Source organism: Rhinoraja longicauda, chromosome 33 (assembly GCF_053455715.1).
Source record: "Rhinoraja longicauda isolate Sanriku21f chromosome 33, sRhiLon1.1, whole genome shotgun sequence".
NCBI lineage: Eukaryota > Metazoa > Chordata > Chondrichthyes > Rajiformes > Arhynchobatidae > Rhinoraja > Rhinoraja longicauda.
In genome coordinates this window covers 15,100,225-15,647,671 of record NC_135985.1, presented here as the reverse complement: position 1 = coordinate 15,647,671, position 547,447 = coordinate 15,100,225, and the positions used below count along the sequence as shown (strand labels likewise).

Sequence of the window (547,447 nt, the reverse complement as noted above, 5' to 3'; positions counted from 1 at the left end):
CATTGGGTTGTTTAAATTAATACTGACTAGCTAATTAATTTATTGCATCGTATCGGAGGCGCATTCCCAATCTCGTTGTACCCCTGTATAATGACAATAAAGATATATTGTATTGTATTGTACTGTATAGTACCTGCCTCATCTGGCAGCTTGCTCCATATACCGACCATCTGTGTGGAAAATGTCCCTCATCAGGTTCCTGTTAAATCTTTCCCCTCTCACATTAAACCTATGTTGTCTGGTTCTTGATTCCCCAACTTTTATCAATTAAATAAAACTTTATTGTCACATGTACATGGTGCAGTGAAATTCGTTGTTTTGCATACAATACATACGTATACAAAGTATACATCTGAAAGACTGTAATCTACCCTATCGCCTTCATTATCTTATGCACCTCTATAAGATCACCCCTCATCTTCCTGCACTCCAAGGAATAAAGTCTTAGCCTGCCCAGTCTCTCCCTTTCGCTCAGGCCTTCATGTCCTGGCAACATCGTTGTAAATTTTCCAGCTTAACAATATCCTTCCTATAGTAGGGTGACCAAAACTGAACACAAATGTACTGAAAGCCTTCTTGCCCACCCTATCTACATGTGATGCCACTTTCAAGGAACTATGTACCTGCACACCTAGCTACCTCTGTTCAACAACACTTCTCAGAGCCCTGCCATTCACTGTGAAGGGCTGACTTCCCAAAATCCAACACCTCACACTAATCTGTGTTAAACACCATTAACCATTCCCCTGCCTACTTGTTCAACCGATCAGTCCTGCTGTAATTTTTGATCACCATCTTTGCTATCTACAAACCACCCCTTTAGTGTCATCTGTAAACTTACCAATCATACCTTATACATTCTCATCCAAATTGTTGAAAAAAAGACACAAACAGAAATGGCCCTGAGGCACACCACTAGTCACAGGCCTCCAATATAAAAAAATAACCTTCCACCATCACCCTCTGCTTCCTTCCATGAAGCCAATTTTCTATCCAGTCCACTAATTCTCCCCGGATCGTTTGGGATCTAAACTTCGAGAGCAGCCTACCATGCAGAACCTTAAAGAAAATTTGCAGAAATACATACAGGCAAAGTCTATAGCTCTGCCCTTATCAACCTTTTTGGTTACATCTTCAAAAAGCTCTGTGAGATTTATGAGACATGATCTCACATATACAAAACCATGCTGACAATCCCTAATCAGCCCCTGACTATACAAATGCATAAATATCTTAGCTCTCAGAATACCCTCCAGTACCTTGCCGACCACAGATGTTAGGCTCACTGGTCTATACTTCCCATGAGAATTTGTTAAAGGAACGATTGTGGTTTTGCAGTTCATGACATGTTTTCCAAATTCTGTCAAGAAGCAAGCTTTCTTTTGCCAATTTGTACATAGCAAGCTCCCACAAACATCGCTTCCCAGATAGTGTCCCTGATGGTTTGGGCCACATCCATGGGGCAGTTTAATATCTCGGCTGATATAAGGTATCTCTGACAGTGCAGCACTCTCTCTGTACTGTGTCAGACAGGGTTTCTATTTCAAGTGCTCAGGAGTGAGACTTAGATAATTTTGTACAAGTCATGGTTGATAGTGAAAAAACCCCAGAATAAAGCTATTAACTAATGGTATTGTATTTTTGCTTTCAATAGAATTGTAATTTGTGCAAAATGCAGTTTCCATAAATTCATCCTCAAAAAAGCTTAGTTTAAATCTTCTGAGGCAAAATTAGAAATTTAATTGTGAAAGATATTTGCTATGTGGAAGTGCAGATGGTTATTAGTTGCATTGAGAAAATTCATTGTAAATAATAAAATATTAAAATTATTCCTGTGTAATTGGATGTTCAATTTCCCCATCAACAGACCACAATTGGTACAAATTGGCAACAACACTTCCTCCTCGATAACCATCAACACAGGATCAGCACAAGGCTATGTGCTCAGTTCCCTGCTCTTTATACCCATAATTCCGTAGCTGGACACAGCTCCAACACCATCTTTAAATTCACTGACGATATCACTGTTGTTGCACTAATAGCGGGAAACAATGAGACAGAGTACAGAAGGGAGATTGATAATCTCATTGAATAAGATGAGATTCCATAACAGGAATCTTGCTTGCAATGTTAGCAAGGCCAAGGTGCTGATTGTTGACTTCAGGAGCAGCAAGCTGGGGATCCATGAATCTGCCTTTAGCAATGGGACAGTGGTGGACAAAATCAATAGCTTCAAGTGGCACAGCTGTTGAGCTGCTGCCTTACAGTGCCTGAGACCCAGGTTCGATCCTAACCTTGGTGCCATCTGTATGGAGTTTGCACGTTCTCCCTGTGACTGAATGAATTTCCTCTAGGTACTCCGGTTTCCTTCCACATCCCAAAAACATGTAACTTTGTAGGTTAATTGGCCTCTATTAATAGTTCCCAGTGTTTAAGGAGTGGATTAGAAAATGGAATAACATGGAACTAGTGTGAACAGATGGTCAGTGTGGACTCGGTTGGCTAATTGGCCTGTTTCAATGCTGTATCTTTAAACTAAATTCTTGGACATGCGTATGTCTGAAGTTGTGTCCTGGGTGTAGTACAACGATGCAATGGCAGAGGAAGCTCAACACGCCTGTACTTCCTTAGAAGATTGAAGAGATTACGTTTGTCGAAAAATACTCGTTCAAAATTCTACTGGTGTACGGTAGAGAGCAAACTTACTGGTTGCATCACAGTCTGGTTCACCCTGGAAACCCCAGGAAAAAAAAGGAGACTACAGAGAATGGTGAACAGTCCTAATCCATCACCACCATCGAAGGGATCTATACGAGGAGCTGCCTCAAAAAAGTAGCCAATATCACCAAAGACCCACACCACCCTGACACACTCTCATTTTGCTACTATTATCAGGAAAAAGGTACAGGAGCATGAACACCATGACCACCTGGTTCAAATACAGTTTCTTCTGAGCAACTATCGGGATCTTGAACACTACACGACACTAACCTCAGCAACTATGATCTTCTATGGACTGTCTTTGGTTGCATTGTGGACTTTGGTCTTTTGCACGAATGATCACCTAGTATTACAGTCATTTATTTTATGGTATTTTGTTTATATATTTTGTGTTATTGCATTTATGGGCCTGTTAAGCTGCAGCAAGGAAGAATTTCATGGTTCTGTTGTCAGTACATTTGACAATTAAACAGTCTTGACAGTTTAAAACAGTTCAAAGTTGTACATCAGGACTTTCATAATTCTTTACAGCAGTAACATCAACATATTTGCAGAGAACACAAATAGTTGTATAGAAAACAGGAAAGTCACATTGTTTTGAGGTTGCAATTACAATACACAGTTGGTACAAATTAGGGAGAACTCTGCATGAAACTTGCAGAATTGAAATTGAAAATGCTTTCCATTTGTTGACTGAACAATAAAAATATAAACATTAAATATCAATTGCTAGAAATATAAAGTTTAACATAGTGACAATGTCATTTCATGCATGAAAAAGTAAACCAGACACTTTCTCAAAAAGATACAATCTTTAATTCCGTGAAAGAAATGTGATTTGCATACAAATACTTAACAATTCAAACCTTGCTTGAGTCAGGATAACTGTGAAAGCGTTAAGCTGGTCTTGGAAATCTGGATCTCACCCATTTTTAATATATGTAGACCATGGGAGTCAATTGAAAATATAAATCTTAAATTGATGTGTGAATGAAGCATATTAAGTGTTATTGAAGCAAGTTGGAACTAATACAGATCAAGCTAAAATCAAAAGCTTCAATTGGTTGAATTGATTCCTCTGGTCACTGTTCTTAAGCATTTCAATAAAAGCTATTTTGATTCAAGATTCTAGCCTGTGATCTTTCAACTAATGAATATAACTAACAGCAAACATTAAGGTATCCTGCATAGACACAAAATGTTGGAGTAACTCAGCGAGACAGGCAACATTTCTGGAGTGAAGGAATGGGTGACTTTTCAGGTTGTGACCCTTCTTCAGAAGTCACCCATTCCTTCTCTCCAGAGATGCTGCCTGCCCTGCTGAGATACTCCAGCATTTTGTGTCATCTTTGGTGTAAACCAGCATCTGCAGTTCCTTTCTACCCAAGGTATCCTACATGACTGATTGGAAGCTGCAATTGAAACAGAATAGCAAACGAAATTACAGCAAATGTAAAAATATATACTTTCCTTGCTACACACAGCAAGAGTATTTGCAATGTAAATGTGGTTCACATTTTGCATTTGAAAATAAAAACATAAAATGCATGAAATCCACAACAAATTAGTTATCAATTGATTAAAGTGGCATTCAGGATAGTTTGTCTGTTTGTTTTTATGTTATGACTGTTTTTGTAAAGCGCTTTGAGCACCTGGTAAAGCGCTATATAAAATAAATGCTTATTATTATTATTATTATTCATGTACTACCTAATGTTTCCATTGTATACACTGGAATTTAGAAGGATGAGAGGAGATCTTATCGAAACGTATAAGATTATTAAGGGGTTGGACACTTAGAGGCAGGAAACATGTTCCCAATGTTGGGGGAGTCCAGAACAAGGGGCCACAGTTTAAGAATAAGGGGTAGGCCATTTAGAACTGAGATGAGGAAAAACTTTTTCAGTCAGAGAGTTGTGAATCTGTGGAATTCTCTGCCTCAGAAGGCAGTGGAGGCCAATTCTCTGAATGCATACAAGAGAGGGCTAGATAGAGCTCTTAAGGATAGCGGAGTCAGGGGGTATGGGGAGAAGGCAGGAACGGGGTACTGATTGAGAATGATCAGCCATGATCACATTGAATGGTGGGGCTTGCTCGAAGGGCCGAATGGCCTCCTCCTGCACCTATTGTCTATTCACAGGATTTTTGTTTGTGGGACATTCAAATTCCCACCCCTCTTTCATGACAAATTACCTTGGGGAGACATGAAGTCCATCATGAAACTTGAATCTCACACCCATTGGATAATGGAGGATTTAAAGTATGGTCCACAAGGGTAACATGGTTCTGATGGTTCTAACATAACCAACCCAAAACATTAATCTGTACATTTCTCCTGACCTGTGAATTTCCAACATTTCCTATTTTGATTTCAGATTTTTAACATCAGAAATATTTTGCTTCTTGATTTAAAATCTTTAACTATTTCGTTTTATAAAGGTTCCTTCCTTTTTAATGTTCTCTTTAATTGGTTGTTGAATGTGTGTGGGCAGGGTAGTTTTTAATTTGGGGTTTGGTTGCTGCTGGTGTTAGAGAAAGGACCTGCAGGAATTATAAAAAATGCCTATATTATTTGTTATACTGATTTTTGTCTGCGCTCTCATCCCATGCCCTTTGAATTCTCTCCTTGAAAGTTTCATGAAGAGGGTTATGTCACCCCTCTTTTCCAGTTCTGTTAGGTCTACATCTGAAACTTTAAAATGTTTTTGCTCCTCTCAGGGCTTGTTGAGATTTTGTTGTCGATTTGAAATATCTCTTAGTTGTGCTTCAAATTTACAACACTTTTTTAAATCTTAGGTTTTATTTACTAAATCCTGATCAGAATCCGGATCAGATTACTCTGTTTTGTTGACTTGTATGCAGCCTTGTCCCTTCTCTGCTGCTATTAATCTTTCATTCAACAAGTCAGTCAGGATTTAGATTAAAGAAAAAAAAATCAATATTCATTTGTCAGTTGAGATTCATTTTATAAAATGTGTATTTGATTCCAGTTTAACTGAATTTAGTGCATGGAGAACTTAAAATTTGGACGCAATAGATTATTTTCCACTCATAATAAGAGTCCTTAAATCTGAAATTTTGTGAATACTCAGACTTTTTTTACTTAAGAGGTTAAATACTAAATTGATTTGGAAATATAAATGCATTTTGCTAAAGCAGTAATCAGCACACCATTTTTGAGATTCCATGTTGCAGCTGGATCATTCATCATTTCAGGGCTGGGGGGGGATGGGGTAGGATGCACATGCAGCCAATCCACACATGTTCTTTCCTCTTTCAATGTAGAAATAGCTAAATAAAACACAGATTTAAGTGTCAGACAGCAAATAAAGTTCATTTGAAATGTGGTTACAGTTGTATTGGAATGAACAATCAGATCACGCTTTTCTTAAATGGCAGAAGGGCCAAGTAGTCCACCTATGTTCCCATTTCATATGTTCATATATACACCTGCCGGTATTGTGGACACCAAACTTCCATAAACTGCAGGATGCAGACATTGTCTTTTGAGCAAGTACATTTTAGTGTCCATGCCTCTGTGACTAAGCAGATAAACAGCTTTTTGTTATTGCACTAAAATCTTTGCATCCTCTAAACCAATCCATCAAGGTTAGTTACACTCCTCGACATTTTCATTATTCTCCAAAAAAAACTCTTGCAAATCAGTGTCTCAGGAGTGCTTGCTATGAAAGAACTCTGACACTTCATTGTCAGGCAGCTTGTCTTTCGCATTTACCTGCAGTTTGAGAAGTTTGGGCAACACAATGACATTGCTGGTAAACTGCTGCTTCAGAATGTCAGAGACCCAAATTCGACCCTGATTTCAAGTGATGTCTGTTTGGAGTTTGCTCGTTCTGACCATGTGGGTTTTCCCACAGGTGCTCCGGTTTCCTCCTATGTCCCAAACTTTTGCAAGTTTGTAGGTTAATTGGTCTCTATAAATTGCCCCGTGTGTAGGGAGTGGGAGGTAGGATTACGTAGAATTAGTGTAAACAGGTTGGTGTGGACTTGGTATGTTTCAATGATGGCCCGTTTCCATGCTATATCTTTCAATCAAGTTACAGCTCCTGTTTCAAAATCTCACAGGCCTGCAGCTCAAATCCAATCTTTAGTCATCACATGCTCCTGGTCTGCTCTAGTAGGGAGAATACAAAGTTCTCAGTGAAGGGACAGGGAAAATGTTTCTTGTCTGAACTAGGTATCAAGAGACAGACATGTTGGAGGAATCATCTGTCTGTGATTTTTGACCACTTTCATATAGCTAAGGCCTTGCACTTTTGCAACAGTGGACACTGCTGAGACTGCAGTTTAGAGATACAGCACAGAAAAAGGCCCTTTCGGCCCACCAGGTCCAGCCATCCCTGCACATTAATACTATCCTACACTCACTAGGGACAATTTTTATATTTACCAAGCCAATTAACCTACATACCTGTACGTCTTTGGAGTATGGGAGGAAACCGAAGATCTCAGAGAAAACCCACGCAGGTCACGGGGAGAACGTACAAACTCCGTACAGACAAGCATCCTTAGTTGGGATCGAACCCGGGGCTCTGGCGCTGCATTCACTGTAAGGCAGCAACTCTACCGCTGCGCCACCGTGCAGGATACAGTGGTCACTGGATACAATCTAATTTGTTAAGTTAACTTTTGGTCTTGATTTTGTTTTACTTTAATTTGGCGGATCACTGTCATTGCCTGAGGCTAAACTTTGTAGCACATCCCACATCTTCTTTACTTAATCAGAGATTCCCATGGATTCCAGATGACTGCTGTGGTCCTCGGGGCATCACCAGGTGTGGGTGTGCAATTTATCACACTCAGTATTCATCATTTCTCATGGATAAGCACAAGAAATTCTGCTTGACTGTGAACGATGTTACAGTTTCGAGCGATGTTACAGTTTCCACAGCACTCTCTTCATAATGATGATTGACAAGCAATGTGGAAACCATTATACATTTAAAATATTTATTTCAAAAACACATGAATCGTGGACACTTCAGAGTAGTTCTAAAGATGTTAGCAGACAGAAGGGTGACTAACTAGAGAACACAGATTTAACAACTGACATACAAGAGCTGTGCGTGCGTGCACATGGGGATGAAAGCAGGTGGGATACATCTAGTAGTAGTAGACAGATCTAAAGGAATTGAATGAATAGTTGAAAAGGGGCAGGAATCATGGCACTGTGGCCGAGCAACATTAATGGAGGCCTTTCAAAGAACCACCAAAACCATGTGCTGAATTATCTCCTGTGCTGCACCATTCTGTTGGGAAGAATCTTGCCTTTCATGGAGAGGCCCAATTTTGATCTTTGTCTTACAGCCATCTGTTTTCCTCTCTCTGTCCATCTGGTCTTGTGCACCTTGACTTCAGTTTAACTGAGCTAGGACACATTCCTTGAATGAGTCCATGTCCTTCCAAGGCACGTCCTTCAACCTCATCTTTCCAGAATCCCCTTTGCAGTCAGTGTTGAGTTAATTTATTTGATTCTAGTGCTCAGACTTAAAACACCAATATTTTTCTGCCGCCTATGTTTAAGCAAGGCTTGCGCTTGAACCCAATGGCCTCTTGTCCTAGATTTACTTTATCTTTTCACTGCAGATCACCGTGAAAATACATGCGCAAAAAGGAGCATTCAGCACTGGTATGAACATACATTTTTGAATACTAAATATATATATTTTTTAAATTGTTGATTTGGCAGGAGAATCACTCATGATCTTATTGGATGATATTTTGAGGGGTTTAGAGCCTTCGACAAAATTACCTTTGAACCTTTGTACAGTCTCATCAACATATGGGACCAGGAATTGAAAAAGCAACACAAAGTGAATCAAATTGCAGGCCAGTAATCTTCCTGTATTCATTTCTCAGCTATTAAACCAGTTTAAATCAGTGTTACTGGTATATGTTACTGCCAGTTAATCATAATCTCATTGATTCAAGTATGCAGTTATTTGACAAAAATCTATTGCTCAAGACATTGAAGGAATTTACAGACCCATTGATTCCCCACTTGGGTCCCCACGAGTTCTTCACAATCCAGTATTTGGTCCCATTGGCTACTCCATAGCCCACAGCTAACACAGCATGGTTCACTTTGTCTGGAGTTGAATCGCAGTTTTTGCTGTCAAAGAATTGTTTAAATACCATAAGTTTCAATAACTTGAAAAAATAAAATTCTTATACTTGTGCATTGGTTAATATTTCCCATTGTAGTGTAAATTGCTCTGTCAATAGTTACAATGGGAATCGTCTCCAGAAACTTAACACGCTAATTACAACAACACCAGTGACAGGAGATTTCATTGCAAAATGTCAGGTTTAGATGGGGATTCGTCATTATAAATTCAGAAATTCATACTGGGATCGTGCACTGAATTTTGGTGCCCTGGTTCAGTTCAAACGTCGCTTATACCCTCAGTCCTTGTGTGCAAAACATGAGGTCAGCTAAATATATATATTTTAAATAAGTTCTTTAGAAAGGTAAACCTACTAAAAGTATCTAAAACATCAAATAACCCAGAAGTGAACACCAGAGGATTTTTGCAAAATTGAATCTTTTCACCTGAAGAATGATAGGAATATGCTCTGGGGTATGAGGCATCAACTCAACTGCATGCTTTAGAGGATAAGTGAAAATGTTTGAGACCAGGAGTGAGAGACCAATTCATTGAATTTATTATTTTAAATACATGGGCCTGTTGGACGTTTGTATTCTCTCGAAATCGTCCATCTTGGGATTCCAGACCCACCCTACAAAAACAGGTGGTTAAAGGATAACTTTATGGAGATCTTTAAGTTTAAAAAAAAAGTTTGACAGAGTAGCCGTAGAGAAGATGTTTCCATTGTGGAGAAGCCGGAGAGTAGTAACCATAAATTTAAGAAAGTCATTAATACATCTAATTAAATAATTCCGGAGAAAGCTCTATACACAGGGGATGATGAGAATATAGAGTTCACCGCTACAAGACTGAGGCTTTAGCTCAGAAGCACTTAAAGGGAAGTTATGTAAATTATAGTGATACAGTACAGAAACACGCCCTTTGGCCAAACAAGTCCATGCCAATCTGGTTTTACAGCTGAGATGGTCTCATTTGCCTGCATTTGGCCCATAAACCTCTAAACCTTTCCATCCATGTGCCTGACTAAACGATTTTTAAACATGGCCAGCATACCTGATTCAATAACGCCTTTTGGCAGCTCATTCTATATACGCACCAACGTCTGCGTGAAGAAACTGGCTCTCAGATCACTTAAATACTTCCCCAATCACCTCAAGCCCATACCCTCTAGTTCTGGACTCCTCCACCTTGGGGAAAAAGACTATATCCATTTACATTATCCAAGCCTCTCGTGATTCTGTGTGAATCTATATGATCAAAGAAGCAAAGGAGTAAAAGGGTATGTTGATGTGTAGAGCAATCATGATTGACAAAGGCATTTGTGAACAGACCAAAACAGGCATTCAACCCCATTGTGGTGATGTTGGTGTTATTCGGTATGGAGAGATTGGCTTGATCATAATAATGGAGTTTGAGGGATGAGGATGGGAAACATGAGGAATGACCGTGACGCTAAGGTATTTAGTAATTACTGAGAGATTTTACCCACTAGGCCTATTGATTAGTTCAATGGGACATGAACCTGCTGAGAACACAAAACTCAGCAGTGGCTCTGGATCACTGGAGAGACAATGGTCAGCAATCTAATAGGAGAGAGACTAGCATGCAGTTATACTGGATCTAGTGGAGGGGAATACTTGCCTCTAATAATTTTATTTCCACCAACTTCATTAGAAAAATGCATTAACATGCTGGGAGATGCCAAGAGTTCCCTGCAGATCTCCCAGCATTTACACTTGGACGTTACAGCAGTTCAGACTTTCCATTTATGCTGATAAGCAAAACATCTTTTGTGATACATGAGCCATTTGAAACTGAACTGTTTACTAATGGCTTGAAGAAACTTACCTGGAATAAATACCACTCGTGTAACTCATAAAATCATCAGTCACTTGAAATGCAAAACTGACAGGATTCAATCTTGCCACAGCATCCACCATGCCACTTTCATCATACTGTAAAACAAACAAGGTGTTAGACTGATGTACTTCTACAAGTACTATAATAACACACGGGGCACGGAACTGTAACTAAGGCTTTCAACCTGTTGGGTCTGTGGTCTAATGAATCATAATATTTCTGTTAATGCCAAATTCTTTGGTAGTTTTGATTAACAATAAGCTATTATGGTCAGGTTTCAAATGAATAATTAGGCATCAATTTACCTTTGTGGAAGATGGTCTCAGACGTAATATTCCTGGAGTGTATTTGTTTATTAACTACTTCTAAAAGGCTTGATTCTTAATTTCCTGAGATTCTCATTCTGGTAAAACAACTTTACTTTTTTCAAGACCAATGCATACTAATTTGACCAGGCCAGAAGTGTTAGAGTATAACTGAAGCATAACTTCTGTTCCCCTTAATCTTTATATCCAGGGTCTTTATAATTTTTAAATTGTGTACTAATTTTGTATACATAAACCCACAAAACTTTTCAGAGCAGGAAAAAATGGGCTGAATTAGAAAGTTACTTCTATTTCTATGTTCTTTTGAACTGTCACATATTATGTCAGCTACACCTCGAGCAATCAAAGACTGTATTTATAACTTTTAACATTACATCAATGTGCCACCTTTCACATGCTACTGAGAGATGGTTTTGTCAATCTCGTTTGAAATTGTTGCAAGAACTGCCTGTGCATCTTATCCTGAGCCCCCTGCAGAAGGACAAGGGTAGTGACCACCATAGAGTCACAGAGTGATACAGTGTGAAAACAGTACCTTCGGCCCAACTTGCCCACACCGGCCAACAATGTCCCAGCTACACTAGTCCCACTTACCTGCGCTTGGTCCATATCCCACCAAACCTGTCCTATCCATGTACCTGTCTAACTGTTTCTTAAATGATGGGATAGTCCCAGCCTCAACTACCTCCTCTGGCAGCTTGTTCCATACACCCACTACCCTTTGTGTGAAAAAGTTAGCCCTCGGATTCCTATTAAATCTTTTCTCCTTCACCTTGAACCTATGTCCTCTGGTCCTCGATTCCCCTACTCTGTGCAAAAGACTGTGCATCTACCTGATCTATTCCTCTCATGATTTTGTATTATCAGCAACATCAATGATTTGGATGAGAACATACAGGGCAAGATTCCGAATCTTGCCCTGTATGTTCTCATCCAAATCATTGATGTAGATGACACTATCACATTCTCAAGTAGTTATGCGTGGGCAATAAATGCTGCTCTTGCCAGCACTGCCCACATCCTATATATTAATAACACTAAGAGAGACTATCAAATGGCTTGTAGAAATCTCTGAGGACATCCATAATCATTTCCATGTCCATAACTATAGTCAAGCATGGTCCATCCTTTCCAAAGCTACAATGGCTCTCTTTTGGTCAATGGAAAAAATACAATGTCATTCTGTCCTTGCTTGAAATTAATTTGAGCATTGAGTTCTGATCCAATTGAATTCAGTTTAGAAAGAACATTTCATTTTGTGTGTGGCTTGGTAAGGTGTGTGCGTCTGTGTGTGCGTGCGCGTGTGGGTGTGTGTGTGCGTGCACGTGTGCGCAGTTTGGTAAGGCGTGTGTGGAGCTTGGTAAGATGTGTGTGTGGTTTGATAAGGCACGTGTGTGTTGGTGTGGATAAGGCACAGAAGTGTGTTTGTAGCTTGGTAAGGCACAAAAGCGTGTGTGTATATATGTGTGTGAGAATGTTGTTCAGGAAGATTTGCAACCTACCTCTGTAATGTTGACCACATCTTTGACAAATGCAACTGCTTTGCTCGGCTGGAACTTGCAAGATCCATTCTGGTAGAAACATGAGGGGTGAAAGAAGATTATAATAGGAATATTAACTGCAGTTTGGTTATATTTTCACTCGGCTTAAGTTGGACAGACTAAGATTTTGGGTCTGAGTTTTACTCTCAAAATTTTGAAGATGAATGTATTAAGATTTATTACTTTGTGAGATTAGTTGATCTCCATTGCACCCCTTCAAAAACTTGCGTCCTAAAGTGCAGAGATTAAAGCAATACAAAGTACGCCAGGGTTGGGCCTAGCAATAAACAAACTGCTGGAGGAAGGCAGAGGGTCAGGCAACATCGGCAACGACAGGGATGGTTGATGCTTTGGGTCAAGACCTAGTTCTGATGCAGGATCTCAACCTGAAATGTTGACCCACCTCTGCCTCCACATCCTGACCTGCTGAGTTCTTCCAGCTGTTTGTTTTTTGTGTGGGATGGATCTGCAGATGCTGGCTTAAACTGAAGATAGACACAAAATGCTGGAGTAACTCAAATGGACAGGCAGCATCTCTGGAGAGAAGGAATGGGTAATGTTTTGGGTTGAGATACTTCATGTACTGGATTCCAGCACCTATGATCTCATGGTTCACCAAAACTCTGTACAGCTGCAGCCAGCCTTCCTTATGGTAACATCCAAACCCACTACATACCAGTTCACTCTTTTGCTGAATCTAGTTGTTACTCTTCTATGATTTATACACCAGAGCACAGACATCGCTCTAAGTTGCATTTCTCTGTCTCACACTTCAAAAAAACCCCTAGATCTCCATATCTTGCTACAGCAGATAATTTCACACTTCACCACCTTATTCTCCACCTGCTCTAATTTTGCCCACTCAAAATGCATCTTTGTAGACGCCTCATAATCTTACCTAGCATGTTATTATCAATAATGTATCATGAATATACTACATTGTCCTCTCATTGAAGTTAAAGTAAATTATAAAAATAGACCAAACCATGATTCTTGTGGCATGTAACTATTTTAGTCTATGCTACCCCAAGGATGAACTGTGTATTCTTACCCTGTAGTCTGTCAGTGTGCTGAATCCAGATTCATGCTGTTTTCAACATATATACACAACCTCAAATTTTAATCTTGTTCAATGGTCCACTGCATGACATCTGATCAAAGGCCTTCTGCATATCCAAAATTACATGCCCTCTGGCTCATTTCTGTCTTCTTCATGCCCCCTGCTAGTTATATTTTCAGAAGCTCTAATAGGTTAGTGAAGCACAAGTTCTGTTCTTTAAAACCATGCTGATTCTGCTTAGTTTTATTGTGACTTTGAGAGTGCCCTGATGCTATGCCTTTTGTATGAGACGTAGAGTTTTACAGCAAGGAAACAGTTCCCTTTGCTCTTCATCCAAGCTCCCTGTCGACCTTCTTGCCCACTTATACATCCCATGTGCCCCTATTAAGACCATATCCTTGCTTATGGAAGTGTCTGTCTAAGTATCTCAAAGTAGTGATTGTATTTAATTCCACACCTTCTCTGGAAATAAGTTCCAGATTTCAACCACTCTCTGTAGAAAGAAACTTTTCCCTCAAATCTCCTTGAAAATTCCTTCCTCTCAACTTAAACCTATGCTTTTTCTTAATGTCCCTCAGTTGCCTTTGCTCTGGGGAAAACAAGCCTAGCCTATCCAGTCGCAAGATAAGCAAGTAAAGAGAGCGTTTAATTATCATATACATTGGAATAGAACAATGCAATTCTTAATTGCTGCAGCTTTACAGGCACATTAAAGCAATAACACAAATAAATATACGCTAATTATTAAGACAAAGTTATACTAGGTAACCAAACCATAATAATGCAAGCCAAAGTTCCACTTTGTGAGGTCAAAGTTAAGGGGAAAATATACATTAATGGCTTGACTTTAACAGCATTGATGTTGAGGAATCTTGGTGTCCAAGTTTATAGCTCCCTGAAAGTGGCAAAGGCATATGCTTGCTTTCATAGGTCAGGGCATTGAGTATAAGAGTCAAAGAGTCATGATGCAGCTTTACAGGACTTTGGTTAATCCACATTTGGAGTATTGCATTAGAATCAATGTAAAAACAATTAACTACATCTGTAATTCAGCATTAGTTTCTGTAACCAACTTGAACTATAACAAATTTACGTTCCTGTGTACTATTGGTTGTTACAATAACACATCTATTTCAATACGGAAGAAAGTGCATCATATTAACCCAGTCTGATAATTGTGTCTCAAGACCCACACGCAATGTAATTGAATCTTAATTGTTCTCTGAAAGGGCCAAGCAAGCCAATCGTTTGTGGGCATTTATTGATTGGCATTCCCAAATGAGGCCTACATCATTTGAGTGAAATCTTTTTTTGCTTATTTGAGCTCTCTTATCACCCGTCATGTCTATCTAGAGGCAAACTAAACTGATTTTTATTTTAAGACCCTGACCAAGATCAGCCAAGTGAGTACTAGCCAAGATTAAATATGGGTCGAACATGAAATCATGGGCCTCTCCTCTCCCTTGCACTTCCACTCTCTCATTTAGTGGAATAACAATGATAATAATTCTGTGACATGACCAGAAGGAAATAGTTACATGAGACTTGCTTGCTGATATCATAAAAGTGCACTTATGCCGAAGAGCATCAGAGTCAACTAATTATATGCTGAAATTCCAACATTCACATTATTTTCACTTTGAGTTTTCACGAGTTTTGCTATCCTCCAATTTAGTTTACAGATATATTTTGGGGTGCCATTTTATAAAACTTGTCCAGCATTTTACTCATCCATTTGCAAAAGTTAAGTGATTGAACAAAGACATAGTTAATGATTCTATTTAACTGTATAGTTACAAATGTAAAATCTCACCTTTCCTTCATAAGGATAATCCTTTTCCATTTCCAACCCATTGTTGTACTTAATGTATTCAAAGGCCTGACTTGGTAGTCCCCTGGTGAAATATAGAAAACAATAGTGGAAAATAGGAAATAGCCATGGAGTTCTTTACAAAATGAGTCCCCTATTTTAGATCAAAGGGATTATTATAATCATAAAGCACAGCATTCTTTACTTTTGGATAGACTTATCATGGTGATCCAATTTTGATTCCATGCAGAGTACTTGAATTCTTCAGAACAAGGAGAGAGATTTTTCCCAACCCTCTGAGAAGTGAGAGATATGAAATAAAGATTGTGAGTAGGTAAATTCCTCTGTTAGAGAGGCTTTGTGGGAAGGATGATAGGTCCTTACAAAAAGAACCAGATAATAATTTCTTAGTTCCACATTTGAAAAGTCCTATTTGAAAAAGTATAACACATTGCTCATTCACTCACCCTGCGCATCCATGGTTGTTAAAGTTCTGAGCACAGTCCACAAGTTGCTGTTCTGCCTACAAGAAGTTTGAAAATATGTTAGCCCCATGCAATTTTTGGAAAGTTGTCCAATAACTCGGAGAAACAAAGTTTGGAAACAACACTTACCAGCAAAAAAAGTTTTCCTGAATGTATTGCAATTGCAGATTCCAAACATCCTGTAGTAGAAAAGGTCCAACAGCTTCCACACCCACCCTGTGGAGATGGCAATCTGTAATTAATGTTACTAAAACCAGAAAATAGACATGATTGTAAGCCAAAAGTATTTCTGTTTTCAGTGGAGTTGCTCCTTCAATCTCACTCAGGCCTTCCTTGTAGGGCTAAGACCTAAACCTAAGGCAATCTCCCTCTCTACCTCTTTCATCTTTAAAAATCTACCTCTCTTACCAATTTGCTTTAATGTATCGTTAAATGAGAAATATTCTTTAATAGCACGTGTGTGAAGCAGTTTAGGGAACTTTATTATTTTGTTGGGACTGGATTAAAAAAAATTAAAGGCAAACTGCCATAGTTGTATGAAATAATTATAGATTATTTCAATTTAACAAATTTGAAGAAGAAAGAAACTGAGCTTAAACTCCATTGGTATAAGTGTACTGCGATGGCCAGTTGTTTCCCTGAGAGAAATTAAACCTTGAAATGAGTTGCTACCTGCTGCTGTAGTTGGTGACCAAGGAGAAGCTGGATCGGTTTCTGATGAGGACGATAGACACTGCCCTGACCACCATCTTAGTCTGTATGTTGCGAGTAAATACTGCCCGAAACTCTTGCTCAAGGAACCAATATGATTTTAGGACAATAGTTTCCCCATTGTTTATGATCAATCCCAACTCGGGCATGCAGGCTGGAGGGGGGTGAATGACATTACGTAAAAGCCACATAATTGATCTCTCTCCTGGTAAAAATAAAGGTAGTTGGGAACTTTTTCTATCACCATCCCCTATTCTAAATGCATGAAAGTGTATGTTATTACCATCATTTTGGATTCTGTAGTCATCTTCTAAGCATTGCAGTTTGCTGTAATAACAGTATGGTTTTCTACAGTTTTGGCCATCTTTTGGCTGTACAGACTTTTTGCTGAGTAAAGAGACACAGCTGTAAAACCAAACTACTTTCTGTGCATATTGCTTCAGGAACCACTTGAGCACCAATTCATTAGCTAACAACACAATACTGGCAGACACTTTGTGCTTTGTCCTTATCTGCACTTGATTAAACAAATGTGTTAGGAAAATAACTGCAGTTGCTGATACAAATCGAAGGTATCACAAAATGCTGGAGTAACTCAGCAGGTCAGGCAGCATCTAGGAGAGAAGGAATGTGTGACGTTTCAGGTCGAGACCCTTCTTCAGACTGATGTCGGGAGGGTGGGACAAAGAAAGGATATTGGTGGAGACAGGAAGACAGTGGGAGAACTGGGAAGGGGGAGGGGAAGAGAGGGACAGAGGAACTATCTAAAGTTAGAGAAGTCAATGTTCATACCGCTGGGCTGTAAGCTGCCCAGGAGAAATATAAGGTGCTGTTCTTCCAATTTCCGGTGGGCCTCACGGTGACACTGGAGGAGGCCCATGACAGAAAGGTGAGACTGGGAGTGGGAGAGGGGAGTTGAAGTGTTCAGCCACCGGGAGATCAGGTTGGTTAAGGCGGACTGAGCGAAGGTGTTGAGGGAAACGATCGCTGAGCCTGCGTTTAGTCTTGACAATGTAGAGAAGTTGACATCTGGAACAATGGATACAATAGATGAGGTTGGAGGAGGTGCAGGTGAACCTCTGTCTCACCTGGAAAGACTGTTTGGGTCCTTGGATGGAGTCGAGAGGGGAGGTAAAGGGACAGGTGTTGCATCTCCTGCGGTTGCAGGGGAAAGTGCCTGGGGAGCGGGTGGTTTGTGTAGGAAGGGACGATGGACCAGGGAGTTATGGAGGGAACAGTCTCTGCGGAACACAGAAAGGAAAGGAGATGGGAAGATGTGGCCAGTAGTGGGATCCCGTTGGAGGTGATGGAAATGTTGGAGGACGATTTGTTGGATACGCTGGCTGATGGGGTGGAAGGTGAGGACAAGGGGGATTCTGTCCTTGTTACGAATGGGGGGAGGGGGAGCAAGAGCAGAGCTGTGGGATATAGAGGAGGCCTGGTGAGAGCCTCATCTATAATGGAAGAGTGGAAGCCCCGCTTCCTAAAGAATGACGACATCTCTGATGCCCTAGTGTGAAACACATCCTGGGCACAGATGCGGCGTAGACGGAGGAACAAATGTTACATCTGTTTCTCCCCCATGTATGCTGTGTAATCAGATTAATACTTTCAACATTTTGTTTCAATTTCAGGTTTCCAGCATCCACTAAATATGTTTTTTTGTTAACTTATTATTCTTTCTGTACCTGATCGAGTGAATCATTCGTCTTTACCTGATCTTTCACGGGCGTGACAAAATCTCCTTTAGTTCTCCAATCTATGGATTTGGGTAACGGGCCGTCTTTTGAGTAATGGTTCCCTCGCGTAGCTGAGCAGTTCTATGAAACAGAGGGAACAATTTATATTTTGAAAAGATAAACCCAAAGCTATCGAGGCCCGAAGATTGCTATTCACCGCAATCTGGAACCTAGATTCATTTCAGATTCCCAGCACCTGGAATATTTTAATTTTGTATTTAGGGCTTGGGTTTTCTGGGAAGTTTACAGCAAGGATTCCAGTATTGGAAATGGCAGCAAGCTCAAGACTTCTGAACATATATGAATAGAAGAACCAATGCCCCATTATGGGATTTGGCACTGGAAAGCCCCCAGCTGCAACTCTAGATTCCATATGAAGACCACAAAGAAACAGACTAGCTTCCCTGAAAACAGAGAACATTAACACGAATGGTTTGAATGAAAAACCCTTGGACAAGTGATATTATATAAAGACTTATGTTATTTACACAAAATGTTTTTTTTAATGTTAAGAAATGTAAGCATTTTAGAATTTTTACTTCTGACTTTTTTTTGTTTTTGCTAAAATTTGTGACTGTTTCTGAAAAGTTTGGGAATATTTAAGAGGTCAACAGTTTAAGCATTAATAGTCTTGACAATCAAGCTAATTAAGATGGCATGGTTTAGCCCGCTGTCAATTTTTCTGTGAATGAGACATTTTACCACACATGATCACATTACAGATGGAACCCTCTCTTGCCATGAAGGACCTTGTCATCAGGGTAGTACCTACAGGCAGATCGCTCAGATGTATATCAAACTTTCTTTTCTTTAGCTCAGCTACGAGTGTTGGTTCCTAATAGAGTCAGAGAGTGATACAGTGTAGAAACAGGCCTTTCAGCCCATCTTGCCCACAGAGCTTTCAGCCCAACTTGCCCACACCAGCAACATGTCCCAGCTACACTAGTTCCACCTGCCCACATTTGGTCAATATCCCTCCAAACCTGTCTTCTCCATCAATATATTGGGGAAGTTCAACAATGCCACTTTGCCACTGGAGGAACCTGCTGCAAATAGTGCCTCAGAATCTATTGTCCAACCGGGAAGGAGGGTGGGCTGGGGAGATCTAATTTGAAAGATAATACCTTAAATCATTCCGCTTCTCATCCTAACCGCACCATTGCACTTTTCTTTCTAGTGAGGCACTTGGATGATTCACATAGCATATGTTGAATCATCAACTCTCAAGTTCTCAAGATAATCCTGTAAGTTTTAGTGTTTCTCCACTGTGAAGTACAAGGATTTTCTTGTTAACATAATTATGAAGATATTAAATACACACTTGACGAGCTCCCTGCCTTGTATAACCTGGCTAGTTGGTTACTACTGAAACAACATAAGATACTGCAGTCACCACACAGCAGGGGAAACAAAAAGCATATCTCTGGTACAATAACATGGCAGAGGAATTAAATCAGTATGTGTTCGAATGAGCCATGAACGCTTGAAATCCTACTATAGAGCAAGTGAAAGCATTTGCTTTGCGAAAGCACCTTTCATTAAGGATGTCTCAAAATGCTTTACATCCAATGAAGTATTTTTGAAAAAGTTACTTTGTCAGAAAGTTCATTTGAGGTTAAACATATTGTCAGGACCCTTTGTAGTTGCCATGAATTTTTGCCTTCCTCTATTTTTTTGTGTATTTTACACATGGATGTCCAATTACTATATCGGCCTTATCTTTTCACCATGGTGCCTGTTTTAAGGGAAACCACAAGTAGAGCTGAAAGAAGCTGTTACCTGTGGTACTTTCATCAAGTACAGTGTCTTAAGCTCATTGAAGGTCATGTCAGAATATTGGTTGAGACCCACTGTAGAAAGGGAATTAAAAATATGATAAATTAAAGCTTTGACATTATTCCTCCAAAATGGTATTACAGTGTAAATAGTAAAGCTTGCATGCTGCAAAGCACAACATTTATATTGATGGCATTACTTCACAACCATAAAGTTAACAGAGTGCAGTACTTTTCTCCAAACCGTTGTGCTAAGTCTGTGAAATTCCTTCAGCTGTTGTACATGGAGATAATTAGCATGGCAATCATTAAAATGAAGCTACTTCAATCCATGATGTTTTATTTAACGGTCAATAAAAATGTCCAGAAGATATTTTTTCTAATCTGTTGATCTCTGCATCATGACTGTGCTCTCCATCTTTTTTTCTTTTCTTTCCATTCAATCTAAGTGTGTAGGGTATTTAGGAACAGATGAAGTGGTGGAACTTGAATAAGGGTTGGATAATTTGTCTATAAAATCCATTCAGCCACAGGATTCAATCATCACTGATCTGTACCTCAACACCATCCATCTGTTTTAGTTCTATGGCCATTAATACTGTTCCCTTCTGCCACACCCAACCATCTTTTGTTGGACAGAGAGGAAGTGAGATGACTACCATTTTGTGTGAAGAAGGGCTTTCTGTTGTAACTCCCTGAACAGTCTCAATCTAAATTTTAAATGTGCTTCGTTGTTCTGCTGTGATATAGTTGACGAGAGAATCAAATATCCAGCTGTAAATATATCCGAGTGAACTCACTGCGAAAGGTATGACTGCCTTTGTTGTGGTCATCAATCTTTCTCTTGTTCTGGATGAAGGTTTGCAGCCTGTGGGTGTACCCCTCTGAGCTGTAGTCTTTGTTGTACTGCTCGCAAGAATTGGAATCAAGCAAAATATTATCTTGAATCAACAAGAATTTTGATTTATGTATCATCTTTTAATGCAGTAAAACATCCCAGAAAGCTTAATCAAATAAAATGCGTCACTAAACTCCATGTTAAGTCACTATTAAGAATTGTCTTCAGAGTCATTTAATTAAATAGCATGGAAACAGGTCCTTTGGCCCAACTCATCCATACCAACCAAGGTGCCTATCTGAGCTATTCCCATTTGCCCGCATTTGGCCCATATCCCTCTAACCTTTCCTATTCATTTACCTGTCTAAATGTCTGAAATAAACAAAATGGCAAAAGACAAGAGATAGGTTACAAAATTTGTAGACCATAGAATCTTGCATCACAAAAGATCTTTTGGACAAACAGCATACCAAAGATTTAGATTTAGATTCTAAAAGACTTTAGGGTTTCAAAGTCCTCTCTCCTACCACTCCCCAAACATCTGCTGTATTCTATTTTTACATGGACCTGCAATTACTTTAAGTATCTGTTCAATTTCCTTTGCATGCGATTGAATGATTTTAACACTTTTTTACATGATACCATCCAGATTTCAATAAATTGCTGAATTAAATACCATCTTCTAATCTAATCCATCTTCTGATCTCTTGCCAATTATCTCAAATCTTTGTTAGTTATTGAATTGTATCCCTTCGTAAACTGAATCACTTTCAATAGAGTGTTGGATGTGTTCATTTATAATATAGATAAACATAGAATACACAGCATAGTGATAAACCAATCGGCCCAATTAATTTTTTGCTGGTGTTTATAAACCAAAGGAGTCTTCTATCTAATCTATTGCATCGAACTCTTTCAGCATTTCTCTTCTCTCAAATGCTCATCTAATTTCCTTCAGAAAGCATCCAAAGTATACAAGTTAATTATTGTCAGAGGCAGAGACTTCCAACTTCTAATTACACTACTATAGAAATTTATTCTGAAGTTCCCATTGAATTTATTAGCAACGATCTTACATTTATCAGGTTAAGTTTTGGGTTCTCCAACAAATAGAAGCATTCTGCCTTTAACAACCTTGACTAATTATTCATAATTTCAGATTTCTACCATGTCACTTTTAACCCCTTTCTAAAGGAAACAGAAGCCCGATCTACTCACTGTTTTCCTTACAACAATTCTTTTCTCAGTCTGCTACCTTCCCCAAATCTTTGACATGTTAAAATCCCAGCAATGTGATTAATTCTTAACAGTTCTCCGATGTGGCGCAGCCTGATACTTAGTACAAGGTTAGAGAATGATGGGCAATAACAGCTAATCTAGCCATAATAAATCTTAGCCAAGCCAACAAGGCTCACATGTTGTGCAGTTCAACACGAATTGCTTTGCTGACCTGCGATTATATATTTAATGGCCAGCAACAGATAGGCTGACAAATTTATGGAATGCTCTCCTTTGTTGCCCAATTGTGACCCTGAGCTTCTGATAACATTAATTTTCCCTCAAATTTCAACCCTGACCTCCCTTTCCACAGCCTCCCATTCTGTAACTATAAAGCTCACTAGTCATTTTACAGCCTTTTGAACCGAACAGCAAGTTCAACAGTTTTGGGTAGGTATGGGTTCTGTTTGTATTTACATTTGCTCTACAAGTCTTTGATTCATTTTCCTATTACCAATGCAGTTTGTCCCCGCGGCACCTTCATCATTACTTGTTTTTCTACCTTGGACCTTTCTATAATGGACTTTCACTTTTGTTCTTTACTCCTACCTACTTTCCTCTGCATTTTAAGATCTAGTTTTATACTGATCTTCCAAAAGAGGCTGTGGGATATTTAACATCGACCTTAACATCAGACCAGGAAGACAGGGTTGAATTTTTTAAAAAAATATTCAGAGCAAAGGATTAACTGTCAAGACAACATGAACCACTGAATTCATTTAGTTGCTTTTTCTAATTTCAGTCTTCCCACAATGAAGGAACTGATTCTGTCTGATGGAAATCCCCTTAATTCTGTCCAGTAGATGACAAATCAGAAGCAAGAATTCTACAAGCCCTTAACAAACCGTGTTCCTATTCTGAGAAATGTTCTTCTTTTTAAATGTCATTTTCCCCACATAGGCTTTCTTGAAAATTGGTACATGGGAGGCTCAATAAAAACTCTGACTTGGAATCCATCTTGGGTAGAGGGACCAAGCAATACAAGTACGATTGGTTATGATGGAATGTCAGAAAGGATCAACGCAGCACAGAAATAGTTACCATTATCATCCATTCTTTGAAATAATTTATTTCTGTAAAACAAAATAAAGAAAATTAACTTCAGTTATGGCATTTAAATTATTGTCCTCCCTCCATTCTCAAGGTTGCTGACACTATATGTTACCAATGCCGTTTGTATCAAAAAATCCTATTTCTATCAATTCTTCCCTAATTGGGATCCGTTCATCAAAATCAACGCTGTCCCACTTGTCAGGACCGAGATTAAAGTCAAAGAGTTATCCACTTGTCCATACGAACAAAGTTGCCCATCCTTTGGTTTAGCTTAGAGATACAATGTGGATACGGGCCCAAAGCCCCACCGAGTCCACACTGACCAGCCATCACCCATATACTAGTTCTGTCGTACACACTAGGGACAATTTACGGAAGCCAATTAACCTACAAACCTGCACGTATGGAGCACCCAGAGGAAACCCATGTGACCATAGGGAGAATGTGCAAACTCCACATAGACAGCACCTGTAGTCAAGTTCGAACCCCAGGTCTCTGGCACTTTGAGGCAGCAACTCCACCACTGTGCTGCCCCTGAGTTAGTCCTATTTGCCTGCATTTATCACCCTGAATGAATGAATAAAAATCAAAGGGAGTTATAGAACAGTACAGCTTGGAAACAAACCCCTTCAGTGCAACTCATCCTTGCCAACCAATCTATAACATTATTAATAGCGCTGCCTAAAGAGGCCATGATAGATGTATGGTGCTAGATATAAGTGAAGGTTTTTGGATCAGGAGTCTTTCAAAACACACTCTAATCACATTCCATCCAACTTAAAGGCTAACTCTTGTCTCTCTAATAGTGCTATAGCTGTTACAAGTTAACAGCAGTGACGATCAGTAAATGGGCGATTCATTTGGAGCCTTCAATAATCAAATGGAGGTTTAACAAAAGGTACAAACTTCCAAATGCCTAGTTTATATGCTTTATCGTGTGAAGGTTTAGAGTGTGGTGCATTTACGTACAAAATGTAAACAGGTTACTCAAGATAAAAATAAATGATGTCTTCGCAGAATGGTTACAACATGGAAAGAAGCCACATGGTCCATCGAGCTGTGATGGCTGTTTAGTTCAGTTTATAGATAGAGCATGGAAACACCAAATACATGCTGACAATTTATCACTCATTCACATTAGCTTTATGTTATCCCACTTTCTAATCCACTATATTAAAGCAAATTAACCTACAAACCCACATATCTTGGGGATATGCGAGATAAACCAGAGGACCTGGAGGAAACCCACGTGGTTACAGGGAGAATGTGCAAACTCCATACACACTACACACAAGGCAAGAATCAAATCCAGGTCTCTGGTGCTGTGTGGCAGAGTGTCTACCAGCAGCGCTGCTGTGCTGCCCTTAGTATGCAAGAACCATCCAGCTAGCCCCGTCTCCATATCCTTCCTACAGCCTTGCAAATTCATTTAGATGCTGTTCATGCTATTATTCCACTGCTTTCATTCTTGGTGACAAGCCTATTACATGGCACTTGATCGGATACCTTTTGGAAGTCCATATATACATCAACCACGTTACCTCTTAACTACTCAGAAAATTCTGCTAAGTGGATGTGGTTTATCTTTAATACTGCTAGCTTGCTTTTTTCTAATCAGTACAGCAGTAGGGCAGCTGCAGTAAATCAGGGCCCAATCCTGGACTTCGATGTGTGTGTGTGTGTAGTGTGAATGATTCCCCTTGTGGTTCAGTTTCCTGCCACATCCTATATAAGATGTGTAGATTGATAGATTAATTGGCCACTGTAAATGGCCTCCGAGGTGTCATTGAGTGATAGAATCTGCATTGGGGGGAGGTGAGAGAACAAAATAGAGGTAGTATAAATGTTTGTTCATTGATGGGCGTGGACCCAGTTGACTGAAGGACCTGTTTCCATGTTGTATGACTCTGTGACTTATCCATCTGTCTGCTAACTATTGTTTCTGAAACTTTCTCCATTATCGGTCTTCTCCAAACACTGCTTATCAATTAAAGATTACAACATTTAAATTTTCCAGTCCTCTCATTCCACCCCTGAATCTTTATATATATTTGGAAGACTAAGGAGGTTAATTGTATGTAGGGCTTTCGCCCTATTGCCCTCAGCAATGTATTCCATCCGAAGTAGGTGCTGTGCCCACTTCAGTTCAGCTAGCTGTTCCATTAGTTTCTCTTCATCAATACACACCCCGCACAGAATCTCAAATACATTGTCCACAAAATTCCAGCAACATCTTGCCATGTGTTGGTGTTGGTAGATTAAAGCACTCATATTTGCTCTTAAGTTCCTGTGTCCTGTGAATATGAAGTTCACCAGCAGCTCAACCTAGTACAAGGTAACCCCGCCAATATTACACACAAACGCCATACAGCTCTCAAATAGACCAGTGGAAAAATATCGGCAGGATGCTGCCTGTGGTCGAGACGAGGATATTTCTGTTTAACGTATTAACCCGTCAATCGCGCAATACTGGCAGCATCAGCCCGGGTTTTAGTGCCCTAGCTTCTGAAGAACGACTGATTCAGTGAAAACTGCTCCGCACTTGAAACCCAACAATCCCAGGCCCTGATTTTATTTCCATAACAACGTTAACGACAACATTAAAAAAAACTCAATTAGTGTTAAAACGCGTTGGGTTGTTCTGAAAGGAGGTTTGAATGATGTAGCGGAAAAGCAAGTCTTTATCATTTGTGCAGCCACCAGGAACAAGAGCAGAAGATGGGAGAGCACCCAGTGTTAAGGAAACATGCAGGGAGTTTTCCAACATATCTTGAAACAAGATGGTATCGTTGGAACCTGTCTCAGTACAGTCTGCAATTGCCTAAAAATTAAACATGAGCTTTGAGTCGGGTTAATGCCGAATGGTCTGACCACACACAGCAGTTTGAGTTTAAAAAAATCATAAAACTATGTGGCACGGAAGATAGTTTGGCCCATTATACCTGCGCTTTTTGAAAGTTTTCCAATTACTTCCCTCCATCGCAGCCCGACAAAATATATCCTTCTTGCACGTATATCTACTTCCTTTTGTTTTTGAAAACCTGCTGAAATCAACCGCACCCTTGGGCTGTGGTTTCTAGATAATAATTTACCGTGATAATAAAGTGTTTTTTTCACCAGAAGCTCTCACCACGACTCTTTACACAAAACTCTGCACAAAAAATTATTGGAGAAATCACGCCAGATGCTCCGGAATAATCAGAAATAGGATTCCTGTCTCGGAGCTTCTGAAGAAAAGTACCTTTGAAAGAGAATTGCTTACCTTTGAAAGAAAACTCGGGCAGGCTGCAGACGGAATGAAAAAGCAGGAGTAATGGGATAACTACTCCCGACATTTTCAGGAGGCGCCTTGACTGAGCAGAACGAGCACTGTTCCCCTTTCTCTGCTGAGTTTCACTGCTTCTACTTCCTCTTACTGTAAACCAGTTGCCAAACAACAAGCAGCTGTTAACTTGGAGGGAGAGAGAGAGAGAGAAGTCAATGCATGCCCAGTGCAGAGCTGTGAACAAATGACGGGAAATTGAAGCTGTTCGGCGAAAAAGTGGGAGGGGGCAATGAAGCAAGTTTTCTTAATGCTGTAAATGTTGAATTTTACAACCCCTGGTCTGTGCTGGGAGAAATAAAGTTGCCAACTGTATGTGTTTTCAATTAGTAAGAGGGAATGATTGCCATCGTGTGGATGAAAGATGTATTGCTTAATACATCTTTAATAATAAACTCTTTAATAATTTGGCTTCTTGACAAAATAGATCACCTATTATCATACCATTTACCAGAAGTGCATGCAGGGCGGTGTTATTTAAAACTTGACAATAATCACGATACAAAGCACCAAAACAGCTGGGCTAAGATTCTCATGATCTCAGATCAAATTAAATAACAGCAAGAAATTTAACCTTTAAAAAAGGTTAGTTTCACATCCCATTCGGTCCAACTGATCCACAATGGTGTTTATACCCTATTTTAGTGTGCTCACTAATTATATCACTGAGAATAAAACCTATTTTGTCAATTAAAGAAAATATTTATTGAACAATATGGGTAAACTTCGAAAAAATCATTGAAGTTTTCAAACTTAATGGTCTTCAAAACATCACGAGGTATCAACAGATTGGGAGAGAGAAATCAAGTTAACATTTCAGTTCGATGAACTTTTGCAAACAAGTGTGTTTTAAAGTGCAGGGGAAGGGAGGTCTGACAGAACAGAGGGAATGTCTATGACAGGTTGGAGCCAAGATTGCCCAGGTGAAACAAGTGCTGCTGGTGATGTACAAGGGGATTAAAAAGGGCTGTGTGGAGGAGGTATAGATAGAGGGAGATGAGTGAGGACAGGGAAGAAAATGCAAAAGATGGTGCTGGAACTGCGAAATGCAGAACATTGCATTTTCTAAAAATCTTAAATAAAAAATAATACTGAAACTACTCAGCAGGGTACATCTGCAGAGAGAGAAAACAATGTTTCATGTTACATGTTGAATAGGCCTCATGCAAGGTTAGTTTTTCTCTCCACAAGCTAGTTCTGATGAAAACTCATTGACCTGAACTGTGAATACTATTAATCTTTCCACAGATGCTGCTTGATCTGCTGAATATTTTCAGTATTTTCTTTTTCAGATTTCCAGCATATTCATTTTTATTTGCTTTAGAATATCATGATTAGCAGAATAATAATAATAATAATAATAATAATATATTCCTTTATTCGTCCCACACCGGGGAGATTTACAATTACCTGATGAATCCTTTCAGCTTTCATGTCTGTCACTTGAAAGCAACTGTAATAATACTGAATGCAAAACTTTTATTATGTTCATTTTATTTGCATTAAATTCTGTGCCGCTGTAAAAAATATTTAAGCAAAATTAAATTGAATGGAGAACTATTGTCCATTTGTATTACTCTAGTCTTTTTTTTCACTAAACACTCCCCTTTGGTATTTAAAACACATGCTCAAGGTTGTTTTTAATTACATTAGTGTGACAATCAGCAACACACCACTCTTTTTATTTGCATTACTCAAGATCTCAATTTGAAAACCCAAGGCTCGCTTATTCAAGTGTTAATAATGTTTCAAGATCAGTAAAAACACATTCATCCATCCAAACTTGCTCATGTTACAGTTCAGTTCAATTTAGTTTATTGTCACATCTGCCAAAACACAGTGAAAAGCTTTTGTTGCTTGGAGTTGTTACAAACTTCACCCTGACCTCCAAGCCTTTAGGACCTGGGCCACAAAATGAGGAGATCCACCGTCTATCTCAACCCTGAAATCCTTTTGACAGCCGACAATGTATATTACACACCAGGCTTTGCTGGTTGTAAATGCTGTGTGTGGTTTAGTTCTCCCGGATGTTTTAAAACAATGAAAACAAAAAATATCTAAAAATATTGATATTTGAAACATGTATTTAAAATCAAAAACACCTTAAATCTTTGAAATAAAAAGTAAAATAACTTAAAGTGTCTTTTTTTAAAGTAACTCATAACTTCAAATCCTCTTTCAAGTTACAGTAATGAGGTCTCTAAGATTCTTTGCCACGTCAAACCTGGCACAAGATCTGTGGCAATTCCTGCAAGAATCCCAGCAAGATTGTATGGGGAGTCCAGCGACAAGGTAAACTGTGAGGGCAAAGCAAGTAAAATTCAGCCTTCCGAGTCTGGCAGTCATTTGCCAGTGTGCACGTTAAGAGAGTCAAGTCAAGAGTGTTTAAATATCGTATGTACTGGGAGCAGAACATTGAAATTCTTCTCCACTGCTGCAGCTTTATAGACTCATGAATGGAATAACACAACAAATGAATATTGCAATATAATCAGAAGTACTGGGTAACAATAGACAATAGACAAGAGACAATAGGTGCAGGAGGGGGCCATTCGGTCCTTCGAGCAAGCCCCACCATTCAATGTGATCATGGCTGATCATTCTCAATCAGTACCCCGTTCCTGCCTTCTCCCCATACCCCCTGACTCCGCTATCCTTAAGAGCTCTATCTAGCTCCCTCTTGAATGCATTCAGAGAATTGGCCTCCACTGCCCTCTGAGGCAGAGGCTTCCACAGATTCACAACTCTCTGACTGAAAAAGTTTTTCCTCATCTCAGTTCTAAATGGCCTACCCCTTATTCTTAAACTGTGGCCCCTTGTTCTGGACTCCCCCAACATTGGGAACATGTTTCCTGCCTCTAACGTGTCCAACCCCTTAATAATCTTATACATTTCGATAAGATCTCCTCTCATCCTTCTAAATTCCAGTGTATACAAGCCTAGTCACTCCAGTCTTTCAACATATGACAGTCCCGCCATTCCGGGAATTAACCTAGTAAACCTACGCTGCACTCCCTCAATAGCAAGAATATCTTTCCTCAAATTTGGAGACCAAAATTGTGCAAAATGGAAGTATGTACAAAAAAAAAAGTCCATAGTAGATTGTTGCTGAGGTGGGGTTGTGGATGGAGGAGTGCAGTATGGTTCAAGTGCCTGACGGTTGATGGGAAGAGCCGTTCTTGAACTTGGGGTTACTATGGGGTCCAAAGGGTCCAACTTGGGGTCCAAAGACGTACAGGTATGTAGGTTAATTGACTGGGTAAATGTAAAAATTGTCCCTAGTGGGTGTAGGATAGTGTTAATGTGCGGGGATCGCTGGGCGGCACGGACTTGGTGGGCCGAAAAGGCCTGTTTCCGGCTGTATATATATGATGATATGATATGATGATATGATATTCTCAAATCTCCTGCATCTTCTTCCCAACAGTAGCAGTGAGATGAGAGCATGGCCAGGGTGTTTTAGAGTGTATGCATCAGAGTTCTGGACTTAGCAACTGAACGGCACTAGTTCCAATTTACCACATTATTTTGCTCTTGACATTCTCTTTAACAAACATTGTCCCATATTGCTCTCTCTCAGAGGATATACCCCCAAACTTTATGTTCAACTTCTCCTTATATTGGGCTGCTACATTTTTGCTCTACATAAAGAAAAGTCAAAGTTGCTTGTTATTGCTTATAAAGTAATAGTACATATTTTTCACTTATTTGGATATTCAGGAACATATTATTCACCCCTCAAGGCTGTTCTGTCAATACCTCAGATCTCAGCTGCTCGGAGCTTCAGTGTGTGAATGATTGGCACCTGCTGATGAGGTAGAGCATTGATCTGGAATTGGAGGAGTGATGAGTGAGGACTGGGGTATAACGGCAGGAGAAGATTAACTCCAGAAAGACACAGCAAGGTAAAGGAGCACATGAGAAGGTTGCCAGTGACATGCTGGAGCCTAAAATGCCAAAAGGGTCACTTTAATGGTTGATGGGAGCAGAGTGCAGTTTTAGATTTGATATTGGAGGCACAAGAGACTGCTGATTCTGTACTAGAACAAAAACAAACTGTTGAAGGAACTTGGCTGGACAGGAAGAACCCTGGTGCAGGGAATTGACTGGAAATGTCGGACTGTTGCTTTGCCTCCACAGATTATGCCTGACCCACCGAGTTCCTCAAGCAGTTCTTTAGACCTTTTAATTTCCAACTGCCAGCGGGACATCAACCGCCTCAACTTTTCCACTCTCCTTACCTACTCTAACCTCCCCCCCCCCGCTGAACGTACAGCCCTCCGTGAACTCTTCAGCAACCCCGACTTGATATCAATCCCGCCGACAAGGGCGCGCTGACCTCTACCGGGCTGAGGGCAGGCAACAACTCTCAGACACCTCCTCCTACTAATCCTTGGACCATGACCCCATAGATGAGCACCAGATCTAAATATCACACACCATTTCTGATTCCATCACTTCCGGCTCTCTGCTCTCTAAAGATCATTGAACACCTCCGTCCAGTTGGCCTTAACCTACCTGATCTCCCGGTTGCTCAGCACTTTAACACCCCCTCCCATCCCAATCTGACCTTTCTGTCCTGGGCCTTCTCCATTGCCAGAGAAAGCCCCAGTGCAAATTGGAGGTATAGCACCTCTTATTTCGCTTGGGTAGCTTACACCACAACGGTATGAACATGGACTTCTCTAACTTCAAATAGCCCTTGCTTTCCCTCTCTCTCCATCCCCTCCTCCTTCCCAGTTCTCCCACCAGTCTTACTGTCTCCGGCTACATTCTATCTCTGTCCCACCCAATCTCCTGACATCAGTCTGAAGAAGGGTCTCAACCCGAAACATCACCCATTCCTTCTCTCCAGAGGTGCTGCCTGTCCTGCTGAGTTACTCCAGCATTTTGTGTCTATCCTCAAGCAGTTTGTTGGTATTTTTGGAGTTTATGTCACTGGAGGTAGTGACAGTTAGAGGAGGACACTTGAGGACCAAGCTTCAATATGGTTCACATAGATGATGGTTTTAGGGATTAAAAACTGTTGTGGTCCTTACAATCTGCTTATTTTATTAGAAACGTGTAATCATTTATGAATGCTTTTAAAAGCGAGACATGCAGTTGAATAGAAAGTAACTCGAGATGATGGAATACACTGAAGATAGACACAAAGTGCTGGACTAACTCAGCGGGTCAGGCAGCATCTCGGAAGAAAAAGAATGGGTGACATTTCGGGTTGGAACCCTTCTTCAGACATGCAGTTGAGTTGTCAAAGTATTTTACCGATTGCAAATACCTCATAGTCATAAACAGAAGGAACTTTAAGAGATGAGGGCACTCAGGTTATTACCAGTGATAAGTTTGCTGTTTGCTATGACATTTATCTTAAAATTATTCATTGCCGACTATCTGTTATCTGTAAAGCCCATGTGCAAGGCAGAATTGTCTGTCGGCATAACAACGGAAAATTCTGGTTCTTTGCACGTCGTGTGGAATTGAAGTGGGGGACATGTCTGTAGAAACAGTATACAATATTGCAGTTTGTCATCTTATTAGCTCAGGAATTATACTCATATGCAGGCATGTACTGAGACTGCATTATACACAGGCTTTCCTCACTTATATCCTATGTGGCTTTGGTGATATACATGGCCATCCAGGCAAGATAATGTTCAATGAGCCAACAATCACAAAACAGTCTGCAGAGTATAGGCAGATATTTCTCTAAATGCGGCTGAAGAAAGTAAAAATGTGCATTTAAACCTTCTCCTTGAGTCACGCTGCTTTTTTGTTAATGCACCGGTTTCAAAAGATTTTTGAAGGTGGAATTTCTTAGCTGTTTTCATGAAGCTGCTAATTATGGCAATGTGGGAAAGGGTCCAAAACTGTGGCTATATAAGGTAAATGGTTATATAAACAAATCACCCTCCCAAACCTCAAGACAGGCAGCTTTGGTAATGAAGGAAGCTTTGCTGGAGCTATTTTCCCTGTGCTGCTATCTGTGACACTGCAGTGGACATCACAGGCATTGACCTCCCAGGAGGACGTAGGTTTAAGGTGAAAGGGAAAAACATTAATGGGAATCTGAGGGGTAACTTTTTCACACAAAGGATGGTGGGTGCATGGAACAAGCTGCCAGATGAGGTAGTTCAGGCAGGGACTATCCCAACATTTAAGAAACAGACGGGTGTATGGATAGGACAGGTTTGGAGGGATGTGGACCAAACGCAGGCAGGTGGGACTAGTGTAGCTGGGACATATTGGCCGGTATGGACAAGTTGGTTCCGAAGGGCCTGTTTCCCCACTGTATCACTCTATGACTCCCCACCATTGAAGAGATCTACAGGAAGCGTTGCCTCAAGAAGACAGCTACTATCTTGTCACAAAATGCTGGAGTAACTCAGCGGGTCAGCATCTGCAGTTTTCTTTCCTACACTTCCTAATATCTTGTCACGTTCTCCTCTCACAGCTACCATTGGGAAGAAGGTACAGGAGCATGAGAAACATTACCTCAGCTTCCTCCCATTAACCATGAGGCTCTTGAACAACTGTGCACAACCCTACCTCGGCACCAAACTGCACCAGACTTTGCAATACTTTGGTCTTTTGTGTTATTATGGTCTAGTTTGCTTAAAATAACTTTTAATTTACTGTATATTTTGTTGTTTTTGTTGCATCTAATGAGACTGTAAAGCTGCAGCAAGTAAGAATTTCTTGCTATGATTCATATCCAGTGCATATGAAAATTAAACACTCTTGATTATGGAAGAGTTAAAACAGGATGTAATATCAACTACTTCCAATTTATTTTCCTATTCGTATTAAGGCCAGGAGCATAGCAGCAAGACTCGGCAGTCATCTCCTTCAATGGGATCTACAGATTGGAAATGGATTTTGATACCATAAGTATCAGATGACAGATAGAGCAGTCACTGATACTCATGGACACTGTAACTTGAGTAAACGTGAAATGATTCTAATCCTCCTCTATGCCTTTGGTCACATCTGGTAAACTCCTTTTATGATTCTAAGGATGATTGACCGTGGAATTTGCTTGAATGGTTTAACTATTTGAAAATAAAAGTGATGTTTTTTATTAACATTTGAGTTTGGTATTAATAAAGAAAGATATTAAAGCAAAGGATCAAGAAAAACAAACTAATCACCATAAATTATTTTGGCAGGGAGTGAGACTCAAAGCAGTAGTGTAGCAGATGGGAAAAATGAAGCAAACATAGCTATAAAAATGATTTAAGTCAAGTAGGCAGGAAGGTTGGATTAGCTAAGCTGCATTTATCTTAGTATGAAGCCTACGAGGTAGGCAGATGAGTTTATGGCAAGACATCAGTTGTGGGAAAGTTGTTGGGAATAATTATATTATTTGCATTTGGAAAGGCAAGGGCCGATTAGAGATAGTCAGGACAGCTTTTTGCGTGAGAAAACATATCTCTTCAGGTGATCAGGATTGATGATGTAGGGCGATAGATGTTGTCTACATGGACTTCAGCAAGGCCTTAGACAGGGTCCTGCATGGTGTGTTGGTCTGAAGGTTAGTTTACTCATACAGGGAGAACTAGCCAAATGGAAACAAAATTAGTTTGATGGTAAGAAGCAGAGGGTGGTGACGGAAGGTTGTTTTTCAGATTGGAAGCTAGTGACCAAATGTGTGCCACAGGGATTGGTGTTGTGTCCCTGTTATTTGTCACACATTAATGATTTGGATGAGAATTTAGGTGGCATGATTAGTACATTTATGGACGGCACCAAAATTGGTACTGTAATGGACAGTGAAGAATGTTGTCCATAGTTACAACAGGTTCTAGACCTACCGAGTAAATGGGCAAAGGAATGGAGTTTAACTTCGTAAGTGCAAAGTGATGAAGTTTGGTAGGTTAAATCAGGGCAGGACACACACAGTAAGTGGCTGGGCTCTGGGGAATATAGTTGACCAGAGAAATCGAGTTGCCTGAAATTGGTGACACAGTTAGCTGAAATTGGTGACACAGGGGTAACTCAAATGGGACACCCTTCAAAGACGCCGTATAATATCCAGGCTTACTGCAGTCTACAAAGAAACCCACTCATTAGCCTCCATCCAACATTGCCCATCTTTCATACAGTCGGAACAACAGACCAGGAACTCGACTAAACCAATCCTTGAATTATATAACCATCAAGACCAACAAAGGACTGTTTCTGCTACTCGCTGTACCACAGAACCATCCCTGTTTGGAATCGTTTGCCACCGCATATAAAATCTGCTGCTGGTAATAAATCTTTTAAACTGTTGCTTGCAAACACTAAATTTTAAATCTGCAACTGCATGCATGCATGAGGGACTGCACGTTTATAGCCCAACAGCGGCAGTTGGTGCAGTATCAACAAGACAAGACAAGACAGGTGGACAGGGTCGTGCTTACATTCATAAGTAGGGACATTACGATCAAAAGCTGGGACAATATGTTGCAATGGTACAAGTCAATTGGAGTCTTCTATGGGTTTCTGATCACCAGACTTTAGATTAAAGAATGGGATTAAGCTAGATGAAGTGCAGGATAAATTCAGCAGGACGTTGCCTGGAATGGAGGATTTGAGTTAGGAGAGACTAGACAGGTTGGGAGTATTTTCCCTGGAACAAAGGATGCTGAGGGGAGACCTTAAAGACATTTATAAAATTATGAGAGGCATAGAGAGGATAGTCACAGTCAATTTCTTAGGATAAGGGAGTCTAAGCCTAAAGAACACAGGGTTAAAGTGTAAAGATGAAGATTTAAAGGAGATCTCAGGGGCAGGTTTGCCATTCAGAGGTTGGGTTTATGGAATGAGTTGCCAGAGGAAGTGGTAGAGGCAAGTACAATTACAATATTTGACAGATTTGGATGAGACTAGAAGGTTGTAGGTCAAACATAGATAAATGGGTCAAGCTTAGGTAAGCACCTTCATTGGCATTGATGAGTTGGGCCTGTTTCTGTGCTGCATTATTCTGAAATGATGACCTTCATGGCAGTGAAAAGCACAAACATCAGAAAGGCACTATTTCTTAAACCATGCTTTCATTTGTACTGCATTTATTTTCTTTGAAGAACTGAAAATACCAATAGAACTTAAACAATGATAGGAACACAGGAACTGGAGGGGATTACACAGCCCCACAATCCTCTCCGAACATTTAGAGCTAGACCTGTGAGGCTATTGACCCATTCCCCATTGTAAGAGAAGTTTTGGGTTCAAAGAGGCTTTTGAAATTATGAAAGCATTTAATGGAACATGGAAAAACAATTATCATTTGTAGGGACCTAAAAAACGGAGATTATTGACATATGAGTCCAACAATGAACTCTTACCCAGAGAGCGGTGGGTTTGTGAACCAAGGTCCTAAAGGCAGTCATTGAAACAAATAACAACATATTTACGGGGAAGTTGGACAAATGTGTAAGAGAGAAAAAAACCTGAAGGATATCGGGAGGAAGTGAGATGAAGTAAGGTGTGAGGAAGTTGGAGTGCACAACAAAATCCAGCATTGATCATATGGACTGAATGGTTTGTGCAATCCCCAATATAAATGCTTAATAAAAATCTCCACTTTGAATTTTTTTCTTACCTGATCACACTTCATACTATTTACCATGGCATCACCATCTCCTGCTCCATCTGTAGGCAGTTCTGTAGCTTTTCACATCGAAAGCCAGAGTTCCTCTCCATTTTTTAGTGATGAAGCACGTCCTGATTTTACCTGAGCAGTTTGGCTTGAATATTATGATTTTACCCGTTTGTCCTGCACTCTATAAGCAGCAGCAGGTGAGGCAGACTGAAGACCAGGTCTGGAATGGACTGTGTTTGTGGTACGACACATTACACTGAGCTGAATCAGTGGAGAGGCCTGGTTATGTATACGAGGAATGATTTTTTAACAGATAATCATGCTCAAAACCTGATTTCCTCTGTTTGCATTTTTGACTGAATCGTTATTGCGCACATTTACTATGAAGTACAATGAACAGTTAAAATAAAATAATACCCAAGAAAATGTTGACAGACGTGTGAAAAATCTCTTTACTCATAAAATAATGTAAGTACACGCAGAGCAAAGATCCAGCCTATTTGCATTTCTCATCACTGCTCGGAGACTGTAGGAGCTGCCCAAAGCCACTGTGGACGAACCTTATCCTGAACATCCTGAGTGCCGAGCACTTCATGTCAGCCAAAGCAATCCCAGAGAGACTTAAAGCAGCTTGAGGTCTACAGAGAAGCACTGGTCTGGAGATTGAGCTTCAGCAGAACTCTTATTCCAGAATTGTTTGTAAGGGAGTTTGTTTCAGTATTGGGGGTAGAGGGTTTTTTTGGGTCCTCATTAAGGTGAGGTTTATCTTGGTAATTCTCATCTTAATGAGTTGAGAAAGTTTGGTGTTCAGTGTTCTGCAGTTAGGTAGAGCACGGGATAGGTGCAAACTAATGATCTCTTGACATGTTTTAGTTATGTATCTTAGCTTCAGTGTGAACATCCCCACACTATCCTTGGACATCAACTGGAAATTGGTGCTACATCAAGTGGGCTTTTATGTGAGAGGCTCCTGTTTCCTGACTGAGTAGTCTGAGCCTCATTATTTAACAACAAAGATCAGCAAGGAGAGGATTCAAACCAGGGTCCCAGGGGTGCTAATCCAGCCTTAACACTGGAAAGGAGGCATACGACCCATCAAGGTGAGCTTAATGTGGACCCAGAGATAGAAGGTGAGTGAGCTAGAGCGAGGAGGATTTCAATCTGGGTTATGAGCTCGGATCCTCCCTGGAAAAGGATGGTGTGCTGGTCAGTAACATCACACTGCCTCCAGTGGTGAAAGGAAACCCCCATCAGAGAAGAGGTGACCGTTAGGTTCAGCCGCAAGCCTGTGATAACAAGATCAAGTGTGGATGAGAACATCACACAACCCTTTGTAAGTGGGAAGGGTCATACAGCACATCAGTAGGTCCCAGTGGTGAAAGGAGTCCATGAGATAGTGAAGACTTTAATACCCTGGGCCCTGCACCCTGGGCTGGATTGGATCCAGGCCTTGGAAGTGAAAGGGCATGTTCTGGCCCATTATACCATCCGTTCTGGGATAGTGTTCGAGAAGTGTGTAGATTTTCTAAAGAATGCGGAAATGGTTCAGTTGTAACTTAAATACCAACAACTGCTGCACTATTTTTTTTCAAAAAGATTTGCTCGACAATCAAAGTCCAGCAGCTGTTTATTGTCAAATGGCCCTCTGGAGCAGTTGGACGGATGGTGCAATCCTTGTATTATTTAGTAGTGTCTTCTCTTCAGCGATGGCCCATGCACAGCACATTGAAGGAGACCAGTGATATCATCAGTTATGCAAGGTTTCTGATGCTGAGGGATGATTGTGATTCAGGTTGGCTGCTTTGGTTCTATCCTCAGAGATGCTTCATAAAGGCTTTCTTCATCCATGACGTTAGACTGGTCTAATAAATACCGTGCCACCTAATCGAAGAAAAACATGATTTTTAAATTAAAAATGAAGTCTCGTAGGTTGTACAGTTGGTGACCACATGTGGATTCTTTCAATGTTTACATACTAATTAGAATTTTCAGCACTGTGTTGTGATTATACATCAACATCCAGCTAAAATAATCCATATTCAACACTCAATTCACAGCCTGAGCCAGCAAATCTCAAAGACATTATCGTTGCCTTTCTACTGCTGTCCTTTAAAGTGTTGCCATGAGATGTTTCTTGCTTCCATTGAGGGAGCAGACAGGACTTGACTTTAACATTTTTTCCTAAAGGCAACACTTCAGACAATACAGCATTCCCTTTGAAAAGGAATGATGGCCTAGATATGTGTGCTCGGGTCTCTGGAGGGGCACTTGAGTCCACAGTCTTCTGACCCAGCAGCGATTATATAAGTATAAGAAAATAACTGCAGACGCTGGTACAAATCAAAGGTATTTATTCACAAAATGCTGGAGTAACTCAGCAGGTCAGGCAGCATCTCGGGAGAGAAGGAATGGGCGACGTTTCGGGTCGAGACCCTTCTTCAGTGATTAGTACTTCCTACAAAACCATAGAAAAACATGGATTCTTAAGTGGATGTTAAGTGCAGCAAGTTTTGGAGTTTATCTCCAGCATTGTGTGGCTATCTGACATCTTCAATGTTTTTGTTAATCCAAAGGGCAACACTTCTGTTGGAGAAGAATAGCTGGTCTGGCCTCTATGGGATTCAAGACTGAGTAACTGCCTTCTGAAATAGCCCCGGAAACCTCTCAGTTCATAAGCAATCGGGATGATGAATACACAATGGGCTTTTCTTTGAAATAACAGTGCAGAGGTTAAACGTTTATGTGGAATTCTCTGCCTCAGAAGGCAGTGGAGGCCAATTCTCTGAATGCATTCAAGAGAGAGCTGAATAGAGCTCTTAAGGATAGCGGAGTCAGGGGGTATGGGGAGAAGGCAGGAACGGGGTACTGATTGAGAATGATCAGCCATGCTGGCTCGAAGGGCCGAATGGCCTCCTCCTGCACCTATTGTTTATTGTCTATTGTTAATTGGTTAATTGGTTCTCATTTCCCTCCCAGTCTCCATAGGAAATGTCTCTAAGGGCTGCTGCCCCCCCCCCACCAACAGGTCTAAAAATAACACCTTTGGTTAAAATCACAATGCAAGCCATGTTTGGAAGTGGAGAATATTTTTTTAAAGCTCTGCAGGCTATAAAAATTGATGGCTTTCTGAGTTATTCAATGGAATTTGACAAAAAAAATGTGATATATATAAACTTGATCCTATTTGCAATTTCATTCTTTTGAATTGTTCCAATTATGTTTACCTCCCAGCTCAGCAATGTGTAAGGTCCAACTCTTTGGAGGCTCTGGTAATTTAAAATTTTAGGGATGGATCAAGGCTTGTATTTATTCCCAAGAGAACTGCAGCTGGCATGGTGAAGGCGTTAAGTCAAGATTTTGGCCAGAAACAATGAAGGAACAGCACTACATATTCAGTTAGATAGTGTGTGACCTGGGGAGAAAGTAATGGGAATAATCAGCATGCTAACTCTTTCAGTAGGTGGCTTTTGAGAAAATTCGAGATTAATGGAAAGGATAAGATTTAAAAATAAGTTCTAAAATTGAGCGCAAGATGTGAATGTTAAATGGCTATTACTGCATTAATGAGGAAGTGCTGCATTGTCAGAAGTATGATGCTTTGAATAAGGCTGAGCACCTGTCTGTTGGATCAGATGGTTTTTGAGGATCCCCCAGCACTATTTGAAGCTGGATGAGATTTTCCTCACAGTCCTCACCAATATTTCTCCATTGCACAACCAATGGAAACTACATCTATTCTACCTGTCAGGCGAATATTTGGTGAAACTATTTAATGAACACAAAATGAACTGACCTTGATTTGTTGCTCTATCTTGTAGGATGTCTGCTGGAATTGTCTGATTTCTCGGATTATGTGAGATATCTGTTAATGTAAACCATGGGTGAAAATGCATTCCACAATCAATCATGCTTACACAGTCTTCCAATAACTTTTTAAAGCCAGTTAACAGCTGAATAAATCTATGTATAAGTCTAAATATCGTGTGTAGCATAACATCATAAAAGAAAAAGGCCTATTCATTTATCTTGTAGGTTACCTCTGTTCAAGACATATCAAATATTTACAATTCCATTGAGTTTAGAACCTTTTGAGCCCTCGTCTTGTTCCTAAGCAGTCCCTTAAGATAAAGGATAATCTTCGTCCACTCCATTTCTGTACATTATAGGATGTCTGATGAGTACTATACAACTCTACCATAGAAGGTTTTCTAAAAACATTCACTGCTCTTTGAAGTCATTGTGCAACTTACAAAAACTTTTAATTTGTGTCCCAATTGTATCCCTCATTCCCTCCTGTTCTGCAAAATTCAACTGAATCCACATTTCACCTCTGAAATTTAGTGACCGATTTTTTAAAAAGCATGGTTGAATTTTCAATGCCTGCAGATACGACTGAATAAACCATTCTGTTTAAGGACAAGTTTGGGTAACAATTGCCAGTCTTACCAGCACCATGAGATTCTGAAAAACCAATTAAAAAAATATTCTGAAGCACTAAACTGTAAGTGCTAAAAATCTGAAGTTAAAAGTAGAAAGTATAGCAAATGGTCAGAGGATCATAAAGGTTGAACAAAAGGTCAACCAACCTGAAATGTTATTTCCTTCACAAGTGCTTCCTGTTTTATGTATTGCTAGCATTTTCTGTTAAAAAATTATAATTGTATGAATTTTCTGATCCATTTATAGCATTGTAATGTGGTCCACTATTGTGCTTAGTGCATCAGTCAGTGAAATGGAAATTATTCCTGTTCTGATCCATTCGGACAATGTGGATTTTTAAACTTTTTTAAAAATCTGCCGCTTATAAACAGTACATAGGGAACAAAATAAAAATGAGGCCATTGAAGCTTCAGATACAGTAGGAACGCTCATTTGACAACTGCAGTATTTGAGAGGCACCAGAATCCCATAATTCGTAACTGTAAGGAAAGTGATACCTGCCACAGGGATACCTGCCACAACTGCCTCTCACCATTAGCTATAAAGAACTGCTTTCAAATTAGTGCGAGTTCCATACATCTGGAGGTACAATAGACGTGATCTTCACTGCTTGATGAATCCAAGAGAAATGCATCAACCACAGTACGTGGTCTTTCTTGAACTCATAAATCCCTTTGATTCCGTTAATTAAAAGGATTGGTGGGGAATTGTTCTTAGATGTGGCTGCCCTCAGCAATGTATATATGTTTCAGAAGCATAGGAGATGTGATTCCAACCAATGAGTCTGCAACAGATCCAGTCTCGATTAATACTGGATAGAGCTAGGCTTTAGTGTAAAGCTCCTATTGCCCAATAGGCCTTTTCCAAACAATATCAGGATAATTAGTATCCTCTGCAATCAACACCTTCAGTAATGGAGAGGATTACTAGTGGCAGATGACATCTATCTCATTGGCTCTCCACTCAAGTAGTTTAATTTGGATCTCTTTAATGAAAATGGGTTTGGGGAAAACTGGAAACCATCGCTGTGTTGGGAGTTTGTCTTCCCCGGCACGCTATATTTATCACATAAGACCTACCACATCATCTGCCAGAAAACAAGATGCAGCAGAGTGAGACATGATTAAACAATGGAGATCTGCTGACCTACCATTCTCATCTTGGAAAAGTTGACTAAACCATCTTCAGCATAATTGGGTATTCCTTCCTCAATGAATGCCAGGTCGGTCAGGTACATTCCCAAGTAAGGAACACACGGAGGATCACAACTTCAGACAACAACAAAAAAATTGTTGGTTAAACATTAAACCTGAGCACATATACATATGAAAGAAAAATAGAAAGAATAGGATTTCACTGAGCAATATATGAAGGTCATAACACCTAGGAGAATTCTCCTGCTATTTTTCAAAGAAAGACCATGAGATTGTTTATGTCCACTAACGGGAACAGATATAGCTTTGGTTTCATGTCTCATCTGGACGATTACATAGCTGCCAGTGTATTTCTCTCTCAGGACTGTACTGGTGCATCAGTCTAGATCTTTCCACTCAAGTGGGGCTTGAACCCACGACGTCTGATTTAGAGTTGAGAATGCTATCTGCCAGCTGACACTTGAAAGATGGACATCTAGAAAATGCATCTAATGTATTCTAATTCCTTTTACTCCATTTAATATCTGTTTGAGAATGGAAACATACTTTTTCAGTGCCTCCCGGAGATTTTTGAATCGCCCTTCAGAAGACACCAGTTTTTGCAGCTTGTCAATTAATGCTTTGGTCTGCAACAAGAAAGAGAGAGGAGAATCTGAACACAGGTCTGGCCATCTGCACCTAAAGCCACTTAATTACTAAAATAAACCCCCATCCACATTATCTCCATCCACCCACCTGCTTTGATACTTTCAGCCATGTTTTTTTCAGCCGGAAGATGGCACTTCTGTTCAGTGCCGAGGTTATCACCAGCACGGCATTGTAATTGTGCAGACACTTGCAGATGTCCGCCACTGCCACCCATTTCTCAATGGCTGTTGTTCGGATATTCACGTCATCACTCTTCAGAATCTCTGAAGCAATTAAGTTGCTGATCTGAGGAGAGTGTTAACCATTGAACATTTCACTTTTAAACCACACTGCACAGCCCTAACCACAACCTTACCACGATAACAATCTACTATGGACTCAGTATCGATTGCACAACATACTTCTTTTTTGTACTATTATGGTATTATTTTCCCAATTTGCTTAAAATTTAATGGAAAACAGTTTAAACTATAAACCTTTCTGAAATAATGAGATGAAGGAAGATATGAAGCAGACACAAAATGCTGGAGTAACTCAGCGGGTCAGGCAGCATCTCGGGAGAGAAGGAATGGGTGATGTTTCGGGTCGAGATCCTTCTTCAGACTGATGTCAGGGGAGGGGGCGGCACAAAGATAGGATGTAGTCGGAGTCAGGAAGACTAGTGGGAGAAGTGGGAAGGGGGAAGGAATAGAAAGGGGAAGCAGGGACTACTGAAGTTAGAGAAGTCAATGTTCATACCACTGGGGTGTAAACTGCCCAAGCGAAATATGAGGTGCTGTTCCTCCAATTTGGGCTGGGCCTCACTCTGACAATGGAGGAGGACCAGGACAGAAAGGTCAGATTGGGAATGGGAGGGGCAGTTGAAGTGCTGAGCCACCGGGAGATCAGGTTGGTTGAGACGGACTGAGCGGAGGTGTTGAGCGAAACGATTGCCGAGCCTGCGCTTGGTCTCGCCGATGTAGAAAAAATAGAGAAAAAATCCTGAAGATATGAAGCAAGTCAGGTGGAGGAGAACTCTGTTAGATGTAAGGTAAAGGAAGTTTAAGATTACTCTATGCTGGGAATCAGGATGGGCTGGCATGTAAAAATAATGTCAAATTGATGAGTTTAGCAATAAGATAGCTCTCTTACAACATGTAGAGTCTCACTCATTGTCTTGGGAATATATCTGTATCAGCTGGGGGATACTCTAATTAGCTGGGGGATTTTAAAATAAGTACTTGGTTCTCAGGAGGTTTTTATGTCAGTTGACAATTCCTTTATGCAATGTTCTAATGCTCTGAGGATGACTGACACTCTCAAGCCTGTCGACACTACTGTTCCATTACATCACGCCAGATCTCATTTACCCAAAGAAGCTTAATTCATCTCAACTTTGTAAACTTTATTGAGCCTTGCACTCGAGTCGAAGGACACTTCAGTGAAAAAACAAAACCAATACAATTTATTGAATGGCTGCACTCACATCATTGAAATGTTTTGTGGTTTTCATAATGTAGGGTGCTCTCTCGTTCTTCTCAGGTTTCATCCAACCTTGACCAAAAAACTCCCTACATAGAAAACAAATAAGTGAACATTTTATTCTGTGATATTTTCTGATTAATGTTTTCCTGCATCTTGTAACATGGACATTTTTCTTTAGATAAGGGGAGATTGAGAGATAAATCAATAGAGATATTTAAATTGCAAACATCATTTTTAGGATGGAGCAGAAAAGGTGCTTGTAGCTGTTAAGAGAAAAGAGAAATTAGAGACCATCTCTTGAGCCCGATCACCAGTATGATCCAGATGGGCCAAAAGGTCCATCTCTGACCAATAAATTACATGAATATGTATTCAGCTCCCTCGTGCACCAACAAAGCTTTAGGTTATCTGAAGAAAAGAGTGTTTGAAGATCAAGACCCACAAACATACCATCGCATTCATGATCCACAGTGCAGCATTGGTCCCCACCCTCCTTTATGCCTAGTACATGGACTACTAAATCTGACAGCACAAAGCACCGGAGAGGCACCTCCAGTGCTGCCTCTGTAAAATCTTCTTAGTCCATTAGATGATAGGCAAGCCGATTCTGAACTTCTCCCAGTGCAATGACCTCAACATCAAGGTCTGACGGTTATATCGTCATCATTTTGTTTATGTACTCAAAACATGCCCTCTACCCCGTATTCTATCACAGTAAGAGAGTAACTAGAGAGAAAGAACTAAGAGAGTAACTAAGAGAGAGAAAATGCTTCAAGGATGTTCTTGGAAAAATACAACATCCACACCAACTCCTGGGAAATCTTGTCTCATGACTGATAAGCATGTTGAAGGAGCATTGAGGAAGGCACTGAGCACTTGGTGTCTCTTTGTAGGGCGCGGAGTAGCCAAATAAACCGATGAAAGAGTACACATCTCCCATACTACCCAACCAGCTGCCCTGTCAAACACCTGAAGCATAATCTGCAAATCCCACAGAAGCCTCATCGGCCACCTCTGTACTGACATGAAGGAAGTCTAAAAAGAAGGAAGTGACTTACGCATATGGAATGCACCCAAAGACCAGGTGGTCCAATAAAGTCAGCTCTTCAGCTATCTCCAGGGCAGAGAGATTCTCAAAAGTCTCTTCTTCCGTCTTTGCAAAGAGGAGGAAAAATGATGAAATTTTAATATAAAGGTCGTAAAGCACAGTAACCCTCAAACCGGAGAGAAAAAAATGATACCAACCGTGTTCATAATCTCTTCCATAGGGATTTGGTAATCTCCTGGGTCGTCTTCATTCAGTTTCCTAGAAATTGGAAATGCTGTGTTATCAAACACAGGAAGATGGCAAGTCTTTAAAATACTAAGGGGGTGGGCGAGGAAGTACATTTAGCACAGAGATACAAGTACAAAATCCAGCAAGAGCTTCATTAAAACAAATTAATTTTCCCTATGGAGATACGTTGACTGACCTGGTACCTGTACTCACACCAATGATGCTCGGCTCCACCACCTTGTACCTGCTGGAGTCGTGGCAGTTTGGGTGGTGGAGTCAGAGACATTCACAACAGTGTCTAGAATTTCCAAGGAATAGAAAGCTGTGGACCAATTGCTGATAAATGGATTTAGTATAGATGGGTAGCTGATGATCAGCACATACATGATGGGCCAAAGGGTCTACTTTGGTGCTTCATGACTCTATAGCTCTGAGTCTCAGTTACATTAAAGAACAGATCAGGTAAGGAGCTCAGTCTCAACACTTTGCTCCAAAGTCATTACATAGTCATACCCCCTCCTCTCTGAACACCCCCCCCCCCACCAGACCTCGCCTCGTCCTTTGTCCATTCCCCGCCCCCCCCCCCCCTGTGACCCTAACCCCCACCCGTGTCTTCAACATCCCCCCTGACCTCCCGCTTATTGATACGGAACCTTTGTTCCCCACCGCCCCCACCTCAACGAGTTCCGGGTCCACCACGACGTAGAGCTTTTCTTCTGTCGCCTCCACCTCCTTGCCTTTCTCTATGGGAAGGATTCCTCACCACCCACTGATGACCCCTTCTCCACCGGTCCCCCTCCTCTTGGACTCCTCAGAACGGCCTTCTATCCTCTCTCCCTCTTTATTTCTAACTGCCGGCGTAAAGCAGCAACTCTACCACAGTGCCACCGTGCCACCCCTGCTTGTGCTTTTATTTCCACAATGGTTGAAATCAATAATCAAAATGGATTTAAGAGGAAGCTAGGTAAACAAATGACTAATAAAAGAAAGGATATGGTAATGGGGAAAGGGCCAAGGAATGGCAGGGGTGTTTAAGGAGGAGCAGGAACTGCAGAGACCAGATGCCAAATGGTCAGTTTCCGAAGTGCAGGTTCTGTGGAATATCACGTGGTTCACCCTGAAGAAGTATTCCTTCCATTAAGTATTTCGTATTACGATTTCATAGTTTTGTACCTGCATATTTTTGTTGGAGTAAAATCCTGCTTAGGAGAACTTGCCTGATGATGTTAGCTGCGGCTTTCCTCTCTTGAGTTAGCAATTCAGGGTCATGAATAACTTCCTCCAGAAAAACAATCACTTTGGTTTTTAACTCGGTGTTTGCTTCAAAATCCTATAGATGAAGAACAATTAACATTGAATATTTCTGGGACTTCCGTTACTGCCAGCAACACTCCTGGTGCCTCTCACAAAAACGGTGGCTAAATTTCCTGGTGCCTCTCACAAAAACGGTGCCTCTCACAAAAACGGTGGCTAAAAGCCCTGACAACACTGAAACATCTGCATCATGTGGAGGGATGGCTGATATTATAAAGTGCCTTTCACATTTTAGGAATGACCCAAATGGATTTCAGCCATTCTTTAAAATGTAGTCACTGTTGTTTTGCGACAATTCCAATATTCTAACTAGATGAACAAAGATCCCATAAGTATCAATGAAGCAAATTATGAATCAATCTATTTTTTTGTGGTAGATTGATGGAATAATTTCTGCCTCCGTGGGATATTTTACAATTAGTGTTGGGGATACTTTAACCCAAATGGGTGGCTGTGAGTCCTACGTGGTAATTAATTCCAAGGCCAGCAATTTTAGCTGCCATTTCTGTACAGTTTCTTCCCAGAGTCTGGGAAAAGCTGTAGTGGTCCTTGCTGAGGTTTGCCGTGATCAGCTGTGTACCAGAGGACTTTGTGATCCATGGGTTGTCCCCAGGGATGCACACTGAGATAAACATAAATCGCCACTGGAAAATAATTAACTTGGTGAACGACACACTTTGGTCTGCTTGAAACCTGTTGAACGTCCAGTGTAAAATGTCCATAAGCAAATTCTGCCAACTGGAACATACCAGGGTGCAAGGGTATGTGCTGATCCTCAGTGCATGAAGGCTCTGTGGAGGGCTCAACTGCCACTGGGTGGCTGTGCTTGTGCAACAGTGTATATTAATGATTTGGACGAGGGAATTGAATGCAACATCTCTAAGTTTGCGGATGACACGAAGCTGGGTGGCAGTGTTAGCTGCGAGGAAGATGCTAGGAGGCTGCAGAGTGACTTGGATAGATTAGGCGAGTGGGCAAATGCATGGCAGATGCAATATAATGTGGATAAATGTGAGGTTATCCACTTTGGCGGCAAGAACAGGAAAGCAGAGTATTACCTGAATGGTGACCGATTGGGAGAAGGGGAGATGCACGTGACCTGGGTGTCATGGTGCACCAGTCATTGAAAGCAAGCATGCAGGTGCAGCAGGCAGTGAAGAAAGCGAATGGTATGTTGGCATTCATAGCAAGAGGATTTGAGTTTAGGAGCAGGGAGGTTCTGCTGCAGTTGTACAGGGCCTTGGTGAGACCGCACCTGGAGTATTGTGTGCAGTTTTGGTCTCCTAACCTGAGGAAAGACGTTCTTGCCTTAGAGGGAGTACAGAGAAGGTTCACCAGATTAATCCCTGGGATGGCGGGACTTGCATATGAGGAAAGACTGGATAGACTGGGCTTGTACTCGCTGGAATTTAGAAGACTGAGGGGGGATCTTATAGAAGCATATAAAATTCTTAAGGGGTTGGAGAGGCTAGATGCGGGAAGATTGTTCCCGATGTTGGGGGAGTCCAGAACCAGGGGTCACAGCTTAAGGATAAGGGGGAAGTCTTTTAGGACCGAGGTGAGAAAACATTTCTTCACACAGAGAGTGGTGAGTCTGTGGAATTCTCTGCCACAGAAGGTAGTTGAGGCCAGTTCATGGGCTATATTTAAGAGAGAGTTAGATGTGGCCCTTTTTGCTAAAGGGATCAGGGGGTATGGAGAGAAGGCAGGTACAGGCTACTGAGCTGGATGATCAGCCATGATCATATTGAATGGCGGTGCAGGCTCGAAGGGCCGAATGGCCTACTCCTGCACCTATTTTCTATGTTTCTATGTTTCTAACAGCCTCTCAAAGGCTCCACAGCTACACTGTTGAAGGAAGAAACATGACTGGCATGGACACATTGTAAGAGAATGTATTGGATTGATGGTAAAATGAATGTAAGGAAAACAAGAAAACTGTGTGTATATTATGAAGTATAATTTTTGTAACATGTGCATATTGGTGAGTATATTTCTCATACTGCTACAGTATCTAGACTTTAAAAGTATTTCATTATCTGTGCATGAGAAATATCCTACTGCAGCACTTTGCAGAGTAGGAGCAGAGACTCTGTGAATGGCTTCCCTGGTCCCGTGGTACGCCACATTGGAGTGTTATACTCCTGTGCAGTTGGACAATCGCACACCAGAATACCAGACGTGCAATTAAATTCTTCTGCCTTTATCATTTCCCAAAACACTTAAATCAAATGCTCTTGACTGGTTCCTGACTGTGGCCACAGCAGAGAAGGGGAACCTCTGTCATCTGTTCAGTGATTGCATCGTACCTGATCCAATACAGCTTGTAAGGCAAGCCAAGATTGTACCTCGGATCACTGAAACCACTGCATGAGAGAATCCTCGGATACACCTTGATTAACAGCAAGGAACAGTGGAACAATAACATTCCAAAGAACCGATCACAAGGTTTATGGAAATAATACCTGGACTGGACCTGCTGGGTAATATATGAACAACATTTGAATCAAACCAGGAGGACACGACCCTCTTTTACGCACATCAAGTTCCATTGGATACGAACATTGAAGCTAAACACTACCTGGGAATGCTTTGAGACCCAATGCCTCAACACGTTGAGCACACGATTTGTAGCTGCTCTTCGAATGACAAATTCTTTGTCACAAATTCTCTGATCAGCAGGAAAGCCTGGAATCAATGCAGAAATTTATTCAGAAATAAGAGTGAACATCAGAGATCACCTCGGCACATCGTCTATTGGGAGCTGACAAGTCAGCATTTGATTATATCTCTCGCTCTCTCTCTCTCTCTCTCTCTCTCGCACTGGGGCTTGGCTTCCCAACTTGAGTCTGACAGAACCTGACTATCTATGTTAGACTTGTATTAGTTATGAAAAAGATTATGCATCTGGAGCTCAGCTTTGGTTGGCAGTGCTAGGCCACATGCAATAATTTACACTGTCTAGTTTTAGAGCGTGGAAAACAGGCCCTTCAGCCCACTGAGTCCACACCAACCAATGATCACTCTTACACTAGTTCTGTCCTGCACACGAGGTATAATTTACAGAAGCCAATTAACCTACAATCCTGCACATCTTTGGAATGTGGGAGAAAACCGGAGCAACCGCAGAAAACTCACGCGGTCACGGGGAGAACATGCAAACTCCGTACAGACAGCATCTGTAGTCAGGTTTCAACCCGGGTTTCTGGTGCAGCAGGAAGCAAATCCACTGCAGTGCCACTGTGCCACCCTCAAGTAACCTGTGCTGAGCTATCTTTCACCACATAGGCCATGTGCAGTGGTTTCTGTTGGGAGATGGTTTGCTCACAATAGTGTATCCAGCCCCAGCATGTTGAAAGGGGAAGAGAGATCTGGTTTGGGTCTGGGAGGTTTTTGGGGTGAACAGCTAGTGACGTTTGGGTGAAAGAGGAGTTTTTAAACTTGGTCACATCGTGAGGCCCTGCCCTGTTGGATCTGGTAGATGCAAGCTGGGTACTCAACACAGGAATCTGAACCGTAGCATGTTTGAGCTTGTTTATTCATTCCACCAGTCAGAAAAATATTCCAAGTCCATTGCCTGGAATTGGGCATGGTCAGGTCAGGTCAGGCTCACATCACATTCTAATTTTAAACCCAAACAGGTTCACTATCTCTCACCAAATCTCCTACGAGATAAGAATATAATAATCACAAATCATGCCTGCCCTATCATTCAGTAAGATCACGGGTGATTTTTTACTTCTGCGTCATTAACTCTATATCCTTTGATTCCTTCACTGTCTACCTAGGGTCCATTAAAGTTAAGCAAGTGGATCAAAATAGGTCCTCATTCATATGTGCTCCTCATGCAACATATCAACAGCTACTTTCAAAATTCACCAGTGAAATCAGTGGAACTGAATTTCAGCAGCAGAGTACAACCATTCTGTAATGTGCATTTGGAACATGTGATTCTGCACAAATTTCTTTCTCTCACATAAACAAAAAACTATTTCCAGCTTTGGTGCCTTCCCCTTTAAATCCTATTAATACGAGTGGAGTTACTGCTGCCATGAAATGAAATTGCTCTATAACCCCTCCCCCCAATCCCCCCAAAATTCCAAATTCTTGTGCTGGGAGATTCTGTAATGTTGTAGACTCTCCCCATTTTTTAATTTCTATTTGCTCTTAGCTCCCAGTCTTGCCACTGCCCACATTGCCTACATTGTCACAAAATCTGATCAACTCTGTTCTCTATTGTGGTGTTATGTGGATCCTCGCTAACCATCAAATGTTACTCTGTTACCACTGCCAACTCATCAACATCTGTGCTAATTTAGAATATTGTTCATAAGAGAATGTAATGCGTCATTTATATTTCTCACTTACAATCAGGAACATTTAGCTGTTTATTGATCAGACCCCAATATAACACTCTTTAAAAGAGCGGAGGCAGACATAAGGGACCTCGTGCCTCCTTTTTGATATTTCATATGAATCTAGCACCAATACAGCATGATCTCACTGAAAATGCATTAACCACATTAATAGTATAAACAGGCAGAAATGCAATTTCATTTAGCTACTTGACACACTTTTTTATTGATTAATCTTTGAAACCATCTTCTGCTGGTTATTAGAGTATTTATTATGTCTAGAAGGGGACTTTATTAATAAAGATTCAGCATTAAGAACTCCGATCCCACATGCCAAAACCAAAGGGTACCTGCGCTGGCCAGGGACATTCTCCTGAACTTCTCCTTGGTGGGAGTGCCCTCGTTGGCACCAGCTGTGGCAATGGCAAAGGCTGAGGTCGCTGACAGTGCACTACGATTGTTCTCCATCTCACGACTGGAGGTGACTACCACTCCGTTATTGTAGGAAAACAAGGGGAACTCTGCAGAGTCAAAGTAGGTCACAGGTAATCCACAACTCCTGGCTATTTCGATCACTAGCTTGTTATACATTTCAACTTAGACAGGCTGTGCCAACTTATGTATACTATAGTGTATATCATTCTCTAGAAAGCCATTTGTGAGAAAATGGGAACATAAAAGCTAAAAGCAGAAGAAAGCCATTTAGCCCCTCATGCCTGCTTCACCATTTAACAAGCTAATAGCTGTTGTTCCTGTGTACACTTTCGTGCAATCATCCATATCCCTTGATTCCCTCAATATCCCCAAATTCTCTGCATTAATAGTTTTATCTTTCTGTATGAAATACAACTGGTATATAATGATGAGGTATATTATTCTTGATAAAACAGAATAATGGGACAATTATATTTATAAAGTAAGAATAGAATTTTGAAAAAAAGAAAGAAATGAAAGACATAAAAAATCCTGCCTAAAATGTCTGTCTGCGGAGCAGACTAGTCAGACAAGAATTACAACCTTCTGAAAAAGTGTTGTGACAAATCTTTGAGTTGGAGAAAGTACATGTGAACACATTTATGTAAATGTTATCAAACAAAATTAGACATTTACATAAGGTGATACAGGGGCAAGTAAGAAAATGGTTGGTTTTAAAGAACATCTTAAAAGAGGAAAAGCTTGTTAAGCAAGGGAATTCCAGATATTAGGACCTAGGGGGCTATTAATGAATAAATACAAAAAGCTAGACATGGAAGAATGCAGTGATCTCAGAGGGTCAGGGCTGAAGGTAGTGAAAATGATATGATTGTAGTGGATGGAGGTGGTTATTCTGTTTTAGATCGTTGCAGAGGTTAGAGGTGGTTACATTTTTTCCAAGAACTGTTGGGACTAAAGAGACTAAAGAGACAGGAATCCTAAACAAGTTACAGAGTCGGGAAAAGGTTACAGAGGCACAAAGTTCCCAGGTTGAAGGATATTACCAGGATTGTTTAATCTCATTGTGAGTTGACACCAGGTTCTTTATTCCGTACCTGAGGAGTTCTTTGATTTTAGTTTTTTTGGAGATGTTGGAGATTTTGTCGGTGATGTTTCTGTCTCAGCCTCATCACTGAAGCCTTGCTCAATCTCGGAATCCTCCTTGACTGTCCTGGCTGCACCTACTGCAAAATGAGAAATTTATTATACGTCTGGAGTGCTCTCAATCCATGCCAATCTTTACCTGGAATACCTTCTCTTTTCAACAGAGGGTTGCGTGAAATAATTGGCCTCAGTGTCAATTTCAGTGAAGGACTGTCTTTCTTGGCCTGAAAGGGGCCTGGCTATCATAGCTGACATGAGAAGTAGTCACCCTACAGTAAATAAGCTTTTTTGTCCACACCAGCCTTACTCACAAAAACGCCATCACCTTTACTCGTATTGGATCAACTAATCAAGATACCGGACATATACAGTATATGTCAAAGCCACAAATTCCCAGGTAAACTGGGAAGTGGCCATTTTTCTGTAGTAACTGATGTACACAATGAATAAAATCAGTTAAATATTTCCTATCATTGTATATTAAGTGCAAAGGAAAACCAACCCTTCCATCTTACACACCCTCTCACCATGCTGCATTTACGCATTGTCATTAAATAGGAGGGTAGTGTCTTCCCTTGAACTGTGCAGGCTGCAAGGTTCAGGGAGGAGCACTTTCAGATTCTCAAACATAATTAGGGGCAAGCAATAAGTGTTGGCCAAACCAACAGCAGCGACATCTTGAGAACCCTGACGCCATGACGTGAGTTGTAGAACCATTCTTTTCCTGACCATTTACCACTTAACTCTATTGGCTTTTGAAGTGTTCTAACAACTCACCTCCTTTACTGGGACCAGAATCTTCAGCTTTGTCTGATTTGGCTTCTTGCTCATCGGAGAGTTTGTTGGAATAGGTGCTGGACACGTACAGTTTGTTGATATCCAGGCTGGTCTTGCTGAAGGGGGATGGCGAGGAGTACATGCTTGCATAGCCATTGGATGAGCAGGTCATGGTGGCAAGGTCCAGGGCCTTACCCCCCGTGATAATGGGAATATTCAGGGAAAGCTTCCTCCTCCGAATTGGTGACGATGTCTTAGAAATAGAAAGGGGTGGCGGGGAGGAAAACTTCCGACTCGCTCGTGGGGATTTGGGGGGCTCCCTGTACAGAAGTTTATTATTTTGGCTGCTTGCAAGAAAGAGTTCAAGTGACCTACATTTGAGAGGAAATCTAGTGTTAATAGGATGGTTGATGTATAATTGCTCCATTTATTTAACCATAAGCATCATTACACGATTAGGGCAGACTGTGAAATCAAACACACTTTGCTGAGAGTTAGTCTCTTCATTATTATCCCTTTCAGGGTTATTGATGGTTATTGATTTTTATGTGTTTTTGGGAGAGAATGTTGGAAGGAATTATTGAATTAAATTGACAGTGTTGCAAATCTGCCTCGCCCAAAATTAATAGTGGAAATGCTCTCATTAGAACAAGAACTCAATGATTTCAATTCTGTAAATGATGTGAAGAATTTTGTATGAAGGTATTACTGACATCATTATTCATATGATTGGACTCATTCTTTCCACATGACATATGCTTGTGCACACATTTACACACACATGAACAGTAGGTTTAAATGTATCACACAAAAACAGGGACACAGAGAGACATCACCTTGCAGGTATCGCACTTATTGGCTTCTTGTAAATGGTGATGAGCTTGTCCAGTACCACTTCGGCTGTGGTGAAAACCCGATATGAATGCAGGAACGTGTTGAGGAAGTCTATACTTAAGAAGCGCAGGTCAGTCAGGCGCTCCAATAGACGCTCCACGGTTGCATAGCGAATCTGGAGAACTTTGCAGGAGTTAAGGGTTCTGCTGAACCTTATATTCACATCATCACAGTAAAGGCTGGTGTCAGACCTGCCAGTTACAATGAAAATAATGAGTATCATGATCAGGAAAGGGTGGACTGTCATTTGAAATGCAGATGATGTAGTTTCTGGTAAATTCCCAGATAATGTTTGGCAGATTTTTGTGCATACAGTACAGTATGTGATTTCAATAGATAGCAAGCTGAGATGGGTACTTAGAGTTAAGATGCAGATTGTAAATGGCAATTGATGCCAGATCAATTTTTAATTTTAAATCTGAGACTGATAGATAACCAACGTTGGTGGGATATGGGTGAAAGGTAGAATTTCTGCAGTTAAGATGTAATAGAACAATCACAATCTCATGAATTGGCTTAGCAGCTCAAGAGGATGCAAACACTCACCTTTCCTAATATTTCAAGTGGCAGAAAATTATAGCACCAAACTCATAGACCGAGGAGTTAGCACCCCCCTCTACCACTGGATCTTCGATTCCTGACCTATAGACTACAATCAGGGTAGATAGGCTACAAAACAACCTTGTTGGTAATTTTCAACACAGGTGCCCTGCAATCATTTGTCCTCAGCCTCTACTACACTCCCTAAAAACTCTCACAATTGTGTAGCCAAATTTTGCTCTAACTCCATTTACATGTTTGCCGATGACACCACCATAGTTGGCTAGATTTCAAACAATGGCAAAAATGGAGAACAAGAGGAGAAAGAGAGTTTAGTAACATGGTGTCAAGACAACGTCTCTCAATGTCAGAAAGATTGAGGTTAGTTGTTGATTTCAAGAAAACAATAACAAGCCCGAATCATCATCAATGGCACTGAAATGGATATGGTCAACAGCTTCAAGTTCCTAGTTGTACGAATCACCAACAATTTGTCCTGGACCAACTACATTGAAGCTACAGCCAAGAAATCACCGCAATGCCTCTGTATTCTTAGAAGACTAAGGAAGTTTGGCATGTCTCCAACATCTCTTATTAACTTCTATGGATGCACTGCAGATAACATCCTATTGGGATGCATCGCAACTTGGTTTTGAAACAGATTTGTGCAAGTTGGCATGAAATTGAAGAAAGTTGTAGATGTAGCCCAGTCCATCATACAAAGCAAACTCCATCTACACTTCACACTGCCTTGGGAAAGCAGCCAACAAAATCAAGGACCTTTTACACACCCTCTTCTCTCCTCTATCTGGCAGAAGATAAGAAACTTTGAAAGCACGTAACACCAGACTAAGGAACAGTTTCTTCCACGCTCTTATCTGACTACTGACCAGACCTTTCATAAGCTAAGGGTATAGTCTCAAACTCCCTGTAGCAGACGTACAGTATTTGACAGCTTCAGCCCCAATAACAAAAGCAGGTAGGAATTTTTTAGCCAGGATATTGTAGGAGAATGTCTATCTCACAGCAGATAGAAATGGAGCTGCATAACAGAGATAGGTCAAGAGTCTTTCTTTTCGTTGTTTGGGAGTGTTTTTTCGAATTAATTAATGGGATGTGAGGGTTCCTGGCAAAACTATCAATCATTATCCATCCCTAATTGCCATGAGAAGGTGAGTGCTTGGTAAGGCATATCAAAGGTAGTTAAGACTCATCCAGAATCTGTCATGGATTCAATACAATGGAGTCATGGGGCCATAATAGATAAGATGAACAGATTTCCTTCCCTGAACAGCATAATGTTTTTATGTTTGCAGATTTCTAGCCCAGGAACTTAGCCACTATGTGACCAAATTCTGATTGCATTAAACCCCATTGCTTCTGTGAGTTGAGTAGAGATGCAGTGAATTATCACTTACTTAATCATCTGTGGAACTGTGACTTTGGAGTTTTCTTCAAATGCATTCATCATCAGACCATTGCATCGAATATTATCTATGCACTGGAGAGAGAGAAATAATTTGGTATATAATAATGAAAAAACTGCAGACCTGATTTTCTTTTAAAACAGAACACCCCGCAAAGTTTTGAACAACTGGATGAAAAGTTGCTGACTTGAAATATTAATCTGTTTCTCCCTCCTTTGATGTTTCCTGACCCACTGAATATTTTCAGCAAGAATTGTATTCTCTAAGAACTGAAATTACTGTTGGAAAATTCCGAAACTATATATGGCTATACAACAATAATTAAAGACCTTTTAACACCGTAGAACACCTAAGATACTTCACAGGAGCACCAACAAACAGTTTGTTACCAACTACATGAGGAGATGCTAAAATTAAACTTTTGCCAATGAGGGAGAAAATTAGGAACCTTTTGAAGAAGAAAGGAGTGAGAATCAGAGCAAGAAGCAGAGAGAAAGCCCAAAGAAAAGGACAGGAGGAGTGAGATTAAATGAGGAGGCTCTTTCAACATTGGGATATGAACAATGGCCAAACAGTCTTTGCCTGCATGATTCTATGAGGATTCACTCACCTGGCTAATGTCACTTGTCCATGCAGCCTTCTCTTGCCGTGATGAGGCCACCAGAATCACAGTGAATGATGGAGTTTCTTTCGGTTCCACCACAAGTTTGAAATCAAGGTGTTCCATGTCTTGACCTACTCCTCGAGCTGGCAGATGTAAAAATATAAGATTCACAGGAACAGTGGCACACAAATTGGTTCTTTTCCCTCTCCCAACAACATGAACTTGCCCCGAATATCATAACATCCCTGACAAGCCTAACCGCAGCCGCCTAGTCCATGGCTTCAACTCCTTGATTGCGCCATTGCTTCCAGTTACGCATCATCCAATGAATTTCCCATCTTGCTCTCCCAAAGCAACAAGCACCAGATATGAATTATTACATCCTGGAATAGTGCCCAAACGGGGATTTAATGGAATTAAAGAAAATAGAATTCAGGAATTTTCTTGCATCTGACCTGGTGCCAGATGCACAGGCAGAAACGGAGTAAATATCCCTTGACCATGCCTCATACACATTCCTGTCCGCAGCCTCAGAAATAGAATCCCCAATATTCTGGCTTCAACTTCTACCCATATCTACTAGTTTAGGGCTTCTGGCCTTCCTGCCTTGGCTCAAATCCTAATTGAGACAGCCTGACCAATCTATCCCAAAGAGTTACTTACACACAGGTGCACCATTCACTGCTGCCCCCCCCCCCCCCCTCCCCTCTCCCCGCCATGCTGCACATGATCCTGATGTGGGAATACATTACTGTTCCTTCACCATCACTGGGTCTAGCCCTGGAACATCCTGCTCAACAGCACCATGGGAGCATGTTCACCAGAAGGACTGCAGTGGTCAAAATCAGGAAAACGTAACGTACAAGATCATGGAGGTGCAGTTGTTTTATGTATGTGCTGCCTGAGAAAGTCAGTTGTCAGTTGAGAAGCTTTCTTGGTCATAAGTGTCAAAGAGTCATAGAGTGATACATTGTGGAAACAGGCCTTTCAGCCCAACTTGCCCACACAGGCCAACATGTCCCAGCTACACTAGTCCCACCTGCCAGCATTTGGTCCATATCTCTCCAACCTATCCTATCCATGTCCCTGTCTAATTCCTTCTTAAATGTTGGGATGGTCCCTTCCTCAACTACCCCCTCCGGCAGCTTGTTCCATACATCCACCTCCATTTGTGTGAAAAAGTTACCCCTCAGATTCCTATTAAATCTTTTCTCCTTTCCCTTAAAACTATGTTTTCTGGTCCTCGATTCACCTACTCTGGGCAAGACTCTGTGCATCTACCCGATCTATTCTTCTCATGATCTTATACACCTCAAAAAGATCACCCCTCATCCTCCTACGCTCTAAGGAATAGAGTCCCAGCCTACTCCACCTCTACCTATAGCTCAGACCCTCTAGTCCTGGCAACATCCTCGTAAATCTTCTCTGTACCCTTTCCAGCTTGGTGGAAAGCATAAATTCAGCATCAACTTTAACCTTTAGTGCTGAGGCTCTTTTCCCCAGGGCCGTACCAAGGCAGAGTTCAGTGAGAACCCTTAGAACACAATGAGATTGAAGTCAGGCTCTAGTTCCAGGAGTTGACATATTGATTTAACCTGCCAATTTACAGAAGCAAATACGCACACAGACCTCTCACAGATACACACAAACACAAATTCATGTGCTGAGTCTTGTGTACAAGCCCAGTCTTCTGGTTCTGGTTGATTATGTCTCAGACATAAACACACACACTCACAGATTCACACTTACAGGTGCTCACTCCCATTCACACTTGCACGCAAACACTATACTGTCACTTTTTTTACATACTCTCATCTTCTGTAGTCTCTGGGTCCTCCAACAAGGTGCAGTCAATAAGTGAGAGAACACCATTCTGTAAAACAATTACAACCACTTGAAAAGGCAAACAAGATTTGACTTAAACATAAATTACTTTCTTTCTCACAGCTGAGTTAATCCCTGGATTGATACATATCATTAGTGAAATGGCCAGGCACTCGCTGGTGATAATTAACAGAAAGGTGTGAAATTACATTTTCATAATACTTTGAATAAAGGTAGTGTAAACTCAATGGTGAGGTCATGCAGGAGATGCAAGAAACAAGTGAACAGGAGGTTATATACATAAATAATTGAAGGTTCACCTCCCCATCGGCAATTGGTCTGGAGCAGAGTCACACACATGACTCGGTGCAGCTGGTTGTTGGCTGATAAAGGGGAGCACTAAAGATGCTGTAGTTGGATGCGTATCAATGAGAAAGAAGGGGAGGGAGTGAAAACTGATTTGTTAGCAGTGGCTGCTTCAGAGGACATGAGGTTGGCCTGGATTCTGCTTTCCATGGTCTGTTGTCCACCCTGGTACAGACAGAACATTATGTACCACACACTGTCCTTTACCTGCAGCTTCCTGCTCGGTGCTCTCTGCACTTGAGCTCGTTGGTGGCACAGTGTGGGTGGATGTACTGCACTCCCTCAGGCACTGAGGGGGGGGGGGAGAAGCTGGACATACCTCGGTTTTTTTCCAGAGAGATCCCCAACGCGGGGGCGTTAACATAGGCTCGAGTGCCAGTGATAATCCCCTCAGTGGTCCCCAGAGAGGTGGTAGTTTTCATAAATTAACAGAGATTCTGGGTCAGGGCCAAGGAGTTCCAACCTGTGAGGTCACTGGTAAAAGCAATGGGGAGATCCCTGAATGGAACCCCTGTATATTCTGCACTGTACAAATGATGGGAGGTTTAACCTGAACCTAAAGCCCCAGCCTTTCACTTCCCACTGGCACTGAGGGACAGTCAAATTCCCTGAGCAGCTTCTGGTATACTCACTCGTTTACTGTCAAACAGCATCTGAAAAACAAAACCAACCACAGTGATTATCACATGGGGGGATGAGGAAGCAGATAAATGTCTGAGTGGGTGGGAGAATGGTCTATATTTGTGACATTAAATTATATTGAGGGACAACGCAAGAGGAGGTGGCCATTTATTCCCTCAAGCCCATTTGACCTTACTGTAAATTTTGAGTGATGTGTGATCTAATTCCATTAATGTGGCCTTTAATTCTTCCCTTAATTCCATTGTTTATCAAATTAAAAATTACCATCCTAAAACTGAATCTCAACTGCAGATTTATGACCAGATTATCAAATCTCCTCCAGCATTTGGGCATGGATGGATTCCCAGCCTGATATCCAGCCTCTCAGGTTAAGCCTGCTTCCAATGTTCAGACTTTGATACTCAGGTGAGGAATTCCTCAAAATCACATTTGAACCGCTAGCATAAGATATTGCCAAAAACACATTTCACCTTGTCACTGGCTACACCATTCGGAATAATTTTTCCATGATCATGTTCTCGGGGAGGATATTTATGCATGTGAGTCCAAGGAAGAAAGACTTCACCTTATGTGGGGGAGTGATGAGTTGCTGGAATTGTTCTTCTGAGAGTCAAGAAAATGGAGGGAAAATTCAACAGAGGTCTTCATAAAGCACATGGAGTTTTGATAGAGTCAGTGAGGAGAAGCTGCTTCCACAGAAGGCTGGTAACCAGAGGGAAGTTGAGGGATTTTTACACAGCATTTTTCTGGAACATGCTATTTTAAAGTGAACAATAACCGGTGATCGATAGCTACTTTCGAAGGGGAAATTTGACGAAAGGGGATATTTGCAGAACCTTTGGGAAAAAGAGGCATTGAAATGAGAACTCTTTCAAAAATCTAGCACATTGATGGATGGGCGGCGAAAATACATTTCTTTTCTGTGTACATCACTTATTTCAGTGCTAATGCTGCAGCATTTCTGCTCTTATATTACATTTTGAGATGAAAGAACACACAGATCAATGAAAGTAAGCATTGGTCACCTACTTTGGTTAGATGGAGTTTCCCACCCGATCCTCGGGTACAAACTATCAGGTGTTTGGAGAACAGAAAACATTGCTTCTCTCCCTCCTTTTTCAGTGAGAGCGATCCCAACCGACCACGGGTAATCTTCCCTTTCTCAGTCATTGGTACTTGGATAAGCGATCCTGGGTTAGAGAGAGTATCAGCTGGTTACAGGTGGACCGTAAGATAAGCATATCACTCTCAACAGAATAGCATGCGAGCCGCCAACTCAGCAAAACTGCAGTGGGTGTGTATTGAGCATGATGCAATGCCAGTTATGATAATAGATTAGTCATCTAGCAAATGAGTTTGAAGGCAAACTCAGTTCATTAAATAATTCCAGTTGATTAAGTATAATTAGTCACAATACCACTGAATTCTTGTGACCCATCTCATGTACATTAGGGAAGGAAAATTGCCATCTTAGCTGCTCCGAGTCTTCGAACTGCCTTCCAAAGTGTATGTAAATAAATTGCTAAAGTTCCACTTGCAAGCTGCTGAAGGTATGGCACAATAGATAATGGTCGTCCATGTGACTCGTTGTGTCACCGAAAACTTTGTTCGCTTATAGTCCACTCCATTGGGAAGGATCAATCCACAGGATTTCTTTGTAGGAAAATAACTGCAGATGCTGGTACAAATCAAAGGTATCACAAAATGCTAATGTAACTCAGCAGGTCAGGCAGCATCTCAGAAGAGAAGGAATGGGTGATGTTTTGGTTTGAGACCCTTCTTCAGACTGATCTTCAGTCTGAAGAAGGGTCTCGACCCGAAATGTCATCCATTCCTTCTCTCCTGAGATGCTGCCTGACCTGCTGAGTTACTCTAGCATTTTGTGATACACAGGGTTTCTTTGCTCGTCAAGGATGCCTGCCACCCTGGCCATTCCCTGTTCTTTCTTCTCCTTCTGGGAGAAGATATAGGAGCTTGAAAGCCTGGATGTACAAACTTAAAAACAGCTCCTTCCCCACTGTTATCTGACTCCTGAACCAATCATCTCTTTCACATCCATTTCTCAGACGTACTCTTCCTCTTAACTCTACTCCAGTCGTTAATTCCGTTATTGTACCTTATATGATTTTTTTACACTTCTTCGGATTGCAATACGATCTTGCACCATTCTGCTGTTTTGCACCCCTCATTGTATTTATTGCTATATCTATCATTACAGTATGTATATTATTTACTCTCTGAGCTTCATATAAACAAGGAATTTGTTTCCTTGTAAGAATAAGAAACTATCCAAATTGGTTCTTTACATCCATACACGAATGTAGGTGGGTTTTCAGTTTAACTTTTCACTCCAAGAATATCAAACTTAGTGATGCATCCCAGAGTCGGATGCAAAATCTTATTGAAGGAGTGTAAGACTTTAAACCTAGGTTGCCTTTGAAGAAGAGCAGCACAGATCCCCTCAGTGTCTCAGTCAGTTTCCCTCCCAACCATCATTAATCAGTTTATGTAACTACACCACGGGTATTTTCTTGGGTCGTGGCAACTCATCACAGGGATTTCACTAGCTGCAAGGTGGTAAATTCATCTAATTGCAAATATCTTCAGGCGGCACAGCCTAAAATCAGCTTATCAAATGATCCTGACAGTCTACTTGCCAATGAAAATACAAGTGAATGGCAAAGGATTAATTTAATTCATAATGTTTCAATGGCCAATCCATCTAAACTGAATCAATCCAGCGCACTGAACCAAAGGTATTTGGGCCTCACTCTAAAATATAATACTAGACCAGTGATCATGCATGTCATTGAAACAGACTGAGCGGTATGCCATGTGCTCTCAGTGCAGTCCTGAACAATACGATCTCCCATTACCTTGCCGTACAAATGTCTGGCTGGTGTCCAAGAGAATCTCACAGCCCTCCACAATCAACCGCTCGATAGCCAAGTTCTTGCGAATGTTTTCTGTTTCACTCACTTCATCGTGCATTATCCTGTGACAAACACAAACAGTGTTAGTTTCACATTGCCTTGCACACGGACAACACAGCTTTACGGCAGGACAATGGAAGAACTGTGTCAATCTTTGTTCAGTGGATCCAAGTTCTCTCATGGTCCGCGATGTGGGTGAGTGCAGCACTTCTAAACCAGGAGGGGGAAAAAAACCCGGGTATTCCGCACTGTGAACTTTTTCCACCAACCCACACTGATATGCTTATGGAAGGAGACTGGTCTCAGTTTCAATAGTTCATTCGTGGAATAGATTTTCAACACTCCCTGTGTCATCAGTGAGATGCCAGAGCAAGGTAATCAGAACTAGAAAACAATTAACTCCAGAAGAAAGGGAACGGAGAAGGAGAGGAGAATAAGTGGATAAAATTGGAAGAGATAAAATTGGAAAAGATAAACTTGAAGAAATAGTTTCAAATACCAAAACACTATTTTAATTTACAAAGACAGATTGGAGGATGTAATAGCTGAATGTGAGCTGACATTAGTTTTCAAAGGAGGATTGTTGCCCTGTAATCTTGGAAAAAGTTGAAGAAACTTTGATGCTTAATTCACCCACAGTCTTCAAATGCTGCCAAGATCAGTGTGAGGAATGTTCCATCCACTGAATCTCTCCCCCCCCCCCCCCCCCCCCCCCACCTCCTTCCACACTCAGGACCTTCTGTGAGGATCATCTGTGTTCCATTACAGAAATGGAGTTTAAGAGAAAACTACTAACTTTTTCTGAAGTTTTTAATTGCCAAGGTAAAGAGAACCACCAAACCAGTAGTCAAATTGTGAGGGGAAAAAACTGCATATGCTGGATATCTAATATAAACACAGAAAATGCTGGAAATATTTTGCAGATCTGGCTGCATCATGAATAAAACAGAAATAATATTTTCAGGTTTAAACATGTTTTCAACATTGTCTGTGTTTATGTCAGATCAGATCCACACAATCGATCCATGTTCATTCTGCCCACATGAAAAATGGCATCCCCAAACCATTGATTTGTGATATATCCTATTCTCACTTCCTCTTCTCATCTTTCTGTGTCTCAATCTGTAAATCTTGGCCCTTGTAAGCAGAATCCCACTTAAAACTGTGCAAATTTGCTGCTCCAGGAACAGGCATCAATACAACACCATGCTTGAAATCGCAAAACAATCCGATCAGCATTGGATTAGAAAAGTTAGGAATTTATGGTTCATTCTTGGAGAAGCGTAGAAAGTGTTTCAAGCTCATGCCAGAGATGGCCATTGGATGGCGTTACTCACCGTGAGAGTTCCTCCAGCTTTGACTTTGCATACTCCAGACTCTTCCTCTCCACATGCTCGTGAGGTGTGTGAGCCAACAACTCATGGAGAGTCAGGATGTATCTGGGGATCTAAGGAGCCAAAGTCAAAAAAAGCAAATTACAAACAAGTAGATCTTCTGTTTGCAGGCTGCTTTTTATAGGATGCCGAACAGACTTTGTTGTTTTGTGCAAAAGACTACAGAAATAAAATGGATAATTGACGATAATGTAAAATGGATAATATTGAATCAGTTGCCTGACTAGACATTACTGGAAAATTAAATGAGCTGTAAAAGTGTCTACCAAGTCCCCATTGCTCATTCTGTGTTCCTCTACTTCCCAACTAATATCACCCTCTCATTTTTCATTTGCACATGTTGTAGGTATTCTCTACTTTCTCCACATTCTATACACAATCTTCAGTTGGATAATCCAATGATCACACGGAATGTGGGATCTGACACAAGAACGACATTGTGTTATTGAAAAAGTTGAGGAATTCTCTATTTATAAAGGTGACATAATTGGTCCTGGACTTTATCCCATCAGCTGCAACATGCACCCAACCCCTCCCCCATGCTCTGCTGTTTCACCTGAAACATTGGATAGGTCAGGAATGTCTCCAGTGTCCTCTCTTCACAATCCGGCTTTGCTTCATATTGTTTCAGAAGTTTGTCAAAGTCCCTGTTTTGCTTGCAGCTGGCCAAGATCTGTAGACTATACTGGTGGTTCCTTACAAACTCCTGATAGATGTTCAGCATTGGAAGGAGAATGTCGAACAGGTCAGCTGTGGGATGGTTCAGAATACACATGGTCAAAAGCTTGGTGTAGTCACCACCTCTAAACATTTCTGCAAGACTACACACGGACTGGCAGTGGAAAGTCAAACCTTACATTATGACTTGGCACACAGATGGGAAGATTCATTCATTGTGTGGATAAAGAAAGTGTTGCCTTTCATGAGCTGCAAATGATCCTGGCAGCCTGTGAAGAGCTTTAGGAAATCAATCACTGCTGCAAACACACAGGCAATATGCACTGCATGTTCCCACAAATAAAATTAAATGAAGGCCAATAATCTGTTTTGGTAAGATTGATTGGGGACAATTCATGGAGAAACCCTTTGCATTTCTTCTGGCTTGCACCCACCCTAGAAGGCAAGCTGGGACTCAATTTAACATTTTATCTGGAAAGACAAAAGCTTTAACTGGCAGGGAAATGCTGACTTTTATTCAACCAAAAGTCTGTAGTCTCCTTTTGCTCTGGTATTTTATTTCATTCACATTTTAAACTATAATGTTTTATTCTTAATGTTTTAATGTTTTTATGTTTTATTCTTAATTGTTTACTGTATGTCGTGTTGTTACTTGCGAGCGGAGCACCAAGGCAAATTCTTTGTATGTGTACATACTTGGCCAATAAACTTATTCAATTGAATTCTATTCAATTCAATCATCAGTCAGTAGCCAATAATTCGAAATTATAACTGCCATGTAGTTATATAGTGTAAGAACATTACTTCCTTTTGTCACCACCTGTGATTTGTTTTGGTGAATTTGTTTCCCTTGTTTGCAAAATCTCAGTTAGTTGAAACTACATCCCAGACCTAAAGCATTATTTGTTTCTCTTTCCACGGATGCGCCTGACCTGCTGAGATTTTCCAGCATTGTCTGATTTTAATTGAAATGACGGCAGTAATATGGTGATCTTAAAGGTCCGACCGTTCTCTAAATGTACCCACTTTTATTGAATACCCTGTATTGCACATGTATCCCAATAACTGTTGGTAACATCCCAGGGATTTACATTTACACATCCTTTCTATACTTGGTGCCTAAATCTGAAAAACAGCATTTCCAATGTGGCTTAATATGGTAAACACTCAATGTTACCTCTTCACATTTGCATTATCTTTTCCTTGATACTAAAACAAAGATGGTAGATATTTTTATTTGTGGGCTTTTTACACAATGATACCTTTGGACTCTTGTGTGAACATTGAACAACATTTAAAATTGTACTTTCTTCCTCTGCACTTAGATTTAAAGTCTTTTAATTGACATTTGCCAAAATTGTAGATTAATCGAATTCCAAAAATAATCTGAATTGCTTTATATGTAATAAATGGGAGAAGGCCCAATTTAACATTTTATGGAATTCTACTAACTGGACCTTTTCTGTTGTAAAAACATTCTGTTAAGTGGATTCTTCTTTTTTTTTAGACAATAGACAATAGACAATAGGTGCAGGAGTAGGCCATTCAGCCCTTCGAGCCAGCACCGCCATTCAATGCGATCATGGCTGATCACTCTCAAATGACTGTAGATGTTGAAATCTGCAAAAAAAAAGCAGACTGCTGGAGGTACTCAGCTGGTCAAGCAGCATCTGTGTGAGGAAAGGAATCCTGATGTAGGGTCTCGAACAGAAACTTTGACAATTCCTTTGCCCCACAGATGCTGCTTGACCTGCTGAGTTTTCTGCCAGCTCGTCTTTTGCTCTTTGATTTTATACTGACAGTCAGCCTTTTCACCAATTGATCACATTCCTTTTAAACAACCAGATCTTTCACTCTGGATGAGGAATTAAACTAGAGGAGCAACTGAACTCTGATTGAACTGTGCTTTGTTTACTTCACAAGAAGCTAATCCTGTTCTGTTAAGGAGGCATAGCTCCATCTTAAGAGCAGAACATATTGCGGATTGAACACTATAATTTTCACATCTGCACAAAGGAACCCAACACCTGAGTTACCAGTGGGGATCCTCATGATATAAGTACTCACAATACCTACCTAATACTAGTGTCGGCCAGCTGGAGACTCGAGCTTTTAGTCCCTGGTAAAATATTTGGTGCAAAAACATAATTGTTTCACTGGAAAAGAGAACAAGATAAGTATAAAGAAAGAGAATGGAATGTGTATTTACAGACCTTCTCTCTGTAGTCATCCAGCATTTATTCATTTCTTTCATCAATATGATCGTAATTTTGCATAATATCTCAAATCCCTCTAATTGGTTATATAATAAAATCAGGGAACTAAACCCACATTTCTCAATCCTCAAGCTTGGTAAAATCCTGCTAATCATTTCTGATCACATCCTTCCAAGTTATAGACAACTCAATGGTGATAGGTATGTATGAAATTCTAAAAATGACTTTTTTTTGGAAATCTTTCACAGTGGAAGGTTGCATTTGCTCTTCACAGTTTAGGAACCTGGTGGAAAGCTGGAACCAGTCATGAAGCTTTGGTGTAACTAACTGTCTTTCAGAGCCTTTTCAGGGGGAATATTGCAGTGAATCCAGAGTCGCATACAGGTCACAATGGGTAAAGGTCAAAGGTTTCCTTCCCTGAACATTAGTGATCCAAATGAGTTTTTATCATAATCCACCTGGCCATCAATACAATAATTCCAGATTTATTTCATTACCTAAATTTAAATTACCCGCCTGCCAGCATGGGATAGGAACTCAACCTCATGATTGCTGGTCCAGCATCCTAATTACTATGTTATTAGAGTCTCTTGCTGGATACCTGTTTAGGAATATGCTGCTAACATCATCATGGGTGATCGGAGGCTTCTTGGAGCTGGCTGCCATGCGGAGTGGTCGGAGGAAGCAGTTCACAAGGATATGGAGCTGCTGGACATACTCAGCCTCAGCCTCCAACATACTGAACACAACCTGGTTCCTCTTCCTCATGCTCTCAGCATGTGGGGAGCGGATGTAGTCCTGAATAATGGTCTTCCACTTCCTTCTGCACAGCCATCCTCGCAGGAAGCTTTGGACCTATTGGATACAGCAATGACTTTAACTTGGAGGGTAGGTGCCAGAGTTAAGAATTTACAGGTGAAACCAAAGTTGACCAGACAATCAACAGCAAGGAAGAAAGTTACATATCAATGAACTCCTTAGAAGGGCTGGAAAGTGACAAATGGAATCCAGTTTGGAAATGTGTGAAGCAATATATATTGTGGAGGGCAAACAAGGCAAGAAAATGTGTAATAAATAGGGGACACCTGAGGAGCAAAGAAATCTTGGAGCTTATGTCTACAGATCCCTGAAGGTCAGGCAGATTATGTGGTTAAGAAGAATATGTTATGTGGGATGGAGTAGCAATAAAATAAAAAATGTCTTGCTGCAGGATACCTCAGTGTATCTGAGTGTATATCTGTCTTACCTTCTTGATTTTCCTTATATCAACATCTTCATCGTTCTGCGTCACTGGCTGGGTTAGTTGGATGCGGTCATTGTTTTTGAGCAGTGAAGCAATCTGTTTAAAAAAATGAGAAAGAAAGCAAAGTGAATTCAATGACCTGATCCATTACTACTGGAGGCACTCAGCCATGGGCTCACAAACACGAGTCACAAGTATTTCCATACAATATTCCCAGTGACACAGCTTCCAACAGGATTCTCTGCAGTGTAATTGGGAGTGAAATAATTCCCGAATTCAGTAAGAATCGCACCTTCTCCACTTCTACCCTTTTCCTTGATTTGTAACCCAGAATAATCCTCCAGAGGTGACATCCCTCATGCCAGTCAGCACAACCCAGTCTTCATCGTTTCCTACCTCAGCCTTCAGTCGCTCAACTTCAATCTCTTGATCCTCAATTTGCTGCCGCAATCGTTTTGCGACTGTTTTCTCAGTCTCTACAATCTGCAGAAGGTGGAGGTATTTCTGCATCAGGGACTCGTGTTCTGTTGCAAGGTTCCTGTAACTGTTCAAAAATGCAATTGTGAACAAATGGAATGTAGGGAAAGGCAAAGAGATTTTTGGATGAGATGACTATTGTCCATTGATAAGGTGTACCTGATCCTCACATAACAGAATTATTGACTAATCCCAGCAGTCAGTCTCTCTCTGTAAGCCCAGATCTCAACTTCAGCCTGTAAAATTCCAGTGATGGTGAATCAGAAGTTAGTGCTGATGGAGCAAACTATCATCAAATAGTAGAAAAATGAGTTAAATCTTCTTAAAGGAACTAGAATTGAGATACTTATTTCCAATGCAAGACCAGTAATTATGCCTGCTGCCCACTAATTCTTCCTGGCACGCAGGGATCTCATCAGAAACATGAGGTCTCCACCAAAGGTTGACAGCATCACTAAATGCAAGATGCTGTTCCTGGCACTGCATTGGGCCATTGGAAAGGGTCTAGTTTATATTTGCTGCCCATACCAGGTTGTCACAGGTCTGCAGAGAGTGATGCAGTGAATCTATCCCAGGCACGGACCTCCTCACCATCAAACGCAACTACATGAGGTAGGAGGTACAGAAACCTGAGGTCGCACACTACCAGGTTCAGGAACAGATATTTTCCTACAATTGACAACTTTTCGAACTTACCCAAACCCTAATCCTACCTCGGCAACAGAGCACTATGGACCACTCTTCGACAGCCATCAACTTTTTAAATCTTATTGTGTTTTTGCACTCATGTACTTCCTTTTGCACAAAAATGCTGGAGTAACTCAGCAGGTCAGGCAGCATCTCCTGAGAAGCTGCCTGACCTGCTGAGTTACTCCAGCATTTTGTGATACCTTCGAAACCTCCAGCATTTTGTGATACCTTCGATTTGTACCAGCATCTGCAGTTATTTTCCTACACTACTTCCTTTTGCACAGTCTTTTCTTTTTCAAGGAATTAGGTCCAGTTAATCACCGTTAATAATTTAAGAATACATATTGAAATAGCAGCATGGGATTTTTCACAGGCATTTGAAAGGGCAGATAATATGTCAAAATAATGGTACCTTCCCAGTTGCACACTGGAAAATCAGCCTAGAGTTCTATATATGAACATGGAGCATGAGCATGCAATCTTCACCTCAGAAGCAAGGGTGGAGCCCACTATTATGAGGAATAGAATAGGTTATTTGGGTCTGTGTCTGCTCAACCATTCAAGGATTGTAGATTCAAGGATGTTAAGATTCAATAGACTCGGGGAAATATTGAAAATGGGGATAGGGCAGGAAAGTGCAGGATACACAGGATCAACTGTCATTTTGTTGAATGGTAGAACAGACTTAATGGATGAATGGCCTCCTCCTGCTCCAGCTCTTAGCATTCCAGTTATGGTTGCAGCGCTAATTCACCCAGGGCACCAGGTTTCTTGAGGCTGAGAAACACCTGGGTCCATTAAGTTATTTTTGGGCATTGGATCTAACAGCACAAAATAAACAGTTGAAATCTTTTGCCCCAAGTACTTCATTGAAATCTTTTCAATCCTTGCTTCAATTGTTCAACGTCAAACACAGTCTCTTTATAAACATAACAAAATGTCACAAAAAATCACACTCCAGCCGTGTAAGGATCTGAATAGTTTAGTCAGCAAGGCTCTTGACTTGCTTATGAAACCATGGCAGGCCCACTGTCAGGGCCTGTCCTTGATGGCCTTTGGTTACTATGGTTACTAAAAGCCTTTCTGGACTTTGTTTGTCACAATAATTGGCCACTCAGGCAAATAAAGTACATTCCAGAAGAAGATCGTGACACTGACCTTAAGGAATAAATTTTACCCTGTATATCAATCAAACCTCCATCTCACTTGCAAACCTTCATCCTTACTGTGTGTCACGTGATTACAGAAACATGTTGAAAAAGTAACCACAATTCAAATGACTTTTTAAAAAAGAACTCTGTTTTGGAGTTGTGGGCATTGCCGTCTTTCTTCAGCTTGCTTGGCCAGTTCAGTTAAACATAGAAAATAGGTGCAGGAGTAGGCCATTCGGCCCTTAAAAGTCGATCACGCTGGTGTGATCATTTATATGAGGCACACATAGGCTCAGAACCACATAAAGATAACAGCTTTCTTTCCACTCTGACTGGGAGAGTTATTGGAAGGGTAGCCGTGGGGCTTACAGCGAGACCCACAGGAGAGGAGGAGGAAGAAAATAATAAAGACATTTTTTTGAGAATCAGCAAGAGCAATCCGACAGGTGGTAAGATGACTGCAGCATATGGACCGTTAAAGTGCCTATACTGCCTGTATGTGGTTTATAATGAGCACATTTAATATTTGTGTGGATTTTATTGCTAGCCTGAGAGGATCTCAAAATGTAGCCATCGGGTGTAAATTATATGAGAGGGTGAGGATGGCAGTGTTGTAATGAGGTGATGTGTTGCTCTACACATTTATGCCTAGTTGTTCGTACCCTGCCTGGAAGGTAGTTGTTGGCCTCAAACAGCCTGGGAACCGCTATATGAGAAAAACCCAAAGTTCATCTTATTCTCGTTTATCAGCCGAGATGGACACTCTTCCAACGAACTAGCATGGGAACAATGGGCTGAATGGCCGCCTTTCTTGAATCATTTTACTTTTCTATCTTGGTTGTTATATGATGCTACATAAATGTCCTCTTATTAAAGGGGTCAATGTCTATCTCTGGCTAGACTGCTTTTCCTGAAAGGAAACAGTTTTAAAATAACCTAAAGGGAAATAGTTATACAAAGCAAAAACTTGCTGGGCACAAGGTGTTCTGCAGGGATTATTTGGTAGTTTCTTTTGAGAGTTTGTACAGACATGATGGACTGTATAATCTCCCTCTGTTAGCTAATCTACGCTGAGAGTGACTTGATGCAACAATAATCGGGCGGCACGGTAGCGCAGCGGTAGAGTTGCTGCTTTACAGCGAATGCAGCGCCGGAGACTCAGGTTCGATCCTGACTACGGGTGCTGCACTGTAAGGAGTTTGTACGTTCTCCCCGTGACCTGCGTGGGTTTCCTCCGAGATCTTCGGTTTCCTCCCACACTCCAAAGACGTACAGGTATGTAGGTTAATTGGCTGGGTAAATGTAAAAATTGTCCCTAGTGGGTGTAGGATAGTGTTAGTGTACGGGGATCGTTGGGCGGCACGGACTTGGTGGGCCGAAAAGGCCTGTTTCCGGCTGTATATATATGATATGATATGATAATGGAGTAGTTGGGTAATCACACAGTGATCAATCCCTATTGTTGGCTGCAACAAATCCAGACAATATGCGAGGAGGCTCAGTAGTGCTGGACAATGGAAAACAAAACTCACTGATTTGTAGTATGCAGAGAACATTCACGCAGGTGTTGCCAGGACTTGAGGGACTGCATATTGGGAATGGTAGGACAAGCTAGACTTCATTCCTTGGAGTGCAGAAGGCTGAGGGGTGATCTTATTGAGGTGTACAAGATCATGAAGGGAATGGATGGAGTTAATGTTCAATATCTATTTTCCTTGGGTAGTGGAATCAAGAGTTGGAGGACATAGGCTAAAGTGAGAGGAGAAAGATTTAATAAGAACCTTGGTCATCACTTGTCCACCACATAAAGCGCGGTGAGCAAATGGGATGATCTGCCAGAGCAAGTTGTTGATGCAGGTACAATTGTAGCGACCATAGAGAGTGGTCCTAGGTGTCGAACCCTCAGATTGGCCAGCAAGGTCACGTATGGGTGCGACCGTAAGGATTGGTCCAGGGAGTGAGACCGCTGATTGGACAGCGTCGTCACGTGCGGTTTTGGCGCCCAAAGGAGTGAGTTGAGAGACTCCTTCGAAGTGAACAGTTAGTTTTAATGGTTGTCTGTAATCTCGTTATGTAAACTTTGTGATCGAATATTGCTGTCGCAATAAACTTCTTCAACAAAGAACGAGCCTCCAGACTCGCCATACAATCACATTTAAAAGACATTTGGACAGGTACATGGATAGGAAAGGTTTAGAGGGATATGGGCCAAATGTGGGCAAAACGGACTAGCTTAGATGGGGCATCTTGGTCGGCATGGATGAGTTGGCCCAAAGGACCGGCGTCCATGCTGCATAACTCTATGATCCTCCAAATGTGCAACTCTCCCATCATGTCTAATGTTGCTCTTATATTGGAGCCATAAAATATTTTTCTGCAACACAAAGTTAAGAAATGATTCAGTGGGTCAGGCAGCAGCTCTGGAGGACATGGATAAGTGAAGTTCTGGGTCGGAACCCTGAAGGGTCCTGCACTTTGTGTTTTTTGTAAACCAGCATCTGCAATTCCTTATGTCTTTAACTATGTTTCTGAGGCAGATTAAGCATCTCTGCCTTAACAGCAGAATAATGTCTTGTTAGGACAACAGGAAATCCATTCACAGCCTCTTGAGTGTGATTGATGCCGAGCCACCTTCTGACACAATCTGCAGCCTTTCACTCAAATTACTAACCTGGAATCGCTCCCAATGGTGCATTTTGTGTCAATTAATATCAAGCTCAAGTATTATCATAAGAACTGACACTCAGAGGACCTATTTGTACAACCACTGCTTAAAATCAATGATTCTGGAAACAATTCAGTTGCTATCTTTGTCTGTCTGAAGACTGGGATTTTCTGGATGTCTTTCACCTCTCCATTAGTGGTACATGCAGAGATCGAATCTGAAAATTAGATACCACTTGAACCAGCAGACTCTGCAGATTGTGTGATTTAAGGAAAGTGATACATTGAAATATTTTGAGAAGGCAACAAGGAGGTGTAATAAGAAAAGCACATTTGATACCAATTACTAGACTTTAGCAAAAGCATGCAAAACAAATAGGATGGGCAAGTTAACTCCAGAGAATTTTAGAAAAGGTGGCAGTCTGTGGGCAAGTACTGAGGCAGTGCTGTACTGGCAGAGTACTGATCTGTGGCAAGGCAATACGGGGGGAGTGCCGCACTGTGGGAGGGGCAGTATTTAGGGAGTGATGCACTTTTAGAGGGATCCCGACAAGGGGTCACAGTTTAAGGATAAGGGGGAAGTCTTTTAGGACCGAGATGAGAATGTTTTTTTTCACACAGAGAGTGGTGAATCTGTGGAATTCTCTGCCACAGAAGGTAGTTGAGGCCAGTTCATTGGCTATATTCAAGAGGGAGTTAGATGTGGCCCTTGTGGCTAAAGGGATCAGGGGGTATGGAGAGAAGGCAGGTACGGGATACTGAGTTGGTTGATCAGCCATGATCATATTGAATGGCGGTGCAGGCTCGAAGGGCCGAATGGCCTACTCCTGCACCTATTTTCTATGTTTCTATGTTTCTATGTTTCTATGTTTCTACCTATAATATTGCCAGCATATTTTGCTTAAGCATCACCAAACAAAATCAGACACCGTGCCATGTAAGGAAACATTAGGGTGAGAGGCCAAAGCTCAGACAAAGTCAGAGGTTTGAGGAAGAGAATTTAAGGTGGAGAGTAAGAGAAATTAAAGGAGGGAATTCCAGAAGAACAGGTCTGAGCAGCTAAATACACATTCACCAAGAGTGGAGCATTGGAAATTGGAGATGATTATGAGTCTGGAAGTGGAGAGGTGCAGAGATTTTAGAGAATTACCAATCAACACAGGAACAGGCTCTTTGGCCAACGATGTTTGCGTCAAACATGAAGCCAAATGAATCTAATCCCTTCTGCCTGCACCTGGTCCATATCCCTCTATTGCCTGCTTATTCATTAATTTAGAGATACAGTAAAGAAACAGGCCCTTCGGTCCACCGTCTACGGCGACCATCAGTCACCCGTTCACACTATTTCTATGTTATCCCACTTTCTCATCCACTCCCTACACACAAGGGGCAATTTTACAGAGGCAGATATGGAGGCCAATTAACCTACATACCTGAGGAAAAACATGCGGTCACAGGGAGATTTTGCAAACTCCACACAGACAGCACCCGAGGTCATAATCAAAGCTGGGTCTCTGGCACTGTGAGGCAGCAGCTTTACTAGCTAAGCCACTGTGTCCTGTTCCTATCTAAAAGCCTCTTTAACGCCACTATCATATTTGCTTAAGGTGATTATATAGAGGGGGGGATGAAACCGTGGAGGGATTTGCAAACGATTTGCGGAGCGAGGAGCCGATTTAGGTCAGCGAGCAAACAGGTGATGGGCGATTGAGAACGTGTGAGAGTTGGATGCAAATGTTGACAGGAGCGGCAGGGTGGGCTCAGGGAGGCGGTAGGCTGGCCCGGTGAGCTGGAACGTTGATCCATCACCTACCTTGCATGGCCAATTGCTGTCACCCAGTCATCACAATCCTTCATGTCCTCTGTCCTCAGCTCCAGGGCTTTCTGAGCATCATGGCCAAAGTTAATTGTGAAATAATACTGTGTGAAACAAAGGATAAAACATCTCAATTATCTCAGACCAACCTCTCACATAGAATGTACTCAAGGAAGTTTCATCACATTGCTGCCCACGGCCAATCACCCCAATGCTTTCATCATTATCACCAAATTCCATCCTTCCATTGCCAATTGAAAAGTCAGCAGGCCCTTCATCATGTGACCAAGGATTCCTGACTCCTCCATATATCCCCTTGTCCCTGACTTCTTCACCAGATGTTTTATAATTAATAAATGACCACACAATTAATCAGCGCCATTAAAAAAACCGCAAGTACTCAGTTTCGTTATTGCCCCTGCATTTTTTGATATTACAGGGATTAAAAATTAGCACCAACTGTATGTAATCATCACAGTAACAATCAAAGAGAGAAAACCAAGTCCATGGCAAATCATAAGAAGCACTCAAAGGAGTTAAGTTTCACTATAATTGATCATCGAAAGCCAGGAAGCTTTGAGTGTGCCCCGCACTGACTGAGGGGCAGTTCTGAGAGTGTCCCACCTGGTAAATTAGATTTAGTGCCCTGGCCAAAAATTATCCCTTGCGCAGTTTAGGAAGAATGAGCAGATTATTTGACTATTATGCAGAAGCGTTCGCTGTGATCAAATTAGCTATTTGGTTTCCTACACTACAACCGTAAATACATAATTAAAAAGCTGATTTGTTGCTCTTTACTGTTTTGGAGCCGCTCAAAAGGAATGTGGAGATTGTTTTCTCTGAGAGGTAAGTATTTGAAATAGATGTAACGTTTCCAATCCAGTTATGAGATGCTGCCTGACGCATTGAGTTCCTCCAGCACTTCGTGTTTTGCTCACAATTTTTTACCAATTGACATTAAAACTTTCAAGGGCATTGCTCAGGGAAATGCAGTATTCATGCAGGGATTGTTAAACAGCCGTTTTAATGGTTATTGGTGCCTAAATATTCACGAAACACCATTCTCCTCTTAACTGGTTCTCTTCCCGTCTAATGGAGTGAATGGAGTAAAGGGTTCCACGTCCCAGCCCTCAGTCTTCAATAAAACTCATTCCTGTCACAGAAGGATAACACCTACGGAATTTTAGACATCACACTGTAATAATCAGATACCTAGCATACAATACTGCAGGATCCTCCCACACGAACGTAGTATCATATAAAGCCAAAGAGAGAGAGAGAAAGAGAGTTGGCATTGTATGAATTTACCCATTCACTGCAAAGGAAGATTAGTGCTGTACTGATGAACTGAACAAACACCATTCAGTATATAGCCTTAATTGGAAAAAGCTAGATTAAGAGATGTATGAGAAAGCATGATGCACGATTTTTGCACTGGGGATTGAACTGTATTTAGCTTTTAGAAAATCCTTATTGCAGACAATGGCCTAATTGATGGGGATAATAGTGGGAATTTTACCTGGTACAAGTAGGAGGATGGAAAGAAGAGTTAATCTAAAATCAGACATTAGCCTTTTTTTGCTAGAAATTAAAAATAGAAAAAATATTCTTTCAATTGTACAAGATATTGGTGAGGCTGCACTGATAATCCTGTGGAGAGTTTTGATCCCCTTATGTAAAGAAAGAATGTTCCAGCGGTGATCTAGAAGAGATTCACAAAGGTGATTTCTGGAATCAGAGAGTTTTCTACTCACAAAATTATTCTTTGAAAATTAGGAGAATGAGAGGTGATTTTATTGGAACATTTAAGATCCTAAGGGGTAGGAGAAAGTAGATGCCACAGGGAAAGTCTTGATGAAGGGATTAAAGCTGTACGATATATGTCTGAGATGTGCAATGATTTTTGTCTAAGGGAGTGGCGAATGTCTGGAATTCACAAGTAGAGAGTCGTGGAGTTTAGAGTTCTGAAGGCATTTAAAGAGAAGGTAGATAGTTTTTTTAAAGATCAGGGAATTGAGCACTATGGGGCACTGGCACAAACGAGGTGTTGAAAGGCCAGGTGGCCTACTCCAGCCACTATCGATTTGTGTTCTTGAGGGATATTATATTAAAACCAAGAGTAGAAGAGGAACAAAGATATCATTATTTTTAACGCATTGCTAACGCAAATATTTGACGTTATTTTAGTAAGGTAGAACAATGGAGAATGGGAGCAGAGGTCTGTCTAGATCTCCATTCCATTTCTATCTTTGTACCACATGTTAAATTGTCCTTAAATTGTCAGGGATGTCAATTGGAGAACTTGCTTCTCCCCCAGGAGTTAGTGGATGGACAGTGGCACATATTGGCCTGCACAGTCATCAGCTGAACTTTTGGTGCATCACTATTGGCAACGCCACTCTCTGGTTGTTGGGCTACTAGTCAGTAACAACAACACCAGGCATTTGTACAACACAAGGAAAAAGTCCAAAACACTTTTCATGAACATTATCTGACACAGACCCACATCTGGAGAAATTTGAAAATGTGATGAGATGTGATGTGATGAGATAGACTTGCACCTTACAGAAGTCTAGAGGTGAAAGAATCTAGGAAGAGAATTTCAGAGCTCAGGATAACGAAGCCACAAGATAAGCAAGACCAGCAGTGGCAGAATGATTAAATTCAGGAATGAATGGGAGTCCACAAGAGTGTGGAGATCTCAAACAATTGCAGAAGAGGTTAATAGCAGATAACTGATCTTGGGAGACATCCCTGCTTTTAGTCATAGATTCATAGAATCATAGGGTGATACAGTGTGGAAACAAACCCTTCGGCCCATCTTGCCCGCACCGGCCAACATGTCCCACCTGCCCACACTTGGTCCATATCCTTCCAAACCTGTCCTATCCATGTACCTGTCTACCTGTTTCTTAAATGATGGGATAGTCCCTGCCTCAACCACCTCCTCTGGCCGTTTGTTCCAAACATCCGCCACGCTTTGTGTGAAAAGGTTACCCCTCAGATTCCTATTAAATCTTTTCCCCTTCACCTTAAACCTATGTCTTCTGTTTCTCGATTCACCTACTCTGGGCAAGAGACTCTGTACATCTACCCGATCTATTCCTCTCGATCTTATACATCTCTATGAGATCACCACTTATCCCCCTGCGCTCCAAGGAATAGAGTCCCAACCTACTCAACCTCTGCCTATAGCTCAGACCCTCCAGTCCTGGCAACATCCTTGTAAATCTTCTCTGCACCCTTTCCAGCTTGACAACATCTTTCCTATAACACGGTGTCCAGAACTGAACACAATACTCTAAATGCGGCCTCACCAACGTCTTATACAACTGCAACATGACCTCCCAACTTCTATGCTCAATACCCTGGCCGATGAAGGCCAATGTGCCAAAAGCCTTTTGACCACCCATTCTACCTGTGACTCCACCCTCAAGGAACCATACACCTGCACTCCTAGATCCCTCTACGCTACAACACTACCCAGAGTTCTACCATTCACTGTGTAGGTCCTGCCCATGTTAGACTTCCCAAAATGCAACACCTCACATTTCTCTGCATGAAATTCTCAACCATTCCTCAGCCCAATTGGCTAATCGATCAAGATCCTGCTGCAATTTTTCACAACTAATCTTCACTATCTGCAAAACCACCCACTTTTGTATCATCTGCGAACTTGCTAATCTTGCCGTGTATGTTCTCAACAATGATCCAAATCATTGATATAGATGACAAACAGTAACGAGCCCACCACTGAACCCTGAGGCACACCACTAGTCATAGGCTTCCAGTCCGAGAAGCAACCTTCCACCTTCACTCGCTGCTTCCTTCCGTGAAGCCAATTTTCTTTCCATTCATCTATCTCTCCTTGGATCCCATGCGATCTAACCTTCCAGAGCAGCCTACCATGAGGAACCTTGTCAAATACTTTACTGAAGTCCATATATACATAATCTACACTTCTGCCCTCATCGACCTTTTTGATCTCGTCATCAAAAAACTCAATCAGATTTGTGTGACACGACCTCACATGTACAAAACCATGCTGACTCTCCCTAATCAGCCCTTGTCCATCTAAATGCCTGTATATCCTATCCCTCAGAATACTCTCTAGTAACTTTTCAACTACAGATGTAAGCTCACCGGCCTATAGTTCCCAACAGTTTCCTGCAGCCCTTCTTGAAAAGAGGCACAACATTTGCCAACCTCCAGTCTTCCTGTATTTAAAGATCTCTCCTGTATTTAAAGATGAGTCATAAATTTCAACCAGGGCTCCCACAATTTCCTCTCTGGTTTCCCACAATGTCCTTGAATATATCTGAGTCCTCTAAAAGGAATAATTCTCACCAAGTTTGAAGTTTCCAAATGCTAATTCTCAGAAATAGCACAGCTTGAAAGAGCTTTAGTTCACATTTTGTCATCTTTTCTTTTCACCATTGTATATATCCATAAGTGTATTTATGCCGTTAGAGAAATCCCCATCAATAATATAATTCTTTCTTCAATATCATCATATCATATCATCATATCATATATATACAGCCGGAAACAGGCCTTTTCGGCCCTCCAAGTCCGTGCCGCCCAGCGATCCCCGTACATTAACACTATCCTACACCCACTAGGGACAATTTTTACATTTACCCAGCCAATTAACCTACATACCTGTACGTCTTTGGAGTGCAATGAAATGGGAAAGAACATACTGACTGGGACATGTGAGCAAGAGTTTGCAGAAGACTGAAGCTGATTCTTCTTTGGAGAATCCAGTCAATATTGTGAGGCTCTGATTCACACTGGAAATGGAAAGTCTGAAAGAGCTTTTTGCAGATAGCATTGTTCAGGATGAACAATGTTTAGATCACAAAACGGTACGCTTCATGTTCTGAAGGAGCAATTCATGAATGATTAAAGGATTGCCACATTCCTGGCAGAAGTCCCAGGTCATGTTTACTCACCTGTAGTGGCCGATATCTGTGAGATACCAATAAATTACAACTGTTACTGTGATCTAATAGCGGTTTGTGGAAGAGTCTATATAAGAAACAGGAGCAGGAGATGGCCATTTGACCCTTCAATGCTGATCCCCTGTTCCATAACTGACCTTCAGTCTTAACTCACCATGCTCCCTTGATATCTAAAAGAAATTGAAAAAGGAACATTCCTTCTGAGTAGGGTTGCCAACTGTCCCGTATTTACTGGGACATCCCGTACTTTGGGCTAAATTGGTTTGTCCCGTATGGGACCTCCCTTGTCCCTTATTAGGCCCGAGAGCCGCTGTAGGCCCGGACGCTGTAGGTCCAGACAGTGTAGTTCCGGACAGTGTGGGTCCGGACAGTGTAGGTCCGGACAGTGTAGGCCCGGAGGCCCGAGTGCCGCCTAACGGAGGTTGCATAGCAACCCGCCTCCAGGCCCGGGCGGCCACCATTGGTGGAGCGGGAGAATGTGGGCACTGGCTGGGTGAGGTCACGTGGGGCGTGGGGGCGGTGATGTCACCTTGTCCCTTAGTTGGGAGTGATTTAGTTGGCACCCCTAGAACTTAGAGACCTTTGGGTCTAAGGCCATAAACTTTCCTTGGAAGTGGCAACACAGGTAAATAGGCTGGTGAAGAAGGCTTATGACATGCTTGCTTTCATAGGTCAAGGGGCATCGGATATATCGGTTGGGTCATTATGTTGCAACTTTACAGAATCCTGAAGTATTGTGTGCAGTTCTGGTCACCACACTGTATGAGGGAAGATAGTGCAGAGGAGATTTAACAGGATGTTGCCTGGATTGGAAGACTTTAGTTATGGGGACAGATTGGATAGGCTGGGCCTATTTTCCCCAAGTGAAGGAAGCTGAGAAAAATAGAAAGACTTGTGAGAGCTATATAAATTCTAAGAGGCATAGATAGGGTAAATAGTCAGAAACATTATCCCATGGTCAAGGTTTCTAGAACAAAAGGCAACAGGATTAGAGTGAGATTGAGTAGTTTTTAGAGGGATTTGATGGGATCTTTCTTTTATGCAGAAAGTGGGCTGATAGCTTACTGAGAGAGGAAGTAATGGAAATTACAACATTTCTGAACCTTTTGGATAGGCAAAGCATCGAAAGATATGGACCTAATGCAGGCAAATGGGATTAATGTAGATGGGCAAAAGATCAGCGTGGATGTGGTACAACGAGGAGTCTACGACTTTATTGTCCACTTGACGCTGGAGATTTGAAGACGTGAACACATTGAGAGATATTCTGCAATATCATATCAAGAATTCTTCAATACTTCAAAATAATTATTCAAGAAATTCACTGGAGGATTTCATTTAGAAAGAACTAGAGCTGTGCAATTCCTCATGGATCATTTCCTCGGGACCCAATCTAGAAATCCACTAGTTGAGAATCTCGGGATTTGCCAAAGCAATTTACAGTTCAGAAATAGTCACTGATGCAATGAAGCAAATTAAAACCACTTAAACTATAAGGAAGAAGGGTCTCACAGTGTTTCTTCAAAACAATGCTCATACCATCTTTTACATCCACCTTAGAGAGTTCTCAGAGTGGAACGATCCACAGGTGACTAATCCAGAGGGAAGAGTGCTGACAACTGAGTTACATCGTGGATTTGTCTACTGTTCAGTGAAAACATAATAGTAGTTGTAAATGTTCTGCTTTATTTTAACATGATTTTCCTCCAAAAACATATTTTATTCATAAATTATAGTTATACTAACGGAATGTAACATTGTCATCTTTCTCTGTGCTAAGTATATCATTATCAGCACACCCCGGCCATTTTCTCTTCTCCCCTTTCCCGTTGGGCAGAACATACAAAGTCTGAAACCACGTATCACCCGGTTCAAGAACAGGTCCCTCCCTACTGTTCTCAGACTCTTAAACAGACCTCTCATATGCTAAGGATAAATTATTGATCTCCCAATCTACCTGGTTGCAGCCCTTGCACTTTTTTTTATCTGCACTTTCTCTGTACCTGTAACAATATATTCTGCATTGTGTTTTTTCTCTCTTTGATGTATTTATGAATGGTATGATTTGCCCAGATGGCAGTTTTTTGCTGTATCTTGGTACTTATGACAGTACTATTCCAATTCCATTATATAAGTTTACAATATTTACAGCATGTTAGTATTTTTCAGTCCCAGCCATTCTGTCTGTGTGCTGTGGTGTGACAATCCTATACTGAAGACCCCCCCCCCCCGAGTCTTTGACACAGCTCCAATAGACTTGAATGCATCCCTCAGCGCATACTCCTGCACCTGGGAATGGCCAACATATTTCAAGTGGATAGAAGTGCACCACTCATTAAGATGATAATCTTTCAGCAGCAGTCAATGTTTGTCTTGGTAAGTTTTATATAATTTATGTAAAGAATCTGTGGATTTAGGATGAGATTCGCCATGGAACCTATGGTATCATTATGATCATAGCAAACATATTTAAACCAAAGTTGAGAAATTTAAGGAAGCAATTTTTGTAATATTTTGCACGAAGCACTGCATCGCTTCAGCAATTGACACAATGCACTTATTGACTTGTTTACTGAGTCTGGAGACAGAGTTTAAAATTATCCAGTGTGTGGTTGATGACATCACCCAACAGCAAGCGGCGTTGTCATGTACCCCGGGAGTTATCAGATCTTACAACCCAATTGAGCGTAAGATTCAAAGAGGGCACTGCCTCTGTACAGAAACAGCTTGGTACCTGTAATGCCCACGCAAACCGAGGGTTCATCATCTCCCTTGATGTGAGACTCAGAGCCCGTACTGAGGGAGCTTTAGATCTTTTACACTCTTTGCAAATTCGGCAGACATCATTTTTCTAGTCTCTACCATAGGGACTGCTGTGGACTTGTTGACAGAGATTAATTAACAACTCTATCATCATTGTATCATATGGATGAGAGAAGGTGAACTAATTGGAACCCCATATTTGACATATATATGAACAGCAATTTCACCATTGCTATTGCGCGCCCATTGAGCTTCCTGAGCTGGGAAGGAGTGAGGGATGTTATGTAAAACTACAACAGTAAGCCACCAACAAACCCTAGGACCTGGTTAATAATTAGTTCTCTTACTAAAAATTGTAGACTAGCAATTGTGATACTGCAGTATAAGTCATTCTGCCTGAAGCAACAAAGGGCATTTGGAGCAAAGCATTGTTCAAAATGTGTTGCCTTAGTTCATTTGTAGTCAGAATGTTGTTGTTTCAGGCCTCTTCCCTGTCCTAACCAGTACTAACCCCTCAAGTAACACCACTCGCATCACATAATCTGGTCATAAACACAGTGGTGTTTATGAGGGCATGATATACACAAATAAAATGTTGTGTTTCCTACAGTACCACAGTGACTGCACCAGGTCACAGACAGAATGTGCTGTGGCCTTTTCTGAGATGGGAAAGATGCTAAATGTAACTACTTCCTTCAATTACATCTGCCGTTGGAAATGTAATCCTTAAACTACATCACTTCAGCAATAATGAGCAATATTCATCACAGTGAACCTTCTTCCTCACTGCCATTAGTGTGCATACAAATCGGTGTCCCTCTGGTCCTTCCATTTTATATCAAGAGCAGGAATCAGATGGACATTAATAGAAAATGGATTATTCCCAATGCAACAGCTTTCTCATAAATGATCTTGCCTCACAGATTAGGATCTAAAGCCGACGCATTTTATCCATCAGGCTTACTGTTTTATCGGTATAATTATATTTAAGCACTTGGCTTCCTGTGGGATTGCTTGTTGGCAGCATAGGGTCTATTGCACAGGTGTGGTGTTTATCTATTAAGCTTGAATTGTGTTTCTGTGTGTGTGTGAGAGAAAGACAGGGAGAGAGAAATGTGAGGGAACATTAATTGTCTTGCTACCTGCTTTCTCTGCACCTTTTACTTTCCCTCTGCAGCCCAGTGAGGGGATCCTGACGTAGACCAGCTGTAATTTAGACACATTCCTCACCAATTGTGCTGAGCTGATGTTTAACACCAGCCTATATTCAACACTCGATAATAGTAGCCACTGTTTCATGAAAGGAAAGGAATGTGTCTACATTTCAAATAGTTCTAACAAATACTGAATTATGGGTGCTATTTACTGTCATGGAGAAAATATTAATGAGTGAGTTGATTAAAAACAATTTATTTATTTCAGTTACAAGATGTTCTAGTTAATTATAGTACTGAATATGGTTTCCCTGGTAACCAATTAAAGATTTCCTAACTGTACTTTTATGTACTGGAGTGTATTCTTCTGGCTCCTTGTAAGTGAATAATATCAGGAGACTATCTTTAGAAATCAGATGGTACTGGTACATTTCCACTGATGTACTCCTTTGTTGATACTTTTCAATCAAACCTGCTGGACTGAAGTCCATTGCAAGTCATTTTCCATGACTATCACTAAATCTATATGTAATCATTTTGGCATATCTAATCCTGTATTTGTTCATGGTTTGTTAGATCAGAGCAACAGATTGTTCATAATTCAATACTAATGTGACTGGAAGATTTTTGCATCAGTCGGGCTCTTTAGTTAGCACTTTGTCTACTGAGTCGAGGGGGGAGGGGGCGGGAGTTGTGGAAGACCACGCTCTGGAACTAGGCAACCTAATCTAATCCAGATGGTACCAGCGAGGTGCTGTCTTTCAGCTGAGATGTTCTGAGGACCTCTTTCACTGTGTAGGTGGACCTTTTTTTTTAAAGTAGGGAGTTCTCCCTGGTGTCTGGTCAATATTTACTTCTCTTTCATCATTTGGACTATTGGGTCATGATATCTGTGTCAACTTACTGTGCACAGACTGGTTACTGTGTGTCTTCAGAACAAAAATGACTGCATTTCAGGAGGACTTCATACCAGGAATAGTCTTAGGGTATCCTGAGGAGGTAGACTCCCTGCTCTATTGTCACTGAGCATGCAATCATCAGTTGCTGATTCCCCTCCCCCTGACCCTGCACAATCATTCCACTTGCATGTGGCTCCATGGCACTGGATATCTTCCCATGGAATTTATAGTGCAGAGAGCAGTGCTAATGCTGCACAGCATACTCCTCCCACCTCACACTACCATCCCACCCCATCAGTAGGTCTTCTCGTCCTTTCTATTAAACTTCTGCCGTAACACATTTTTGCTACTTGCTTCAACCACTTTCTTTGTGAATGAGTTGCACTTGTAAGGTGGAACCATGACTCCACTCTCTGACCAAATACTGTATATTTCTCCTGAATTTTCCATTGGACTTATTAATGACTGACGTATTGGGAACTTTATGGAAACTCTAACACAGCTGCCTAAAAGCTGGATCTCTAGCCCTGCAGTATCATGTGTGCATTCTAATCCACTTCAGAAATCTGGGCCCATGGAAGTGAGGAGAACCACGCTATATTGAGCAGATGCTAGTCTGAACATCGCACATTTACTGGTATTGATGCAAGGTATGAGGGGGCTTTGATACTGGAGACATCATAGTTCCCAATGTCGTGGTCAGAGATCGCACAAATTGACTGCAGCCATTTATTGAAAGCAAGGTTAGAGTGATTCTTCTCTATGATGCTGGAAATACATGGTGGGTCAGAAACCGAGTTAATGGTTTAGGTCAAAGACCATTCAGTACCTTTCGTTGAAGACCTTAAATGTTAGCTTTGTTTCTCTTCCCATAGATGTGGCCAGAGAAGGTGAGTATTACCAGTATTTTCTGGTTTTATTTTACACACAAATCCTTTGCCCCAGCCAGTCTGTGCTAATCACCAACAACCCAGTTACACAAATTCTACATTAATCCTTTTTATTAATTCTGCCCACATTCTCATCAGCTCTTCCAAATTCTGCTGCTCACCTACACACGAGGGGCAATTTACAGTGGCCAGCCATGCTGTGGGTGCAGCAAACATTCAGCTTTCTGTGATGGATTTGGTCATTGAAAATAAATTGGCTTGTCATGCAGCCCAGAAGAGAAAAATCTTTCGTTTTAATTACAAGGATCTAAAAACACGATAAAGTGTAGCATCAATCCTTTAGCTGGTATTTTATATGCTTAATGCCTAATGTTTTATAACGTCACCATTTGGTCATTTTCCAGTAAATAGGATCAATCAGTGCAAAGTTAGGTGGCACCAGATCAAGTTGGTTGATTTTCTGTTGTCAGTATAATTGAACCTGGAGAAGCTGTGAATGGGCCTGTGTTCTAAGCTTTCAAGGGAATAGGACAGACGTATTCTGAATCCAGTCCATGCTACCCATGATGAGGAAGCAGATGGTGTTTCCAAACATTTCATTCCTCAGCAAAGGCACTGCAAAGTAATCAAAATATGTATCCATGGGCAACAGGAGGTCACAGACCCTTGATCCTGTTCTGCCATTCTATCTAATACAGCTGAATTCCTTATTCCATTCACTTGCCTTTGATCCATACTCTTTCATTCCACACAAACCATACATTGACCTGAATCTGGAATATTTCCAGACCTTTGGTAAAAGGTGTTAAAAATATATTTTTTTATAGTACTTGTCACAATGCTTCAGGATGTTCCAAAAATCTTTCGAAATGTAGGATGTGATGTAGGAGTTGATTCTGGGAGACAATATTCTGGATACACCTACTATCGAATGGTGTGACTCTGATTGTAAGACTGTACACTTGGCATAAATGTTCATGTTTGGCAGGAGAAGCTTGCCTGGGTCTATATAAAGATTGGTAGAGAGAGGGCGGAGAAACGAGGGCAGGAAGATTTCCGTGCTCTGTAATTACCACAGATTTGAACACAGAGTTACACAAAATGTTCCGTCTTTGTGTTTTTTAAAAGCTCTATCATGCAATGCTAATTCTTCATAAATCGGATGAATATTTGTTGCATGAAGCAGTGAATAGTGGTGAGTGGTTGTTTCTCAGACCAAGGGAAGATGACTGTGGTGTTCCCGGCTGGTTGCAATTTGGACCACAGCTTTTGTTGGTAGCTGATTGTGATCTGGCTTGGATACACAGCGCAAGATTTAAATGTTAGCAGGGGGTGCAATGAAAGGAAATGTAATGAATGGTGATAAAGATAGTAACAAACTTCAGGAGGTCTAACGCAGACTGGAGAAATGAGCAGACGAACAGACATTGAAATTTAGCACAGACAAGTGTGAAATGATGGAAGTGCATGCAGGAAACAGAGAGACGGTACAGTGTGTCTACATACTCTTTGAAGGACAGATTTAAGGAGTCTACATAACAATGATCCATGGGTTTATTTATAGAGGCACAGAGTACAAAAATAAGAGAACAGTACACAACCACATTAACCGTGCTTTGACCCGAACTGGACTAATGTGCCCAACATTTTTTGGTGGATGGGTGTTAAGACCTTGGAAGGGGGAATGCAGGGGCTTTACCAGATTGGTTGAGGAGATGATGAACCTCAGCTCAGTGTGGAGGCTGGAGAAGCTGGGATTGTCTTCAGAGCAAAGAAGGTTTGGGAAAGATGTGCTCAATATCATGAAGGGTTTGCTCAGAGGAAAAAAGGTTCATACTGGCAGGAGGATCAATAAACTGAGAACATGGATTAAAGATTTTATTTGGGTATGGGCATCATTATTTCCCACAACAACTAATTGCCTCTGTGAAGGTACCCCCATGGTGCAGTGGGATTTAGACCCAGTGACGATGATTGATTGAAGGATATTTCCAAATCAGGATGGTGTGCAATTTGGAAAGGAACCTGCATCTGCTACATTTCACCTTCTTGACTGTGGAGATCATGGTTTGAGAGGTGCTGTACGAGTAGCAAAGGTGCATTTTGCAGATTATCAAATTGCAGCCAGTGTGCAGAGGAGGGAATGAATAGTTGTGGTGCTGGATGGGATGCCAATCAAATGGGCTATTTTGCTCTGAAGAGCTTCTTCAGAGTTGTGGAGCTGCACTCATCCCACCAAATTAAGAGTATGCCAACACACTCCTGAATTGTATATTGCAGGTAGAGATTTTGGGGGTATCAGGAGTGAGTTACTTCAGAGGATCCAGTCTCTGACATGCTCGTGTAACTGGTGTTTGTAGATGACTGATCTGGTTGGATTTGTGGCCAGTGGCGACCTCAGGATGGTGATGGTGCAGGGCTTGTAAATGGTAATGCTTTTGAATATCAAAAGTATGTAGTTAGACTCTCCCTTGTTGAAACAAGTCATTGCCCAGCACGCATGTGGTATGAATCTTATTTATCACTTATCAGCCTACGTCTGGATGATGTTGCAGTAATGCAGATATGGACAGGTTCATTTGCTGAACTTTGACCATTGTGCAAACCTCTACTTGTGATCTTACAAGGGAAGGAAGGTTGTAAATGGCGGAGATCTCCTGGGGATAGGATGATTGATCTCCGACATCACAGCTAACCTTTTTTGTGCAAGAAATGACTCCAAGAATTGAAGTGCTTTCCCCTTGTTGTTCATTAATCCCTTTTTACCAGGGGTTATAGAGCCACACTCAATTAATTGCTGCCTTGATATCAAAGGTTGTTACTCATCCACCATCTCTGGAACTCAGCTCCTTGATCCGTATTTGGACCAAGGCTGTGAAGATGTCTGGACCTGAGAGTTTCTTCCATCAGTGAGCAGGTATCACTTAACAGTGTAGTTGACAACACCATTTTACATAAAGATGATTCCTTCAGTTCAACCAAGTCAGACTGTTGCTTAACTAGACTGCGAGGCAACTCCCCCAATATAGACGCTAGTCCCCAGATGTTTGTAGAGTCAACTTGGCTGTGTGCAAATTCAGTGCCTGATACAATGCTGACCAATTTTGGTCTGGTTTTATTCTCTCTCTGCTTTAGTGTGGTGATTACGATGCACCTGACTGGCTTGCTGTGTCACTTCAGATGGTGATTAAAAGTCAAGCCCATAGTGTGGGTCTGCAGTCAGGGCAGAATGGGCAAAATACCAGGGGGGTGATGAGGAGAATTTTCTTACTGCACGAGTTCTTGTGAACTGGAAAGCTACACCTTAAAGGATGATAGAAGCAGATATAACAGGGCATTTCCAAAGGGAATTGGATAAATAACAAGGGGGGGAATTTGCAGAACCCGGAACTAACTGGGGAGTGAAGCCTTTCCAAAGGGCTGACAGTTAATTGGTCTCTTTCTTGGTTGTGCAATTGCTGCAATTCTCTGTGATGTGTTCCATGGGGTTTGGAGGCCTGATATCTGCTGAGAATGAAGGACAATGATCTTCCTTCAAAGTGCAGGAGAATCTGTATATTCTACCATTTAGGTTGCCAGCTCTTGCCTTCCCATGGCTTAGCCCCTTCACTGTGGGTACTCACACCCATGTCAGCATAATCTTCTGGCCCCATAACTGCTGACCTCCTCCCACCTCCACAGGTCTGAGCTCAGCTGCATGTCCCCTTCACGCTGCCCTATTCACACTTCATTCACTGGCTACCTCTAGCTTCTGATCAAGGCAAGTTGAGTGTTGTTCATTGACACAAAAAGGTAAAATGAAAATCTTGCTTGCAGCAGCATCACGCAAACAAACAAAAACATAAATTACACATAGCGTAGATATAAAATTCTGCATGGCAGTAAAACGAAGAAAAGATGGTGCAAGAAAACAAGACATTAGTGCAAGACCAAATTAGAAACTCAAGTCATAGTAAAGATGGTGCTGGAGAGTGGAAACTTAGTGCAGGTAGCATGATTTGACAACATCTCAATTTTAACATTTTTTTCACTTTTGAATTCCTCTCTGGCTTCTCCCTACCACTGCAATTTTCTCCAGCCCTACAACCCTCTGGGATTTTTGTACTCCTACAATTATTGCCTCTAGATCATCCTGCATTTTAACTGCCCCAACTATTGGTAGCCAAGACCCTTGGCTCTTAATTCCCTCATTGCTTCCTTTAAAATGGTCCACTGACCGAATTTTCAGTCACCTGCCTTATTATCTCCTTACTTGGCCTGGTGCCGGACTTTGGTTTAAAATGCCTTGACAAAGTGTTAATACATTTTATGATTAGGATAAATGCAGTAGTATCCAGAAGCCTAGAATACTGATTATATATAACTGTTGAAAGCCACATTACTAGTCAGTGACTAATTCACCACCTTTTAGGCTATCCAAGATCAGGTACCAGGAGTGAGCAAGCATTGATTCCCAATCTCTGCCGAGTTAATTGACTTCACTTTAAAACTCATTCTCGAGGGTGGTTGTTGCTGACAAGGCTGCCCTCTCCTGCCCGAGTTGAACGTCCACACTATACCTGCTGTGCTTTATATGTGGGAGCTTCACCACGTGTCTCCAGGGAGTCCCTTAGACACAGATAAGATATTCCATGATACCAGCCCAGCACCGAGGAAGGAATGCCTGATGCAACTCCACAGTAAGACGCACCTGAGCTTTCGTGGGGAACTAGGGAGCTGATGGAGTTTCCATCACAATGCTGTGGTCCTCCATTTGCAGCAGCTACAGCGGAGAAAGTGATGTTGCAGCAATCTTACTGAGTTGCTGCAGAATAATAGAGTAAGGCAATTCTAGATTTAATTAAACTATTGCTGCACAGAGTTCCTGTACGTGTTTCACCATACAACTGCAATGACATGAATTTCACTGTACTGGATGTAATTAAAATAAACTAGTCAGATTACCATTCTTGCTACGGAGCCCTGGTTAATATGGATCTGCCAGCACAGCAGTTACAAAATTCAAGTGGCTGTGGGGGAAGAATTTCAAAGATTGGTTCATGGTTTCTCAGTTTCTGATCTTGAATGGGAAAGGTAAGAGGAGTAAAACACGTAAACAAAATGCCACCCAGCCCAATGTGTCTATGCTAGCTCACTGCAATTAGCCCCACTCGTCCATTCTTGCCCTCATACATGCTACCGAGTGCCTCTTGCAATCACATATTCTGCAGTGCCAGTGCAAAATCTCTTAATGATGTTTTTTTAACCATGTGCTTGGTTAGCAACAACTGCTGGGATGGCCAAAGCCTTAGGCTTCGTCTCAGCTTGTAATGGAAAAATGATCCCAAAATCGTGGTGATTTTGGATATCAAACCAGCATGAAAATGCACAGATCAAGTCAATTGCCCATTAGAATATTTGCGTGGGCATTTAAATTACATCCAGTTAGATGTTGGGTGATAGGTCGGTAGGTCTATAGTCCAAAATGTAGATTTCTTTCCTTGAACCAGACAGGATTACAACAATTCCATAGCCTCATGGTTATCTTTATTGATAAAGGTATTAAAAGTAACACTAGCAAATTTGAAGATGACAAAAAGCTGGGTGGCAGTGTGAACTGCGAAGAGGATGCTAGGAGGTTGCAGGGTGACTTGGACAGGTTGAGTGAGTGGGAAGATGCATGGCAGATGCAGTACAATGAAGATAAATGTGAGATTATCCACTTTGGCGGCAAGAACAAGGAGGCAGATTATTATCGCAATGGTATCAGATTAGGAAAAAGTGAAGTGCAATGGGACCTGGGTGTCCTTGTACACCAGTCACTGAAAGTAAACATGCAGGTACAGCAGGCAGTAAAGAAAGCTAATGGCATGTTGGCCTTCATAACGAGATGATTTGCGTATAGAAGCAAAGAAGTCCCTCTGCAGTTGTACAGGGCCCTGGTGAGATCACATCTGGAGTATTGTGTGCAGTTTTGGTCTACTAATTTGAGGAAGGACATCCATACTATTGAGGGAGTGCAGCGTAGGCTCAGGCGGTTAATCCCTGGGATGGCGGAACTGTCATATGAGGAAAGATTGGAAAGACTGGGCTTGTATTCACTGGAATTTAGAAGGATGAGAGGGGATCTTATAGAAACATATACAAATATAAAAGGACTGGGCAAGCTAGATGCAGGAAAAATGTTCCCAATGTTGGGGGAGTCCAGAACGAGGGGCCACAGTCTAGGAATAAAGGGGAGGTCATTTAAAACTGAGATGAGAAAAAACTTTTTCACCAAGAGAGTTGTGAATTTGTGGAATTCTCTGCCACAGAAGGCAGTGGAGGCCAATTCACTGGATGAATTTAAAAGAGAGTTAGATTGAGCTCTTGGGGCTAGCGGAATCAAGGGGTATGGGGAGAAGGCAGGCACGGGTTACTGATTGTGGGTGATCAGCCATGACCACAATGAATGGCGGTGCTGGCTCGAAGGGCCGAATGGCCTCTTCCTGCACCTATTTTCCATGTTTATATGTTTCTATAAGAGTTTATTAGTGTTAGATTTATTTAATTACTGAAATGTTGTTTCTCCTGTTGTATTATCAATATCAATAACCATGGAACAATGGAATTGTTGTAAACCCTGTCTGGTTCAAGGAAGGAAATCTACATTTTAGACTATAGACCTACCAATCTACCAACATCTAACTGTCTTCTAAAATGGCCACACCATTATTCTAATGGGTAATCCACCCGATCTGTTCAGTAGGATTTGAACTCGTGTCTTTCGATCAATACTCCAGAATTCTATTACTTCCAAGTCACTGAAGAGCGCCAATAGGGCACTGTTAATCAGTCTGCAAAGGTCGGGAAGTTGGAGAGAGGACGACCGTCGTGCTGGTGAGGCCAGGAACAGAGAGATAGAGGGTATGAATGTATGGCTGAGGGGCTGGTGCAGAGAGCAGGGATTTAGATTTCTGGACCACTGGGATCTCTTCTGGGCTAGGGGTGACTTGTACAAAAGGGACGGGTTACATCTTAACAGCAGGGGGACAAACATTCTGGCAGGCAGGTTTGCTAGTGCGACACCTGTGGCTTTAAACTAAGTAGTGGGGGGGAGGGGTTGACAAATTGTGAATATGAAGATGAGGTTAAAGGGAATACAGGAGATATTGCAGAAGACTCTCGGAAGAATGGGAACAGAAGTTCTAGAGGGGAAAAGAGATTAAGGGCAGGGACATTTGTGACCGATGTGAGAGGGGAGGTAAATACAGAAGTTAAAGTGTTGTGCTTAAATGCGCGTAGTATAAAAAATAAAGTGGATGAGCTTGAGGCTCAGTTAGTCATGGGCAAGTATGATGTTGTAGGGATCACTGAGACATGGCTACAAGAGGACCAGGGCTGGGAACTGAATATTCAGGGGTACACAACATATAGAAAAGACAGACAGGTGGGCAGAGGGGGTGGGGTTGCTCTGCTGGTAAGGAATGATATTCATTCCCTTGCAAGGGGTGACATAGAATCAGGAGATGTTGAATCAGTATGGATAGAAATGAGGAATTGTAAGGGTAAAAATACCCTAATGGGAGTTATCTATAGGCCCCCAAACAGTAGCCTCGACATAGGGTGCAAGTTGAATCAGGAGATAAAATTGGCGTGTCACAAATGTAATGCTACGGTGGTTATGGGAGATTTCAACATGCAGGTAGACTGGGAAAATCAGGTTGGAAATGGACCCCAGGAAAGAGAGTTTGTAGAGTGCCTTCGAGATGGATTCTTAGAACAGCTTGTACTGGAGCCTACCAGGGAGAAGGCAATTCTGGATTTAGTGTTGTGTAATGATCCTGATCTGATAAGGGGACTAGAGGTAAAAGAGCCATTAGGAGGCAGTGATCACAACATGATAAGTTTTACTCTGCAAATGGAAAGGCAGAAGGGAAAATCGGAAGTGTCAGTATTACAGTATAGCAAAGGGGATTACAGAGGCATGAGGCAGGAGCTGGCCAAAATTGACTGGAAGGAGGCCCTAGCAGGGAAGACGGTAGAACAGCAATGGCAGGTGTTCCTGGGAATAATGCAGAGGTTGCAGGATCAATTTATCCCAAAGAGGCAGAAAGACTCTAAGGGGAGTAAGAGACACCTGTGGCTGACAAGGGAAGTCAAGGACAGCATAAAAATTAAGGAGAGGAAGTATAACATAGCAAAGAAGAGTGGGAAGACAGAGGATTGGGACTCTTTTAAAGAGCAACAAAAGTTAACTAAAAAGGCAATACGGGGAGAAAAGATGAGGTACGAGGGTAAACTAGCCAATAATATAAAGGAGGATAGCAAAAGTTTTTTTAGGTACGTGAAGAGGAAAAAAATAGTCAAGGCAAATGTGTGTCCCTTGAAGACAGAAGCAGGGGAATTTATTATGGGGAACAAAGAAATGGCAGACGAGTTAAACCGTTACTTTGGATCTGTCTTCACTGAGGAAGATACACACAATCTCCCAAATGTTCTAGGGGCCGGAGAACCTAGGGTGATGGAGGAACTGAAGGAAATCCACATTAGTCAGGAAATGGTTTTGGGTAGACAGATGGGACTGAAGGCTGATAAATCCCCAGGGCCTGATGGTCTGCATCCCAGGGTGCTTAAGGAGGTGGCTCTAGAAATAGTGGAAGCATTGGAGATCATTTTTCAATGTTCTATAGATTCAGGATCAGTTCCTGTGGATTGGAGGATAGCAAATGTTATCCCACTTTTTAAGAAAGGAGGGAGAGAGAAAACGGGTAATTATAGACCAGTTAGTCTGACATCAGTGGTGGGGAAGATGCTGGAGTCAATTATAAAAGACGAAATTGCTGAGCATTTGGATAGCGGTAACAGGATCATTCCGAGTCAGCATGGATTTACGAAGGGGAAATCATGCTTGACAAATCTACTGGAATTTTTTGAGGATGTAACTAGGAAAATTGACAGGGGAGAGTCAGTGGATGTGGTGTACCTCGACTTTCAGAAAGCCTTCGACAAGGTCCCACATAGGAGATTAGTGGGCAAAATTAGAGCACGTGGTATTGGGGGTAGGGTACTGACATGGATAGAAAATTGGTTGGCAGACAGAAAGCAAAGAGTGGGGATAAATGGGTCCCTTTCGGAATGGCAGGCAGTGACCAGTGGGGTACCGCAAGGTTCGGTGCTGGGACCCCAGCTATTTACGATATACATTAATGACTTAGATGAAGGGATTAAAAGTACCATTAGCAAATTTGCAGATGATACTAAGCTGGGGGGTAGTGTGAATTGTGAGGAAGATGCAATAAGGCTGCAGGGTGACTTGGACAGGTTGTGTGAGTGGGCAGATACATGGCAGATGCAGTTTAATGTAGATAAGTGTGAGGTTATTCACTTTGGAAGTAAGAATAGAAAGGCAGATTATTATCTGAATGGTGTCAAGTTAGGAAGAGGGGATGTTCAACGAGATCTGGGTGTCCTAGTGCATCAGTCACTGAAAGGAAGCATGCAGGTACAGCAGGCAGTGAAGAAAGCCAATGGAATGTTGGCCTTCATAACAAGAGGAGTTGAGTATAGGAGCAAAGAGGTCCTTCTACAGTTGTACCGGGCCCTGGTGAGACCGCACCTGGAGTACTGTGTGCAGTTTTGGTCTCCAAATTTGAGGAAGGATATTCTTGCTATTGAGGGCGTGCAGCGTAGGTTCACTAGGTTAATTCCCGGAATGGTGGGACTGTCGTATGTTGAAAGGCTGGAGCAATTAGGCTTGTATACACTGGAATTTAGAAGGATGAGGGGGGATCTTATTGAAACATATAAGATAATTAGGGGATTGGACACAGTAGAGGCAGGAAACATGTTCCCAATGTTGGGGGAGTCCAGAACAAGGGGCCACAGTTTAAGAATAAGGGGTAGGCCATTTAGAACGGAGATGAGGAAGAACTTTTTCAGTCAGAGAGTGGTGAAGGTGTGGAATTCTCTGCCTCAGAAGGCAGTGGAGGCCAGTTCGTTGGATGCTTTCAAGAGAGAGCTGGATAGAGCTCTTAAGGATAGCGGAGTGAGGGGGTATGGGGAGAAGGCAGGAACGGGGTACTGATTGAGAGTGATCAGCCATGATCGCATTGAATGGCGGTGCTGGCTCGAAGGGCTGAATGGCCTACTCCTGCACCTATTGTCTATTGTCTATTGTCACCCTCTGAAGCCAGGAGAGTTGCACAATGGAGGTACATCGTTGCTAGACCACGGAATCTCCTACCACACGCCTCAAAAACCCTCCATAGCTGCCTAATGAACCTCTCAGTCTGTACAAAGCAAAGTTGGCAGAGTGTGGTGGTTCAGGGAAGCCCATTCCCACCAGCTCAAGGGTAATTAAAAGTGGGCAATAAATGGCAGCAACCACTGCTCCCCAAGAATGAGTTTTAAAGAGAAGTCAGTGAACTCAACACAGCTAGGGAATCGATGCTTGTATATTCCTGATCTTGTACAGCTTAACAGGTGATGAATTATACACTGACAATAGAGCTTCTCCACACTTATTTACAAAAAGAGAAAGCATAATTTATGATAATAATAGCAAATGACTATGGAGTAATCAGATCTTGAACATTATGCAGTGATTATAGATGTACAAGGCTTGGTGCACTCAACACTGTATGAATGTTGTCATCTTGTCGAATGCTGCTGACAATGAGATTCACTCAGAACACGAAAAACAAACTAGTCAGATGTGATAATTTCAGAGAGACAACACTGTCTGTTCTAAGCATTTAACTGTTAATATTGGAAAATGACTTTACTCCCATAAGTAAAACAAAAATCATTGAATATATTTCAATAACTAACAACATGACAAGAAACAAAACATTGTTTTACATATTTATGGCACCTTTATCACAAGATGATGTAAAGTACTTCACGATGATGTATCTTTGAATCTTTATAATGCTGGAAATGCAGAAGCCAATATACATACAACAAGCTCTGACAAATGACACTGATAAATGACCCAATAATCTGTTTCACTCCAGCCAACAAAGAATATTGCCAGGCACCTGGCAATCTCCCTTTTGGTCTTCAAAATACTTGAGAAGACAGAAAAGGCCTCCAGTTAATCATCTGAAAGACAGCACCTCTTACAGTGCTGGAGTGGTGCTCATATGTAGATGTAAATCTTTCTGTTTTATTCTTTCAATCATGGTCTCCAGGTGAAGAGGCTGACTAGACTGGAGAACATAGCTGAAATAGAGTTTAAATTTGAAAGTGGATATGTACAATCCTTACTTTGCAATAATATTTTGACATATGGTTAGTTTTGGTGAAACGGAAGATCTCTAATGGTTTCCGAGGCAGGGAGGAAGAATTTACCAGAATCTAGACATCTATCTCTGTGCAGAGGTGTTCAGGACTGCTACCCCCGCAGTCACAGTGGCTCCATGATCTGTTCACACGGATAACTCCCTGTATAACTGTTCTCAGGTATCCCGATATGGAATATAAATATTTAACAATCTATAAGCCAGGCCAGTAGATTCAAGAACAGCTTCTTCTTTGCTGTTATCAGACTTGTGAATGGGCCGTTTGTGTACCGAGGATGATTTCCCGATCTTCCTATTTTATCTGCATATTCTCTGTGACTGTGACACTATATTCTGCATGTGTTTATTTTCTCTTTTGCAGGACCCGATGTACTCATGTATGATATGGTTTGCCTGGATACCACACATAATAAAAAATGTCACTGTATCTCGGTATGCATGGCAATAATAAACCTATACCAATATCAGGATAACCACTTCCTTATTCTCTGCCTTTTCAACAGAAAGCTCTTTAAGTCATTTTGATATTGAAACCACAACACAGCGTTCACAGGATGCAAGGTGCCAATTTAGGTGCTAATAAGAATGGGCAGGGCTGAGATAAAATGCCACATCCAATGACAGGCACTGTCAACAACGACAACTTGCATTTATTTTGCAAGGACCAAAGCACTTCACAGAAATGATTGCCAAGAGAACATGAACATTGGTGCAGATGCAGTTAAGAAGAAGATATAAAAGCAACTGAGTGTAGGCCTGGTCAGAGAGGGGAGTATTAAGGAGGGGTGAAAGCAGGTGGGTGCAGCCATTAAATTGGTTAAAAACTCCAGAATTGGAAGAGCGCTGTAGAGCTGTAGGGAGTTGTGTTGGGAGGGGTGTGGTCATAAAAGTGATCTCTGTCGGAGCTCCTTATGCACACAACCAATAAAGTGCTTTCAAAGTTTCATTTCAGTTACATGTAGGATACATGACAGCCTGCTTCTGCACACAAGAAGTTCCCAGTATACTCAGTAATAAACTTAATTGAAGTGGATTGCAGAGTGACTCCCCTGTATATGTTGCCCCCAGAGACCAATGGTGTAAACATTTGTAGTTGATTGGGCAAGGCTCTGTGTGCACACATGCAGTCCACTGTCTCAAACAAGAGAGTTAAGCATTTAGATGTGCACAAAACAGGGGCTCCGATCCTTCAGGAACCTGACTCACTTTATCCATGAACGTTGGTCAGGTGGCTTCCTCCACATGACTCCAGTTGAATGATATCCTGGATTTATCATTCCCCCAACAGTACCATCTCCCAACCTTTCACCCTTTGTCAGCTAACACCCATGCTTGTGTGGTCTTGCTTTTCCACAGCCAATTAGAAAGTAAAGATCCAATATTAAGTGATTGGTTGAAACCTTACCTTCAGTCAAACAGCCCTTCGCCCCATGTCCCATTGTTTGTAATTAATTATCAAAAGTTTTTAAACAGAAATGAAAACCTCACTGCTCTTAAAGCTGCTACATTTGCACTTTGATTGTCACTCCCGTCGGTTTTCCAGTGATAAATCCTTCATTACTGGGCATTCTGACGGTTGGCAATGCCATCCAGCCCTTTTAGAATCCATGTTGTAACCCTGGTCTTAGGGGCAAAATGGTGCAAGTGGAGGAAGGCCACGATTCAGGGCTTGTGTTCAGTGAGCAGCAGGAGAAGGAACTGCAAACAACTTGGCAGAGAGTCAGGACTGAAGGGAACACCATCTGCAGCCACAACTAACAAGTCCCATGGCATAGAAATGGCTGAGGCTGAAGGCTTATGAGGAACTGGGAGAAAACAGGGTCACAGGTTCCCTGATAATCATGCAATAAGCCCACCGTCACTGCTACTTTGTGCTAGTGTACTATCTACAAAGGTACTGCAGTCACAGGGTATTTCACATAATCTCCTGTGATATCTACCACCAACAGGGCAGCAGGTACATTGACACACCACAACCTCTATTTTACCTCCACATCACACACCATGCTGACTTGGAAATATATCGCCGTCCTTCATTGCCACTGGATCTGAATGCCAGAACTGTCATTCCAAAAACACTCTGGAAGCATCTTAACAGTGCAAGAAGGTAATTCACCACCAGGCTTTCAAGAACAGCTGGGGATGAGCAATACATGCCAGTGCCACCCTTGCAAAAAGAAGTTATAGGCTTAATGATGAACTAAAATGGATGATGAACAGTGTAGAACTCGGCAGCTAGATCTGACTGTATACGTGAGAATTACTGGACTTTGAATGAACAGCCATAGTCATTGACAGGTACAACAGGAAATCAGACATTTCAGGCCACTGAGCCCATGCCCACTGACCATCAACCACATTAATGCCATCTTTCCTTTAAACTTTGTTACTCCCACCCAAAGGCTATTTACCTTACAATTAAAGCTTTTACCCAAGAAAATTCTATTAATGTGAGTTTTGAATTAAGTTGCTAGTTTCAACAGCATCCAGGGAAATATCCTGCCCTCCATCCCCGCCCTTTGTGTCAGGAAGGGCTGCCTTGCATAACCTCCAACTAGTCTGGCTCTCATTTTAATCTACCTTTTCTGGTCTCCCCCACTGGAGAAAATTATCTCTCTCTTTCATTCTCTCTCTCTCTTTCATTCTCTCTCTCTCTTTCATTCTCTCTCTCTCTCTTTCATTCTCTCTCTCTCTTTCATTCTCTCTCTCTCTTTCATTCTCTCTCTCTCTTTCATTCTCTCTCTCTCTTTCATTCTCTCTCTCTTTCATTCTCTCTCTCTCTTTCATTCTCTCTCTCTCTTTCATTCTCTCTCTCTTTCATTCTCTCTCTCTTTCATTCTCTCTCTCTTTCATTCTCTCTCTCTTTCATTCTCTCTCTCTCTCATTCTCTCTCTCTCTCTCTCTCTCTCTCTCTCTCTCTCTCTCTCTCTCTCTCTCTCTCTCTCTCTCTCTCTCTCTCTCTCTCTCTCTCATTATCTCTCTCTCATTATCTTTCATTCTCTCTCTCGTTTAAGCATTAAACCTTCATTAAATCAACACATAATGACCTATACTCGAGGGAATGGTGAGCACATTGAGGCAGGAAGAAATCAGAGCAATAATAAGTATCCATAAAATAGGAACCTAGCTGCCTGGTTAATGTGCATTTACGATGTAGACAAGACTTGCATAGTGTGCATTGGCAACAAAAGCACAGTACAAATAAATACGAGTTCATCTTTCAATGGAGAGACCTGCATTAATACGTGGTGTGCGTCAAGCCATTCTGCGAGTGTTTCTGTGCACAGACTGTAAACATTCACATCTCATGGATGCCTGAAGTTTTCTCTTGGTCCTACCTCCATCACAGCCCTGAGCCCCACTCCTTCAATCCATCAGCCCTATCCCACCTCCAGCTGCCTCCCTCTCCCGTCCTGCCACCTCTGGCACAATCACCACCCGCCTTGTCAGTCTCTAGTGGGAGTCAAGGAGCTTACCTCTATTACATTTTGCACTTTGCTCTCGCTAGGGAGATTTCTCACATCCACATGGACCAGGGCAGGGCGAAGCTCCCTTTGAACATTTGTAGCATTATGAGTAACCTTGATCTCAGCGGGACAGACTGAGTCCTCACTGCAATAGAGCAGCCCTGCTTCACTTCACTGCCAGATTCGAGGTCCCCGTGGACTAAAGTCCAAACTAATCCCATGTTTGTGTTTGTTGTCTTCTTTCAATTTTTGGGGTATGTGGTTTTCTATGAATTTTCTACGATTTCCATGAATCTGTGTGTATGCGTCTGTTTGTGAGAACTTGAATCTCTCATGTTGTGTGTGTGTGTGTGTGTGTCCTTCAATATTGTCTACATATGTGTTTATCTATCTGTACTTGTGTCTCTGCCTCAATATGTGTGTGTTTCAGTGTATTAAAGTGAGCGCATGTGGATCAGTGTTTGTGTGTATGTGACAGTCTGTCAGTGTGTTTGGAGCCTTTGAAGAAGGAAGGTGTACCCCAGTGGCCGCGTCGCCTAGTTGTGTTCATTACCCTGGCAGAGGTGTCTGCGGCTCGCTCCTGACCCCCTGCAATGATCTGCAATCACCCACCGCAGCCGCCAGACTCCGACAATCCGTCACATTCAGATTAATCCGCGCCTGTTTTTGATTTATGTACAATCTATATGCGGCGAATCCAGTGGATATTTTAATTTTTGTTTCGACTTCTCTAAAAACGAACGGTAATCCCGGAGCGGCAGCTGGCTGCAGTTTGGTGTTTCACTGACACTGCGGAACATTAATGTGTCAGACATTGACATAAATATTGAAGCCTGAAATAAAGACAACATATAAACAGTGAGACTGCGGAGAACGGAGAAACGTTTAATTTGCGAATACTTTTGCACACTTGGTTGCACAGCGCAGCGGCTCAGCGATATTTAATCAGTGACAGAGGGGATAGCCGTTTGGATGTATCGATGTTTGACAATAGACCAACAACATTCCCACAGTGAAAGTCTACTCCACAGGGAAATGTCCCCCGTCACCCCTCTGCAAATGCACGCTTGCATCCTCTAGAATAAAACACAGCCGCTGTTGATTTAATTGTTTTGACATCAGTAATAAAAAATGTAATTGGATATTGAAGGAAAATATATGAGAGCCATCACGGTGCTCGCTGAGGCGAGGGTTTGCAGGGGCTGCAGTCCCCTCTCAGTACACGAGGAGGCGCTGGAGAGCCCCGCGGTTTTGCCCCCTCTGACGGTAAAATAACCACCCCGACCACGCTCTGCCGCTCACCTGCACCCACTCTGCCCAAGAAACAGTTAATTAACTTTGTCTAGTTTGATAAACCTCGCATCTGGCCTGTTGCATAATTTATTGATTTGCTCCTTCTTAATATTGGATTCTCAGCAGGAAGAGGCTTCACTTCAAAGATTAATTAAAATTGTCGGATGCCGGGCGCGCTCCCTCTCGCTCGCCGTTTTCCTTCATTAGCAACCGTGTTGTGACTGATTAACCGGTAAAAATAGACTCTCGCCAAAAGCCAACTGCCGATGAATTATTTAGAAATTACAGGTCCCGGCAAAACATTATGCAGTAATTTGTGCAAAAATAAAAGTTGATTTCACGATAATATTAAAGGTGTTTTGATTGTTGCTTGCTGTTAACGATATGAAATCTCATTTCCATTATAGATTTAAGCTCATTTAAATTGTTGCATTTTCCAACCTTTCCCTATGGTGCGTGTGTTGCTTTGGCTCTGCGGTAATTGCACTCGGATTATTAGGAAAATAAACAGCCCAATGATCCAGTTGAGGGATTTTAAACAGACTGAGATTGCGATAACTGAAACAGTCCGCCCTCGTGTGAAGACTGGCGCCTTTTTTGGCAATGAAACGCTCGTTTGGAGCCAGTGGGGATCCAGGTGAGCCGTGGCTGAGCACTGGGCACCGTGAGCTGGACATGGGCAGTGGGTATTGAACACTGGAGTGTAGCCACTGGATATTGAGTAGGGGACGCCGGGGAGTGAGCATGGACTGTTGAACAGTGGGAGCGGGCGCTACATGTTACTCAGTGGCCAGTGGGCACTGGATATTGGACGGTGGGAGCTTGGCGTGGATGTTACCGGGCATTGGATATTGGATGGCGGGGACTGGGCACTGGATGTTACTCAGTGGGCAATGGATATTGGACGAACGGGCACTGGATGTTAGTGGGCACTGGATATTTGACGTTGGGGACCGAGCACTGGATGGTATACAGTGGCCAGTGGGTACTCGATATTGAACGCTGGGGATTGAGCACTGGATAATGAGGAGTTGGTCCTGGACTTGGAACCCTGTTCACTGGCCATTGGCCACGGGGTATTGAACAGAGGGCTTTGACAGTCACACTGCTTGCCTCCTACCTGTTTCTCCAAGGATTCCTTGGCGGACAGCGATGGTTTGGGGGATGGTGCCCGTTCGCACACACATCCCTCCAGCAAGTAGAGACCCGAGGCTTTCGAGGCGGAATCATTCTCAAAATAAAACAGCATATTCTGCAGCAGGGCGAACCACTTGTTGTGCCATTTGGTGTTGTCCGAGCTCCGCTTGTTCAGGTAGCCCTTCCTGCTCCCGTCCTTCTTGGCCAGCAGCCCCAGGTAGGAGAGGTGCCCGTCATTCAGGCGGATTGCCTTCTGCATCTTGCCGCAGCCGCCGGTGCCAGCCTCACATTGCCGCCCGAGCAACTCGCCCAGCCACCAAACTGTAATTAGATCAGATTCTCGCCAGAGATGTGCCTCTACATCATCTCCTACCCGCAGCCCGCTCCCTGCCCCTGCCCCTGCCCCTGCCCCTGCCCCTGCCCCTGCCCCTGCCTTGAACGGGGACTCGGAGGCTCCGAACTCCGACTGCTCGCAGCCCGGGACCCGCGGCACCGCGTCACGTGGCGCCGCTGCGGGACAACTTCAGCACCATGGACAGGGCGGGGGGAGAGGGAGATGGAGGGAGGGGGGGGAGATGGAGGGAAGGGGGGGGGGGAGATGGAGGGAGGGGGGGGAGATGGAGGGAGGGGGGGGAGATGGAGGGAAGGGGGGGGGGGAGATGGAGGGAGGGGGGGGGAGATGGAGGGAGGGGGGGGAGATGGAGGGAGGGGGGGGAGATGGAGGGAGGGGGAGAGAGGGAGGAGGGGGAGAGAGGGAGGGAGGGGGGAGAGAGGGAGGGAGGGGGAAGAGAGGGAGGGGGAGAGAGGGAGGGGGGAGAGAGGGAGGGGGGAGAGAGGGAGGGGGGAGAGAGGGAGGGGGAGAGAGGGAGGGGGGAGAGAGGGAGGGGGGAGAGAGGGAGGGGGGAGAGAGGGAGGGGGGAGAGAGGGAGGGGGGAGAGAGGGAGGGGGGAGAGAGGGAGGGGGGAGAGAGGGAGGGGGGAGAGAGGGAGGGGGGAGAGAGGGAGGGGGGAGAGAGGGAGGGGGGAGAGAGGGAGGGGGGAGAGAGGGAGGGGGAGAGAGGGAGGGGGGAGAGAGGGAGGGGGGAGAGAGGGAGGGGGGAGAGAGGGAGGGGGGAGAGAGGGAGGGGGGAGAGAGGGAGGGGGGAGAGAGGGAGGGGGGAGAGAGGGAGGGGGGAGAGAGGGAGGGGGAGAGAGGGAGGGGGAGAGAGGGAGGGGGAGAGAGGGAGGGGGGAGAGAGAGGGGTGGGAAGAGAAAAGGGATAGATTGGAAGCCGAAAAGGGATACAGAGAAAGGGTGTTGTCAAAGAGGGAGAGAGAGTGAGAGAGAGAGAGAGGAAGGAAGAGGGGAGGGGCTAGAGAGAGATGAATGCAGAAGAGAAAGAGAATATTTAGAAAAGGAAGATGGGGAGAATTGAGACGACAGGAAGATAAAGGGGAAAGAGAAATAGGATGAAAGGAGAGAAGGAAATGGGAGAGAGAAAGGGAGCAAGAAAGTGAGAGATAAGCTAAGGATGGGATGGTAATGTGAGAGACAGGATATATAGAGAGTGAGATGGGACTAGAGAGATAGAAAAGGGAATGAAGATGGATAGATTGGGGTAAGAATACACTGCAGACTGATTGCCTTACGACCAAAGGTGTTCTTTATAAATAATACCATAGTGGACAGATGATACAGCACCATTCCGTCAGAAATTCATGCATTGTATCTTAGTGGATATAATGCAGCTTCACTCAGCAGAGTAAATGGAAGGCAGATCAGCTAACTGCTGCAGTGTAGGAACAAGGGTTTCCACACCTGCATAGCCCATCACTAATTGCCCCTGCAAAGAGTTGCTGGGCCACTGCATTGCACAGTTAACAGGGCAAACTTCATTGTCGAGGGTCTGGAACCTTTGGTTGGACTGAACTAGAATGGCAAAGTACATTGGTGAACCAAATGCGTTTTAATAACCATGAGGTTTTGTGGTCATCATTACCGATATCAGGAATTTTAAATTAAAATTTTAAATGTATTTGACTACCTGAATTGAAATTCCTGCTCTGACTTTGAGGGGCTGCAACCGGGTTTAGCTCCAGTCCTCTTGACTCTTGATGGCTTAAAAGCATAAACTTGTTGTATAACCCTGAGCTCATGTAATGGTGATCAGCCACAATGCAGCGTTGCCCAGGTGTTGGCTGATCACCATTACAGGAGCTCAGGGTTATACAACAAGTTTGAGCTTTTAAGTTAACAATTTAGAATTCATCTCCCTTCACAGGGAATAATCATTGCCTTTCCCCAGTCTCTAATTCCCTTTTATATTATGTCCAATTTAACATCTGAAATTAAACACTACTTCATTAATTAAAGTCCAGTTAAAGCAAATTGGCATTTGCTGCAGCGGATTGTGGAGATTAGAGAGTCTCTGAATTACTGACTACAGGCTGCACAAGTCATCGCAGTACCTTGGTAATAAATCAGCCGTGTAATAGGTGGGCAGAGGAAGACTGGAAAGGTGGGGAAGAATAGTGATGAGCAGAAGGTTACTCTGATTAATCAAAAAATTGATTAACTATATCTGACAAACTGAAGGACTAATAGGGAGAAGGAACCATGCACATTAATTAACATTTTGTTCAAGATGGCCGCGCCGTTGTGTTTGGCTGCCTGCCACTGTATGTTTCTTTTTTTTCCTAGTCAGATGTGCAGCACTTTGGTCAACGTGGGTTGTTTTTAAATGTGCTATACAAATAAATTGACTTGACTTGACTTGACTTGACATTATTTTTGATTTGTAAAGATTAAGGAGGAATCTAACTGGGGTATTCAAGGCAATTAATGGATTTGATTGGGCCTGGGGAAACCAGAGTTGGGTGGGGGTGGTTGGGGCTGGAGGGGCCATTCTGAAAAAGCACGGCTTCACACGGGGAGGTCTGAAATCCTGAAAAAAACACCTCCCCGAGGAATTCTTCCGGCACAGAGTGAGAAATGTCAGTGGAAAGTTTCAATAGCAAGATTGGTTACATTTTATTTAGTAATGATTCTGAAATTACAAAAGGTAAGCCTAAGCAAAGTATAGATTGGGCATGATCTTGTTGAATAATGGAACAAATGAAAGGAGATGAGCAGGCTTCCCTTCCGCTGTTTCAGTGGTTTTTCAGGATATCTTCTGTTTCCAACATATGTTCTTACTCTGAGATTCTTCCCTATATGAATTCAATGGCATGGATATGGAGAATGATGTTTAATGCAGTGTTCGACTAATTGCTACCACAAGGAGCCTTCTTGACAGATGCTAAAGTGCATTGAGAAAAAAATTCCCAGTGCCTGAAATCGTATCTGGCACAAGGAAGGTGGCTGTTTTAATTATTGGTTAATTATTTCATACTCTGGTCATCATTCATGCTGGGATGGAGATGTGACATTTAAGAGGCTTTTAGGATAGGCACATGGATATGCAGAGAATGGAGGGAAATATATCATGTGCAGGCAAAAGAGATTAGTTTATCTTGGCTTCATGCTTGGCATAGACTTTATGGACTGAAAGGCTTGTTCTATATTCTAACTACCCCCACCTCCAATTATTTTAACAACTACACTAAGGATAAGTTACAATGGCCAATTAACCCACCAACTGGACCACCTTTGGGGGTGGGAGGAAAGCAGAATGCTCGGGGAAGTCCACGCAATCACAACGTGGATTTCCCTGAACATTCAGGGAGGACCTACAAACGACATGCAGATGGCGGCTGAGGTCAGAATCGAATTCACGTCACTGGAGCTCAAAGTAAAAGGACAAAACTTTAGAAAGACGAGGAGGAATTTCTTTAGTCAGAGGGTGGTGAATCTGTGGAATTCATTGCCACAGACAGCCGTGGAGGCTGAGTTCTTGGGTATTTTTAAAGCAGAGATTGACAGATTCTCGATGAGTAAGGGTGTCAAAGGTTGTGGGAAGAAGGCAGGAGAATTGGGTTGAGAGGGACAGATGGATCAGCCATGATGGAATGGCAGAGTAAAGTTGATGTGCCGAATGGCCTAATTCTGCTCCAATGACTTATGAAGTTATGGAGTTGTGAGGCAACTGCACTCCCCGCTAACCCCATGGCACCCAATTGCTAATGATTTTGTGGTCACCATGAATGAAGGAGAGGAGGAAAGATATGTCTGCTCATTATTCTTTGACCATCGTGGGATCTACGCTTGTGTTCATGGACGGTATGATCTTTTCCTACCCTCTCGCTGTATTTTGGGATGTTAATCACAGGTTATAATAACGATCTGAGATTCAATAAGCCAGTTAGTTGGAAATGTGTAATTTTTTGCCTTTAGTGTTTTGAACAATTATGAAATTACTGTTATTGTAAAATAGAGCTAATTGTTAATAGCAAAGTATGTATTCACTTTAACTGCAATGATGAGAGTCAAACATTTTCCGCACCAGGTTACAGGTCAGTGAGGATGTTTTCTCACAGCCCTTTGAAAAATGAGTTGGCTGAATATTTCGGATTGTAGATTCCAAGGGAAATGATTTATATAAATAATTTAAAAGATTGTACAGTGAGAAGCCTAGCAGCATTATTTTTTTCACTTTTCCTATTGGATGGACAGACTCAATGGACAGCCCTATTGACCACGTTTCCATACTTTTTCCAACAGAGAAGGAGGCCATTCAACCCATCAAGAATGCAGGCTGAGTGATATCCCAACAGTCCCAGTCCTCCTTTTATTTCCAAATAACCCATTCTGTCTCAACTGCCCTTTTTTCATGACCCTCCTCTCCTTCCCCTTACAATTCTCCCACCACCCATTTACAGAAAGGATAATTTACAGGATGTGCGGGCAAATTGGAGCATGTGTGTGGGGAAAACCCATGCAGTCATGGGGAGAATGTGTAAACTCTGCGCGGACACCATCAGAGGTCAGAATCGAACCTGGATCACTGAAGCTGTGAAACAGCTGCACTAACCACTGCATTTATTGCGGTACATAAATATGTTTAGCTCTCTTTAATGGAGTTAAACAGACTACCCGAGTGTTATTGGTAAAGGGGTGATGAATAAAGAGTGAAGCTTTGTTTACCTAATGCAGAGCTAGTGAGGTTGCTGCTCTCATCATTGCAGTTAAAGTGAATACATACTCTGCTATTAACAATTAGCTCTATTTTACAATAAAAGTAATTTCATAATTGTTCAAAACACTAAAGGGGGGTTGGTGGGGTAAAGTGTTATACATATGATGAAATGTGAAGGGACATTAGGAAAAGGCATCAAAACTCAAAGTCCTGGAGGAACTCGGCAGATCGTTTCCTCTAACACTTTGTGTTTTGATCGAGATTTCAGCATCTGCAGTTTAGTTTAGTTTTAGAAATACAGTGTGGAAACATGCCCTTCACCCCACTCAGTCCACGCTGACCAGTGATCACCTGTAAACTTGTTCTCTACCTACACACAGAAACCAATTATCTTACTAACCTGCACATCTTTGGAATGTGGGAATGAACTGAAGCACATGGACAGAACCCACGCTGTCACAGGGCGAAGGTTCAAACTCGGTGCAGATAACACGTAGTCAGGATGGAACCCGGGTCTCTGTTGCTGCGAGGCTAGCAGCTCTACCGGCTGTGCCACTGTGCCGCATCATTCTTTATTATGTCTCCATTAGTAAAAGCCACGCCTTTCTTTCTGATCATTATCCTGTATTAAAAAGAAAGATTGATTTAGAATTTTACACATCTCAAGGTGCCTCACAGTCGATGGTGTTTCAGTCATGCGGTTACTGTTGTACTGTGAAATATCAGCTTTGTGCCCAGACTCGTGGAGTAGGACTGAAGCCCACAACTTCTGCCTCAGATGCCAATATGTTACCAACTGAGCTATTGCCCGTAACTGGAACTATTGGGAACGGTCACTCCACTAGCTATGATAATATTCCTTTGCAGATTTAACACAAGATGTGGTGGGCCAGTCAGTGAGCAGTGTGGACTCATCCCAAATGAAACAAATGCTGACTACATTCTGACTGTTTCACATCTTCCAGTAGGAATATACCCTCAATTGATTCACTCAAACAAAGGAACATGACGGAGCATTGCAGACCAACCTTCACGCTCAGCACTTCTGAACTTCCCTGATCTCGTTCCTCTTGCTATTTGTTTTCCTGTCGCTCTCCTCACACTAATGCGATAGAAGAGAGCCAGTCCTTCTGTCACTTTTTCCCATTCAGTGGTGCCCCACAAGGCATGTCGATGTTACGTTTCCCTCTCACCCCATCCCCACTCTGCATCTCCCAATGTACCTTGATGCAGCTCTTGCACTTTTTTATCTGCACATTCTCTGTAGCTGTTCAGCACTGTTTCCGTCTCTCTTTTTGCACTACATGTATACTCGTGTATGATATCATTACATACATGTATGGTATGATTTGCCTGGATAACATGCAAAACAAAGTTTCTCACTATATCTTGGTACATACTAGGCCAAGTGGACCCGTTGGGCCCAAATCTCTCCTGCATTGGTGCAGCACCCTCTCCTCTCCCCTACCCTCCCCTATCACCCCCACTCCATTCCCCTCAACCCCCCTTATCCTCCCTCCTCCCCCCTCCCTCCCTAGGAGATATTTTTAAACTTTAAAATGTGGATAACTTTAAAAATATAACACCGATTTCAATGAAACTTCTTCCATTAGCACCAATGGTGAGTAAGGTGGGCCTAAATTTGTTGCGCAATCGTGTACTGTTTTGGCTGTAGTTCAGGAACAAACAAACAAATGAGAGTTTTAGTATATAGATGTCAATAATAATAATCCAATATCAACTGTATATCCACTTCAATAATTAATTTGACTCTTAAAATTAAACAATGTTTCCTGGAATACTTCTTGGTTGATGTATATTCCACACCCATTGCCTCAGTCACTGTCTCTTCAGAGTTGTAATCTCACCAAATCCACTTCAACTTCCATCACACACGTTAAAGCTAACTTTGTTTTGTGGAGAAATATTCAAAACAATGCTGAGGTGTGATAATATTTGCTGATAATGTTGAAACCGTCTCAACGGTTGTAACGATGGTCTTGCTGTAGAATTCTGGAGAGATTACTGGGCTCGGGTCAGAAGCACTGTGTAGTCAGTGTTTATATCCATTCTACTAACTTTAAATTGAAAAAATAAACAAAGCATAATTTCAAATGAGATTGGAATTGCATCTGATATAATCCCCTCAGGACAAGAGCAAATGGACACAGAGATGAGTAATAATTATAATCAGCTTTTGTTATGGTAGGTTATGTGGTGAAATAGACTTTGCAGCTTCAGCTTATGGCATGTTAAAGATTTTAAAGTGGCAGCATGATTCTAGATCAAACCCATCCTAATGTGACCACTCGTCCCTGAGGCCATCAGCAATTAGAAAATATGCTGGAAATACTCAGCAGGTCAGGCAGCATCTGTGGAGAGCAAAACTGAATTTTTGGTTTTTGTTTCTGAATTTTGGGCTTTACTTTTTTTACTCTAACCTATCAGTTATTAAAGCACTGCAGTGCAGAAGCATGCCTTAGTGGTTTAACCTAACCCGAACAGAAAATTGTAGTCTCTAGATTTATTCTGATCCTACCCACTGAATAATGGGCATGTAGAGAGACATGGAACTGCAGATGCTGGTTTACACAAAAAGACACGAAGTGCTGGAGTAGCTCAGCAGGTCAGGCAGCATCTCTGGCGTACATGTGATTGGTTGGAACTGCCACGGAGGTCTCATGGCAGGGATAGGAGAGCATTTAAAAACAAAACTGAAGGGATCCATGTGTTTATACGTAAAAGATTAGATTTCAATAGCAAGGAAGGCATGGTAAACTTCCTCGAATCCTGGGTTAGACCCCAGCTGGAAGGTTGACACCATTTTTGGCCCACATTTTCAAAAGACATCAAGATGTTGGAGTGAGTGCAGAGTGGTCCTGAATGGTCCTGAACATAAAAAACTGCCGGTAAATGGAGAGATTGTAAAAGGGGAAATTATTTTTCTTAAATCAGTGAGGATCAGATAGGCAAGTGTTGAGAGGGAAACACCAATGAGGAAGGAGAAGCTTTATTGAAGGTGCATGGACTGTGTGGCTGTCTTTTGTACTCAATCATTCGATGACCCTACAGCATTATTTGGGCCTGAATGCAATTTAACCCAAGGCTCAAGGGTAATAAGTTCTACTTATTGCCCTGATTACACAATTTAGCAGAAAATAAGTGCCAGACTGAATTGGATTGAAAATCTGCTTTACGTAGTGAAAGGGCAGCATTCTGAACCAGTTCATGCTGCCATCTGATAAACTCTGGGAACAGATACACAGTCTTCAGCAGTTGGCTTAGTAACCTGTTTTCTACGCTCATATTTATCAACTAGCATGACTTGAAATTTCAGGATTAGATTTATTATTATTGTCACGTGAACCAAGGTACAGTGAAAAGCTTTGCTTTTCATGCTAACCAATCGGATCAGATAATACTCTTCTTAAGCGTATTATCAGATAAGAGCTCTTCATCCGTTGCCTCCGCCTTTGTGCCTTTTTCTATGGGAAGGAGTCCTCGCCACCCAGTGATGACCTCTTCTCTCATCTCCACCGGTCCCCCTCTTCTTGGACTCCCCCAGATGGCCCTCTACCTTCTTTAGACCTTTTCATTTCCAACTGCCGGTATGACATGAACTGTCTCAACTTTTCCACTCCCCTTACCTACTCTAACCTCTCCCCACCTGAACGTACAGCCCTCTGCGCACTCTGCAGCAACCCCGACTTGATAATCAAACCCGCCGACAAGGGAGGTGCCGTGGTAGTCTGGTGCGCTGACCTTACCGGGCTGAGGCCAGGCGACAACTCTCAGACACCTCCTCCTACTTATCCTTGGACCATGACCCCACAGATGAGCACCAGACCTTAATATCACACAGCATTTCTGATTTTATTACTTCCGGCTTTCTGTCCTCTAAAGCCTCCAACCTTATCGTTCCCAAGTCCCGCAAGGTCCAATTTTATCTTCCTGGCAGACCCATTGTTTCTGCTTGTTCAGGTACCACCAAATTAATTTCCACATACCTCGACTCCACCCTATCCTCCCTGGTCCAATCCCTCCCTACCTATGCCCAAGACACCTCACACGCTCTTTGTCTCTTCAATGACCTCCCATTCCCTCATCTTTACCATGGATGTCCAGTCACTCTACACCTCCATCCCTCACCAGGAAGGTCTTAAAGCCCTCAGTTTCTTCCTCGACCACAGAAGCAGACAATTTCCATCTACTAATACTCTCCTCCGCCTGGTCCTTACTCTCAACAATGTCTCCTTCGACTCCTCCCTCTTCCTCCAAATCCAAGGTGTAGCTATGGGCACGAGCATGGGCCCCAGCTATGCCTGCTTCTTGTTAGGTACGTCGAACAATCATTGTTCCAGGCATACACTGGCCCTATCCTCGAACTCCACCTCCGCTACATTGACGACTGCATCGGTTCTGCTTCCTGCACCCATGCAAAACTCACTGACTTCATCAACTTCCCGACTAATTTCCATCCTGCACTCAAATTCACTGGGACCATCTCTGACATCTCCCTACTGTTTCTGGATCTCACTGTCTCCATCACAGGAGACAGACTATTGACTGACATACACTACAAACCTACTGACTTCCATAGCTATCTAGACTACACTTCTTCCCACCCTACTTCCTGTAAAGACTCTATCCCCAACCCCCAATACCTCCATCTACGCCGCATCTGCGTCCAGGATGACGTTTTCCATACTAGATCATCTGAGATGTCCTCATTCTTTAGGAAATGGGGGTTCCCCTCTTCCATTATAGATGAGGCTCTCACTAGGGTCTCCTCAATATCCTGCAGCTCCGCTCTTGTTCCCCCTCCCCCCATTCGCACAAGGACATACTCCCCCTTGTCCTCACCTTCCACCCCATCAGCTGTCGCATACAACATATAATCCACCAACACTTTTGCCACCTCCAAAGGGATCTCACTACTGACCACATCTTCCCATCTCCACTCCTTTCTGCTTTCTGCAGAGACCGTTCCCTCCACAACTCCCTGGTCAACTCGTCCCTTCCCACTCAAACCACCCCCCTCCCCAGGTACATTTCCCTGCAACCGCAGGAGATGCAACACCTGTCCCTTTACCTCCCCCCTCGACTCCATCCAAGGACCCCCGCAGTCTTTTCAGGTGAGGCAAAGGTTCACTTGCACCTCCTCCAACCTCATCTACTGTATCCGATGTTCCAGGTGTCAACTTCTGTACATCGGTGAGACCAAGCACAGGCTCGCCGATTGTTTCGCTGAATACTTCGCTCAGTCCGTCTTAACCAACCTGATCTCCCGGTTGCTCAGCACTTTAACTCCCTCTCCCATTCCCAATCTGACCTTTCTGTCCTGGGCCTCCTCCATTGTCAGAGTGAGGCCCAGCACAAATTGGAGGAACAGCACCTCATATTTCGCTTGGGCAGCTTACACCCCAGCGGTATGAACATTGACTTCTCTAACTTCAAATTGCCCTTGCTTTCCCTCTCTCTCCACACACTAAACAGCAATGAATTCTCCACACACTGAACAGCAATGAATGGTTAAGATTTTGCCAACATGGATCTGATGAGCAAGGAGGCAAACCGGTCTGAGGATGACCTGGAATCATCAAATCCACAGGCTGGCCTGTGGAACTACAATATTATGCTAATTCTCAATGCTTAAATATGAAACTTAACAGCTGGAATAATAAATTGTTAACACATCTAGACTTACTCCCTTACATTCTTACAAACTACCTAATGTCCCCACCATGCCATTCCCATGATTAAGAGCACAGAGTGGAAGGCACCAACACTTCTGAGTCTCTCCCATGTCAGCCCCATGTGCCTACAATGGAAGGAGCATGCCAAAACCCAAACAACCCACCCCTCTTCTCACCAAGCACCACCTGTCACATCTGTGGCTAGTTATCTGGTTGTCCTGTAATCAATGAAAGATAAAGGGATGTACATTTCTATTGCAAAACACAAAGTGCTGGAACAACTCAGTGGGTCAAGCAGCATCCATGGAGGAAATGGATAGGCAATGTTTCAGAAAGTCCTGACCCAAAACATCACCTATCCATTCTCTCCATAGATGCTGTCTGATGCACTGAGTTACTCCAACACTATGTGTTTGCTCAAAAGTCCAGCACCTGCCGTTCGTTAAATATCTATTGGGCTGTTCCTATCTTTAGTATGTCCCAAAGCTCTTTACTGTTAATGAAGCATTGGTATTGCTTTAATGTAGTCACATGTACTGGGATATAGTGAAAAACTGCAAAGTATATTTGAAGTGTTGCCATTGTTCGAACATAACAGCCAATCTGCACACATCGAGATCCTACTCGCTGCAATGTGACAATGGTTATCATCGGTGATGGATGGAAATATTGGCCCTCGTACACCTGTAGAAACCCTCTGACCTTCTTTGAAATTGAACGTTGGTATTTTATAAACCCAGTGGAGAGGGTAGTAAGTGTTGAGAGAAGAAAATGTTTGGGATAAACCTTCCATGGTATTCAATAGTTTGCAGAAGAGGCGCTCTGAATGCGAATGCATCAAGGGCTTCATCACTGAGGTATGAAACTAAACAATGAGAGAGGTGGAAGGAACAACAGGGAGTAGCCAAGAGAGAAAGCATTGCGAGAAGAATGGGAGAGGAGGTTAAGAGAGGTGAAGGGGGGGGGAAGAGAAGTAAGGTTAATGGGAAAAGGGATGAGAGGAACAGAGGATTCTGGTTCTGGTTGATTACTGCGCAAACACCTCATAAGTGGTTATCTTGCAGAGGGAGGAGGGTGGAGGAGAGAAAGGGGAGCGGGAGGAGGGAGTAGATGATAAAGGGAATAAAGAAGCAGGGAAGAGGAAGAGGAGTGAGGTAGGAGAGTACCTTGGAAGAGATATCAGGGAGAGTGATGACTTCTTCACTTGAAATCAGTTTAATCTGCAATAAGATGTTTGTTAGGAAGATTGACAGTGGGAGAAACATGGGATTAGACATTCCTCAGTGTCTGTGCCAAAATTACACCAACTACTCCTTTCAGCATTTTCAAGCTGACAAGTTGTTCATCATTTTTGTAACATGTTTTCCTAAAGTGATGAAATGATTGCTGTAAGACTTAGAGACAGATTACTGGAAGCAATTATTGGTGACAGAAGGAACTGAACAATTTCCCCTCGCTGGGAAGCACACGCTGGGAACTGGGTGATAGTTTCTAGGGGACAGCCTGCTGAGTTTTGCACTGTCTCTTCAAAGCTCAATTTCACACAAGTCAGGCACCTTAATGAGAACAAGAGCCATTCACCCTTCAGGTGTGTACTACTAGTCAGTGAGATCATTGCTGAAATATCTCCATCCACAGGGCTTTCTCCATCGCTGCTCCCACCCTATGGAACTCACTACCCCAAACCGTCAGAGACTCCTCCATACTCACCACATTCAAAACATCACTGAAGTCTCACCTGTTCAGTACTGCCTTCAACCACTGAAGGTCACCTCACCTTCTGTCTCCTTTCTCTGTTCGTTTACTTATTTATCTATTTATTCACTTCCCTATGTTCTCTAAATCCCTGTAAAGCGTCTTTGAGTATATGAAAAGCGCTATATAAATGTAATGCATTATTATTATTATTATTATTATTACTTGTCTTTGTTCTACTTCCCTCAAAGCCTTTGCCAAATGAAAACAATGAAAGATAATTGGACAGATACATGGATGGCAATGGTTAAGAGGGATCTGGGCAAATGCAGGCAAATAGGATTAGCCCAGTAATTTCAATTGACCACAGGTTCAAGCTCTCTTGGTGTCATGGGGTGGGGGTGAGGGGTGAGGGGATGGGGAGAGAGAGAGAACTTCCATATTTGTACTGCCCTTGTGGGAGGATGTTCTTTCTGGCACTACCTCTGCATTGCCTCCATCCAAATCTGTCCTTGACATCAGGTTTTGTCTGACAATCTTATAAAGGACCATGGAATGTATATTTTGACTAATTTTGCTGTGTAAATGAAAATTGTTATGTTAGCACATTGCATAGATTTTCATTTAAAGTGGAGTTGATACCAGTTTAACCACCTGCTATGGGCTCCCTCTGTTCATTCCACCGAAGGGAGGTTAGAGCAACATGAATTCTGCTCACCACATAAAAATGGTCTCTGTGGATATCACTCTATCATTGTCTGTCCCCCTTTTTTTCTTTTTAAACAACAAGGATTTAATGAATAGAAAATAAGCATTTCTTCAGCAAGTACTTTGGCACTGGGCAAACTAACGGCAGAGGAATGGGATTCAAATTCACAATTGTGTAGAAGCTAATTGGAACATTAGCTCCTCAAGCTGGTCAGTTATTGAGTTCTATCTTGTCTGATCAGCAGCTCCGTTTCCTCTCCCTTCTGTGTGCTCCTGACTCCCTGGAACACATCTCCAACCAAGACAACAATTTCAACACAATCCAGGACAGCAGTGCCTAATACCTGACCCCAGTATACGTGGGGTATGGTGCAGCAACTCACCAAGTTTGCATCAAGATCACCTCCTGTCCTGTGACTGCTACAACTGCAAAGAAGCAACGTTGTCGCATCCCAGCTCCCGCCCTCCCAGGTCACAGACATTCCCAACTTGGATGTACATTTCTGAACTTCTCCATCACTGGGTCAGAATCATAAGTTCATAAGAAGCAGAATTAGGCCATTTGGCGAATCAAGTCTACTCAACCATTCAATCATGGCTGATCAATCTTTCCCTCTCAACTCCATTCTCCTGCCTTAACCCCAAAACCCCGACACCCTTACTAATCAAGAATCTGTCAATCTCTGTCTTAAAAATATCCACTGACTTAGCCTCCACAGCCGTCTGTGGCAATGCATTCCACAGATTCAGCACCCTCTAACTAAATAAATTCCTTCTCATCTCCTTTCTAAAGGTACGTCCTTTTATTCTGAGGCTATGGTCTCTGATCCTAGACTCTCCCACTGGTGAGAATCCTGGGGCCACCTGCCCAACATCACGAAACAAGTGCCTTTGCCATATAGACTGAAACAATTCAAGAAGGAAGCTCACCATTAAGTTCTCATGAGGCTTCCAAGGCAGCAAGTGCCTGCCTTAGCTGCAGGGACAAGAATCTGCAGAATGATTTTTAGTAAGCTTGTCATAAATCCTAAATCTGATCATAGCCAGTAAATATTGTACAATAATCCAGATGGCAATATCTGACCAATTCATGCCCTGCCTTTCCATAAGATAGCTTTCTATCATATTTTGGTAGCTCTTAAAATACAAGTAATCATTTATTAATAAAATAACAGAAATACATCCAGAATTGGAGAAATTGATCAATCTATGAATGAGGAACACTCTGCAGAAACTCACTCAATAGATTTCCTGAATCGTAGCACGAGAAATGGGTTTTTAATGATTAATTCACCAAAAGCTCAGCAAAATGTTGTCAGAAATGTACAATGCTGGAAATATAATATGCTGGAGTAACTCAGCGGGACAGGCAGCATCTCTGGAGAGAAGGAATGGGTGACGTTTCAGGTTGAAACCCTTCTTCAGACTGATGTCAGGGGAGTGGTCGGGACAGAGATAGTATGTAGTTGGAGACAGTAAGACAGGTGGGAGAACTATAATATGTTTTCAGCAACAACGATCATCAATATCAGTCCCCCCCTCGTGATGGTCCTCAACACATCTCAGTGAAACTGCTGCCCCTTAAAAGTATGAAAGATGGGATAGTCTTTCCCTAGGGCTGAACAATGAAGAATAACTGAATGTATAATCAGCCATTATTCATTGAGAGCCACTGCCCATCACCTGCAAGGCTGGCCCTTCGATCCTGCTCAGTTATCCAGTTCAATCTGAAAGGTTTTATTGCAGCAAAGCATTCGTACAAGGAACTCCACAAGCTTCTCCTAGCAAGCAAAGTCTTCGTCCACAAGCAATGTCTGCTCATCATGTGCTAAGGGAATGGAGGACCAGTGGAGATTGTAATGTATCATCAACCAAGTGATTTATTCACAAAATGCTGGAGTAACTCAGCAGGTCAGGCAGCATCTCAGGAGAGAAGGAATGGGTGACGTTTCGGGTCGAGACCCTTCTTCAGTCTGATTGTACCAGCATCTGCAGTTATTTTCTTACATCAACCACGTGATAGTCGGTAGGACCATCCCACAATGCAGGCAGTTTATTACAGAAGGCTCCACGTATAAAACCTTTGAAGGTACCTGGCCATTTGGAGCTGAATATCCATGAAAGGACAGACAAAAAGAATAAGAGGGTGGTGAATTGTTACTGTAGAAGGAAATTGAAGAAATAGTGAGACAGGATATTGGCTCAGACCATCAAAATATCAAATCATTCTGGGTAGAACTAAGACTAATTGGGAGTTGCCTCCATGCCTCTAAGCAGAAACACTGGTCATGGCATCAAACAGGAACATTTCAATGAATGTTACAAGGATATTCCTGATTTTAATCTGCATATAGACCCGTCAAATCAAATTAGCAATAACACCGAGTATGGATTCCTGCATTGCAGCATGGATTTTTAAATCAGTCTGTAAAAGAGCCAGCTAGCATATGGGTACTGGAAAGAAGGTTCATTAGGATCCTTGATGCAAACTTGGAAACTGGGAGGTTACGAGCAGCGAGTTGGTTCCCAAAGACTGAGAAGTTTCATTGAACAGCATGGTGGTAGATAAGCAATAGTTAACACCTGCAACAAAAAGTATCAACAGGTATGGAGGGAGCCCAGAAGTATGGTATTGGGAGAGTGTAGTGTCATAAGTGTATTGGAAGATGGAACAGGCTTATGGGGCCAAATGGTCCATGCCCCCTCCTGTTCTTCAAGTTTTTCGTCAAGTCGAGTTGAATATATTGTCATATGCACATGTACGCTAAGGTACATGTACAATGGAAATCTTGCTTGAGGCAGCATCACAGGCACATTGACTCAGACAACACATAAAAGCATAAATTATTCTTAAATGCCCCACAAATCGCACATAAATTATAGACATGGCCACAAATCACACATAAACAAGTCCATGACAAATTAACAAGAGGAAGTCTGTAGCGTTCCATGCTGAGGTAGGACTAAGGTTGTGCAGATCAGTTCAAGAACCCGATGATTGTAGGAAAGTAGGTGTTCCTGAACCGGGTAGTGTGGTTCAGGCTTCTGTACCTCCTGCCCAATGGTAGCAGTGAGAAGAGGGCATGGCATGGATTGCGGGGAGTACTGATGATTGATGCAGCCTTCTTGAGGCAGCATCTCATGTCGATAATCTTGATGATAGGGAGAGCTGTGCCCAGAATTTTACTGGGCTGAATTCACAACTCTGTGGCGTCTTGCATTCCCATACTTTGGAATTGCTGCACCTGTACATGATGTAACCAGTACAGTAACCTGTCGAGTTTTTTTGAGATTCATGAAAATGCCAAATCTCTTTAAACTTGTAATGGAGATGTGGGTGCACCTGGTGCAGATTAAGCTGAACACTAAAATGTTGAGTCCAATTCCAGGCACAGCATGTTGGAATGATGCCAAGGGCTTGGAGAGGACACTTACCGGAATGGTTCCAGCTATGAAGGAGCAGCTCAGTGAAGGGATACTTGAAATTTAATATAAGAAAATAACTGCAGATGCTGGTACAAAACGAAGGTATTTATTCACAAAATGCTGGAGTAACTCAGCAGGTCAGGCAGCATCTCATGAGAGAAGGAATGGGTGACGTTTTGGGTCGATACCCTTCTTCAGACTGATGTCAGGGGAGCGGGACAAAGGAAGGATATAGGTGGAGACAGGAAGATAGAGGAAGATCTGGGAAGGAGGAGGGGAGAAGCTTGGACAGTTTTCCCTCGAGCAGATAAGACAATAGACAATAGGTGCAGGAGGAGGCCATTCGGCCCTTCGAGCCAGCACCGCCATTCAATGTGATCATGGCTGATCATTCTCGATCAGTACCCCGTTCCTGCCTTCTCCCCATACCCCCTGACTCCGCTATCCTTAAGAGCTCTATCCAGCTCTCTCTTGAATGCATTCAGAGAATTGGCCTCCACTGCCTTCTGAGGCAGAGAATTCCACAGATTCACAACTCTCTGACTGAAAAAGTTTTACCTCATCTCAGTTCTAAATGGCCTACCCCTTATTCTTAAACTGTGGCCCCTTGTTCTGGACTCCCCCAACATTGGAAACATGTTTCCTGCCTCTAACGTGTCCAACCCCTTAATAATCTTATGCGTTTCGATAAGATCCCCTCTCATCCTTCTAAATTCCAGTGTATACAAGCCTAGTTGCTCCAGTCTTTCAACATATGACAGTCCCGCCATTCCGGGAATGAACCTAGTAAACCTATGGTGCACGCCCTCAATAGCAAGAATATTCTTCCTCAAATTTGGAGACCAAAACTGCACACAGTACTCCAGGCGCGGTCTCACTAGGGCCCTGTACAACTGCAGAAGGACCTCTTTGCTCCTATACTCAACTCCCCTTGTTATGAAGGCCAACATTCCATTGGCTTTCTTCACTGCCTGCTGTACCTGCATGCTTCCTTTCAGTGACTGAGGTTAGGGGAATATCCAGAAAAAATAGCAGATCAGTAGACCGGAGATACTAGCTGGATCTTCAGAGTTGCTGCATTTTGGATTTGGTACAATAACCCTCCCCAGCAGGAGAATAAAAGATGCTGTACAGTGATAAGAAGAGCAAACATTGCCCTGGGCTGTAAACTAGAATTATGGCAGGGAAGAGGAGAGGAGGTTATTTAAACAGTCAGGTGACAAGTCCCTCAAAGATTTGTGAAAACCTGCAAATAATTGGGAAGGTGGCAAAGGCAACACAGATAATGACATCCACCCACATAGCTCGTTTGAATTGAGTGCAACATACAACTTCCTGTTCTGATGAGGGTATTTTAGAAAGAATGCTGCTGTGATAAAGTCTTATTATCTAATGTTACAAATCTCAAATGTGACATGTTACCTCACTAATCAGGCGTGCAATGAATCTGCAGCACACATCATTCCACTGCCTGTTTTCTGGATCTAGGTCAATAGACAATAGACAATAGACAATAGGTGCAGGAGTAGGCCATTCAGCCCTTCGAGCCAGCACCGCCATTCGATGCGATCATGGCTGATCACTCTCAATCAGTACCCCGTTCCTGCCTTCTCCCCGTACCCCCTCACTCCGCTATCCTTAAGAGCTCTATCCAGCTCTCTCTTGAAAGCATCCAACGAACTGGCCTCCACTGCCTTCTGAGGCAGAGAATTCCACACCTTCACCACTCTCTGACTGAAAAAGTTCTTCCTCATCTCCGTTCTAAATGGCCTACCCCTTATTCTTAAACTGTGGCCCCTTGTTCTGGACTCCCCCAACATTGGGAACATGTTTCCTGCCTCTAATGTGTCCAATCCCCTAATTATCTTATATGTTTCAATAAGATCCCCCCTCATCCTTCTAAATTCCAGTGTATACAAGCCTAATTGCTCCAGCCTTTCAACATACGACAGTCCCGCCATTCCGGGAATCAACCTAGTGAACCTACGCTGCACGCCCTCAATAGCAAGAATATCCTTCCTCAAATTTGGAGACCAAAACTGCACACAGTACTCCAGGTGCGGTCTCACCAGGGCCCGGTACAACTGTAGAAAGACCTCTTTGCTCCTATACTCAACTCCTCTTGTTACGAAGGCCAACATTCCATTGGCTTTCTTCACTGCCTGCTGTACCTGCATGCTTCCTTTCAGTGACTGATGCACTAGGACAACCAGATCTCGTCAAGCTGTAGGGAGATGGAAGATCGAGGGATGGTCTCCTCAGGCTAATTCCCCACATCGGGAGAGAACAAATTATGTTTAAATATTGATTAATGTGGACGCATTATTGGCAAAATTTCTCTGTAAACCTCACCAGGTAGTACTGGCCTGTTGGTTTGTCTGTGATGTTTGAAGTCTATGAATATTTAGTCCTAGTTGGTTACACGTTCTTGGGCTAAAGATCTGCCCTTGATTGCTTGGATACAGCAGCAGCATCCTTACATTGTGCTCTGGTTCAAAAATATACCACTGTGGAACTCAATTTGGGGTAGATACAAAATGCATCTCTGGCGAGAAGGAATGGGTGACGTTTCGGGTCGAGATCCTTCTTTGGACTGAAGAAGGGTTTCAACCCGAAACGTCAGCCATTCCTTCTCCCCAGAGATGTTGCCTGTCCCGCTGTTACTCCAGCATTTTGTGTCCACCTTCGATTTAAACAAGCATTTGCAGTTCTTTCCTACAAACTCAATTTGGGGAGCAGTTTCCAGCACACACTCACTGTACTATCGCATGTGTGAATGCAGACAGTGATGGATTCTGTTTTCATTTGCTGTTTCTTATTATATAAAATCTTGATTTACAAAAGTGCCAATCTCAGACCCAGATGATCCCAAACAACGTCATGGCCAATGAAGCACTTTAGTAGAAATGAAATGAGCACACAGGAAGAGCCATAATCAACAGCAAAGGAATTGTGATTGCTGCATTGCCAAAGTGTGAGATTAAATTTGAAGTTGTCTCCATTATCTTCCACCATCACCCATATACCATGGGGGTGTCCATCACAATCAAACAGTGCATTAGCAAATTTGAGCAGCAATCAATGTGCTCCAGGTTGCCAGATGACATAGCATATGAATTGCACAAGGCCTAAATTCTGTGGATGAAACCTCAAAGACTCACACTCACAAAGTCCATTCAAATTCTTCTCTCAGAGGGGGGAAGCAAAGGGGGACACGTAGCTCACGGGTCTGGCGAATAGGTCAGGGGATGGGTCTGGCTCTAGGCGTGAGACTGTCTGAATCTGACTCTGGGTCTGAGTCTGGTCTGGGTCTGGTTCTGGATCATGGGCTTAAACCTGGGTCTGGGACTGGGTCTGGGTCTGAGTGCATGGTGGCTGCACAGGACAGAGGCCAATGGTTGGGGGATTATGTAGAAATCTGTCACACAGTAAGGGAATTGTAGATGCACCTGAAGTTGGGTCTCCCCGGGGCTGGACTCTATGGTCATTCCGTCCGTGTGCAAATAAAATTATAGAGGAAGCGTTTACAGAAACATAGAAAATAGGTGCAGGAGTGGGCTATTTGGCCCTTTGAGCCAGCACCGCCATTCAATATGATCATGGCTGATCATCTAAAATCAGTACCCCGTTCCTGCTTTCTCCCCATGTCCCTTGATTCCTTTAGCCCAAAGAGCTATATCTAACTCTCGCTTGAAAACATCCAGTGAATTGGCCTCCACTGCCTTCTGTGGCAGAGAATTCCACTATGCATTCAAATATGCTTTGCATGCTGTTGAATACCGTGACTTACATCTGTGTGTTTCAGATGTTGGAATATCAGATGAGCAGAAAATCGCAGAGTGTAATCCGTCTGGTTAATCCCTGATTTAAGATAAGGGACATTTTTCATAGAAATTCAATCAGCTAGGATGTGCTCGCCAGCATGAATCCAAGGCTCCAGTGCCCCCCTTGGGCTGGGGCTGAGGGGCAGACAATGTTTTGGATCTTTAAAGTGAATCCTGCAGCTGGACATTGGGAAAGCCACACACGGTTTGTGAGGTCTCATTTTAATGCGCCAGGACTGGGGTATTTGGTCCATGATGCCACCAGCCGAGGAATCGCAGGCTCACTGCTTGCAGCATTTTTGGGAGGATTTGAGATGTAGAAAGTTAAGTTTTGTAGATGGGAGTGAATTGTTATCTGACAACAAGGGAGGCAGCAGACCACAAATATGTTTCAGAGCTCTGACTCTGGCATTGTTTTCCTGGATTTTTCATTTAATTGGCTCATTGTGAGAATTCCTGAGAGTTTGTCAGCTGTCAGTGATGGTGAGAAGGTCACTGCTTGCTGTCAGCATCTCTGTGCATGCTGGGACTATTGGCAGAGTGTTAGATGGCAAGAATGATCCAAGGACGATCTGTCACCCGGCTGTACGGTGACTTCCTTTGTTCTCCTGCTGACCCAATTTACTCTGTCACTCAGATCCATTCTTCCAGTCTTGGCAAAGAATCCTAATTCCTGCAGCATGGTCCTTGATGCCATGCCAGAAGCCATCATTCAGAGGACAGAAGCACTCACTGCCAATCTGCTACCCCATTGACATGCACAGATAAGGAAAAATCAAGACCTCACCCAGGAAGAGAATGTCTGCAAACAGACGTCACAAGCAAAAGCCTATCTCTGCAATTGTTGCAAACTTCACTGGGAGAATCGATCAGAACACTGGAACTTTAGCTGTCAAAAATGATTTACTTTCATGCTTGTTGCCTGTTTGTCTATGAGTGTGAATGAGTGAAAAGGAGAGAAAGGGCAATGCCAAAAGACCAAAGGCGTCCTACAAGAGAGGCCACTGTCCACCAAGACCAATTGGCAAATTACAGTTGAGACTCAAAGCAGTTTGCAAAAGAGACCCCAGGAAGGAACAGTCTAGAGAGGACCAGATGGCAGCAGACAGCTAGCAAAGGGCACAGCTTATCAAGGATGAATGCACACAATGTGCAATGGCGATGCGTTCTGCACAGAATCAATACTCTCAAGAAGATGCACTAGATAAATGTACTGAGTGCAACAGTAGATGGACCTGCTCTCCCATGTTCGAAGATCCAGAATCACCTTAGACAAAGCAAGGTAAAATTAATAAAGGTCATTCAGCCCTTGAGCTCGTTCCATCAGTCAGTGAGAAAACAGCTACTCTTAACTTTATTTTATTTATCTTGTTTCAAACCCCTCAATGCAACAGCAGGGATCTGGTGTTATAAACTCCTGTTACCCCTCTGGGTAGAAACAAATGTGGAAAATAGTACTAGGTACACCTGGAGAAACAAGAGACTAAGGAAAATACCAAACCAAAAAATACCAAACTCTGAAACATATTTATGGTACCACGAAAAATAAAGATGTTCTGCAAAATGTTCAACAAAGAGCAGCCGACAATCCAGTGTAACTAAAATGCTCACTGACTTAAACTGGGACTTCTTGAAACCAGACGCCAGATGCTCAGATTGACTACCCTTCACAAGATCATCAACAAGGACATCGACCTCAACATTGACTTACACGTCAAAGAGAAAACAACAAGATCCGGAAGAAGCCACAACAAGCAACCTGTAGTTCAACAACACACTACACTCCTACATCCAGTCTTTTTTCCCTGAAGCAATTTCCCTCTGGAATGCCCTCCCACAATCCTCTGTTGACATGCCCACCTATGCAACCTTCAAGACCTCCATCCAGACCCACAGACGGCAAAACCCCCGCCAGACCAAACCCACTCTCGTCAACTTCCAGTATAGTCCCTGGTGGACTCTTCGGAGGTGATGACGACGATACAAGATGTTGCAATTTGGATCAAAAGATAAATCGCTGGAAGAACACAGCATTTTAAGCAGCACCTGAGGAGGCAAAAGTGTAGTAAACATCACAGGTCATGAAGCATTAACCATGCTTTACTTCCATAGATGCTGCTTGACCTGCTGAGTTCTTACAGCAGTTTATCTTTTGCATCTTGAGACCCAGCTGACTGCTTGACAGATGTATATTTTAACATTTTGAGGCACAGGAGAATGTGCCTGTTTTGCCAATGCTGGCCGGCAGTGGGCTGGTCCCATTTATTCTATTCTCATTTCTTGATTATAATAATTTTGTAATTTCAATGAGTAGGATCCTTTGCTTCAGGCTGGGAGTGTTTAGGATTCATGAGGATAATGAGATTGTGCTTGACTGAGTTACAGGTATCTTGCAGTGCGAGAAGGAAGCAGCAGCATATTTAAGCACAAAAACTTTGACAAAATCTGTTTGTGGTGTTGATTTATTAAAAACAGAGTATCAATTGCTTAATATAAAGCTTATTTATTTCAAGGGACTTACGCCTCCAGTTCAATGTATTTATCATTAGTTAAATTTAGAAATATAACAGTAGGTTCACCGCATGTACAGTTGCCAAATCCAGTTGCACTGGAGACTTTAGCCTCTCGAGGGAAGACTGTATTTCAGCATCTCAGCACTTTAGTCTCAGGATGAAGTGTTGTTAAATGATATTGTTAAATATCCGGACCAATTTAACAGTTTAGAGACTTGATTATTTTGCCTTGCATAGTTTCATTGCAACACGTCAGGATGGGACGAGTGGGTGAAACAGCCTTCTAGTAATTGAGGATCAAAATTAAAACAACACCGATAAGAGAGAAAGTAGTAGGGTGCCACATGGTGCAGCTAGTAGAGCCACCTCCTCACAGAACCAGCGTCAAAGATTCAACCCTGATCTCACTGCGCTGTCTGTGTGGAGTTTGCACATTCTCCCTGTGAACACATGGGTCTGCTCCATTTTACTTGCACATCCCAAAGAAGTGTGGCTTCAGGAGTTAATTGGCCACTGCTGATATAGTGATATTGAAAGTACTCCAAAGGAAATTCAGATTAATTAATCCAGATTATTTTGGGGGATGAATGGGATGTCCTATTGAGAGTGGTTAGACAGTTTCTATTCCTTGAAGTTTAGAAGAATGAGGGAAGACCTTATTCAAACATATAAGACCCTAGAGGGCTTTATGAGTTAGATGTTGAGATGTTTTCACCAGTGGGAGTGTCACGAATAAGGGAACATTGTTCCGCAACAAAGGGCAGCTCATTTAAAACTAAGGTGTGTAAAAACTTTCTCTTTCAGAGGCTAGTGAATCTCTGGAATTCTCTGCTCCTGAGGGTGGTGGAGGCCAGATCATTAGGTATATTTATGGAGGAGATAGACAAATATTTGAAAGGTCGAGGAATTGAGTGTTATGGGGAATTGGCACAGAAGAGGAGTTGAGGCTCACATAGATCAACCGTGATCATATTCATTGGCAGGGTAGGCTTGAGGGGCCGAGTGGCGTATACCTGGTCCTGTTTCCTTGCGTGATGTGTAGTCAATGGTAGAATCCAGAGGAGTTACTGGGCTCGTGAGAGTGAATGGGTTTCAGGGAACAAACGGGAACTGGGATTGTTCTGTGAACTGGTATAGGTTCCATTGGACAAATAGCTTCCTGTGTCGTGAGCGAGTGTGGAAATACCTGGCACAGAGTTAAGACAAAAATCTATTACAGGGATGGGATACACTCCAGCTCATTCAGGCCCAAGTTTTGCAACATCCCCCATAATGTTTCCCCTTGTTCAGTCACCTTTCCGTCAGTCCCTCTATCCCTGTACCCCTTCTTCTAACGGCATCCCTAACTTGGTCCCCTCCCTTTCTGTTTTCCTCCTCTAAATTTACCTCCAAGATTAGATCAGATGAGCAAACGTGAGGATGAGACACAATAAGATGGAAACCTGTTTGGTACCAGTGATAAAACTTTTTTGGCATAAAGCATAAACCCTGTACTGAATGTGCCTAACAGCCTAATACCAGCTACTATATAGCCTGTTGTAAAATGTGGCAGCGGATTAACAGTCAGAGTTCAGTCGCACACTCACACTCCTAGCATTAGTTCACAGTGTGTGCACCTACTACCCTCCCACCCTCCTCCTAGTGGGCAGCCTTTATCCATCAGTTAGGTGGTAACTGGCTATATTCATCAGTTGGTGGTCAATAATCAATTCAATGACTGGGTCATTTTTGTCCATGTCATAGGAGATGGACTAGATGTAATATGAGTACTTCTTATCTGTATTTACTGAGGAATAGATCATGGAGGCAGAGGAATTGAGGGAAATGAGTAATGATGAGTTGGTCCATATCCACGTTACAAAAGAGGAGGTGCCCATGACCATGCGTATCTAAGGACATTGTGGGAAGCTAGGGAAGAAATTGCTGGAACCCCGGCTGAGATATTTTTATCGTTTATAGCTGTGGGAGAGGTACCGGAAGACTGGAGGGTGGCTAGTCATTGGCTCATGGAGCAATTCAGTGTGGAAACAGGCCGGCCTAACTTGGCGGCCTAACTTGCCCACACCAATCAACATGCCACATCTATACTGGTCCGACCTATCTGCATTTGGCCCTGATCCCTCCAAACCTATCCTATCCATGTACCTGTCCAAATGTTTTTTAAACATGATAGCATTTTATCTTTATTGGAAAAGGGCTACATGGAGAAGAACTGCAAGGCAGAGAATTACAGACCAGTCATCCTATCATGAGCGATAGGTAAGTTACTGGAGAGGTTTCTGAGGGAGAGGGTTTAACAATATTTGGGTAGACAAGGGCTATTGAGATATGGTCGGTACAGCTTTCTGCATGGAAAATCATGTCTCAGTGATTTAATAGAGGATTTTGTACAGGTAACCAAGAAGATTGATGAGGGAATGATGGCGGACATTGTCTACATTGGCCTTTCGCACAGCCTTTGACAATATCCCGTGTGGTACGCTAGTCCATAAAGTTAGACCACCTATGATCTAGGATGAGCTGTTAACTGGATTCAGAATTGAACTAGAAGCAAGAGTCAGAGGACGGTAGTGGAGGATTGTTTTTCTGATTGGAGTCCTGTGACCAATATGTTCCAGCGGAATCTTTCTCCATTCTGGCCTGGTGGGGCCCATTCAATACTCTAATAAAGAAGTATTACAGTGAGTAAATATTTCAGTCCTGGTGCTGCTGAAGTCATAAGCTATGCCTCAGGCACCTCCAAGCTCAACTATTCCAACACAATTCTGCTGCCCTCCTGTCTTTAACTTCGCTTACACCACATCTCATCCAATGCCCCAACACCAATGCCCCAACACCAGCTCACACCATCAAGCCCCCAACCTGTGAGCTTGCTGCCCTGATCCTGCTGGAAGACTCATGAGATTTCTCCACAAACTCTATAAATTATATCACGGGGTATGACTGAGCAGGGAATTTCTTTCAGACAGGTTTACACAAGTGTTCCTAATTTTACCATTACTAAACTTACTATCAAACACTTGTTTCTATTATTAATATCGAGTTGAATCACCTAGGAAACATCTCATTTGATTCAATCCCATAGCAATGCCATGGTAACCCTCCTGAAACCAGAAGGCAGCAGAGTTTGAAGCAACCTAATTAATTGAGCAGTGCAGAATGAAATTTGCATCATTATTGCACAGCAAGGCCAAAATCAAACAAATATTTCAATTTATTCAGACAACCTGTGCAATAAAAGAGAGCTGCCTCTAATCCAAGCTTTGCCCACACTGCTCACTTTATGTATTGGAGTCTGAAGTAAGCAGCTGATAGCAAAAGGGTCCATCTAAATTTACCAGATTTATATTTCCTGCTGCATTCTGCCTCAAATCAATGTGACATATTGAGTCAACTTTTGAGAAGCAGTGAGTGTTTTTGCTAATGCAACAGAATAATGAAAAGGAGTCTTAGCCATAAAAGTTTACACAACTTGAACTCATGCCATGGCATTGGATGAATTTATAGTGGTGGCGGCAGATGCAGGAGATCAACAATGCCATTTAGTGGGCTGGGGCCTTACCCTCCCGCACCCTCGGTGGCACTCAGGGTGTTCCGAGGTCGGCTGCGGGAAGTGCTCTGGGCCAGAGGTTGAACAGTGGCACATGAGCGTGTTCCCATATCAATGTGTATGGATCGAGGCATCGGTGAAGTAAGCTGCCGGAAGCCCTGCAGCAGCCTGGGGCACGATTAGATCAGGCACCACTCCAAATGGCCGAGCGCACAGATCAGACGTGGACTGCATTGGCATGATGCACTAGAGCAGTGGTGGACAAGATCGCCTGGCCAGAACGACCTCTGCACCACTAACCCAGTGCCGCCTCTAGAACAATGGGGCCAAGTTAATTGTCTACATTTTTAACAACTTTGGACTTGAATCACACAAAATGACTCTGAAAATGTGACGACTCTTGTGTACTGTCTCAGTGTAATCTACTATTCTGCACTATTGTACTTAAGTGTGATTGTGCCTATCTATAGTAAGATTTTTACTGAAAAGGAATTTCACTGTACCTAGGTACATGTGACAATAAAGTACCATTGAAGCATTGAACAATTAAATTAAAAAGAGCTATTGTAATAGCAACCATGAATCTGCTAGAATTTAAAAATGACCTGGTGACATCATGCATTTTGGGAAAGAAACCGGCTGCCAAAATGGACAATATGTGACTCCAGATTCACCAATAAGATCTGCTGTCAAACGTTTTAGGAAGGCAGATAATCAATGCCAGGGACTTCCATACCCTGCAGATGAATAAAAGAATCCATAGAACAACTACAATAATTACAGCTAAGATTTTAGCAACAACTCACATCTACGTAGCTCTTCACAGGATATAAGCAGATGGTATTTTGAAAGTAAACCAGATCAACAGGACAGGTGAGCAAAATCTCAATTAAAGAGGGAGCTTTTAACGAGCATCCTTAACAAGGAGAGGGAGGCAATGAGATGAGGGAGAAAATTCCAGAGTTCAGGCAGCTAAAGGCATAACTGCTGTTGGTGGAGTGAGTAAAAACGGGAATAGTGAAGAAATTGGGACAGATACACAGAGATCTCAGAGAGTAACAGGACCGGAAGGGGTTTACAGGGAAAAGGAGGGGCAGAACCAGGAAGGAATTCAGCAAAGATGAAAAATTTCAAAGTCAGGAGGCAAGAGTCAAGAATGTTTTATTGACATTAGTACCAAAACGGAACAACGACATTCTTACTCGCAACAGCAGCACAACAATGATGGTTAGCAAGACCATGGTCAGAAGTGATGGGTGAATGGAATTTTGCATGACGTTGATCAGGAGCAGCAGGGTTTTGGATGTGCTGAGGTAAGGTGGGAGATTGGCAGATCAGCAGTGAAATGATCGAACTTGGGAGAATAATTACTCCGTCTGTCTGTCCCTGTGTTTTTTAACTGTCAGAATGGAAACATCACAGAGACTGTACATAGAACCACACCTGCCAAAACCGGGCAGGGAGGTGAAGAGTGGACTGACAGACACATCTTTTTTGTCTTTTTTTCATCCCATTGTCACTGGGTGCTTCTGAAAGAAACTGTAGTCCTCCCACTGGAAAAGGATTGCATGCTAAGGAGCTGCTGTCTTCACCACATTCACAGTGACATTTGCATTTCAGAGCTCCTGGATACTATTCACAAATGTGTGTTGCAATTAAGATGCAGCAAAAGCAAGCGAGATTCACAATTTGAAACCAATGGTGACTGGGTTGGACCTGACTGTGTGGAATCAGAATAACACACAGGGAGGAAGGCAGAAGGTGATCAGTGGATCCTCTCCGGGGACGGCATCACTCAGTGCAAGATCGGCCAGGCTGTCCTGGTTTGGTTTGGTCACTATCTCCGTAGAACAGGCAAATCCAAGCCAGATTTCTAGGAGCATCCGATCAGAGAGGAGAGCTTAAATCAGGTCACTGGCATTTCCTGCTCACTGCCTGAGGAACTGTGGGGAGCGTGGGCTGTGATGCTGTTTGGACCTGACAGAGGCAGGCGGAACATGGAGATGAGAGTGTACTGATTACACCACCGGAGTAACAGCCCAAAAATCAACGGCAACAGCTCCTGTTTATTCGGGTGAAGTGGGCATAGCTGGTAAAGGCAATATTTATTGTCGTTCAATTGCTCTTGAGATGGAATTGGCAACTGCTTCAAGAAACACAGAAAGGAACCGTGGCGATACAACAAGCAGTCAGGAAGCAAAGTTGTATGTTATTCCAAAGGAGATGATGTGAAAGCCCCCTTGCAGAGCTTTGCTGAGAGCTTCTCTCAAGTCCTACCTACAGGTATGGTGATCGTATCTACGGGGCACCCAAGATGAAATGAAGAATCAATTTTCAATTGCTTAACACTGAAGAATTAGCATGGTGCAATTGAATTTCTCGGCCACTCAATTAATTCGTGAGATGAGAAGCTTTTCCTAAGATGAGAAACTGTATAAAATGGACCTAAGTTTGTAATTTAGAGGTGAACCCACTGAGATGCACAAGGTACTGAAAGGGGCTGAGAGTAGATGCTGTGAACTTTCTTCAGGCTGGAGAGACTGGGACTTGCAGGCTCAGTCTCAGGGAAAGGGCTAGAGATCAGGAGAAATCTCTTCATTAGTCCTGATAGTGGACTACATGGAAGGCAACATCGACCTACTCTTGGACACTGGGAATCAGAGAAAGTGATCAGCTGGAAAAGTGACAAATCCACAGGGTCGGTCAGAATCCTCTTGAACGTCATCAGACTGTTCACATTCGTAAAATGCTTTCTTAAATGGGGTAATAACATTGGCTAATATGCAGTGTCTTACAGAGTTGCAAGACATCCTGAAGCAATTGATAGCGAGGGTACATAGACTGGGGTACGGTGACCATCCTGACCAACGTGGTGTCATGGATAATAGGCTGGTGAAGCCGAGGTTCTTCTCCTTCCACCAGAGAAGGTTGAGAAGATATCTCGCGGAGGTGCTAAAATCAGGAAGGGTCCAGACATTGTAAATAAAGAGTTCCGAGTGTTTGCAGGTCAGAGGGCAAAGATTTAAGGCGATTGGCAAAAAATCTGAGCACTGGAGGGAATTATTTTGTTAATTGTTCAAGTGATTGGAATGTGGAAGGCACAGTGCATTGAGACGATGGACACACATTCAGTGCTAAACTTGCACTCCCCCCCTACGAACGAGAATTAGTATAAATTAATTGAGAATACCATTTGCTGCAGAGTCCCCCTCCAGCAATACACTGCCATGACTTGGGAACAAATTGCTGGTCCTTCACCGTCGCTGGGTTTAAATCTCTGGAGCTCCCTTACCAGCAGCAATGTGCAGGAGCACCTTCACCAGAGGGACTATTGTGGTTTAAGAAGGCAGCTTACCACACCCTCCTAAAGCACAATTTAGCGATGGGGGAAGCAATGTCAAGATAATGAAAAATGAATAAAGAAAATACTTGAAGGAGGCAAATCTGTCAGGATGTGGGGAGTGAGCAGACTGAGCAGGGCAATGGGTTTAACCGACGGTCTTTGAAAGAGCTAGCACATATTCAGTGGGCCAAGTGGCTTCGTCCTATGCACCACCATTCTACAATACTATGCAGAAACAAACACTGATGTGCCAGGGCTGCCTGCACGTATACACAGTCCTTGAGTTCCTGCCCTCTCTAAAGTTAATATTAGTGTCTGCCCGCCAGTGAATGGAGTCGTGGGTAGTGTGCACCTCAGACAGACTCATCAAACTCTAGATTGAAAATTCCTCAGACTCACTTTTTCCTTTGACCTGTGCAGCTGGCTGCTTCTGGTGTGGTTATAAATCGTAGCGACAAAGGTGACAGACAGTTAAACTGTCGCACTGATTATGCCACTCAAAATCCAATAACGTGAAGCAGCCCAGAACCTTCATGTTTCACTGTGGATCAGAGGCTGTGGCAACCTGCATTTGCATAGAATGTACAGCACATAGACTGAGCATTTGGACAATCTGCTCTGTGCTGGTCTTTCTGTTTCACACAAGCCTCTTCCAACCAGGTACAGTATTTATCCATACAAATCCACCTCTACTATTGGCATTAAGCACTCCATATGGAAGCCAATCCCACATTTCCCCAGCTCTCCAGGTGAAAAGGTTTCTCCTGAATCACTGGTGAATTTATTAAAGACTCCCTGTATATAGCTCCTGGTTCTGGTCTCTGCCATGACTGGAACTATCTTTTCGACATCTGCCCTGACAAAGGCTTTCACAATTTGACAGCCTGGATCTCTCTGTTCCAGGGCTTAGGTTGGTGCTGAAGAGCCTTTTGGCATATTTTGGAGAGCCCCACCTAACAATATCCCCCCAGATCACTAGAGTTCGGTCCCTTTGAGTGCTTTTGGGGATCTTGAGTGTGCCCAACAGGTGGATTGTGTCCATGGAACCACTTTCTCTTTACTCTCTAGGGAAAGTACTTTCCCTAGAATTTCCTACTGGATTTGCCAGCGTTTGATATGTGCAGGGGGCAGATCTTGGGGTGTTGAAGTTCAGCTGATACTGAAAGGAAGTGAAGGCACAAGAGATTGCAGAAGCTGGAATCTTGAACAAAAAACACACACAACAAGGAACCCAACAAGTCAGACAACATTTATGAAATTGAACCCTCTTGAGTTTTCCTATTCCATGAAATGTTACAGTTTTTCCTTCACAAGCTGAACAGTCCAATCACCGAATGGGAGTGGTGGGAGCATTCCAATGGACACAGCCATCTCCAGCTCTCGTCCACATTGAAACAGTTGCTGTTACAAGTGGCAAAGTGAGAGGCAGTGATACAGGAAACGTACACTAGGTTCTGCAAGGCAAAGAAATGGGAGTTCATAGAAAAGGTTGATTGGAGTTACAAATTATTTTGCTCAGTAATTGATGACATTGTGACTCTGTCATAAACTCGGAGAGGGCAACATGTGAAGTAGGAGCTGAAGAGGCCACTCTGCCCCTCAACTCTGCTGCACCATTTAGTATGACGGTCTTTAAGACGCAGAGACCACTGACAACTGTAAGCACAATGAAAAAAACAAAGCAATCTCAATGCAGACAAGCTTAAGAATAAAGATTATGGTGGATTAATGGATGAATATTTAACGTTAGGTGCTTTTATAATTTTCTCTCATGGAGGTGTGAGGAGCATAACGTATCTCTGATTCAGACCGCTGAGGAACCACATTTCATACCAGAGGAGTGGAAATCAGGAACTTGCTCCTCAATGGTCAAAGACGCTGAGGTCCATTGAATCTTTCAAGACTGAGATCAGTAGCTTTTTTGTTGGGTATCAATGCATCAAGGGACATGGAGTAAAGGACAGGAACAGATCAGCCATGATCATATTGAATGGTGGTGCTGGCTCAAAGGGCCGAATGGCCTACTCCTGCATCTATTTTCTGTTTCTATGTTTCTAAACCTCTCTGTCTCTCTCTATTTCACTCTCCTCTCCCAAACAATTATTTGTTTCTGAGTATTAAGAGATCGGCGTCTTTGATCCTTCGTAATAGAAACCATGAAACTGGGCATTTACAATGCACCTGCAATAAAATATCTCAAGCTTTTCAGCCTGAAGTTGACTCCAAGCAACATAGAATAATGGAATTGCAAAATGGTTGTGTGTAGGAGGCCATATGGCCAATCAACTCTGTGCCAAATATGTTTAGAAATATCCAGCTCCTGGTCTGATGTTACATTTGAACCTGCCTATACCACTGCCCCTGACCACAATCTTTTGATACACAAAAATGTTTCCTCACATTACCTTTGTTTTTTTTGGCAATCAGTTCATTCTATGTGTCCTTATTCTAGAGAGCGGTCTTGACCTAACAACTTTCTCATTGGAGCCGCTCGGATTATCTTTAGTCAGATTTTACTGAGCTTTATCTTGGACAGCTTGATTGTTATCATGTACAGTCTTTTCGCTGACTGGATAGCACGCAAGAAAAACTTTTCCCACTGTACCTCGTTACACACGACAATAAACTAAACTAAACTAAACTATCTACAAAACTAAAACCGCTCATCCGAGAATCAGTTTTGTAAATCTCTTCAGCACTCTCTTTGAAGCCTTTATACCTTTCCTATGGTGTAGCACCCAGAATTAGATACAACACTCAGTAAACAGCACTGGAAATATTAAGAGAGTAAAGAGATATTGGACTCTGACCAAAGGTTTGATTACAGGCAAATATTTCATCAAGAGATTGGAAAAGAAGAACTGAGAAACTTCAACCATAATTTCTAGTTCCTCATCGTCTAAAAATATGCTCACTGCCCCCACTGAATGAAAGTAAATAAAACTGAGGCTGGAGATTTCTGTGTCAGGGTGGATCATATTAACAGTGTTAAATGAGACCAACAGCAGAATAATTCATAGATTCAACTGAAATGTCTGTGCTTTAGGGGGGTGAGGAGCTCTTGTAGAGTGCCCACACAATGACAGGTGCAATGGATCACTTCTCGTAATTAGCTCTGAGGCACTCAAACAGATATTCCCGCCTTCAGTCACACAACTTTACTCCTCCTTAATATTTCTACAATTCAAAATAAATACCAGCATTAAAAATCTATCCAGGTGGGATGTATGGTGAATATTGCTGGCTCGAAATACTGAATAGAAACTGGGATACGAATGTGACTGTAAACTACAATGGGATTCCAGAGAGCTCTCTGAGCCTCACATTGTGACGTCTAGCCCATGCCTTTACCTTCCTCGGGCTGCTTGCATGATGATTCATTTGCTACCGGTCAGATTCTTTTTTTTAATTTTTTTTAATCAAAAATATTTATTCAAATATTAAAATAATATATACAATACCATAAAACCAAAACAAAACCCACCACCAGAATACTATACAAACAAATATACCAATTGAAACTATTATACAATTATATTACAATCCCCATCCAGGATACATCCAATCCCCCGCGGTGCCCAGTGGTCCCGGAGATCCTCCAGGGTGCCCGTGGACAGCGCGTAGTCCCTCTCCAACACCACCCGGGCACGGATGTAACCCCGGAAAAGGGGTAGGCAGCTGGCTCGGGCAGAGCCCTCTTCCGCCTGGCGCCGTGACTCGCGGATGGCCAGTTTGGCCAGGCCCAGGAGCAACCCAACAAGGACATCTTCGGCCCTACCCTCTCCCCTACGCACAGGGTGTCCAAAGATGAGGATGGTGGGTGAAAGGTGCAGCCAAAAAGTAAGGAGCAGCCCCTTTAACCGGTCAGCTTCTTGGCTGAGGGGCAGTCTGACGAAATAAAGGTGAACAGAGAGAGTAATCACAAATAAATCCTGACTGTGAATTCAGGAGAAAATATGGAGCTTACTCCCATGCAGAGAGGCTGAGAGGAACAGTAGATTTAATTTAAGGGAAAGTGGCATAACCATATGAGGGAAAACGGAACAGAGGGATATAGAGATAGGGAAGAGAGAGGGGAGAGGCTTATATGGAGGGTACATTTCAGCCCGAATGGCCTGTTTCTCTGATATAAACTTGGATTAATTGAAATACTGAACATTCAGCAGGTCAAGGAGCATCAATGGAAAGAGAAACTTGACCCAGCTCAGTGTTTTCAGCATTTTGAGTTCTTATTTCAGATTCCCAGCATCTGCAGTTTTTTGATTTTCTGATACTTCCAGCCTAATGTCAACAGCTGGCTCTTATAATGTGAAAGTGTTCAGTACTGAGACAGTATCAGGGAATACCTAGTGACAGCAGATTGATGTCTGTGACTTTAATCTTTATTATTTCTCTCAGGAGTGAAGCAGTGGGAAGGGTAGCACCCGGTCTGTGACAATCTGTGTCCCATGGATCCAGTGGAATACAGATGTTTCTTGGGAGCTGCAGCTTGCTAGGGCATGACAGATATTAGATAAATAGCCTGGAGATTTTGTTAATTATCTCTGGGACTAGGGGAGAGATCTCCTGGAGTTTCACCCTCCTACTGATGTGAGATATGTATGGTCTCTCTCCCCCCCCCCCCCCCCCCCCCTCCCGAGATTCAGTAACTCAGGGAGATGCGCAGGGGGAAGTCTGGCTTTATTTCTGCTACCAGCTGTGCTCCAAGAGTTTGCCATTGACGGATTACACAGCAGCTTCACAAAAACTGGAAACTGGTGTCTTGCTCCCCAAACACTTTGAAACCTGAGTGAGAGGGCGGCAGTGAAGACTAAGAGAGTGGCAGCTGATGATTGCGGATACAAGGAGTCTGTTTCCGTTGTAACTTCCAGTCCCTCTTGCTTGAGGCTGCAGACTGTTGTCATGCAGGTGATCCAGCAGCCACTTTGTGGTCAGCAAACTCCCACAATCAGCACTACAACATGCCCAAAATGTACAGTGAAATGCGAGTTGATTGTAATGGTGGACAGAAAATCAGCTTTCAGGGATCAACTGCAGCCATCAGGAATAATGCCCTGATCATCTTCAAAATAGCATCAGGATCTTTCATATCCATTTGTGAGAGTAAGCCTGCCTCAATTAATCTCTGATCTGAAAGGCAGCAGCTCCAGCACTGCAGGATTCTCCCAGCCTTGTATATACGTGTCAGCTTAGATTTTGTGCTCACTTCCTGGCATGGAATTGAACCTACAACCTTGTGACTCAGCAGTGGCAGCTAAAACCATGTGATTGATCTGGTGCGAAGGCAGCAAATAGAGTTGAGATGCACGTGTGATCTAATTAAATGGTAGAACTTACTCCAGAGGCTGAGTCAAGTCAAGTTTATTGTTAATAGACACAAAATGCTGGACAAACTCAGCGGGTCATGCAGCATCTCTGGAGAAAAGGAATAGGTGACGATTCAGGTCGGAACCCTTTTTCAGACTTTGAAGAAGGGTTCCAACCCAAAGCACTGGAGAAGGGTTCCGACCCAAAGTGTCACCTATTCTTTTTCTTCAGAGATGCTGCCTGACCTGTTGAGTTACTCTAACATTTTGTGTCTATCTTCAGTATAAACCAGCAGCTGTGGCAACACAAGTTTATTGTCACATGGACAAGTGCGGTGAGGCACAGGTACCAATGAAAATCTTCTTTTTGCAGCATCACAGGCACTCAGACTCAGAAAACACAGAAGATAAATTAAGTCAAAATAAATTAAACAGGACAGGGAAAATAAATAAGACATTAGCGTAAAAACACAATTAGAAAACATTTCTGAGGCTGGACTCCGCTTGTGCACGTTGGTTCATGAAAGTAACTATTCCTGGGACATCAGGCTTCTGCAACTCCTGCACAATTGGAGCAGTGAGATGAGTGTGTGGCCCGATGTTGGGGGATCCTGATCACAGTGTTGTTTTAGAAGAAGAAGGTAATTTCTTTATGGGACTATGCTCCATTTTGTACAGTTAGTCGGGTCGGTGTGACTCCTCTGGACACGGAGGTTCACCACTCTTCCCAACCACATTTCATTGGAAACACTCCCAAGTTCTTCCTGCAGGAGCTTTCTGACTGCCCAGATCCTCTCTGTGAGTTCTCACTGGCCTGTGCTGTCCTCACTCAGCTCCAGGCCACTGCTGCAAAAATTACTGGGAAGATCCTCGCGCAGAATTGGGCACAAGCGTCGATTCATCATTCACTGCGTGGTTTAATTAGTTTACAATTGATTTCTGATTGCAAGCCAACTGCAGGAATGTTAATTTGTAGCTTTTGTCTTGACAGAAGAAGAATGAGTAAATGGAACTGCTGAAGTAAGACAGACTTTAAAGTGATGGCTAATTCACGCAATGAATCTAACTACAAGTTCTTCCCATAATTAGTTGGCAACATGCAAAGCACACATCCACTTCAGCAGCAGGAGACTGGTTGGAATAGCAGCAGCTAGCAGAAGCAAATATAAAGGAATGCCATAAAGATTAGGCTTCTGCCTGAGAATGTTATGTGGTCCTAAGCAGGGGACCTAAAACAGGCCATATAACTGGAGACACAAGATGCTTGGATCTTAAGCAAAGAGCAAGCTGCTGGAGGAACCCTGGGAACCAGGCAGCATCTGTGGTCATGGAAATGGACAGAACCCAAGGCTGGATGTGATTTGGTGAAGACAAAAGAGTTCAGAGGTAGGGAGTGAGGTGCAGAACCAGAGGGAGGAACAGTCACGGAAGAGAATAGTGTGCATGTTGGGGGAGGGAGGGGGGGGGGGGGGGGAGGCAATAGGGCACCTGGAATAGGGAGTGGGTGAAAGATGAGCAGATGGAGGAAGGGAACCGAACTGGGTGACAGGGACTGGGGAGCGGAAAGGAAGGTGTGCGCTGAGTGGGTGGGGGAAGAAACTGGGGAGATGAGAAGGTGTGGGGGGGGGATAGGGTTAGGGGATAGGGTTACCTCCTATTCACATATAAAGCCCTAAATGGACATCCCCCCCCCTACATCAAAAATCTTCTAACCCACCTCTCTAACTCCAGGTCCCTCAGGTCGGCCGACTTGGGGCTACTCACTATCCCGCGGTCTAGGCTTAAGCTCAGGGGTGACCGCGCTTTTGCGGTTGCAGCTCCTAGACTGTGGAACAGCATCCCTCTCCCCATCAGAACTTCCCCCTCCATCGACTCCTTTAAGTCCAGGCTCAAAACCTATTTCTACTCCCTAGCGTTTGAGGCTCATTGAGGAGGCGCTGTGAACTGTTTTGTATGTGCTGTTATGTTTGCGTGCTACTGTATGTTTCATTTTTTTCCTAATCAGATGTACAGCACCTTGTTGGGTTGTTTTTAAATGTGCTATACAAATAAAATTGACTTGACTTGACTTGACCTGAAAATGGAGAATTCAATGTTCCTACAGTTAGGTTTCAAGCTACCCAAGCTGAATATTCCCTCCACGGAGTTCTTCCAGTAGTTTGTTCTTTGCTCCACACAAACTCTCACAATATTTTATCCAGCTAAAGCCTGAGCTCAGATGTGTACTGTGTACTCTTCTACACTGGTCCCACCTGCCTACATTTGGCCCATATCCCTCTAAACCTATCCTATCCATGTACCCGTCCAAACATGTCTTAAATGTTGTGATAATGCCTGCCTCAACTACCTCACTGATTACTGCAGTGTTGTTCAGTTGATTTGAGTGATTATTATGTAGGTGACAAATGGTGCCGGGAATGACACCTTGCGCCAGCGCCAATAGGAAGATGTAACATGGCAGTTAATATCCACTGGCCTTGAACAGAAGCAAAGCCTACAACCTGAAACATTAACTCTATTGTCCCCTCCATCGGTGCTGCCTGACCTGGTGATCTCCAAGATTCTTTGTTTTTATTTCAGATTTTTGATAGCTGCAGCAATATTTGTTAATCTGGGACACAGGTTCAGGACCCATTGGGGCAGCATGGGAATTTGATTTCAAGTGAGTAACTAAGTGCGGGATTTCAAGGAGCCATTCATGCATCGAGTTATAAAGCATGGTAAAAGGCCTTTCGGCCCAACTTGTCTATGTTAACAGGTACCCCAATACAGTGGTGCTGTAAGTGTGAACATTGGGTAAGCAGCAATGTGGGTGCTATTGCAGGAGTGTAAAAGATTCCAGCTTGGTTATATTGCTGAGGCATCCTGTTTGTCAGCATGTAGCACGGTTTATGGCTGATCGCATCTTCTGATATCAGCAACTGGCATTCAAAGCTTTGAAGTGTTAAGAAGAACATCTTGCCACATGGACTGCCCTTTGTTCCCAAGAATGGAGAGGTCACGTAGGTCACGATGGACACGGAGGCCACGGAGGTCCCGAAAGACACATAACGATTTATAGGACATTGTAAACTTGCCATATAAGGCAGCGATGGAAAAGTACTGACACATGTATTTAGGGTATAAAATGTGTATGAATCTGAGTTTTCGGAGAGAGAGGCTACACTAGCTGCCTGAGCGTTTCTGAACGCTCCGGTGCCTGGGTGAGTAGATAAAGAGGTAAACAAACTCGGTTGTCTGACTGTTTCTGTTAATAGGTCACAAACTACAACAGTGCCATTTGGCCACATTGGCGCCATATCCTCCCAAATCTTTCCTATCCATGTAACTATCCAAATGCCTTCTAAACATTGTAGTTGTACATGCGTGCTGTATGAACTAGAAATCAGTACTTGAAACTACCAGATTACCGCTAGAACTGGCCTGATTCCCCAATGCTTTCAGTGGAGCAAAGTCGCTACCCAGCTTGTGCATAACTCCCAGCCGACCAATGTTAACTTTCTTACATTGTGGCCTGACAGCTCAGCTCTGGGGACACTTGTGCATGGACCACAAGTGATAACCTACTCCCTAGGAATGTTAATATTAACCCAGCCCTTGGGAAGAGGCAAGGAACCTTGGGCTAATTGTTGTGGAGCTGCTGCATGTGAGCAGCCAATGTCAGGACTCTCTCCTCTTACCCGCATCAAGTGTTCTCCCACTCTGCGAAGTTTAGTGGATCCAGAGGCTGAGGGGAAGCTGATCAAAGTGTTTTACATTATGACTGGATTGATTGGGAGGAGGGGTGGGGGGATGAGGAGATGGAGAGATGATTTTACATATGGCTCCGCCAGAACCGGAGGGGTAAATAATGAGAGCAACAAATAAATCCAGTGGGGAAATTGGGACAAGCCTCTGTCATGAAAGTGGGGCAGTGGGTGAGGGAAATAATGGAGAGTGGTTTAAGAGGAGGTTGGATAAATACATGAGGGGGAAAGCACGAGGAGGAGATGGGAATAGGAGCAGATGTAGAGGGAAGAGAAGGAGGTTGGTGTGAAGTAGAAGCACGAGCATGAACCAGATAGGCTGAATGGCCTGGATAGACGCCATAGCTCTATGTGGTAACATGAATGTATGGATTAAGATAAATATTCAAAAAAATCCCACTTAAATATTTTGTCTAAAGCAGCCTGTTGAGAGATAACCTGCAGACTGAGTAAGAGTGACACATGTGGAGTCTCGAACACCACAGGGTGTTTGATGTCTTTGTCCTTTAAATCAGTCCACATTAAAAACACTGGTTCACTGGTAAACAAATCATCATGTCACACACCAGATAAATAGGAAACTAGTGCAGTCAGTGCACATTCTGCTCTTGCAATACACTGTGGGCTCTGTAGGTGATTGGAATGATTGGTACCTGGCAGTGAATTACAAGGATCGCCTGGTGGCAGATCATGGACTGTGCGTGAGGTGCTGTGAGAGGTTCATCAGCTGTCAGCCAGTGACTGCAGCAGAACCGACACAAAGGAAGTTCAGCTGAGGGCTCGTCCTACCCTGCCATTGTGAACCAGAGTGGATGATACTGATACAAGATATTGACCTGAAACATTAACCATCCCATTGCTCCACAGATGCTGCTCGGCCTGCTGAGTTTGCCCAGCTGTTTATTTTTTGCTCCTACTTCTAGCACCTACTTCTAGTCTCTTGCATCCACTGCCTGGAAGGGTGGTGTGGGCAGTTTTAACTTTCTCAAGAGGGCAAAATAAGGGACGGGTAGAAGTGGGAATTTCTGGTGCCAGCAGAGCAGAATGGGCTGAATGGCCAGTTTCTGGTTCAGTGCTCCCTGAGAACCTCTATAGTTCCCGCTGTTCACTTTAAATAAGATTACTAAATGGTGCAGGGCAAAAGGATAGGGAGGCTGGAATGGGTGGTGACTAGGTTAGAAGGACCTCACTATCTAGACTGTCCTCTTCTCACTGCTAGACTGGCTGTTGCTTTGGCACGGAATGTTGTTTATTCCTCAACAATATTGTGAAAAGATTATCCAATCCTCATCACATTGCTTATGATGAGAGATTACACTGCACAAGTTGCCTGTTGTGTTTCTGACATTTCAGTAGGGACTGCCTTTCAAAAGTGCTCTGACTGGCTGGAGGATGTGAAAGGTTATAGAAATACAGATCCTCCTTCCCTTCCCCCCCCCCCCCCCCCCCCTCTGCAGTTGATGCACCATTCTGAAATTCTGTTCCTTTCCTCCAGCTACTCTCTGAAACTGAGTGTTTGACATCTCTCTGCTGCCTCCCTCATCCCAGTCCCAGTCCCAGGCCCAGGCCAAGAGTGGTCCCTAGAACTATGCTCGGTTTAACATGATCAAGTTGCGGGGACATGGCTGATTTTTTGCCTGTTCTGCTGGGGGTGGTGATGGATCGAGGGTCCATGTGGTGCCAGCACTCCCACGGTGTTGGAAATCCCTGGATTTGGTCCGAGCAACACAACCATCAACATCCTGATGTGATACAGTGGCTCCAAGAGTGGGATGAGAATGTTTGTACTTCCCAGGATGAAGCAGAGATCACAACAGATGGTGCATTGCTTTGTAATTCTTCTACTCATGGCCCATCCCCGCCCTGTCCCCATCATACTGGAAATCCGTGCACCTCGGGAAATATTGGCTCTTTCACCCTGCATCTCATGGCACCATGTCACCACCAAAAATATTAACCCAGATCCAACCACGTCCTTCCGCAGAGCAGTCAACCGGCTCTCAGCCTTCACCCCATCAATCGAGTTACCTGATCCTGTGCTCTGATCAATCTCGTGGATCCAAATTGCCACAAAATAAAATTCAGTTACAGTTTGAACAACGGGGTTGTACAGTTTTTGCAGTTGCCATGGTAATAGTTTGTTCTATTAATATAACTGGCAATAAATAGATTTTCTTAAATTAATGTAGGGAATTATCATTTCCTCAGCAGTGAGCAGACTGGACTGTAGTGCTGACTGTGTTGTGGGCCTGGAGTAAGCTCTGAGAGTCTGGTGTCTGTGTCATTGCAGTGGATATTTCTGCACAGAGGCATCTGCAGCACAGCAGAGAGGAGTGAAGCCACCTCACCATCTCAGCCCCACCTCAAACTGGGCCGAGCCAAAGGAGTTGCAAACCTGGTGCTGACCCGCCCTCGCACTACCACCATTGGTCCTTCCACATGCTCATCATTGTGATGTCCTAACTCTCCATGGTTGGTTTGAAGAGTCATTACACATCATCATTCTAGAATTAATAGCCAAAGTATGGCACAGTAATTCTACGGCAACATTAAGGGTTCACAGAAGCAGTCACAGGATCAGTTGCAGGATAAGCCACTTGGCCTCTCCACAGGGAGAAAGTTCCAAGGACCATCATCTCTGTCTTAAATGGTAGCCCTCATCTTTTTAAACAGTAACCAACCCTCCACCCCCCAGTTCTAGATTTTCCCACAAATACTTTGGAGTGTACCTGAACAGTAAACTGGACTGGTCCAGCAATGCTGATGCCCTGTACAAGAAGGGATGGAGCCAGCTGTACTTTTTGAGAAGGCTCTGCTCCTTCAACATCTGCAGTAAGATGCTGCAGATGTTCTCCCAATCTTGGACAGTGCCATCTTCTTCGCTGTCGTGTGCTGGGGCAGCAGGGCGAAGGCCGCAGATGCCAACAGGATTAACAAACTTTTCAAGAAGGCTGGCTCTGTCCAAGGGGCAGAGTTGGATTCATGGGAGATGGTCCTGCAGGGGAGGATGCTCCTCAAACTGTGGAGCATCTTGGATAATACAATTCACCCCCTCCATGACACACTGGTCAACCTGAGGAGTACCTTCAGGAACAGACTGGGTCCACCAAGATGCTAGACAGAATGCCACAGGAGATTCTTCTTCCCTGTGGCTATAAAACTATACAACTCCTCCCCCTTCTGTCATGGGGTACATGGACTCCCCTCCCCCCCCCTCCCCCCTCCCCCCCCCCTCTCCCCCCTACCCCAATCTTTGCACATCCCCAATCCTTTCCACTCGTCACTTTAAATTTCATGCTTCATGTATCTCGTGTTTTATGATTGTTGACAGATTAATTTCCCTCCTGGGATAAATAAAGTTCTATCGTATCATAGAGTACCTACTCTATATCCACCACAAAAAAATGTATGCCTTGCTGTCCAACGTTTCCATACATATACAACAACCTGTCCATTCCAGATACTAGTGGTAAACCTTCACATTAAGATCCTTCTTTTAATAAACAGCCCAATCCTGTACACAGTACTCCAAACATGGTCCCACAAATGTCTCCAATGTATCCAAATTCCCTGACAATTAACTGTATTGTCTTTCTTGATTATTTGCATACACGCATTGTATATAACGCTTCTGTGAGCGTGTAGAATGAATGAAAGAATGAATAAGTTTATTGGCCAAGTATGTGCATATACAAGGAATGTGCCTTGGTGCTCCGCTCACAAATGACAACACAAACATACAGTTAACAATTAAGAATAAAGCATAAACACATCAAAACAATAAGGATACAACATTACGGTCTAAACATATGGGTGAAAATAAACCAGAGCAAAAAAGAGACTACAGACTTTGGTTATTGAGTAGAACTACTACTCGTGGAAAAAAAAGCTGTTTTTATGTCTGCCTGTGGCTGCTTTGACAGTCTGGAGTCGCCTTCCAGAGGGAAGTACTTCAAAGATTTTGTGGCCAGGGTGAGAGAGGTCAGAGATGATCTTGCCCGCTCGTTTCCTAGCCCTTGCAGTGTGGCCCTTCCTGGCCATTTACAGTTCGTTAATGGGGGGACGGTTCCAGCCAACAACCTTCACAGCTGATCGAACGATCCGTTGCAACCTCCGGATGTCGTGCTTGGTGGCTGAACCAAACCACACCATGATGGAGAAGGTGAGGACGGACTCAATGAGAGCAGTATAGAATTGGACCATCATTGCCTATGATGTGTTTCCTTAGTTGCCGCAGGAAGTACATCCTCTGTTGGGCCTTTTTGACTGTGGAGTCGATGGTGACCCCCCCTATTTAAGGTCCCTGGAGATGATGGTTCCAAGTGTGTCAGGGTGTGCATTGTGGAGTACGTGAGATCTATTTGTGTGCTGGAGTGTGTGTGTCGGAGTGCCTATGAGTTTCCAGAGGTGTGCGTGTAAGAGTGGTTTATGTGAAGGGGTGTGAGTGTGGATTGATGTGTGTGAGTTTGTGGGAGAGTGTATGTCTGAGAGGATTGAGGTTTGTTAGGGTGTGTGTTTAAGTGTATTGAAGTGTGAATATTCAGAAGTATATTTATAGGAGTGTATTAGAAGATTTAGAAGTATTTGAGCAACTGTGTAATATTGTATGGTAGGGGTGAGTAAGTGTGCAGAAATGTGAGTCTGAATGTGTATGTGGAGGTATGTGTAGGATTGTATCTGAGTATGTGCAGCTATGTAGAAGTATGTAAGTGTCTGCGAATAAACAGTTATAGAATCATAGAGTTATACAGTACAGAAACAGGTCCTTCAGCCCAACTGATCCATGCCCACTAAGTTGCCTCACTGAACTAGTCCTATTACTTGCACCTGACCCTTTTCCTTCAAATCTTTTCTATCCATTTCCTCTGGCAGCTCGTTGCACATAACTTTGTGTTAAAACGTTGCCCGTCAGGTTCCTTTTAAATCTTTCTCTTCTCACCTTAAACCTATACCCTCTAGTTTTAAACTCCTCTATCCTAGGAGGAAGCCTGTGACTATTGACCTCATCTATGTGCCTCATGATTTTAGAAACTTTGATAAGATCATCCCTCACCCTCCTACGCTTCATGAAGAAAACAGTCTATCCAGCCTCTCTTTATAACCCAAATCTTCCAGACCCGGTAACATCTTCATATCATAACTCTTTTAAGCACCCTTTCCAGTTTAATGATATCCTTCCTATTACAAGGTGACAAGTACTGTACACTATACTCCAAATGTGATTTTACCAATGTCTTGTACAGCTGTAACATGAAGTCCCAACTCCTGCCATCATTACATGGACCGATGAAGGCACTGAGACAAGTACAGATCCATGGTAAATTCAGATGAGAAATATTCATTTGACACCTCGCCCATCTCCTTTGCCTCCACACACAAATAACTGTTGATCTTTAAGGGGCCCTATTCTCTTCTTTGTTATTATTGCCCTCAATTTACTTGTAGAATCCTTTGGATTATCCTTTACTTTATCTGCCAAAGTTGTATCATGTCCCCATTTGGCCCTCCTGATATCCTCTTAATTGCACTGTCACAGCCCCAATACCTAAGGGATTCACGATCCCAGCTGCCTATACTGACTACGCCATCTTTTCTTGACCAGAGCCTCAGTACCTGTTTCTCAGTACAAGCCTCATAAAGTCCCTGGACAGTCTGAATGGGGCTTGTGGCCTCACAATGGGGCAGCCTCCATGCCATCTGCACTCTGATGGAAGACAGGGCAACAACAGGGGCAGTCTGGGTTTCTGGACCATTCCTCAAGTGAGTCATAAACTGAGCCACAACCTTCCAGAATGGAGAAATATGGAACTGCAGATGCTGGTTTACAAAAAAAATTACACAAAGTGCCGGAGTAACTCAGCAGATCAGGCAGCATCACTGCAGAACATGAATAGGTGCCGTTTCGGATCGGGACCATTTTTCAGACTGATTGGAGAAGGCCGACCTTCCAGACACCCTCGGGTGTTATGTACCTTGAGAGAATGTTGACTGTTATTAGTGAAATCTAAGAGGGCAATGTTCAGGTTAGGAGGTAGAAACCTGTAGAACTGTTTTTTTGACCAACCATATGTTTTGTGTGGGAACCAAATCATCTAAAAAAAAATAAGAAAAGGTACAATTTGGTCTTCTACTAGAGCATACAGGATTCTGTTTATTTATTTATCTCACTCTTCAAAGGGAATTTTATTAATGAATGCATGCATTACAATTGCAAATCTAGACCCTCAGTTGAGAGGGAAATTGATTATCATGGTTTACAAATTAAATTATTGCCAGCGGACCCGAGGTGCACAGGATAAATTAATTTGCCTTGCAGTGAAGCCATTGTAGCAGCCTGTGTTGAACACAGCGCCTTTTATTCAGACCATAAATAATGAGCTTACATAAAGAGTCCTCACAGCCACTTTACCATGAGCATCTATCAGGGAGAAGACTTGCATTTAATCCAGCGCCTCATTACATTGTCCAGAGAGGATGCAAACAATTCCCGTCAAAGACTAACTCTCAAGCCTCCGGGCAATGGTACTGTGGTCACACACCAGGACTGCTGACCGCAGACACAATCCCCCAAAAAGAGAGGATTGGTTACCCTTCTCTGTGGGAGAGGGTCAGGGGTGGTCTAATATTACATGACCCTCCAAATAAAGGCACAGGCACTGGATCAGAGAGATCAAGGCTGTAAATTTATGAAGACCTTTAACAGAGCAGGATGTAATGGCAGAGACTGGAAACAAAAGGCCGGTTTCTATGCGGTAGACTTGACATGGGTAGAGTCGAAATTATCATCTTACCTGAAGAAAACCTGGTGAAGGACCCAGATATGGCCTTGGTGCTTCTCTGAAGGTTTCAGGGTCACACTCATTAACCACTAGCCCCAGCAGAGAGAGTTGACAGGGGTCCCCAAGTATTCATTTTTACAGGGGGTCCCCAGAACTGTGTGGGTATTTATAGGGGGTTCCTGGAGAGAGTGTCAGCATTAACAGCAAATCTCTGGGAATGTGTCAGCAGTTACAGGGGGTCTCAGTGAGTGTGTTAGTGTTTACAGGGGATACCAAAGTGTGTGTCAATGTTTACAGAGGACACCAGGATGTGTGTCAATGTTTACAGGGGATCCCAGGGAATGTGTTAGTTTACAGAGGGTCCATGGGAATGTGTCAATGTTTACAGGGGGTTCCAGGGAACGGATCCATGTTTCAGGGGAGTGTGTCAGTATTTACAGTGGGTGTAGAAACAAGGAACTACAGAAATTGATTTACACAAAAGGACACAAAGTGTTGGAGTAACACAAGCTTCTCTGGAGAACATAGATTGGTGAAGGGTATGAAGAAGGTTCCTGACCCGAAACATCACCTATCCATGTTCTTCAGATAAGCTTGTGTTACCCATTGCCTGACCCATTGAGTTACTCCAACACTTTGTGTCCCTTTACACTGAGTGTGTTGGGTTTTTTCAGTGGGTCTTTGGAAGGAAAGTAACTCTGCCTCAGGTGAGTTGTTCATTTATTTTCCTGCCAATAAGGACCTGCTCCAGGTGGCAAATGCTACTCCCGGGGAATAACTAGACAACGGTCCTGAAGCAGAGATTGTCGCTCAGCCTCCTGCTCTGAGCTCAGAGCAGCTAATCTGGCAATTGGAATGAAATCTTATACAGATCCCTCAGCACTCTCTAACGGTGTCTTCCTGCCTGTTTGAAGAAAGCTCTCTCACCCCCTCTAGAGGAATACCCTCGCTAAACATTGCAGGAGCTAAATGCACAGAAAACCCACTCTCAGCGGGAGAAAGGAAGTGCATGTACACTGAGTAACTGTGTGGCTGCAGGACACAAAAACCATCCATGCTTCACATAAACCTCAATCAGCTTTCCTCTGCTTGTCTCAGTAACTAGGGGTGACATAGCAAGGCAACTAGTAGAGTTATCACTTCACAGTGCCAGTGACCCAGGTTCAATCCTGATCTCTAGTGCTGTCGGTGTGGAGTCTGCCCATTCTCCCTGTGACCGTGTGGATTTCACCCGGGTGCTCGGGTAGGTTAATTTGTAACTATAAATTGCTGCTAGTATATAGGTGAGTGATAGAATTTCAAAAGAGCTGATGGGAATGTGCAGAGAATATGTAAAAAGAAATTACAATAGTATTAGTGCAAATGGGTGATTGATGGTCAGCATGGACACAGTGGGCTGAAAGGCCTGTTTCTGCATTGTATAACTCTTTGATGACTATGTCGTTCAGTTATTTTATGCTGCCAAAAGAGTAATATGTCCTAGATTCTAGCCTGGAGCATTAGCAAGTAAAAACCAGGTGGGAGGACAGAAACAGGACATCTGGGAATTGAAAGAGATGGAGAGGTAGGGAGGAAATTCCAGAGCTCGGGTTCCAAACAACTGAAGACACAGCCGCCAGTGGTAGTGCGATGATCACTGAGGGATAATCAAGAGGCTGGAGAGTTTTCAAGGGGTGGCAGGTGAGTTTGGGCATAGAGCAGTTTTGAAGGCCTTGAGAGCGGCAGATGGGAAGTGTGTCAAAATAGTCGGGTCTGGGGGCAAATAGGTGAGCTGAGGCAGTGCTGGGTTGCATGAATTTTCTCACCCTTCATCTCTCCTGTCCTCAGCCAACTTCTCCATATTGTGATATTCATCCCAACCTGTCGGAGGGAGTTCCACTCCTCACACTCACCGGGTAAAGGTGTTTCTTCTCAGTTTCCATTGGATCAATCTTGTAGTTCCTTATTTTGGATTTCCCCAAAAATGGAACGATCTTTTGTGAGTCTATCCTATAGTTTTTTGCTCCTCATGCCAAATGGTCCCAACAAGAAGTCATGCTCGTTTTTGAAAGAATAGCCATGGGATTCTCTACATCTATTTGAGAGGTCAGATAGGGGCCTTGATTTAAGATCCCACTTGCATTAAGCCAACACTCCCTGATTCTGCCCCAGGATGTCTACTCTTGTACTGGTGTAGATCTGTGAGACATGACTGGGACAATTGTGGAGCTGTGAGACCTGATTTTCATCTGAGGACTGCATTCCAACCCAAAAGCCATCACAGGGTAATCTGATCTAAGACTCAGGACCCATTTTCCTGCTGAGTTCAGTTTTCAGGCTAGCCTTCCAGCAGTCTGTCAGCCTCAAGCAGCTCAATCAGGCTCAATGTTAACTCTGTGAGTGACTGACTGCAACTTAACCATCCATCCATTAAAAGTAACATTAGCAAATTTGCAGATGACACAAAGCTGGGGGGCAGTGTGAACTGTGAGGAAGATGCTATGAGGTTGCAGGGTGACTTGGACAGGCTGTGTGAGTGGGCGGATGCATGGCAGATGCAGTTTAATGTGGATAAGTGTGAGGTTATCCACTTTGGTGGTAAGAATAGGAAGGCAGATTATTATCTGAATGGTGTCCAGTTAGGAAAAGGGGACGTACAACAAGATCTGGGTGTCCTAGTGCATCAGTCACTGAAAGGAAGCATGCAGGTACAGCAGGCAGTGAAGAAAGCCAATGGAATGTTGGCCTTCATAACAAGAGGAGTTGAGTATAGGAGCAAAGAGGTCCTTCTACAGTTGTACAGGGTCCTAGTGAGACCGCACCTGGAGTGCTGTGTGCAGTTTTGGTCTCCAAATTTGAGGAAGGATATTCTTGCTATTGAGGGCGTGCAGCATAGGTTTACCAGGTTAATTCCCGGTATGGCAGGACTGTCGTATGTTGAAAGACTGGACTGGAATTTAGAAGGACGAGAGGGGATTTTATTGAAACATATAAGATTATTAAGGGGTTGGACACGTTAGAGGCAGGAAACATGTTCCCAATGTTGGGGGAGTCCAGAACCGGGGGCCACAGTTTAAGAATAAGGGGTAGGCCATTTAGAACAGAGATGAGGAAAAACCTTTTCAGTCAGAGAGTTGTAAATCTGTGAAATTCCCTGCCTCAGAAGGCAGTGGAGGCCAGTTCTCTGAATGCTTTCAAGAGAGAGCTGGATAGAGCTCTTAAGGTTAGCGGAGTCAGGGGGTATGGGGAGAAGGCAGGAACGGGGTACTGATTGAGAATGATCAGCCATGATCACATTGAATGGTGGTGCTGGCTCGAAGGGCCGAATGGCCTCCTCCTGCACCTATTGTCTATTGTCATCCATCCAACTGAACATTCCTCTTCACGACAATCACTAAAGTGAAGCACCAAGGGTCAGACAAACCCTTGGTGTAGTGACCTTTGCACATCATGCTTCCCTGTTGAAACGGATTTCAGGTGCGGAGTTCAACTGGTGTCTCCATCATCACATCACATGTCTTGTGTCCACAACGGAGGATGGACTCTACCCCTTGATGTCTTCCATGTGGTGTTGTCCCTGCAATGTGCTCCCTGACCCCGTCCAAATGATAAGAACAAAAAATAGCTGTTGTGTCTTTCAACTCTATGTTATGCAGTCCATCAGAAAGGATTGCAGAAGCAGAGACTGATCTCAGCCAGTGGAGACTGTATAACGCAATTGCACTTGACAACATCTTTTTCTGGCGACAATCAATGCAATGTACAAAATATTCATTAGATCGCCCAACTGGAAGTCCCACTGAGCAGCCTGTGATGTTGCTGGCTGGAGCAGCAGCCCCTGCTTGTCACAATGGGGCCTGTCAGTTTTTGTTGCCCAGGAGGCCTCCACCCATTCAAGCACGTTCATCAATCTTCCTCTTGCATTTCAGCAACAACAAAAATTCAAGCAAAAAAATCTCATGGCCGCCGTTACTATAAATAATAAAACCTCCAGGCATTTGCAACATGCATCACAAGCTGACTGTGAAATCAGAGCTTAAGCCAAACCTTGCACCTAGTATCCTTGTGACAGGAACTGCTGAAGGAAGCTATGATGAGATTGGCCCCTGTGGAAATTCAGTAAACTCGGTTTTTGCACAGATTGCAAGTAGACTGCTTTAAATTCAGCATCGTAAGTGGATCTTAAGATTGTATGTGTTTATGAGCCTATAAATCCTGCATTGCAGGCTGCCTGCCTGAACATAATGGGTAATGCTACACAAAACTGAGAGAGAATAGGCTCAGTGGATTGTGAGTGGCAGATGATATGTTTTATCCTGTAGTTTATCATCCAGGGAACATTCTCACGTCCAGTACTCACAATATAAAGATTGAAAACCAACATGATTATGGATAGAAGATAGACACAAAGTGCTGGTGTAACTCAACGGGTCAGGCAGCATCTCTGGAGAAAAAGGATGGATAATGTTTCAGGTCGGCACACTTCTTCAGAACCGAAACATCATCCATCCTTTTTCTGCAGAAATGCAGCCTGACCCACAGAATTACTCCAGCACTGTGTCTATCTTTGATATAAACCAGCATCTGCAGTTCCTTTCTGTATATGATCATAGATAGGTTAGAAGATGGTATGGCCAAGAAAGCATAAAAACATGTGCTTCTATTTCCTCAGAAGATTAAGGAAATTCAGTATGTCTCCAGTAACTCTTACCAATTTCTATAGATGCACACAGAAAGCATCCTGTCCAGATGCATCATAGCTTTGTATGGCAACTTCTCTGCCCAAGATCTCAATAAATTACAAGAGTTGTGTAATCAGCCTAGCCCATCACTCAAACCAGCCACCCCGATCCATCTACACTTTATACTGCGTTGGGAAAGCATCCAACATAATGAATCACCATTTTCACCCTTCCTTCAAAGGCTTTGGAAGTTTGGCATGTCTCCTACAACTCTCACCAATTTCTACAGATGCACCATAGAAACCATTTTATCAGGATGCATCACAGCTTGGTTTGGGAACAGCTCCATCCAAGACTGCAAAATATTGCAGCGAATTGTGGAAGCAGCCCAGACCATCACACAAACCAACCTCCCTTCTATTTATACCTCGCGCTGCCTCGGCAAGGCCAGCAGCATAATCAAGGATGAGTCGCACCCTGGCCACTCCCTCTTCTCCCCTCTCCCATCAGGCAAAAGGTATAGGTGTGAAAACACACACCACAGATTCAGGGGCTGTTTCTTTCCAGCTGTTATCAGGCAACTGCATCATCCTTCCACAACCAGAGGGCAGTGCTGAACTACTATCTACCTCTTTGGTGACCCTCGGACTATCCTTCATCGGACTTTGTTGGCTTTACCTTGCACTAAACGTTATTCCTTTATCATGTATCTATTCACTGTAAATGGATTGATTGTAATCATGTTTGTATTTCTGCTGACTGGTTAGCATGCAACAATAGCTTTTCACTGTACCTCGGTACATGTGACAATAAACTAAACTAAACTAAACTAGACTCCTGATATCACCTCTCCCAACCTCAATCTGAGCAGGAGGTGAATCAGGGCAAAAGATGTGAAGTCCAGGGCTGTGTGTTCTCTGGTGGACCAGCTAGGGGGCCTGCAGGATCTTCTCCTGCTTCCTGTTCACATCTCAGGCAATGCCAAGCTCTATCAGATCTGGGAACATCCATTGTGCTCTGTGCCTAAGTCCTGAGAGGCTGCGATCTATTGAAGGCACAAGAGACTGCAGATGTTGGAATCTTGTGTATAAATCAAACTGCTGGAGGAACTCAGCGAGTTAGACATCTATGGAGGAAAATGGACAGATGTTTCAGGCCAGGACCTCCTTCAGATACAAGAAGTCCAGAGAACGGGCTCAACTCCAAACATCATCTACCCTCCACAGATGCTGCCTTCTCCTACTGAGTTCCTCTAGGTATTTGTTTTTTACTTGCAATCCACTGAATCCTCGTTGACAAAGATCTGGTGCTTACTTAGCTATTTTGTGTTGGATTCCTGCATGCACAGCAACTATTTATAGCTTTGGAGCTGAATAAAGTGTCTTTAGGTCAACCATTGGTTTTGATCACGTGTTATATGATTGCTCCTGCTTTTGGACATCGTATTTATTGGAATTTAATTTTGCTTCAGTTATCTGTAGAAAACGGAGAAGCTGGCCTTCTCAGATAGTTAAGGGGACATTTAAAAAAAGCAACAAAAATCAATCCTGACCTCAGATGGTGTCTGTAAAGAGTTTGACATTCTACCTGTAACCGCAGGTGTTTCCTCTGGGTGCTCTGGTTTCTTCCCACATCCCAAAGACATGCAGGTTTGTTGGTTCTGTAAATTGCCCCGAATGTGCAGAGAGCAGATGTAAAAGTGGAATAACATAGAACCCATGTGAACAGTGATTGATGGTTGGCTTGTACTCAGTGGGCCGAAGGGCCTGTATCTCTAAAACTAAAACTAAAATCACGTGGGAGTTTTCACGGGGCCAGTAAGAAGGAATTGTTTCCGGTGGACCAGAGGACCACAGATCAAAGGCAATTGTTAAATCAACCAGCGAGGTGATGGGAAAAGTGTGAGTGGCTGTCACCTGAGATGTGTGTCTGCAGGAATGGATGGAACCACATTCGACAGGAATTTCCAAAAATTAGTTAGATTAATATTTGGAGCTGTAAGGAAAGATCTGTGGACAGATGATATAACTGCAGGGAAAAGCTTACTTCACAGCTGCAAATTCAGTGGTTTAAATCCACCTCCATTGGGAGGTCGTTACATGGTCGAGAATATGCATCATTTTCCTCTTTAAATTTTCAATCATTTTACTTAATTGAAACCAACTTTCCTTACATGAGCCCACTTCCCACACTGCACCTTCTGTACATGCATGCCAGGGCCAGGCTCCGGTGATACCACCGTTGTGGAAACACTGTTTCCTTTGTAGAAACACAGGCTGACACATGGTCTCACTCATCTCCGGAGACTGCTGCTTCCTCACTCATCCCACAGAAAACAGCATTACAACATTGTCACCAACAGGAATTAAAGGTATCCGTTTCTGATGCTAGGATCAGAGGATTACCAGGATATTCAGAGGCTGATGGCAGATCTACCTGGAAGACAAACAAAATCAGAGCGGAAAGCCCAGGAAGACTGAGTGCCAGCGATGCAAGTGGTTTGCCAGATTGTGCCATTGCTGGAGTACAGCTGTCTGTCATACTGCAGGCTCATTATAAAGATCTGGGGTAAAATAGCTGGAGCTTCAACAGCTTGCATCTAAATAGCACCTTTAGCATAGTAAAACATCCCACACAATCTAATAAAATTGATTATCAGGCTGAGCAATGCACACAGGAGCTGGTGGCCAAGAGCTTGGTCAGTGTCTCAAGTATTGAAGACATTAACAAAAGGAAAAATGTGATAAAGGAGTGCAAGAGTGAATTCTTGCTTATGGCCTTGGGAGCTAAAGGCATGGCCACAGTTCTGGAGCGATTATCAATAGGGTTGTGCCAGAGGCTAGAACGAGAGAGATACCAAGATATTGAAGGGCTGACTGAGGTTACAGAGATAGACTGGGAGAAAGCTGTTGCATAAACACTGACAGCATCCTGCTGGGCCAAATGGCCTGATCTGTGCGAACAATTCTGCAGAATGGCAGGTGTGAAACATGTTCGAGTCAAAGACAAAGATGGCTTAACGATGAGATGGAGATTAAGGGAAAAATATCATTGGATCTGGGTCTGTTGACTGTGTTTGCAGGAATTTAATGCGTTGGCTCAGGGAGCATTCACAGGCTGTTCCTTCTCAAGGGTCAAATGTGTGGAGGTGCATCTAACCACACACATTTTGTGCTATGGAGAGGTGTGCCCTTGATCTCTCCACCTCCACATATCGTGAGTCACTGACAGATATAGCACAGAAACAGGCCCTTTGACCACTGAGTCCACACTGACCATCAAGCACCCAGTTTTCTTGGAGTCGAAACAAGGAACTGCAGGTTGCTGGCTTACAAAAATGGATACAAAGTGCTGGAGTAACTCAGCGGGTTCGGCAGCATCTCCGTAGAACATGGATAGGTGATGGTTTGGGTCGGGACCTTGTGGCCAAAGTCTGAACTGTTCTTCTAATGAGTCTGAAGAAGGGTCCCAACCAGAAGCAACATCTATCTATGCTCTCCAGAGAGCTGTCTGACCCGCTGAGTTACTCCAGCAATTTGTGTTGTCTTACCCTGTTATACTGTTCTTACCCGAACCAATTTTATTCTCCTCACATTCCCATCAACTGCTCCCAGAATCTACCTCTCACCTCTGCACTCAGGCCAACTCATGTTACCAATTAACTGCTGACCCGCACGATTTGGGATGTGGATGGAAACCAGAGGAAACCCACACAGGCACAAGGAGAACTTGTAAACTCCACACAGACAGCGCCAGAGGTCAGGATCGAACCCGGATCCCTGGAACTAACATGCAGTGTTGAGCTGTAATGCTGTAATTCCATCATTCTGTCAGTGGGGGAATGGTGTTGTAGTCCCTGTAACTGCACAGAAAAATTTGACATTCCAATAAACTGATTCCCAAATTGTCTTTTTGAGTGCACCTTAATTGCACAGAAAAATTCGATATTCCAATAAACTGATTCCCAAATTGTCTTTTTGACTGCACCTTAATTATAACAGCAACTCAGAACATTTATAGGAAAATAAAAGACTATTGCAAGTCCAGGTCCAATTATCTCCTGCCCTCTAACCCTGCTTCCCTCCAATCCACTCTGGCTCTTACCTCCCAGATACTCAGCGAGATCAGTTAGCTATCCTTGGTATCGGAAATCATGTGAACTCCTTCATTATCCAGTCGCTTGAGTCATTCCCAACTAATGATTATTATTCATGTGAACCACCTGAGTACCTTAATTAGATCACAGACTGTAATGACTGCACAACCTAGATCATGCTCTGTATAAACAATCTGAATTCTGCAGTTGGAAGGCAGAACATGAGCACTCCCAGGTATCTGTTTATTTATAACATAATGGGATGGTTCATTGATATTGAACTGAGGTAACAATAATTCATCTGAATACTTCAATTAGATCAGACAATGAAAACAACAAGGTTTCCATTATTCTACAGATGAGCCATCTGAACATCTCATTGAGATTACAGCCTGTAATCACCCCGGTCTTCACTGCTGCATCAATAACTAAAACCCCTTGATAAGGTTCCCGATCTATTTGCTGATGAGAATTTGTTCCTCTGAAACACACCTCCCCCAACCCCACCTGTATGAACCCAGAAACCATCAGTGGGTCAGGGCCAGTGAGCAGGATCTCCCCCAGCATCTCACACGATGGCAATCACTCCTTTTATATTGTTATTTTTTATAAATAAACGTTATTCATGAAGTATAAACACAACTTACATATCTGCCCTTGGGTTTCTTTACATTCATGTTGTGGTCCAGCCTATACATTCATAGTGTCATCAAGTTAATACTTTCTAATGTGTAAAGCACCAATGCCACTCAAGTGGCCTCTTTGAACAATGCACTCTTTCAGGAGTTTGAGGGCCTTGCGGTTACACAGGACCTAGCCCTTCAGTGTCCAGTGGTGGAAGGACCTTCCTAGAAAGTCTTTGCGTTGGCTGCACAAAGCTTCAGTGCATCCCACAGCGCATACCCCTGCACCCTGCAATGTGCCAGTCAGCACCACTCCATCACTCCATGGAGCCAAGTAAAACTCAGCTGGTCGTCACTTACAAGGGGTTTATTCACCTCAAATGCCTCTATGGTTGGTCTAGACGCCACATCCTGCTGTCTAAGACCTGAACGAGATCGATCCCTGCCTCAGCTCACTTCCACCCATCTTTTATTCATACACAGTGCTGTCAGGTTAAACAGCAGCAAACAAACATGTTGTTTGGCGGTAATGTTATCCCATCAGCCTCACTGCTGAGCAGACTGATGGTAACCCTTTGCTTCACTAATAATATTTTAATCAGTTTAAAATGCATGATTCAGACTCTCAGCTATTGGATCCAATTAGAAATGTGTAGCCTCCCAACCTTAATTTAAATTTTAATGCGTGAGTGCATCTGATTTGCATAGTGATTAGTTAGGGATCCAACAGTCTAATTGTGTAGCCAAATATCAAACCAGCATGGGAAACTGATCCTTTCATTCAGCTTCTGGGTCTAACCTTCACATCAGTTCAAGCCCCAGTGCCGAGATTTTACAAAGTCCTCTCATAAACTAAAGCCTTGCCATCAAGGTCAAAGGTGGCAGGCGGAGAGACACCATCACCCAAGGTCACCAACAAGTTTCCAACCAGTCTTGGAAATACATTGCCATCTGAATTATGGATTGTAAGCCTCCGAGAATGTCGAAAGAATTTTTGCACAGTTCCTGTTTTGTATATTTTTTACTCTGAATAATATTTATTTGGGATTTAAAAAAATCTGATTTAGTGACTGTCCCCAGGGACACATTCGAAGACGGACATCAAGTGCTGCTGGAAGGTTATCAACTCGGTGAAAGACGCTCTTTGGTCTGCCTGAACCTTGTTGATCTCTCAGCAGAGCGAGATGTCCATCAGGAAATGTTGGGGGCTGTCCCAATCAAGACTGCAGGAGTACTCCAGTGCTGAGGTACGCACTGAAGCTTGGTGAAGCCAACGCCAAGGGTTTGTGGGGGCGGACCATAGTCTAGGGTCCTTCCGCTGCTGCACATTGGAGGGCAGGGTGAGGTGGAGACACCCTTCAAATGAGGGAAGGGATATCACCCCAGGGGGGGCACATGAGTGTCAAGGATGCCGGGTGCAATAATATTTCTGTGAACACTGTCAGATTCCATGAGGAAGGGCAATTACTTCATAGGAACCTTATCAAACAAAGTCTGACACTGGGCCATGCAGTTAGAAACATAGAAACATATAAAATAGGTGCAGGTGTAGGCCATTTGGCCCTTCGAGCCAGCACCGCCATTCAATATGATAATGCTGATCATACAAAATCAGTACCTGCTTTCTCCCCATATCCCTCGATTCCATTAGGTCTAAGAGCTATATCTAACTCTCTCTTGAAAACATCCAGTGAATTGGCCTCCACTGCCTTCTGTGGCAGAGAATTCCACAGATTCACAACTCCCTGGATGAAAAAGTTTTTCATCATCTAAGTCCTAAATGGCCTACTATTCTTAAACTGTGACCCCTGGTTCTGGACTCCCCCAACATGGGGAATATTTTCCCTGCATCTAGCCTGTCCAATCGCTTGAGTATTTTATGTTTCTATAAGATCCGCTCTCATCCTTCTAAACTCCAGTGAATATAAGCCAAGTCGATCCATTATTTCATCATATGTCAGTCCCGCCACTCGGGAATTAACCTGGTGAAACTACGCTGCACTCCCTCAATAGCAAGAATGTCTTTCCTCAAATTAGGAGACCAAAATTGCACACAATACTCCAGGTGTGGTCCCACCAGGGCCCTGTACAACTGCAGTAGGACCACCTTGCTCCTATACTCAAATCCTCTCGCTATGAAAGCCATGTCATTTGCTTTCCTCATTGCCTGCTGTACCTGCAAGCTTACTTTCAGTGACTGATGTTCAAGGCCACCAAGTCTCCTTGCGCCTCCCCTTTTCCTAATCTAACACCATTCAGATAATAATCTGCCTTTTTGATTTTACCCTTAAAGTAGATAACCTCACATTTATCCCCATAATACTGCATCTGCCATGCATCTGCCCATTCACCAACCTGTCCAAGTCACCCTGTAGCCTCATAGCATCCTCCTCTCAGCTCACCCTGCCACCCAGCTTTGTGTCATCCGCAAACTTGGAGATGTTGCATTTAATTCCTTTGTCTAAATCGTTAATATTTATTATAAATAACTGGGGTCCTAACACTGCCTGCCATTCTGAAAAGGACCCGTTAATTCCTACTCTTTGCTTCCTGTCTGCTAACCAACTCTCCATCCATGTCAATACCCTACCCCCCAATACCATGTTCTCTAGTTTTGCACACTAATCTCTTGCGTGGGACTTTGTCAAAGGCTTTTTGAAAGTCCAGATCCACCCTTATCCCTTATCCATTATCCCTTCTCCTGACTCTCCCTTATCCATTTGACTTGTTACATGCTCAAAAGATTCCAGATGATTAGTCAAGCATGATTTCCCCTTCATAAATCCATGCTGACAGACCAATCCTGTCACTGCTTTTCAAATGCGCTGCTTTCACATCTTTAATAATCAACTCCAGCATCTTCCACACTACCGGTGTCAGGCTAACTGGTCCATAATTCCCTGTTTTCGCTCTCCCTCCTTTCTTGTAGGGCTTCAAATACACGCCTGGCCAGATGGAGATTTTTAAGAAGTGTTCTCAGGGAAGTGAAAGTGATAGATAAATTTAGAACATAGAACACTATAGCCCATCCTGTCTGTGCCAACCACGATGCCAATCTAAACTAAACTTATCTGCCTGCACAAGGTCCATATTCCTCCTTTCCCTGCCTGTTCTTGTGCATGTGAAACTGCCTACTTCCTATTGCTTCGTAGCACATTTAACTCCCATTCCATAAAATAGAACACCAATTTCTGGGCTGGGGTTCACTAACCTCGTGGTTACTCTCTTTACGTAAGAGGGAACCTGTGAAGGTGGTGAATTTGGATTGTCAAGACGGCTTTTGATAAGGTTCCACACAGGAGGTTGATCAATAAGATTGGAATACATGGAGTCAGGATAATGTACTGATGTGGTTCAGAATCTTCCCGTAGATTTCTCATATTTATTGAGGGAGATGAAGATAAATTCAGAAGACAAATTATGGCACAACCTTCATCAATCTATCTCCTCATTCTGTGCAGCTGCTGAATCATAATTATGTTTAATATTTCATCTAATAATGAACTGCTTAAGGCAAATGGCTGTTTAGTTGCCAACACCTCATTGTGAATACCAAGCGTACTGAAGGTCTGGTAACTGGACAGTTATGTTGTTAGCTCCCCCCACAAGGTAGAAACACGATCTTCACTGACATTTAGGCGGTGAGTTCCCTGAAGGGAAAGGAGGTGGGAGACATCAATCTTTGCTCATTTGTCTGCGGATTACAAGGGAGTTGGAGTGCAGCCGCAGGGGTGCTGTCTGGAACCACTTGCGAGCAGCTATCAGCAAAATACATGAACCAGCAATGTTCAGCAGAGAAGGAGAGGGGAGATGGCAGAGGAGGAAGGAGAGACAGACAGAGATGGTAGAAAGAAAGAGAGAGGAAACAGGGACAGAGGGAGACAGAGAGAGAGGAGAGAAGGAAAGAAAGACAGGAAAGAGAAACAGAAGAAGATGGAGAGAGTGGAGGAGGAGAAAAGAGAGAGGAAAGAGAGACTGGGAGAGGAGGACAGAGAGAGAGGAGAGGAGGTGAAAGAGAGAGGAAAGAGAGGCAGAGCGGGATGAGCGAGAGTAGAAATAGACAGCAAGCGAAGAGAAGAGAAAGTGGACAGAGAATCATTCTGTCAAGGTACAATACTATGTTGAAATTCATTCTCTTATGCAGTGAACTCCGTCTCCTATAAAACAAGATGAATAAAAATGCATTCATGGTTATTGGACAACCACACACCCTCATGCACAGGGTGTGGAGCCACTTCCCAATTGAGACAAGGTGACCGTGTATCATTGGTCAGATCACTAGTGATCTGATGTGACACTCAACAGGTCGGGTAACATCTGGAGAGAGAGAAATGTGCTTTGGTTTTTGGGAGATGAATAACCAAGGATTTCCGGGAATATTTTCCCCGATTCTCCAGAGATGGTGACAGAGGGGTGTTAGGGCATTGGGCAGGCTGTGTCTGGGCAACAGGTTGGGCACTCCGACTGGCGAGAGTGCAATGAGCTGTGTCCATCACCCAGTCGGCACCAGTCTCCCCGACGTCTGTTGAAACCTGGCACTGTGGTGAGCAGCGTGCAGCCAGTCCCGTCTCTCCACCGCTGCACAGCGTGGGCACACGCCTGCCATTACAGTCACCAGGGTTCAGCAGAGGCAGGGTGCAGGGGCGAGCAGGCAGCTCTCCCTATGCCTGTCTCCAGCCTCACCAACACCCCTTATTACTGCACCGCCTCCACCAAAATACACCCTCTCCTTTGTGCACACATCTGGCTGATGGAGGTTCATTCTGTGAATACCTCTGGCTCCAACTGCCCCGAATTAGCTTTACCTGCAGATGTATCCAGTCGCTAGGCAACCAGATATGACAAGTGCAGTGTTTGGGGGGGTGGGGCTGGATCTGGCACCGAGCGCTCCGGCGAGAATAGATGTTTTGTTTCTATATTTATTTGCTGTCAGCAACCCAGGAGCTGCGAATCGGGGTGTTGGCAGCCACGGCGGTGGGGGGGAGGTAGTTGCAGACTCAGGGACCAGAGCCTGCAACCCCCCCCCCTCCCCCCCCCCCCCCCCCCCCCCCCCAGAGCACAGAACCAGGATGCATGGCACACACAACGGGACTTACACCAGGGACACCCACCCACCCACACATACTCCAGGACGCACATCAGCACACACACACACACAACGGGACTTACACCAGGGCACACCCACCCACCCACACATACTCCAGGACGCACATCAGCACACACACACACACACACATACCGGGACTTACACCAGGGCACACCCACCCACCCACACATACTCCAGGACGCACATCAGCACACACACACACACACACACACCGGGACTTACAGCAGGGCACACCCATCCACACATACTCCAGGACACACATCAGCACACACACCAGGGCACCCACACACACTGGCACACACATGTTGGCACACACGCACCAACACACATACACACTGGCACACACACACACCAGGGTAGTCCTGCACACACACACACCAGGGCACACACGCACACACTAGGGCACATACACACACACACACTGGCTCATACACATTGGCACACACACACCGACACACACACACACTGGCACACACACACATCAGGGCGCACACACACACACCGTCACACATACACACCAGGGCGCGCACACACTTTGACACACACACACACACACACCAGAACACACACTGGCTCACACACACTGGGCACATACACACCAGGGCACACCCACCGGCATACACACACCTGGGCACACACACCTGGGTACAGACGCACCAGGGCAGTCTCCTGCACACACAGTGGGGGAGGATCACTCACTGTAAGATGTGGAAGGGACTCGTGTGATCAAAGCTCCTGGAATGAGCTTCCCATATCTACTCTGGAGAGCTGTGTAAGCATGCTTTTTTCACTTCTTCTAATGAACCACAGACAGGCCCATCTCTCATAGGAGAATCCCTCTAACCCAGGCGTCAATATGGTGACACTTTACTGCACTCCCTCATTGCAAGAACACCTTTTCTTAGATAGGAAGGACTGACGGGTGCCTAGGATTCCAGGTGGGCCCTCAGTAGTGCCTCAGAACTGAAGGAAGACAGACGTGTTCTTGTACTCAAACCACCAGGATAAAGACCAGCGCCTTGTTCACCTTAGGTCTGAAGAAGGGTCCTGACCCGTCGTCGACTGTCCATTAACATCCACAGGGGCTACCTGACCGGCTGAGTTCCCCCAGCAGTTTGCTTTTGCTCAAGATTCCAGCATCTGCAGTCTCCTGTGTCTCCATTATTTACCTTCCTAATTACTTGTTGAACCTGCGCATTAACTTTCAGTGATTTATATACAGACATGCAGCTTCATCCAATCACCAGCATCTTCCCATCTCCCTTTACCATTGTGTGATTCCACTCATTTTCCCCTTGGTTTTGCCATTAGGAAAGGACACTGCACTATGGCCTTGCTCCCAGTCCTCCCTAACCTCTGCCTGAACCCTTAAAGAAAACCAGGAAACTCTCTCGATGGTGGCGAAAAACAGACAAAGGGGTTCCCAGACCCACCACAGCTCTCCCCAACTGCTTTGAAGAGGCTCTCGCCCCAGTGTGTGTAGCTCTGCAAGAGGCAGCAATGCCAGCTGTAAAACCCTCACACACCAGGGCACACAGGTTCTGAGGGCATGAGAAACCCATTCCTTGAAATTTCCATTAACTTTCAGTAATTTTTACTTGGTTATTGAAAGGGGAACAGTAAAAACATTAACTGTTGTATAAACTCTGAATATGCTCTTTCATGGTTGTTGGTCTCACAGGCATTTATTGCCCCTCCCCAGTGAGAGTGGCTGTGGCGCAGTGGGATTATCACTTGATTAATAATCTAGATACCCAGAGCAAATGCTGGTAATTTCAAAATCGTACTCGTGCTGTAACTGTACTGAATCAACTCAACTGGCCCTAACCTCACTGTGTGAGCTTTTGTGTGCTGTTTGATCGCTGGTGACATTCATGGATGTGCAGTGCCAAAAATTGGACGGTGCTTCAGGAATGCAAATGAATCCTTCACTCCATTTGTTAATTAAGTAACTTCACTCTGTCATCCAGAGCAGTTCTTATACTAGGGGACATTCATGTGTTAATTACAGCAAATTGGAAAACATGATATGTTAAACAGGAAGGCTAGGCTTTTTGAAGTGGTTAGTTGAGGCTGAAACACCTCAAAAAACATTTGAAAATTAGTTTGAATCAATTTAAGGGCATTTAATATTCGGGGGTTTTTTCTGTAAATTATTGTGATGCAAGGTTAGTATTCAGGTGGATTAGAAGCAAGAGCAGGATGATGAGACTGAATGTGCTCAGAAATGCAATTTCTATTTTCAGCATCAGTCTCCATCCCGAGCCCCTCACGGAGAGTAATCTAATTACCTGGCAGTAATCTGACTGAGTCCAATCATTACCGGCATATATTACCAGCCGAACCCAATGACCCAGCAACACAAGGCTGATGAGGGGAAGCTTGGCAGCAGTAGGCAAAATGTGTAGGAAGGAACTGCGAATGCTGGTTTACACTGAAGATAGATACAAAATGCTGGAGTAACTCAGCGAGTCAGGCAGCATCTCTGGTGAAAAGGAAAATAGGTGACGTTTCGGGTCTCGAAACGCTTGAGTCTTGCTTGATCCGCTGTTACTCCAGCATTTTTGCGTCTATCTTTGGCAGCAATAAGAGCGGGTTTATTTCATGAGGTTTACATTAGAACATGGGAACACGCTGTTTATTCCTCAACTTACTTCTCCGTTTGTATACTCACTGCTGATTCCGATTCTTCTCAATCCCACCTTCTGACTCAGACCCCGTTATTTCCCTGATCCTCTTAGTGATGCTAAGAGTTGATCCACAAAGACTGACTAGCGATTTGGAAAGACATACAACCCTCTGGGTAAAGGCCTTTCTCCTCAATGGCTGACTTGTTTTCCTGAGACTGGACCTTCTGCTTCATTACTCCCCAAAGGGGAAACACCCCCTCACCATCTAGCCTGCTGAGCCCTGTAAGAATCTCTCACTGGGATCACTGTCCCACGACCTCAGACTCCTCCTCCTACATCTCCCCTCACTGAACAACTCTCATTCATCCCAGGATTCAATCAGGTGAACCTTGACTGAGCTCCTTCTAGGAGACATGAACCATTCCTTTGATGTGTGGCATAAGGGTGCAGCTGGTAGAGCTGTTGCCTCACAATCCCAGCATTCCAGGTTCATTCCTGACCCTGGATGCTTTCCGTGTGGAGTCTGCATGTTCTTCCTGTGTCCGCTTTGGTTTCCTGCACACACCAGAAAAATGCAGGTTGGTGGGTTAATTGGCAACTGCAAATTCCCTCGAGTCTGGGAGGAGTCGATGGGAATATGGGGAAAACATAGTAGATTAGTATAAAAAGTCAGTGTGAATTTGTGGGGCCGAAGGGCCTATTACCTGCTCACTGGTTCCTTTATTATCATGTGTACCAAGGTACAGTGAGATTATTTTTTTGCATGCTGATCAGTGAGATTATTGCCATACATAAGTATAATCCCTGGTTAGCACATATTGCACAGAAACAGTCCACTGAGTCTAAATGCAAAAGGTCATCAGGTTTTGGTGCCATTTCACTGTCCCAACTGCAGCTGCCAAAAAGCCCGTTGTAGCCGTCACCTTCATCCAGTCGTCCAGCGAACTGTCGTCCTTCTCCTTGCCCGGCCATCTTAAGCCTTCATGCCACAGGGGTGCCTCCTACAGCCAACTTTCAAGACGTGGGAAGTAAGACCCCGCTGGTTCTTCCTACTGTCCTTTGTCCAGCATCCACCGCCGTCGCCAACTCCTTCCACCTCCTCTCCAGTTCCCGGTCTTTGAGGCGAGCAGGGGCCAGGCTTGGCAGCTTCTCTTTCCCGGTTCCACAGCGGGAAACCAGGGGCTAGGCTCGGATTGTGCTGCTCCACGAGTCTTGACTCATGACAGAGAAGGAGACCACTCAGCCCATTCAACCGATGCTGACTCCTGGGGCAATCTCATTCTCCCACCACATATATCTGTAACCTATTCTCTCTGTGTGCTCATTAATCCCCCCTTCACGAGGGACGCTTATAGTAGCCAATTAGTTCACCAATAGCACGTCTTTAGATTACAGGAGGAATCCCATGTGGTCACAGGAGAACAGGCAAAGTCCATGCAGATAGCACCCAAGGCCAGGATCAAACCTGAGTCACTGTGCTGTGAGTCAGCACCACTACCTGCTGACCCACTGCACTGCCCAACATACACTTTCTGACATTGCAACATCCCCTCAGTACCGCACTGCAATCTCAGTTGAGAATTCCACCCTCAAGACAATGGTCATGTTTGAATACTTGACCTCCCATTCCAGATGAGGTAGAACCATAATCCTCCCCCCACACCAGGCACAGACCAAACACAGATAACCGATCAAGGGAATATACCCACACATCCACGGAGAATGCTTATCCAATTCTGAACAACTAGATTGTCATCTAAAAATATCAATCTCCTGTTCTTCTTTTCAGCTAAATATCACCACAATATGTTGCTCCCAAGGGAATTCAGCTACTGTAATTTAGATCAGTCTCCAGGCTCCTTGGCTGCAGGTTTATTTTCACCCTCTCATGTTCCATTAACTGTTTCCATGACAAATTGTCTGTTTATAAGTGAATCAGGAACTTCCAAAACATCACCAGCTGTGTCATAAGGAAGGAGTTTGCATTTTTATAGCGCCTTTCACATCACTCAGACACCCCAAAAGTGCTTAATACCTTGTCAACATTTAGTCCTTGATAGGTGGCAAGTTTAGTTTTTTTTCTTTTTGCATAGCAAGATTCCATAGTCAATAGTAAATGGTGATTATTGGGGGAAATTACAGGTCAGGGCAGTGAAACGACTTGCTCGGTGTCCTCAGATTGTCAGTCTTTATCTGGGGCTTTCGGTGTGGCCCTGATCTGGAATGGTAACAATAACCAGCTCCACTGACAGTGCGGCACTCCAGGAGGTGCCAGCCTGAATCGTGCAGCCAGGCCTTGGAGTGGGCCCCTAACCTCTGACTCCAAGGCAACCGTTGGCAACACTGAACTGAGCTCAAACATCCATGCTACAACCCAACAATTTCAGGAAATGTGGGAAACTCCATTCAGTTACAGAATCTCAGGTGGAGTCGTGTTCAGTTAGGAAGGATGTGAAGGATTTGGAAACGGTGCAGAAGAGATTCAACAAAATGATTCCTGGGGTGGACAATTTTTGTTACATGGAGAGACTCAGGAATCTGGGTTGTTCTCCTTTGAACAGAGTAGATTGTGAAGGGGATTTGATAGAGGCATTTAAAATCATGAAGGACATAGGCAGAATAGAGAGAAAGGTTTCCTCTTGGTGAAAGGGTCAGGACTCAGAAGACATTGAATGAGGATGGACACAAAAAGCTGGAGTAACTCAGCGGGACAGGCGGCATCTCTGGAGAGAAGGAATGTGTGACGTTTTGAGTCAAGACCCTTCTTCAGACTGGTTAGGGATAAGGGAAAGGAGAGATATAGTTGGTGATGTGGAGAGAGAAAGAACAATAAATGAAAGAAATGCAAAAAAGTAACGATGATGAAGAAAACAGTCCATTGTTCGCTGTTTGTAGAGTGAAAATGAGAAGCTGGTGTGACTTGGGTGGAGGAGGGATAGGGAGAGAGGGAATGCCAGGGCTACCTGAAGTGAGAGAAATCAATATTCATTCCACTGGGCTGTAAGCTGCCCAAGCAAAATATGAGATGCTGTTCCTCCAATTTGCATTTAGCCTCACTCTGACAATGGAGGAGACCTAGGACAGAAAGGTCTGTGTAGGAATGGGAAGGAGAATTAAAGTGTCCGGCAACCGGGAGATCATGTAGGTTCAGGCGGGCTGAATGAAGGTGTTCCGCAAAATGATCGCCCAGTCTACGTTTGGTCTCGCCGATGTATAAGAGACCACATCTTGAACAACGGATACAGTAGATGAGGTTGGAGGAAATGCAAGTGAACCTCTGCCTAACCTGAAAGGACTGTCGGGGTCCCTGAACAGAGTCGAGGGAGGAGGTATAGCGATGGGTGTTGCATCTTCTACGGTTGCAGAGGAAAGTACCTGGGGAGGGGGTGGTTTGGGTGGGAAGGGATAAGTTAGACAGTGAGTTGTGGAGGGAACGGTCTCTGCAGAAGGCAGAAAGAAGTGGAGATGAGAAAATGTGGCTAATGGTGGGATCCCGTTGTAGGTGGCGGAACATTTGGAGGATTGTGCTTTGTATGCCACGGCTGATGGGGTGGAAGGTAAGGACTAGGGGACTCTGTCTCTGTTGTGACTAGGGGGAGGGGGAGCAAGGGTGGAGCTGCGAGGAGACACGAGTGAGGGCCACATCTATGATGGGAGAGGGGAACCCGCGTCCCCTAAAGAATGAGGACATCTCGGATGTCCTGGTATGGAACACCTCATCTTGGGCGCCGATGCGGTGTAGACAGAGGAATTGGGAGTAGGGGATAGAGTCTTTGCAGGAAGCAGGGTGGGAAGAAGAGTAGTCGAGATCGTTGTGGGAGTCAGTGGGTGGGAATGGGCGAGAGAGTGGGACAAGCCAGATTGCTTTTACATGGAGCTAGTTCACAGAGTAAGGATCTAGATTTGATGGACTGAATGGCCTCTTTGCACACTATATCTACTCTGTGATCCTATGATTCTGTAATCAGGTTCCATCTGTGCCTTCTGTTCACCTGCCTTATTTAACACTCGTTAAATTAAGGTGCATAATGTTAAACATTGCCAAGTACTTTTCTGCCTGTTTTCTCACCTTAGTTTGCTCAGTTTCCAAACTCTCCTGTTAATTTCCTGACACCCATTTCCAAGTCTAATATTTCTCCTTTACACATCTTTGCTCAGCTTCCCATTGCTGTGCCAAGCAAGTTTAAACTTTCTCAACAACTCCGGCAAACTCAAATGCGAGTATTCGGCACTGGCCTTGTGAAAGTTGAACCGGTCAGATCTGCACAGATCCACCTTGTCCAGAGCTGGTCCAAGTGGAGTCTGAAGCTCTTCCTCCTACACCATCTCCCTGAGATAAGGCTAAGTCTCGAGCTTCCTGACTTTTCACCCTCTATAAAATCTGTAAAATAATTTAGCAGAATGGTGCCTGGAATAGAGTATTAGCTATGAGGTTGGGCAAACTTGGATTGTGTTTCTCTGGAGTGTCGGAGGTTGAGGGGAGACCTGAAAGAAGTATATAAAATTCTGAGAGGCATAGATAGGGTAAATAGTCAGAACCTTTATTCCATGGTGAATATGTCAGAGGGGAAATAGCTTTAAGGTCAGAGGGGTAAAGTTTAAAGGACATGTATGGGGTTGAGAAGGAAAATTAGATCAGCAGAGTAGACTTGATGGCCCGAATGGCCTACTTCTGCTACTATGACTTATGAACTTGTATTTTACACAGTATTTGCTGTCTGGTGTGCAAGTTTCTGCACTTCCACAATCTGCCTCGGCCGCCTGTTCCTGGTCCCTGCCTCACAGGGACTGAAACAATTCTTTCTCACTCTCTCTGTACCTTCCACCAATTCACTGAAATCCATTGACCACAGTTACTGACCTTTCTGCTGGGCGATAAAGGTCCTGTTCGATAACCAGTGTGTCCCTCCTGCACATTCACTCTGTGTATGAAAAACATACAGCCCAGTCAGTTCCCACTCTCACAGGGAACATAAATCAACAAAGTGATTCACTTTCTCAGAACATAAAATTGAAAATTTTCTCTCATTATTTCCCACATCAACAAGACCCAACTAATTGAATGTGTGTGTACTTAAACTGTGTATTAGCATGAACTGCTTGCCATCGGCCTAATTCCTACTCCGTATCTAACTAGGTTTGAATGTAAACTTGACAAGTCATTCAGAAATTAAACGTTCCTTTAGGTCCCTGAGTGTCTGTCATCACTTTCCCCACTGTTCTGATTCACACTGCCAGGGTAAAGACCACTTTTCAAGGGGCAAGAGGTAAAAGTATTTGCATCGTGAATGGAACCATTAGGTTCGTATTTGCAGCAGCTTCTCAGGCACATTAATGGACCATAACAAATAATTAATAATAATACAATACATTATCAGTAATAATAGGTAACCAGACCAGAATACTGTAAGCCGAAGTAGGTAGTACAAACTTTAAAAAGTCCATAATAGATTGTGGCTGAGATAGCGTTTTGCAGGGTGGTTCATGAGCCTGATAGTTGATGGGAAGAAGCAGTTCTTGAACCTGGTGGTCACGGTTCTCAGGCACCTGTACCTTCTTCCCAATGGTAGCAGTGAGATGAGAGCATGACCAGGGTGGTGTGGGTCTCTGAAGATATTAGCTGCCTTTTTGAGGCAGCGGTTCTTGTAGATTCCTTTGATGGTGGGGAGGTCAATAGTTATGATGGACTGGGCAGTGTCCACCACTTTCTGCAGAAGGGTCTCGACCCGAAACGTCACCCATTCCTTCTCTCCTGAGATGCTGCCTGACCCGCTGAGTTACTCCAGCATTTTGTGTCCACCTTCGATTTGAACCAGCATCTGCAGTTATTTTTCCTACACTTTCTGCAACCTCCTTCATCCTTGTGCGTGCAAGATACCAAACCACGTCATGATGCAATCAGTCAGTATGCTCTCCACTGTACCCATGTAGCAGTTCGATAGATTATTCGATGACATGCCGCAAGTTGTAACAGAACAATCTTCTACCCTTGCTAACTGTGCTGTGCACACTTGGTCTCCAGAGGTAGGCCTCGGTCCAGAGAGTTGCGATGTGGGCTGGGAATTCTTTTATATTTCTGTATACATATTCAGTCCATCAGGTCCACATTGCTCCCAGGGAACCCTCCCCAGTCCAATGTTCCCTCACCCTAATCCTCTGTACCTCTGCAACGTCTTGCCTTCAACAACTCCACACAATAGCACTCGAGGTCAGGGTTGAACCTGTTCCCTGGAGATGAGAGGCAGTGACACTGACTACTGAGTACCCATCCAAGTGTCAGTTGTTCCTCTGTAAAAGTCTGATAATTTACAGTGCTCAATGACTGATATGTGGGTTCACATCCCAGCAGCGTGATGCTGCCTGCAGGAGTGCAGCTTCAACAACAATCAAGAAGCTCAATGCCCCATACAGGACATTGCAGCCTGCTTGACAGGCACCCGATTCACAACCTTTCACTCGCTCCACCACTGATGCACATTGCAGCGGTCAGTTCCATCTACAGAATGCTCTGCAGTAACTCACCAAGACTCCTTCGACAGTACTTTCCAAACCGACCATCTCTACCCGCTAGGACAAGGGCAGTAATAGGATTGGAACCACCATCTGGAAATTGTTCTCTAAGCCACAAACCATCCAATACATTGTTATTCCTCAGTGTTAGATTTCAGATTTCCAGCATCTGCAGCATATTGACATTCATTTACTGATCAGTGGTGAGAGAGCAAGCATTTTGACCCTGTGATAGTAAATCGATGGCTCAAAAAGTGTGTGACGCGGGGGAAATACGTACTCTTGCACCCACTCGATCCTCGTTTATGGGTCGCTGTGGAAACAGGATCCTTGGTACTGAGTAGGCAGTTCCTAGCCCAAGATAACACACCAGCATGGAGTGAGTTTCTACCAGGAATTAACAGGAATTGACAGAATGGAAGACGTTATCTTAATAATAAAAACACAGATATCTCTGGGGAAGGACAAAGTTATATGGATACTGTGGACAAAGTTAGAGTGTTGCTTGAAGAAAAAACATTTCCTTCTTTTTCACTGTTTCTTGTAATCCATCTGTATCACAAATTTACATATTGTCAGCCTTAAAAGAAGAATGTTCAATATGAGATAAAGTTTTCACTCTACAAGGATCTGTAAAGACCGACATTATTGTCACCAAGGAAGATTAAACAGACTCTGATGATGGACTCGCTGTGAGCTCTTTAAAGTTATAGTGGGGCTTAATCATATTAACCTAGCAATAATATCACATGGAAAAGATCAAAACCTGGGCCATAAAAATAAGATTCAAAAGATTCAAGAGAGTTTGTTTGTTATATGCACCAGGTATGAACTAAATATGAATCTGCTCAAACCTCTGAGGAGGTAGAGGCATTGTTGAGCATTCCTTGTGATTGCATCAATGTGCTAGACCTAGGACAGCTCAGCAGAGATGAGTACACCCAGGAACCTGCAGCTGTTGACTCTCTGCACTGCTATCTTGCAATGAGGACAGGTACATGGTTCCTTAGCTTTCCCTTTCTGAAGTCAACAATTAGTACCTTGGTCTTGCTAATGTTAATACTAAGATTGGAATTCTGGCATCACTCAACCAGAATATCAGTGTACTCTTATTCATGTACTCCATGTAATCTTAATCATTATGTAATCATTATCAATTATTCATCCAACAATTATGGTATCGTCGACTAATTCAAAGATAGCTTCAGATCACAGTCTGGTCATAGAGGAGATTCCAGTCAGGAATTGAGGAGAAACGTCTTTCCCCAGATAGCTGGGAGTGTGTGGAACTCTGCTGCTAGGAGTGGTTGAGTGAAGAGTAGAGATGTGAAGGGGAAACACAAGAGACTGCCGCTGCTGAAATCTGGAGCAAAAACAAACAACTGGAGAAACACAGTGAGTTGAGCAGCATCTATGCGGGGAAAAGGAATTGTTGATGTTTCAGATTGAGACCATGCATCAGGACTGTGGTGAAGGGGGATGCTTTTCCCCATGGCAAAAATGTCTGCAACCAGAGGGCATTGGTTTTAAGTAGAGTAAGTTCAGAGGAGATATAAGGGAGACTGCTTTCACTCAGAAGGTGGATGCAAACTGGAACTCACTGCCTGAGGAGGTGGAGGCAGAAACTCTTATAACATCTAAGAAGTATCCAGGTAAGCATTTTGATCGCCAAGGCCGAGAAGGCTACAGACCACGTGTTGGCCTTTGGGATTAGTATGGACAGTGCATAATGATTGGCATGGACAAGTTTGGCCAAGATCCCAGGGAAAACCCTGCTCTCCCTTGATGAACGGGGAGTGTATCTTTTACATTCACTTCAGAGCAGAAAGAGCTTTGCTAAACATCTCATCCAAATAATGGCACCTTGCACAGTGCAGTCCTCCCTCATTACTGCCCCTCCCACATTACTGCCCCTCCCTCAGTACTGACCCTGCCTCAGTACTGATCCTCCCACAGTACTTCCCATCCCACAGTACAGCCCTCCCGGTACTGACCCTCCCTGGCTACTGACTCCCTCGATACAGCCCATCCGTTAGTACTGCCCCTCCATCAGTGCTGACCCTCCCAAAGTACTGCCCCTCCCTCAGTACTGACTCTCCCACAGTGCAGCACTCATCAGTCCTGGCTCTCTGACAGTTCAGCACTCCCTCCACAACTTTCCAGTATTGCAACAATTCCTTGGCACCCCACCTCACACCCTCTGTACTGCCTCTCCAACAGTGTGGCACTCCCTCTGTGCTGCACTGAAATGTTGGCCTAGTGTGTGCTCTAATCCTTGATGAGCGTCTGAGGTGATGCCTTGAACTCATATCCCTCGGGATGTTTGTGATATCAAGGACACATAGGCAAGTTATAGTTAGATAGAAGGTAGACACAAAATGCTGAAGTAACTCAGCAGGACAGGCAGCATCTCCGGAGAGAAGGAATGGGTAATGTTTCAGGTCGAGACCCTTCTTCAGACTGAGATGGAGTGAGATGGAAGCAGTTAGACAGGTGAACACACAAATAGGGAGCAAGAAGGGAAATGATCTCATACTAAAACCTACAAAAGGGCTGGACATTGGACATGTGTGAGGAACTTGAATAATGGGGCTTGGCGCAGCAGAGGAGTTGGTCACCTTTACCCCACAGCCTCGATCCCCACGCAGTGTCTACAGTTGTCGTGTTGTCAGTTTAATACTTATGCAATTTATTTAACATAAATATTTCACAGGATTAGTTAGTCTAATTCCCACTTCTTGGTTGTGTGAACATGAGCTATTATTAATATTTAATGAAAACAAAGCAGTGTTTTATCTCTGCAGAAAAATATAACCAACAAAAAAAAATGTTCAAGAATCCATAACAATGCAGGCCTAGTTACAAATAACTTTTGTTTTCTGAGGGTCTTGTGAAAAAGGTCAGTATTTTTTTGTTTGGTTACATCCTGGATATGACAGTGTCACTGGGCAACAAGGTTCCCATTCCTGCCACATACGTTGGAACAGGTCATGCACCTGACAGGAAGCAATGTGCAACACAGAACACGGCCATTCAGGCCAACTGGGATTCACTGTTCCACACCTTCCTTCTCTTCATCTCCCCCTTAACCACACTCCTTTTGTACCTTGGTGGTTCTACAGCCTCTCCGGAGGCCCATCTCCATTACACATCTTTAAAGGTGGTAAGACGTATTGAGAAGGCTAATGAAAGGAATGGGATTTTGACTTTTAGCTGTAGAATTCATACCATCTGAGCACCATAACCATTCGAAGAGCCCAACTGAACCCATGTCAGCTCCCAGCATTGCAATCTCATGTCCCATTCTCCTCTCCTTATTTCTCTACAGCCCTCTCACTTACCTATCAACTCCCTTTGATTATTTTGCCACGCAAAACTTGATTTACATCAAGTTAATTTATCATCACACCTTTGGGATGTGAGAGGAAACCCAGGGATAACGATTACAGGGACAAGGGTGCAAACTCCATACAACCATAAGTTCAGATCTTTAGAGCTGTGAGGTATCCTCACAACTGAAATTCTGTAGCATGTTTTCGGTGGATGTAAAGGCTTTTGGGAAGGTGAAGCAGATATTTACAAGAATGGCGCTGAGTGACAGGCTTAGCTATCCATCCTATGTTTGGTACTAACCCACAGCGAATGTCAGTCGGTATTGGTTTATTGGTGCATAATCTGGTAGTTACCACTGGCTGGTGCATACTTAGGTTACTTCTCGTAAGGTATTTATTCACAAAATGCTGGAGTAACTCAGCAGGTCAGGCAGCATCTCAGGAGAGAAGGAATGGGTGACGTTTCGGGTCGAGACCCTTCTTCAGACTGATGTCAGGGGGGCGGGACAAAGGAAGGATATAGGTGGAGACAGGAAGATAGAGGGAGAACTGGGAAGGAGGAGGGGAAGAGAGGGACAGAGGAACTATCTAAAGTTGGAGAAGTCGATGTTCATACCGCTGGGCTGCAAGCTGCCCAGGCGAAATATGAGGTGCGGTGGGCCTCGCTATGGCACTGGAGGAGGCCCATGACAGAAAGGTCAGACTGGGAATGGGAGGGGGAGTTGAAGTACTCGGCCACCGGGAGATCAGTTTGGTCAATGCGGACCGAGCGCAGGTGTTGAGCGAAGCGATCGCCGAGCCTGCCCTTGGTTTCGCCGATGTAAATAAGTTGACATCTAGTGCAGCGGATGCAATAGATCCGGGCGTACACCGTCCCCATCCCCGAACTCTACCTCCAAAAAAAACAAAACTCCTCCTTACTTCTCGTAAGAGTGGATGGTAGGTCATGATTGCTAGTTACAGTGGCAGATAGGTTATTGGATGACTGCCAGTTACTGTGGCTGTTTTTGTTATTGATGATTGCTAGTTACAATGATTGAATGGATAAAAAATAATGATGTACAGCACCTGGCACGTAATCAGATTAGAGCAGTGGTATAGGAGCCACGAGCAGGCAATGACGTATGACTGCCCACTGAGTGAATGGGTCCCTCTCCCAGACCTCACTGGGAAAAGGAAGAACGATTGTGGGATGAAAACCTTTAAAAAGGAGGAAAATGAACAAAAGCGGACACTTAAAAACATTTGCTCTGCCTATTTTAATATTAGAGATTGAACCTTCAATTTGCAAGGACTTTTGCTTCTCTCCCTGAAAGGATGTGTTGTTTTCAAGTCTCTTTTAATTCTTTGATAAGATCCACTTTACAATCATAAATATATTCATTTTCAGAACAAATGAATTATAATAATAAAAAGCTAAGTTCCTGCTGTCGTCTTTGATGTCTGCCCTGCGTGGATTTGCTGTGGACAACTGTGTGATGTCAGACTCTGTCGGTGATGCAGGACTGAGTGGGTGTCTCGGAGCTGCAGCGATGGAGGAGGTCATCAGGCCAAGCTGCCCGAGCGATAGCAGGAACATTGCAAACACAGTCAGACCCTGCAAAATAATTCCTCATGTTTCCCGGACAGGAGAGAAGATCAGGAGGCTTACACATGCACAATAGAACGAGGTCTGGATATTGCTACCGTGCAGGTTAGCTTATCGAGTTGAGGAACTCAAAACTATGGTTGCCTCCTATCTATTGAGATGTTCACAGTTTCATGATGTCCCAAAGAGCTTTATTGCCAGTCAGTTATGTTTGTAAGCATGGTTGTTAATGCATTAGGAGCAGTTCTGAGAAAGTTTACCACTGATCTGGAATGCATGGGGTACGTTAAGAGGAGAAATTGTACAGAATAGGCTTGTGTCTGCTGGAGTTTAGAAGGGTGCGAGGGAATGGGAGAATAGTCAACATGCATGAAAATAATTTGCCAACCTTGTGAACCTGCACACAAACTGACATGCCTGTTAAACAACAGCATGAATCTGACAGCTAAATGATCTCAGAACAACTGGCGGATCAGTTCCAAGCTCTCTTGGTCTATCACGTCCATGAATGGTGCAGATAATTACAGTTCTCAGGAACATCCCCATACTCAGTGACAGGAGATGCGTGTTGAAGACGAGACTAAAGAATTTCCTACAATAGTCAGCCCAATGAAAGTCCCAGAATTATTTTAATAAATCTCCCCTTTTAAAGCTGCCAGAGGAGATAGTTGAGGCAGGTACAATCAAAATGTTTAAAAGACATTTGGACAGGTACATGGATAGGATAAGTTTAGAAGGATATGGGGCAAATGCAGGCAAGTGGGACTAGTGTAGATGGGGCATATTAGTCGGCGTGGGCAAGTTAGGATAAACAGCCCGTTTCCACTCTATATGACTCTAAATCAATTAAACAGCATAAATCCTGCTTGGATTGGTTTTGATCATCTTGGGAAAGCAATTTCTGGAGCTTTTGCCCATTATTGGTCTGTTTTGTTGCAATGACACGGGTGTTGGAGGAATGTGTGGAGGATGATGTGCAGTGGAGAGTCGGTGACTGGATATGGCGTGCAGACATCATGTGTCAATGGAGCTGCTCGCCTCTACCTCCACCTCATTACCACCTGTTATGCTCTAATAGTTTGAAGCTCTCTGTAGAAACCAAGGCTGCCTTCCATCTTGCTACCTTGAAAGGTGTGACAGGCTGCCTGTTGCCTCTAAGAAGAGGACCCTTGAACACCAACAATTTTGCCATTAGTTAAATAACTGCTATGAAATCAGAGTGACAGTGTTATAATTACAATTTCAATATTTCCTGCTCAAATATGACTGTCTAAACTAATTAGCTCAAAAACATTTGCACTGCATCATCCATCCTGCAGGTGATTAAATCCCATTTACAAAAGATTGCAGTGTTAAAATGCACAATTTCTGGGTCAAAATCTGGTAAAAATTGTACTTTAACTGTGTTTTAATTATTCTCAAGATAGAAGTCATAGGATCTTGCTTCCTTGTGAACTAATTAACATTTATCATCTTGAGGTGATTACCATGGCAATGGATCCAAAAAGAAATTGAGATAAATTGGGCTTGCAATGTTTTGCCACCAGTTCTGGTTATAACAAAAGTGTGAATGTTAAAAACACACACACACTTGATCACACTTACTTGATCACAATCACGAATACTTGCGTAAAGTTACACAAACATGCAACACAAATATAGACAGTTACGTACAGGCATACTTACAATCAAACAGTCACACACACTGGGCCATACACTCATTTACACACCTCACATGCACATTCAAACATACACACGTGTACATATTTAGTCACGTAGCCAGAATACATCAGAGCTATATTAATGAATCATCATTTTGACTCTAATTCTCTGAGTTCAAGGCCAGTGACATTCTATTGAGAGGTGGTTTAAACGCCTTTCTGTGCCTACACTGAGGTGTTTCAATAAAGCTGGGCCTTGTAATCTAGGCAAGGAGGGTGTTATCGCTCCTATTGTAAGAAAGAGTAGGAGTTGCTTATCAATTTCTGGAAAAGTAAATGTTGACAGTAAGGCTGGAAAATTCTGACTGTTTCTCTCAAGCAGTAACCAATTGTCCTGCTTTACAAAATAAAATAACTTCTCCCAATAACTTCTGCTCAGTAGTTCTAAAATCAATCATAATAGAGTACTTTGAAAAATTGGAAATGATCCATATCTGCACCAGTCTTCTGTACAATGTAGACCCCTTGCAATTCCGTACATGGAATTCGCCATCTCCCTTCATTCAGCTCTGGATTACCGAGACAATAAGAATACTTATGTCGGGATGATATACATTGACTACAGCTCAGCCTTCAATGGCATAATACGGCATAAGCCTATCTCTAAACTCCTAGACCTTGGCCTTGGCGTCTCCATCTAGCTCCATCACAACCAGCACTTTCTGAATGGCAGACATGGGTTGACCTCCACTCTAACCCTCAACACTGGTGCTTTTCAGGGTTGTGTGCTCAGCCCCCTGCTCTTCTCCCTATACACCCATGACTGTGGCAAAGTACAGCGTCAACCCAAACTTTAAGCTCACTGTTGTTACCACTGTTGTCAGAGGATCAACAACAGCCGTGAGACGAAGTACTAGTAAGAGATCAAGAACCTTGTGTCAGGGTGTCAGGACGACAACCTAGGCCTTAACGTCAGCAGCATGTCAGAGGTGGCAGCGGGGGTGAGAGATTTGAACACAACTCTGACCACATCAATGGATCTGCTGTGGAAAGGGTCAAAGCTTCAAGTTTCTTGGCATTCATATCACTTGCATCCTAACTTGGTCCCTTCAGTGATGGGATGATCAAGAAAGTGCATCAGTGGATTTACTTTCTTAGGTGTCTGAGAAGATTTGGCATGTCCATAAGGATTCTCTCAAACTTCCTACTGATGTGCTATAGAATGTATTTTGATGGGATGCATCTCAGCCAAGTATGGTACCTACTCTGTTCTTGACCACCTGAATCTGCCGAGAGTGATGAATACAGCCCAGTATATTACAGGCTTGTCACTTCCTTCCATCTGTGGAATTCTCTGCCTCAGAAGGTAGTGGAGGCCAGTTCTCTGAATGCATTCAAGAGAGAGCCAGATAGAGCTCTTAAGGATAGCGGAGTCAGGGGGTATGGGGAGAAGGCAGGAATGGGGTACTGATTGAGAATGATCAGCCATGATCACATTGAATGGTGGTGCTGGCTCGAAGGGCCAAATGGCCTACTCCTGCACCTATTGTCTATTGTCTATTGTCTATCCAGTCCAATTTCACGGCGTGTGGCATAAGAAAGGGTGAAAGTATCCTCAAGGATGCCTGTCATCTTGGTCATTCCCTTTTCTCTATTCTACCTCCTGGGAGAAAATGCAGGAGCTTGAAAGCCCAGGCATCCTGTCTTAAAAACAACTTCTCCACTTTATCAGATTCCTGAAGCAATCATCTCTTTCCCATCTCCTTCCTGAAGATACTGAAACCTACTCTTGCTTTACCTCATTTGATTATTCCATTATTGCACTTTAGTACTACTTCAGATTACAATACAATCTTTAAACCATTCTGTTGCTTTGCATTCGTCAATGTATTTATTGTGTACTTATTGTTCACTCTATGAGCTTCATGCAAACTAGGAATTTAATTGCACCCTCGTGCTTATGACAATAAACTAAACTGAATATGTATCTGAATCTAAATATTTAAAGGGCACTCCATTCCATCCCAGTATCAATTAGATGAAGAATCGATGTTTCTGGGGAGCGATTATGTGGCAATAAATGAATCGTGAAGATTAAATAGCTTGTACCTGCCGAGTAACAGACTCCAATGGTGAATTCAAGGTTCTCACCTGTGAGGGTTCAAATGTATGAAATACTTACCATGATCAGGATCCTTAAAGGACTGAAACAGACGTATCTAAATTATTCGAAATCACATAATGACTGCTGACAAGAAGAGATTGCTGATGAAATATAGTAAACTAGTGTAGGAAAAATATAGTAAACTAGCTGATTCAGGTGGTTTAAGACCAAATGGTTGGGCACCAGAGACTGATTATAAGGCAAATATGTAGTCATAATTCAGATTATTAAAATGGAGAGCAAACACTTTAGTGGTAATAACTATGCTATGTTATAATTGCAGGTATAAGATTGTTTATGTATCAAGTGATAGATGCTTAAGAGTAAGGGTTCAAATTGAGTCAAGGACCAGCATATTATAGTGTTGGTAGAAACCAAAAACTCCTGCAGCACACAAGGAAGACATTCAGCCCACTGCTGATACTAGCTCCAGACAGCTCAGCAAAGCAGCCCATGACTGATGTCACTGCACCAAGCGTCTGATGGCTCCTTGATTCTATCCAGCAACTTCAGAGCCTGGCGTGCCCTGAGGAGCCAAGAACAGAGGGAAAAGAGGGAGAGAGAAAGGAAAGGGGGAATCCTCTGACCCAGAGCCTCCTTACACAGGGACTGAGATGTGACTGCCTGGGTGGATGGACTGAGGGTGAAGGTTGGGTCAGCAGCCAGAGATGGTGATCTGAGCACGTGGAAGAGATGGTGATCAGATTCTCAGGGAGAGTGCTTACCTTCACACATCTGTCAGGATTGATATGATTCCGTCTGTCAATGCCAACAACCTCCTGGACCCCACAGTCCCAACAGACTGGTGTGCCCCCCGCTGCTAAGGCCTGGGAGATAGATTCCTGTCTCCAATTGACCACCATAACACCAGTCGGAGCATCAGCCGCTGGAATGATTGGAGGATAAAGACATTCAGGGTGAGGGACAGACCAGCCGGGGCTGTTGCCAGATTGAGACCTCAGCTGCAGAGGTGGGAGGCCTCTGTTGACACAGCCTCTGGGTGCATTGCTGCTGAGTTTGTGTCTTGTCATCAAATTCACACCCAAGTGCAAGGAGAGGACAACTAATGTTGCCCCTGTCTACCCTGGGCATGTCCCTTTGACACACAAGTACAAAAGCAAGCAAAAATGTGCGAGACAATTAGTTATTGGTTTTATGTTTTTTATCCCCATTATGTTTCCAATAAATACTGCCCTTCTCATGGGGCTTGATGGGAACTATTATTGGATAAGCCCAATTTCAACTCCTCGGGCCATTGTTTTATGTCAAAAGTTCTATCCAAAGGGAAACCAAGAACTAAGTGTTGACTTCAGGAAGGGGAAGTTAGGAGACTTTAATTAGTGGGTCAGTGGTGGAGAGAGTTAACTGCTTGAAATTCCTAGGTGTTAACATCTCAGATGACCTGTCCTGGGCCCAGCATATAGATGTAATCACAAACAAGGTACGGCATTGTCTTTACTTTCTTGGAAGTTTAAGGAGATTTGGCATGTCACAGAAAACTCTAACAAATTTCCACAGAAGCGCATAGAAAGTATTCTGACTGGTTGCATCAAGTCCTGGGATGACAATTCCAAAGCACAGGAATGCAAAAGGCTGCAGACAGTGGTGGATTCAGCCTGGTCCATCACGAGAACAGCCATCTCCACCTTTGAAAGCATCTACGTGAGGCACTGTCTCGAGAAGGCAGCATCTATCATCAAGGATCCCCACTATCTGGGCCATGCCCTATTCTCGCTGCTACCATTGGACAGGAGGTACAGAAGCATGATGTCCCATACCACCTGGTTCAGAAACAGCTACTTTCCTACAACCATCAGATTCTTGAGCCAACCTGCACAGCCCTAATCCTACCTTGACAACAGAACACTGCGCACTACCATGGACTTGTTTTATAATTGTGCTTCCACTAATATCTTGATTTTTGCACAGTCTTTTTTTCTTTTCACTATCTTATAGAACTTAAGTGTAATTTATGTATAATTTATGTTTGTGTGTATTGTCTAAGATGATGTACCTGTGATGTTGCTACAAGTAAGGTTTACATCATAACTGTTCTTCACCGGACTTGTGCATATGACAATAAACTCCACATGAGATTGTTGTTGAACTAACCAGAGTCCCATTTTGGTGCTGGAAGAGTTTGCAGAGGATCGCGGTCCGGGAAACTCCCTCAGCAACATGTCAGCTTTATCACAATGAAGTTAGTGTAATCTTGGATCGGGTTATGGCGTCGATGCAAATAAGCATCCCGTTTGATCTATTCCTCACAGCCATAGAATCATTGATCGATACCTCACAGAAGCAGATCCTTTGTCCCACCTTGTCCATGCTGACTCGAGAAGTGCCCAGGACATTAAATTAATACCAGCTCCACCTGAAACAGAAAGATGCGGCACGTTTCCCGCAAGTTGCCCTTTGCCACCCGTGCTGAAGTATCATATCATATCATACAAACTCCACTGGCTCCCCATCCCCCAGCGAATCCAGTACAAAATCCTCCTCATGACCTACAAAGCCCTCCATAACCTGGCCCCATCCTACCTGACCGACCTCCTCCACAGGCACACTCCCACCTGCACCCTCCGCTCTGCCAATCTCCTATCCCCCCTCATCCGGACCAAACTCAGATCCTGGGGGGACAGGGCTTTCTCCATCGCTGCTCCCACCCTATGGAACTCACTACCTCAGAGACTCCTCCACACTCACCACATTCAAAACATCACTGAAGTCTCACCTATTCAGTACTCAACCACTGAAGGTCATCCCACCCTCTGTCTCCTTTCTCTGTTCGTTTACTTATTTATCTATTTATTCACTTCCCTATGTTCTCTAAATCCCTGTAAAGCGTCTTTGAGTATATGAAAAGCGCTATATAAATGTAATGTATTATTATTATTATCATATATATACAGCCAGAAACAGGCCTTTTCGGCCCACCAAGTCCGTGCCGCCCAGCGATCCCCGTACATTAACACTATCCTACACCCACTAGGGACATTTTTTTTACATTTTTACCCAGCCAATTAACCTACTTACCTGTACGTCTTTGGAGTGTGGGAGGAAACCGAAGATCTCGGAGAAAACCCACGCAGGTCACGGGGAGAACGTACAAACTCCTTACAGTGCAGCACCCGTAGTCAGGATCGAACCTGAGTCTCCGGCGCTGCATTCGCTGTAAAGCAGCAACTCTACCGCTGCGTTACCGTGCCGCCAGTCAAAGATTGGTCAGCATAGCAGATCCCTTGGGTCTGAAGAAATGATATCAGTTCAGGTTTGAGGTTTGATGCTGGTGTCTGTTGTACCACCACACAAACGGGAGGGGCAGTGTTAAGGTTTACATCAAATATAAAGTTGTGCCGACCCAGACTATCCTCAAAGTGATGTGTGAGATGCCAGTTTCCGAGCTGCAAGTAATTCAGGCTAGAGGTTACATTTTACTAAGAGTATTAATTCTAGTGCACAATTGTGGGGGTTCTCAACCGATGAATTTCATGATCCCCACCCCTCACCACCCCCTGATCTCCGGGGTCCTGCCACAACCATGCATTTTCTCTGGAATTAGAAAGAGGAACAGATCCTAATCCCAGGGGAAGGAGGGAGGTGCCGACTCCACGTGCAGTCTATGAGCTCCCTTTGCCAGCGCTGGCCTGTCTGACCCCAGCTCGTTAACCTCAGCACTGACTGACACTTTGAAGAGGGCGCTCTGCTAAATTCAGCTCCTTTATCTTCACACGATGCACGCGGCTTGCACGTGATTTGATTTGCCAACAGCAACAGTTCAAGAGTAAAGTAAATCTAACCAGCCTGAATCTCCTGATCTCTGGGGAACGAGGCAGGAAGTCAAGCAGCTGAAACATCTATTCTTGCACAGAATGTTTGATAATATGTAGGGCATGGCTTATTCTGATATGCAACGCAAAGAGTGTTACATGTAGTGAGAGCATTAATGTAAGGAGCCGAAGAGGGTTGTGGTGCAGAAGGGGGTTAAATGCTCTAGTAGGCCCAATGTCACTGTCCAAACTCTGTCTCCCAGCTCATGGCCTGTCACAGTGGACATATACAAGTGCTGGAGGAACTTGGGAAGTCAGGCAACGTTTGTAAAGAAATGGACGATGTTTTGGGTCGGGACCCTTCTACGTCTGCAGTTCCTTGTCTTTACAGTGGAGCTCTGCTCATCCGGATGCTTTCCAAATGAGGAGCGACCGATTGTTTCCAGCACCCTTCCAGGCAGTGAGTTCCTGATAACCCCACTCCCACAGGATATCAGGTTCATGCCGATTGAGAGAGAGTGGCCCAGCCTGATCCCACCTTCCGCCTGGGCTCAGGAGCCCCGCAGTTCCCAGCTCTGTAAGTACAGCTCCAGGTCTGTTTAAAACTGGGGAGGAATCTCTGCCTCCACCACTCTCTGCCTTAAAATATTCTCATCTCCTCGTCTGCTCGTTACTTTAAATCTCCCCCCTGGTTTTCATCCCCTCTTCTAAATGAAATAGCTCCTTCCTATTTACTGTAAACAGCTCTTGTTGTTTTATACATCTCAATCAAGTCCCCCTTCAGCCTCCTCTGCCCCAAAGAGCATAAATCTAGCCTCTCAAATCTTTCTTGATAGATACAATTTTCCAATCCTGGCAACATCATAAATCTCCTCTGTACCCTTTCCAGTACTATCACATCACAGAAAGCATCCTATCCAGATGCATCACATCTTGATATGGCAACTGCTCTGCAGAAGACCACAAGAAATTACTGAGAGTTGTACTCTCCCAGTCCATAATGCAAATGAGTTCTCCCTGCTGATGCTGTTTCAATCACCTTTCTGATAGTCTGGCTATGTTAATGATTTGTAGATGTATACTATGTCTGTGCTCAATCTCCAGTTATTTTGTTAATCCTCTAATTATTACCTGAATTATATTCCACCACCAGATCTATCTGATGTCTAATCCTTCCCTATTCACTGGGCAAGTTGTGGATCCACAACAAACTTCTTTATTGTGCCCATTGCATTTTGGAATGGATCATTCAGTGGAGGTTAATAGTTTCTTGCACCGATTGAGGTTTCATAATTTTATTCACCTCAGTGTCCTTTGTTCCAAAGATATCAAACCAGTCCAGCTAATCCCTCCTCATGGCCAATATCTCCAGCTCTGGCCACCAATCACCTCTGCACCCTCTATGGTGCAATTACATCCTTCCTCCATTGTGGTGACCAGAACTGTACACAGTTTGTGGTTACCACTGAAGGGGTTAAAATGCAGTGAGTGCTGAGATAATAGAGTGACCTGTTGATTATTTTTAAACCACACTAAGTTTCAAAAGGGCACCCGTGGGTTCAAGATGAGACAGAGGCAAAAAGCAGGAACTATTGACCAGTAAGTTTAACATCTGTTATTGGCAAAATCCAGTACTCTGGAATCAAAGAGGAAATAGTTTAAGTAGAAACACGCAATTGCAGATGCTGGTTTACAAAAAAAGTGCTGGAGTAACTCGGCAGGTCAGGCAGCATCTCAGGAGAGCATGGATAGATGACATTTCAGGTTGGAAGCCTCTTCAAAGTGATGAAGAAATAATTTATAATTGACAAGGTTAATTAAATCAAACCAGTCAACATGTTTGACAATTTCTTTCAGTTGTTTGAGGGTGTAACAAGTGAGATGGAGTGGGACCTGTAGATGTAATGTATTTGCTTTTCTAGAAAGCATTTGACAAGGTGCCATGCCGAAGGTTGATGCAAACAAAAAGAGCTCATAGGATTTGGGATAATGTATGGATTTAAGACTGGTAATCACTATGACAAAGCAAACAGTCAGAATAAATGAGTCTCTTTTAGTCTACAAGGATATTATTAGTGAAGTACAACTGGGGTTTGTTCTTGTCTGCAATTATTTACTATTTATATTAATGACCTGGAGTAGGGGTCAGAATGTAAAGCACCCAAGTTTGCTGATTATATCAAAATATAAGGAAGGGTGTGATGTGATTGGTCTATTTGAATTGAATTGAATTGAATCAATTTTATTAGCCAAGTATGTGTACATACAAGGGATTTGCCTTGGTGCTTTGCTCGCAAGTAACAACATGATATACAGTAAACAATTAAGAATAAAACATTATAATTTAAACATGTGAAGAATGAAATTAAATACCAGAGCAAAAGGAGGCTACAGACTTTTGGTTGTTGAGTAGAGCTACTGCTCGTGGGGAAAAAAACTGTTTTTATGTCTGGCTGTGGTGGCTTTGACAGTCCGGAGTCGCCTTCCAGAGGGAAGTGCTTCAAAGAGTTTGTGGCCCGAGTGAAAGTGGTCAGAGATGATCTTACCTACTCGCTTCCTGGCCCTTGCAGTGTACAGTTCATCGATGGGAGGAAGGTTGCAGCCAACAACCTTCTCGGCTGATCGAACGATGCGCTGCAGCCTCCAGATGTCATGCTTGCTGGCTGAGCCAAACCAGACCACGATGGAGAAGGTGAGGACAGTCTCTATGATGGCAGTATAAAACTCGACCATCATTGCCTGTGGCAGATTGTGCCAGGCAAATGGGACTAGTTTGGCTAAGAACTTGGTCAGCATGGACGAGACGGGCCGAAGGCATAGACACAATGAACTGCAGATGCTGGTTTACACAAAAAGACACAAAGTGCTGAGTAACTCAGTGGGTCAGATAGGTAATGTTTCGAGTTGGAACACTTCTTCAGACTGATGTTGGGCCAAAGGGCCTATTTCGTGCTGTAAGCTCCAATACTCGAAATAATGCTGAAATAATGGGAGCATCACAAACAAAGGGAAATAGTTACAAAATAAGTTGTGGAGGGTAATTTAAAACTGAGGTGCACAGCAATTTCTTCCATCAGTGGGTGGTGAATCTTGGCTTTGTGGAGGCTTGATCATTGGATGTTTTAAAGATAAAATAGATTGTTTTTTTAAGATGGGAGAATTGAGGATTTGATGCCTGGGATTGATCACCATTGTTTTGAATGGCGGGCAGGTTTGAGGGCCCAAGGTGGCTCACTCCTGTTTCCTCTGTGTTTTAGCAAGCTATGCCAGCATGAAATGATTAAGGGGAACCACCGTGTGCTAAACCAGTGCCTTTTGAAATGAAGAAATGAACTCCTTCCATAAAATTATTTCCAATTATTTGTCAATATCGCTAGGCTGAGTGATGTGCATGAGGTCGAGAACGTTAATGTGCAACGCTAGCTGTGGGATCTAGGGTAAAGCGCCACAATATAAATATATATTTCAGCCTCTTTTATGACTCGTATGTCTTTTTTTTCTGGGCGCAAAGTTGCTGGTTTCTGGGAAGCGGGAGTGGCGGCGATGGAGGAGAGTGTGGTCTGAGTCGTGGGCCGGGGTGGGGCATCGCTGCCGCATGAAGCAGCGCACCCTCCCCACCCCTCCACGGGCCGGCGGCGTGACTAGTGCCAACATAGGGGATTCCTTTAGCGAAATGGTCCCGGGGATGAGGGCCAAAGGAGATGACAGGAATAGTGAGTAGACAGAAGAAGGTGTCTTGACCCGAAACGTCACCCATTCCTTCTCTCCCGAAATGCTGCCTGACCCGCTGAGTTACTCCAGCATTTTGTGTCGACCTTCGATTTAAACCAGCATCTGCATTTTATTTCCTACAGGAATAGTGAGGCATGTTTTGGTGATGGGGCGCTGAATTGGTGTAGAGTGTGTGACGGTCGGGTTTCGGGGGATTGTGATGCCCCACAGACCATTCCACAATGTGCGGTCAGAAATAGCTGCTGCTTTCACGACCCGCCGTGTTGTGTGTCCAATGCCTGTTGCGGTGGGAGGCAGCGTCGCTGAGGACCGGGCTGGGGCAGTGAACCCCACGGGCTGCTCCTTCGGGCAGTGGGCGTGTTCCACCCCCGGGCCCGGCTTACATCGCGCATTGGCCCGGCTCTCTGCAGCTTCCCCGCCCGCCCGCCCCCTCTGCGGATTCCGATGCATCAGGACAGTTGTCATGGAAACGGGAGTTCCAAAACTGAAATTCAATCAGGGGGAGGATGATATTTTAAAACCGCCTCATATTAAAGAAATATTCCGAATTAAATCCATCAGCTAAAAGGAGACTTTGTAAAGTGAGTGGCGGGTGTTACTGGGAGTGGCGACCTGAATGAACACCGCAAGAACTGGGACCTGCATTTCAAAAACGCCTATTGCAATGTAGAGACATCTCAAAATGTTCATAGTCCAGTGTATACTGTAGTCTTCTGTATAGAAAATGTCATGTCGAGTCGAGTCGAGGTTACTGCCATCTGCACACGTACGGTGAGGTACAGGTTGATTGGAAATCTGGAATATCAATGAAAACGCAACAGCCAGTGTGTGCACAGGAAGAGCCCACAAAATGCAAAGTTGGAGTAACTGATAATCAGTTTTAGTGACGTTGGTTGGAGGATGAACCGGTCAGGGATCCTCTCCTTCAGAACAATGCAGCGGCACCTCCGCGCCTGGGTCATTTACAGCGGCCAATTAACCCGCCGACCCGCATGTATCTGGAATGTAGAAGGAAACTCATGCTGTCACAGGGATGACGTGAAAACTCCACAACAATACCAGTGAAAATAAAATAAAACTGCAGATGGTGGAAATCTAAAAGAAGAACAGAAAATGTTGGAAACACTCAGCAGATCAGGCCGCTTCTGTATGTGCAGAAACAGTTAACCTATGTTCTGGGGAAGGAGGTCAGACCTAAAACGTTGACTCTGTTTCTCTTCCCACACGGACAGTACAGAGGTCAGGACTGAACCCGAATCGTTGCAGCTGTGAGTCGGCGACTACTCGCTGTCGCGTCCCAACGCAATAGGGCGCAATAATTCCAGATTTCTACCATCCTGTATTTCAAAATTCTCACATGTCCCTCCCTGCTGGCGGGAGCCGCCAAGCTCGTGGCTGCTCATCTACTAGATGAGAGCCTGCACAACCTTGCGTTTACCACTGAAATATACCATTGACACATCTGGAGTGTGCATTGACACGCCTGGAGTGTACAGCGATACATCTACAGTGTACAGTGACACACCTGGAGTGTACAGCGATACATCTACAGTGTACAGTGACACACCTGGAGTGTACAGCGATACATCTACAGTGTACAGTGACACACCTGGAGTGTACAATAGACAATAGACAATAGGTGCAGGAGTAGGCCATTCGGCCCTTCGAGCCAGCACCGCCATTCAATGTGATCATGGCTGATCATTCTCAATCAGTACCCCGTTCCTGCCTTCTTCCCATACCCCCTGACTCCGCTATCCTTAAAAGCTCTATCTAGCTCTTTCTTGACTGCATTCAGAGAATTGGCCTCCACTGCCTTCTGAGGCAGAGAATTCCACAGATTCACAACTCTCTGACTGAAAAAGTTTTTCCTCATCTCCGTTCTAAATGGCCTGCCCCTTATTCTTAAACTGTGGCCCCTTGTTCTGGACTTCCCCAACATTGGGAACATGTTTCCTGCCTCTAACGTGTCCAACCCCTTAATAATCTTATATGTTTCGATAAGATCCCCTCTCATCCTTCTAAATTCCAGTGTATACAAGCCTAGTCACTCCAGTCTTTCAACATATGACAGTCCCGCCATTCCTACGCTGCACGCCCTCAATAGCAAGAATATCCTTCCTCAAATTTGGAGACCAGACGATGACACACCTTGAGTGTGTTGTGTTACACCTGGAATAGAAACATAGAATAGGTGCAGGAGGAGGTCAGGTGCAGGTGCAGGAGGAGCCAGCACCGCCATTCATTGTGATCATGGCTGATCATCTACAATCAGTAACCTGTGCCTGCCTTCTCCCCATATCCCTTGATTCCACCTGCCCCGAGAGCTCTATCTAACTCTCTTTTAAATTCATCCAGTGAATTGGCCTCCACTGCCTTCTGTGGCAGAGAATTCCACAAATTCACAACTCTCTGGATGAAAAAGTTGCTTCTCACCTCAGTTTTAAATGGCCTCCCCTTTATTCTTAGACTGTGTCCCCTGGTTCTGGACACCCCCAACATCGAGAACATTTTTCCTACATCTAGCTTGTCTAGTCCTTTTATAATTTTATACGTTTCTATAAGATCCCCTCTCATCCTTCTAAACTCCAGTGAATACAAGCCCAATCTTTCCAATCTTTCCTCATATGACAGTCCCTCCATCCCAGGGATTAACCTCGTGAACCTATGCTGCACTGCCTCAATAGCAAGGACGTCCTTCCTCAAATTAGGAGACCAAAACTGCACACAATACTCCAGATGTGGTCTCACCAGGGCCATATACAATGTACTTAGAGAGGTGTCAGATCAAAGTCAGAGTGAATAACAGTACCGACTCAGGGGGCCGAATGCCCTCTTCCTGTACCCGGTGAAAACCATATTAAGGACAATGACACATGGATGAGGAATAAAAGGGCACAGGGGATGCTGTTTAACGTGACATATTCAAACGTTGCAGTGCTGGAGAACTGAGCTACACGGAACGGCAAAATGTCAGTGAGCAGCTGATTCTGATGCAGGTCTGAAATAGGTCATCCCCTGTCAGAGCGATTTACTGGCATTCACAGCACCTTCTTGCCTGTGCAGAGATGGGGGATCAAGCTGGTAGAGAGTGGCACCAAGCCCTGAGCCCCGCCCCTTCCATCCTTGCCATGGAACTGGGGGCAGGCAAGGTCATTTCCCCCTACTCCAGCTCCATGCCAGGTGTTGTGCCCTGCACTAGCCTCCTCACATGCTTTCACCTCAACGTGTGACATCCCACTCCCAGCGGCTGGGAACAAGGGCGGGATTGAAGTTTGGAGTTAATTAATCTGGGCAGCGATGTTTCAAATTAAGGTGGATAGGAATCTGGAACTCCCTCGTCAGTGAGCACACCAAGGCAGGGACACAAGGTGCTGGGGTGGAGACGCCTTTGAAACTTTCAAACGAGGGATGAGAGATGGACAGAAGACTAACTGATTCAGAGTTCATACCACTGAATGAGATGCAGACTCAAGCAGCTGAACAATCGCCTCCTATTCCCCACAATGATGCTTGGTGCCCAACTGGGATTTGAGATCTTATCTTATCTCATTATCTCCAGTTTGGAAAGAAGCGCATCCTCGTTCAATGTCACAGCTGGGAAAGGCCTGCACAACCTTCCTGTAATGGGGCAATCAGAACTGCATGCAGTACTCCAAATGCGGCCCCTACTCTGGATAAAAGACTCTGTGCATTTACGCTATCTATTCCACATTGCAATATGACTTCTTAACTCTTACACTCAATACCCTGATCAAAGAAGGCAAGCACCTTCTTTACAAATCTATCTCTTTGCCACTTTCAGGGAACTATGAACGGTGAACCTCAAGATCAAGATACATCAATGCTGTTAGAGGCATTGCTGTTTCTCAACACCGGTGCTCCGCAAGGATATGTTCCCAATCTCCTACTCCCTATACGGCGGTGCTGGCTCGAAGGTGCCGAATGACCTACTCCTGCACCTATTGTCTATTGTCTATACACTCATGACTGTGCGGCCAAATTCAGCTCTAACTACATCCGCAAATTTACTGATGACACCACTATGGTGGGACAGATCATGAACAATGACTAGATGGAGTACAGGAAGGAGATAGAGAACTTGGTAACATGGTGTCAGGACAACCTCTCCTTCAATGCCAACAGGCTGAAAGACCTAGTTATGACTTCAGGATGTATGGGGGACTATATGCCCCAGTCAGCCTCAGTTGTGCTGAAGATAGACACAAAATGCTGGAGTAACTCAGTGGGTCAGGCAACATCTCTGGAGATAAGGAATAGGTGACGTTTTGGGTCTCTAAAGAAGAAGGGTCTCGACCCGAAACGTTACCTCTTCCATTTCTCCAGAGATGCTGCCTGACCCACTGAGTTACTCCAGCATTTTGTGTCTATCTTCAGTGTAAACTAGCATCTGCAGTTCCTTCCTACACATCAATTGTGCTGAATTGGGAATGGTTGAGAGTTTCAAGTTTCTTGGCGTAAATATTACCAACGATCTTTCTTGGACCAACCACTTTAAAACGACTACCAAGAAGACACACCAATGCCTCTTCTTTCTCTGGAGATGGAGGTAATAATAAACCTAAACCTAAAGGTTTACCCCCTATCCACCTTATCCCTCTAAACCTTTCCTATCCATGTATGATTCCAAAGGTATGTTAAATGTTGTTATAGTACCTGCCGCAGTTCGTTTCATGTACTCAACACCCTCTGTGTGAGAAAAGTTGCACCGCAGGTTCCTATTAAATCTTTCCCCTCTCGTCTTAAACCTATGCCCTTGATTCTTGATTCCCCTACTCTGGGTAAAAGACTCTAAGCATTTACCCTATCTATTCCGATTTGCAACATGACTTCCTGCCTCTTACACTCAATGCCCTGACCAAAGAAGGCAAGCACCTTCTTTACCACTCTATCTAGTTGCCACTTTCAGAGAAATATGAACTTGGATCTTAAGATCAAGATTTATTAATGCTGTTTCAGGCCTTGCCACTAAGTGTTTACTTTCTCCTTACATTCACCCTCCCGAAGTCAACACCTCACATTTGCTCCGTAGGATCCGATAAAGGATCATTGCTCCATGTGAGAAACCTACTGAATAATGAATGACCAAGAGAGAGTAGATGTGGAGGAGGAGGAATTTCTTTAGTCAGAGGGTGGTGAAATTTTGGAATTCATTCCCACAGATTGGGTATTTTTAAAGTGGAGATTGATAGGTTCTTCATTGGTAAGAACAAAGGCAGGAGAATGGGGTTGAGAGGCAAAAATGGATTAGCCATGATTAAATGGTGGAGTAGACTCAATGAGCCAAATACCCTAACTCTGCACCTATGTCATGGTCATATGGATTGGTGACTCAGAACTACATGAACCACATGGACCTTGAACTGAAGCGGTTACTAATTGCACATCTGGAACTGCTATCAGTGAGACTATGACCTCTGGTACTCCATCTTAAACCTCCCAGGAGTATAAAGATCAAGTGCCTGCCATTTGTGGAGAATCTGCATGCTGGCAGCAAATCTGCCAATGTTAAAACTCATCCACAAAAGATACAAAGTGCTGGAGTAATTCAGTGGGCCAGGCAGCATCTCTGGAATACAGGGATCGGTAACATTTTCGGTCAGGACTCTTCTTCAGCATCTGCAGTTCTTTGCTACAGTTAAAACTCATCAACATCTGTCAGTTGCTGGGCATATCTGTCAGTTTCAGGCCAGGTTGCCTGAACCTTGTGTGGAGCGACACTGCCCCCTGGATGTGTACTCTTTAGTCATGCAATAAATCTCTGGCAGAGAAACAAAGAACTGCAGATGCTGTTTATACACCCATTCCTTCTCTCCAGAGATGCTGCCTGACTTGCTGAGTTACTCCAGCATTTTGTGATAGCTGTTTATACCAAAGATACATAGTGCTGGAGTAGCTGATCAGCCATTTCTCAACTGTTCCCTCTCACCCCTAACATTTTATGGAAATACTCCTTACACCAAACCATCCCTCCGATACATGCACACCTCCCCCCACACTGATTCACTCACATACAACACACTTCACCCCACACAGACTCTCTCACACACATATAGATGCACATACACACACTTTCACAGTCAGGCACTTACATTCACCAACTCTAGCACTCTCCCACTCACTCACAAACATGCTTCATGCCAACTGTTGCATTTTGCTAATTCAGCAATAATACTTCCAATCATATAATATCTAAACAGTTTTTTTTAAGTCCCAGAAGCTTCACAGAAACTTTAATTAAAATCTGATTTCAAGCACATATACGAGGACAGGTGAGCAAAATTAAATCCAGCTTACCAAGCAACGTTGATCCACTACAGTTCACTGACTGCCGCAACAGGTCGATGGCTGATGCTATCTCCCTCGCCCAACACACATCCCTGGAACACCTAGATAAGGAGAGCACATGTCAGACTCCTTTTCATAGACGACAGCTCTGCCTTCAATACCATTATCCCAACCAAGCTCATCTCCAAACTCATGGAACTTGGAGTCAACACTGGATTCTCAACTTCCTGAGCAACAGACCACAATCAGTGAGGATAGGTGACAAATAATCCTCTACAATAATCTGCAACACTGGGGGGATGCTTTCTCAACCCCCAGTTTCTTCCCCGCTGTTATCAAGCAACTTAATCATCCTATCAACAACTCGAGAGCAGTTCTGAGCCACTATCTACCTCTCTGGAGACCCTCGAATTGTCTTTAATCGGACTTTACTGGACTTTATATTGCACGAAACGTTATTCCCTTTATCATGTATCTGTACACTGTGGATGGCTAAATTGCAATCATGTATAGTATTTCCGCTGACTGGTTAGCACGCAACAAAAGCTTTTCACTGTACTTCAGTACACGTGCAAATAAACCAAACTAAACTCCTTATGCACTCGTGACTGTGCAGCCAAACACCAATCTAACTCAATTTACAAGTTTATTTATTCACAAAATGCTGGAGTAACTCAGCAGGTCAGGCAGCATCTCGGGAGAGAAGGAATGGGTGACGTTTCGGGTCGAGACCCTTCTTCAGACTGATGTCGGGGGTGGGACAAAGGAAGGATATAGGTGGAGACAGGAAGATAGAGGGAGATCTGGGAAGGAGGAGGGGAAGGGAGGGACAGAGGAGCTATCTGAAGTTGGAGAAGTCAACGTTCATACCACCGGGCCGCAAACTGCCCAGGCGAAATATGAGGTGCTGCTCCTCCAATTTCCGGCGGGCCTCACTATGGCACTGGAGGAGGCCCATGACAGAGAGGTCAGACTGGGAATGGGAGGGGGAGTTGAAGTGCTGGGCCACCGGGAGATCAGTGGCGTTAATGCGGACCGAGCGCAGGTGTTCAGCGAAGCGATCGCCGAGCCTGCGCTTGGTTTCGCCGATATAGATGAGTTGACATCTAGAGCAGCGGATGCAATAGATGAGGTTGGAGGAGGTGCAGGTGAACCTCTGTCTCACCTGGAAAGAATGTTTGGGTCCTTTGATGGAGTTGAGGGGGGAGGTAAAGGGACAGGTGTTGCATCTCGTGCGGTTGCAAGGGAAAGTGCCCGGGGTTAGGGTGGTTTGGGTAGGAAGGGACGAGTGGACCAGGGAGTTGCGGAGGGAACGGTCTCTGCGGAATGCAGAGAGGGGAGGGGATGGGAAGATATGGCCAGTGGTGGGGTCCTGTTGTAGGTGACGGAAATGTTGGTGGATGATATGTTGGATCCGCTGGCTGGTGGGGTGGAAGGTGAGAACGAGGGGGATCCTGTCCTTGTTGCGAGTGGGGGGATGGGGAGCAAGAGCGGAGCTGCGGGATGTAGAAGAGACCCTAGTGAGAGCCTCATCTATAATGGAGGAGGGGAAGCCCCGTTTTCTGAAAAACGAGGACATCTCGGAAGCCCTAGTCTGAAACACCTCATCCCGGGCACAGATGCGGCGTAGACGGAGGAATTGGGAGTAGGGGATAGACTTTTTGCAGGGGACCGGGTGGGAAGAAGAAGTTTGCAGTTTACAAGTTTGCAGACCGCACCAGCATAGTGGGCATAATGATGAGATGGAGTACAGAAAATAAATTGAGAACCTCGTAACTGTGTGCCAAGACAATAACCTCTCTATCAATGCCAGCACGACAAAGGAGATTGTGATTGACTTCAAGAAGTGCAGCAGAACTCACACCCTGGTACACATTGATAGTGACGAAGTAAAGCTTCGAGTTCTTAGGAATAAATATCACCAGTAATTTGTCCTGGACCAGCCACATCAATGCCATGGCCAAGAAAGTATACCGATATCTCTACTTCCTTAGAAGGCTAAGGAAGTTTGGCATGTCCTCAACAATCCTCACCAACTTCTACAGATGCGCTATAGAAAGTATTTAATCGGGATGAATCACGGTATGGTTTGGGAACAGCTTCATCCAAGACCGCAAGAAATTGCAGAGAGTTGTGGATGTAGCCCAGACCATCATGCAAACCAACCTCCCTTCCACTGATTCTATCTCCAGTTTAAATTCCATTTGGAATATTTTGGAGGACCAAGAACGAAGAACCCAATCTACACTTCCTGCTGCCTTGGCAAGACCACCATCATAATCAAGAATCAGTCTCACACTAGTTACTCCCTCTTCACTTTCTCCCATCAAGAAAGAAGTACAAAGGTTTGAAAATGCATACTTTAGACTTTACTTTTCACTTTAGAGATACAGTGCAGAAATAGGCCCTTCAGCCCGCCGAGTCCGCGCCCACCCACGTACACTAACACCATCCTGCACACTAGGGACAATTTACAATTTTTAAAGGTTAATCTACAAACCTGTACTTTTTTGGAGTTTGGGAGGAAACCAGAGCATCCAGAGAAAACCCAGCCAGTCACAGGGCCAACGTAGAAACTCTGTACAGACAGCACCCTTAATCAGGATCAAACCGGGGTCTCTGGCGCTGTAAGGCAACAACTCTATCACGGAGGCACACCTTCAGATTCAGGGACAGTTTCTTCCCAGCTGTTATCAGGCAACTGGACCGTCTTTTCACCAGCTAAAATGCGGTCCTGACCTCCCATCTACCACATTGGAGACCTTTGAACTATCTTTAATTGGACTTTAATGGACATTATCTTGCACTAAATGTTGTACCCTTTATTCTTCTTCTGTACTCTGTTGATGGCTTGAGTGTAATCATGTATAGGCCATAAGGTCATAAGGAATAGTAGAATTAGGCCAATCGGCCCACCAAGTCTACTCCGCCATTCAATCATGGCTGATCTATCTCTCCCTCCTAACCCCATTCTCCTGCCTTCTCCCCATAACCTCTGACACTTGTACTAATCAAGAATCTATCTATCTCTGCCTTCAAAATATCCACTGACTTGGCCTTCACACCTTCTGTGGCAAAGAATTCCACAAATTCACCACCCTCTGACTAAAGAAATTTCTCCTCGTCTCCTTCCTAAAAGAACGTCCTTTAATTCTGAATAGTATCGTATTTTCTTTAGATAGCACGCAACAAGAAGCGTTTCACTGTACCATTTACGCGTGACAATAATAAACTAAGCTAAACGTAAAGCTCGATGAAAGAGCTCGTGTGAATGGGGTGGGAGAGGCGGGGATTGCAGAGCTGGGCCAGCTGTACATGACGGCCGCCAGTGATGGGTGAGAGCGGGGACTTTGCAGGAGGAAGCACATCTCCCTCAGAGAGTGAGTTACTGCAGTGACTCAAAGGAAAGCGATGTCAGCCTGTGAACTGGTGGTTTTGATAACCCTTATTTCCCGGCAGTCGTGTCAGACGGTTCAGAGAGTCACCTGATTAATGCTATGAAGGGAGGGACCGACCGGCCCATCCAATTAAATTCAACTTGGCGTGAAAGACTTTGCGATAAATAAAGACTTTGCGGCTATCAAACTCTGCTTACTCTCCCTTTCCCCTCTTCACTCTCTCTTGCGTTCTCCCTCAACCTATCTGTTCCCTCCTCCATTTCCTTCGTTCTCCTTCAACCTTTTTCTCTCTCCCTTCCCCAATCCTGAAGTCAGACCCAGTGGACCATAACCACCGGCAATCTTCCACCTTGCTAGCGTGCGAGAGGATTACGATCACGCCCTGGCCCGCGGTACTCTGTGCAAACTAATGTGATCTGACTGCCCTATTCACCAGCAGACGCTTCTCATTCCTTCACTGAACTGTCACTAATACAATTATTCGTGCTCGTCTCTTCCTGGCAGCTTTTGCTTTGTGTTGATTGGATTTACGCGAGAGGCCGACTGGACCGGTTCTGCTTGCTCATCATTCCCTCTCCCAGGCCGGGGGGTGTGAAACACGGCAAATAAAGAAGGCAGCCGAAAGGAGCGAATTAGAATTATTGGGGTGGGGGTGCCAGTCCTGGGAACCCTGCCTGACCAGGAGTACTCGAAGCTCCGGCGACCCCCGCATTGGGAATGGATCTAGAACAATAGATTTAGACGGCATAGTGGTAGAGTTGCTGCCTCACAGTGCCAATGACCTGGGTTCGATCCTGACTACGGGTGTGTCTGTGTGGATGGTGCACGTCCTCCTTTTTCTTGATTAGTACGGGTGTCAGAGGTTATGGGGAGAAGGCATAGGAATAGGGTTAGGAGGGAGAGATAGATCAGCCATGATTGAATGGGGGAGTAGACTTGATGGGCCGAATGGCTTAATTCTGCTCTTATCACTTATGATCTTATGAGAACAAGCCCCCGCAGCCGCAGGAGGCCATTCGGCCCGCCGCTTCTGTGTGTACTTGATGAAAACGTTCCGTCCTGTTTGGAAGGCTCCTGTTGAATCTGCTCCCAGATCACAAGAACTTTGCAGACCAACCTCCCCCTCCATCCTTACCACCCCCTCCCTCCCCCCACCACCCCCCCCCCTCCACCCCCGTCCGACACCTCACTCCTTAACCCCACCTGTAAAACCCCTCCATAACCTTCCCCGTGAGAGCACCAAGAGAGATCCCACAGAGTGCCGCAGCCCCGATACGGTTATAACAGAACCCCAGATGTCTTCAGGTGGGGGTGGTCTTCATCTGATAACTATGCCAGGATCAGAAGGGACCCCAGGGCTGAATGAAAGAGATATACAGCATGGAAACAGGTCCTTCTCCACCTCCCTGAGTCCACCGACCGTCGATCACCCGTCCACACTAGTTCTGTATTATCCCACTGTCTCATCCGCTCCCTGAACACTGGGGGTGATTTACAGAGGTCTATGAACCTACAAACCCGCACATCTTTGGGATGTGGGAGGAAACACACGCGGTCACAGGGAGAACGTGCAAACTCCACGCTGACAGCGCCCGAGGTCAGGATCGAACCCCGTGTCCGGCGCTGCGCCGCCCCAACAGGTTCAATAGGTAAATGACTTTCATGAACAACAATACATCTTCCATGCCCCCAGTGTGGCCCTGCCGCAGATGTCCTTTTCCAAAATGGGTTCAATTCGCACACAGCAAGATCCCATCTGATAGTGGCCGGGTATGTTTAGATGCTGCGGGGCGAGTTTCGGCCCCTCTCCCCACGGTCGCTGTCCAAATTATATTAAGGGACCTTTCCCCTCCCCTGGACCTCTTTAGGCTGTCGATGCATTCACGTCTCGGTGGAGACTCAGAGCCTCAATACGTGGGTTGGGGTGGGTCAGGGCTGGGTCTCAGTGGGTGGGGGAGATGGTTCTGGGGGTGGGGGGATGATGGGTGCAGTCGTGGACTATTCCCCCCCAGGGAGAGGGACGGGAAGGCAGGAGGTCCAGGGCGCACTGGGCTGGTGGTGGCACTGGTAACCTGCGCCGCCGCCTCGCCACATCCCATCCTCTCCTGCCTTTCTGTCCTCCACCCTGATGCTCGACGATGCAGGAATGATGACCAGAATAAACTGGAGCCTGCGCAGAAATCCGTTCTTTATCCCCGGCGACAGCTCCCTGATCCCCGTCACTCAGGCCGGCCCGATCCGATGTGACAAGGCGCCAGTCTAAAGCAAACAAGCTAAACTAAAGCTCCAAAGGCAGGCAGTCACCTGGGCCCGAAATACATCAGCATTCGTCCACGCACTCACAGGAGCAGCGTTGAGGTAACACTGCATTGTCAGAACAACAGTGCTGCCTGCACTGAGGGAGCGCCTCACTCTGGGAAGGGCCGCACCGAGGGAGCGCCGCGTTCTTCAGTTGAGAAGTCAAATCATGAACCAGACATTAAATAAAATCCCAAAACATGACTTCAAGTAAAGACAGAAGTTCTGGCCGGAGTCCTGGGCCGTGGTTAACCCGCACCTTATAAACCCTAAAGCAGATGAGCTGGTCACCAACTCACTGCTGTCTGTGGGATCTTGCTTTGCATAATGATGCTGCAGTTCCTGCATTATAATCGTGGCAACAAAACGTTGCCTTCTGGATTGAGACCACGTGTGGCGCCCCTGACACAACTAACCAACCTCGCCCCGAGTGTAGGAAGGAACTGCAGATGCTGGTTTACACCGAGCATAGACACAAAATGCTGGAGTAGTTCAGCGGGTCAGACAACATCTCTGGGGAAAAGAAATAGGTCGAGACTTTTCTTCAGATTGAAGTCAGGGGGAGGGAAACTAGAGGTATGAAAAGATTCAGAACAAATCAGAGCCGGAAACGATGACCAAGGAAAGGTGAAGCCCACAATGGTTCTTGTTGGCAGTGGAAGAGGTGACAACAAAGGGACATATGGATGTGAACAGTGGAACTGGCAGAACGACAAGGCTAGGGTGGGGCAGAGAGAGAAGGGATGCAGGGGTTATATGAGGTGCTGTTCCTCCAATTTCCGTGTGGCCTCACTCTGACAGTGGAGGAGGCCCAGGACAGAAAGGTCAGTATGAGAATGAGAAAGGGAGTTGAAGTGTTTAGCAACCGGGAGATCACGCAGGCCAAGGCAGACCGAGCGTACTGTAGGTGTTCAGCGAAACGATTGCCCAGTGTGCACTTGGTCTCACCGATATATAGGAGTCCACACCGAGAGCAACTGATTTAGTAGATGAAGTTGGAGGAGATGCAAGGGAACCTCTGCCTCATCTGAAAAGACTGTCGGGATCCCTGGATGGTGTTGAGGGAGGAGGGAAAGGGACAGGTGTTACATCTCCTTCAGTTACAGGGGAAAGTATGTAGGAGTCCACACTGTGAATAACAGATACAGTAGATGAGGTTGGAGGAGAAGCAAGCGAACCTCTGCCTCACCTGAAAGGATTGTTGGGGATGGATTAGAGGGAGGAGGTATAGGCACAGTTGTGGCTGGGGAAAATATATAGTCCACACTGTCTGACGAAGGGTTTCGACCCGAAACGTCACCTGTTCCTTTTCTCTACAGATGCTGCCTGGCCCACTGAGTTACTCCAGCATTTTGTGTCTAACCTCACCCCTAGTCCTGTCGACTCACAATCCAAAATCATCAGTGTGTTTATGAAATCTTGCTCTGTACCTACAGTGTTATAATTCAAAATGGTGACTGTCAGAATATCTAATTGATTACAAAAGAACTCTGGATTTCAGGAGGAGGAAATGCATTCAGGTCAGGCCACAATCACTGTGTGATTAATTCAGATAATCATGACCAGTACTCTACCCATTCACACTAGAAACAAGGAACTGCAGGTGCTGGTTTTCTAAAAAGACACAAAATGCTGAATAACTCAACCGACGCAGTACTTTGTATCTTTTCTTTCTACCCATTCACCCCTGGAACTGGAGTGTGAAGTGGCTCTGTGCTCTCAGTACTGTGAAAAGTCACCAGCCGTTGATGCACATTTTGGTAGTTGGCAATTTATCGGGAATATGGCTTTGACTGAGGTGGGAGTCTACCGAAACGTGGTTAAAGTGGTCACTCCAGCCATCAGGTGAGATGCAGGTGCAGACAGAGGAGCAAAGGGGACAGAGAACCTGTTGGGTTTGGTTTAATGCAGGCTTGTACTTTAGAGGGAAGAATGTGGAGAGGCAGCATTCATCATACATTAGAGGAAGTGGACATCTGCGGCTTAATCTACACATTTGTGAAAGGTGGCAGAACAGGTAAATGAAAGTATACAGCGTTGTAGGCTTGAACTGTGCTGAACAAAAACACAGAAGAAATTTTTAAAACCTGGCCAGGCCTCATTTTGAGGATTACAGTCAGTTCTAGGCACCACTCTGTCCACTCCTCAGATGATGCAGAGGAGCTTCACTGGAGTCACTTCTCTGGTGTAGCTTTGCCTCATTATCAAAGGGATCTGGGGAGTGTTGTAAAACAGGGCAATCTAGGAGTACAGGTACATAATTACCTGAAAGTGGCGTCGCAGAGTGTTAGGGTGGTAAAAAAGGCTTGTGGTACATTGACCTTCATCAGTCAGAGTATTGAGTATAGAAGTTGCGATGTTATGTTACGGTTGTACAAGACATTCGTGAGGCCACATTGGATTAGTGTAGGAAAGAACTGCAGATGCTAGATTAAATTGAAGGTAGACACAAAATGCTGGAGTAACTCAGCGGGACAGGCAGCATCTCTGGAGAGAAGGGATGATTGACGTTTTGGGTCGAGACCCTTCTTCAGTGTTCTGACACTAGTAACTATTACTGTAGGAAGGATGTTATTAAACTGGAAAGAGTGCGGGGAAGATTTCCGAGAATGTTGCCAGGACTCGAGGATCTGAGCTGAAGGAAAGGGATGGCCAGGCTAGGCCTTTATTCCTTGGAGTGCAGGAGACTGTGGTGATCTTACTGAGGTGTATAAAATCATGAGGAAACAAGCAGGGTGAATGCACAAGGTAGGAAAATCAAGAACCAGACGACATAGGTTTAAGGTGAAAAAGGCAAGATAGGAACCTGAGGGGCAACTTTTTCACTGAGAGGGGAGAGGGTGGTGGAGTATAAGGAAAGATCCCATGCACAGCAATGTGATAAAGCCAGATCATTGGGGAAACCTCTCAAACCCCCACCTGCTGTCCTTGGGATATTATCAAATTTACAATATAGTAATGTAAAAACTAGGAGCAGAAGGAGGCCATTTCCACCATGAAACAAGGTCATCTTCTCTCCTACCTTGTTCCTGACCTCAAAACCCTGGATCCCTCTGGCATTACCTCCTTATTGAATTTTCACTGTCTCTGGGGGAAACTTCTATAGCTTCACTACCCTTTGGATGAAGAAACGTCCAATGTCAGTTCCAAATGACAAATCCTGCATCCTAAGGTCATCAGCCTACCTGGGTCTAGTCTGCTTAATTCTGATAATATTTCATACTGCCCCTCTGAAGGTGTGACATTCCCTCAGTAGTAAACGTAAACAAGCACAGTGCTCCCTCAGTTTGGTCTCTCCCACCGTGCAGTGGTCCCTTGGTACGGCCCCTCCACAATGCAGAGCTCCCTCAGTACTGCCCCTCCAACAGTGCAGAGCTCCCTCAGTACGGCCCCTCCACAATGCAGAGCTCCCTCAGTACTGCTCCTTCACAGTGCAGTGCAGTGCAGTGCTCCCTTCCTACTGGTCCTCCCACAATGTGGTACTTCCCCTCCAACCGCACCGAGCTCCCTCAGTACCTACTCTCCAACAGTGCAGAGCTCCCTCAGTACTGTCCCTCCAACAGCACCGTGTTCTCTCAGTATCTACCCTCCAACAGTGCGGAGCTCCCTCAGTACTGCCCCTCCAACTGCACGGAGCTCCCTCAGTACTGCCCCTCCAACTGCACGGAGCTCCCTCAGTACTGCCCCTCCAACAGTGCGGAGCTCCCTCAGTACTGCCCCTCCAACTGCACGGAGCTCCCTCAGTACTGCCCCTCCAACAGTGCAGAGCTCCCCTCAGTACTGCCTCTCCAACAGTGCAGAGCTCCCTCAGTACTGCCCCTCCAACTGCATGGAGCTCCCTCAGTATCTACCCTCCAACTGCATGGAGCTCCCTCAGTATCTACCCTCCAACTGCACGGAGCTCCCTCAGTACTGTCCCTCCAACTGTACGGAGCTCCCTCAGTACTGCCCCTCCAACAGTGAGGCACTCCCTCAGTACTGTCCCTCCAACTGCACGGAGCTCCCTCAGTACTGTCCCTCCAACTGCATGGAGCTCCCTCAGTACTGCCCCTCCAATAGCACGAAGCTCCCTCAGTACTGCCCCTCTCACAGTGCAGCATTTTGTTAGTGCTCATAGGACTGATGATTTGAAGCTTGATTGGAGAGACAGAACTTATAGAAAGTTATATGCAGGTGATTGGGAGATGCGGTGGAAATTCCAGAGTTCAGGACCCAGGCATATAGAAGCATGGTTCCCAGTGCTGGGCTCAGATGTTCATGCGGATGAAGAATGTGCGAGTGTTCAGGGCTGGCAAGAGCAGGGGGAATAGGTAGGGAAGATTACATTGCTGATGCCAAGTCAGCATGATGTGTGCTCACTGGGTTTGTCTCATTCTCAGGGATATCAAACGCCCGGAGCCAACATTCCTGAGTGATCAGGGATAATAAAATTCTGCAACTCCCTGACTGAGAGCACATCAGGGCCTGTTAGGCACACGGATTAGGCAGATGCAAACCTTGATAGAAAGTGCTGACAGTCTCCGAATAATCCAGTAGCACAACACCAAACAAGATAGTGCTGTGAATCCAAAATTTGCCAGTTTGGAATTTTCCAGAATAGTGCACTTCCTTTCTCCTTGTTTCTGATTCAGTTCAAAAGCACTCCCCCCAGTACTGTCTTTCAGGACTGCCCCTCCACAGTGCAGCACTCCCTCAGTACTCTCTCTTGACAGTGCAACACGCCCTCAGTTCTGCCCCTCCACAATGCAGCACTCCCGCAGTCCTGCTCCTCCATAATGCTGCATTCTTTCATTACTCCCCACTAGCAGTGTAGCAATCCCTCCGCACTGCCCCTTGACAGTACAACACTCCCTCAGTATTGCCCCTCTACAACGCAGCACTCCCTCAGTACTACCCCTTTGACAGTGTCGCTCTCCCTTTGTCCTGCCCCTCCACAATGCAGCACTCCCTTAGTACTGACCCTCTGACAGTACAGCACTCCCTCAGTACTGCCCCTCTGAAAGTGCTCCATTCTCTCGGTTGTGCAGCACTTGGCAGCCTGCATGTTGTGCACAACTGCCTAGAGTGGGTTTGACCTTGAGATTGTAATAACTCATCCCTAACCCTGAGAGCGGTGCTGTCAGATACTACTCAACCATGTGCTGATGGCCCGATTCCAAGTCTATTGGATTAGACTGTCACCTTGTGCCACACTAAACCTGCAGCTTGGATTGGATCGCTGCCCGCTGAGACATTAAATTGTGAGTGAGAAATAACTGAGATCAGTTGTTTCCCATTGACTGTTTGGAAAATCATCAGGCTCACCCTTTGAGTCCATGACTCTGTGACCACAACCTCACTTTGACTGGACATCACTGACGTGAACCCTTTTTGGTTGTCTTGAGGGGGCAAAAGGTATTTGAGCAACTCAGGAGTTTTGTTTGCTTCTCAGCAGTGGTGTGACTGTGCTGATTTGTGTTAACTGCACTCATCAGTCCTTCCCTAATCTTCACCGTGTGTTTTTGGCTCCATAGGAGAGCAGCACTGTCTGAGCTGGAACATCAGACACTCAGGGTTGCCTCAAAGGGACACACAGGCACGGTTGTGAAGAAGGACAAAAGTACCTGACCCCTACACATCTTTCAGTCAATATCTTTCCAGCGTGTGTGGTGCTTTGAGATGTCTTCTGGTTTTGGAAGCCATGCAGAGAGAGGCATCCACACTGTTGCTGAGGTAAAGGGTAGTAGGTATCATTCATTTTCTGAGCATGTGCTAGTAGTGCCAACATTGTCAAGGAATAAACCCACCATATCCAATCTTTGCCTTACATTTTTTGGGTTCAGAGGCCTCTATGGCCTCTATCATGACACAAAGCTGGGTGGCAGTGTGAGCTGTGAGGTGGATGCTATGAGGATGCAGGGTGACTTGGACAGGTTTTATGAGTGGGCAGATGCATGGCAGATGCAGATTAATGTGGATATATGTGAGGTTATCCACTTTGGTGGAAAGAACAGGAAGGCAGATTATTATCTGAATGGTGTCAAGTTAGGAAAGCTAATGGCATGTTGGCCTTTATGACAAGAGTTGAGTATAGGAGCAAAGAGGTCCTTCTGCAGTTGTACAGGGCCCTAGTGAGACCGCACCTGGAGTACTGTGTGCAGTTTTGGTCTCCAAATTTGAGGAAGGATATTCTTGCTATTGAGGGCGTGCAGCGTAGGTTCACTAGGTTAATTCCCGGAATGGCGGGACTGTTGTATTTTGAAATATTGGAGCGACTAGGCTTGTATATGCTGGAATTTAGAAGGATGAGAGGGAATCTTATTGAAATATATAAGATTATTAAGGGATTGGACACATTAGAGGCAGGAAACGTGTTCCCAATGTTGGGGGAGTCCAGAACCAGGGGCCACAGTTTAAGAATAAGGGGTAGGCCATTTAGAACGGAGATGAGGAAAAACGTTTTCAGTCAGAGAGTTGTAAATCTGTGGAATTCTCTGCCTCAGAAGGCAGTGGAGGCCAATTCTCTGGATGCTTTCAAGGGAGAGCTAGATAGAGCTCTTAAAGATAGCGGAGTCAGGGGGTATAGGGAGAAGGTAGGAACGGGGTACTGATTGAGAATGATCAGCCATGATCACATTGAATGATGGTGCTGGCTCGAAGGGCCAAATGGCCTACTCCTGCACCTATTGTCTATTGACTATTATACACTGGCTACCTAATTATTGCAAGGTAGGAGGCCACTCAGCCCATCATCCAGCTGCAGACAGAGCAATTGCTCTCCCCACCTAGTTCCTTCCAACATTCTCTCAGACCATCTACCTCATTGTAGACCTTTGAACTCTTTATCCAGACTTTACTGGTCTTTATCTTGCACTAAATGTTATATCCTTTATCCAGTATTTGTACACTATGGACGGCTTGATTGTAATCATGTATAGTCTTTTCGCTGACTGGATAGCCCGCAACTAAAAAGCTTTTCACTCTACCTCGATATACGTGACAATAATAAACTAAACTAATAAACTATAATAAGCTAAACTATGGCTTGCACTCTCTATACCCAGGATAATTTGCAGCAGCCAATTAACCTACTGACTGGCACACCTTTGAGATGTGGGAGGAAACCGGAGCACCCGGCAGAAACCAGCAGAATCACAGGGAGAATGTGCAAACTCAACCAGAATCCAGGATATAACCACCCCCCACCCCACCCCCCGATTGCTACTGGCAGCTGCTCTAAAGTACTAACCTTTGAGGCGTACACAGGCTAACACGATGACTTTAATTTAGTTTAGTTTAGAGATACAGCGTGGAAACAGGCCTACATTAACACTATCCTATACACACTAGGGACAATTTACACTTACACTAAAGCCTACAAACCTGTGCATCTTACCTGCGTGGAAGGGAACCGAAGATCTCGGAGAAAACACATCCGGTCACAGGGAGAACGTACAAACTCCATACAGACTGCACCTGCAGTCGGGATCGAACCCAGGTCTCTGGCGCAGCAAGCGCTGTAAGGCAGCAACTCTACCGCTGCGCCACCGTACTTTGAGGAAGCCTATCATGCACAATACCTGCTTTCCTCAATCCCATACTCTGATGTCCCATTTGAATCTGACCTCATTTAATAAAATAGCTGAATTTGCAATATTCAGTCTCCTTTATGGGTAAATGGAAGTCACTCAGGAGTCTTCCGAACCAGAATTCCTTGCTTACTGTACTGACGTGTGACAGTGCAAAGAGTTGGCAAGTTCTGGCTCGTGAAACTCTGAGAGACGAGCAGTGAGCACAGGGCGCATTGGTCTCCGGAATGCAGGAAGCTGCTTGTCTGACCTGCACCTGGGATCCTGCAGCAGGATGATCTCAGCTCCAGGCTGACAGCCCAACAAGGATAAAGTGGTCTCAGGAGTACTTAACAAAGTGATACTGACCATTTCATCATTCAAATATGAACTCAAGTACAGAGAGTTGGAGAGTGGGTTCAGGGAACCTAAGTGAGGTGGCTAAATATTTGAGAGGATTACATTTATGAAAAGTGCAGTTGAGTGGCATAAATCAATGAGTCTTCCAAAGAGCCACCAGGAACGTGATGAGACATAGGCTGTAGTTTGCAGTGATCTTTGGCATTTCCCTGCCAAAATTATCCGTCAGCACAGTGCAGGGTGCTGGAGGCCGGGCTATTCTTTGGGTTGGACGTTGGGATGGAGTGGGCTGTGTATTGGCTAGGATGGGGGCAGCAGAAGGTGGGACTGGGCTGGGGTAAGGTGGGCTGGTTTTGAGCTGGGGTGTGGGTGGGTGGCGTAAGGTGGGCTGAGTATTGGGCTACGATGGGGACATATGATGGGGTGGGGTGGGGCTAGGATGGGGGCATAAGATGTGGTGAGGTGGGGCTGGGCTGGGGTAAGGTAGGCTGCTTATTGGGCTGGGATGTGGGGTAGGGTGGCGTAAGGTGGGCTGGGTATTGGGTTGAGGTGTGGGTGGGGGTGGCAGGCGGTGCGCTGGCTATTCGTCTGGGGAGGGGTGATTACTGGGGTAATGGACAAGGTGATTTTGGGGAGAGGTGGGGGTTTATTTGGTTATTGGGATGAGCGTGGGTGGGGCTAGGCTGCATGGGAGAGGAGACTGCAAATTCCAGGCTGTGAACAGAAATCCCACGGTGAACGTCTTTTGTCCAAATGTGCTGAATAATCAGACACTAAAAGAATGGACCAGCAATAATCACTAACACAGTAAGGATGACTGCAGACAGGACAAATCAGTTGTTGTTTTTAAATGTGTAAGTGGGAAGCAGGAACAATAACATTTGCTAAAGCTGATTTAATTCTCAGGGCCTGAACAGCAACCATTGCATCCTTTCATCATATTTCACCAACCCCCTATGCCAGCATCATTGAAGGGTGTCTGATTCAGTGATGTGCCTCAGTTTGAAAACTACCTTGTGATTTTACTTATGCTTTGGTCTATGAGTAAAGATTCCAACCTTTACTCTATGCTCTAGCCCAGTGGGCACTTACTTCTCAGTTAGAAAGTTATGAATTCAAGACCCACTCCAGGCACTTTCAGTTAGCAGAGTCATAGCCTCGTGCAACACTGAACTAGTCCTCCAGTCCCTGAGTCCATGCTGTCCACGAAATATCATTATTTGTTTCTTATTACCATGTGTACCAAGATCCAATTAAGATCTTTGTTTTGCATGCTGTCCAGGCAAATCATACCATACACAAGGACAACAGGTAGTGTACACAGAGAAAGGAAACAGTGGGGAATATAGGGAAACTATAGGGAAAGTGCAGATAACAAAAAATGCAAGGGGTTGCAGCGAGTCTGATTGGGAGATCGGTAATTCATCTCTGGCATATGTGAGGACTTTCCCAGAGTCTGATAACTGTGGGGAAGAAGCTGTTCTTGAATCTGGTGGGATGTGATTTCAAGCTTCTGTCTCTTTTGACAACGGGAGGAGCGAGAAGAGAGAATGACCAAGGTAAAGCTGTGATGCATCCAGATAGGATGCTTTCTATTGTGCATCTGTAAAAACTGGTCAGAGTCATTTGAAAATGCTGGATTTCCTTAGCCTTCTGAGAGAGCACCCATCTACACTAATCTCATTTTCCTTCTCAGGTCACCACCAGTTCCCCTGTATTCACCTATACTAGGGGCAATTTGCAGTGGACAATTAAACTCCAAACAAGGGTATATTAAGTCTGGTGCTCAGAGGGAGCACTGTGCAGTTGTTAGGAAATATTAAATGAAGGTACTGTTATAAATATAAATATTTAATAAAAACATTGTGGTGTGAATCTTAAAAAGCAGGGGCTCTGTCCACAGTATGATATAAAAATCACCAAAAACAAACTAGCGTCATAGTACGGCATAGTACGGCAAATGCAGCAAGGAAATACACCCTCCGGCCCAATTCGTTCACACTGACCAAGATGCTCCATCTAAGCTGGACCCATTTGCCCGCATTTGACTCTTATCCCTCTAAACCTCTCCTATTTATGTACCTTTTCAAAATACTTTGAAATGTTACTGTTCCTGCCTCAGCTACTTCCTCTGCTGCTCTTTCCATAGGGAATATCTGGTAATTGTGCTCAAATTCACTGTTGAACATGAGAAGCATTCAGAATTCAGTCTGAAGAAGGGTCCTGAACCATAACCTGGTTTGTCCATTTCCCTCCATTGCAATCTTGCTGAGAGTTATAAACACATCCCAGTCCATCACCCAAACCAGCCTTCCTCCACCCCCCATTGATCCAGCCACTTTACACTGCCTCAGGAAAGCACCAAACATAATCAAGGCCCACTCACACCTTGGTCATTCTCTTTTCTCACCTCTCCCGTCGGTAAAAAGATACAGAAGCTTAAAATCACATACCACCAGATTCAAGAACAGTTTCTTCCCGCTGAAATGAGTCTCTGGGCCAGTCATCACATATGCCAGGGATGAATTCCCAATCTCCCAACCTAACTCGCTGCAACTGCTTGCATGTTTTTAATCTGCACTCTCTCTGTAGTTGTAACACAATATTCTACACTCTGTTTCCTTGCTGCCTGACCAGCTTAGTTCCTCCAGCAGTTTGCTTTGTGCTGGAGATTCCAATATCTCAATTTAGAAGCATTTTGTCAGGTATAATGCCCTGTGAGAGTTCAGGCTGCAGGTTATTTAATATTACAACAGGATCTTGACCAACTGGACAAATGGGCCAAAGAATGGCAGATGGAGTTTAATTCCGATAAATGTGAGGTGTTGCACGTTGGTAAAATAAATCAGGGCATGACTTACACAGTAAACTGTAGAGCCCTGGGAGGTGTTATGGAACAGAGAGACCTAGTGGAGCAGGTACATTGTTTTATGAAAGTAGACTGGGTGATGAAGAAGCCATGTGATATGTTTGACTTCATCAATCAGAGTTTTGAGTATAGGTTACAGTTCTCCAAGATATTCGCAGTATGTGTAAATGTGTGTTCAGCAATGATGTTATGATATGCTATAGGAATGATGTTAATAAACTGCAAATGGATGCAAAAAAAGACTTACAAGGATGTTACTGGGTCTAGATTTTGAGTTTTAAGGAGAGACTGGATAGGTTAGGACTTTTTTCCATAGAGCATAGGAGGCTGAGAGAAAATCATTAGAGGTTAATAAAAGCATGAGCAACATAGATAAGGTGAAGAGCTCCATTATTTTCCACAGGGAGTCTAAAACTAGAGTAGGTAACTAAACTAAAATGAAACCAGAGCCACACATTGGTACACCGGTAGAGTTGCTTATACACGAGAGACTTTGGTTTGTTCCTGACTATGGGTGCTATCTATATGAAGTATTATGTTCTTTCTGTGACCATGTGGTTTTTTACAATATTCCAAAGACGTGCAGGTTTGTAGATAATTGGCTTCTGTCTGAAGAAGGGTCTCGACCCGAAACGTCACCCATTCCTTCTCTCCCGAGATGCTGCCTGACCTGCTGAGTTACTCCAGCATTTTGTGAATAAATACCTTCGATTTGTACCAGCATCTGCAGTTATTTTCTTATACTATTGGCTTCTGTAAATTGTTCCTGGTGTGTTGGGTGGAACCAGTGTATGGGTGATCGTTGGTTGGCGGTGGGCCGAAGGGGTTGTTTCCACACCGTATCTACGAAACTAAAAACTAAAACTAGAGGGCCTAGAGGGGAAAGATATAAAAGATATAAAAGATAGCTGAGAGGTAAAATGTTCACATAGAAGGTGATATGTGCATGGAATAATCTGCCAGAGGAAGTGGTAGAAGCAGGTACAATTATGGCATTTAAAAGACACTTGGACAGGATGGGAAAGGTTTGGATGGATATGGATCAGGACAGGCAAGTAGGACTAGATCAGTTAGGCAACTTGGTTGGCATGGATGAAGTGGGTTAGTCGTAGAATCATACAGTGTGGAAACAGGCCCTTTGGCCCAACTTGTCCACACCGACCAACATGTTACATCTACACAAATCCCACCTGCCTGCATTTGGCCCATATCCCTCCAAACCTGTTCTATCCAGGTTCCTGTCTAATTGTTTCTTAAGCGTTGCAATAATCCCTGCCTAAACTAGCTCCTCTGGAACCCCTTTCCATACACCCACGACCCTTTATGTGAATGGGTTGCTGACTCTTTGACTATCTTTGAGAATACTTAATATTCACCGCTCGCTGGGTGAAGGAATTTCTTCCGATCTTTGTCCCGAATGGACAGCCATTCGTTTGAAAATGTAATCTCTGCTTCAAGCTACTGCTACCTCACTCCATCAACCACTGGAAACACCATCTCTACATCAGCCCCATCAAACCACATAAGAATTTGGTTTCAATGAAATTACCTCTGGTACTCTGAAACTCTTGACACTTTGCACACTCTGCTTAATCTCTCACCATAGGACAAATCCTCCCCAACAGTTCAGTGCCCCTCAGTTCTGCCCCATCAGCACCGTCCCACCTCTGTCTGCCTAAGTTTTGTACTCCGAGAGTGGGTGTTGGAGCTACAACCTCTGGGCTGTGTCCATCTCCCCTTCCTTTGGTACCCAGGACCCCGTACAGCCCCAACACGACACAACCCCTCATCCCGACAAACTTCTTTCGCCCAGTACGGGGTGGGCGGGATCACCTGACATCACTCATGGCGGGAGGCAGCCAATGTCCATGCAGGGCGGGGCTGGGAGTTTGTCAATGGGCCGATGCGCTGCTTTTAGCCGAGTGAAGAGTTGGGCTTCGCTCAGTCGCTGCCGCCCAACCCGGATGAGATGTCGCCAGTTGCGGAGCAGGGCTGCGAGCCCCGCGGTACAACTATGGCCCGGGAGAGGAGAACGAGGGAACTGGCACGCTGCGTCCGCACCCTTTCACCCACATCACCTTATCACTTTTCCAGCCAACTTCTGCGCCATGTGTTGGACGGAGAATTGATAAGGGCATGCGGGTGAGCTGAGCTTCGAGACGTGGGGGACGAGCTGCTTTGCTGCCGGACTGTGAGAGGGTGCAGTGTGCGGAGAGCAAGGTGGGGCTGCGTTGTCAGTGTGAGTGTGTGAAAGTTGCATCGCTTGCATTGAGTTTCACTGCGCGCGCGAGTTTCGTGCACCAGTGGCATCGCGCGCGTGTACGGGAGTGCGCGTGCACGGCAGGGTCGCGACGCCACATTTGTATGTGCGAGACATACGAAGCGTGCGAGAGAGAGTCGCGTACTTGTGGAGAAGGGATGGCGTGGCATGTGTGAGTGAGTGGGCGGGCGCGTTTGCATGTGGGTTGTGTTGCGTGTGAGCAGTGGCAACAAAACATTCTGTTCAACTTTGCCCTGGGGCATTTCAGCTGGTAAGATTTATAAAAGTTCCTGAACTACTTCCAAGAAAAAAGGCACGGGTTCCTATTTTAAAAACAGTGTGCGCACTTCTGCCTTCGGAGAAATGCGACTTTCCCCGCTGATGGTCAACATGTCATTCCTCGCATGAGCTGAGACTGCACTGCTCGGTCGCAGGAATGCCTTCTCTGCACCCATTCTTTGGTTTCGTGGAATGTTTGTTAATGAGTTTTCTTGAATTACTGGTTTATGTGCAGCTCCACTGAGAGCTGTCGCTCACTCGGGTGTCCAGGTAGAAATATCTCTGCTCCACTCTCAACTCCCGTGGAGGACATGTTACAAGACGGGGTTGCATCTTCGCAGCTCTTTTGAGTCCCTTTCAGGAACCCAGCATAACTCACCGCCTTTGAAGAGGGTTCACAGTCGTAGCGGAGGAAATGCAGCAGCCAAGGTAGACACAAAATGCCTTTTGTCTTTTCATCTCTGGTCTTTGTCCAATCATCTGCCTATCAACCTCCCCATCAACACCTATCATTTACCAGGCTTTGTCCTGCCCCTCTTCTCTTCCAGCTCTCTCATACCCCCCATACCACCCTAATCAGACTGAAGATGGGCCCTGACCTGAAATCTAACTTATCCATGTTCAGTAGAGATACTGCCTGACCCTGAGTTACTCCAGCACTTCCTGTCTTATTTTACCATTTATATTGTCCAGGTAGAGCAGAGAGATTTTCAGTTTAACGCCCCATCCAAAATATGCCACCTCTGGCAGTGCAACACTCTCCCGGTATTGCACAGTTTAAATCTTTGTGCTCGGATATCGGAAGACTGAAACTCACAATCTGATCAGTCTGAAGAAGAGTCCCAACCTGAAAGACGCCTGTCCATTCCCACCATAGATACTGCCTGACCCTCCATCATAGGTATAGAGTGATACAGTGTGGAAACAGGCCCTTCAGCCCAACTCATCCACACCGGCCAACAATGTCCGAGCTACCCTAGTCCCACTTGGTCCACATCCCTCCAAACCTGTCCTACCCATGTACCTATCTAACTGTTTCTTAAATGATGGGATAGTCCCAGCATCAACTACCTGCTCTGTCAGCTTGTTCCATACACCCACCACCCTTTGTGTGAAAAAGTTACTCCTCGGATTCCTATTTAATCTTTTCGCCTTGAACCTATGTCCTCTGGTCCTCTATTCCCCTACTCTGGGCAAAAGACTGCATTTACCCGATGTATTCCTCTCATCTGCCTTTGCTCCAGATTCCAGCATCTGCAGAAACAAGGACCTGCAGATGCTGATTTACAAAAAGTGCTGGAGTAACAGCGGGTCAGGCAGCATCTCTGGAGAACAAAGATTGGTGATGCTTCAGGTTGGGACCCTTCTTCAGACACTTTGTGTCCTTTTATCCTGATATCTGCAGTTCTTTTTGCCTCCTTGATCTCACACCATTCTTACCCAGACGTGCGAGGGACCCATTGGGGCTCAACATTGAAATGTGTCCACATGCCGAGTAATGTGCCGTCTCTCTCAAGGTTTCGCTGGGGAGCAGGCAAACATTTTGCCTGCAGTGATCTAATTGAAAGGCCAAGTTTTCCTTGCTGCTAAACCCTGGTGGAATGGGTGTGATAACGCGACTGTGACCATGTGGATTGCAGCAGTGGAAAACCGGTACAGGCATGCTCTGTTGGGTTCAGATCAGGTGATTGACTTGGCCACTCACAAATTGACCATTTTTTACCTTTGAAAAAATCCTTTGATGCTTTAGCAGTATGTTTGGGATCATTGTCTTGCTGTAGAATGAACCGCCGGCCAATGAGTTTTGAGGCATTTGTTTGAACTTGAGCAGATAGGATATGTCTATACCCTTCAGAATTCATGCCTTTTATATGCTGAAGGGAAAACTGAAGGAGACTAGCCCCCAAAACAAGCATAAGCTAAAGATGGCTGCAATCACCAGAGAAGAGCATCACCAAAGAGCATCACCAGAAAAGACACCCAGCAACTGGTGATGTCCATGGGTCGCATACTTCAAGCAGTCATTGCATGCAAAGGATATGCAACAAAATACTAAATATGACTACTTTTATTTACATGATATTGCTGTGTCCCAAACATCATGGTGCCTTGAAATGGGGGGGGGGGGCGGCTATGTATAAACACTGCTGTAATTTCTATATGGTGAAACCAAAATGTATAAAATGGCCTTTATCAAAATCTGACAATGTGCACTTTAACCACATGTGATTTTTTTTCTATTACAAATCTCAAATTGTGGAGTACAGAGGCAAATAAATAAATGATGGGTCTTTGTCCTAAACATTATGGAGGGCACTGTAGTTCTGCTATAATGTGTGTTTCCATACCATAGGATATATGCAATTGAAGAATTGGGGAAAACTATTGACTCCAAAGACGTACAGGTATGTAGGTTAATTGGTTGGGTAAATGTAAATTTAAAATGTAAATGTAAAAATTGTCCATAGTGGGTGTAGGATAGTGTTAATGTGCGGGGATCGCTGGGCGGCGCGGACTTGGTGGGCCGAAAAGGCCTGTTTCCGCGCTGTATATATATGATATGATATGATATGATATTGGTAATCCACAAAGCAAATTGGTTATAACGCAATTTAGAACGGGGACCTGAGAGTCATTTAAAACGTTCTCTGGAAATTGGCAAGCGGAAAAAAATGCTTGTTTTAAATAAAATCTTGTAATTAAGACCGTCTTGGGGGATAACTTTTTCCATGTAATTCTTTGAAGTAATCAGGCACCATTGAACCGTACGAACACAGTCTAACAATAGCACCGCAGGTAGCCATAGAAATTGACAAGCAATCGCTTCTATTGACATTGTGCAATGATACTGTGTTAAACACCCCTCAGTTTATTAACTAAGCTTAACCTACAGCTATTAAAAATACCTTTAGTTTTGAAAATCCTGCGGAGGAAAGAATAGGTTGTCGTTGCGTGTCAGAAACTCTACCCCCAACACCCTTTATCCATTGATGCAATTATGGCACAACCCTCTATGACACGAGGTTTCTTGGGAATGCAACTACTGCGTTAAAGCAGAACTATTTGTACCTATGAGTGGGTAATGATACCAATGTAAACAGCAGCAAATGTGGGGCTAGTTTGTTATATGACAGATTCTGCTATCTGTTGTCCTCTCTGAGTAGGAAATAAAGAATCCACTGGGCAGCAGGGTGATCTTGAACACTCAGGATAGGAAACGTCGGTACAGAGAAGAATTGCATTAACTCTTTCTCCACAGATGCCATCCAACTATTTTTTTTCTCCCAAATTTTGAACACGCAAGTGTTTGCTTTCCTGTTTATGTTTTACTCTTGGATGTCATTGCAGAGCGATGACATCTTATAGGTTTGAATATGTGGGTGAGAGGTAAGGAAAATTGGGTAAAGTCTCTCGAAGCTGCAGCCAGCACTGTTAGCCTGGCTGATGTTTAGCTTCCACAAGAGCAATCATCTGGTGCAACACGTAGAGCTCCAGTAACCAGGATTAATTCCTGACTATGATGCTGTCCATGTTCAGTGTGCATGCTTCTCCCCATGATTATAATAGACAATAGGTGCAGGAGTTGCCCATTCGGCCCTTCGAGCCAGCACCACCAATCAATGTGATCATGGCTGATCATTCTCAATCAGTACCCCGTTCCTGCCTTCTCTCCATACCCCGGACTCCGCTATCCTTAAGAGCTCTATCTAGCTCTCTCTTGAATGCATTCAGAGAATTGGCCTCCACTGCCTTCTGAGGCAGAGAATTCCACAGATTTACAACTCTCTGACTGAAAAAGTTTTTCCTCATGTTCGTTTTAAATGGCCTACCCCTTATTCTTAAACTGTGGCCCCTCGTTCTGGACTCCCCCAATATTGGGAACATGTTTCCTGCCTCTAACATGCCAACCCCTTAATAATCTTATATGTTTCGATAAGATCCCCTCTCATCCTTCTAAATTCCAGTGTATACAAGCCTGGTCGCTCTAGTCTTTTAACATATGACAGTCCCGCCATTCCGGGAATTAACCTAGTAAACCTACGCTGCACGCCCTCAATAGCAAGATTATCTGTCCTCAAATTTGGAGACCAAATCTGCACACAGTACTTCAGGTGCGGTGTCACTAGGGCCCTGTACAACTGCAGAAGGACCTCTATGCTCCTATACTCGACTCCTCTTGTGATGAAGGCCAACGTTCCATTGGCTTTCTTCCCTGCCTGCTGTACATGCTTCCTTTCAGTAACTGATGCACTAGGACACCCAGATCTCGTTGTACGTCCCCTTTTCCTAACGATACCATTCAGATAATAATCTGCCTTCCTATTCTTACCACCAAAGTGGAAAACCTCACACCTATCCACATTAAACTGTATCTGCCATTCATCCGCCCACTCACACAACCTGTCCAAGTCACCCTGCAACCTCATAGCTGCGTTTGCTCGGCATGCTTCAAAGGTCCCCACATACCAAAGACTTGAGGGTTGGTTGGTGAATTGGTTTCTGTAAGTTGCCCCTATTTGTAGGCGTGTGGTGGAATTAATGCAGAATTAGTGGGAATGTGTTGCGAAAAAAGTGGGATTTTGGTAGGATTAATGTTTGCATGATAGATGGTGTAGACACCAGACAGAAGAGTCTGGTTCCCTGATGTGGGACTCTATGACTCCTTCCCCTGCATGCCTGACTTGTTCCTTTAATCATCTAACCTGGTCTTTCAGAGAGCTGTTCTGTTTCAGTGACTAATTCTGGAGGTGACTAGTAGTGTACTGAATATAAAGCTCCTTCCTGTTTCATCCTCAGTCTCTTCCAGTAGTTTTCCAACACTTATTCTTTCCACGTCACGAATGATCTGCCTTTTTCATATGGTCCCATCCTTTTGAAAAATTCAAAATATTCAAATTTCTTTTAAACATAGATGGAGCCATTTGGCCCATCGAATCTATGCTGGATCTCAAGGTAACCCCACCAGAGGACAGGATGGAACCTGGGCCTCGAGTTGTTTTTCCACATATGTGTCACAGGAGACATTGACATTATTCAGTCAATGCTGGAATTTGTGTTCCATCCCAACCACCTCCCATGCGTATGGATATCCGTCAGTGTGACCCTCTGTTCCCACCTTCCTCATACTGCCTATAATTGCATCCTCAGTGTTCTCCTCCCCCCACTCTGTTGCTGTGAAGATATGGACATTGGTAAGACTGGTAATTATTGCCCATTTGTATCAGATCTGTAAGTGCATGTCTCACTGTGCCATTAAGTGTCAATTACATTGGGCTTGGAATCACATGCAATAAAGGGCAAGAATAGCAAATCTTCCCAAAGGACAAGCAAGAAGTAGGTGTGTTTTCTGATAATCCATTGATTTGGGGTCACTGTTGCTAGTTCCATGTTTGTTTAATTAATTGACCATATCACCCCCGTCCTTTACAAGCTCCACTGGCTCCCCATCCCCCAGAGAATCCAGTACAAAATCCTTCTCGTGACCTACAAAGCCCTCCATAACCTGGCCCCATCCTACCTGACTGACCTCCTCCACAGACACACTCCCACCTGCACCATCCGCTCTGCTGCTGCTAACCTCCTGTCCCCCCCCCCCCATCCGGACCAAACTCAGATCCTGGGGGGACAGGGCTTTCTCCATTGCTGCTCCCACCCTCTGGAACTCACTACCCCAAACCGTCAGAGACTCCTCCTCACTCACCACATTCAAAACATCACTGAAGTCTCACCTGTTCAGCACTGCCTTCAACCACTGACCATCACCTCACCTTCTGTCTCCTTTTTCTGTTCGTTTACTTATTTATCTATTTATTTTCTTTATGTTCTAGTAATCCCTGTAAACCGTCTTTGAGTGTTTGAAAAGCGCTATATAAATGTAATGCATTATTATTATTATTATTAAAATGTTCCAGTTATAGTGAAGTGATTTAGCTCTCTGTTAGGCCAGTGACTTATTCACCATGTACTGTGATCTAATGACAACATTTGCAAACTTTCTAGTCTATACTTGTAGATGTATCACACAAATTGTAGAAATACTGTCTGATCTGCTGAGTTTAGCATTTTGTTTTGTTTATCACAACGTTTACAGCTCTGAAACAACCGTGTAGTCCTTCTGGGTGTGCAGATGAGCATGCGGCGAGCCTCTCCCCAACTCTTCCTCTGACCCAAATGCATCTTTTTCCAATTCCTTCTCCCTTGTGTTCATCCAGATTCCCTCAAGACATCTTCAGTTCGCTTCAGGTGGGACAGATGATCCCAGGACACTGCTTTAAAAGCAGAGACACAGGGAACTGCAGACATTGGAATCTTGAGTGCAACACAAAGTACTGGAGTAATTCATTGGGTCAGCCAGCATCTGTGAAGAGATGTTTCAGGTGGGGACCCTTCTCATTGATTGTAGTCGGGGAAAGAAAACTGGGCAAGTGGTAGGAGTGGGACAAAGCCTGGAAAGTGATAGGTGGATACAGGCGAATGAGTGGTTTTGATTGATGATTGGTGGGCAATGGCTGAAGAAAATGAGACAAAAGGGTGCAGATAATGAGAGAAGAGTGAAATTAAAGCCGGATGGAGGGATATAGATGGAAGAGGAGAGTGGATGGATAGTGGGAGGAATAGGTGCACACAGGGTGAGGGGTTGGCATAGGAAGGCAGGAGTGCTTGGGGGAGGGAAGGGATGAGCAAACCAAGGAGTCATGGAGAGATTGGTCTCTGAAAACCAGGAAGAGGAAGGGTGGGGACGAGAAGATGTGACAGGTGGTGGGATAACATTGGCGATGGCGAAAATGTCAGAATTATATGTTGGATGCAGAAGAAGGTGGGGTGAAAAATAAAGACCAGGGAACTCTATTCATTTCTGTCTTGAGAAAACAGGAGTGAGAGCAGAACTACAAGGAGAAAACATGTGAGGGCTTCATCAACAACAGCAAGGTGTTGGGGGTGGCCATATTTACTGATGTGAGAGAGCATCTAAGATGTCCTAGAAAGGAAAAGTTCATCTTGAGAATAGGTGTAGCAGAGGCAGAGAAACTGAAATTTCTTGCAAGAGACAGGATCTGAGGAGCAAGAGTCATGGTAGTTGTGGGAGTCACTGAGTTTGTAGAAGATGTCTGCGGATAGTTTCTCTCCTGAAATGGAGACGGAAAGATCAAGAATGGGGAGAGAGGTGCCAGAGCAGGTCAGGTGAACTTGAGGGTGGGGTGGGAGTTGGTGATGAAATTGACGGGTTATACACGGGTGCGGAAGGCAGCCCCAAAGCAGTTGTCAATGTAGTTGGTGGAAGAGTGGGGAGGTGGTGCCGAGGTGTGCTTGGAGTAAAGAATGTTGATGGAGGTGTACAAACTTGAGGAGGTGGGTAGTAAGAATATTTTTCCCAAGCTGTTTAAGGTACAGATGAAGTGTAGAGGAGATCTGAGGACAATATATTTTTATGGAGAGTGCTTGGAATCTGGAATTCTGGGGAGTGAAGGAGACAGAAACTCAACATTTAGGAAGCATCTGACCTGCACTTGAAATGCCAAAGCCTTGAAGACTATGGACCAAATGTGGGTAAATGTGACTCGTATGGATAAATGATGGTCAGCATTCACATGGTAGGATAAAGGGCCTGTTCCTGACTTTGAATCTATTACCTTGGTGGAGCTTGGGTAAAATCCAGGCACCACCATCGTAGCTGACCTTGTATGTGTCAGGGCCACACTCCCCAAGGCAGACTGGAGGAGAGATTAACTGCACCATCCTGAACCCCAGGCTTCCTACCCAGAACTGTTGCACTAAGTTTGTGAAATGGATTTCATTTCTTGCTTCCTGAATGAAACTACCACAAGATGGCGACAGCATGCCAGAGTTGTAGAAATAAGCAACTGCAGATGCTGGTTTACTAAGGAAAGATGCAAAATGCTGGAGTAACGCAGTGGGTCCTTGGAGAAAATGGATAGGTAATGTTTTGGGTGAGGACCATTCATCAGACTGATCCCACAGTTCACACCTGCGCACTCAGCTATTAATTAATGTAAAAAGATAATGGTATTCCTTCACCATCCTTGGATTTCCAATACAATTCACTACGAGAGAGTCAGCTCCAGCAACCCGAGTTGAATCCTGACCTCTGGTACTGTCTGTGTGAAGTTTGCATGTTCTCCCTGTGACTGTGGATTTCCTAAGGGTGCTCCCGTTTCCACAAAATGTCCTCAAGATGTGCGGGTCAGTGGATTAATTGGCTGCTGTAAATTGTGTAGTGTCAAGAGAATTGGGAGGACGGGAGAGGGGATTCATAGGTTACAAGGAAATAAATGGGGGAAGGGATTGTTCTGAGAGCATCTCTATGGGCTGAATGGCTTCCTACGTTGTATGAAAATATGAGAGTTGGACTCCTGCATTTAACTACAAATGTTGATCTCTTGACATTGTCCGAGAATGATCAGACAGCCGTGAGTTAGTTTCTCCTGGCATCACTTTCAACACACTCCAAGCTGGAGAAGATGAGATGTTTCTCCTGGTCTGATCCACTGAACCACTCTGCACATGTTCGCACCTCTTTCAAGCCAAAGAGATTCTCACAGCCTGCGACATAACACTCTGGGTGGACAACATCACTCTCTCCTCCGGAGATGTGACCATCATTTGTGGATGGAGCCAGTTCACACAGACCCCGATCAATCCATGACCTTCCAACAGAGGATGTCTCGATGTTGGTCTGAGCACGCAAATCCAGCCCAGGGCTGTGTCTCCTGGCAATCACTCTGGGCAACATGGGCTGGGCTTGCATACAATATATAACAATGAATCACAGCTTCAGTTCCTCGGCTGTGTGCCAATGTGCCTGCCCGAACCAGCCTCCCCTCGCCCCACTCTTCATCCTCATTTCCTTCTCTTTGCTTCATGCATGCCTTTCCAGCTCCCTCTTAAAATCCCTGTTATTCATCTGTTCTGCTACTGTGGGAGTGAGCAAATCCCAACTGAACCACTTCATAATCTAAAAGCTCAGCCCTCCACCTCTTCCTCGTAAAGGAACGAGCCTCAACCCCTCCTGACCACATAACCTCAGACCCTAGATAGACACGAAATGCTGAAAAAAACTCTGTTGGACAGCAGCATCTCGGGAGAGAAGGAATGGGTGACGTTTTGGGTCGAGAATGCAGTCGCTTCTTGCACATAACCTGAGACCCTGCTGGTTCAGGACCTTAGAGCAGAACCTCGCAAAGCTGTGCTCTATCATTTCTGTAGCTGAGTAGTATGTTGACTCAAACTAGCAGAGGGGTTGAGTTCTCATGGGGAGCAGTTGAGTTGATTACTGCAAATACACTGAAGATGGGGCAGATGAGGAAGGGTTGAGTAGGTGGCATGGGGGGAGGAGAAACACTGGTTGCATCAGAGGATCAGGAAGGCCTGTAGAAGTGTAGATCCAGCTTATGAATGCCCACTCTGGCTTTAGGGTGTGCAGTTCCAGCAATTTGAAGTCTGTTCCACATTTTACTGGCACCCTCTAGGCAGCAGTAGCAGCCTTGAGAGCTGAGGAGGAGGTGGCTGGAAAGAGAAACTCTGCTTTTGATATATTTTCATAAATGTGATCGTGAGTAAACAACCCATCCTTGGACCATGCCTCAGGACCACATGTCTGTGGTCGGACAAACAGCTGGCACTCGGAGAGCGTGAGTCCATACACTGCCTCTGGCTGAGACATTACATTCTTCGAAAGCCAACATTTTGGAAAAAGATTATTAATCAAGTAGCAAAAAAATCGTACATTTGCTCAGTTGTTGAAGGTAAATCTTTAGAAAGATTTATTTCATCCAAAATAATCTTTTTGCTCAGAGCAGTGCTTCATCTAGGAGTATTTATGATCTCGCACTCGCAACCCTCTTACTGGCTCCTCATCCCTGACCTCCCTCTGAAATTCAGCACTACCTCAAAAGATCCTGGTCTCAAGACCTGAGCACTCCACTAACCAATGCCACCTCCTGGCTCAGGACCTCTGCTTCCATCTTTGAGGAATTGTATTAGAACGGTGGAGAGATGCAGTAGGGGGGGCAGGCACTTCAGCCCACCAGGCCCATGCTGACTATCAATCACCCACTTACATTCATCCCATTCTCTCCACATTCCCATCATCCTCCAGATTCTATCAATCATTAGGGACTATCTCCAATAGCCAATTAAGCAACCCACGCATCTTTAGGATATGTTTGGAAACGGGAGGAAACCAACACGGTCACCGGTGGCATCTGATCAGTCTGATCAGGCAACAACCTGGAACATTGTCTGTCCATGGCCCTTCACAGATGCTGCCTGGCCTGCTGAGTCCTCCAGTAGCTTATTTTTGCTCAAGATTCCAACATCTGCAGTCTCTTGTGTCCTCAAGAATAAACCCTCATGTTCTTGCCCGTCTCCCATAATTTTACAACCTCAATTAATCTCTTTAGTCTGCCTAAAGAGATTAACCCACAACTCTGTCCAGCATGCCTCTCCTCATAGCTACAACATTCATTTCTGGCAATGGTGCAGTATGTCTCCCCTCCAGTGGTCTCCTACCTCCTTACAGTGCAGAAACTAGAAGAGACCACTGCTCCAGCTAAGTAAACAGTTTAATTCAATTCTCAGCTGATTTTCCTGCTCTTTGAAAACTATCCCCTCGCAGTTCCTAACATTCTGGTGTTCTGAGATGTACTACTGGAGATGAATGGGGGAGCTAATGCCGCTTGGAGGTTTAGTTGGGATCCTCTACTAAAACACAGCTGCTGAGATGATCCACGTCCTTCAGGTCTCCTCTCTAATGCAGCTCAGACGCTGCAGCCTGATATATTTTGCCTTTTGTTACATTTCTAGTTTCTCCACTGTGGCATGGTTTTCTATGCATTATTAGTCCTCTGTCCAATTCCAATTTATATACCACCGGGTGGAGCTCCAGTGCTAAGTGCATGCTGGGAGAGAGGATGGTAATCAGGAGTGTGGTGAGCAATACCTGTTTTAATAGAACAACTGCAGTATGCCAAAAATCTCAACAGCAAAATTCTACAATAGTCCCAGATGCACAAAATTATGCACTGTTCTACTCTCGTAGACAATAACAATAGAGACCCACTGGTGAAGATGCAAATAAAAACATTACGGGATGGAAGTGGAGCAGAGAGTTTATAGGCACCAGGGAAGATTGAACAACTCTGAGTAGGTAAAGTAGTAGAGATCTTTAAATGTCAAATAGAGATGATGAAAGTGTGTCCACAGTAAGCAGTGAGATGACTTACATCAAGATCTGTAAGTGAAAGACAATCATTGATAAATATTGTGTAATGAATTCTGAGTTTCTTCTTTGGCCAAAGAAGGTGGAGAGGACAAATTATGGGGTAACTGAATTTAAGAAAGAATACATAGGTTAAGGTGGTATAGTGAACACCAGGTGGGCCAAATGGCCTGTGACTTCAATGTAATATCTCAATAATGGCAACACGGTCAACAAGTAATCGGATCAGATTTTGCATGAATGAACAATTTGGCCAACACGAGGGCAAACCTTTTTTTTTCTCCATTGGTACCTAGGGTTTCTCCTTACCCCTGAACAGAACTAAGTAATTGAGAGCGGTGACAAGACGTCCGATGAGAACCTCAACAATTGATGCAAGACTCGGAAAACAGGGAAATGCTAAAGAGACAGGCCAAATCGTGGAATTGTACAGAAACAGGCTTTATTGGCCCACTGTGTCTTTCCCTTCTGCCTGCCAAGGTCCTTCTGTACTTCAATTCTGCTAAAATCCTTGCTATTTACTCTATCTTCTACTAAAATTTGGAAAAAAGAACAGTAATTTTATAAATTTTATATTTTCACTGATTTTTGCAGTACATTATCCTGGAAACCATAGATTCTATGTATTAAATTGAATGAGAAGGGTCTCGTCAAAGGTTATTATAAAAAATTGAAGCTCTTGCTTTAGGAAGTAAGATATTGGTATGGATAGAAGATCAACTGCTGAACACCAAATGGAGAGTGGGGATAAATGTCTGGCAACATATAGTGAGTAGTGCGTCACAAGGATTGGTCCTATGTATTTTTAAAATATATATATAAATAATGAAGGCACCAAAAATAAGGTTGTTAACTTGCTGATGCCTTAGGATTGGTAGGGAAGTAAATTGTGAAGACTGTATAAGGAGGCTACCAACAAATATCGATAAGTGAGTGGTGCAAAGATGTGGAACGTAACATGAAATTATTCCATTGACAAAGTAGAAATTGCAGAGCTCTGAGGGATTCTGGATGACCCAGTGCATGGTTCACTAATTAGCAAGTAATTAGAAAAACTAACAGAATTTATTGTTTCTGGCAAAAGAAATGAATGTAGCAGTAAAGAGTTTATAATTAAGTTATAACGAGCATTGGTGAGAACACGTGTTGGTCTCTGTTTTAAATAAGAATTTTAATGCATCGGAAGCAATTTGGTCTACAAGACTGATAATGGGAATGCTGCATGAGAAAATGTTTTATGGAGAGAATGTTTGCTCTTGAGACATAATGTAGACCCGAAGGTTTAAAATAAGTGATCGCTCATTTAAGAGATGAGGTGTTTATTTTCTCACAGAGGGTACTAGAACAATCTTTTTCAAAGGGTGGTGGAAACAGAGTCTGGATATTTTTAATGCAGAGTAAGATTCTTGATGAGCAAGGGGATGAATGGTTATTGCAAGTAGACAAGAAATGGAGAACAGTTGGATCAACCAGGCTCTGATTAAATGTTGGAGCAGACTTGAGGAGACTACTCCTGTTCTAAACTTGTGCATTTGCTTTAATTCTCAACAGAAACAAGCCATCCACTCCCTCTGCTATGTGCCAGTTATTTTGCCCCACACCAGTCTCCTCTCATCTGCCCTCCCTCTCCACTATTTCCTTTTTCCCTCATGTCTATCAGCTTCCCCTTAAACATATATATACACACTGCTCACCTGACCTTCACTGTGGGAACAACTACCATGCTCTCCCTGCTCTGGCAAAGAAGTTTGCCCTAAATTCCCCAATGGATTTATTGGTGACCTTCTTAAACTATGGCTCTCAGTAAAGGTCTCATCCATAATGACAGCATCTCCACATCTACCTTACTGAACTTGTATCATGACAAACACTAAATACAAACCACAGGCTACAGACTCTGGCAATCCTCTGAGTAAGATTGGGGTCAGGTGTCGAATGTTAGCCTTGAACGATGCTGTGTGGTCCTCTGACTCCATTGGCACCCTATTATCATAGTCATAGAGCTATACAACACAGAAACTAGCCCTTTGGGCCACCTTGCCCATGCTGACCAAGTTAGCATTTTGGGGTAGTCCTATTTGGCCCATATCCCTCCAAGCTGTTTCTATCCATATATCTGGCCAAATTCTTTGTGAAAGTCATAATTGTATCCATTTCTATAGCTCCCTATGGCAGCTCATTCCAGATATGAACTCTCCTCTCTTGTCTTTAGCCTATGTCCTTGAGTTTTGAAATCCTCTACCCTGGGATAAAGACTGAGTGTTCACTTTAACTATGCCGCTCATGAAATTGTGTACCTCAATAAGGTTACCCCTCGGGCCTCTGCACTCCATAGAAAAGAGTTCCAGTTTATCCAACATCTCCCTGTAATGCAAGCCTGCAAGACCAGGTAACATCCTCATGAATATCTTCTGCACCCTTTCCAACCATCCTTTATAGCTGGGCAACCAGAGCAGTTTACAATACTCCAAGTGTGGTCTCACCAACAACTTGTGCAGCTGCATCATGATGTCCCAATTTTTGTATTCATTACCCTTCCCAATGAAGACAGGCATAGCAAATGCTTCTTCAGTATACTGTCCACCTGGCAAATCACTTTCAGGGAACCGTGCATTTATTCTTCCAGGTCTCTATTCACGACACTCTCCAGACCTCTATCTACCTTTAATGTGCAAGTCCTGCCTTGTTTGACATAGCACACCTCGCACTTGTCAGTTAAAATTTATTTGCCATTCGGGTAGGAATCAAATAGGTTGTCAGGTAAGGTCTGGTAGTTTTCATGTCAGAACTTATCAGATTCCTCTCACAAATGGGACAGTGAGTGTAGGGGTTGCTCACAGCAAGTGCCTTTTCATGGAGTCTTATATTAATTCTCCAGAGGTGCCTCTGCTGTTCAAAGGAAGCCAGGTCAGGTGTTTGCAGATGATAACGCATCAGCAGCCTATTTAATGTCTCAGCTTGTTTGTTACTTTGGAGATTCAGAACAAGGTCTTCTCAGACTGAGTGTTTATGACGGAGCACTGCACTGTCATGCTGCTATAAGATTATAGAGAACCATCTGAGTCAAAAGGTTGTGCTTCTCACATCAATGAATTTCAGTCCGGCTGGATCGATGGGACGATGGATTCTTGTTTCAGTTACTATTTTGACTTTGGGAAATGGGCCATCCAGCCCCACTGCTGTAGCAGGTGTTACTGTCCTTGGTGGCTTCCTCACACTGTCGCTCTCCATATCCCCTCTCTCATTTATATATCCAATTCCCTAAGAATACATTTCTCCCATTCCCCTCTATGTGAAAGTAGGTTCCACATTCTCCCTATTTCCCAAGTTAACTGAATTTGTTTTCTTCCCATGACGAATATGTGCAGGATGATGAGCCTGAACTGCCCTTGGGTCCTGGCAAGTTGCAATGCAAAAATCCTATCGATTATAATTTCAGGGTCTGTGTATTCAGTGTCTCTCTGAAATTAACCCCAGGAGGCTGCTTAAAATGAGACCTCGTCCTGCCACAATAGCAACAGGCCAGGAGATGAGGGTCAGGAGGAGGCTATTGGGTCATTCTCCTGGTTCTCTTGGATTATGGCATACATTTACTTGTTTGAGTTCCTTGTGGTTTAATATTCAATACAAATCTACCCATTTCAGTCCTGAAGATCCTAAAATCCACAGCATCTGACATTTTGTTATTACAAACTGAGCCTGACTAACTGGAGCTTCAGCGAGAGAGCATTTTGGGAGTCAAATGCAAGAGGAAATTATACAGTAATTGGCAGGAGCATTGGTGCACAGAAGGATCTTAGGCTGCAAGTGCTCTGGAAGTGGACCAGGAAGGTGTACGTCAGTTCTTGCTTTCATCAGTCTGGGTGTTGAGCATAAGAGTCAGGAAGTCACGTTGCAACTATATAAAACTTTGTTAGGACTGCATTTGTATTGTGTCCAGTTCCGGTAGCTGGATTACAGGCTAAGGAGAGAGGACATAAGAGGGTCACCAGGACGTTATGTGGATTAGGGAGCATTAGTTATAAGGAGAGATTGTAAAAGTTTGGGTTGTTTTCTCTGAAGTGTCAGAGGCTGAGGGACAACTTGATATAAGATTATGAAAGGCATAAATAGGGTAGATACTTTCTCCAGGTGGATTTAAGTCATGGCATCATACAGCACTTAAGCAGGCCCTTTGGCCCATTAGGAACCCAGTGAAATAAGTATCTGTTTACACTATTCCTATACAATTCCATATACTTCTCCCTGCATTCTCATGAACTCCCTCCAGATTCTACCATTCATCTATAGACTAGTGGAAATCTATGGTTGCCAATTAACCCTACTAACCCGCATAAGATGTGGCAGGTTACTGGGGCCTACGCAGGCACACCTCACAGATGACACTGGAGCTCAGGATTGAACCTGGATTGCTGGCATTGGGCCAGCAAGTCCACTAACTGCACCACTGTACCAGCTCAAGAAGCATCTGAAGGAAGCAGGGAGGGGGAGTAAGTGAGAGGGAGGGAGTGGTTTAAGGAGAAAATTCCAGGGTTCAAAACCCAGGCAGTTGAAGGCATGGCAATGGTGGAGCAATGGAAATTAGTCAATGGTCAGAAGGCTAGGATTGGAGAAGCACAGACGTCTCAGAGCATGTGGGGCTGGAGAAGGTCACACAATGCGATGGAGATATTTTAGCATAAGAATAAATCTTTCTAAAATTTTTGGAAGTGACTTCCCCCGAGGAACTTAGAATTCTGTGAACACAGACTTAGAATCTGAGAACTGGCGCAGGTACATTAGTTCCTCCTGAGTGTTGGTTCACAACACTGTCTGGCTTACAGACTTTGCTCGACCAACTAATACTTTTAGTGTTAAAGAATAAAATCTATTGTGCTAATGCATAAGGTTTGGTTGTCAGGAGATTATTCTGCAATGCAGCTTTATGGGAAATTCAGTATTATTTAATCAGAACAAGGACTGCTTCTTGCAAGGAAAGGTCGCTTTTGCCCCCAGACACCTTCCAGAGGGAGGGAGTGGGTAGGTGTTATTCACCCACGCCTGTTTTAGTTCCTGTTTTACACTGTTCCTCTCACCACTTAACTGTGATATGTCAGCATAGAAATGAAAGAAAAATGTGCAGCACAAAGGCAGAAGTTGTCTTGTTAAGAAAGGGAGAAAATACAATAATAACCTAGAACACTGTGGTTTATAAACTGCTATAAAACATTGCCAGCCATCTGCTTTCAGATCTAATATACCTCTTTCAATATCACTGTGTCCTTCAGCACTAAATGAGACCATTTGGCCCATTTTGCCGATACTGATACAGTAGCCACATTACCCTGCACTTTTCCTGGTAGCCTGGGCAAAATTCTTCCCCTTGAAACCTTAATCTAATTCCTTTTTGAATGTTCCTGTTAAATCTGTTCACACTATCTTCCAGACAGTTGTTTCCAATCACAGCAGCTCATCACGTGACAAATTTCAAGCATTTGTTCGGGTGTGTGGGGAAGAATAGAAGTTCAGCACGGTGCCTGACTCAGCAGGAGGTGGTCAGTGTTCAACAATGAGCAACCTCAGCCCGAGGATGTCTGCAGGCTCGTCCCACTCCGGCTGGATCAGCATTTCTTGTAGGCTGAAACTCTTAGCACAGTACTGAGAGAGAGTGGCACTGTTGGAAGTGCTGCCTTTCGGATGAGAGGCCGTGTGTGTTGTCTTTGTAGATCGAATTCCAGAGATCAAGAAACCAATATATCTTCCACAACCAACATTACATAACCAAATGGTAGGCTAAAGTAATTTTGCTGTGTGTGGGAGCTTGCTGTGCATGAACTGGCTGCCTTGTTTACTACTACAGTGGCCTCACATGAAAGGTACTCCACAGGCTAGAAAGTGCTTTAGGGTACCCTCAAGCTAGGGAAATGCTGGTGCTTTGCATAAGGCCACAGCCAGCTGGGTTTAGGTAGGTGACTTTCCTGAGTCCTAAACTATGAAATACAATCAAAGAATCATTGCAGCATGGAACAACGTCATTCAGCTCATCGCATCTACGCCCACTCCTGGTACAACTATCCTAACATTGCTACTCATTGCTCTTTTCTCATATCCTACTAATTAGTCTCCTTCACGGGCCTAACCAATTCACGGTGGTGACCCTGAATGACTCAGTATGCCCACCTGTCAGGCAGATCTTAAAGTACTTTCCTCAAATCTCTCCAGAGGATGAGGAGACTCGGTTTACTGGGCATTACGCTGGAAGTTATTATCTTATGTGGTCTTTAGTTGTGGTTTCCATGGCAGTGCCTCAGTCTAGCTCTGTGGGAGACTTGGCTTTGTCTCTCTGTTCTGTGGCACAGTTCAGTCGATGTAGGGTGCCCACTCCAGCTGCTGATGGCTATCCACAGGTTATGGCCCAGCCTGTAATGGTTCCTGCCCACTATGTCTGCCATTGCTTCCCCTGTATACTTCCAGTTTCCAGTCAGTGATTGCCCAGAACTGTCTCCTTCCTTCTGTGCTCTTAATGTCACTCCTCCCCCCCCCCCCCTAATATCCAGCTGTGTGGACAGTATTGGGTGGTCAGGCTTGGGAGAATGCAACAAAAACCTATAGCCACTCAGCAGCCTGAGCTTCTCCCCAGACACACACTCACAAACACCTTCCCCACCCACTCCTACACATACATACAAGTGCACACCTCCCCCAAACACATACGTGCTTATCCCCTATAGACAATAGACAATAGTGCAGGAGTAGGCCATTCAGCCCTTCGAGCCAGCACCGCTATTCAATGCGATCATGGCTGATCACTCTCAATCAGTACCCCGTTCCTGCCTTCTCCCCATACCCCCTCACTCCGCTATCCTTAAGAGCTCTATCCAGCTCTCTCTTGAAAGCATCCAACGAACTGGCCTCCACTGCCTTCTGAGGCAGAGAATTCCACACCTTCACCACTCTCTGACTGAAAAAGTTCTTCCTCATCTCCGTTCTAAATGGCCTACCCCATATTCTTAAACTGTGGCCCCGCTATATAGCCACGTACAGTGATACAACGTGGCAACAGGCCCTTCAGCCCAATATGCCCACACCGACCAACATGCCCCATCTACACCAGTCCCACCTGCCTGCGTATGGCCCATATCCCTCTAAACCTATCCTATCAATGTACCTATCTAAATATTTATTTAACGTTAAATATTTAACGTTAAATATTTATTTAACCTGCCTTAACTATGTCCTCCAGCAACTCGTTCCATACATCCACCACTCTTTATGTAAAAAAAAAGTTAGCCCTCAAGTTCCTAAGAAAACCTTCCCCCCTCACCTGAACCTATGTCTTCTGGTTCTCAATTCTCCTACCCTGGCCAAAAGACTCTGCATTTACCTGATTTTGTACGCCTTTATAAGATCAATCTCCCCCATCCTCCTACCCTCCAAGAAATAAAATCCTAGCCTGTTCAACCATCTCATCCTATAGCTCAGGCCCTCGAGTCTTGGCAATATCCTCCTAAATCTTCTCTGCATGCCTTCCAGCTTGACAACATCTTTCCTATAACATGGCGACCAAAACTCGACAGAACACAACACAATGTGGCCTCATCAACCTCTTGCATGACTGCAACAAGACCCCTCAATTTCTATATTCAATACTCTTGACTGATGAAGGTCAATGTGCCGAAACTCTTTTAGACCACTACCTACCTGTGAGACCACTTTCAAGGAACAATATACCTACACTCCTAGATCGTTCGGCTCGACAACACGCCCCAGAGCCCTACCATTCACTGTGTACGTCCAGCCCTTGTTAGACTTCCTAAAATGCAACACCTCACATTTCTCTTTATTAAATTCCATTAACCATTCCTCAGCCCAACTGATCAAGATTCTGCTGCAAAATTTGACAACCATCTTCGCCATCTACAATACCAACCACTTTAGTGTCATCTGCAAACTTGCTAATCATGCCATATACGTTCTCATCCAAACCATCGATATAGATGACAAACAGCAATGGGCCCAGCACCAAACCTTTAGGCACACCACTAGTCACAGGCCTCCAGTCCAAAAAACAACCTTCCACCATCATCCTCTGCTTTCATCCATGAAGCCAATTCTCTATCCATTCAGCTATCTCTCCATGCGATCTAACAATAGACAATAGGTGCAGGAGAAGGCCATTCGGCCCTTCGAGCCAGCACCGCCATTCACAGTGATCATGGCTGATCATGCACAATCAGTACCCCATTCCTGCCTTCTCCCCATATCCCCTGACTCCGCTATCATTAAGAGCTCTATCTAACTCTCTCTTGAAAGCATCCAGAGAATTGGCCTCCACTGCCTTCTGAGGTAGAGAATTCTACCTTCCAGAGCAGCCTAGCATGCGGAACCTTGATGGTTTATGTACTGTTCTCATTATGTGGCGACACAATTTAACAGCCAGCCAAACTACGTCCAATAAATGCATAAGAGTCAGGGATCATCTTAGTTGTGCCTTTTATTAAGATGCCGTTGTAGGTGCATTCATGAATCAAGAGTGAAACTGTAGAATAACACAACAAAATACATAAGTGTTAGAACAAGTGTAATGACAAGGTAGCTACGGCTTGCTGCTACATACTACATGAATTTTAAATAATCCAAAAATGTCTGAATTATTACTATAAATGTATATTAAATTACAATAATGCACTTTAAATACAACGTCGTTTTCAGAACGGCCTACTTTCTGTTTCAACCCATTTCAGCTCCACACCATCCAGGCACATGTAACATTTCAGCAATTACAGCATAAATCTTACAAAGTTGCCAAAAGCGTTCTCCTCACAAATACAATTAGAATATAGGGTTACATAACACAGAAACTTACAGATGATGCTTTCACAAGCTTAAAGGAAAGGATGGCTGCAGATATACAAGTTTGCTTCTTGGACTGCCTGAGGAGAAAATGGCTGCTTTGAGGTCACAAGAGGTCACAGGAGACCCACTTCCTGATCAAACAAATCACCACCAGGGGCGCTAAAACAGTGCTAAAAGAACTCAAAAGCCTGGGGCAGAACAGTTTATATGTACAATATCATAATATCATATCATATATATACAGCCGGAAACAGGCCTTTTCGGCCCACCAAGTCCGTGCCGCCCAGTGATCCCCGCACATTAACACTATCCTACACCCACTAGGGACAATTTTTACATTTTACCCAGCCAATTAACCTACATACCTGTACGTCTTTGGAGTGTGGGAGGAAACCGAAGATCTCGGAGAAAACCCACGCAGGTCACGGGGAGAACGTACAAACTCCTTACAGTGCAGCACCCGTAGTCAGGATCGAACCTGAGTCTCCGGCGCTGCATTCGCTGTAAAGCAGCAACTCTACCGCTGCGCTACCGTGCCGCCCGTATCTAATTCTACATAAATTTTTTGAATTACTCATTTGTCCTCCCCACTGATCTCCTCACTTCATTCTTCATGAATCATACTACATTCATTCCTACATACCCAGTAATTCCGGTTCTATATCCTACAATGACCCAATTTAAATTCCCTATCAATAAATCTCACCAAAGAATGGATAATCTGCAGCAATTCTTATTCTAATTATTCTGACCGTTCATGCAGCTGCCCTCTTTGGTTCATGAATGGCAGTGGACCATTAAGCCTAGTATCTAAAAAGTAAACTCTCCATTATGTTATCATCTACTATTGCTCTCTGTAAAATACCCTGAAACTTAAGTTGATGGAGAAGGCAGACACTCACACATTTACACAGTATTTAGATGAACACTTGAAATGTTTTAGCGCAGAAACCAAGCATTGGAAAATGGCTTTAGTACTTGATGACTGCAATGCTCATAATGTGCTAAAGAGCCTATTTCAATGTTGGCCTTCATCAATCATTTTAGTTACTTCCCCAAAGAATGCAATCAAAATAATGAAGCTGGATTTCTCTCACACAAAGCCATGCTGACTAGCATCTTGTGCTCCACTTTTCCAAATGAATCTCACCCATGACAAACAAAGATACAAAAATCTCTGTAGGGTCTCAGCTATCTCCTCCCATGCTTCCCTGGAATAAATCTCATCTTGCCCTGATGATTTATAAACCCATGTGTTCTGTGACATCGAACACACTCAGTTTTAATGCTTTAGCTTTTCAATGTACTGCCTTCTGAACTCACTATCTTTCATGTTTTTTTCCAAGGCAACGAAAGTTGAGGTGTAATAATTTAGGACCTCACCCACATCCCCTCATTTCACACAATGAGGATATTAGATTTTTCAAGTATTTGAGAACATCCTTGCAGTATTTCCTCTTTCCACCTAGGAATTACTTCCCACAACAGAGTTTAGAATAGGCCATCTATTCTGGGAGATTGGTGTTGACATGTGAACCATGACATGATAGGCCCCTGGTCAGTGATGCGTAAGATGACCATTTTACTTCAGAAAATGCTTGGGAACATTATTTGCATACCTCCTGACAGTTGCAAAACCACAGAGTGTGCTGCATCAGAATTGGCAGCATTTCTATTAGAGTTATAGGGTCATATAGTACGGCAACAGGCCCTTCAGCCCAACTTGCCCACACCGATCAACATGCCCCATCTACACTAGTTCCAACTGCCTGTGCTTGGCCCATGGCCATCTAAACCTATCCTATCCATGCACCTGTCCAAATATCTCTTAAATGTTGTGATAGTGCCTGCCTCAACTACCTCCCCCAGCAGCACATTCCATACATCCACCACCCTTTGTGTAAAAAATAGTTACCCCTCAGGTTCTTATTAAATCTTTCTCCCCTCACGTTAAACCCATGTCCTTTGGTTCTCGATCTCCCTACTCTGGGCAAAATACTCTGTGCATTTACCCAATCTATTTCTCTCATGATTTTGTACACCTCCGTAAGATCATCCCCCATTCTCATGCGCTCCAAGGAATGAAGTCTAGCCTGCTCAACCTCTCCCTATAGCTCAGGCCCTGGAGTCCTGGCAACATCCTCGTAAATCTCCTCTGCGCCCTTTCCAGCTTGACAACATCTTTGCTATAACATGGTGACCAAAACTGAGCACAATACTCTAAATGTGGCCTCATCAATGTCGTATTCAACCATAACATGACCTCCCAACTTCTATACTCAATACTCAGACTGACGAAGACCAATGTGCCCAAGCTCTTTATGACCACCTTATCTACCTGTGATGCCACTTTCAAGGAACTATTTACCTGCATTCCTTGATCCCTAGTACACTCTACTACACTTCCCTGAGGCCTATCATTTACTGCCCACTTGCCCGATCAATCAAGATCTTGCTGCAATTTTAAACAACCATCTTTACTATCTACAATATGTCCCACTTTTGTATCATCTGCAAACTTACTAATCATGCCTTGTATACTCTCATCTAAATCACTGATATAGATGACAAGCAACATCTATCCATTCAGCCAATTCTCCTTGGATCCCATGCGATCTCACCTTCCAAAGCAGCCTACCATGCGGAACCTTGTCTGAAATCTATATATACAATGTCTTCAGCTCTGCCCTCTTCAGCCTTTTTGGTCACATCTTCAAAGAACTAATTTGTGAGACACAATCTCCCACGTACAAAACCGTGCTGACTATCCTAATCAGCCCTTGTCTATATGCATGTATAATTTAACCCTCAGAATAATCTCCAGTAACTTTCTCATTGGTCTGTAGTTCGCACGCATTTCTCTGCAGCCCTTCTTGAATAGAGGCACAACATTTGCCGCCCTCTAGTCATCCGGCACCTCATCCACATTTAAAGATGACTCTTAAATCTCAGCCCGGGCTCCTACAATTTCCTCTCTAGCTTCTCCTAGTATCCCTGGATAAATCTGATCAGGCCTGAAAGATTTGTCTACCTTAATATGCATCAGGGTCTTCAGCACCACCTCGCCCGTAATACTGACTGCCCTCAAGACACTTCCATAGCCCCAAGTTTCCAAATCCTCATGTTTTTCCCCACAGTAAAACACAGGAGAAATACTCATTGAGGTTTTTGCGCATCTCCTGTGGCTCCACACAGAGTTGATCGCTTTGATTCTAGAAGGAGTCAAATTCTCTCCCTGGTTATCCTTTTTTTCCCTTGTACACTTTTAAAATCTCCTCCTAACATTAACTGCCAGAACTATCTCCTGTCCCCTTTATGCTCTCCTGATTTTCTTATATGGTTTGCTCCTCAGTCCTCAAAACTCTTCCAGAGATACACTTATCCCAGCTACCTATACTTGCCCCATGCCTCATCCTTACTCTTGAAGAGTGCCTCAATTTCTCTCGTCATCCAAGCTTTCTTACACCCACCTGTGTTGCCTTTCTCTCCAACAGGAACATGCATGTTCTGGACTCCTGTTACCACACTTTTTTTAACTTTCCACTTTCCTGACATTTCTTTTCCTTCAACGTCTCCAATCAACTTGAGTGAGTTGGGACTCGCCTGTGGAGGCTCCGGCCGCATGGACGTCGGAAGCTCGCAGCCCCTGCCCTGGGTGGAGGCCGACATCGGGAGCTCCGACAGCGGCAGCGTCCGCCCGTCCCGAATCGCGGGGCTTGGGTCGGCCCGCCGCGGACCTTTCACCGTTCGGCGTCGCCTGAAATAGGCCGCGGGGTTTTCTCTGCCCGGCGGGGGCTTCAATGTCGGGACCACGACCGTCCCAACGTGCAGCGGCAACGTCTTCGCCCGCCCCGGATCGCGGGGCTTGGGTCGGCCCGCTGCGGACCTTTCACTGTCCGGCGCGGCCTAGAACGTGGCAAATTCATCAGCCTGACCGCGGGAGAAGACGGCAGGGGAAGAGAAAAGACACTCTGGCCTTCCATCACAGTTAGGAGGTGACTGGAGGAGACTCACTGTGATGGATGTTTCTTTTTGTTTGGTGTTGGTTTATGATTGTGTGTGTTATTGCTTATTTTTATTGCTGTTATTGTTGGACTGTGGGTAATCTTTCATTTCACTGCACATTTATGTGTATGTGACAAATAAACTTGACTATTGACTATTGTCTAATACCCTCAAAGCTGGCCTTGCCCCAATTTAGAATTTTAACTGGTAGGCCCAGCTATCTCTACCCATAACTATCTTAAATCTAGAAACCAGTGATCGCTGGTCTCAAAAGTCTCATCCATGAACACTTCATCCACTTGCCTCTCCCAATTATCTACAGCACTGCCCTCATCAACATTTTTTGGTCATATCGTCAGATTTGTGAGATGCAAACTCCCATGTACAAAACCATGCTGACCATCCCTAATCAGCCCTTGTCCATCTAAATGCATATATATTTTATCACGCAAAATACTCTATCTTTCTGACCACAGATGTTAGGCTCACTGGCCTGTAGTTCCCAGGCTTTTCTCTAAAGCCTTTCTTGAATTGAGGCACAATGTTTGCCATCCTCCAGTCTTCCGGCACCTCACCTGTATTTAATGATGACCTGAAATCTCAGCCAGGGGACCTACAATTTCCTCTCTAGCTTCCTACAGTGCTCTCGGATATATCTGATCAGGCCTGAGAGATTTGTCTACCTTTATACGCGGCACAACCTCCTCGACCGAAATACTGACTCCAGGTTCCCTGATCCTCATGTCTTTCTCCATGGTAAAAAGAGAGGAGAAATAGTCATTGAGGACTTGCCCATCTCCTGTGGCTTCTCACAGAGTTGACTGCTTTTATTCCTGAGGGATCCCATTTTCTCTCTGGTCACCCTTTTCCCCTTAATGTGCTTATAAAATCTCTGAATGTTTTCTACCAGATCTATCTCCTGTCCCCTTTTTGTCTTCCTGATTTTCTATTTTTACATCTCCACACACTTTATACCACTGCACATAAACCATTACACATACAATCCATGATAGGCACATACTTACACTGGCATTCACCTACTGATAACATATGCACTCATTCTCAGTGCTCACATGATTGGAAGTAGAACCAGAACCAAGTTTATGATTGGCTAAATCAGGGATGAATGCAAAAGACTCTCCCTTTTTTTTCAATTTTTGATTCAACTCCCTTTTGGAGAGTTAATTTTATAGCCTCCTTTCACTGCCCAGATTACAACAAGCTCAAGGGTATAATATTTCCTTTATTGCAGTATGTTCTGCTAGATCCTTTATTCTCTCTGGGCTTCCTGCTCTCCTGCCTCTAGAAGCAGAGTCGCATTTACTTTTTCATAAAAAACCCTCAAATATTTGAACATCTTTCCCCATGCCCCCTCTTGACTTCACTGCTGTGAGAAGAATTGCAGCTTCTCCTCTCCTTAGGAAACTGCAACAACCCTCGATCGTTGTGGCCAGTCTACCTTGATACTGCATCCTTGCTGATGGCAGAGAATCCCACTTTCTGCAAGAAAAGGTGACTGAGAACAGCGGCGGTATAGATGGAGGGCAGGACGAGGTGGTTTGCTTATAAAGGCTGCAGAGGGAGCAGGATTGAAATGCTGAACATGTCCAATAAGCTTGGCAACTGTACACATGGAAGAGACTTCTCAGGCTGAAGTGTAGCTGACATGAGCATTGTACATCCAAGCCAGCAACTCAAAATTGTTCACAATGATGAGAATAGTAAAACAAAATCTGCATTTTTGTAATTTTCTATTTTGATTCCTGAACCCTTGTTTATTATCTAGGCAGAGACATCATCTTCTTACAAATCACACCCATTGATTACTTGTGTAAGAAGGAACCGCAGATGCTAATTTAAACCGAAGATAGACACAAAAAGCTGGATTAATTCAGCGGGACAAGCAGCATCTCTGGAGAGAAGGAATGGATTCAACCAGAATCATCATATCCATCTCCAGCAACCTCCTCCACACACCACCCCACATGCCTCACCCATTCCCATCCCGCCCTCACCCCATCAAAATCATAGCCAGGCTCACCCATACCCCCTCAACGTTCTTCCCACAACCTATGCCAGAATCAACCCCGCTCACCCTCCTCCCTACCCTCGGGCCTTCCTGCCCCAGTCTCAACACGCATCCCACACCGGAACGGGATCTTGATCAGCTGAATAAATGAGTCGAGGAATTGCAAATGGAGTTTTACACAGATAAATACAAGGTGTCTCTGGGAAGTCAAAACAGGATAGGACTTTCATAGTGAAAAGTAGGAGATGTTGGGCAAGTTAGGACTTTATTCCTTGGAAGTAGGAATAATAGGAGTAATAGATAGGGTGAATGCACACAGTCTTTTCACAAGGATATGGGAATCAAGAACTAGAGGGTATAGGTTTAAGGTGAGAGAGGAAAGATTTAATCGGAACTTGAGGGGCTACTTTTTCACAAAGAGGGTGAAACATGTGTGGAACAAGGTGCCAGAGGAAGTGATTGAGGCAAGTACATTAACAACATTTAAAAGACATTTGGACAGATACATAGATAGAAAAGGTTGATATGGTTCAACCACCAGCAAATGGGAATACTTTAGATGGGCACTTTGTGGGATGGACTGAAATTGGGCTGAAGACCCCATGTATGACTCTATAACCCGCAACATTGTTCTTGCCTCAAGAGAAACAATGATCATTGCTCTTCCACATTTTGAGGTCTCCCAGTTAAAACATTAACTTCATTCCTATGCACGAATCAATACGATTCCTGTTTCAGATTTTTGGAATTTTGTACATTTTAATAATTTTCAACCCTCACCCAGTGAAGAGCTTGGCCAAGGGTACAATGCATGGCATTTCAGCTGCTCTCTGATTAAAGAGTACTAACAATTGCAAATTTCACACCATTGTGTTTAACAATGAAAGGGGAATATTATTCTGAATTGCAGACAGATTCTTCTCTGATCTTACAAAAGATCTATTTAAAATCAATTGTGCCTGAATGGATATTATTAATGTTGCAGACAATGGAGTTTCAGAATGCAGCCACTGATTTTAATAATCTTCATTAGAAGCGTTTCCAAATCTGGAATATTATGAGATTATAGTGTCACTTGTAAAATCAGAATTTATTATCATTTGCTGCATGTTGATCTGCCATCTTGAATAGCTGCAGTCCTTCTGCTCTCAGGCTGCTTTAATGAGAAGAATCCCGAATTTGGACACCATAATGGTGAAAGACCAACAATATATTTCTGAGTCAGGATGCTGGAACAGAACTTGCTGAACTTCTACTCCCTATGTGTTAAGGTTTGCGAAGTATCTGTCAAAAGAGTCTCCAGTACAATACTGAGGCAGTGCCACTGTCCGGGAGGGGTCATGTTTTCAGTGAGATATTAAATTAACCTCACCACTCTGAGTAAATTAGCTGCTATTTTCCCCTCATACAACAGTTTCTGCATTTCACTGATGGCAAGTTGCTGTGGATAATCCTGACAACATAATGGGTTCTATTGAAATGCAAGCTTGTCTTTATGTCTTGTCTTTATGATGAAAATTTTGATGAAAAAGTTCCTGATTCAATTTTGTTTTTTAAATTCCTACTGCTTTATTTCTCTGACAATTGTTTCTATAACTGATTGTACATGTGTGATGCTTCACACAGGAGTCAGACCCTCCATCTGTGCAAAGCCTTGTCAAACTCACCAGCCAGCACCTTTGTTTTCAAGTTGCTCATTCGGATATAAACGTCATGACAAACAACATTGACTAAATCGAGAGCCGTGCTTTTGATGACCATAATAAATAGTTGATTCTTGAGCTGAGACTTGCAAAATACATTCTGCCTCCTGATGACAGCCTATTATGTGTGAATTGCTAAGTCAGAGTCACTATGGAGACATCTCGATTAGCTGAAGCACAGACTCCAGAAGCAAGGGAAATAAACCAGCCATTAATTAGCTTCTCCACCTACCATTTAGTATCATCACTTGATTTTTCTGCTTGAAATCAGAGCAAGTAAATATATTATACATTTATTTTTCTTCTGTAGTATATATTATATATATTTTCTTTTGTTGTGTGAAATGAGGCTTAAACAAACAGCTTTGGGGGATGCAAATAATTAAATTTTCAACAACAACAGCTTTTCAATATGCAAGGAGCAAAGTTCATATGAAAATCTAATAGATCAAAGTGAGTAAAGCTGAGTTGTGTCCCTTTGTATTAAACTGTGTGTATTTGTGCACTGTAGACATTCCATTACAGTCAGCAGCTAATGGACACACAGATACAGTGTACAAACAAACCAAACCCAGGGCCAATTGTAGTGCATTCTGATGGATCAGGTCATGAATTCTCTCCCTCCTGTGTGGTCACTCAGCGTTACTTCCAACTCATTCCCATTCTGTAAACCCATCAAACTCTTAGGATCCTATGACATAGGAGCATTCAGCCCATCGAGTCTGATCTGCCATTCAATCATGGCATATCTGTTTTTTTCTCGCAACCCTGTTCTCCTGCCTTCTCCCCGTAACCTTTGCCGCCATCTGTGGCAATGAATTCCACAGATTCACCACCCTCTGGTTAAAGAAATTCCTCCTCACCTTCACTCTAAAGGTACTCCTTTTATCCTGTGCCTGCTGGTCCTAAATTTTCCCACTACTGGAAACATCCTCTCCACATTTACTCTATCTAAGCCTTTCATTATTAGTAGGTTTCAATGAGATCCCCTTCACTATTCTAAACTCCAACGAGTACAGGCCCAGAGCCACTCTGGATGTAGAATGACACCTTGAAGAATCACTCTTCAATGACTCATTCCACTCCCAATTGCCCTTAATGAATAGAATTCATAATTCTTAGAGTTTGCCCAAATGGTTAATTTTTGATACATTTTCCTTACAGTGCAGAGCAGTGCAGTGCAGAGCTCAGAGCAGTCTTGTCTACATTCACTTGATGCTTAATTATAATCCAGGAGCAAACCATTTTTAGAAGCTCTAGTCATTTAATATAGTATAGGAAATGCAAAAAAAAGTTCAGAATGTTGTCAGGATTGGATGAAATGTGAGCATCTGCTGTGATGTGTTGGTATTAGCACTATGGTTTATTATTGTCTTGTGTACAGAGATGCAGTGAAAAACGTTCATGCTGTCCAGTCAAATCTATACAGGAGTACAATCAAGTATAATAGCAAGTCCAAAAAGACAAATGCCAGAGTGCAGAATATAGTGTTATAGTATTAGAATGTTACAGTTGCAGAGAAAGTGCAGATTAAAGAAAGTGTGAGGGCTGCGATGAAGAAGGTTAAGAGATCGGAACTATACTAAATGTTATTGCATCTGAGATTAGCAAATTTGCTGATAGTACAAAGGTAGGTGGTTTTGCAGATAGTGAAGATGGGTGTGAAAAATTGCAGCAAGATCTTGATTGATTGGCCAGGTGGGCTGAGGAATGATTGATGGCATTTAATGCAGAGAAATGTAACGTGTTGCATTTTGGGAAGTCCAAGATGAGCAGGACCTACACAGTGAATGGTAGGGCTCTGGGGAGTGTTATAGAGCAGAGGGATCTAGGAGTGCAGGTACATGGTTCCTTGAAGGTCGAGTCGCAGGTAGATAAGGTGGTCAAAAAGGCTTTTGGCACATTGGCCTTCATCGGTCAGAGTATTAAGTGTAGAAGTTGGGAGGTCATGTTGCAGCTGCATAAGACGTTGGTGAGATCGCATTTAGAGTGTTGTGTTCAGTTCTGGGCACCATGTTATAGGAAAGATGTTGTCAAACAGATGTTGCCAGGACTAGAGGGTCTGAGCTATAGGGAGAGGTTGAGTAGGCTGGGACTATTCCCTGGAGTGCAGGAGGACGAGGGGTAATCTTATAGCGGTGTACCAAATCATGAGAGGAATAGATCGGGTAGATACACAGACTCTCTTGCCCAGAGTAGGTGAATCAAGGGCCAGAGGACATAGGTTTAAGGTGAAGGGGAAAAGATTTAATAGGAATCTGACATGTAACTTTTTCACACAAAGGGTGGTGGGAACAAGCTGCCAGAGGAGGAAGTTGAGGCTGGGTCTATCCCAATGTTTAAGAAGCAGTTAGATAGGTACATGGATAGGACAGGTTTGTAGGGATATGGATCAAATGCAGATAGGTGACACTAGTGTAGCTAGGACAAGTTGGCTGGTGTTGGCAAGTTAGGCTGAAGGGCCTGTTTCCACACTGTATCACTCTATGACTACAACTGAATGGTGGTGTATAGAATAGTGAATATATGGGGATAAAGATGAGCTGTGGTGTCACTGGGCAAACATCAGAATAATCGAGTGTGGTTACAAGATTGTAATCTAATGGTTCATGTCTTTTGTATGCATGTCATACATATATATTAAATCGTTATTTAATAGTATTATGTAGCCCCTTGATATAGTTACTGCTGATGTACAAATGTACTTAATTCCTGAACTCGATGCCTAATTTAGCAGCAGCCTGACAATCTGAATTATCTAAAAAATCTGGAACTAAAAGTAAACATGACCATAAAGCTGTTGTTTTGCTGCTATTAGGGTATACACATGTGGTCTTACTGAGTGGGCTTATATATCACTTCAATCCATACTAATATTGTTCACTTTTATCTCTCCACTGATCTAACAAGTCACTCATTTATCTACTCAACAAATTGTATAGTTGTACAGCACAGAAATGGACCCTTTGGCCCACCATGTCTTTGCCAACTTTGCTGTCCATCCACACTTGTCCACATTAGAACCATATCTTTCTATGCCCTGCCTATTTGTCTGTCCAAATTATTCTTAAACATCATCATTGGATCTGATTCCACCACTTCCTCTGACAGCGCAGTCCTGATATCACCCACTCCCTTTGTAAAAATCTAATTCCTCAGAACCCCTTTAAAACTTCTTTGTCTCACCTTGAACCTGTGATCAATTCCTTTTGATACATATTTATTTTGCAAATATGAAGCATGTCATTTCATGAAGGCCGAAAAGGCCTGTTTCCGGCTGTATATATATGAACTTTGATTACTGTGACAGGCCACCTCCCTACAATCCATCTGCAGAAAATCTCTACACTGCCAATTAATAAAAGTGCCAAATGGTAGGACACATTTTTTCGACAGCCTTTGTAATAAGATGTCATGTGACCCTCAACTCAGTATGAGGCACATTTCAAACAAAAACTGAAACAAAAATTGAAAGTGATCTCACTGCACCAGACAGTGTGCCATTTCACCTCCAATGTGTACCAGTCTACAAACAATTCCTTCCATTGGTTTAAGTAAGAGGGCAAGTTCAAGGGATGAAGAGCTATACCAAGAGTTAAGAATCCTCAGAACTTTCTGATTAGTTTAGGCTGCATGCCGTTTGCTTCCCGTAAGCACCATCTCATGCTAAATGTTCCCTAATTACAAGCTTCTCTTCGTGATATGCACATTAATTGGCCATCAATTATGTAGATCACAGTGAAGAGAATTTATGTGATCCTCCGACAGCAGCCAACCACTCAAACCAGAAAGGGGCAGGTTAAACTGTTGCATCTTATTCCTATAGTATAGATAATAGATCCTCACTAGAGATTTTAACATTTTCAGATTTTATTTAAACCTAAATGCACATTTCTTCTCTTACAGGTATGTTTATATCTCTTTCTGTACCAGGTGTGCTCTAATTCACAACTTTCTTTCCCCCTCCACTGTTTGCCTCTTTCTTGGTCCAAACCCTGACCAGTTATTAAGGAGATGATTGTTGGACCTGTCATTCTCTGAAGTTTCAGCTGCCCCATTGCTTCCCCTAACCAACCCATACTCTCTCCCCTACCCCACCCACTATCCCCCTCATGTTCCATTAGTTTTGGGGCACAAACATTTGGGTTGGTTTGATACTGACAGTCGGTGAAGTAGAATCAGCTCACTACGTTCAAAAGAAATTAACTAGAGATATTTATGGTTCCCTTGAACTGCATTCCCAATCATTATAGCTGTTTCCCATTCAATTAATAAGAAGATTCCTGGGATACGAAGCACACAGAGAGATGGACCAGTAGGCAAAGCTTTTCACCAGCAAGTGCTCTCAAGATTTTATTTCATAAAATATAGTCCGGTTCATTGCAGAATTTTAATTTTTTTCTAAACTGTGATTAATTAGGGCAAAATATGGATAGAATTTAAAATAGTGTTATCACAAATTTGTGACAAGGACCTATAAGGACATGGAGACATTAAAGGACATACAAACGTGATTTATTGTCTTAACACCTGAAGTGAGAATGTATGTGATAAATGGCAAGTGATATCGTGCCAGCCAATGACCATGTTTGAGAGAGAGTTTAACCGGCTACCAATAACATTCATTACTGAATCTCCCACTATCTGTTATGTGGAATCCCCCTGATCAGAAACTCAACTGTAACAGCCACATGCATATTATGGCTACAGGGGTATTCAGAGGCTGAGTATTCTACAACAAGTGGTTCACTTCCTGACACCCCAAAGCTTTACCACCATTATTAAGTTTGGAGGTTTGATGGAATGCTACCTTCTTGCCTGATGGGTGACCAATTCTCAAGAAGCCCAAAGGGCACACTTGATTGACACTCCATCCACAAGCCTAAATATTCATTCTTTTCACTGCTGGTGTGCTGTGGCTGCCGTGACCACCATCTATAAAATGCAGGCCAATACTCAGTCAAGCCCTTCTGACAGCCTCTCTGAAACACACAACCTCTACCATCAAGAAAGACAAGGGCAGCGAGCACATGGGAACACACCACCTTCAGGCAACCTCCAAGTCACACCATTCTGACGGAAATATATCACCAGTCTTTCATCATCTCTAAGTCTACCTTCTGGATCTCAATCCCCCACAGCATTGTGAGATTTAAAGAACTGCAGCTGATCAAGAGGTTCACCACCACCGCAAATATGGACAGGGAATAAATAAATAATACAATAAATTACTTTCTGTGGTGTCAGGAAGTGCTGCCTTGCCGGCAGACCCAACTCCCCAAAATAGACAAGGATATTTTCCTTAGAAACAAGCAGAAAGGTAAAGTCAAGGCTTTCAAGTTTGTGAAGTAGTTTCATCAGAAGGATGTATTTAAATTGTCCTCTTTGTGGAGACGAAACTAATGGGCTTTAGCATGAGGGAGTCATAAAAAATTCAGAGGGGAATTCACGAAAAACACTGCGATCAAGAGGAGTGAGAATGTGGGACTGTGAAAATAAATGGGGAACTGGATAAATAGGAGATGGATATGGTGATAAGGAATGGTGGGAGGAGGCTGGTGTGAAGCAGCAATACTAGCATAGAGCAGATGGAGTGAATGGCCTGTTTTGATTCTGCAGGCTCAATGTAACAATTGCTTTATTAAATTTGACAGGGTTCTTGCAGCGATGTTTTGAACTAGTTAGTCTCAGGTGTAACATCACAGTCAATATTGCTTCCAACACCCCAAGGCTTATGGCTTACAATTGCAGTTCTCAGCAGAAACCAAATATTCTGTGTAATACTGTACAATAAAAGGGATGGGAAAATCTGTTACAATACACATGTGAGATGTTTAAAAAGAGAACCGGGACTAAATCAATATTTCTGTGTGAATCATCTCCCCAAGTAACATTGCTATGGAGGCCATTAATGAAAAGGCTACTCCTGACTCAGACTCCAACATAGTGGGGTTCAGGGTGGGGGCGAGGGGTTTCACCAGGACATGGCAGTGGGGACGGGGTTAACTGCAGGAACCGACAGGAACCAACGCAGAACCTGTGATATTTTGATTCCCATCATATGTAGATTGAGAACCAATCTATCAATAGGCAGATGATTGATTTGAAAACCATAGATCAGAGTTGTCATGCCTAAAGCCAAACGTCGGCCATGTGGGACCAATTGGGGTTTCCAGCTATTATACTCCCAGACTAATCTGAATATCAGACAAAGAATCCTGCTGCCTAACGTTTCCCATCAAATGCCTCATGCAACAAAGAGTTACGCAATGTCATTTAGACTTCATCCTTTCTCTGCCTACCTGAAATTAGCACTTCCTCACTCCCCCACCATGGGTGGTGTGGGACCTAAGACACCTACGTGCATAGGTTCAGCACTTATCATTCTAATGTATCCTCATGCCTCTCTGCTCCAAAGTCCACCCTTTTGTGCCAAAATAGTTTTTTATGTAAAAGCTTGGTTCAGGCAATGTAAATTACACTATACTAGATTATAGCACAAAGCACTTCTCTTTACAGAAGACCATAAGGCTTCATACAACAAATCCAACTCCTAAAAACAGATTAACTAATAGTGTAATGTCGTTATTTTGTAAAGCCATTCGGTGGCTCTATTATCACCCACGTGCCCGATACTACTCAACTGATCTTGCAGTCAAATTATGCACTTTGGTTGCATTACAGAGGTGCAAATCCACCTTGATTTCTTTCATTTTTTCGAATATTACAGTTTTCCTTCAATATAGATACTGTATGCTAGTGGCTACAAATGTAAGATTTGAGAAGTTTTCCCTCATTCTGCAATCAACACCAAACCAAAGAGCTGCAGTTTGAACATTTTACACGGGAGACTGGGGCTGATAGCGGAGAAAGGCTGCGGTCAGTTTAACAAGGGATGTCACAATCCGTGGGTCCTAAGATGGCCGCGGGACCTCGTGACCAGCCACAAAAGCAAAAACCTTACAGTCCAGTCTCTAGGTTTCTGCAAAGCCACGGCCAGAACAATGGATGGATATTGGCCTTGCAGAAACCCGCGAAACCAGGTCGAAGTCCAGACACTGGGGCGCTGACATCAGCATATTCACAATGCCCCAAGCCGACCTACACAGTTAATCCCGTTAAGGGGGCACAATAGCCCATAGAAACATACCTGGCAGGTGATGGGAAACCATTTACACCCATCACCTCTTAAGGGAAAATAGCTTATCAGACCGTCTAGCCATCACAGGTACCCCCGGACATAACGCAGAACAGAGAGAAAACTCAAATACCCATCTTTGAAACAAAGAGATCCCGAGATCTGGCGGGAGATAGGACGAGTCAGAATAGTATAACTGGCCACGACTTTTGGGTTTTAAACTCATGCAAGACAGAAGTCAGACGAGGCAACAAACGGCACGGAGAACGGAGACTCACCGAGAAGAACGGAAGGAAGAAACTCACGGAACAAGCATGACCCTCACGGAGAACAGCGGAGAAGCAGCACGAACAGCCAGTAACCCCAGTAATAGCCCCATGATGAGCATGTACCCCGATCCTGCACATCCTGGACATAGTTTAGTGTAGAGGGGAGGGTGGCTTAATTAACGTGGGTGTATAAGTAAATATGTGTTGGCCAATTTTGCGATGTGTCGTACGTTCCCCATCTTACAGTCGAGTATATGTCTTATAGAACTGTGCGTTTATAATTCAGAGTCAAAGTATTCATGTAATTCAGTATATGTCTTATAGAACTGTGCGTTTATAATTCAGAGTCAAAGTATTCATGTAATTCAGTATATGTCTTATAGAACTGTGTAAAAGCATTCATGTACAATAGTCCCAAGTGCACATTAAAAGCCTTTTCCGTTTAAACCCTGGTCTTCAAATCTGGTCTGGTGGAATTTTTTTGCACTATCAACGCTCCTGCATCTAAGTCCAGTGTCTAGAACCGTAGGGGGTGAGTGGGTCGAACCACTCACGGGGAACCAGTGTGCCTGGTCGAGGGACCAGAGCAAGGCACGGGGACCTTAGGTCGGGCGAAAGCTCGGCGCAGAAACCCCTTACACAAAGACACTGCTTATTCATCCTTAATAAACAATGGAGTTCATGTTACATCTGCTGAACTTTCATTGATATGAGGTCCATGTAAAATAGCAAGTTTGATCTGATACTTTGACTTAAATTGATTTAATCCCACCATCATTTGATTTGCTTTAAACAGGTAGATATAACAAATTGATTACGGCAATAGGAGCCCCAATTTATAATTATGTCATATGGTGCTACATTGTGGGTCAATATTTCTATTTGCCACATTGCTCCATTGAAGGGTTTCCCAATGGCATTCAAACTTACCAAGACATTGTCTGGCAATTATCTGAATTATTCAAGGTAAAAATTATTATTCCAAACACTATTGCAAGTAAAGCCAAACACGTACCAACTGCCTTTACGCTGACCTTATGAAATATCAAGCAGAGTAGGTGTTAATGAACATCTCAAGAAAATGAATGCATGGCAGATCCTGACATTATACCAATGCTTAATATCTCAAACCAAATGCTTTTCTTCTGGCCTAGAATTGATCAATGGTCATTTAAGATGATCAGTGTATTCGATGTGAGCTGAGTAAAATATGGTCTATACCAGAATATCTTCATCCTCAACTACCAAGCACACTCGTTGTAATCCAGTTTACCTTCACAACAAAGAACCTACAATTAACCAATGCTTCTTGCAACCTCATGAGACTTCACAAGCCAGGAAGTACTTTCAGAGTTTATTTGCCAATGTAATGTAGGAAATATGACAGCCAATTTGTTCATAGCAAATTCTCACAAACAAGGTGCGTAGCGCAGCGGTAGAGTTGTTGCTTTACAGCGAATGCAGCGCAGGAGACTCAGGTTCGATCCTGACTACGGGTGCTGCACTGTAAGGAGTTTGTACGTTCTCCCCGTGACCTGCGTGGGTTTTCTCCGAGATCTTCGGTTTCCTCCCACACTCCAAAGACGTGCAGGTATGTAGGTTAATTGGCTGGGTAAGTGTAAAAATTGTCCCTAGTGGGTGTAGGATAATGTTAATGTGTACGGGGATCGCTGGGCGGCGCGGACTTGGTGGGCCGAAAAGGCCTGTTTCCGCGCTGTATATATATGATATGATATGATATGATAAGGATGTAACAATCAACAAATTACCTGTTTCTAGTATTATTAGTTGAAGAATGTACATTGTTGAGAAAATCTCCTCTTCATTTTTCCTTTGAACCTTTTACATCCACCTGAAGGAACAAAGATTTTGATTTAATTTTTTGTCCATAAAATGTTATGCACATTTAGGATTCCCCAGGATTTATCCCCTGACTGGAGAACAGTAAATGTGTTTCCTCTTCTCACAGAAGACAGCAAGGTAAAGCCAGTCATTTATAGAGATGCAAGCTTATTATCAGTTGGAGGGAAGATTCTGGAAAAAATTCTGAAAGAGAAGATTAATGAACATTAAGAAAGACAGAGACTGCCAATATGGCTTTGTCAAGGGCCAATTTGATTAAATCTTTGAAAAGTTAACAAAATGTATAATTTGAGGGCAGGGCAGTAGATATGTTTTACATGCATTTTAGAAACGTCTTTGACAAGATCCCAGATGGAAAACTACTTCAAAAGATTAGGGGCCATAATAAACCAGGGTAATTTGACAGAATGGATCCAAAATTGGATTGGCAATAGTATACGGAGTGGTTGAGTATGTTTTTTGCAACTGGATAGCTAGAAGGATCTTTGATGTCCATTATACACGTGAATGACTTTGATGTGGATATGGGAGGCATGATCACTGAGTTTGTAAATGACACAGATACTGGTAGAGTTGTTGACAGTGTGGAGAGTAGGCGTCAAAGAGAGATCGCTGTTTGGGTGCAATGGGCTAAAAAAATGGCAGATGGAGTTAAATCCGAACAAACGTGTGGTGATACATTTTGTATATGGCTAGGACATATACCATGAATGGTAGGGTCTTTGCTAATATTGAGCAATAGAAGGACCTTAGAGTACATCCATAGATTCGTGAGAGTGGTGGCATGGTTAGGAAGACACATGGTTTACTGGCCTTCATTAGTCAGGGCACTGAATACAGAAAAAAGGTTATGCTCTAAATTTATGAAACCTTGGTCAGACCTCAACTGCAGTATTGCTTGCAGTTGATTACCAAATATAGGAAGGATGTGATAGAACTGGAGGGGATACAGAGGAGATTCACCAGGATGTTGTCTGGGACGGAGCCTGTCAGTTCTGAGAAGAGACTGCAGAAGCTAAGTCTGTTCTCCTGGGCGTAGAGGCATTAAGAGGGAATATGATGGGTTATATAAAATTATGAGATGTATAGATAGTTTAGTTTAGCTTATTTTAGTAATTAATCTAAACTAAACTAGTATAGACTGCTGAATTATTTTTCCCATCACAGAGTTAGATAAAAATAGATGAATTAGGATTAGGGGGATTTGAAGGGGACCTTTTTCACCCACAGAGTGTGTACCAGGAATACTGCCGGAGAGAGTGGTGGAAGCTGAGTTGTTGACAGCATTAAAATGTCTAGATGAGTCCTTGAATAGCTTGGGCACAGAGGGCTATGGACCAAGGGTTGGGCGATGATGTAAATATGAAAGAATGTCCCTGGTCAGGTTGATCTGTATGGCCTATTTCCATGCTATTCTCTGACACAATTGGTTAATTTCACAACTTTGCTGCATTTCCCAACATATAATAAGCCTTGGCACCATCTGTGGTGAGCTTCCCAGGGCAGGCCAGACCTGGTCATTGACTGGGTGCCCGATGTGTTCTCTGGTCACCCAGTGCTTTCTATTTAAGTCAAGTGTCCACATCACGTTTACTGTAAGTCAGATGAAACTAAAGGTTCCAAGGGAACCTTTCATTACCAGCCAAGAAAAGTGGCAGCAAAAATCAAGGAAGAACAGGCTGGTAAGATTGGATAAGGTGGAGCTCCCTTCCTTAGAACTACTTGCAATTTTGCATTTATTTGAACTTTTGAACAGATTCATTCAGAGTTTTACCACAGCTATCTGAAGTTAATGACTGGTCACCCACAAGCCTAGACACAGAAAGACTTCATGACATCGAATAGCTGATTAAAAACAGCTTTCATCCTTTAATATAAATGATGATGAAGAAATGAGACTGGATTCCTCTTTGCCTTCCTTCCTATTTCTTTCAGCTGAGATGTTGATTTATCTGCCCTCCAGATGAGGATGTGAATTTTTTGAAGAATAGGGAATTTCTCCTCAATGCCCTGGGACCAATATTCATTCCTTAACATTAGGTGGCACAGTGGCGCAGCACAGAGAGCTGCTGCCTCACAGCTCCAGCGACCCATATTTGATCCTGACCTAGGATACTCTCTGCGTGGTGCACATTCTCCCTGTTAATGATCGGGTTTCTTCTGGGTGCTCTAGATTCTGCCACATCGCAAAGTCATGTGGATTGGTAGATTGACTGACCGCTGTAAACTGTAGCTGTTAGGTGAGTGGTAGAACAGGAGGAGTTGATAAGAATGTGGGGAAATTAAAAAGGGAGGATGGTGTAAGTGTATGCTTTCACTACAGTCAACACGATCAACATGGGCTATACTAACAGGTAAAGTCTGTGCCGTCTCTGATTATTGTCATCCAACTGACTGCGAACGCGAAGTCGAACTCGACTATTATTAATCACAGAGATTTTCGAAGGCTGCTTGTGAGAACTTGCTGTGATTAAATTGGCGGTTACACATGTAATCCACTTTAACAACTCTTCAAAAATAGTTTATGAAAATAACTGCAGATGCTGGTACAAATTGAAAATATTCACAAAATGCTGGAGTAACTCAGCAGATCAGGCAGCATCTCAGGAGAGAAGGAATGGGTGACGTTTCGGGTCGAGACCCTTCTTCAGACTGATGATTCAAAACTAGTTAATCAGTTGAAGTGTGAATTGGGATGTTCTGAGTTGTGCAGGGTAGTAGAAATTTGTGCCTCTTGACAGAAAAGTAGAGATTGCGCAGTATCCACCAGTCCCAGCACTGAGTCAACTTTCAGGCAAGGCCAGGGGCTCTGTTCAGTTTGCTCCAAACTAAACATAGCACAAAAAGTAAGGAAATTTGTGTTTGGTAGATTATTTCTTTGTTGTAACAATGCTTCTTGGCAATAAATCTTATACCGTTGGAAAGCCTGTTTATTTCCCTTTTAAATGGTGCCACATTTGTAAGGAAAATGCATTTGTGGGATGAGCAGCAGAGCTGAGTATGTGGGTTGCGCCCATGAAAAATCTGCCAAATCTTCTCTGCCAATGCCAAACAGCTTATTCTGCCATTGACTCTTGTTCGGTATTGTTTGGTGGATTGGATGATTGAAGTCTGAAGAAACAAGACATATTGGCAATTTAACAATTTATTCATTTAATAAACAGGAGCCTCAGTAGCGTGTGGAAGAACCATACACAGCCACAACAGCCTGGCACCTCCTCATGCTGGTCACCAGCCTGGTCACACACTGTTGTGGGATGGCATCCCATTCTTCAACCAGCATTTGTCGCAAGTCAGCCAACATGGTTGTGTTGGTCACTCTGGCACGAACAGCACACCCAAGCTGATCCCACAAGTGTTCAATGGGGTTGAGGTCAGGACTGTTGGCAGGCCATTCCATCCTCTACACTCCCAAATTCTGGAGGTAGTCTCTGAGAAACCCTGGTCTGTGGGGGCGAGCATTGTCATCTTGGAGGATAGAGTTCGGTCCCAGACTGTGGAGATATGGGATTGCCACTGGTTGCAGAATCACATCTCGATATCTCTCTGCATTGAGATTGCCTCCAATGATGACAAGCCTCGTTTTTCCAGTGAGGGAGATGCCGCCCCACACCATCACACTGCCTCCACCAAAAGATGTTACTCTATCGGTGCAGCAATCAGCATAGCGTTCTCCGCGTCTTCTCCACACTTTGACCCTATGATCCAACTGCCGTAGGCAGAATCTGGACTCATCGCTGAACATAACGTTCCTCCACATGTTCAGGTTCCAGTGCACGTGTTGCCGACACCAGCACAAACAGGCCTGACGGTGAAGGGCAGTCATGGCAGGCCTCCTGGCAGCCCTATGAGACCGGAGATTGGCTGCCTGCAGTCTGTTCCGAATTGTCTGGGCAGAGAGCCGTCGGCCATATCGTCCTGCAAACCTTGACTGCAAATCTGTAGAAGACAGCCTACGGTTCCTAAGTGCTGACAGGGTGAGGAAACGGTCTTCTTCAGGTGTCGTCTTCTTGGGACGCCCACTTCGCGGCCTGTCTCTGACATCCCCCGTTATATGGAACTTGGCCTTCACTTTGGAGATGGTACTAGGGCTCACTCCAAATAATGCCGCAACTTGGTTTTGCGGAACACCAGCTTGAAGTTGCCCTATCGCACGGGCCCTATCCAGATCAGTCAAACGTGGCATGCCGATTCTTGGAGCAGACACCTACTGACCACTGTAGCAGGGCCCATGCTCACAGATGCTGCCAATCAGGTGCCAATCAGGCACCTGATTGTCAGCACCTGGGGGTACCAGAAGCTCAAAACAAGAGTCAATAGCAACAGCAGAATAAGCTGTTTGGCATTGGCAGAGACGATTTGGCAAATTTTTCATGGGCGCAACCCATATACTCAGCTCTGCTGCTCATCCCACAAATGCATGTTCCTTTCAAATGTGGCACCATTTAAAAGGGAAATAAACAGGCTTTCCAACGGTATAAGATTTATTGCCAAGAAGCATTGTTACAACAAAGAAATAATCTACCAAACACAAATTTCCTTACTTTTTGTGCTATGTTTAGTTATTATCTCCTTTTGATTGATTCCTTCCAGTGCTCAGCCATGGGGGGTAAACCTCTGCCACAGACTGGTGCCACTTTCAATCTCACATCTGTAACTCTTGGAGCTTTTCATTTTCTTGCTGTTTTTGTTTCTGTGGCAATGAGGAATGAGTCATTGCAGCAAGTCAGTCATTGTTCAATTCTATCAGAGACTGCCTGAGTGCAGAGAATACAATGTGGGCACAAAAATAACCACAGCCTAAAATAGATCATTTCACCAGTGCCTCCAACACTCACATGGTTAGCTTTGTAAAGACCAGTAGAGTCAATAATCATTTATTAAAGGTATTTATCTTTCATCTTATTATCCTTTCATTTTAAAGCAAAAGGCTGAAAGATGTTGCATTCATTGCCTCATTCTCTGGAGCCAATGAAGTCTTTCTGAAAAAATAGTCATTACTACATTGTAGGAAATGTAACAGACAATTTGCACACAGCAAGCTTCCATAATAAACAATTAAATAAATAATCTGTTTTAGGTGCTACTTGAGGATTAAATATTGGCCTCGGATATCCTGCTTTGAGCAGTCAGGTACGGTAGTGTTTTCTGGGATGCATTTTGCATTGTTCCCAAAGCAACATGCTGGTAATCTCAGTGCCTTTGCCCCAGCACCTTCTCTTGTGTTGTGGCGAAATCACACAAAAAATATGTTTCATCTTGAATCTCAGCCTATCATTAAAATGAACAATTCAACAGCTAGCAATTATGTCTCCATAAGACACAATATTTTTATTAGCTCTGCTTTAAGTTGCACAGGTCTAATACATTGTCCCATGCTACTCATTGTTTAGTATGTGATGTTTACACACAGCATATCTAGTAATCACATGCTCCTGCTCAGAGGCAAGAAGTGGAAGGTGTAGTGTTAAACCTACATCCATTCCTGGAGATAGCAGACATCTCTTTTGTCGGTAGGAGGACCTTAAAGTGGTATTTCAGAGGAGAACTTCTGATGTGTTCTGTAGGATAACTCCTCACATGGATCCCACTCTGTATCCAAGTTGGAAATTGGAATGGTGAAGCTGGTTGAATACAGCAAGCTGAATGACATTGTGTGTTGTGATTTTATGAAGAATAGATGAAGAAGAAATGAACAGAATGTTGCGCTAATTTGATTAGAAGAAGAGCGATAGGAGGAAGCTTGTGTGGGAGATAGACAGCAATATGGATCTGATGTGCTGAATGGTTTGATTCTGTGCTGTACACCCAATTTGATTCTGTGAGGCATTTAGGGCACCTGACTCAGAGATCAATATCACATTGCCTGAGAGAATTTCCAGCTCTATCACCAAAGCTTTTCTTCATAACTTCATTGTATCAAACCATATGGTTAATAATGAGATTGCTAGGAAAAATTCAGACCTGCCCATTCCTGTAAAAAGAACCTGGTTGGACTTAGCGGCTCCTGAAACAACTTTACTGCTTCCATGGGATCTTGTTGTACACAGGTAACCTGCTATAAAATTTACAAAGCAGGAGCAGACTACATAATTCCTTTGCTTTCACTGATCCAAAGAAAATGACTCTTCTCTTTTATAATGTAGGATGATTTAAAATTGGTTGATGGTCAGATCAGAATTGGTGGGCCAAAGGGCCTATTTCAATACTGTATCTTTTTATGACGGTATCTCCTCTACCCCCACTTCACCCATGACAAAGTCAGAATGCACTGTCGAACTGACTCAGCTGCTCTCGAGTTGTCTAACAATGGCCAATCCTCCCACTATGCCACTGACCTTTCTCTTCAGTAATATTTTTGTCAAATTTATATTTATTATTAACCACTGCTGCTGAGCCCAGACAATCTGCACATCAATGAAAAAAGAACACTTATTATCACTCTCATTCACGGCTATACCTGCCTCATTTTCAAACCTTACACTGTCATTGTGCCTTCACACCCTGCCATTGTACCTCTCCCCTGCCTTCGGTTCGACTTTCTGTCTCACCATTCTACTATTTCATACCTTCTACTTCACACATTGTTAACACGTGGATTTCGAACAAACAACTTATATTCTGTATTTTATTGCCTGGCCCCAACTATATCCAGTCACCTGACTGATATGTGAATGAGAGCAAAACTAATACATTAGTTCATGAGAGCAGTTGGAAACCTCATTGTGAAGATCTATATAACATTTTGTGACTATTACTGCCAAGCAAATCATGGACAGCAAGCAAATATAGGAGATTGCAGAAGCTGAAATCTTGAGCAAAAAAAAATCAAACTGCTGGAGTAACTAAATCTGGGCAAAATAGCGGGTATGATTTCTGCTGTCCTTTAAATTGTACCATGGAAAACCATGGTGTGTGCTTGGATCTGGACAACATTACCACAGGTAATGGCTGGGCTGTGGCAGAGAATTAGATAAACTCTGAAGAATGCTGATGGGTTAAAGGTAGGGAGAGGTGGCCCGATGGCAGGAGTGAACACCAACATGGCCACTTTGCAGTAATTTGTCTTAAAGTGCTGGACAGAGTAATGAGATGAGTATGCAGCTCCCATGCTTCTTGTTCATTGGATTATTGCCTCCATTAAAGGGAATCAAGATTCAGTTCCATTGAGAGACAGAAAATACTGCACATGTTGGAATCTGCAGCAAAAATCAAACTACTGTGGAAACACCGACCTGTCTGTCCTTGGCCTCTTCCACTGCCAGCCCAAGGCCAAATGCAAACTGGAGGAAAGTACCTCATATTTTGCCTGGCTGACTACAACTCAACAGGTCTCCATCCAATGTTGTCGGTCCATTTCCTCATTGTAGGTCCCTCCACAGATGTTGCCTGGCCCCGTGAATTTGTCCAGCAGTTTGTTTCCTACCATAGGGATTTGGCCATGCGTCTGGAAGTCCATGCTAGTCTCCAATCATTAAATCCTTCCAAGAGCCCATAAACCCTAAATAAGAAGTCAATGAGATGAATGCAACTGTGGTAAACGATACTCTGATTTATTGCTAATTACTTTTTCATCATGTATAATAGTTCAGTTGTTTAGCTGAGGACTTGTGTCACAGTGCAGCATCCAGCTTCACCAATCTTGAACAATCTTTTAGAAAGGTTGAACAACATGTCAAATCCAGCTGAAAATTAATGGAGAAAACTTGCACATCACAGTCTTATTATAAGATTAACACCTAAAGAGATAAAATCCCAAAGAAAGCATTTTTGATGTGAGGCTGAGCTCAGTAAGCTGGCTTTCAAAACAGAACAGTTCTCTGGAAGCAGTCTGGAGCTGGTGAGCTGTCAGCTCAAAACCACTCTGACGTAGAATGCAGTCGGATGTGTTTATAATCTGCCCCCAACCTTTTGATCAAATGGAAACCCAATGAAACTAATTTCTTCCACCCTCTCAACATTGACTCCAAGGTTTAGCCTCAAAATCTCTTGGAATGGTTGCATGGAAGAAGAGTTGCAATAGGTGAGAGATATAAGTGGGTGATGTAAAAGAGGGGTATCTGCTACTTTTACTCTTTGACCTTCTTTCACCCTTACATAGAACCTTTACTAATTGCACTTGCTACGCAGTGGTCTCCTTGATGTCTACCACAAGGAAGGTCAACGGAAGGGTTTTCCTCAACTCCTGGTGTCCAAGGAACTACTCTGTGTAGATTATGTGCAACAATAGAGAGAAATGAAGCTCTAACCACAATAGGTGGCCTTTTTTGACCTACTACTTTGATTCTGCCAATTAGGTGGAACTGTGGAGAGCCTTTCTCAGATTCAGCCACTCTCAAAAATCTGTGTCACAAAACTCTGATGATGATGATTGATCAAGCCATGATCCTATCCCATGTGAAGATCGGTGACAAGCAAGGGAACATCATAACTTCGATTTGTTTTCAATCTTTTTCTTTGCAATGCTGCACTTCACCTACACCAAGCTTCTCACAGGAATGGAATTAATCTATGACTAAGAGGATTCTAATACTAGAAGGCATAGGCTTAAAGTGAGAGATGGGAGGATTTAAGAGCCCTTAATTCAAAGGATAGTCCAGATCTAAAATGAGCTGCCAGAGGGAGCTAGAGAAATGGTACAATTACGACTTTCAAAAGATATTTAGACAGATATATATGGATAGGAAAGGATTAGGATATGGGCCAAATACAGGCAAATAGGACTAGCCATTGGTTGGCATAAACAAGGTGGGCCAAACCTTGGCATAAACAAGGTGGACCAAAGGGCTTGTTTTCACGCTACATAACTCTATGATTCTATGACAAATGGGAAACAGTCTATCATACGGCACCTACACTTGAGAACCATGGCCACTCCCACCTCTGTATTTGAGCAGCCTTATGCAGACAGCATTTACACATAGCGGCCAAGCTCCAATTCATTACCAACTCGTTCACTAAAATAGATGAGCAGAGTGCACTCAAGATCCATGAAACAAACATCCTTGACCAACCTGCCCAGCAGTAGAACAGTTCTCTCCAATATAAAGATTCACAGTGGGATCCTGGAACACATGACTACTTCCTTCATCTTGGCAAGTATCAACAGTTACATTTATTACCACCTTTCACAATCTTTGGCTACCCGAGGAAAAAGGTGCTGGAAGTTTGACACTTCAAACCCAATGTAAAGCCTCTGATCTACTAGGCAGCAGTGATCTCTCCTATGTATTTCTGATGTGGAGGCTATGGAGAGGGTGCAATAGAGATTACCAATCCCTGTTCCAGATGTACACTGGCCCTATCTCCAAACTCTATCTCCGTTACATTGATGACTGCATCGGTGCTACTTCCTGCACCCATGCAGAACTCATGGACTTCATCAACTTCACCAATTTTCATCCTGCACTCAAATTTACTTCGACCATCTCTTTTTTTTTTTTTTTTTAATAAATTTTTATTGGTACATAACCTGTTTACATCTTTACAGTCATACATTTTTAAATTGATAATATTGTCAATTATTATTATATTGTCTCCAATACCTTTTGCCCCTTTTTTTTTTTTTTTTTTTAAACTAGATAGAGCTAAAGAAATAGATGAAGTAAAGAAAGAAAAGAGAGAGAAGAAAAATAAAAACAAAAACAAATTTAAAAAAAAAAAAAAAAAAAAAAAAAAAAAAAAGATAAGGAAAAAGTTAGTTAAAGAAGAATGGAAAAATTTATTAAAATAACAAAAACTTCATTCGAGATATATTCGTACATTTCAAAGTATAGCATTTCATCCATTCTTTAGTCCGAGTGCTAGTCAGGTTCCTGTGCTGAACTATTCTGACCCTTTAAGTAATCAATAAAAGGAGACCATGTTCCAATGAATAATTCCTGTTTGTCCAACAGGGAAAATCTGATTCTTTCCACGTTTAAGGTCTCCGTCATTTCTATAATCCACATTTTGATTGTGGGGGCCGTAGTGCCTTTCCAAAATTTTAGAATTAATTTTTTTCCTGTTATTAAACTATAATCAATAAAGTTTCTTTGTGTTGTTCTAAATGTTTGATTTAATTCTAATATTCCGAGTATAATTAATTTTGGATCTGGGTCCAATTGTGTGCTGGTTACTTTAGATATTATGCTAAAAATATTTACCCAGAATTTTTTAATTTTTATACAGTTTGCAAACATATGAAATAATGTAGCTTCTAAATGTTGACATTTATCACATTTAGGTGAGATATGTTGGAAAATTTTATGTAGTTTTGTTTTTGAATAGTGTAACCTATGTATTACTTTAAATTGTATTAGAGAATGTCTGGCGTTTAGTGAACACTGATGTATATGTTGCAGACTTTCTTCCCAAGTATCTTTCGTTATTTACTTCGACCATCTCTGACACCTCCCTCCCCTTTCTTGATCTCACAGTCTCCATCACAGGAAATAGACTATTGACTGACGTCTATTACAAACCCACTGACTCCCACAACTTTCTCGACTACAATTATTCCCACCCTGCTTCCTGCAAAGACTCTATCCCCTACTCTCAATTCCTCTGTCTACGCTGCATCTGCGCCAAGATGAGGTGTTCCATACCAGGATATCCGAGATGTCCTCATTCTTTAGGGGATGGGGGTTCCCCTCTCCCAACATAGATGAGGTCCTCACTTGTGCCTCCTCGGTACCTCGCAGCTCCACTCTTGTTCCCCCTCACCTAGTCGCAACAGAGACAGAGTCCCCCTAGTCCTTACCTTCCACCCCATCAGCCGTGGCATACAAAACAATCCTCCGAAATTTCCGCCACGGGATCCCACCACTAGCCACATTTTCTCATCTCCACTCCTTTCCACCTTCCGCAGAGAGCGTTCCCTCTGCAACTCCCTGGTTAACATCCCTTCCCACCCAAACCACCCCTTCCCCAGGTACCTTCCTCTGCAACCGCAGAAGATGCAACACCTGTCACTATACCTCCTCCCTCGACTCTGTCCAGGGACCCCGACAGTCCTTTCAGGTTAGACAGAGGTTCACTTGCACCTCCTCCAACCTCATCTACTGTATCCATTGTTCAAGATGTGGACTCTTATACATCGGCGAGACCAAACGCAGACTGGGCGATCGTTTCGCGGAACACCTACATTCAGCCCGCCTGAACCTACATGATCTCCTGGACACTTTAATTCTCCTTCCCATTCCTACACAGACCTTTCTGTCCTAGGTCTCCTACATTGTCAGAGTGAGGCTAAATGCAAAATGGAGGAACAGCATTTCATATTTCGCTTAGGCAGCTCACAGCCCAGTGGTATGAATATGATTTCTCTCACTTCAGGTAAACCTGGCATTCCCTCTCTCCCTATCCCCTCCTATCCAAATCGCACTAGCTTCTCATTTTCATCCTACAAACAACTAACAATGTCCTGTTTCCCTTATCATCGTTACTTTTTTGCATATATTTTATTCATTGTTCTTTATCTCTCCACATTATCACCTATATCTCTCATTTCCCTTATTCCAAACCAGTCTGAAGAAGGGTCTCACCCCAAAACATCACCCATTCCTTCTCTCCACCGATGCTGCCTGTTCCGCTGAGTTACTCCAGCTTTTTGTGTCTATCTTCGGTTTCACCAGACATTGCTTGGTTTAGAGAGTATTAACCATAAATTATGACGGGCAAAGATAAGGTAAACCATCAAGAGTTTCTCCTAGGAGATTAGTGTCAAAGATCAGAGGGTATATCATTGACGTGAGAAGGTGTAAGTTTAGAGGAGAAATACGAGACAATTTTTTTTACACAGAGCGTGGTGGGTGCCTGGAATGTGTTGTCAAGGGTGGAGATGGAAGCAGGTATGATAGTGGTGTTTCAAAGGCATTTAGACAGAAACATGAATGTGCAAGGAATGGAGGGATATGGATCACATGCAGGCAGAAGGGATTAATTTAATTTGGCATCATTGTCAGCACAGACATTGTGGGCTGAAGGGCCTGTTCCTCAGCTGTACTATTCCACATTCTACGTGTCATGAACTATCAACAAGCACCTCAAATGGTAAAGTAATTCAGCACAGAAACAGACTGTTCAGCCCTTCGAGTCTGTGCAATCCATCAAGCATTCATTTACACTAATCCTATTTTATTCTCCCCACATTCCCTTGAGATTCCCAGATTTGATCACTCACAAGACAGATGTATGACCTCTCGCATACCCTATGTAATAATCCTGAAGCAGACACTATTCCGTGCTCTGTCGCGGGAAGAGATTACCAGGTGAACAGAAGAAAGAAATTCAAGGATGTGTTGAAAGTGTCTGAAGAAAAAACAAGAAACACAACATCTTCACTGACTCCTGGAATCTCTGACCCATGACCTCTCAAACGTAGTAAAGGAGCCTTCACGATGATATTGTAAAACTCGAGTCCACGCATCAGAAGCACAAAGAATCCCAGTATTAACAGTGGAAGCATCTCCTATCTCATTTGTGGAAGAGTCTGTGTTCCGCATTAGCCTCATTAGCCACTTCAGAGCCCACCAAACATCATGGACGTGTCACCCCCGGCCTCAAGGGACTGCCTAAGAAGTGATGGGTAGAGTGCGAGAGGAGCTGTGTGTTACAGGAGTAGTGTGCAAGGGGAATAATACAAGGAGAGGTACCACCATTCATAGGTAGTGTATAAACTGAAGTGTACCGGTAGTGTGCAAGCATGATTGTGCAACCAAAGCAATATAAAGGGAATATGTAAGTCTCCACGGCTGTAAAATGTCAGTAGAGCTTTATTAAAGGAGATTGCAGTGAACAAATATGCAGTGAAGACACATTAGAGCGCAGTAGCAATCTCCTAAGATACCTCAGCAGCTCACTCTGATCACAGATCGTAAAATGTCGGTTAAAAATAAACAAAAGGACAATGTGAGCCCCTGTGCAAGTGGAGGCAATGTTCATAAGGTCAGAATGGAAAAATGAATTTCGATAATCCAATAATCCCTGATATACACTCCCATGAGTGTGTACACATGCACATGCATACAGAAATATATGGATCAAACCTCTGAATCCTACCACGTCTAGTCGGGAATGGCAGTGGATGATTAAACAGCTAACCCAGGAGACCCTAAACACATCCCCATCCTCCACAATGGCAGGGACATGCATCTGACTACTAAATTTAAAAACTGAAGCATTCACAACTAATGTTCAGCAGAAATTCCAAATAGATGATCCATCTCTTCTTTCTGCAGAAATTTCCACCACCACAGAAACCCATCTCCAGCCAATTTGATTCATTACACATTACATCTAGAAATGGCCAAGGACACTGGATGCAGCAACTATGGGACCCGACCACATCCTGGCTGCAGTACTGAAGAATTGTGCACCAGAACTAGCTGCACCTCTAGCCGAGCTATTCCGCCACAGTTACAATACTAGCATCTAATTGACAATGTGCTTTCTTTTTAGTATTGGTCCTGCAACAGTGCTACGCTGCCTTCAATAATATACGCTGATAATAACATTGCCCTCCAATAATATATGCTGACTAAACACTCTCCCTCCAACGTGTAACACTGCCTCAGTACTGACCTTCCAATTGATCAACGCTCCCTCAGTACTGCCGCTCACAGAGCAGTGCGCCCTCAGTACCATACCTACAAAAGTGCTATGGTCCCTCAGAACTGCTCCTCTAATTGCATAGTGTTCCACTGCTGTACCATGTTTTGCTTTGCTCTGTTTCTGGCATAAACAGGTCTGAAACCACTCACCCAAAACTCGCCAAGCCCTCTATTCCATCTGCAGCTGAAGGCATGGTGTTACAGAAGAAATGAAGGGTAACACTAGAGTTGGACCTTCCTGCAGAAGCTGAGTGACATTTGGGCCAATTTGGGGCAAAGGCGAGTGTCCTAGTCGTGTTGTCTGCGTGGAGCGTGGAGCACCACCCACATCATGAAACAAAATTTTATTCATAGATACCAAATGATTCCCACAGAGCCAGTATTCAGCCACCACACTGACAGGGTTCACTGGTCACACCAGCGGCATCATGCCTGAGCACAAGAAAGGTATTTAATGCCATGAAGTGCAAAATCCAATCGATATTCGTCATAAAATAGCCAAGAGAAAGCAAGACTCTGGACATCCAAAGTTTCTCAGACAATGAGATGTTTCTGAATTGCAGTCATTGATGCAAGGTTGGAAACTCGAGCAGCTAATTTGTGCATAGGAAGCTCTCACAAAAGCAATATAATAACATCCTTCCTGTGACATTGGGGGATTATGTTGGCCTCGGAGCAGAGTGGACAATACCCCTGCTCTTCTTGTATCATGCTATGGGGTCTTTATCAATCACAGGGAACAGACACAGATTTAATTTAAGGTCATATCTAAAGAACGACTCATAGCCTCTTACATTCCTAAGCTTTGGAATTGTGGTACCAGGCCATGATGTAACCAGATAATTTCTACAGTACATCTTCAGACATTTGTTAGAGTATTTAGTGACATGTCGAATTTCTATAATCTTCTGAGAAAGTGGATGTGCCGGCATGCCTTCCTTTTGATTGCATCTAAGTACTGAGCCCAGAACAGGTCAGTTGAGATGTTAATGTCTAGGAATTTGAAGCTGCAAAGTCTCTCCAGTGCCGATGCGCCAATGAAACCTTGTGCAAGGTCTCCTGATTTCCCTTTTCATCGGGTCATTTAGAGTTGAGGCCCAATACTGATCCCTGTGCAACACCAATCATTACCACCTCCGACAGTCCTTCAGCACTGTGTTAGAATAGCAGCTAGAATTTGTGCTCATGTCTCCAGAGTGAGAGTTGAATTCAAAACCTTCTGTCTCTCGAGTAAAAACACACACTAAGCCAAGCTAATGGATTGCAACAACATACATTTGTATGTCCCATTAATGCTTGGCTGCAAGCAGAACATTTAAGAAGCAAAATTCTATCTTCCCCACTAAGAATTTCTCTCTCTCCCTCTCTTCACAGTCTGATTCCTGTGGCTCCTCTAATCTCCAGCCCAGCAACTCTCAAAAATTGCCGCGGAACTATTTTTAAACTGACAGTTTCCACAGCAACACAGGGACTGGTTCCTTTCTGACACTGCCTGAGTGTAGGAGTCTGCATTAATTCACAATCTGCAGCTTGGTCAGAATTAATGAATCTCAGCAGAAAGTAGTAGCCATGGCAGTACAGATGCAATCTGATTGGATTCTCTATTCTAGCAGAGGAAGGATAGAGCCCAATGTGCAATGGTGCCTGCACTGGGTGAGGCTCCTCAATAAGAAACTGAATATTGACACTATAATTTCTGCAATGCACAGTGGATGCGTTTATCAAGGAGGTGGGAAGTATGATGGTTAGGGGAAGTTTGGAAGGGCAGAGTTTTGGTGAGGAGGAGGAGGTTTAGTGTGGGGGGTGGGTGGGTGGTTTGATTGAGAGGTTTGGTAGTGGGAAGGTTTAATGGGGAGGAGATTTGGTTGGTGGGAGGTTTAGTGCAGAGGCTAGGTGGGGAGTGGGGGGAGATATGGTGGGGAATGCATTTGATTGGGGGGAGGTTTGCTGCAAGGAGGTTTAGTTGGGAGATTTGTGGGGGTGGTTTGTTGCGGCATGTTTAGTGAGGGGACATTTGTTTGGGGGAAGTTTGGTGCTGGGGATGTGTTTTTGGGGGGTACATTGGGGGGCAGGTTTGGTGGGGGAGGATTGCTGGAGGGCAGGTTTGATGGGGGGAATATTGAGGAGGTGAGGTTTGGTGGTGGAAGGTTTGGCGAGGGACAGGTTTTCTAGAACTGGACATCGTGGCCCTTGAATGGCCAGATGCAAACAAGCTCCTGGTTAAGTCTATCAAAGTGTGGCCAAGATCATGACCCGTGGAATAGTCTATTGAAGAGGAAGAGAGCAGTGTGTGTGCTGTGGGAGACGTAGCCCATACAATTGGGATCAAGGAGAATGGAGGATCCTTCGATCCAGTCGCCAGATGTATCCAATGATGCCTAAGTCCATCACCTGGCCAATCCTCACTGCTTCAGAGAAGGAAATCATATCCACAATTGGCTTCTTGTTTCACTGACTTGATCCACAAAAATGACTCAATTGGAATGCCCTAATACCTGATACAAGACTCAGTCATTATCGCAAACAGGGGAACACAGTCTCAGGATAAGGTATTGGAACTTTGGGCTGAAGTCTTCACCCTGGTATATGATTCTTTAGGATTCTCTAGCTCAGAGATCAGCCAATTAATATTCACAGCCGATAAGGGCGTTCTTGGCCACAATCAAGTAACTTGGGTATTAAGCAGGAGGTAGGGCATGACAGATGAGCTACCATCGTTTTATAAATAGGAGAGGAGGCTCAAGGGACCGAATGGTAAACTCCTTCTTCTAACCCTTATGTTAGGAGGGTGCTTTACTGTCCATAAAACATGTTCCTTTACAATAACAAGAAAGTTAAGGAAGAGTGTCCAAATGCACTTTCACAGCGAAGCTACTGCTGTAACGTGGGAAACAGGTCAGATAATTTTCACACATCAAGCTCCTATGAATACCTATAACATGGAGACCAGATAATTGTTTCTGTGATCTTGGTTGAGGAACAGATATTAGTCATGACAGCATGGACGACCCCCCTCCTCTTCTTTGAAACAAAATACAACAAATAAATCTTTGTTCAAATAGTGCCCTGGAATTTTCTCCATTCACTTAAGAGTGCAAACTGGGCCTTAGCTTCACATCACACCTCCAAGAATACAGCACTCCCTCCGCACAGCACTGGAATGCCAATTTGACTCTCATCTAGAATGAGACTTGAACCCACATCCTTCAGCTCAAAAATAATGTTGCAACTCAAGGCTATACATAGATCACCCTGACTCATACAGGGATTACAGTTTTATTGTTCTGGAACTGAACCATTGCCTTCAGCTATTTGATGGATGCCCTATGATCCACAATAGGAAATATCAAATAATGATGAGTCGGAGTACAGGAAGGAGATTGAGAAGCTCATGTCCTGGTATCGAGACAGGAACCTTTTTTTCAATGTCAGCAAGGCAAAGCAGATATTGATCGACTTCAGGAAACCTAGTGGTGCACATACCCCAGTTTGCATTGACGGCGCTGAAGTAGAGATGGTGGAACACTTCAAATTTCTAGGAGTAAATATCACCAATGACTTCTCCTGGACCACCCATATTGATGTAATGCACAAGAAGGCACACCAACCTCTACTTCCTAAGAAGGCTTAGGAAGTTTGGCAAGTCCCCAACAACCCTCACCAACTTCTACAGATGCACCGTTGAAAGCATTTTATCGGGATGCATAACAGTGTGGTTTGGGAACAGCTCCATCCAAGACCGTAAGAAATTGCAGGGAATTGTGGATGCAGCCTACACCATCACACAAACCAACCTTCCTTCCATTGACTCCATTTATACCTCACGCTGCCTCGACAAGGCCAACAGCATAATCAAGGACGAGTCGCACCCTGGCCACTCCCCCCCTCTCCCATCAGGCAAAAGGTATAGGTGTGAAAACGCACACCTCCAGATTCAGGGCCAGTTTCTTCCCAGCTGTTATCAGGCAACTGAACCATCCTACCACAACCAGAGAGCAGTCCTGAACTGCTATCTACCTCATCAGGCATCCTCAGACTATCTTTGATTGGACTTATCTGGCTTTACCTTGTACTAAACATTATTCCCTTAACATGTTTCTGTACACTGTGAATGATTGATTGTAATCATATATGGCTGGTTAGCATGCAACAAAAGCTTTTCATTGTACCTCGGTACACATGACAATAAACTAAACTGAACTGAAATATATTGGCGGTTTCTGCTACTCAGGATATGATTTTCTCCAAATGTGATTCCTTTCTGTTCTGCCTCTGTCTATCTTTGCTTATATCCATTACCATCGCTCTGTCTCTGTATCTTTCTGTATATCTGACTGTTTTTCTTTCTTTCTCTGGAGAGAAAGAGTTGCCAATTTGTATTCATATCCTCAGGAGCTACATTTGAATGTTTAAGTTAAAGAACCTAATTATAGTTACATTATTCATGCCTTTCAGCAGAAGTCCCAGAGTGTGCAAGCTTGAAATCTTTTTCTAATAATAATAAGCTCAATTATCCCAGTCCATGCTAACTTCAGACCTCATCCACAACAATCATCTCTCCTCAGAATCATTATCACTGGATATTTGAAGTTGTGGTGTGCAAAATTACGATCAATATTCAAACAATGATCTTATAGATAAATTAGCTGGGTATGAGATAATTTGATTCATCCTGTTAAAAATACATTTTCAAAGTACAGCCTGAAAAAAAAGCTTGACAAGCACCAATCAAGAAAATACAAAACAGAAAATGCTGGGATACTCATCAGGTCAGGCAGCATCTGTGGTACACCATTACATCTTTCTTTAGTTTTTGACAGTGGACATTGCTATGGATCAAGCGATTTGGAATGTGTGAAAGGTCTGAAGCGTTTTAGTAGCACCAGCATTAGCTCGCCAGCTGCGTCTCAGCAGGAGGTGCTCTTGCATCCTACATTCCAAATACCACTTCTCAGTCCAAAGAGTAGAGCCCAAGAATTCAGGCTGATACTCTTGTCCAATACTGAGGGAGCCCCACCCTGTCAACGATTTTTTTTGGAACCGCTTGTAAAAGTGGTTATTTTGGAAAAGAGCAGTAGTGTTTCCCTCAATCACACTCCTAGTAGTTATTTCTTGATCAAGGCTTCTAACATTAATCAATAATCTAGTTGTTTCTGCACTTGCTAACTGCACACTTCCAGTGTTACAAAGCAATAATAGAATACTTTAAGAGGTAGCCAAAGAATCTCAAGCTTTTCCTTTCATCTGTCGCTGTTAGCATCATGGAAAACAGTTTAAGCATGATACGATATCAGGGCAGAAGGCCAGAAACTTGGTCAAAGTGGAATGTGTTAGAAACATAGAAACATAGAAAATAGGTGCAGGAGTAGGCCATTCGGCCCTTCGAGCCTGCACCGCCATTCAATATGATCATGGCTGATCATCCAGCTCAGTAGCCTGTACCTGCCTTCTCTCCATACCCCCTGATCCCTTTAGCAAAAAGGGCCACATCTAACTCCCTCTTAAATATAGCCAATGAACTGGCCTCAACTACCTTCTGTGGCAGAGAATTCCACAGACTCACCACTCTCTGTGTGAAGAAATGTTTTCTCATCTCGGTCCTAAAAGACTTCCCCCTTATCCTTAAGCTGTGACCCCTGGTTCTGGACTCCCCCAACATCGGGAACAATCTTCCCGCATCTAGCCTCTCCAACCCCTTAAGAATTTTATATGTTTCTATAAGATCCCCCCTCAGTCTTCTAAATTCCAGCGAGTACAAGCCCAGTCTATCCAGTCTTTCCTCATATGAAAGTCCCGCCATCCCAGGGATCAATCTGGTAAACCTTCTCTGTACTCCCTCTAAGGCAAGAACGTCTTTCCTCAGGTTAGGAGACCAAAACTGCACACAATACTCCAGGTGCGGTCTCACCAAGGCCCTGTACAACTGCAGCAGAACCTCCCTGCTCCTAAACTCAAATCCTCTTGCTATGAATGCCAACATACCATTCGCTTTCTTCATCCTCGTGGAGGAAAGTGAAGCAGAGGGATTTTGCGGAAGAATCCAAGAATTCAGGGCATGTAGCTGAATGCACACTTGCCAGTGATGGAACAATTAAATTCCAGGGAATTGGAAACGTGACAGAACTAGATGATTCTATGGGGCTCATGATGCTAAAGGGCCAGATAAGGCTATAGAAATGGGGATGAGCGAGATCAGGAGCCAATGTAAATAACAGAGAAAATGGGTGAATTGATCGGAGTGCTGACTGGGAAGCAAGAATTGGGATATCCAGGCTTGTAGGAAACAGAGTGCAAGACACGGTACCTGAAGTGGCACAGAGCAATTGATCAGGAATATATCGCTGGTCAATGCTTTATCCACACTGTGTGGCACCTATTCAAGATTTGGGTTCATTCGTGAAAGGGATGTTGCCAAACGATGCAGAGTGAGACAGCTGAGTGCCAGTCTATCACCATCCTCAGAGGAACAATAAACTCATGGATGCAACAAAACCTGCAACACCATCGGCACTATCAGGCTCCTTCTCACCACTGACTGATGCACAATCTCTCAGGTTATTTTACTCAGTTGGTAAATGGAAAATAAAAACAGTTTTCTTCTTCCTTTTGTAACTAAGCGCATCTTTCAAAATATAATTCTATTTCAAGTAAGATTACTGGGTTCTGTTAACATTTGAGCTGTTGTTTCATTGAAAGTCTTTCATTTATATTGAAAGGTTTCCAAGCCCATAAAACTTGTTATATCCAAATTAGAAGATTTTACAAAATAAGAACGGTGTGTGTGTAAGTGTATGTGAATGTGAGTGACTAAGTGAGCAGCAATTAATGTGAGTTTGTCTTAAATTAGGAAGGTAAAGCAAGGAATTCGGAAGGGAAATTGCACATTGGCCTTTATTTGCAATGAAGAAGGAATTAGTAATTTTTTTCACTTTGTTGGCACCTTTATGGCGTCTCTTTTGTGTACTTTCTATGTAAAAACAAAGAATTTCACTGTACGTTACAATAAAGTATAATCATCATCATCATCATCATCCACCAGCTTGCCAGCTCTTGCTCTTTCCCATCCCCCTCACCTCTTTATTCTAGCTATCTCCCCTTTCCCCTTTCAGTCCAGATGAAGTCATAACCCACAATGTTGACCGTCTATTTCTCTCCACAGATGCTGCTTGGCACACTGAGTTCCTCCAACAGCCGGTCTGAAGAAGGGTCTCCCCCAAGGGTCTCTTGCATCTAGCCTGTTCAATCCCTTAAGAATTGTATGTGTTTCTATAAGATCCCCTCTCATCTTCCTAAATTCCAGTGAATATAAGCCCAGTCAATCCATTCTTTCATCATGTCAGTCCAGCCATCCCGGGAATTAACCTGGTGAACCTATGCTGCACTCCCTTAATAGCAATAATGTCCTTCCTCAAATTAGGAGACCAAAACTGCACACAATACTTCAGGTACTGTCTCACCAGGGTCCTGTACAACTGCGGTAGGACCTCCTTGCTCCTGTACTCAAATCCTTTCGCAATGAAGGCCACCATGCCATTTGCTTTCTTCACTGCTTGCTGGACCTGCATGTCTCCTTTCAGTGACTGATGTACATCAGTGACTGATGAACAAGGACACCCAAGTCTCGTTGCACCTCCCCTTTGGACTTGAGGGAAGATGAATGACACCATTCAGATAATAATCTGCCTTCTTGTTCTTGCCACCAAAGTGGAAAACCTCACATTTATCCACATTATACTGCATCTGCCATGCATCTGTCCACTCACCCAACCTATCCAAGTCACCCTGAAGCCTGATAGCATCCTCCTCGCAGTTCACACTGCCACTCAGCTTTGTGTCATCCGCAAACTTGGAGATGTTACATTTAATTCCTTTGTTTAAATTGTTAATATATATTGTAAATAACCGGGGTACCAGCACTGAGCCTTACGACACCACACTAGTCACTGCCTGCCTCTATCCATGTCAACACCCTACCTACCCCCAATACCATCTATATACTAAAACTCATTTGTTTTGAAGAGGGGAGGGGGGAGGGAGGGAGGGGAGGGGGAGAGGGGGGAAGGGGGGAGGGGGAGGGGGAGAGGGGGGGGGGGAGTGGGGGAGGAGAGGGTGCTGCACCAATGCAAGTTTGGGCCCAATGGGTCCAGTCCATGTGGTCTAGTGTGCTCTAATATTGCACACTAATCTCTTGTGTGGGACCTTGTCAAAGGCTTTTTGAAAGGCCAGATAAACTACATCCACTGGCTCTCCCTTTCCATTCTACTTGTTACATCCTCAAAAAATTCTAGAAGGTTAGTCAAGCATGATTTCCGCCTCATAAATCCATGCTGACTTTGACTGATCCTGTCACTGCTTTCCAAATGCACTGCTATTACATCTTTAATAATTGACTCAAGCATCTTCCCCACTACCAATGTAAGGCTAACTGGTCTATAATTCCCCATTTTCTCTCTCCCTCCTTTCTTAAAAGTAGGGTTATATTTGCTACCCTCCAGTCCACAGGAACTTATCCAGAGTCTATAGAACATTGGAAAATGATCATCAATGCACGATTTCTCAGGCCACCTCCTTGAGAGCTCTGGGATGCAGACCATCAGGCCCATGGGATTTATCTGCCTTCAGTCCCAAAAGTTTACCTAACACTAGTTCCTGACTAATGTGGATTCCCTTCAGTTCCTTTGTCATGCTAGATCCTCGGTCCCCTAGTATTTCTGGGAGATTGTTTGTGTCTTCTTTAGTGAAGGTAGAACCAAAGTACTTGTTTAACTGGTCTGCCATTTCCTTGTTTCCCATTATAAACTCACCTGTTTCTGACTGTAAGAGACCTGCTACCATCTCACACTTTGTGCACTGAACGTGATTTCACTTGTCTCCCTTCAAGTAAACTATTGCTGCCATAGGTTTTCAACTCTTCAGTTACCCTCAATCTTCATTGGGAGTAAACCAGGCACCGGGCCCAACGAGTACCACCTCAGTCCCAGTTAGACAGTACTGATGTGCCCCTGGCCTCAAACCCTGGCTGCTCGTCTAACTACCCAGCTTCAAGTACCGGCCAAGGCCGGTGGCCTGTCATCACATCCTACAATGTTTTAAGGAACGGCTCCATTTTATTCAATACTTTGCATTAAAAAGCATTAAACTCATCTCCAATGAGTCAGCTCAGGATATGTCACCATCAAGAAGGTAACCAGGGTTTCCATGGCAACATCATGACAGCAAAGCCGTTTAGTCATCACTCTGAATACTGTCTGCAGCCAATCAGAAAATGTGCTGACAGCATGCTTGATTAGTTGAACGAATGAATTCCTATCATGTGATGCACAATGAGGGGAGAGGGATATGAGGGGCAGAGATAGGGAAAGAATGGAGGAGGGGAACAGAAATGTGGGAATAGATGGAAAAGGGGACAGGGATGTGGACGGGAACGGGGAGAATAAGGAAGAAGTGGGTAACAACTAGGGAGAGGATGGAGTTGCTGGAGGAAGGAACATGTACAGTGTTCATTTGTGGATGGGGAGGGGACAAAGGAGAGCAACAATGACAATGTAAGTTTGGGGGAAGAGGAAGAGATGGAGAGGTTCAGATGAGGGGGAAACAGGGACAGGGGAGGTCGAAAGGTTAGATGAGGGATGGAGGGAAGGATGAAGAGGGAAGGGATAGGGTGTGGGATGGACGAGGGAGTGTGGGTTGTGGAGTGGAATGGCCTGAATGAGCAGGTGCTATCTTAGTGCGAAGAACAGTGAGAAATAACCAGCAGGAACACTGAGTGAAATTTTAAAAATCTTGTATCAGTTATGATGATAATGAAGCTACAATAGCAAATCACAAAATGCTGGAGGAACTCAGTGGGTCAGGCGTAATCTATGGATGGAATGGACAGATGATGTTTCAGGTCAGGGCACCTAATGTCATCTGTCCACTCCCTCCACAGATGCTGCCTGATCTGCTGAGGTTCTCCAGCACTTTGTTTTGCTCAAGATTCCAGCATCTGTAATTTCTTGTGTCTCCATAAAGCTACTGAATTATGCAGAAACTCAAATGGGATCAAACATGGAAAAGAAAAGACACACTGCATTGGAGTTACTCAGCGGGTCAGGCAGCAACCCTGGAGAGCATTTTTTGGTTATGTTTCGGGTTGCGACCCTTCTTTGGACTGATTGTGGGTGGACAGGGGGGAAGAAGAGAGCTGGAAGAGAGCAGGACAAAGCATGGAAGGTAATTGGTGAACAAAGGTGAGGGGAGGGGGGTTGATTGGCAGATGGTTGGATAAAGGCCAGAGATGAAAAAACACTAAAAGAATTGAAGAGTTGCAAATTGTGAACCCAGAGGAAGGAATGAATGTGGAGAGGTAGCGGGGAGGGGGAGGGGAATAATAGCTGTGAGATCAATTGGGGCACAGGGGGGGAGTAGGGGTTTAGAAAGGGGGGGTGGGAAAGGGGAGGGGATGGGTTGTTAGATGTTACTTAAAAGTCAATGTTCATACCGTTGGGGAGTAAGCTACCCAAGCGGAATATGAGGTTCTTTTCCTCCAGTTTGTGTGTGGGCTCACTCTGGCAATGGAGGAGGCTCAAATCGGAAAGGTCAGTATGAAAATGGGAAGGAGAGTTAAAATGGTTCGCAACCATCTCAATAGGAGATCCATTAGGCCTTGGCAGACCGAGCACAAGTATTCGGCAAAACAATCGCCAAGTCTATGGTTGGTCTTGCTGATGTACAGGAGGCCACATCGAGAACACCAGATGCAGTAGATGAGTTGTGAGGAGGTGCATGTGAACCTCTGTCTCACCTGGAAGACTGCTGGGGTCCTTGGATGGGGGCGAGGGAGGAGGTAAATGGACAGGTTTTAATCTCCTGAAGTCATAGAGGAAAATATCTGGGGAGGGGATGGTTTGGGCGAGAAGGGATGAAGAACTAAACAATTTCGGAGGGAGCAGAATCTGTGGAAGACAGAAAGAGGTGGAGATAGGAAGATGTGATTAGAGGTTGGACTGAAATGCCAGAGGATAATGTGTTGAACTATGCCGTGGATTAATGGTGCAAGTTTCTGTGGGACCTTCATGTTAACTATAATCCATTATAACGTAAATTCTCTACATGGTGATGCCTGCCTCTCAGAGTATTAGCTGTTTATAAAGAGCTTTGAAGATAACGTTGAAGCTTATTTAAATGAAGCTCATTTTTTATTTATCAGGGGATGATCTTTATGTCGCTGTTGGGTTTATCACTTCACAATGCAGGAGTTGTTGAGCATTTTAATCAAATGTGTATCAAGAAGCAGTAGCTCAGAGTCAATGTACCACAATATCCCCACAAAGGACATTGCATAAACTTGGCCTTTAACATCATTTTGCTTCAAGGCTGATAAAGAATCCTCCATTGGAATCAGTACATCCCTTAAAAGCAAGGAGTTCACTGACATTAGAGGTCTCCAATCAAATAGAACACACATAGAATTTTGTGGAACTCCAGTACAGATACAGGCCATTCAGCCCATTACATCCATGCTGGCCAATGGAGTAGGTGCTCCACCTTCTCAGTTCACTGTCCATAGCCGTACAGGGCATCCAAGTTCCACTCCAGGGACATAAGGAATGTTGATTTCAAGCCATGAGTTGGAGAGCCAATCTTAATCTATCTATCTACCCACTCCATGTTTCCATCACATCTATTCCCTTCCCTGTCTTAGGATTCCTCTCTGATCTTCTCCCACTTCTTCCTTAATCCTTGTTGCTCCTGAAACTCTTCCAACTATAGACTTACACTTTCCAATATGTTCCTTTTTCTCGTAAGCCCCTCACACTTATCACTCGGAAGGTTCTACTTCACATCTGTCTCACTCCAGCATCCGAAGGCTTAATTCTTCACCAATTTCAATACATACCCTATCTTAATCTTTCACACTTATAAAGAAAATTCCCTAACAATTCCATTTTATCCTCCACAGAATATTTTAAGTGAAGAGATAACCACAAACCTCCAAAGGAAAAAGTCTCCTCTTGACATAGCTATTCATGTTCACAGAAAGATGAAAACAGATATTTTGATATTGTTGCTCAATGTGGATGACAGTAAAAAATGCTTTGTAACAGATGGGGCTACAATAGCTATCTGGCTGTGTACAATTCCCACATTATCTCCCACCAGACACACTGTTCTCTGATCTCAGCACAGAGTGCCCGAAGAAATCTATTATATAATGAAACCCGAATGATGAGTGTGATACTACATTAACAGACACTTGGTATAAGATTCAACTTAACACTCTCTGAAGCATAATATGTTACCTTAAATTCTGACCCACAGTGACAATGGTGTGCACCAACATTCCAATGGATAAATGATATAGTGTGTTTGACTCATTTCAATCCACCTGAAACTAAGTAACGATCTATCTTGAGAATCAAGCCTTTTTAATCCCCTAAAATTCAAGTCATAGATTCTGAAAGACAACACAGTACAGGAACAGGCCATTAGGTCCACTGAGTCCTCATTAACCATTACACACCCATTTCCAATAATCCTACATTGATCCAATTTATTTTAATTCTCCCCATATTCTCATCAACTACCATCAGATTCCAAAATTGTGAGCAGCAAATTAGACGTTCACTTCCATAACATAAAGCATCAATATGAGTCTACGGCACATTAATGCTCCCCATGAACTTCCTCCCACCCACTCCATCTCCCTCCATTCTGTCCTTCTATTCCTTGTGTTTTGGCAGATTGTCCTTAAATGTGACTAAACAGGTCACCTTAACTGCTCCTTGTGGGATTGAGTTCCATGCCTCACATTCGGAGGAAAGAGAGAGCTCGACAGAGCTCTTAAGGATAGCGGAGTCAGGGGGTATGGGGAGAAGGCAGGAACGGGGTACTGATTGAGAATGATCAGCCATGATCACATTGAATGGCGGTACTGGCTCGAAGGGCCGAATAGCCTCCTCCTGCACCTATTGTCTATTGTCTATCCCAGATTCTATCATTCACCTACACAATTTATAATGGCCCACATCTTTGGCATGTGAGAGATAACAGGAGAACCCAGAGGAAACCTGTGTCATTTCAGGGAGAATGTTCAAACTCCACACCTACAGCATCTGAGATCAAGGATTGAATCTGGGTATCTGGTGCTGTGAGGCAGAGGCTCTATCAGCTGTATTACTGTGCTGCTTATTTCCTGGCTCCTGAGATAATGCTTTCTGATTTTAGCAGAGCCATGTGAATTTCCTCTATTTTAACAGGAACGACAGTTAATTGATTTGAAAGTTAGCATCTCCATTAAAACAGCTGGCAGGAGAATTACATATGGATGTGTTAATCATCCTAGTGCTAATAATGAAGAGCCAAAAATAAGGCACCGTCTTCCAAACCAGAGGCCCATTTACTTGAGTTGTGGCTCCATAACATCTGTCTCCTCATTCACATTATGTCTCCTGACAGCTAACACACACATAACACACACACTGCTGCAGAAGGAGTCCAAAGATGGAGAGAGTACAAGAAATATGGATTAAATAAAATTGGACTCTAAATTAAATTACTTTGACTGCAGGTTCGATAATGTGCTGCTCCCAATGCTGTACACGACATCGGGTTAAATTCAAACCACTTTAAATATTTTATATAAAATTTTGAGTGTTTTCGGATAAAAAAGTATCAAGACTTGAGAAACAGATTGTGAGCTGCCATGTGTGAACAGTAACACATCATACAAATATCATAATAAAACATGTAGCAGGTACACCCAGTACAATATCAATTTAAATATGACAGAATAACAAAATAAGTGCCAGGTGATTAGAATCGCTGCAATGGATGTATTCATCTGCTTGTATGTTTATTTTTATGAATCCACATACACATTGGCAAAGCTATCATTTATTGCCTGTCCCTAACTTCTCCTTGAGAAGATGGTGGTGAGCTGCCTTCTTGAACCGCCACAGTTCTTCTGGTGAAGGTACTCCTACAATACTGAAGTGGGAGTTCCACAATTTAGACTAAGTGACAGTGAAGAACTGGCAATGTATTTCCAAGTGAAATGTGGATGATCAAAGGAATCTTCTCTTAAAAGAGATGAATATGATAGCAATATTCCAAATTCATGAGCTATACTATAATGTGAATTCCTGTATAAATAAAAGTCTGGAAATTAATATACATAGAGCAAAGCATGGTAATGTAGAGAATGAACTATCCTGATGACAACCTCTCCACACTCTCGAAGACTTTACCTCGTCCCCCTCCTCCAACCCCGGAGGATGTACCAAGCAGACTCAATAGAGGATACCTGTAAATATGGTGTATTTGCATTTTCAGAACGTGCTTGACAAGATGCCACATAAAAGTCTCATAGTCTTTAGAAGAAGTGCGTTAACATGGATGAAGACGGAGAGTCAAATAAACTCTTTGTCATGCTAGAAAAATGTAACTAGTGGAGTGCCCCTAAGATCAGTTCTCACTCAGCCTTCAATTATTTACTATCACTTGAAGGCTGCAGAGTGTAAGGTATCCAAGTTTGCTGATATCATGAGAATAGGTGGGAGAGTACGATGTAATTAAGATATTTGGAACTGCTGCAGGATATATAGGCTGTTATTGGGTTAAACCTTCTCAAATGGCGATCAGAGGAGGAAATCTTTATCACCTCAGGAAATCAAAATAAGTTAACTTTTTGAACCTCTTCTTTCTTCATGGATAAAAACTCAGCCATATCCCAATGACATCATAGTAAATGGCACACTGCATTGCCTTTGTGGAAGTGACCCAGGCAGCTGCAGTGGAAGCGCAATGGGGTTAAGGAGAGAGGAATTTGGAGATGTGTGGAAATTGCTGGGTTGATTTTCACAGCCCACCTACCTAGTTTCCACTATGAAAGTCAGACACAAGCAGCTTACAATACCAGCAAAAAGCTGCAATCGCATTTACTATGTTGGAACCTGTATCATCCCACTCATCCACTGACCTGTGATCTCTGACTCAGTCCAATCCAAGATAGGCAAAACCTCAAATTTGCGATGCTCACCTTTGTCTTCAAATTGTTTCATGACTTTGGCTCTCCCTCCTCCAGCACTGCAGCTCTCTGAGATCTTGCACTCCTCTAATTTTGGCTGCTAAAAAATCCTCAATATCTATTGCTGGAATGCCAAGGTGCTGGTCCGTCAGTTTGCATGTGGCTTCACACTGACCTCACTGTTGGTGCTAGAGCATAGAGAATGTTGCATGACTTACTATCTGTGGAAACCACAGAAATTACAAGCACATTGACACTACAGGACAATAGCTCTTAACCTATTTCTGTTCAGGACCTCCTCCATTGTCAGATAAGCCCATGTACAATCTGAAGGAACAGAACCTCATATTCTGCTTGCAAAGCTGACAACCCAAATGGTATGAATATTGAATTCTCCAATTTCAAATAATACCCCCTTCTTTCCCGAGCCACCCACCATCCATAGTTACATAGTTAACTCCCACTTCAGTATTGTGTGCATATTTCTCCGACCATCTCCCACCCACTAGTCACCCTGCTCACTCTCTTACTTTTTCCTTCTTTGTGTACATCCCCCAACTCCGAGTCTCCCAATTCCCTTTTTTTCCTTTTTTATTCCCTCCCCTTTCCCTTTCCATCCTTATCCCTCCCTCAGCCTATACATTCACTCCTCCTCCTTATCTGACTTTTTTGTCTCCTTTTCACCTTTAGCCTTTATCACTACATGCAAATGTCAACCATACCCCCCCCCCCACCCCCAGCCCCCCCACCCCAGCTCCCCCACCACAGCCCCCCCCCCCCCCAGCCCCCCCACCCCCACCCCAGCCCCCCTTGCCTGTATACACTAATTATTTGGCAGCCTTTGTCCTGGCCCCATCCCACTTTTTTCAGCTTTGTCTCCCCTACTCCAATCAGTCTGAAGAAGGCTCCTGACCCGAAAAGTCATCTGTACATTCTCTCCACAGATGCTGCTTAACCTGCTGAGTTCCTCCAGAACTTTGTGTTATCATCAACACATAACATCAGTACAGAATATCTAGTAATTGCTGTTCGTGGGTGCTTAATGTGCATAATTTGGCTGCTGTTTCCTTCTGTGCAATGGTGGCTACACATGAAAAGTCCTTTAATGGCTGAGAATGATTTGGGATACCCTGAGGCTGTGAAAGTGGTTATATAAATGTAACTCCTTCTTCTTGCCAGTGCTAGAGAAGAGAAATTGCTACATGACTTACCGTCTGGAGACGTACGTCAAGACTGTGGTAATTACTGGCATATTTATATTACAGGATAATAGCCCCTAACCTAAATCATCCATCAAACAAACAGATACTGTCCGATTGTTGCTCTGAGAGGAACTGATATTCAAACATAAACTATCTGGTGACTGTGATTTTATGGACCATAAATGGTGAAATTGAGAAGATTAAATAGGAATAATTTCAGTAATAGGAAAGAAAAAGGGCTGTAATTACACAATGGAACATGAAAGATTTATTACATAATGGGAACTCAGCACTATTCTATTTAAAATAAATTCCGACATTATCTAACTTCTTTCCTAATCCTTTTTACAATCTTAACTGGTAATTGCATGTCCCATGTACATTACAGGATATACATGCCAAACATTTATTAGGGGATGTACATACTCCATGTATTTACTGATTATAAACACCTCGTATATATTGCAGGACATACACTCTCTGTACTTAATACAGAATATCCATGCTTGTGTACATTAGAGGATGAGCAGACCAGTGTCTATTACAGGATTCTCCACGTATGTTAGAGAATATAAGTGCTCCATGAACACTTCAAGGTATTCATATCTCATTCATAATAAATGTGCACATACAATTCAGGATATTAATCTTAATCTATTTGATACTCAAAGGTTGATGTAACACATTTATTTTTTGTTTCATGTAATTATTGAATGATACAGTGTAGGATGAGGCTATTTGGTTCTTCTTGCCCACCCCAGCTCTTTAAAGGAATTCTCTAGTTAGTCCCAGTCCGCAGTTTATCCAGAGCTCCACATTTTACTTTCTAATTGGAATTGCTTCCGCCACTTTCCCTCTCAGGCAGCACATCCCAGCTGACAGCAACCCACATAAAAATGTTTCACGCAAATAATTCACGTAAAATAGAAATGTTTTTCTCAGCTTCCTTTCCATTCTTAGATCATTCAATGTCCTCTGGTGACTGATCCCTCTTCACTGGAAACAGTTCATTCTTACTTAATCAAAATGTTTAATGATTTTTCACAACTCTATTAAATATCCCCTAAAAAAACCCTCTATTCTAAGTAGAACACCTGCATCAGTGTCAAACACATTGGACAACTGAGATGTGGAAGTTCTTTCTTGTGGACGGACTTCAATTACCTCCTCGACCACAGCATATGTCATGTCTGACAGCCAGTCTGCAGCAAACCCTTAGCCTTCTTCAACAGACCCAGCCAAGCCCACAATCCCAACCACCTAGGAAGAGAAGGCTCACTGGTACTCCCACAAGTTCCCTTCCAATCGCACACTGCAATGAATCTCTGACAAGATTTTCTTCTGGTTAGAGCAATTTTTGATTCGCACATTCATGAAAGAGCACCCTGCACCACAAAACCAAGTTGAATGATTGCATTGGCTTGCTTACAATTCCAGTTAGCTTTGTTTCGTTGTTTCTCAATGATAAATGGCAGGGATAAATGGTACGGATCAGGAATTTCAAAAGAATTCAGCTCCATGCATGACATTGTTTTGCAGAATTCCACATACATCCAATTTACCAAATCTTGATTTTCAAGGTACAAACACACTTCAGGTCTAAACTTTTCTGTTATGTGAGGTCTTATATTATTCCCAGGCCAGCAAAAAAATACTTGAAATACTCATCAGATCAGGCACCTTCTATAGAGAGAGGCACAGAATTAATGTTTCAGATTGGAGACTTTTCATCAGAACTTGAGCAAATAAGGAAACGATAGAGAGGTGCAGAGATAGAGAGACATGAGTGAAATTCCCAAGGTCAAAGACCAGTCAGTTGAAGTCATAGCCACCAACAATAGAGCAATAAAGTCAGGGGTGCACAAGAATCAGAAATGGTGAAGGCAGAGTTCTCAGAGATTGTTGCTGGTCAGAGAATTTGAACATAAGGAGGGAACATCATGAAAACAAAAAAGAGAAATTTCAAATACAGAAATGCTGGAAGAACTCAGCCAGCTATGCAGCATCTATGAAAAGAGAAATTAGTCAATGTTTTGGATCAGCAACACTTCCTCATAATGAGGAGAGAATAATAATAATAATAATAATCCATTTATTTTATATAGCGCCTTATCACATGCTCAAAGCGCTTTACAAAAACAATTAACATAGAAACAAACAGACAAACTATCCTGACGGAAAAGCGGCGAATACTCAACGCCAGCGTCCTCTCACGTCAGGGTCCGGCAGTAGACATTAAAAAGCACAAGACACACAGATATAATTTTTTACACAAAACAGCCATCACAGTGATTGCTCTAGGCATACCCTCACTGTGATGGAAGGCAAAGTCTTATCTCCTCCTCATTCTTCTCCCGTGGTGCCACGAGGTGATCGAGGCTCCCAACTTTTTGAAGCCCCCACCGGGCGATGGAAAGTCCCAGGGCCGAGCCGAGCAGGCCGATGAAAGGGCCGATGAATGGAAGGGGTTATAATATTCAAAGCAAAGCTGGGGAGAGTAGCATTAGACAAAGCTCATATGGAGATACACCAAGACAGATCAAGTGAAAGGCAAGAGGACTGCCATTAGAAAGTGATTGTAGGAAACAGGGTGAGAAATATAAATATAAATGTGGTGCGTCAATAACGAGCAGTGCTAAGTGGTGACTAGCACTATCCTATGGCTGACTCTGTACCAATCCCACTTTCCCTCTCAATCTGTACATATCCTGGGGAAGGAATGCTGATCAGCCTCAGCGCTATTTTGAATAGAAACAGGTATCTTCAATGTTCACCTGAGTCAGTAAAAGAGAACACGGATCCACCAGGGGGCGCCGCACGATGGCTGCCTCGCCTACAGTCTGTCTTTCCCTTTCGAATTCTTTGTTTTTTTTGGTAAGTTTTAAAAGTTTGTGTAAATGTTTGGTTTATGTGGGGGGTGGGGGAGGGGGTCGAGGAAACTTTTTTTCAATCTCTTACCTTGCCGGAGATGCGATTGTTTTGCGGGTCGTATCTCCGGTCGCTCTGCGACCCAACATCGTGGAGCTGGAGGCCTCGCCTGGGACTGACAGAGCCCCAGCGGGGCGTGGACTTAACATCCGAGCATGCAATCCCCTGCCTGGGATCGACGCTCCAACGCGGCCTGCAGACTTTAACATCAGGAGCTCGCATTCTCGGGTTGAGACTGGTAGGGAGCTCCAAAAGCTGCACGAGGTTCGACTAGCCCCGACCTGGGGTGGTTCGCCCGGCATGGGGGAGCTGAGATCCCCCCCTTCCCGATGCAGGAGCTTGATTGCCCCGATGAGGAAGGCCCGCCACCGGCTATGGGAGTTAAGATCGCCCTGTCAACGGAAGGTTAGAGGCTCCCGACTGCTGGAGGACAAAGAAAGGAGAGACTGAGCTTTTTTTTTGCTTTCCATCACAGTGAGGAATGTAGAGGAGTCACTGTGGTGGATGTTCATGTTAAAATGTATTTTGTGTGTCCTGTTGCTTTCTATTGTATGGCAAATGAAGTTCCTCGTATTGTACAAAACCTACTTGGCTAATAAAGTATTATTGTGATTGTGATTGTGATTGTGATTGTTTCAATCCTTCACCTCTGACCATGTGAAACACTCGGTGCTTCTCCGACATATGCACTGTTGTAACTTTTCTGGAGCAGTTTGATACCTAGCACTATTACACTGAATGTACTGAGCAAAAATCCTACCCAGTGAATTCTGTGTATATGCTGATGAATGCATGAAGTAATCAAAATTCATGTTGATTATTGTCATTGTTTTATTTGCATAACCATCAGTCACATCCAGATCAGCCTAATTACTCACAAATTCTGCTCACTACTTGCATCTGACCTCCAGAATAGAAACAGATGAAGCAATAACCATGGTGATCTTTAGCTGTCGGCTCAGAATAAGAACACATTGAAGTCAAGCGAAATGTAGCACATCCCAGATTTTCAATTTATTAAAAAGGAAAATAAAATGAGATCGAGCATTGAAACTGTTTCCCATTGATTAGCCTTCATTATATTTGCCTTTCATAGTCATGGTAACATAAGCAAGTTCAATTCCACCTCCACAACCACATAATAAACAAATGCACCTTTACCTTTCACTCAGTCTCAGCCAGTATCTGACAACTGACAAACCAGAGCAACAACAACAACATCCAATTGTATAGAACATTTGATGCAATGCAACATTCCACACATTTCACACAAATGTCATGCGCAATCTTAGGATAAGTAAAATGGGACTTAAAAATTTGCTCTTAAAGAAGCAATAGATGGAATCATAGGATTATTATGGCACAAAAGGTGACCATGCAACCCACAGAATCCATGTTGACCATTTTCAGGATTATCGTCATACAGCACAGAAAAAGGCCCCTCAGCACATCTCATTCATGCTGACCGAGATGCCTCATCTAAGCTAGTCCCACTCATTCCCATTTGACTCAAATCCCTCTAAACCGTTCCTATCCATGTACCTGTCCAAATGTTTTTAAAATGTTGTTAGAGTACCTGCCTCAACTATTTTGTCTGGCAGCTTCATATTCCCACCACACTATGTGTGAAAACGTTGTCTCTCAGGTTCCTATTAAATCTTTCCACTCTCATCTTAAACCTATGCCATCTAGCTTTTGACTCGCCTACTCTGGGGAAAAAGATTCACATTCATCCAGTCTATTCCCCTAATGATTTTATACACCTGTGGCGCGTCAAAAAAAGGCCCGAAATAAAGGCGAGGAGCCGGGTATTTCGGGAGGTTTGATTTTATTACGGTTGTCAGACCGGTCAAGTCTGCCAGAAGACAATCGCGCCCAAAACCTCGTCCTTTATAACTGTAGCAAAGGGCCGCCCCTCTGGAACGGTCCATTCCCGTGCCGAGGGGTCGGTAATGGTATGGCCCGACCCTTGGGAGCCGCCACAGGACCCCCCCCCCCCCCCAGAACCGGAGGCACGAAACGCACTGGTGGTCGCACAACCCGACCGGACGGCGTACGAAAGTCGGCCGACAGCGGGGCCGGCGGAGGCACAGTTGGAGGGACAGGTGGAGGGACAGGTGGTGGGACCCGCAAAGGGGGGCGACCTCGTGGCCGAGGCTGGGCAACCCGCCAAGTGGGCCGGCTTCAAGCGGTCAATTGACACGGGCTCCGGCCGGCCCCCCATGTCCAAGACAAAGGTTGTCTGCCCGTGCTCCAGCACCCGGTACGGGCCCTCATATGGCCTCTGGAGTGAGGTGGGCGTCACGGCGCAGGAACACATAGGCGCAGTCCCGGAGGGCCGATGGCTCCCAAGGGTCGGGCCATACCACTACCGACCCCTCGGCACGGGAATGGACCGGTCCAGGGGGGCGGCCCTTTGCTACAGTTATAAAGGACGAGGTTTTGGGCGTGATTGTCTTCTGGCAGACTTGACCGGTCTGACAACCGTAATAAAATCAAACCTCCCGAAATACCCGGCTCCTCGCCTTTATTTCGGGCCTTTTTCGACGCACCACACACCTCTATATCCCTGAGCCTCTTGAGCTCCAAGGAATAATGTCAGGCTTGCCCACTCTCGCCCTATAGCTCAGGCACTCGAGTCCTGGTAACATCCTTGTGAATATTCTCTGTGCCCTTTCCAGTTCAATGGCCTCTTCCCTATACTAGGGTGACCCAAACTGAGCACAATATTCCAAGTGCACCTAACCAACGTCTTGTACAATTGTAATATTATGTCCCAACTTCTATAGTCCATTTCTCGACTAATGAAGGCCAATGTGCCAAAAGCCTTCATCAATCACCTCCCTATCTACCTGTGATGCCACTTTTGATTCCTGTTTTGCTGGGCCAGATAAATAAGTAATCCCATTCCTTCTCTATTTCTCCACCGTCCTGAAAATTATATACCCTCACGTATCTCAGAGTTTCCTTTTGAAAGTCCTGATTGATCTGTTTGTTAAACCCACCAGTCACATCCAGAGGCTTTGTCCTCATTCCCTTCCTAAATATTTTGCCCATTGCTTTAAATCTATGTCATGGTCTTTGAACATCTGCTAATGGGACTTTCCTTTGACTTTCTTTGCCTCAATCTATCTTGATCACCTCAAGCAAACATCCTCCCAACAACTCAAGATGAACATGGAGAATGTTGGAAATACTCAGTAGTTCATGTAGTATTTGTGGAGAAAGAAAAACAGGCTAATGTTTCAAGTCAATGATGGTCCATAGAACAGTAAGGTCCTCGGCGCAAAACATTCATCTGTTTCTCTTTCCAGGGACAGATGCTGGCTAACTTGCTGAAAATTGACAGCAATTTCTTATTTGACATCAGACTGTCAGCATCTGTACTTCATTGCATTTAGAAAACAACTCCAGGTTTTCCAGTTTTATCTTGGACTTGATATTCCTCATCCTTGAATCATTCCCGTAAATATGTCTGCACCCTCTCTAGATCCTTCATACCCCGCTTAAAGTCTGGTGAGGAAAATAGGATGCAACTGTTCAGCTTTGGCCTAAACAGAATTTTGAACAGGTTCAAGATAATCTCCCAAAGATTCCCATTGTTTATGAATTTCACAATCCCGAATATTTTGTTAATTGTTCTTTTGAAAGGTCTTACTGCTTTCAAAGACTATTGCAAGTACAGACAGATCGCCTTCTGTTTCAGCATATCTTTTAAACTGTCACATTTACATTACATTGCCCCTTCTCATTTTTTTTCCCTAAAATACATTATTTCATGCCTCCCTGCATTAAACTTTATCTGTAAACTGGCTGCTCATTCTGTCTTGCAGTCACTGCCCGAAGTCTTTGCAACACATCACAGTTTAGTATCAACTGAACATTTTGAAATTTTACCATGTCCACATCCATGTCATTGACATTTATCAAATAAGCAGTGGTTCCTGCACTAACCCCTGGGGAACACACATACCCTTCATTTTTAAGTCTGAAAAATAACCGTTTACTGCTACTCTCTTCTTCTGCTGATAAGCCGACCCTTTATGGAGGTGGAAAGGTTTGTGGAGTTCAGCAAATGGCACAATCTTCAATTAATATCAGGGAGGGGAGGGAGGTTATGTGCAAAAGTCTACCGTTGCTGGAGTGTAAAGATTTTGAAGAGTTGTAAAGTTAGAAGAGGTCAGAGAGAAGGAAGGAAGTGATATGAACACAACCCTGAGAGTTTTAGAATTGCGATGTCATAAAATGAGTCATAAGCATATGATATTAGATGTTAGGTGAGAAGATTTTTTGAGAGTTAAAAGTGGGTCGGACAACCTGTTGCTGATTACTTTTCTGTTTAACTCTCTCCAATATCAGGTGCAGCAAATTTTCTCTCAAATTTTTCTTTAGACAGAATCGATCCCAATAGTGTGCTTTCACACTTGCTAAGCCTAAGTGGAGCTGGGTGCATAGTGCTACGGTGGTTCAGCACACTCAGCTGTAGAGTAGGATTGTGCTCACAATGTCAGCAGACAGGATTATGTTACTTGTTGGATTGCTAGTTACATGACCCGTAGATAAAATGGTAGCTACTAGATGTGATGCAAATAGCAAAGACCTAGTCTTGATCCAGGGCATTTTTTAACATTATTTTGACATCTGCACTCAGTCAGACTTCTGGGAGGCAAAACATCTAAAACAGGAAGAAGCATTCACACACTGAGCATCCTGCTCTGTATCATTGATTGCTCTGTGTACTTTTCCAAAGATTCACATTCAACCCTTCTTTTTTTGGTATTGTCTCTCTCACTGGGACTCACTATAACTATTTGCTAACCATAAAGTGAAAGCATGAAATTTGTAATCACAATAGGATGAACCAGAAACCAGCATTTTGATTTCCACTGTTTACTGTGTAGCATTTAATTAAAGCTTAGAAGGGACAGCATGAAACATAACACATCTAGCAGTGACCTGATTGGTTCTAAGAGCTAAGACAATAAGGTCATAAGGGATAGGAGCAGAATTAGGCCATTCAGCCGATCAAGTCTACTCCGCCATTCAATCATGGCTAACCTATCCCTCCCACCTAACCCCATTCTCCTGCCTTCTCCCCATAACCCTTGACACCCGTACTAATCAAGAATCTATCTATCTCTACTTTGAAAATATCCATTGACTTGGTCTACATAGCCTTCTGTGGCAAAGAATTCCATAGATTCACCACCCTTTGACTAAAGAAATTCCTCCTCATCTCCTTCCTAAAGGAATGCCCTTTAATTCTGAGTATGACTTCTGGTCCTAGTTTCTCTCACTAGTGGAAACTTCCTGAATTATGTGAATTATGTCAAAATTAAGTCTGGATGAAGGGTCTCGATTAAAAACATTAACTGGCCATTTCCCTCCACAGATGCAGCCTGATCCACTGAATTCTTCTTCTTTTGCTACAGATTCCAGCATCTGCAGTCTCTTGTACCGTAACCACATTAATTATCCCTGGAATCTTCTCTTTTGCACTGCTGTGCTTGAATAAATAATGACTATCAATACCACTTGTTCCTATTCATAAGCAATATTATTAACTGAAGCTTTAATCATCTAAATGAAGCAACAACTAAAAAGCAATCTCAATATCAGCTAGTAAGGCAAGGAGTGAGTGTAAAATGTTACTGAATCCAATCCAATTCAGCAGTGTGTGAAACAGGTAACAGACTGTAATCTACATAGATTCATAACTCTCAATAATCAGTAGCTCCATGTCCATTCTGTCACCTTGTGCATTATTCGAAGTTTGATCAATAACTTCAATTCAAATACAACGACAGAAGCTATTATAGACATTTAGGGCGATAGCTCAAGTACCAGGGTCAGGGTTGGAACATGCTTCATCAGCATGGGGAAAATGTCATTGTACTTGGAAAGCATTTGAACATTAATATTGCCTATATTATATCACTAAAGTCAGACTTTCTTGGAGTGACAATACTCAATAAAAAGGCGAGACACCAGTAACTGTTTGGAGGAACATTGGTGCATAGATTGATAACATTTTCAGTGGTCAGTGGTTCAGTGTGACTGTGTAACATCCCTGTTCCTTCAGGGCAAAGGGAGAAAGAGGGGATTAAGAATCCTTCAGAACGTTTTACAGGGAGCGGATGGTTGAGAAACCAAGCCCTGAAACCCATTAGCGCAGCGGGGCGGCACGGTAGCGCAGCGGTAGAGTTGCTGCTTTACAGCGAATGCAGCGCCGGAGACTCAGGTTCGATCCTGACTACGGGCGCTGCACTGTAAGGAGTTTGTACGTTCTCCCCGTGACCTGCGTGGGTTTTCTCCGAGATCTTCGGTTTCCTCCCACACTCCAAAGACGTACAGGTATGTAGGTTAATTGGCTGGGTAAATGTAAAAAAAAAAAAAAAATTGTCCCTAGTGGGTGTAGGATAGTGTTAATGTACGGGGATCACTGGGCGGCACGGACTTGGTGGGCCGAAAAGGCCTGTTTCCGGCTGTATATATCTGATATGATATGATGATATGATAGCTGGACACGCCCGACTGTGGAGCCACTCTCTAAACTGAGCAGGAAAACACGTCAATTGTTGCGAATTTCATATTATAGGAAATCTGGGTGGATTCCAGCTTGGGTTACAATAGCCCGCGGTAATGCTTTGGAGGTCAGTGACGACTACAGTGTTGGTGACATACAGTCTTTTTCCGAGGATGTGATTGTCACATTGGAGCACAGTGCAGGTGAGTGTGAGATGATATAATGGTTAACCATGGAATTACATGGAGATATTGCAATGGAGGGATTCCATTGATCATGGACCTGACCAAAGGCTCCACAGTGATGATTCCAAACTGTATATATTTGTTGGACAAATACATTCTGATATGAGTTTACAACTTTGATACCAGTACTGCGATAAAGGGGGACAAGCTGAGTACTTTTCTCCAGAAAAGAACATTGAGGATGATCTGATATAATTTTGCAAATATGAAAAATATTTTAATCAGCTGGAAGAGAGATATTGCCACGTATGACAAACCACAATGGGGTCGTTAGTGTAAGACAGTGACTAATAAATCCCACAAGGGTTTCAGGAACAACTTATTTACCCAGAGCCTGGGGAAAATGTGAGACTGATTCCCACAGGGAAAGACTGAGATGAATTGATAGTTACCCCAGGAAACCTAAGAAATGAAAACAAGGCTATGCCAATGAAAAGAGGTAGGAGGATGCCAGTAAGGGAATGTGGGCTATAGGTAACTAGACAGAGCCTATGCCTGTTTGATTTTTAATAAGATGCCAAGGTTGGTGTGTATGTTGTTTGAGCTTGTAGGCTGCAGAACTTTGGTGAAAAGGGAGATTGTAGCTGGTACTGCAACAATGGCAATGGGAACACCAACAGTGCCTCAAGGTGGACCTTGTTTAGCGCAACCTTACTTCAACACACCGTGGCCTTCCGTCCACCCACCTTCCTTGCTTCCAAATCCTGCCCTTTCTTCCACCCACCATATCCTTCCTTTCAAAAGCTGTGTCCTTCCTCAGTGTGCACAGCGATGTCTGTGCCTTCTTCCCACTACATTCTCCTCTCACAGGGTATTTATCTATCCATCTTCCTTTCAAGCAGCATGTTCTACATCTCAATATCCTGTCGGAAACCTTTCTCTTCAGATCTCCTCTAGTTCTGCCACCAATAACCCCAAATCTATGCAAACCAGTTAGTGATCATCCTGGAAACAATGTCTCCCCCTCTACTCTACGAAAGCTATATACCTCCAAAGTGTTTCTTTGACGTTTCCGTGAAGAGCTTCTCAGCCTGTTGAGAATAATAGCTACAAGGACTCCTTCACTTCCAAATACTTCAGTCTCAGCTTGATTTAAGCTTCATGGTGTCAGTAACAGACAGCAAAATGTAGATAAGCCCCTCCAAGAATAATTATCAATATTGTTCACAATACTTTTTGAGATACTACACACTATACAGAATTAACATCCCTATATTTGAACTCTAGGTAACTGACAACTGAACAGCAAAACATATTCAATGAGTCTATAAATATATTTATATTTATAATGAGTCACAGGGTGAGATTTAGATTAGCACTGCAACAAATATTAAAAGGATCTATTTTGGGATTTTAAACTGCCAGTGAATAAGAAACAGGCTCAATCCATGGCCCAAACAGATTATTTTGGTTGATATTCTACATAATCTGCGATTGAAGGATAACATTCAAAGGATAGAGGTATGGTTAATGTATGAATCACATGTGGAATCCATTGTAATCTAATAGAACATTTAACAGTGAGTGTAGCACAGAGACAGGCCCTTCGGCCCACCATGTCTGCATTAATCATGATGCCAGTCCAAATTAATCCCATCTGCATGCACATGGTCTGAATCGCTCAATTTCATGCCTGTTTATGTATTTGTCTAAATGTTTCTTAAAAGTTACTATCGTAACTGCTTCCCCTATCCTACTTGGCAGTGTGCTTCAGGAACCCATCACTCCCTATGTGGAAAACCTGCCTCGCAAAATCTCCTTTAAACTTTCCCCCTCTTACTTTAAACCTATGCCCACTGGTTTTTGACTACTTCACCTGGGAAAAAGACTAATTATCTTCCATATCTATGCCTCTCATAATTTTATACAGTTTAATTTAGTTTAGTTTATTGTCACGTGTAGTAAAGTACAGTGAAAAGTATTTTGTTGCATGCTAAGATACTAAGCATGAATTTCCCATCTTTCAATTTACCTTTTTGTTGCCCTTGCACTGTTTTATTTACCTGCACTTTCTTTGTAGCTGTAACACTATATTCTGAACTATGTTTATTTTTTCTTGTGCACTACCTATTGTTCTGATATGTGGTATGATTTGCCTGGATAGCACGCAAATTCCTCGTATGTTGCAAAACATACTTTGCTAATAAAGTATGATTATAATGATGATTATGATTATGAAAACAGTGTTTTTCACAATACATCAGTACCCAACATTTAAGAAGCAGTTAGATAGGTGCATGGATAGGACAGATTTGGAGGGATATGGACCAAACACAGGCAGGTGAAACTAGTGTAGCTGGGACATGTTGGCCGGTGGGGGCAAGTTGGGCCGAAGGGCCTGTTTCCACACTGTATCACTCTATGACTCTATAACCTTCTCCTCTCCACAGGTAAATTCAGTTTTTATTTTAGTTTTTCTGTTGGTTTTTTTTAAGTTCAGCAATGTGGATATACAAATGGGTTTTTTATGTTTCACTCTGAGAACTCTGGTCATGGGAGATTGGAACCGACATGAACCTCTTTGGTTGCTTCTCGATGACTCAAAGCTTTGTTGAAAATGTTAACGTGGCTGCTGATGAGATCTGACGCCTGTGACAGTTCCAGCTCAGCTCCAAAAAACCCTCAGCACTAATAGTCACCACCAGACAAACTAGGGAGTTAACACTTCTTGTGGTAAATTATTTGGTTTTAGTAAAGGTTTGCAAGCTGCAAGTTTAGTGACCTTTTTGGCAGGTTTGTTTTTGCCAAACTATAAGGTCATAAGGAATAGGAGTAGAATTAGGTCATTTGGCCTATCAAGTCTATTCCACTATTCAATCATGGCTGATCTATCTCTCCCTCCTAACCCCATTCTCCTGCCTTCTCCCCATAACCTCTGACACTTGTACTAATCAAGAATCTATCTACCTCTGCCTTAAAAATATCCAGACTTGGCCTCCACAGCCTTCTGTGGAAAGGAATTCCACAGATTCACCAACCTCTGACTAAATAAATTTCACCTCATCTCCTTCCTAAAGGAACGTCTTTAATTCTGAGGCTATGACCTCTGGTCCTGGACCCTCCCACTCGTGGCAACATGCTCTCCACATTCACTCCATCCAAGCCTTTCACTATTCTGTATGTTTCAATGAGATCCCCCATCATTCTTCTAAACTCCAGTGCCGACAAACGCTCATCATAGGTTAACCTACTCATTCCTGGGGTCGTTCTTGTAAACCTCCTCTGGACCCTCTCCAGAGCCAGCACACCCTTCCTCAGAAATGGTGCCCAAAATTGCTCAAAATATTCTAAATGCGGCCTTACCAGCGCTTTATAGAGCCTCAGCATGATATCCCTGTTTTTGTATACATGCCCTCTTGAAATAATTGAGTTTGCTTTCTTTACTACTGATTCGACTTGCAGTTTAATTTTTTGGGAATCTTGCATTAGCACTCCCAATTCCCCGTGCACTTCCGATTTCTGGATTCTCACCCCATTTAAAAAATAGTCTACGCCTTTATTCCTACGACCAAAATACATGACTCCACACTTTGCTACACTATATTCCATCTGCCACTTCTCTGTCCACTCTCCGAACCTGTCCAAGTCCTTCTGCAGAGTCCCTGCTTTCTCTACACGATCTGCCCTTCCACCTATTTTCGTGTAATCCACAAAAAAATGCCACAAAGCCTTCAATCCCCTCGTCCAAATCATTAATATATAAAGTGAAGAGTAGCGGTCCCAGCGCCGACCCTTGCAGAACTCCACTAGTCACTGGCAGCCAACCAGAAAAAGCCCCCTTTATTGCCACTCTTTATCTTCTGCCATCCAGTCAACCTGATATCCATGCTCGTACCTGCTCTTTGATACCGTGGGCTCTCATCTTCCTTTGCAGCCTAACGTGTGGCACCTTATCAAAGGCTTTCTGAAAATCTAAGTAAACAAAGTCTACTGACTCTCCTTTGTCTGTCCTGCTATTTACTTCTTCAAAGAATTCCAGCAAATTTGTCAAGCAATGCTGACTTCGGCCTATTTTATCGTGAACTTAGTACTCCGTAACGTCATCCTTTATAATGGACTCTGATGTACTCTAAAATCTTACCAACCATCGAAGTCATACTATAGTATTTTGCTTTGCTCCCTTCTTGTGCAGCGACTCTTCTCTGGACTGTAAGCAGTTGGGGGTGAACAGAGAAATGCTCTAAAGGCAACGAGTGAGCATTCCCTCCCAGCCAATCCGTAGTGTTTCAGAGACTCTCATAACATGATCGCAGATGAAAGAACATCAAATCGGACATTAATCAACCAGGATACTTTGTCTGATCTTCGTCAAGTTGTGATTCGGAGATCCTTTCAACGGATCTTAAGAGAATGGCTGACATCTGCGTAAGGTCCATTTGTTGCATTTTGTAACACAGTGTCATAAAGTGAACTGAGACGAGAGCCTCAATGTGACTGCACGCCACATGCGGAAGGCGATTAAGCATCCAAGGTCGAGGAATTTGCAACCGTCCGGCCAAACTCGCCTCCTGCCCCCTCCACATCAAAACCAACTGATGACCATCCTGAACTGCCCAGTGGGATAAAAGTGCAGACCTCTCCCGAACCATTCCTTCTGAGAAGCAAGCAATTTCCAGGCAAGTTATGTTGAATTGTTCCAAAGTTCTTACCTCAATAACCTGAATACAGCAGACACTTCATGACTGATTACGTTTGACGAGGTGATATTTACACAGAAGAGTAATTTTTAGAAGATGTGAAGAACAGAGGGGCAAAAATACTTACCACACTGGTTACGTGCTTATTTTGGGGATGACGTTCATGACGCGCACGCTATCGTACTTCTTCTGACAAATGAAAGAAACGGATATTTATAAACCCTATCTCTCCATCTGAGCTCACCCTAAACACAGCACAAGCCAAAACAACGCTGTCCAGACCCGAGAGGGGCAACGCCACCGGCAGGTCTCACCTGCAAGATTCCACTGATCGCCTCCCATTTCAACATGTAAATAAAACCCTCTACCTGCCGGAGCTACGATCGTAACCCTGCACACATTGCTTTCCTCTCCCCGTGCTGCCGCAGTCGGGAAATAAATCGACTTCTTGATGTTTTATTTTTGGATTAAATAGCAACATTGAACAAGGCTCTCGGAGACTTCAACAGGCAGAGAGAGACACCATGGTCTGTTCAACGCCGCATCGATGTCGAGCTCTGTCCCAACGCGTAAGTCTGCTTATTTTCCATCTTTTAAAACATCTTATTTAAAAAACATGAAATAGAGCGGCAATTTTAAATGCTATTAAATGAAATCCCTATCGACGATTTAAGAATCTGTTACGATCTCTGTGTGAGCAGCCTAGATCGCTAAATGTAGATTTTTATATATGTATTTAGTTTTCCAGTTAGCAGCCCCCGCTCCCCCTCCCTTAGCTCTGTCCCCCGGGGGGAGATATTGCGGAGTTCGGCAACAGCAAAGCATTTTAGTGTAGGCGTGCTTTTAACTCTGTCTGGTCCAAGAGAGTTGCTTTTCTCGCCGAGGCTTACTTTTAAATGTCTTCAGGGGGACGACCGGGTGTCCGCAACATTTCCCAATTGATCCCTCTTTGGCGGGGTTTTCCCTCCGATCAAGAGATCTGCAGTTTACTGACCCGGGGATCTGCAGGATTGAATCTACAATGAGTCATTCAAACGGGGGGCCGGGAAACAGCCTGGAGAACGGATCGCTGGAAATATTGGACTTCTGTACCATTTTAGTCGATTCCCTCCCCTTCACCCGAGAATGCCCACGGGATGATTTCCCCCTCGGTATTGCCCCCGTGGGTCTAGGGAATCAGAGACAAGAACCCTTGTCACTGGTTCAAACCCCCTTCCGCTCGCACAAGGCTGAAGGCGAGCGGACCTGTCCCCCATTGGCGTTGCGCTTTCTGATTCCCACACTGGAAGGCAACAGGAGTGAGCGTCTGCACAAGAATTAGAGCGAACACATTGACGAATGGTAAACAGGCTGCCCGCAGCACAATGCGGGTAGTACACGAGGCGTCCCCCAGACAGAGGAAGGCAGGAAAGAGATACCAAGGGGATTTGGAAGGAGGCAGACTGCAGGATTGAGGTGGGGGCTAGTGAGAGGCTGCACGGAGCCCAATAAATATAAATAGAAAGTGCAGGATATTCTCAGCGGGTCGGACAGCATCTGCGGAGAGAGATGCGGAGTTAAAGTTCCAATGGTGATGAGGATTGGTTTGTTGGTTGTATGTGAGCGGCAAGATGTTCGAAAGGGTTGAGTAGGGACGGAAGAAGGGTGATTCGACACCCAGAGCCGTTAATAAAAGGGATAGTGGGGAGGCTGTGAAATCAGCACCGTGGACAGCGACCATTCCCTAACGATTTATCAACAGCCACAATTGCTGGTTTGTCTCTGGTGTGCGTCTCCTCTGTTTCCCCGCCTGTCCGTTTATATTTCTTCGACGTCTCTGTCTGTCTGTCTCCATCTCCCTCGATATCTGTCGGTCCCCACCACAAGATATTCGGTTCCTCTTGTCTTTGCTTTTCTTACCCTCACATTCAAAGCCTCAGTATTTGATGTCCGACACACCCTTCTCAATAACAGGTTATTAGGGTAAAGATAGTGACTTTATTTTTTCTTTGGTTTGCATGTTCATTTTGTAATTCTGAATATCAATTCAAATTAGTGCTAATGTTCTGAATTTAATTAACTAATTTCCATTCCCGATATTTTCCTGTATAAATCAATTAGTTTTTAGCTCCGGTTGGTCATTATAATGTTAAAATTTATATTTAATTAAAATTAAATACTTTAATTAAAATAAAGTGCAGAATGGACCCGAAAATTATTAAGAAAATTAAGAACATTTTCATCAATTAATGCCTATCGAAGGATTGGCATTTTACAGGCGACCTTTTTCTTTCAACGATTGGTGTTTCACAGAGTGAGGGCTCAGGAGATGGTGACCACGCGGGAGAAGGGACGGGAGATAGTTGTGCTAAACCAAAGAGGATTTGGCGATACAACCACTCTGGGATGAAAGATTTCAGCTCTAAGGTTGGTCTGGAGAAGCTGTTGTTGTTCCCCATCTTCAGACAGGTTGAGAGGGGACCTGACAGAGGGGCGCCACATTATGATTCTTTTACATGGGAAAAATGCAGAGAATTTGTCCCCAGTGTCAACTGGTTCAAAGAGCAGGAGACACGAATTTAAAGAGACGGCGGAATTCATTTGTGAACAGTGAGCGGTTCTGGTCTGGAACTCGCTGCCTGTATGGGCGGTGGGAAACAGGCACTGAGGGCCTTCAAAAGTCAATTATTTAGGAAATCTATTGAGGGAAAACGAATAATTTATGGAAAAGTAAATTTCAAAGCTCTATGAAAAGATGGGGTAATGAGCCGCCAGGATGGCTTGGTGTATCCTTTGATTATTTAACAGTTCTATGATTCCACTAAACAGTTAAAGAAATGGCGAGGCAGAAAGATTATAAATGAGAACAAGGATTCTGAAATCCACAGAGCCAGCGAACAGGAGGCTGTAACAAGTAAAACTGTCAGAACTGGTTAATTCAAACCTAACATTAATTCCAATTCGATTGGAGAGGTTAAAATTAAGATTGATTATTATGCATTTTGACATTTGCTGCACCTGAATTGACTTGCCGAGCGTACTTGATTATTTCCAACAACATTGTTATACTATGCTATACATGGTCCAATGCAGTGCAGTATTCAATACTCTAATATCAGCAGTGGTTCTGGAACCACTGATGCTGCAGCATCCTTCCACCACTTCTACCTGTATGAAAGGAACTTTGGTCTAATCAGCCATCTCCGTACTCATCGCAACAATGTAGACTAGATGTCACGGTCTCACTTGAGAACGAGTGACGAACAACAACATCAGCAACGGCAACATCCTAAGGGCAAACGCCTGTGCATTTCCCTAATCTTGCTGCTCACATGGACAGCTGCGCCATCTACTGTCCAAAACACGGAAAGTAGCTTCATCTTAAACCATTGGGACCTGACTGACATTCTGAGACTTTATACAGTGCCCTCCATAGTATTTGGGACAAAGACCCATCATTTATTTATTTGCCTCTGTACTCCACAATTTGAGATTTGTAATAGAAAACAACACATGTAGTTAAAATGCACATTGTCAGATTTTAATAAAGGTCATATTTATACATTTTGGTTTCATCATGTTGAAATTACAGCAGTGTTTATACATAGTCCCCCCATTTCAGGGCACCATAATGTTTAGGACACAGCAATGTCATGTAAATGAAAGTAGTCATGTTTAGTATTTTGTTGCATATCCTTTGCATGCAATGGCTACTTGAAGTCTGCAATTCATGGACATCACCAGTTGCTAGGTGTCTTCTCTGGTGATGCTCTGTCAGGCCTGTTTTGAGGCATTTGTTTAAACTTGAGCAGATAGGATGTGTCTATTTTTTCCATTACAAATCTCAAACATTATGGAGGGCACTGTAACTGATTGCATCCAAAATCACAGTTTTAATATAATTACGTTGCACTGAAATGAGATGATGCTTACCCTACCGTTGAAGAAAATGGTATTTTACTTAACCGTGGCCATCAACTCTCTTTAGTGAGTGACAGCACAGGTCAAGATTAACCAGTTCAGACATTTCCAATTAGATGGAAAGAATAAAGGGAACCAGCAGCAGACATACCGCCCCAAGAAGAAATGTGCAAACACAATTACTAATGAATTTTCTTGTATCCTCAGTTTGAACCTTTCAAAGATAAGTATGTAAATCTCGTCATTCATCTGTCAAGGTCTACACAGTAGTGTAGGATTTAAAACAAGCAGGGTTCAATCTGATTGTGAATGATCAGCCATGATCGTAATGAATGGTGGTGATGGCTCGAAGGGCCAAATGGCCTCCTCCTGCACCTATTTTTTATGATTTCTATGTTTCTATGTTTCTATGTTTCAATCCTGACCTCCCGTGCTGTCTGTGTGAAGTTTGCATGTTCTCCCTCTGACCATGTCGGTTTCCTTTCAGCGCTCCATTTTCCTCCCATATCCCAAAGACATTCTGGCTCTTATAAATTACCCCTAACGTAGGTAAATGGCAAACCATCAAATTGTGTGTGTGTGTGGGGGGGGGGGGTGATAGATGAGAGTGAGAGCAGATTGCAAGATTACAGGGAAATCAGGAGAGGAAGAATGGTACTGCTGGTACTGCTGGAATTGCTGCATGGACCTGATGGCTGCATCATCTCCTTCTGGGTTGTATTATTTCTTGTCATAATGCAAGGTAAACAATGCATATGATGGAATTTTTATTGACAATAACTTCCATTTATATTGTGCCTTTAATTGGCTCACCTCACAGGGTTATTGTCAAAGAAAAAATGTCACCGGGTTCTCTCAGGTGATATTAGCACAAGTGGGTTTGAGACAGTCTGAGTGACAGATTAAAATAAATGTGGAAAATGAGAGGCAGAAAGATTGAGGGAAGGAATTTCAGAGATCCAGGTCCAAGTAGCTAAAGGGTTGGCTGCCACTGGAGGATGGGTTCAATTTGGGATTATCAAGAAGAGAGTGGAGAAGTCCAGAGGATTGAATACCTGGAGGAGAATATAGACAATGGGAAGATTTTAAATCATAGATGAGGGTTTTGACTCATGAAGTTGCTTGCTGGGATGATGAATAGTTTCCCTTGAGAAAGAGTTCAAAGACTTGCGACCACCTGAGATAAAATAAATTCACTTTATCTTTAACTCAAATAATGACTTTTTATTTTTAAATAGTGAGCCCTAGTTATAGTTTCTCTCTCCACACCAACCTGTCCCGATTCCTCAAGATCTAATGTTTCTGCCATATCCCCAGCACCTTTCTAAACTCCTGTAGATACAAGCATGATTTGTCTGACCATTCCTTATAAGGCATCCATTTAAGCTCTCCCTAATCACTGTACTAGAGTATCAGCCAACAGTATTTAAATAGCAATGAAACTACATAAGAACAGGAGTGGAAGTGGCCTTGTTCCCTCACGCTACTCTTCTATTTAGTAAGATCATAGTTGATCTGGTCTTTGTTTCTTGCCTGATCCCTAGACCCTAATCCAGGAACCATGTAATTTCTATAATTTGTAACTCTACACAGATAAATGATAGAACATTATATACAATCTGTGTGCATCGAGGACAGTATTAGAACTTTAGATATATTATTGATTGTTGCCTTTTATTGTTTAACCCAGATGTTCAAGTCCATCAGGCTTCCAAAGGATATACAATAATATCTCTTGTCATGGTTGATGCCACTGAACTACGGACCGATGGGAATTCCCTCCTAAAGGCTGTGTGGTTGGGGAGGTTGAGATTAACCAGACTTTTATTAGAAGGAGGAGCATACATTAATGAAAGCAATGAAAGGGGAGAGACAGCTCTCATGGTGGCTTGTATGACCAGGCATGTTGATCAGCAGAGTGTGAGCAAAGCCAAGATGATCAAATATCTGCTGGAAAATCAAGCAGACCCAAACATTCAAGATAAGTCTGGTAAAACAGCATTAATGTATGCCTGTATTGAGAGGGCTGGAGAAGAAGCTGTATCTTTGCTGCTGACCAATGGAGCTGATCCAAGCCTGGAGGATCATTCTGGTGCATCAGCGTTGGTTTATGCCATCAACACAGATGACAAAGAGGTCCTTAAATGTCTGCTGAATGCTTGCAAAGCTAAAGGGAAAGAAGTCATAATAATAACTACTGATAAATCTCCTTCTGGTACAAAAACAACCAAGCAGTATCTAAATGTTCCACCTTCACCAGAGTTGGAAGAGAGACATATGCCTCTGTGTACGTCCCCATCTGATATTGAGCTCAAGACATCTTTGACTCCATCACCTACCAGTGAGCAGGAAGATGAAAAATCATTTAACTTCCAGGTAATCTCACATCAAACTGGAAGTTACACTGGCAAACCACACAATGATCTTGGCTCTCCAACTAGAAAAGCCAATCCAAAACGAATTGGGACACGACTACCACAGTTAAAAAGGCTTCAGTCAGAGCCCTGGGGTTTAATTGCTCCATCTGTTCTTGCAGCGTCTGCTTACCAGGAGGAGAGCAAAAGGGTTAGTCCAGATGAAGAGATCATGCAAGGAATCAATGGGTTGATTCTGCCCAAACGGACAACTTTATCCAGGACCAACAGCATAGAAAGTAAAGATCCATCTACCTTCCCATTTGTAGGTGACTCAACTTGTAGGACTCCCTCCACATCAGCACCAGTTTCCCGAAAGCAGTCCTATGAGAAGAACCAAGCACAGCATCAGCCTTTAGCTCGAAGAAGTACTTTGCCTTCTGAGCAAGATAGCGTCAGCAGCTTTGCTTCAACTGGCCAAGTGAGCTTGCGAGACACTGTTCACCGCAGAAGATTGGGCAATGACCATTATGATTCAGACTCCCAACTTTATTCAGATTCAGTCACCACTCCTTTTGATCCAATAAAAGTTACTTTTGAAAGAAAGAAACATAATACCTCTCCCCTGACCTTGTTGAATAGCTCTCGTGAATCATTAGATAGCATCTCCAGCACATCACCTAGTTCTGTTCGCCGCAGGCCCCCTGGTCTCCTTGAAAGGAGAGGCTCTGGAACATTACTTCTAGATCACATCTCTCATACAAGGCCAGGACATCTGCCTCCACTGAATGTCAATCCCAATCCACCCATCCCTGACATTGGCTGCAACAGCAAACCTTCATCCCCTCTGACCATGTGCTTGAAGTCTGTCGTTCCCATGGCACCATCTTCACCAAAGCGAAATGACATGAAAGCCAAGAAGAAGCTGGTGCGAAGACATTCTATGCAGGTGGAACAAATGAAGCAGTTGTCTGCTTTTGAGGAGCTGAACACTTAGCAACACATTGGTCTTATCTTCATTTTATGGATCTTTTGGATAAGTAAGACTAATTCCAGTTTAACAAGTACAATGTTTTTCTTTAAAGTGATTCAATGCATCGAATTGGGCTGGCTGGGTCAACTTGATTATATGTGGTGGATACAAACCAATCAAATATTGTTCCAAATAGGGATGAAATTCAAATGTATTGGGGTCATGAAATTAACAATAAGGGCTTCTCATATATACTATATGTGACATTCCATTATATTGATTACAGAAGACACTGATCATTTCCCAATACGGACCTCATTGCCTTTTGGTGCTGCAGTTGACACAAGAATCTCATTAGTTATCATCTGAAAATGAGTGACAGTCTCCTGTTACAAACCACATGGGATATTTATTAATAGTCCACTCGCACTTCCATTCTTTTGCCTGACCTTTACTTCAATTAACTATGGGGTCACCAGACATTCCTTCCATCGATTGCAAGGGCACTGGTCTCCCACAATGTAAAATTAAACTGTAGGAGCTTCTACTTATATGCACTTGTTGGCAGGGAAAGGAGAATTTATAAAGGACAATAAGAAAATGGTAGAGAAATTTAACAAATACTTTGTGTCTTCCATGAAGATAGATACAAACAAATCACCTAAAGAACCAAGGTTCGCATGCATATAAGCAAATAAAAAATAGATATGAGTGAAGAAGTTATTCCAGAGGTTAGTGAACTTGAAAATTTAAAAAAAAGATAAGTACCTGCTTATCCACAGCAGAAGTTTGAAAGTGATGGCTGAAGAGACAATATAAACTTTGCTTATCATCTTTCAAAATCTGACAAACTCTAATGATTCCTGCAGATTATAGAGTAGTAAATGTGATCCTCTTTTTTTACAAAATGAGAGTGGGAGAAAATAAGGGATTAATGATCTGTCAACCTGATGTCAGCAGTAGAAAATCTATAATTAAGACTATGAAGAGGGTGGGGAGGGAGAATAAGAAAGCTAAAAGAGGGGAGAGGCAGGGCAAAGTGCAGCAGGTTATAGATGGACACAGGTGAGGGAGGATTTTGATAGGCCGATGATTGGAACAAGGGCTGGAGATAAAAGCATAGGGTGTGCGACAGGGTTGGAGTTGTGAATTGCAGAGCTAGATGCAGGAAACTAGCAGAAGTGAAGAGGGGGTGGGAGAAATATGTTGGAATCGAGGTGGGGCACAGGGAAGGAGCAGGTGAGAGGGGAGAAATAAAGGTGGGGGTGTGGGGGCAAAAGGGGGGTCAGTGGGAGCCTTTACATAGGAGGTTCCCTAAAACTGGAGAATTCAATGTTCATACTGTTGGGTTGTAAGCTACTCAAGCGGAATATGAGGTGCTGTTCATCCAGTTTGCATGTGGTCTCCCTCTGGCAATGGAGGAGGCCCAGAGTAAAATGGTCAGTGTGGGAATGTGGAGAGGAGTTGAAATGGTTAGCAACCAGGAGATCCAGTAGGCCTTGGCTTTAGAAACTAAACAAAGTGTAAGAGTAAACAGGTCACTCTCCGTTTGGTATTTTGAGACCGATTGGGTACTGCAGTGATTGGTGCTCAGATCCCAATAGTATTCACAATTTATATCTATTTGGCTATATGGTCCAAATGTAATATTTCCATTTTTGCTAATGACAAAGTTAAGGAGGGAATAGGAGTATTGATTAAAAAAATGACATGAGGTAAAAACTGGTTTTATTTAACGCATACCAAGCATGAGGGGCTAAACGGCCTACTTCTCCTACCTATGGTCTGTCAACTGCTGGGGCTCTGGGCTCACTCCATGTTCTATCCATTGACTGCAGAGGCTGCTGGTTTCGACTTGACTTTCCCCTCCATCAGATGTAGAGGTGTTGTACCTTACATCTCCCACCATCAATTAGAGGAGGCACTGGTCACATACTCAAACTTTTTTCCACTTACTAAAGAGTGCTGCACTAGACATTTCCAACTGTCAACTGCATGGCAGCGGTGGTCCCACATGCAGTGTTCTCTACTATCAACTACAGGTGGTGCTGAACTCTCACCCAACCTCTTTCTATGTAGGAAAATAACTGCAGATGCTGGTACAAATCAAAGGTATCACAAAATGCTGGAGTAACTCAGCAGGTCAGGCAGCATCTCTGGAGAGAAGGAATGTGTGATGTTTCGGGTCGAGACCCTTTATTGACTGCAGGAGTCACTGGCTCCCAGCCAACATTCCCGATCATTTTCATTCCCTATAATGAACTGCATCGTGATGATTTCACTCAACATTCCATTCTACCAGCTGCAGCAAGTGCACCAGATATTCACTACCATCAACTGCAAAAAGGCAATGGGGGTCACACTCAGAATTCCTTCCCATAAACTAAACGGGATGCCCGAATACGGAATGCCCGATTTACAGAAATCCAATTTTTCGCAAATTCTCCCATAAACATTTAAAGAATATTTAGAATAGGAAAGTTGGTTAGAAAAATAGAAATAACTACAGGAGTTATGGAATAATGATTAATTCAAAATACAACCAGTCTTCAAAAAATGTTTACATGTAACCTTCCTGCAGTAATCAGAGACCATTGTCTGTTAAGAATGTAGGTGCCAGTTCATGGTGGGAGGCAATTTAAGAGATGTGGTTTGGAAACTGACAATGCAATCTCTTCTATTCATCTTGTAAAATACTTTATCAAACAATGTGACATCCATTTACAGTTTAAGGCCACTGAAACTAGCCACTAGTCGTGTGACATTCTGATTCTGTACCATTGTAACTATGCAGGGTATGGCAATAAATAAATGTTCATGATAATCGACCTTATTGAAATTGTTCATTTCTGACTTATGGAAAAAGCGGTTTATGGACAATTCTCAGAAACAAAACCTTTACAATAACCTGGGGACTGTTATGCTTTGGAACATTGGTCTCCTAGCCAAGATAACCTAGGGTCTCCCTAGGTTAAAGATGATCTCACATGCAAATACCACTCTCTACAAATTCTCCCAAACATTTTTAAAGCAGATTTGAAGATTATGATTTAAAAAAGTGTTTTGCTGTATTCATTTATATATACATTTCATTAATTTAATTATAGGTAGTGTTAGGATGAATAGTCAATGAAATTAAAGAATAATAGCAAGTGTCTGTGGATACAATTTGGGCTATCATTAAAAAACCCAGATATTTGGGGTAATGGACTTTCAGACAGTTCCCAGGAATTGTCAGAACCCAGGGACGGTCTATATTGAAAACTAAATAGAACTACTGTTCTGGAGACACCAAAAGATTTCCTAACACTATGCACTGATTTCAAACCTTAGAGATTCCCAATTTTCCGACGGACTCAGAAATGATTACTTGCCAAATGACAGCAGATGGGAAAATAAATTTTAACAAGTAGACCTCAACTTATTATAAAATTAATGTTATCATCATCAAAGTGCCAAATTTTCCCATTAAAATCTGTCCAAATGCCTGCTTCATATTGACGCATTGTTTTGGTTACGAAATGATGTCAAACCCTCCCAGCCCTTCTAAAGTCCTGTGCTTATTATACATTTCATTATAATGGAAGTAGAATAGGCTTTCTTTTTTTAAGACAATAATTATTTTGCGGGTTAATCCTTATTGTGAATCAGTATTATCTTAATTATGATACATCTTGAAATATAATGTTTATATTAGTAATCTAAAATCCTATTTTGTAGAGTTCAAATACCATGTTTTTTTCGTCCAGGCCAGATTTAGATATTATTCTGCATCTATGGGTTCAAATAAAACCTGCCTTCACTTCAAAAGTTGTATTATATTAAAAGAAGAGGAAATGACAGAAAATATGTTCTGAGCCTTGGTCTCTCTTCCATGACCGGTAGAACGCAGTTACTGTGGTGTATTTTGCAGATGCAACAAATGTATATGTATATATAATTTCCAGTATCAGAAAGGCATGGTTAATCACAAGCTTCACAAGCCACTATTTCGGCAAGAATTATTATCTGCTATCTGATTTCACACTGTGTTTGCCAGCTTCTTATCTGCTTCTGCCGATATTTTTTGATAATGCCTCACCTTCATAGTTGTTACTACCTGTGATCCTTAGGACAGGTGAAATATTGTAATATATACATGTAGGTTGGAGAATGCAGGCAAATGTTAACAATTTTTTTTCTGCCAATGATTTCTCTGAATGCCTATGACAAATATATTCATTAATTTCTTGCAAAAACGAACAGGTTTTATCCCTTTCTACGAATATACAAAATAAGAGGAGGATTAGGCTACCTGGCTCTCAAGCCTGCTCAATCAATTACCAAGATCATGACGGATCTGATTGTATCGTCAACTCTGCTTTCCCGTTTCCCTGAAATAGCATTTCACATCCCAGCCCAGACCTAATCAAGAATTGACCTACCTCTAGCTTAAAAATTTTAGGAATTTGCTTCCACAAAAGGAAACATTCTCCCCAGATCCATGCTGTTGAAAGTCCTCAGAATCTTCTATGTTTCAATCAAGTCCCCTGTCACTCTTTTAAACTCCTGAGAATATGATTTGGACTGTTCAACATTTCCTTGCCAGGCAACCCACATTCCAGTTATCAGTCTAGTAAATCTCTGAATTGCATCCAATGCATTAACATCCTTCCTCACCAAAGGAGAACAATACTGTATGCAGCACTCCAAATAGGGTTACAACAATACATACATACTGAAGTATACCTCCCTATTTTATATTTAATTCCCCTTGGCATGTCTGCATTCTAGATTTTTGAGAGCTCAGGATATTCCAAAGTCCTTTGTAGCCAATGAAGTTCTTCTGAAATCTAGTCACTGCTATAAGTGAAGGAAACAGGTCAGCCACTTTGCACAGAGCACACACCCTTGAAGAACAATATTGTATTTCAGTAACTTTGTTTGAGAGATAATATTGCCTCAGGAAAAAGGGAAGTACACCCTTACCTTCTTCAAAATTGTGCCATCCATCTGACAGGCCTTTTTCTGAAAGATGTATTTAGGCAAAGGTGAAGTGAAAAACAACTATTCTCCTTTGGATATAAAATTCTGGAATAACTCAGTGGGTCAGGCAGCAACTCTAGAGAAAATGGATAGGTGACATTTTGGGTTGAAACGTCACCTATCCATTTTTTTTTCAGAGATACCACCTGACCTGCTGAGTTATTTCAGTACTTTATGTCTATCTTTGGCGTTAACCAGCGTCTGCAGTTCCTTTTTATTATATTCTACTTTGGACCTATGTATCACTGTAGACAGCACATACAACGATAAAAATCAACCCCCGTATCAAGGATGGTCAATTTGTTTTGTTATATGTAATCGTTTCAGCACATCATCTTGTTCATAGATATCTTACCACCACTTCCACTGAATTCTAACCTCTTTCGCACATGTTGGCACTGAAATCTAGTACAATAAATCCTGCTGTTTAATAATACCAAGGCTAATGTGCATTACTGGAGGTTAAGTCAGTGGGCTTAAGTAAAAGTCAGCATTTTGCTTTGTTCTATCAAGCCAATTGCTCTGTTAAAAATTGCAACATCTCAAACTCATTAAAAATGAAAAGTTCAAGCAAATATAATTTACACTTGGAGCATAATTATACAATATAACCTGGGTTGTATTAGTATGTTTCTTTCAAAGTATTATTTGTGAGTAAATTTAAAATCTGCTCTGTTTAATGAGAAAATATATACAAATACTTCTTTGTCTGCCAAAGGTAGACACAAAATGCTGGAGTAACTCAGCAGGTCAGGCTGCATCTCTGGAGAAAAGAGTGAAATTTCAGGTCGTAACCCTTTTTCAGACTTCATCACACCCAGTCTGAGGAAGGGTTCTGACCCGAAACATCACCTATTCCTCTGCTGCAGAGATACTGCCTGACCCAGCTGAGTTACCCCAGCATTCTGAAGGATGTTAAATTTGCAAGGGAAATTTGAGAAAGGACAAGCTTTTTGTGAAAGCCAACTTTCCTACAACTCTAATTTTGTCTGTTGTCCTAAGTGTTTGTCATTGTGTAAATAACGGGATATGTATTTGCTTAGTTTGTACATTTAATATCTATAAATAAGCAAGTTTCCCCAAGATGGAATCTGCGAATGATGGCCTGCACCAACAAGATGAACATCATTTGGAGGGTCCCTGCAAGGATCGTAACCTGTTCTGGGTGTAAATTATTACAATATAGCCACAAGCCTCCAGTCTGAGAAGCAACCTTCCACCATCACCCTCTGCTTCCTTCCATGAAGCCAATTTTCTATCCATTCAGGTTTCTCCTTGGATCCATGCGATCTAACCTTCCAGAGCGGCCTACCATGCGGAACCTTGTCAAATGCTTTGCTGAATTCCATATACAACAATTACAGTTCTGCCCTCATCAACCTTTTTGGTCACGTCTTCAAAAAACTCAATCAGATTTGTGAGACATGATCTCCCATGTACAAAACCATGCTGACTAACCCTAATCAGTCCTTGCCCATCTAAATGCCTGTGCATCCTATCCCTCAGAATACTCTCTAGTAACTTTCCAACTATAGAGTTAAGCTCACTGGCCTATAGTTCCCAGCATTTTCCCTGCAGAACCTTCTTGAATAGAGGCACAACATTTGCCACCCTCCAGTCTTCTGGCACATCTCCAGTATTTAAAGAGTGCAAGGGTTAACTACCAAAGCAGACTAAAGTACAAAATCGATTTAAGGGATATTGAAAAGTACAACCTTGCTGATGAGAGAAAGTCAATTCAAGAAAGTCAAACTATAGCTAGTCCCACTCAATTTCAATTTGGGGGTGGGAGGGAAAAGAGAGGATGGGAGGGTGGAGAGTTGCAAATCTTGCGTGGAAGAACTAAGTTTAGCCCCTATTTGTATTCATTTGAATATAAATAAAATGGCATATTTATAATCTGCCAATAACCCTCAAGCTTGAATGGTTCTGATTCTAACAAGAAAAGATATTCACACATTTATTATGAGTACAAGATGATTTAATGCTTCAGGGGTGTTTGGAGTTATTATTATGCCTGTGGTGGACAGGAGGCAATATTTTTGAACATATATATTACTCAACAGACTGAAACTGACTAAAATCAACAGGAGTAAATGTTATTTTATAATTATATTAAATATGTCAATGGTTTTGTTTCGTTTAGAGATTTGAAGAGATCTATGCATTAGTGATCTTTTAATGAGCATCTAATCAGTAATTAAATAATTTTTAAAAAACATTTATTTTATTTCTTTAACTCTCAGCTAATTTACAGCTTTACCTTGCAGCAAAGTAGATTCAGAGGGAATCTGAAAATGGTGCTCCAAAAGATGGCTGAACAACCAGGCACAGAAAAAACACTGTTTGACTAACAGCATCACCACCAAGAGAACCTCATAACTATGGTTATGTTTTCAGAGTCTCCGGGAAAAAAGCAACCTGTCATGAATGGCCGACACCCTGCCAGTTCTCCAAAAATGACTAATTTGCAGAGTGGAGCCATCATTCTAAAACTAGTTTCTGGGACTCAAGAGGCTGCAGATGCTGGAATCTGCTTGACATTTCTGGTAGATGATCCCCTTGCCTCCACAAATGCAACTTGACTAGCTGAGTTCATCCAGCAGTTCTTTTTCCATTTGTTTAAGGATGTAATGCTGGGGCTTTATCAGGGGCTGATGAGGCCACATTTGGAATATTATGAGCAGTTTTGAGCCCCACATCTGAGGAAGGATATGCTGGCTTTGGAGAGTGTCCAGAGGAGGTTTATGAGAAAGGATCCCGAGGATGATTGGGTTAACGTATGAGGAACGTTTGAAGCTATGGGCCTCTATTCAATGGAGTTTAGAAAGATGAGGGGGGATCTCATTGAAACCTACCAGAAAATAAAAGGCCTAGTGGATGTGGAAAGGACGTTTCCAGTAATGGGAGAGTCTAGAAGCAGAGGACACATCCTCAGAATAAAAAGATGTTCCTTTAAAATGGAGACAAGGAGGAATTTCTTTAGCCAGAGGGTGGAATTGCCACAGACGGTTTAGATTTTTTTAGATTTAGATTCTACAGCGCGGAAACAGGCCCTTTCGGCCCACCAAGTCCGCGCCGCCCAGTGATCCCCGCACATTAACACTATCCTACACACACCAGGGACAATTTTTACATTTACCCAGTCAATTAACCTACAAACTTGCACGTCTTTGGAGTGTGGGAGGAAACCGAAGATCTCGGAGAAAACCCACGCAGGTCACGGGGAGAACGTACAAACTCCATACAGGCGGCGCCCGTAGTCAGGATCGAACCTGAGTCTCCGGCGCTGCATTCGCTGTAAGGCAGCAACTCTACCGCTGCGCCACCGTGCCGCAGTTGTGGAGGCCAAGACACTGGGTATTTTCTAAGGCAGAGATTGATAGATTATTGATTAGGAAAGGTGTTAAAGGTTAAGGGGAGAAGGCAGAAGAATGAGTTTGACACAGAAAAATCGATCGGCCATGATTGAATGGGCTAAATGGCCTTGTTCTGATCCTGGTTTTATGGTCATGGATTAAGACCAACAATTGCTGCATTATCACTGACCAGGGAAGCCCTTGCACCATCCAATGCAGATGTACTAAATACGATTTACAGCATGTTTTTTCCCCTGACGACTGCGTGTCATTGGCATTAGGGGCTTTAAAATGGTTTGTAAAGACTCAACAGGTAGATTAATATTCATAAACTCAGTCATACCCAGTTCATTCTCACTTCTGGATCAGCAGCACTACCAAGCAGAATTTGTTATTTAAAAAAACACCAAATACTGATTAGTTTCTTGTAGAATTACACAGAAGGAGTCAAAGGTTAGTTCAATCACTAGATAAAAAACAAGAAAGACACATTTGCTTGTCCTGAGTTCATTGCTTCAGGACAAGTGCAAAGTGACTCACAACAAGCTGGAATTAGTTCAACATGAAACTATGATTATACATGACCCACTGGGCACTAGGTTGTAATTGGGGCAGATGTTAACTCGTGGAGAGATTTTTTGACCACCGGGCATTCACAGGTTATGGAGGCTGGGCAGGAAATTGAAGATGAGACTAATGACCAGATCAATTATGACCTTACCAAATGGCAGAGTGGGCATTAGGTCTATTGCTGCTTTGCTCTCTTATCTTCTTAGATGAAAAATATTCCAACTCCACAGTAAATAAGAGCGACTACAGAGAAATAAGGAAACTATGATTGGCTGCAGAATGCTGTGTTTACAGATCTCAACCTTCTAGCAGTAACAAAAATAATAATAATAATAATAATGTATTTTATTTATATAGCGCTTTTCATATACTCAAAGACGCTTTACAGAGATTTAGAGAACATAGGGAAATTAATAAATAGATAAATAAGTAAATAAATAAACGAACAGAGAAAGGAGACAGAAGGTGAGGTGACCTTCAGTGGTTGAAGGCAGTACTGAACAGGTGAGACTTCAGCGATGTTTTGAATGTGGTGAGTGTGGAGGAGTCTCTAACGTTTTGGGGTAGTGAGTTCCATAGGGTGGGAGCAGCGATGGAGAAAGCCCTGTCCCCCCAGGATCTGAGTTTGGTCCGGATGTGGGGGGATAGGAGATTGGCAGCAGCAGAGCGGAGGGTGCAGGTGGGAGTGTGCCTGTGGAGGAGGTCGGTCAGGTAGGATGGGGCCAGGTTATGGAGGGCTTTGTAGGTTATGAGGAGGATTTTGTACTGGATTCTCTGGGGGATGGGGAGCCAGTGGAGTTTATAAAGGACGGGGGTGATATGGTCACGGATCGGGGTGTGGGTGAGTAGACGGGCAGCGGAGTTTTGAATGTATTGAAGTTTACTGATGATTTTTGAGGGTGCGCCATAGAGGAGGCTGTTGCAGTAGTCCAGACGGGAGGTGATGAAGGCGTGGATGAGGGTTTCTGCAGCTGTGGAGGAGAGGGATGGACGGAGACGGGCAATGTTTTTGAGGTGGAAGAAGGCTGTCTTTGTGATGTGTTTGATGTGTTTGTCGAAGGAGAGGGCTTGATCAAAGATGATTCCAAGATTCCGGATGTGAGGTGAGGTGGATACTGGGAGACCATCAATGTTGAGGATGAAGTTTTGGGTGGATTTGGTGAGCGTTTTTGGACCAATGATGATGATTTCAGATTTGTTGCAATTGAGTTTGAGGAAATTTGATTGAAGCCAAGATTTTATTTCAGTGATGCAGTTTGTCAGTGTAGAGTGTGTGGTGGGGGAGATTGACTTGGTGGAGATGAGGAGCTGGATATCATCGGCGAAGCAGTGGAAGTTGAGACCATGACGGCGGATTAATTGACCAAGGGGGAACAGGTAGAGGATGAAGAGGAGGGGGCCAAGGACTGAGCCTTGGGGGACACCTTGGGGGAGGGGAGCGGTGGGGGATTTACAGTTGTTAATGGAGATGAACTGGTGTCTGTCAGAGAGGTAAGATTTGAACCAGGATAGGGCTGTGCCGGTGATGTTAAGGGAGGTTTCAAGTCGGGTGAGGAGAATGGAGTGATTTATGGTGTCAAAGGCGGCGCTGAGGTCAAGTAGGATGAGGATGTTGAGGTTGCCAGCGTCGGAGGAGAGGAGAATGTCGTAATGAATGCAATGATGCAGCTGCTCTCAAAGGGATGTCTATGTAAGGAAACAAGGTCATGCCACATTACAAGGTGGGGGGGGGGGGGGGGGGTGGTCACACTTTGTTCCAATATTCTTAACAGTCTCTATGGCAAGGTAAGAGTTTCAGATGGAAATTATGGGTATTTGTGAATACTGCACCATATTTTATGCACATTATTCATTCTATTCTTGCAGTTGCTGTACATTTGGTGAAACCTCAAAGTATACTAAGTAGCATATTCTTGCACTTCAGAACAGACTCATTTCAATAAGGCAATATGGTACTTAGTGTTAAACTTCAAAACAGCAACAAACTGAAAGAATTTCATCACTACAATATTTTTCACAACTTTCAGACATTTTAAAGCATTATTACACCAAATGAGGTACTTACAAAGCATAGTCATGACTGTAATATAGGAAACAATACAGCAATGTTCACAGATCAAACTATCATTGACAATATCAAGGTATGCTGTTTTTATTGATGATGACTGAGGGATGAGTACATTTTAGGGCATAAGGGGAAAACCTGTCTGCTCAACTTCAAAACATGACTGTTGGGTCGTTCAGATTGGGCCTGGTTAACATTTCATCAAAAACCATGCCTACAACACTTAAAACATAGTGGTACAGCACTCATCAATATTGGACATAAACTTTGCCTTATATTTTATGGTCAAGTCTTTGAACTACAAATCTATTGATACAGAGACAAGCGTGGTACCCACTAAGCCAGAATTGATATGTAGACAGGAGGGAAAAACAGAAAACAATAAGCTGGAAGTTGGTAATCAATTCTTTATTAAGCATTTCACCAGCAAGTGCACTCACAAGCGTGACAATATTGTGAATAACAGGATGATCCTATGTCAAAAATCTAATCCCATCTGAAATACAGGCCACCAACATTGAGTATGTGAAATGATTCAGGGAGAACGCTCCATTAGAAAGGCTGAGTAGAAAAAAAGTGACAGTTCAACTACTCTGGTGTGTCGAGAATTGCTCCTAGAACTGAAATCTAAACGAAAAGTCACATATATAGTGGACTATATCTTTTTAAAAACTACTCTACTGAGGATTGATTCAGAACAAGTTTGACAATGGTCAGACACCTAAAATGTAACAAATATGAACATACTTTTAGGTGGCTTAAATTCTGAATAAATATACCTGTAAAGGCATGCCATAATTACACAATAATTAAAAGGGGGTCAAATGATGTTTGATGTACCAATCAGAGATTGTGGTTACAAAACATAACCATAGTTCAATTTTTTTTTAACTCTTTCCTTGCTGGGAGTATGTAAATGTTAAAACAACACTCTCCATATCCTACTAGACATCTCTCAATTTCACTATGAGAGATTGCGAAAAAGGAAAAAAGCCTTTGAACTGTTAAAGCTAACAAGAATCCTAATGACAATATTCCAGCAGTTTCATCCCAAAAATTGGCCTAATTAGCAACAATTATTGAAGAAGCATCCCTGAAGTCTCTTCAAGGTACTACAAATTATTTATAGCTCAAAAACAGGTCAATGTAGTCAAGTGGTCTATGCCAGTATTTATTTTGGAAAAAGAAGATACTTATTATTTTTTTATACATGGGTATGAGGGAATCAAGGAGATCACATATTCTACTCTGATCTGCACAAATAGACAAAACATCTTAATCTACTTGATCATACTCCAACAATTAGATATCTCCTCTCTCTAGTCATCACAAAAGTTGGATAATTCTAATTGAATACTTAATTCTGGCTTTCAAGTTTTTATCTAACTTCAGTTAAAGCTGCTGGTTAATCTTAAGGATAAACGACAATGCATCTGTTTTGTTACTAAATGCCAAAATATTAGATACGAATATAAGGGGAGGGATTGTAACTGTAGCCAGGCTACCAGGTAAGTTCTTTTATTTTTAAATAAGCAGGACAAGAGAAATTTCTAAGGAGGAATAATGTTAATTAACATGAACAGAGAAATAAGACGATGGCTTATCTTGACCTCACCTCTACTTTCCTATCCATTCCCATATCCTATGATTCAATTAGTATCCAAAACTTTAATAATCTCTCCTGAGTGTACTATGTATCTGAGTATCCATTTACTGACCCCTTATCCTGAGACCTATGCCAACTCACTACCAGAGTAACACACTAGATCTCAATTCCTCTAAGGCCACTACCACCACATCTGCAGGTTTCAAAACACACGCTGCATAAGAAATTTTCCTCATGTCTTTCAGAATTTTTCTTTATTTCTACCTATGACGTCTAGTCCTCAACATCTCCACCAAAGAGAACAGCCTCTCACAATCAACTCTGCCTAGACTGTTCGTTACATCTGTCAAATATTCTTTAGGGTTTCCATTCTCCAAGGAAAACACATCCAGCCTCTCTAATCTATCCTTGTAATTGTTATCCCGCATTTCAAGAAACATTGTCATAAATCTTTGCTGGACCCTCTCTAATGATTTCACATTCTTCCAATAGTTCTAGCTGCTGTGCCACTTTGCGATAACTCACTGGCGATGCACGTAAATTTCTCTTAATTCAAAAAGATTTACACACTCTAATTAAGATGTCACATTTAAAAAAGGATCCACATTACATGTACAGCCTCCTAAGTATCAAGAGCATCCTGCCTCAGGTTTCTCCTGTATACATTCAGGCATACCCTTTTTCACTCAGAAGAAGGTTCACATATGAAATGAAGTACCAGGGGAAATGGTTGAGGTCAGTACAATTACAATGTTTAAAGGACATTTGGACAGGTGCATGGATAGGAAAGGCTTAGCGGGACGTGGGCCAAATGCATGTAAATGGGCCTAGCTCAGGAATACACTTTGGTCAGCATAGATGAGTTGGACTGAAGGGCTATTTCCATGGTGTATAACTCTATGACTCTAAACAAACTGTCCACCATTCACCAATCAATCTATATGTCGGTCTTAAATTCTTAAATAGATACAAAATGCTGGAATAACTCAGCAGATCAGGCAGCATCCCTGGAGAACATGGATAAGTAACGTTTTGGGCTTCGAACTGCTATTCTTGATGGATTAGCTGGCCACATGGAGTCAAAGAGTTCTGCAAGAAGTGTGTTGAGATGTTCTTTAAAATGCTCTTGGCAGTGAGGACTGACAACCTCTCTGTTCTTATAAGAAAATAACTGCAGATGCTGGTACAAATCGAAGGTATTATTCACAAAATGCTGGAGTAACTCAGCAGGTCAGGCAGCATCTCGGGAGAGAAGGAATGGGTGACGTTTCGGGTCGAGACCCTTCTTCAGACTGATGTTGGGGGGACAGGACAGAGGAAGGATATAGGTGGAGACAGGAAGATAGAGGGAGATCTGGGAAGGGGGAGGGGAAGAGAGGGACAGAGGAACTATCTAAAGTTTGAGAAGTCAATGTTTATACCACTGGGCTGCAAGCTGCCCAGGCGAAATATGAGGTGCTGTTCCTCCAATTTCCGGTGGGCCAGACTGGGAATGGGAGGGGGAGTTGAAGTGCTCGGCCACCGGGAAATCAGTTTGGCCAACGCGGACCGAACCCAGGTGTTGAGCAAAGCGATCGCCGAGCCTGCGTTTGGTTTCGCCGATGTAAATAAGTTGACATCTGGAGCAGCGGAAGCAATAGATGAGGTTGGAGGAGGTGCAGGTGAACCTCTGTCTCACCTGGAAAGACTGTTTGGGTCCTTGGATGGAGTTGAGGGGGGAGGTAAAGGGACAGGTTTGCATCTCGTGCGGTTGCAGGGGAAAGTGCCCGGGGATGGGGTGGTTTGGGTAGGAAGGCACGAGTGGACCAGGGAGTTACGGAGGGAACGGTCTCTGTGGAACGCAGAAAGGGGAGGGGATGGGAAGATATGGCCAGTGGTGGGGTCCCGTTGTAGGTGACGGAAATGTTGGCGGATGATTTGTTGGATCCGCTGGCTGGTGGGGTGGAAGGTGAGAACGAGGGGGATTCTGTCCTTGTTACGAGTGGGGGGAGGGGAGCAAGAGCGGAGCTGCGGGATGTAGAAGAGACCCTTGTGAGAGCCTCATCTATAATGGAGAGGGGAAGCCCCGTTTCCTGAAGAATGAGGACATCTCTGACGCCCTAGTGTGAAACACCTCACCCCGGGCGCAGATGTGGCGAAGACAAAGGAATTGGGAGTAGGGGATAGACTTTTTGCGGAGACCGGGTGGGAAGAAGTGTAGTCCAGATAGCTGTGCGAGTTAGTGGGTTTATAGTAGATGTCAGTCACTAGTCTGTCTCCTGTGATGGAGATGGTGAGGTCCAGAAACGGAAGGGAGATGTCAGAGATAGTCCAGGTATATTTAAGGGCAGGGTGGAAATTGGAAGTGAAGTGTACGAAGTCAGTGAGTTCTGCATGGGTACAAGAGGTAGCACCAATGCAGTCATCAATGTAGCGGAGGTAGAGTTCGGGGATGGGGCCGGTGTACGCCCTGAACAGGGATTGTTCGATGTGCCCGACAAAGAGGTAGGCATAGCTAGGGCCCATGCGAGTGCCCATAGCTACACCTCTCGTTTGGAGGAAGTGGGAGGAGTCAACGGAGAAGTTGTTATGGGTAAGAACCAGCTCTGCTAGGCGGAGGAGAGTGTTGGTAGATGGGGATTGGCTGGTTCTACGGTCGAGGAAGAAACGGAGTGCTTCGATACCATCCTTGTGGGGGATGGAAGTGTAGAGTGACTGGACATCCATGGTAAAGATGAGGGAGTGGGGGCCTGGGAACCGGAAGTTATCGAGGATATGGAGAGCGTGTGAGGTGTCTTGGACGTAGGTGGGGAGGGATTTAACCAGGGGGGAAAGGATGGAGTCGAGGTAGGTGAAAATAAGTTTGGTGGGACATGAGCAGGCAGAGACAATGGGTCTGCCGGGACAGTTCTGTTTATGGATTTTAGGTAGGAGGTAGAACCTCTCTTTCTTGATAAGTTCTCGTACAGTCTTGGTTTTCAAATACTCATGCTCAATTTACTGGGAAACAAGGATGTTGCACAATGCATTGCTTGGTCCATTCTTTCCACAGCCCTAGCTTGACAAAAGATTGAAAATGCATTATAGCAACTGAAAAACAAGACATTAGGAGAAGAATGTATCCCTGCTGAAGTTGTAAAACTAGGCAGGGAGGGACAACTGTTACCAATTCACCACCTCATTTCCTTCTTCTAGGAAGAGGAAGGCTCTTGGGAACACCACCATTGTGCTATCTTCAAGAAAGTAAATAAATCTAATTGTAGCAAATTACTGTCCACCACGGAGAATGTGAACATAAAGAGGCTTCCAGAACCATCTGTGGGTTTTTTCTCTTTTTAGAGACAGAATCAACATGACATTGACGATTCCCAAGAAAAAAGGCAGGGAGCAACACCAAAAAAGGATTATGGATGATCCTTAGCAAATGTAGCTGCTGCCAGAAATTCATATCCATTGTGGGTCAACTGTAAGTCATGAATCTTACCAGTGGCTTACTACAGGCCTGATCACAGTGCAGTTTAGGCATACGAGAACAATTATCGCTGTCATATAGTAACATTTCAATGGATTGTAAAGATATAATACTAAAAGAGTGTAGTAACTATTATATGGTTCAGAATAAAGCGCAATAATCAATCATGATACCATACACAGTCTTATACCCTGGCTTACATTGACGGTGCCAAAATAGAGATGTTTGAATGCTTTAGGTTCCTTGGAGTAAATATCACCACCAACTTGCCCTGAACCACCCAAATTGAAGCCATGGCCCAAAAAGCACACCAACGCCTCTACATCCTCAGAAGGCTTAGGAAGTGCAGCATGTCCTCGATAACTCTCACCAACTTCTACAGATGTGCCATAGAAAGCATTTTACCAAAATGCATCACAGGTTTTGGTACAGCTCCATCCAAGACCATAAGAAATTGCAGAAAATTGTGAATGCAGCCCAGACCATCACACAAACCAACCTCCCTTCCATGGACTCCATTTACACTTCATGCTGCTTCGGCTAGGCCACCAGCATAATCAAGAATGTGTCTCACCCCGGTCACTCCCTCTCCTCACTTTCTCATCAGGTAAGAGATACAGAAGTGTGAAAACGCACACCTCCAGATTCAGGGACAGTTTCTTCCCTGCTGTTATCCGGCAACAACAATTAGAGAGCGGTCCTGAGCGGTCTACTTCACTGGAGACCCTCAGACTATCTTTAATCGGACTTTACTGGACTTTATCTTACACAAAACATTATTCCTTTTATCATGCATCTGTACACTGTGGATAGCTCGATTGTAATCATGGAAATGGTCTGAAGAAGGGTCTCGACCCGAAACGTCACCCATTCCTTCTCTCTAGAGATGCTGCCTATCCCGTTGAATTACTCCAGCTTTTTGTGTCTATCTTCGGTTTAAACCAGCATCTGCAGTTCCTTCTTACACATATTCTTTCCGCTGACTGGTTAGCATGCATCAAAAGCATGTGGCAATAAATACATGTGGCTATAAACTAAACTAAACTAAACTACAGAGAATAATTGAATCAGGCATATGTTTATAACTTGCAGACTGTGAAGTTCCGATAATGTATTGGGAACACGTTATACTGGTACTTAACATTCAGGAAATGTTCCAGGAATAATGTCCAAATAAGAATTAAGGACATTCTTTTAGGAAGGAGATGAGGAGGAATTTCTTTAGTCAGAGGGTGGTGTGTCTGCGGAATTCTTTGCCACAGAAGGCTGTGGAGGCAAAGTCATGGATATATTTAAGGCAGATATAGATAGATTCTTGATTAGTATGCATGTCAGAAGTTATGGGGAGAAGGTAGGAGAATGGGGTTAGGAGGGAGAGTTGGACCAGCCATGATTGATTGGCGGAATTAACTTGTTGGGCCGAATGGCCTAATTGTACTCCTATCGCTTATGATCATATGAAAAAGAGTGCTATTTGAATCAGTACGATATATGTCATTTCATTGCCTGGGTACCAATGACATAATGTGTTCCCATTGGTCAAGCCATCATGGCCTTGTCTTGCAATCTTTCAGAATGTATTCAACTAGCAGGTAAACTGGTATGTTTTTATAATTTTATTTTGTTGTTGTTTTTGTTAACTAATATTTTCCCCAGCACAAGATCAGTATAATGGATCTGCATTCTGCAGGGATACATTTTGAGCATGTTTAATCTGTCTCAGGACAAACAGGAGTATCTGAATAGTGTGTGGGCTTATTACTAACAGGACTAATATCAGGTCTTAAAATAAATGCTTTAGATACGATGAGACATGATGGGAATCATGTCCAAATAATAGCTCATAAGTTCATAAGTGACAGGAGCAAAATTAGGCCATGTAGCCCATCAAGTCTACTCCTCCATTCAATCATGGCTGATCTATCCTTCCCTCTTTTCGCTATTCTCCTGCCTTCTCCCCATAACCCCTGACAGCCATATTAATCATGAATGTACCTATCTCTGCCTTAAAAAAAACATTGATTTGGCCTCCAGTCTTTTGTGGCGATGAATTCCACAAATTCACCACCCTCTGACTCAAGAAATTCCTCCTCATCTCCTTCTAAAGAAACATCCTTTAATTCTGAGGCTATGACATCTGGTTCTAGATTCTCCCACCAGTGGAAACATCCTTTCCACATCCACTCTATCCAGGCCTTTCACTATTCGGTAAGTTTCAATGAGGTCCCCCATCATCTTTCTAAACTCCAGCAAGTAGAGGCTCAGTGCTGTCAAACTCTCATCATATGTTAACCCACTCATTCCTGGGAATGATTGTGTCACAGCTAGTAATAATAGACTATCCATTGCCTTATAGACGAAGGGGTAAGGTAAACTGAAAACCAGGCAGACAGGATTATTTGCAGGGATAAAAATAACATTTGAATTGCTGGACCCAAGAACTATAAAAATATGTTGCAAGCTTTGTGCCCTTGAGAAGGTCCCCAAGGTAAATTATTTTCCTATGTATATAGTCAAATAAAATCTTTCCTTGCTTGAATTCCATTGGCTCATAAGTGCCCATCATTCCACAAAAAGATTTGAAATTCCGCAGGGAATTCACAAGATCAGTATAATGGATCCGCATTCTGCAGGGATACATTTTGAACATACATTTTGAGTTCCACAGGGGTCGGTGCTGGGGCCGCTACTCTTCACTTTGTATATTAATGATTTGGATGAGGGGATTGAAGGCTTTGTGGCCAAGTTTGCGGATGATACGAAAATAGGTGGTAGGGGAGGTAGTGTAGAGAAAGCAGAAGCTCCTGCAGAAGGACTTGGACAGGTTGGGCGAGTGGGCAGAGAAGTGGCAGATGGAATATAGTGTAGTAAAGAGTGGAGTCATGCATTTTGGTTGTAGGAATAAAGGGGTAGACTATTTTCTAAATGGGGAGAGAATTCAGAAATCGGAGGTGCTAAGGGACTTGGGAGTGCTGGTGCTGGATTCCCAAAAAGTTAATCTGCAAGTTGAATCAGTAGTAAAGATAGCAAACTCAATGCTCGAGTTTCTTTCAAGAGGGCTTGTATTCAAAAACAGAGATATAATGCTGAGGCTCTATAAGGCGCTGCTAAGACTGCATTTGGAAATTTGTGATCAATTTTGGGTACCATATCTGAGGAAGGATGTGCTGGCTCTGGAGAGGGTCCAGAGGAGGTTTACAAGAATGATCCCAGGAATGAGTAGGTTAACCTATGATGAGCGTTTGTCGGCACTGGGCCTGTACTCGCTGGAGTTTAGAAGAATGAGGAGGGACCTCATTGACATATACAGAATAATGAAAGGCTTTGATAGAGTGGATGTGGAGAGGACGTTTCCACTAGTGGGAGAGTCTAGGACTAGAGGTCATAGCCTCAGAATTAAAGAATGTTCTTTTAGGAAGATGAGGAGAGATGTATTAGTCTGTGGAGGCCAAGTCAGTGGATATTTTTAAGGCAGAGATAGATAGATTCTTGATTCGTACTGGTGTCAGAGGTCAAGGGGAAAAGGCAGGAGAATGGGGTGAGGAAGAGATGGATCAGCCATTTTTGAATGGCAGCGTAGACTGGATGGGCCTAATTCTACTCCTATCACTTATGACCTCATAAATGTTTCAAAGTCTCTTGACTTTTTCAGAGAGAAACAAAGCCTCATCATTGTCTTAAATGGTGAACATCTTAGTTTTAACCCGTGACATCTAATTCACGATTCTTCAAGCCAGGAAACTTGCTTTCCAAATCGAGACCTTCAGGATGGAGACACACGAGCCTGCAGATGCTGGAAGCTTGAGCAAAATACAAAGTGCTGGAGGAGAGCAGCGGGTGAGGTGGAGGGAAATTGACAGGCGATGTTTTGGGACGGGATCCTTATTCAGACAGTCTGGGTCCCTCCAGCAGTTTGTTTTTTGTTTTGCTCGACCTTCAGGATCTTTTATTTACAATCATCTCCCCTCTCACTTCACAGCCCCCAGACAGGGTTCGGGCAACTTACACAGCTTCGTACTTTCTGGCCCGTGGTACTTTGCAACGTTAAAGGAGCTCGATTCGGTGTAACCAATGGACAAAACCACTGAGGCCGGATTAACTCCAAAATCGGCAGTTCGGCCACAGTGGGCTTCACTTCAGGCTTTCGGTGCCGGCGCTGGAAGCGGGCTCTGGGTGAACGCCGCCACAGCTCCACCGTTTGCAGGCGACCAGCGGTTGCTAGGGGACGTATCTCTAGCCCGCATGCGCGGGGAGTCGGAAGTGACGGATGGGTTGCGTGGGGCAGTGGGTTCCGGTCGTGTCGGACGCCGCGCAGGTGGGACATGTTCAGGTAGTCAGCGGGCCGACGGGTCTGGGTGGGTGGTGCAAAGAGCCCCGAGCTGCAACTGAAACGCCCAAGCTCATAGTCTCAGCGAAACCTTGCACTTTGCATCGGTTTCTTCAAGTCTGATGGTTAAAAACGGGGCGTGGTGAATGATAAGAGTTTGCAGTGGTGCAGCAAGGTGTGTGACCGGCATGTATCGTCGGTAGCCAGGGCTTCCATCGGGGAATTAATCTGCAGCTATTAGTGTGGATTTGATGATAAAGCTTTCCCTCTGCCTTAAACATTGTTGAGTTTGAGTCATGGAGCTCCTTCCCTGACAACAGTGAGGAAACATTTTCTTCTTGCAACGAACAGTCTGTTAGAGGAACGTAGCGGGTCGAGCAGCATGTGTGAGAAGAAAGGAATTGTGGATGTTTGCGGTCGGGACTCTGCAATTCGTTTCCCTACACAGATGATGCTGGACCTGCTGAGTTTCTTCGGCAGATTGTTTGTTGCTCCAGATTCCAACATCCGCAGTGTCTTGTGGCGCGACACGAAACGTCACCTATTCATATTGTCTAGAGAGATGCTGCCTGACCCGCTGACTTATTCCAGCACTTTGTGTCCTCCCGTGACACCTTAAACTGTGCTAGAACAGTGAAGATGCAGCTGCCAAATTACTGGGCTAGAAATCCTAAGTCCGAGACCAACAGATCTGAATTAATAGCCACCTGCGACTGTCAATTTTACACCAATCCTACACTGACTTATTTTATTCTCCCAACATTCTTATTGACGCGCCCCTTCTCTCTCTCCCCCGAATCTACTCACGGCACACGATGGGCAATTTATAGGAAATCCACTTAGTCACAGGGAGAACATGTAAACTCCACAATGACAGCACTCAAGGTCGTCTCTATTGCAACTCAGTTAACCAACTACCCGTCCCCCACCACCAGATTTGTGCCTTCAGCATTCACAAACTCGTTTTTTGGGGGAAAAACCTTCTAAGATTTCCACCATCCTTTGTTTAGAAAATGTATTGCTTCTAATTTCAAAGATGAATGGCTTGGTTCTCAGTTTTTTTCCTGTACTTAAATCTCCTCCATGTCAAATCATTTTGAACATTTCCATTAGAATGTAGCATAACTTTCTAAAGTCGGTGTTAACTCAGATTGGATATTTATGCTAAAGTGGGTAGCGGATGGAGAGAGCTTCTGCTTTTTTAGTAGTACACAGAGCAGTGTAGAAATAGTGCACAGGATTAATTTTCCTTTGCTGGATGCCTAAGGTCAATGGTCGATATGAGATCTGAAAATTCTTCCACAGGTGAAGTGAATGGGTGGACAGTTTGGATGCTAATGCACCCGCCATTTGTACCAGGCTTCTGACAAAAGTATTTGAAGTACTTGGAGCCATCATAAATGCTCTTTCTCCATTTTAAGCTGTGAATGACCAGGGATTTTCATGTCGGTGAAGGTGTACTAATATTGTGGATGTGATTCCTCCAAGTACTGAACATTTTTTCTCTCTCAGGTACTGATTGACTCGTGAAAAGACCTTTATTTCATGACATGCTGCTATTTTGTCTTTAATTAGCAGTCTACATATCCAAAGCTGCTCCTGCATATCTGTCCTGGTCTTCACGCATGGATAGCTGCTCCTGGTAGGACTGCAATGTATGATTGAGTGCAACCTTTCATAAATTTGCTGGATTCTTAAGTGAATTAAACATCTTGCAGGTGAGCTGTAAAACACAGCGAGGCTTAGAATGTTGAGTCGGCTACAAGAGCTGAAAAAAGAAGAGGAAGCTCTGCTGAAGATCAAAAGCACTTTACAAGATCAATTAAACCGACTCAAGGTAAATCCACAAAGAAGATTTGTGTTTAGTGGATTGTCCTCTTGTGGTGCTGTGCCATGCCAGGAAATGGAATCCCTTTCAATCAAATATTTCCAGGTTAGGTGACGTGCCAGATAAAATGCACAAATCCTTGCCACTATCTTACCATTCATCTGTCCAGTCTAAGAACATAGGACAGTGCAATGCAGGAACAGGCCCTATGGCCCACGATGTCTGTGCTCAACCTGATACCAAATTAAACTAATCTGTTCTGCCTTCATGTTATCCATGTCTCTCCGTTCCCTTTATCCTATAATAGCAACAGCTTAGCAGGTAGGACAATTCTCAAATCCCATCTCTAACAAACCCTCCAGTGGACTTGGGGAAATTTAATCAAATACAAATCTCAGCATTTTAGTTACATCACATCAGTCCATCTCAGCAGTTCATGTATTTCCGTTAAGGTGAGAAATCCACTCAGGAAACTTAAACTGGACTGTTTGATCTGCTATAGGTGTGTAAAAAGAAAAAGGCAAGCACAGATAAGGATGGGTCCCTGACAAAGATGGGAGGATTTGTATTATGGAATAAGTAAATGGCACAGAAACAATTACCACGTGTTCATGAATTAATCCAGCCAGAAATACCAGAAAAGTGTCTAATAATTAAATGAAAATGGGTTTTTTAAAGTACTAGAACTACAAAACACCTTTCATTTACTTCTCAGAGTTTTAAAAGAGGTAGCGATAGAGATAATAAACGGTCTGGGTATAATCTTCCAAACATCTCGAATCGTTTATGTATGTTAACATGCAGGTGCAGCAAGGCATTACAAAGGGAAATTGTATGTTATCCTTATTTATCATCAGAAGATTTGAGTACAGGAGTAAAGAAGTCTTACTATAATTATATGGGGGCATTGGTGAGTTTTGTGCACAGATTTTCTCTCTTTATCCTGCAAGAAAGTATACCTACTACACAGGGAGTGCAGTGAAGACTCGTTCTGAGGATGATTTGTTTTCCATGAAAGATTGAGTTGGCCAGACCTGTATTGTTAAGAGCTTTTAGATGAACAAGAGATTGTATTAGCATTTAGAAAAATGAGGGCTCAACAATGTGGACATAGGAAGATGTTTCTACTGACCTATCCTGTTACATAATGCAGGCTCTGTCATGAATTTGTTCAGAACCAAGATGGATTCGAAGGGAATCGGGGATGCAGGGATATTTCTGGAAAATGGCACACAAATAGATTGGTCATGATCCGGTCAAAGTACTGAGTCTTGTTAGAATACAGCTGAGAATTTAATAATACAATTAGGCCTTACCGGTTTACTAAGATCATAATTAATCAGATTGTGGCCTCAACGTAACCTCCCTGTATAACCATTGACTTCTCTGAGCCCCAAAATCTGCCTCCTTGATTATATTTAATTATATTTAATAATTTACAATATTGAATGAGTCATTCAGTCATTATTTGTGTCAGTCATAAAATAATAATCTAAACACCTTCCAGCATTTGGTCTAAGAACATCAGGCCATGCTGAATTTTGATAGAGGCCTGAGGGGCTAAATAGCTTTTCAGTTTCTATGTTCTATTCCTGTTTGATGTATTTAACCTCTATGCAATGTCGGTATATTTCAAAATGCATCATGATTGCAAGTTATTGTTAATGTGGCTATCTGCAGCTTTAGGAATGTGTCCATGTTGATGTGAGTTTGCTGATTGCAGGTAGAAGAGTTGGCCTTGCGATCCATGATCATGACCAAAGATGAAGGTCACTCTGTTGGCACTGACAAGTGTGGCCAAACACCTGAATCCATGGAGGTGAGAAATTTGTTTTGTGCTGTAAATACTGTGATGTTTAATAACATTTGCAAGATGACAGATTAGACAGGCACAGTGACTGCTTGTAATTTTGTTTTGGTTATCTGCTGTTTTAATTCTGGTATGCTTCTAGTATTTGTATGGACTTTTCTTCATTCATACTTGCACCTTATTTCTTTGTTCGATTTTGCCATTACTTGGAGAAAATATTGCAGGAATTTAGAACAAGATAGTACGGCTGAACAGATTACTTTGTAAAGAACCCATTGTGTACCTGCTTCTTTGCATTTTTACTCTGCTTCCTCTGTAGTTTGCTCATTTGTGTACGGGCCTTTTAATTTTTCCTCTTGGGTTCTGCCCTACACTAACTATCCTTTGGTCAGCTTGTCACCAGTACTCTTTTTATCAATTTGAATGCTGTATCCTGTGATTGAGAGTAAGTCAAAGGCTGGGAATTCGGCTGAAAGTGAATCATCTCATGACACTCAAGTCTTTAAATTTGCAAAGTACAAATACAGAACATGACAGTGTACTGTATTTACCTGGATAAGCACAGTTCAGACAACACTCAGAAACTTAAATCCATTCAGGATAAAATAGCCCATTTGATTAACGCTCTCAGAATTTTATGTGAAAAACACTATTTTTCTTCAACTTGCATTTCTTGACCATGAACAGATAACATGACTTTGTGTTAAAGAAAATTAGAATACAGGCCATTTTCTAGGGATACAACTCACCATTAATCTGGGGTACTCTGTGTTTGGTCCAGATTCTCAGTGAAGTGAAGTTGTGTATTTTCAATGACACATTAAATGGACACATTAAACGGTGAGAAAAATCCCAGAATATTACTTTGAGGAGCTCTTCTTGGCCTCCCTTCCTGACATTTATTCCCCAGTACTGAAAGATACCTGATCAATTTCTCATTGCTATTTGCAGAAGCTTGCTGTACACAAATTGGCAGCTTTACACTCCAACACAACTAACTGTAAATGGATTTGAGATTTTATAAGGTTGTGAAATTTTCCCTAAACTGAAAGGTATCTTCCTCAAGCCTGCGTAATCCATATCCCTGTCCCCAAGTCCAAGGTTCTCAAATGTAGGGACCCAACCGACTCATTCCCCTCAAAATGGGGTTTGAACTAGAAAAGAGAAGGGAGCAAAACATTTAATATTATGCAAAAGCATATTTTGCATTAGAATAGTCATTCTAATCTTAAATTTAAGGAGTAAAAGTTCTTTGAGATTCATTATAGCTGTAACCTAATGTGTCTATTGAATACCTTATTTTCATTGCTAATCATTTCCTTCTACAGTCTTTGATGCAGGTAGACAATGAAAATGTCATCAATCAAACCCAGCTACAGTTGAACACATCCCAGTTTGTTACTCGTATAAGACATGATGATGAGGAAGAGGTGGAAGAAGAAGAGGAAGAAGAATATAACTAAATCACACTTTGTGGCAAGATTTTAAATTAATAGCACAAAAGATGTCTTCAGATTTTTTTTTAAATGTACAGCAAGTTGGATGTATCAACATAACAGCCTTTGAGAACTGCAGGCTGTAACTTCTGAAACATTGCGTTGAAAGTTGTGTTCATTGCTTCACCTCCTTGACAGAAACGGGAAGGACAGCTGCAGTGGAGGATAGTTGCAGCGTGCAATCTTTGTGCTGAATAAAAATGTGTTATTGGCACAAAAAACTGACAAGCCCCTGAGAGTTGGGAAGACGAAATCAAAAATGCATCTCTGAGGGTGTGCAAATTTCACTATTTCGAACTTTCTTGGAATGTGGGTGCTGAGGTTTTGGAACAATAGACAACAAAATTAGCTGGATATATAAATTATATTCAAATGCTGCAGTCTCTGTACTTGGCCACGGGATATTATATTATTTTATTACTTCTGTGCATCCCCTGAAGATCTCCAATAGTGACTAATCACTATTGCAGTATTACTTTTGTTAATAAAAAAAGCCTGTGCAGAAACTCCTGAAAGTACCATTACAATAGTAAGTGTCCATGTTTATGGTAACAAGCCTGGGTAGTCTAACAAGGAGAGAGGACTGCCTACCGAATGTCTACAGAAATTACACCGAGAGGGGAATATCTGGTGTGGCATCCATATTACTCATCTACAGCTGAGTTGGTAACTGCTTCTAGGTGTCATTACATTTCTTAACAGTTCACAGTATTGCATTGGCTATGTTTGTAGCAATGCAATTGATTACCCGTATCAGTACAAAGTGCACATAACCCCATGCATTTATCAAACCACAATAAAAAGATTTCCTTTAAATTGTTTTGGGGAAACAGAATGTACCCTGAGACAATATAAATGACAGCTGATTACTGAAAACAATGTTGTCCACCTGAGCAGGGTGTACTAAGCTTTTTGCCAGCCTTAATGCTGGGGCAAACAACCACTGTTTTTAGTTAATGTAAGCTGCAGAGAAAGGCAGGAGAGGAAGGAATAGGGTGCTATTTTTGATTGGGTGTAAGGCAGGAGAGGGTAAACTAATCACAGCTTCACAGTCCCCCTGTTCTGCATCCACAGTTTTAATGAGGCTCAGCGAAAGCCTGGAACGTTAACCATATCTCTCTTCATGACATGCTGTGTAATCTGAATATCTGGCATTTTCTGTTCCTAATTGATTGCAGCATAAAATGTTTTCTGCTTTTTAATTATTGTCCTGCAGCTAATTTGGTTCAGACTGTCCTTGCAGTCCATTCACACTTGGCCTGTGCCTGAGCTCATCTTATTTGTACTTGCAGGACATTTGGCAGAAGCAAAGCATTTGAGATATGAAATGAGATTCAGAATTTGGGAGTTGGGAAAGTTTATTTTTCTTATATTTTAAAGGGAGAATATCTGTGTCAAGGTACAGGGTGCAAAATGACATTGGTTTAGTTTGTATGTTGGTGATGGGAGATTGTAACAATCTATGGCATACATTTTGTTTCTGAATATAAATCTTTTTACTCCTAAATTCAAAGTAATCATAATGATTGTTGGATTATCCGGTGTAGACTTGAAGCTAATCATTGACAGGTAAACCATCAATACAATTAAATATCCTTTTAAGCCAACTCTCAGTGCATGTCAGAGAAGACTCGGAACCAAACAGAACATAAGCTGAATATAACAGAGTGAAGACACAGGCACTTCATGAATTGTTTTTCAAATCTAGTGCAATGAGAAGATTCCAGAGGAATGAGAATGCCAACATTGTTGCCTCTCAAGTGCTGGTGACAGCAGGAATAGGAGGAAAGGGCAGATGAATGCATGGCTGAGGTGCTGGAGCAGGAGTTAAGGCTTTTGGACCATTGCGATCTATTAGGAGCAGGGGTGATCTGTATAAGACACACAAGCTGCACCTGAACTAGAAGAGGAACAATATCCTGATGGACAGGTTTGCTGGACTCCTCAGGAGGGTTTAAACTAGTCTAAATTAACAGGAGGGTGGGTACCAAAAAGGGCTTATCCAGAGAGGTATTGTAAACAAAGATAGTTGTATGTGTTTTTTGAAACTTTTGAGGAAGCACTTTGGCTCATTGATCATGAAACTTTGTGGCAGGTGCTGGACAGATTAGTTTGCCTTTAAAAGATAATAAGATTCTGAAGCTGACGCAATCAGATGACTGAATGTTCTGCAGTGGCCTGGAGATGGACCAACGTCATTTGAACTGGGATTAAATAGAAATGTGTTATTGATCCTACCCCATTCTCCTTCTTCCTTGTCAATAGACAATAGGTGCAGGAGTAGGCCATTCGGCCCTTCGAGCCAGCACCGCCATTCACTGCGATCATGGCTGATCATTCACAATCAGTACCCCGTTCCTGCCTTCTCCCCATATCCCTTGACTCCGCTATCTTTAAGAGCTCTATCTAACTCTCACTTGAAAGCATCCAGAGAATCAGCCTCCACTGCCTTCTGGGGCAGAGAATTACACAGATTCACAATTCTGGGTGAAAAGTTTTTCCTCATCTCCATTCTAAATGGCCTACCCCTTATTCTTAAACTGTGGCCCCTGGTTCTGCACTTCCCCAATATCGGGATCATGTTTCCTGTCTCTAGCATGTCCAAACCCTTAATAATCTTACATGTTTCAATAAGATCGCCTCTCATCCTCCTAAATTCCAGTGTATACAAGCCTAGTCGCTCCATTCTTTCAACATGACAGTCCAGCCATCCCAGGAATTAACCTCATGAACCTACGCTGCACTCCCTCAATAACAAGAATGTCCTTCCTCAAATTTGGAGGCCAAAACTACAATATTCCAGGTGTGGTCTCACCAGGGCCCTGTGCAACTGCAGAAGGACCTCTTTCCTCGTATACTCAGCTCTTCTTGTTATGAAGGCCAACATGCCATTAGTTTTCTTCACTGCCTGCTGTACCTGCATGCTTACTTTCAGTGACTGATGTACAAGGAGACCCAGATCTCATTGTATTTCCCCTTTTCCTAACTTGACACCATTCAGATAATAATCTGCCTTCCTGTTCTTGCCACCAAAGTAGATAGCCTCACATTTATCCACATTAAACTGCATCTGCCATGCATTTGTCCACTCACCCAACCTGTCCAAGTCACCCTGCATCCTCATAGCATCCTCCTCACAGTTCACACTGTCACCCAGCTTTGTGTCATCTGCAAATTTGCTAATGTTACTTTTAATCCCTTCATCTAAATCAGAGGTGTCAAACTCATTTTAAGTCATGGGTCAGAATGGGCAAAATGTGACTTTGTGCGGGCCGGATCAGTTGTGCACGCGCGAACGCACACACGTGTGCTCCCACAGGTTTCGTTGCCTTCGTTTTTTCAACCTGCTCTCGTGAGTATCAGTCTCTGCTTTAACTACAAAGTGTTTTACTTTATGAATTTCATTTCTCATGAAGGAGATTGCCTAGCAAGCATTACTTTTATGATTGGTATCTAGGCCCTAGATAGAGCGGATGTGGAAATAACGTTTCCAGTAATAGGAGAGTCTAGGACCAGAGGTCGCAGCATCTGAATAAAAGGTCATACATTCAAAATGGAGATGAGGAGGAATGGGTGATGAATCTGTGAAATTTATTGCTGCATACAGCGATGGAGGCCAAGACATTGGGTATTATTGAGGCAGAGATTGATAGGTCTTGATTAGGTTACAGGGAGAAATAAGACAATAGAATGTGGTTGAGAGAGAAAATAGATCAGCCATGGTTGAAAGGCAAAGTGGACTTGATGGGCTAAATGGCGTAATTCTGTTCCCCCGTCTTACGGTCTTCCTACAGTGTTTATGTTTTACCCACAATGGGCTGGTGGGATGATGAACGGCCAAACAGCAGCTACCTGGCATGGTGAAAGATGGTCTGTCCATCATCTCACCTGAATGTCCCGCTCTCCATCCTTCTTATGTCTTTCTTCCCCTCACATCCTCTCCCCTCAGCTCTCATGTCCTTCTCTACCCTCACTTTCTCTCTCACCTGCCCTCTCCCTTTCCTCAGCCTATCCCTTCTCTCATCCCCACATCCTTCCAACTACTCCCCCACTGCCCTCCCTTCATCCTCTCTCTTTCCTTACCTCATCCCTAAATCCCCTCCCTTCCCTCATCCCTAAACACCATTCCTTCTCTCATCTGCTCCCTTCCTCACCCCTTCCCTCCCTACTTCCTTTCTTTACCACCTACTCCTCCACTCCCCTCCCTCGACACCCTCTCTTCCCTTCCTCATCCCTAAAAACCCTCCCTTCCCTCATCTGCTCCCCCTCCCCTTCCTTTACCCCCACCTTCTCCCTTCTCTTCCCTATTCCCGCATAATTACCAGCACGTCTTCACATCCCACCTAACCATAATCCAAACCCAGAGCCCCCACCCTGGAGAACAGCTCAGAATTTGGATTGCTGGCGGCGGTCCCATTCACAGTGCGGCGACTTCCCACCAGCCTTTATCCACGCACTCATCTGGGTCTCAGGTACATGGTGGTGGTCTCTGTGGCGGCAGTCCAGGCATTTCCCCGTGTCCACAACAACGCTGAGACTCCCCACCTTCTCCAGCGCCGGCCTCTTCCCACCCGCGTCACCGCGTGGCCGGATATGGGCGTAGCTTCCACTCACCCCCGGGAGCTGGGGAGTGGGGAGGTGACAAATCATCCCGCGGGCCGGATTGGACCCTTTTTGCGGGCCGGATGCGGCCCGCGGGCCGGTAGTTTGACACCCCTGATCTAAATCATTAATGTATATTGTAAATAGCTGCGGTCCCCGCACCGAGCCTTGCGGTACCCCACTAGTCACTGCCTGCCATTCTGAAAGATTGGATTCTCAAATATTATTTTCTGATCTATATACCAATGACTTGTTGCACTTGGAGAATGGCTGTCATTTCATTGTCTTTTTTTTTTTGCAGAAACTTACTGTAGCCTAGGTTTTTAAGAATATTGAGAAGACCAAGATACTCTACCAGTCTGCCTCAGCCTTATACATAACCCACAATACACAATTGAGCATTAGCCTGGAGATGCTTGAGGACTTCTGTTACCTCTGTAGCCACCTCTTCTGGTTTCTGTTTTTATTTGAAATTGCAGAATGAACCGTAGGGGGCAGATCTCAAACAAAGTCACAATGAATAAGTAGAAGAAGATGGAGAGACTTTGTAAATAGTGTCAAGATGGCCGAGAGCTTCAAATTCCAAGGCTTATTAGCAATTTGTTCTAGACCAACCACATTGCATCTATGGCCAAGAAAGCACATCAATATCTACAGTTTCTCACAAGACTAAGAAAATTCAGTATGCCTCCTACGACTCTTGCCAACTTCGACAGGTGCACTGTGGAAAGTATCTGATTGGATGCATCACAGCTGAGTTAGCAACATCTCTGCCAAAGGCTGCAAGAAATTGTGGAAGTAGTCCGGTCCATGATACAAAGCCTCCACACCATTGACTCCAACTACACCATGCTGCTTTGGGAAAATAGCCAACGTTAACAAGGACTATTTTACCCCAGTAATTCCCTCTACTTCCCTCCCCCGGTGACCCTAAGATACAATAGTTTGAAAGCACGTACGACCATATTCAGGGCCAGCTTCTCTGATGTTAGACTACGTTCCTCCCAAATGCTGGGGTAAACTTCCGATCTCCCATCCAACCTCATTGCGGACCTTGCACTTTTTATAAACTGCACTTTCTCCAGAACAGTAACGCTCTAATGCAGCAACATTATATTCTGTACTCAGTTTATAACTCAATGGTCTTACACTTTGGTGTGAAAGTTTGGGATTCACAGAGAAAGGTTAGAGTGATGCTTTTTGGCCAGGCACAAATCTCTGACGGACAAGGAACTGACTCAACATATAGCAGCTTAGGTCCTGCTTCCAGACTGGCCCAGAAACATAGAAAATAGGTGCAGGAGTAGGCAATTGGGCCCTTTAAGTCAGCACCATCATTCATTATGATCATGGCTGATCATCCTAAATCAGTACCCCTTTCCTGCTTTCCCCTCATATCCCTTGATTCCGTTAGCCCCAATAGCTACATCTAACTCTCTTGAAAACATCCAGTGAAGTGGCAGAGAATTCCACAATCTGTGTGTATTTTGTGAATCTTATTTCAGTGAGACTGATGCATGCATGAGATAATCCAAGCTAATTTGGACTCCCAATGCAACATTACAGATGTTTCATTCTATGATTAGTAGCACTGTTGAAGGTCCCTTATAAAACATCTTCAAATTACTTTGAAACCTAAACATTCAAATGTGAAATAAGAACATGACGATTTAGGAGAGCAGTTAGGCTAACCTTTTGAGTAGAAGTGCGAATATGCCAAGGGAGATCCTTTTCCATCCATTTGCAAGAAAATTGGCTATTTTCTGCTTCGAGGAACTTGATGCACATATTGACTCGATGCACGTAATTTTGTTCGGTATCTCGGTATCGAATGACAATAAAACTCTGTATTCCTGTAACTAAATAAACCACTCTTGTCCCGTGACTCTGGGGAAAGACCAGGTCAAACACACATGGCAACGTCACTATACAGATACTATGAACTATGATAGAATGTATCAACAACTACCTCAAGCCTACTGAAAGGTTAAAACAATATAAATTAAAGATAATTACACCAATGAACTCCCTCATCCAGTTCAGTTTAGTTTATTGTCACGTGTACCGAGGTAGTGAAAAGCCATTGTTGTGTGCTAATCAGCCAGTGGAATGACAATACATAATTACAATCGAGCCATTCACAGTGTACAGATACATGATAAGGGAATAAAGTTTAGTGCAACATTTGTTTGGAAGAATGCAATATCCCCATTGGAATTTTACCAGGAGTTTGGGTTTGTTGCAAAAGATATTTTTGGGAAAACGTGCAATACTTTTCAGTGGAGTGAGCCATTCTAATTCTGAAGCATCCACCCCATTGCAGTATCTGTCTAGGCAGAGGGAAAGAGAGGTTGAACTTGCTTTGTCAGTGGTTGCCACAGAGCAGCTGTTTCCAACCTGGCACAACATTGTGATCCTTTATATGAAAGCAGGCATTTGCTTACATTCAGAACTATTCCTATGAAAATGACACAGAGCTCATCCTCACACTGTGAAGTATTGTCATCAAAAACACACACAAGAGAGGCTGGTTCAAATACAGCTTAGAAAAGTTTGCTTACAAGGGAAACTCAGCCTTCACAAAGAGATTTGCCAAGTTCAGCTAAATTTGCTAACGGATCATTGAATTCCAAATGACATTCTCTCTCTGGAACCAATGAATAGTTTGCTAGATTGTTCTCCAAATGTTTACTTTATTTTTGGACTGTACGGCTGCAGGGTGGATTTATTCTGAGTTCCTGGTATTGGTGTCATCTCCTCATCCAGATAAATGAAGAAAGGTTAACAGGTAAGATGATGATTTGTGGCAGTCAGTCTTTCATTAATCTCATTTGCCAAACTTGACTGGATGTGTATATAACACAAATGATCATTGCATTAGGAATTCATTTTTTCTACTTGGTCAGCACAGATTGAATTAAATCTTAAACAACCAATATTTTATCTGTTATACTGATAGGTGAAGAAATAATGCCGAATTGATGTCATCAGATGAACATTAGGAACACATTGGGACTTGCAAAACTTGTATCTGGCTGTTTAATGGCACAGAAGGAATTTTGTGCTGAGCAGTTTAATATTTAATATCACAGTAGATTAATAATTTGCCATTTTCATAATATGTCGCACTAAAAACAGTTGTGCAATTTATGTGTTGAAAGAAAAATATCAAAAAATAATAACATTTTAATACAATATTGTCTGGTAATCAACAATGTGATATCAAGGTGATACCTTTAAATACCTGTGCAAATGTTCAACATCAATAACTTGGAGACTTCTGCACTCAACAAATGAAGGAAAGAGCCCAAAAGCTGGATTGTGGTTTTCTGAATGGAGAATCCAGTCTGAACACAAATTCAGTAAATGCTATTTCAATTACTTGGATGACGAGGATGCCGATTAATATAATGCAAGACAAAAAAGACATGGTAGTGCATATCTTTGATACTTGTGCCTGTGGTAGAAGCTATGATGGTTAATAACCAGCACTCGTTAATTTTGTATGGAAAACACAGCAGAGAAAGAGATCATTCAGATCAAGTGCTCACTCATGGCGTCACATTCTCCCCATTCATCTGATCCCACCATCATCTCCTATTTCATCCCACTTTGTACGTTTATTCCTTTGGGGAGAAGTTCCACGTTTGCACTCCACATGTTTTCTCTTCATTTATCAATCAAATTAATTCAGAATTTGAAAGACCTGTCAGGTTATCCTTTAGCTTTCTTTTTACAATGAGCTCTTGCCCATGTGGTATGTTTTTCTGAGGCACTCTTCTACATGATTGTGTTGTACTCTGTGTGTGGACAGATTGTGGAGAGGAGCTGTCATCGGGTGCTAGGTAACGACACTGGACTGATAAAGGCTGAAGGATGATGCAGCCCCTAGTTCTGCACGGAGGGCTGCTGCTGGCGCTACCTCTGTGCCTGACTCTGGACTTTGACTGGACAAAAGATCATGGTGGATCCTTCTACTATGGGACTTTCCCTGCTGGTAATTACATTTAAGGACCCAAGTGGAGCTTGGAACTAGTGCAATGTATTAAATTACTCTTAATATTTTTAAGATGCTGTATGATTAAGGTATGAGTTTTATGGTCAGAACAAATCTATCATTACAGAATGTTCATTTCTGGTCACTGATCTAAAAGTTTAAGAAGAACCAAGAAAAATAATGTTGGTCCTTCTCAGTTCTGGAATCTTCTCATTATACCAGATTTGTGGACAGTTTATTGACTTTATGCAATATAAGAATAAACTGATCTTCTGATATATTCTCTGTGTCCAATAGCTTCAGAATTGTTACCAGTTTAGAACAGGCCAATGTTTGGTACCAGAAGCTGGATTATATGCATCACATTATTTTCAATGCCAAAGGACTGTTGTCCCCATAAGAAACAGCATGTGCATTTCTCTTCTAAGTTGACAAATCAAGATCCGGTGAAAAAATCTATCTGCTTCATCTTCCACCATCCCGATGGTCAATTGATACAACAATAACAGAGTCACTGAGTACACCGATGATTTATTAATGAGTCCACAACAAATCCAGGCTAGAAATGAATAAAGCCCCCATGATACGTAGCTTTAGGAACTGAAGTGATTCCAGAAAATAATTCAACTTTACATTAACGTTCCAATATCCCTTAATTCATTACAACCTCAGAAACTAACTAATCTGAGCCTCAAACATGCAAATGACGAAGCACCAATTGTATGGTGCTGCAGAGAATTCAAAATAAATCACTACTCAGCTCTCTCCCAAATAGATGACTATATACCATGAATCCATGATGTCTACTTCTGGATTTCACAACCAGTGGACATGTCCATCTGTCCAACTCTCCCAGGATCTTTTATTAAAGCTCTCTTGTTCTTGTGTGCGTCTATGTGTGAAGGCCCATTGAGTGAGCATAGCCCTTAGGAAACATTAGGTCCAAATACATCTGCTATCCCCTGTACATCCTCTCAGATTATTCATGCAGAATCTCAAAATGTTATTTCCTTTAAGAAATATATCTAATTTGCATTTTAAATAATAATTCCTTCCACTTCCAGCGCTGTTTGTGGGAGAAATGTTGGCTTCAAATTAAATAAAGTCTTGACATTAAAAATTCCAACTTTGCTTTCAAATTCCTCCAAGATTTTGCCCCTGCTCACCCTGAGTGGCACACATCCATCCCTGTAAACTCTGGTGCTACAACTCTCTCGGATCTCTGTGTTCCCTCAACTCTCACAGCCTTCCAGTCAATGTGGATTTTAATCTCTCTGTCAGTTACTTGGACACCAAGTGATTATGATTATTATTATGATTTTAATCTCTCTGTCAATTACTTGGACACCAACCCTAACTTCTCTACCTCCCTCTCCTCCTTTCATGCTCCTTAAAGCACAACTCATTGGTTGACTTTTAGTTCTCTCTCTGCCATCTCCTATTGTGACACGCCTTGGATGTTTTACTATGTTCACGGCAGACTATACAAATTAATGAAGTCCCGTGCAGCTGCAGATCTTGTAACAGCATGGTTAGTCTGTTTCTCGTCTCATACTGGACCAGACACAATCATCTCCACACCAATAATTTCTAAAATCACTTCAGTTTGTATTTGGAGCTGAAAGTCACGCAGTACAATCTTTAAACGTTCAGTGCTGCAGCATTTCTGAACAACATAGTGGGGCAGCAGGTAGTTCTGTTGCTTCACATCTCCAGTGACCTGGGTTTGATCCTGACCTGAAGAAGGGTCTCGACCCAAAACGTTACCCATTCCTTCTCTCCAGAGATGCTGCCTGACCCGCTGAGTTACTCCAGCATTTTGTGTCTACCTTCAATTTAAACCAGCATCTGCAGTTTTCTTTCTTACTGATCTTAGCTCCGATGCCCATGTTCTCTCTGTGACAATGTGGCCTTTCTCTGGGTACCCTGGATTTTTTTCCATGTCTGAAACTCATAAGAGTTGTTGAGTTTATTGGTCATACTAAGTTGTCCCAAGTGTAAGTGGGTGGCTGGTGAATTAGGGTAGATTTCAAGGCGAGTCACGTTTATTGTTATATGCACAAGTGTGGTGAGATACAGGTACAATGAAAATCTTGCTTGCAGCAGCATCACAGGCATATAGACTCGGAACAGGGATGTCCTGCAATGTATGAGAAATAATCATTACAAGTGGAGAATGGGATTTTACTAACAGCCAGCATAAGATCAATCAGATGAACGGCCTCCTGCATTGTATGGCAATGTGAAAAATACCAAACTTTAATTAATCTTATTTTGAAACAAATTGGAATATTTCCAAGTACCAATCAATGCACAAATATATTGTTGTGAAACACAGCATTTAAGTACTCTATTGATTTTAGGTTTCTCCTGGGGTGTGGGCAGTTCGGCTTACCAGACAGAAGGAGCTTGGAATCAAGATGGGAAAGGCCTCAGTATCTGGGATGTTTTCACGCATAAGAAAGGAAAAGTATTCCTGAATGAAACAGGGGACTTATCCTGTGAAAGCTATTATAAATTCAAGGTAAGAACACAGAATATGGGTTTGTGTTTCCTTAAGAGTTTTTCACATCTCAAGGTATTTTGCAGGCAATGAAATGTTTAAGGTGGAATATGGTGAAATACCATTCCATGACAGAATGGGTATGATGGATCACCCACTGTCAATCAGGCCTAATGACCACTTTATTCACAAAGTGCTGGAGTAACTCAGCAGGTCGGGCAGCATCTCGGGAGAGAAGGAATGGGTGACAATGTCTCTCCCGAGATGCTGCCCGACCTGCTGAGTTACTCCAGCACTTTGTGAATAAATACCTTCGATTTGTACCAGCATCTGCAGTTATTTTCTTATACTAATGACCACTTTACTGAGAATGAGTTGATGTGCAATTCTATATGCAACTATCCTCCATCGCCGTATTTCTGTTGAAAAAACCTTGTTTTGATTGCCTAACCGAGTTAATCCTACTTGCCTGCACCTGGCCCTTATCTCAAACCTTTCCAATCCATCTACATGTTTGAGTGTTTTTTAAATGTGGTAATGTATGTGCCGCTACCATTTCTTCAGGTAGCTATTTCCAAATGTGCATCATCTTTTGTGTGAAAAATCTGCCCCTCATGACTCTTTTAAATCTTGCCCTCTCACCTTATACCTCGAGCCCTCGGGAAAGATTTTGGGCATTTACCTTATCTATGCCCCTCATGATATTATAAACCTCTACAACATAATCCTTCAGGCTCTTATGTTCCAGGGAAAGAATTCCTAGCCTGTCCAGCGTTTCCTTGTAACACAAATCTTCTACACCCAGTAACATCTTCATAATTTTCTTCACGCATGCAAAGCCTGGATAACACCTGATTTTATTACAGGAGGACATTGCCTTGTTGAAGGAGTTAAAAGTCAATCATTATCGCTTTTCTATATCCTGGCCTCGAATCATACCAACGGGGATAAAAGGTAACATCTCTCACTTTACTGTCTTGCTGACAAAAGGGCTCATGGGAAGGGAGTCAGCCTTCTCTGAATGCTAATAAGCTAATGTTAATGCTGTCAGAAGTGAGCAGATTCCCTCCTTGTTCACAGGGAGAAAATGAACTTTAGCATAATCTTTTGTTGCATCCACAACATGGTTGGCAGAGAGTGGAAGGTTGTCAGGCCGGGTAAAAGTTCTGGGACTAAGCAGGTATTAAGTATTTTTACTTTATAATACAAAACAATTACAAGGAGTTATGGTTTGCATTTCTGGTCGCCGCATTTTTGACAGGATGTGTAGATTTTGGAAAGCAAGTATAATAGCAATGACTAAAAGGCACTTAGAGAGACATGAACAGGGAACTGAGGGATATAGACCATGTGTAGGTAGATGTGAAGTTTACATTGGTGTCACGTTCGGCGCAAAGTTTATGGGCCAAAGGGCAAAGTTTATGGGCCAAAGGGCAAAGTTTATGGGCCAAAGAACATATGAACTCATATTCATATGAGGTCTCTCTTTTCACACTTTTTGGTTTGGAACCCCCTTTAAACATTGTCCACATTGCATTTGGCCTCAGTCACCCTGTAATGGAAGGGAAAGAAGCTGTGCGTTTGCCCCACAGCTGTGACAGACCAGGCTTGAAGAACAAGGATGGCATTCTGCTAAACAGCAGTCTTCCTGGCAGCGATGTTACAATAGCAGCTGTAAGAGCCCAGCCCACATCCGCCTGACAAAATGGGCCAAAGTCTATTCACCTTATCAATGCCTCTCATAATTTTATATACGTCCATTAGATCACCTCTCATCCTCCGACACTCCAAAGAAAACAATCCACGTTTGTCCAACCTCTCCTTACAGCTAATACCCTTTAATTCAGGAAACATCCAGGTGAACCTCTTCTGATCCCTCACCAAAAACTACACATCCTTCCTGCAATGGGGCGGCCAGAACTGAAAGACACAATTCCTATAATTATTTTGTATTAGTAAGAAAGAATACCTGCTATGCCCACCACTTTAACCTTAGCTGACATCCTTCCACTCTCAGCCAACCTTGTACAAATCTATGGATACTGAAGTGTAACTAAGGATTATACGAAGGCGGTTTTCTCTCCCTGTTTCTGTGCTGTGAGTTATGAGGATAAATCTACCATCCCGAGTGAGATCAGTTTATAGCTGTATACCTCCGTGATTGCTAAACTTGCTCATGCTGGGATACTGTCTCAGTATTAAAAATTCTCTGCTGAGCAATGACATCTCCCAACCTTTCTTCCCCACCACATCAACTCCCAAATCTGATCTCCGGCACTGCCCCATACAGTAGTCTAGCAGTATTAATACTACATAAAAGTCTTGATATAACTGTGGGAGGAAGTCCTCGCTTATAGAGTCCACACCCTAGGAAGGTTACAGTAGAGTTTTACAAAGATTGTATTTCCAAATAAATGTTTGATTTGTACATTATAGATAATCTATTTCTTATTTTTCCAAATTCTCTAGCCGAGCAAGTGAATGGCAAAGGAATCGACTATTATAATGAAGTGATAAACACCCTACAGGAGAACCAAATCCAGCCCATAGTGACCCTGTACCACTGGGATCTTCCACAGGTCTGTACCAAATGCTTGGATGTGATTTGGGATATACTGGTACACGTTTCAGTCAAGGGGCTGCAGTTTCATGGAGACAATAAACTCAACCTTGCCTGTAGTGTGAGAACAAACAAATAAATGAGTGCACACTGACTCTTCAGCTGAATGTCAGTCACAAAAAGACAACAATTATACACTACAGCCACATCCCACAGATAAATAAAAATAAAAGAGCATAGGCCTCATCCATGGTTAATTTTAATCTGTGCAGGAGGGGACTGTTATGTTCATCCTAAGGACCATGACTTTAGAGAAAGTAGTAGTGTCACTCAGAATATTGTGATGCTACAACCCTGTCTTAATCTACTGAATTCTGTCATTGCAACCCAAAATTATTACAATCTTTCTCAACAGGGGCATTTGCAAGGGTGGGGTGGAGAGAATGGAAGGGGGGAATCGACCATCTCAATAATCATTTAAAAATTCAATATGATTGTGAGCATACATTTGTCCATTTACATCAGAATGCATATATATGCCTCCACAAGATGGCAAATCTGAATTTCTGCACTCAGAATTTTTGTGAAAAGTCTGGCTTTATTTTATCTTTTCAGATTTGGGTACTTGTGACCAACTTTAACAACTCTGCTACCACTCTTCCCACCACAGACTGAACGACCAGGGACCAGACATACTAGCTCTAGTACAGCTGTGTTACACACGGGTTCCTGTATTACTATCGGACTAGTGTCTCCACCTATCTGAGTAGGGTTCGATTACTTTGGTTGTGCAGAAGTGTAATTAAGAGATTTAATATTGACAATAGACCAGGATTCCTAGTTCTGTGGTGATATAGGATTTAACATCTCTGAGGTTGAGAGATTACAGTGGCATCAATGTAACAGCTGACATAATACGCTTGCTCCCTACCCCTATCAGTAGAGCATGTCCTCATGATGAACTTGGGGTCCACATGCTGACAATCTAATGATCCATAAAGTTCGGTGACTGATCAGGTCAATACCCTTCTTTGGCTGCAATGTCTTTTAAGGTAAAACCCTGCCAGTTATTAACTGATTTAATTGTAACTTCTCCTTTGACATTACACTAACTTTCACATCTGAAACAGGATTTCAGACCAGACTAACTTTGCTGCCTGATTTAAAACTGTATCAAAGCCACAATTTGAATTACATTCTCATGGCTACACTCAGCTTCAATATGTAGTCACAATTGTTTAAGATTGGAAAATACAAAATGTAATCTATTCCCACCACCTGCTCTCTCCTTTTGACTGCACTGCCTTTACGTCAGGGATTTATTGGAACTGATATGCAACTTGAACAAACGGTCCCACGAGACACAGAGGAATTGAGATTATAATCATTCTGTTCGGATGTTAACTGTTGAAATGCTCTAACAATATTTCTTTTGGCTCAATACCTTTGATTATTTAATATTTACAAAGAAGTTGGGTATGAAACCAGCCTTCTTGGAATTATTTTTATTACTGTCAAGAATTTCATTGTCTTGGAAAAGGAGTTCAGAAAATAAAAGAGCTGTGTGAATCTTAGCAAAGGCGTCTCTCCATCTCTTTTCACAGCCTGTACATTTATGGTTCTCTTAGGGAATACTGGGTTATTAAAATATTTTTTCCAATTTCTGTGGATGCAGCCCACAATTTCCTTTACTGTACAGCCACCTGGCCCTTTTAATGTAAGTACAGTAAACCATCATTATATTGGACCATGTGTAATTGTATAAGTCGTAGAAACAAACAACTGTAAGTGCTGGAGTAACTCAGCAGGTCAGACAGCAACTCTGGAGAACATGGAAACATGGATAGGTGACGTTTTGGGTAGAGAACCTTTTTCAGACTCTCAGTCTGCAACTGGGCGTGGATTCCAGGTGAGTTGATGGCCCGGGCCTGTTGGCCAGAGGAGAGGCGAAGATTGGTGGAGTCGTTGGTACCGGCCTGCAGGCAGCTGGAGTGCAGGTAAGGATCGGCAGCAGCAGGCACGACCTGAAAGGTGCCTAGAAAGCTGTGTGGGCCGGCAGAGGCAGCAGTAGGTCTGGTCTGGAAGCGGCCGGGCAGGCCACATGGGGCCAGGGGTGGTGTCGGCATCCCAGCGTAAAAGTGGCTGGGAAGATGGTGTCGGCTGGGGGGTGGTATCGGCAGCCCAGCCTGGAAGCGACTAAGGGCGGCGTTGTCAGCCCAACCTGGAAGTGGCAAGGGAAACAGTGCCTGGAAGCAGCTGGTGATGGCGTCAGCAGCGCACCAGAAAGCAGCCCGGCCAGGGAGGCGGTGAAACTGGTGGTGATGTTAGCAGTCGTCAATGGGTCCACCGCTATAACCAAAATCCGTTTTAAGGTGGTCCGTTAAATACAGTACAGTTTGCCATGCTCTTCCTCCAGATACCTTCTCCAATTGATCTGTTTATGTCTGATGACTGGCTTGTTCTTTTTGTTCATCTAAGGTCATCTAAGCCCACTAGAAATTGGTCTGCTCTACAGCGTGTTGGAAAGAGAAGCAATAATGCATTAAATGGCATTTTAATCTCATTTCGTCTTTATCTCTATTATTTTTAGGTCCTCCAAAATAAATATGGTGGCTGGCAGAACAGTAGTATGATTAACTTTTTTAATGATTATGCCAACCTGTGTTTTGAGAAGTTTGGTGACCGAGTGAAACATTGGATTACTTTCAACAATCCTTGGGTACGTTTTATGTCATAATGCAGTTTGATTAATTAAACATTAACTTGTGGAACGCAACGCTGGGAGATGAGAGGTATCAGTCACCAATTGTTCAGCATTGATACATTTCGACTCCAGTTTTCCCTAAAAAACTGTGCAAGTAAGCCTTTTAAATAGGCACCTGACTGCACAAATGGAAGGATATGGATCACATATCCAGGCAGAGCAGATTAGTGTAACTTATCATCGTACAGCATAGACACTGTGGGCCAAACTGTACTGTTCTATGTACACGATAAGAGTTATTTTATTTGTATCTGTTCTAACAATGCAACACTTCCACAATGCACAATTGTATATATGCTCTCAGTTGTTTGTTTATCAGCAAATTGGCTCTGAGCTCTCCCCATTAAAAAAAACCTCACACTTGTATGATTAAACATTTCTCCATTTTTATTGGATCAAGTTTCAATCTAATGTTAAAAACTTGGTTCTCTATGATTTGGTAGCTTGATACCCCATTGCAAAGTGGCCACACTGTTCCCAGAAGGAACAGAAGACTTGCTTTGACATAGGAACCTTTTCACACTGCTGATGTGCAGTGACATGCTTTGTTTTGGAAACATGGTAACTACCTTTCATACTCAAAATGTTGAGTGCTACCATGTGTTCAGAACTCTATTTGAAAGTAACAACTAAAATTATTGAAAATGGTTTTAAAATAAATATTAATTATGATGGCTTGAGACCATTTTTTTCCAACTTTACTTTTCTATTATATTCAGTTGAAGCCCGTCTCACGATATTCTCCGAGGTGTTTCCATTCTGTTTCATATATTAATTGAAAGCATAAGTAAGAAACAAAATTAAAAGTATAAAAATTGAACCATAGGATCTAAAATTAATTAGTTCCAAAATATGATTATTTTTGTGAATGAATTAGGCATAATTCTCGCCAATTCAACCAACTGTTTATGATCTGTAATGCGATATCCTCGCCGCAGGCAGTGGCCTGTGTTTGGTTATTTACCAGTTTATCCCATGTGTTGTGCAGGCAAATTTAGGAAGAATTATCCTGGGCAATTTCTTTGTTAACCCATTCGTCCCACCTCTCAAGCTCTACCTCCATTATTGATCTCCCTCCCAATCTCACATGAAAATTCTATAACCAAACATAGAGTCATAGAGTGATACAATGTGGAAACAAGCCTTTCGGCCCAACTTGCCCACACCGGTCAACCTGTCCCAGCTACACTAGTCTTACCTGCCCATGTTTGGTCCATATCCCTCCAAACCTGTCCTATCCATGTACCTGTCTAACTGCTTCTTAAATGTTGGGATAGTCCCTGCCTCAACTCCCTCCTCTGGCAGCTTGTTCCATATACCCACCACCCTTTGTGTGAAAAAGTTGCCCCTCAGATTCCGATTAAATATCTTCCCCTTCACCTTAAACCTATGTCCTCTGGTCCTTGATTCACCTACTCTGGGTAAGAGACTCTGTACATCTACCCATTCTATTCCTGTCATGATTTTATACTCCTCTATAAGATCACCCCCCAACTTCCTGCTCCCCGAGGAATAGAGTCCCAGCCTACTCAACCTCCAACAATTTCTACTCCTCAGGAGCATTTGATAACAGTGGAATAAGTGGGATATGTTTGGACAACCATCAACTGATGCTTATGTATTTTATATTGTAGTCCATAGCTGTAGAAGGATACGAGGTTGGAAAGCATGCCCCAGGGTTAAAGCTGAATGGAATAGGAGGTTACAGGACAGCACATAACATTATTAAGGTAAGTTTCTATATCAAAAAATTATTTAACAATAAAATAAAATGTCACTGTTATTCTCCAATCAATTTGCATAAAACAAAATGCAACAGACATGAGGAATTAATCAGTTTTGCCAGTGGTTGAGGCCAGGACACGAGCAGCACATGCATACTTAGCCTCATAGGTTCTGCCATATACCGTACAGGACCTCTGGCAGTGCAGCACTGCCTCAGTATTGCACCAAGGCATCGGCCAAGCGGGTTCCCACAATGTGGCCTCAATCCATGACCAAGGCCGAGGGTCACCAATGGGAGAAGCCTTACTCACAACATTCTGATGTCCGGTTTTGGAGGAAGGGTTTTTTTCTGTTCCTTTTGGTGGGCGAGACAGCTGGACATTTTAAATAAGGTTGTGGGGGAGGAAAATGTGAAGAAGCCATGATTTCAGTAACACTAAGTGTTGACTTCTCTTTCACAGGCCCACGCGACAGCTTGGCACACGTACGACAGACTCTGGCGCAGTCGCCAAAAAGGTATCGATCTCTCAAAAATAAGGAACAAGCCTCGAACATAAAACAAATAAGTAGCACAGGAGTGAACTGGAACCTCTGGTGTAAAGTATACTGCATGATTTGACTACTTTCTGCTATATAGATCAACAGAGGGTGATGCATCATCTGTTTCAAGTAGGATTTATGAGACTCAAGCTCCAGACTCAAATAATTCCATTAGTCATTAGAAAGGTCTAAGTTCAGCACATCTTGATATATTTCAGTGAGTATTAATGACTGAGCAATTCTGTGGAATTATGAAAAATTGTGATTATCCTCCTTTAAATTGGGGTTAAGGAGAGGTTTTTAAAAGTTTTGTATTGATGAAAGGATTAAATTAACTAACAACCATCCCATGGACAAGAAACAGAAACCAGAGAGAGCACAGATTTAAGGTAATTAGCAAAAGTACAAGAAATAATAGTATGGTATTTTATGCATGTTATGAATGCACTGCCTGGAAATGTTGCAAAAGCAGAATAATACCATGCACATGTAAATATTACAGATAATTAAACTATTTGCTAGATTATGGAGAAATAAGTTGGAAATAGAACAGCTATCAGACTTTTAATGCACATTACCACAAAGGGAAATGCTTCATAATTCAAAATAGCTAAATACTACATTTGCATTTATGTGCTTGCACTCAAAATAGAGTATCTTCAACAAAACAAAACATCACAGAGATGCTATCATCAAAAACCAGAGTAGCAATATGTCCAGGCAGGTTATCAAAATTCAGTCAGTTTTAAGGAGTGTCCTAAAGATGAGAAGAAAGATAAAGAGTCAAGGAAGGTCTTTCTGAACATAGGGCTCTTGTGGTTGAAGGATGGCAACAATGCTGAATGAGTGCCAGGATCACTGAGTCTTAAACATCTGGAGACCTAACACGATGGACTTTATCAAATGGCTTACCAAAATCCATTCAGGCATCTACTGCCTTTTCCTCAACGATGTCATATTCTTAAAAAACTCAATCAAGTTCGTAAGACATGATCAGCCGTGCCATGATAACTGCCCCTGAGTAGCCCATTCTCTTCCAAATGTGAGTTAATCATATCCCAGAGCTTCCCCACTACTGACATGAGGCTCATCATCAAATAATTTCCTGGATTATTTCTATTTCCCTTCTTAAATGGGTCAACAATTGCTGTTCTCAGTTCACCAGGACCTCCTTGTGGTGAGAGAAGATACGAAGTTCATGTGTAGGAAAATAACTGCAGATGCTGGTACAAATCGAAGGTATCATAAAAAGATCTTCATCATGGCCCCGAAATCTCCTTGCTTGCCTCTCCCAATAACCTGGGATAGTCATGGAACTCCCTCCCCAATAGCACTGTAAGACCACCTTCAGCAGAAGGATTGTCGCAGGAGAAGGCAGCTGCTCCCATTTGCTCAAGGGCAATTAGGGATGGGCAGGAAATGCTGGTCTTGCCAGCAACACCCAGATCACGAAAAATAAATGAATGCAAAAAGGAATCTTAGAAAGTATTCAGGAATTGAAAAGTCGCATTTAAGCAGTTAAAGAGCACATTGGGAATCAAGAAGCTGACAGGCCAGGAGACTGCATAGGATAGTACATGGTTTAGCCCAAAACATAGCAAATATCAAAGCGAAGAGATCTTGACCAATGGAGAAAGAGAACAAATGGTGGTTGAGGATATTGTGGATGATCTTCACCATCAGGAACCATTTTGATTTACAAAAATCACAACTGAAACATATATATTCTAATTTAAAAGACTATTCATGTGATACTTATTAAACATTCTTTTAATATTAAAGGCATGGTGGGTATTTCCATCACAAGTGAGTGGGGAGATCCAGTTGACATTACAAGCCAGAAGGATATTGAGGCTGCTGAGCGATACATCCAATTTAATCTTGGCTGGTTTGCCAACCCTATTTTCAATGGGGACTACCCTCAAGTTATGAAAGACTGTATTGGTAAGTATAAAGTAATAGGAGGGAATAAAATGAGTGCACACTCCACACACACAGATGCATACACACATACGCACACAAAGCCTATACAGCAACTTAACCTAACAAAACAAAAAACTAAAAACAGAGAGTAAATTAATCTGTTTAGACACATATAATTCTGATTTTACAATGGATTATTTAGGGGTCTAAAATGCAACCAAGCAAATGTTACAGAATGTATTTTGTTTTCTGAATGTAGTTTAAAATGGCACCGATTTTGCAGTTCTTTAATTTCCCCTGTTTACTACTGCTTTTAGTAGGTCAAGTGGAAAATGTGACCCCAAAAGTACTGCAGTATGGATGTTAATGCCATCTGATTTAGGCCTGGCTTTTCTTAGGCAGGCAAAGGCAGAGATTCACCATATCATAACGACATGCATGAACAGTGGATGGCAACTCATGATGTTACAGCACCTGTGTCTGCATCAGTTAAATAATTTTGAACAGGAAGCAAAAAAATCCAAAAGTGGTAGATGGAAGGGATTCACAGATGCATTGCCTGGGAAAGATACATTGTCCTATATAGCATCAGAAAATGCATGTATAAATTCTTTTCATGCTTTTATATATTCCACAGGGTGCCAATGGAACAGTTTTTCTTCTTGTCCACTATCTACTCTGCTTGTCAGAATTATTTCCAGCAACTTATATTGCATTCATTCCTACCCTTTCAATTTAATAAAATGTGAAAGATTTTGATTGAATCTGAGCCATGTAAAACTATTTTTATGAAGACAATGCAATTCATTCCTACAACAGACAAATTCCAGGACAAAATGGGGCCAAGACTTGGGCAAATTTAGCATTGGAGCCAATGGTAGTGTTCAGAACCTCTAATCTTTGAACTAATTCTAAATAACCATGATGTTTACCCCATCAACAGGGAGAAAAAGTTCACAGGAAGGCCTGGGCAACTCAAGACTGCCTGCCTTCACTCCAGAGGAGAAACACTTCATCAAAGGCACGGCAGACTTTTTTGGGCTGGGTCACTTCACAACCCGTTACATCACTCACAAGAATTACCATTACAGCAAGGGACCGAATTATCACACTGATCGTGATTTAGTGGAACTCGTCGACCCACAGTGGCCAGACCCAGGATCCGAGTGGCTTTACTCAGTACCCTGGGGTTTCAGAAGGATCCTGAATTTTATAAAGGTATTTACTACAAATCGGTGATGCGTAATTCAATTGGTTCATTTGGGAATCGACAAATGATTTACATTTATTTATTTCATGATCCCATGACTTGTAAATGTACTATAGGCCAAAGTGCTCCTTTCTCAAACCTGCCATCAGTTTGTGCATAGAAAGTCCAACAATCAACAATCTGATGATAACTACACCATCTACTTTTTTACTGAGGGTTAAAATTTGGCCAGGACTCAGACAGAACACCTGCTGCCCAAGAGAATCAGATGGCATCTTGGTTTAATGTCTCATCTCAGTACTCTACTTGAATGGTCGTCAAACTCTACAGTAGGAGTCGAATGTACAATCTGTCAACTGATCCAAAGACAAGCCTGAAAATGTTTTGCAGTGTTAACCTCAAGCCACAAGTATTCAACCTTTAGCCTTCACCCAGTAGGTCGTGTTCTAGTCTGTATTGTATGTGGGCCAAGTGTAACATCAAAAACCTGAAAACATAATCGACCACTGTGGCAGTGTGACATCCGAACATATCTTGTCTTTGGTTGAGACATTAAACATGAGCCCATCTCTCAGGAAGAAACAAGAAACCCCATTGCAATACTTCACAAATAGTGTTCTCTCAGTTTCCAGGTCTATATTTATCTCTCAACCAATTTAACTCTTCCTCAGATTGCTGATAGTGGGATCATAGGACACACAAATGGACTGTTTTCAGTATCATGGCAGAAAACATTTAATTAGCTGTAAAGCACTTTGAATAAATTAATTTGAGTTATTAAATATGCTACACAAATGTGTCATATCCTTACACCTACATAGGCTATTGTTTGTTCAGCACTGTATAACTTTACTCTGAATTAGTACTGCTGACCTGCTAAGCCAGAGTGAGCACTCACCAAGGACATTATTAACTCTGATCTGTTCCTTCGCACCAGTTTGCTCATTACGCTTTCCAGCCTCCAGTTTGCATTGTCAATCCATGGTGCATTAGTCCACCTTCAGAGAAAGGCTTATTAAAGATTAGGAGCTCAGATAGGATGGAAACTTCCTGCAAAGTGCAACACCAGTAAATACTTCCCTTCACTGAGCACAAAGATAAAACAAATCTAACAACGAAAGAATTTAACAAGCTCTACCTCAGATTCCTATCCTGAGAGGAAAGGTGTGAGACATTAAAAAGGGTCATGAAAAGATTGATGAGAATATTTCTAGGAATGAGGTTCTACAAATTCAAGGAAAGATTGGAGAAATTGCAACTGTCCCTTTCCAGCAGAAAAGATCAAAGTATATAAAATGATGAAGTGTCAGGGCAGAGTTGATAGTGGGAGGATGTATCACTGTTGAAGGGCCCCGGGAAATATAGGTTATGGGCATAAAATAAGGGAGAAGGCACGAGAGAATATTTTTTGTACGTAGCGCGGTTGGAATCTATAGTGCATTATCTGTAGATGTGGTCAAGACAGGTCCATATCGTCTTTGGGGTACTGCATATATTTAAGGGAAGGAAAAATTTGCAAGGCTACAGAGAAGAGGTGGATAGGAAGAGGTGGAGAAGGAATTAGTGAGCTGCATGTATGTATGGCAAACAAAAAATAGCACAATTTCTGAACTCTATTTTGTTCCCTTATTATAACAGTTGGGTTCATGCTGCATTATGGAAGCATGAGAACAAATATACCATTAGTTTTGAAAATCTTCTTAAAAAATAAGTTTCACAGCCTCACCCAGCCTCATCCTGTTGCCCAGGAAGATGGTGGTCAGCTATCCCTGAGCCACTCTAGTCCTTTTGGTGGAGGTACTCCCTCAGTACTTTTGGTAGGCAGTTCCTTCATTTTAACATTCTCAAAGATAATTAAAGAATAGCAACGGGTCCAAAATGGAGTGTGTGCAACTTAAGAGGGGAAAGTGGGATTCCATCCACTAGATGGAAGTGTTCGATTTAAAAACAGAAATGGTGTTGAACTCAACCAATCAAGCTGCATCTATGGAAAGAGTAACCAGTTAATATTTTAGGTTGAAGACCCTTCGTAACCAAAACATTAACTGGTTTCTCACTTTACAGATGCTTCTTAACTGGCTGAATTCTTCCAGCATTACCACTTTTGTTCCAAGATCTTTTGGGTTGTCAAGATCACAAGATTGGGGCTGAAGAAGCCTCATCCATCTGCCACCGTATCAGACGTGGACAATTTATCCACACTTGTACCGGGAGTCATTACACAGACTCAGATGCAGGCTTCTAACTGAAGCTCTGGAACACCATACCCAGCAGCATTTTTAAATCACAAGGAAGTTTAGAAAATATGTTTTTATTAAAGGAAGCAGAATAAACAGCATGAAATACATAAACAGCAAAAATAACAGAAAGTTCCAGGGAGACATTTCAAACATTTAATTGTGTTAACATAGATTTGAGGTGAAGGGTATGTGCAAGCTCCTGCGATAAGTGGATCTGGAAAAAAACAGAAAGATTGGTCTCATAAATTGCATAATATTTGTGGAAATACTGACTTTTTGTGACTCCTCACCCTAATTATGATTCAAAGGTGCTGAACAAACAAATTACTTTCCAGTCATAAACACCATACATAGTTGCGGGAATTTGCACACAGCAACTTAATTTGTTCAGAAATCTCTAGCTCTTTGTTAAAAAAAAAAATCACACGCATTTAAAACAATACACGATGTGATAGTTCACTCCAGCAGAAATGGCTTATTTAACAATGCAAGATCAACAATGCAAGACATGTTCTCTTTTCTGTCATGCCTGGCTTTTTAAAAAAAAAGTCAGGATGAGTTAGACTAACAATAAGGGAATGAAATTTTTGATTTGCAATCCTTTTTTTTTCTGATTTGTTCCAGAGTCGATATGGTAACCCTAGGATCTATGTGACAGAAAATGGAGTGTCGGAGAAATGGCAGTGTACTGAGTTGTGTGATAAGTGGCGAATACAGTACATGAATAATTATGTTAATGAGATTCTTAAAGGTAGGTCTTCATATCTAAATAAGGCATTTTCCATGATAATACATTAAACATGAATTAATTGCTATTGTTATTCCCTCATGGGAGTGAACAAAAATTAGACGGCAGAAATTTGCTTTTAAATGAAATTTGGTAGTCTGCTGAAGGTTAGTAGGGACAGTGTTGCAGCAATTAGTACATCACACCTTTGGTAGCCTGGATCCAATCCTGATCTCGGATACTGTCCGCATGGAGATTGCATATTCCTGCACTTTCAACGTGTGTTAATTGCAGAAATAATTTAACATTTTGGTACTAATGCCTCCATATATCTTGCGTATTTGGAAGTTGTTATGAAAATTTAGTGGCAAAAAATTATTTAAATTATACAGATTCTAAATAAGCTGAGCAACATAAGAATTAGTAGTCCATTCGACCTTTCTGAATTTGCTTCATCATAATCTTAATTGATCTCCCTCAACAATGCTTTCCTGCACTATCTCCTTATCCCTCAACTCCCTTTGTATCCAGAAATCTATTAAACTCCTCAGCAAGTGGAACCAACCTGTATTCAGCTGTCAAGGCCGACAGGCATTTTGTCAGTTTCAATGAGATCACCTCTCGTTCTTGTGTGAGGATACAGACCCAGACCACTAAAACTCTATTCTTAGGGCAGACTTGCCATGACAGTGGAGAGGCAGGTGGTAGCAGTATTTGCTCCACATTGTTCTGTAATCAAACAAAATCCACCATGCAGCAGATAGATTTAAAAAAGATGAGACAGGAAAAGAAAACGTGGGTGAGCATGACAGAGGGCAGCAAGAAAAAAAGGAACATAAGAGTGAAGATGGAGAAGACAGTCAGGGCGACAAAGCAGGAGGAGAGGGAACTGATTTGATTACAATAGGCAGAGAGAAATGATACCGAGATAGGAGAAATGGCTACTTTTCTCCTATCAATAAATAAACATCCGCTTTTATTTTTATATGCTGCAATTGAGAACATCAATCCTAATAGCCTTTTTGAGAAAAAGATGATTTGTAGTTATTTTAATATCATCCAACCAAAGCAAACAACATTCACGCTGGTTTGGACATAAACCTTTTTTTTCTGACTGAAACATTGCTGTTTGCATTAATTGAATTTTTCTTTATGCAAGTACTCATGAGATCATGATGAGTTTCCAGCATTTCCTGATGCTGTCTCAAATCTTTATGTTTATAATCACATGTGGTTTTGAAACATTGCAGCTGTGAAAGATGGTGCTAAAGTGAAAGGTTACACATCCTGGTCACTGCTGGATAATTTTGAATGGGATGAAGGGTATTCAGAAAGATTTGGCCTTTACTACATTGATTTTAAAACCAAACACAAGAGAAGGTATCCCAAGGCTTCAGTTCAATATTACAGGAAGATGATCAGCTCCAATGGATTTCCCAACCAGAGAGAAGTGAGTACCACAGATTATTTAATTGACAACGATAATACTCACTTTTAGTGATTATTTGGGTCTATTATCATCATCATCATCATATATATACAGCCGGAAACAGGCCTTTTCGGCCCTCCAAGTCCGTGCCGCCCAGTGATCCCCGTACATTAACACTATCCTACACCCACTAGGGACAATTTTTACATTTACATTTACCCAGCCAATTAACCTACATACCTGTACGTCTTTGGAGTGTGGGAGGAAACCGAAGATCTCGGAGAAAACCCACGCAGGTCACGGGGAGAACGTACAAACTCCTTACAGTGCAGCACCCGTAGTCAGGATCGAACCTGAGTCTCCGGCGCTGCATTCGCTGTAAAGCAGCAACTCTACCGCTGCGCTACCGTGCCGCCCTAATCATTTAATCATTTAATTAAATGATTAAGCCATTTAATCATTCAATTGTTCCTCCTCATAAAACGGATTCAAATTTGTAAGAAATAAATTGCATGGAATTTAGACTCTAAATATTTTATGCAGAAAGCTGATGACTGTTCGCAAGAGATAATCAACAAGACAATAGAAACAAATAAAATGGGAAACTAAGACAAATGTTCAAATATAAACATTAAATCCTTAAGGGATTGGACAGGCTAGATGCAGGAAAAATGTTCCCGATGTTGGGTGAGTCCAGAACCAGGGGTCACAGTTTAAGAATAAGGGGTAGGCCATTTAGGACTGAGATGAGAATTTTTTTTTTCAGCCAGTGAATCTGTGGAATTCTCTGCCACAGAAGGAAGTGGAGGCCAATTCACTGGTGTATTCAAGAGAGAGTTAGAGAGAGTTCTGAGGGCTAACGGAATCAAGGTATATGAGGAAAAAGCAGGAACAGGGTACTGATTCTGGATGATCAGCCATGATCATATTGAAAGGCGGTGCTGGTTCGAAGGGCCGAATGGCCTACTCCTTGCACCTATTTTTTTATATTTCTCTAAATCAATGAATGGACTGTTGAGAGAGCATCAGCTTTTGAAACTAGCTAAATGTGCTGGCTGTGCTATTGCCCATGTTGCTTAACTATCCCTAATTCAGTAACACTGATTCAGTGCATCTCGTGATGCTTTTATTTTTCACGTTGAATAAGCAGTAGAGGAGAAAGATATTGACTTAAAATGAAAAGGTAAGTGTAGAATGAAAAACTTCAATGTGCATTTCACTCCTATAGCCTTAGTAAACATTTTATCTATTTTATGCCTGATAAAAGGTAATTAGATAACACTGGCATGAAATTAAAGAATGTACTGATACTGAATAGATCAATACTTAGTATAATTTAACAATACAGTAGTAGAACTGGTGACTGACAGCTCCAGCAACATGAATTCAATTCTGACCCCCAGTGCTATCTATGTAATGTCTGCTTGTTCTCCCTGTGACCTCTTTGGTTTCTCTCAGATGCACCGGTTTCATCCACATTGCAGAGAATTGTGAGTGAGCAAGTGAATTGGCTACTATAAATTGTCCCTCATCTATTGGTGGTAGAATTGATGGGGAGAAGAGGTTTCAAGGTAAAAAAAATGGAGGAATAAAATTATTCAGAGCAGGCATAGTCGATGGGCCAAACGGCCTCCTGTACTGCAAGAAAATGTAGAAATTCCTATTCCAAATCCATCAGTATTTGGATTTGATGGATCCAAGTTTAAGAAACTCCATATCCATCAGTATGAGCATGGAATATTATCCGATTCCAGGAAACTGGCGACCTCTCGTGTATTGTTTACTATAACATTGTTTTTTCTCCCCTCGGCAGCAGAATGTTGGTGATTAAACAAACTTTCCACTTTTCTCTGGGTAGATTGAAAACTGGCTGCGTAAGGCCGCTGAGACATGCTCAACCACCAATGCACTGCTTGCTGCAGGTAAGTGAACATTGTCACAAAGGCATTTAGAAGCACATCTGGAGCAAGGCAATAAAAGCCCATCAATGTCTGCTCTAGCCAGAGCACAAATGCAGTAATTATACCATTATCTTTTTTTGGGCTGCCTAGCTATTGATACTTCACCTCATGGGGAACAAAGGTCCCTCTGCCTCTTTGCAGAACACAAACAAGTGATATTATCTATATACCTGTATTACTAAAACTCTGTTTGATTGTTTGTTTGTCGATGCCTGTGATATAACCGTATTTTTGTGCCCCGTCACACAATAGCGCGACAATTTTAGGACCACCGTATTCACCTTTATCCTGGGGACACTGTCAGGTAAATGGAACTAGTGTTGATGGATGAGTTGGGCGGGAAGGGCCTGTTTACGTGCTACATGACTTTATGACTAACTAAAACCAGTATTGTGCAAACTGGATGCAGAGTTACAGATGTAGTTTAACTAAAAATGTGTTCACAGAGCTGGCATCTCAAAGAAGAAAATACCATTAAATGTACATTTATCCCAGGACACGTTAATTCAAAATAGTTCATGTCTGAAGAAAATGTTCTTACAATTTAAGTTATGGAATTAAAAATAGTCCTATCTATGGTGTGGTGCAGTAGTTAAACTGATGAACTAGCTAGAGACCAGATTAAACCCTCTCAGTTCTGGAATTTGTGGATGTTAATAATCTGAAATTAGGAGAAACTATAACAATGACTACAGGTCCTTCCCAGAAACTACCCGCACACAAAAATTACAGGTCCTCCCCAGATTACGGACCCGTGAGTTTATGTACTACCCTTACATAATGTTGCGAATCAATGTAATCATGCTAAGTAGGATGGGCAAATGAGGATTTGGCAGCTCAAACTGGGCATCTATGAGGTGGGACTTTCATCAGCAATAGAAATATTCGGTACTCCAATCTTTAACCACATTGCCTAGCACACCCTCATTCTACTGTTACAATCAAGCTGTTATTTAGGACAATTGAGGAATTGCAATAAATATTGGCCTTGCCAATTCCCCTCTGATCCTGCAAAATGAATAAATAAAAAGAATAGAGCAACAGTGTAATCATTTTTAATGTTAATCATACAAAGGGCTGAAGTTAAAAAGTCATGGAGTCAAACAGCCTGGAAACAGGACCTTCGGCCCAACTTGCCCACACTGACCAACGTCCCATCTACACTAGTCTCACCTGCCTGCGTTTGGCTCATATTCCTCCAGACCTGTCCTATCCATATACCTGTCCAATTATTTCTTAAATGTTGCAATAGTCCCTGCCTCAGCTACCTCCTCTGGCAACCTGTTCCATACACCCACCACCCTTTGTGTGAAAAAAGTACCCCTCAGATTCCTATTAAATCTTTCCCCCTTCATCTTAAACCCATGTCCTCAGGTTCTTGATTCCCCTGCTCTCGGCAGGAGACTTTGTGCGTGTACCTGACCGATTCCTCTCATGATTTTATACACTTCTACAAGATCACCCGTCATCCTCCTGCTCTCCAAGGAATAGAGTCCAGCCTGCTCAACCTCTCCCTATAGCTCAGACCCTCAAGTCTTGGCAACATCCTCGTAAATCTTCTCTGTACCCTTTCCAACTTGATAACATCTTTCCTTTAACATGGTGCCCTGATCTGAACACAGTACTCTGAATGTGGCTTCACCAGTGTCTTATACAACTGCAACATGACCTCCCAACTTCTATACTCAATATACTGACAAATTAAACCCATAAACAAATTGCAGACACTTGGCTTCACGGCACTCTTTCCTGGATATGGCCAAAGGCAGAAGAGCAATAAGACGTTTTGGTTTGATTCATGATATTTTGTTCTTCCATGTTATTTTGGATGTTAACAATGGCATCAGAAAGATTCATAACCATTTTTGGGGGGAAACACAGCAATTAATTCAGTGCAAACCCTCCCGATTAGAAACTATTGCAAAGGTAATACGAAAAGTTATTATCTGCAGAATAACCCTGAAATATAGATTACGTGGACGGGGAAACAGAAGCATGGCAAAGCTTGATTTACTCTATCAGGTTATGAATAACTACATCAGATGACTTGAATGATCAAAAATAAGGTTTGCACTGGGCAACAGAAAAGTTGGGTAACCGTGAATGAGCAAAATGGCTGCCTAGGTCAAGTAGATATTCCGGTACCTTTACGAATTGACTGTATTAAGAAATTGTCACCACTTTCTCTACTCCAGTCAACAAAATGTTTCATAGATCTACACAAATTATCAGCAGTGAATTAAATCTATTGCTTTGACTCCAAACTCCAAATAAAGCATAAAGTCAAACTATAATAATGAAACAATGCCACTATCTAGATGGAAAGATTTAATTTGCAGCTACCATTCCTCTAATTGCAAAATGAAGATAGCCCATTCACAAAATGAACATATCCCATCTCATTAAAAATTATGAGAATAAATGAAATTTGTTACAACGAACATCATCAACCAATTAGAAATGGAACTATTTAAGTTACTCACTTCCTAGCAGTCTGTAGCCTTGTTTATTTTGGCTTTCAGTTACTTTATAATCAGTTCACATGAGGACAGGCAAGATCATAGTTTTTTTTTTCTCCTTAAAGGGACCATAAAATCTAATGCACACATCATGTGCTGCAGCGTTAATTTTAAGATAAAGATTTTTGGGGTTCAAAATAAATTTAGCTTTCCCCCTACATCAAAGCATTTTGTTAAAAAAAGTTAATGTTTTGAAACTCCATTTATTCCATTAATAATATACTGGCTTATGTTTTACCACTGCATTCTTCTGATTCTACTACAATTTACTTGAAATAAACACGACAATACATACATCAATAATTAATATTTTGAAAAAGAAATTCTACTAATCCCAATACTATTAAACACACACACACTACAGAACATGTTGCACCACTCAAGGTTATATTCTGCATACTAATTTCCACAAATACTCGGTTGATCTGTGCATCATTTTTTATAGTAATTTTAAAGTGACACTGACATCACTATATTTAAAATTACAGGAGGGGATAGGAGGACCACTCATGGGCTAATGGGTTCTTTTCTGTTTGCCCTTTTCAGCTGGAAGAACAGACGGAACAAATGAGAAGCAGGCACATTTGCCAACAGTTTGGCCAGTGCATGATGAAGTTTAGATATTAAGGGCTTGATGTCATTTTTTTCAGTGCCATGATCAAATCTTGAAAGCAACAAAGAAAGATGTGCACATTAGCCTTTTAGGTTACAAATCATGGCTAAAATAGGTTGAGATTACTTTGTCCTTTCGTATTTACAATTTCTCTAAAATAATCGCATTGAGCAATTATTTTGAAAAGTTGTGCATTTTGATTTTAATGCTTTCCCATTTAAAATATTATATTGTTTTAAACTAAAATGATTTTTTTCTGGTAGTTGAGTTGTTTGGTTTATAAAATAACAATATCATATAGCTTTCAAATTCTTGGGCTATTGGAATATAGCAGCAGGAGCCAGTTGGCCCATTAAATCCGTGCCACTTCTCATAGCAAACCCATTCTTCCCCCAAAAACTTATTTCCCTGCTACATATTTTCTCTCACAAGTCCATCAACATCTGCCCTTCCCCTCCCTCTGCTCACCTCAGTTTCTCTTAAATCTACACAAGCGAAATTTAAAGGAGCCAATTAACCTACTGGTATGTCTTTGGGATGTAACATGCAAACTGCATACAGACAACACCAGGCTCAGTACCACAAAAGTGCCACCTACAAAATGAAAAAGCTGAGAAACTTGCTGGGGAGAGTGGGAAAAGCAAATCTACAGCTGGCAAAAGCTAGAATAAAGTTTTCAGAAAGGGAGAAGTGGTTATATATTGTACAGACAGTGAGGCTGACCAGATTTACTTCCAAGCCCTAAGAACTTCAATAAACAAAATGAATAAATATGATGGACAGAGAATTACGTGAGGTTGCATAGATCCTGGTTGAGATGCAGGGAAGGAGAAAAGTAAACCCACAAGAAAGATAAGGAGGGTGCATCAGAAGACCAAAATGTCCATGATAGAAAGAGTTGGATTTGTTGCTCTTGATGAAGCAACAGAGCCAATAGACCTGGCGGAAAATACAGATGGCACCCATGCTACGAGCATTCAGTTATCAGAAATCTGCCCTTACAAAATTCTCACTACACAAAAATTTGAAATTTGGAATATAACTTACAGAATTTGTAAAAAGTATATAAACATTTTTTTTTTCACCTTGCAATTCTTAACTTGTTTGCACATTACTCAGTTTCACTTTATGGAAAATTTGACACGGGCCATTTTCTAGGAACACCACTGCCCCGTAATCCAGAGTTGCTTGTTTTAAAGAAAGAACAGATAGATGGTGGCTATGAACTGGGTCCAGGCGCCCGTGGTAGCAAGATATAAACAAGCTCAATGGGGAGCATGTGAGAAAGCATGCACGGGTCTTTAAAAGGGGAACAGGGATTAGCCAAGAAAAAAAACATAAAATGGCAATGACGACTGTGAGAATAGCTGACCTTTTTAAGTGATTGATTCAAAGATATTTGGTTACATGGACCCGAGTCGGAGAACTAGAAATGGCAAGGGACATGCTGAAGATGCTTTAATACAAAAAGGTTATTAGCTCAGTATCTCTCATGTTTTGCTGAAATTTACACGCACAATCCAAATACATTAATAGGAAAATAATCAAAGATACTTTTGAGTGGTTTCAAGATATAATTTCTATATTCTCATGACATTACTACTGGAAAATGATCAATGTCTTTGCTCAAACTTCTAACCTGTAAACAGTTCAAGGTTGTATCTCTATCTGTACCTTATGTTCTTCAAAGGAATTTAATGCTTCATTTATGAGATCTTGCCATAAAAAATAGAAGAGCACAACACTGTCGTCAATATTCTCAGCAAAAGATGTAACCCAGTTTTTATTAAAGATAAAACGGGTACATGATGAAATAATTTTATCACATATTAAATAAATTCACTTGATTTATTGTAATTAAATTATTTCTCAAGTAATTGAAAAGATTATTTGCATCATGTCTTCTTGTTTTGACTTTTAGATCCTCTCATCAATCATATGGAGATGGTGACTGAGATTGTAGTTCCGACCGTGTGCACCCTATGTATACTCCTGAGTGCTATTTTACTGATGTTCCTACTTCGGAGAAAATGAAAAACGAAGATTGTTGTTGTAGTATACAAGAACCAATATGGATGGCTAACTATCTTCTACTTCTTCCGCAAGTTTGTTGAAATAGAAAAAGTTAACAAAAAATGATTTTATACTTCATTAGTATCAAGTCCAAAGATACTACTTGTTTTATTGCCAGTGAATGAGATAGTAAATCTTGGAATAGTAAAACTGTTTTTGAAACAAAATCATCATCCAAACCTGCAATTAATATTCCATGACTGAGGTAAAGGAGCTCACAACAGGATAACTGGATTCTCCTTCCAATTGTTCCTTCCCTACTGGGCACCGTGTGCTATGCAAACCCATATTAACAATGATTCAGTACAGATAAAAGATAATAAATACTATACCCTATGTCTCATCTTAAAAATTCAGACCCAGTTCCTGCAGAAGAACAATTTTGACTTTGGCAACATTAAAAGTTGCAAGAAGCAATGTTCAACAAAGTATAGTGAAAACAATATTACTGTGTGCTAATGAAAAGAGCCACGCTGAATAAATCAGCCCTTTCTTCAGTGTGTCATAATGAAGACTATAACAACCTGGTCCAGATGAAAATATAGTAAATAATGAGTCAAAAGGCAAGTTGAACATATGATTTTTGCACGTGAATCACTAACCATTGACACACAATTCCTCAATCCATATAAAAATCTGAAGAAGGGTCTCGACCCGAAACGTCACCCATTCCTTCTCTCCTGAGATGCTGCCTGACCTGCTGAGTTACTCCAGCATTTTGTGAATTAAATCCATATAACATATACTCAATGGATTTTTATCTCTGAAACAAATATTATTAATCGCTCTATTGTAGAGTATTGCCGACAAAACATAACAGTTGTCAAGGGGTTTGTCCAAATAACATTTCCACTGAAAGATGGAATCCTAAAGCAATGATCCTAAACTTGTAAAATGGTGATCAAAACCATTTCTACGGTATTTTTAATTCTACTACACAAAATTAAAGCTCAGTCAGGTTCAGGAGTTCATATTAAGTTTTGTCACTCACAATCCCAAACTAGAGGGCATTGGTTTAAGTGAGAGGGGAAAGATATAATAGGAACCCGAGGAGCAACTCTTTCCACATAGAGGGTGCAACATATATGGTGTAAGCGACCTAATGAAGTAGTGGGCGGCACGGTAGCGCAGCGGTAGAGTTGCTGCTTTACAGCGAATGCAGCGCCGGAGACTCAGGTTCGATCCTGACTACAGGTGCTGCACTGTAAGGAGTTTGTACGTTCTCCCCGTGACCTGCGTGGGTTTTCTCCGAGATCTTCGGTTTCCTCCCACACTCCAAAGACGTACAGGTATGTAGGTTAATTGGCTGGGTAAATGTAAAAATTGTCCCTAGTGGGTGTAGGATAGTGTTAATGTACGGGGATCGCTGGGCGGCACGGACTTGGTGGGCCGAAAGGGCCTGTTTCCGGCTGTATATATATGATATGATATGATATGACATACGATATCAAGACATTTGGAAAGGTAAATGAATAGGAGGTTTAGAGAGATATGGGCCAAATGCAGGCAAATAGGACAAGCTTAGATGGGGCACATTGGTCCGCATGGATGAGTTGGGTCATAGGGCCTCTTTCCATGCTGTGCAACTCTATAATACATTTGAAATTATCTATTGTGTACCAGTTATTCATCTTTATGAAAACATATTCAGTAATTGTGGCAACTTAGTAAACTGTGTTCGAACAGTAGGTCGACCTGAACAGTTAATTTTGTTTATTTTCTACAGATGCTGCCCGCTGAGTATCTCCAGCATTTTTGATTCTATTTTAGATTTGAATGATCTTTAATGTTTTGCTCTTCTAGCCACATACTTTAGCCTGGTTGCTAGGTAGTACTGGAGAAAATCTTGAGGGGATAATGTTTAAGCTGCAGCAAGTGCCTGTGGTAGACTGATTAACTCCCCATGTGGAATAAAAAGGTACAGTGTTTGGAAAAAAATTATACAGTTAGATTTACCTTTTTCCTACAATGATTTACATGAAATGTGCTTGACTGCAGCTGATCAATGTGTTGTAATAAAATGCTTCCTCACAATTGCTACTCAGAGTTGCATCATCAGTTTGCAGATCTTCAAAAAAAAGGGGGAACAAAATTAGCTGTGTATATTTTTAACTCATTTAAAAGCATACTATGTCCCAATTTTCTTAAGCCATAGAAAGGTTAAATGACTGCGCATTTTCAAATGTGCTTTGATAAAGTATAATGCAACAGTACAGAGATTGACCATAAACATTCAAGTGTCATATAACACATTTTGAATATTAAGCATATTTTAAACAAAGTAACATTTAAAGATCTCCAATAGGAAGCCATTTCAAGTGTAATCCAAACTGACTAAAATACAGGCCACAGCTGTATGTTTTCCTAAACTACATAGTCATTTATACATGAACTCAGTCAGAGAGAAGCATATTGTTAACTAAAACAAATTTATCTAATAGATGGTCTGCACCCCAGGGTACTTAAGGAAGTGTCTCGAGAAATCGTGGACGTATTGGTGATCATTCTCCAATGTTCTATAGATTCAGGATCAGTTCCCGTGGATTGGAGGGTAGCTAATGTTATCCCACTTTTTAAGAAAGGAGCGAGAGAGAAAACGGGAAATTATAGACCAGTTAGCCTGACATCAGTGGTGGGGAAGATGCTGGAGTCAATTATAAAAGAAGAAATTGCGGAACATTTGGATAACAGTAACAGGAACGTTCCGAGTCAACATGGATTTACGAAGGGGAAATCAAGCTTGACTAATCTTCTAGAATTTTTTGAGGATGTAACTAGGAAAATGGACAAGGGAGAGCCAGTGGATGTAGTGTACCTGGACTTTCAGAAAGTCTTTCATAAGGTCCCAACATAGGAGATTAGTGGGCAAAATTAGAGCACATGGTATTGGGGATAGGGTACTGACATGGATAGAAAATTGGTTGGCAGACAGGAAACAAAGAGTAGGGATCAACGGGTCCCTTTCAGAATGGCAGGCAGTGACTAGTGGGGTATCGCAAGGCTCAGTGCTGGGACCGCAGCTATTTACAATATACATTAATGACTTAGATGAAGGGATTAAAAATAACATTAGCAAATTTGCAGATGACACAAAGCTGGGTGGCAGTGTGAACTGTGAGGAGGATGCTATGAGGATGCAGGGTGACTTGGACAGGTTGTGTGAGTGGGCAGATGCATGGCAGATGCAGTTTAATATGGATAAATGTGAGGTTATCCACTTTGGTGGTAAGAACAGGAAGGCAGATTATTATCTGAATGGTGTCAAGTTAGGAAAAGGGGAAGTACAAAGAAATCTGGGTGTCCTTGTTCATCAGTCACTGAAAGTAAGTATGCAGGTACAGCAGGCAGTGAAGAAAGCTAATGGCATGTTGGCCTTCATGACAAGAGGAGTTGAGTATAGAAGCAAAGAGGTCCTTCTGCAGTTATACAGGGCCCTAGTGAGACCACACCTGGAGTACTGTGTGTAGTTTTGGTCTCCAAATTTGAGGAAGGACATTCTTGCTATTGAGGGAGTGCAGCGTAGGTTCACTATTTTAATTCCCGGCATGGCGGGTCTGTCGTATGTTGAAAGACTGAAGTGACTGGGCTTGTATACACTGGAATTTAGAAGGATGAGAGGGGATCTTATTGAAACATATAAGATTATTAAGGGATTGGACACGCTAGAGGCAGGAAACATGTTCCCAATGTTGGTGGAGTCCAGAACCAGGGGCCACAGTTTAAGAATAAGGGGTAGGTCATTTAGAACGGAGATGAGAAAAAACTTTTTCAGTCAGAGAGTTGTAAATCTGTGGAAATCTCTGCCTCAGAAGGCAGTGGAGGCCAATTCTCTGGATGCTTTCAAGAGAGTTAGATAGAGCTCTTAATGATAGCGGAGTCAGGGGGTAGGGGGAGAGGACAGGAACAGTGTACTGTAGCGCAGCGGTAGAGTTGCTGCTTTACAGCGAATGCAGCGCCGGAGACACAGGTTCGATCCTGACTACGGGTGCTGCACTGTAAGGAGTTTGTACGTTCTCCCCGTGACCTGCGTGGGTTTTCTCCGAGATCTTCGGTTTCCTCCCACACTCCAAAGACGTACAGGTATGTAGGTTAATTGGCTGGGTAAATGTAAAAATTGTCCCTAGTGGGTGTAGGATAGTGTTAATGTACGGGGATCACTGGGCGGCACGGACTTGGAGGGCCGAAAAGGCCTGTTTCCGGCTGTAGATATATGATGATATGATATGATACTGATTGTGGATGATCAGCCATGATCACATTAAATGGCGGTGCTGGCTCGAAGGGCCGAATAGCCTACTCCTGCACCTATTGTCTATAAAAATATTTTTGATTAGAAAAGGTTACAAATAGGCCTAAAGGATTCAAGGAAATCAGTTAACAGCTAACTGAGTGGTCCATTATTTGAATCTGTACCATACAATGCAGCCCTGCCAACAGACTGACTTGGCAGCCAGTAAACAATGATCTGGAGATTCACTGCCATTTTCCCCTCGTCTAATCGAACCTCATACCTCAATCTATCTTAATCTCATCTTCAAACCCTGCAAACAAGGATATTGCCACTGTGGTCTGACAATCTGATCTCTACCTTGCAGATTGAATTGAATTGAATTGAATACATTTTATTAGCCAAGTATGTATACATACAAGGAATTTGTCTTGGTGCTTTGCTCGCAAGGATAACACGATATACAGTAGCTAATTAAAAATAAAACATTATAATTTAAACATGTAATGAATAAAATAAAATACCAGAGCAAAAGGCTACAGCAAAAGGCTACAGACTTTTGGCTGTTGAGTAGAGCTACTGCTCGTGGGAAAAAAAGCTGTTTTTATGCCTGGCTGTGGCGGCTTTGACAGTCCGGTGATGCCTCCCAGAAGGAAGTACTTCATGGAGTTTGTGGCCAGTGTGAGAGGGGTCAGAGATGATCTTACCCGCTCGCTTCCTGGCCCTTGCAGTGTACAGTTCATCAATGGGGGGGGGGTATTTGCAGCCAACAACCTTCTTGGTTGATCGAACGATGCGCAGCAGCCTCCAGATGTCATGTTTGGTGGCTGAGCCAAACCAGACCATGATGGAGAAGGTGAGGACAGACTCTATGATGGCAGTATAAAACTGGACCATCATTGCCTGTGGCAGATGTGTTATCTGAGCTGCCGCAAGAAGCATATCCTCTGTTGGGCCTTTTTGAGTGTGGAGTCGATGGTGGCCTCCCATTTTAGATGATGGTTCCAAGGAACTTAAATGACTCCACAGATGTGACTGTGGTGTTGTTGATGGTGAGTGGGGGGAGAGGAGGGGGAGCTCTCCTAAAGTCTACAATTAATTCCATTGTCTTAAGAGCATTGAGCTTGTTGCGATGGTACCAGGACGCCAGCTGTGTCACTTCCTGTCTGTAGGCAGATTTCTCCCCATCTTGGATCAGTCCAATCAGGGTTGTGTCATCCACAAACTTGGGATGCTCTCAGACACCTCCTCGTACCTATCCCTGGACCATGAACCCACCAACAATCATTAGGCCACTGACTCCCATACCATCGCAAAGCTTATCACTGTGACACCAAGATTGCTGGAGTTGCATACTGTGAGGAAGGCTGTCAAAATATACAGCGTGATATAGATCAGGTTCAGAAATAGGCAGAGAAATGTCAGATGAAGTTTGAATGCATAAAAGGAAATACCTGGGGTAGTAAATGTTATATGATCCACTGGTGGCTTGGTGTTCGCCTGCCATATCGTCTTTAATTCTTTTTGCCCGTGACCACTAATAATCTCCATTCTCCACATGATGGGATTTTCACTGGAATACAAGAAGCCAGAATTATAAAGAAATCAGTTACAAACACACAGAACATTATGTGTTTTATTACTATTTTCTCCCAAGCATCAACTCTATTCAGTCTTTGACCAGTAGCCAGATCAGTTTGCCAGAACCATTGAGCATCATGCGTGTTTAACACACTTCAGACAGGCGGCGTCATGAGTTGATTCTTAAATCATCTTATGTTTGAAGGCTGAGTAATCTGGTTGCACTAAGTGCACAATTTCCCTTAATCACTCAAAAATACAATGACTAAATGACCACAAAAGATAACCAGGGAGTCCACAGTATAATAAAAATTAAATTAAACCATAGATTAGGGGAGGGGCAAAAAGTATAATGGATTAACACGAAGATAGACACAAAAAGCTGGAGTAACTCAGCGGCTCAGGCACCATCCGTGGAGAGAAGGAATGGGTGACGTTTCGGGTCGAGACCCTTCTTCAGATTGGTTAGGGATATGGAAAACGAGAGATGCAGATGGTGATGTGGAGAGATAAAGAACGATGACTGAAAGATATGCAAAAAAATAACGATGATAAAGGAAACAGGCCATTGGTTGCTGTTTGTAGGGTGGAAAATGCAAAGCTAGTGCGACTTGGGTGGGGGAGGGATAGAGAGAGAGGGAATGCCGGGGCTACCTGAAGTGAGGGAAATCAATATTCATACCACTGGGCTGTAAGCTGTTGGATTGTTTTATTACAAAAATAGACTCCATTTGGGTGGCAGAGTTGAGTAGCTGGTAGAGCCGCTACCTCAAAGCACCAGAAACCCAGTACCATCCTGACTACGGATACTGTCTGTGTGGAGTTTGCACATTCTCCCTGTGACTGCATGGATTTCTACCTCCTTGCCCTTTAAGCATTTTTTTAAAACAAAAACATTCACCTTATCTTTAAATATGTCCCATAACCCCTTCCTACTCAACATTCAATTTCTTCAGTTAAATGTATTCTCACAGCCGAGCCACTATACAAATGCAAGTTCTCTAAAACACAGATACAAATTATAAGCAGAATTAAGCCATTTAATAAATATGCCTAATTAGATGGTATCTGAAAGGAATACAGTTAAAAAGTGGACAATTTTAAATATTTTGACATTTTACGTTCATTGACATCTTATGCACTTCGTCTATCTATATCCATTTGTAGCCTTCTTATTCCTCTTCACTATTTATTTTCCTACCCATCCCTCAACCAAATGTACTAGTTATATCTATGCTGACCATCAAAATTTTTGATATAACTTATTAAAAGAAAAGACCTCAGCATTGTTCTCTGTGGCATACCACGCATTGCATCTTGTTAATAAAAAAAAGACCGATTAATGTTTATTCCGTTTCCTGCTAGCCGGCCACTCTTTCATCCACACCGAAATGCTACCACCTTACTTTTCCTCAAACAGACTATAAGGATTATGATTTTGTCCATTCTCCTTCAAGAAAGTAAAGACAGTAAATATATAAATTAACAGCATTTTCTAACATAAATTATACTCCAAATACCTATTTGGGCATTTTAATCAAAGATATTGCTCCTACATTCAACGCCATTATACCATCCAAGCTCATCTCCAAATTCGTGGAACTTGAGAGGCAGCATTCACCTCTGGAACTGGATCCTCGACTTCCTGACCAACGGACCACAATCGGTGAGGATACATGATAAATCATCCTCTACAATAATCCTCAACACTGGTGCCCCGCAAGAATGCGTTCTCAGTCCCCTTCCTCACACACCCACGACTGTGCAGCCAAATACAAATCCAACTCAATTTACAAATTTGCAGATGACACTACTAGAGTGGGCCGAATATCAAATAATGACGAGACAGAGTACGGGAGGGAGATTGAGAAACTCGTAACCTGGTGCCAAGACAATAACCTTTCCCTGAATGTCAGCAAGACAAAGGAGATTGTGATTAATTTCAGTAAACGAAGCAGTACACATACCCCGATGTACATGGATGGAACCAAGTTCCTAGGAGTAAATATCACCAACAACTTGTTTGGAAGTTTGGCATATCCCCAACAACTCTCACCCCAACTTCTACAATTGGTCCGTATAAAGCATTTTATCGGGATGCATCACAGATAGTTTGGGAACAGAAATTCGGGATGCATCACATGCATATAGTTCGGGATGCATCACAGTATATTTTGGGATCCAAGACTGCAAGAAATTGTGGAATTGTAGAGAATTGTGGACACAGCCCAGAACATCACACAAATCAACCTCCCTTCCATTGACTCCATCTACACCAGCATAATCAAGGACCAGTCACACCCCAGTCATTCCCTCTTCTCCCCTCTCCCATCAGGTAAGAGGTACATGTGTGAAAACACATACCTTCAGATTCAGACACAGTTTCTTCCCAGCTGTTACAGGCAACTGAACCATCCTATCACCAACTAGAAAGCAGTCCTGACCTACCATCTACCTCATTGGAGACCCTCTTACTATCTTTAATCGGACTTTACTGGAGTTTACCTCGCACTAAACATTCTTCCCTTTATCTGTATATTGGAGCCGGCTTGATGGTAATCATATACAGTCTTTAAGCTGACTGGATAGCACGCAACAAAAAAGCTTTTCAATGTACCGTGGCAAAAAACTAAATTAAACCAAATTAACAGCATACACATTTCATTTTTGCCTTACTTTTCATAGAAAGCATTGATGGCACTGGGTCTGATTGGCAACTGGAAAACATGTTGTTCATCTAGTGGATTGTCTTTGTAGTATCTAGAACAGGACCTGTTGTAAAGAAACCAAGGAGAAGTAATATAATATATTTTTTGTAAAGACAAAAGATACTATCACCAAAGAAAATAAATTTACAATAAAAATTTATATATTAAATCCTCCAACTCCAAAGTATACTATTGATTTCCATTATCAATCAAAACTCCCTAATTTTAGTGCATTACAAATCTAACATTAACCCTTCATTCAGCTCATTATCTCAATTGTTTTAAATCAAGGCAATCAGAAACCAAGGTTAACGACCTTCCCCATTCTCTTCTTCCTTCACTGTGTATGCCTCTCTCTTCCTTTCCCTTTGCATCCTTATCACCTTCAAAATGAGATGAACACTGTATAATCTAATCATTTCCAGATACTCAATTTATTAATTCTCTAAATTTTTGCACAATGTAAAATTCCCATTTCAGACACATCTTAGATACCCACCAATTTTCATTTACTTTAAAATGTATTGATTGTGAAAAGCAACCTTTTAATGTAATGAACATATTTGTATTTATTTTCTATATTTCACACTTTTTATAAAGATTGCAGCATTGCAACGAAATATTCTTGTCTGTGCCTCCACAATCTAAATTTTTGTTGGAAAACCAACTCTTCCTAAAACAAAGAGGATAGACACAAAATGCTGGAGTAATTCAGCGGGACACTCAGCATCTCTGGAGAAAATTTCTGCACAATGTTCGGTTTAGCTCTTAGGGCTAAAGGAATCAAGGGATATGGGGAAAAAGCAGGAACGGGGTACTGATTTTAGATGATCAACCATGATCATATTGAATGGCAGGGCTGGCTCGAATGACCTACTCCTGCACCTATTTTTCTATGTTGCTATGAAAAGGAATAGGTGATATGTCACGTCGTGACCCTTCTTCAAGAACGGTCTCGAGCCAAAATATCACCTATTCATTTTCTCCAGAGATGCTTCATGTCCCGCTGAGTTACTCCAGCATTTTTGGCTATCTTCAGTGTAAACAAGCATCTGCAATTCCTTCCTACACATCTCCAAGTCATCTTTAAGAATTAGTATAACAAAGATCAAATGGAAAAAGATTAAGAATGATGGAGGAAAGATAGCTGATAGAAAGAGTTGAAGGGGATGGATGGAGTAAAAATAAAAAGTGATAAGTGGATCCAGATGAAGAGTTGATTGGCAGATAAGTCAGATAGCGGAGAGGACAGTGAAGATAGTAGCCAAGACTTGAGATGAAGGGGACAAGACAAAAGGGTGCAAATGGTGGAATCTAATAAGGAAGGGGAGTAAATTGTAGAATCAGAGGGAGGGATGGTGGGTAGAAGGAAATGGAGAGGTTAAGGGGTGGGGAGGGTGTGGAGAAGAAAAATGGGGTATCTTCTATCTCCTCTCTCGTTCATCAGTCTGAAGCTTTGTCTGTCCATTTTCCTCCACAGATGCCGCCTGACCAGTTTGTTGTTAGCACAAGATTCTAGCATCCACAGTCTCATTTCTCCATTTATAGGACACTGTTCAATTAAAAACATATTCTAGAATTGAAGGGACTTCTAAAGGAATAGATCTTTACAAGCAAAGGATGTGGGGTTTTTTTTGCAAGTCTGCAATCTTTGTTGTAACAACAAGACCATTATTTACATAGAAATTTTAATTAAAAAGGGTGCTTTTCAAAATACTCACTGTGTCAACGCAAAGAGATTTTCGTGGTTCAAAGTGAGAAAAGCACTGCAACTCACTACCAGCTCAAGCATGTGATGGAGCTTATGGAGACGGAGCACCTGATCTTCTAAACTTACAGTGGAATTCACAAAGTAGTCCTGCAGAATAGCATCAAGTGTCAATAAAGGCTAAATTATTAGACAGGAAATAACATTTAATTGAGTCGCAATTTATAAACATTATTCATTGTCCTTACCAAGTAATTCAAAGTAGTGAGTTCTTGACCTAGAAGAAAATAATTTGTCAATAACTATTTCCATTGAACAAAAAAAATTACATTCATATTTTTGGAGTGTGGAAGAGACATGCAGGGCTTGCAGTTACTACTGCCTTGCCCCCCCCCCCCCCCCCCCAACATCACATTGTATACAATTAACCCTCTCATTAAATCGGTTCTAAAGCCTTGGGGGAGGAGTGCTCATGTCATTGACCAGACTTTCCAGATTTCCTTTCCTTATCACTCTTACTCCTCTCCACTCTTTAAAGGTTTGCTGGAACTATTTGTCCTCAATTGATTCAGCAACAACGGAGGATTAGAATATACCCCATCATAATTAAACAGTGCCATATTACACAAACACTTCATGCCATCACACTACATCAGCCTCCCCTTGCACCTATTTTCTATGTTTTTGTAGGTGGAAGAGGGGTATAGACATTTCCAAACATAACGTGTTATTAATATTTTAGTTACAAATGTCTGGAACACCTACCGATAAAATAATTTATGTAATCCCTCCGCAATTTATCCAAACCTATCTCCAAAAGCATTCGTATAGCAGTTAGTCCATTAATAGAGACAGCAGGCATAGCGTATTGGTAGGACTTTTGGATTAATTTGCTGAGAGAACTGTTGCTCCCTCGGTGAATCTGAAAATTGATCAGAAATTGTTCAGTGCTCAATTACAGTAAGCATATTGTAAGAGTTACACCTAGCTACAAAATTTGTGAAAACAATTTGAGAAATGATTCTATCTTAACAGGTGTACTTCTGGAATACCTGTATAACTACAACAATTTGGATGGTTTGGCCCTGAGCACATAAATGACACTGTACAGAAATCAGTCAGAAGGCACTAATTGGAAGTAATGTGGCCTCTACCCTTAGCTCTAAATATTGTCAGATACAAGTACTCTGCAGGTAGTACCAATAATAAATCACACTACCTCCAAATACCCAATTGCTCTGTCACACCAAAATCGACAGTCTAATGCCCTAGCATTAATCACCAAACAATGAAATAAAATTATAAATCAAATTTTAACTGATCCTGCATTAGAGTATCTTCCAAAACTTCCAAATCTTAAAAGCAATATATTTTTTATATATATATTTCAGTTAACATTTTAACAAACATTAAAATATGAGTTTTCTCCATACCCATGGTTGAATATCCTTGCATTTTAAGTGCTGGATAACTAGCGTTAAGCAATCTACCACATCTCGGTACGAAGAAACAGCTAAAAAAAAGAAAAAAGTGTAAAACTCAAAGAAAGGAAGACCAGGCTAACAAGAGGAGTAGAAAGCACAGGAGGTGTTCCAACAGCATAGTCCTTTTTAAAGGCACTGATAGAAAGCTTTCACTATAACTATCAAGTAACCTCCCCTTTGCTCTCCACAGATGCTGTCTGACTTGATTAGTATATTCAACACTCTGGTTTTAGGACAAGAGAAAGCTACTTGATCACCTGCTCCGTTTTCACTTAAATCTACATTCATTGCAATATATTTCAATACTTTCTACTTTTCGCAAAATGCTTACATTTTTAACAATTATTGAACCAGATTCTAATTATTTCATGAATACTGTCCACAAGTAAGCAAATCTTCTGAGGGCGACCACATGTATTCATTGTGCATCTTTCTTGGCATGACACCAGGAGAGAGTGAGCATTCATTCCATTCTCTGATATCCTGAATACTCTATCAAACCTCTGTAGGTGTATGGTAGAAAATACACTGATTGATTGCATTAGGGCATGTTTGGTCACTCAAACGCCCAAGAATGAAGGAGGTTGCAGAAAGTGGAGATCACTGCTGTATTTTTCTGTTGATCACAGGTATTGACCTCACTACCATCAAAAGGATGCCACTGACGGCTGTGGAAGCCAAGTCAGTGGATTGATTAGTAAAGGTGTCAGGGGTTATGGGGGGAAGGCAGGAGAATGGGGTTGAGAGGGAAAGATAGATCAGCCATGATTGGATGTTGGAGTAGAAGATGGTCCAAATGGCCTAATTCTGCTCCCAGAACATATTAACATGATGTTCCAGAGGCGCTTCCTCAAGGCAGCTGCAAATGTCATCAAAGATGTCACCAAACCACCCTGGCCATGCTCTCATCTCACTACCAACTTGGGAAATGTCTATTCATATGCAAGTTCCCCACTGTAATTAAACGGACACTGTTGTCTTTTAGAACTAAGCTTAGGTTCACAACAGGAGGCCACTAAGGAGATTTGATTTGGAAATTGATAAGGCAATCTCGCTATTGACATTTGTAATATGCTTTAGGAAACAATGATACTTTAAGGCCATCGAAACTCGTCGCTGGATGTGCGATATTCTGATTCTGTTTCATTGATCATTGTAACGACAAGGGAAGACAATATATAAATGTTGTGGATGCACTTCCTCAAGGCAGCTGCAAATGTCATCAAAGATGTCACCAAACCACCCTGGCCATGCACTCATCTCGCTGCCAACTTGGGAAATGTGGTTCAGGAGCCTGAGAACAGTTAATTCTAAGTACAAAACAGCTTCTTCCCAGCAACCATCAGGCTCTGCATCCAGTACCTCAGCAACAGCTACTATGGATTTTGTTTGGGTTGCGCGATTATGGTCTGGTTGCATAGTATTACTGATTATTTATTCTGTTATTGATTATTTTATATTTATTTGGTGTGTTCGTGTGTTAATGTGCCTGTAAAGCTGCAGCAAGTAAGAATTACATTGTTCTGTTCCCAGTGCTCTTGACTCTATCCAACATCAGTAAGTGGAATCTCTATATCACTATGCTCTCTTAATGGGAAAATCGAATCCACAGGAAGCATCTGTCCCGCGGGAATACATACTTTTCCTCATTCTAGTCCAAAGCTGCTCCGCAAAATCAAGATCTCCACGTTCAGGAGCAAATGACAAATGGATGGTTGATTCAACAGCAGCTGCAACACTTCTCAATTTCTGATGCAAAACAATAAAAATTAAATTAAAACAAAATCCTGGTCAAAAATCTATCGCTAGTACAGGTCCACTACCGATTTTTTAGCACCCTTGGTTCTAGACCTTTTCTGGATTATCCGTTTTGCCAGATCGAGACATCACAGCCTCTGAAAGGAATCCAACGGTACCGGAAAAGCCCATTTAGGCCGCCAAGGGGCTGAGATACAGCCCGCAGAGTCGGCCTTGGCTGGAGTTCCATAGCCCCGGCCGCAGGGGACAAATCTGATCTGCCAATTGGCTGTGGAAGTTGGATATGGGAACGGATCTACCAGCTCCAGCTGCGCCGGAGTTCCAGAGCCCCAGCCGCAGGGGGCAAATTCGACCGGCCGATCAAGTCTCGATGACGTTGAGATTGGCTGCCTCACCCGGCCTAGGCACTACATTTTCAGAGGGATTTCAAGGGCTCTCTCGCTATTTTGTCCAGATTAAGAAGGTGTCAGATCACCAGTGACCGGAAAATCGATGGCGGACCTGTATCTTCGATTTTTTGAATGATAGTATATTGTATTCCAGTCTAACCATGGTGCTGCTATCTTATTATGATACTAAATGTTGCAAACAGTTATTCACAGAAGAGATTTACCACAGAATCCTGCCAGCTCAAAACAAATTCCAAACATATGAAAATAATTTGCAAATTGACTAGTATCCAAAGTATTTACAGTACATAGAAACATGTTGGAAATATTTTTACAGACTTACACTAATGTTTTTCTAAACTTATTTTAAATTATTCTATTAAACCTTTTAAAATCTATGAAATGAATGAAGTTTAGATACCGAATTAAATAGTCTTTTGTAACCCATTTATATTGAACACCTTTAAACCTAAGTACAATAGAAACACAACATAGATTTAACATTCTATCTCCTCCGAAAAATAACAAAATATCTATGAATATCTCCCAGCATGAACATCCCTCACTTTGTAGAGGACAAAGAAAAGGAAACTGCTTCTATTTATAACTGAAATGTTTAGAAGGCATAAGCATACCACTTCAGGCATGTTATTTGTAAAATAATATCCATTGACAAAAATAAATCAAAACAGACTCAATCAATCAGTTGTCGTCTTTTTTGGTGCTAGGGGTGATGAGATTAACAGGTCATATTAAAATAGCTCGGCAAGTAACTACAATGAATTATGTAAATGGTTACACTATACATCTACATGTGCTGGTGGTGGAAGGAATTAATGTTGACAATGGCGGAGAAGGTGTCAATCAATTAAGCTGCTTTGTTCTGGATGGAGTGAAGCTGCTTGCCTGTTGTTACAATTTGCCTGTCGCCTGTTTTGTGGATTGAGTTCCATCATTCCTGAATTGTGCCTTGAGTTAGGGGAATGGCTAAGGAATATCAAGAGATAGAAACATAGAAAATAGTTGCAGGAGGAGGCCATTTGGTCCTTCGAGCCAGCACCGCCATTCATTGTGATCATGGCTGATCATCCACAATCAGTAACCCGTGCCTGCCGCTATCCTCTAGAGCTCTATCCAACTCTCTTTTAAATTCATCCAGTGAATTGGCCTCTACTGCCTTCTGTGGAAGAGATTTCCACAAATTCACAACTCTCTGGGTGAAAATGTTTTTTCTCATCTGTTTTAAATGGCCTCCCCGTAATTTTCTAGACTGTGGCCCCTGGTTCTGGACTCCTCCAACATTTGGTACAATTTTCCTGCATCTAGCCTGTCCAATACTTTTATCTAGTCCCCAGATGAGACATTTGCCACAGGATGCCACCTATTCTTAAATGTGTCTGGTCCAGTTGAGTTTCAGGCCATTGTGATCGACAAAAATGTTGATAAAGCACACAAGAAAAATAATACCATTGGATATCATGGGGAAGTGGTTACACGCTCTTATTCAATGATGTCGCAAATGGCACTGCCACTTTTCAGATCATGGCTGAATATTATCTAGGTCTTGGTACATGGACTGATTTATTTACTGAGGAGATATGAAGGGAATTGAAGATTGTGTAGTCAGTGAACATATCCACTTCTGAACGTATGGTGGAAGAAAGGTCATTGATGAAGCAACTGAAAACGATTGGGCTTGGGAAGATTATCCTGGGAAATTCCTGCAATTATGTCTTATGATCGATTTACAACTGCCAGAATGATATTTCGTTGTGGAAGATATAACTCCAATGACTGGTGCGGTTGCATCTTGATGCCTGTTTGGTTTTACCAGGGCACCTTCATGTATCACTCAGTCACATTTTGCCTTGAGATCAAGACTGGTCACTCGAAATTCACTTCTGGAATTAAAAGACCCAGCCTTTCCAGCTTCACCTTACAACGCAAACATTCCAGACTGGGAAACAACCTTGGAAAACGTTTAAAGTACCATTTTCAGTTTGATGACATCTTTCCTTTAGCGGGATGACTGAAACAGTGTGCCAAACGTGGCCATACCAACATTTTGTATCCTAATATGACATCCCATGTCCTGTACTCAATACACTACCCAAAGAGGGCAGGCATGCCTAATGCCTCCTTTGCCATCCTGTCTACCTGTGGTGACACTTTCATGGAACTGTGTACATGCACCCCTGGGTCTCTTTGTTCTGCAACTCTCCCCAGGTCCATACCATTTTTATGCATGAACTGTTGTTGTATGTCTTACCAAAACACAACACCTCACATTTATCCAAATTAAACTCCATCTGCCATTCCTCACCCTATTGGAACGGTCAATCGAGACCCTGTTGTAATGGTAGACAACCTTCTTCACTGTCCACTTTACAATCAGATACAAGGATAGAAAAGGTTTGGAGAGATGTAGACCAAACGCTGGCAGGTGGGATTAGTATAGATGGTGCACTTTGGTCGGCATGGACAAGCTGGGTCGTGGGGCCTGTTTCTGTGTTGTATGATTCTAAGACGAACAATTTTGTTGTCATTCAAAAATTCACTAGACGTGTCACCTACATTCACATCTACATCATTAATATAAATAACAGTGGACTCAGAACAAATTCCTATGGTACGCCACTTATAGGCCAACAGTGTGAAAACAACCCTCTACAACCATGCTGTGTCTCCTACCTTCAATCAGTTTTGTGTCAAATTGGTTAGCTTGGCCTGGATCCCATGTAACCTAACATTCCAGACCAGTTAAATTTATGAGACATGATATCCCATGCACAAAGCCATGCTGACTATCACTAATCAGTCCTTGCCTTTCCAATTGCATATTGATCCTGTCTCTGAGAATCCTTCAATAACTTACCCACCATTGATGCAGAGCTCATTGGTCTGTTCTCAGGGTTTTACTTTGCAGCCTTTCTTACCTAAAGGAAAAATATTAGTCACCCTCCAGTCTTCTGGCTCCTCACCCTTGGCTATCAATGATAGAAATATCACTGCTGAAGGCCTCATAATTTCTTGCTTTGCATTTCATAATGTCCTAGGATGCACTTGAACAGGTCCCTAGGATTTATCCATGTGTTCTTAAACCTCCAGCACCTCCTCTTCTGTAATATGGACTCTCTTTGATATTATTATTAATTTCCCAGAGTTCCCTAAAATCTATATCCTTCACCACAGTAAAGAGAGCAGCACAGTGGCACAGCGATAGAGTCGCTGTCTTACGGTGCCATAGAACCGGGTTCGATCCTGACTATGAGTGCTGTCTGTTGGGAGTTTACGTTTTCCCTGTGATCGCGTGGGTTTTCTCCAGGTGCTCCAGTTTCCTCCCACGTTCCAAAGACGTGCAGGTTTGTAGGTTAATTGGCTTCTGTACATTGTCCCCAGAGTGTAGAATAGAACTAATGTAAGGATGATCATTGGTTGGCGCGGACTCAGTGGGCCTGTTTTCACGCTCTATCTCTAAACTAAATTAAAAAATAAGATGAGAAATATTCATTTAACACCTTGCCCAGCTCCTATGGCTCCATGTACAGATTACCTCGTTGATCATTAAGTGGCCCTATTCTCTCCCTAGAATACACTTTAGAACCTCTATCTCATGTCCCCTTTTTGCCCTCCTGATTTCCCTCTTAAATGTATTATCAAACACTATCTCCATTCTCCTTAAGAGATTAATTTGATCCCAGCTGCCTAGCATCTATACATTTATGAAAATGGTAGATCCGGAGAAGATTGAACTAACAGGGCTCACTCGTACAAGATAAGGGACAATGTACTCTGTATTAGTCCTCAGGTAACTATAATCAGACACGCAGGCCTGAGATATTATTGTGCTACATGGGGAATGTGGTCAAACATAAGGAGGCAGTAGCAGAGCTATTCCCATGATGATCCAGAGGCCTTGTCTGCAGCAGAGGAATACACAAATTATGAGACCACCAAAATGGCCAATAAGGCATAAAGTTCTGCCGAGCACTAGCCCACTCAAGAATGATATTCTATACAAAACATTAAAGACTTATGAAGGTCCATTTTTATCTCACCACAGTAACTGCAACTGTGCGGATAAGGAAAAAAAACAAATGATTATTACTGGAGATATCTTCATCGTTAAAGCAGCATCTGTGTTATTTTACTTAAAGCTAGCTCTGGAGTGTATTCCTTAGCAACAGAGGCATCGCCAGAAAACTCCCCAAGGATGTTCCCATGGTAATCAAGTGAATGATTAGAACAATGACAAGGCCTGTTCATGCGACTATCAGAAAAGTGGCTCTATTTGATGAGCAGATTAAGTAGGATTAATTATGTTAGCAGCAACTGATCACGTACTCATTTGCTCTTGAGTATCACATTGTCAATAAGTGGATGTCTGTGCAATAAATGAAGATGCTATAACTGATCTCCAAATGTGTATATTAATGTTATGCTTTGATTAATTGGGGAGAGTGTGTGGACCATGCCTGCTGAGGTAAGAAGGTTGATTGAAATAAATATGCTTCTGCTTGATCTAAGAGCTGATGTTCTGTAAGTGATACTTTTGCTCTATAACACAATCAGTTTTGCTTTTCCACAGAGCACTTTTAAAATAAAATTCAAAATTACATTTACCATGCCTAACCCCAGCAAAAGATTTCATTTATCCAAATATCATACCTCTGTGTCAATTCTCTTTGGCTGATGTTGAGAATCAGTGATTTGGTTCTTCAGGTCTGCGTCAGACATGAAATGCAAAAAAGAATGATACCATGCTAAGATAAATAAGACAACACAAAAATCTATTCATGGAGGAAGGCAGTGTTTCCATGTTACACCACTGGCGTGCTGAAAGCTTCAGAAAGATTTTGAGAATTATTCAAGTACTTATTGAAAAGGAGAAATGGCAGATAATATTGAGGGAAAAAATCTCTGGAGCTTTCTAAACCATTTTACAAAGGGGACAGCTCTACTTTCATTCTCAACTTCCAAACTCATGCCCGTCCTGGGGGAATGAAACTTCAGCATACTGCACCATTTACAAAAATCATGGAAGAATGTTTCATTCCTCATTATCAATACCGCTCTGCTGTGTACATTGAAGATTACGTTTTTAGTTCAATTGCAATGGAATGTTTTGAAATTTATAGTATGCCAGTTGAGATATATATTATATATATATATATATATATATATCTCAACTGGCGTATTTTAAATGATTATATTATAGCTAGAGGATAAACCTAATCCGCAGTGTTCATTAGTATTATTAATACTATGTGGCGAAGGGTAAATTGCCAAATTATCCATGGGCTTAATCACATAAACACTTCTCTTAAGATCTATTCAATTATACGTTCAAATCATTTAAAATATTTTACCAAATTACAGCAGATATTGCTCAAATATGAAAACTCTGTACCTTCGATTAATTCTTTCACAATTTCAACTGCAGATTTTTCTTCCAGAACCTCTGGCCACTCAGTTTCACCTGTTTTCAGACCTTCAGCTAAAACCTGTAACAAAGCACATGGGAAACAAGATTAACATGAGCTTTTCATATAGTTGAATACAATGTTTTCAAAGCAATATTTATTTTTTGCAATCCACCCTTTGTCTAGTTTTTTTTTTAAACACAATATTTTTTTCTAAAGTTTCTCCCTATTTATTTTTAACTAATTTATTTGTTTATCACATTGACTTTGTTCAAGTGCTGGTGCATCAAGTATCTAGGTAAGAAAATACAAGCAGTTACATGCAGAGAAACAGCTGGGAAAGCTGTGCCTAACACACCCTTTCTCCATAGGCGTGATAGGATAAAGATCAGAACCAGGAACAATAGTTGATTTTTTTTTCTCTATTGTTCTGACAAGGTATCCCACAGTTTCTCAACAGAATTCAGTCCAATGTCTCATTGTGTGTTCTACTGTATCTTGTATGAGATCTGAACCCAGAACCTTCCCTTTGGCATAAAAGCACTACCTACTTAGCCACACTGACATATTGGTCACAGTGGAAAGTTCAAGAATACAAGTTTGTTATGCAGGGGATTTAACATAGCTAAATTATTCCTTTTGTGAGCAACACAAACTACCATGCCTTACCAACATGAATATATTGGCATAAATGTTTAAAGATTTAATTCCAATATTAAATTCCACCGATTTTTTCTTACTACTTGCAGCATTCACAGCAACAACACTACCAGATATTAACGCTGATGACACAAAAGTGAGTGTTTTGCAGATAGTGAAGATGGTTGTGAAAGATTGCAGCAGGATCTGGATCGATTGGCCAGGAGGGTGGAGGAATGGTTGATAGAATTTAATATAGAGAAATGTGAGGTGTTGCATTTTGGGATGTCTAACAAGGGCAGAACCTACACAGTAAATGGTAGGCCTCTGGGGAGTGTTGTGAAGCAGAGGGATCTAGGAGTGTAGGTGCATAGTTCCTTGAAGGTCGAGTCGCAGGTAGATAAGGTGGTCAAAAAGGCTTTTGGCCCATTGGCCTTCATCAGTCAGAGTATTAAGTATAGAAGTTGGGACGTCATGTTGCAGTTGTATAAGATGTTGGTGACACCGCATTTAGAATATTGTGTTCAGTTCTGGGCACCATGTTATAAGAAATATATTATCAAGCTTGAAAGGGTTCAGAAAAGATTTACGAGGATGTTGCCAGGACTAGAGGGAGTGAGCTATAGGGAGAGGTTGAGTAGGCTGGGTCTCTATTCCTTGGAGCGCAGGAGGATGAGGGGTGATCTTTTCGAGGTGTACAAAATCATGAGAGGAATAGATCAGGTAGATGCACAGAGTCTTTTGCCCAGAGTGGAGGAATCGAGGACCAGAGGACATAGGTTCAAGGTGAAGGGGAAAAGATTTAATAGGAATCCGAGGGGTAATTTTTTCACACAGAGGGTAGTGGGTGTATGGAACAAGCTGCCACAGGAAGTAGTTGAGGCGGGGACTATTCCATCGTTTAAGAAACAGTTAAGACAGGTACATGGATAGGACAGGTTTTGAGGGATATGGACCAAGTGCCGGCAGGTGGGACGAGTGTAGCTGGGACATGTTGAGCCGAAGGGCCTGTTTCCACACTATATCACTCTATGACTATGACATCCGAGAACTATGCTGCTGGTACATAGTCTGTCAGATACAGGCTAAGGGCAGAAACGGATCTAGTTTATTCAACCACTCTCCATCCCTCTAAGCACCATGCCATCACCAACCACATTATATAATTGTGCTGCCACTGATAGTAAGAGGGCTATTGATACAGCTAACCAAAATTTCTGATTTGGTGGGAAATAATTAATTTAACAAGTGTAAATTTTCCAATTCTATAACTAACATACACCATCAATTAACTTTACTCTAACTATTTGTAGTAATAGTAAAGTCAAATTTTGATTCAACCAAATGAATAGCTTAAATTACTCATTATTTTTGTAGCTTTAAAAATAGAAGATTTTGTGCCAAAATCCACACACTCTCAAACTCAACCCTTCTAGAGAATCTCTCCTCAATATGCAAGATAATCATGTGTTACTTCATATAGTAAGAGTGTACAACATTGTTAAATGCAGCATATTAAGTCAATTTTGATAGTTTGTTCAGAACAAGAAATGTATTCAGGCTACAATTTGTTAGAACATGACAATTCAAATCTGCTCGTAAAAATCACACAAGAATATTAAAGAACACAAATGATTCTATTAGTTATTTGAAATACTTACAAGGAGAAATTCTAGTTCCTTATATATTTGATAAACGGGACTTCTCTGGTCTCCAGGTTCCATTTTGATATTCTAAATAAATCACAGATACAAGGAAACAGAAACCGTAACTGATGAGACAATTTTTTTTAATAGCGGTTAGTTTTGAAAGTGAGAATACAAGAACTCATTTAAAGTGCTCTTGGAAACTGATCAACACAATCTTACAGAAGACATTATGTACGGACATTAAAAAATCAACAAGACATTGCCAAACTATTTGTAGTAAAGGGAAAGGAGATTCCAGGATGAAGCTTCCACAAATCAATGTTCATTATATAGGATTTCATTTGGTGAGATATACTATAAAAATCAAATTTTGAAAGTCGATCCCAGATGAAAATCACAACCATCAAGTCGAGTCAAGTTTATTTGTCACATACACATACACTATGTGAAGTGAAATGAAAGTGGCAATGCCTGCGGATTGTGCACAAAAAAGAATTACAGTTACAGCATATAAATAAAGTTAATAAGGTTAATATAGAGAAGACAAAATTTAGTCCCTAGAGTTATAAAAGTTAACAGTCCTGATGGCCTGTGGGAAGAAACTCTGTCTCATCCTCTCTGTTTTCACAGCGTGACAGCAGAGGCGTTTGCCTGACCGTAGCATCTGGAACAGTCCATTGCTGGGATGGCAGGGGTCCCTCACAATCTTGCTTGCTCTGGATCTGCACCTCCTGATGTATAGGTCCTGCAGGGGGGCGAGTGTAGTTCCCATGGTGCATTCTGCCGAACGCACTACTCTCTGCAGGGCCATCCTGTCCTGGGCAGAGCTGTTCCCAAACCAGACTGTAATGTTGCCAGACAGGATGCTCTCTACAGCCCCAGAGTAGAAGCAATGAAGGATCCTCAGAGACACTCTGAATTTCCTCAGCTGTCTAAGGTGGTAAAGGCGCTGCTCTGCCTTACCCACCAGTGCGGCAATGTGCGTTGCCCATCTTACACTAACCTACAATTGGACAATGCACTTGGTGAAATGTGGTACTATTACAAATGTTTCCAAAGACACCATTATAAAATCATGCATTTATTTAAAATAACATTTAATTTCTCCCACCCCATCCTTATTTTCCTCAGGATGGATCCTAACTGCCAAACCTCTGATCATGACTTTTTCCATCTTATCCTCTAAGAATACAAGGGGTAAGACCAGGTCTGACCACCCCACTCCCTGCAAGAAACACAGAGCAGAGAGATGCTCAAACCTTGGGTCGACAGATCATGTGATCTAAACTAACGGGGTTTGGATAATCCACCACACACAAGGACACAATGTTGTCCAAGGTCAGAATGTACAAAATCGTCAAAAGTACAAATATTGATCACTGAGTAAGCGTCAGGGAGTGCAATGTGGTGCTGGAAACCCAAAATCCAGGAGTCGGGATAATTGGATTCAGATCAGGGTTTCTAGGGAAGGCTGGGATCAGCAGTAAAGGAAGATGGGGAGAAAAAGGAAATGAGTTAAACTTACCTTCCAGACATATACCCAGTAGCCCAGTAATATCAGAATTGAACTAAAGCTGAAGCAGGTCACAAACCTATCGTCAACATTTTATTTCAGCACAAAGTCTCCCAGGGCTATGGAAGACGACTTAATGCAAATTCTCTCATAAATGTTTCAAGAATTTTTCAAGAAGGAAAGCTGGTTAGAGCAATGCAAAAATCTTCAGGAGTTATGAACAGAGGAGCAGCTAGTTAATTTAAAATCAAAAGTCTTCAAAACAAAACATCTGTTCATATACAAGTTCCCCACTGTAATTAAACAGACACTAGTTGTCTTTTAAAACTAAGCTGAGGTTCAAAACTGGAGGCCACTAAGGAGATTTGATTTGGAAATTGACAAGGCAATCTCGCTATTGGCATTTGTAATATGCTTTATCAAACAATGATACTTTAAGGCCATCCAAAAGTCGCTGGATGTGTGATATTCCGATTCTGGATTATTTTAACAATAAATAAATGTTCATATTAATCAGCCTACATTGAAATTGTTTGTTTCCGTATAATGTAAAAATCAGTTTATGGAAAGTCTCATGAACGAACCTTTATGTGATCTGGAGATCTGCCTCTATGCAGGTACAAGTGCAAGGCAGATATTTGTACATGAAATGCCAAACTAAATTGTGCACAATCAGACATTGGTGCATATGGCCAGCACTTGCCCGTCATGCATATGGATATCTCCTCAACAATCTTCAGATCCAACTTGAAAGCTATTCTCCAAGAACAAATTTTTGGCTACCCTAAAATAGACCAGCTAATATTTAGCCAGGCATAATGAGAATGAGTGTAAGAGAGCAGTGTATGTATTCTACACTGAAAAGCCGATGCTCCGCAGCAGTACACAGAGCAAAATTGAAGTTCATTGTCATGATAAACAATTCCCTAATGGCTGAATACTTTGCACTACAGATGTGGCAGAATCAGCAATTGGGCATCCACAGCAAAGCATTAAATTAAAAGCGCGGAAAAGGGATAGAACCTCCCAAATGCAAAATACTGTAAATGGTTTCTCTCCCTCACCCACTCATTCTCATGCCATTTGTGATAACCTTATTAATTAATTTAATTTTATATTGTACCAAATTAATACTTTAATAATACACATTTGCTTACCAGGGTGGCAACCGATGTAAGTGGGGGAGCTTCTAGGATTTTATCCACGTTGTTCCAAACGAAATCCACCATAATATTACTCTGTGAATCCATGATTGTATTCTCCAAACTGGAGGCACCAAACAAATCATAGTGTGCATAGCCTTTGGTCGATATCTGCATCATGACAATAAACCATAACTCTGGGTACTGAAATATTAGTTCATTAAAAAAATAATTTTCAGTCAAATCGTATCTGTCGCAACCTCAGCAAATTACAAAGCTATTTATAGATAACAAGATACTTGACAATGTATTGCTTCTGGAAGATTAGATTGCATGGGACCCAGGGGAATATAACTAGTTGGATACAAAAATGGCTTGATGGTAGGAAACAGAGGGTGGTATCAGATTACTGTTTTTCAGACGGTAACAAGTGGTGCACAAGGATCAGTACTGGGTCCACTGTTGCTCTTTATTAATATTAATAACTTGGATGGGAATGTATTTGCCATAGCTGGTAAATTTATGCCTGACACTAAAATTGGCAGTGTAGTGGGCAGACAAGGTGCTCTATGATTACAATAAGATCCTAATCCTGATCAACTGAGCCAAAGAATGGCAGATGGAGTTTAATTCAGGTAAATAAAAGCGGCATTTGGCATGCTTCGGGGTTTGGCACATTGGTCAGGGCTTTGTGTAGAGTTGGGATGTTACGTTTTAACTGAACTGGACATTGGCAAGGCCGCATAAAGCAAATCTGTATAGGTTGGATCTTTTTCCTTGCAGCATCAGAGACTAGCTGGAGACCTTACAAAGCTATATAACATTATGAGGAACATCACTGGAAATTGGAGGAACAGCACCTCATATTTTGCCTGGGCAGCTTGCAGCCCAGTGGTATGAACATCGACTTCTCCAACTTTAGATAGTTCCTCTGTCCCTCTCTTCCCCTCCTCCTTCCCAGATCTCCCTCTATCTTCCTGTCTCCACCTATATCCTTCCTTTGTCCCGCCCCCCTGACATCAGTCTGAAGAAGGGTCTCGACCCGAAACGTCACCCAGTCCTTCTCTCCTGAGATGCTGCCTGACCTGCTGAGTTACTCCAGCATTTTGTGAATAAATACCTTCGATTTGTACCAGCATCTGCAGTTATTTTCTTATAGGAACATATATAAGTTGACTCGCCACAGTCTTTATCTCCTTAGTGTAGGTGAGTCTAAAACTAGGTATAGGTTTAAGGTGACTTTTAAGGAGCAACTTTTTCACACAGAGCCTTGGTGTGTACAGATGAGGAGGAAGTGTAGAGGTGGGGAAGACATTGCATATAAAAAGTACTTAGACAGGTACATGGATAGGAAAGGAATATGGGATAATGGGACTAACTTGGTTAGGCAACTTGGGCAGCATGGACAAAATGCGTTAAAGGGCCTATTTCTGTGCTGTTTAGGTCTGTGAGTCTATGGGTCACTGATGTTCGACAGTCATTTTTCACACAGAAATATTGTAGATCGAGACAGCATTCTGCGTGCATATTAGCTGCTCAGTTTTCCACAATCCAACTATCACTGAACTGTAACAATGATTTAATTGACCATAAAAAACTCTGGCGCATCCTGAGTTTGTGACAGTAATGTAATTTATAAATCACTACAACATCTAAATATATGTTTGCACACACCTAAACTGTTAAAAAAAAATCTATACAAAATTTAATCAATAATGGTAAAATACTAGACTCCGGAAATAAGAATTAAAAAAACCCAGAAAATTCTGGAAAGCTGAAGAGGTCAGCTGCATATGTAGGGAGGGATAAAGAGCTAGTGTTTCAGGTTAATGACCTCAATTTATGATTACAGTAGGAGCAGTGGATCCAAGCAACCAGACCAAGGAATCATGTACATAATCTTGATTAAAATTCAAAAGAGTTTAACAAAACCAGAGGCCTTCTCAATATTTTCAACATCTTTAACATATTTTAAAATTTGAAGCTTTATCAAAGTCATTTATAACTGAAGAAGGAGCAAGAATACCTACAGCAGAACAAAGATGTCTGTCCTTGTGTGTAGTTTTCAAACTTTCTAAGGTTGTGAAACTGTTTTTGTCAACAATTGGTCCTAAAAGAATGAGGAATTACAGTCAAACTCAAAATGGTCTTTGTGCATTCACTATAAACAAAGATTAAAAGAATCAGCATATTTATGATAATTTCACAATCTAATCTGTTGACAAAATAAACTATATTTAATAGTTTTTATAGTTAAATTTACCACCAAACTATTCCATTAAGTTTTATATACTATATATTAAATTATGGGCCAAATGGCTTCCTTCACTGCCTTGACGTCTAATTCTCTACTCACCAAGATCAAATGTAATGCTATGGTGAATGTTAACTGAAGATTAAGAGGCAATTGGCGTAGTGTGTGTGTTGATGTGGGAAGAAAGAATATTGCAGCATCTGTGGTAATTCAAAAGAGATTCAAGCAAGCTAATTCCAGGGTTGAGAGGATTGCCTTATCAAGAGGCTAAGCAGATGAGATCCGTACTCCATGGAGTTTGTGGAGCTGTGATCTTATTGAAATTTATAAAATCCTAAAGGGGCAGGACAGGGTAAAGGGTTGAGATGTTTTTCCTTGTTGAATGAGGGGTATAGTTTAAAGATAAGGGGGACAGTCATTTAAAACCATGATATATGCAAATTTCTCGAAAAGACTGGTGACTCTTTGGAATTCTCTGCCCCAAAGAGTTGATGAGTTACTCATTAGAAATATTTTTTAGTGCAGGTAGATACATTTTAGAAAGATTGAGGGATCTGGACACAGATAAGAAAGTTAGGTCAAGGATTGGTCAGCCAGGATCATATTGAATGGTGGGGCAGGCTTGAAGGGCCAATTATTTTAAAAAGGGCTATCATGACATCTCACTGGCGCACGTGACAATATGAAAAATCATTGGCATAACCTCTTTCCAGGCTTTAATAGTTTCAGCTCAAACTACCTTCAGTGTCAGAGCCATCACACCTCACCCACAGTAGAGGAAATATAGTAGGCACGTTGCAGCTTGTCATCTGTGACATGGGCAGATTATGGGCCAGGCTGTACCAGAAAACTAACTGCACTTATTCTCTTCTATTCTTCTAGTGGTTGCATTTTTATGTTGTGTATTCAACCTATATTTGAATGGAACGTATTGATTTTAACTTGTTAGCCTACAATTACACCTCCTAGTACACTGACTTAGCTAACATTTAATGCAATTATTTAAAAAAGGGCTATCATGACATCTCACCAGAGCATGTGACTATGTGGAAAATCATTGACGCAATCTCTTTCCCAGTTTTAACGGGTTCCGCTCCAAACCAAACAGTGCCTTCAGAGTCAGAGGCATCACATCTAACCCACAGTGAAGGAAATGTAGTGGGCACGCTGCAGCTGGTCATCTGTGACATGTGCGGATTATGGGCCAGGGTGTACCAGGAAACTAATTGTCTGTGAAGAGGAAAAGGAAATAGCTAAACATTGTAGATGAGAAACTAATACAAGAAGTGAACTGGGATTTAAGTCAAGCGTGTCATAGGTACTAGCTTCAAGAAACTTCCAATCTGGCTTATCCTTATCTCACACTTTTTATCTCTAGCCTTTGACAAAACCATCTGCCAAACATCTATCCCCGTTTGGTAGAGATACTGCCTGATCCTCTGAATTATTCCAAAACAATGCGTCTTCTTTTTGTGTCATAGTCACTGATATTTTGATTACTAATGACCTCTGCGATCTTTAATCATTTTCATTTTGTTTTAAAGTATTTTGAAACAGCCAGACTATTTTGCAGGGGTTGCTTCAATCCTGAATCTTCAATTTCTGCTTACACCAGGCACAGCTTCCCAAAAGTCCAGCAAGACTACGGAATTTGTACAAAATAGCCAAGGGATTAGGCCCGAACTTCCAACCTACCTCATTGCGGACTTTGCACTTTAAAATAAAAATTGTACTCTCTCTGTTGCAATAACATTGTAGCGCCATGTTCTGCACTCTGGTTATTTTTCTCTTTGCACTACCTATTGTACTTGTATTTGGCTTGATTGGACCCATGTATGGTATGATTAGACGGGTAGGATGCAAAACAAAATGTTTCACTGTATCTCAGTACACATGACAATAATACACCAACACCAATATAGCATTTTCTTTATACAGTTGAGTTTCAATCTGAGTACGTCTGCCACTTTCAATAACTTTATTTGCCCTATTCGTCCCTTGCTTACCCGTTATTATGATTTTGAGCAAATGAAGTTAGACTGCTTGAAGATTAAATTATTAGGCTAATACCTAGCCCTTGCCCTAACTACAGATATTAATATTTTGTACGTGACAGGCACTATTAAGGAAAATTTCTGTGTCAACCACAAAAACAAAGGCGATCTATTCCGACAAATTATTCCTACAAACCAATTTTCACAGAAAACTACTAACATTTTAATTCCAATAAAACTTCCAATTATCTTTTTACTATTAACCTTCAATATGATCAGCACCATCTATCAATGATCAAATTATCCACCTTTGATATGGCCTTGCCCATTGATCAGTTTTACTTAAATCATCACATACAAATTAATTGTCATCACCTGACAGAGGGAATCACGAATCACAACTCTATTATGCTTATATTTCATAGCATGCATACAGTTCCCTGTTTGAGTGCCAAGAATTACAATCATTCCAAAGATAAAAGATGGGTTAATTACCATGAATAATACAATTCAGCAAGAAAGCCTTCCGAATTGAAGAATTATATCATTTTCAATGTGAATCTGAGAAATGAACAGCATTTCTCCAAACTGTGCAAAGCAAGTGACCAAGATTCAATGTATGGTGTATATGAAACTGCCATTAATTTGCTTTTACCTTGCTTTCATGACCGATAGAGGCAATGGACCCACATCCTCTAACTTGCTAGATGATACCTTCCTGGTTTCATTATTAAAAGTGTCGTCCAAGTAGTCTTCATTCACTTTAGGTGACTATGGGGAAAAAGGGAATCTGTAGTCAGCCCAAGCAACTGAAGAAAATAAAAACTTGTAGCTCCGCTGTCTGCATATCACAAAAGCATTGTACATTTGAAGCACTGCTTTATCTAAAGACTTAACATTTCCAAACTAATTCATCAAGTGTGATCAGAAATATCAAGTATTGCAGATAATCAACTGTCGGGCACAAATCAGGGCCTAGCCCAATTCAAATGCAGTTTCCAGACAGCTACCACAACTTGTAACACATTTTTTAAACTCTCGAATAAAGCTTAAAACTGGGTCAAATTCTACTGTCCCAGTTTTCCCCAACAATTGATCTTACAGCTCATAATTAAGTTTGGGATTTTCTAAGGATCTATATCACACAATGGATATGGTCCATTAATCAACACACAATACAAATTTTAAATGCATGGAAACTAAACATGAAAGAATCTCTTGGATTTTAATGTGTAGGAAAGAACTGCAGATGCTGGGGTTTAAATCGAAGGGTCTGAAGAGTCTGAAGAAGGGTCTCGACCCGAAACACCACCCATTCCTTCTCTCCAGAGATGCTGCCTGTCCTGCTGAGTTACTCTGGCATTTTGTGTCTACCCTCTCTTGGATTTTAAAATGTGTAAGTTCTTTAAAAAAGTGTTTGTAAATACATATTGTGATTTGATTTCTCCCCACGAATAGTCAGAATGAATCATAATGAAAACAAAAAGTTTTTTCACTGTTCTCAAAAAGATCAAATTTGAATAAACCAGCACTTCAATCAGAAAGATGACAAGGATCAGTAATAGAAAGCATTATGCCTGAATGGCAGAAAAAATCAACAGTAAATACAGAAAATTAATATAAAAGGTTATGGATAGATAGTCATTATGCAGTTTACTGCTGTTATGATTTTGACATGTGGCAATTTGGAAAAGTCCACATCCTTTAACTTGGAGTGACAAGAAGTCAAAGCACAAAGTCACAAAATAAAGTCTTGCTTTCGTGTTCAGACTTAATTCACCATTTAGTATATTAGCCTCAAATTATGTTGTTGGAAACATCTTTCAGTAAGCTTGAGCAATTTAAGATAGAATTATAATTTATATACTTACTGCCATTTCTGCTATGAACACCGATGCATTCTCCTTCCAGAATGCATGCAAGGGACTTTTATTCACTTCATCTACAATGTATACTTGGACATCATCCTGTAAGATAAATAAAGAGGAATAAATCTTGCACCAATTTTGAACATCCCAAAGCACTTTATAACCATAAATTACTTAAAACCTGTAGTCACAGTTATAAAGTAGAAAACACAAATAAAGATGATAAAGATCTAATCTACCACATAAACAATTGAAAACATAATAATGATATTGGTGGGTGTAGTGGGGGTAAGATAAAGAGTACAAAGAGTACCGTGTTGGTATTAATTTGATGTGTCACTGAGTTGTAGATCAGGAGATGTGCATGGATAATTCTCGGCAATGATGTGATCTTTATTTCAACCACAACTTACAATGCTGCCTAGGTAAATTTGAGAAATGTTTAATAAAGGCAGATCCCACTTGTGTGAACTCAAGCCTGGTAAGAAAAACTATAGGTGTTTTGAAGGAAATGTACGTCCTCAAGAATAGGAAGTCTTAAGAAAAGAATTATCTACTGTTTTAGCTGTGACCCAACAAATTAAAATATAAAAATGCTATTCATGTACTATACACAAATTATTTCCGTAGGCATACCCAAGAATTTTCAAAATATGGAAGCACAATATACTGAGGTCCCGGCAAATCATGAGAAATAGCAGACGTCGGCCCTTTGAGCTTGGTTTGCCATTCAACATTAGAAATACAGCATGGAAACAGGATCTTTGGCCCACCAAGCCCATGCTGACTATCAATTCCCCCATTCACACTAGTTCTGTTATCCCACTTTCTCATCCACTTCCAAAACATTAGGGACAATTTTACGTAGGCCACTTAACCTATAAACCTGCAGGTCTTTGGGATGTGAGAGGAAACCAGAGCACTCAGAGGAAACACACATGGTCACAGGGAGAACAAGCAAACTCCACACAGACAGAACATAACGTCATGATTGATCCTAGGTTTCTGTCGCTATGAGGCAACAGCTCTGCAAGCTGCACTATCTCAAATCTAACCATGCAGACCAAAATACCATGTGAGAAGTTGTCAAAAGGCCGTGCTAAAGTCCATGTAGACAATATATAATGCCCTGCCCTCATCAATCCTCTTGGTCACCTCTTCGAAAAATTCAATCACATTTTTAGACATGATTTCATACACACAAAGCTGCAATCTTCTGAAAAACTCCAAATGACCCCCAGCATTTAACTACGTATCCATTCATCAGTCAAGAAATGTCCTTTCCAATATGCAGGCCAGAAACAGGATTTATGGAAAATTGGTAATACACTCTATTATTATGGTTTTCTACCTAATTGTGTTACTATATTTTCTGTATAAAGAAAAATGACATATCGTTACAGATGTTCTTGCTGGTGTTTTTTTTTTAACCACTGCAGTACCACTTTTGTTACAGAACATAACATTGACAGTAAAACATTTCAACTTGTGAACAAACTGGTCTTCCTATGGATTCCATGGCAGTAATCAATCGTGTGGATTTCTCTTGTAACTTTTATTTGGCTGGTTATTAAATGCTTTTTGAAACTCCACTTTTCCACATTCTCCAGATTACTTTGAACAAGTTTATCATAAATCCACATGGACACCACCAATTCTATTCTGCTATGAACATGACCCTGCTATGAACACTTACCAGCTGTTCAGACAAATGGCCGAGAGTTCGCTGTTTATTATCTTCCTTCTTTCCAGAATGGCAAGATACATAGCACTGACTCTTTTGCTAAATATTTTAGGCTTCAGTCTATTATGAACTGCTTATTTCAAGAACTGACAATTTCAAGAATGCTCATCACATTTAAACTCGTACTTTAAGAAGAATGGTCAAGGTTAGATTTTTTTAAAATTGTGGTTATCATTCCATTTCCAAAGTAATCTGACAGCTCATACGATCCAAGAGAGGAAATGAAGTTTGAAATGAGTATCATTACATGCTGAAGCTGAACCAACTTCCACATATTAAATCATCAAGCAGCAGTATGTCTATGAGAAACAGCAGTGGCTGAAAATTATCATCAAGAGAAAGTGCAGGACTGGGAATATAAAGCATTATGGAATATTCTCAACATGCAGTAAAAAATGTGACCAGGGACTGCAATTCTAGGGAGGTGTTCAATGGAAGAAAGGCACAAAGAAAGTAGCTTTTTAGACAGATTACCTCAAAAAGCACAGGGTCCTTTAGTGTTCCTTTCTTTTCTTGGTCACAAAGCCTGAGAGGAAAAAATATTAAACTGAAAGACAAAATCAGACTGCAGCTATGTTTGTACATACTGTATGGGTGCTAAGTTTTGTTTATATTGTTTTACAGGAGAAGTTCTTGCCGTTCTAAAATGAAAATGTAACTCACATTTCTAGAATAAAGAAATATGGAGACAGAAGAAAATAAAACATGTATCCAAAATAACAAACTACTTAAAAAATGTATGTAAATAACATTAAGAATCTTTAAAAAATGGAAGCCAAGCACAGCCCAGGTGAGAGCACCATACAACATTTCCTTAGGTATTTCAACACAATTGACTAGCAACATTATATAATATCCTTATGTTGCTTATTGCACTAGTTAAATATAAAGCACTTCCCTGCAATGTTTTCCATGCTGATCAACTTGCTCTTAAAAATTAGAGTCCGTCAAACAACTTTGCTTTGCTTCCAATGAGCCAGTAGCACAGATGTTATGCCTTCATAATGAGAGGATTTGAGTATAGGAGCAAGGAGGTCCTACTGCAGTTTAACAGGGCCCTGGTGAGACCGCACCTGGAGTATTGTGTGCAGTTTTGGTCTCCGAGTTTTGAGAAAGGACATTCGTGCTATTAAGGGAGTAGTGTAGGTTCACCAGGTTAATTCCCAGGATGGCAGGACTGACATACGATGAAAGAATGGATCGACTGGGCTTATAGTCACTGGAATGTAGAAGGATGAGAGGAGATCTTATAGAAAGATATAGTGTTATAATGTAGGCCATTTAGGACTGAGATGAGAAAAAGCTTTTTCACCCAGAGAGTTGTGAATCTGTGAAATTCTCTGCCACAGAAGGCAGTGGAGGCCAATTCACTGGATGTATTCAAGAGAGAGTTGGATATAGCTCTTAGGGCAAATGAAATCCAGGGATATGGGGAGAAAGCAGGCACGGGGTACTGAATCTGGATGACAGGCATGTGAGTGAGGAAAAGAGCCGAGTGCTTGTGCGAGGCATCCAACGGGGGTCAAAAAATTGGAAAATTTTGAAAATGTACACACAAAATTACCAGTTTCAAGCCTCTTTTAGTGCATTTCAAAGAAAAAACAGATATTACAAAATAATGTGAATATGTCACTGTACACTAATAACATTTTGAAGTAATTAATTGATTATCAGCCCAAAAAGGTAGTAATTGGCTTTTCTGCTGTGTTTTATAATTTAACCCTGTCTTAATTAATTTAGTTATATAATCTTCCACTTAAATTTAATATTTATTCATCACAGTTCCACCACTGATTTTCTGGCATTCTTGGTTCCAGAGCTTTGCTGGTTTATCCAGCAGGCCAAGGAAGTTAGCTATGGGGATAGATTTGCTGGCTCCAGCTGGGCTGGAGTTCCAGAGCCCCGGCCGCAGGTTGCTAATTCAATCCACCGATCGGCCGTGGCAGTCCCGATGAGGTCAAGATTGGCTGCCTTGCCCAGCCTAGGTGCCACATTTCCGGGGAGACTTCCAGGGTGCGCAGGGGTATTTCTCGCCGAACCCCTAGTGACCTCTAGCGGCCGAATTGACAAATTGGCCATGAAAGTCCCGATGAGGTCGAGATTGGCTGCCTTGCCCAGCCTAGGTGCCACATTTCCGGGGAGACTTCCAGGGCGCGCGGGGGCGATTTCTCGTGGAACCCCCAAGCGACCTCTAGCGGAACCCTAGTGTTCATTACAAGTCTATACATCGTTTATTTTTTTAATTAATTTTTTTCAATCCAATTTCTCCGTTTATTTCGCAAAGTGAAAAACGCAGAAACCATGTGGAAATTCGCAGAAACTTGGAAAATTCACATGCCTGGGATGAACAGCTATGATCATTTTGAATGGCGGTGCTAGCTTGAAGGGCCAAATGGCCTACTCCTGCACCTCTTTTCTATATTTCTGTCTTGTCAGGATTCTGATAAGCACCTGAACAGGTTGATCAATGAGAGATCTGTAGATTTTATCTTTCATTTTGTTGTTGGCGCTATTATATGGATTAGCATTAATTCCACCCTGTTGTCACGGGGCAAATCTGGACTAGTACTCATGTCATGAAGCAAATCAAACAGCAAATGCATTGCTATATTGTGAATTACATATTTGAGAGGCATAGACTGAGTAGGGGTAGTCAGCATGGCTTTGTGTATGGGAAATCGTGCCTCCAAAGAGGTGACCAAGATTGATGAGGGAGAGCGGTAGATGTTGTCGACATGGACTTCAACAAGGCCTTTAACAAATACCTAATAGTATGATGATTTGAAAGATTAAATTACATAGGATCCAGCGCGCTAACCAATTGGATACAAAAGTGGCTTGAAGGCAAGAGGGGTGGTTGTAAATAATTGTGTTTCGGACTAGAGGGTTGTAACCAGTGGTGTGCCACAAGGGTTGGTGCTGGGTCCACTGGTGTTCACTATTTATATTAACAATTTGAATGGGAATGGATAGTAAGTTTGAGGGTGACACCAACATTGGTGGTGTAGTGACCCTTCTTCAGATTAAAGGGGGGGGGAGAGGGAGTGTTGGGACCATTCTTCAGACTGATTTGAGGGGAGCAAGCTGGAAGAAAGTTGGGGGCAGGACAAAGTCTGGCAAGTAAAAAGTGGATACAGATGAGGAGAGCGCTTTCTGATGGCAGATAGTTGAACAAAAGTCACAAAGGAAAAGACAAGGAGTATAAGGGTAGAGAATGAGATAAGGGAGGATATACCTCATCCCTGAATGGATGTGAGGGAGGAGGTATATGGCGTTACTTCTTTTGCAGTTGCATGGAAAATACCTGGGAAGGGGGTGGTTTAGGTGGTGAAGGGATGTTAATTGGGCTTCTCCATTGCCAGAGTGAGGCTACACGCAAACTGCTTGGGTGGCTTACAACCTAACAGATTGAACATTGATTTGTCCAATTTAAAGTAACTAACCTACAAACAACCCACCTTCCCTTCTTTCACTTCAATGGGGAAACCAGGATGTTCTCTAAATGATGTGTTTGCAGCTAGAAATAAATATTTCACTTTAAAATTCTCATCCTTGTTTTCAAATACCTCAAAGATTTCATTAAAAAAGAGAAATAAAGTGCTGGAGTAACTCAGCGAGTCAGGCAGCATCGCTGCTGAAATGAGGGGCAGGACAAAGCCTGACATCTAATGGGTTGATATTGGTGAACGGTATTTCTCCTCTTCTATTCCTTCCTCTAGCTTCACAATTTGCAACTCTTCAATCGTTTTGAATTTTCAGCTCTGGACATTGTCCAACCATCTGCCTATCAAAAACCCCTCCTCACCTGTATTAACTTATAACCTGCCAGGTATTGTCCTGCTCTTTCTCCACCCCCATCATCCCATAAATCTGAAGAGCAGTTCCAACTCAAAATGAGTTACTTAAGTCAGCTGAGTTACTCCAGTACTTTGTCTTTCTTTCTTCTCTTTTTTTTGGGAACTTGTTTTCTATGTGTAATTGAGCATCTGCAGTTCCTTGTTTTGTTTCTACATCTCAATGATTTCAGTGCTGAGCTCCACCCTCAATCTTAATTCTGAGCTAACTTTAGCTACCAAAGTCCTCAGGTCTAAATCTACATAGTGTAGGGACATAGGGATTGGCTGGGAGAGTTCGAACCCTCGGATTGGCTAGCGAGGTCACCAGGTGTGCCAGCGCGGGAGAGATAGTCAGTCTAGCGTTGAACTCCGTTTAGGTAAGACGTTAGGTAGTTGTCTACAGTTTGAATGTTGCGATTGTCACGGAGTTTTTGGGCCATGCAATAAACTTCGTCTGTAACATCCATCCGTTATCAGACTCGCTACATTGGTGACCCCGACGTGATCAACGATCACAAGAGCATGTCGCAGGTAGGGTCGAACAGTGGGCAGCCGAACGCGGGCGGCGTTCACCTACCCCCGTTCTGGGCCCATCAACCGCACCTGTGGTTCGTGCAGGCAGAGCCCCAGTTCCACCTCAAGAAAGTTGCGGAGGACCAAGAGAAGTTCCACCATCTGGTAAGCTGTCTACCGCCCGAGGTGGCCGCGCGGGTGGGACGGTACTTGACCAACCCTCCCCAAACCGAGAAATACGAAGGGCTCAAGAAGCTCCTGCTGAGGACCTTTGGCTTTAGCCAAAACCAGCGGGCCCTGAAGCTCCTACATTTACCGGAGCTAGGGGATCGGCTACCGTCTGTCCTGATGACAGAGATGCTAACCTTGATCGGCGACCACCAGCCTTGCATGATGTTTGAAGCGGCATTCCGGGAGAAATTGCCCCGGGACGTCAGGTTAGTGTTGGCGGACGTCTCTTTCGAAGACCCGGTAGCGTTCGCAGAGAAAGCCGACGCGCTCGTTACGGAGGGCTCCACACGAGATGACTCGGTAAATCGGGTTTCGAGGCCAAGCAGCAACCGGCCGCCATTTTACAGACAGCCCGCCAAGACGGGGCTGCAGCGCCCGCCATTTTGCAGCGGGCCCAAGCAACAGAGCCGCACAGGCGCGGCTGGTGTTTTTTCCACAAGCGGTGGGGCAGTGAAGCCCGAAATTGCAGGGCTCCGTGTTCCTTTCCGGGAAATGCCTCGGCCGATCGAATATAGAGGCAGTCTCGATCGGCCGCAACCGCCGCCTCTACGCCACAGATCGAGGTACCGCCACCGTTTTTCTGGTCGATACGGGAGCGGTCGTTAGCATCATGCCTCCCTACGGCTGTGAAGTTCGAGCAGGTAGGAAGGGTCCGTCCCTCATTGCGGTCAACGGCAGTCCCATCCGCACCTACGGCAAGAGGGCCATGTCCCTGTCCTTCGGGTCCGAGACCTACCATTGGGATTTCATCGTTGCCGACGTGGGCCAGGCCATTCTGGGCGTGGATTTCCTCTGGGCTTTTTCGTTGGTCGCAGACGTCCGCAGGAAGGGCCTACAACCCTCGGCTAGCAGTATGGAGCCTGCTACTCCTCCACCTTCCACCCCACCCTGCCCGTCGATCCAGGCCATCACCACGGCTCCCGGTCAGTTCGCTGCGGTCCTCGCCGACTTCCCGCAGCTCCTCGTACAGCGGTTTGATGCCCCTTCCGCTAAGCACGGTGTCGTCCACTTCATCCCTACCAAGGGGCCGCCTATATTCGCCCGGGCGTGGCGCCTACCTCCCGACAAGCTGGCCATGGCCCGGGAGGAGTTCCTGAATTTGGAACGACTGGGGATTGTTCGGCCTTCAGACAGACCGTGGGCCTCCCCCTTGCATCTGGTCTCTAAAGCATCTGGGGGGTGGAGACCATGTGGGGATTACCGGTGTCTTAACGCTGCCACCCGGCCTGACCGCTATCCGATCCCTCACATACAGGACTTCTCAGCCAGCCTCGAGGGCGCTACGGTTTCCTCAAAGATCGATTTGGTGCGGGGATATCATCAGATCCCTGTCCACCCACCGGACATTCCCAAGACGGCTACGATTACTCCGTTCGTGTTATTTGAGTGGTTGCGCATGCCATTCGGTCTCAAAAACGCGGCTCAGGCATTCCAGCGTCTCGTGGATCATGTGGGTCGCGGATTGTCTTTTGTGTTTATTTATCTCGATGACATTCTGGTTGCTAGTCGTTCGGCCCCAGAGCACCTGGTCCACCTTTGCACGGTGTTCCAGAGGCTGCAAGATCACGGCCTGATCCTCCACCCGTCCAAATGCCAGTTCGGCCTGTCCGCGGTGGATTTCCTGGGTCACCGGGTCACACCGGCCGGTGCCACTCCTTTACCCGCTAAGGTGGACGCCGTCCACTCTTTTCCCCGCCCTACCACCGTCAAGGGCTTGCAGGAATTCGTGGGCATGGTGAATTTTTATCACCGGTTCGTGCCTGCGGCAGCTCGGATCATGCGCCCCCTTTTTCAATGCCTCGCGGGTAACCCCGCTGAGTTGGTCTGGTCCACAGCGGCCGAGGCGGCTTTTGACGCGGTTAAGCTGGCCCTCGCCAACGCCACCATGCTCGTGCACCCCCGCTCCTCTGCCCCCACGGCCCTGACGGTGGATGCCTCAGACGTGGCGGTGGGTGGCGGTAGAGCAACAGGTCCAATGGCCACTGGCAGCCTCTGGCATTTTTCAGCCGGCAACTCACTCGACCTGAGCTGAAATACAGTGCCTTCGACAGGGAGCTCCTGGCCTTCTATTTAGCTGTTCGCCATTTCCGGTATTTTTTGGAGGGACGCTCTTTTGTTGCCTACACGGATCACAAATCCCTCACGTTTGCTTTTTCTGAGGTTTCTGATCCGTGGTCGGCCCGCCAGCAACGGCACCTCACCCTCATTTCGGAGTTCACCACAGATGTTCGCCACATCGCGGGTAGGCTCAACGCCGTTGCTGACGCCCTGTCCCGGCCGGCCAATTCCTCTGTTGCTGCGGTGGGGGGGGCGAGGTGGATTTCCAGGAGCTGGCGGAGGCTCAGCGCCTGGAAGGAATTGCCTCAGCGTACGTCTCCACCGCCTCAGGGTTGCGGTTGGCCCAGGTAGCGTGCGGCCCCACAGGTACCACACTTTGGTGCGACGTTTCCCTTCCCCGCCCTCGCCGGGTTGTGCCAACCGCCCTGCGGAGTAAGGTTTTTGAGGCCATTCATGGCCTGGCACACCCGTCCATTCGGGCGACCTTGGCCATGGTGGCCGCCCGATTTGTCTGGCACGGCCTGCGGAAGCAGGTGGCCGCCTGGGCCCGCGCCTGCGTCCCGTGCCAGACCTCCAAGGTCCACCGCCACGTCCAGCCCCCGTACCAGAATTTCGTGGTTCCGCCCGTCCGTTTTTTCCACATTCACGTGGATTTGGTTGGTCCTTTGCCCTACTCTAGGGGCTACACTCATCTCCTGATGGCGGTCGACCGTTTTACTCGTTGGCCGGAGGCTTTTCTGTTGTCGGACACCTCGGCGGCCTCCTGTGCACGGGCCCTGGCTTTACATTGGGTTGCCCGTTTATGCGTCCCGGCCATCATCACTACCGACCGGGGCGCCCAGTTCACCTCGTACCTCAGGGCCCCGCTTGCGCAGCTGTATGGGTCCCGCTTGCAGCAGACCACCGCCTATCATCCCCAAGCTAACGGGATGGTAGAGCGCTTCCACCGACAGCTGAAGGCGTCCCTCTGAGCCCGCCTGACCGGCCCTGACTGGGCCGACCAGCTGCCTTGGGTCCTCCTCGGCATTCGCACGGTCCCTAAGTCTGATCTGGGTACTTCCTCGGCGGAACTCGTCTACGGCTCGCCCCTGTGGGTGCCGGGTGACATTCTTCCCTTATCCTCCCCCCTGCCGTCGTCCGTCCCGTCAGTTTTGGCTTCTCTCCGGGCTCGGATAGGTTCCCTGGCCCCAGTCCCGGCCTCCAGTCACGGGAGTACCGCAGTGCACGTACCGGCGGACTTGCAGGACTGCGAGTTCGTTTTCCTCCGGCGGGATTCTCACCGCCCCCCTCTGCAGCCGGTCTACCAGGGCCCGTTCCAGGTGCTGAAAAGGGGGACGGTCACCTTCACTTTACAAGTGGGCACCCGACGGGAACTCGTCTCTGTCTCCAGGCTGAAACCGGCCCACTTGGACCAGGACCGTCCCGTGCTGGTGGCCCAACCTCCTCGCCGGGGCCGACCTCTGGCCGGCCCACCTGGTTCCCCAGCTGCATCTCTTCTCCGACCGCTCGGGCCTCCGCTACCCACGGCTGTGTTTACTCTGCCCCCTCCAGCCGCGCCCCCATCGCCTCCCCCTCCCTCCCCCTCCACCAGCGGGGCCCTCCCCGCCTCCTTCGTCGCTGGTGGTACCGGCCTCCTCTCTCCGTACGCGTTCAGGTCGGGCGGTCCGGGCGCCCGTGAGGTACGGTACCGAGGGTTCTAGGGGGGGTCATGTTGGGACATAGGGATTGGCTGGGAGAGTTTGAACCCTCGGATTGGCTAGTGAGGTCATCAGGTGTGCCAGCGCGGGAGAGATAGTCAGTCTAGTGTTGAACTCCGTTTAGGTAAGACGTTAGGTAGTTGTCTACAGTTTGAATGTTGCGATTGTCAAGGAGTTTTTGGGCCATGCAATAAACTTCGTCTGCAACATCCATCCGCTATCAGACTCGCTACAATAGGTTCAATTAAGATGATCTTTAAAAGACATTCATCCACGGGGTGCTTATACTTTACAACTGTGTGAGGTTGCTACGTTTTACTCCCACATTAAAAAAACTGTTAACTAGCCACTGTAAATTGTACGTAGGTGAAGGGTGGAATCAAGGGGAATGGATGGGAGGGGGGAATAGATTAGGATTAGTGTAGGATGGATGTAATTGGATGATCAATGATTGGCAGACTCAGTAGGTCAATAGCTCATTTTCGTGTTGTCTATCTCTACTTGTTGTGCTTTATTTTCTCAATATTTATCAGTATCAAATGTTTGAAATTATTGCTTTGAATCACTTTCAGAAAATTTACTTAATTGAAGATACTGTATAAATAAAAGTTATTGTTGTGGTGGGGTTGGTGACAGCCCTGATTTGCCAAAATAGCAAACTGTTTCCTGAAAGCAAGATTTCTTGCCACGATCTCACATATTGTACGCGATCGGTTAATGCTGCCCCGTTCATGACACAGCCTCGACACAAGTATCATGCACATAGAAACACAATCCTCCAAACCGAGGACATAAAAAGGTCTACTAATCCAACAATAGGATGTTTTCAAATATTCAATCCCATAACAACATTGTACTGAAAGCTTTCGGTCTACTGTCATAGAAACATAGAAAATAGGTGCAGGAGGAGGCCATTCGAGCCAGCACCGCCATTCATTGTGATCATGGCTGATCGTCCCCAATCAATACCCTGAGCCTGCCTTCTCCCCATATCCCTTGATTCCACTAGCTCCTAGAGCTCTATCTAACTCTCTCTTAAATCCATTCTGATTTGGCTTCCACTGTCCTCTGTGGCAGAGAATTCCACAAATTCACAACTCTCTGGGTGAAAAAGTTTTTTCTCACCTCAGTTTTAAATGGCCTCCCCTTTATTCTAAGACTGTGGTCCCTGGTTCTGGACTCGCCCAACATTGGGAACATGTTTCCTGCATCTAGCTTGTCCAGTCCTTTTATAATTTTATATGTTTCTGTAAGATCCCCTCTCATCCTTCTAAACTCCAGTGAATACAAGCCTAGTCTTTTCAATCTTTCCTCATGTGTCAGTCCTGCCATCCCAGGGATCAATCTCGTGAACCTATGCTGCACTGCCTCAATTACAAGGATGTCCTTCCTCAAATTAGGAGACCAAAACTGTACACAATACTCCAGATGTGGTCTTACCAGGGCCCTATACAACTGCAGAAGAACCTCTTTACTCCTATACTGAAATCCTCTTGTTATGAAGGCCAACATTCCATTAGCTTTCTTCACTGCCTGCTGTACCTGCACGCCAACTTTCAGTGACTGGTGTACAAGGACACCCTGGTCTCGCTGCACCTCCCCCTTATCTAACCTAACTCCATTGAGATAATAATCTGCCTCCTTGTTTCTGCCGCCAAAGTGGATAACCTCACATTTATCTATATTATACTGCATCTGCCACACATCTGCCCACTCACTCAACCTGCCAGGTCACCCTGCAATCTCCTAACATCCTCTTCACAGTTTACACTGCCACCCAGCTTTGTGTCATCCGTAAACTTGCTAGTGTTGCTTCTAATTCCCTCTTCCAAATCGTTAATATATATGGTAAACAGTTGCGGTCCCAACACCGAGCCTTACGGCACTCCACTCGCCACTGCCTGCCATTCTGAAAAGGACCCGTTTACTCCTACTCTTTGCTTCCTGTCTGCCAACCAATTTTCTATCCATGTCAACACCCTACCCCCAATACCATGTGTTCTAATTTTAGTCACCAATCTCCCGTGCGGGACCTTATCAAAGGCTTTCTGGAAGTCTAGATACACTACATCTACTGGCTCCCCTTCATCCATTTTACTTGTCACGTCCTCAAAAAATTCCAGAAGATTAGTCAAGCATGATTTCCCTTTCATAAATTCATGCTGACTTGGACTTATTCTTTTACTGCTATCCAAATACACCGTTATTACCTCTTTAATAATTGACTCCAGCATCTTTCCCACCACCAAAGTCAGGCTAACTGGTCTGTAATTCCCCGTTTTCTCTCTTGCTCCTTTCTTGAAAAGTGGGATAACATTAGCTATCCTCCAATCCACAGGAACTGATCCTGAATCTATTGAACATTGGAAAATGATCACCAATGCGTTCACTATTTCTAGAGCCACCTCCCTGAGGACCCTGGGATGCAGACCATCAGGCCCAGGGGATTTATCATCCTTCAGTCCCATTAGTCTACCCAATACTATTTCTCGCCTAATGAAAATTTATTTCAGTTCCTCTACCCCCCTAGATCCTCTGCCCTCCAGTACATCTGGGAGATTGTTTGTGTCTTCCTTAGTGAAGACAGATCTGAAGTACCTGTTCAACTCTTCTGCCATTTCCTTGTTACCCATAATAATTTCACCCGTGTCTGCCTTCAAGGGACCCACATTTGACTTTGCTACTCTTTTTCTCTTAACATATCTAAAGAAGTTTTTACTGTCCTTCTTTATATTCTTGGCCAGCTTCCCCTCGTACTTCATCTTTTCAGCCCGTATTGCCCGTTTTGTCACCTTCTGTTGTCCTATGAAGGTTTCCCAATCCTCTGGCTTCCGGCTACTCTTTGATACATCTTTTCTTTTAGTTTTATTCCATCCCTAACTTCCCTTGTTAGCCACGGTTGCCACCTACTCCCCTTAGAATCTTTCTTCCTTTTTGGAATGAAATGATACTGTCAAATAACTATTGAATTTCACCAAGTGTTGGGGAATCTCAGCGAATTGGCAGTGCATGTGCAGGGATATATATATGGACAGTCTGAAGACGCTGCCTGGTCCGCTGTTTTTCCAGTACTTCGTTTTTATTCAAGATTCCAGCATCTCCGGGCTCTTGTGACTCCAACTATTGATTTAATCTCGCGTCTCTTCAAATATTCATCCATATATTTTTTTGAATTATACTACTTAATCTTTCCTTCTATCCTTTCATAAAGTACATTGGTCTCAGACCACAGTAACTGCGTTCACACACACCCAAGGAGTTCTGCTGCCAATGGTGTTAAAGTTGCGCATTCAGATGACAAACACCCATCACTGGAACTGACAACCGTCAACACTCACCCAAGGAGAAAGGAGTGAAAGCTTCGCACCGACTGTAGAACAGCTGAGCCCATTCTGTACGTGTATTTATCTCAAACGCGTACTTTCATGGACGATAATAGTTTGCATTGCCAAAGAAAAATTCAAATCGCAACCGATCAGCGCGCGCATTTCTCAGTAGCCAAACGTCACGTCCGATATAAGAATCATCTTGTTTTAACGGCTTTTTTAAACGGAGTTTTATTTATTAAAAAAGTTTCTGAACAAAACAAATTACCGCGAAACAAAACTTGAACATTAATGAATAACTTCTCTATTCTGTCATGTATTTTGGAAATGTCTACCTGCGCGTAAAGATAGTGCCGACATTGAAATAAAATAGTGCGAGTCACGTTTTATTCATTTTTGCGGAGAAGCTCGAGTATTCACGCCATTTTCAATTGACATTTTGTCTGAACTGTTAATTTGAGGATTACTCTTTGCAGTTATACAACTGTTAATGGTTACTGCTAAAGAAAACTTGGCGGCGGCGGCGGCGGCGGCCTCCATTTAGCGGCACGGCGGTGCAGCGCTCTTCCTTTTCCTGCTGAGGTCGCCATCCCGCGCGTGTGGCGCCGAGGAGCTGCGATAATGGTGTGTGTGAATTGGGTTTTAACTGCAGCACAGCCTGAGCAGGCAGCTGTCAGAGGGACGCGAGTAACCTCTGAAGATTTAATGTTGTTTACAATTGTAATATTCTCTTTTTTTAATAAGAGAGAGAAAGCCAGAGGCCGAGTTCTGCCAGGTGGCCATTTTATAAGATTGGGTGGGGGAGGGGGTGGAGACACGTTGCTCAGTGTGATTTAGTGAAGTTGGTTAATATAAGGCGTGTTAAGGTTACTCGAACCAAAGATGGTTAAACTAGGAAGGAGAGTTAAATATATTGCACGACAAACAGTTTCCATAGTATAATTTAGTTAAATCCGGTTGTTCTGCAATATGGGACGGGAATGGGGAGGCTTCCGAAGAATACATCTCCGAATTTTACTTTATTTAAAAACAAAATTGTATGAATTTTCGGCTAAAAGGGAGAACTCGTACGAAAGCGCATTTTCGGATTAATGCTTTTTCCATGCATCTGGGTTCTTGGCTCATCAAATTTAGTTTGATGTCCATAAAGTAATCAATCCTTTAGTTCTTGTGATGTTTGAGTCAGTATATTTACATGGTATTTAAAATTACAGACTTTAAGTCCATTTTGGTTTATGTAATGGAACAATATTGTGGAGTAAATGAAAACCTGGCCTGGGGTGTCCTATGAACCATGATTGTGTTTGAGCCCTCGTTTGAGTGTATCCTGGTCATTAGCACTGTAAATGTGGATCAGACTTATTAGGAAGTCAATGAACTGTATTAATGTATTTATACCTAATGGATTTTAAATATATATAATCTTTCAGGCTTGTGCTCGTCCACTGATAACAGTGTACAGTGACAAGGGGGAGAAATCTGGCAAAAATGTGGTTATGCCTGCTATTTTCAAGGCACCCATCCGGCCAGATATTGTGAACTTTGTTCACACAAACTTGCGCAAAAATAACAGACAGCCATATGCCGTGAGTGCAGATGCAGGTAATTTAGATCATTTTTGTGACTTATTTTTGGTTTAAAATTAATTTGTCATATTTGACTTTTTGACTTGTGCCATATACTTCATATTTCTGGTTGATCATCAAAAAATGTTACTTGATTGGGATTTCTAACTTGTAGGAATGGGACAAAGAAAGACAGGTTGCTGAATTTTCCTTTTTTGGATGAAAGATTAGCCAATGCATTTTTCTTGATAATAATGGAGTAAAAAGATAATTGTCTATAATAAATTGATCTCAGGTTATGACTTCAGGGCTGGATTCTAATCATTTAGCCATTTTTGAATTGTTAAGATATAAACATAAACTAATAGTCCATCTGCACTATGTGGCATAATTGTTAAGTTGTGCCTGAGTCACATATGCATTGATAACTTGGAGAAATTGGATTGTGCCATTCAGGCCTTTGTACATCACAGATTTAGGCATAATTTGAATAGGATTAACCTTAAGTTTAGTGTAGTGATCTCGATAAAACAAATGGTGAGGGACTGGTTGGATAAATATAGAAATATTTCCTTAGGTAGTTTAGGCAGCATATTCGCAGGTTGGGGTTGGCCAGTTAGGGGCTGTAGAAGGATGCATGTACTCGGGTGTTGTGACCCTTTGAAGTGATGTCAAACGTAGATTAAAAATATGAATGCTGAATTTGCTCTTCCACTTATCTGATTCTATTATTAGAAATAGGCAAATAGGGGACTTTATTATTATTATTATTATATATTAGATTAGAAATAGGGGACTTTGTTGCAGCTATTTCTTCTTGTAATTTGCACGTTGCACTGTGTATTAAAGATGCTGTCCATCAATAAATTGGCATAGGTGCATGGCAACCACTTCCATCAGTTGGTATTCTTATGGTAGTGATTTTCATTTTAATGCAGTTTTGTGCTAAAAAACGCACGAGAAAAGTGAAAGCTGGGGGTTGACCTGCCTGCTATGGTGCTGTTGGATGTACTCAGCTACACACCAAACACAGCCTTGGAGGGAAAAAAAGACAGTAGAATAGATTAATCATGCATCAGAATCAGTTATTTCTGATACAGGCTGAAAAGGCTGATTATCTGAAATTGTTGTATTTAATTATCGTCCCATGGGTGTAGTCTGAAGATGAGTTGTTATTCTTTACGCTTGTGTTGAGCTTTATTTTAGCACTGTTCAGAGGGTCAAACTAGGGTTCAGCATTAGTAATGAACAATGGGAAATTGTTCTTGCAGATTGAAGAAATAATTATCTGTCCAGTGGTCAAAACTGGCATTTGGTTTTTCCAGTGTGGATGTGACCACATCATGAGCATGTTAAATTGGAAGAAGTGAAATGCTGCTTTGCCTAGAGGGACTGTTTGGGTCCCTGAATGATAAAGATAAAATATATAAAGTTAGGTGTTCTTCTTGTAATTACATGGAAGGTGTCAAATCAAGGAGTGGAGTTGTGGAGGAAACGGTCATTTTGAAATACTAAAAGGATGGGAGGTTAACTAGTGGTGGCAAAAATTTCAAAAGGATAACCTGGTACATTCTTTGGTTAATATGATGGAAGATGAGCGCCGAACCCAATCATCTATATCTGAGGGAAGGCATGAGAACTGAAACACGCATGGTTGATCCCCATCAATTGGAAAGGAAAACATCTTAGTTGCACTTGAGTATAAAGTGTTATTAGAAGCCATCTAATAGGTATAGGTGGAGAAATGGGGAGACTAGAATGGAATCCTTACAGGAAATTAGATGGCAGTGGGTGAATTGTTTGTGCATGGTAATGAATGTTGACTACCTATACCTTGGTGGAAATTGACAGCAATGGTATTGAAACTAAGCCCTGCATCAAATCAGAAAACACCACCAATGTTCTCCACTATTGAGGGTGGGGGTGTCCAGGATAAGACGGAAACAAGGATTATTCTGTTTATGCAACATTGCTTGCCCATTCTAGTTCCCATGGTCATGTCTTTTGGAATAAGTGAGTGGAGTTAAAGTTGTTCAATGTGAGAATGCATTCAGGATTTGAAGAATTAATTCAAAGAAGAATTAAGCACAGATCAGGGGAAACTGAGTAGTGGTGATGCAGATGAACTGCGATCTGTGGTGAAATGGCCATGTTGGGACCAATATACTGGAAGATCAATGTAACAAATGACATCAACGGTATTGTGGATTTAAATGAGAAGAGACTAGATAAGAGAGAAAGGTATTTATTGAATAAGCTGAAAATGATTAATCTACAAATGAATTTGGATTGTTGATCTTGGGGAGGAAAGGGAAGAAAGTTGAATGTTATTAGGTGAACTTCAAGGGATAATCTGAGGAAGAGATTTTCAAACAACCTTGTCAGCCAGTTTGGTAACAAAGATGGGTTGGTCACAGATTTTGCATGTTGCAAGAACAGAGTGGTAGTCTAGCCTGTGTAATGAAGCTAATGCTACATGGGTAGTTATGATAGAGAGGAAAAAAATATCCAGAAATAGTAAGAGATCAGGCTGTGGTCCACGTGCATCAGGAATTCTGAAATTAAGAGAATGAATAATTTGGGGTGAAAACCTCTTCCCAGAAAAAAATGGGCACGAGGTAACGGTGGTGGAAGACCATATTATCTGGCAGACAATTCCTAAAAGTGGGTTGTAGAGGAATGAAGCTGAGGCTTCTGCTGTATAAAAATTATTTGGAATCACAGAGAATAATGAACAGATGCCATGGTAAAACTGATGTGATTTATATCTGGAAAAAAAGGACAAAATTCTTTTGTTATAGACTGGATGTGATGGAATTAAGAACCAAGACAACTTTAAAATGATGTGAGTGGTGGTGGGTGTATGGAACAAGCTGTCAGAGGAGGTAGTTGAGGCTGGGACTATCCCATTGTTTAAGAAACAGACAGGTACATGGATAAGACTGATTTGGAGGGATATGGACCAAGCGCAGGCAGGTGGGACTAGTGTAGCTGGGACATGTTGGCCGATGTGGGCAAGTTGGGCCGAAGGGCCTGTTTCCATACTGTATTACTCTATGGTGGTGCTAGGGAAGGTTCGAGCATACCTGTGCTGACGTATGGATTGAATTGCCAATAATCAGGCAAGAACAAGGATTTGAGATGCACTGAATTTCTTAAGTGTCTGATTATAGTTAGATCGGGCTTGAGGAATGCATTTCAGTTGGAATCCACCTGGATTAAGTGCTAATTGACCCGATGTATGTATTTCAAATTCTGAGAGTATTTAAAAGAAAGAATGAATTGTAGAGTTCCAGATTAGGGGGCAACGAAAGCCAAAGGTCATTTTTAGTTAATTTGGGGAGAAATTCTAGATAGTTAGAATGGGAATTCAATTCCATCTGGCATTCTTGGGGCCTGGATCCTTTTGGAAAGAGGGAAGGTAGAAGTGAAAGATTGAGATGAGGGCAAAGGATGTGAGTGCATGATAAGGTGTGATCTGGTGAAAGCCAGTAAGCATTATAGACCAATGGACTGAAGTCTTGTGCTGCAAATTTCATGCATATAGTTCTCATAATCATAAAGGTCAGTATTATTTGCATCTTATATTAAGGTAATGGCTTTTGCACTTAACAGGAAATAGCTACATAGCAGTCATGGCTCAACTCCATTGGTGTGACCTGTAAGTTATTTTTGTCAAACATTTATTTTGACTGTTGAGGCTGTGTGGGGAAAGTAACAAGTGTATATGGTGAATCCAGTACAATTTTTATTGACTCGACATTTTTTGTTTTGTTTTTAGGTCACCAGACCAGTGCTGAGTCATGGGGTACAGGTAGAGCTGTGGCTCGTATTCCCCGTGTTCGGGGTGGTGGTACTCATCGTTCTGGCCAAGGTGCCTTTGGAAATGTATCCTCTTCGTTGTGCACGGTTAAATGATATTGTAAAGTCCATTGTCAGTATGTCTTTAAATGCTGTGAATCAGTAAAGCTAGAATATGCTGCTTGCATCCTATTTCAATTACCTTAATTGTTTAAAAATGTGGCAGTAGCTTGCAATGATGGTGTAATTTGCGTCTTATGCTGTACACAGCAACAGTTGCCTGCTGTTATCATGCTGGTACAGGTACATGACGAACATTTCGTTCTGAGCAGCTCCTGGCCATGTTGATGGATATTTTGAATTGAGGAACTTGGTAATTTGTGCTTCTCGTCAAGACCAGCTAAACATGACCTCTACAGTCCAGTCACTCTACACTTCCATCCCCCACAAGGATGGTCTCAAAGCCCTCCGTTTCTTCCTCGACCGTAGAACCAGCCAATCCCCATCGACCAACACTCTCCTCCGCCTAGCAGAGCTGGTTCTTACCCTCAACAACTTCTCCTTTGACTCCTCCCATTTCCTCCAAACCAGAGGCGTAGCTATGGGCACTCGCATGGGCCCTAGCTACGCCTGCCTCTTTGTCGGGTACGTCGAACAATCCCTGTTCCAGACGTACACTGGCCCCATCCCCGAACTCTACCTCCGCTACATCGACGACTGCATTGGTGCTACCTCTTGCACCCATGCAGAACTCACTGACTTCATACACTTCACCTCCAATTTCCATCCTGCCCTTAAATATACCTGGACTATCTCTGACATCTCCCTCCCGTTTCTGGACCTCACCATCTCCATCACAGGAGACAGACTAGTGACGGACATTTACTACAAACCCACTGACTCGCACAGCTATCTGGACTACACTTCTTCCCACCTGGTCCCCTGCAAAAAGTCTAACCCCTACTCCCAATTCCTCCGTCTACGCCGCATCTGCGCCCGGGATGAGGTGTTTCACACTAGGGCTTCCGAGATGTCCTCGTTCTTCAGAAAACGGGGCTTCCCCTCCATTATAGATGAGGCTCTCACTAGGGTCTCTTTTACATCCCGCAGCTCCGCTCTTGCTCCCCCTCCCCCCACTCGCAACAAGGACAGAATCCCCCTCGTTCTCACCTTCCACCCCACCAGCCAGCGGATCCAACATATCATCCACCAACATTTCCGTCACCTACAACGGGACCCCACCACTGGCCATATCTTCCCATCCCCTCCCCTCTCTGCGTTCCGCAGAGACCGTTCCCTCCGTAACTCCCTGGTCCACTCGTCCCTTCCTACCCAAACCACCCCAACCCCGGGCACTTTCCCCTGCAACCGCACGAGATGCAACACCTGTCCCTTTACAATAGACAATAGGTGCAGGAGTAGGCCATTCAGCCCTTCGAGCCAGCACCGCCATTCAATGCGATCATGGCTGATCACTCTCAATCAGTACCCCGTTCCTGCCTTCTCCCCATACCCCCTCACTCCGCTATCCTTAAGAGCTCTATCCAGCTCTCTCTTGAAAGCATCCAACGAACTGGCCTCCACTGCCTTCTGAGGCAGAGAATTCCACACCTTCACCACTCTCTGACTGAAAAAGTTCTTCCTCATCTCCGTTCTAAATGGCCTACCCCTTATTCTTAAACTGTGGCCCCTTGTTCTGGACTCCCCCAACATTGGGAACATGTTTCCTGCCTCTAATGTGTCCAATCCCCTAATTATCTTATACGTTTCAATAAGATCCCCCCTCATCCTTCTAAATTCCAGTGTATACAAGCCTAATTGCTCCAGCCTTTCAACATATGACAGTCCCGCCATTCCGGGAATCAACCTAGTGAACCTACGCTGCACGCCCTCAATAGCAAGAATATCCTTCCTCAAATTTGGAGACCAAAACTGCACACAGTACTCCAGGTGCGGTCTCACCAGGGCCCGGTACAACTGTAGAAGGACCTCTTTGCTCCTATACTCAACTCCTCTTGTTACGATGGCCAACATTCCATTGGCTTTCTTCACTGCCTGCTGTACCTGCATACTTCCTTTCAGTGACTGATGCACTAGGACACCCAGATCTCGTTGAACATCCCCTCTTCCTAACTTTACCTCCCCCCTCAACTGCATCCAAGGACCCAAACAGTCTTTCCAGGTGAGACAAAGGTTCACCTGCACCTCCTCCAACCTCATCTATTGCATCCGCTGCTCTAGATGTCAACTTATTTACATCGGCGAAACCAAGCGCAGGCTCGGCGATCGCTTCGCTGAACACCTGCGCTCGGTCCGCATTAACAAAACTGATCTCCCGGTGGCCGAGCACTTTAACTCCCCCTCCCATTCCCAGTCTGACCTTTCTGTCATGGGCCTCCTCCAGTGCCATAGTGAGGCCCGCCGGAAATTGGAGGAGCAGCACCTCATATTTCGCCTGGGCAGTTTGCAGCCCGGTGGTATGAACGTCGACTTCTCCAACTTTAGATAGCTCCTCTGTCCCTCCCTTCCCCTCCTCCTTCCCAGATCTCCCTCTATCTTCCTGTCTCCACCTATATCCTTCCTTTGTCCCGCCCCCCTGACATCAGTCTGAAGAAGGGTCTCGACCCGAAACGTCACCCATTCCTTCTCTCCCGAGATGCTGCCTGACCTGCTGAGTTACTCTAGCATTTTGTGAATAAACATGACCTCCTACTTGTTACATCTTGGATATGTAATTTTTGCATGCAGTTGATGCCCACTTACCTCATAGTGATGATTATGGCTCTTTGCTTTAACTTTTACCACTCTAATGTTATTCCTTTATTACTATGATGTACTTTGCATTTTACAGTGTGCGCAGCAGCAGTTGTTTTTTAATCATTAAATGTACATGGAAATTAAGAGCATTCAGTCTAAGCAAAATTGGATTCCCATCCATTATTCATAAAGTTGTGCAGCTTAACCCAACCTCAGATGTGCCGTGGTGGCCGCATGTTTGCTCCCACCAAGATTTGGCGACGTTGGCACCGCCGGGTGAATATAACCCAGAAACGATATGCCATCTGCTCTTCTCTAGCTGCATCTGCTCTCCCTGCTCTGGTGATGTCAAAAGGTGAGTGTACAGAAACAAACATTCTTGAATCGCATAAATAAAGGCAAAGTACTTAAATGTACAACAGTATAGCATGAGAACAAGCCCTTCGTCCAACAAAGTCTGGGTCAAACTTGATACCAAGATAAACTAACCTTTTCTGTCTGCACATCAATAACCCTCCATTCTTTGCACATCCATGTGCTGATCTAAAAGTCACTTAAATGTCATTGTCGTATCTTCACCACCACCATTGGCAGTACATTCCCGGCACCCATTGCCCTCTGTAAGATCCTGAACAAAATACAAGACCATTTTGCTTCATCTCAGTGACCAATGAGAGTTGACTCATAATTGAAAGGAAATCCAATTTTATAAAGAAAATTTGGCGGCTTTGTATCCACAGCAATCTGAGTGAGCATAAAATTAAAGTTGTCCATGTCAGTGCAATTGTTGCCCTGCTGTGAGTCGTTCTAGGAATACAGCTGTAATGTAATTGATATCTGCTCCAATATTAATAGACAACCCAGAGTAATGTGGTTGGTAAGGTTGTAAACACTTCAACATATTGACCAACATAAATTGGCTGATGCTTATTAGAATTAGCCGATAAGCAATTTAATTTCGCTAATGGGAATTTTCTGTTTATACAAGCCCTGTTTTTAAAGATGGGTCCCTTGAGTGCATTTTAAACTTCATTCCTGTTCAAATGATTTTACTTCCAAAATGTGGCAGTGGCTACTATGATGGTATAATTTGCGTCTTATGCTGTGCACAGCAACAGTTGCCTGCTGTTATTATGCTGGTACAGAAACATGACGATCATTTCGTTCTGAGCAGCTGCTGTCCATGTTGACAAAGACATTTTAAATTGGGTGATTTGGGCTTAAAGACTAGCTAAAAATGGCCCCTTGTTGCATCTTGGATCGTATTTTTACAGGCAGTTGATGCCCACTCGCCTCATAGTGATGATGATTGCTCTTTTGCTTTAACTTTTCCCACAAATGTTTTTTTTCACTTTCCATATTCTAACTGCAGATTTGAGCAGCAAATCATTCTTCATTGTATGAGTTAATTCATTTAATCATCGTATGATTTCTAAAAGAGCAAATACAGCACAGATCCTTAACTAAAACGCACAAAACTTATTTTTCCATTCTATTCTGTCAGGAGTTGCCTCTAACTGAAATTGAGGTTTAGCATGGTTGCCCTGATAACAATTTTGTAATCCTCTTCAGGTCACCGTATTGAGGAAATCCCAGAGCTCCCACTGGTGGTTGAAGATAAAATTGAGAGCTACAAAAAGACAAAGGAGGCTGTTTTGGTGCTAAAAAAACTGAAGGCCTGGAATGATATAAAAAAGGTAGGCAGCTTTCTTTTAGTGAATGATACACTGAGAGATGATGACATTTTACTTTTGGTCTGTGTTTCTGATGACTGATGATTTTGATGATCTGATCTCAGTTGCATTTCTAATTTTTTTAATAACTTTTATTTGGTCAGAAATAAACATCTGTTTTTCTATAGGTTTATGCTTCCCAGCGTATGCGTGCTGGCAAAGGTAAAATGAGGAACCGTCGTCGCATCCGGCGCAAGGGCCCATGCATTATCTACAATGAGGACAATGGTATTGCAAGAGCTTTCAGGAATATCCCAGGTAGACCAATGCTTCAAATGGTTTGTGTCATAGGTCAGTTGATTGGAATGGGATGTGTTTGGAGCATCATTAATGTTGGTACATTATGGCATCCTCTCAACCGAAGATGAACTGTTTACTTTGAATTTGATAAAATTGGGATACCAGTTAACCGTGTAATCTGTATATTTAAAAATTGAGCTAGACAGAATGATGAGATTCCACTTGGTCTGTGTTTTTGAAAAATTATGATATTAGTGGAAGTTCTGATGTCAATTTTAAGCTTTATTGTCACATGTACCTGAGTATAGTGAAGTACTTTGTTTTGCATGCAACCCGGTAAACCTAGACAGTACACATGTTGCATTCCTATCTACCTGCTGGGTTCCCCTTTGTTCTCGATGGTTCTCCACGATCTGGGCGGTTGCTCGTGGGTCCCCACGCCAGTGGCCCGGGGACGACTTTGGAGTTTGGCGGGCGAGCCAGGCCTACTGGGTACACTGTCCCAGGCGGCAATCCAGTTCCTGCTGGAGGGCTTGTCAACTATGTCAATAATGGGGTGGGGTGTAATATATAGCCAAGATAGAAGAGTTACAAACTCCTCTGCAAAGACCAGTTCCATTTTTCAATATAGTGTTTGTTTCTACCTGTTTTTTGTTTCATATTTCAGCATTGTAGGGATTGACTGACCTGGGCATAGCATTTCCCATGAGTGTTAATATTTTCTAGGTGGGAACCTTTAAAGTTTTAGAGACATGAGCTGAGAATTTGAACACTCTGCTTTGTGTTGCTTTGTCCACTACAGGTATAACTCTTCTCAATGTCAACAAATTAAATATCCTGAGACTTGCTCCTGGTGGCCACGTAGGACGATTCTGTATCTGGACAGAGAGTGCCTTCCGCAAGCTGGATGATTTGTATGGAACATGGCGCAAACCTTCAAAATTGAAGATTGGATACAAGTAAGGTTATGGTGTTAAAATGGATGGTTCATGGGCTAAATGTGCAAATGGATTTTTTTTCTCCATCTGTGTGACTTTTCTCGTTAAAATTGACTTCTGAGACTAATAATATCAGTGTTACCACTTAATATATGTACTCCTGCGTAACTCAGCAATATGCACATTTATCTTAATAGATTTTATGTAACAATGATGAGATTCCACTTCGTGGTCCGTGTTTTTGACAACTCGTGATATTGGTGGAAGTTCTGATGTCTAAGCAGAAGGTTAACTTGCAGAGATTTCCTCGCTCAGATTATCAGGCAGTTGCCTAGGATCCGAATCTCAAATTGTAGAAAACTGATTAATGTCCTGTTAGAGAGCTTATTTACAGTCCTGCCTGTGGTCATTTTTACTGTTTCTGCTTATGTTTATCATCTAGCCTTCCCATTCACAAGATGACTAACACAGATCTGAGCCGCATCTTGAAGAGTCAGGAGGTCCAGAAAGCTCTTCGTCCTCCAAAGTAAGTTGAAATATTTCACACAGGTTGTTTCTATGAGCTTAATTTCATTTCTCAAATCCTGAAATTAGTTGCTATCAGTTACAACTGGTTGTCCAGGTGTCAATTTTCAGGCAGTGATGAAATTCCACTTCGAGGTCCGTGTTTTTGATATAATGTGATACTAGTGGAAGTTCTGATGTCTTATTCCTAATTGGAAATGGTGGGAATAATGGTTGGATATGCGAATACATAAGAGGCAGAGGAAAGATATTTGAGTCACTCAGATGGAGCAGATATTCACAAAATGTTATTTTCGCCTTGCTTTATGGGATGTTACCCTGTGGAAGCTGGTGCGCCTTATTTGTGCTGTTTTTCTAGTTGGAGTCATGGGCCCCATTGCCTGTAGCTCTGCACAATGTGGTTGAGTTACAATGGGTTTCAAATTGCTCATTTCACCATAAGATCTGTTTTCCCTGTGCCCCTAGTTTGAGCCTTTGTGTACACTTAAGCTTGCCAGAAATGCCTGCGAGTGTCTCAAGGTGTCTTTTTTTTAATCCATCACTTTTTACAGCAAAAAGATTCACCGCAGGGTACTGAAGAAGAACCCACTGAAGAACTTGAGGATCATGATGAAACTGAACCCTTATGCCAAGACTGTACGACGCCGTGCAATTCTCCTGCAAGAAAAGAATGTGAGTATGGCTGTATAAAATGATGAGTTCTATCTTGGTGGATTTGTCTGAGATAACTAAAAATTATATTATAGAGAGAACTTCCTGTAACATTGCACAGGATTGCTTAAAAAACTTGGGCCTACTAAACCAAATTACTGTAGCTTATCATTCTGGAGTTGGCAGTTCCCAGGGAAGAGTGTATTGAAGAAGTTAATGAGAAGAAACGTGCAAAGTACCTGGAACTGGTGGAGATGTGCCAGGATAGAGGCTGGAAGACATACTATGAACCCATAGAGGTGGGCTGTAGAGGCTTTGCAGGATGCTCACTCTGCAAAGTCCTCAACCAATTGGGCATTACGGGGCTGGCAAAGAAGAGGGCCATTCAATCCGCAAGCGAAGTCGCAGAGAAAGCCACTAGATGGCTTTGGATTAAGAGGGCTGATCCATGGGCGGTTGCTGCTGGGACGCAAGTTGGGGCCTGATTAACCCCCCCCGGACTGGGTCGCCTGGGCGAGGGTGTCTGATGTTGAGACCCGAAACACCAATGACCCCAGGTCACATCACTGAGGATGCGTCCCGAAGATGTATCTTTCATATTGTCCAAGTAATTTGTGCACCCAGTAAATTCCATGGCAATCAATGAATATGTTTCAAGTCTTCAATTTCACTGCAGAGTTCTGGTCATAGAATCAATGCAGGAGAACTGTTTGCCATTAAATACAGGCAAAACTTGAATGATGCAGAACCTTTGCATTCTGAAATTGGAAGCTGAAGTTGAGATGTCAGATATTAAAATATTTCAATCTTTCTTGAAACAGGTTGAACAAAGCTGTTTTATACCCACTGTTGCAGCTTCTGGTGCTTTTGTGTGCAGCATTACTTGCAGCAAACATTTTAAGATGTTACATTAATTGCAGTTTGTATGGGGTTGCTGACTGGGTTGGTAAGGATTTCAGATGGTGATTGCTTTTCCATTTCTTTCAGCACAAAGGCAAGCTGGAGAAGAAGCAAAAGGCAGCAGTGTAAATGCAAATCTTTTGCTTTACAGGCATGTGTTCTCACATCACTATGGTATCCATCAAAATAAATCTATTTAAAAAATAATTTTCTGCATTGTCCTGCTTAATTTATCTTGTTTACACAAGACATAAGAATGTTCTGCTCTGTGCACTTGGTTTACTTAATAAATCTATTCTCGTTTTACTCAGCAGCAGTAGTGATAATTCAGAATTTCACACTGGGGGGGGGGGGGGGGCCAGGAAGACAGAGCTTGCTAATTCTGCACCATGTGGATGTAAAACAAAGTTGTAATGTATTTGTAGCCAAACATTTGAGTAAGATATTTTGAAATCATTTTGCATATTGCCCCCTCTAGTGTTTCGCCAACGTCCATTCTTAAAACATGGATATCGGGAGTAGTCATTTAAAACTGATGAACAAGAATTTCGTACAGCAGGTGGTGAATCTGGCATTCCCTACCCAGGCAGGTTGTGGAAACTTGATGGAAGTATTTAGAAGATAGATAACGTGTTCAAAATATCGGGGAATTGAGGGCTTTGGGAAGTGGCACAGAAAAGTTGAGATTTTCACATCCTGATTGATTTGTTTGTCTTTCAATCTCTGGCCTTTTTATAACCATCTGCTTATCAAGTGCACCCCCATTACTTGTCAGGCTTTGATCTGTCCCATCACTCTTCTAGCTTTCTTCCTTCTCTCCAGTGCCCATTTCACACAAAAATCAGTTTACTGAAGGGTCCCAACACAAAACATCTATCCATGTTCCCCAGAGACACTACATCGTTTTTTCACAGAAAAGTTGCAGCCTGAGGTAGTGGCCATGATATATAATTGTGATAAATGTGGAGCCAGGTATTCCTATTTCATTAACACCACACTGATTTACTTTCTCCATTTTGAGCAGTTGAGGCCAGAAATTCATGTGAACTGGTGGGAGTATTACACAGGTTTAACATTGTTGAATATCTTTGAAGCTTGTCCACTGTGTATTTTAGCAGACACTGAAAATTAAGACAAATTCACAATTCTGGAATGAGTAAGCAAATATGTTGGATTAACAACCCAGAAAAGTTTGTTTTCCCAAATTAGCTTTCAAAAAAAGTAAAAATACCAAGAACACTTAATTGCAACATTAGACTTTTTAATGGTGAAAACTTTAGCAAGAACACAGGTTGAGGGTTTTGAATTGCACACTTAATTCACACCATTTTAGCAGTCAATATTTTCTCACTGATTACACTTAGTCTAAAAGAAAGATTGTCTGATTTAGTGTACTGCACATTTGATGCCCAGAGAGCTTCCAATGTGTTACTGGTTTTTTTTAAAACATCAGTACTAAAGCTCTTTAAAATACATTAAGATTCATAGCAAAGGAGTGGCAGGGGCCTCAGCAATGTAGAGCAGTTGCGTTGTACCAAATGAAGGGCCAAACCTCAGGTCAAAATGCACTGGCTTCACTTTCTTCCTCATGCCAGTATCAAAATAAAGATTGAAAATAATCTGGAGCACTACTTTATATTCAACTGTGAGGGCTAGTTGTACACCAGAGAAATAACTGCAAGAAACTATAGCTATTGTGTCAAGAATGGCCATCTTATTGTTACAGCAACTGATTTAATGTACAAGATATCTGCTCACTGACTACAAATGTGCCTTGGGGGCTATAATAGGAATGCACGTTTCTACTTCAGTGTTCAGCTTTACAAATTAATGATTGTTAATTGGTTAAAGTACTAACAAGACTGAAATTCACACAGGGATCCTATTTGCTCCACTTGGGATGCTTTAGATTCATTGGTGAGAACAGTATTATTCTATGTATGTAAAACTAGAAGAGTTGAAGTCAGCTTTAACTGTCAATTCAGACTGATCAATAAAGTTTGCCCTCAAGCACTACCAATTTTATTGGAATTACTTCATGTGATACTCAACTGACCATTGCAAGCACGTGTAACTCTACATTCCATAATGTAGTAAAATAATATGAATCTGTTTCACGTGGGGTAATTGAACTTCTTGGAGCAATACTAGATGCACCAGCTATTTTAGACAGATTAATCTCTGGATTTAATAAAACTCAGAAATTAATGAGCAAAAACAAACAGCTGCATCACTGGTGAGAATGGAAATCACTGTTCTTCGATTTTACAATCCAGCGCACGTTGCAAGCTCAATTTGTTCCGTCAACTTCATGGATAGTACAAAATTCACTGCATAGGTACATAACTTGAGGCACACAGCCAGTTATGCCAAAGAAAAGTTAATGCCCAAAACTTAGTGCCTTTATCCAAATGTAAAAGTGACTGAGCCTATCTCTTCCTTATTCCAAAGTGGTACAGCAGGCAGTCTCATCCTCTAATTCTAATCACTGCCTCTTATCATATGTTAATAAATGTAAGGAAAAAATGTGCATGTTTTGATAAAGCCTTCAGTACTCAATAAATTACCAGTTTCTGGCCTTAGTTATTGATCGGGATTCAATTACTGCCATTTATGGTCCACTAGATTCACTCATACATAATTATCTCAATCATGCACTGCCATAATTCCTTTCTCATCCTTTTGACACTGCACATGCTTAAAATTTGGTACATTCCTCCCAGTGCTGGTCACAAGTATTTCTGACATTGTCTCAGATTGTCTCTCCAGAATGTTTTGCCTTTTGCACTGTTCTGCTCCTGATACGAGCAGAATTAAAGCTTAGTCCTTTGCTGTAATTGAGTTTTAGTCTAAAGTACCTTTAGGGCATTGTGGCAATAATTGGATCAAGCTTCATCTTGAACAGAATAATCTAATTGATCCCACAAGGAGAGAAAGGAAGACAGCAGCAAGAGCATGCAATTGCCCCTCTGAACTGGGCTTTCCTCAAGCATGTGTACAGACTTTGGATCAATTCCTTTTGCTAAAGAATCAGACAAGAGCTATCATGCCAAGCTGTCAGGCAGAAATCCTACCTTTGTAGGAAAGCCACTGAACTGCTAGAGGTTGGGTGCACCATTTTGGTCTTAAATGCTGCAGTACCATTACACTCTACCTCCCCAGTTTGTGCTGAAACCCCAAAAGGTAAGTGGAGGAATTGCATCTCAATTCAACCCTCTTTATGTAACAGGCACTCGTGGAATTCCTAAGCTTATAGTCAGTCTTGCCGATTTGAAGCAAATGTGGAGATAAGAATTCTAATTTCAGTTCCCTCCACCCATCCATCTCCTGGCTTTAGAGTTACACTAGCGAGCAGAGAACCTGCCACATCTTTGGAAACATGTTGGGGCTTGCAGTGGAAATAAATTAGAATGTGTCACTGAACTTGAGATTCCAGTTTCTCTACATGCAGTACAGTGTATATATTAGTAAGTATTCAGAGCGTTCCATAAGTGCCACCTCGGGACCAGCAGACCCTCTCTTTAAAATGATGAGTTATGGGTCTGCAAGTAGCAAGGCGTTTCCATAATTATCCACAAAGTTTGTGTACAATAGTTTAGTACCATCCCTTTAAAAAGTTACCCAGTTTCTCTCAACTCATTCCCTCATGGCACTGACCCCTAAATAAGACCAACTTGCTATCTATTTCCATTAGCAAATTCTAAACTTTAAGAAGGGCAGTTAAATTTTAACAGACATCATTCCTTTAAAAATGTAAATACATCTCTTTAAATATATAATGGGATAAAGGGTTATTGATGAGGTAACATCAGCAGAAACATCCATCAGTTTGCTGCACAAAGACAACAGTGGTTTAGCGGCACAAGTGATTTAGACTGCGGGCGTGTGCGTGGGAGTGCTTGGCTGCTTCAAGCCGATTGTTGTGCACAGCCAGCCTGCAAAATCCACCTTTTCCGCCTCCGATCGCTTGATGAAGGAATGAGCCTGTCATAAAATTTGAAATGATTGTCAAGGGAAAGACTAATTCAGAAGAGAACATTTCAACCCAACTAAGAAAAATAATCTCCTTCATTGGCAGGTAAAAAGCTGGCAGTCTCTCAATGTCGAAGTGTTGCTGCCATACCTTCTCTGGCAATTAGAGATGGACAATAGAACCATAAACCCACATCCCAAATTATTACTGATGTAATCAGAATGAAAGCATTCACCCAATGTGCCTCTGCAGGCTTTTTGACAAATGTCCATTACTCTCATAACTTTGCATTTCCAAATTTGAATACAATTTTCCATTTAATGTTACGACAGAACCAGTTTTTGCCTAGTTTCACCTAGCAAGGACCAGATCATGGCAGATCTCGTTATGTTTTTGCTAGTTACCATAAAACCCTCCAGTTCTTCTTGCAGTGAAAACTACCTTCTCATCCACTTTCAAATTTCTTGGTCATCTCCATTTGTATATAGATCAGCAGAACCTTTGATCTCACCCGAGGAGACTTTCCCTGCAAAGGTCTGGATGTTGAGTAGAACTGAAAGCCCTTAATCCTTTCCCTCCCCAATTGGTATCTGGAAATGTGCAAAGATACAGGGTGCAATAATGGCAATCCAGCCAAAGGCCAGGCAAAGCAGGAGAGCAAATTATGAATCCACAGTTCCCATTCCAAGGCTTTGCTGTTAAACAAGGCCATTGAAGGAACTTTCGTATATATTCATAATATTAATGCAATAATAACAGGTTGCATTTTAATACTTATAACAAAAGGAAAATAATTAAATCAATCAACATCAAGGGTCACTCACCATAAGCTGCTTCAAGTCTGCTCTCTCAGCAGGATTCTTTATCAAGCTGATAAAATAAACAAAGCAATATTTGGCAGCAAATAGCAATAGATCTCCACCCACAGTTCATTTTAAAAGGAGAGATATCGGAATAATGGGTTCTTTCCGTGGTATCCTGCTCTCTCCACATCACAGCAGGGAGAGCAGCACACTGGGGGTATCTTCAGGAGAAAGAAGCCCCCAGTCAGCCAGTTACCTGAAACTAATTTACCCAAAATTCATGCCCTGCTCATATGCTGGCTTTGAGATACATCTTCTACCTGATACAAGCATGTGAGCTAGGCATGAACTCTTCCCCATGGAGCACGGAGGGGGGGAAAGAAGAACAGGAGATACTTGAAAGGCAGCAAGTTTTATTGTCAAAGGAGCTGATTAATGGGTAAATAAAAGACTGCAGATGCTGGAATCTGGAGCAAAAAACAAACTGCTTGAGAAACTTAGCAGGTCAGGCAGGATCTGTGGAGGGAAATGGATTGACAACAAGTCCAAGACCCTTTAAACTGAAAAGGTGGAGGGCAGGAGGGAGGATGGTCAATATACAAAGAGGAGGGAGGTAGGGGTGCAGCAAGATCTTCCACACAAGAGCTGAATCTGAGTGATGATGGGTGGCTAGAGTTGTGGTGGAAAGGGGGTGGATATAACAATAAAGGTTCGGGTCATGATTGATGGAGGTAACCAGGGGCACAGATAATGGGATCTGATGGGAAAAGAAGGTGAAGAATGGGACCACGGTGTAGATGGTGAACAGGGAGAGAGGACCAGCCCCAGCGTTGCTCACTACCATGTCTGAGACACAGTTCTGTAGTCTGACATATTGTGGTCGTCCAGTCGGGTAGGTGGTGATCCAGGACACCAATGGAGCATCCACCCGCATCTATGTCAGTTTGCTCCCTAGCCGTGCAGGCCAGATGGTGTTAAAAGCACTGGAGAAGTAAAAAAACATGACTCTCACAATGCTTCCCGGCTAATCCAGGTGAGCATAGGAACGATGGAACACGTGGATGATGGCTTCCTCAACCCCCATCTTTCTATGGTAAGCAAACTGCAGGGGGTCCAGGTAGGGTTTAACCTGGGGTCGCAGGTGAGTGAGCATCAGCCTCTCCAGGGACTTCATGACGTGTGAAGTCAGTCTGTAGTCATTGGAGGAGCTGGGGCATGCCCTCTTTGATACAGGAACCAGGTAGGATGTCTTCCACATCACAGGAACCCTCTCCAGGTTCAGGTTAAAGATATGTTGGAGTACTCCGCGCACGTGGCTGGCACATGCCTTGAGTACCCTATGGCTGACACCACCTGTGGCTTTGCCTGGGCGGACTCTGCTCAGCTCCTTCCTCTCCTGCTCAGCCTTGATGGTCAGGTGCGACAAAGAAAGGGCAGAGTAAGTGGACCAGGGGGATTGAAGGGGAGCAGGGAAGAAGGTGGGCAGAGGCCCCACCATCAAATCTATTAAAAAACAGGTTTAGCTCGTTGGCCCAGTCCTGATTGCTTTCCCTCCCCAGGCCACTGGTCTTCTTGTAGCCTATAATGCTCTTCATACCACTGCACACATCCTTCATGTTTTTCTGCTGAGGTTTCAGCTCCCGCTTCCTCCTGTGGTTATCCTTGCCCAGTCTCTGTCTAGCCTTCAAGACTTTCTGCAGCCGTTCCTCCAGCAGTTTATTTTGGAGCTAATTAATCAATACCAAATATTACAGCAGCTTCCAGGTTTTATTTTTACTCGTCCAAGAAACAAAAATGGCAGCTGTAGGCAATTCGGCCCTTGTCCTGAGCGAACACTCCACGTGAGCATGGCGGATCAACTAACTCATTCCACTGTTCCTGCTTTCCCTCCAAATCCCTTGCTTTCTTTTGCACTACAAAATAGATACACCTCCTCCTTTAATATTGTGAGTGACTTGGCCCCCATCACAGAAGGTGGTGGAGTTCACCTCTGCATGAAGAAGCTTGTCCTGATGTCCATTCTGAAGGGCAGCCCTCAAACATGGCCAGGAGTGGAAATAAACACGTGGTTTCTCCCCTCATGTCTGCTGTGGGCTCCTCCTGTGCACTACACCCCAGAACCTAAACTTTTAATCATTATCAACTCACCAAATGTTCACAAAATCCTGGAATTCGTCACTGAAAACTCCAGATGGCAATTTAGGAGGTGGCTGCAGAGAATTGATAAATAAGTAAAAAAATATAAACACCTTGGGAAGCAACAGCAAGACAATAAAAACAGCTGAAAGCTGCAACAATCTGGATGATGTGAAGGCAGAAGATACAGATTAGAGCAACCCCTAACCAGAGGCAAAATGAACACACTGCACAACGCAGCATTTTTACATGATGTATTTAAAGCTTACTTTTTGCATTATTTTCTGAATCACTACCTCTCTACCTCCTTCCAACCTACCTTAACAAAACCTCAGTAGACTTAGCTGCATTATTTACGCATATACATTGGGGAAAAATGCCTGGCCGATCTGACCACACTGCCAGCAGCCAGAGGAAAGAGAAATGCTAAGAGCCTGTTTCACTGTTTATTCACATTACATCTGATCTACATTCAACCCCATTCACCTGCTTTTGCTCTAAATTTGGAATGGCTTTAAGATTTAAAAAAATATACATTGTTTAATGGTTAAAATTGATGCCTCATCCAGTCCCTTTCAAAGGCAGGGATTAACCCACTCCTGTGAACACAGAAGCTGAATGGATCTCAGACCAGCACCACTGCGAAGTGCACGATCTTTCTTTAATCGATTGTTATAAGTCAGCAACTTCATTGCATTTGTATGCAGCAGCCACCAGATGGGTGGACGCTGAAGTGGAAGGACTGTGGACTTTCTTAACCCTATTGATTCCTATGATCCCAGCAAAGCAGAGCTCATCAGCGGCAAGGTCTGAGCTTAGATAGAAATGACAGCCCAGGATTACAGTGGGTTAACAGTGGACCCTTGGAGGAGAAGCAGGTGCTGGAAAGTGCACCCAAAATAGAGATGAACGAACCCCCCCCCCCCGCTCTCGTGACAGCTGTTTGGGTAACAGAAATTCACCCTTACAGAATTCATAAATCTCACCTTAAAAAATGTGAGATATGGAATAAAATTCACACACAGATTTTATGAGAAAAAATGAAATAAATAAATGCAATACCTTTTTCCCAAACTCGCCGTTCTTGATCCATGAGCAGATGACAAGACTTTGCATTACGGAATGCCATCCCCCATCCCTCCTCCTCCAACCCTCCCACCCCACGCAAACCATAACACAGGCATTTCTGGAAACCCTCAGCATGAATATGTAAGGTCGAGGCCCTATCATCAGGGCTACTACTGCGTCACAACTCCTGCCATGATTTGCCCACATTCTACAGTAAGATTCACTGTGAAGCAGGGTGGGGTCAGGGAGCCATTGCTGAGCTGGGCATCCGAGAGTGATACTGACCTCATTCACGATGTAATCTAACAGTTCAAATATCGCCATCGGAGGTCGACTGTCCACACCAAAGGCTGCAAGAAGAAGGGTACAAGGGTACTGAGAGGGTGTGGACACCAAGTCCCAAACTATTCCCCAACAACTGGTTAAATTATCCCAACAATACATGCACACGAGATTCCCAGACTCAAAAAAAGTGCTGGAGTAACTCAACGGGTCAGGCAACATTTCGTGTCGGAACCCTTCTTCAGACTGATTGTAGTGGAGGGAATGAAAGCTGGAAGAGAGGAGGTTCAGAACAGAGCTTGACAAGTAGTAGATTGATACAGCTGAGGTGGGTTTTTTGATAGTCAGATGCTTGGTCAAAGACCAGAGATGGCCTCATAGATGTCCCCTTAGCCATTACTCAATCCATTACCTGCCAGGCCATGTCCTGTCCATCCCCTCGTCCATCTTTCTTTCCTTCCCCGACAATAAGTCAGAAGAGACTCGAGCCGAAACTTCACCTATCCACGTTCTCCAGAGATGCGGCCTGACCCACTGAGTTACTCCAGCACTTTGTCTTTTTTTGTAAACCAGCATCTGCAATTCCCTGTTTCCACAATCCCAGACTCAAGCAGCCCAATGATACACTTTATTCCCAGATCCCCCATTCCTAGTGATACAGACACACAGTATCCGCACCAATCTCACGACCCCAACGACACAGGAATACAAAAGTATAGACTCTCTTGTATCAATAGCTGGGATGGAAGCATGCAATATTCCCCCGCACCCAACAGCCAATTCCCCAGCCCTAGCGATCGCAGGATCTCCGTAGATGATCGGATACAAGGACACGTTCCAAACTCACAGCTCCCGGCACGTCCAGGTGGTCGACTGCTCTGCTCGGAGAATGTCGAGTCCTCACCCATGTGGCAGCCAAAGATATGTCCAAGCTCTTTAGCATCAGGCGGAGGAATTGGATACCTGCCGATGGCCATCTCCACCAGGGAGAGGCCCATACTCCAGATGTCAGACTGAACGGAATAGTGTGTTCCCTGGAGTCGTTCCGGCTGGGAAATAATCAGAAGGTGGCCCAGAGATTAGCTTCCCTGTGCAATGCATACCCACCCACCTGGATACCCATTCCAAAGCCAATACAATCAAGGCAAAAATGTGCCCATCGTTCCAAAACTATCATTCACCAGGTTTTACCCATTACCCTGACATTTTCTTCCCATGTCTCTAACAGCAGCATTGAGAGGCAGGTTCAGGGGAGCACACAGCTAATTACCTGTGGAGACCTGTGAGAAGTTTATTGCTCTGCATGCTCCTGCCCTCGGTGATGATGCAAGATTAATCATTATCAATAAACACTTGAACAGGAGAAGAGTTGGGTAAGGAAAAGAGGAGCAGGGCCAAAAGCAAGTTCCTTCGGCACAGACTCAGCCCCGTGCCTTTACTCCATGACCAATCCCATGATGTTTAGAATGGAGGAGGTGCAGCTGTCAAGTTAACATTCATCATCAGGTTAATGATATATTGGTAGGTTAATTGGTGGTTTCTAATTACCCCTTAGCATAGTATGTGGCGAAAGAATCAAAGAGGAGTAGATGGGCATGTGAGGGTAACAAGGTGCAAGACTATAGGGAACTAATGAGATGGGGAATGATTCTGATGGGATTGCTATTTGGATGCAGCATGGACCCAATGGGCTGAAAGGTCTCCTTCTGTACTGTAACAAGCAAGAAGCTTGTCGCTACAAAAGGACAAAGCAGCCCTTGGCTAGGAGCAACTCTCGGTGCTCATTCTCTTGGAGGGGATGGAGTCTTTTAATTTCAGGGCAGCAGGGTAACTTCCATCACTGGCTCAGCATATCCCAAACTCCCAGTGGAGAAACATCCAGTGGCAATGTTTTCCATTCTCCGAATTCTGCTTATAGCTTCAGATTCACAAAAGCAAATAATCCTGGCATGAACAAGCACAACTTACAGACATGTAGGACCTGGTCCCAACAAACGAATTGGCCATCGAGTCAATCAGCTGCCCACTGACCCCAAAGTCACACAGCTTGATTTCACCACGGGAATTCACCAGGATGTTCGAAGGCTTAACATCTGGAAAGGAGAACAATTTAGAAGATTCTAGAAGCATATTCTATGGTGCATTATTGGCTTTCATATTATTAATTTACAATGGAAAAGGAGTAGAAAAAGGAAATAAAATGCAACATTAAGTCGGAGAATGGCACAGATTTATGGCAGCAGTGGCTGGTTAGTTTGGATTAGGGAATGAAGGAACGGCGATTGAGGGAGCATTATGAGTAAATGCAGAGATATACAAAAAGGGAATATTTACAACATTTCAGGAAAAGGCACAAAGGCATGGGCTCAAGCAAGCTCGGTAAAGGATTCAGCAATGATCATCGGAATTGCATCTCCCTGATCTACTTTGTTTGAAAGAAAAGATTCCTGGTTGCGAGAATGTTGTGCGCAGACTGATGGCTACCCAGCCAACAAGCTTTCTGATGCTTTCTATCACAATCTGCAGATACATAAAGGCTCCAATGAGAACATGCACGGATTGGAGCCTTTTGGGAAAGGAGAGGAGAAAGTTATGGAGCATGAGACAAAATGCTGGAGTAACTCAGCGGGTCAGGCAGCACCTCGGGTGATGTTTCGAGTTGAGACCTTTCTTCAGGCCCTCTTCTCCTCCTCTTTTCGACGACTCCCCAAGCTATGGAGCATGAAACTTTGGCCTGTGACTCACTGACAGAGGCTCAGATCAGTTCCTCGATTATGCCATGGTCCTAAAATAAAATTGCTCACGCGAATACCGAGAGTATCCCTTTTCCCTGCTGTATCATTCAATTATCCAGCACACTTGCATCCTGGCATAGCATGCCACTGAACTTCACCTCTGGTTACAGGGGAACCATCTGCTGGGAGATGCTGGTGCTTTGCGGCAGAAAATTGAATTGGGTCACCCACACATCTGGAACTCCTCCAGGTCACTGCTCACTCTGAAGGGCAACTAACGATGGGCAATTAAACCAGCCCTTGTCCTCAGTGTCATATCGCAAACAAATGGATAAATAAAAAATAATTCAGACAACAGAGAGCCAAAAGTTTACTTGTGTTAAATATAATTAGGGAGATGTCAGGTAAAGATAAAAGGCAAGATTAACCTAGATTAACATGACCAAAACTACAAGGTTAAAGCAACAGCTGTTCTTATGTATGTGGGGTCCTCAGTGATTAAATGTTTCCAGATTCGCTTCCAATGACATTGGTCACTGTCAGGACAGAACAACGCATCCATTTAGCATTTCAAGATATTTTACAAAAATATGTCTGTGCTTCAGAGAGATACCAGGGGAGGGGAGATGACTCTGAGGTAGTCACTCAAGGACACCCATCCCTGGCATCTCTGCCACTTTGGAATTCTTCCCACCTCCTTAAAACCCATCTCCATGAGCAAGTTTCTGGTCATCTGCCCCTTGAACTCTACCTTTAGGCTGGAGAGGTTTGATCATCTAATGCACCTAGATAGCTTTTAGTATGTCAAAGATGCCATTAAACAAAATGATATAGTTATAGCGCCCAACCAGCAACATGACCATTGGCATTAAACATCCTCCAGCAATGCCAGAGCTGTTTGGTACCAAGGGGCCACAATACTCCCATCATGAAAGAGTCAGGGTCAATTCTAGCAGTGCCTTGGTCCTTTTAACATATCCCACAATCCTGTAGCTCAGGCATTTTATGTGGAAAAGGTCTTCACTGGGAACAATGTTTAATAGATTGTTACCGTACCTCGGTGCATAATCTTGTGCTTCTCCCGCAGGTAGGCCAGTCCCTTATTAACCTGCAAGGATCATAGTGTGGTTAAAAACATTCCAACAGTTCAGAGTCCCTCTAATCGAGACTATATTAACCATTTGCGCAAAATGCTGGAGTAACTCAGCGGGACAGGCAGCATCTCTGGAAAGGGTCTGAAGAAGGGTCTCAACCCAAAACGTCACCCATTTCTTCTGTCAGAGATGCTGCCCGTCCCGCTGAGTTACACCAGCATTTTGTGTCCATCTTCGATGTAAACTAGCATCCGCAGTTCCTTCCTACACATTAATCATTTACACGTTGCAACAGTGTCTGTGCTTCCGCCAGGGAGACCAACTCATGGCGGGCCGCCTCCCATCACCAGTGAGCAGGAGAGCCGACGCTAAACCTGACCTGGCTCCTGTTGCCTGGACTTATCTGTACAATCAATAGACTCGTGACTGCCTTTGGGACCCAGTGTAGCAGACACAACAGTGGCTTCCAGGGCAGTGTATCCCTGCTTTGATCTGATTGTTTATAAACGTGGAAAGCCTGCTAACACGAGGCAGCACAGCGGGCAGAGCCATCGCCTCAAAGCGACCCAGGTTCAGTCACAACCTCTGCTGCTAAATTGTGTGGTTTACATGTTTTTATTGTGACCATGTGGGTTTCCTCCAGGTGCTCGACACCTAAAACCAGGGTCTGCTGTCTCAAAATAAGGGGTTGGCCAGTCAGGAGAGAGATGAGATGAAATTCCTTCACCCAGAGGATGCAAAGGAATGGATGTTTGGCCGCTGAGTATTTTCAAGATGGAGATGGATAGATTTTGAATGTTAAGGAATTCCAGGGATGTCGGGAAATGGTGCTGAGGTGGGCTATCACAACACGTATTCTAGTTAGGTAACACGGAAGATAAAGCATTTTCTATAGAGCAGTGGATTGTAGTATCATGTCTACCACTAATAATTCACGTATTGATAGAGTGCAGGGCAGCATAAAGGAGAAATCCAATCATGGGATGTCAGATTGTCCGCAAAATCATTATTTCTGGAACAGTACGCTCCTGTGCTGATTGTGTTATACTTACAGCTATGCTCACTTTGCCCAGGACTTGTTCTGTAATTCTTCCAGCCTTTTTGAGCACTTGATCCAATGATCCACCATCCTAGCAGCAAATTAAACGCGATAGCCAGTTAAAGTGAACAAAACTGCTTGGTTATCTTATTGTCATGGTGTCGGCAAGGTCAACAACTGAATGTGATCACAGATATTCCTCTAGCCCATCTTCAGTCCAAGACTACTAAATCCTAAGTTGTTTAGTTAAAAATTCATGTTTCCATTTTGGGAATGGAGCTAAACATGGAATGTGGGGGGCTTTGAATGGAAAGAACAGGAATAGATGTTCTTGTTCTACAGCTACTGAGTGGTGATCAGAACCCACTGGAGTGGATATGGTAGCCTGAATAATGCCGAGACTCTGGCGATAAAGGAAAGGTTACATAAACCAGGCCAGGATTTCCTGCAACCAAGGTGGAGTTCAAGAGATTGGGGAACCAAATGGTAAATTATTTGGAGAAGCTCAAACTCATGGCCAACATATGTTAGGAAAACCTAGCCGTTGAGTGAGGGAGAATTATGGAGCTCTAATGCAATTAATTCTGGTAAAACACCAATTTCAAATTTCATAAATGGATAGATTTTTGATAACCATTGGTATTAAGGGATATTGGGGAAAAGGAAGACAGTGACAGAGTAGAAGGTGCAGAGACAAGAACATGTCAGTGGCGTATGGGAGTGATCTTGGTTGCTCCAAGGCAGACGTTTCCTGTGCCCAACAACTTTGCCCAGCATGAAATGCTTTGGGTTCTGTACCATGTGCTCCATGCAGATGCTGATCTCCCCGTCGCTGTAGAAAGCGCCGTAGAATCCCACGATGTAGGGAGAATTGCACTCGTGCAGGACCTGAAGCTCTCGAATGATCTGGTTGCGAATGGCTGGCTTGATCTCCAGGTGAATCAGCTGTGAAGGGAAAAACGCTCACTTAGAATTAGCCTCTTCTTTTCAAATCAAGACATCACATCCCAACAGCAGCCTGGAGTCAGGTCCTCTGATCTCCATCACCGCATCCATCTACTCCCCTCCCAAGCATTAAACACTTGTTTTATTCACCCCAAATCAGTGGGAATGAAGAACAGAAAATCCTAGAAATAGGGGTAGCTCAGGCAGCATCTGTTAAACAAAGAAAGTTGACTGCGAAAGTGGATGACTTTTCAACAGAACGCCAGTTCCAACAGAAGCTGGTTATCAGAAATTGTAGAATTCAGTATTGGATACTCTGTCACAGAGAGTGTTGGAAGCAGAACCACTGACATTTAATTCTGGCATCAAACAGAGCCATTGGCATCGTTCACATCATGTAGCATTTAAGAAGCGTCTAGATGAGAACTAAGTGCCTAAGGCTATAAGGGCACGCACATCCTTGCTGGAAGACAGGATTAACATGTATGGTTGCCCACTGGTCATCATGGTGGTCTGACTGGCCTGTTTCCATGCTGTATGAATCTATGGCAAGATATAATTAATCCACCCAGGTTTAGGAGCAGGAACTCGCAACTAGAGAGGAGAAAATTGGTGCTTTGGAAGAAAATTTGAGCTGTGGCACTAAAATGGGAGAATATTGACATGTTAAATGCGGAGCATGCAAGAGCTCAGGTACAAAGGTACTTGCCCGGGTGTGCGTGCCTCAGGTGTGTACACGGATATGTGTTTACACATCCTGCATAGAGCCGGGCACTGCAGGGAAATTCCTAACAATGAAGTTATACACGCAGTGAGTAACCATTGTATGAGAGGGTCAGCACTCCTACTGTTCATCCCCATACGGGCCAGGTATACAGACACATGGTGGGTGTCGGGTGTCATTACTGGTGCCTTCTGCCCCTCACTGGAAAGGTCCAGTGTAATAGAAAGGGGGAACCAAGCCGCCAATCCAGCCTGCAGGACAGCGGGAAGGAGTCTGTTAGAACAGTGTTAGAACAAGAAGTATGTTTTACCTTTCGGGCCATGATTAGGCCAGAGGGCTTGTGGGAGACCTTGAATACGACGCCTCCGTTGCCCGCACCCAGCTCCGAGATCTTCTCAAAGTCATCATCCTTCAGCTCACCAACCTTCTGCTTCTGAGTCAGAAACGCCTCCAGCCGTTTCCGCTGTTGTTCGTCCAATTCGAGTTCCTCCAACTTCTTCTGCAGAGCTTCCAAATTTGTCCTAAAGTGTGCGGAAAATGAAACTTTTAACAAGGACGTATGCAATGGCATCACATCAGCCCAAGCTTTTGAGGCCACATTGTTGTAACCAGGGCTGGGAGTAACATGTGGAGGATGGGCAAGGATCATACTCCACAACATCACTAGGGAAGGTGATGGTAACCCCCCCACCCCGCTAGAACTCAAAACATACCTTTGTTCATGAAAATCTGGGCCACAAAATGTCTAAGAACATTTATCACGGTAAAATAATGAGGCAGGGAGCAGAGACTAAAAAAGACTAAGAGATTAAAGAGAGATTTGACCAGATGAAAACAGACAGATCAATAAACTGACAGATAAACCGCTTCAGGGGCTATTGATCTGTGTCAGACTGAGTCTGTCCAGCTTAATGAGCCACGATAAAGCAGCTTCCACTGGAAATAATCTCCGGTCCTCCATCACTAACTGGGACTTTTTCTAATTCAAAGAAAGAACATTTCATAAAATAAAACAAGGAAGAAAAAAAAAGAAAAAACACAAGTGAAAGCTGTAGGCAGCGGCCAAACAAAGAGAAGAATTAGTTTGTGACAATGAGGTAGATGCAAGAGAACTTGAAGAAAAAAAATTGGAGGCTGAAAGAGAAAGGGGCAGCACAGTGGTAGAGATGCTGCCTTACAGCACCAGAGTCCCCAGTTCGATCTTGACTACAGGTGCTGTCCCTATGGAGTTTGTACGTTCATCCCGTGACTGTGAGGGTTTTCTCCAGGGTCTCCGGTTTCCTCCCAAACTTCAAAGATGTGCAGGTTTCTAGCTTCTGTAAATTGTCCCTAAATGTGTAGGATAGTATTAATGTGTGGGATGATTCCTGGTCAGCGCCAACTTGGTGAGTCGAAGGGCCTATTTCCATGCTGTCCCTGAAGTCTAAAGTTGCCTTGGGAGACCTCAAGTGGTTGAGAGTTGAGATTAGGAATACTTTGCCAGGTGGAGATTCAATCCGAACACAAGTTGGATAAACAACAGAAGAAGATGAGCTCCCAGGGATGCAGACTTGTTGGAAGAGGTGGATGGGATTAACTCAAGAGATATTGTAACAAAAACAAAACAAGCACAAATCTAATGGGCCTAGTTGCCTCCTGCTGTACTATTTCATTGACAAAAGAAACAAGTACACTCATGCAGCACCCTTCATCACTGTGGAATGGCCCAAACATCAACCACCGAGATACTTCCAGTGCAGCCAACTCACTGTGAAGAGTTCAGCAACGAAACTCGGGTCTTAAAAGCAAGGGTTGGGAAAGTGGAGGGTTAAGGTGCAGACTGGAACAGGGAGAGTTCCACACTCTGAGGGGACAAAATGGTTCCCTACATCTCGGTTTCAGAACAGAGAGGGGAAGTGGGGGCAGCTAGCAGCAAGTCAACAGAGCTGTAGGTAACATAACCAAGAAATGGGGGTTTGAGGACAGTTCCAAACATGGCACGGTTCGAGGGAGGCAGACTCGCACGAACAGACAAGAAAATAGGAACACAAGGCCATTTGGCCCCTCAAGCCTGTGATTGTGCTCCAAGCACCAACTCGTCTTCCAGTTCCCTGATCTTTCCAAAGTTGAACTGGAGTATTTAATGGGGGTGCTGATAAGTCAAGGTTGAGTGTTTCATGTCCCTGTGTGGAAATGAACAGGCATCGCTGCCTCAATGCCACACACCCAGGCTTTCAGGAGATGGAGTGAGGGCATCAGTTTTACTATCATCATCGATACATGTCATAGGAACAGCAGGTGGCAGTGTTTCCAATTCCATCCAACAATATCCAGGATTCCCACTGCAAAGCACTCTGAAAACCAAATCCATTTATTATTTCGTTGAATCCTTAAACAAGAGGTCTGGGGTTGAGAGCCGCTCCCCGGATACGATCGTGTGCTTTCACTTAAAGCAGCAGCCACACTAATCCAAGCTGCTTCTGAGAGGAAATAACTCATTCATTTCTCCACAAGCCCCTGACTCAAATTTCTCACTCACACTGTTACTCAACTTCAACATATACTCCACTGCCAAATTTCGTAACCCTCTCTTCTGAAAACACCCTCCCAGGGGACACAAGGCCTGGAACAGACTATTTTGTTATAATCTTTATCTTTGTTCTTTTGTTATTAACACTTCAAGATCCTGCGACAGCCATTACAATTGTTTGCATGTGGGAAGACAAACAATTCAATAGACAAACATGGCCTTTCGCATCCGATATCCTTTGTCTTGCACCAAACAAGTCTTCTCTGACCGGGAAATGGGCATGGGCAGCTGGATGTGGACCCAAGTCTGTGCAAGGCTCCCAGTTTGACCTGATCTCTACAGTAAGTGGTGCTGAAATTGCTGAGGCCTCCCTGGAAGGCCTGCATTTCTGTAGCACCTTAGAAATTCCTCAGGATATCCCCGAGTGGCTCACAGGTAACCAGGTAGTATAGTGACTGCCGGGGAAAAGGCGGCCATTTTAGGCTCAGCAAGATACAAACCAGATGTTGACCACAAAATTCGCATTGTCCAAGACACAGAGGCGAACTCACCAGCTGGAAAGCGTCCTGGAAGCTTCTTGATCCATTCGAGACAACAAGCAGGGCCTTTATTTAATATTTCAAGCCAGAAAAAACTCCTACCCGAGAGCCCCAACAGGGGCGACATCATAGGTCACATACACAAACGCGTATCTGAAACAGGTTTTGAACCACAATCAACATGTTGGAACTGCCCACTGACTACAACCGACTGCATAGAGGATCTTTCCTAACGTTGGGATTACTGACAGTGATCACACCCATTCCTCTAGTTACTGTGTGGTAACCACCGCCAGATATTGTGGCTTGTAGCAAGCCGAGAATACTTGCACAACAATAATTAGCGCACTTTCGAAATATTTGTTGCACTAAACATTCTCGGGATTTTCCAGCCATCTAAGTACCAGAGTTACCATATAAGTGTTGGACAAAGGACTGAAGCCTATACACAAGCACGCACCGCACCACCGTGGAATACCCAGGGTTTTCCCCCACAAGTGTGGGCGGTGTGTTGAACAGATATTGGTTTCAATGATGATCGGTAACTGGGAATAAAAGGGCTCCTACATCGGTCTCCCCTGGTGCAGAGGCCAGCTCCACTTCCCCGAGGGATGAAGGATTCAAGCATCACCCCAGAGCCGAGCACAGAACAATGCAGGCATTGTGCCCTGGTGTCATACCTGACGCAGTGCAGACCTGACACAGCTTCCAGGCAAACGTTAAACCACCTCTCTGAAGGACACAAAGGTTTGCATGGTTCAATTTGGCAAGGGAGGTATCCCCATATTCCTCAAAACAGATTACACACTCGTTATTACTGTACCATTTATGGGAGTTTGCTGTTCAAATAACTACCTTGTTTCTGACATCTTACAGGCACTACACGTCAGATATGTTTCATATGCTATAAAGCATTCAGGGGCAACCAGCAAGGGTCAAAGAAGTTCCTACAAAAATGCAACTTCTTTTAGCAAATGGACATTGAGGGGACATCTGCCAAAGCCCCAAAGATTACCGTTCCCTGAAGGTTTAAGACCCACCAACAGACTCAGTCGAGAGGGAGATGCACTCCCTTCTGCATCAATAGCATGGGTTGTACCTGATGAGGTGCCGCACCTTCGGAAAAGAGAACAAATGGCAAAGTAAAGGAAGGCCCCAGGGAATGTAATGAACAGAAGCCCATGCAGTTGTCACCAATTCCAAAAGATTTAAAAAGTGAAAATTAAACAACTCAAGATTGCATCTGAACCTTCCCCCTTCCACCCCAACAAGCGACACTTTCAACGTAGAATCTCTACAATGTCCTCAGAGGATTGGACCTACTGTGGACTCCCTCAACATCATGAAACTACCTTCCCAAAACACAGTGCGATATTCATCACTACATGTCCTCAAAAACCTGGAAGATATGCCTCAGGCCCACACCCTGCTTTCACCCCCGGGACACCTGCTATGTTAAATGGGCCATGACAAGGTCATTGATCAATTACAAATTTACCCGCTTTTTATAAGCAGATCTGAGCAGAGAGATTATCTGTGCAGTCACTACGATGGTTAATTATTTTCTAGTGCTGTTGTAATATTCTGTAGTTATCAGTGAACTCAGTGGTGTTGTTGTATTTCCAGTCCTGATAAATCGCAGTAATGGTTTGCACATTCATGGAGCTCAGTACTTTGTGCACACACAGCTTCCTGACATTTTTGAGATTAGACGTAGATTGCCCAGAGGGAATAAGGTCTGTGTGGATAGGAAGGATGGCTCAGAACGCTGAAAGAAAAAAGGATCAATGTAGACTCACAGACGGACACGCATTACCCACAACACTTCAATACAGCCAAAGCCAAAAGACCGCTCGACCCACTCTTCAGTAACCTATCTCTGACAGAAACAAGTGTTGGTCTATAGATTCCCTTTCTAGAATGAAATGCAGCAGTTAATTTACCTGCTAGATGCCACAAAGAGTCACATGCACAAAGTCTTCATCGCTCTCAACAGCCATATCTGGGCATTGCCTGTAGCCATTTGACACTTCAAGGCACCTACCCACAGCTTAAGACAAACCAAAGTGCTTTACGACTAGTGATGCCCCTGCAAAATATGATCACTGTTGGAACATGGCAAACACTAATCAATTTACAAGTAGCTTGAAGAACTAAATGACCGGATGATTGGGCGTTTTGTGCATTAACACAAGTTTGAACCCTGGGATCCTATGAATCTATCCCATTGGCCTGGTCTTTTCTGTATCAAAGCAACAGAACGTATCAGCTCAATATAAGATCTATCTGAAAGACAGCACCCGAGAGAGGTTTCAGGAAGCTCTGCCTCAGGAAGGCAGCCAATATCACAGACCCACAACACCCTGGCTATTGCTCTCACCTTGCTGCTGCTGTCAGAAAGGTGGTACAGAAGAACCATGACCTCAGGGTTCAAGAACAGCTTCTTCCCATCAAACATCAGGCTCTGGAACTACATGCATAACCCCAACCAAAACCTTACCTCAGCAATGAACTACTTTGCATAGCTTGCACTGCACAGTTCAGCTTGCAATGTTATGGTCTGATTAATTAGTATGACTGATAATTTATTGTATCATTGTTTGCCGTATGTTTATTTGTGGTGGTGTTGCATTTAATGTGCCTGTAAAACTGCAGCAAGTAAAAATGTAATTGTTTCATTCCTTGTACATATGACAACAAAACACTCTTGATGGTATAGACAATAGGTGCAGGAGTAGGCCATTCGGCCCTTCGAGCCAGCACCGCCATTCAATGTGATCATGGCTGATCATTCACAATCAGTACCCCGTTCCTGCTTTCTCCCCATACCCCCTGACTCCGCTATCCTTAAGAGCTCTATCTAGCTCTCTTGAATGTATTCAGAGAATTGGCCTCCACTGCCCTCTGAGGCAGAGAATTCCACAGATTCACAACTCTCTGACTGAAAACGTTTTTCCTTATCTCTATTCTAAATGGCCTACCCCTTATTCTTAAACTGTGGCCCCTGGTTCTGGACTCCCCCAACATTGGGAACATGTTTCCTGCCTCTAATGTGTCCAACCCCTTAATAATCTTATACGTTCCGATAAGATCCCCCCTTCTAAATTCCAGTGTACACAAGCCTAGTCGCTCCAGTCTTTCAACATATGACAGTCCCGCCATTCCGGGAATTAACCTAGTAAACCTACGCTGCCCGCCCTCAATAGCAAGAATATCCTTCCTCAAATTTGGAGACCAAAACTGCACACAGTACTCCAGGTGCGGTCTCACTAGGGCCCTGTACAACTGCAGAAGGACCTCTTTGCTCCTATACTCAACTCCTCTTGTTATGAAGGCCAACATTCCATTGGCTCTCTTCACTGCCTGCTGTACCTGCATGCTTCCTTTCAGTGACTGATGCACTAGGACACCCAGATCACGTTGTACGTCCCCTTTTCCTAACTTGACACCATTCAGATAATAATCTGCCTTCCTATTCTTACCACCAAAGTGGATAACCTCACACTTATCTACATTAAACTGCATCTGCCAAGCATCCGCCCACTCACACAACCTGTCCAAGTCACCCTGCAACCTCATAGCATCTTCCTCACAGTTCACACTGCCACCCAGTAATGTATCATCTGCAAATTTGCTAATGGTACTTTTAATCCCTTCATCCAAGTCATTGATGTATATTGTCAATAGCTGCGGTCCCAACACCGAGCTTTGCGGTACCCCACTAGTCACTGCCTGCCATTCTGAAAGGGACCCATTTATCCCCACTCTTTGCGTTCTGTCTGTCAACCAACTTTCTATCCATGTCAGTACCCTACCTCCAAAACCATGTGCTCTAATTTTGCCCACCAATCTCCTATGTGGGACCTTGTCGAAGGCTTTCTGAAAGTCGAGGTACACCACATCCACCGGCTCTCCCCTGTCAATTTTCCTAGTTACATCCTCCAAAAATTCCAGTAGATTAGTCAAGCATGATTTCCCCTTCGTAAATCCATGCTGGCTCGGAACGATCCTGTTACTGCTATCCAAATGCTCCGCAATTGCGTCTTTTATAATTGACTCCAGCATCTTCCCCACCACTAATGTCAGGCTAACTGGTCTATAATTTCCCGTTTTCTCTCTCCCTCCTTTCTTGAAAAGTGGGATAACATTAGCTACCCTCCAATCCACAGGAACTGACCCGGAATCTATAGAACATTGGAAAATAATCACTAATGCGTCCACAATTTCTAGAGCCACCTCCTTAAGCACCCTGGGATGCAGACCATCAGGCCCTGGGGATTTATAAGCCTTGAGTCCCATCAGTCTACCCAAAACTTTTTCCTGCCTAATGTGGATTTCCTCCAGTTCCTCTGTCACCCTAGGATCTCTGGCCACTAGAACATCTGGGAGATTGTTTGTATCCTCCTTAGTGAAGACAGATCCAAAGTACCGGTTCAACACGTCTGCCATTTCCTTGTTCCCCATAATAAATTCCCCAGCTTCTGTCTTCAAGGGACCCACATTTGCCTTGACTATTTTTTTCCTCTTTACATACCTAAAAAAGCTTTTACTATCCTCCTTTATATTATTGGCTAGTTTACCCTCGTACCTCATCTTTTCTCCCCGTATTGCCTTTTTGGTACCATATACCATATAGTGCTCCTTTGGTACCACACCAAGGGAGCTTGTGTCAGTGAGAGAATTTCTCCTATTGAACCACTGCCCGAACAGAACAAATAATTTGAGGATCAAAGAGTTGGATGCGAATAGGTTCCAATCACTCGCAGCTCAAATAAAATGAATAAATTACAAATTTGTTTCTTGAATTTCTCTCAGAGCAGAAAAGCTTTGTTCTCGCTCATCTGTGGGTATGTGCGTCATCCCTTATTGATGAAAACTTCTATCATTTGCTGAAACCAATATTAACATAACTAATGGTGTGGTATAAACAGGTATAATTCATAAATATTCCCACTGAATGCAGAACAAAATAATATTATGCATCACATCAAGATCTGCTGGCAGGCTACATCCGATCCATTAGGGCTGGCAATGTAAAGTGTGTTTAATTGGTTTGTTAATTGCTTACAATTTTAAAGTGGCCTTTTCCTCAAAGTACCCATATTTCTGTAGTGGCAGTGAGGATTGATGCTTCTGTCCACACTTTAACTGTGTTTCCATTGGGAATTCTGTTCCCTCTAATGCAAGTTGAGCCCAGTGTTGAGCTGATGAGTTGGGACTAACTCCCATCCCAGACTTCATAAGTTCCCTCCAGGCAGACCGATAAATGTTCCCAAAGCACTGTCACAAGAGTGTTGGAACCGAGTGCCAGCTCCAGCAGATGTGACACTGGAGCGATTGACATGGAGCTGTTCAAACATGGAGCTCCCAGCAGCACCTGAAAGTAAATAGCTCCTTTCACGTTTACCAATTTTGGCTGGATATATTCCTGGGGAAGAGTGGACAGAGTGAAGTACAAAGATTGGGGCAGTGGGTGACACAAGCCCAGCATCTGGAACACAGATGTTGCAGGTAGACTAGTGGGATCAAATAGAGTCATCCTCTGTCTGCTCCCCTACATCAGTCAGTTCTCTCATGACACCCAATTGTAAACCCCAGCATCCCTGACAAAGCTCACTCATCCTGGCCATTTAAAGTTTGTTCTTCACCATCATTTGCAGGGACTATGCACATTTTGCAAGACCCTTCAGCTGATCGACTCTGCCATTGTGCATCAGTCAGGCCATCAGGTCACTCTTGATGAAAATTCTAAAGCAGCATCTGGGAACAAGCTTTTTACAAACAAAAGGACAGAGTTCCCCGTTTAAAATGCATCAACTTGTTCATTCGCCACAGATCACCTTGCGCTGAAGGAGGCATCAGATATCAGTAGTGGGAGGAAATTGTGATGTCTGCTACAATGCAGCAGGTACACCACGTTCTCTGGCAGAAGCAAGCGGCTGCTTTCTGTGTGCAGGGCAATAGACAATTGGTGCAGGAGTAGGCCATTTGGCCCTTCGAGCCAGCACCGCCATTCAATGTGATCATGGCTGATCATTCACAATCAGTACCCCGTTCCTGCCCTCTCCCCATACCCCCTGACTCCGCTATCATTAAGAGCTCTATCCAGCTCTCTCTTGAAAGCATCCAGAGAATTAGCCTCCACTGCCTTCTGAGGCAGAGAATTCCACAGATTTACAACTCTCTGAGTGAAAGTTTTTCCTCGTCTCCGTTCTAAATGGCCTACCCCTTATTCTTAAACCATGGCCCCTGGTTCTGGACTCCCCCAACATTGGGAACATGTTTCCTGCCTCTAACGTGTCCAATCCCTTAATAATCTTATATGTTTCAATAGGATCCCTTCTCATCCTTCTAAATTCCAGTGTATACAAGCCCAGTCATTCCAGACTTTCAACATACGACAGTCCTGCCATTCTGGGAATTAACCTAGTGAACCTGCGCTGCACTCCCTCAATAGCAAGAATGTCCTTCCTCAAATTTGGAGACCAAAACTGCACACAGTACTCCAGGTGCGGTCTCACTAGGGCCCTGTACAACTGCAGAAGGACCTCTTTGCTCCTATACTCAACTCCTCTTGTCATAAAGGCCAACACGCCATTAGCTTTCTTCACTGCCTGCTGTACCTGCATGGTAACTTTAAGTGACTGATGTACAAGCGACACCCAGATCTCTTTGTACTTCCCCATTTCCTAATTTGACACCATTCAGATAATAATCTGCCTTCCTGTTCTTACCACCAAAGTGGATAGCCTCACATTTATCCACATTAAACTGCATCTGCCATGCATCTGCCCACTCACACAACCTGTCCAAGTCACCCTGCATCCTCATAGCATCCTCCTCACAGTTCACACTGCCACCCAGCTTTGTGTCATCCGCAAATTTGTTCACGTTACTTTTAATCCCTCCAGGGCTCTAGTACTGCTCGCCGCACTATACAGCTAAAACACAGATAAAACGCAGCAGCAGTGGGAATTTGCATTTCCATCCCTGGCACAGCTCACCTCGTCCTGGGTCACACACAACACAAGCGCTGGAACTGGAGGCAAAAGAGCAAGTATCCACATTAATTTAAAACCGGGGAGGGCGATCTGTTTGCCTTTTAGTATCTGACAAACACACTGTTTATTCTTCCTTGCCTTGCTGCTTCATTAGGTTTCTGTTTCTCATTCTCCTCTTTTGGTGAAGTTTCTGCCCAGGTTTGGTAAAGCTCCACAGACACCAACAGCCACAGCTTGGCAGCACAGCGCCTGAGATAGCCAGGAATTCCAGCTACAGCCTGGACTTATGGAACATCTTTAAGATAATAAAAAACCTGAAGAAATGTTTCAGGTCAGTATCCTTCTTTAAACTGATGGAGTAGAGGAGTGACAGCCAGACGTCTAAGCATAGTTAGCTTCATCATCGGTATCTTTCACAGTATGTTCCCCTACCGTCTGGTAGGAGGTACAGAAGCCTGAAGTCCCACCAGGTTCAGGAACGGCTACTTTCCTATAAACACCAGGTTCTTGAATCAATTTGCACAACCCTAATCCATCTCAAAGGAATACTATAGTCCACCACTTGCGCTACCATGGATTGTTTTTTCCCCCCAATGGTTTATTGCGCTAGCGGTAGAGTTGCTGCTTTACAGCGAATGCAGCGCCGGAGACTCAGGTTCGATCCTGACTACGGGTGCTGCACTGTAAGGAGTTTGTACGTTCTCCCCGTGACCTGCGTGGGTTTACTCCGAGATCTTCGGTTTCCTCCCACACTCCAAAGACGTACAGGTATGTAGGTTAATTGGCTGGGTAAATGTAAAAATTGTCCCTAGTGGGTGTAGGATAGTGTTAATGTACGGGGATCACTGGGCGGCACGGACTTGGAGGGCCGAAAAGGCCTGTTTCCGGCTGTATGTATATGATATGATGATATGATATCTTTGTCATTGCAGCTTTTTTCTTTTACTGTCTTACAGAATTTATATCGCATGCTACCCAAGTTTATGTGCCTGGGGTACAAACACAAGCAAAATTATCATTGTAGCTGCACTTTACCGTGCATGAGCACATGCCAATAAACTCAACCTGACTGGAAAATTATTTCTGGCAGGCTCTTTGACTGTGGGTCTATCACACCAAGTTCAATCCTGCCCATCCCATTATATGGCCTGACATGTAGGATTACCAGCTGGATTCAAAGGCAGAGATTAAACAATAAGGGGCACAGCTAAATAACAACTTACTGACCATGGGGCTGAGGCCAATATTGGCTTATTACTGCCATTGACAGGCAGTAAACCTTCTCCCATTTGCCCATCCATGCTCCTCAAAACCCAAATCGATTGAGAAGTCATCTCAATGATTGTTACTTAATAAATTCTCTTGTGGGGTGTATTGAGAGGAGTTGCCAAGCCATAGATGTTATATAAATATAAGTTACAGTTGTCAATTTAGATGATATGTAAGCTTGTTGAATCTACAGGAGAAACCCCAGCTACATTGAAATATTAAATCACAAAGACCTTGGAATAACAACAACTCCTTTCCACACATGGTGTTATATTCCGTGCAACAGTGAAACACGTGGATATGGTATAATAATGAAAGGATGCACGAGCTGAAGATTTGGTTGTCATGACATCGTCTGGTACTATAGAATTGAAGTTGCCAAGGAGATTAGATAATTGCTTTTTTAAACACATACTGTTCTATGTAAATGATGCAAGCCTTCCTCTTGGAGCTTTTGAAACAGAATCACTACTTTTTTTTGATAATCAGTTTCCACAGTGAAAATCAGTTAGAGAGGAATTCTCTATAGCCAATGAATCGTTGCTGGTCACCAGGTATTCAGAGAATCATTCGGAAGCCACATCATTTATCTTCTGCAATGCTACAAGGTCCTTGGCTTGCAAACTGGGGATGGGGAAGAGGCACAAAGAGAAGCACTCGTTTCTAGGTGCTTAGAAAGAATGGAAAATGGGAGGGGGTTATGGATGAACAGGACCCTCTGAAGTGGGATACATCACATTTGGGACTCTCTTTGAAAGATCAATGCCAACCCAATCCCATCACCCTGACCCATTCACCATTTCTCCAACTCCTTTATTCTACAAAACTTAATTTTGGAAGTTCAGATTTACTTTGATATCTGAAGCCACCGGTGGGTGTCTGGGGAGACAATTTAAAAACCTTAACTGCTTTCCCCCCCTCCCTCCACGTGAATAAATGGCTTCACTCCTAAACCCCCTAGCTCTGATTTTAGAATTGCGTCCTCTCATTCTTGATTCCCCATCAGGAGAAATAGTTCTTCATTAACAAGCCTACCCAATCTTTCTATCATTTTAAACATCTCACCAGTCAGTCTTCTGCAGCCCTTCTACGACAGGTCCTGTGACCCAGCGCAATCAGCCAGTGCAGCATTTTGGGGACTCCTCCAACCCAGACAAAGCAGATATCACAATCACCAGGGTCCAACCACTGGGTGTAGAACCCTGTCCCATGCTGTCACTGCTGTGAAAATATTACTGCGGATATATTGAGGAAGGATGGAGCTGTGGAGGAAGGCTGGAAGAATCTCAGAGCCAGGAGGCCACAGCTCACAATTCGTTGCTCTGGAAAATTATACCAAATGAACCAGGCTCGGGGCTACGATTAAGGGAGAGTTCACAAACATGTTTACATACGAACACAAAGATCAGAAGTATGCAATGTGGCCCTCAAGCATTCTCTGCCATACAACAAAGTCACGGCTAATCTGGGTGTCACCTCAACTGCACATTCCTACCTACCCACAGCAAGTTTTCGCCTCTGGATACCTGGGAACAAAGTGTTGGAGTAACTCAGTGGGTCAAGTAGCATCTCAGGGGAATATGGATAAGGACCCTTCTTCAGATTAATAGTAGTAGGGGACAGGAAGATGGAAAAGAGGCAGGGAACAGGCAGGCCAGGCGAGTGTTAGGTGGATACAAATGAGGGGTGATCCCAGTCCTTGTTCCGGCCTCACCTGATTTCCAGCCTTCTCTCCCCTACGACTATTAGTTGGAAGTGATCCGACCCAAAATCTCGCCTATTAATGTCTTCCAGAGACACTGCCTGACCCACTGCGGACTTTAATGGGAGCAAGCCATGCAACACACTGACTGAAGCTCCAACGCTCAACGTGCTGAAACAGGGAACAGACAGGTGCGCATTTGCTCAGGAATTCCCAAACAGATGAATTCCTGAGCCTGGCCAATCATGGCCCCAGGCAGCAAGCACTATCCAAACCAGTTGCATTCCAGTCCCAAGAACAAAAACAGAATACAATTCTCAGCGGCTGGTGAATTAAGACCAAATCGAAGATCACCACTTCCAGCGACTTTGTTTTACAACCAAAGATTGCCCTACACCACATTGAAGGCGAGATAAACACTTGAGGGAAAATTGTGGATTAGTGAAGAAAATGTTTAGAATGAACAGGGACAGAGATCGAGTGCAATCAGTATTGGTGGCCTGGGGGTCACCAATAACCAGTCTGAACCAAGCACAGAAATGCTGTAGCTACAAAAGCAGGTACACCCTGCTTACTTCCCAATCCTGACTTACTCCCCAATATCCCAAACCTTTCCCACCATCCAACCGAGTAGAAATAGAGCTTACAGCATTCTCAATATTTATGGACAGCTGTGACCCATGGTGGCAAGGCCAGTATTTCTTTTAAGCCATTTTTAACTGCCCTTCAACTGAGTGACTTGTTGGTCAGTTAAGGGCTAATTACTCAGACCAGATAAAGACAGCAGATTCCCTTCTCTGGAACAGATGACGATGTAAATTGGTTCAAAATGACAATCCAGTGGTTTTTACAATCACCAGTGCCAACTCTATAACCATGTTTATCGAACTAAAAGCATATTACACAGCTGCCTTGGAGTGACATTCATATCACTGGGACCAACAGTGCAGTAACTAAATCAGTGTCTTGCTGCCACCCAGAAATTGTTGGCAGTTCTTTTTTGGGGAATGAGAGGTATAAATGGAAGTGACCCCTTTCCAAATTTTTCAGCACTTTCCTGCCATGATGTAGATGCTGCTGATTACTGGAGGCACACAGGAAGCATCCATTGGCAGCAACACAGCAGTGAATGAAAACCTGCCATTTTTGTGCTACTGGCAGAGCAGGACTCGGGGGGATAATTCAATTTCTCATCCTGAGGTGGGATCTATTACAACCCGAGATCTTGCTCAACATTTACTTCTGCAAAGGTAGGCAATAGCAGTTGTACAGCACTCGGGGTGTGCGCGCTCAAGTACCTGAACCCAGAATTTGACTCAAAGACCATTGACAATCAAAATTGCGGTCATTACTTCCTGAGGTAGTTTGAAAACTACCCTCCTGAAAATTTCCTGATAGCCACTCCAGATAACATTTCAGAATTCCAGAAGACTGGAACTGAAATTTCCACTGGAGATGATCCTTGTTTCAACAAAATATTAAATGATTCCCTGGAGGAATGTTCTCTTGATGGCCTGTCAGCATATTCACTTTCCAGAATGATTCTTTCCACAGAGAAACGAACTATTATCTATTTGATCATTACTTAATTCCCAGAATTTTCATATTTAACATTTTTATTGTGCAGACATGCATACCTGCAGTTTCAATGCAGTTAAGACTTGAAATATGTGGCAACCGTCCACCAAATATTTCTTAGACTCAGTAAAGCTGATCCCAACTCCAGTGAGCTATTCAGAAGTAAATATTTTTGTTACAAATACAGTGCTGTTTAGCAGTTGCAGCTGAATACAGTGTCACCAGCATAAACAGAGAATTAGCAGCTCTGCTCTGCCATTTGATAAGGTCATGATTGATCTGACTGTGACCTCAATTCAATGTTCTCAACAACCTAAGGTAACTTTTCACCTACTTGTTTAACAAGAACCTCCCCATCATTAAAAACTACAAAGATACTGCTTCGGCAAAATCGTAATTTGTTTCAGATTCTCAAACACATTCTTGAGCAACCCACTGGCATTTCTCCTGTTATCTGGTACACACCTCCCTGCATCCCCATACACCACCTGCAATTTGAACTAACGTCTTCAGATTAATAGGCTAGGTCACTGGATGACAGTCCAATAGATAAACACAATATCTCTATCTTAAATTGGGAATTAAATAACAGAAAACAAGATAGGACCTAAAAAATATATATTTAGAGTTTCAGCTAGGCATCCCAGCCTATAATGTAGAAAACAAGAATGGGGCAAGGCCATTCAGCCCTTCAGATCTGCTTCACTATTCAACATGATGGTGGTCGTGCACCCACCTGTCACTGCTATTCTCCCAGATCTCTTAATCAATTTGTCAAACAAAACCTTTTAAGTGTAACTCAGTACATGTGACAATAACAAACCAATACAGTCAAGAAATATTTTCAATTCCTGCTTCAACATGTGACTTGGCTTCCAGTCTGGTTGTAGCAATTTTCCCAGGTTCATCACCCACTGGCTGAAGAAATCTCTCCGAAACCTGGTTCAAAATGGCAGCCACCTTATCCTGAGGTCAACCCTGGTTCTGGACTCTCAATATTGGAAAACCCTACATGTGTCTAGTCCAATTAATTCGTTTTTTAATGAGATTCTTCTAATCAGTGAATGCAGGCCTAATTGACCCAATCTCTCCTCTTTCAGACATTATTCCAGTAAATCTTCCAAGGCAAGAATATCTTTCCTCTAAGGAGACAAAATTACCTACAAACTCCAGGTAGGGTCTCACCAAGTACTTGTACAGCAAGACAATTTTGGATCTGTTATAAAGACCCACATACCATTTGCCTTCCTGCCAGTTTTCTGTGACCGGTGGACAAGATCAACCAGGTCTTTTACACCTCCCCCTATCCCAGCCAATCACCATTCATGTAATAAAGTATTTTTGATTTTAGAAATAAAGTGGATAACCTCACATTTAACTATATTAAATTGAATCTGTCATACATTTGTCCTCTCACCCAACTTATCTAAATCACAGTGGAGCCTCTTTGCATCCTTCTTGCATCTTGCACTTCCGATCAGGTGTGTGCTGTTTGCAAACCTGGAGATGTTCCATTTAGAACCCATGTCTAAAACATTGATTTTTATAGCGAGTAGCTCGGTCCAAGCATTGATCCCCGCAGGACCCCTCATCAAACTCCTTCTGAAACTCCAAAACCCCTGAAACGCCACACCACTGGCTCCTCTTATCGATTGTAAAGCCTCCATTCTCAAGTAGTCCAGTACAATAACCCTGTTGACTTTGCCAATCCTATTAATACTTTCCAAGTGTTCTGTTATTGCAATTTAACACATAACCAGCCCCCCACATCCCTTTTCCAGTTTTCTTAACCCCCCCACCACTTGACTCTGCAGGGACCAAACGCGAAATGTCGTCTGATCATTTCCTCCACATATGCTGTCTGACCCATAGTTCCTCCAGCAGTTTGTATTGTGCCGAAGATTCGGAGATCTGCAGTCTCCAAAGTATGTGTTCAATTGTTCTGCCATTTCTCTACTCCCAAATAGAATGTCCCCCCTTTTCTGACCGTAGGGGTCCCAACTCGATCTACTAAACTTTCTGTACTTGAGGGCGAGACATTGCCTGAATGGCGGGACTGTCATATGTTGAAAGACTGGAGCGACTAGGCTTGTATACACTGGAATTTAGAAGGATGAGAGGGGATCTTATCGAAACGTATAAGATTATTAAGGGGTTGGACACGTTAGAGGCAGGAAACATGTTCCCAATGTTGGGGGAGTCCAGAACAAGGGGCCACAGTTTAAGAATAAGGGGTAGGCCATTTAAAACTGAGATGAGGAAAAACTTTTTCAGTCAGAGAGTTGTGAATCTGTGGAATTCTCTGCCTCAGAAGGCAGTGGAGGCCAATTCTCTGAATGTATTCAAGAGAGAGCTAGATAGAGCTCTTAAGGATAGCGGAGTCAGGGGGTATGGGGAGAAGGCAGGAACGGGTACTGATTGAGAATGATCAGCCATGATCACATTGAATGGCGGTGCTGGCTCGAAGGGCCGAATGGCCTCCTCCTGCACCTATTGTCTATTGACCACAATCCCTTCCCCTGTGACCTCCTCCAGCAGTACCCCTGCACTCATCAACATTGAGGACCGCGTCTTCAAGTCAAGTCTCCTTCTCATAATCAAGCTCTGACCAAACTTTAGGTCAGTTCTGGCTGGGCATTTAACTGATTTTTTTGGGGCGACTCTGCGTAACTGGCCTGTGTGAGTGAGCCCCACTGCAGTGACAGGGTTCCCCATCGGGGAGTGGCCCGGACCCTCGGTTTCCACGGACAGCGACGAACACCGTGAATTGCAACGCCTGAGATACCTCACAGCCACTGCGGGCCCACATCAAACCCCGCCCGGTCTTGCGACCAGGTTTGCTCCCTGGTCGGGAATTGACAATGCTCAAAGGAACAGAATTACCCGTCCCATTCATTCCCAACGGCAATCGGCGACGTCGCCACCATGAACACTATTTATAAACAGCGGCTGCTGAGACCGCACTCTCTTACTCTGCGGAAGTGGTGCCGTTGATTGCTGATCCATCGGGACTCGGGTGCAGCTGAATGGGTCCAGGCTTCTTCTTGGGCATGGTGACCGAGGCTGGGTGGGTGCTGGCCTGACCGCTGCCGGAGCTGGGTGCTGCCCTGCGTGTACACACACGTGTGGCCTGAGTGTCGCCCCTCCTGCCGCCGAGTCGACCTCTCCCTCCTGCTTCACAATCTCAGTTCCGCCTGTGTTGCGGGCGGATCACGGAGGCGCCGCCTTCCCCAGACCCGATCCGCGCACTGTCTCCCTCCGCCCGTCGTGCCACCACAAGTGTAGCAAGTCAAGTCGCTGCTGTTGCTGCCGCCCGCCTCTTTGTATCCAGTTGCCGGCCGCTACATATCCCCCGCCTCGGAAATGCGTCAGCGCTTCAGCTGAGTGCTCAGAGCTCGCCAGAGCCAACCGCACGACCGCGGAATGGTTGTTGCTGGAGGACAGGGTGCTAAACCAGGAAATAAATAATTACAAACGATGTAAATTGGGAAATGTAAACGGTAACTGCGCGACTTCACTTGAAAAAAGACGCGCTAGACCCCCAAACTTCGGATGTTCAATTGATAACTCTATAAAGTGGATTACTGCGATCCCCATGTGTGAATTTTCTGACATTTTGCGTTCACCAAATGTCATTATTCCTCATGATTAACGGTGTGTCCGAATCTGTACTGTTATTTGAAATGCTGTAAACATAGTTCCCTCCCATGTGGCCAACAGCGTGACATGTTGACATAGGAAATCTCCATTCTAATGCGATTGTGAGAAATAATAGAAATGTCATCATTACGATGGGACAGGGAATCATACATTTAACCTTTCAGGTTGTCCCAAGGCTTTATACTGAGCCAAGCACTTGGGAAGTGTAGTTAGAAAAACATTACAGAACGGGAGGAATTCATTCAGATTTGGGCCCATGCCTTCCCCTGCAAGCATCCAGATCAGTTCATTCATCAAGTCTTGCCTTATGCAAAACGCCACAGTAAAAAAAATCTTCTATCATTCTTTCATGCAATGACAGTTACAACTAGATCTGCCATGATCTTATCAAAATGACAGGGCATGTTTGAGTGGTCACATGGCCAACTGACCGAAAATTGTGAGCGTATGTGACACTGCTCCTGCTGTCTCTAGTATCCCAAATCCTGCTCCTGTTCTACACCTGGTCAATGTATGGGCTTCGCTCCATGTACAGCTCAAGTCCGGTTATTGTCACACACACAGGTATGGTGCGGTATAGGTACAATGAAAATCTTGCCTGTAGCAGCATTACAGGCACATAGACTCAGACAACACACAAAACATAAATCATACATCAAGTATGCATAATTTACACATAAATTCTGCAAGGCAATGAACAAGAAAATAAAAAAATGCTTATCTACCAACCTCACTTCTATATTTTTGGTTACATTTTTCTGTTATGAATTCCTATGTCGATGTTTCATTTTCAATCCAAAAGCAAAATGCTGCAGATGTTGAAAATCTGAAATAAAAACAGATACTGGAATTATTGCTGTTGATGTTAACTTTTTTCTTGCTCCACAGACGCTGCCTGGTCTGCTATGTATTATTAACATTTTCTTGTTTCCTCTGACCACACTACTCTGTAGCTGCACACACTGACCATGGATAGTAACATGGGACTGGGATATTATGTGTAAGAAGGAACTGCAGATGCTGGTTTATACTGAAGATAGACACAAAATACTGGAGTAACTCAGCGGGTTAGGCAGCATTTCTGGAGAAAAGGGATAGGTGACATTTTGGGTTGGAACCCTTCATCAGACTGGGATATTCTAGCTATTACAGGAACGTGGCTGAGAGGGACAGGGTTGGAAGCTGAATGTTACTGGGTACAAATGCTATAGAGGGATAGAAGTAGAGATAAGAGGAGGGTTGCGTTTTTTGATTGGGAGAATCATAATTCTATTAGTTTGAAAACATCACAACTCTACTTAGAGAGGGTATTCTAGGAGGATTGTCCAGTGAGACTATATGGATAGAATTGAAAATAAGGTGTAGAGGTCTACACGTTGAGTGAACAATTCATTTAATGATTAACAGATACAGCTCGGTCGCACAGGCATGCATCGGGTTAACTTTTAACTACTAAGGTGCTGCAGCTCAAGTGCACTCCAGCATTCCTATCTCAACCGCAATTCCACAGCCCGCGCCCCTGACCACGTGATAGGTCGGCCCAGATCACGCCCAGTTCACGCGAGAGTTCGAGCCCGACAAATGATGGTTCGATACCCAATAGGCTTAGCCCACCACATGAACCCCCCCCCCAGAACTGAGTCATGGAGGCGGTTAGGCTGACGAGTGAGGCGGCCTGATTGCGTGTACTCGTGACTTGTGTTCGGAGTCGCATCTGGCAGAGCCGAGGGCAGATGCAGTCGCGACGGTGGACGCCCTCTGCGGCGGGGTAGTGCCACCTGCACTGGTTGGTCCGTCCAAATGTTCCGGTTTAAGACAGTCCACGGAGACAGTCTCGTGCCTGCCGCCCATGTTGATGACGAACGTCGAGGTGCCGTGTTGCAGTACCTGGAACGGCCCCTCGTATGGCCTTTGCAGTGGCGTACGGTGGGAATGTACGACAAAGGGATATGCCACAAAGGGATGTGTAGAAAAATATCTACAGATGCTGGTTCAAATCGAAGGTAGACACAAAATGCTGGAGTAACTCAGCGGCAGCATCTCAGTAGAGAAGAATGGGTGATGTTTCAGGTCGAGACCCTTCTTCAGACTGATGTCAGGGGAGGGGGGCGGGACAAAAATAGGGTGTAGTAGGAGACAGGAAGACAGTGGGAGAACTGGGAAGGGGGAGGGGAAAGAGAGGGACAAAGGAACTACCGGAAGTTAGAGAAGTCAATGTTCATACCGCTGGGGTGTAAACTGCCCAAGTGAAATATGAGATGCTGTTCCTCCAATTTGCGCTGGGCCTCACTATGACAATGGAGGAGGCCCATAACAGAAAACCTCCAATTTGCGCTGGGCCTCACTATGACAATGGAGGAAACCCATGACAGAAACCTTCACTCAACACCTTCGCTCAGTCCGCCTTAACCAACCTGATCTCCCTGTTGCTCAGCACTTCAACTCCCCCTCCCACTCCCAATCTGACCTCTCTGTCATGGGCCTCCACCATTGTCATAGAAGGAGTCGACTTCCGTACCAAGCTGTCTAATGGCAGTCATAACACATGGTCAGTAACACACAATGCAACCACGCACCTCCTCCACATAGATATTACATTTCAATTTTCTAAAACCATGTTTGGTCCACATTTCCCTTCCTCTCATTCCTGCCCTGTTTTACACACTACTTCTTCATTATCTGAGTCCGTATTTACCAGTTTCCCAGTTCACATACTACATATGATGCTTGCTTGCACCTACAACCACTTGAAGGATTTGCTCAAAACTCCTCGAAGAAATGCAACATCACCCTTGATTGCTGGCCCTTCTGGCCCTTGACTACTCAAATTTGAGAAGCATTCAGGACAGCTCTGTTTGGCCTGATGCCATCCCTCAGGGCAAACAGAGGTTCTGTCTAAACCATTCACCAGCTACCCCTTAGCCGACCGAAAGTCTCACTTACGTTGATTGGAGCAGGTTGTTTGAGGGGAAAGGAACATCAGCCAAGTGGGATGTTTTTAAAAGTGTGATGACAGAAGCTCAGGATATGTATGTCCCTGTTAGAGTGAAGGGCAAGGAAAGCAAATGTAAGGAAGCTTGGCTGACAAGAGAAATAGAGGCATTGGTTAAGAATAAAAAGGATGCACGGGACAGGTATAGGCAGCAGGGATCAAGTGTATCCCTGGAGGAGTTTTGGGAACCAAGGTGTAAAGTAAAATAGGAAATCAGAAGAACAAAAAGGGGCCAGGTGATAGCTCTGGCAGATAGCATTAAGGCCAACCCAGAGAGATTTTATAAATACATAAGGGGGAAAGGGTAACTAGAGAGAGAGAGGGGGACCCCTCAGGAACCAAAGCGGTCAACTCTGTGTGGAGCCACAGGAAATGGGCAAGGTCCTCAATGAGTATTTCTCTGTATTTACCGAGGAGAAAGACAGGAGGAACTTGGGGCCGTCAATGGAAGTGTCTTGAGAGCAGTCGGTGTTACGGTCGAAGAGGTGCTAAAGGTACTATTGTGTATGAAGGTAGACAATTCTCTAGAGCCTGATCATATATATCTGAGGACATTGTGGGAAACCAGAGAGGAAATTGTGGGAGCCCTGGTTGAAATTTATGGGTCCTCTTTAAATACAGGAGAGGTGCCAGAAGACTGGAGGGTAGCAAATGTTGTGCCTTTATTCAAGAAGGGCTGCAGGGAAAATGCTGGGAACCAGTGAGCTTAACATCTGTAGTTGGAAAGTCACTGGAGGGTATTCTGAGGGATAGGATACACAGGCATTTCGACGGACCGATTACGGACCGACGGACGGATCGAAGGGCTGATTAGGGAGAGTCAGCATGGTTTTGTACGTGGGAGGTCGTGTCTCACAAATCTGATTGAGTTTTTTGAAGATATGACAAAATAGGTCTATGAGGGCAGGGCTGTAGACGTTGTATATATGGACTTCAGTAAAGCATTTGACAAGGTTCCTCATGGTAGGCTGCTCTGGAAGGTTAGATCATATGTGATCCAAAGAGAGATAGATGAATGGATAGAAAATTGGCTTCATGGAAGGAAGCAGAGGGTGATGGTGGAAGGTGGATTCTTGTACTGGAGGCCTGTGACTAGTGGTGTGCCTCAGGGTTCGGTGATGGGCCCATTATTGTTTGTCATCTATATCAATGATTTGGATGAGAACATACATAGCAAGATTAGAAAGTTTGTATATGATACAAAAGTAGGTGGTTTTGCAGATAGTGAAGATGGTTGTGAAAAATTGCGGCAAGATCTTGGTCAATTGGCCAAATGGGCTGAGGAATGGTTGATGGAATTTAACGCAGAAAAATGTGAGGTGTTGCATTTTGTGAAGTCTAACATGAGCAGGACCTACACAGTGAATGGTAGGGCTCTGGGTAGTGTTACAGAGCAGAGGGATCTAGGAGTGCAGGTGCATAGCTCCCTGAAGGTGGAGTCCTAGTCAAATAGGCTTTTGGCACATTGACCTTCATCAGCCAGAGTAATTTGAATATCACTGTAGCTTAATTGGTACACGTGATAATAAAAGACCTTTGTAACCTTTGAGTATTGAGTGTTGAAGTTGGGAGTTCATATTGCAGTTGTATAAGACATTGGTGAGGCCACATTTAGAGTGCACTCATGTACAGCGCCACTGAGTACGCCGCCCCAGCATGGTGCCGCAGCGCTCATACTAGCAAGCTAGACCCCACCCTCAACGACACCATGCGGATCATCACCGGCTGCCTATGCCTTACTCCGACGAATCTCCTGCCGGTGCTCGCAGGTATCGCACCCGCCAAGCTTCGCAGAGAGTTCTTCACTCATAGGCTGGTGTGCAAGGCCCCATCAGACGCCAAACATCCTTTGCACCACCTCGCCAAAGATTCACAGCAACTGGGGCCTCAACGCCTGTCATCTCGTCGCCCCTTCTCCCGTCACCTCTGTGGCTCCGGTTTCAATATACTAGGAGCATGGAGAACCAGCTGGGAACAGACTTCACGACCTCCTCAATTCACTGTCGCACTGAACACCACAGCCTCACCCGGCTCGGACATGCCCCGCAAAGAGTGGGTCGCCCTGAACCGGCTCCGCACAGGGGTCGTCCAGTTCAACGCCAACATGCATCGTTGGGGGTTGCGTTCATCAGCAGCCTGCGTGTGTGGAGCAGACCAGCAAACAGCGCAGCAACGTCATTTTCGCGCTGTCCTCCGTCCCCCTGGTGGAGGGGTAGACCTCACGGCCCTCGACAACAGCACATTGCACTGGCTACAGCGCCAGCGTTACATAACTTCTGCTGCCTCAAATGCACGAAGAAGATTTAGAGTATTGTATTCCATTCTGGGCACTGTGTTATAGGAAAGATGTTGTCAAGCTGGAAATGCTACAAAGGATTTGCAAGGATGTTGCCAGGACTAGAGGGTCTGAGCTACAGGCAGAGGTTGAGTAGGCTGGGACTCTATTTCTTGGAGCACAGGAGGATGAGGGGTAATCTTATAGAGGTGTATAAGATCATGAGAGGAATAGAATGGGTAGATGCACAGAGTCTCTTGCCCAGAGTAGGTGAATCGAGGGCCAGAGGACATCGGTTTAAGGTGAAGGGGAAAATAATTAATAGGAATCTGAGGGGTAACATTTTCACACAAAGGGTAGTGGATGTATGGAACAAGCTGCCAGAGGAGGTAGTTGAGGCAGGAACTATCCCAACATTTAAGAAACAGACAGGTACATGGATAGGACCAGATTTGGAGGGATATGAACCAAAAGGTGGCAGGTGGGACTAGTGTAGCTGGGACATGTTGGCCGGTGTGGGCAAGTTGGGCCGAAGGGCCTGTTTCTGCATTGTATCACTCTATGACCTGTGGAATAGTCTGTGGTTCCTAAGTTGGCCTTATCAGCCACCACAGAGTGCACAGAACCGGAGTGCAACCCCAAAGAATTGCTTTGGAAAGAAGCATAAAATCACATCTTACTCCTATTTGGGCATATCCCACACCTACTACATCTAGATCTGTCTTCAGGCTTCTTCCTTCTAAAACAAATCAGCTTCGTTTTGTGACTCTCCTCAGAATTGTAAAACAGTTCCTCTTGTTTTCTGCATTTTCTCCAATCCTTAAGTCTCCACGATATTCTAAGTGTGACCTTGTTGGTATTCACACAAGGTCGGTATAACTTGTTACACAGGAGGAGTGTTGATCCTGGAGTGGTTTTGACAATAATCTGACAGGAAAGGTTATGGTTTTCTCAATGATTATTCAAAACTCTCCAATGAATTAACATCTACAACAAAGGGAAATAAAAACATTATGAATCTCCAAGGATTTCTGTGGGAGCTGTTAAACACTATTTCCAATAACAGGTCTGATGAGGAATAATGACTGGCTTTAACAGTCTATTACTCAGGTGCATTAGCATACTGTAGATTAGCTAAGCAAGCACGATCATTTGAAATATTCATTACATCAAGAATAACAAGTTGAAAAATGTGGTCCTTCACACCAATGTCAAAATGCACTTACTGTGAGATTGGTGGGTGCCTTACAAACATCCAATCATCATCAGATTTAAACAGCCCTTTCCTCAAAGGATCACAAGACTGATTGAAGGAGTGGCACTGTCAGCATCTAATGGATGGGTAGGTGGTTGAAGGAAACTAAAATTAAGGGAGACAGAATGGAGCTAGCACTGTTCCCTGCGGAACCCCTGTGCTGCAGACCACCATGTCCGAGACAAGGTCCTTTGTCCTCACTTACCGTGGTGTGTTGGTGAGGTCTATATATTATATATATATCCCTGCCCATGCTCTCATTCACATACTACATCAGGAAGAATGTGCAGGAGCCTGAAAACTGTAACAACTAGGTTGAAGAACAGCTTCTTCTTAGCAACAATCAACCTCTTGAACACTGCACAACACTAACCTCAGCAGCTAAGAACTTCTGTAGACTGTCTTTGTTGCACTATAGACTTTGGTTTTGCACCATTATGTTTATTTTGTATTAAGATTATTAATTTATTGTATTTTTGATTATTATATACTATCTGTGTGCTATTGCATTTTTAGGCCTGATAAACTCAGCAAATAAGAATTCCGTTGTCAGTACATATGACAATTAAACACTCTTGATGACTGCTCTAGGCCCAGCGTTTAAAATCTCTTGCTTTTTGTTATCAAAACTCACAATGGTTTCACTCCTCCTGGCACCATACTCCTCAATTCCTGTCATCCTCTGAGATCATTGGGCTCTGATGAGTCTGGCCTTTTGTACAGCTTTGAGCTGAATCAGTTCACCACAGGAGCAGCCAGCCCCTCTCATCTGCCTGAGCCCTGAACTCCCACCCTAAACATCGCTGCCGCCTTTGCTTTCTCTGAGATAATCCAAACATCTCTGAATGTTAACCAGATTTTTGATCACATATCCTAATATGTCCTCAATCAGCTGTCTGATCAAGTCAAACATCCTAAGCTGCTTTCCTACACCATTGCTATTGCAAATTGTTGCTGCTGCACTTGTGGGAATTAAACATCAGCACAGACTGGATCACTGAGAGCAGTTAAGTGTCCAGATGAGCACTTGAATTGTTTAGGCCCAGACAGCTATGGATCAAGTGCTGGGCGATGGGATGGTTTTGGAAGGGTGCCCAGTGGTTGGCATGGACAGGTTGGGCCAATTGGCCTGTTTCCATGTTAAAATTTCATCGTGCAATTTTGATTTTTAATTGTCTTACAGATTTGTAATAAAACTGGTAAATTCTTCTGTAAATATACTATTCCATATATAATAATTTTTCCAAGAAAAAGCATTAAATCTAAATAAAATATGGTTGTTATTTTTTTCATAATGTCATTACACTTACCTTGGTAGTTTAGTTTCATTTAGAGATATAGCATGAAAACAGGCCCTTCGGCCAACTGTGTCCACACCAACCCTTGATTGCCCTTTCACACTAGTTCTATGTTATCCCACTTTCAGATTCACTCTACATACTAGGGGCTGCTTACTGAGGCCAATTGAACTATAAATCCACATGTCTCTGGGATGTGGTAGGAAATTGGAGGACACAGATGAAACCTATGCGAGAGTATGCAAACTCCACACCGACAACACCCGAGGGCTGGATTGAACCTGGGTTTCTGGCACTGTGAAATGGCAGCTCTGCCAGGTGTGACACTATGCCACCCTTTTTGTTTTGTATGAATGACTGAAGTCAGTGGAGTTTCTAAAAACGTTGCAACATGCACAGATGTTGCAGATGTTCTCAGATGTTTGAGCTTGAAGCTGATTATCCAGAAATTGAATTCATTTGTCCATCTTCTTATACACATAACACGCTTTACGACAATATTACCTGGTCTAGATCACACGCATGTCATCTCCAGGTGAAATTGTACCCATTGGGAATGTTTACCTACCAGCGTAAGCTACAACTTCTGGGTGACACTTATGAGCTTTGTCAATCATTCATGGAGCATCACACTATCTTGTTGCATGGGTCTACTTAAAGAGATGTTTTATTAACTCGAGTCACAGACTTCAAACTCACTGTAGAATGTTCAAAGTGGACTATAACTAACAGAGAGCCATTTCTCCATTAAAAGCTGCAAAGATCCTCATTGAATGATGACACCATGGATAACACCAATGCTGGTGTCAATTAAACAATGATTGGCTTCAGAGGGTAGACCAGGGTCATCAGGACAGAATGCAAAGACCTGCCCGTCACTGAAGAGGCACTCCCACAGAGCCTACAGAAACATTGTGTCCTTTTCGCACCTCTGATGAACAAAGTCTTCATAGTTCATGTTTTCCAACACTGTCAACAGTTCAACAGTTCAACAGAGCTTTATTTGTCATTCGGTACCAAGGTACCGAACGAAACTACATAGCAGTCACACAAAAAAGAACACAAGACACATAACCCCAACACAAACGTCCATCACAGTGACTCCAAACACCCCCTCACTGTGATGGAGGCAACAAAACTTCCACTCTCTTCCCCACGCCCACGGACAGACAGCTCGTCCCCGACCGACCCGCACAGTCCCCGCAAGGGGGTGGAAGTCCCCGCGGCCGAGTCGCACCGGGCGCTGAAACGTCTCGCGGCCGAGCCGGGCGATGGAAGGTCCCGCGACCGAGCCTTGCGCAGCTAAGTCCCACGGCCGAGCCGCACCGGGCGATGTTAAGTCCAAAGACGTACAGGTATGTAGGTTAATTGGCTGGGTAAATGTAAAAATTGTCCCTAGTGGGTGTAGGATAGTGTTAATGTACGGGGATCGCTGGGCGGCACGGACTTGGAGGGCCGAAAAGGCCTGTTTCCGGCTGTATGTATATGATATGATATGATAAGTCCAGCGGCCGAGCCGCACCAGCGATGAAAAGTCCTGCGGCCGAGCCGCACCGGTCGATGTTAAGTCCAGCGGCTGAGCCGCACCAGCGATGAAAAGTCCCGCGGCTGAGCTGCACCGGGCGATGTTAAGCCCCGCGGCTGAGCCGCACCGGGCGATGTTAAGTCCCGCGGCCGAGCCGCACCAGCGATGAAAAGTCCCGCGGCTGAGCTGCACCGGGCGATGTTAAGCCCCGCGGCCGAGCCGCACCGGGCGATGTTAAGCCCCGCGGCCGAGCCGCACCGGGCGATGTTAGGCCTCGCGGCCGAGCCGCACCAGCGGTGTAAAGTCCCGTGGCTGAGCCGCACCGGGCGATGAAAGGTCCCGCGGCCGAGCCGCACCGGGCACTATTAAGTCCAGCGGCCGAGCCGCACCGGGCGATGTTAGGCCCCGCGGCCGAGCCGCACCCCGCGCCGTGAGGAAGAGACCTAAAAGAGAAAGGTTTCCCCCACCCCCCCCGCCACCCCCCCACCCACACCACCACCCTCCACACATACACAACCAAAAAAAAAACAAAAAAAACATTCCAACACCGACACACAACAAAAAAAAAGGAAAAAAGACGAACAGACTGCTAGCGAGCCGCAGCCGTTAGGCGCCGTGTCAGTGAGATGTGTGGCATTCAGCTGAGAAATGGCTTCTTGCTGAGAATGGTGAACCTTTGGAAATCTCTATCTTGCAGAGTGGGTTTAATGAAAACAGAGATTGATTTGGGGCAAATCAAAGAATAAGAAGATAATGCAGGAAAATGGCACTGAGGTGGAAGATCAGCAGTGATCTTGAGGGACCAAATGGCCAACTATGCTCCTGTTTCTTATGTTCTAAAACTCCAGCCACACGCTGATGCTCTCTGTGTCATGGGCACATTGATTATCAACTTCCTCACCACATGATTTTTCCCAGTAGATCCTGCAGATTTGTGCTGTGTCTTCCAATCAGCTACTCGCCACAGTGTTAGAGAGGTCACTCAGATTCTGCTTTTGTGATTTAATCTACTCTGATTTTAATGTGGCCAGCTGGTATCCAAGGCTCTGGGTTCTGGTCAGCATTGGTGGCTTCTCCTGAGAGTAGCCAGCTATTAAATGCACTCATTTGCCAGTTATTCTGATCCATAGCTGTCACTGGTAGCTTCAGGCAAATACCACACCCTTAGTACAGAGGAATACAATCTCACATCTTCTCACTATCAAAATAAGGAAGAAGTTCAGCCAGTTTGAGGTGAGATACTGGCACACAAATCATTGTATATTAAACATTTTAAATCTGCACATTCTGCTTGTGAAATTTATCTTCCCACTTCCACATTTACAATAGAAACTGCAATTGGAACATTGCAGTGTAATTAACACCCATCCCCCTCCTCCACAGTTGGAGTCGTGGTTATAGCATTTCTACAAGAGGGAGGGTGTCACTGTAACATGCCAAGTTGGCACAGGTTCTTCGTACAAAGAACATAAAAAATACAAAAATAAGAGCTGAATGCAATAGACACTCTACATTTTCATTTCTCCTTTTATGATTTGAGCCAATCCAAAGCATTTTACAGACATTCAAATATTTATGAAATGTAGTCACTATTGTGACACAGGGAGCTATAAAATATAAATTCCAATGTTCACATTTATAATTAAAATGCATTTATAATCCACACATTTCCCATCAGGGGGACTGGTGGTGGGGTTGGAACAAAAGGGGGGAGTGGAGGTGGGGCTGTGTCTGAGGGGTGGGGATGATGGGGAGAGTGAGGGAGGGCACATGTGGGAGTGAGGTGGTGGGGTACCTGGGAAACATGATGGAGTTGGTCTCTAAATCTAAATATAATTGAAATCAGTGATCAGTTTCTCTCCCAGTATATTCTATTGCAGCACTTTTGGGAATATTCACATTGATAAGGTGACATCACAATAACAGCACCAGGATCTTTTGCATATGATGAGCAGCATAAGCAAATATTGACAGAGCAGCTAATGTGTAGATTGAAAACTGAGGTGAAAATCTGGGTGGACTGCAGATCCCAGTCAGGAGGCTGAAATTTGAATCAAAGGTTATTGGGGCACAGAATTAAATTAAATGGCCACTTTATATTATACTGATGATAATAATCATGAGTCTTGCCTCTACTGAGTTTGTTGTTTGGCTCATAAGTTCATAAGTTATAGGAGCAGAATTAGGCCATTCAGCCCATCAAGTCTACTCCGCCATTCAATCATGGTTAATCTATCTTTCCCCCATTCTCCTGCCTTCTCCCCATAACCCCTGACATTTATATTCAAGAATCTGTTAAAATCCACCTAAAAATATCTATTGACTTGGCCTCCACAACCTTCTGTGGCTATGAATTCCACAGATTCACCTCCCTCTGATCAAAGAAATTCCTCCTCATCTTCTTTCTAAAGGAACTTCCTTTTATTCTGAGAGTATGGCCTCTGGTCCTAAACACTCCCACTAGTGGAACCATCCTCTCCTCATCCACTCTTTCCAGGCCTTTCACTATTCGGTAAGCTTTAATGAGGCCCCCTCTCATCCTTCTGAATTCCAGCGAGGACAGGCCCAGTGCTGTCAAATGTTAACCCACTCATTCCTGGGAATGATTGTGTCACAGCTGGTAATAATAGACTATTTAGTGCCTTATACACGAAGAGGATAAGGTGAACTCCAGCACTTTGTGTTTTGCTCAGGATTCTTGTATCTGCAGTTTCTTATACCTCCAAGTTACTTCTCCATTGTAAAATCTCCTCCTAGTATGCCTACTGTTAAGAAGTTCTCCTCTCTCCAATGGAAGTCCTGTGAGACCCTCTGTCACCGTGTCCCCTCTTTGATGCTTGCTACTCTCATGCTGTTTTTCACCATGTTCTGACCCAGACTCACTACAACAGCCACGTGTTTCCCTTAGCAGTTGCCTTTGCTGCCATCTTGTTCCACATGGCTTCCAGCTCTATTTCCAGGGCTCCCAGTTCAGGCCCAACCAGGATCTAAGGTACCTATACACAATACACCACTTCTAGCAAGTGTTCTTCCTCCTTGCACTGCACTCTATACTCTCCACTGTGCGCCAGTACTTTCTGCTCCTCCCTCAGTCACTCCCAGTGTTCTGGGCCTCACTCTCCCAGAAGTGCCATGGAGCTCTGCTCCTTTTCATTCCCCTGCTGGTTCCACACCTTAAATCAGTACTTCTTCATTTACTTGACATTCACAAGGGTTCGCAAGCTCGCCCGTCTCCAGATGGGACCCTCCCACTGATGCTACCATCCGCCCCCAGGCAGAAGGCCTCACCGCTGGATCACCGTGCTTTCGACCACCCCCAGGACGAGATCTGCGACAGCATGGCCAATTGATCAAGTTGGGACCCCGACACTAAAAAAGGGTCTAGACCCAAAATATTGTCTGTTCATTGCCTCCATAGATATTGCCTTACCTGCTGAGTTCCTCCAACACCTCGTGTTTTGCTATCATTTACCTCAACATGGAGCTGCTGTGGAGTTAGGATATTCTTCAACCCCACTATCCTGCAAATTCCAACAGCAGGCATCAACAAGTCTCGCAATGGGGATTCCAACCTACAGGAACAAATTGAATTTAGAACTGTAACTAGCTCCAATAAAATCTTCAAAAAAAAGACTAATTGCCAAGACAACTGAAGGTTTGGCCACCACCGGTGACTAAAATCATTAATGGGTGCAAAAGAAATCACAAAGAGAAAGGTGTTGGGATCTTGATGGGGTGTAGAATTGCAGGATGTCATGGAGAAAAGGCGTGCTCCAGCCAGAGAAATTTAAACAAGGCATGAGAACTTTAATCGAAGACATTGCTGAATTAGGAGGCAAGCTGAAGATCAATGGGCAAGCACTAGATATGGGCATCAGAATTTGGATAAAGATTCTGGGGGTGAACTGAGAGCCTGAGCAAGAGAGAGTTGTCTATAGCTGAGGAGATGATAACATTTAAAAACGAGTAAGAGATACAACGGATTCCTATTCCCTGGGAATAAATTAAAATAAACTGTGGCATCGGCACAAAGAGAATAGATTAATATTTCACAAAAACACAGCGGCTGTCACTGATAATAAATAGCACTTTACTTGCCTACTGCTGCAGTATGCTTGGGTAACTATGGCAACCAAAACATTAACACTCAATGATTCTTGTACTTTGACACTACTTTGATTGATTATACAGGCATTGTTTGTGTGCATCATTATCGCCCCTAGAATAAGCTTTACTTAGAAACATTATTATTAAGTGCTCAACCTATTATATAACTTAAGGCCCTCTTACTAACAAACCAGATACTCAAGAACAAGCCATTTCCCAGCCAAGGGTGCTCCAAACCTGCTCCCGTCAAGGCTCTGATAATGGTAGGAAAGGGGATCAGACTGCTACTGTTCTATTTGTAAGAAGAAACTGCAGTTGCTCGTTTGCACTGAAGACGGACACAAAATTTCCCAGTAACTCAGCAGGTCAGGCCTGGAGAAAAGGAATAGGTGACATTTCGGTACAAGACCCTTCATCAGACTGTGGGTCAGGGAGGGGAAAACGAGTTGTACTACCTTGGTGCTGTAACCTAGACATTCGCAGCACTTTGATCGTGCAGTGGCAATGTATTTCCATGTTTGCAATAGTATGCAAATGAGTGGGAGGTCACACTGTAATTTGCCCCAGAGAGCCACTGCAATTTGACTAAATTACAGGTGCTATATTAATGCAAATTGTTTTAAAAGTTGCAACAAGTTGAAGAAACCATTTCTTCAGAGCTATGTATTCACACGTAATGTCCACCATGTTTTCATGCTTTTAGCGGGTTTTGCTTAATGGAGAGTGCTATTCCACACTGAGCAGAGCACAGTTCGAATCCCATCTGAGAAACATTCCCTCCAAATGAGATATTGCTCATAAATGCAACCTGATCCATTGAGGGAGAATTCATATGTTCAGTATGTCAAACTGCCATTGGGAGAAATCTGGCAAGCATTGGCAGGTTTTCTGAGACTGCACGTTTGTATTTTAAGGTTAATTATCAATCCTTGCATAGAGACAGCTGTTGCATGATAACAGACAAAACCAGATCATATTGTACAAGGCATGTATCAGAATGAACCTGCACTAACATTTGGTGAAAACATCTCTGCCAAAATTTTAGGCTGAGTTAGCAACTTGCATTTATCACCAATCAAAATGTTGGAAATAGATATTTCTGCTGGTCTGCTTGAAAACAGAAAGAATACATCTGTCCTCTTAAACAAGATGAATAAGTGTTTGGAATTTTGCCTAAATTGGTCAGGCTAATCATCTACGTTGTAAAAGGATTCCTTTGCTCCAACATAATGAATAATTTATCACTCAGCTTTGTGCAATACCAGTTAATGGTTTTGTTCTTGAGTTTTAGTTTGTAACAGGCTAAGTTCAGATATCTGTGGATGAGTCAAATTTATTGAAATGTGACCTGCTGTTCTCTGAACTCCTGGGGCAATGCTGGAAGCTCCTGGGGCAAACCTGGAAGCTGACAAAATTGCTTGTTAATCAATACCCTGAGGATACACCTAATTAAACCGGTAATTTTTATATTCTAAAAGAAGCATAGATGAGATGAATTGGTCCTTGGGTTGTAACTGGGTGATTGCAAATCAGCTGCTGTGCACACAAACCAACCACGCAGTTTACACCCAGATGTCAGAGTTCACCAATAAAAGATAACTATTCTTCCTGCCCAAGGTAGACAAAAAATGCTGGAGTAACTCAGCGGGCCAGGCAGCATCTCTGGAGAGAAGGAATGGGTGAATATATTCTTCCTGCCCATCTCCTTTCGACCTTATTCTCCTTGTAAATCAGATAATCTATTGTTATCTTTTTTAAATTCTCATAACTGTGCAGACAGCCTTCCTCACAAGTTTAGACATACATGCGACCCATAAAAGTGTCACCATATGAAAAATCAATAAGTAACACAGATTTATTCCTTCCTTTTCAATGCTCGGTCTCCAGAGGGTATTGCTGTCACTATCAACTTCCAGTCACAATCCCCACAACCTCCCGCTGCAACCGTCTCTAAGGGCAAAGTTATTTTTATACACAGCACTAAAATTAAACGGAAGCATCAATTGAGGGTTGAATATTGGATTTCAAAACTGCACTTTAAATAATCTGTTTTCTGCTGACCATCTAAAACATTTTAATTCATTTACATAAATCTGCAGCCTATTTCACAATACAATTTCAAACTTTAGATGCTGCCTGACCTGCTGAGTTACTCCAGCATTTTGTGATACCTTCGATTTGTACCAGCATCAGCAGTTATTTTCCTACAGGACTAGACAACATCTCAGTTGTACTGATGACCTGCACTTCAGGTCTGGCTATGCCTCAAAACAGGTTGTTCTTGTATAGTTACAACATTGGAACTTACATGACAATGTGGAAAATTGCCAAGGTTGGGTGTCCCGTTTATAAACTGCATGACAAATTCAATTGAGCTAATTACAAACCAATCGGATTACTAAATGCTGGAGTAACTTAGCTGGACAGGCAACATCTATGGATAGAAGGAATGGGTGATGTTTCAGGTCGAGACCCTTCTTCAAACTGAAGAATCCAGAGATGCTGCCTGTCCTGCTGAGTTACTCCAGCATTTTGTGTCTATCTTCAGTGTAAACCAGCATCTGCAGTTCCTTCCTACGTCAATCAGATTACTCTCAATCAATGCAAAGAAATGAATGACAGTGTGGTTGACAGTGGTCTCAGCGGCATTTACTCATTGTAACTTCCTTGATGCCCAATTTGTGTTTTGTGAGGAAAGCTCGGACAGTTTAGATCCGAAAAAGACACAAAGTGCTGGAGTAATTTAGTGAGTCATGTAACATACTTGAGAACATCGATCAGTGACGTTTCAAGTTGGGGCCATTCATTGGATCCAAACATGGACCAAGGACCTGAATTTTAGAGGAGAGTAATGGCCCTCAACATCAAGACAGCATTTGAATGAGCTTGGCCTCAAGGAGCCCTGGTATAATGCAGTAGACCTCAATGGGAAAACCTTTAAATGACTGGAGTCATACTTTGTATGAAGGAAAATGGTCATGGCTGTTAGAGGACTACTTCTGCAGGAATCGAGGAGCAGAAAAACTGGAGAGACTACAAATCTACTGAACATTTCCAACAATTTTTTTTTTTTTTGCCTGGGAGGAAGCTACATAAATGCAGAAAGACCAAAAAAGGATGCTGCAAATCTGAAATAAAAACAGAAAATCTGGAGGTACTCAACTGTTCAGGCAACACCCACGGGACAAACAGAAGAATGAATATTTTTGAGAAAAGTTTTCATCAGCAACAGACCTGCTGTACTTGTGCATAAATTACTTATTAAGTAGCAAACAATCTACTGCATGAACTCAGCGGCTTGAGCAGTACCTACATATGAGAGAAGGAGCTGTCGATGCTCCTGGTTGGCACCCTGCATCAGGACAAAATGGCGAGGGGAGATAGCTGGTATGGAGGAGAGGGGGAGTGGTGAGACAGACCATTGAATGTTTGGTGGACCGAGGAGAGGTGAAGGACAACAAGCAGATGGACCCAAGTAGAAGAGAGAGGGAGGGCGCCAGGTGAAGGAAGCTAATCTTATAAGTTGTGTAGGAGAGTACTGCAGATGCTGGTTTAAACGTAGATTTTACACCATCAATAAACAAAATGTAAAATAGAAAGAATAACGCTCGTGTGTAATAAATAGAACTACTATAAAAGTAGGAAGTTCGGAAAGGAAGTGGATCAAACTTGCCATCCATTGAGGTGTGTGGGAAGCGGCCTGACATGGAAGCGTGTGGGGAGAGGCATGACATGGAGGCGTGTGGGGAGAGGCATGACAGAGGCGTGTGCCTGTGGGGAGAGGCCTGACATGGAAGCGTGTGGGGAGAGGCCTGACATGGAAGCGTGTGGGGAGCGGCCTGACATGGAAGCGTGTGGGGAGAGGCATGACATGGAGGCGTGCGGGGAGAGGCATGACATGGAGGCGTGTGGGGAGAGACATGACATGGAAGCGTGTGGGGAGAGGCATGACATGGAGGCGTGTGGGGAGAGGCATGACATGGAGGCGTGTGGGGAGAGGCCTCACACGGAGGCGTGTGGGGAGAGACATGACATGGAGGCGTGTGGGGAGAGGCATGACATGGAGGCGTGTGGGGAGAGGCCTCACACGGAGGCGTACGGGGAGGACAAGGCGGGAATTCATCGGTTGAGTCGTTCACAAAACGGTTCACTCCTTGTTCATTTATGTAACGTTTAAACCTATTGGATGCGTCCTACGGTAAGGACGATCGTCGACTCTGATTGGCCGGCTGGCAGAAGGCGCGCTTTGGTTGTTGTCAAGGTTTTCCGTGGCGGAGTTAAAGTCGCGGAAACCGGGTGAGTTGGTGAACCGTTTAAAGATGTTGAAGGGAGGCGAGACTTCACGTCGTTTGAAGCAGCTGACTTTTGTGTATTAAAGTATTGTGGTCTCCAAGATTTCCGGAGACATGTCTGTTATAGTTATTTCCTCTTTGAATATTTCAGCCTAATAATTTTGTGGGGTGTTGTGAGAAAGTGTGTCGGGGGGGGGGGGGGGGAGATTGTGGTTTGGCGATGCAGGGATTTATGGCAGAGAGGTTGGAAAGGTGAGTTTACTTTTGTCCCCAGGAGGTGGACGTCTGCTACTTCCTTTCAGAGAGTGGTGAAGGTGTGGAATTCTCTGCCTCAGAAGGCAGTGGAGGCCAGTTCGTTGGATGCTTTCAAGAGAGAGCTGGATAGAGCTCTTAAGGATAGCGGAGTGAGGGGGTATGGGGAGAAGGCAGGAACGGGGTACTGATTGAGAGTGATCAGCCATGATCGCATTGAGTGGCGGTGCTGGCTCGAAGGGCTGAATGGCCTACTCCTGCACCTATTGTCTATTGTCTAAGAGGGGAGTCGAGGTTGAACCACATCTTCCATCTGGGCAGGAAGGAGTCTTCGCTGCTTCAGGTGTAACTTCACAACTGTAGGTACTTCGCGTTCTTTGTCCAACGGCAGCCCGTTTCTGCTGTGTTGTCTATTTGCGATTGGTCTTGTAGCACAAGTGGCTACAGATCTTACTATCTCTATCCATCCACTTGGCATACTCCCCCCCCACCCAACCCGACGTTAGTAGGCTGAGAAGTCTGCTTCCTGACTGAATATTTGAAGAAGGGTCTCGACCCGAAACGTCACCCATTCCTTCTCTCCCGAGATGCTGCCTGACCTGCTGAGTTACTCCAGCATTTTGTGAATAAATCGATTTGTACCAGCATCTGCAGTTATTTTCTTATACTGAATATTTTGAACAGTTTTGTACCGATGACCGATGGACAACTTGTCCATAAAACTTTATTTCATTTCATCACATCATTCACTTTCATTTTCCAGTAATTTAACTTTCATGGAAACTTTAATGTAATACTTGTGCAAAACAAAGTATTTTGTGCTGTGTTTCATATTTCTTACAGCAGATGTCATTTATTTGTATGGGGCTGCTTTGACTTTTCTTAAATTCTGCTTTGATTTTATTAGTCTGATCTAATGAAAGAACATAACTCAGTTACCTTGTGTTTGTCCAACATCACATTCATTCAAGGTTTCTGTGTTTCTAATTCTGACCTTTGCATCTTGTGGCCAAGCCCATAGCTGCTTGCAACTAGCTTTCTGAAATTGCCTCAATTGTTTTTAACATTTGTTTTTTTCAAACATCTGTTTGTCCATGTGCGATAAGATGTGTGTGGCACAGTCCTGATTTTTTTTTGGTTTTATAACACAGCCATGAAGTTCCTAGAATATTTTCTAGTAGCAATTACTTGTATGTATATAACCCCAAAATGTAAAATATCCCAACATTATTAAAAGAGCCAGGTAATTGTAATTGTTTTCATTCCTCTTTGAGCAACCCTTGAAAATGAGGATGACTTGTTTCTATTACATTTTTTTGTTGTTGCAGGTTCTGAGGTGGCTAATGAAGCAATTGTGAGAGCTGCAGAATCTTCCACAGGTGGGGCACAAATTGTTTGCCAGGGCAGGTGGCTGGGTATTTTGTACAGTATTTTGTCATGTGTTCTTGAAGCATTCCATCAAGATCTGAATGTTCCTTCCCCATTTTGAACTGTCATAGGCCAGGGATTCCTGGGATTTGGGAATGCTGCATCTTTTTCAGAGGGTTTGAACATGTTCTTGAATCTTTTTCACTATCTACCTGCTAAATTGCTTGCACAACAGAGCTTCAAATAGAGTGTATGTAGTTCATTCTACGTTGAACCGTTGAACTGAAAGCTGCATTCATCTTCCCATTTGCAGCTCTGGAAAAGGGTGCATCCACCTTGTTCTTTACACTGGCTATCTTAAACCTGTGTGTCTCACTCAGCTTAGCAGCAATGATGTCAAATGTTTTGAGTTCGTGAACTATGATTGCGAAGTGTGGTGCAGGCCTATCAGTATTGAGGATGTCAATGAGGATCCTGAAATTCCAGGGCCTATTCTGTTTTTTCAAACCTGTGATATACCATTTGAAAAATTGATTTTACTTGGTTTGATATGATTGAAAAAGAACTGTATTCTAGATACCAGCAAGAAAGATGTGGCATCATCCTCTTAACTTACTGGCCCTGATTATTGAGTTTCTGTTTACAGCCTTGTTATTTCAAGAAATGTGTGCTGTTATAAAAAATAAATATTAGTTTGAGTTGTCGGCTTATACCTTGCCATCTTTGCAGAGCATACCTGGAAATGTTACTCACCGGGAGTGATGGGGAGGGTGTAGGAATTGAGGATAATATTGAAAAGGTTACTATTAAAGATTGCTTTGTGGAATTACTTAGAGAAATAACCCAAGTGATGGAAAGCAATCAAGGCTACTCTTTGGTTATTGTCTTAGTTGTAGCAAACTTGGTCCAGCTTGGAAACATTTAATGAGTACATGAATGGCCATTCTCTTATTTGTAAAAGCTTTGTTCTAATGAGCCATGGTGGGATGAGCAATAGGAATGAATGAAAGGGATTATAATTATGAGATGCACACGAATACAAGAAAATTGGAGCAGGAGTGGGCCCCTCGACCCTTGAAGTCTGCCCTGTCATTCAATATGATTGTGGCTGATCTATTCTATCCTCCTGTGCTAGTTATTCTTAACCCTCAATTCCTCGATCTTTGAAATATTTGCCTCTCTATTTTAAATAGATATGTATTTGAAGGATAGAAAGTCAGGAAAGGTGACTTTTGCTATCAGTAATAGCAAAAGATAAAATAGGTACAGACAGATGTGGGTAGGAGAGAGAGCAAGATGGATAGAGCCAGATGTAGGTGGCTATCTCTTTCTATCTATCATGTGGAGAGATGTAGATTGATATCTGTTTCTATCTTGTAGAAAGATGGAGGTAGATATCACTCATGTAGAAAGATGCAGATAGATCTGGCCTCCAACACTCTTCGAAGATCAGAGAATTTGACAGATTTCCAATGCTCTGAGAGAAGAAATTTCTATACATCTCAGTTTTAAATAACCAATTTCATGTTTTTGTAGCTACATCCCATTTTGCCTTGCTTCACCCCTAATGAAAATATGTAAACATCTTCTCTGTCATGTTTTCTTAAGACCTTAAGTCTGAATGTAATTGTTCATTATTTTTAACTCTATTAAGGAATATAAAAGCAGAAAGGGAGTTGCTGATGGACTTCAGTAGGCTAGGCAGCATCTGTGGAGGGAAAAGGACTGTTGGGGGTTTGGAGTAAACTTCATCTGGAGTAAACCAAACTGCCTAGTGCTTCTGAAAGGAATTTGCTGGATAAATCCCCTTTGGACTGTCTTTCATATTACTCGATCCTTTTTTAGATAAGGGGACCAAAGCTGTATGTAGGATAGTGAGTATGGTGTCAACAACACCCTGTAGAGCTGCAACAAAGCCTGCCTATTTGAATTCCAACTGCTTTGTAATAAAGTGAATGTGTCTTTTGTTGCCTTAACTACTTGTTTGATTTAATTGCCAGTTTTTTATGATTAATCCAGTAGAACACCTAGATCCCCCTGAATAGAATTAATTTGCAGTCTCTCTCCATTTAGATCATTGGAAATGGGTTGAAGGACCCCGCCTTTCAGGTGAGGCAGAGGTGTACTTACACCTCCAACTCAATCTATTGTATCCGGTGCTCCTGTATATTGGCGAGATCAAGCCTAGACCTGGCGATCGTTTTGCTGAACTCTTGCGCTCAGTCTGCCTTGGCCTAAGCAATCTACCGGTTGCCAAACATTTTAACTCCCATTCCCATTCCCATACTGCCCTTTCAGTCCCGAGCCTCTTCCACTGTCAGAGGACACATGCAATTGGTGAACAGCACCCTATAATTTGCTTGGGCAGCTACAGCCCAACAGTATGAATGTTGATTTCTTTAACTTCAAGTAACTCCCATCTCCTTTCCCTCCCCCCCACCACCCCACCCTTATAGTCCTACTAGTTCCATTGTTTGCATCATTGTATCCTATGCATCCCCAGATCTCTCTGTTGTACTATACTCCACAGGGCCATATCATTTACTGTGTGCAGTAAATACTGATGAAAGCCCAACCAGCCGATGGAGCTTCAAGGAAATAAAGATATCGGGCTACTTGATAGGACTGATGAGAGTGAAAATGGGATTAGTGTAAATGGGTGGCAGCCAGTATTTTAGTAGGAGTGTTGAGTGGGTCTGCCATAATACAAAGCTTGAAAGAGTGGAAATTTGTCAGATGTGTTGGGAAAGCTTTCTGAAACTAAATGTAAATGGCCCTATTAGAGAGGGGGCAACACTTGAGCTCCTCTTGGGAAATGAACCTGGACAAAAGACTGAAGTGTGAGTGGGGGAGCACTTTGGTGCTAGTGACGATAATTTTATTTGTCTTGAATCAGTCTGAAGGTAGGTCCTGGCCCAAAACGTCTTCTGTCTGTTCCCTCAACAGATTTTGCCTGACCTCCAGTTCTTTTGTTTTGCTCATAATTCCAGTATCCGCAGTTTCTTGTTTCTCAGCTATATTAGGCTGGTCTGGGCAACACGAGAAGTGCCCAGGCCGTTAGATTAACTGACATGTTTGATTGTGTGTCAGTTTGTGCTTGCTCTCTAGCAGAGTTGTTTTTTTACTTTATTTTTTACTTTGCCAACTGACTTGTATTTTGTTTGCAGTGGACAGGACAAGTTGTAATGATGAATGATCCTTTGGAAAATGGTTTGTTTGGTATCCCTGACAATGAAGAGTTAGAAGATGAAATCTTTCCACCGCTTCCTCCTCCATCATCACCTGGCCAACTGGGATATGGTGAAGCTTTAGCTGACGGTGGTGAGTCAGGTGTTTAAAATTGAACTTGGCTTTGTGGAAGAGTAAGAAATTTGTTTAAATATAAATTCGGGTAGAATATTTTCACAATACCTTAAAGTTTTTCCATCTTTGAAGTAACTATTTAGGTTCTCCCAGTGTAATCTTTTTCCTGATTATTCTGGGTCATGTTATAAAGTTGACTAGAATGTCACGTGCTTATTCTGAGGTTTTGTGCACCTTGCAAAGGAATTTAGAATCCGAGTGCAGGATGTGGTTTGGGAGCTTTATCCACTGCATGTGAACACTTTTGCTCTGAAGTGATGTAAACGGGTATCTGCTGTCCTTGTACAGTGTTATCTTACAGTGTTATCTACTAGTAGAGTGGATAAGGGAGAACCAGTGGATGTGTTATATCTGGACTTCCAGAAGGCTTTCGACAAGGTCCCACATAAGAGATTAGTATGCAAACTTAAAGCACACGGTATTGTGGGTTCAGTATTGATGCGGATAGAGAACTGGTTGGCAGACAGGAAGCAAAGAGTAGGAATAAACGGGCCCTTTTCAGAATGGCAGGCAGTGACTAGTGGGGTACCGCAAGGCTCAGTGCTGGGACCCCAGCTATTTACAATATATATTAATGATTTGGACGAGGGAATTGAATGCAACATCTCCAAGTTTGCGGATGACACGAAGCTGGGGGGCAGTGTTAGCTGTGAGGAGGATGCTAGGAGGCTGCAACGTGACTTGGATAGGTTAGGTGAGTGGGCAAATGCATGGCAGATGCAGTATAATGTGGATAAATGTGAGGTTATCCACTTTGGTGGCAAGAACAGGAAAGCAGACTATTACCTGAATGGTGGCCGATTAGGAGAAGGGGAGATGCAACGAGACCTGGGTGTCGTGGTACACCAGTCATTGAAAGTAGGCATGCAGGTGCAGCGGGCAGTGAAGAAAGCGAATGGTATGTTGGCATTCAGAGCGAGGGGATTTGAGTATAGGAGCAGGGAGGTTCTGCTGCAGTTGTACAGGGCATTGGTGAGACCACACCTGGAGTATTGCGTACAGTTTTGGTCTCCTAATCTGAGGAAAGACATTTTTGCCATAGAGGGAGTACAGCGAAGGTTCACCAGATAGATTCCTGGGATGGCAGGACTTTCATATGAAGAAAGACTGGATAGACTCGGCTTGTACTCGCTGGAATTTAGAAGATTGAGGGGGGATCTTATAGAAACTTACAAAATTCTTAAGGGGTTGGACAGGCTAGATGCAGGAAGATTGTTCCTTATGTTGGGGAAGTCCAGAATAAGGGGTCACAGTTTAAGGATAAGGGGGAAGTCTTTTAGGACCGAGATGAGAACTTTTTTTTCACTCAGAGAGTGGTGAATCTGTGGAATTCTCTGCCACAGAAGGTAGTTGAGGCCAGTTCATTGGCTATATTTAAGAGGGAGTTAGATGTGGCCCTTGTGGCTAAAGGGATCAGGGGGTATGGAGGGAAGGCAGGTACGGGACACTGAGTTGGATGATCAGCCATGATCATATTGAATGGCGGTGCAGGCTCGAAGGGCCAAATGGCCTACTCCACCTATTTTCTATGTTTCTATGTTATCATATGGCAAGCAATGTGCATTTTGTCATCACTTGAGCAGTGTTCAATTGGGATTCTGGGCCCATGAATGCCAAGATTTGTCTTGAGTAAGGGTATGAGGTGGCTGTGGTGAGGAAACAGACAGAACCTGGTCTGAGCAGGCGAATTGTGCACTGCTACTGCCTTTGAAGAGAGGACCAATCTTTCTGGTAGGTTGGAATCCTTATGGATTTTCCAGATTATTAGATTAACAGCTCCTAGATAATGTACCCTGCCTTGTTTATTTGAGTTGTTTTTTTTGTTCCTCCAGAAGAGGAAGCAGGAACTCAATCCAAGGAGCCTGTTGTACTCAGAAAACGTATACAAAGACCACAGCCAAAACTGGATGCTCAGCGGTAATTGAAGCTTTGAACTCTGTTAACGAGGGTGCTTTGTTTCTTGTAACTGCTGCTCATAACCAGAACCAAATTCCAAATTGTGTATTTGAAAAAAAATCAAAAATTCTGCAGATGTTTAAAACTATAAACCACAAAGAGAAATTTCTGGTAATACTCAGCAGGATCTGTCGAGAGAGAAGTGATTTGTTTATCAAGTCAGTAACTTTTTTTATGAAGGAAAGCATACACTGAATTTAGAGTAGAAATCCACAACGTTGGCCTACATATCCATGGCTTTGGAATTTGTCCACTTGGAGCTCCAGAATTATATTTTCACCTTGTGCTGTTCAGGGAAGTTAGAACCTTGCTCCAATGTGGAAGCTGCATGGTACAACTGCCTGTAATTTGATTTTTTTTTTCTCAAATCCTCAATGTGTCGACATTACCTGGGAATTGGTTCTGGTTATGGCCAGTTCTGCAATAGCAGGAGCTTTGGACAATGGGACGTCACAGGTTTAGTCTTGGGTCAGTTTACTGGGATGCTACTCCAGAAATGCTGTTGGTTGCACCTCCCCCATTATAACTCTTGAACCTTGAATTACAGTATTACATGGGTTATTTGCCTGTGCAGACTGACGCTCGTGTGCATTATTAAGTGAGTGCTGTATTGTTGGAATGATATATTTCAGGCGAGACTGAATTGTACCATTCTGCCCGGCTGAGTGGTGAAACTCCCTCCACGGTATTCGCTGGTGCAAATTCTCAGATTATCATTAATTATCTAATAGAGCAGATAGTTCCCAGATTTACCCACATTGAACAGTGTCAGTATGTCAAAGGTACATCTTGGTGACACATTTTGGGACATATTGAGGTCACTGAGGTCATGGAAGCATCAGTGGAAATTCTGAAGAAGGGTCTCGACCCGAAACGTCAGGAGGCAGGAACGGGGTACTGATTGTGGATGATCACAGTGAATGGCGGTGCTGGCTCGAAGGGCCGAATCGCCTACTCCTGCACCTATTGTCTGGTGTCACCCATTCCTTCTCTCCAGAGATGCTGCCTGACCTGTTACTCAAGCATTTTGTGTCTACCTTTGATTTAAACCAGCATCTGCAGTTCTTTCCTACATACTTCTAGTCCCTTTGATCCTTTTTACTGATTGCAGTATTGTAAAACACCTATGGAAGTGAGGATGCTCTATTTTTGTTACAGAATGTGCAAAATTTGTTGTCATCTTGGATACTTATTTATTATAGCATGGTAGAAGGCCATTTGGCCCCTCAGATGCCATGCCAACTTGTAGCCCCATGATTTTTAGATTTATTTTCACGTGTACCATGAAAAGCTGTGTTTTGCCTGCTATTCAATCAGATCAGATAATGCTGTACATAAATCCAATCAAGTCAAACTCAAGTACAATAGATAGAGCAAAGGGGAAGATAGAGTGCAGAATATAGTTCTCAGCATTGTAGCACGGTCCAATGTTCACAATGGAGTAGAGGTATATTGAAGAGGTATTTTCCAGCTTATGGAAGGACTGTTGAGATAGCCTGATAACAGAGGAGAAGAAGCTCTTCCTGAGTCTGGTTGTGCAGCTTTCAAGCTTCTGTACCTTCTGCCAGACAAGAGGAGGAGGAATGAATGAGGTGAGATAAGTCTTTGATTATGTTGGCTGCTTTTCCAAGGCATGGTAAAGTGTAAATGGTGGCAAGTCTGGTCTGTGTGATGAACTGGGCTACATCTACAAGCCTCTGCAGTTTCCTTCTGCACCTAAGCTGTGATGCAATCCGCATGTGTCCATTTACTTACTCCCTTTTCATTTTGCTGTTCACTTACACGGAAGGGTAATTTACAGGAGCCATTCTAGAAGGAAAAGGCAACAGTACTGTGCAATGAGAGCTGGAGTGTTAGGAGACTGGCAGAGCGTACAAACACAAGTGCACCAGCAGGTAGAGTCACTGTTGGGCAAAAATGAAAAGGTAAAATTAAGTGCAGAAACAGCAGAAGAAAAAAAGGACACAAAGTACTGGAGTAACAACCTGCTGAGTGACCTGCTGGGTTACTCCTGCACTTTGTCCTTTTGTATATTACCCAGCATCTGCAGTTCTTTATTTCTACAATAGTAGAAGGAAATTGGGAAGAAGGGAAAAAAAGCAGGTTAGACTGGAGTAAAGATTTTACTACATCAGGGAAATAAAGAATGGAGCCAAATTTAATTACGATGCATTTTGAGAAAGTGTGGAGTGTGCTAAATAAGATCATATCATATATCATATCATATATATCATATCATATATATATACAGCCGGAAACAGGCCTTTTCGGCCCTCCAAGTCCGTGCCGCCCAGCGATCCCCGTACATTAACACTATCCTACACCCACTAGGGACAATTTTTACATTTACCCAGCCAATTAACCTACATACCTGTACGTCTTTGGAGTGTGGGAGGAAACCGAAGATCTCGGAGAAAACCCACGCAGGTCACGGGGAGAACGTACAAACTCCTTACAGTGCAGCACCCGTAGTCAGGATCGAACCTGAGTCTCCGGCGCTGCATTCGCTGTAAAGCAGCAACTCTACCGCCGCGCTACCGTGCCGCCCTGAGATGAGTGAACAGGAGGTATAAATAACCATGTAAGAATATATGTGGTGATAACAGAAACGTGGCTCAAAGGAGCAGGATTGAGCATTAATATTCCTGGATATAAAGTATTCAGGAATAATTGGGAGGGTAGCACCATTAATTGAAGAGAATGTTAGTGTTGGAGATATGGCAATGTAGAGGGCTCAGAGATGATCTGTTTTGTTGGATTTAAGGAATAGTCTCTGGATTACTAGTTCAACAACTGAACCACTGTGTCACCACCAGAAACACTTGAGTTTTATAATATTTTTCTCTTTTGTGAATTACAGGTTGACTTCAGATCGAGGATTGCCAGCTTTACGAAATTTGTTTGATGGTGTTCGATTTAAAGGCAAAGGACATGAGGTAAGACAGAAATAGAAACAGCCCCTCTACTTGAATTCACTCAAAAATCAGGGCCCCCTATTATAGCTTAGACCATCTCATCTGCCCCTCTCCTTGGGCTTGTTGGCCTTCATTAGCTTCCTGTCCAATTTTAAGATTCTTTGTTCTTGTTTATAAATCTGCAACTGCCTTTCCTCCTCCCTCCACCCTCTAAACTCTGGCCTCTGTTCTCTATCTCAGCAAACTCCACTTTTTCAAGGCCACCATGCTTGTCATTGGTTACCTGGGCCCTAGACAATGGAATCTCCTTCCTAAACCTCATCACCTATTTTTGCCCCTTTTTACGAGGGTTTATCTTTTTTCCATACTTTGTTCATCTATCCTATTATCCTTTTGTGTGGTTTTTGTGTCAAAGTTTGATAATGCTCCTATAAAAATATTGTGATATTGCCACTTTAAATGTGCTATATAAATACAAGTTGTCTTTGCTCCTATATGTCTTTAATATGTTCTGCTAAGAAAACTTCTTGGAGCAATGTGAAATTTTATCAGTTTCAAAAGAAAATTGCTGATGTGTTTACAGTTGCACTGTGAATCAGTTTTTTCAGAGAACAAAAATTGGCTGCAGTGGGAAAATTCACTGTAAATATAAATTAAATGTGCACTTGACTTCTTTGTACTGTTATTCCGATAGTGGGGATGTTCCACAGGAACCCATAATGTCTTGTACCTGTGTAGGAAAAAAACTGCAGATGCTGGTTTAAATCGAAGGTAGACAAAAAATGCTGGAGTAACTCAGGGAGTCAGGCAGCATCTTGGGAGAGAAGGAATGGGTGACGTTTCGGGTCGAATCTCTTGTACCTGCTCCTTTGTTACTGTTCGCATAAGATTTCTCGTCCAAACTTTATCAGAAAATGATACTTTGGGAATTAAGCATAAATTCAATTTAAAATGTGGAAAAATAAGCTGCTGTCAGGAACATGTTATTCATGATCAAGGAAGATGCATTCAAGATAATCCATTTTCAGAAGCTAGTGTGATAATATTTTGTAGAATTCTTGACTATTTCATTAATATTTGAAGGGTATGCAGAAAGTTTGAGTCAAATTCTTATTAAGAGTCTTCAGCTGCCTGGAAATTTATTGCCACATTTTGAGCAAATGATTAACTTTCCTTTCTCCCTTGTGTGAAGAGCGAAGATGTGAAGACTCTCCTGTGGCACATGGAGCATTGGGCTCACAGGCTGTACCCCAAACTACAATTTGAAGAATTCATTGGGAAAGTGGAAACCTTGGGAGGTAAAAAGGAAGTTCAGGTAAAGTGACATTGGCTTGAGTTTTAGTGTTCTCTTCTTAATTTGATAATTGTCAAAAAATAAATTTAATAAAGTGGTTGTCAGCTATTAAACATTTATGTTTGGTGCACAACACTGGATAGAATTGCTGTAGAGGGAACTGCTGTGATTAAATCTATTCCTGGATTGGTCTTGGTTATTGCTGGTTAGAGTTGTAGGCTTGTTACTATGGTGACCATGCACAACAGATGCTTGACCTCTTAGCTGAAGTATAAATTGGTGTCAACATTTGTAGGCACTCCTATCAAAGTCGTGGCTTCAAATGCAATTAGAGGGACTTGGGTACAGAATCTGGGATGTTACTCAGTGGCAGAGGAAGTGCTGTGCTGATAGTGATGGCAGACCCTAGATGAGATACTAAAGCATCTGTTTTCCTGCAGACTATGAAGAAAGACTGGGAAGCTTTGAAAATAACATCACTAAAACTGATTATTTTGTTTGTTATACCATTGCTTTTTGTGGACCCTCCTATGTGCTACTAATTGTTTCACTTTTAACAAAAAATACAAAATTTAAAAGGGTTTGACCTGAAATGTTAACTGTCACGTGTGGCGGCGCTGCGTAGCAGCTGCGGCTCACCTGCAGTCTGTTTGTCTTTTTTTGTTTTTTGTCTTAATTGTAAGTGTTGGATATGATGTAGTATTTTTTGTGGTTGTGTACTATGTGTGGGGGGGGGGCGGAGGAACTATAAAAATTGTCATCTTTTTCACCCAGAGTGTTGTGAATTTGTGGAATTCTCTGCCACTGAGGGCAGTGAAGCCAAATCACTGGATGGATTTAAGAGAGAGTTAGATAGAGCTCTCGGGGCTAGTGGAATCAAGGGATATGGGGAGAAGGCAGGCACGGGTTATTGATTAGGGACGATCAGCCATGATCACAATGAATGGCGGTGCTGGCTCAAAGGGCCGAATGGCCTCCTCCTGCACCTATTTTCTATGTTTCAATGTCTCTTCCGAACGGAGACGTGACCTTTTTTCTGGGTCGTGTCTCCGTTCACGCTGCGGCCTACCATCGGCCAAACACCTGGAGCTGGCAGCCTCCAGCTGGGACCACCTGGGGCTCTGGTTCGCAGAGCCCGTGGACTGTACTCAACACCTGTGGAGCTGGCTGTCTTCGGAGGCTGTGGTGACGCTGCGAGTGAGTCTGCGACTTCTTCGAAGGCTTCGGCCGCAGGCCCTGTAGACTTCGGAAGCTCGCAGGTCCCTGGGTGGGGGCCGACTTCGGGAGCTCCGGCAGCAGCAGTGTCTTCGTCTGCCCCGAATAGTGAGGCTTGGGTCGGCCCACTGCGGACCTTTCACCGTCCGGCGTGGCCTGGAATAGGCCACGGGATTTTCCACTGCCCGACGGGGGCTTTAATGTCGAGAGCCCCGACCACCCCGACGTGGCAATTTCGACTGCCTGACCGCGGGTGAAGACGGCAGGAAAGAAGACATTCTGGCCTTGCATCACAGCGAGGAGTTGACTGGAGGAGACTCACTGTGATGGGTGTTTTTTGTTTTATGTTAGTTTTTGTGATTGTGTGTTTTATTGCTTTCTTTTTATTGCCTCTCATTGTTGACTGTGGGTAACGTAATTTCATCCAAAAAAATGTTTTTGGATGACAATAAAAGCTATTCTATTCTCTGCAAAAATGCTACCAAACTTGCTGAATATTTCCATCACTTTTATACTTGCTGAACAATTAATTTCTATAGTTGTATTTTCAGTCACCTGTGAGCAAATAGAACAAGTGATTTGCTTGTATAGATTCTTGTTCAGCTACTTATGTATATCTAGAAATGTGAGTTTCATTGGAAGGTACTTGTAAACAAATCTGTGTTTATTTTGAAACTCCTTAACTAGCAGGCTAACTTGTTTAGTTTTCTCTTTTGATAATGCACTATGATTGAAATGAGTGTTAATGTTTCAAATTCATTACCTTTTATCAGATTCCATGAAAGGTCAACCTGAAACCTCCAGGGATGTACCCCAACCTGCTATCTCCAGTACTTTGCTTTTATTGCAAATGTTTAGCATTTACATATTTTACATTTATAAAATGCAGAGAGACCTAAGAATGTGAGATTGTGGTACAAACCTTCCTCTAACTAGAGACAACTTCTGAATGCTATTTGTCTACAAACTTGTGCTCTGTTTTTGTACTTTTGTTAATGGCTCTATGTAAGCATTTACCATTGGCAGATGTGTTAATATTCCCAATTCAATTTCACCAGCTAAATTGATATAATGTATAGTAGTTACAGCTGTTCTCAGACCCATTGCCATTAAGGTCAAGGACAATCTCCTTGTACATAATTTCACAAAGTCATCACCAGAATCCTGATAGGACTGAAGGCGAATGAACAATCTTGGTATAGCAACCAACAGGTTCTTTGGTCTTCCGCTCGGAAAAGTATGTGAGATACACGGATGATTCCCGACTTTCAAATTGTAGAGCAAATCCCTACTTCCCATTAAAGTTTAGCTTTTCATGAAAATTGGATATTGTGGCATATGACATTAAGCAATCCAATTCCTAGCACCATTCCTGAATTTGTTCATTTTTACTTTTACATGGACAGTATTTCTGAACTGAAATATTCATTATGTGAAGGTTGACATCTTGTGGAGAAAATGTAGTGCCATTAATAATTTCAGGCCAGTAACTTGCAACATTTTATAAAATTTGAATTTGCATTTCAGACCTGTTTGAAGAAAATTCGACTTGATATACCTATAACAAATGAAGACTTTACATCGAATGACGGCAAGTGTTTTTGTTTTCTGATTGATGTTCAAAATATTTGTAAAAGTATTGTCTTCCTTGGAAAACAACAGCATGTTATTTGGGTGCTGTCTTAGAGAAAATCTAGTTTTGATTCAATTGTGCCTGATGCTGAAGTTTTAACTTGTTCAATAGTGGTAGAGTTGCTGCGGCAACTCTACCGCTATTGCGGCAACTCTGCAGCAACTTGTTCAAGGGCGGCACAGTGGCGCAGCAGTAAGAGTTGCTGCCTTACAGTGAATGCAGTGCCGGAGACTCGGGTTCGATCTTGACTATGGGTGCCGTCTGTACAGTTGGGTTTTCGCCGAGATATTCGGTTTCCTCCCACACTCCAAAGACGTACAGGTATGTAGGTTAATTGGCTGGATTAATTAAATGTAAAAATTGTCCCTAGTGTGTGTAGGATAGTGTTAATGTGCGGGGATCACTGGGCGGCGCGGACCCGGTGGGCCGAAGGGCCTGTTTCCCCGCTGTATCTCTAAATCTAAAAGCATTGTTTGGATAAATCTCAAAGTTGCTTCGAGTAAACCCAGGTTAAAGTCTGTAATTCGATTTTGTTTTGGTTTGGGGTGGTCATGGGAAAGGGTCTGATCATTATATCAAATGATTTTACTAATTGTAGATGAATGATGGTTCCAAGGGGTTCTACAGATATGTCAATAGCAAAAGGATAGTGAGGGATAAAATTGGTCCATTAGAGAGTCAGAGTGGACAGCTATGTGCTGAGCCGGAAGAAATGGGGGAGATATTAAACAATTTCTTTTCTTCGGTATTTACCGAGGAGAAGGATATTGAATTATGTGAGGTAAGCGAAACAAGTAGAGTAGTGATGGAAATTAGGATGATTAAAGAAGAGGAGGTACGGACACTTTTGAAGAATATAAAAGTGGATAAGTCTCCAGGTCCTGATAGGATATTCCCTAGGACATTGAGGGAAGTTAGTGCAGAAATAGCAGGGGCTATGACGGAAATATTTCAAACGTCATTAGAAACAGGGATGGTGCCGGAAGATTGGCGCATTGCGCATGTTGTGCCTTTGTTTAAAAAAGGTTCTAAAAGTAAACCTAGCAATTATAGACCTATTAGTTTGACGTCTGTGGTGGGAAAATTAATGGAAAAGATACTTAGGGACAATATATATAATTATTTGGATAATCAAGGCCTGATTAGAAACAGTCAACATGGATTTGTGCCTGGAAGGTCATGTTTGACTAATCTTCTTGAATTTTTTGAAGAGGTTACCAGGGAAATTGATAAGGGCAAGGCTGTGGATGTTGTCTATATGGACTTCAGTAAGGCATTTGACAAGGTTCCACATGGAAGGTTGATTAAGAAGGTTAAATCGTTGGGTATTAATAGTGAGGTTGCAAGATGGATTCAACAATGGCTGAATGGGAGATACCAGAGGGTAACGGTTGACAATTGTATGTCAGGTTGGAGGCCAGTGTCTAGTGGAGTGCCCCAAAGATCTGTGTTGGGTCCACTGTTGTTTGTCATTTACATTAATGATCTGGATGATGGTGTGGCAAATTGGATTAGTAAATATGCAGATGATACTAAGATAGGTGGAGTAGTTGATAGTGAGGTAGATTTTCAAAGTCTACAGAGAGACTTGGGCCTTTTGGAAGGGTGTGCTGAAAGATGGCAGATGGAGTTTAATGCTGATAAGTGTGAGGTGCTGCATTTTGGTAGGACAAATCAAAATAGGACGTACAGGGTAAATGGTAGGGAATTGAGGAATGCAGTGGAACAGAGGGATCTGGGAATAACTGCATTGTTCCCTGAAGGTGGAATCTCATGTGGATAGGGTGGTGAAGAAGGCGTTTGGTATGCTTGCCTTTATAAATCAGAGCATCGAGTATAGAAGTTGAGATGTAATGTTGAAATTGTACAGGGCATTGGTGAGGCCGAATCTGGAGTATGGTGTGCAGTTCTGGTCGCCAAATTATAGGAAGGATGTCGACAAAATGGAGAGGGTACAGAGGAGATTTACTAGAATGTTGCCTGGGTTTCAGCACTTAGGCTACAGAGAGAGGTTGAACAGGTTGGGTCTTTATTCTTTGGAGCGTAGAAGGTTGAGGGGGGACTTGATAGAGGTTTTTTAAATTATGAGAGGGACGGACAGAGTTGACGTGGGTAGGCTTTTCCCTTTGAGAGTGGGGAAGATTCCAACAAGGGGACATAGCTTCAGAATTGAGGGACAAAGGTTTAGGGGTAACATGAGGGGGAACTTCTTTACTCAGAGGGTTGTGGCTGTATGGAATGGGCTTCCGGTGGAAGTGGTGGAGGCTGGCTCGATTTTATTATTTAAGAGTAAATTGGATAGGTATATGGATAGGAGGGGATTGGAGGGTTATGGTCTGAGTGCAGGTAGATGAGACTAGGTCAGGGAGAATGGTCGGCGTGGACTGGTAGGGCCTAACAGGCCTGTTTCCATGCTGTAGTTGTTATATGTTATATTGTTATATATAAGCTGCAAGGCTTGTGGTGGCTGTGTTACGTGCAGCTTTTTCCACTGTACTTTTAATGGTGTAATGTTGTTTCCTTTAAATAAATGATAAAAGATTGCGCTGTATGTAAAGGTGTGGTTGTTGAACTATACACACTCCAGCAATCTGACAAGAGGTTGTCATGCTGATTTGTATCCAATACAGTGTTTTGTGCAGGATTAAACAGTAGAATAAATCTTTCCCCTCTCCCCACCCCAGTTGGATTGCCAGAACTTGCTATATGTAAGACTTCAAGACCAGCTTAATTTTGAGTTACTTCAGATTAGTGGGTCTTGTCACTCTACTGTCCAGACTGGGTAAGGACAGATTTCCCCCCGAAGGGCTTCAGTGAACCGGCTTGTGTATTATTTCACCATTAAAAAGAAACACTGTTAAATTATTGCTTGTTCATAAAAACATTGCCAAAAGTGGTTATTTGCATGTTGACCCAGACAGCAAGGACAGATGGGTTTTCCATGGTGTGTATACATACCAACCCTGATCTTCTTTGCAAATGGTAGCATGGAAGTGGGCATGTTAGCCCAAGATAGTAATATGAATGTTCACCTTTATAAGGCCCTTTCTTTACTAATCAAATAATGACATGGCCTTTGCTTCAATCACAATTTCTAAAAAACAAGAAACAGCTTAGAATTTGATGTTGGCAGCAAGTTATCTGAATTAACTGATGACCACTGCCCAGAGTTGGCTCAATCCCATGCAGTGAGGATATGCTTGGTGACGTGGTCGTCTGCAATGTAGAAATAAAGAACTGCAGGACACAAAGTGCTGGAGTAACTCAGCCGATCAGGCGGCATCGCTGGAGAACATGGATGTGTGACGTTTTGGGTCGAAACCCTTCTTCAGATCCTGAAGAAGGGTCTTGACTGGAACCGTCATCTATGTTCTCCAGAGATGCTGGCCCGCTGAGTTACTTCAGCATTTTATATACTTCCGCAATGTAATTGGTTACATGGGTGATGTGAGGAGTGATGGTGATATGTAGAAGAGGTTTTTTGGTAGAATTAACCCTACCCAAAAGAGAAGTCATCAGTTTAAGCCACATTAACTGGCTGTCAAAATGTATCTTGCTTTCAAAATTGAGTAAAAATGAATAAATACCCTCCATTCTAATTGACCCAATACTCCACCAAAAGCAATCATTCCACACTTTGCATGGCATTTGCTGCACTCTGAGCAGTTTGGTGTTTGGGCATAGTCAATAACGCTAGGTCAAAGGACTTGGGATGTGTGTTTTGTGCAGAAATGCTGACAATTCCCCATAAATTCAGGGCTATTGTTTGTCCTGTCCTCTTCCCAAACCTTATTACCGACAAGAACTCTTTCCAGTATGCATCAGAAATCTTCACCCCACTCTTACATAAACAGGTGAGCAGAGACCAATTCATAAATTCACTCCCCCCCCAACCCCATCCAGCAATTCTCATAAAATAGAGATGGTCAGGGATTTTTTGTTTCACCTTTATGAATTCCTACAGATTTAGCTCCTATCTCCATCCAGCAGAACTTGCAGGGATCCATTACTACAATTTATATTTCTCTGCTCTACTGACAACTTTGTCTGAAGCCACTAGGTAGGTCCTGTTATCTCAAGTAAATCCTTTAATTTTCGTGGGCTTTTTGGTCTGAGTGCATCACAGCTGAGTTAAACAGTCCTACTACATTTATACACATTCTGATTTTTCGCATTTTCTTTTACTGAATGTGATAGCAAACTGTAATGGGAAATGAGTGGTGGTGTTTTGATGTTGCCATAACAGATGAACACTAACTTAAAATTTCCTAATATCTACCTCGGTTAACATTCAGGTAAAGTCATGAAGGTTTCTGGAGAATTAATTAGAGATTTGTTATAAATTGACAAGCAAAAATCCTCTGAAATAAACCATTTGTATTTACAGTTATGGAGAGTGAAGACAGAGTCCAAACTGGTGATTTTGAAACTTCATTCGATGCAATGCCCAGCCAGCCAGTTTCAAAATCAACTCCAGGCTCCAGTGCACTCTCTGAGAAACAACAGGTTCAGATCGAAAGGAACAAACAGCTTGCACTTGAGAGACGACAAGCAAGATTCCAGCTGACAAATCAAACCCCCTCCAATGGTGATTATTAAGTGCTTTTTAAAATTGAATTTACTGCAGGCCACTGATTTTTGTACCAAAGGAAATGGTAATACGGTGACCTGTTTTTTACTGTTTAAAACAGGAGAAGGTAGCAGTGGGATTTACTCTTTATCTTCCTTCTCTGAAGGAGGATTTCATCAGTAGCTTATGTACATGGAGGATTGGAATTTAGTAGCCTACAAGTATGTATCCTTATCACCTGTTCTATTACACAGTGATTAAGTTGGTGCTGGAATACAATGTTCTGGTCAAATGTGGTTCCTGGTGATAGGGCTTATGAAATTGTCTGATATCTTGTAGTAATTTATGGAGCAAAATATACTTGCTGCCTAAGTTAAAGATGTGTAACTGCTTTACACATACAGTCCTGCACCAGCACATGCATTGCTTATTTTTTGTTATGAGTAGATTTTGCTCAATAATTCTCGAAATATGGTGCATTAATTGTAAACAACGTTCACTGACGTACCGATTTGATCTAAAAGAAAATTGTTTTACTCTTGCAATTTCATTCATTTCAAAATTAGTTGAACATGCTCTCCTGATTAGATAAAATCTAATTAAACCATGCTGAAATTTTATGCATTGAGGGATTACGGTGTATTAGAGGTTCCATTCTGCCATTGTGACCCAGTCTGCCTCCTTGGGTGGACCATGTAATACGATGACTATACATTCAAAGAGACAGATTATTTCTAAACATCACTGAGTGAATTTTTTTTAAAACAGCTAGTTAAACTGCTCCGATTTGTAGATTTTAATCTAGATTCTTCATATCTGTAAACTCTACCCCATGTTTGTTCAGTGCAACTAAGTGTGAAACTATCTAATTTGGCAGGTAAAAAAAATATTTAAATGGTTAAAAACTGCTGAGGGATCTGGGTATTCTAGTTCATGATTCATCAAACACCTGTATGTGGATACTGCAAGTAATTAGGAAAACTGGAAACTTTATTACGAGGATTTGAGTATAAAAAGGGAAGTCATACTTTTCATTTAAATGGGCCTTTGGAGAGATCGCAGCTTGAGCATAGGGCATGGAAATAGTCTCATACTTGGGTATGATAAGGCTAGAAGAAATGTATCCAAAGGAGTTTTATTTGATTAATACCTGGCAGACAAGCTCAGCTTGGATCTTAAATTCGGAAGAGTGAGAGGGGATGATTTAAATGTAAATGATCCCAAGGGGTCTTGGCAGGGTAGATCTAGAGAGGATGTTTCCTCTTTTGTACAGGATGTTGGTGAGGCTACATTTGGTGTATTGTGTTCAGTTTTGGTCACCCTGCTCTGACAAAGATGTGTTAAGCTAGAAAGAGTGCAGAGAAGATTTATAAGAATGTCTGAGTTCTAGGGAGAGGATGATCCGGCTAAGACCTTATTATCTGGGGTGCAGGAGAATGAGGGGTCGTCATAGAGATGTATAATGTCATGAAGGGAATAGATAGAGTAGATGCAGTTTTTTACCCAAAGTAAGAGAATCAAAAACCAGAGGACATAGGTTTAAGATGAGAGGGAAAAGATTTAATAGGAATCTGAGGGGCAACATTTTCACATAGGTGGTGGGTATATGGAAAGGGCTGCCAGAGGAGGTGTTGGGCAGTTAATATAATGGCATTTGAAATAAATTTGGACAGGAGAGGTTTAGAGGTATATGAGCCAAACTCGGGCAGATAGGACTAGTGTAGATGGGGCAACTTGGTCCACATGGGCAAGTTGGACTGGAGAGCCTACTTAGGTGTTGTATGACTGTTGTGGAGGAATCTACAACTGCATCTTCAGTAACTTCACAGTGCTCCTTAGCTGAGAAGTATCATTCCCAATCTCAAAGACAACCATTTGAATTGATTAGTGCCTGCAGATTATTCAGGAACATTTTGCCCATTGTATTTCAGATCAAGAAAATTCCCAGTGCCTGAGTCAGTCCATGGAGCCAAATAAAAAGATGTTGCTTGATCCTGATATGTTTGAAGATGAAAATGTAAAAAGTAAAACTTCGGAAGAGGTAACCAAAACTGCACTATCTGAGCCACTTGGTGAATTTCAAATTCCAACAGAGATCAGTCTTGCTGTGGAAATTCCAAAAGACTTAACAGGTACAGAACAAAGCAATTGACTCCTTTGAATCAACAGACAATTCTGAAACTACAGAAAGGCACTGATTGTTCCAAACTTGTTCCTGAAGTGCAGAAACTGAACATTGATAGGGATGCTTCATCAACAGCTGGAAACCTCCACAGATGATGATTAAACATGTCAGAGTTTTGTTTTTTTAAAGTATGGCATCGAAATTAGGTGAGAAGTGAAGAATTTAATGCAATGTTTGTTTTGGTTGTGCAGTATTTCACAGTGATTCTGAACTGCGACAGTTGTACAAATACTAAATCACTATATTGCAAATAGAATTTGGGAACCTAATTATGGCTATGTTCTCACCACAGTTTTACCACTGGTGCCCAGAAATGTCACTGAAGCTAATCTCTCAAATGACGTTTTGTTTCCTGGTAAGTTTGAGGGTGAGATATGGTATTGAGCTACCAAAAAGGTTTTCTTCCTGATATGAAACCTAGTTAAATATGTTTTAAGCTTACTGTAAGATAAAACCTGCTTTATCGGAAAGTCCTAACGAACACGATGGAAACGTGAATTGTATGCTGTGTATGAGTAAAAAAAAATACTCAAACCAGCTGTAAGCACAAAACAGACTACTTATTATATTAGTTTATTTTCTAACCCTGGTATGGTAACTGCAAATGAATGGTAAAACCTTGTACCAAATACATTGAATAAAACTTAGAATATATACATCTTGTTCAAAACAACAAATCTCTACATCTTTTGCATTGTTAATTACCATGTTTAGTATTTTAAATAACATTAAACTGCATTCCTATGGGTTGTTTGAATAACTGGCACCAGCCACTTAGTTCTGACTACCTTGGCATCAAATATGCTAAAAAATCTGTTACTATTAGTGGTTTTCATTAAGATATTTAAAATGGACCCAAAGTCTTGGCTATGATACTTATCCCACTGAAACATCTTGAAGAGCCATTTCCTTAATTTCTTCCAACAACGAGTAGAGGCTGTTACCCTGAGTTTGACAATATTCTCTATCTTCATCTCTGATCAATATACGTTTTGCATGCTTTTGGGCAAGTTGTGCTTCTTCAGCAGATCTGATTACATCCCGAACCAAGTCAGTCTTTGAAGTGTGAGATGTTCCATGTGCAGGTTCAGTACCGGTCATAATACGAGGTTGGTTGTTGATGATGTCCAGTTTGATGCTGTCAGGATGTGACCGGGATGAGAATTCAGAGATTCTTACCTATTTGAGCACAAAGGTTTACAAAAATTAAATGATATGCAAGTCAATTATAAGAAGAAACTTGCTTATTAAAAATTGTGGAGACTAGGTTGTTGAGTTAAGACATTCCTTAAATAAGCTACAGCAATGATGGCAGGAAAATGTGCACAACTGCACGGGAACTCTATACCTGAATATTTGAACAAGTGAACAAAATCAGTTCCATTCAGTAAGGAATGAATGTGGGCCATGCTGGGCACCCAGTAAACTACACAATGGTTAATTATTGAATTGCATCAAAGATTGAATCCGCTGGATGGAGAGCTTGGGGTGGAGGCACAGGGTATATGGCTGAATTGAGAGGAGTGTTATGTGAGAGAAACATCTAGGATGGTTGAATTTCTGTGGGTAACATGGTTTTGAAGATCAGTCACTGTGTTCACAGTCTATGTTGAGTTATTGCAGATGCCATTCCTGGAGGAAGTTATCCTGCGCATACATGTTGCCTGGGGGAGGTTCCGGTGGGTGGCACTAGTTGGGGAACTGCAGCCTTGTCTGTAACGTTGCATCTTCGACGGTCATTAAACCAGGTGTAATGGCAACTCTCAGACTTTTCCGATGACTTATTTTCCGATTGCCATTACTACGCAGGGAGTAGGAGTGATCTTACGCAGACCCAACAGAACAAATCTTCCAGTCGTTTTTTTCCAGTTTAATTAGTTGTTTATTGTTGTACAGACAAGGAGATGAACATACCAGACTTTACTTATTTCGCATACAAGTCATAGCTGGCTGCTCCGTCCCTGGTCTGGTCCCAGGTCTCGGATCTGTCCAATTGTTGGTATGTTCCCTGAATGTATACTCTCCCTCCCTGTATCTGGCCAGTCCCTTATGCTACCTTGTACATCTAACGACTGCCTCCAAGTGTCCAAAATAATACGCAAGATATATCCAGTCAAAATAATATAATATGCCAACAGTAGCTAGCCTAAACATAAATGGCTCCTACACAACAGCATTTGATCCATATTTTACACAGTAGCCATTTATGTTTAGGCTAGCTACTGTAAGCATATTATATTGTTCTACGTATATAACTAAACAATTACCAATAAACATTGGAGCTATAAAAACTTTACACATAATCAAAAAAGAAAGGTATGTACTATGTGTTGGCATCTAATCTATTTTGGTGATTCTTCAATCTTCGCTGTCGTTTACACACAACATAGTCTGTTATGATTTTTCTTGCAGCGGAGTTAGCTTTAATAATCCAGTATCTTTCACGGAGCCATATGAGACAGCATATGGCTTCTTCCATGTCCGAGCTGTTCATGGATATGTCGTAACAGTAGTGTTGATCCTTCACATGAATAATAGGATGTTTGGCCTCTTCAGACATCGCTAGTCTATTCAGGTGACCACCTACTCTCAGAAGTCCATCATCCAGCACCGGATCCAGTTTGTACAAATGACTGCTTCTTTTGACGCCATTTCTACCAGCTTCTCATACTGATAGTTCTTCTTTTTCAATCTTTGTCTTTGACCGAAAGAGATGATTGCGCTTTCTGCCTGGAAAAGATCTTCAGCACATAAACATTGTCTGCGGAGTGTTGCTTTAAAGACTTGCATCTCCTTTTCAACCGTTTCCTTTAGTTTGCCAGGATCTTTTTCAAAGCTACTCACAGCAGTCTGAATCTCCTTTCTCTTTCGAGTCAACTGCAAGAGTATTGTCTTTACTTTAAGACGCCAAGCTTTGGCAGTCTTCAGATTCCTCCATGATGAGAAATAGGTGATCAGAGAGTTTATGGGGTTCAATGGATTTTTTGACAATGACATTCATTGTGATGTCTTGCTTGATTTCTGGATCATTAGCAGAGATTGCAGATTCCAAGTGAGGTTTTGGCAATTCTCTGTCTGGCTTAGAGAAACTTTGATCCATCTTTTACAGCTTAAGAAGTGGTCTGCTGTTAGTCCTCTAGAGGCTTTACCTTTGTGCTAACACATATCCATTGTGATACATCAATCGAATTCCTTACAAAAGAGATCCTGTTTGCTACGAATGTTTGGAAGCGTTTGGTTTAGTTGTTGATGTACTAAAACACTGTTGTGCTATCGGTCCAGAAGATAGACTTGTCCAGTTGAAGGTGTAATTCTTTTTGCAGCATTGTGTCAACTCTGTCAGCTAGGATTCCCGCGGAACCTAAAGAGGATCCTGAATGCCTTGAGGAAATTTCGGGAGATATGCAACCCTCAGACCAATGTTACTATGGAAAGACACATGTCCAACACTGAATCAAAAGGCTGGTGAGACAATTGAATCATATGTCAGTGATTTAAGGATTAAAGCAAAAAGCTGCAAATTTGAAGATCTCTATGAGGAGCTTATTAGAGATAGACTGGTCTGTGGCATCAATAATGACAATTTGAGAAAGGTGCTGCTGCGTGATAGTAATTCGACATTAGTTAAGGCTGTCTCCATCTGTCAAATTCATGAGATGACTGAAGAGTACAACAAAATGCTGGCTTCTCCACTATATGCTCAAATGTTGATGCAGTCCAGGCTAGGTTCATGAGAAAACAGAAGCCTGAGATAAAAATGAAACACCAGTCAGAAAAAAACTGGTACACAGTATATTGCCAACTGCAACAACTGTAGAGGTTGTTACAGCTAAACGAGACAAATGTCCAGCTTTTGGTTAACAGTGTTATACCTGTAAAAAAAAAAAAAAAAAAAAAAAGGAATCATTTTTAAAAGTGCTGCAAGTCCACACAACAAACCTACAACAGGCAGAGACCTAGGAGGACTGTTCACCAGCTAGAACCTGACCAAGCCGACAGCAGTGCTGATGAAACATTTTCTGTCGATGAAATTACACTACAAATGACTGCTGATTCAACTGATGCACAGATAGAAAAAACTGATGAAGTTTTGGACACTGCAAGTTAATAGCATTCCCGTTGAAATAAAAGTAGACACAGGTTCCAAGTGTAATGTGTTGTCAAAAAATGCATTTGAACAACTAAGAGCATGCATTAAAGCCACAAACCTTATTGCATATGGGGGCAGTAAAATCAAAACAGTTGGTATGGTTAAGTTGCAGTGCCACCTAGAGGGATAGCCATACACATTGCCATTTTCCATTGTCCAAGAGGATGCTCTGCCACTCGAGATGATCGAACGATTCGTTGCAGCCTTCGGATGTCGTGCTTGGTGGCTGAGCCAAACCAAACCATGATGGAGAAGGTGAGGACAGACTCTACGATGGCAGTATAGAATTGGACCATCATTGCCTGTGGTCCTCAGCTGCCACAGGAAGTACATCATCGGTTGGGCCTTTTTGACAGTGGAGTCGATGGTGGCCCCCCATTTAAGGTCCTTGGAGATGATGGTTCCCAGGAACTTAAATTACTCCACAGATGTGACTGTTGTGTTGTTGATGGTGAGTGGGGGGAGGGGAGGGGGAGCTCTCCTAAAATCTACAATCAGTTCCACTGTCTTAACAGCATTGAGCTCCAGGTTGTTACGAAAGTACCAGGATGCTGTGTCACTTCCTGTCTGAAGGCAGATTCTTCTCCATCCTGGATCAGTCCAATCAGGGTTGTGTCATCCGTAAACTTGAGAAGCTTGACAGAGGGGTCTGTAGAGGTGGTCATTGGTGTAGAGAGAGTAAAGGAGAGGAGCGAGTATGCAGCCTTGCCGTGCTCCTATGTTGAGGGTCTGCGGGTCCGAGATGTGCTTTCCCAGCCTCGCACGCTGCTTTCTGTCAGGAAGTTGATGATCCACTGACAGAGGGGTTCAAGCACAGTCAACTGGGAGAGTATGGAGTGTAGTAGCTCTGGCACAATGATGTTCAATGCAGCGCTAAAGCACACAAACAAAATCCAGTCTGCACTGGAGGCTGAAGTGCAGACCTAGGTTGACAGCGTCATCCACCGATCTATTGGCCCTATATGCAAATGCAGAGGGTCCAGCAGGGAGTTTGTGATGTTTTTCAGCTGGGCCAGCACGTCTTTCAAAGGTCTTCATGACTATAGAGGTCAGTGCGACAGGCCTGTAGTCATTAAGACCAATGACCCTTGTCTTTTTGGGTACAGACTTTGAAGCAGGCATGGACAGTGCAGGTTTGCAGGGACTGGTTGAAAATGTCTGTGCCAGTTGTTCAGCACAGAGCTTGAGGGTAGAGGGGGAAACATTGTCTGGTCCTGGAGATTTCCGGCTTTTCTGTCTCCTGTACCCTCTCCACCTCCTCAATTTCTATTGTTGGAGATGGAGAAGGGGCCAGACTGATGTTAGGCAGCAAAGAGGGGGTGTGTAGTGGACGAGGGCCCAGTCTTTGCAGACTGGAGCCAGGCTCGAGTAGGTGTGAGGTGGTGATTGGGGAGGAGTGGGTGGGGAAGGGTCCAGTCTTTGCAGAACGGAGGCAGACTGTGAGTAGGTGTGAAGTAGTGATCAGGTCGTTGGTCAGCTGACGATTGTCCAAGGAGCCTTGTGCAAGTTTTCCTCTTGTAGCTGGTGATTTCTTGAAAGCCCTTCCAAACTGAAGAAGAGTCATTAGCTGAGAACTTGCTCCTCAGCTTCTCAGAGTACTTTTCCTTGGCAGCTCTGATTCTGCTTCTCAGCTTGTACTTGGCCTGCCTGTAGATGACTGCATCCCCACTCCTGAAGGCCTCATCTTTTGACTGGCGGAGCTGTCCGAGTTCTGCTGTGCACCAGGGGTTGTCGTTGTTGAACCAGATCTGGGTCTTAGTGGGAATGCAACTGTCCTCGCAAAAGCTGACAGAGGATGTCACAATGGAATGTTGGCCTTCGTAACAAGAGGAGTTGAGTATAGGAGCAAAGAGGTCCTTCTACAGTTGTACCGGGCCCTGGTGAGACCGCACCTGGAGTACTGTGTGCAGTTTTGGTCTCCAAATTTGAGGAAGGATATTCTTGCTATGGAGGGCGTGCAGCGTAGGTTCACTAGGTTAATTCCCGGAATGGCAGGACTGTCGTATGTTGAAAGGCTGGAGCGATTGGGCTTGTATACACTGGAATTTAGAAGGATGAGGGGGGATCTTATTGAAACATATAAGATAATTAGGGGATTGGACACATTAGAGGCAGGAAACATGTTCCCAATGTTGGGGGAGTCCAGAACAAGGGGCCACAGTTTAAGAATAAGGGGTAGGCCATTTAGAACGGAGATGAGGAAGAACTTTTTCAGTCAGAGAGTGGTGAAGGTGTGGAATTCTCTGCCTCAGAAGGCAGTGGAGGCCAGTTCGTTGGATGCTTTCAAGAGAGAGCTGGATAGAGCTCTTAAGGATAGCGGAGTGAGGGGGTATGGGGAGAAGGCAGGAACGGGGTACTGATTGAGAGTGATCAGCCATGATCGCATTGAATGGCGGTGCTGGCTCGAAGGGCTGAATGGCCTACTCCTGCACCTATTGTCTATTGTCTATTGTCTCACCGTGGCTTGTGGTTGCCTCCCTGAACACATTCCAATCAATGCATTCAAAGCAGAACTGTAGCTTTTCAATGTCCTCGCTCGTTCACTTATTCATTGTTCTGACCAGAGGCTTAGCAGATTTTAGTTTCTGCCTGTAGGTCGGAATAACGTGAACTAAACGATGATCAGAGAGACCCAGAGCTGCTCGGGGAACAGAGCGATATGGTTCTTGATTGAAGTGTAACAGTGATCAAATGTTCTCTCCCCGCTGCTGGGGCAGGTAACATGAAGTCTGTACTTTGGGAGCTCTTGACTGAGGTTAACCATGTTAAAGTCCCCCAAAACAATGACCATGGTCACTCTCTACCCTCAATACCTGGTCAGTGAGTTGAGTTTGCGCCTCACGTACACGTAAACTCCAGCGAGAATATAGGGGAGGCAAATTCCCTCTGAGAATAAAAGGGTTTGCGGTTTATATTTAAAGAAAATCTAGATTGTGGGAACAGAAGTTAGACAGTACCGTGATGTCGCTGCACCAGTCCTGGTTAGTATAGAAGCATATTCCACCTCCTCTTGATTTTCCCACTGCCTTTGCCTCGCAGTCTGCTCTGTATAGTTGAAAGCCAGCCAGTTGCAGTGCATTGTCCGGGATCGACTCACACAGCCAGGTCTCGGCGAAGCACAGGGCAGCGGCTCGAGAGAAGTCCTTTTTTGTATGGCGCGGAAGTTGCAGTTCGTCCACTTTGAGAGAACGTAGATTTGCAAGGAATATACTCGGGAGCGGTGTGTGTAATTCTCGTCGCCGGAGTCGGGTGAGTGCTCCAGAGTGCTTCCCATGGGTCCTCCTCCGTTTCAAGACCTTGAACACAGCCACAGCCCCGCCGACGAGTATGTCCCAATAGTCCAGCTATTAGTAATAGAGAAATCCGGAACGATGTTTGAAGGTACTGTAGGTATACCTCTCTCGTGAAAGTGATCTTTGTGGGATTTTCACAGACGACACAAACACATACAAAACAGCAAGGAGCAGTGCACCTTGACAGCCATCGTCGGCGCCATCCAAAAACTCAGTGATGAATGATCATTCATTGCTGTCTTTGCCACGGAGCGGTTGGCTTTCACAATGGTAATAAACTTGTTGACCTCCACCGTAATGACACTGATGTACTACAGGTTGGTCACGTACAGCTGCTCGTCTTGTTGCTCCTTACCTTGATCTTGTATTCGATGGCCTTCTGCGATTTTGTCACCAACAGGTCACGGATGGTCTCGTTGTTGATCTCCAGAAAGGTGGCAGTGATCATGTACACTCACCCCATTGTCTCCAGTCTGCGCAGTGCCGAACATCTGATTGACTGCGCACGGAATCATCCCCTTGGTCTCACACGTCAGATCATCAGTCCCCTCCATGGTGTAGGTCTTCCCACTGCCTGTTTGACCATAGGCAAAGATGCACACATTGTATCCATCCAAGGCAGACTGCACCAACTGAGAGATGTCTTCAAAGACTTCTTGCTTTGCCACTGGTTAGAAACCGCAGTCAAAACTGAAGTCAAGTTTCGAGACATCTTTCTGTTTATTCCCAGTACAAGTCTCCTCCTTTATCAGGGTAACCACCTTCTCATCACTGGCAGGAACTGAATGTGCATTATTATCATGGTGCCTCTCCGAATCCAGGAACAGGCGAACACGGCAGATAACGCAGATATTCCCCTTCAGCTCCTGCAGTGTTGTGCAATCTGCAGCGTTCCTGCTCTCCGTTTATGAGCACCTGTTCCACACCCTGCAGCTTCTCCTACTGACTGCCGATGTGCTTGTGCTGTGCCTCCACACAGGCAGCCTTCTGCTCAAGCTCCTGCTCTGTGTGCACCAGTGTACTCTTAGTGTCTCTAAGAGCGGCGGAGAGTTCTTCCACTTCAGCAGTTAAGCTGCCGTTTTGAGCTTTTCGGAGCGGCAATATCTCCTGCAGGACAGTGTTGTGATGTTGAAGCTGATCCAGCTCTGATTCCCTGCTCTGCAGCTGTGACTCTGCTGTCCGCAGCTTGTCTTCGAGCTCCCTGATTCGGGAAGTGTCATCAGACAAGCTTTTGCCATGCATGTCTGCATGCTCCTGAAATGGTATCCTCTGCAGCTCGGAGACCTGCAGCTGGTCCATGTAGTTCAACACGTGTCATGCACATAGGGCATCCTGGTGCAGAACCTACCAAATGGAGAGCAAGAGGCATGGTTTTCTGACGACATCAACAAGGAAATACAGTCATGCTCTGTGTGTATAAGGGCAACTTCCAGACTTTTCCAGTGACTTCCTTTTCCAATTGCCATTACTGCACGGAGTCGGAGTGATCTTACACAGACCCAGCAGAACAGATCTTCCAGTCGTTTTTTCCAGTTTAATTAGTTGCTTATTGAAGTAGTTGTACAAACAAGGAGATTAACATACCAGGCTGTACTTATTTTGCATACAAGTCGTAGCTGGTTGCTCTGTCCCTGGTCTGGTCCCAGGTCTTTCCAGTCGATGGTCTGTTGCCAGGTCTGGTAAGAACTATATACTCTCCCTTCCTGTATCTGGCCACTCCCAGTCCCTTATGCCCATATATATACACCACCCTGTACATCTAACAGCTGCCCCCAAGTATCCAAAATAATACGGCAAGATACATCTAGACAAAATAATATAATATGCCAACAGTAGCTAGCCTAAACATAAATGACTCCTACAGTGTGTAACAGCACAAAGTCACACCAGCAGAAAGAACCACTCCTTCTGCATCCAGTTCCAGACCTGCCTTGGTTGACTGTGGCAACAGACGTCTTCAAATGGCACAGTCAGCAATACTTGGTGCTAGTGGACACGTATTCAAGCTGGTATGAGATTGACCTGCTTTGTGACGCTACTTCAGCAATAGTCGTCTCAAAACGAGCTGAAAAGATGAAGTACGAGGGGAAGCTGGCCAAGAATATAAAGAACGACAGTAAAAGCTTCTTTAGATATGTTAAGAGAAAAAGATTAGCAAAGACAAATGTGGATCCCTTGAAGGCAGACACGGGTGAAATTATTATGGGTAACAAGAAAATGGCAGAAGAGTTGAACAGGTACTTCACTAAGGAAGACACAAACAATCTCCCAGATGCACTAGAGGATCTCAGGGGATAGAGGAACGGAAAGAAATTGCATTAGGCGAGAAATAGTATTGGGTAGACTGATGGGACTGAAGGATGATAAATCCCCAGGGCCTGATGGTCTGCATCCCAGGGTACTCGGGGAAGTGGCTCTAGAAATAGTGGACGCATTGGTGATAATTTTCCAATGTTCAATAGATTCAGGATCAGTTTCTGTAGATTGGAGGATAGCTAATGTTATCCCACTTTTCAAGAAAGGTGTGAGAGAGAAAATGGGGAATTATAGACCAGTTAGCCTGACATCAGTGGTGGGGAAGATGCTGGAGTCAATTATTAAAGAGGTAATAACGGTGCATTTGGATAGCAGTAAAAGGATAAGTCCAAGTCAGCATGGGTTTATGAAAGGGACATCATGCTTGACTAATCTTCTGGAATTTTTTGAGGATGTGACAAGTAAAATGGATGAAGGGGAGCCGGTAGATGTAGTGTATCTAGACTTCCAGAAAGCCTTTGATAGTTGGCATGCAGGTACAGCAGGCAGTGAAGAAAGCTAATGGCATGTTGGCCTTCATAAAGGGCCTGTCCCACTTAGGCGACTGCCGGTGATTGCCAAAGTCGTAGCAGATCGCCAAAATTTTCTTTTACCCAACGACAATGACCACGACAATGCCGAGTCAGGTGGAGATTACACCGTCTTCGGAAACACCACAAAATTTCCACGCTGTCAATGCTTCTCCGGCATCCTAATTTTCGCTGAAATCACTGACAAGTCAGTAAGTACTTGAGAGTTTTGAAATATAACATCTTGCCCGGGACGGTAACAAGGCATAAACTGGATTGACTTCCAGTTTACTAATAGCAGTATTAAGAATTATAATTTTTTAAATGGTTAAATGGATTTTTGTGCAGGGTGTGGGCATTCTTTGAAAATGTACGGGAGATGCATTTCTGGGTTGCATATCTGGGTTGGGAGCCTACTTTAAATGTAATCGCTGATGGCCATAAACATCGCGAAAATTCCCACGCTTACCTAAGTCAAACTGTCGCCTCCAATCTACCTGTCAAATGTCCTGATGGTAAATAAATTGGTTAAACACAAGTATTTTATGGTATCTTCAAATGACTTTACTTAATTTAATATATATGTGCTTCTAAATGCATCTAAGAGAACCTAACAAACCTGGGGACAGCATTGGATAGCGCCCGCAATAAGCAATGATACCTGGCGACAAGCCAGCTGTCGCCAAGAAATTTCATACCAATTGATTTCCCAGCGACGCATCAAGATCCACTACGATTCTTTGAAGACTCCTCACAGAGAATAAAGGGGAGGCCATTTAAAACTGAGGTGAGAAGGAACTTTTTCACCCAGTGAGTTGTGAATTTGTGGAATTCTCTGCCACAGAGGGCAGTGGAGGCCGAATCACTGGATGAATTTAAGGGAGAGTTAGTTAGAGCTCTGGGGGCTAGTGAAATCAAAGGATATGGGCAGAAGTTGGGCACAGGTTACTGATTGTAGATGATCAGCCATGATCACAATAAATGGTGGTGCTGGCTCGAAGGGCCGAATGGCCTCCTCCTGCACCTATTTTCTATGTTTCTAAAACTTAAGAGACACTTCAGTTCATGGAGCACCACACACCCTCATATCAGACAATGCCAGACAGTTCACAAGCCGGCACTTTAAAGCCTTCACTACATCGTGGGACTTCACTCATGTTACCAGCAGCCCAGAGTATCCCCAATCTAATGGGTTCGCTGAAATGGCTGTCCTAGCACTAAAAACTCATGGAGAAGTCTCAGAGACAGAACTGATGTTTTTCTAAACCACCTCAATCTCAGAAATGTGCCACGTGACACAAAGCTTGGATCTCCAGCACAAAGACTAATTTCAAGGCAAACGCGTACTACTCTCCCAGTCTGAAGGAAGCTGCTTGAACCACATATGCATAAGACTCAGGAGGTAAAAGCCCAGCTTCTAAATAAGACTGTCACAAAAAGTGCTATGACAAATCAAGCCGACCACTTCAGCCTTTGATGGAAGGACAGGTTGTCAGGTGGCAGACCCTACAAGGTTACAACCGGACAGGCATGTTAAAGGAAATATGCCAAGAGCCCAGGTCTTACCTTATTCACTCAAAAGGAAAACTGTACAGAAGGAATTGCAGACACATTTTGCCAGTAGTCGAGCCTGCCCCAGCACAGCTAAATCCAAGTGACACTGATCACCAGGATACTGGACTTGGGTCAAAAGACTGTAATGCTCTCACAAGAGACAAACAAGAAATAATGGACACTGAGCAGCTCCAGGTTCAGGTGCCTGTGGCTAAGCTGCCTTTGAACACCACTGAAAGTCTGTACAGAATACGCTCAGGACGTGTTAGCAAACCAAATCCCAAATACAGAGACTGAATTCACTTGTCAACTAAATATACTTAGAAACACTGAGGTTAATCTATAGTGTGCTAAAAGCTGACAATCAAGTATTCAAGTCAATATGTAAAGTATGTTTACTATGCTGCGACCTTAATTTTGTGTTTCACAGTGTGTATACTTGTTTGGCTATTGTAACTGATATTCATACTACTTGCATATTAAGCAGGGTGTCCTCTTATATTTCTCACCTCATGTTTTTCATAGCAGTAACTGAATATATCTCTTGGATATTGGTCATTTTATATGTCCTGCTATATTTACTACTTAACAAGAAATGTTGTCATTATATGGAACATGACCTAAGGAAAGGGGATGTAGATCAGTCACTGTGTTCACAGTCTGTGTTGAGTTATTGCAGACGCTGTTCCTGGAGGAAGTTGTCCTGCGCATGCATGTTACCCGGGGGAGGTTCCACTGGGTGGCACTAGTTAGGGAACTGCGGCCTTGTCTGTAACATTGCATCCTCGATTGTCATTAAACCAGGTTTGAAGTTTAATAACTTGTTATTCTTGCACCTTCATACAGTTTTATGATAGGAATTGGGAAATAATGCATTTTTTAATTTCAAGGATTAGGAATAGCAGGCCATTCAGGCCCTCCTGCATGCTGACCTTCAGAAATGTAGCTGATCTACCTTGTCTCACATTCACTTTCCCACCCTCTCCCCATAACCCCCCCCCTCCATTTCCCTTGCTGATTTAAAAATCCATCAATCTTCACTTCAAGGATTCAGTAAAACTGATTTTCTTCTCTTCATTAACTTGTTGCTTTAAACATATCCTCCCCGTAGTCTGAAGAAGGGTTCTGACCTGAAGCGTCATCTGTCTATTTCCATCCACAGATAATTCCTAGCCTACTGAGTTTTTTTCCTTGAGATTCCAGCATCTGCAATCTCTTGCCTCCATCTCACATTTGAAGTTCTCCAAAGGATTAAGAAAGACTATTCTTAAAAAAAATCTAAACCAGATTTTGGAAATCTGAAGTAAAAACGAAAAATGCTGTAAACACTTCGCAGTCCGGCAGCTTGTGAGATAACCCTCAATAATGAAAAGAGAAAACAAGTTAATTTTAATTTGCAGCAAGGGTGGGGTGGGTATCCCCCATAGGGTGAGGTGAAGGTTGTCCAGTTTAGAGGTTCTGAGAAAAGATTAATGAGAAAAGTTAAAGATGAACAAAAGGAACAGGTCAGACCTGCTGTTGAAACCAAAAGGAAGGTATTGGAAAAGGCTGTCAAATCAGGCAGTGTGTGGGAAGTTCATGTTACAAATGGGGACTATTGCAACAGAACAGTCCAGTTCTGATATAGAGAAAGCAAGTTGAAAATGGGAATAGGATGGAAAACTAAAGTGACTGGCAACTGTCTACTCAAAAAATTCCCGGTGAATGGAAGTGCTTTGCATTGTGGTCACTCCAGTTACCTTTTTTGTTGGACGTTGTGTATTTAATTTTTTTTTATTTTTAAACTCAAATGTTTAATATTTGCTCTTATTTTTGGAACTTAATTTGTGTAGTTTTGCCCAAGGATGTATGCATACATTGTATACTTACTGTGATGTGTTCAAACAGAGAGAAGGTAATAGAACTCCCATCAGCTGTAGTGGAGATAATTTTGTCTCTAAGGCGTCGGAGATAGCCAGGTTTCCATTCACATGATCCATCAGGCTGTGCTGAGATCACAAGTCCCTCTTTATTCTTTAGGAATGCTGCAGCTTTTATCCCATACCTAGGTTCATACACACAGCACATTTTTTTTCTATTAATTTACTTGCATAGGTAGATTTGGTACAAAAAGAAAAATCTACAAAAATGGTACAGAGTAATGTAATTCAAATTAATGTCAGCTTTCAAATGAATTTTTAAAAAAATGACACTTGTGCAGTGCCAGTTTGGTGTGTGTAATGTCTGGGTATGGCTCCATTGTGACTTGCACAATAAAGAGACGTCCGACATCTGTGAGTAGGGTCCTTTATTTAATAAAAAGCCTGCCCTCTAGAGGGCGCTCGTATTTGCATGTTGATGACGAATTCAAACGTTGCATTACATCTCCCCCTTCAACTTTGGGGTTTCATACATTACAGTGTAGATCATAGTTATGGGTGCACGTAAGGAAAACTTGACTATTATTCTTGTCTGTTAGCTAAATTACTGATACAGACATACTCTACCACTGAAGGTCATCCAATTCAATGTGTCAAGTATGCTCTAATTTTCACCGCTAGTTAAAAGAAATGGGCATTTATTTAATGTTATAATTACCAAACCTTTCACAGTTGATAAAGGACTGGAAGTATAGTTAATAATATCAGAAAATTTACAAGCCAATTTACAAAGGCTTAGTTAGCTCCAATATGGCACTGAAAAAATGATCTAAATTTAATTAAGTCCTATTGGTTCAGAAATAGATTTTTGGCCAAAGCCATAAGAGTATTTTCAAGCTAACCTTTGAAATGTCATGGCATCTTCTCTGTCCATTTGAGAAAAAATGCAAGGCCTTCACCTAATGTCTCAATTGAAAGATGGCACCCTTGATACTATGTTGGGCGAGTCTTTGCTTATCCCTGTAGTAGAATCTACAACCTGTTCCCTGCTTTCCATACCAAGATCAAAACTCAAACTCTAACAACATGGGATCATGGATCAAAGCACAATTATGTGGGTGCTGGAAATCTGATATACAATCTATATTTATGGAGAGAGATGATCAACATTTTGGGTATGTGACCCCAAATGTCATTGTAAGTTTCTTGAAATCAAACTTGTAGTTTCAAGCTCTGTTCCAGGATTTACCTGACTTGATTTTTGCCTTGGTATTAAATGAACATATTATATCATATCACTATCTGCTTTTCAGTCGAAGCAAACAAAAATTTGACGAACAATGCCAAGAAACCAGGTGCTGCCTATAAAACAGTAACAAAGTTTAATGACTTTTCAGTAGCTGTGGAATATACCATGAAAGGTACTAAATAGAGGTTTGTGATTGTTGCATGTCCTTTTCTGCTAAAAACACTTATTGTAATCCATTGTATTTCCTTAATATTACAAGACAAGGCAAAGAAACAAACCTTAGGGTTATTGAGGTAAAAACAGAAAAGGCTGGGAACTCTCACCAAAACAGGCAGCATCTGTGGTAAGAGAAAGAGTCAACGTTTCAGTTCTACATGTCTGATGAAGGGTTCCATGCCTGAAATGTTGACTGCTCCTCTTTCCACAGATGCTACCTGACTTGCTCAATTTTTCTAGCATTTTGTTTTAATTTCAGACTTCCATCTGAATTTTTTTATTTTCACCAATCTACATCGATTTGTATTTTGAGTTTTGCTTTCCGCTTTTGTCTATGCATTCTAAGCACTTTGATTTCCAAATAGCTGAGAAATCTAAATTTGGGAACAATGAGAATTATTGATATTTATCAAACTTTAAATTAAAAAGATAATAGGATATTCTGACTTCGGTAGACAACTTACTTCGGTACAAATACCAGCACACCATTTGCTCGTATTGAGTATATGATACCATCTGCTATGCAACGTTCATCAGAAGTGGAATCTTTATCCTTAAAGTACATGCACTGAAATAACTCTACGGATTGTTTCTGCACGCGCTGAGCAGCCTAAACAATGGGATAAGAATCAACTTAATTAGGCAATAGTATGCAATTCTGCAAACTGAAGTTATATAAAACATTGATTTTTCAGACTTTTGTGCAAGGCAGCTTTTTTTACAAACTGCCTCTGTAAGCCAAATAATCATTGACAGGCTCACAGTAAAGAATAGCTTCCACCATAAAGTACTGTCAAGACCTTTGGAGGTACTCCAGCTTCAGTCACAGCTTAATTAAAAACTATATTTGGCATAGTAAGTTCAAAAGCAACATTACGCTAGATACCATTCACAAAATTTCATCTTTCTATTGCAAAACTAAGCAATCTTTTGTCAGGTCGTGAACAGATTCCTTGTATTAAGGGTTAGCCCCTTTTCAAGCTTTCTTCCCTTAAGTAACTGGTTTCTGCCCAAGACCTTCTCTGGATGTTCTTGTAAACATCAATCCATACTGCAGCATGTACCATAGCTGGAAACGTATGAAGAGGTATAAATCTCTAACAAAGCTTGATATCCACTTTTACTTTTGAAACATTTTCTCTTCCAAGCACGATGAAAGATTTTTCAAAAATGCTGTAACCAGATTAAACTACCTCTTCCTTTCTGGCTCAGACTGTGTGTTTGCTTCTAGCGATAATTTGATTACTTTCTAGCCGATAGAATGAGTAACATTTCCAATTTTGAATGAAATTCTGGGAAACCTTTATCCAGTGGATCCATTCTAGCTGTCTAAGCTTCAAATGTAGGTGACAAGGACGAGAGGTCTGTAATAATGTGTTACATTCCCTGTTGTCAAAGTCACTTTCTGAAGAGCTATCCATGGAAGGTTTTTCCACCAAGTGCTGCCAGCGCAAAATGATGTTAGCAGAATCTGACGGTTCTTTGGCCATACTCCTTGCCTAATGTGAATGTAATGATACCTTTACATTTATGTAATGATTTAAAATAAAAGGATCAAAAGTTGACTGAGTTATTTCTGTACTCACCCTATTCTTCTTGTTGATATGATGACATAATTCTTCCATATCCTTCTGGCTGAGCAATGGATTTTCAGGTTCCAATTTCTTATCTTTCAATAAAGCTGCGATTAATAGTCTATGTACTACTATGTCTGCATATCTTCTGATTGGAGATGTGAAATGAGTATATTTGTCCAGAGCAAGGCCTGTGATTTGAAAACAAATACAACATCTATTGGGATGTATAAATAATCCAGACGTTGCCAATTCAGTTTCATAATAGAGATATAAATCATCAGGTAGATACAAAATGTTGGAGTAACTCAGCGGGTTAGGCAGCATCTCTGGAGAGAAGGAATGGGTGAATAAATCAGCAACTTGGAAGTAAAATATCCAACAATTATCAGTGAGAAAACATCTTGTCCTTGCAATGTTGAGATTTTAAAGCTCTGACTTTATTTCCAATCTACCAACTCGATGTTTTGTCAAGGCCATCATCTAAGCCTATGCTAAGACATTTGTGCATTATTTTTCTTATTTCATCCTGCTATTGATTCACCAAATAAACTTGGAATCTCCCACCACACTTATGCAGCTCAGCTAAAAGGTTCAAAAATCTAGTCTCGAGTTGCAAGCCTGCAATATGTCTGAAAAATATTTGGCCTTCACAAATGAGAAGTGTATGTTACAAGTGACTGTATAGAGAGCAGATTAAAAACGTTAAAAGTAACACAACTTTAAGCCTGGTGTGTAACAAAAGAACCACTTCTTCCCTGCAGTTTCAGTGAAACATTACTGATTTTAAAATTGAGGTCATGTGTAGCTGATGTAAAGGAATGCAACGTTTTTAAAATGAAAGACTTGCAGTTGTAGTTCTCCTTCGATAAGCTCAAGACTTTATAAAGTACTTTACAGTCGATAGGTGTGCCCACTGTTGCAATGCTCAAAATATATTGATTGTAAAATGCTTATTTCTTCTCTGATCTCTTAAACCATTGCCTGTCTATGAGGGCCATTCTATTGGCACAATTGATCTAATGCCTTGCCCAAGAGTCCATTCCTTATGATTCAGCTTGGAAAGAAAACTGGTGTGGCACATTTCATCCAAGAGAGATCACTGGAAGGGTACATGATCAAGTCTGTGCCCTTGAGATAAAGATAATTATTTATTCAGGAGCACAGAATCCAACAGTAACACCCACCTCCCTGCTGGTATAACTCTGACTCATCAACTAGTTCAGCACATCCCAAATCCAAGATTTCTTTATTCCCTTTACTCTTAGGATTTTATAAATAGTAAAACAGAGTATTATCTTGAAACGTTTAAGAAGGAACTGGCCTGATTTCAATTACTGTTGATAATCTTCTGACAAGAACATGGAAAAATCATTTAAGGGAAGGGTGTTCGAGAGCTATGTGCACTGCAATCTCATGAGATTTATAAACTCTCAAATCCTCCCCTCTTATACTTTTCCAATTCCACTGGCACATGACGGTGACCATGATCATGCCCAAAATTCTGGATTTCCCTAACTAAACCTGCCTCAATCCTGATTTCTTTCTTAAAAATTTACCATTGACCAAATAATTTGGATATCTGCACTAATTTCTTGTCATATTGTTCAACTGTTAAAGCTCCCTTAAGTAACCTGTATGTTTTCTTATGTCACAATAACCAAATAATTGTAAATTAATCAAATAAAAAGCTCCACTACAAGATGTTCACATAAAAAAATTGATTTTTCAAAACAACTTTTTTATTAATTGTGTGTTCATTGCAAATATACAATCTAATCCAGTTTTGAAATCGTGATTCCCATAAGTTAGCATGGAAAACCTGTCAGACAACTCACAGGCATCTGCAATGCAGTGTAAGGCACAAGCACTGACTAATGCAGTCTGAACACTGCATAACACAGAGGCTTAAAGTAATGAATGCTGCAGTGAATGTGTGGGTGTTTTGGGAGAAAACAATAATCTTATTTAATTACCAATGCACGTACCAATGGTGGGAATATTCAACATTTTAAGATGACCTCAAGGAAGAAATATTCTGAAAATAATTATGAAAAGATATTTTCCAAGCATTATTTAAAAGATATAAAAATATCCTGTGCTAACTGAACTTAACTAGTGTTCAGATATGGGAGCCTTGTAAAGGAAAAACATAAGAGTAATCAGCACAGATGGGCACAATACTTGTTGCAAAATGAAGCCCTCAATAAGTTCCACTGTTTTCCAAGATTTAATATCATACTATTACATTGCTTTATCTACTCCACAATCGTACAAAAAAAATTAAATATATGTAATATTGTTTACCGTAATGATAAAAGAGATCCTCTGAACAGGAGCCAGTAGAAAAATAAAGGGCATTGGACATTGCCTGCGTGGCCATGGATCGCAAGAGTTTATTCACCAGAGGATCATCTGGATCTTCTGCCATGTCCAGTGAATCTGCCAGAGCTTTGTTGGAGCTAAAAATTACCAATGTAAATTTTAAAAATGAGGTTTTTTTTTTTACAAACATCTGTGAACACATAAAAGAATCAGAAAGATAGAAATCAGAAAAACTCCTACTCCAAATTAATTATTTACCGGATTCCAGAACTGTGGTTCACTCTTTTCCCCATACCAAATTTTCTTAATATAACTTCAAAATTTGTTGTCATCCAATTGTCATGAATTGGACAACCTAATAGCCAAAAGCACAGTTCAGGTTTTACCAGAAGTAACATTTCTGTAAAATATGCTCAGGAATTTCTACTTCTTCCTAAACGCATCTAAGGGGCAATGGTTAAATCAGTCTTGTTTTTCTGGATGTTGATGCTGTTGGAATAGCCAGCAATTACTGCCGGTCTTTAATTGCCCTTGAAAAGGTGGAATGAGCTGCACTCCTGGATACTGCAATCCTTCTGGTGAAGTTCCTTTAACAGTGCTGTTGGGCAGAGCAATCTGGGATTCAAACTCAATGAAAGGGCACTGGAATGTTTTCAGGTCAGAACGGTGATCAAATTTGAGGGAATCCTGCAGATGGCAGTGTGTCCATGCACCTGCTGCTCTCGTCTTTGGTGCTACAGGGTTTAAGAAATACTGGCAGAGTAGTGTATGCGAGTTATTGCAGTGAAGTTTGTAGATGGCAAAAATGATAGGCTTTTAACAGGCTATGCATTGACTCAAAGCATGAGGATTTCATCGACATAAGAAACCAAGAGCTATGATCCTTCTCCATAAATGAAATCATGCAAACTAGCACTTCCTATCCATACCTTACCGTGTGTCTATTTTGAATCTCTTTGCCTTTGCACACTCAACCAGTGCAGCGAAGGACTCCTGTCGTGGTGGAGGATGGCATCGTAGCAAGCCTTGATGAGGCAAGTTCTCAGTAATTTTCTTTGCTACCCAGTGGTTTGCCAGAATCATGCATTCTGCTACAGTCTCATGCACCTCCAGGGGCTGTTTGAGCACCAGGTCACTGATGTTCTTCTTCTCATCTAACACTACTTGAATTTCAATTCCCTCCAACTCTAGGCCACCTTCAAGGGAGCGCTTTGTCCGGGTGCGACGAGCTATTTCAGTCAGCTTCTCCACTGCCCATGTCAAGTCATTCAACCTTCTACATTTTTCTTTCTCTTCAAGCCCTTGGAGCTCAGGGATATCCACAACATTGCGATCCCCATCCAACAAGGCTTGAGCTGCTTCATAGAATATCTTGTAAGCAGACCTTATAATGGTTCGTCCAAACCACACTTTAAGGACTTCATAATTAGTTTTGTCTAATTCCCATAACACACTGACTGCATACCTTAAAAAGACAATGAATATGGACAATTAGCTTGCAGCTTGAAAGATGAATTAAAACTACAAATACCATGCAGTAAATTAATGACAATTAAGGATGAATCTAGCACATTTAATTTTTTGCTCACTATTCCTAATTACTAAAAACAATGCCGCATGTTTACGATTGAGAACTTTTTTTATTTTTCAGACCAAATTTTCCCAATTTTAGGACACTTCAAGGAGAAAGTTCTCCTCCACAAATGGAAATTGACGCCAGGTCAATGAATCATTTTCAATCCGAGGCCAACATATTTGTGATGACCAAATAGAGTAAAGGGATAAGGGAAATGGCAGCTTTATGAAGTTATGGTCACCTGTCAGCCATATTCGTATTGAGTAGTGGAAGAGTTTCAAGAGCCCAATGGCAACCTTCTGAACCTACAGTCCAGCCGTGTGCCCTCACCTCAACCAACTATAGTACAGCAAAACTAGTGTAATATTTTCAGATTCCACAAAAGCCTGCCACTGAATGGAAATCTAAACTAAAATCATGAGCCCCAGAATCTTCTCCATCTGGAAGAGTAAGAACGTATAAATAGTTTTACTGTTGATACAATGCGAATCTCTGTAATCAACTTCAGTTTCAGTTTCAGAAATAAACATTTTAGTTAATAAACTCAGAGGGGTGGGAGCTGCTTTACGTCCTCGTCGTCCACCCTGGGTAGTTCTACGGAACTGGCAAAATTTGCAGCAAAGCGTCAACTACGGTACTCTGAAGCACTTTTGATTGTTGTAGTTGACATACGAAAGAAGAAGAATAAACTCAGAGATTTTTGTTTAATCAGAAGAGTAACAATTAGCTTTCTCAAGTTAAAAGGTGGCTGAAGAAGTCATGCTGATGTTTAACAATGGTGCTACGATTCCTTCCTGCAGCAGGTTTGTGATAGCAACAGGAGTTCAGTGGAAGCAGTGAATGGAAGTCTGACACCATCCTCTGTAGGAGAGGGATAAAATAACCAACAATAAATTGATTGAGCATCCTTAGCCTCCTCTCCAGAATTCCAATGAAATGTAGTTGCAAAGTTCCAGCATTAAAATATGCAAGATTTTCTGCTTCCTCTCCCTGGGCAAAAATATAAATACATCCTTCCTTTGCAAAAATGAAATTGGCTTCAGGTATAATTGAGACTCACCTGTCAGCACCCCCAAGTAAAGAACATCGATCAGTACTTAGGATGGCAGGTAACATGTCATAACGTCTGTCTGCTAAGTAACAAGTTGTTGCCCTGTAGAGAAAGTAGATATTAATTTTGCGGCCAAAATGTATAACAACTTTGCTGAAAAATGCTTCTCAAGGTTCACATTGATATAACCCAAGAACAGTATCTTGGGGCAGATGCTAAATACACTTTCATTATGAAATTGAGTGAATTTGTATATCAAAAGCAATGTCCCCATCTATGGCCTGCTGCGTTCAGGTCTGAGATCTGAAGCTGTCCAGACCAAGCTGCTTCCTTTAGTTTGAATGGGTTTGGTTCCCACCAGTAACATCATTGGCGTGACCCAGAATGGCTGTTCTACATACCAGAAAATAAAATGGTTATAGAAATTCAAAAAACATTTCCTATAAATAAATTATCTTTTACTGTAAGGAGTATTTTGAATGACAATTATTCCTCCTAGGTTTATTCACCTTCGATCATTTGAGCTTCTTTTATTATGATTTTTATTTCACCATACCTCGATCTAGCCTCCAGATCCGTGTATGAATTTAATTTGACATAGTGCGTGACGTCTGCAATATGAACGCCCAGCTCCAGATTTTCATTTGCTAATTTGCGAACAGACAGTGCATCATCCACGTCTTCACAGTCCTTGGGGTCGATACTGAAGACCAGGTGAGTGTTTCTTAAATCCACTCGCCTGTCATGCTCCTCTGCATCAATCTTCCAGGGATTCTCAGGAGTGTTCACTGGCATTTCACGCAGCTGAAGAATTGGAGAAAACAAGCTGAAATATTTAGATTGGTTTTACAACTTTATATCCGAACAATATTTTCTGTTAAAATTAAGACAGAAATACTTTCCCTGGAAAAGTTACTGGAATGAAGGAAAGATGAACCTTGAGCATCCCTTCTAAGGGATTAGAAGAGAGGATAACTGCCCTTCAGTTTTTGCTCTTCCCCAGACATTGTGCCTGACATTGGTAAATTCACTACTGTGAACTGTGGAGAAAACATAAACGCATTGAGCCACAGGCAGCAATTTATAACACCACTTCTAAACTGCTAATGTGGGCGTATGGTTTTTCTCCAGGACACAGATTTGCCACAACTATATTCTGAGACTTGAACGCTCTCTTATGAATTTTCTTAAAGGCTTCAAGAGGGTTACACATCATAATGATATACAGATCTCCTCAAAGAGTAGCATGTTTCACAGCAAGTTATTTTCTTCTTTCTAAATATCAAAGTGCTGGAGGAACTCAACGGCATTAGGAGAGGGAATGTTTACGTTTTGGGTCAGACTGAAGGTCAAATCTGATGTCGTCAGTCCATTCCCTACAGAGATGCTGTCTGACCTGCTGATATTCCAGCATCTACAGTTCACTGTATCTCTCTATAAATCAGTGATATAAATGACGAGTGCGTTTCTGATTGTGGCTGTCAATGATCAGATATTAGCAGAAACTTCACAGTACCCATATTAGCATCTTCACGATGAGGCAGACAGAACCTTGTTTAGAGATGGAATCTCCAACAGTTTTCCACACTCTCAGAAAGGGGTGCAGTATTTAACATACATTAAATTGGAGGGTTTGAATGTGACTCTGAAACAGTTTCACAAATGAGTCAAGCTGATTTGCAACTTTTAACAAACAAATATTTTTAGCGTTTAATAAACTGCAACACAGCTCCTTCAACACAAAAATCACCACACCTAAACACAATCTTAGCATATTTGTGCCATCAATAATTTCCTTTGTCATACATTTTAAAACTGGATAAAATCACATGTACAATTCAACTGTTTACAACAATAATTAAGAAATCATGTCTCTTACACCAGGTACAACGAACACCAAGATTTACCTGGGCTTCAGAGAAAGGGCCAATTGAAATGCCATTTTCAACAAGAATAGCTGCAATTTCTGTCTCTAAATCACCAGCTCTTCCAAGAACCTTCACAAAATGTCCATTGGGATAAAGAGATGTGGAATCCCAGGAATCAATTCGTACAATAATTCGGAAATTCTATGTGATTGGGAAATAAAAATGATTAACTATTCTGTGTGAAGCCATTACAGCACTGCCAGGTTCATTCTTTTATGTAAAGCATATGATTTAAACAGAGTGCAGCAACTTGTTTTATTGCACTTCAGTGCAGATGCTTTTTTGCTTGATTAAAATTTCTAAAACAGGAGTCTCAACTGCATTTCACATTTGGGTTTGATATAAAGAAAGAAAAAATAAAACCATTAGGAATCACGCATCAGTTATACACTTCATATAAAATTAGTTCCTTGTGCTTTCAAAATTTAAATGAAGTTAGTCCACTAAACACATATTAAAAATAAGTGAAATTTAAATGTTTTGTTTTATCTCAGGAGTTCAACTTATAACCAAATGGAATATAGATAAAACGATTCTTTAGTCAGAGGGTGGTGAATCAATGGAATTCTTTGCCATGGAAGGCTGTGGAGGCCAAGTCAGTGGATATATATATATAAGGTAGATATAGATAGATTCTTGATTACTACAGGTGTCAGACGTTATGGGGAGAAGGCAGGAGAATGGGGTTAGGAGGGAGAGATAGATCAGCTGATTGAATGGCGGAGTGGACGATGGGCCGAATAGCCTAATTCTGCTCCTATCACTTATGATCTAATGATTCACTTGAATGCTCAAGATTGGTTTGGAGATAAATTTATGGGAAATAATTTATTTTTATTGTCCACAATAAAGTGAATTGAATAAAGCACAATCCCTGAGACTATGACCAGATGGTGTTCCAGATTTAGTTGCATTGTGCAATGTGTTTGGTTCTTCTCAGCTGGTTTGGTGTAAAAAGCGCTACATCTGACTTAACAACCTTGGTTTAGAAAGACAAAAGTAAACTAGCACTCCTGGCTGAGATTTCATCCACTGATCCACATCAGGAAGTATACACAGCTGGATCAGTAGTGAGCTGTGAAAATGATAGTTTGGTTTATTGGAGGTGCGAGTAAACCAAATATGAACAGAAAGTTAAAAAAACAAGGACTATCATTGAATTAGAAAACGAGCATGAAGGAACATCAATTCTAAGGAGTGGAATTTAGAATGACTCAGTCTACGGAAATTGTGCAGATAAGGTCTTCACAATGTTCATAAAAAATTATAAATTATATTACTTTTTAAAAGAGAGTAAATTTATGACACTTACCTGCAGTGATTCAGCTTGCTGAGTGCTGATCCTTATTTTAGGAATTCTGTAATCCCAAGGTGTAACCAGGATCTTCCGAACATTTTTACCCTGAGATTGTATGTCATCTTTGGGCGGAAAGGACACAACATAATCTCGCCAATTGCGCTGAATAATGCCAACAATCTTACCTATAAAAAAAAAAAGTAGTTTAGTCTGAATTCTTTAATTTGTTTTTACCTCATATTCAGTTAATATTCATTAAAACAAAAAAACTAATGACCACATGTATAATGTGATTTAACTATAGAATTTACAATCTGCTCCTACCCCATCACCTGTCCCTGTTATATGTTAGCATTGAGCATGCCTAAATGGTCTTTCTTGATGGGCTGCAGTAAGTGAATTATCTGTGCCAGTAGTAGCAGAATTGCCAAGGGAGCAAGTTTCCAAGATGTCCTCCAGAAACCAGATGAGGCATTTTAGAGGACAGAACCCTCAGCTGAAGCTGTGAAAAAGCTCAACCAGGAGTCATTTCAAATTTCCCAAACAGGTCTCCTTGGCTCGCCATTTCTCAGCCCATTTCATCCACACATCAATATCACCTGTAGCCTAAGACAGTGCTCTACACTATCAATAATGCACCAATTTTTGTATCATCTGCAAATTTACTGAACATGCCTCCTGCACCTGTTAGAGAATTTTGTGGTTATAATTGCAGGATAAGGGAAACGTGTTGATATGATCTATTCATTGGATTTTCAAGAGACGGTTGATAATTCCCACATAAAGGATTGTTAAACAAAATGAGAGTGTATAACATGATGTGGATTTAGGATTAGTTAACAGACTAAACACAGTGTTCGAATTAATGGCAGATTGGGAGGTACTACTGTGGGGGTGGGGGGTGAGAAGCCCCAGCTGTTCACAAGCTCCAGCAATAATTTGGATGAGGGGATCAAGTTTAATATGTCCAGGTTTACTGATGATACAAAGCTGGCAGCCTTGTGGGTTGATAAAGACTTCAGGGTGACAGAGCCAGTTCAAGTGAATAGAGAGGGCATGGCAGATGGAATATAAATGTGAATAAATGCAATGTCATCCACTTTCCTAATCAAGGAAAGATTCACCAAATTAATATCTTGGATGACATGTTTGTCATATAGGGAGAAATTAATCAGATTTTTCCTCAGTTTAGAAGTCATTAAAACATATTAAATTCTTACCGGGTTTGACAAGAGTATTGTGGAAGTGATGTTTTCCCTGGCTGGGACTCGAGAACTAGGGATCACGGTGTTAATTAAGAGTGGTAGGAAACAGGCCCTTTGATTCACCAAGTCTCGGACAATTATTTCCACTAAACCTACACTGATCCCATTTTATTCTACCCACATCAGCTCTTGCAAGATTTGACCATTCACCTGTGCATTAGGGCCAATCCACAGTGAATAATCAACCTACCAACCTATATATCTTTAGGAAGTTGGAAGGAACAGGTGCACCTAGGCAAAGCAAACATGGCCACCAGGAGACATGCAAACTCCACACTGACAGCACCCACGGTCAGGATCAATCCTGGATGCTGGAGCTGTGAGCTTTCGTGAATGTGAATGCGTTAACCATTCAGAACAAAGCTGGATGAAGAAATTTCTTCTCAGAGTGTGATGGGTCTTTGGAATTCTCCACCCAAGAGGACCCTGGAGGCTCAGGCACCGAGTTTATTCAAATTACAGATCAATAGATTTTTGGACTTTAAGAAAATCAAGGAATATTAGATTAATGCAATAAAATGGAGCTGAGATAAACGATCGCCTTGATCTTATTGATCATGGCACAAGGTTCGAATGGTCTATTTATGCATTTCTTTTTTATGTCTTTATAAGAAAAGACTGCTAATATACATGATTGAGCAGGGAAAAGAAAACAAGCATTAAAAAAACAATGTGGAAAGATAATACTTAAAACATTGGTTGCTTACTTTAACATTAAGCTCGTACCTGTATGCATTGGCTCACTTTCATTTTCCTCGTTGGCTTTCTCCTCAGATTCATTCTCACACAGTATTGAAGCTCTTCCCTTCCATTCATTCCTTGGCAGTAACTCAACAGCTACCACATCTCCCTGGATAGCACGATTTCGAGCCTTTGTGCCACAGATAAGTATGTCTGTTTCTAGTTCTAAGAGACACAAACAACACACTTATACAAACAAATCAATTTTTGCAAAAATATTTCTTTTAAAAAGATAATAATGTTACCTGATCTTTTATTAGGTAATCCCTGAATGCGAACAAAGGCTTCTGACTGAGATCTGTGCTTGTTGACATTTAAAAGACCCTAAGAACATAAAGAAATCTGCTGATATTTACATTAAACATGAGAATTGAGAAACTTAGTGGGATTATTTTACTGAGCACAAATTTCACTGTCTGCTGTGTGTCATTTGCATTTTTTCAATATTATTGATGAAAAGGAAAACTGACTGGAAGTATTTATGAATTAATACATTGCTAAAACTCAGTTTACATTAGCAGACAAATATTCACTCGGGATAGTTTTTGTGATCATCTTTTTTCAACCATTGCATGTAATTATTAATTCAAAAACAACATGGCAAGGTGCTGTTTAAAACCTTTCTCCAATTCCTTTCACCAAAAATATGTTTTTTTAAAAATAGTCTTTGATACTGTTATTAAAATGTAGTAAATTGTTAAGGTAAAGTAAATGCTGGCTACATGCTATTGTACACTCACACTTTATATATCAAATACAGCTACTTATTAAATGACATTAAAGACTAAAACATTAAAGACAATAAGGCAATGCAGTCAGCTTCTGTGCAAAGTTGTTGAGCTGCACGGGAGTTCATTGTAAGTCAGAGTCATGGACGGAGGTCCTTCGGCTCACTGAGTTCATATTGACCACTGCCCTGAGCTGGTTCGTTTCCTACCTCAAAGATAGGAGTTTCGCCATCAACATAGGCAGTTATTCCTCTTCTCCAGCTAGCCTCTCCTGCGGAGTTCCACAAGGCTCCATCCTAGGCCCCATTCTCTTCTCTCTATACATGCTCCCCCTTGGCCAAATCATTCAAAGGCACGGCATTTCTTTCCACTGCTATGCCGATGACACACAGCTTTACCTCCCCCTGAAACCCAACAACCGGTCAAATTTAAACAGCCTCTTACACTGCCTTGAGGACATAAAATGTTGGATGGCACAGAACTTTCTCCAATTAAACGAGAGCAAGTCTGAGGTCATCCTATTCGGCCCCCCCGACTCCATCAAATCGATAACAGGCAGTCTTGGAAGCCTATCCTGCCTAGTCAAACCGCATGTCAAAAACCTCGGCGTGATATTTGACTCTGCATTAAAGTTTGACAAGCAAGTCAATGCTGTGGTAAAAGCCAGCTTCTTCCAACTTCGTACCATAGCTAAAATCAAACCTTTCCTCCAATTCGACGACACTGAAAAAATCATTCGCGCTTTCATTTCCTCCCGCCTAGACTACTGTAACTCCCTATACACTGGGATCAGTCAATCATCCCTGTCCCGCCTACAATTGGTCCAAAACGCCGCAGCGAGACTCCTGACGGGTACCCGTAAAAGGGACCACATCACGCCGATTCTGGCCTCTCTCCACTGGATCCCTGTACGGTACAGAATCAACTTCAAGCTACTCCTATTCACATATAAAGCCCTAAATGGACATTCCCCCCCCCACATCAAAAATCTTCTAACCCACCTCTCTAACTCCAGGTCCCTCAGGTCGGCCGACTTGGGGCTACTCACTATCCCGCGGTCTAGGCTTAAGCTCAGGGGTGGCCGCGCTTTTGCGGTTGCAGCTCCTAGACTGTGGAACAGCATCCCTCTCCCCATCAGAACTGCCCCCTCCATCGACTCCTTTAAGTCCAGGCTCAAAACCTATTTCTACTCCCTAGCGTTTGAGGCCCATTGAGGAGGTGCTGTGAACTGTTTTGTATGTGCTGTTATGTTTGTGTGCTACTGTATGTTTCATTTTTTTCCTTAGTACCTAAACAGATGTACAGCACTTTGGACAACGTGGGTTGTGTTTAAATGTGCTATACAAATAAAATTGACTTGACTTGATTGACTTGACCATCTGTACATATTTCATTCATGACACGAGGACAATAAAATAGAAGATGACAATAAAATGGGAAAAGAAGCCATCAGACTCTTCAAGTCTGCCCCCCCCCATCCCCTCTTCAAGTCTGCCCCCCCATCCCCTCATGGCTGATCTACACAAGCCTCAATTCGTCTTTTGTGCCATTTCTCCACACTCTATTTTTCGATCTATCAAATATTTATCCACATCTATTTTAAATGCTTCTGATGATCCAGTTCTCACCACTCGTCAGAGCAGTGAATTCCAGACATTCACCTCCCTCAGCAAGAAGTATCTACAGACCTCAGTTTTAAATGACCAGCCCCTTATCTTGTAGTCAATGTTCCTCGTTTAAGCTCTCCCACAGGTGGAATCAGACCAATATCTATCCTGTCAAGCCATCTTGGAATGTTATATATTTGAATAAGGTCACTCCTCATTCTTCTAAACTCCAAGGAATATATGCCCAAATTAGTCTCTCTTGGTAGGATATTGGAAAAATGTTCCCAATGTTGGGGGAGTCCAGAACCAGGGACCACAGTCTTAGAATAAAGGGGAGGCCATTTAAAACTGAGGTGAGAAGCAACTTTTTCACCCAGAGTTGTGAATTTGTGGAATTCTCTGCCACAGAGGGCAGTGGAAGCCAAATCACTGGATGGATTTAAGAGAGAGTTAGATAGAGCTCTAGGGGCTAGTGGAATCAAGGGATATGGAGAGAAGGCAGGCACGGGTTATTGATTGTGGACAATCAGCCATGATCACAATGAATGGCGGTGCTAGCTTGAAGGGCTGAATGGCCTCCTCCTGCACCTATTTTCTATGTTTCTATCTCTCTCAAGCTAGGAATTAGCCTTGTGAATTCTCTTTGTACTGCCTCCAATGCTACTATTTTTTTTGTATGCACTTCCCATCAACTTCCTCTTCCCTTCCGCAGATTCTACCATCCACATATTCTAAGAGCAACTTACAGTGATCAAGTAAACTACCAACGTGCTCGACTTTGGGAGGAAACCAGAGCACCTGAAAGGAACTCACAGGGTCACAGGAAGGCCATGCAAACTCCTCATTGGCATCGAAAGTCATGATTGAGCTTGAGACATTGATGCTGTGAGGCAAAATTTCTACAAGTTATATTACTGTCTATTGTAGTGTGCACTGGGTTAAAACAAGAGTTCACGACTGGCTTTTAAAACACAAATGTGTCAGTTTACCTGAATATATCTCCCTGATTTGATGCCAGCCTCCAGTATTTCCAAAGGCAGATGATCCAAATATTCCTTTCCATTCTTTTCCTGAATTTCAATCTCTCTTTCTTTCCGAGACTGAACAATAGACTCATACAGCTCGTGCACTGCTTCCAGGTCAGGCCAAAAATTATCCAAGTAGCTCTATAAAGAAATAAACCCGATAAAAGTGATTGTGGCATGCTCACCAGCATTTAATTGCTTACAAATAGAAAATTGCAAAGTAATGGTAAGTCACTGCATAAAATGCAGCGCATGGCTAAAATATGTGTACAGAAAGACTTAAGAGTAACAAATTGTCACAAATTAGCATCTTTCTGTTGTGAAGGTTTGAATCTACCCAGATGAAAATGTTCATTTACTGGTGCTGGAAGATGTTCATTAAATAATGCCCAACAGCCACAACCAAAACATTCACTCCTACTAGAAATGAATGACTGAAATGGGAAAGATGCCACTGATGAAACTGAGACAGATCAAATGGGATAAAATGGGATCCCTTACTAATGGATAGGATAGAACATGTTTAATTCAATCCTAACACTAATATGCCAGTCAGTGATGCCCAATTTATTTTACATTCGAGTCTACAAAATATTTTTGAAGATACCTGACAATTCACTATCTGTAAGTATACTTCCAAAATCCCGAAATTAGACCAAATGTTGTCATGTTTTACTCATGAACAGCCTTTTTTTGCAAATAGTTTTCTCCTTTTTATTTGGGATCTGAATCCAAGTTTTCATTGAATAAATATTTTCAGTAATGCTACTGCCATCTAAGGACAACTGTAGGAATCACTAACAAAAATATTATGCAATATTCCAAATATTGTTTCTCCAGCAGGTTTTTGCTTATATTGTAGTATTCGTTTAGCTACTTTGTGCAATTGAAAATAAAAAGGTTGAAACTGCAAAGTAGAGAGAGACAGAGAGAGAGAGAGAGACGGAGTGGGAGATGGAGGGGGGGGGGGGGGGGAGGAGGAGGGAGAGAGAGGGAGATGTGATGCAGAAAGTGAAACAGGTATAAGGACATACAAAGACATGGAAGGACATAGAGTAACATAGTCATTGAGCTATACAACATGGTACTAGGCCGTTCGGCTGACCCTGTCCATACCGACCAAGTTGGTATATTGGGCTAAAGAAACAAAGAACTGCAGATGCTGGTTTATATCAAAGATAGACCCAAGCTGCTGGAGTAACTCAGCGTGTCAGAGATAGGGATAGGTGATGTTTAGGATTGGGATCCTTCTTCAGACTGAAAGTAGGGTTTGGGTGTGGGGGACGGTGAAGAGCTGGAAGCGAGAAAAGACTTGGACCAATCAGGGCTTGCCACAAATGACCTCAGGCAGGGTGGTGCCCTAGTAGGTCCATTGTTGGCTGCGGAAGGAGTGATCTCAAGAGGGATACAATGTGGTGAACTGTGGAACTGGTTAAATAACTAGGGTGGAGAAAGGGGGCAAGAGGGGAGGGGAGGAAAGTGTAGGTAGAAGTTACATAAAATTAGAGAAATTAAGGTTGTAAGCATATTAGAGTCCTGTTTGCTTGCATATAGCCCATATCTGTCTAAACTCTATTTCCAAATGTCTCTTAAAAATTATAAATGTATTTACTTCTATTGCTTCTTCAAGCCGCTCATTCCAGATACAGGCTGACATCCGAGTTAAAAAGTTGCCCGAGGTCCCTCTCTACTTAAATCTCTCCCCTCTCACCTTAAGCCTATGTCCTCTAATTTTAGAATGGCAAACAGACTGTGAGAGTTCACTTTATCCATGTTCTTCATTACACTGGATACCTCAGTAAGGTCACCCCTTAGATTCCTATGCTCAAAAAAAAAAAATCTTAGCCTATCCAGCCGCTCCCTATAATGCAAGACCAGGTAACATCCTGGTGAATCTCTTCTACACCCTTTTCAACTTAATGACATCCTTCCTGTAGCTGAGCAACCAGAACTGCACAGTTTTCCAAGTCAGTCTGAAGAAGGATCTCGACCCGAAACGTCACCCATTCCTTCTCTCCAGAGATGTTGCCTGACCTGCTGAATTACTCCAGCATTTTGTGATACCATCGATTTGTACCAGCATCTACAGTTATTTTCGTACAGTTTTCCAAGAGTGCCCTCACAATCGACTTGCACAGTTGAATCATGACATCTCATCCTTTGTATTCCATACCTTCCCAAAGGCAAGGATACTAAATGCCTTCTTCTCCATACTGTCACCTGACTTGCTATTTTTAAGGAACCAGGTACCTATACTCCCAGCACTCTCCAGGGGTCTACCATTTACTGTGTAAGATCTACCTTCATTTGACATGCCAAAGTACAACATCTTGCACTCGTCAGTGTTAAAATCAATTTGCCATGCCTTGGCCTATCTTCCCAACTAACCTAGATATTGTTGTAAACAAGATATCTTTCCTCACTCTACTATACCACTAATTTCGGTGTCATCTGCAAATTTGCTAACAATATTATCTACATTGTCATCCAAATTTGTCCTCTTTGTTCTCGGCAGCTCCTCGCCAGGCCCCTCATTGTTCACAGTGACCCCCCCCCCCCCCCCCCCCAGCCGGCTCCCTCTTTGTCCTCGGCATTCCCTATATCTAAGTTCTACACATGTAACCTTACTGGACTATCACCCAAGAACCTGGAGGATAGAGGGATTAGTGTGGTGTATACTAATATGCTCGGGCAATTATTTGATCAAGAAGAGGATGAGTTGGGTCTCTTGAAAAGCATTAAAGTGGAAAAAATCCCCAAGGCCCGATGGGATCTATGACAGGTTATTAAGAGAGAGGGATAAGTGTGAAGATTGCAGGCGTCTTGATGAAAATCTTTATCTTTTCTTGCCGTAGGCAAGACCTGGAGGATTGGAGAGTTGTTCCTTCGTTTAAAAACGTAAGTAGAAATAATCCCTGGAAATTATTGGCCGGGGAGCCTTACATCAGTGATAGGGAAGCTATCGGAGATGTTTTATGATGTGCCTGCATTTGGAAATGAATGGGATAGTCCACAGAATGTGTAGGAAGGAACTGCAGATGCTGGTTTACACCGAAGATAGACACAAAATGCTGGAGTAACTCAGCGCAACAGGCAGCATCTCTGGAGAGAAGGAATGGGTGATGTTTTGGGTCGTGACCCTTCTTCAGACTGTCTGTCAGGGAGAGGGAGACATGGAGAAAAGGAGCTACGGTTTGAAAACACCGATCAAAAGGGACAATGATCAAGGAAAATGTAGAATGGTTCATTATTAACTATGGGGAAGGTGTCAATAAGGCATACAATCAGTAAAAGTTAATCAGGAGGATAGTGAAACTAGTTGGAGAACTAGGATGGGGGAAGGACGGAGAGAGGAAAGCAAGGGTTACTTGAAGTTAGCAAAATCAATATTCATACCACTGGGTTGTAAGCTGCCCAAGCGAAATATGAGGCGCTGTTTCTCCTATTTGCATTGCGCCTCACTCTGACAGTGGAGGAGGCCCAGGATAGAAAGATCAGTATGGGAATGGGAGCGGGAGTTAAAGTGTTTAGCAACCAGGAGATCAAGTAAGCCTAGGCGGACTGAGCAAAGTGTTCAGCAAAACAATAACCAAGCCTGCGCTTGGGTGCTTAGAATGCAATGTCAATGGAGGTTGTGGAACCATTAATATGTTGGCATTTACAAGGCTTTTTGAAAGGCAGATGGTTATGCAGGGAATGGTGGAATATGAATCATGCACAGGTAGAAGAGATGAGTCTAACTTGGCAGCATGATCGGTACAGACATTGTGGGCAGAAGGGCCTGTTCCCATGCTGTATTTTTCAATGTTCTATGCTCCTTTTTGTTTCAAGAGCTTCTGGATTTTGCTTTGAAGATTGTGGCACACTTAGCACTTCTGGAAAATAGACAAAATACAATAATCCTTCACCCAAGACCGAGTCCACCTGGTCTAGATAGAGCTGTCTGGAAAGTTCCCTTTGGACACTAATTCCTTTTCCAATGTTCAAAGGTATAATCCCCACTTTTGCTATTTCCTCCTTCTTTCTAAAACTTTTGCCAGAGCTACTGTCTATAGTGTCTCGTAAGATTTTGACACACCATTTTACAGCAATATTCTGGTTCATTCAATGGTTTCAGTCCTATATCATTGGACTACTTATTACCTTAAATGATACAACAAACACTCCATCTGTTTCACTCCCATACTTCTGAATGGCTTCTGCATCTTCAGTAACCATAACAACTGGCATTTGTCCTGCAAGATGATTATAATACCAGACTGTGGCATAGTAAATGCACCTAGAACAAATAATTAACATTTTTATTAATTTTGTTTGCATGACTTAAAATAATAATATTTCCACAGCATAACAGGACTAATCAGTTTCAGAAAAAAACTCCAAAACCCTTTTTTTCCTAATTTCAAACATCCCCCAATTTCCCCAAATATATTCCAGCAAGACAAAAATTCTTATATTGGTTAAATGCCTCTGCCTTAGATTAAAAAAAAATACATGGCAACTTTAAAATATGTACAAATTCACCCATAAACCTCCATATTTCCAGAGCATAACGAAATGTTGCACATTCTGCATTCCCTGCCATGCATCACAACTGGCTACATAATCATGTGACTTTATCATTCGAAAGTCATCTATAATTGCTCTTGTCAGCCCCAGGTGACATTCCACTATAAAATTGACAGGAGCTGCAATAAAGTTCAATGAGACAAAGATGCCCAAGAGCACCACAGTCTCATAGCCGCTTTTGTCCTCAGTTCCAAAACTAGTGGAAATTGTTTGCTTTGTTCCAGTCTTAGTAACTATAAATCTTCATAAAATAGTTTAGTTTAGTTTAGCTATATACTGTGTCAATCCTTGATTAGATTAGCAGCTCGATAGGTGGTGATCGCACTAGTGGTTCTGGATCAACTCCAAATTGTTTTCTGCAAGATTGAATTAAATGTTTTTCTGCCAAATGTGTAATTAATATATATTTCCATTCATTTAAAAATATACATTTTAAATCGCCAGAGTGAATTAAAGACTAGCGAGATGAGTGTAGAATATTTTACAATAATTAGTATTCTTGAACAGGTAGAAAGATTAAAATGAAGTTTAATGACAAACCTGGTCTGCCATTTTTCTAGAGACTCTCCTTGCTCTCTCGGGACATACGAGTACAACTGAAATTCATTGAAGAACATAACGCATTCATGACGAGCATCTCTCAGCAGGTTCCGCAGCTTGTTATACTGTCTGCAATGAAACAATTGATGATGCAACCATGCTCCAATGGTATTTCCATAATTGCTCATTTTTTAATAAAAGAACATTCCATTCCGATTCTTCCACCATCGCAACTGTGAGATTCCTGCCTTTTTAGCACTGGAAGGTGGGGCCAATTGACTTTGCCACTGTGATATTTTGTTCCCAATATATTCATTCCTAGCACTCTCATCGGCACACATGGCATTTCTTCTATTTTTTAGATCTGGGCTAGATGGGTTTTCCTTCCTTTCATTGTGAATGTTTAAAGGAAAATTGTTGAAGCCTTTCCTCTCATCTGTTTCCTTTCTTAATCCAACTACATAGAGATGGCCTGGAATGTTGCTGTGAACTCATGACTAAACCTCATTATCCCTATTTCACCATGGTAGAGATCTCAATTTTTGTCAGGTTGCTTTCCACTGGTTTCCTCGCTAAACATAACCCCACAAGCAATACCTTGTCTCCTGATTGATAGAAATATTGCAGTCTCAAATTATTAATGACTCTTTCGTCTGCATTAATACCACTTTTTTAAATTCATTCTTGAGATCTAGGTGTCACTCACAAGGTCAGCATTTATTGGCCATCCTTAATTGACTTTGAGGAGATGCTGATGAGCCACCTTCTTGAACTTTTGCAGTCCTTCTGGAAAAAGGACTCCCACAGCGGCTGACTAGCAATCTGTCCGTCTTTTTTTCCCCTTTTTTTGTTGTGTGTTGGTGTTGGGATGGTTTTTATATATTTTTTTTGGTTGTGTATGTGTGGGAGGGGGTGGTGGTGTGGGTGGGTGTGGGGGGGGGGGAACTTTTCTCTTCCTCACGGCGCGGGGTGCGGCTCGGCTGCGGGGCCTAACATCGCCCGCTGCGGCTCGGCCGCTGGACTTTACATCACCCGGTGCGGCTTGGCCGCTGGACTTTACATCCCGGTGCGGCTTGGCCGCTGGACTTTACATCCCGGTGCGGCTTGGCCGCTGGACTTAACAGTGCCCGGTGCAGCTCGGCTGTGGGGCTTAACATCGCCCGGTGCAGCTCGGCTGCGGGGCTTAACATCGCCCGGTGCAGCTCGGCTGCGGGGCTTTTCATCGCTGGTGCGGCTCGGCTGCGGGACTTAACATCGCCCAGTGCGGCTCGGCCGCGGGGCTTAACATCGCCCGGTGCAGCTCGGCTGCGGGGCTTTTCATCGCTGGTGCGGCTCGGCTGCGGGACTTAACATCGCCCGGTGCGGCTCGGCCGCGGGGCTTAACATCGCCCGGTGCAGCTCGGCTGCGGGGCTTTTCATCGCTGGTGCGGCTCGGCTGCGGACTTGACATCGCCCGGTGCGGCTCGACCACGGGACTTAGCTGCGCAAGGCTTGGTCGCGGGCCTTTCATCGCCCGGTTCGGCCGCGAGACGTTTCAGCGCCCGGTGCGGGGACTGTGCGGGTCGGTCGGGGACGAGCTGTCTGTCCGTGGGCGTGGGGAAGAGAGTGGAAGTTTTGTTGCCTCCATCACAGTGAGGTGGTGTTTGGAGTCACTGTGATGGACGTTTGTGTTGGGGTTATGTGTCTTGTGTTCTTTTTTTTTTCTATGACTGCTATGTAGTTTCGTTCGGTACTTCGGTACCGAACGACAAATAAAGCTCTGTTATACCTGTTATAGAGGTTGGTCCAGGAATTAGATCTGGTGCAATGAAAGACCAGGAAGGTATGCAACTGGAAGGAGGGCATAGTGTTGGCAGTGTTACCATGCATCTGCTACTTCTGTCCTTGGTGGTGCAGATCACAGGTTTGGGACCTGCTGTCAGAGTAGGTTAAATTACTAATTTCAGTGCACAGCACGATAGGCACAGTGCACTGGCGGTGAAGGGGATGTATGTTTAGGTGGTGCATAGGGAACCAATCAAGCAGACTGTTAGGTCCTTGATGGTGTTGAGCTTTCCATGAGTTGTTGGAGCTGCATTTATTCAGGCAGAGTAGAGGGTATTCTATCACACACCTGAAATGCGTCTTGTACATGGTATAAAGGCTTTAGAGTGCCAGGAGGTGAATCATTGACACCTAGTCCATAACTTTGTCTTGTAGCTACAGTAGCTATGTGGCTGGCCCTTTTGAATTTCTGTTGAAGATCTGAAGATGGCTGGGCCTAGGTCACTACCCCAAAGAATTCTTGCAGCAATGTTTACAACCATCTTCTATTGTGCAAGCTATGACTCCATCCATTGTATTGTTTTCTTCGAGATGCTCATTGACTTAATCTTTATCATCGTGTTGTATTGCACACCCATATGCTACATGAGGCAGATTTTGAACAGATCTAGCAACTTAAGACTGAACAACCTTGAAGCGCTGTAGGCTATCAGCAGCAGCAAAATTGTACTCAAACACAATCTGCAACCTCATGGTCTGGCATAAACCTGCTCTACCATCACCATCAAGCCACAGGATCAACCTTGATTCAATGAGGAGGACATACCAGGATCAGCATCGGGTATACCTCTAAATGAGGAATCAACTGGCTACAAGAGGACTATTTCACACCAAAAAGAATAAGCAACATGTAATAGACAGAGCTAAGCGGTCACACAATTAATCAACAGATCAGATCTAACCCCTGCAATCCTGTCATCAGCCAACTTGATTCACTCCATGTGACATCAAGAATTCGCAAATGGCGTTGGGTACAACAAAGGCCGGGGGCCCCGACATTCTGGCAATAGTACTGAAGGCTCCAGCTCCAGAACCTATTGCACCCTTGGCCAAGTGTTCCAATACAACTACAATGCTGGTTTCAATTCAACAATGTTGAAAATTGCCCAAGCAATTACCGCCCCATTAGTCTCCTCTCGATCATCAGCAAAGTGATGGATATCAAAAGCTTAGTTTGTGTTCCACCAAAATCACTCAACTCCTGACATTACAACTTTGGTCTAAATATGGACAAAAGAGCTGAACTCCAGAGGTGAAGTGAGAGTGACTGCCCTTGACATCAATGCAGCAAAGAACTAGGGCAGCAAAAGCATAGGAATCGTCACCTTGCAATTTCTCTCCAAGCCATATACCATCCAGACTTGGAAATATATGTCCATTCCTTCACCTTCACTGGGTCAAAATCTTGAAAATTTCTCCCGAACAGCTCAAGAGGAGCAGCAGTTCAAGGCAAACTCACCACTACCTGCTCAAGGGCAATTAGGGATGGGTAATTAAATACTGATTCAGCCTGCAAAGCACACATCCCTTAAAAGAATAAAAAGGGCATCTTGATGTCACTTCCAGTCAAAGCCTGCCTTGAAGTCAAAGGCTGTAACTCTCATCGCTCCTTTGAAATTGGACCAAAGTTGTGAAAAGGTTTTGTAACTGTACCTGATCAGCTTGGCTAAGGAATCAAAGACTAAATTAAAATTAGGAAATAAATTTGGTGATACAATAACCCCCAACAAGAATGTTTTGATAACAAAATAAAGGAGTTACAACAATCTCATTAGCTTAGAAGAAATGTGCTTATTGGGAAGAATCAATATACATTATCAGATGAACTAAATGTGGAATGGGATTGTAATTAGATTCTCCTTAACAATTATATTTTATCTTTTGGCATAGTCATGTAATGTGAAGATGTTTTGAGAGTCAGTGTTGAGACTGTAGAAAGCAAAATGTTACTATCTTCACTCATGTCAATCAATACAAATACTGTAAAACTATCCATTACTCTGCAGTTTGAAGATGCAAATCTATACAAGTAAAAAAGATGTGATCAGGTCTGTGTATATTGATATTTTGATAAAGAAAGTGACAGAAGGTAATGAGCTTTTCGATTTCAACTTGATCAAGATAAATACTGAGCTCAGTACCAGAATGTACTAGAATCTCCAGCCACCAATTAAGTGTTTAGTTTGGTTTAGTTATACAGCATGGAAACAGGCCTTTCAGCCTACCAAGTCCACGCTGACCATCAATCACTGCTTCACACTAGTTCTATGTTATCCACTTTCACATCAACTCCTTACACACAAGGGGTAACTTATCAAGGCCTATTAACCTACAAGCCCGCACGTCTTTGGGATGTGGGAGGAAATCAGAGCAGCCATAGGAAACCCGGGGATGCCACAGGAAGTGACCGCACAGATAGCACCCAAGTTCAGGATCGAATTCGAGTCGATTGCGTTGTGAGGCAGCAGCTGTGCCACTATGCCACACTGTGTTTTATTTCAAGTCTATACCCAAATATCAGTATCTCTTAAACCTTAAACAAAATTATAAATGTGACCTCAATGCTTCTAAAAATTTCATCAACCTTCAGGAATAGACAGAACATTTTAATTAGAAAAGAAAATGATCGTCCAAACAATTGATAGCTTTAAAATAGCAAAACCAATGGATTTCTATTAAGGGAAAACATCATTTGACATTTCAGCATCACAATAGATTAAGATAAAGAGAATATTCTTCTCCGACCTCTGATAACATTTGGTGAATTAGCAGAAGATTTTACACTGACTTTACAGAGCTATTTTAATTGGGAACTTCATGGAAGCGAGAAGCTATATTAAAAAGCCACACTGCTTTACAGGTCTATCTACTCGGGTTCAATGCTGTCCTTGGGTGCTATCTGTGTGGAGTTTGCATGTTCTTTTTGTCACTGCCTGAGTTCCCTTTGACTATTCTGGTTTCCTTCCGCATTCAGACTTGCTGGTTGGTTAATTAGCTATCGTGAATTGCCCCAAGTATAGATGCATGATGGTGAGTTAATTGGCGGAAACAAAGGGTATGTGAGAGAGTTTACAGGGAATTAAGTGTGAGAAATAGGACAATGGGTGAATTCTGAGGCTGGACAGACTCCAGGGACTGAATTGCCTCCATCCCATGACACAAGGAAATGTCAGAAATATAAAACACTATGCAAATCAAAAATGCTGGGGTTTTTTTGTTTCTTTAATCATAATATTTGCCTTTTCATATAATGCTATACACGAGTCAAGCTCAAACTTCTATATAAATCAAAAAATGAGTTAGGAAGAATTTTACAACCTTTAAATATTCCAACTGAAACAGTAAAGAAAGAAAATGGTCCTAGGCACAGATATCCATATAACACACAGTGGGAATCAAGTGAACAACAGGGACAAAATGAACAGCAATCTGTTAAATTGAGCAGCTTTGATTAAAATAGCCTGGGGCTTATAACAGACGCTCAGACCTCAAGGGAAAAGTTCTCAAAATGTCATTAGTAAGTTAATTTAACTGATTGTAAATTTAACCATTCACACCTTCAGGAAAATTGAAAAATGCAATTAAATTCTTTAGATTTATTTTAAAAACCTCCAAAGCCAAATACTTTTTATTGACTGTGGATAAATAAATCCAATAATTGTAAATGTTCTTCATCTCCTGGCTTCAAGTTTGTTTGAACCATGTATCCACATGGATAGGAGGAGGAATGAGATCATGCAGATAAAAGCTTGGAGATCTCGGAAAGATGTTCAGAAGGTGACAATGTAAGGGTTACTCAGTGCCCTGTGCCAATATGTAAAGATATAGGAGAATAAAGCAGATGGCTGGAGAGATAGTGCCAAAGGAAGACTTTACACTCTGAGGCTTTGGAACTATTGTTGAGGCAGGTTGCACCTGTAAACGTCAAACACACAGATTGCTCTTCACAGTCAGAGCCAGAACTTATCTCCTTGCAGAGGGGTTTGTAAGTGTTACTGGGGAGAACTGCTGAGTGTTACTAGAGACACATTAGATTGCAAATGCTAGTGCATCGGGTGCTGGAAGAACTCAGCGCGTCTGTGGAGGAAAATGGACAGTTGATCTTTCGGGTCGAGGCTCTTCCTCTGGACTGAAATAGTGGCGGGGAGATGGCCAGTATAAAGAGGTGAGGGGAAGTGGGGCAAGAGGTGACATGCAGCAGGTGGATCTTGGTGAGAAAGGCTAGATTGAGTCAGGTGAGAGAGAGAGAGGGGTGGAGATGACGAGAGAGGCTGGAATGTGATAGGTGGAGGCAACTGGGGACTCCAGATGATGAAATCTGATGGGTAACACAAAAAGCTGGAGTAACGCAGCGGGTCTGAAGCGTCTGAAGAAGGGTCTCGACCCGAAACGCCACCCATTCCTTCTCTCCTGAGATGCTGCCTGACCCGCTGAGTTACTCCAGCTTTTTGTGATACCTTCGATTTGTACCAGCATCTGCAGTTATTTTCCTACACAAATCTGATGGGTAAGGTGTAGTAAGAGACCAAATAAGGGGGGTCGGAAGGGAACAGTGGAGGTAGGGAACCTGATGGGAAGAGTGAGTAAATGGGCAGATGGTTTAGGTGGGGAAGAAGCTAAGTTAGTGGGGATGGGTGCTCTGGCAGGATCTGGGTGCATAGAGGCACCGAGGGGGAGAATTAATTAAACTAGAGAAATCAATGTTTATGCAGTCGGGCACTGTTTATGCACAACCAAGGCAGAATCAAAAGTTCTGTTCCTCTAGTTTGTGCTTAGCCACACCCTTTAGGTTTAGGTTTATTATTGTCATGTGTACCACGATATAGTGAAAAGCTTCGTTTTGTATTCTATCCAAACAGATCAGATAATACCATACATAAATCAAATCAAGTCAAACTCAACTGCAATAGATAAAGCAAAGGGGGAGATACAGAGTTCAGAAACACCTGCACCTCCTCCAACCTCATCTATTGTATCCGCTGCTCTAGATGTCAACTTCTTTACATCGGCGAAACCGAACGCAGGCTCGGCGATCGCTTCGCTCAACACCTTCACTCAGTCCGCCTTAACCAACCTGATCTCCCAGTGGTTGAGCACTTCAACTCCCCCTCCCACTCCCACTCCCAGTCTAACCTTTCTGTCATGGACCTCCTCCAGTGCCATAGTGAGGACCATCGGAAATTGGAGGAACAGCACCTCATATTTCGCCTGGGCAGCTTGCAGCCCAGCGGTATGAACATTGACCTCCAACGTTAGATAGTTCCTCTGTCCCCCTCTTCCCCTCCCAGATTTCCCAATGTCTTCCTGTCTCCACCTATATCCTTCCTTTGTCCTGCCCCCCTGACATCAGTCTGAAGAAGGGTCTCGACCCGAAATGTCACCCATTCCTTCTCTCCTGAGATTCTGCCTGACCTGCTGAGTTACTCCAGCATTTTGTGAATAAATACCACAGAGTTCAGAATATAGTTCTCAGCATTGCATCGCATCAAATACATAAATAAAGATCAATATTCACAATGGGATAGAGGTGAAACATACAGTACCCTAGCTTGTGGAAAGACCTTCAGAAGCCTGGTAAAAAAGGGAAGGCGTTGTTTCTGAGTCTGGTAATTCATGCTTTCATGCTTCTGTATCTCTTCTGGACAGCAGGCAGAAGAAGGAATGACCAGGGTGGGACGGTTTTTGATTATAGACACAAAATGCTGGATTAACTCAGCGGGACAGGCAGCATCTCTGGATAAGAATAGGTGACGTTTCAGGTCGAGACCCTTCTTCAGACTGAGAGTCAGGGAAGAGGGAGACAGAGATAAGGAAGTGTAAGGTGTGAAAACGAGATATTAAAGGGAATGCAGCTCAAGGAAAAATGTAGAATATATCATTGTTAACAAGGAGAAGATGACAACAAAGCATACAGAGATAAAAATTAATCAGGGGGACAGTCAGACCGGTTGGAGAACTAAGAAGGGGGTGGGATGGAGAGAGGGAAAGCAAGGGTTACTTGAAGTTAGAGAAGTCAATATTCATACCACGGGAGTGTAAGCTGCCCAATCAAAATATGAGGTGCTGTTCCTCCAATTTGCACTGGGCCTCACACTGGCAGTGGAGGAGGCCCAGGGCAGAAAGGTCAGTATGGGAATGGGAGGGGGAGTTAAAGTGTTTAGCAACCAGGAGATCAGGTAGGTTTAGGCGGAGTGAGTGAAGGAATGAATCTGGAAACTGGAGGTGCATGTGATAGTAATTATTGAATCATGGGAGACTAACTTGCATATAGACTGGACTACTCAAATTTACTGTATTAACTTGGAAAATGAATTCATGAGTACACACTTGTCCCACCCTGGTCATTCCTTTTGTGTCTATAATCAAAAATTTGTCCCACCCTGGTCATTCCTTCTTCTGCCTGCTCCTGTCCAGAAGAGAACACTTGATACTTTTTACCTCAATATGTTAAGGAAAAAACTAAGTCACTTGGTTCTTGTTTAGTGCATTGAGCAAGGGTTACCTGATAACCCGTTGTGGGAGAATCTTTGGCAAAGAATAACAACAAAAGTAATAGAATTTGATAAGTTTGAAAGGGATGTAGTCCAAAGTAATACTGGGATCTTGAATCGATTTCTAATTTAATTAATTTAAAATCGTTAAAAACATTAGTGACGCAGTGGTGCTGGTTTCCGACGGGCACAATGACGGACGCACCACACATCTCTGTCCTCCATACAGCTGGCAAGCTCCTCTTTTGTCTCTACATATGAGTCTTCCATCAACGTCTTCAGCATCGTCTTGTTTGGTCGTCCCGGGTTCCGTCTTCCAGGGGTGGGCTCCCACAGCACAACCTTATTTGCTGGTATTTCTGAATGGCGGTGGCAATGACCAGCGAGCCTCATCCTTCTCGACTTGATCTTCTCAGTCAGAGGTGGAATCTCCCCATAGAGCTGGGCGTTGGTGATGTGGTCTCTCCAACTGACATTTTGAACCTTTCTGAGCATTCAAGTGTAGATACCATCGAGAGACTTGATGCCCTGCCCTTTGTACACGCCACCTGTCGTTACTATTGATTGGATGGTTTAGTTAGGTCCTCGGATCGGCCCCGCCGGGATTGGTGACAGCACTAGCGGAGCGCTGAGAAGACGATCAAACTTGACTATCTAGAGGAAGTAAAAGTCATAACTAAGTTTCTGTAGGTGAATCTGCGGAAGGATCATTATTTATTTTATATTGAATCTAAACGACGGAAACTCTGAAGAGGTGAGAGGAATATTGTTGCGGTTGTGACTAATTGGAAGATCATATTAAAAATTGTGAAAGTGGACAAGCAAAGGCTAGCATTTAAAGAAATAAAGTATTTATTTTTTGCAAAATATCCAATGAGGCTTAAAGTCCCAACAGGAAATGTGATCCACCTGTGACCGACAGGTGAAATTAAAGAGCATTAAATCCAAGGGAGAGGCTTATAACATTATCAGAAATAGCACAGACCCGAGTATTGGGAGAAATTTTCAGAAAAGGTGGACAAAGAAACAGAACATAAACCAGTACAATACAGGAACAGGCCCTACAGCCAAAGTGTAACATGATACCAAATTAAACTAATTCCTTCTGCCTGCACTTCTCCATATCCCGCCATTCCCTACATGTTCAAGTTCCTTTAAGCATGTTAAACACACTATAACACGTTTCCAAGCACCTACCACTCTGTGTAAAATAACTTGCACATCTATCTTCTTAAAACTCAGATCTTGTGTATGTATGAATATATGTATATATATAACATAGCACAAAAAGTAAGGAAATTTGTGTTTGGTAGATTATTTCTTTGTTGTAACAATGCTTCTTGGCAATAAATCTTATACCGTTGGAAAGCCTGTTTATTTCCCTTTTAAATGGTGCCACATTTGTAAGGAACATGCATTTGTGGGATGAGCAGCAGAGCTGAGTATATGGGTTGCGCCCATGAAAAATTTGCCAAATCTTCTCTGCCAATGCCAAACAGCTTATTCTGCCATTGACTCTTGTTCGGTGTTGTTTGGTGGATTGGATGATTGAAGTCTGAAGAAACAAGACATATTGGCAATTTAACAATTTATTCATTTAATAAACAGGAGCCACAGTAGCGTGTGGAAGAACCATACACAGCCATAACAGCCTGGCACCTCCTCCTCATGCTGGTCACCAGCCTGGTCACACACTGTTGTGGGATGGCATCCTATTCTTGTCAGCACCTGGGGGTACCAGAAGCTCAAAACAAGAGTCACTAGCAACAGCAGAATAAGCTGTTTGGCATTGGCAGAGAAGATTTGGCAAATTTTTCATGGGCGCAACCCATATACTCAGCTCTGCTGCTCATCCCACAAATGCATGTTCCTTACAAATGTGGCACCATTTAAAAGGGAAATAAACAGGCTTTCCAACGGTATAAGATTTATTGCCAAGAAGCATTGTTACAACAAAGAAATAATCTACCAAACACAAATTTCCTTACTTTTTGTGCTATGTTTATATCTGTGATTCGGCTGATTACGGCAAAATGGTAAACCGTAGCGCCACGATTTTTGCGCCGCCTTAATCACAGTTGCTGGAAAATGTTTTTTTAAATTTAATTCGGTTGCATATTTTTTTAAGTGACAGAGGTTTTAAAGCGCTGCCCCCCCTGATTTATTGAAGATTTTCAGGGGGGCGCTGTGGTGCGGCTGTGCTCAGTACGCATGCGCGGTATCTCCTCACTTGTATATATATTTCACTGATTTCGGCTGATTACGGCAAAACGGTAAACCGTAGCGCCACAATTTTTGCACCGCCTAATCACACCGCTGGACGCTTGCCGAAAATGATATTTTTATTTAATTCGGTCGTATTTTTTTAAAGTTACAGAGCTTTAAAAGTCAAGACTTTTTTTCTCTCAGTTATTTCGGCTGATTTCGGCAAAAACGGTGAACCGTAGCGCCACGATTTTTGCACCGCCTTAATCACCACGCTGAACGCTGCTGGAAAATGATTTTTTTATTTGATTCGGTCATGTGTTTTTTAAGTTACAGAGATTTTAGTAAAAAAACAAAAAAAAAACAGCCGTTTTTTCAATTGCCTTCAGCGTGTGACGTCAAAAAGCTCGCGCAACCCCCCTCCTACTGATTTATTGAAGGCTTTCAGCGTGGCGCTGCTGTGCGTATGGGCTCCCCTCTCTCCCCTTGCTTCTCTCCTCTCTCCCACACCCGGGAGACGGCACCCTCTCCCCGCTATCCCCCCCCCGGACCTTTCACTGATGTGCTCCCCCCCCCCCCCGGACCTTTCACTGATGCGCTCCCCGCCCCCCCCCCCGGACCTGTTGGTGCTGGGGGCAAGAGAGAGTAGGGGAAAGGGGTGTGCTGGGGAAAGGGGGGGTGGGGGAGAGTAAGAGTGTGTCTGGGGAGAGAATGGTGGCGGGGTCTGAGAATGGGGACTGGGGAGGGGGACAACAGGGGTCGTCCGGAGGGGGCTTGGTGGTGGGGGAAATAGGGGTACTGGGAAAAGGGGAGGACGTGGGGAAAGGGGGGGTGTGGGGAGAGTAAGATTGGGGTTGGAGGAGGAGAGAATGGGGGGTGTGGGAATGGGCCCAACGGGCCCTCTTCGCTAGTCTCCTTTAATCCTTTAACAGTTATACCCCCTAGTATATGGCATTTGGGAAAAAAGTTCTGACTGTCTACCCTACCTAAATCTCTCATAACTTTGTAATTGTCCATCAGGTCTCCTCTCAACCTCCAACATGTCAGAGAAATAGTCCAAATTCATCCAACCTCTCTTTACACCTAATGCCCTCTAATCCATGCAGCATTCTGATAAACCATCTCTGCACCCTCTCCAAAGCGTCCACATCCTACTTGTTATGGGGTGACCAGAAATGAACAAAATACTCCAAATGCCTTGATTCTCAATTTGTTGATGATACTGAACTACGTGAAACTGTGAGTATGAATGATGTAAAGAGCAGATATGGAGAAGCTGAGAATGTGGAATTGGGAATGTAGGTTGAAAAATGTGAGGTTATCTGTTTTGGTATACATATGAGAGACAAGAGAGAAAAAGGTGTTTATGAAAGTGTGAGATTGGGTGTTGATGTTCAAGGTGACCCGTGGGCTATTATACAAGTTGTTCGAAAACAACATTGATATAGCAAATGATTAATAGGGAAAATAGCCTTTTTATAAATAAGGATTTGATCTCAAGAGCAAGGAAGGCTTATTGCACAAGGACTCAATGATTCTGCACCTGTTTCTGAGGTAGATCAATTATGGTTTAATAAATGTCAGACCAGGCTCGAATGGCTGGATGGCCTATCCCAATGTTCTTTCTCCACTAATTCAGGATGCTGTACCATTACATCGTCAGAAGCCAAATTAGAGGTCATATAATAAGACTGCTTGGCAACATACAAGCAGCTTCTATTGAATACTATTACCCATAACAATTTTTAATTTGTCCTGTTCAAATGAAGCCTCACAAAAATACAATGCTTTTATAAACCACATTTTTTTTAAATCCTTCCACTGGTCACTACAAACATAATGGTGAGAGTAACAGAACGGCAGACTCTAGAGTTTAGATGGTGCAAATAAATTAATCACATAATGCATTTTAGATACCTTTTTACAAAATAAAATGTAGAGAAAGAGAAAAATTTAAGGAAAATATCAAGAACAGGGTCCCTACGACCAATGGAAGTGACAGACAATTAGAAAGCCAGAGTTTGAAAGCCAAAGTGGTAATTTTAAATTTAATATGCTGGAGGGCAGAGGTAGATAGGTTGTCAGAGCTGCAAGTGATGGGAAATAAACAGAATGAAGACAACTGTGGTTTGGGATATTGGATTTTATGGAACACTAGACCGAGTGGACCTGTTGGGGCCCAAACCTCTCCTGCATTGGTCCAGCACCTTCTCTTCCCTCACTCCCCCTCTCCCCCACTCCATCCCCCCTCCTCCCCCCTCAGCCTCTCACCCACCATCCATCCTCAACCCCCCCAAACCTCTCCTGCATTGGTCTAGCACTTTCCCCTTCCCCCCACTCGATCCCCTCTCAACCCCCCTACCCCCCACTCCATCCCCCCTTCCCCCCCGACCCCCTCACCCACCATCCCCCTTCACATGGCCAGAAGCAAGCTGAGGCTCTCTACGGGTCGCTGTCGTTTGCACCATCGCAAAGTCGTAATATCGTAGATTGAAGCATCGTAAGTGGAAGCATCGTAGGTCGGGGAGCTCGGCCATCTTGTTTGACCCTCTGCCGTCGCGTTGCACCATGGGAGTAGGGTCAGGCGCAGGGCACGCCGGGACGGGTGCCGGTCCTCCGGGCGGAGGGGAGCTCATTTATCAGTTTATTCAGCAGCAGCAGGAGGATGGCTCAGCAGCACCCCCCTCCATTGGCCGTCACTCCCGTCACTCTGGTGGGCCCCGCTCCCAGCGATCATCGTGGTCCCCCCCTCCCTCATTGGCCGCCACTCCCATCACTCGGGCGGGTCCCATTGTGACGTTGAACGCTGAAGACTGCCAGGGTAAGTTGAAAAGTTAATTTTTTTACTTTTAAAAATATAAGACCGATTAGAATGAAACCTGGCTAATACAGACCCCAGGACAATGGTGAGTAAGGTGGGCCTAAAATTGTTGCGCTATCGTGTACCGTTTGGGCTGTGGGATCAACGGGGAACAAACATAGGGGACAAACAAACGGGGGAACAAACAAGATGAGTGTTTTAGTAATATATATATATATATATAGATAACAGATGAAGTGAGGAGAGCACTAAAATGATTGATCATAGAAGCAGAAGAAAAGCACAGGCAATGATTTTCAGTGGTGGGAGCCCAGAGACAGGGTCAGAGAAGAGCAATGGCCCAGAGACTTTGTGAGGAACAGTATCTTAGATTTGAAATACTGAACAGATTCAAATTATCATGTTTTTGTACAACTTTACTCAGCCTGAGCAAGTTATCGAGTAGTAGAAATAAATGTGACAATATGACAGAATTGATGGCTACCAGCAAAAAGAAGTTCCAAATATTTTATGTTTTGAACAATTTGCCTTGTAGAGAATTTCGAGGATGAATTTACAATTCAAATTTGGAAAATAATGCAATGTACCAAGACATCTTTCTGATAAGTTAACTGAAAAAAAGTGCCCTAAATTTCCCTGTTCACAGATGGCACCTTCATTCAGTCTTCAACATCGCCTTAAATTTAGAAAATTGACAGGAGTTAAGCTTGGCTCCCTACGTTCTTTAGCTGGAAGCTACTGGCAAAAGAATTAATAGAATGGAACAGAGTAACATTTTGAAAAATCTTGCTGGGCTCCATTTCAACAGAACAAATATTGCATCTCCATAAGAAAAAACTGAATTTTGCAATATGTAATGCTTTTTCAACCAAGGTGATCATTATTTTACATACTTCATACTACTATTAATCAAATTAATAATTACTGATAATAACAAACTGGTAGCAATATGACATTAGAAAATGCAAATTGTAAATTACCAAACAAATTAAAATATATATCAGAGTTCCAAACAACAAATAAGATTTAATATGGACAACTGTAAAGTATGACACAATTGAAAAAGTAAAAGAAAAACATAAATATTTCATAATGGGATAATATTAACTGTGGATGAGCTCAAAAGTAATCATGGAACCTAGGCTTTATGCTCAACACAAACAACTGATACGCAGCAGAGATCTATGAGGCTAATTTAATGATAACGCATAACTAAAACGGTCAATAAATTAAGTTTTGGTCTTAGAGACGGTGAAATATTGGAATTATTGCAAAGAGCCATAAAACTGACCTATACATATGAGTTACAACTGAGTGGTGAGCAAAAATTGAAGCAAGTTGATCTTTTCAGCATGGAGATGCAGTATCCAAGGTTTTTTTCATATCAAGGTTGTTAAGGAAATGAATAAGTTAAAAGCCAGGATATTATCTTAAATTAAACAAGACAACGGGATAAGGTGGCATAAATCTAAACTAGTACAAATTAAATTTGGGGCTATTGTTGTGTAAAAAAAGTCTCTTGCAAAGACTGAACAGCATATTGAATAAACATCAAGGAGGAGTGCTAGAGGCAAAAGATCTGAAAATGGACAAATCTGCCAAGGCCACGGTTAATGCCCACTGTAATTGCTCCACTAAGACAGTAGCAGGATTTTAGGATTCGCTGCAGCTTTCTGCCAATGGCGTTTTCAGTGTGCTATCAAGAAGAAATTTCAGGGGACATGATGAAGTAAAAATAAGGAACTTGCAGCCTTTGTAGGGGTAGCCCATATAACTGGAAGATTGGATAGGCTGGGACTCTTCTTTAGAAGGAAGGGTGACCTTTTATTGAGGTGTACAAGATCATGAGGGGCATGGATAAAGTGAACGCCTACAATCTTTTTTCCACGGTAGAGGGTTCTGAAACTAGAGGGCATAGCTTTAAGGTGAGAGGGGAGAGATTTAAAGGGAGACATTTTCACTCAGAGGGTAGTCATATCTGGAATGAGCTACCAGAGAAATCTAAAGAAACTGACATCATTATTACTTTTAAATGACATTTGGACAGATATATGTATAGGAAATTTTGAGGGCTATAGGGTAAATGGGACTCGTCCAGAATGCCAATTTGTCAGCATGAACAAGGTGGACCAAAGGGCATGTTTCTGTACTGTATTGCATTATAATTCTATGCACCCAGTTACTCCAGAAGCCCTCTGAATGTTTTATCTTTCTTCCTAATACACATGCTTGTTCTTCACAACAGGACCCGGGGCACAGTGGCAACTTCCACGTATATGATTTTTACCTTTCCATTCCATTTCAGAACACCTCTACTGCTTCTCTGCTGTCAAGTCACATTTCCAGGCCTCAATGAACTACAACTTACTCCAGTTGGCAGCTAAGCTTAGCCAGGTAGCACTGTAGCACGTCAGAAAAGTGTGGGTTCAAGGAAAATAACTAATAGCATTAAATTATTAATATATATTCAGAATGGCAGAACAGATGACGTATAGCAGCATGTTGGAGCTTCCAGACCCTAGTGTGATCTGGTGTAAACATGCTTGCACTAAGTCTGTGTTCAAGGTGCTTCAGCTCACAGTAACCAAGTTGTAGGTTGAACTGCAGATACATTAAAGGGAAAAGTTATCTGGACGTTTTGAACCAGAAGTCAATCACAATCCATAAAACAGGGTTTTCTGATTTCTGAATGGTCAGGGACAGGGGATTGTGACTGCTGGTGAGGAAAGTAAGGGGTCCAGGAGGCAAGAAGTATAACCTCAACCTTTGGAATTATGCAACAGATCTGAAAATCCTCTGGCTGTTTGGACAAGAATGGGGGTTACAAAGTGGATGAACTGACTGACTGTGCAGCATGCTATAAAAAGCCACTCAAATGCGAGAGGTAAACAAGAATGTAGGGTGTACCTTTAGAAAGGAGATGAAAAGTAACTTCTTTAGGCAGAGGGTGGTGAATCTGTGGAATTCATTGCCACAGACAGCTGTGGAGACCCAGTCGTTGGGTATTTTTAAAGCAGAGATTGACAGGTTCTTGATTAGTAAGGATGCCAAAGGTTACAGGGTGAAGGCAGGTGAATGGGGTTGAGAGGGAAAGACAATCAGCCATGATTAAATGGCAGAGTAGACTCGAGGGGCCAAAAGGTCTAATTTTACTCCTATGACTTATGAACTAATAATGTAGTGTTAGTAGGGAATAATATAGTAAAAAGTGATTGACACCGTGCTCTGCAGCAAAGAACAGGAGACTAAAAGACTCTACTGTTTGCCCAGCACCATGGTCTTGGATATTCACAGAGCTGGAGAGAAACATTGTCGGAAGGGATGGATCCAATTATCAAGGTACATGTAGCTACCGAACAAATGAAGAATTCCTGCATTGTCGGCTTGATGTGATAGGCCCCAATTATGCAGAAAAATTATAACAATCTCTGGATTATTAGCTAAATTACACTCAAATTGTCATAAAACAAGTAAGATTAAATAAATAAATGCATGTCTCAAAGATTGTGGTAGTAGGATCCAATTGATAGGGCATTGGCACCTGTATTGGGAGCATCAAAACGCATTGTTGGGATAGTCTACATTTGAGAAGTGGTGTGGATTTGAACCAAAATGGAGGGGACAGGGGATCAAAGTTATGAAGACACAACAAACCAAAGAGCAGAGGCAAGAATGGAGCGAAAGGCATTAGTTTGGAAAACAATAAAAAGGCCGAGACAGAAGGGATAGAGGGTGACTCTGAGTAAAGCCATAGATAAAAGTAATAAAAAGGGCAAAACTAAAGGCTCTGTAACTGAATGCACGTAATATTCAAAACAAAGCAGATGAGCTAAGAAAATAAAAAGAAGTAAACAAGCTGATTGTTATTACTGAAATAGCTGCAGGAGGATATAAACTGGGACTGAAATATCAACAAGTACACAAGATCTAAGAAGGATGGGGAGCCCAGAAAAGTGGAGTGTGGCTCTGTGAATTAATGATATTCTTTCAACAGTAGAGAGGGGTGTTCTAAGATCAGGAAACCAAATTGCAAAAGCGGTTTGGTTTGATACAAGTAATAATGAAGGCAAAAAGTCCTTTAGGAGAGATGTAGAGGTCCTCTAACAGTAACTACACAGTGGGACAGAGAGCAGAACAAGAAATATTGAGAACTAATCAGGTAAGTACGGTTATAATTGCAGTGGATTTTGATCTACGTGTAGACCAGAAACTTCAGGTGGGCAGATGTAGACTGGATGACAAGCACTCAGAACAGTTTGGGGATTGTTTACGTAAAACAGTGCACTCTGGAGCCAACTGAAGAGCAGCTATACGAGGCGCGATATTGTATAATGAGGATTCATTAAAGATCTCACGGTGAAGGCAGAAATCATGACATGTTTGCTTTTTGCATTCAGTCTAAAGGGGAGATAAATGGGTCCATGACCAATAGTTTAAACTTAAAAAAGGGCACTGTCTGTGATTGACAAAAAAAGTTAAAGGTAGGATTAAACTTAAAGAGAAAGAAATAGAAATTGAATAGAAATTAAAAGATTAAAAATAAAATTAGAGTATAAGATGAATCTAGCCAGAAATATAAAAATAATAGTTTCTGTAGATTTTTAAAAGAATAAAAAAGAAAATAAAGTGAATGTTGTTCTTGCAGAAATGGGGTGTGGGGAATTAGTAATAAAACACAATGAATGGCAGAAGAACGAAACAGGCATTTTGATCAGTTTTCACGACCTATTTCTGTATGTATTCTCCATTAATCAGAAATTAAAGGGAGAGGGTAACTCAGAAAATTAAAATCTTCAGGACTTAGTAGCAAGGAGCTGCATGATGACAAGTCTCCAGGTCCAGATCAGCTTCTTCCCTGCTGGTTTTTATAAAATAACATAGATTGCGTAGAAAACTATTGGCCTCTTGGTTAAACATCTGTCATAGGAAAAATGGTAGAAGCTTTTATCAAAGATGTTACATCAGAGTATTTCGAAAAAATATTGAGGTAATAGGCAAAGCAAGGGGAATCATGTTTGACCTATATACTGGAGTTCTAAGAAGTAAAGAGATGTACTGTACCTAGATTTCCAGGTCATTTATTAAGGTGCCATATCAAAGGTTAATGAGGAACATGAAAGCTCACTGCGCATTTACCTGGACAGAAAATTGAAGGGCTAATAGAAAACAAAATAAGCATTTTTTAAAGTTTTTCTGGGCGTCAAGGTAATGTGCTACCAGGGTCTGTAGCAGGGCCTCAACATTTATGATTTATATATAAACAACTAAAGACATATAATGATGGACGTCATCGAGTTCGTAGTCGTCGATGGCCACCTTCAGTCCCAGGCTAAACTAGGCAGGGATCTCGGAGGAACTCTGGCCCTCAGAGATGCGACGTGCAGGCCCACTGGCGTGTGAACACGTTCTGACGTCCATCAACCAGGTCCCAACTATGGGTTAAATAGCACCCCGCTGCCTTGTGGGTAAGACTCAGGAGAGCCAAAGGCACTGGAGCTGGAGTCCCTAGAGTCGGTCGGCTGATCCCCCGTGCGTCCGCCTTCTGGCAACTCCTACAAGCGAGTAGGCCCCAGACATAGCAGCCACGCTGTTCCTCTGGAATCAGCCTATCAGGTCAAGAGGGCAATGCAGATGCTGGGCAAATTTGCATTCCCATTTACCTCCCCAGGCTCAGCGGCCAAATCAAATGGAGAGGACACAGATGAAAAATTCCCCTCTCCCAACAGGACACACGCTAAGCCACACCATCATCCCCCGCAGATGGGCGGATGCTAGATGAGACGAGAAAGAAGCCATTTGGCTCATATCAGCTTACAGAGCAATCTGATTCTTCCCAATATTTTTTCCTGTAATCTGTTCCCATAACGACACCCAGATTCCATTACACTTTACAGTGGTTATTTTATGTCATTTTTAAAACCATCACACAACCATCCAAAGAAAAATAACCAGCACTAACCATGCAATTTACAGTGGCCAATTAACATATCAACTTCCATATTTTTGAGATGTGGGAGAAACCAAATTGTCCCTAGTAGTTATGTCCCTAGGATAGTGTTAATGTACGGGGATCACTGGGCGGCACGGACTTGGAGGGCCGAAAAGGCCTGTTTCCGGCTGTAGATATATATGATATGATCTCGAGAAAAATCATGTGTCACAGGGAAAACATTCAAGTTCCACACAGGCAGAATCAAACCCAGTCTTTCAGAGTTTTGAGGCAGCAGTTCCACTGGCTGTGTCATTCTACTGCGCATGGCATGACACGCAATGCTTCTGTTCAAATAACCAACTATTTCCTTGCTCCTCATCTCTGTAACATCCTCTGTAATTTACCACTTGTAAACTAAAATTCTTTATTCAATTCTAGTCCTTTCTCTTCTCCCTTCACCCCCACCTTTGTTACCCGATCTCACAATAATATTTTTTCTGTAAATGCTTCCTTTTCTTCAACCTTTTAACATCTTTTTCTAGGTCCAAGATTTTTGCCGGCCCTCTTAATCTCTCCAACTGCAAACTTGTTTTTCTTTATTAAATTGGCTATGAGTTGTACATAAATGCTAATACTAGAATCTAAATTAATTAAAAACTTAAACTAAAAATAAAGTGTGTGTTCCTTTGTTGTTATAGATGCAAAGTAGAGGTCTGTTAGTCTGGAGCTATTTATTTTCCAAGCACTAACTATCCTACATTTTATGTCATTTTTAAAACCATCACACAACCATCTGAAGAAAAATAACCAGCACTAACCTGCGTCCCTTCTGGTGCTGGACAGCCTGACAGGCTGTCTGCATGAAGATAATCCCTCTTAACTCCGGAAACTCAAGTATCTCCAGATAATCTTGCACCACTTTCCAGTCAGGTATCACATAATGTGTTGCACTTTGTGAGAGCAATTTCCCTTCTGAAACATTAAGTTAATATAGAACTAAGTGTAAGCAAATAAAAAAATGAAAACTACACTAACAGGATGTTAGCTGCAAAGAAAAATAACTGATTTTTAAATGGGGCATTAATCTTACATTTGCCAGATAGATCAGTTAAACAGCTTATTTGTAGATAAGCTGCAAATGCATATTGTTTCCTTATTAGAATTTTTTTAATCACAGTCAATTTTTACATGTTTTTTATTTAATATTGTGTCAGCCATGGCAGTGGTAACCTCTAAGTCATGACATAAGCCATTGAGATTTGAACATTTATGATCACATTCCACTATGGATTGTGGGAGTGCTGATGGGTTTCAAAGATGTTTTACGTGGTCCCAGTCGATCCCTTGGACAGAAAAGATTCCCCAATAGTACTTAAAGAGTAAGGGAGCACCAGCAGCTAACATTTCTTCCTCAAACATCATCACCAAAACAACCTAACTGATCCTCAATGCATTGTGCTTCGTGGGATCATGATTTTTTTGCACTTCCAACATTAAAACGGTAATTGCATGTAAGTACTTTACACTTATAAAACTCTTTGGGGTCGCCTGAAAGACGCAAGAACGTTTTTTGAGTTCAGGCGAAATAATCATCACTTTCTCAGCAAATGCTGCTACACTGTTGAATATTTCCAGCTTTTATTTCAATTTCCAGCATGAGCAGCTTTTTGTTTTTACGAAGTCTTTGACTTCAACGCTTGCCGCGAGCATTATTTACGTTTCGGCCGAATCCCCCGTCCCCATGTTTTACCGTTGTGGCACTGAGCCCCGCACAAACAGCTGTTGCATGGCACCGACTCCCGCAGGTAATGCTCCCTCACAACACGCACAGACCTCCCTTTACAGCTCCTCAGGTGCAGCACCTTCTCCGTTTTTATCATTGTGCCGCCGAAAAAGAATATATCCAAAGGTTGGTGCCTTTTTTCATATTCAAACTCGACTACCCGCCAAGGGCTGAGGGAACCACGCTTTCCGGGCGTAAATAACTCGGACAACCTCCTCCCTCTTTCTTGGCGCCCATTTTCTGCCCACCCCACCCGGAAATATTTGCCTGCATTACCCGGAAATACAATTTCGCACTGCGGGGCAAACGATGCAGTCTAAAAGGAACTAAAAAAAACAATGGGGTGAAGGAACTCAGCAGCTCAGGCAGCATCTGTGGAGGGACACCTTTCATCTGCACTGAAAGCGGGGAGATAGCCAGTACGAGGAGGAGGGGGCAAAGGGGGCAAGGGCTGACAAGTGACGGGTGGACCCAGGTGAGGAGGTGTTGATAGGCAAATCGGTCAGGTAGGAGATGGAGGCGTTGAGATAATAATCAAGGCTGAAGGAGATAGGTGGAGGCCACAAAGGACTTGATGATGGAATCCGATAAGAAAGTAAGACAGAGACCAACTGGGGAAGGAGCGGGGGACAGATGGAAACGTTATGGTAGGGGTGGGAGTTGGGCGGTGGACAGATGGGCTAAAGAACATTGAAGCAGGCCCTTTGGCCCAACTCGTTGTGCTGACTAAAAGTTAGTCCCAAAATCTGTTTGAAAGGTTTACTATCCATCTACGTGTCCAAGCACCCTTTGAATGTTGTAATTGTATCTGCCTCCATCACTTCTTCTTGACAGCTTATTTTATACACGCAGCACCCCTTGCTGCTCCAAAAGTCCTTTTTCCCATTTAATCTTAAACCTAAAAAGACACAACGTGCTGGAGTGACTCAGCGGTTAGGCAGCATCCCTGTAGAACATGGATAGGTGATGTATCGGGTTGGAACCCTTTTTCAGACTCACTGGGGGTGGGGAAAATTTGGAAAATTTAATGTTCACGCTGTTGGGTTGTACCCAGGCACAATATGAGGGTTGTTCCTCAAGTTTGCATTTTGCCCCACTATGCAATCATTTTCACAATTGTTGCCACAACTCAATAATTTGAGTAGGAAAAAAACTATAGCTGCTGGTTAAAAGATAGACACACAATGCTGGAGTAACAGCGGGTCATGCAGCATCTCTGGAGAGAAGAAATGGGTGACGTTTCGGGTCGAGACCCTTCTTCATACTGATGTCAGGGGAGGGGCCGCACAAAGATTGGATGTAGTCGGAGACAGGAAGACTAGTGGGAGAACTGGGAAGGGGAGGGGATAGAGAGAGAAAGCAGGGACTATCTAAAGTTAGAGAAGTTAATGTTCATACTGCTGGGGTGTCAGGGCATAAAGGTCAGATTGGGAATGGGAGGGGGAGTTGTTGTGCTGAGCCACTGGGAAATCAGGTTGGTTAAGACGGACAGAGCGGAGGTGTTCAGCGAAACGATCGCCGAGCCTGCGCTTGGTCTCGCCGATGTAGAGAGGTTGACACCTGAAACAGCGGATGCAGTAGAAGAGGTTGGAGAAGGTGCAGGTGAACCTCTGCCTCACGTGGAAAGACTGTTGGGTCCTTGGATGGAGTCGAGGGGGGAGGTAAAGGAACAGATGTTGCATCTCCTGCGGTTGCAGGGGAAGGTACCTGGGGAGGGGGTGGTTTGGGTGAGAAGGGATGAGTGGACCAGGTAGTTTCGAAGGGAACGGTCTCTGCGGAAAG

The 547,447-nt window shown here is 42.9% G+C and overlaps 10 protein-coding genes, 1 long non-coding RNA gene, 6 other non-coding genes and 1 pseudogene across 25 annotated transcripts; 11 read left to right on the top strand and 7 right to left on the bottom strand.

Moving 5' to 3' along the window:
- Positions 1-3,344: 3,344 nt before the first annotated feature.
- On the bottom strand, positions 3,345-26,865 carry ctsh (cathepsin H). The gene is made up of 12 exons (XM_078427295.1): positions 26,591-26,865; positions 23,317-23,348; positions 20,960-21,065; positions 20,164-20,234; positions 18,361-18,465; positions 16,064-16,150; positions 15,917-15,972; positions 15,453-15,534; positions 12,541-12,609; positions 10,701-10,807; positions 8,729-8,854; positions 3,345-6,012 (listed from the first exon to the last, which is right to left on the bottom strand). The coding sequence occupies exons 1-12, from the start codon at positions 26,661-26,663 to the stop codon at positions 5,934-5,936; spliced, it is 993 nt and encodes a 330-aa protein (XP_078283421.1). The 5' UTR covers positions 26,664-26,865; the 3' UTR covers positions 3,345-5,933.
- A 9,802-nt stretch (positions 26,866-36,667) lies between these two features.
- rasgrf1 (Ras protein specific guanine nucleotide releasing factor 1) lies at positions 36,668-103,004 on the bottom strand. Its single transcript, XM_078427505.1, has 28 exons — positions 102,613-103,004; positions 74,796-74,902; positions 68,397-68,544; positions 68,004-68,096; positions 67,359-67,612; positions 66,618-66,697; positions 64,420-64,613; positions 63,807-63,916; positions 62,413-62,531; positions 60,566-60,726; positions 59,527-59,547; positions 58,514-58,577; positions 56,711-56,847; positions 56,092-56,174; positions 54,076-54,324; positions 53,240-53,610; positions 52,414-52,542; positions 51,235-51,405; positions 49,111-49,217; positions 46,433-46,545; positions 45,185-45,245; positions 44,998-45,092; positions 43,941-44,025; positions 42,563-42,760; positions 42,374-42,453; positions 41,824-41,941; positions 40,027-40,095; positions 36,668-38,114 (listed from the first exon to the last, which is right to left on the bottom strand). Exons 1-28 carry the CDS (start codon positions 102,886-102,888, stop codon positions 38,022-38,024), a joined length of 3,786 nt encoding a protein of 1,261 aa, XP_078283631.1. The 5' UTR covers positions 102,889-103,004; the 3' UTR covers positions 36,668-38,021.
- A 5,139-nt stretch (positions 103,005-108,143) lies between these two features.
- LOC144608883 (uncharacterized) lies at positions 108,144-322,105 on the bottom strand. Its single transcript, XR_013549249.1, has 4 exons — positions 321,992-322,105; positions 250,449-250,531; positions 170,246-170,306; positions 108,144-108,303 (listed from the first exon to the last, which is right to left on the bottom strand). It is a non-coding gene; the product is annotated as an uncharacterized LOC144608883 (long non-coding RNA).
- Positions 294,528-309,768, top strand: ankrd34c (ankyrin repeat domain 34C). Of its 4 annotated transcripts, none has more exons than XM_078427094.1 (3): positions 294,557-295,251; positions 296,975-297,088; positions 300,273-303,142. In XM_078427094.1, exon 3 carries the CDS (start codon positions 300,323-300,325, stop codon positions 301,931-301,933), a length of 1,611 nt encoding a protein of 536 aa, XP_078283220.1. In that variant the 5' UTR covers positions 294,557-295,251; positions 296,975-297,088; positions 300,273-300,322; the 3' UTR covers positions 301,934-303,142. The 4 variants fall into 4 exon arrangements, 3 of the variants coding, with proteins under 3 accessions (XP_078283220.1, XP_078283219.1, XP_078283218.1); XM_078427093.1 differs by lacking the exon at positions 296,975-297,088 and having other exon boundaries at positions 294,879-295,032; positions 295,158-295,251; XR_013549248.1 differs by lacking the exons at positions 296,975-297,088; positions 300,273-303,142 and adding an exon at positions 309,205-309,768 and having other exon boundaries at positions 294,528-295,251.
- Positions 322,106-322,168: 63 nt separating the features above from the next.
- On the top strand, positions 322,169-328,908 carry snapc5 (small nuclear RNA activating complex, polypeptide 5). Of its 5 annotated transcripts, XM_078427097.1 has the most exons (5): positions 322,263-322,315; positions 323,825-323,954; positions 324,031-324,149; positions 325,864-325,959; positions 327,279-328,908. In XM_078427097.1, exons 3-5 carry the CDS (start codon positions 324,060-324,062, stop codon positions 327,411-327,413), a joined length of 321 nt encoding a protein of 106 aa, XP_078283223.1. In that variant the 5' UTR covers positions 322,263-322,315; positions 323,825-323,954; positions 324,031-324,059; the 3' UTR covers positions 327,414-328,908. The 5 variants fall into 5 exon arrangements, with proteins under 5 accessions (XP_078283222.1, XP_078283223.1, XP_078283221.1 ...); XM_078427096.1 differs by having other exon boundaries at positions 322,169-322,300; positions 323,825-324,149; XM_078427095.1 differs by having other exon boundaries at positions 323,825-324,149.
- Positions 328,909-335,924: 7,016 nt separating this feature from the next.
- lctlb (lactase-like b) lies at positions 335,925-360,793 on the top strand. Its single transcript, XM_078427074.1, has 13 exons — positions 335,925-336,045; positions 338,409-338,569; positions 339,415-339,502; positions 341,018-341,127; positions 343,699-343,827; positions 345,507-345,602; positions 346,059-346,113; positions 347,920-348,081; positions 349,004-349,278; positions 352,135-352,261; positions 353,488-353,687; positions 355,525-355,588; positions 360,681-360,793. The coding sequence occupies exons 1-13, from the start codon at positions 335,925-335,927 to the stop codon at positions 360,791-360,793; spliced, it is 1,701 nt and encodes a 566-aa protein (XP_078283200.1).
- zwilch (zwilch kinetochore protein) lies at positions 351,606-404,714 on the bottom strand. Of its 2 annotated transcripts, XM_078427072.1 has the most exons (19): positions 404,588-404,714; positions 393,389-393,440; positions 391,174-391,269; positions 389,958-390,073; positions 388,339-388,538; positions 387,085-387,164; positions 385,070-385,225; positions 382,412-382,483; positions 380,099-380,192; positions 379,357-379,412; positions 374,182-374,290; positions 372,491-372,570; positions 371,823-371,979; positions 371,306-371,334; positions 371,071-371,207; positions 369,318-369,413; positions 366,515-366,633; positions 362,789-362,900; positions 351,606-351,724 (listed from the first exon to the last, which is right to left on the bottom strand). In XM_078427072.1, exons 1-18 carry the CDS (start codon positions 404,638-404,640, stop codon positions 362,806-362,808), a joined length of 1,797 nt encoding a protein of 598 aa, XP_078283198.1. In that variant the 5' UTR covers positions 404,641-404,714; the 3' UTR covers positions 351,606-351,724; positions 362,789-362,805. The 2 variants fall into 2 exon arrangements, with proteins under 2 accessions (XP_078283198.1, XP_078283199.1); XM_078427073.1 differs by lacking the exon at positions 393,389-393,440 and having other exon boundaries at positions 404,588-404,677.
- Positions 404,715-405,062: 348 nt separating this feature from the next.
- On the top strand, positions 405,063-417,892 carry rpl4 (ribosomal protein L4). Its single transcript, XM_078427271.1, has 10 exons — positions 405,063-405,199; positions 406,006-406,177; positions 409,922-410,028; positions 412,915-413,053; positions 414,271-414,395; positions 414,560-414,689; positions 415,474-415,630; positions 416,052-416,135; positions 416,686-416,806; positions 417,773-417,892. The coding sequence occupies exons 1-10, from the start codon at positions 405,197-405,199 to the stop codon at positions 417,812-417,814; spliced, it is 1,080 nt and encodes a 359-aa protein (XP_078283397.1). The 5' UTR covers positions 405,063-405,196; the 3' UTR covers positions 417,815-417,892.
- On the top strand, positions 410,173-410,272 carry LOC144609166 (small nucleolar RNA SNORD16). The gene has a single exon (XR_013549296.1). It is a non-coding gene; the product is annotated as a small nucleolar RNA SNORD16 (small nucleolar RNA).
- On the top strand, positions 413,772-413,871 carry LOC144609167 (small nucleolar RNA SNORD16). Its single transcript, XR_013549297.1, has one exon. It is a non-coding gene; the product is annotated as a small nucleolar RNA SNORD16 (small nucleolar RNA).
- LOC144609165 (small nucleolar RNA SNORD18) lies at positions 414,428-414,494 on the top strand. The gene has a single exon (XR_013549295.1). It is a non-coding gene; the product is annotated as a small nucleolar RNA SNORD18 (small nucleolar RNA).
- On the top strand, positions 414,874-414,941 carry LOC144609171 (small nucleolar RNA SNORD18). The gene has a single exon (XR_013549300.1). It is a non-coding gene; the product is annotated as a small nucleolar RNA SNORD18 (small nucleolar RNA).
- On the top strand, positions 415,815-415,886 carry LOC144609169 (small nucleolar RNA SNORD18). The gene has a single exon (XR_013549298.1). It is a non-coding gene; the product is annotated as a small nucleolar RNA SNORD18 (small nucleolar RNA).
- Positions 416,244-416,315, top strand: LOC144609170 (small nucleolar RNA SNORD18). Its single transcript, XR_013549299.1, has one exon. It is a non-coding gene; the product is annotated as a small nucleolar RNA SNORD18 (small nucleolar RNA).
- A 1,033-nt stretch (positions 417,893-418,925) lies between the features above and the next one.
- map2k1 (mitogen-activated protein kinase kinase 1) lies at positions 418,926-450,482 on the bottom strand. The gene is made up of 11 exons (XM_078427269.1): positions 450,055-450,482; positions 432,795-433,005; positions 431,614-431,760; positions 430,829-430,906; positions 429,739-429,790; positions 427,916-428,040; positions 426,795-426,996; positions 425,951-426,015; positions 424,610-424,671; positions 422,483-422,528; positions 418,926-421,669 (listed from the first exon to the last, which is right to left on the bottom strand). Exons 1-11 carry the CDS (start codon positions 450,132-450,134, stop codon positions 421,556-421,558), a joined length of 1,182 nt encoding a protein of 393 aa, XP_078283395.1. The 5' UTR covers positions 450,135-450,482; the 3' UTR covers positions 418,926-421,555.
- Positions 450,483-470,065: 19,583 nt separating this feature from the next.
- On the top strand, positions 470,066-489,837 carry tipin (timeless interacting protein). The gene is made up of 8 exons (XM_078427302.1): positions 470,066-470,117; positions 473,274-473,427; positions 475,302-475,386; positions 478,286-478,361; positions 479,533-479,655; positions 482,377-482,440; positions 486,870-487,070; positions 488,984-489,837. Exons 2-8 carry the CDS (start codon positions 473,292-473,294, stop codon positions 489,202-489,204), a joined length of 906 nt encoding a protein of 301 aa, XP_078283428.1. The 5' UTR covers positions 470,066-470,117; positions 473,274-473,291; the 3' UTR covers positions 489,205-489,837.
- dis3l (DIS3 like exosome 3'-5' exoribonuclease) lies at positions 489,828-545,894 on the bottom strand. Its single transcript, XM_078427301.1, has 17 exons — positions 545,633-545,894; positions 544,701-544,854; positions 524,610-524,738; positions 523,644-523,779; positions 519,465-519,641; positions 516,386-516,464; positions 516,126-516,305; positions 514,150-514,319; positions 512,817-512,978; positions 511,466-511,713; positions 510,919-511,011; positions 509,217-509,747; positions 508,265-508,419; positions 505,970-506,148; positions 504,848-504,993; positions 502,929-503,103; positions 489,828-490,416 (listed from the first exon to the last, which is right to left on the bottom strand). The coding sequence occupies exons 1-17, from the start codon at positions 545,760-545,762 to the stop codon at positions 490,114-490,116; spliced, it is 3,147 nt and encodes a 1,048-aa protein (XP_078283427.1). The 5' UTR covers positions 545,763-545,894; the 3' UTR covers positions 489,828-490,113.
- Positions 491,827-497,979, bottom strand: LOC144609089 (carboxy-terminal kinesin 2-like; annotated as a pseudogene).
- Positions 545,895-547,447: the final 1,553 nt, after the last annotated feature.

Excerpts from the sequence above, each read along its gene's own strand:
- tipin (XM_078427302.1), top strand. The coding sequence starts at position 473,292 with ATGATGAATGATCCTTTGGAAAATGGTTTGTTTGGTATCCCTGACAAT. Across the intron at positions 473,428-475,301 it reads TGAAGCTTTAGCTGACGGTG|AAGAGGAAGCAGGAACTCAA; the intron begins GTGAGTCAGGTG and ends TTGTTCCTCCAG. Across the intron at positions 478,362-479,532 it reads TTAAAGGCAAAGGACATGAG|AGCGAAGATGTGAAGACTCT; the intron begins GTAAGACAGAAA and ends CCTTGTGTGAAG.
- rasgrf1 (XM_078427505.1), bottom strand. The coding sequence starts at position 102,888 with ATGCAGAAGGCAATCCGCCTGAATGACGGGCACCTCTCCTACCTGGGG. Across the intron at positions 49,218-51,234 it reads AATGTCCCTGGCCAGCGCAG|GCTTTCCTGCTGATCAGAGA; the intron begins GTACCCTTTGGT and ends CATTGATTCCAG. Across the intron at positions 42,761-43,940 it reads CCACAAAACATTTCAATGAT|ATCAGCAACTTAATTGCTTC; the intron begins GTGAGTGCAGCC and ends CACTCTCCTCAG.
- lctlb (XM_078427074.1), top strand. The coding sequence starts at position 335,925 with ATGATGCAGCCCCTAGTTCTGCACGGAGGGCTGCTGCTGGCGCTACCT. Across the intron at positions 345,603-346,058 it reads CAGCACATAACATTATTAAG|GCCCACGCGACAGCTTGGCA; the intron begins GTAAGTTTCTAT and ends TCTCTTTCACAG. Across the intron at positions 353,688-355,524 it reads GATTTCCCAACCAGAGAGAA|ATTGAAAACTGGCTGCGTAA; the intron begins GTGAGTACCACA and ends TTCTCTGGGTAG.
- dis3l (XM_078427301.1), bottom strand. The coding sequence starts at position 545,762 with ATGATAAAAACGGAGAAGGTGCTGCACCTGAGGAGCTGTAAAGGGAGG. Across the intron at positions 544,855-545,632 it reads CGGGGCTCAGTGCCACAACG|AAGGGAAATTGCTCTCACAA; the intron begins GTAAAACATGGG and ends TTAATGTTTCAG. Across the intron at positions 516,306-516,385 it reads ATTACCTAATAAAAGATCAG|AACTAGAAACAGACATACTT; the intron begins GTAACATTATTA and ends TGTGTCTCTTAG.
- ctsh (XM_078427295.1), bottom strand. The coding sequence starts at position 26,663 with ATGTCGGGAGTAGTTATCCCATTACTCCTGCTTTTTCATTCCGTCTGC. Across the intron at positions 18,466-20,163 it reads ACTTGATGAAAGTACCACAG|AACTGCTCAGCTACGCGAGG; the intron begins GTAACAGCTTCT and ends TCTGTTTCATAG. Across the intron at positions 12,610-15,452 it reads ATTATCCTTATGAAGGAAAG|AATGGATCTTGCAAGTTCCA; the intron begins GTGAGATTTTAC and ends TGTTTCTACCAG.
- rpl4 (XM_078427271.1), top strand. Across the intron at positions 414,396-414,559 it reads CCTGGAATGATATAAAAAAG|GTTTATGCTTCCCAGCGTAT; the intron begins GTAGGCAGCTTT and ends GTTTTTCTATAG. Across the intron at positions 416,807-417,772 it reads TTCTCCTGCAAGAAAAGAAT|CACAAAGGCAAGCTGGAGAA; the intron begins GTGAGTATGGCT and ends CATTTCTTTCAG.
- zwilch (XM_078427072.1), bottom strand. The coding sequence starts at position 404,640 with ATGGGCTCAGCTGTTCTACAGTCGGTGCGAAGCTTTCACTCCTTTCTC. Across the intron at positions 393,441-404,587 it reads TTTCACTCCTTTCTCCTTGG|GCTTTGTGACCAAGAAAAGA; the intron begins GTGAGTGTTGAC and ends TTTTCCTCTCAG. Across the intron at positions 391,270-393,388 it reads AGGACCCTGTGCTTTTTGAG|GATGATGTCCAAGTATACAT; the intron begins GTAATCTGTCTA and ends TTTATCTTACAG.
- ankrd34c (XM_078427092.1), top strand. The coding sequence starts at position 299,234 with ATGGTACTGCTGGTACTGCTGGAATTGCTGCATGGACCTGATGGCTGC. Across the intron at positions 299,325-300,272 it reads ATTTCTTGTCATAATGCAAG|ATGTTCAAGTCCATCAGGCT; the intron begins GTAAACAATGCA and ends TGTTTAACCCAG.
- map2k1 (XM_078427269.1), bottom strand. The coding sequence starts at position 450,134 with ATGCCCAAGAAGAAGCCTGGACCCATTCAGCTGCACCCGAGTCCCGAT. Across the intron at positions 426,997-427,915 it reads GGACCAGGTCCTACATGTCT|CCGGAACGACTCCAGGGAAC; the intron begins GTAAGTTGTGCT and ends ATTATTTCCCAG. Across the intron at positions 424,672-425,950 it reads TAGATTACATCGTGAATGAG|CCACCTCCTAAATTGCCATC; the intron begins GTCAGTATCACT and ends AATTCTCTGCAG.
- snapc5 (XM_078427096.1), top strand. The coding sequence starts at position 324,060 with ATGTTGAGTCGGCTACAAGAGCTGAAAAAAGAAGAGGAAGCTCTGCTG. Across the intron at positions 324,150-325,863 it reads ATCAATTAAACCGACTCAAG|GTAGAAGAGTTGGCCTTGCG; the intron begins GTAAATCCACAA and ends TGCTGATTGCAG. Across the intron at positions 325,960-327,278 it reads AAACACCTGAATCCATGGAG|TCTTTGATGCAGGTAGACAA; the intron begins GTGAGAAATTTG and ends TTCCTTCTACAG.